This window comes from Brassica rapa, chromosome A03 (assembly GCF_000309985.2).
Source record: "Brassica rapa cultivar Chiifu-401-42 chromosome A03, CAAS_Brap_v3.01, whole genome shotgun sequence".
In the NCBI taxonomy this organism is placed as follows: Eukaryota; Viridiplantae; Streptophyta; class Magnoliopsida; order Brassicales; family Brassicaceae; genus Brassica; species Brassica rapa.
Window position 1 is genome coordinate 10,982,116 of NC_024797.2, and position 476,790 is coordinate 11,458,905.

General features: G+C 34.2%; 94 protein-coding genes, 8 long non-coding RNA genes and 1 pseudogene across 136 annotated transcripts; 59 read left to right on the plus strand and 44 right to left on the minus strand.

The window, feature by feature from the left end:
- Positions 1-3,169: 3,169 nt before the first annotated feature.
- Positions 3,170-4,505, minus strand: LOC103858078 (endochitinase CHI). Its single transcript, XM_009135367.3, has 2 exons — positions 4,022-4,505; positions 3,170-3,750 (listed from the first exon to the last, which is right to left on the minus strand). The coding sequence occupies exons 1-2, from the start codon at positions 4,458-4,460 to the stop codon at positions 3,341-3,343; spliced, it is 849 nt and encodes a 282-aa protein (XP_009133615.1). The 5' UTR covers positions 4,461-4,505; the 3' UTR covers positions 3,170-3,340.
- A 2,563-nt stretch (positions 4,506-7,068) lies between these two features.
- LOC103858079 (endochitinase At2g43580) lies at positions 7,069-12,196 on the minus strand. 2 transcript variants are annotated; one of them, XM_009135369.3, is made up of 2 exons: positions 8,232-12,196; positions 7,069-7,606 (listed from the first exon to the last, which is right to left on the minus strand). In XM_009135369.3, exons 1-2 carry the CDS (start codon positions 8,485-8,487, stop codon positions 7,203-7,205), a joined length of 660 nt encoding a protein of 219 aa, XP_009133617.1. In that variant the 5' UTR covers positions 8,488-12,196; the 3' UTR covers positions 7,069-7,202. The 2 variants fall into 2 exon arrangements, with proteins under 2 accessions (XP_009133617.1, XP_009133616.2); XM_009135368.3 differs by having other exon boundaries at positions 8,094-10,750.
- A 2,702-nt stretch (positions 12,197-14,898) lies between these two features.
- Positions 14,899-16,502, minus strand: LOC103858080 (basic endochitinase CHB4). Its single transcript, XM_009135370.3, has 2 exons — positions 16,070-16,502; positions 14,899-15,562 (listed from the first exon to the last, which is right to left on the minus strand). Exons 1-2 carry the CDS (start codon positions 16,470-16,472, stop codon positions 15,159-15,161), a joined length of 807 nt encoding a protein of 268 aa, XP_009133618.1. The 5' UTR covers positions 16,473-16,502; the 3' UTR covers positions 14,899-15,158.
- A 9,153-nt stretch (positions 16,503-25,655) lies between these two features.
- Positions 25,656-27,905, minus strand: LOC103858081 (inactive endochitinase At2g43600). Its single transcript, XM_009135371.3, has 2 exons — positions 26,753-27,905; positions 25,656-26,293 (listed from the first exon to the last, which is right to left on the minus strand). The coding sequence occupies exons 1-2, from the start codon at positions 27,237-27,239 to the stop codon at positions 25,896-25,898; spliced, it is 885 nt and encodes a 294-aa protein (XP_009133619.1). The 5' UTR covers positions 27,240-27,905; the 3' UTR covers positions 25,656-25,895.
- A 247-nt stretch (positions 27,906-28,152) lies between these two features.
- LOC103860061 (inactive endochitinase At2g43600) lies at positions 28,153-32,237 on the minus strand. The gene is made up of 2 exons (XM_009137670.3): positions 30,325-32,237; positions 28,153-28,668 (listed from the first exon to the last, which is right to left on the minus strand). Exons 1-2 carry the CDS (start codon positions 30,767-30,769, stop codon positions 28,268-28,270), a joined length of 846 nt encoding a protein of 281 aa, XP_009135918.1. The 5' UTR covers positions 30,770-32,237; the 3' UTR covers positions 28,153-28,267.
- Positions 32,238-32,489: 252 nt separating this feature from the next.
- On the minus strand, positions 32,490-35,472 carry LOC103858082 (endochitinase At2g43610-like). Its single transcript, XM_009135372.3, is given in 3 exon segments — positions 32,490-33,060; positions 33,380-33,795; positions 33,797-35,472. Coding segments are annotated over 3 exon segments (840 nt in total). The 5' UTR covers positions 33,826-35,472; the 3' UTR covers positions 32,490-32,665.
- Positions 35,074-38,137, plus strand: LOC117132804. Its single transcript, XR_004456393.1, has 2 exons — positions 35,074-35,278; positions 35,336-38,137. It is a non-coding gene; the product is annotated as an uncharacterized LOC117132804 (long non-coding RNA).
- Positions 38,138-47,702: 9,565 nt separating this feature from the next.
- LOC103858083 (endochitinase At2g43620) lies at positions 47,703-49,405 on the minus strand. Its single transcript, XM_009135374.3, has 2 exons — positions 48,913-49,405; positions 47,703-48,291 (listed from the first exon to the last, which is right to left on the minus strand). The coding sequence occupies exons 1-2, from the start codon at positions 49,352-49,354 to the stop codon at positions 47,897-47,899; spliced, it is 837 nt and encodes a 278-aa protein (XP_009133622.1). The 5' UTR covers positions 49,355-49,405; the 3' UTR covers positions 47,703-47,896.
- A 554-nt stretch (positions 49,406-49,959) lies between these two features.
- On the minus strand, positions 49,960-51,200 carry LOC103858084 (signal recognition particle 14 kDa protein). The gene is made up of 4 exons (XM_009135375.3): positions 51,059-51,200; positions 50,687-50,780; positions 50,500-50,609; positions 49,960-50,238 (listed from the first exon to the last, which is right to left on the minus strand). The coding sequence occupies exons 1-4, from the start codon at positions 51,059-51,061 to the stop codon at positions 50,071-50,073; spliced, it is 375 nt and encodes a 124-aa protein (XP_009133623.1). The 5' UTR covers positions 51,062-51,200; the 3' UTR covers positions 49,960-50,070.
- Positions 51,201-51,239: 39 nt separating this feature from the next.
- Positions 51,240-55,077, plus strand: LOC103858087 (something about silencing protein 10). The gene is made up of 16 exons (XM_009135379.3): positions 51,240-51,492; positions 51,630-51,724; positions 51,794-51,869; positions 51,959-52,110; positions 52,217-52,372; positions 52,453-52,577; positions 52,678-52,765; positions 52,896-53,075; positions 53,186-53,320; positions 53,417-53,479; positions 53,607-53,746; positions 53,847-53,952; positions 54,047-54,327; positions 54,425-54,488; positions 54,585-54,653; positions 54,752-55,077. The coding sequence occupies exons 1-16, from the start codon at positions 51,396-51,398 to the stop codon at positions 54,881-54,883; spliced, it is 1,959 nt and encodes a 652-aa protein (XP_009133627.1). The 5' UTR covers positions 51,240-51,395; the 3' UTR covers positions 54,884-55,077.
- A 246-nt stretch (positions 55,078-55,323) lies between these two features.
- LOC103858085 (protein IQ-DOMAIN 14) lies at positions 55,324-58,554 on the plus strand. 7 transcript variants are annotated; one of them, XM_033286323.1, is made up of 5 exons: positions 55,324-55,668; positions 56,258-56,427; positions 56,509-57,225; positions 57,329-57,658; positions 57,733-58,554. In XM_033286323.1, exons 2-5 carry the CDS (start codon positions 56,353-56,355, stop codon positions 58,399-58,401), a joined length of 1,791 nt encoding a protein of 596 aa, XP_033142214.1. In that variant the 5' UTR covers positions 55,324-55,668; positions 56,258-56,352; the 3' UTR covers positions 58,402-58,554. The 7 variants fall into 7 exon arrangements, with proteins under 7 accessions (XP_033142214.1, XP_033142216.1, XP_009133625.1 ...); XM_033286325.1 differs by having other exon boundaries at positions 56,512-57,225; XM_009135377.3 differs by having other exon boundaries at positions 56,329-56,427.
- Positions 58,555-58,793: 239 nt separating this feature from the next.
- On the plus strand, positions 58,794-61,002 carry LOC103858088 (L-type lectin-domain containing receptor kinase V.4). Its single transcript, XM_033286322.1, has one exon. The coding sequence runs from the start codon at positions 58,990-58,992 to the stop codon at positions 60,955-60,957; it is 1,968 nt and encodes a 655-aa protein (XP_033142213.1). The 5' UTR covers positions 58,794-58,989; the 3' UTR covers positions 60,958-61,002.
- Positions 61,003-61,671: 669 nt separating this feature from the next.
- On the plus strand, positions 61,672-65,378 carry LOC103858090 (L-type lectin-domain containing receptor kinase V.4). Its single transcript, XM_009135381.2, has one exon. The coding sequence runs from the start codon at positions 61,723-61,725 to the stop codon at positions 63,823-63,825; it is 2,103 nt and encodes a 700-aa protein (XP_009133629.2). The 5' UTR covers positions 61,672-61,722; the 3' UTR covers positions 63,826-65,378.
- A 1,006-nt stretch (positions 65,379-66,384) lies between these two features.
- LOC103858091 (stearoyl-[acyl-carrier-protein] 9-desaturase, chloroplastic) lies at positions 66,385-69,058 on the plus strand. Its single transcript, XM_009135382.3, has 3 exons — positions 66,385-66,687; positions 67,601-68,105; positions 68,175-69,058. The coding sequence occupies exons 1-3, from the start codon at positions 66,557-66,559 to the stop codon at positions 68,733-68,735; spliced, it is 1,197 nt and encodes a 398-aa protein (XP_009133630.1). The 5' UTR covers positions 66,385-66,556; the 3' UTR covers positions 68,736-69,058.
- Positions 69,059-70,434: 1,376 nt separating this feature from the next.
- On the minus strand, positions 70,435-71,085 carry LOC103860062 (jacalin-related lectin 24-like). Its single transcript, XM_009137672.1, has 2 exons — positions 70,888-71,085; positions 70,435-70,806 (listed from the first exon to the last, which is right to left on the minus strand). The coding sequence occupies exons 1-2, from the start codon at positions 71,083-71,085 to the stop codon at positions 70,435-70,437; spliced, it is 570 nt and encodes a 189-aa protein (XP_009135920.1).
- Positions 71,086-71,776: 691 nt separating this feature from the next.
- Positions 71,777-72,376, minus strand: LOC103858092 (jacalin-related lectin 24). Its single transcript, XM_009135383.3, has 2 exons — positions 72,134-72,376; positions 71,777-72,055 (listed from the first exon to the last, which is right to left on the minus strand). The coding sequence occupies exons 1-2, from the start codon at positions 72,374-72,376 to the stop codon at positions 71,777-71,779; spliced, it is 522 nt and encodes a 173-aa protein (XP_009133631.1).
- Positions 72,377-76,050: 3,674 nt separating this feature from the next.
- LOC103858094 lies at positions 76,051-76,517 on the minus strand. Its single transcript, XM_033286689.1, has one exon. It carries the CDS (start codon positions 76,497-76,499, stop codon positions 76,296-76,298), a length of 204 nt encoding a protein of 67 aa, XP_033142580.1. The 5' UTR covers positions 76,500-76,517; the 3' UTR covers positions 76,051-76,295.
- Positions 76,518-77,792: 1,275 nt separating this feature from the next.
- On the plus strand, positions 77,793-80,276 carry LOC103858096 (mitogen-activated protein kinase 6). Its single transcript, XM_009135387.3, has 6 exons — positions 77,793-78,161; positions 78,320-78,449; positions 78,857-78,994; positions 79,091-79,423; positions 79,503-79,683; positions 79,758-80,276. Exons 1-6 carry the CDS (start codon positions 77,938-77,940, stop codon positions 79,937-79,939), a joined length of 1,188 nt encoding a protein of 395 aa, XP_009133635.2. The 5' UTR covers positions 77,793-77,937; the 3' UTR covers positions 79,940-80,276.
- Positions 80,277-80,562: 286 nt separating this feature from the next.
- Positions 80,563-83,341, plus strand: LOC103858095 (exopolygalacturonase). The gene is made up of 4 exons (XM_018657934.2): positions 80,563-81,275; positions 81,356-81,667; positions 82,082-82,600; positions 82,690-83,341. Exons 1-4 carry the CDS (start codon positions 81,129-81,131, stop codon positions 82,921-82,923), a joined length of 1,212 nt encoding a protein of 403 aa, XP_018513450.2. The 5' UTR covers positions 80,563-81,128; the 3' UTR covers positions 82,924-83,341.
- A 4,443-nt stretch (positions 83,342-87,784) lies between these two features.
- On the plus strand, positions 87,785-91,506 carry LOC103860063 (formin-like protein 2). The gene is made up of 4 exons (XM_009137673.3): positions 87,785-89,886; positions 89,962-90,161; positions 90,231-90,484; positions 90,561-91,506. The coding sequence occupies exons 1-4, from the start codon at positions 88,412-88,414 to the stop codon at positions 91,374-91,376; spliced, it is 2,745 nt and encodes a 914-aa protein (XP_009135921.2). The 5' UTR covers positions 87,785-88,411; the 3' UTR covers positions 91,377-91,506.
- A 271-nt stretch (positions 91,507-91,777) lies between these two features.
- LOC103858098 (UDP-glycosyltransferase 74F2) lies at positions 91,778-94,994 on the plus strand. The gene is made up of 2 exons (XM_009135388.3): positions 91,778-93,953; positions 94,054-94,994. Exons 1-2 carry the CDS (start codon positions 93,336-93,338, stop codon positions 94,777-94,779), a joined length of 1,344 nt encoding a protein of 447 aa, XP_009133636.1. The 5' UTR covers positions 91,778-93,335; the 3' UTR covers positions 94,780-94,994.
- A 2,511-nt stretch (positions 94,995-97,505) lies between these two features.
- Positions 97,506-99,172, plus strand: LOC103858102 (UDP-glycosyltransferase 74F2-like). The gene is made up of 2 exons (XM_033286687.1): positions 97,506-98,180; positions 98,278-99,172. Exons 1-2 carry the CDS (start codon positions 97,557-97,559, stop codon positions 99,001-99,003), a joined length of 1,350 nt encoding a protein of 449 aa, XP_033142578.1. The 5' UTR covers positions 97,506-97,556; the 3' UTR covers positions 99,004-99,172.
- A 5,758-nt stretch (positions 99,173-104,930) lies between these two features.
- Positions 104,931-108,442, plus strand: LOC103858100. Of its 2 annotated transcripts, XM_009135391.3 has the most exons (7): positions 104,932-105,059; positions 105,153-105,224; positions 105,325-105,474; positions 105,684-105,848; positions 106,179-106,232; positions 106,376-106,525; positions 107,977-108,442. In XM_009135391.3, the coding sequence occupies exons 1-7, from the start codon at positions 104,988-104,990 to the stop codon at positions 108,346-108,348; spliced, it is 1,035 nt and encodes a 344-aa protein (XP_009133639.1). In that variant the 5' UTR covers positions 104,932-104,987; the 3' UTR covers positions 108,349-108,442. The 2 variants fall into 2 exon arrangements, with proteins under 2 accessions (XP_009133640.1, XP_009133639.1); XM_009135392.2 differs by lacking the exon at positions 106,376-106,525 and having other exon boundaries at positions 104,931-105,059.
- Positions 108,443-109,397: 955 nt separating this feature from the next.
- LOC103858099 (UDP-glycosyltransferase 74F2) lies at positions 109,398-112,903 on the plus strand. Its single transcript, XM_009135389.3, has 2 exons — positions 109,398-111,897; positions 111,995-112,903. The coding sequence occupies exons 1-2, from the start codon at positions 111,274-111,276 to the stop codon at positions 112,718-112,720; spliced, it is 1,350 nt and encodes a 449-aa protein (XP_009133637.2). The 5' UTR covers positions 109,398-111,273; the 3' UTR covers positions 112,721-112,903.
- A 2,053-nt stretch (positions 112,904-114,956) lies between these two features.
- On the plus strand, positions 114,957-116,900 carry LOC103858103 (UDP-glycosyltransferase 74F2). Its single transcript, XM_009135394.3, has 2 exons — positions 114,957-115,935; positions 116,033-116,900. The coding sequence occupies exons 1-2, from the start codon at positions 115,081-115,083 to the stop codon at positions 116,756-116,758; spliced, it is 1,581 nt and encodes a 526-aa protein (XP_009133642.2). The 5' UTR covers positions 114,957-115,080; the 3' UTR covers positions 116,759-116,900.
- Positions 116,901-117,247: 347 nt separating this feature from the next.
- On the minus strand, positions 117,248-120,233 carry LOC103858104 (probable polygalacturonase At2g43860). Its single transcript, XM_009135395.2, has 4 exons — positions 118,999-120,233; positions 118,623-118,912; positions 118,310-118,535; positions 117,248-118,223 (listed from the first exon to the last, which is right to left on the minus strand). Exons 1-4 carry the CDS (start codon positions 119,461-119,463, stop codon positions 117,975-117,977), a joined length of 1,230 nt encoding a protein of 409 aa, XP_009133643.1. The 5' UTR covers positions 119,464-120,233; the 3' UTR covers positions 117,248-117,974.
- A 2,373-nt stretch (positions 120,234-122,606) lies between these two features.
- Positions 122,607-129,097, minus strand: LOC103858105 (polygalacturonase). The gene is made up of 5 exons (XM_009135396.3): positions 127,583-129,097; positions 126,592-126,881; positions 126,021-126,249; positions 125,714-125,949; positions 122,607-125,680 (listed from the first exon to the last, which is right to left on the minus strand). The coding sequence occupies exons 1-4, from the start codon at positions 128,003-128,005 to the stop codon at positions 125,734-125,736; spliced, it is 1,158 nt and encodes a 385-aa protein (XP_009133644.1). The 5' UTR covers positions 128,006-129,097; the 3' UTR covers positions 122,607-125,680; positions 125,714-125,733.
- Positions 128,316-137,438, minus strand: LOC103858106 (type I inositol polyphosphate 5-phosphatase 12). The gene is made up of 11 exons (XM_009135398.3): positions 136,421-137,438; positions 136,071-136,323; positions 135,189-135,990; positions 134,991-135,118; positions 134,682-134,766; positions 134,431-134,596; positions 134,311-134,351; positions 133,973-134,240; positions 133,772-133,895; positions 133,096-133,456; positions 128,316-133,010 (listed from the first exon to the last, which is right to left on the minus strand). The coding sequence occupies exons 1-11, from the start codon at positions 137,277-137,279 to the stop codon at positions 132,180-132,182; spliced, it is 3,918 nt and encodes a 1,305-aa protein (XP_009133646.2). The 5' UTR covers positions 137,280-137,438; the 3' UTR covers positions 128,316-132,179.
- Positions 137,439-137,697: 259 nt separating this feature from the next.
- Positions 137,698-139,851, minus strand: LOC103858109. The gene is made up of 6 exons (XM_009135401.3): positions 139,545-139,851; positions 138,723-138,908; positions 138,539-138,655; positions 138,311-138,460; positions 138,151-138,209; positions 137,698-138,068 (listed from the first exon to the last, which is right to left on the minus strand). The coding sequence occupies exons 1-6, from the start codon at positions 139,740-139,742 to the stop codon at positions 137,933-137,935; spliced, it is 846 nt and encodes a 281-aa protein (XP_009133649.2). The 5' UTR covers positions 139,743-139,851; the 3' UTR covers positions 137,698-137,932.
- On the minus strand, positions 139,833-142,052 carry LOC103858108 (outer envelope pore protein 37, chloroplastic). The gene is made up of 6 exons (XM_009135400.3): positions 141,556-142,052; positions 141,104-141,190; positions 140,794-140,973; positions 140,590-140,684; positions 140,382-140,502; positions 139,833-140,178 (listed from the first exon to the last, which is right to left on the minus strand). The coding sequence occupies exons 1-6, from the start codon at positions 141,937-141,939 to the stop codon at positions 140,047-140,049; spliced, it is 999 nt and encodes a 332-aa protein (XP_009133648.1). The 5' UTR covers positions 141,940-142,052; the 3' UTR covers positions 139,833-140,046.
- A 148-nt stretch (positions 142,053-142,200) lies between these two features.
- Positions 142,201-144,139, plus strand: LOC103858107 (arogenate dehydrogenase 1, chloroplastic). The gene has a single exon (XM_009135399.3). The coding sequence runs from the start codon at positions 142,260-142,262 to the stop codon at positions 144,063-144,065; it is 1,806 nt and encodes a 601-aa protein (XP_009133647.1). The 5' UTR covers positions 142,201-142,259; the 3' UTR covers positions 144,066-144,139.
- Positions 144,140-144,441: 302 nt separating this feature from the next.
- LOC103858110 (late embryogenesis abundant protein At1g64065) lies at positions 144,442-145,962 on the plus strand. Its single transcript, XM_009135402.3, has one exon. It carries the CDS (start codon positions 145,128-145,130, stop codon positions 145,749-145,751), a length of 624 nt encoding a protein of 207 aa, XP_009133650.1. The 5' UTR covers positions 144,442-145,127; the 3' UTR covers positions 145,752-145,962.
- A 1,919-nt stretch (positions 145,963-147,881) lies between these two features.
- On the plus strand, positions 147,882-148,856 carry LOC103858111. The gene has a single exon (XM_033289125.1). The coding sequence runs from the start codon at positions 147,942-147,944 to the stop codon at positions 148,227-148,229; it is 288 nt and encodes a 95-aa protein (XP_033145016.1). The 5' UTR covers positions 147,882-147,941; the 3' UTR covers positions 148,230-148,856.
- Positions 148,634-150,757, minus strand: LOC103858112 (4-hydroxy-tetrahydrodipicolinate reductase 1, chloroplastic). Its single transcript, XM_009135404.3, has 9 exons — positions 150,601-150,757; positions 150,310-150,523; positions 149,998-150,235; positions 149,760-149,893; positions 149,602-149,676; positions 149,434-149,535; positions 149,231-149,340; positions 149,053-149,140; positions 148,634-148,943 (listed from the first exon to the last, which is right to left on the minus strand). Exons 1-9 carry the CDS (start codon positions 150,615-150,617, stop codon positions 148,875-148,877), a joined length of 1,047 nt encoding a protein of 348 aa, XP_009133652.1. The 5' UTR covers positions 150,618-150,757; the 3' UTR covers positions 148,634-148,874.
- Positions 150,758-150,792: 35 nt separating this feature from the next.
- On the plus strand, positions 150,793-152,600 carry LOC103858114 (6,7-dimethyl-8-ribityllumazine synthase, chloroplastic). Its single transcript, XM_009135405.3, has 8 exons — positions 150,793-151,023; positions 151,102-151,217; positions 151,299-151,394; positions 151,468-151,563; positions 151,661-151,739; positions 151,965-152,011; positions 152,111-152,170; positions 152,314-152,600. The coding sequence occupies exons 1-8, from the start codon at positions 150,882-150,884 to the stop codon at positions 152,350-152,352; spliced, it is 675 nt and encodes a 224-aa protein (XP_009133653.2). The 5' UTR covers positions 150,793-150,881; the 3' UTR covers positions 152,353-152,600.
- Positions 152,600-154,421, plus strand: LOC103858115. Of its 2 annotated transcripts, none has more exons than XM_009135406.3 (3): positions 152,600-152,808; positions 153,220-154,145; positions 154,237-154,416. In XM_009135406.3, the coding sequence occupies exons 2-3, from the start codon at positions 153,222-153,224 to the stop codon at positions 154,240-154,242; spliced, it is 930 nt and encodes a 309-aa protein (XP_009133654.1). In that variant the 5' UTR covers positions 152,600-152,808; positions 153,220-153,221; the 3' UTR covers positions 154,243-154,416. The 2 variants fall into 2 exon arrangements, with proteins under 2 accessions (XP_009133654.1, XP_009133655.1); XM_009135407.2 differs by having other exon boundaries at positions 152,732-152,872; positions 154,237-154,421.
- A 2,643-nt stretch (positions 154,422-157,064) lies between these two features.
- Positions 157,065-172,562, plus strand: LOC108871339 (60S ribosomal protein L2, mitochondrial). 2 transcript variants are annotated; one of them, XM_033289124.1, is made up of 4 exons: positions 157,065-157,236; positions 157,310-157,488; positions 158,081-158,509; positions 172,342-172,562. In XM_033289124.1, exons 2-4 carry the CDS (start codon positions 157,386-157,388, stop codon positions 172,545-172,547), a joined length of 738 nt encoding a protein of 245 aa, XP_033145015.1. In that variant the 5' UTR covers positions 157,065-157,236; positions 157,310-157,385; the 3' UTR covers positions 172,548-172,562. The 2 variants fall into 2 exon arrangements, with proteins under 2 accessions (XP_033145015.1, XP_018513278.1); XM_018657762.2 differs by lacking the exon at positions 172,342-172,562 and having other exon boundaries at positions 157,066-157,236; positions 158,081-158,815.
- LOC103858116 (ARGOS-like protein) lies at positions 164,556-165,333 on the plus strand. The gene has a single exon (XM_009135409.3). It carries the CDS (start codon positions 164,810-164,812, stop codon positions 165,221-165,223), a length of 414 nt encoding a protein of 137 aa, XP_009133657.1. The 5' UTR covers positions 164,556-164,809; the 3' UTR covers positions 165,224-165,333.
- On the minus strand, positions 165,436-166,842 carry LOC103858117 (60S ribosomal protein L7-3). The gene is made up of 6 exons (XM_018658096.2): positions 166,815-166,842; positions 166,508-166,686; positions 166,327-166,424; positions 166,186-166,241; positions 166,036-166,117; positions 165,436-165,955 (listed from the first exon to the last, which is right to left on the minus strand). The coding sequence occupies exons 1-6, from the start codon at positions 166,825-166,827 to the stop codon at positions 165,637-165,639; spliced, it is 747 nt and encodes a 248-aa protein (XP_018513612.1). The 5' UTR covers positions 166,828-166,842; the 3' UTR covers positions 165,436-165,636.
- Positions 172,563-179,155: 6,593 nt separating the features above from the next.
- LOC103858118 (F-box/kelch-repeat protein At2g44130) lies at positions 179,156-180,699 on the plus strand. Its single transcript, XM_009135411.3, has one exon. It carries the CDS (start codon positions 179,302-179,304, stop codon positions 180,505-180,507), a length of 1,206 nt encoding a protein of 401 aa, XP_009133659.1. The 5' UTR covers positions 179,156-179,301; the 3' UTR covers positions 180,508-180,699.
- Positions 180,700-180,940: 241 nt separating this feature from the next.
- Positions 180,941-186,060, plus strand: LOC103858119 (histone-lysine N-methyltransferase ASHH3). 2 transcript variants are annotated; one of them, XM_009135413.3, is made up of 13 exons: positions 180,941-182,290; positions 182,369-182,498; positions 182,579-182,693; positions 182,795-182,894; positions 183,242-183,320; positions 183,424-183,595; positions 183,676-183,756; positions 184,115-184,268; positions 184,402-184,429; positions 184,530-184,620; positions 184,702-184,750; positions 184,827-184,911; positions 184,981-186,060. In XM_009135413.3, exons 1-12 carry the CDS (start codon positions 182,273-182,275, stop codon positions 184,896-184,898), a joined length of 1,089 nt encoding a protein of 362 aa, XP_009133661.1. In that variant the 5' UTR covers positions 180,941-182,272; the 3' UTR covers positions 184,899-184,911; positions 184,981-186,060. The 2 variants fall into 2 exon arrangements, with proteins under 2 accessions (XP_009133661.1, XP_009133660.1); XM_009135412.3 differs by having other exon boundaries at positions 184,995-186,060.
- A 537-nt stretch (positions 186,061-186,597) lies between these two features.
- Positions 186,598-189,175, minus strand: LOC103858120 (methionine aminopeptidase 2A). Of its 2 annotated transcripts, XM_009135414.3 has the most exons (10): positions 188,971-189,175; positions 188,808-188,850; positions 188,597-188,710; positions 188,263-188,508; positions 188,076-188,167; positions 187,884-187,978; positions 187,541-187,637; positions 187,294-187,437; positions 187,007-187,224; positions 186,619-186,918 (listed from the first exon to the last, which is right to left on the minus strand). In XM_009135414.3, exons 1-10 carry the CDS (start codon positions 189,131-189,133, stop codon positions 186,808-186,810), a joined length of 1,323 nt encoding a protein of 440 aa, XP_009133662.1. In that variant the 5' UTR covers positions 189,134-189,175; the 3' UTR covers positions 186,619-186,807. The 2 variants fall into 2 exon arrangements, with proteins under 2 accessions (XP_018512676.1, XP_009133662.1); XM_018657160.2 differs by lacking the exon at positions 188,808-188,850 and having other exon boundaries at positions 186,598-186,918; positions 188,971-189,060.
- Positions 189,176-189,525: 350 nt separating this feature from the next.
- LOC103858121 (protein ENDOSPERM DEFECTIVE 1) lies at positions 189,526-191,487 on the plus strand. Its single transcript, XM_018657273.2, has 6 exons — positions 189,526-190,325; positions 190,465-190,584; positions 190,662-190,781; positions 190,853-190,942; positions 191,024-191,131; positions 191,220-191,487. Exons 1-6 carry the CDS (start codon positions 189,570-189,572, stop codon positions 191,292-191,294), a joined length of 1,269 nt encoding a protein of 422 aa, XP_018512789.2. The 5' UTR covers positions 189,526-189,569; the 3' UTR covers positions 191,295-191,487.
- A 140-nt stretch (positions 191,488-191,627) lies between these two features.
- Positions 191,628-193,632, plus strand: LOC103858123 (pre-mRNA-splicing factor CWC25 homolog). Its single transcript, XM_009135416.3, has 3 exons — positions 191,628-191,944; positions 192,228-192,537; positions 192,648-193,632. The coding sequence occupies exons 1-3, from the start codon at positions 191,757-191,759 to the stop codon at positions 193,467-193,469; spliced, it is 1,320 nt and encodes a 439-aa protein (XP_009133664.1). The 5' UTR covers positions 191,628-191,756; the 3' UTR covers positions 193,470-193,632.
- Positions 193,633-195,864: 2,232 nt separating this feature from the next.
- On the plus strand, positions 195,865-198,753 carry LOC103858124. The gene is made up of 7 exons (XM_009135417.3): positions 195,865-196,170; positions 196,238-196,324; positions 196,414-196,677; positions 196,761-196,925; positions 197,026-197,079; positions 197,166-197,312; positions 198,164-198,753. Exons 1-7 carry the CDS (start codon positions 196,018-196,020, stop codon positions 198,542-198,544), a joined length of 1,251 nt encoding a protein of 416 aa, XP_009133665.1. The 5' UTR covers positions 195,865-196,017; the 3' UTR covers positions 198,545-198,753.
- Positions 198,754-206,761: 8,008 nt separating this feature from the next.
- Positions 206,762-210,209, plus strand: LOC103858125. The gene is made up of 5 exons (XM_033287302.1): positions 206,762-206,992; positions 207,967-208,128; positions 208,222-208,275; positions 208,852-208,998; positions 209,835-210,209. Exons 1-5 carry the CDS (start codon positions 206,762-206,764, stop codon positions 210,207-210,209), a joined length of 969 nt encoding a protein of 322 aa, XP_033143193.1.
- Positions 210,210-211,537: 1,328 nt separating this feature from the next.
- On the plus strand, positions 211,538-213,638 carry LOC103860064 (annotated as a pseudogene).
- Positions 213,639-214,491: 853 nt separating this feature from the next.
- On the plus strand, positions 214,492-215,105 carry LOC103858127. Its single transcript, XM_009135420.3, has one exon. The coding sequence runs from the start codon at positions 214,553-214,555 to the stop codon at positions 214,979-214,981; it is 429 nt and encodes a 142-aa protein (XP_009133668.1). The 5' UTR covers positions 214,492-214,552; the 3' UTR covers positions 214,982-215,105.
- Positions 215,106-215,338: 233 nt separating this feature from the next.
- On the plus strand, positions 215,339-219,917 carry LOC103858128 (probable E3 ubiquitin-protein ligase RHC2A). Its single transcript, XM_033288506.1, has one exon. The coding sequence runs from the start codon at positions 219,069-219,071 to the stop codon at positions 219,600-219,602; it is 534 nt and encodes a 177-aa protein (XP_033144397.1). The 5' UTR covers positions 215,339-219,068; the 3' UTR covers positions 219,603-219,917.
- On the plus strand, positions 219,648-224,948 carry LOC103858129 (VQ motif-containing protein 18). The gene is given in 2 exon segments (XM_033288505.1): positions 219,648-223,165; positions 223,168-224,948. Coding segments are annotated over 2 exon segments (537 nt in total). The 5' UTR covers positions 219,648-222,723; the 3' UTR covers positions 223,263-224,948.
- A 423-nt stretch (positions 224,949-225,371) lies between these two features.
- Positions 225,372-229,929, plus strand: LOC103858130 (citrate synthase 4, mitochondrial). 2 transcript variants are annotated; one of them, XM_033288503.1, is made up of 20 exons: positions 225,372-225,614; positions 225,951-226,018; positions 226,115-226,177; positions 226,400-226,441; positions 226,623-226,688; positions 226,767-226,838; positions 226,949-227,062; positions 227,160-227,223; positions 227,397-227,479; positions 227,604-227,653; positions 227,734-227,811; positions 227,951-228,079; positions 228,204-228,246; positions 228,361-228,447; positions 228,616-228,717; positions 228,895-229,002; positions 229,081-229,131; positions 229,300-229,373; positions 229,458-229,509; positions 229,590-229,929. In XM_033288503.1, exons 2-20 carry the CDS (start codon positions 225,968-225,970, stop codon positions 229,692-229,694), a joined length of 1,434 nt encoding a protein of 477 aa, XP_033144394.1. In that variant the 5' UTR covers positions 225,372-225,614; positions 225,951-225,967; the 3' UTR covers positions 229,695-229,929. The 2 variants fall into 2 exon arrangements, with proteins under 2 accessions (XP_033144394.1, XP_009133670.1); XM_009135422.3 differs by having other exon boundaries at positions 226,773-226,838.
- A 115-nt stretch (positions 229,930-230,044) lies between these two features.
- On the plus strand, positions 230,045-233,389 carry LOC103858131. The gene is made up of 2 exons (XM_009135423.3): positions 230,045-231,824; positions 231,999-233,389. The coding sequence occupies exon 1, from the start codon at positions 230,169-230,171 to the stop codon at positions 231,789-231,791; it is 1,623 nt and encodes a 540-aa protein (XP_009133671.1). The 5' UTR covers positions 230,045-230,168; the 3' UTR covers positions 231,792-231,824; positions 231,999-233,389.
- A 1,890-nt stretch (positions 233,390-235,279) lies between these two features.
- Positions 235,280-237,235, minus strand: LOC103858132. The gene has a single exon (XM_009135424.3). It carries the CDS (start codon positions 236,145-236,147, stop codon positions 235,419-235,421), a length of 729 nt encoding a protein of 242 aa, XP_009133672.1. The 5' UTR covers positions 236,148-237,235; the 3' UTR covers positions 235,280-235,418.
- A 239-nt stretch (positions 237,236-237,474) lies between these two features.
- Positions 237,475-240,409, minus strand: LOC103858133 (protein EMSY-LIKE 4). The gene is made up of 11 exons (XM_033288504.1): positions 240,017-240,409; positions 239,795-239,983; positions 239,394-239,599; positions 239,207-239,316; positions 238,905-239,136; positions 238,603-238,827; positions 238,446-238,514; positions 238,136-238,351; positions 237,994-238,062; positions 237,831-237,894; positions 237,475-237,726 (listed from the first exon to the last, which is right to left on the minus strand). Exons 2-11 carry the CDS (start codon positions 239,820-239,822, stop codon positions 237,683-237,685), a joined length of 1,263 nt encoding a protein of 420 aa, XP_033144395.1. The 5' UTR covers positions 239,823-239,983; positions 240,017-240,409; the 3' UTR covers positions 237,475-237,682.
- Positions 240,410-240,708: 299 nt separating this feature from the next.
- Positions 240,709-244,474, minus strand: LOC103858134 (endoglucanase 15). The gene is made up of 4 exons (XM_009135428.3): positions 242,559-244,474; positions 241,799-242,458; positions 241,436-241,717; positions 240,709-241,192 (listed from the first exon to the last, which is right to left on the minus strand). The coding sequence occupies exons 1-4, from the start codon at positions 242,790-242,792 to the stop codon at positions 240,875-240,877; spliced, it is 1,494 nt and encodes a 497-aa protein (XP_009133676.1). The 5' UTR covers positions 242,793-244,474; the 3' UTR covers positions 240,709-240,874.
- Positions 244,475-244,730: 256 nt separating this feature from the next.
- Positions 244,731-246,724, minus strand: LOC103858135 (ras-related protein RABH1b). Its single transcript, XM_009135429.3, has 6 exons — positions 246,470-246,724; positions 246,022-246,092; positions 245,852-245,940; positions 245,634-245,745; positions 245,360-245,450; positions 244,731-245,151 (listed from the first exon to the last, which is right to left on the minus strand). Exons 1-6 carry the CDS (start codon positions 246,584-246,586, stop codon positions 245,005-245,007), a joined length of 627 nt encoding a protein of 208 aa, XP_009133677.2. The 5' UTR covers positions 246,587-246,724; the 3' UTR covers positions 244,731-245,004.
- Positions 246,725-246,854: 130 nt separating this feature from the next.
- Positions 246,855-247,798, plus strand: LOC103858136 (acyl carrier protein 1, mitochondrial). The gene is made up of 2 exons (XM_009135430.3): positions 246,855-247,120; positions 247,423-247,798. The coding sequence occupies exons 1-2, from the start codon at positions 246,935-246,937 to the stop codon at positions 247,597-247,599; spliced, it is 363 nt and encodes a 120-aa protein (XP_009133678.2). The 5' UTR covers positions 246,855-246,934; the 3' UTR covers positions 247,600-247,798.
- Positions 247,799-247,827: 29 nt separating this feature from the next.
- LOC103858137 (protein TRIGALACTOSYLDIACYLGLYCEROL 4, chloroplastic) lies at positions 247,828-250,212 on the plus strand. Its single transcript, XM_009135431.3, has 4 exons — positions 247,828-248,322; positions 248,869-249,118; positions 249,188-249,859; positions 249,933-250,212. The coding sequence occupies exons 1-4, from the start codon at positions 248,051-248,053 to the stop codon at positions 250,122-250,124; spliced, it is 1,386 nt and encodes a 461-aa protein (XP_009133679.1). The 5' UTR covers positions 247,828-248,050; the 3' UTR covers positions 250,125-250,212.
- On the minus strand, positions 248,340-249,042 carry LOC117132930. Its single transcript, XR_004456689.1, has 2 exons — positions 248,849-249,042; positions 248,340-248,572 (listed from the first exon to the last, which is right to left on the minus strand). It is a non-coding gene; the product is annotated as an uncharacterized LOC117132930 (long non-coding RNA).
- Positions 250,213-253,091: 2,879 nt separating the features above from the next.
- Positions 253,092-253,936, plus strand: LOC103858138 (FCS-Like Zinc finger 3). Its single transcript, XM_009135432.2, has 2 exons — positions 253,092-253,346; positions 253,450-253,936. The coding sequence occupies exons 1-2, from the start codon at positions 253,237-253,239 to the stop codon at positions 253,622-253,624; spliced, it is 285 nt and encodes a 94-aa protein (XP_009133680.1). The 5' UTR covers positions 253,092-253,236; the 3' UTR covers positions 253,625-253,936.
- Positions 253,937-254,887: 951 nt separating this feature from the next.
- Positions 254,888-256,709, minus strand: LOC103858139 (putative casein kinase II subunit beta-4). The gene is made up of 4 exons (XM_009135433.3): positions 256,292-256,709; positions 256,093-256,202; positions 255,523-255,688; positions 254,888-255,428 (listed from the first exon to the last, which is right to left on the minus strand). Exons 1-4 carry the CDS (start codon positions 256,707-256,709, stop codon positions 255,295-255,297), a joined length of 828 nt encoding a protein of 275 aa, XP_009133681.1. The 3' UTR covers positions 254,888-255,294.
- A 572-nt stretch (positions 256,710-257,281) lies between these two features.
- Positions 257,282-259,280, minus strand: LOC103858141 (trihelix transcription factor ASIL2). Its single transcript, XM_009135435.3, has one exon. The coding sequence runs from the start codon at positions 258,461-258,463 to the stop codon at positions 257,393-257,395; it is 1,071 nt and encodes a 356-aa protein (XP_009133683.1). The 5' UTR covers positions 258,464-259,280; the 3' UTR covers positions 257,282-257,392.
- Positions 259,281-260,422: 1,142 nt separating this feature from the next.
- On the minus strand, positions 260,423-261,852 carry LOC103858142 (cyclin-U4-1). Its single transcript, XM_009135436.3, has 2 exons — positions 261,131-261,852; positions 260,423-260,879 (listed from the first exon to the last, which is right to left on the minus strand). The coding sequence occupies exons 1-2, from the start codon at positions 261,469-261,471 to the stop codon at positions 260,621-260,623; spliced, it is 600 nt and encodes a 199-aa protein (XP_009133684.1). The 5' UTR covers positions 261,472-261,852; the 3' UTR covers positions 260,423-260,620.
- Positions 261,853-262,998: 1,146 nt separating this feature from the next.
- Positions 262,999-274,622, plus strand: LOC103858144 (ELMO domain-containing protein A). Its single transcript, XM_033286694.1, has 9 exons — positions 262,999-264,785; positions 272,722-272,831; positions 272,946-273,014; positions 273,210-273,325; positions 273,417-273,465; positions 273,655-273,781; positions 273,867-273,914; positions 274,053-274,147; positions 274,246-274,622. The coding sequence occupies exons 1-9, from the start codon at positions 264,641-264,643 to the stop codon at positions 274,345-274,347; spliced, it is 861 nt and encodes a 286-aa protein (XP_033142585.1). The 5' UTR covers positions 262,999-264,640; the 3' UTR covers positions 274,348-274,622.
- On the minus strand, positions 265,603-271,415 carry LOC103858143 (probable WRKY transcription factor 12). Of its 2 annotated transcripts, none has more exons than XM_009135438.3 (4): positions 267,307-271,415; positions 267,104-267,192; positions 266,624-266,794; positions 265,603-266,021 (listed from the first exon to the last, which is right to left on the minus strand). In XM_009135438.3, the coding sequence occupies exons 1-4, from the start codon at positions 267,532-267,534 to the stop codon at positions 265,844-265,846; spliced, it is 666 nt and encodes a 221-aa protein (XP_009133686.1). In that variant the 5' UTR covers positions 267,535-271,415; the 3' UTR covers positions 265,603-265,843. The 2 variants fall into 2 exon arrangements, with proteins under 2 accessions (XP_009133686.1, XP_009133687.1); XM_009135439.3 differs by having other exon boundaries at positions 265,603-266,003; positions 267,307-271,363.
- An 858-nt stretch (positions 274,623-275,480) lies between the features above and the next one.
- On the minus strand, positions 275,481-276,615 carry LOC103858145 (uclacyanin-2). The gene is made up of 2 exons (XM_009135441.3): positions 276,324-276,615; positions 275,481-276,106 (listed from the first exon to the last, which is right to left on the minus strand). The coding sequence occupies exons 1-2, from the start codon at positions 276,496-276,498 to the stop codon at positions 275,694-275,696; spliced, it is 588 nt and encodes a 195-aa protein (XP_009133689.1). The 5' UTR covers positions 276,499-276,615; the 3' UTR covers positions 275,481-275,693.
- Positions 276,616-281,779: 5,164 nt separating this feature from the next.
- On the minus strand, positions 281,780-285,511 carry LOC103858146 (nitrate regulatory gene2 protein). Its single transcript, XM_009135442.3, has 4 exons — positions 284,124-285,511; positions 283,855-284,039; positions 283,544-283,767; positions 281,780-282,887 (listed from the first exon to the last, which is right to left on the minus strand). Exons 1-4 carry the CDS (start codon positions 285,334-285,336, stop codon positions 282,101-282,103), a joined length of 2,409 nt encoding a protein of 802 aa, XP_009133690.1. The 5' UTR covers positions 285,337-285,511; the 3' UTR covers positions 281,780-282,100.
- Positions 282,897-283,525, plus strand: LOC117132483. The gene is made up of 2 exons (XR_004456060.1): positions 282,897-283,266; positions 283,299-283,525. It is a non-coding gene; the product is annotated as an uncharacterized LOC117132483 (long non-coding RNA).
- Positions 285,512-289,415: 3,904 nt separating the features above from the next.
- Positions 289,416-296,255, plus strand: LOC103858148 (ethylene-responsive transcription factor ERF034). Its single transcript, XM_033286695.1, has one exon. The coding sequence runs from the start codon at positions 295,163-295,165 to the stop codon at positions 295,994-295,996; it is 834 nt and encodes a 277-aa protein (XP_033142586.1). The 5' UTR covers positions 289,416-295,162; the 3' UTR covers positions 295,997-296,255.
- Positions 296,256-300,905: 4,650 nt separating this feature from the next.
- LOC103858149 lies at positions 300,906-302,958 on the minus strand. 2 transcript variants are annotated; one of them, XM_009135445.3, is made up of 9 exons: positions 302,595-302,952; positions 302,445-302,511; positions 302,293-302,370; positions 302,168-302,220; positions 302,014-302,097; positions 301,597-301,649; positions 301,441-301,505; positions 301,277-301,335; positions 300,906-301,155 (listed from the first exon to the last, which is right to left on the minus strand). In XM_009135445.3, exons 1-9 carry the CDS (start codon positions 302,871-302,873, stop codon positions 301,066-301,068), a joined length of 828 nt encoding a protein of 275 aa, XP_009133693.1. In that variant the 5' UTR covers positions 302,874-302,952; the 3' UTR covers positions 300,906-301,065. The 2 variants fall into 2 exon arrangements, with proteins under 2 accessions (XP_009133693.1, XP_033144708.1); XM_033288817.1 differs by having other exon boundaries at positions 302,168-302,370; positions 302,595-302,958.
- A 274-nt stretch (positions 302,959-303,232) lies between these two features.
- Positions 303,233-308,828, minus strand: LOC103858150 (protein transport protein Sec61 subunit beta). 2 transcript variants are annotated; one of them, XM_009135446.3, is made up of 2 exons: positions 303,982-304,153; positions 303,233-303,632 (listed from the first exon to the last, which is right to left on the minus strand). In XM_009135446.3, exon 2 carries the CDS (start codon positions 303,612-303,614, stop codon positions 303,366-303,368), a length of 249 nt encoding a protein of 82 aa, XP_009133694.1. In that variant the 5' UTR covers positions 303,615-303,632; positions 303,982-304,153; the 3' UTR covers positions 303,233-303,365. The 2 variants fall into 2 exon arrangements, 1 of the variants encoding a protein (XP_009133694.1); XR_004456807.1 differs by having other exon boundaries at positions 303,239-303,632; positions 303,982-308,828.
- A 1,859-nt stretch (positions 308,829-310,687) lies between these two features.
- Positions 310,688-311,827, plus strand: LOC103858153 (cyclin-U2-1). The gene is made up of 2 exons (XM_009135449.3): positions 310,688-311,316; positions 311,431-311,827. Exons 1-2 carry the CDS (start codon positions 310,919-310,921, stop codon positions 311,705-311,707), a joined length of 675 nt encoding a protein of 224 aa, XP_009133697.1. The 5' UTR covers positions 310,688-310,918; the 3' UTR covers positions 311,708-311,827.
- Positions 311,828-311,870: 43 nt separating this feature from the next.
- Positions 311,871-317,899, plus strand: LOC103858154 (expansin-B4). Its single transcript, XM_009135450.3, has 4 exons — positions 311,871-314,498; positions 314,605-314,717; positions 316,593-316,786; positions 317,062-317,899. The coding sequence occupies exons 1-4, from the start codon at positions 314,348-314,350 to the stop codon at positions 317,381-317,383; spliced, it is 780 nt and encodes a 259-aa protein (XP_009133698.1). The 5' UTR covers positions 311,871-314,347; the 3' UTR covers positions 317,384-317,899.
- Positions 317,900-318,172: 273 nt separating this feature from the next.
- LOC103858155 (ribosome biogenesis protein BOP1 homolog) lies at positions 318,173-321,809 on the minus strand. Of its 2 annotated transcripts, none has more exons than XM_009135451.3 (12): positions 321,404-321,809; positions 321,108-321,323; positions 320,884-321,038; positions 320,679-320,796; positions 320,231-320,598; positions 320,051-320,153; positions 319,831-319,981; positions 319,599-319,731; positions 319,421-319,527; positions 319,262-319,326; positions 318,493-319,045; positions 318,173-318,397 (listed from the first exon to the last, which is right to left on the minus strand). In XM_009135451.3, the coding sequence occupies exons 1-12, from the start codon at positions 321,563-321,565 to the stop codon at positions 318,312-318,314; spliced, it is 2,217 nt and encodes a 738-aa protein (XP_009133699.1). In that variant the 5' UTR covers positions 321,566-321,809; the 3' UTR covers positions 318,173-318,311. The 2 variants fall into 2 exon arrangements, with proteins under 2 accessions (XP_009133699.1, XP_009133701.1); XM_009135453.3 differs by having other exon boundaries at positions 318,174-318,397; positions 319,262-319,320.
- Positions 321,810-322,085: 276 nt separating this feature from the next.
- On the plus strand, positions 322,086-330,983 carry LOC103858156 (zinc finger protein ZAT4). 3 transcript variants are annotated; one of them, XM_033288816.1, is made up of 3 exons: positions 322,086-324,998; positions 328,878-329,587; positions 329,715-330,983. In XM_033288816.1, the coding sequence occupies exons 1-2, from the start codon at positions 324,782-324,784 to the stop codon at positions 329,576-329,578; spliced, it is 918 nt and encodes a 305-aa protein (XP_033144707.1). In that variant the 5' UTR covers positions 322,086-324,781; the 3' UTR covers positions 329,579-329,587; positions 329,715-330,983. The 3 variants fall into 3 exon arrangements, with proteins under 3 accessions (XP_033144707.1, XP_018512743.1, XP_009133702.2); XM_018657227.2 differs by having other exon boundaries at positions 328,878-329,776; XM_009135454.3 differs by having other exon boundaries at positions 322,086-324,992; positions 328,872-329,776.
- Positions 330,984-332,782: 1,799 nt separating this feature from the next.
- On the plus strand, positions 332,783-334,207 carry LOC103249153 (SPX domain-containing protein 3). Its single transcript, NM_001301880.1, has 3 exons — positions 332,783-332,994; positions 333,499-333,652; positions 333,749-334,207. Exons 1-3 carry the CDS (start codon positions 332,788-332,790, stop codon positions 334,126-334,128), a joined length of 741 nt encoding a protein of 246 aa, NP_001288809.1. The 5' UTR covers positions 332,783-332,787; the 3' UTR covers positions 334,129-334,207.
- An 876-nt stretch (positions 334,208-335,083) lies between these two features.
- On the plus strand, positions 335,084-337,258 carry LOC103858157 (vesicle-associated protein 1-2). The gene is made up of 8 exons (XM_009135457.3): positions 335,084-335,317; positions 335,417-335,487; positions 335,555-335,636; positions 335,714-335,829; positions 335,923-336,087; positions 336,186-336,236; positions 336,704-336,781; positions 336,889-337,258. The coding sequence occupies exons 1-8, from the start codon at positions 335,269-335,271 to the stop codon at positions 337,003-337,005; spliced, it is 729 nt and encodes a 242-aa protein (XP_009133705.1). The 5' UTR covers positions 335,084-335,268; the 3' UTR covers positions 337,006-337,258.
- A 52-nt stretch (positions 337,259-337,310) lies between these two features.
- LOC103858158 (phosphatidate cytidylyltransferase 4, chloroplastic) lies at positions 337,311-339,633 on the plus strand. 2 transcript variants are annotated; one of them, XM_009135458.3, is made up of 7 exons: positions 337,311-337,807; positions 337,963-338,261; positions 338,333-338,523; positions 338,608-338,732; positions 338,801-338,934; positions 339,021-339,136; positions 339,217-339,633. In XM_009135458.3, the coding sequence occupies exons 1-7, from the start codon at positions 337,544-337,546 to the stop codon at positions 339,306-339,308; spliced, it is 1,221 nt and encodes a 406-aa protein (XP_009133706.1). In that variant the 5' UTR covers positions 337,311-337,543; the 3' UTR covers positions 339,309-339,633. The 2 variants fall into 2 exon arrangements, with proteins under 2 accessions (XP_009133706.1, XP_009133707.1); XM_009135459.3 differs by having other exon boundaries at positions 337,993-338,261.
- Positions 339,634-341,792: 2,159 nt separating this feature from the next.
- Positions 341,793-344,201, minus strand: LOC103858159 (scarecrow-like protein 27). Its single transcript, XM_009135460.3, has one exon. The coding sequence runs from the start codon at positions 343,786-343,788 to the stop codon at positions 341,971-341,973; it is 1,818 nt and encodes a 605-aa protein (XP_009133708.2). The 5' UTR covers positions 343,789-344,201; the 3' UTR covers positions 341,793-341,970.
- A 6,507-nt stretch (positions 344,202-350,708) lies between these two features.
- Positions 350,709-351,975, plus strand: LOC103858161 (autophagy-related protein 8e). The gene is made up of 4 exons (XM_009135461.3): positions 350,709-350,967; positions 351,056-351,111; positions 351,391-351,443; positions 351,544-351,975. The coding sequence occupies exons 1-4, from the start codon at positions 350,928-350,930 to the stop codon at positions 351,761-351,763; spliced, it is 369 nt and encodes a 122-aa protein (XP_009133709.1). The 5' UTR covers positions 350,709-350,927; the 3' UTR covers positions 351,764-351,975.
- Positions 351,976-353,570: 1,595 nt separating this feature from the next.
- Positions 353,571-354,212, plus strand: LOC103858162 (14 kDa proline-rich protein DC2.15). The gene has a single exon (XM_009135462.3). It carries the CDS (start codon positions 353,615-353,617, stop codon positions 354,008-354,010), a length of 396 nt encoding a protein of 131 aa, XP_009133710.1. The 5' UTR covers positions 353,571-353,614; the 3' UTR covers positions 354,011-354,212.
- A 3,748-nt stretch (positions 354,213-357,960) lies between these two features.
- On the minus strand, positions 357,961-360,485 carry LOC103858163 (axial regulator YABBY 1). Its single transcript, XM_009135463.3, has 7 exons — positions 360,137-360,485; positions 359,887-360,042; positions 359,673-359,802; positions 359,116-359,164; positions 358,949-359,024; positions 358,396-358,473; positions 357,961-358,216 (listed from the first exon to the last, which is right to left on the minus strand). Exons 1-7 carry the CDS (start codon positions 360,248-360,250, stop codon positions 358,142-358,144), a joined length of 678 nt encoding a protein of 225 aa, XP_009133711.1. The 5' UTR covers positions 360,251-360,485; the 3' UTR covers positions 357,961-358,141.
- On the plus strand, positions 360,271-360,876 carry LOC117133006. Its single transcript, XR_004456808.1, has 2 exons — positions 360,271-360,491; positions 360,524-360,876. It is a non-coding gene; the product is annotated as an uncharacterized LOC117133006 (long non-coding RNA).
- Positions 360,877-362,077: 1,201 nt separating this feature from the next.
- On the plus strand, positions 362,078-363,335 carry LOC103858164. Its single transcript, XR_001957870.2, has 2 exons — positions 362,078-362,377; positions 362,555-363,335. It is a non-coding gene; the product is annotated as an uncharacterized LOC103858164 (long non-coding RNA).
- A 7,142-nt stretch (positions 363,336-370,477) lies between these two features.
- LOC103858165 (Golgi SNAP receptor complex member 1-2) lies at positions 370,478-372,806 on the minus strand. Of its 2 annotated transcripts, none has more exons than XM_018657146.2 (7): positions 372,525-372,806; positions 372,083-372,264; positions 371,745-371,834; positions 371,582-371,653; positions 371,332-371,461; positions 370,959-371,251; positions 370,478-370,757 (listed from the first exon to the last, which is right to left on the minus strand). In XM_018657146.2, exons 1-6 carry the CDS (start codon positions 372,706-372,708, stop codon positions 371,154-371,156), a joined length of 756 nt encoding a protein of 251 aa, XP_018512662.1. In that variant the 5' UTR covers positions 372,709-372,806; the 3' UTR covers positions 370,478-370,757; positions 370,959-371,153. The 2 variants fall into 2 exon arrangements, with proteins under 2 accessions (XP_018512662.1, XP_018512661.1); XM_018657145.2 differs by having other exon boundaries at positions 370,478-370,778.
- A 67-nt stretch (positions 372,807-372,873) lies between these two features.
- On the plus strand, positions 372,874-379,049 carry LOC103858167 (auxin-responsive protein SAUR36). 2 transcript variants are annotated; one of them, XM_033289015.1, is made up of 3 exons: positions 372,874-378,248; positions 378,351-378,477; positions 378,721-379,049. In XM_033289015.1, exon 1 carries the CDS (start codon positions 374,342-374,344, stop codon positions 374,825-374,827), a length of 486 nt encoding a protein of 161 aa, XP_033144906.1. In that variant the 5' UTR covers positions 372,874-374,341; the 3' UTR covers positions 374,828-378,248; positions 378,351-378,477; positions 378,721-379,049. The 2 variants fall into 2 exon arrangements, with proteins under 2 accessions (XP_033144906.1, XP_033144905.1); XM_033289014.1 differs by having other exon boundaries at positions 372,874-378,026.
- Positions 379,050-379,366: 317 nt separating this feature from the next.
- On the minus strand, positions 379,367-381,890 carry LOC103858168 (probable pectinesterase/pectinesterase inhibitor 17). The gene is made up of 2 exons (XM_009135470.3): positions 380,981-381,890; positions 379,367-380,277 (listed from the first exon to the last, which is right to left on the minus strand). Exons 1-2 carry the CDS (start codon positions 381,825-381,827, stop codon positions 379,592-379,594), a joined length of 1,533 nt encoding a protein of 510 aa, XP_009133718.1. The 5' UTR covers positions 381,828-381,890; the 3' UTR covers positions 379,367-379,591.
- A 27-nt stretch (positions 381,891-381,917) lies between these two features.
- LOC117133043 lies at positions 381,918-388,216 on the plus strand. The gene is made up of 2 exons (XR_004456891.1): positions 381,918-382,638; positions 387,779-388,216. It is a non-coding gene; the product is annotated as an uncharacterized LOC117133043 (long non-coding RNA).
- A 524-nt stretch (positions 388,217-388,740) lies between these two features.
- LOC103858169 (protein GRAVITROPIC IN THE LIGHT 1) lies at positions 388,741-390,986 on the minus strand. 3 transcript variants are annotated; one of them, XM_009135473.3, is made up of 2 exons: positions 390,419-390,986; positions 388,741-390,211 (listed from the first exon to the last, which is right to left on the minus strand). In XM_009135473.3, the coding sequence occupies exon 2, from the start codon at positions 390,173-390,175 to the stop codon at positions 388,931-388,933; it is 1,245 nt and encodes a 414-aa protein (XP_009133721.1). In that variant the 5' UTR covers positions 390,176-390,211; positions 390,419-390,986; the 3' UTR covers positions 388,741-388,930. The 3 variants fall into 3 exon arrangements, with proteins under 3 accessions (XP_009133721.1, XP_009133722.1, XP_009133719.1); XM_009135474.3 differs by having other exon boundaries at positions 388,741-390,214; XM_009135471.3 differs by having other exon boundaries at positions 388,741-390,331.
- Positions 390,987-391,224: 238 nt separating this feature from the next.
- Positions 391,225-393,741, plus strand: LOC103858170 (3-phosphoshikimate 1-carboxyvinyltransferase, chloroplastic). The gene is made up of 8 exons (XM_009135475.3): positions 391,225-391,663; positions 391,753-391,997; positions 392,088-392,241; positions 392,379-392,593; positions 392,675-392,792; positions 392,926-393,136; positions 393,220-393,281; positions 393,376-393,741. The coding sequence occupies exons 1-8, from the start codon at positions 391,343-391,345 to the stop codon at positions 393,592-393,594; spliced, it is 1,545 nt and encodes a 514-aa protein (XP_009133723.1). The 5' UTR covers positions 391,225-391,342; the 3' UTR covers positions 393,595-393,741.
- A 22-nt stretch (positions 393,742-393,763) lies between these two features.
- LOC103858172 (UDP-glucuronate 4-epimerase 4) lies at positions 393,764-396,301 on the plus strand. Its single transcript, XM_009135477.3, has one exon. It carries the CDS (start codon positions 394,879-394,881, stop codon positions 396,184-396,186), a length of 1,308 nt encoding a protein of 435 aa, XP_009133725.1. The 5' UTR covers positions 393,764-394,878; the 3' UTR covers positions 396,187-396,301.
- LOC103858171 lies at positions 396,281-398,485 on the minus strand. The gene is made up of 6 exons (XM_009135476.3): positions 398,025-398,485; positions 397,606-397,823; positions 397,388-397,531; positions 397,004-397,212; positions 396,575-396,833; positions 396,281-396,498 (listed from the first exon to the last, which is right to left on the minus strand). The coding sequence occupies exons 1-6, from the start codon at positions 398,251-398,253 to the stop codon at positions 396,370-396,372; spliced, it is 1,188 nt and encodes a 395-aa protein (XP_009133724.1). The 5' UTR covers positions 398,254-398,485; the 3' UTR covers positions 396,281-396,369.
- A 20-nt stretch (positions 398,486-398,505) lies between these two features.
- On the minus strand, positions 398,506-401,378 carry LOC103858173 (uncharacterized protein At4g17910). Of its 3 annotated transcripts, XR_004456890.1 has the most exons (17): positions 401,262-401,378; positions 401,109-401,172; positions 400,990-401,035; positions 400,732-400,868; positions 400,588-400,667; positions 400,456-400,528; positions 400,278-400,367; positions 400,109-400,182; positions 399,923-400,010; positions 399,697-399,823; positions 399,518-399,622; positions 399,315-399,438; positions 399,186-399,237; positions 399,067-399,111; positions 398,893-398,991; positions 398,617-398,820; positions 398,506-398,585 (listed from the first exon to the last, which is right to left on the minus strand). XR_004456890.1 is itself a non-coding variant. In XM_033289012.1 (16 exons), exons 1-16 carry the CDS (start codon positions 401,300-401,302, stop codon positions 398,668-398,670), a joined length of 1,395 nt encoding a protein of 464 aa, XP_033144903.1. In that variant the 5' UTR covers positions 401,303-401,378; the 3' UTR covers positions 398,535-398,667. The 3 variants fall into 3 exon arrangements, 2 of the variants coding, with proteins under 2 accessions (XP_033144903.1, XP_009133727.1); XM_033289012.1 differs by having other exon boundaries at positions 398,535-398,820; positions 400,456-400,530; positions 400,593-400,667; XM_009135479.3 differs by having other exon boundaries at positions 398,535-398,820.
- A 5,868-nt stretch (positions 401,379-407,246) lies between these two features.
- On the plus strand, positions 407,247-408,179 carry LOC103860065 (pentatricopeptide repeat-containing protein At1g10270). The gene has a single exon (XM_009137674.3). It carries the CDS (start codon positions 407,247-407,249, stop codon positions 408,177-408,179), a length of 933 nt encoding a protein of 310 aa, XP_009135922.1.
- A 5,909-nt stretch (positions 408,180-414,088) lies between these two features.
- On the plus strand, positions 414,089-416,362 carry LOC103858177 (cytochrome P450 704C1). The gene is made up of 5 exons (XM_009135482.3): positions 414,089-414,847; positions 414,921-415,205; positions 415,275-415,613; positions 415,690-415,890; positions 415,988-416,362. The coding sequence occupies exons 1-5, from the start codon at positions 414,323-414,325 to the stop codon at positions 416,174-416,176; spliced, it is 1,539 nt and encodes a 512-aa protein (XP_009133730.2). The 5' UTR covers positions 414,089-414,322; the 3' UTR covers positions 416,177-416,362.
- A 1,061-nt stretch (positions 416,363-417,423) lies between these two features.
- LOC103858176 (cytochrome P450 704C1) lies at positions 417,424-419,578 on the plus strand. Its single transcript, XM_009135481.3, has 5 exons — positions 417,424-417,994; positions 418,068-418,352; positions 418,425-418,763; positions 418,886-419,086; positions 419,183-419,578. The coding sequence occupies exons 1-5, from the start codon at positions 417,470-417,472 to the stop codon at positions 419,369-419,371; spliced, it is 1,539 nt and encodes a 512-aa protein (XP_009133729.1). The 5' UTR covers positions 417,424-417,469; the 3' UTR covers positions 419,372-419,578.
- An 11,213-nt stretch (positions 419,579-430,791) lies between these two features.
- Positions 430,792-435,268, plus strand: LOC103858178 (agamous-like MADS-box protein AGL6). 2 transcript variants are annotated; one of them, XM_033288246.1, is made up of 8 exons: positions 430,792-432,823; positions 433,823-433,901; positions 434,024-434,085; positions 434,206-434,305; positions 434,404-434,445; positions 434,523-434,564; positions 434,655-434,794; positions 434,892-435,268. In XM_033288246.1, exons 1-8 carry the CDS (start codon positions 432,642-432,644, stop codon positions 434,986-434,988), a joined length of 744 nt encoding a protein of 247 aa, XP_033144137.1. In that variant the 5' UTR covers positions 430,792-432,641; the 3' UTR covers positions 434,989-435,268. The 2 variants fall into 2 exon arrangements, with proteins under 2 accessions (XP_033144137.1, XP_009133733.1); XM_009135485.3 differs by having other exon boundaries at positions 430,808-432,823; positions 434,646-434,794.
- A 1,152-nt stretch (positions 435,269-436,420) lies between these two features.
- SOC1 (MADS-box protein SOC1-like) lies at positions 436,421-439,873 on the minus strand. Of its 5 annotated transcripts, XM_009135488.3 has the most exons (9): positions 439,659-439,873; positions 439,506-439,536; positions 438,844-439,048; positions 437,701-437,782; positions 437,456-437,517; positions 437,258-437,357; positions 437,138-437,179; positions 437,014-437,055; positions 436,421-436,770 (listed from the first exon to the last, which is right to left on the minus strand). In XM_009135488.3, the coding sequence occupies exons 3-9, from the start codon at positions 439,023-439,025 to the stop codon at positions 436,639-436,641; spliced, it is 642 nt and encodes a 213-aa protein (XP_009133736.1). In that variant the 5' UTR covers positions 439,026-439,048; positions 439,506-439,536; positions 439,659-439,873; the 3' UTR covers positions 436,421-436,638.
- A 9,892-nt stretch (positions 439,874-449,765) lies between these two features.
- On the minus strand, positions 449,766-453,235 carry LOC103858180 (lysophospholipid acyltransferase LPEAT2). 3 transcript variants are annotated; one of them, XM_009135491.3, is made up of 14 exons: positions 452,680-453,235; positions 452,403-452,583; positions 452,276-452,335; positions 451,931-452,094; positions 451,792-451,855; positions 451,649-451,717; positions 451,463-451,558; positions 451,258-451,302; positions 450,951-451,021; positions 450,775-450,841; positions 450,635-450,685; positions 450,386-450,496; positions 450,260-450,301; positions 449,766-450,183 (listed from the first exon to the last, which is right to left on the minus strand). In XM_009135491.3, the coding sequence occupies exons 1-14, from the start codon at positions 453,105-453,107 to the stop codon at positions 450,055-450,057; spliced, it is 1,578 nt and encodes a 525-aa protein (XP_009133739.1). In that variant the 5' UTR covers positions 453,108-453,235; the 3' UTR covers positions 449,766-450,054. The 3 variants fall into 3 exon arrangements, with proteins under 3 accessions (XP_009133739.1, XP_009133740.1, XP_009133738.1); XM_009135492.3 differs by having other exon boundaries at positions 450,254-450,301; positions 452,276-452,308; positions 452,680-453,231; XM_009135490.3 differs by having other exon boundaries at positions 450,254-450,301; positions 452,680-453,228.
- A 3,447-nt stretch (positions 453,236-456,682) lies between these two features.
- LOC103858182 (transcription factor TCP9) lies at positions 456,683-458,320 on the minus strand. The gene has a single exon (XM_009135493.3). It carries the CDS (start codon positions 458,119-458,121, stop codon positions 457,186-457,188), a length of 936 nt encoding a protein of 311 aa, XP_009133741.1. The 5' UTR covers positions 458,122-458,320; the 3' UTR covers positions 456,683-457,185.
- Positions 458,321-458,355: 35 nt separating this feature from the next.
- On the plus strand, positions 458,356-462,680 carry LOC103858183 (replication protein A 70 kDa DNA-binding subunit E-like). Of its 2 annotated transcripts, XM_033288259.1 has the most exons (11): positions 458,360-460,139; positions 460,232-460,499; positions 460,578-460,674; positions 460,772-460,896; positions 460,970-461,054; positions 461,157-461,292; positions 461,409-461,608; positions 461,693-461,819; positions 461,920-462,096; positions 462,182-462,232; positions 462,337-462,680. In XM_033288259.1, the coding sequence occupies exons 1-11, from the start codon at positions 459,879-459,881 to the stop codon at positions 462,511-462,513; spliced, it is 1,704 nt and encodes a 567-aa protein (XP_033144150.1). In that variant the 5' UTR covers positions 458,360-459,878; the 3' UTR covers positions 462,514-462,680. The 2 variants fall into 2 exon arrangements, with proteins under 2 accessions (XP_033144149.1, XP_033144150.1); XM_033288258.1 differs by having other exon boundaries at positions 458,356-460,139; positions 460,232-460,674.
- A 2,436-nt stretch (positions 462,681-465,116) lies between these two features.
- LOC117132872 lies at positions 465,117-466,568 on the plus strand. The gene is made up of 2 exons (XR_004456552.1): positions 465,117-465,596; positions 465,683-466,568. It is a non-coding gene; the product is annotated as an uncharacterized LOC117132872 (long non-coding RNA).
- A 5,426-nt stretch (positions 466,569-471,994) lies between these two features.
- LOC117132871 lies at positions 471,995-475,251 on the minus strand. The gene is made up of 2 exons (XR_004456551.1): positions 475,192-475,251; positions 471,995-474,252 (listed from the first exon to the last, which is right to left on the minus strand). It is a non-coding gene; the product is annotated as an uncharacterized LOC117132871 (long non-coding RNA).
- Between the last annotated feature and the right edge of the window lie 1,539 nt (positions 475,252-476,790).

Consider the following 476,790-nt stretch of genomic DNA (forward strand, 5'->3'; position numbering starts at 1 on the left):
TTCATTTAAAATAATATATATCATGTTTAAAATATATTATATGCCATAATTTTGGATCAGGTCGCATGTAATATTTTTTTTAAAAAAATTTATCACATCATTGAAAATTCAATGTTCAGAAAACATACAAAAAGAAAGCTTTTCACAATCAAAGTCAGAGAATAACTCTACTGTATCTATATAAAGAATCAACAAAAAAAATTAACTTTGTGAATGAAAGAGAGAAAGGGAAACTAAAAATGATAAAATACAACATTTGTTAAGCCGAACATGCATACCTTGTTCCATAGAAACAGTTCCATCTCATGTGTGAACTGTTTTAGAGGACCTTTCTTCAGTTTAACATACCAAAACAGAGTTAATCACTAATGAAGATAAACTGTCTGAAAAACATAGCTGGATAGTTTAAACGAAAAAACCACATTTATGCGTAAGCATTATTATAAAAGCAACTAATGCGGCCAGATACTGCAAACTTTGAACCAAGGTGGCGCTTGGCTACTTGGTAGATGCTGAGGCCCGAGGTTTTTTATTGATGACACCACCCGAAGTTGTTTCTGAAGCTGGTTATTTCTTCTTTTCACTATCACCAACGATCACCTTTGCTGGGAGAGAGCTGATACCAGCCACGTCATCTTTGGACCATCATTGCCACCCTCCTAAAACCAAGCGACATGTAAGCTTTTGAAAATATCTAAAGGACATAATGAAACGTAGTTATAAACTTTCATCAGCAACAAAATCAGGTAGTGGCGCACATAAATGAAGTGATACCTCTTATAAGCTTGAGATTAATGCCTGTTTTGTAGCCGTGAAGTTGTTTGTGAAACGATACAGCCTGATAGTCGAACACACTCACAGACAGAGACACCACCGTCGAGTCCAAAGAAGGAGCAAATGGTTAAAGTGTTTACTCAAAAAGGCTGTTGCATCAATTATCAAAGCTATGAGGAAATCTAGGATAAAGAAACACAGACCTAGCGAGTGTGATGGTTGCCATGACACGGTTTTTGTCTCCTCGAGGGTCACTTACAATACTCTTTATAGCAGTAAGCTCATCAATGATGTCTGGGATAAGATGAACATCTTTATAAAAAAACATCCAATAAGAGGATTACCTGGAAGATGGTGTTGGTGATTGCGGAACCTGAATCGTTCATCATAAAAGGTGATCATTTATCTACAGATTATACTGATATTCAGCTCCATACATGACAATCAATCTTTTATCTACTGGATCTCACAATTATATAGAGTTAAAGGTGATAATTTCAGGACAAACCTTATCATCAAGAAGGAGATGTCCATTCCATCAGCTCTCCCCCCGTTCGGGTTTCCCAGAATCGCATAAGACGGAGTGCGCGACGACGGTATCAGAACAACGGCCGGTGGTAGCATCAGGAAAAAAAGTTTCGTAAGCCACCATCATGCAGGCTGCGTCGTAAGAAATAGATGATTTTGTTTAAGCAGCGTGATTTTGAATTTTTGATATCTCAAACGACTTTTATAGATTTCTTTTTTGGGTTTTCATTTGGACTTTTGAGAAGGAGGCAATTGAATCGAATAAATCGGAGTGCGAGTGACTGAAAGACCGATTTAATGGTGAGAAGTGAAGACAAACTCTCATCTATGGAAAGCGTTACCGATATGGAACTCAAGCGCCTGAGGATCTGAGAGATCGTGAACAGTTTACAGAAACGCAGGAGGAGAGTTGACGATATAAGCCCATCAGATCTCTAAATAAATGAAGTGTTGCGTTTTGTTAAAGAAAGACATGTGTCAACAGCATAGAAGTCGACTTTGTGACCTGGATCTGATGTGGCATCACCAGGAGGGATACAAACCCTTTTTTATATATAAAGATGTGATATTGACATGAATTCGCTTCAGTTTGCGATAAGAACACAAAATATCAAATGATTTCATGTGTTGCTGTATTGTGTCTACAACGAAACAAATATATAAGAGGAGAACCATACTAGTTTCCTAAATTACTAGTATCTTGATGAGAACTTACAGGCCTGGAATGTAGAGTCTGTGTTTGCCACCAGCTTTCATTTCTCAAGATTCCTTCATCAAGTCCGTTGATTACCTGTTAAACAGTATCACAAAATTACTTTTGGCCCCTATGTAGTTAGAAGCAGTTTGATGATTACCTGTCCAGACGACCCAACGCGAGACAGATACGGTAGACCTTTCTCCAGAGAACTGCAATTGGGTGAATGTGACCAGTTGATTATAGTAGATCCATTCAGCTAATATTATTCCAGGATTGAGAAAGCCTAACGACAATTTTCCCTGATGGAACAAGCCACATAGTTAGCAGCAACCTGCGACATTTGAAACGTTTTAACAATATCTCAGAAACGAGGATGACAATATGTTATTTTTCTTCTAATTTTATTAATTTTAAAACCGTTACACGCTATAACCGAAATCATACAATTCAACAAGTTATAACAAAAACAACTGAATCATGAAAAGAACCAGAAACAGTTGAATCATCATTTTCGGTTGACTTTAGTGGTAGAAGAAGAATACACCTAGCTGCTTCCAACTCTGTTTCCGCATCCGTGATCTCCTTGTCCGCGACCCTTGATTCCTTGAACTATGAATTTATCTCTCTAGACTTTGCAGACGTCTTTCTTTAAGGAATCTTTTTTCAGAAGGTCTTATAAAATCCATCGAACTCATCAAAGGCCGATGGATATATTTCAACTATATATTTCCATCTTTCAGTTCCTTACCTGAAAACCAACCGGTACCGACTTTGATATCTTTATACTGAAGCCCTGACACTGTGCTCATCATTGGAACCTTCATTCAAAAAAGCAGGAGAAGGCTCCAAAGGTTGGTACAATAAGGCAGAGTCAGTCCACAATGTCATGAACTCAAAGATTGACAATCCCGACACGCCGAGTAGCAACAGTATTGTTTCTCGACGGCTAGTGAGATTATTGATTTTACAGCTTTTGTTACTTGTTTCTGAAGCTATAATGACTCTTGTAGCCATACATCTTGATGTATTTTGATTCTTGATGGTTGGACCATTTTTAGATGTTGAATCTAGATTCATAACAAGAATCAATCTCAAATTCCCAAAAGCCAACAGAAGTAAAATATGTGTTCCTTAAAATTGTTACCATATTAAAATTTTATAACTAAAACATGGAATAATATAGTACGTATTATATTTTGCGCCAAAAATCGACGCATTTAGTTAAAATCATCCATCGTTTCATTACATTACTAATACAACAATAGTATCATATGATAACGTTTCTCTTATTTTATCACTTTTATTATATTTCGAACATTTGTTTCTTTAGTGAGACAAAGCTTAACAAGAGAGGTTATCTCCAGGTTCAACTCCAAGCTTACCACAATAGTCACGGAAATATCCAATCCTTTTCTCGACCGTTGCAGGATTTCTTCCGCTACACTCCATACCATTTATAGCTCTAATGGTCGCTCCAAAGCCCTGGTTAAATTTCCCCTTAACATTAGTGGTCCAGAACCAGAAAGCGGTTTTGAAAGCAAGAGCTGGGTCTTGAGCCACTTTCTCTGGGGAAGCCAATATGTTCTCGTTTAGGTCCCTGCCACATTGACCGTAGTTGTAGTTCCAGGAGAGCTGGATCGGACCACGACCATAGTAGCCCTTTCCTGGTGCACATGGGAAGTCTGTGTTCTCTTTGTCGCAATAGTCTTCAGCCTTGGCAGGTCCATCTATTTCCTCAATGTAGCACATGACTGCAACGAGGTATAACCAAATGGGTTACAAAAACGAATTCTATTAGTGGCATACAAGCTGAACCAAATATAAATAAATTAGATCCAACCAAAGTTATATATGTATTATAAACCAATTAAATCAAGATAAACTAAAGCTAAAAGAGCTTTATTAATTTTAAATAAATATTTTATATTTTATATCCAAAAATAAATAAAACAACTGTTTTGGAAATGAAATAACCGAACCAACAAATAACTGAATGTCTAAAACCCTATGAGATTTACTTACATTCTGTTTCATGAGTGACGTGAGCAAAGAACGCAGCGATCTCTCGTTTTGATATGGAAGAACCGAAGCTCGGATAGGAGTTAGCTGCGGCAATGAAGGCGTTGTAAGAGTAAAACCCTTTACCTGCACAACCATCTCTTGCTTGGCTTATTATAGAGTTAAAGAATTCTGGTGTCACCGTTTCTTCAAGCGAAACGGCGTCTCCGCCTCCACCGCCATTGTTTCCGCCACCGCCGCCTTGGCAAGGGCCTTCACGACAGCCGTCGCCGCAGTAGTCCTCTGTCTGACCACAGTAACCCCATTTGCTGCAGCAGAAGTCAGAGGCACACCCGCAGTTTTGGGAGGTCACTGGTTTGGAAACGGTTAGGATCAAGACAGAGAGAGTTGTGAGAAGGACTAATGGGTGTTTTTTTGTTGTGGATTTGGCGTTATTCGCCATTGTTTTTGATGTTGTTTGTATGTGTTTGGGACTTAGAGATGTATATTAGGTTGGTGTTTTATAGTGGACAATGGCACATCAAGCTGGTTGGGACAATGAGGGAGAGTAAAGACCATTGTTGGATCCGTGAAGTAGACGTTGTGGGAGACAACTGTTTCTTGCTTTCCAAGTCAAGGTCAACTCATGTAGACTTTTTGGTTTATAGACCATTTCGTTACGTAAGGAAATTTCCACACAAACATCAAAACGTTCATTTAAAAGTAATAAAATTCAATAATTTGTTTATGAACTGTTGATAAGTATTCTTCCTTTGTTTTGCCTATAGATTTTTGTAAGTAAAATTTGTAAATAAAAAGCATCCGTAATAGCATGATGGGGAAAAAATTAAAGATAAAAGCATAATAAAAAATTAGGACTCAATAAATTATCTGTAAATTGTGATTCAATTCGTTATTCATTTTGATTTGAACAGATATCCATAACTCTACTAAACAAATTAAATATTAATATGCAATATTAGGCATGGGCATTCGGGATCTCAATCAGGTTTCGTTTTATCCATTGGGTTTCGATATTTTGGGTTTATCAAAATCAGCTCCATTCGGATTATATGAAATTTCAGTTTGGGACCGGTTCGGGTTCTATCATGTTTGGGTCGGGATTAGTAAATCTTCAAAGAATCGGTATAACCCATTGTACTATCGGGTTCGGGTCCCAATCGGTTCTTCGGTTTAAAAATACATGATTAGTACCTATTTTGCAAGAAAAACATAAGTAAAATCGGTTATTTGGATTTAAACTGCATAATTTGTACCTATTTTAATAGCCAAAACATAAGTAAAATTGGTTCGAAAAGAACATCAAACGTGATCATTCAAAATCAAATAAAAGATAAACATAGTTATTTATAGAAAAAAAACAAAAATAAATGAAAACATAAAACAAAAACTAAGTTCTCATGAAATAAGAAACATTATTCAATGAAAACAAAACCAAAATCTAAAAACTTTAAGCTTCAACCGCCACATTCAACCATCAACCTTCATGTAATAGATAATTATTTTAGAAGTTCAATAATATCTTAAAGTATTTTGGATAGATATTAGGAATTAAGATCATATTTGGTAGAAGTTCTTTTTGTGATTTTAAATGTTTCGGGTTCTATCGGATGTTCATTTAGGTATGGGTTTGGTTTGGATAATACTCATAACCCAAAATACCACAAAACAAGATCCATTTGGTATATATGTCGGGTTCGGTTCTATTCGGGTTCATTTTTATCGGATTGGGTTCGGTTCAAATTTTCGGGTTCGGTTTATTTGCCCAACCCTACGCAATATCCGTAGAAAACAAAGCAAATCAAAAATACAAATATTTCTAGAAACAAGGATCCGATCTGATCTTACATGCATATATATACATATATTTAAAGAATTTTATGTACAACTTATATAAATATTATATATTGCATTTTAAAAATATTTTTATTTATGAAATTTGTTATATTAATTATTAGAAATTTTTAAAAGTAAATGTTTTATTATTTTGTAATAAATAGTATTATTTCATATTATTTTAGATTTTTTTAGATTTTTTAAATTGTATGTATCGAATCAGATTTCTGATTAAAAATCTAAATTTTTTTAGATATCCATGACATCAAATTGTTCAAATCAAATAATCGATTATTCATATGAAACATATCGGGTCATGAATACTTCTAAAAATTCGAATATTTGATCTGTGCTCACTTTTATATTAATAATATATTTGTTAATTAGAGAAGCTGCTAAAATATGGTTTTCAGTTTTTATGTTTTCTAAAAATATGGCCTCACTTGAGTTTTACAGATTATTGATTTTTATTAGTATAGTCGTTTAATATAATCCATATTTAAATATGTTAATGTGTGTGTGGGTTAGATATGACAAAATATGTTTTTTTTCTTTGAGAAAGAAATTAAAACATCTTAACCAGAACAATAAAATAAATATTAAAGATGACATAAATATAATTACGGATTTATGATCCCCAAATGAAAATAGTTACAGCTAGATCAATAAAATAAATATTAAAGATGACATAAATATAATTCACTGCCAAAAGTTCGTTGTCAGATAATCGTCGTCATCTCACAATCCAAAGACATCTTATCTTATGTTTAATTACTTCTAGAAGGTTATGTGTCTTATGACTACCGCACTGTTTACTATTCTCCTTAAAAAAAATCTGACAACGCACCGTTTCGTTTACTATCAAATGCAATTTTTCTTGCGTTTAAAAATACAATCTTTTTGTACCAAGATATCAACTCTTGCGAACATACCAGGGCGTCTCAAATTAATTTTAGATCCTATTTTAAAAAATTATTAATTGTACATTTTATCAAATAATTTTAAAATTTAATAATTTTTTCTAATTTTTTAATTATAAGTTTTAAACTTAACATTATATTTAAAATTTTAAAGTTTCTTACCATAATTTATCTATATATTTTTTTTTAAAAATTAAACTTTTATTTTTATATTTCGAGTCATGTTCGACCGTTTCACTTGCGCGTGCTGTTATACGGTCCTGGAATATACCTAGGCTAAGCAGATACCGTATATGTAAGAAAACAAATCTTTATTTTACTTTATAATTCGATTCATTTTCACAAGATAATTACATGTTTAATAACTTCTTTTTTATTTCACCTAAAACACTCACTTGTCACACATCTCGTCTATGTTCGAAGACTTTTCAACAAGTGACATTGGCACCAGAATCTACACCAAGCTGCCCACAATAGTCTCTATAGTACCTAATCCTTGCATTTACTGCACCTAAGTTCCTACCGTTACACTCCAAACTGCTGATAGCTCTTATGGTGGCTCCAAATCCCTGGTTCAGCACAGGCCTCACGCTCTTCATCCAAAACCACATAGCCGCCCTGAAGGCCACAACTGGGTTACTACTGACCAGCTCAGGCTGGAGTAAAAGGTCGAGGCCGAGACTCTGGCCACACGGTCCGTAGTTATAGTTCCATGATAGTAGGAGCGGACCACGACCATGGTAGCTCTTTCCCGGTGCACATGGATATTGCCTGTTGCTCTGGTCGCAAAATGAACGTGACGCTCCGTTTATCTCCTCTATATAGCAGAAGTCTATGCAATATAGATATGCAAACGAAACATAGTGGTTAGTTTAGGAACAAACGGACCAACTGAGATCAAATCAAATGCTCAATTTTTATAATATCCAAGATTTGTGGTATGCATGAATCTCTTACATCTAGATAATGATTGTCACAAACTTTTGTATGCTATAGTAGTTTAATAATAATGTGTACATTTCAAACACCATTGTAAATGCAAACGTAAAGAATAATTGTTGCCATAGTCTTTAGTCTACTATTGTATCTTGCCACTCTTGGTCATAGGTAACATTGGCCTATTACCTCTCAAATTTATAAAATAGTTTACATAAATATAAGCTCTCAAAATTAATTTCTTTTCTAACTTTTTCGTAAATTACCTATCCCCCAAAATCAGGACGTACCGATGTTGGTCATCAAAATAGAAGTATAAATTTAACCCAAGAAAATTCTTGATATATAAAAAAAGGGACATAGAACCAGAAAAAGATTCTTACGTCCAGTCTGGTAAGTGAAATGAGCAAACATGGTTGCAATTTCACGCTTAGTAATAGAATTAGCAAAGCTAGGGAAAGTAGTGGTGGCGTTAATGAAAGAGTCACGGGTATAGAATCTTTTTCCGGCGCAACCATTACCGGCTTGGTTAATGATGCCGTCAAAGAATCCTTGTGTCACAATGTTACCAACAGCATCAGCACCAGATGAGGTTCCACTGCCTCTACAAGGACCTGATCGGCATGTAGGACTACAGTGAGCGGCTGTGGTACCGCAATAACCGAACTGACTGCAACAGACGTTTGGGGGGCAGTTACAGTTTTGAGACTTGACGATTTCAGAGTAGAAACTTAAGAGGGAGAGGAGAAGGGTTAAGGAGATTTTTTTGGAAACCATTTTTTAGGTAGTTGTTGCCGTGAGAGAGTTTCTATATAGGGAAAGATATTGGGTAGATTGGTCATTTCAGGGAGTAATACATAGTGATTTTTTTCATTTATTTTATTTTATCCTTAACAATTTGGATCGATATAGTCTAACTTTTTATATAAGTTTCTGGAAAAAATATATTAAATAAAGTATTTTTTAAAAATAACATAGTATAGAGTCAAATATAACTATAAATAATATAAATGTATAAAAATATTTTTTAAAAAAATATAGCGATATGTACTAAAATATGATATATAGAAAGTTATTTATACATACATATATATATATATATAATTGTAGAGACTAAATGAGAAAGTAAATAATGTTTTGAGGGGTAAGTAGTACTCCACAAATTCAAAGGTGTACTACTTACCTTCTCAAAATTTAATGGAATAAGAATCTACCTCTCAAAAAATAATGGGATGAAAAATTATTGGAATTTTTTTAAGTAAGCTCCAGTCAACTTCCTAACATCCAGCCCTAAGAAAAACAATCAAATATAAAATATGTATGGGAATCTCTCATCTCTCTACTTTATCTGTACTATTTCTCCAAAGCCGCCCTTATAAGATGAATTCGCACAATGCACATGCATGTCTTGATAATTTTTGGCACCATGTGAAGCGTTGGGTCCATTATCGTGCCGTACTTCGATGCATTTCTATTTTAACTCCACAAGAAGTGGCTCTTCATGGGCCAGTACCATTATTTTGACTCTCTTGATTAGTAGTTAACTTCTTCAACCCTTCTCATCGTTTAAAGGCTGCAATGAACCAATGCTACTACGGTGATGCATTCTCTCTCCGAATATGAAATTTTCTTGGCCTGTGGATTTAAGGTTGATTGGTTGCAAGTTGCAACTAAGAATTTCAAGCTTCAACTTAATTAATTAAAAAAAATTAAAATGGCAGAAATATAATGTCCTGATAGCAAAAAGGACCCCTGAAAGTTTTTAGTAAAACAATAGATTATGGAGAGAAGTTCAAAGTCTATGTGTAGGTTTAAGAAAAAAATGACTTTTCAATTTACTTGGGTCAAAGTACGTAATCTCATATCTAGAAAGAGAATGAAAGCAAGTGATGTAGAACAAAACACAAACATCATCTTGGAAGTTGGAACAAAGTTCCAAAGATCACCCCTAAGAACAAGAAAAGGTAACCCGAGATAGCAGCCTCAAAACCATCCCAATTAAAGGAAAGGTCATAACGTTTACACGCATTCCTTTTCTTTATGTTTGTTCATACAGATGGCATGATTGGCATCCATGGGACCATGGCAGAAAGGGATAAACTTAGAATGCTAAGGCATGTATGTACTGATGTACATAACAAGACGTCAAAGCATACGGCTCCTAGTACCATATTTATATAAACGGATATTTTATGCTTGAGTTTTTTCATACTTTCTATAAAAATTCGTATTTAAATCAAGAAGACTAGTCAATTGTAATTTGAAGGATGAATCAAATTTGAACCAACAAGAATGGCATCTACACATGATCCTACCTCTAGGTAGTGATGAATTTTAGTGGAAATTACTAGATTACGTATTTGTTGACTTCATGAATAATTAACATTAAAAATATCATGAATATTTGAATCATTTAAAATGCCAATGAAATCATAAATTTACAATATGGTTATTAGAAATAGGAGTGCGCACCATTTTGTTTTCATAAGTAACCAATTACCATTTCTCCAATAAAAGCAATGGCATGAAAATAGTATGGACTAAGTTAGGCAGCATCCCTTAATAGAGCATGATAATCGGTAGTCACAGTTTCTGAAAGAAAAAAAATTAGTATTATAATTATGTATTTGATGTCAAAAAAATAAAAATAATTATGTACTTATCTTTGAATTTTCTTTATATAATAGAACTAATAATCAAATGAAAATATGTATTATGAAAACTTTTCTCTTTTCTTTCTATCAGTTTCCATTTATTTTTTATTTTATTTTGAGATAGTGTGTTAAGAACTTGCCAATGGGCAAACACGCGTGTTGTCTCCGTCAGTGGCCTAACAATGCATGACTTTCCATTGACGATTCCTAGTACCAATTAATAATATTTGTATAATTTCCTTAGTTATATTTTTATAGAGTTTTTCTGCACTATTTTCAATATTAATTTTTAAAAAATTAGATCATATTAATTTTTTTAATATTGTAAATTTTATTATTTTATCAATATTTTAATATAAATTAAATTTAATTAAACATAAAATGATTTTACTTATTTTAAATTATATTTAAGAATATATGTAATTATGTATATATTCTAAATTATGATCTTAGATATATTTTTATCTATTTCTGTTGGTTAAATATATTAAATTAATTTGTATAAAATTAATAAAATTGATATTAAATTATATAATTATCGTTGACAAAAAAAAATTATATAATTATCAAAAAAATTAAAACAAAACAGTTTTTACAACATTTGTATACATATAAAAGTTACCGATGGTTTTACGATTAAAAAAATATATTTAAAAAAATTGTAAAATTTTTTAAAATTGTTAGTGGTAAAATTGTATGATTCTGAAAAATAATAAATAATATTTCAAAAATTTAATGTAATATTTGATATTTTTATTTTAATGATCATGCATGAGTTATTACATATTTTCTAAGAAATTACAAAATGTATAAATTAACTTTAAATGTAACAGAAATTCTCTTTGATAGTAATTTTTAGTTTATTTTTACAAAAATAGATTTATAAAGAGAAAAATAACCAAAATAAATTTTATTTTAAAGGATAATTATGCATTTATACTTTTAGAGTTAACTAATTTAAAACTTAGGGTTTAAAGTTAATGAGTTGGGTTTTGGGGATGAACTAAAAATTTTAAAAATAAAAAAAAATATTAAATTTTCAAAATAAAAATGACTATTTTGGTCATTTTATTTTTTGAGGGTCATTTTATGATAAAAACTTAAAAATGACAGTTTGAAAGAATTGCCCTAAATATAATGTATGAATTATTATCATATTCTAAAAAAATTACTAAAAATATAAATCAACATTAAATGTAATTGTTTATGTCATATTTAATCATAAAATGTGTCATCATTTTAGTAGTCATATCCGTTTTGTGCGAGAAAATAATAGTAAAAAAAAATGCTAATCCCTTTTCGAATAATGTCTAGGAATTAACTAATTTTCAAAGTTAATAGGCGAATGTCATCGACATTTACTGCACTTACACGTTACAACTGAAATGGTTAAATTCGCAGCAAAGACATTGGAATTTTTTTTTAATCGAAATCCACATTATGAATTATTTTTGACCACTATGGTTGACTGTTTTATGATTATGCTTTTAAATCCACAAGACTATTGTTTTTTATTTTAAAACCAACAAGACTAGTCAATCCCTTATACATAAATCAATGTTTTTAATTATTCGATGTAAAGTGGATTTAAAGTTAAAAATAAATGTCGTACAAATTCGTTTTGACTTTCATATCCCCTATATATTATTTGAGAAGCATTGCAACATTTTTTTGTAGCCACGTGTCATCACTAGAATGATTCTTAGAATCCTTAGAGAAATAGGTTGGTTCATCTAAATATATAATAAGCTTTTTATTAAACCACAATAAATACATTATTAATGTGCTTCATTATTTCCTTAAATAAAATTTCGAAATTGCCTAATGTGGCTAAAGTATATATGACAATTAATGATTTTGAATAATAAAGATTTGATAAAAATAAGTGTGTATTATAATTATATTTGTTTAATTTTAAGCTATTAAAATAAATTAAACAATCATAGTAACTATATAATAAAAATTAAAAAGATTATCTATATATTATATTTTGAATTTTTATAAAAGAGTATAAATTACTAAAACTATTCAAAGTTTCACATTCAAATTTTGTGATCTATGATTTAAAACTTTTGTAAAGATATGATACAAATAATTAAAAAATAATATAAGTTGAAAGTCTCATTTAATAAGTATCAAAAATAAAAGATATATAAATATATGTATTATTTTAAATTAAACTATATGCCATATAAAAATACATAAATATCTTAATTTTGAAATTTACTTTGAACATTTTTTTGATAAAAAATTTGAAAAAATATTGACAACTTAATTTTTAAAAATATTATAAATTACTTAAACCATTAATTCCACTGTGAAAATTTTGTTATCACTAAGTTAGACTTTTTGCTATAACAGATAAAAATGATAAAAAAATATGAGCAAAAAGCATCTTCTAACAAATATTAATATCAAAATTATACCATATATATGTTACTATCATTTAAATTTAATTATATATCATATCAAATAGAAAAAATATTTTTTCGATTTATAAAATTTATTTATATGTTCGCACCAATTTAATTATATAAGTAGTATATAATGACTTTTTAATTATTTAATATATATTTATTATTTCATAATATGTTATAAACATATAATATATAAAATAATATATATATATATATATATATATATAATGTTCATCCCGCGCAAGGCGCAGGTCTTAACCTAGTTTATTTTAAATAACAGTAAAATTTAAATCTTTAAACTATATTACAGTGTTGATGTAACTTATGTAACTTTTTCATGTTAGTAAATTTTTTTCTTTTTACATGGAAATCTGTTTAGTTGTATCATTATTTTATATAGAAAAATTGTTTGAAATAACATAAATTAGCTATCATTTTTTAAAATAAATTCAATCCAAAATACTCTAATATTTAGGTTAAGTGTTTTATAATTATATTTTTGAGGTTTAGTACTTAGGAATTTAGATTGAGTTTATAAACTTCTATATATGTTTTTTAAATTATTCTTAAACATTTATCATTTTATAGATAATTTAGTAGGGTTAATTTAGTCCCTTAATCACAAATATAAAATATTCATAAAAGTGGTTAGCCTTTAAAGATAAATTTAGAAGATAATATTTAATGTATGGTAAAATTAAAAAAAATCTTCTATATATTTGCGATTCAATTTTGTTTCATACTAAAGATCCAGAAATTTATTTGTATTATCCGATATAAATAATTATAAACTGCACTTCTTAAATTCCAATACAAACTTTTTGATATAGAAATATTAATGAATTTTTAAAAAGGACTTTAAACTCATATAACTTGTTTGATATTTGAAAGTATTTTCCCAAAACTTACAACCTTGCCACTGAAGAGTAGACAAACTAACATTGAGCCTGGTCTCATCCATCCTACACATTATTTATTGGCGTAATAAAACACACATCATTTTGACTTTAAAAAATGCACACATCATCATTACAGTGTAAACGGTAAAACACTCTTTCCAATTTAGAGGTATATAAGACTCTAGCAAGCCTCCTTATTTTAGAGAGAAACATCTTTCAAAACCAGGAGATAATCAACAATCATCCTTAAATTTACTTTAAAAAGAATTAGTAATTTTTATTTTAGTCTATAACATTATTAATAATTAAGTATAATTATGATAGATTCATAAATTAATAAACATAGTATCCAAAAGATATTAAATATAATATTTGTAAGAAATACAATAATATAAAGTAAAATATAATTATAAATATTATAAAAATCACCTTAAAATAATTTAATCAAAATAGTTTTAAAAGAATATAACGATAAATACTAAAATATAATATATAAAAAAGTTATTCATACAACTGTGAAACATGCATAATTGCCGCTTTAAAATGTTTTATGAATAAAATGTGAAACATGCATACATCTTTCAATTTGATTGTAGGAAAAAATGAATATTTCTTTTCTTTACAATAAAATCAAATTTAATTTTTCTAAACACTTTCAAATATTTTAGTGTTAGTTTTCTCATTCTAAACCTAAATTTAGTCTACATTTAAGGGGTGGATTGGTTGTAACAATAGATGATCTAGAAATCCAAAATTTTATCTAAAACCATATTATATCAACCAGTTAACTTTTTTTTTCTTAAAATAACTATAGCCAAAAATATTTTATAAAATTAAAATATGACTGTATAAAAATTTAATTTCTAGAGCAAAACACATAGTTCTTTACAACAAATAAATATATTAATTAAATTCTACATCCATAATCATAAAGTTACACCGCATTCTAATAACCCCCTAAAACACATAGTTTCTTAACATCATATAACCGAATAAAAAATTTGTATTTATAAAATAAATCAATATATATATACCTTAAAATTAATCTTTCTTCTTATTTGATATAAAGTCATAATTGAAAAATATATAAATCTAAAATATTTTTTCTATAGATTAATAAAATATCATAATTCTAATATTATTAATTTATAGACTTTTTACTGAATATCCCTAACACCACTGTTATTTTACAGATGCACCATTCTAAAATTATACCAATCATTCTTAACTAAAATCACTGTTATTTTTGGCATCTATTAATGTTGCATTCACTTCGCAGTACATTTAAAAGAAAATCACTTTCACAACATTATTACAACTACTTATTGCTTGTGACGCAGGGAACACTAAGACCCAACATAGCCACATAGGAGCATATATATGAGATTTAACTTTATTGTCTCATTTATTATTTCATAACTTCAACTTTCTCCATCACTTCCCACGTCACGTGTGTGCGTGTTTGTTCGAATAACTCTTTAGCAGCTAAGGTTAGGACCAGGATCCACACCAAGCTGTCCACAATAGTCTCTATAGTACCTAATCCTTGCATTGACCGCACCTGAGTTCCCACCGTTACACTCCATTCCATTGATGGCTCTAATGGTGGCTCCAAACCCTTGGTTTAGTACCGGTCTTACGCTATTCATCCAAAACCACAGACCCGTCCTGAAAGCGACAGTTGGGTTGCTACTCACTAGCTCGGGCTGGCCTAAGAGGTTAAGGTTGAGACTCTGGCCACAAGCTCCGTAGTTGTAGTTCCATGATAGTTGAATCGGACCACGACCGAAGTAGCCTTTGCCTGGTGCACATGGGTACTGCCTGTTGTTCTCGTCGCAGTAGTCACGTGAAGCTCCGTTTATTTCTTCTATGTAGCAGAAATCTATAGAGGATAAAGATAAACATGAAACGAATTGCTTTAGGATACTTGTCAAAATAAAATGCTTTAGGATCACTCCAACTAATTGAGATCACGTCATATCAGTTTCATTTTATTATATCGAAGGTTTATTATTCTTTTCTTTCAATAATCGAGGGTTTATTCTTATGTCTTATACTGGTTTTACGTGTTATATAATCAGCATCTTTTTTTTTTTTTTTAAACGAACGTTTAGAGATTATCCATGCCTAAGATTTTGACAATATGTAGAGTATTCTATTTGTATTTTCTTGTTTAAAAATTAGAATCGGCGATTACGGAGACTAGATGTATATACACAAATTTTGTTATTTCTATAAGATTTTTTTTTTTTTCCATTGCTCATAAACTTAAAACTAAATTTTAGTTTTGGTCGGTAAAATATATTATTCTGAGGAACGGTTATATCTGACCATGTTTTGTTTACATGGCTAATATATTAAGGAAGCGAAGAGAGAAAGTGATTCTTACGTCCAGTCTCGTGGGTGAAATGAGCAAACACGGTTGCAATTTCACGTCTAGTAACCGAATTGGCAAAGTTTGGGAAAGTATTTGCGGCGTTAATGAAAGAATCACGGGTGTAGAAATTCTTCCCGGCGCAACCACCACCGGCTTGATTGATAATACCGTTAAAGAAAGCTTGTGTCACAATGCTACCAACTGATCCACCACCAGGGGGAGAAGGGGTTCCACCAGGGCTTCTGCAAGGGCCTGATCGGCAACCAGTACCACAATAAGCGTCGGTGGAACCGCAGTAACCGAACTGACTGCAACACAGGTTTGGGGCACAACCGCAGTTTTGAGACTTGACGGTTTCTGAGTATAAACCTAAGAAGCAAAGAAAAAGAACCAAGGATAATTTTGTGAGAGCCATGTTTTGTGTAATTGTATTGTAGATGGGAAGGAAGAGGGTGTGAGCTATATATAGGGATAAATGTTGGGTAGTTTTGTCATTTACTTTTGTAAATAAAAAGTTGTTTTATCTATAATAGCATTTTTAAATATATATTTATGTATTTGTAAAACGAGTTTGACGCGCGTTTAGTCTTGCTCTTGCCCAAGATAAATACTTTGGATTTGGTCTATGAATGAGAGAACTCAATTTTCTTTTACAAACAAGATAGTTATGTATTACAGTATTACTGTTTCTCACTTTTGTTTTATAATTTACAAAATTAAATATCTTTTGTTTTGATAACTTATTTGATTTTGCATATGATGGAACAATATAAGTTGCTTTAAAAAATGATCGAACAATATAAGTTGATGTATTATTAATCTATTTAATTCATGTTTGTACGAACTCTATAGAGCAAATAGCCGACACAAATCTGAACTGGTTCTCGAGACTCTGTACTGGGCAAAGTGGCAGAACACCTACCTCTTCTTGCAATTTTGAGCACTAGGATTTGATGTCATCTTCCTTCTGAGGCAAGGGAGCCATTAATTAGGTGAAAACACAATAAACTGTAATTTTGGTCTTTTTCTTTGTAAGAACCTATCAATCTTTTTTTGAAACTCTCATATTATATGTACAATAATTTCAATTTAAAGGTTGTTTTGTATAGTTTTCAGCCGAATGAACGAACGATTTAGGTATTACAAAGAAATGCCTTTTACAAAGAAATGCCTTTTTAATTGTACTAAATTTCAATTTAAAGGTTGTTTTATATAGTTTTCAGCCGAATGAACGAACGATTTGTCATTCTTCTAACAAATAGCATGATAACAAAAAAAGGAGCTAGATTTTGTTAAAAATCCAGTTTTTTCAGAAAAAGTTGAAGAAATATTTCCACTTTTTCAGTTACAAAAAAAAAATTCCACTTTTTCGTTTAAATGGTAATATTCAGAAGAATGCCAAATTCTATCAATTTTATTCATCGACTTATGATGCAACCATTTGCTTCACGTTTTGACATTTTAACTTGGTACATTAGTAAACGTTTAAAAAGTAGTTTACGTTTCACAATTTTTTTGAACTTAACGTTACACAAAAAAATTAGCTTATCTTGTTACTTGACCAGTAGCTAACTCGTCTAGGGTTTCCTAAAGGCGGCCCTAAGAAGTGAAGTCGCATATGTCACATAAGTCTTGGCACCATGTGAGCCAAGGCGGCCCTGAAGAAGAAAAGTCGCATATTTCACTATAAATATTGGTACCATGTGAGCCATTGGTTGGGTCCACTATCTGGCTATTCAAATTCGATTAATATAAATCTAAGTTTAAGTTTACGATTCAATTCCAGCCATTTTGATATTTCTTCTCCATAGATGTATTACATTTTTCTTAATCCTATACACAAATCATAAATATATTTAGCAAATAAATAAGTACTAGTAATACATATTCATGTCTCACAGACCATGTGTAGCTAATTTCCTAAGAAGGATATAAATTGAAATAATATGCAATTCATAAAATAAAAACTAAAGGAGAAATAATATATCTTTTTATAAGAAAATAAAAAATCTTACAGTCGATGGGTTTATGGAAATAAACATACGATCAATCAATATGTGTAAAAATAATGGGTTACACGAAGATTGCGAACGAATCATCCACCATAATATAACCAAAATATATTTTTATAAGAAAATAAAAAATCTTACAGTCGATGGGTTTATGGAAATAAACATGCGATCAATCAATATGTGTAAAAATAATGGGTTACACGAAGATTGCGAACGAGTCATCCACCATAATATAACCAAAAAGATTGTTGAGATCATAAGCAGTATAGTTATGATGGTTAACTCTCTGGATTGTGAATGATTAACTCTCTGGATTGTACTTTGTCAAAAAAACTCTATGGATTGTATGACTTCATCCTGTTTTGATTTTTTTGGATCTTTCAAAACTTTATAGCTCTTTTTTGATAAAAAATGGTTTCACCTCTTTGTGAGAATCCAAAAATTATAAATAGTTTTTTCTAACATGAATTGAATCCGGCCGACAGCAGAAGGCTACTAGCAGTCTCTTTGTCACTGGCCAACTCGATTTTGGTAAAACTTTATAGCTTTGTCCAGCTTTTGTAACAGAACCTGTTCTTTTAGTATATTAATTAACATGTAATAGAAAAAGACTGTTAGCAAAAAAGAACATCAACAACACCTTCATGATAACTACTGAAATTAATATATGTAGTCTTTAGGTTAAGGCTAAAACTTTTCGATACAACAAAGTCATGATTCATATGCACTGGCGTGCCATTTACGTCGTATACGTTGAAGAGTCGACAGCAATTATTTTTGACAATTCAAAGGTATCGGTTTCGATTTTTCTGGTGGAAGTGACAACTGTGCCCGATATTGTGGATTCCAGTTCGGTCGCTAGAGTGGAAGTTCAGGATCGTATGATTCCGTCACCGACACTTTCTGTTGAAACTATTTTGCTTTAAGAAATTAAAATTCATGTCATAACTCATATGGCATGGTTTCCTCTCGCGTCTCTTTATCTAGTTACTAACTTACTAGTAGATTAGCGAAGACCCTACTGTTTACATGGATTTAACGATACGGAAAATGGAGTTTTTTTTTTGTCAACTAGGAAAAGGGGCGTTTAACATATAGTTTTCAAACATGGACTCGAATTCGACGTGGGTTTTAAAAGTGAAGATATTCTAGCGCAAAAAAAAAGATATTCTAGGGCAAATAAATTATAGAAACTAACGGCACTAAACTACTAACCGAAAAAAAAAAAATTATTTGAATAAATAGTCTGATTTATTTTGCTTAAGATAAAAATGTAAAGCTAACGAGTTAATTAATTGGACGTAGTTGCGTTGGATGAACAGAGGTTTTCAAATGAAAGCTCATGATCCATGAATAGACAAGAAACCATTATCTCACACTTGTTTAAGTGGTCTAATTAAATTCTATATATTTAGATATTAAAACATAATTATATAAAGTAATATTATTAGAAACGTGATTTTGAGCACTTCTTGCAATAAAAGTGCTCTTAGATGGGGTATATGCAGACTAAGAGCACCATTAACCCTAGCACTCCAAATGGGGTGTTTAATTTTTTTTTTTTTTTTTTTTAAGTTTTTTGTCTGATTTAAAATAAAAAATTTAAAAACGAATCAATCGCGTACCGTCACATGTTAGTGGAACCCGCGAAACAGTGAAAGTACTGAAAAACATGGCGCTTAATTTGGACTCAAAAACTGTGATGCTTGTTGTTTTGCCGGACCACAGTTGATAAGCACCCCCTAAACAACTGGGATAATGGTGCTCTAACTAATTCTTTAAAAAACTCATTCTTTAAAAAAAAATAATCGTTTATTTGTAGACGTATCGTAAATATATTATCATTTATTGTTTCATAGAGTACACATCTACATAGAACTGAGAAATTTATCCACTAATTTTAAAAATCAATATCGGTTTAAAGCAAATTTCAAATACTAAAATTTTAAGAATTAGATATACACTCCGCTTCGACTTTTATACAAATAGATGTATATCTACAATTAAATATAGAACTTTAAATATATAATTTTATGTAGTTATTCATTTAACATAGAATTTTATTTATAAAATAATTATAAAAGTATTAAACTAAGAAAGGAATATAAAAGCTTTACAAAAACTAAAAAAATTCTAAAGTGTTATGCTTTATAAAAATTAATTAATTTAAAAAATTTAGTTCCATTAATCTTTATTTTTTATTATGTAAAAATATTTTTTTGAAAACAAACTTGTATAGTTTTTTTTTCTAAATTTACTTGTATTTAACAAAGTGGATGAAATATCTGTAAATACCCATAAATATTCGCAAATATCTTTTTTTTTTTTGGATATCCCAAAAATCGGATATCTATATTTTTAGAAGCAAAATTAATTGAAAAATTAGAAATATGTAAAATACGAAGTAAAATACGAATACTAAAATTCTGGTAGTATTGGATCTCTATTCACACCTACATGCACATTAACTTCTTCTTCTTGTCTATGGTACAATAATTATTCTCATCAACAGATCCATATACATCACTGATGGTAGTTTATAATCTATTCGGTGTTAAAAAAAAAGTCTATAATCTATTCAATTATTTTTCTTCTAGAGTGGTCTCCCACCGGTATCATTGCATACATAAAAGTCAAAGTCATCGGCTATTCATCAACACTTGCAAAGTACCTGTTTTTAAGCGCAAGAAAGAAATTAGTGCGATGTATTATGTGTTTTTTTAAATTAAATTCAAATTAGTTTTTTTTTAAATCATTTTTTCTTAAATTAAAATTAATTTTTTAAAATTAAAAATTATAATTATAATTTATTATTTCTTTAATAAAATTTTAATTTAATTTCGATTCAACCAAATTAAATTGTATTAGTATTTAATTTGATTTCTTAAATACTAATTACTTTGGTTAAAATTAAATTAAATTTTATAAAATTAAGAAGAAATTTGGTTACAAAATTTATAATTATAAAAAAATTTAAAATAATTGAAGAATTTTTTATAAAATTGTGAAAATTATAATAAAATTGTTTTTTTTAAATCATATGTTATATATTATTACATTATCTTACTGTTATATTTGATTAGATTAGCTTAATTATGATATCTGAGTTTTTATGACATTTCAAATTCTTACCATAAATACAAAATTACATAAATATAAATGTTCATGTCACGAGTTTTATTATAGTTAAAATATATTAAAATAAAATTATATAAAATTTAAAAGATTTTTTTATAAAATTTATAATTATAAAAAATTAAATTGAAATGGTATTCAAGAATATTTGTATATGTTAAAAGGAAATAATTGTATTAAGATTCAAAGTGTATAATTAAGAAAATAAAATTTTCATAAAATTATGAGAATTATAGTTAAGTTGTACTTTCAAAATCTTGTAAAATTATTTATAAATTTATTTATTTATTATATTGTTTATGGGTGTTATATTTGATTATATTAATCTAATTATGATATATGAGTTACTACCATATTTTAGAAGTTTTTTTTATCATAAAACGTTTTTCTAATAAATGTTAATATTCATATCACATTAACCATAAGTCATGTCATAATTGTTACTATGCCTTATCATTTTTTTAGTATTTTTTTGTATAAAAAATATATAATCAAGATTTAAAAAATCACTTTGCGAATAATGTCTAAGAGAAAATAATTTCTTATTAAGACAAACAAAACAAAAAGTTATAGCATATTTTGTAACAGAAAAAGTTAGGCTTTGAATGGTGACAAAGGAACGAAAGGGAACACTTAATTCTTTATCATTCTAAAAAAAAATCACCATTCACAAGGAATAGTTTTTCCTTCTTGTTCCTTTCCATTCCTTTTTTTTGTAGAGAAATATAAAACAAAAGCATTCCTTGTTAAATTTAATAAGGAGCAAACATTCATTTTTATTCCTATACGTTCATTTTCTATTCGTTCCTCGTATTCCCGAAAAGGTCACTAGTCGGTGCCATAGTACATCTACATCATTTTCTGTACATTTATCGTGCCATGTATTTGAACGCAAGCATATAACTTGTAAGTAAAAAAAAAAACAATTTATGAATTATCATAGATGACTGTCAGTATTTTTTTTTATCAAAAATGACTGTCATTATATAAACTAGTTACAATGTTTTAAAATTGTACTACAATAATCTGAAATTAGTTTTGATTTATAGTTTTTTTTTTGTTATAACCCATAACGTCAAATATCGTGCGGTAATAGCTGATTTTTTTTTTTGGTAATAGCTGAGTTTTTTTTTTTTAAGTTTGTTAAATAACATATAAGACTTATAAATCAACACCTCCAGTTTATATTACTCAAATGTGCTATATATGTCAATGAGGATGAACAGAGAGAAGCTAATGGGATGTATTCAATTTTGAGTGTGAAATGATTTGATTTTTAGCGAGTTTTTAGATGATTTTATAAAAGTTGGAGTGTTCAAAATAGTTTTTGTTAAACCATTCTAGAATTTGACCTAAAACCATGATATTTAGATTTTAGTTTTTTTTAACTAATAAATTCCAACAAAACATTAGAAAATCAGTTGAATACTTTAAATATCACAACTTAATATATTTCGAATAGCAGTGGATTTTACTATACGTTATGAAAAATAAAGTTCAATAACAACAAATTTTACATAATGTTTTGACATTAATATTTGAATAACAATGAATTTCACAATACTTTATAAAATGTAAAGTTTCAATAACAATTTTTTACAGAAACAGTTTCAATAACAATGAATTTTAAATGAGCTTTTTAAAAATTTATATTTGAATATAGTGAATTATCATTTTAGTAAAAATCAACTCAAAACTCTCAGCTGAATACAATATCCTAATGTTACAGCTGCATTTTAAGATCTCAATAGTCAAATACCTTACCGATAAAACCAGACAAACAAATCATAATGGGTTGCGGTGGAGAACGATCTCTATAACGTTTTTGGGTCAACAGCCACACCAAGTCCAAAAGGCATGGCCTAGCAGGCATTCTTAATGACATTTTCTTAAAAGAATCTTGTTAGTAATACGGGAAAATTTCAAATTTTCAATTCTACCATAAGTTTAATATCATTTTTCAAATTTATCATTAATGAATGACTAATTTCACAAATTCCCTAAATTTGTAACAAAATAATACTAAGCTAATTTTTAAAAATATTTATAGAACATTTATAAACTCAACCCCAACCTCTTAATACTAAATCTTAAACAATAACCACTAGAGAATAAACCCAAATATTATTATATTTTTTTATTAGTGATATTTTTGAAAAATGATACTTAACTTGAGGTATTTCTAACAATTTTTCTAATAATATCTTATCTATTAAAATAAAAGTTACAGCATTTCATTTATAATTTTAAGCTAAACTGTCTTTTAAAATATTATTAAATATGTTTTCCTACTAACTTAATTATATCCCAACAATAAATATATTCCCAAACAAAAAATATCATATAACAACCTTCTAATTTAATTGAGACATATATTTCATATAATCAATTATGCATAGATCAAACCTGAACGACATTACAAAAAAAAAAACTATTTCTAAAAATTGATGATAAATACAAATCTTCTAGTATTTTATAAATACTAGAATTTAACCCGCACGAGTGGATATTATTTTATTTTATAAGCGTATAACTTTGATATTATAGTAACTTTTAAATATATGATATACATTCTGGTGTTATATACTCCATCAGTTTCAGAACGATAGACTTTATAGCGTTTTTACACATATTAAGAAAACACATTAAATCACTATAATAAATGTATTGTTTTCTGAAAAATTTAATATCTTTTAATCAATAGTAATTCAATAAAATCAATTAATTTTCTTGAAGTTTACAAATTTTTCATAGAAAACAAAAAATATTTATTTTTGTGAAATAATTTTTGTTTTCTAAAAAATCTATCTTTTTGAAACGGATGGAGTATTATATAACTCTCTAAACATATACAATGTCTTGTTCGACATTATTAACATATAATAGTTTATGTTTTATATGATTTACTTTGTTATTAATTGTTATTACATATTAATACATATTGGAAAACAATTTAAACAAAATTATTAAAATTTTATTTTAGAAATTCGTAACATTGTTACTAGGACTGAGATTTTTAACCAAACCCGTCAAACCAAAACAAACCAAAATTTTGGTTAGTTCGGTGAGAAATTTGGTTAAATTCGGCAGGTTTATAACAAAACTTTGGTTTTTGGTTTGGTATGGTAATTTTAGTTATTCGTTTTTTCAAAAAAAAAATTGTTCAAATTTAAATAAGCTTTATTTTGTTCAAATTTAAACAAGCTTTATTTAATATACAAAATAGTTAGATTTTTATTCATGAATAAATGACAAATTTATGGCATACCACGTTGCATATGTTACATATACAAACAATAAAAACAGTCGATAAATCATAATTTTTATTCATTACAGATGGAAAATCACCAAGTTAAAATTATATTAACTAGTCACAACCGCCTCTGAAAATTTTAAGCTCCAGTGGGGATCATTTTAATTTTCCAATTTGAAATTCATTTTTTTTCTTATCCCAACAATAAAAATATTTCCAAACGAAAAGATAACATATCTCGCAGGGTTTATTGATTCATCATACATTTATATTTAATATAACCAATTGTGTATAGATCAAACTTTAGTTGCATTCCAAAAAAATAATTTTCAAAAATAAATGATAACTAATTTATAAAATTCTAATATTTAATAAATATGGTCATGTAAATTTTTATATATAGAACTATCTTAATATTATAAAAAAAACCTACAAAGATTTGAGCAAGCTTTATTTAATATACACAAGCACACTAAAAAGTTAGATTATAAATAAATACTATAAAACATAGTCCATATAATAAAACATGAATATATGACATAACTATGTAGCATGTTGTTCAAAACAAAAACTTATGTAGCAATCACTTTGAATGGATTAACATTCAACCACAACGAGAACCAACACATATACTACCGTCGATCAATCATAAGTGTTATCAATTACAAACCGATAGAACACCAGTTAAAATTATATTAACTAGTGACAACCGCTTCTGAAAATGTTAAGATTTAGAAAATATCCACTTAGGAATTCATTTTGAGTTTTCCAGTTATAAAATACTATTATCTTATTATATTTTCTAATGAAGACCATATATAAAAAGTACTTATTTGATTTCCGTAAAATGAATCATGTTCAATACAAGGAAATGTACAAGTACCAGAATCGTTGACAGAAAATTTCGCCTCTTTGCTAGTTGCTGACGACAGATCATCTGGAAATATAATGTGCACTTAAAATATATCTCATATTTTGGGATCCAAAAACAACTCAAATTCATATAGTCATACAATCTCATGAAAATACGAAAATATCTCTCTCGAATCGTCAAATGAGGCTGACTCTCCCATTATATGCTTCAGTGAGTTCTAGCTGCTAAGGTTATAACGTAGATGGAAAACAATTACATCGGTGTACGATTAGCAAAACTATATTACATATAATTATCATTTTCAGTAACCTCTGAAACTATATATTAATAACGATTCTAATTTTTATGTATTATTGAGATAGAAAAATATTCTAAAAAAAATGTTTGAGATAGAACATTTATCTATCAATCAGGGACCTGATTGCTAATACAGAAATCCGTGTGCCAACATGCTTTACATGATTAATTTGCAAGACGTTTAAACTTTAACATCCTCAATAATAAATTATAATTCAAATTAATGTTACATTATTTGATGTTTGTTTAACATTATTTGATGTTGTTTTAACAAGACAGACCTTCATCAGGAGTAACCCCAAGGATCTTGCACAAGTCCACGTATTGCTTAACCAAGTTCTTAGTATCGTCAGGATGTAAGTTATCGCATAGTCGACCGTCCACTCTTTTCGAGGTTTCTCCAAATCCTAAATACAAAGCTGGACGCACATTTGTGGTCCAGAACCACAATGCCAATTTGAAAGCCACTTCCGGGCTATGAGCCACCATATCCGGATCTTTCAACATAGGCAACCTAAGGAATATGCCGGCTGCACCATAGTACTCGTTCCATCTGATTGACTGAAGCGGACCACGACCATAGTATTGCTTTCCCGGTTCACAAGGGTACTTCTTGCTCGGAGAACAGTACCTCCCTCTCGCTTTATCTTCTTTGTAACAAAAGCCTTGAATTTAACACAATACATATTATTAGTAGCCCCCCCGCATAAATTGCTGCTTTCAGAGTGAGTTGAATTTTGGTGCACAGTTAAAAATCACATTCGTTTGTACAATATCTTTAAGGATTAAGAAAGCTGTTTTGTAGATAAAAATGAAAAGGTTTTCATAAAAAATAAATAAACATCGTGTTTTAAAGTAATAAAAATATGGAATCTAAGAGATTGTAAAAAATTTGTTCATATAATCAATATATATAAACCATAAACGAATATTTGTCTCAAATCGTATTTCTCTTTAGAGTGTTTTGCTTTCTTCTTGTTTAATTTGTGTATGTTCACAACAAAAATGTGTTTTTTTTTTATAACAAAAAAAACGCAGCCATAGTTTGAAAATCTTACGGTGGCCATGGAAAAAGGGGGATCTCATGAAAACAGTTGTGTCCTTGGCTAGTATAGTGGACTTACCTTTAGATCCGTGAGCAAAATGAGTCAATATGGCTGCTATCTCGCGCTTAGCCACCGTTCCTTTATAGGCTTGGAACGATTTAACCGCCGAGATAAAAGCCTGGTGAGTGTAGAACCCTTTTGCCGGGCAGTTGTTTCCTACTTTGCTCATGATGCGTTTGAACAACGATGGTGTGACAATGCTCTCTATTGGACCGCGTGGACCGGCGCTGACGTTGTAGTTGAATCCATATGATTTGTTTTTGAGATTGCAGAGGCCACTGAAGCACCAAAAGCCACACTGGTCATCTTTGATTCCACAGGAACCCCACGAGCTGCAACACTCCTTGAGGCCTGGACACCCGGTGCTTTGGCAATTCTGCGAGAACACGGTTTTGGCCATGACGGCAAACGCGAGGAGGAAAAACATGAGAGCGTTTTCAACAGTCGCGTTTCGGTTCGACATATTTTTTTTTCGTTTGATGGAGTTAGTTGGAAAATCAGCCATGTGAAGAAAACTGGTTGGTCTGAGAACGTATATGAAGTGCAAACCTAGTCAGCTACGTGTAAAATTAATTAATTATTTCTTTACGATTAGTGAAGTCCTTTTTATTTAATTCAGTTCAAAATTCTTTCTTTGTAACTAATATAACAATAACTTACACCAACAACAAAATACAGTAAGCTTTTGTTCGACAGTGGAGATATCAATAATGCCACTAGCTAGATGTAGTATCTGACAATATAATTATGAAGAGCTGGATGTCGCCATCATCTATAAAGATTAATTAAATTAAACATCAGTAAAAACATAAACTACATCTCGGCATCTTGATTAAAAACTAGCAAGAAAGTTTAGTGTGATTGATTCAACTTGATTATTAAAGTAAATCCTTTAGTAACCGGATCTCTCAACCCATTTTGGGGTAAAATTTCGAACTAAAACTTAAAGTCTCTGTTTCAACCTCATTCTGTGCTTGAATGATTACTATATATTGGATGTGGGTTGGTGACTTGGTGGGTGACTGGGATATCATAAATAAAGGTTTTTGAATCACCTTCTTTTACACATTTTCTTGCTTTTCATCCTTGCATGTTCTCCCCATGTCGCAGGCTTCTTCTTTTTCTATTATTATTCAGTCATTACCATTATACCAAATTTGATGAACCCATGTGGTAACTTAGCGAGAACATAAACACCATTTACCACTAAACAATAAATCTTCGCCTTGGATACAATTTTATAGTACCTTAATATTTCGTTTGTCATTATTTTATAATATTATCATTATTGTTTTCTCTACATAACAACTTTTTACGAACTGAAAAAACCTTTACTATATATGTCTTAACTGAACTGATTTCTTGTATTCTAAATGAAAAAAGAAATATTTATTAAAGTTTGTCATTTTGATCGTTTATAAAATTCATAGATTCCTTGAGGTAGATAGGTTCGAATTATTACAAGTAGTGTATATATATATATATTTTTTTTTTATTATTTTTTTTTAAATGGTAGTGATAGCATATTAGTCACTAAAAACAATCGAGACCTTGATCAGGAGTTACCCCAAGCATCTTGCAGAACTCTATGTATTGTTTGACCTTGCTATCCGGACCGTCGCGACGCCAGTTACTGCATTCTCGGCCATCGACCCTCTTTGTGATTTCTCCAAATCCTAAGTACAAAGCTGGACGCACGTTCCTATTCCAAAACCACATGGCGAACTTGAAAGCCACTTCTGGGCTACGAGCCACCAGATCTGGATCCTTCAGTAGAGGTAGCTCTAAGTGCTTGCCAGCCGCACCATAATACTCGTTCCACGTGATTGATTGGAGCAAACCGCGACCATAGTAGTATTTCCCTGGTTCACAAGGGTATTTCTTGCTCTTTGAACAGTACTTCTCGGGAGATATTTCTTCTTTGTAACAAAAGCCTTTATATAACATAAAATTAGTTAGACGCATCCAAATTAACAATAAATTATTGCAAAGGCCGATTCTAAAATTTATGGGGCTGAAACATTTAAAATGAATGTTGATCATACGATCTATGTAGAATAGTTCTGTATAATTTGTGAAACAAGACACATATTTTATATGTCCTTAGGATCGACCCCTGAAGGGAAAGGAAAACTAAGAGAGAGAGAGAAAAGGGCTTTTCTCTCTAGAGTCTCTCCCCCAAATTCTTTTCTAACCCTAGCGCCGCCAACATCAAATCTCTGTTCCGGTGGAGGAGATCGTCGGCAAGTTTGCCGTGTGGGTCTTCTCCGCCACCGTCGGCATCTCGTTTCCGGTTATCGCCTCTCCCTGTTTTGGTTCTCAGTTCGTCTCAACCTCTTTGCTTGGTGTCTCTGGATTTCTCCTCCAGATCTAGCCGAAACCAAAGGAGTCCTAGGTTTCTCTGGAGCACTGGCGAGGTGTGACGACCTTAGGATCTCTCAGAGACCTCGAAACAGCTCTGGTTGGATCGACTGCGCTCGGATCTGGTAGATCTGAGATCCGAGACCGCCGGATCTGTGTGATGCGTCGCTGCTGTCGCCGGTCCTGCTCATTGGTCTCGCTCCAGTCGCTCTCTTCTATGGCCTGTCTCAAGGTATCCTAGAGCTTCTCCTCTCTCTTTGAGTGAAAGGTGGTGTTGAGGCTCACCACTGAGGACTTCTTTCCCTTAGTCCATCAGACAACTACCATGGCTTGTTACAGCGAAAGTTAGTGGTTACCTTCCTCGCTTGATGATACCGTCGCCTAGGGTTTTGAGGACGACCTGCCGTGGTGGTGTTCTCGCTTGGAGGTCGAGCTCTTGCTCTCCTTTTGTTCAGCCTGCTGATGGAGAGTCTCCAACTCTCTCTGTGTCTCTTTTCCCTCCTTGCATACCTCCGGTTGTAGCTTCTGTTCCTACTCTTGATGTCTCAGCCGCATCCTTTAGGTCGCGTGGCCGGTGAGGGCGTTTTGTACCGCCTACGCTTGACCAGTGTTTTTGCTCTTCATCTTCAGCGGTGTTTTGTCGGGTTTGAACTTTTGTCCATGACCGCGTTAGCTATGGGTTTGTTTGCTCGGCGTCCTCCTCTTGTGGTGCCCCGGAGCCGTTGCCAGCCGCCTCCGTTGAAGCCACTTTGAGCCACCTTCAGGTGAGTGTCCGACCAATCTACCCTCTATTGGCTATTCTCTCGATTCCTCCTGGCGATTGAGAAGTGGTTTGTTTGGGAAATAAAATGTTGTCTCTTGTTCTAGTACCATTATTATCTTCAATGCTCACCTTTGGTGGTTTGCTTGGATTTAATTTTTAGTTTCTTAGAGGTTCTTTTTAAACTTTTTTGCAGCCTTTAAGAACAGAATGGCTTAACAGTAGATTCTGGTTCAATATCATTGTAACCAAACATTCATTCTAGTAATGACATTTACATTCTTAGCAAAAAAAAAAAGGGATCGACCCTGATTATATATACTTTTAAACGCAAACGTGAGTTGTTCAAAAAAAAAAAACGCAAACGTGAATGTTGCATGTCAGCACACGAAAACTAATTTCAAAGGTTTGGAACGCAAATGTAAATTCAAGAGAAAATTTAAATAAATACATGTTTTAATAAACTTACCTTTAGATCCATACGAGAAATGAGCAAATATGGCGGCGATCTCGCGTTTAGCCACTTTTCCTTTGTAAGCTCCAAATAATTCGAAAGCGGTAATGAAAGCTTTATAAGTGTAGAATCCTTTTGCAGAGCAGTTGCTTTCAACTTTGCTCATGATGCTGTCGAACAACGCTGGTGTGATGATACTCTCTATTTTACCACGCGGTCCTGCATCCACGTTATAGTCATAGCCGTAAGATTTACCTTTGATATTGCAAGGTCCACTGAAACAAAAGAATCCGCAGTAATCTTCTCCGGTGCCACAGGAACCCCATCTGCTGCAACATTGCTTTAGGCCAGGACAACTAGTATCCATGCAATTTTGTGAGAACGCATTCTCGGCCAAAATTGCTAAAATAAAGAGGACATGAATAAGAGCGTGTTTTAGAATCGCGTTTTGGATCGCCATTTTAACGTTTTAGAGTTAACTTATAGCGACTCTTTAGAAATAGAGATTTGTCTGAAGAAACGAGGAGCGTTTGTGGACGTATTTGTAGTTCAAAAGTGGTTGACTTGTAATCCAGTTGGTTGACTATAATATGATATTCTTTACTACTAATAGAAAAGTATAACCATTTTTCTTTAAATTGTTTTCTATATTAAATATTAAGCTTTTGTTAGCCACTGGTTGATACTAGACATATCAATACTCACTAGATGAGCTGAGCACTAAACTATTCAGATGTCAACTATTGACCCTAAAATCTTGAGAAGTTGAAACTCGAATTAATGTTCACGTGACATTAACATGTTGCCTTCTTAGATATCAGTGGCCGATCAATATTTGCTTTCATGTGACTGAAGTAAAAAAGGGAACAGATTATCTAAAGATATGAAATATAAAAGAATCATTAAAAATGAAAGGCGGTAATAAGAAACTTGCAAGATTAAGATCAGCCAACAGGAAGACTTTCAATCGCTTGGTAGTTTCTGGCAGGTGATGTGGGAAAGTAATGTGCGCTTTTAGTTTCGGAAGTACCAGCATAATTCTACCACCCCAAAACTAAGTTATCTTTAATATGAATCATATTTCTCAAAAACCACATCTACATCGAGTCTTGCTTTGGTGGCTGGCAGTTTTCTCTCGTCGCCTTCGGTGACCTTGGTGGCTTCAGATAAGGATGTCTTTCATGCACAAACTATTCTTGAGGAGCCAATCTTTTCGAACTGATCGTCCGATATTGTCGAATTCTACCTATTAGATCCGGGTTGATTATGGACTTCCAACTTAAAACCAATTGATGATTAATGGATTGGCCCTAACTCTTTATATATTACTTAATGTCCTTTAGAATTCTCGATGTGGGATATATATCCCTAATACCTCTCCTTGAGATGATGACTCTTATCGGCCAGAAATCTCGAAACTTTTTAGGACATTTATAACTTGGTCGAGCGAGTTTAACACAACCTTTATACCCGGTCGGAAGGATTAATCACGACCTTTATACCCGGCCGGAAGGATTAATTTTAATTAGGAGTTTAGGGTATTTAGGATATGAGCTTTGATACCATATTAGATTCAGGTTTATTATGGGCTTCAAACTTAAAACCAATTGGTAATTAGTGGATTGACCCTAACTCTTTATATATATTACTTAATGTCCTTTAGAATTCCCGATGTGGGATATATATCCCTAATCCTACCGGATTCACTTCTTGGCTTCACTGTGGTTACATGATTGTTCACATATGAGTTCAATTGCTTTTTCTATTTGGTTTATCTAAGGGGAAAAATAAGAATGAGAGAGTATTGTTTCTCTTTGTAGATCTTATAAACTTTTTAATCAAAGAATATAAAACAAAACATGTTATTCTTTAATAAAACTTATCAAAATAACAAATATATTTTGATATTTATTAATTTTTGAAATATTCTTTAAAAAATTATTTTGGATAATATTTCTGAAAAATAATAATTATAATTTTTCTGTTGGTTTTTATATCTTCAATAGCTAAAAAATATAATTTATAATCGAACCATATTATTATCGGATGATAGGTAGTGGAACATTTCTCACTCTCCTTTAACTCAACAGTCACTTACATGGTACTCTATTTGTTTATTCCTAAACTTTGATGAGAAAAGATGTGATAATACGCGTCTATACATATAAAACTGTCCAGTATGTAAACAAGGAAATACTTTTATTAGATAATGAGATATAGTTTCGTTTGTATCACTCATATGACAGCGGGTACAACACAACACAACACAACATAGTATATGACTTCTCTTTATTATTCGACACTTTAACCCACACATACTTCAATACTTGAAACCCCACATTGACTAGTAGTGTCTTCAACATTTGAGGTTGGTTCCAGGAGTGACCCCAAGCTTCTTGCAGAAATCCAAGTAATGGTTAACCCTACTCTGCACTGCGGCTGGACGTCCACCGTCACACTCACCGCCATTGATCCTCCTCGTGGTGGCTCCAAATCCTCGGCTCAAAACCGGACGCACATTTTTGTTCCAAAACCACATGGCACATTTGAAAGCCACGGTTGGGCTACGAGCCACCATATCTGGATCCTTCAAGAGAGGAAGTCCAAGAAACTTCCCGGCTGCACCGTAGTTGTAGTTCCATGTGATTTGGATTGGACCACGACCGTAGTAATTCTTGCCCGGTTGACATGGGTACGTTGTGCTCGGTGAGCAGTACCTTCCCCTAGCTATTTCTTCTTTGTAGCAGAAACCTTAATTTACATCACCAAAGAAGTAAACTTAATAATGAAATGGATCCAGCTAATTAAAAAATATCTATAAGATAAAATCAAAATATAATCGAATATTTTTGTAATAAAACTAGAAAATCCTTAGATTTTATGAGAAAATCCTATAACTATCAAAATTAAACCCTAATACAAACAGTAACCAAAGGTATTTACATATATTTGCGTTAAACTTTCTATAGCTGACTACACTACATATTATAAGAAAATCACCATAAAAGGTAACTAAGATTAATTACTTTACTATATTTTCTGATGGAAAAATGATAAACGCTGAGCTTACTTCCAGATTCGTGAGAGAACTGAGCCAACATGGCTGCAATCTCACGCTTGGCAACGGTTCCTTTGTAGGCTGCAAACGATTGAGCGGCCGCGATGAACGCCTGGCGAGTGTAGAACCCTTTGGCTGGGCAACCACGTCCGACTTTACTCATGATGCCGTTGAAGAACGCTGGGGTAACAACGCTTGCTATGGTACCGCGAGGACCAGCGTTTAGACCGCCGCTACCGCTGGGTGTTGGAGTAGGTTTAGGTTTGGATTTGCAAGGTCCACTCTGACATCCCGTGCCGCAGTAAGCGTTTGTGCCACAATATCCCCATCTGCTGCAGCACATGTTGCCTTTACAACCGGTTTTACCGCAGTTCCGAGAAAATGCGGTTTCTGTCATGATGGTTAAAGTGAAGAGGAAAATCATGAGTGTTTTTGAGTAGAACATTGTGTGTTGCCATCTTTTGATATAATTTTGGATCGAATGTTTCTGAGAGTGATTTGTATGAAGAAATGAGAGGGTCTGGAGTCGTATTTATAGTGTAAATATGGCAATATTGAATATGCTTGGTCAAGGTTAAATATGTTTTATAAACAAGTCATGACCCATTCCTTTTCTTGTAGTTGTGATTAAGGATAAATACTATGATCATTTGAATATGGACTTGGTCTTAACGTTTAGCCGAGTTTTAATAAAATCGTTCTCAAGATAATCTTTTCTAATCAAACAAGTCCGGGATCGGGTCGGTTCACATACACCAACAACCTATTTGAACGATTAAAATCTAATAACCTTAAAAATACATTCTATATCGTGATGTCTAACCAAGAACAAAGAACATATTATATATGTGCATTCGTATATACAGCTAAACTGATTAGCTCGATAGCCTCGATCCATTATAGTTCGATATTCGTTGAAGTAAATCTAAAGTCTGGCTTTATTATTTTATCAAATAATTCAGATGAAAAGAACTAGAAATTTTACATCGTACGTCACTAAAATTTAAAAAAAAAAATATATAATTGGTTGCATAATTAACAGTGGTGCTTAAGTAACGGTGTTATTATCACATAATGTATGGGTGTAATATGTTATTGAAGGTTCTACGATCGCGTAAGACCTGTATACGGACATCTTTTTTTTCTGGTAGAGAGATTAAGAACTTCAAACTCTACAAATAAGGGAAGCAAAACCAAAACTAAGAGCAATAATGGAGGATTTTTAAAATATTAAGCCTGGATCCATGTCGTGTAATAGCTTTGAAAATTTATATTAATCAAATTTAATACATACTAGAGATTAACCCGCACGCCTGTGCGGATGTTAATTTTTACGGTTTTATAAATTTTTATTCGTTATTTTATAATTAGTGTTATATATTTAAGATGTGTTATCGTATAACTAATTGTATTCAAAAGATTTTGACTGAATCGGATAATAAGAATAATTTTGGTACAAATATACGAACGCGTTTCGGATACATTGGTTATTTAGATATTTTTTATGTTTTTACACATCAAAATCAAAATCATTCAGACCCGGGAGGAACCAACTCAAACCTCATACATAAATTTATAATATCCATGTGGCGCCTAATTTCAAAACCAAAAAAAAATAATCTCGAAAGAAACAATTTGTACCTCAATGAGTATCCGAATGTCCATAATTAACTGATTCTGCAAATAAATTAAAAATAAAACTATTTCTATATATTTGGCAAAAATTACAAGATAGAAAGAATTTTTTATTTAGTATAATAGTTATATGAAGTGAACATTAAGTGATAATAAATGTAATACTTTTTAATTATTTTGATTTAAAATATTATTTTGTTCACATAAACTATGCCTTTGAATTATGTGTTTGACTACGTAATTTTTCACCAATTGGAACTAAGACAAAAGAAAGTTGTAGTTTTTTTTTTTTGTTTTTTTGTCATCAACAAACAGACTCATATAGTCTCTGAGTTGTAGTAAAACAGATTAAACCAAACTATTAACCATATGCAAAGCTCGGTTATCTTACATTTTAGTTTTTTTATAATTGCACAAAGTTAATATTGATTAAATAATAAATAAAAAATCTGTATTATTACTTTTATGGTATATTATAATTAATGAGTTGATGTATTGTTACGGTAAATATAATTAATGATGTGATGTATTGTTAAAATAATATAATTAATGAAATTACTAAAATAACACTATACTTATATTTTTATACATTAATATTTATTTTTCATAATTCGTATTTTATATTTAGATATGCCGTAATGTAACTAATTGTATTCAAAAGACATATATCAAATCAGATAATATGGTTATTTTGGTACAAATATCCAAACCCGTTTCAAATACATTGGTTATTTAAATATTTTTAGGGTCATATACATCAGAACCGAACACATCCACACTCAAAAGGACTCAACTCAAAACCTACACATAAATTTATAATATTCTAGGAGAGAGTAATTTAAAAAAAAAACAATAATAGAAAGGAACAATTAGTACCTAAGTGGATATCTAGTGTTCATGCATAACTAATTTTATAAACTAATAAAAAATATTTTCTATGTGTTTTGCTAAATTAAGTGAAATAGAAAAAGTTTTTTATTTAGTAAGTCAATTATATTGAGTGAAAAAATAGGTGACAATAAATGTAATTCATTTTTATTATTTTGATTTAAGTTATGATTTTATTCACAATACATGTCTTTGAATTATTTTTTAGTAAAACAAACTAAACCAAACGTTGAACCTTATGCAAAACTCAGTTATGTTACTTTTTTGATTTTATAATTGGCACAAAATCAATATTGATTAACTACTAAATACAAATCTACACTATTATTATTATGGTAATATAATTAATGATGTGAAATATTGTTAAGGTAATATAATTAATAAATTTGTTAATAGAGTGAAATATGGAAATACAATTAATGTAATACTGATATCCTCGTATTCAAACAATTCTCGGTTATACTACTATTCATGTTTCCAAACATTACTAAAGTGTACTTCAGTTTTAATAATATAGATGATGTTATCCAAAAATAAAATTTTGTGTAAAAGTTTTTTTCTTCAACAAGTAGATAATACATATTAGAATGAAAAAATATTAGACATCTTGAGAAACTTAATTTTAAATAATTCACCAAATATATATAAATAGTTATAATCTACCACAAAAATTTGAAAACCATTCTCTACGGGAGAATTTTAAAATATCAACCCATTACTTGGTTGGTGGTAGTCTATTGACAATTTTTAGGTGTTTGGTGTGTACTTACATCAGATTTTGATACAATTTTTTTGGAAAACTAGAAATTATCATCACTTGACCAGTATACGTTTGGGCTTCGGTCCAAATAGTTTATATAGTGGATCGTAACAGGTGATCTGTTCACCTATTTGCATTTGTTGGAATTTATTCCAAACTCGGATTAGGCAGTGAGATAGCCAATCCATTCTGTAATACTAAGTGTGTTCCTGCCAAAGCCAACTTGATCAGCTGAAAGGGTTTATAAAAAAAAAAACATTGAACCATATATATATATATATAATCACATATATATATATATATATATATATATATAATCAAAGATATGTGATACGACTTTTTCAAACCTATGTGTTACAAATAATTTGAAACTCAGCTAGATGAATCCGTATTATATTATAAATATATCTCCATATGAGAAGCGAATTGCCATATACAATGTAAGCACGTACGTTTTTAAATTATTACGACATAGGGGGCCTCCTCTACGTTTTCGACAGCCCATCTTTGTCTGAGTAGAGTCTTTCGACTGGTTTTCCCGCTACTACCCACAAACGCAGCTTTTGCGTTTGGTAGCGATTGTCGACGGTTTGCAACAATCACTCAAATCGCTCTAAACCGCTTCAAACCGCTCAGAATCTCATAAATTCAAAAGCTGGTTCTAGCTAGCATTTGCGGTTGCGGATGGTTGCAGGAAGGTAAATTTTTTTTCTTTTTAAAAAAAAATATATATATACAAAAGTAAAAATATTTAATAGAAATTTTAAAATTGAAATTATGAAAATATTAAAATATATCTATTATATTTTAATTAATATTATAAAATTTTATAATAAAAACAATTTCAATAAATTTTCAAAAATTAAAATTATCTTTCTAAATATAAATTTTATATTTATTATAATTTTATGATTTTTGATATTTTTATAATTATATTAAATATATATATTGTTAATTTATTATTTGACTGTTACCGCATTTGGTAATTAATCAGTCATAAATCACCCGCAAACGCACCAATTTTTAACCGCAGTACCAGTCGTACAAATCTCTTAAAACCGCTAAAAATCGCAACCGTTCGCATCCACAAACTCCCGCAACCGCTGCGATTGAACCCGTCAGGTCCATGGTGTTCAACTTTCAAGGACTGCGATGGTTTGGAAATGATAATATTCATGTTTCTCACGTAGAGATAATTTTAGCTAACATTCCAAATCATTAATAAGTGTATAATTATAATTAACGAATCGCTGAATTGACTGACTATGTTATTTAAAGGGGTTTACTTAGCGAGTCACGACAATTAAGAGGTTTACTTCAGCGCTAATTGAGGATCCTTGGAATGCGCCGGCGTGGCCCTATCCTTTCAGAGTCAACTCAAGCATGTCACATGTTCACATGTTCACATGAAGGAACTCTCCTTTGTTTCCCGGGTCAAAAGGTATGAACTTATTACTATTTTAATTTTCTTGACAGTCATGTGTTTTTTTTTTGGTAAAAAGTAAGTTCCAGTCATTCGATTCGTAATTTTAAAACTGAAAGTATTATACTTGCGATGATTCAATGTTACACAAACCATATGTTTATATTCGCAATAGTACTCAAATTCTGATTTTGATCTCGATTGATTTTATTTTTCATTCTTTATGCCATAGATCACTTTTTTTTTTTTGAACACCAAAAGATTAATATTGAATAAGAGACTAGTACAAAGTAGCGGCTGTACGCAGAGTGTTTTTTGCCAAAGAATCGGCAATCAAGTTCTGAGAGCGCGGAACATAAGAAAAAAACACAGAAACAAAGGAACGGGATAGAAACTCGACAGATCACTAAATTTTTAATTAACGCCATTTGAAATGGAATAGTTTATTAAATTATTTTTTTATTATTCAATAGATTATTATTGGGCAAATCTCCAAAATAGCACTTTTCTAAGTTTATATCACAAAAATAGCACTCAAAAACTAAAATGACCAAAATAACATTTTATCTTTTGAAAAATTTAAATTTTTTTATTTTTCAAAATTTGAAATCTTATCCCCAAAACCTCACTTCTCAACTCTAAACCCTAAAACCTAAACTCTAAACCCTAAACCCTAAATTCTAAACCCTAAACCCCACCCCTTGAGTGCAATTTTTGTGACTTTTGGCCTTGAGTGCTAGTTTGGGAACAAAAACTTGATTTAGTGCTATTTTGGTCTTTTTCTCATTATTATTTATCCTATTAAAATAGAATTCATGATTTTTTTTTCATGTGTGATATTTTAAATGGACTATCCCTAAAAAGTTGTTTATATTATTATTTTTTTGCATTTTCATGATACAATCTTAACAACCTATTTAATTCTCTTTTTATTCCATCAAAATATTATAAGATATGCATAATTTCGAAAATATAATATTCCATCAATATCTATTAATACTATTAAAACAAAGATATTTTTTATCTACTTGCAAATAGTTTAGATTGGACTATTTCATTTATTTAGTTTTTATTATTTGGCATAGAACAAACTTAGTTATTATCAAATATAAACATAATCTTAACATATTATTTAAATAATTTCAAAATAAGATCAAAAGATATTATTGAGTATTTTATTCTAATATTATTTTTAACAATATCTTTGTATTTAAAATATCATTATTTTTTAATATTTATTTTAAATAATGAAAATTTGTAATTATCTTAAATTTTACATATGAATATTAATTCATTATTATTTATCGAATAAGAAATAAAAATTATATAATATATATATATATATAATGTATATTCATTATTAAATCATTACAGTAAATAATATATTTTTTTTTTGAAAAAGATTTTTCTATTTAAAAGCATGAGACTGAAAATGTTTTACAGAGTATGAGAACTCAGTAGGCCAAGTGGCCTTAAATATCTAAAAGATACAAATAGAAATCAGATAAAAGCTGGATGGGTTTCAAGTAGAGAACCATAACTGGAGGAGGGCTGAGGAGAATTTTGGCCTGTCGATTCTCAGGCTCGAGATCCTGTTCTTTACCGTGAGACTTATCTGGCTCACCAATCTGTCGGCAGGAGTGAAACGGGCGATGTGCAGTCGATTGTTTCTCTCTGACCAGAGCGTGTAGAGTGTCGCCTGCCAGCATAAGAGTAGAAGTGTCTTTTGAATCTTATTTGAAGTGTGGTTTCTTAGCTGCGGGAGAATGTCAGACCAATGGCGTGATGATGCAAAATTACATTTTGCTGCCATGATCCTCCATACATCCCAAGCAAACGTACAGTCGAAGAAGCAGTGTGCAATTGACTCATTTGCCACATTACAGAGAAGACAGTGCGGATCTGTTTGTAGCCCCCAGCTGAGTATTCTATCTCTTGTAGGGCATCTGTTCCTGACCATCAACCACACTAGAAACATATGTTTTGGTATTCCACCTGAAAACCATACCTCTTTGTGCCAAGCTACCGTAGGCGTCGGGGGACGAAGGAGGTTGTATATTGCTCCAGTCTGGAATTTCGAGCGTAGTTGGTTCCCCGGCCACCATTCGAGTTCGTCCTGAGCATTATTCAAAGTGAGGGTAGAGATATATGATAAAACCTCTAGTTGCTGGTCAGAGCGCGCATTTGGTATGATCCAGGCATCATTCTCCCATAGTTCAGCAAGCGTAGCAGTCGCGGAGACCGGAAAGTGCAGTGAAGCTCGAGTGCCTAGGTAGTTAGAGAGCTTACCAAATGGGGACCAGTTCGATGACCAAAAATAGGTGGTTTCTCCGTTTTGAACCCGCTTCCTGATCCAAGGATAAATAATTCCCCTTGAGTCAAGAAGCTTATTCACCAGCCATGAGTGCTTCTGCCTCGTGTTGATCACCCAAAACATCTCAGTATCTCCATCTAGAATTTCCTCCCTGAACCAAGTTGCCCAGATCGAGTCTGCAGAAAAGAAAATCAACCATATCATTTTCAGTGAACATGCCAGGTTCCAAGCTTCCAAGTTCCTCAGACCCAATCCTCCTTTCTCCTTTGAGTGACAGCATGATTCCCATGATACCTTTGCGGAGGTCGCAGCCGTTATATCACCTTTCCAAAGGAATTTCGCACAAAGAGAGTTAATCTCATGAATGACACTCTTTGGCAGTATGAAAGAACTAGTCCAGAAGTTAGTGATTCCGTTTATAACAGATGTCACCAGTTGCATTCTGCCGGCGTAAGTAAGCTTTTTAACAGTCCAGGAACGCAGTTTAGTTTTTATCGACTGTAGCAGGGGAGCACACTGGGCAAGGGATATCTTTTTAGTGTGAAGCGGGACACCTAGATAACGGATTGGAAGTACTCCTGAGGAGAGACCTGTGCGATCCTTTATACCCTGCACCTCAGTTTCAGTTATGCCCGCCGCAAAGAAGGATGTTTTCTGCAAACTGATAGCCAGACCCGATCTTTGCTCAAAATCCTTTAGGACAGCTAGGATGGCAAACTTAATGTAACATAACTTAATGTATTTACTGACTGTTTTATAAGTTATAAATTAAAAGATTACATATACATAATAACACATATTCATACAGTTTACAACATACTTTGATCAATTTATTAATGCAAAATATTCAAAATAAGATATTTAAAATTAATAAATAATTTAATATTTAATATAATATCAAATTAGAATATTAAAAAATAATTTAATCTAATTGAATTTGATAAATAAAATAATAAATCTAGTTGACATTAATATTATTTGATTATATGGTATATTGAATTATGTATCATGATTTACAATTGCAGATATTGCAACTATTTCATAAAAATGTAAACATATATCAAGTATTAGATGGGTTGAACGTCATATAACTAATTTATATTATAATAAATATTTAATAATATTATAAGAAGTAAATACTTATTTATATACAAGAAGATATTTAAGATACTTATTTAAAATTTAAATACTTATTTTTAGATATAATTTCAAAATAAATATATAATTGAATATTTAAGGTACATATTTATGTTTCAAATTTTTACACTTGTGATTAATTTAGATATCTTTAACGGCCTGATTTATTCAGCTAGGTGGGCCACCGGTTTCTTGAAAAACATTCAAACAAGACACAATCTCTCGCTCGTAGACGGAGGAAGAATACAAGGCAATGCCGGATACAGTTCAAGAGTTTATTTGGTTGAAAAATATACTGACTACATTTGGCGTCTGTGTTGACAAACCAATTACGTTTTATTGTGATAACATTTCAGCAATTCATATGGAAACTAATATCATTTTCCATGAAAGGACGAAACCTATTGGAATTAATTATCATTTTATAAGAGATAAGATCGTGAGAGATTTTGTTACAACAAAACATGTTTCAACAAAGTTGCAACTTGTTAATATTTTGACGTAGTCACTTGGTAAAAAGGTGTTTGCAGTACTTCTTGTATGTCGAGTTGGAGTTCGAAACTTACACCTTCCAACTTGAGGGAGGGAATATTGAGATATGTACAGATCTACAATAGTTATGATCGGATAGGATTGTATCTTTTGTGTATCTATGTTTTAGGATAGAAACCTTTTAATAAATATAAGATCTTGGACCTTAGAATTGATAAAAAAAAAACACTTTTCATATATTCTTTTTTGACAAAACATTTCCAGTTTTAGTAAATTAATGATTCTTAATAAGAAAATCTAGACTTTTCAAAATTATATGACTTATCCACATTGTAAATTCAGTATCAACATGTATAAATACATATATGTATAATTGATTAGTAGGCTAAAAGAAGAAGAGAAAACAACTTACAAAGACTGAAAAATTCGGTGAACAAATAAAAAGAGGAAAATGGATACAGGTTCCTTAATCATAGTCATTGTCTTTGTGGGGGTCAGCATCTTAGGTTGTGCAGCTTGTTATATCATCAAACGGTTAGTGGGAGATGACTATGTCAACGATGGATAACTATTATTCTCTTGCCAATTAACTATGTCCTTTTCGTTAGTTTTCAATCAAGTGTTGTTCAACATAATGATATTGTTGTAACTATATTATATTTGCATAATTAAATTATTGGTAAAGTCTAAGAACTTCCAAATCTACCACCTATTAAACAACACTACAGTTTATATTACCGAAACAGAGCTTTAGATTATTATTTTTATAACACAAACAGAGTTTTAGATATAAGAGAATACTAGATGATAATCCGTGCGCATGCGCGGGCGATGTTTTTATACTAATGTTTGTTCATTAAATTATTTTAACATTTTGCAACACTACAATCTTTGTCGATTGTAAAATGATGAATACAAATATTGGTCTCTTAAATATATCATCATGTTTGAAGAGTTAACGTACGACAGCTCATTTTAATTATTTTAAGACTTCAATGGACAAACAAAAAATTAAGTTTTACGGCTGAAATAAATCACAAAAACCAAATAGGCAACATCGATTGTAAAATGACGAAAGAAGATTAGGTTTTCTGCTCTCGATTTGTCTACTATTGACTCTTCAAAATTGATTTCACTTTTTACTTCTATAAAATTTTGCTTTCGTTCTCGTTTCTGTTTCACATTAAAAAGTGATTTCATTTTAAAAAAGTTTGGTAATCACCAAGTAGAAGGAGAAGATTTTACTGAAACATTTGCACCAGTTGCGAAAAATGACCACAATGCTTTCTTGAGGTAGTGGCTGCCAGATATTTGGAAGTACAACAGATGAATGGATGATGTGACGCATTGTGGAGAGTTTCTTTTCAACTTTATTATTATAGATATGGTATTCCGTGACCAAGTAAAAAAAAAAGGCACATCATGAAATACACATATTGAGAAATAAATTAGAAATATAGCCATGAAATACATATATTCTATTTTTGATAATAGAATAGACTAATTACGTTTTATTTAGAATAGAATAAATTTGTTATATTTTCATACATTTACATTATATATCAAGTTTCATTATATTTTGTTTTTAAAAATTCAAAACATATTATGTAAATAAAAAAATCTCTGTTTTTTCAAATAAATAAAATTTTCAAATAATAATTATTATATTAAAGTAACTAAAAGAATAGAGGGAAATGTAAATAGGGGTAAAATGGCAAATAATGTATAAATATACTTTAGATTTTTTTGTCATGGTTACTTTCTTAATTAAATTTTTTTTATGGCTATAGAGCCAAATTTCCCCTTTTCAGTGTAAATTTTGTCAGATACGTTATACTACATGCATATACTTATACTTGAAGATGCAAGCCGATCTTGTATATGTCCAGGGGCGGACGCAGGAAGGCGTTGGGTGTGGCATGTGCCCCACACAAAATATTTTTTTCCCTTAAATAGTTGACATCTAATTTATGTAGACACCCTTCATCTAAGAATTTTTTACATTGCATGCCCCATACTAAATGAGTGGCTGGATCCACCCTGTATATATCAATAGTCTTTTTCGATTAACTAGATGGCAAATTCACTGATGCTGGACTTCATTAGTCATTAATGCATAAGGTATATGGAGTGGTAGATACTATGTAGATGCAAAATGCTTGATCTGGAGAAAGATAAACTTAGGTTTATTTTTGTGTAGTCGATGAACTAGTTGTTGATCTAGGTTACAACATATAGTGCACCACTCTGGTGAAGACCAGGTGGATGCAAGATATTGATTTGGCGTGGAATAAATTTGAAAAGCAAGTTTATACCGTGGAGAAAAAGCAAGAGGATAAACTTGGGAGCAATTTTATTCTTTGAAAAAAAAAGAATAAATATAAGGTACTCTAAATATAATTCCAAGAAATATACTTATTAATATGTAAGTTGTCAATATCCATACCTTCCTTGGACAATGATTTTGGAAACATGGAGATCATATTAAACAGTCATGGATCGATGGTAATTATTGATTCTTATTATTTTAGAGGAAGGATGGGAATCTCTTGAAAGTGTTTTTACATCGTGTTGAAACAAAAGCTGAAGTAATGAAGATAGAAAGACAAATTTGGATAGATTAAAAATTTCCAGTAGCATTTGTTATATATGGTCTTAATAGATATTGTATAAAGCTGATTAAACAAATCTTGTAATAGATCATTTATGTGATTTCTAATAAAGTAAAGGTGTATGCTTGTCTCCATTGTCTCTCCATTTATTTTTTTCATTAATTTGTTGTGGTTGTATCTTAAACTTATAATACAGTTTGTAAAAACGTGTAGATTTTGTTCATGTAGAAATATTGTATATTTTTTACTAAAGAAAATAAAATGAATTAAACATCGCTAAGAAATCAACACAAAAGGTAAAAGAAAAGCTATAAGCAACACAATAAAATAAAATTCACAGATTTGAAATCCTCAATGATATAAGAGAGTGAGAGTCTGACTCCTAAAAGGGTCCTTCTACGAAGAGGACGAACAAGAAGCCATCGAAAAAGGCCCTTTTGATGTCGGTTATGATTTATGAACCCTATCATGTGTACGTTCACGCTTATTTTACGTGTTTGCATGTGGACCATCTTATCTGTAACGATTTAGTTATATTATTATTTTTTTTTATTTAACCTGGGAGTATCCTGGGCCTATGGAAGGGCCCAGACTAATCCTCAAAGGAAGGTGCAGCCCACAGATAGACCCGTTTTTCGGATATGCAAATGGGCCCTAATGCATGGGTCCATATCCGTGTGGGGTGTCCAGAGACATCATGAGATAGTTTCCTCCGGCAGAGTTCGAACTCGTAACCTAGGTGCAGGAAGGAGCCCGTCCTTACCATTAGACCATGATTTAGTTATATTAATAAAAATATTTTCCCTCTAGTTCAAATTACTGCTTGTGTATATCGTCTACTTGATAATCAGGATAGCGATGAAAAACAAGTGGAAAAACAAATAATTTTAGTTTGTTCTTTGATTCGTAAATGCATCTATTTCTTGAGGCCTACATATAGATCGGTCCCTATTAATCATTATTTGTGCAATTGTGCGCAAAGAGTGAAATTTACATGCATACTATGTAAAAGACTTTTTGTTTGAAATCTGACATCTAAAGTGAGATGGGACATATACATTTATTTATATACAAAACGAAGATTTCAACTATTCATCGCAGTTTCTAAATGAACATCTAAACATTAAAATAAAGAACAAATAAGCAAATGTAAAAGAGATGATTTGTTCAAAAAATAGAGATGATAGAGAGGTTGTAAAAAAAACTGAAAAACCTAAATACATTTGATGAAAAAATCCCAATATATAAAAGGGATTGAGGGAGTGTTTTTAGTCTATCCACTTCAGCTTGGAAAATCACCCAGAATCATCATTATGCCAGTCAGACCTGTTATTGGTCTGAAACAAAATTCACAGGGGCCTACTCATATTGGTTTGTCAATATTCTCTCATAGCCCAAGTTAAGTCATCCTAACCCTCTTTTGTAACCCAATGACTGTAGATATTGATTTCTGCAAAACACCGTTTATGTGGACCCATTCTCATTCATTCAATTCCATAACTGGCCTCATTTAACTCAACAATAACTAGACGTCGACCCTTTCAGCTTCTTCTGCATTTCTATATAAAGGTAGCTCAACACTTCCATGGAAGCCCTATATTTAACTCAAACACCAATCGGGTTGAGATGCTTTAAATCATGCACGATCGGTAGTAAGGCTGATGTGTGTCCACCACTTCCTTTTTTCCCTCTCTTACTTACTGTTTCACAAAGTTTTTGATTAGTTTTACACTTTTACTCAACTCAGGACGATCAATTCCAGATCTTCTGATATCATCATTCAACTTGGGGGAATCCTTCATGAGTTCAATATCTGAACAGAGAGTTCGTCCTTCTTATACGTACGAGAAAGTGATGTAGTCATCAGAGAAGAAGTCTGAGGCTCCAGGCTGATTACTGAGACGGAGACGGAGACGTAGCGACCAGATGTGACAGTAACTTATTGAATTATTAAGAAAGTAATGCTTTGTTCTTCAGTAATCTGGTTACAAATTGCTGACGCTGGGAGAAACTTTTTGGATTGGAAGGTTCGGTGGCTTGGAATTCTGAGATTCTGAGAGAAGCCAAAGAAACAGAAAAGAGAAGCTAAGAGAGGTCGGAAGAAGAAAACAAAGAGATGGTTGTGACTTGCAATAATGAAAACACCCGCAGAAGCAACTGAGAAGGTGTAAGCGAGAAGTTAGCTGTAGAACAATAGCATAGAAAATGGAGGAAGAACATGTAGTAAAGAGAGAGAGTTCAAGGAAGGCCGAAGGCGAAAGAGACCGAGTCTATTTAACTTCAAACAATCATTCAAAAAAGAATTTTTCTTTTGTATATTGTCAAATAAAGATCTGTAGTGTAACAATTAAAAGATACAAAAAAGGAAAATAGAAATAAATTAATTTTTTTTTTTAATTTTTATAAGTTTAGTTAACACCTTATCTTTTTGGTTAATGTACTTTTAATATCAAAAATGAATTCTATTTATAAAGTTTTGCGGCTATTTATATAAACACTATACACAGACATAATAGTTTAAATTAAGTTACATTTTTTGGTAAAAAGTCCGGGCGTAGTCTGAGACAGTCTCTAGTAAAAATAAATACATTTGTTACTCTACTAATATTCAATTCCAATAACTTTAAAAACTCTTAAATTTTTTTTTAAACTATTTTAGAGAAACTCACCAATTTTTTTATCAGTAGTAATTAATGCTCTAATTTAAAGTAATATATAAGTGAAATTGTCCAATCCACTAAGTATCAAATGATTTTGAGTTGAAAATCTATGAAATGTTTCTCATCATCCAATCCACTACGTATCGAATGATTTGGAGTTGAAAATCTGTGGAACTTTTCTCACCATATATGTATATATAACACGTCGTCGCAATGATTCTTTCTACAGATCTAAAGCATTGTTCACCATTTGTGTTCACACTTTTTATTCAAGTTGCACCTTATTCTATTACCAGACCAATAATAAAAATCTATAAGTTTCTCAAGTTTCAGCTTATTTATGTTCTCAGACTAAAAACCAAACAATCCTATATATGTAAAATTCAAGTTTATGCAATAATTTTAAGAATCTGATAATGTAATAATGTGTTTATCTTGGATTGGCTGATATACTTCATCTTATTATGATAACTAATACAAACAACACATGGATACGTTAACTAGGATACAACTCATGATCAATTATTCAACACCTTCTTATTAGCTCACAAGGGTAATTAAGACAAACACATACCATGAAACGGGCCTTTAAACCACATTTAACATCTTTAGCAACTAAGACTAGTTCCAGGAGTGATCCCAAACGTCCTACAGAACTCCAAGTAGCGATCAACTCTGCTTTGCACCGCTGCAGGACGCCGACCGTTGCATTCCCCACCGTTGATCTTCCTTGTGGTAGCTCCAAAGCCTTGGTCCAGGACCGGACGAACATTTTGGTTCCAGAACCACATGGCACACTTAAAGGCAACTTCAGGGCTACGAGCCACCATATCTGGATCAGTCAAGAGAGGGAGTCCAAGGAACTTTCCTGCTGCGCCGTAGTTGTAGTTCCATGTGATTTGGATCGGACCGCGACCGTAGTAGTCCTTCCCCGGTTGACAAGGGTATACTGTGCTAGCTTGGCAGTACCTTCCTCTCGCTATTTCTTCTTTGTAACAAAAACCTTTACAGAATATCCGGTTTTATTTTTATTAAAAATGAATCAGATGTCCCAAATAATCAGTTAAATACAGAATATTTCAAAAGACAAACTAAGAAAACAATCTTTACAAAAAAAAATATCATTTGTCCACCCATGAAAATTCATAAATAGAGTTTATGCTTGTGTGTTAGGGTTTGTAATTAATTTTACTAAAATAAGTATTTTGATAATGATAAACGTATTAAATTTTGCTAAATTAGTTAGGTAATAATTTCAATCATTGTTTGTATTTAGTATTTACTAAATTACATAAGATCCTTTTTCTAAATGAATTAGATGTCCCAAATAATCAGTTAAATTAAGTTCTACTCTAAAAAATGGAAAATTAACAATCTTTACATAAATATTTATCATTTGTTCACCTATGAAATAAAATTTTGATTTTGTGCATGTGTAGTAGGGTTTCAAATTTTAATAGAAATAAGTATTTGATGATGATAAACATATATATATATATATATATAAATGGCTAAATCATGGTAATATATAATTGCAATAATTGTTTTGAAATAGTACTAATTTAGTAAACCAAATAGTGCGTTCTATGTAGTGAGACTAGAAGGTTTTATAGTGAACACTTACTTCCAGATTCGTGTGAGAACTGAGCCAACATGGCCGCAATCTCACGCTTAGAGACGGCTCCCTGATAGGCTGGGAAAGATTGAGCTGCATCAATGAAAGCCTGACGAGTGTAGAACCCTTTTGCTGGACAGCCGTTTCCTACTTTGCTCATGATACCATCGAAAAACGATTGTGTGACAACGTTTGCAATGGTATCACGAGGCTCATCGTTTAGACCGCCTGTGCCGCCGGTAGGAGTTGGTGAGACAGGTGTGGGTCCTGAGCTGCAAGGTCCACTTCTGCACCCGGTACCGCAGTAGGCAGATGTGGTGCCACAATATCCATATCTACTGCAGCATAGGTTGCCCGCACAACCGGTTGTACTGCAGTGTTGTGAAAACACGGTTTTGGTTATGATGGTTAAGGTGAAAAGAAAGAGGATTACTCTTTGATGAGTAGCCATTTTTTTTTTTTGAGGATTGAAGAGATAGTTGTGTGGAGAAATGAAGATGGTGTGTGGATGTATTTATAGTGTAAAATTCGTATATTTTAAATGATATCGTTTGTTAAAGGTTTAGGTATGTTTCGATTATTGATTGGCCTTTTGTTAGTCTAAGTCAATGACTCTGAACCACAAAAAAGCAAGTCAATGACTCTTGTCGTTCCGTGAACTGTGATATTGCATGTCGGTGATGAGTTAGATTTAAATCTTTTCCAGTTACTTTATATATAAATATACAAACAATTTTGAAGCTGATTAAAGTCTTAAGGTTTTAACTGAATAATTCAAGTTATTGCTGATTAATTACCAAAAAGAAAGGTTTGTGCTGATTATGAATGTAAACGATATTAAGCAGGTCTGCATTAAGAATGTTCTAAGGTCTTAACTTATTCAAATCGAACCAAGTCCTGAATGTATAATTAGACTCAAATTCTGATGAGCAGTTCGATTAGAACTCGTAAGAGATTCAGTATTGTGAGCTATCTCATTCTTACCAGAGTTAAGAACTTGTAAGAGATTCATAATCACATGGAGGTTTTTCTTAGGTTCAGCATCAGGGTTTGAAATCAAAATGCAAAGCCAAAATCTATATAATGACATAGATCAAATTCTTTGGAATCCATTTCAAAATTCAATTTCTAAGCAACAAGTCAATGTGAGAACAACAAAAGGAGAAATCAAAGTTTCTTGGTGGGTTTACTAGTAGTGGTGGAAGTGCTTTCTTTCTTCTCAGCCTCTGTGGATTTCTTCCGGTCTTTCCTCTCCCTCTTCTTCAAAGCAGTCATGTGAGCCTTAAGAATAGTAGCATATGATGCTTGAAATCTCAGGTGATCCTTAGCCCCAACCTTAAAACAAGAAACCATTGCAACAAGTGTAAACTTAGAAGATCAAAGACATTCCTAATAGCCACTATCAATTTATAACAACTTAGCAAGTATGAATAAAGAGCTAAGAAAGAATGTCATCTGTTATCATCAACCGTTCTTGGCGAGAGAGAGAGAGAGACTAAAATAATCTTCTGACTAATGGATATGATGGTCTACTCAGTAGTCATGGCATAGTTAAAGGTGTAATCTTGAGATCAATGAGTAGAACAGAACACATACCGAAGTAGAGATCGTTTTCTTAGCATCAGTTGCTCGAATAAGGCATCTGTACTCTATAGATTCTCCAGCTGAGCTCAGCTTCCTCTTCTGCAGCTTAGACTTCAACGACGCTGACACAACAATCGACACAAATCACATAAAGATACCTCCCAACAATAACGAAAGTGGACTAAAGAACCAAACTTACATCTTTTCAAAGTAACCCAGACAGAACCCTTGTCTTTACTTTTCTCAAACATGCTCGTGAGTTCATTGAGGAACGGGTCCAACTGTAATAAAACCTGAAACAAAAAGAGAGTTATGATTCAGACAAAACCAAAGCATATGCAAGCGAGAAAGGTTCGGTTTTTATCATTGAATCTATAAAAAGATAAGTTTTTTTTTCCTGAATCAATCATTGAATACTATAGTCTAGTGTCAATGCTGAATCAAATCACAGCAAACACCATAACTAATCTCACAATAGTTTTAACCACCATTAGCTAAAGCCGCAATACACACACACACACTGTTTACAATCTCTTGAGCTACGATAACTCTAGGGAAGGATCTAGATTACCATCGTTATGGTGTGATCTGCTCTCGTAACCCACCGGCCGGAGGAAGTTTTATTCCGTCGCTGAAAATAAAAGACAAGGATAATATATGCCCTTGGGTATTATTAAAAGGACTTATTTAATATGGGCTTTATTTAAAAGCTAATGGGCCTTACTAAGCCCAATAAATCCTAAAACCCTAGCAAGGTTTTAATCGTTGCTTTCTCCGTCTCTCTCTCTCTTCTGACTCCGCTTCGTAGAGACGATTGATAACGGTTGTGCTCGAGCGCTAATCAGCTGCGTAGATTTCATCTTTGCGACGTAAACCCTAGTTTCTACGTCCTGAGAATCAGCACAACGATGGGGAAGAAAGGAGGGTTTAAGAAGAGAGTTAGCAAAAGCGCCAAGCCCCGCGACGATTTCGTCGACGGCGAATACGATGACGAGATTGACGCCTGTAATTTTCTTCCCACGTCAAAAAGTTTTCTCCTTTCTTTAGTTCGATTATTTGAATGACTAAGTCTCTGTTTCTTTGTTGCTCGTTACGTGAGATTAAATTGATTTGGTTTGGTTTGGCTTGGTTTGTGTGTGCAGTTCATAAACAGAGGGATATTGTTCCCTTGGACGTTAACGATGATACTGATGATTCATCCGATGAGGATGATGTGCAACCTGTTTTTGATTTAAAGGTTCGTACTTTCCCTTTATTAACTCTTCTCTCTGATTATTTTCAATGCTTACCTGCTTTGGCTTATTAGGGTGTGGATAATGATGAAGATGAGGATGAAGACACCGAAGAGGAAGAAGAAGAAGATAAAGGACTGATTGCTAAGAGTAAGGAACTAAGATGCCTTTTTGCGTTACTGTTGTTATCTGTAGTTGTCAAAACAGAATGTCTAAATATACTTGTTTCCTTTGTGCAGTGGTAGGGCAAAACAAATATCTGAAGGCCAAGTTTGGTGCTGTTGATGATGAAATGGCTGATGATGATAAGGATGAGGATGAGGAAAACAAAAGGGTCACTTGGGGATCCCGAAAGAACGCATATATGAATGCTGATAATGTAGATTTTGAGGTAAGGAGTGTTGTCATCTGCCTCTGTTCCGGTTCTTCTAAAAGTCATGTTCTCTATGAAACAACTTCACATACTTTGTTTAATTTGGTTCAATCTGATTTTGAAGAACCTATCAAGTGATGATGAAGACCTTAAGTTGGAAGAAGATGAGGTGCTGAGAATGCGGGCAGAACAAACAGGTTCCATTACAGCAGCTGATGCTGGGTTGGAAGATGATAGTGAAGAAGAAGAAGAAGAGAGCGACAGAGAATTAACCATGGAGGTGTGTTACCAAGAACCCATCTTGTCTCTTTACTCAATCATGATGCTTTAGATAATTGACACGCTTCTTTATTTTGACAGGAAATTGCTGTGAAAGGCAAAAAGGGTGCAAAATCCATCACAGATAAGAAAGAGAAGGATGTGGAAGTGATCAAGAAAGACATAAACTCTTTGTCCAAAGAAGAGCAAATGGATGTAGTATATAGGTAAAGCTCATGTCCTCTATTCTAACATTTTAATTAGCTTGATATATTTGTGTTACATATCATGTTCAATAATACTCATTTGATTTTGTCCTTCGTGTAGTTCTGCTCCGGAAATAGTTGGTCTTTTATCTGAGTTGAACGATGCAGTTGAAGAGCTTGAGAATAAGATAAATCCTGTTATGAGCAAGGTAAAGCCTCCTAACTGTTCCATGATTTTTGTTTAATTTTCTTTTATTGCCACTTTATGTTACAACTGCACTCTGTAAGAGGTCAACTGTTTCTCCTCTAAAAACTTAATGCTGTTCTGTTTCCTCGCAGTTAAAGGAAGAAGGGGTTTCGTTGACTGGTGGAGCAAGGTACTTGGAGGTTAAGCAGATTCTGCTACTGGCATATTGCCAATCCATAACATTCTATTTTCTACTCAAGTCTGAAGGGCAGCCCATCCGTGATCACCCGGTCCTTGCGCGTCTTGTAGACATCAAAGCTTTATTAGATAAGGTTCTGTGGTACCCTCCGACGATGCTATTTACATGTTGTATGACTATACAATTGATGTTTGATAATTTATCATAGCAGCTTAATTAACGTCTTCCTCTCTGTATAATTAGATCAAAGAACTTGATGGAGAGCTTCCCCCTGGATTCGAGGAGTCTCTAGCGAGAATGCAAAAGGTCGTCAAAGAAGATGCGACCTCTTCACCGGTTTCTGCTTCAGAAGTTAAAATCACACAAGATACAGTCGAGGTAGGAATTGGATCTTACTCGCTGTCATATGAATTATTCTCTTGGGAGTTGTTTGACACTTCTTCTGTATCCACGTGTTGATCTTTGTTTACACAGCCGGTGAAAATTAATACATCAAAGGCCGACACGAAGAAAAAAGGAGAGAAACGCAAGCACAAGGTGAAAAAAGATATAAGCATTATGCTAACTTTTCTATTGAACTCATCCAATCTCTTGCTCACTGAAATATTTCCTTTATTTTGTTATCACCGTTGCTGTTTTGTTAATTCTTCCTTCTTTGTATCAGAATGATCAAGTTGATATTCAGAGTGAGGAAATGTTGAAACTCCGAGCTGCTCTAGAGGGAAAGTTAAGAAGCAATGGAGTTTTTGGCTCTACTGTTTCGAAGCCTGATAAATCTCAAAAACGTCAGAAGTTAGCTAATAGGTAATAATATCATGTGCTTTTTTTTCCCTTAATCCTTTACTTTATGACTCCCTTATTGAAGGTTCTGATATTAATAATTTTCAACCCCGAATGTAACCAGGAAGCTAGAGACATTCGATGATTTTGTGGATGACGCAGACAATAGCACACGTGATGTACCAGCTGATAAGCTCACGAAGCTTGTGTCCACCAAACGGAAGCCCAAGGTAAACATATATCACATGTGAAACTTAGACTTGCTTTTGTAACTTTGTACGCCCATTAGTTTGTTAAATCTTTTTCACCTTGTGATTTTGGAAGACTGTTTCTGGAGATGATGATTTACCGCAAAGGGATGATATTGGAGAACGGCGTAGAAAGTTTGAGCTCAAAGTTTTGGCTGGAGCTGGTGTGAAGTCAGAGGAAGATGGCAAGAATGAAAGCGAGGTCTTTGGATCAGATGACGACAATGATAAGGATGAAGATGGTGATAATGACATGGTGGATAGTGACAGCGAATCAGAAGGCGAAGATGAGTTTTACAAACAAGTGAAGCAGAATAAACAAGCTAAACGAGCTGCCAAAGCAGAGATCTATTCAAGGTTATTATTAGTATACAGTACTTCAACCTTTTGCAAACCGTTACATGCGATAGTATAACATGTGTTCATCTCATTGGCATGATTTGTGTTGTTTCAGGGAACCATCATCGATCTCGTTTGAACCAGAAACCGTGGATGGAAAACGAGTGGTTTCAAAAACGGTTAGAATGTTTCCAAAACACTCAATGAATGCATCTTCTGTTTTTTCTAGCATCTCTAATTCTTCTGCTTTTTTTTTTGTCTCCACCAAAACCTAGATTTTGAGTAACAGAGGATTGACTAGACACCGCAACAAGGACAAAAAGAACCCGAGAAAGAATTACCGGGTAAACAACACTCTTGGATTGCCAGTTTCTGCATTGTTCTTTTTAGCTTGTTTCTTTGCCCCTGCTCAGATGTTTATGGACCTTGGTTTTTTTTGCAGGACAAGTACACGGACAAAGTTAAGAGACGTAAAGGACAAGTCAGAGAGATCAGGAAACCTACGGGTTCATATGGTGGAGAAGGTTCCGGTATCAACCCCAACATAAGCCGGAGCGTCCGAATCAAGAGTTAGTCATCTTTTTGTTGTGGTATCCTTATTGGATCTTCTACTTTTCGTTTCACTCTGCTTCGTCACTTGGGCAAATCATTGCTCTGTAGTTTTTGATGGTTTTTGTTAAAATCTTACATTTGCATTTAAAAGAGGAAGAAAACTTGTATTGCTTTAAATTCTACTATTAAAAGTTGATTTTTATCTGATTATTGCAATTTTTGATGTTTTAACAAAATTCTAAGATATGAGGACAATTTGTGTTGCTAAAAGCTGATAATAACAAATAAAACAACTCAAATGATTCAAGGATATCTATCTATCTACTAGTCTAACACAATCCACCAATTTTATGTTACCATTTGATATCTTTGAGTTTTGAGTTTGTGGTTACAGTTTCGCTTTACAAAGAGGTAAAAGAAAAGGTAGGCCAAGGTTGAGTGATGAAGTGACCACCCTTCTCTCTATCTTGATGGATGATGATGATAGTCGACCTGATTAAAAAAAAACCGAAAGGTAGTAAGTGAAAACAGGAAAGAAAAAGGTTCAACTTTCATCCCAAGGTTGCACACTTTCAACAATTTTACTTTACACAAGTATAAAAAGGACTGATACTTCTCTTAAATACTTCTTTTTTTAATCTGAGAGTTGAGAAGAAGCAAATGATATACAAAAAGGAAAATTATCAGACAGGTCTCTCTCTGGCTTGCTTCATTTTCCTTTGTCTCTCTCTCTCTCTCTCTGTTTCTTAATTTCTTTTTGAGAAAATCTAGAAGAAGGGAAAGCTACCAAAAGTCTTCAGAAGCGGGGTAAGCAGTTCTTGTTGCTTGTGAATTATACCATTCTGAATTTAATACGTACCGATAAAAATGTTTTTTTTTTTGGTTCTCTCTCTCTGAATATAATAACCATTCTCACTTTCATGCTTTCTGGGTTGTTTCAAAAGATCTGTCATTTTCTGCTGCTGTTGTCTTCCTCTTGTTTCTTTTTGATCTCTCTCTTCTCTTGTTGGGATGCGAAACACATGAATTCCGAGGAGAGAGTGAGAGATAAAAGAAAGGGAAAGAACTCACTTGTGAGTTGTTGTTTACTGATAGCATATTAAATTCAGAGCTTTTACACTTGTAAACAAGCAAGCAAGCAAATGTCTCTGTCTCTGTTCTTTTGCATTGAACAAGCAAAATATTTTGTGATGATTTAGTCACTTCACCTAACTTGAAGAAGAGAAAGAATACAGTTGGGCTAAGATTTGTCAAGAAAGTTAAAATTTCATTTTCATGGCAGCTCAACAACTTAAAACTACATCTTTCTCAGTGACAGTTTCTGTATCTGAGTTCTTGAATTTTCTTTGCATTCTTTTCCTCTGTCCTTAACTACTGTTTCATTTGAATCATGCAGGTAAGGATTGTTGCTGTTGCCTGTTGAAGCTGTTCTTCATTTGTAGCCATCATTTTTTTTTACTGTGACAGATAAGGAAAGTAATTTTCTGAGATATGGAGAAGAAAGGAAGCTGGTTTTCTAAAATCAAAAGGGTTTTTACTCCACATTCCAAAGAGAAGCTAGGCAGTGTAAGCTTGTTACTTCAAACAAGTTTTTACTGGATTTTTTACTAGGCTTGAAATAATGTTTGATGAGATTAATTTTGGCAGCAGGAAGCAGAGAGAAAGAGTGGAAAAGAAAAGAGGAAGAAGGGTTTTGGGAAGCTAAGGTGTGGAGAGACCAGTTCGTTTCTTCCCATCCACAGAGAGCCTAGTAGTATTGAAAAGATCTTTGGTGAGGCTGAGAGAGATCACAATCTTGTTTTCAGGCCTCCTGATCTATCAAATCCATCCTCACCCTCTCCTCCTCTGAGGCCTGCTTCTCCAAAGCCCCCTCCTCCTCTTCCTAGAGCACACCTTCCAAGATCTATATCCCCAAAGCCCCCTGATGGATCAAAGCCATTATCAACCTCTGCTAGTGCTCCTCCACCACCTGCTTCTACTCGAGTTCCTTCTCAGAGAGTTTCCCCTCCCAGTGTTCTTTCTCCAAAACCAGTTCCACAAAGAGTTGCCTCTCCACAAGCTGTTTCTATAAAGCCTCCTTCTCCAAGACCTACTTCACCAAGAGGTGACTCCCCACAAGCCCTCCCTCTAAATCCTTCTCCAAGATTGGAAACTCCAGAACCATCTTCTCCAAAGCCTCCTTCTCCAAGAGAAGAACCGCCAAAATTGAATGCTCCAAGACCCACTACATCTAGGTCTCCTTCTCCAAAAGCGGTTTCACCTAAGGCTGTGCAGCGACAAGAGAGTGTTTCTAGACCAGAGCCAGCTCTCTCGGTCCAACATGCTTCTGCAACAAAGATTCAAGCAACTTTCAGAGGTTACAAGGTATTTATTTATTCACATTCTTGGTTTCTGTTTAAAGATTTGCCCCGTTACACTAGCCTTCATATTCAATGCAAAAAAAAAAATGTTAATTTGGATGAAACAGGCGAGGAGGAGTTTCAGGGCTCTCAAAGGTCTAGCCAGACTTCAAGGGGTGGTGAAAGGATACAACGTGAAGCGGCAGACTGTAAATGCAATGAAGTACATGCAGCAACTGGTCCGTGTTCGATCCCAGATACAGTCACGCCGCATAAAAACGTCGGAAAACCAAGCTCAGGTTGAGAAAGATGAGGCAAAATGGGCTGCATTCAAAGCTGGTAATGAAAACTGGGACGACAGTGTGCTGACAAAAGAAGAAAGAGATACAAGATCTCAGAGAAAGATTGATGCAGTCATCAAGAGAGAACGGTACATGGCATATGCATATTCTCACAAGGTAACAACACCTCAAATCTTTCCTCATTGATGCACCTTTTTGGGTTTCACCAACATCTCTCTCCTTCTGAACAGTTGTGGAAGAACAGTCCAAAGTCTGCTCAGGACGTTCAACATTCAGGTGGGCTCTCTCTTTGGTGGAACTGGGGTGATAGGCAGCTTCCTCTTGCTAGTCATGTACCAAACCATAGCCAAACACTAAGAGATTACATGCAAACACCAACAAGACTGAGTCCAAGCCCTCTCTCTCAGTCAAGCAACCAACAACGTTTCAGGCAGGACAACAACTTTGACACTTCCACACCAACATCGTCAAGGTCTAGATTTCTCACTCCATCCAGATACTCGATAGGAAGACTAAGAGGTCAAGATTCACCTTTCAAAGACGATGACAGCTTCGCAAGCTGCCCTCCATACCCGAGGTACATGGCTCCAACGGTCTCTGCTAAGGCCAAAGTTAGAACGAACAGCAAACCAAAGGAGAGAGTGATGGGTACACCAACTGTCAGTAGTGAGACAAGAAGAATGTCGTATCCCCTGACTCAACAAGGTCTCGATATGTTTAGATGGAACAAAGGGTCATTGCATATGAGCAACAACGGCAGTCAAAGAGGTCCTGGTTCACCTGGAGGTGTGGTTCTTGAGAAGCACAAGACACTTAAGTCGGTAGGAAATTTGAGTATTGATACTACTGTCTCTATGCCAGCTACAGTTGGTAGGAAACCGTTTAACAGATATGCGTGATTTCTTTTGGTCAAAACCTTTTTTATTGTTACTTTTGCTTCATTGGTTAATGGTGTTGATTTTGAGTGTTGTTGTAATATGGATTGTAAATTTGCGCATGTAACATAACAAAAAGAAAAGAAAAAACAATAACATAAGATTTGGTTTCAAGTAGATGTCATTTATGTAAAACTAAGACCGATGTCTCAGTGATAAAAAAAATATATTCAAAGACTTTGATTATGTAGGGAACAGATGTTATAACTTGATAAGCATACTAATATGTATCTGCCTTCACAGTGATCTTAAAAATTATCTGCTAGTCAATCATTTGAGTTCTGAGTAGTCTACATCTCTACGAAATAGTTTGTTTGACCAGTTGTTTCATCTTTGGTTACGGTATGATTTAAGAATGATTTAAATTAATTGATTTCAGACAAGGATTCTGAAATTATGTAGCTCTCTGTCTTATATATTTGCAGGTCTTGTGACAAATATATTTCATACTATGATCAAGTACATAAACAACAACACAAATTAAAAAATCTTTTTACCAAAAAAAACACAAATTAAATCATCTTCATCTTTAGTTAACAGCTCAATCAGTTGATGAACATGTCTTGTAGAATCAACTTGTTGATGGTTCTAGTGATTATTGCTCTGATTAATACTGAAACCTCACTTGGCAGGCTGGTTATGGAGGGATCTGCTGGGTTTATGAATGGTTTCAGGACGTTGACAAACACCAAGAAGCACGTCTATGGTCAAACCTTCAGCGAAGAGCCACTCCCTTTCAAGAATTCCACCAACGGTAACTTGACTTCTTTCTCTTTGACCCTCTTATTTGCTATCGCTCCTGAGAATAGACACAGAGGCTCTCACGGTATGGCGTTTGTCATCTCACCCACAAGAGGTATCTCTGGTGCTTCTGCTGATCAGTACCTTGGAATGTTCAACGATACAAACAATGGAAAAAGCTCTAACCATGTCATCGCTGTGGAACTTGATATTCACAAAGATGATGAGTTTGGTGATATTGATGATAACCACGTTGGTATCAACATTAACGGTATGAGATCTACCATGTCTGCTCCTGCTGGCTTTTATGATCAAAATGGTCAGTTTAGAAACCTTTCTCTAATCAGTGGAAATCTACTACAAGTCACGGTGTTGTATAGCCAAGAAGATAAACAGCTTAATGTCACCTTATCATCACCAGAAGAGGCTTATTACCCCAAGAAGCCGCTTCTTTCACTGAACCAAGATCTTTCACCCTATGTTTTGGAGAATATGTATGTCGGCTGCACAGCCTCCACAGGGTCGATAGGAGCGTTACATTATGTTTGGTCCATACATGCGTATTCCTTCCTTATAGTTCCAGATCTGGACTATGACATACCAAAGTTTCCTCCATATCCTCAGCCAGATTCTCAGGTTAAGAGGACTGTTTTGGTGACCTTCTTGACGTTTGCTCTCTTTGTTGCGCTTGTCGCCTCAGCTTTCAGTATCTTCTTCTACAAGAGACACAAAATGGTGAAGGAGGTTTTAGAAGAATGGGAGATTCAGTGTGGGCCTCATAGGTTTTCTTACAAGGAACTCTTTAAAGCCACAAAGGGTTTCCATGACAGACAACTCCTAGGTAGAGGAGGGTTTGGTCAGGTCTTTAAGGGTACACTTCCAGGTTCTGACGCAGAGGTTGCGGTTAAACGGGTCTCGCATGATTCAAGACAAGGAATGCAGGAGTTCTTGGCCGAGATATCGACTATTGGTCGGCTTAGACATCCCAACCTAGTGAGGCTTCAAGGTTATTGTAGGTACAAAGAGCAGCTATACTTGGTTTATGACTTTCTTCCCAATGGAAGTCTTGATAAGTTCCTCTATCAAGAGCAACTTACTTGGGACCAACGTTTCAAGATCATTAAAGATGTTGCCTCTGCACTCTGCTATCTTCATCATGAGTGGGGACAAGTTGTAATTCATAGAGACATCAAGCCGGCTAATGTTCTTATTGACCATCAGATGAATGCAAGGCTTGGGGATTTTGGGTTGGCTAAGTTGTACGATCAGGGTTTTGATCCACAGACATCTAGAGTAGCTGGAACTTTAGGGTACATGGCACCAGAGATCATAATAAGCGGAAGAGCAACCACATGCACAGAAGTCTATGCTTTTGGGTTGTTCATGCTGGAAGTCTCCTGCGGTAGGAGGCTGATAGAGCCACGAGTAGACACCAACAAGGTCGTACTCGTGGAATGGACACTAGAATGCTGGAAAAATGGAGATATTCTTGAGGCAGTGAATGAAACACTCCGCCAAGAACACAACAGAGAACAGCTTGAGCTTGTTCTGATACTGGGAGTGCTATGTTCTCACCAGGTCCCAGGAGTTAGACCGGACATGTTGCAAGTGGTGCAGATCTTGAATGGTAATTTGCAGCTTCCAGATAATCTACTTGATATTGTCAAAGCTGAGAAGGTCAGAATGTGGTCCGAGACTTCTGAGAGAGTAGTTGATGTTCTGACATCACAGTGTTCTGTCGGTACCTTGGCGTTTACAGAACCTTTCACTGGACGCTGAAAGGTTACGTCAAGGCCCGTTGTGAAATAATATTAGATGTGTTGCTCTATAGATAATCTGTGTTGTTTTATAGATAATCTATGTTGTTCATTATATTGATTGTACCGTGTTGTTTATATTCTACTTAACTCGGCTGTAACATTGTGAATTTCTATATATTTGTTGATAAACATGATTTAATTTGATAAACAGAACTGAGAACTGCTAAACGTGTGGCAGTGGTGCTATCATCAAAAGCCTGGAAACACAAATAAACATATTGCGAGATTGTCATGTTTGTGACATAATATTTATAAGTATATCTAAGGTTTGATTAATTAATTTATCTTTTTATAACAATGCTTTTTGTATTTTGTACTAAACAGATGTCACCATCTGTATGCGCAGAGTCGACATTTAAAAATTTGATGTAGAATATTTGACTAGCTCTTTGTTTGTCCTATGAATCATGAATGTTTTGGACACCATTGACTCTGCAACCTGTAGCTTTCTGTCCTTAGGTATCTGCAGGTCTTGTCTAGTTCATGTTCTTTGTCTGAAGTCATTAGTTGACTTTTAGATGTTAAATTTTGATCTTTAATGTTATCTTCTTGTCACAACTCAGATTTTAAGAAAATGTCTTTCTCTGACCAGCTCTTTGATTATTACAGTGACCTAACCTATGAATGATTTAGACACCATGTTAATCAATTGATTTTAAACTCTTCAAGTCTGCAAATCTGTATCTCTCTGGTTTAATTTATTGCAGATCTTTTGACTAAGTTCATGTGTTCCGTGTATCTGAAGTCATTAGTTGACTTTATTCACTACTTATCAATATATACAACAATAGAGACTATAGAATATATAATCTTATTCCCTTGCAACCCTCTCAGTTTACCAGTAATCATGTCCCGTAAACTCGATTGGTGGATGGTTATGCTGATCATTGCTCTGACTAATACCAAGAACTCCCATTGCAAGCTGGTGTGGGAGGGCTTTGGGTTACTCAATGGTTTCACGTCGTTGACAAACACCAAGAAGCACGCCTATGGTCAAGCCTTCGACGACGAGATACTTACTTTCAAGAATAACTTCACAAATGGTACAGTTCCTTCTTTCTCTGTCAGCTTCTTTTTTGCTATTGTCCCTGAGCATAAGCACAAAGGCTCTCATGGTATGGCCTTTGTGATTTCTCCCACGAGAGGAACTCCTGGTGCATCTGCTGATCAGTACCTTGGAATCTTTAACAAGTCAAACAACGGTAACATCTCAAACCATATAATCGCTGTGGAGCTTGATATACATAAAGATGAAGAGTTTGGTGACGTTGATGATAACCACGTTGGTATCAACATAAATGGAATGGAATCTATTGACTCGCATCCTGCTGGTTATTATGATCAAGATGGTCAGTTCAGAAACCTTTCTTTGATCAGTGGAAAGCTACTCAGAGTCACGATTCTGTATAGCCAAGAAAAGAAGCAGCTTAATGTCACCTTATCATCACCGGAAGAGGCTTATCACCCCGACAGGCCGCTTCTTTCACTGAACCAAGATCTGTCACCCTATGTTTTGGAGAATATGTACGTTGGCTTCTCAGCCTCAACGGGGTTGGTTGGAGCAATGCATTACATGTGGAGTTGGTTTTTCACTTACGGTCTTAGTGTTCATGAACTGGACTTCCCTATACCGACGTTTCCTCCATACCCAAATCCAAAGTCTCAGGTGAAGCGGACTACTATGGTGACCTTCTCGACAATTCTTCTCTTTATTGCACTTGTTGCCTCAGCTTTAAGTATCTTCTTCTATAAGAGACACAAAATGGTGAAGGAGGTTCTAGAAGAATGGGAGATTCAGTGTGGTCCCCATAGGTTTTCTTACAAGGAACTCTTTAAAGCCACCAAGGGTTTCAGTGACAAACAACTCCTAGGTAAAGGAGGGTTTGGTCAGGTCTTCAAGGGCACACTTCCAGGTTCTGACACAGAGATTGCTGTTAAACGAATCTCTCATGATTCAAGACAAGGAATGCAGGAGTTCTTGGCAGAGATATCGACTATTGGTCGGCTTAGACATCAGAACCTAGTCAGGCTTCAGGGCTATTGTAGGTACAAGGAGCAGCTCTACTTGGTTTATGACTTTATGCCCAATGGAAGTCTAGACAAGTACCTCTACCGCAGAGGGAATCAAGAGCCACTCACTTGGAACCAACGTTTCAAGATCATCAAAGATGTTGCCTATGCACTCTGCTATCTTCATCATGAGTGGGGACAAGTTGTGATTCATAGAGACATCAAGCCGGCTAATGTCCTGATTGACCATCATATGGATGCAAGGCTTGGGGATTTCGGTTTGGCTAAGTTGTACGATCAGGGTTTTGTTCCACATACATCTAGAGTAATTGGAACTATTGGGTATATAGCACCTGAGCTCATAAGAAGCGGAAGAGCAACCACAGGGACAGATGTATATGCCTTTGGGTTGTTTATGCTGGAAGTTTCTTGCGGTAGAAGGTTAATAGAGCCACGAGCACCCTCCAATGAGGCCGTCCTTGCTGAATGGACACTAGAATGTTGGGAAAGTGGAGATATTCTCGAGGCAGCTAGTGAAAGACTTCGTGGAGAACAAGATAGAGAACAGGTGGAGCTTGTTTTGAAACTAGGAGTGTTATGTTCACACCAGGCTGCAACAATTAGGCCGGACATGTCTAAGGTGATCAAGATCTTGAACTGTGATGTGCAGCTTCCAGATAATCTACTAGATATTGTCAAAGCTGAGAAGATCAGAGTGTGGTCTGAGACATCTGAGAGAGCACTTGGTGTCTTGAATACACAAATGTCCATCGGTACCTTGACGCTTACGGAACCTTTTACCTCTCATGGACGCTGAGACGTGATGTCCAGGTCAGTCGTGAAATGATATATAACGTGTGTTTTTTTTTCTTTTCGTGTGTGTGTGTTTTTAACATGAAAACATATGAAGTGTTGCTTTATAAATATTTATTTGTATATACTGTATTGTATTGAATGTATCTTTGCTTTATAAATATTTTATGTTGTTCATTGTACTAAATTTATCGTTATCTGGTTCATTGCGAACTCTTTATTTGTATATACACATAATTTTCATGTTGGTTCGGCTCACCATAGCACCAAACAAAAATGGGAGATGCTTTAACGTGCGCTGCTGCAACAAGAACCTGCGTAAACAATTAAGCATGGTGCAAGGTTGCTAGGTTTATGACAGCTCTAGCTTGTTTTGAAGCTAGGAGTGTTTAAGTGCGCATAAAGCTGAAGAGGTTTAGACCGGATATGCCTACGGTGGTTAAGATCATGGACGGAGTTTCTCAGCTTCATGATAACTTGCTCGATATTGTTAGAACTGAAAAGTTGGGGAAATGGTAGGAGAAGTATGGAGTGTGCTTGATATGGAAATGACGATGGAGTCTGCATGTAACTTGACAGTCACGGAACAATGACTTCTGTCGTACGGTAAATGTGATTGTAGCTGACGTAAGATTTTTAACATGTGATGGTGTTACCTTTTCAAATATTTTTCAAGTTGTTGATTGTAATGAATGTATCGTTGTATTTATTACTGTTCTTACTTTAAACCGGCGGTGTGTTTATTACACATGTGACCTGAGAAGTACGTGTTTGTGTCATTGTGTGTTTACATTTATGTTGTAGTACTTGTTGTGTTTTCTTGCTTGCAAACTAGTAATTGGATAAATTTTGTGTATTTTCAGCTGACCAATGGATTTAGTTTTGCTAATCAATGTATATACTCATTTTAATAGATTATTGGTATCGTAAAACTGGAAAGCACCAATCAGAATAATTACTAACACATACTCCCAAAAAATTATTAAAACCTTAAACCAAATTAGTAGTATTATAATCTTTCGTCGCGGTTTCAATGTCAAATCGTTGTGCTCTCTATGTAAAACGTTGTGCTGAAACTGGGAGAGCATATAATAAAGACATTCAATGATGCAGAGAAATGCAGAACCAAAGACCAAAGTACGGTCAATATTACTTTCATTTGCCAAGTGGGACATCCACGTGGAGAAGCAACGCCATTTGTCCCCTCATTTTCTCGTGGATTCTCACGCCCTATATACATTGAATATTGCGAAATTAAATTTTAAAAATTGACATTTGTATTTTATTGACCTTTTACCCCTGTTAGATCTAATTCACAACTACAATTGCACAAAGACATGTTTAAGAAATGAAATAAAGCCATCTAATAATCTTATATCTTACCTAAGGAGCTCATAAGTCACATCTAATCATGTACTATATATTAAGCCAAGAAATAACCATCAAGTTGGAAGCATATAACATATTCTTTAGATCGCACAAATAAGAAAGTAAAACTAACTACATTTTCCAATTCGAAAATGTTTATCATAAAATTCAATTAATTAGCTATATGATCACATGAATAAATACTATTTAGTATATACAATTATAAATTATATAGAGTAAATGATAGAATCTTCGTTTCAAATATTAGTGTTAATTGTCATTTATTTTATAAAAAATACTAGAAAATTTACTAACATATGACAATATTAAATTAAAAAAATTCCAACTGCTCTAATGAAGTTATGTAACCATTGTTTCTTTTTGACTATACAAAATAATTTTGTCGACATTGATAACTATACAAACTGTTAAGAGTGGTAACGGATCGAATACTATCATAATTTTAGTATTTTATAAATATCTAAATTTATTTTTTGCTTCAGAAATATATGAATATCCGAACTTTCGTATTCAAAAAATATTTATGGATATCTTATCTATTTTGTTCAATATAAAAAAAAATTTTAATTTATTTTTATGATATAAAATACAAATTAAATATTAGTAAAGCTATAATGTTCTGTAAATTTAGAAATTAACTAAATTTATCATAAAATATAAAATTTAGAAAATTTGTAGTTTTTATAAAGATTTTATATTCCTTTTTTAATTAAATAATTTATAAATAAAATTAATAAAATTATATGTTAGAAATCAATCACATAAAATTATAAAAATAAAATGATATATATTTAATTGTAGATATATATTTATTTGAATAAAACTCGGAGGATAACGAATATTCGACTCTAAAAGTTTTAGTATTTGTATTTTTTTTAATGGACATTGAGTTTTAAAATTTTATTATGCTTTGAAAACTTTAAGGATATTTAAGTTTTAAGGATCAAAATGAATAACAAATTGAATCATAATTAACAGATAAAATGTTTGGCTCTATAGACAATATTGTGATGTACTCGAGGGCAATTTAGATCAATGCTTAACAAAAAAAAAAACGAATTTGATTTCTAAGAGAAATTTGTTTCAACACATAATATATGACGTCATATTTCTATCTTAATTGTTTATTTATTTATCGTGACTCTTCTCAATCTCTCTCTCTCTCTCCTCAAGAGAAAGACTTCCTCACTCGCCGCTGTTTATTCATAAAGCTATTCTCTATTCTGTGGACGAAACTCAACCTTTAAAAAGGAGTCCAACCAGAGAACGAGAGCCAGAGATAGTGTGAGAGCATTAGCCTTAGAGAGAGAGAGAGAGAGAGAGCTTGTCTCTGAAAGAATCCACAAATGGCATTGAAGCTTAACCCTTTGGCATCTCAGCCTTACAACTTCCCTTCCTCGGCTCGTCCGCCAGTCTCTACTTTCAGATCTCCCAAGTTCCTCTGCCTCGCTTCTTCTTCTCCCGCTCTCAGCTCCAAGTCTCTCTCTCTCTTGTTTCGTTTACTAATATAAGAGATTTGGTTCCTTGTTTCATTATGTTTCTGGGTTCTTGCTTGCTTGTCGGTTATGGATCTTGATCTTATTGATTCTAGCGTAGTCTTGTTTACTCACATTGGCTTTTAAATCTATCAAATGGATGTGCTTTTTTTCAATCTGGGAATAGTGATTAAAGATGGTGCCAGCCTCTGATATTCTCTGTTTCTCAGGCCATTGATTCATTTAATGCTTTCATTCTCTTATTACACAATCATCATAGCATTCTGAGATTGCTCCATTGTATAAAGTCTTTGCCTTTACCATCATAATCATTCTGTTTAGATTAACAACATTTGCTAATGATCTTTAGATTCCTTAAGAGTCATTAAAGAATGTGACTTTCAACTAGCTTCTTTACTCAAATCCTGTTCTTCCCCGTTGCCAAATTTTCAACTTTTGATGTTTTTGTTTATATTTGATTTTGAAATGCATGTCCACTTGTTGCTTACTCCTTTGATGGTTTTTTTATTTTATTTCTATGCATTGAGAAGAGATTCTTGTAACGTATAACTTTACGTCTTATTCTTTCTTCTTAAGTGAGAATACAACTTGCGTCTATGCATGCGTACTTCGTGGCCTCCTCTCTCTATAGTTTACGTCCAAAATGTTCTTTGATTTGTTTACTCTTTTTTGCCTTTTTATCTTGTCTCTATCTCATCTTGTCTCTCTACCTTTCACTTCCTCCAAGTTTTTTTTTTTTGCTTCACATTGCTAAGTGAATATTGAACTGCAAGATTGATTCATATATTCATATATGTAACATCTATGTGACATGATGAATGTTTATCCAAATGTGTTCTTGTCTCATCTCACTATATGCTGATGATGATGCCTTTCTTTTTTTTATTGGTGCAGGGAGGTTGAGAGTTTGAAGAAGCCATTCACACCACCTAAGGAAGTGCACGTTCAAGTCCTGCATTCCATGCCACCCCAGAAGATCGAGATCTTCAAATCCATGGAAGACTGGGCCGAGCAGAACCTTCTAACTCAGCTCAAAGACGTGGAGAAGTCGTGGCAGCCCCAGGACTTCTTACCCGACCCTGCATCCGATGGGTTTGAAGATCAGGTAAGAGAGTTAAGAGAAAGAGCAAGAGAACTCCCTGATGATTACTTCGTTGTTCTGGTGGGAGACATGATCACGGAAGAAGCGCTTCCGACCTATCAAACCATGCTGAACACTTTGGATGGAGTGAGGGATGAAACTGGCGCTAGCCCCACTTCATGGGCTATTTGGACAAGAGCTTGGACTGCGGAAGAGAACCGACACGGTGATCTTCTCAATAAGTATCTTTACTTGTCTGGACGTGTTGACATGAGGCAGATTGAAAAGACCATTCAGTACTTGATTGGTTCTGGAATGGTAAGAGAGACTAATCATAATCTATTTCTTAACATGACTTCCTAATCAGTTCTAACTTCTATGTCACAGGATCCTAGAACAGAGAACAATCCTTACCTCGGCTTCATCTACACTTCATTCCAAGAAAGAGCCACCTTCATCTCTCACGGAAACACAGCTCGCCAAGCCAAAGAGCACGGAGACCTCAAGCTAGCCCAAATCTGCGGCACAATAGCTGCAGACGAGAAGCGTCATGAGACAGCTTACACCAAGATAGTTGAGAAGCTCTTTGAGATTGATCCTGATGGTACTGTGATGGCGTTTGCAGACATGATGAGGAAGAAAATCTCGATGCCTGCTCACTTGATGTACGATGGGCGCGATGAAAGCCTCTTTGACAACTTCTCTTCCGTGGCTCAGAGGCTCGGTGTGTACACTGCTAAAGACTATGCGGACATTCTTGAGTTTTTGGTTGGGAGGTGGAAGATTGAGAGCTTAACCGGGCTTTCAGGTGAAGGAAACAAAGCGCAAGAGTACTTGTGTGGGTTGACTCCGAGAATCAGGAGGTTGGATGAGAGAGCTCAAGCAAGAGCCAAGAAAGGACCCAAGGTTCCTTTCAGCTGGATACATGACAGAGAAGTGCAGCTCTAAAAAAGGAACAAAGCTTTAAAACCTTTTCACTCTCCATTCCCCATTTGATCTGTCTGCTCTTGAAATTGGTGTAGATTACTATGGTTTGTGATAATGTTCGTGGGTCTAGTTACAAAGTTGAGAAGCAGTGATTTAGTAGCTTTGTTGTTTCCAGTCTTTATATGTTTTTGTGTTTGGTCCCTTTAGTAAACTTGTTGTAGTTAAATCAGTTGAACTGTCTGGTCTGTACTCAGTTTTCACTGTGGAGTTTTGTTTCAGTTTGAGGTTAGTTTCATTGCAGAGAGAACTTCTTTATCCATTAATATGAAACTTGCTTCAAGGTATGGCTAACTTGTAGCTTATCCCCCAAGAGATTTATGATGGGTTGAATTTGGAAAAAATGCAAGATAATCATTACACGCCAAACAAACTATACTGTTAAAGGTTTTAAATCATTAATCAATTTTTTCCAATCAAAGTTGAGTAAAGCTTTTTGATGTCTTATTGCTGAAGTTGCGTTGAAACAAGTTAATTTCACATACCCCTTCACTCAGTTCTCTCCCCTGCAGTTTCTAAATGTCTCAAGTTAACTTATTTGTGTATACTTCGTTTGCTTAACTCAGAGTATGTAAGACCATCTCCAACCCACCTCTATTTTTATCTCTATATTTTCCTCTAAAATAGAGAAACTCTATTATAGAGGTGGATTTGCTCCAATGTATGCCTCTATAATAGAGTTCCTCTATTTATAGGGGAAAATATAGAGATTTGCTATTTTCATCTCAGAGCATCTCCAACCCATCTTTATTTCTACCTCTATAATAGCATTTAGAGGCAAAATCACTCCAACCCATCTCTATTTTTGCCTCTAAAATAGAGATTGCTATTTTTTCCTCTATTTATAGGGGAAGAAATAGCATTCCTCTATATTTTGCTCTATATATAGAGATCTCTATTTTAGAGAAATACATTGGAGTAAAACCCATCTCTATTATAGAGTTCCTCTATTTTAGAGGTAAAAATAGAGAAATACATTGGAGATGGTCTAAATATAGAGGTAAAAAGTAGGATTCCTCTATATTTTCCTCTAAAATAGAGGAACTCTATTATAGAAGCATACATTGGAGCAAATCCACCTCTATAATAGAGATCTCTATTTTAGAGGAAAATATAGAGACATACATTGGAGATGCTCTAAGAGTGAGTCCTTTTATATCTCAACTGTTTTACTTGTTCATGCTTATTTTCCATTAGAGATGATGGAGTGCAAAAAATTGAAGTTGTGCATAAATGTGGAAGAGTAGTTAGTGATTGAAATCTGAAACTTTAGTCTTTCGGTGAGTTTTTTTGAAGATATTGTGGATGGTTCTCGTAGATAATCACTTAGTTAATGTTCTTTAATCCGATATGTAACCATTGTATATGGCTCCCCCACTAACCTGGTGACAAATTCAGAATAATACTTCAGCGTCAACTGCAGATTTTGTGTAATAAAAACGAACTATCATACATATACAGAAAAAAAATGGAGGAAATAATGAGATGTCAAGACAAGTTAGTGGCTGCTAAACAAGATGAGAAATGATTTGGAGCAGTGTTAAAACCAAACAGTTCATTATCATAGCAGAGCCTCCTGATTACTTTATTTCATAGTTTAATAGGGATACATCATAACAAGCTGAGAAATAAAACTATTGTTGAGACTGACTCTATGGAAAGATTAGACTAAGCCACATGAGTAGTCTAGTAAAACCATATAGTATAAGATCAAGAAGTCTTCACCGTCACCGCGTGCTTGTTGAAACATCTTCCCCTTGATCGCCATAACATTTGGGACCAGAAGCCTCACATAGAAACCAATAGATGTCAGCTGAGCATGGTTACAAGTTCCAAAGAAACTTCCAAACTCACGGCGTTCAAGTATCCCTGAATGAAACTCCATCTTCTCAAGACCCACTTCTCCTGAATCGAAGGTCCAGTGAACCGCATAGTGTGCACGTTCATTTGTATGAAACGCCAGAGAGGAAATGTAACCATTGTGTATCTCCCCCCATATCCCTTTCACAAACTCTGTCTCATGGTTCAGCCTCAACTGCAGATTCATGTAATCAAATGAAATATCACACACTATATATGAAGTGAAAGTTGGATGATAAAGAATGATACTACTTACAATTCGCCTGCTACAGACAGATGATGATGAGCCGTATGTCTCAGACATGACAACAGCTCCATTCTCGACATATCCGAACTGAATAGAAGTTACTCCATGTTTGTTGAATGAGACGTTAATGTGCGATAACACATTGTGGGGCGTTTCATCCCACTCGAAGCCCCCAGAGCCGGTACGGGAGTGACCAAGCGGGCCCATTGTTAACATCTTCATAATCAAAAAGCTAAGGTCTAAGAAAATAGCATAGAAAGGACAAATAAATAGGCAGGCTCGTGGAGATCCTGTACAATGACCGAGGAGCTATTGTTTAAATGGATTCTAATTTATGGTTTGTGTGTATCGGAAGCAAGCAAGGGCACACAACATTTAAGAAGCCTGGAGATATGTCCTTAAGACGACTCTGGAGATATGTGCTTAAGATAATAGTATCACAAATTTTTATGCAAATTCCAAGTAAAAAAACACATTTCAATATACTCCATTTAAACAATAAGTAAGTTTAAATTTAAGATTTTAACAAAACAAAAAAGTAAAACTAAATGATTTCATTCTCTTGCTCACTCTTTTATTGTTAATCGTTATTTCAAAGTTTCTAAATACCAAAACATCATTTAACGATTTGAGTCCATGTTGAAGCCTATGATACGATGCTTGTGTGAGCTTTGTCACTCGAAACTACAACAAAACTAACTAGAATTTTGAACTAGGGTAGAGAAATGTTATTGCATTGGCAAATATAAAGGAATCCATGCATGGAACACTTCACTGACAGAATAAAATAAAAAGAAGTTTTAACATATTATTACTTGAAAAAGACGACTCTTAGACAACACAAGCGGGCAACGCAACATATTGAACCAGACTAGTAGAAGTTGCTTGTTCACATGTATTAAACTCTCGGCAGCTCATGAGAACTTGGAATGGGATTCACGTAAATACCAATCGATGTGATACAGCCTGAACTGTAAGAACCAAAGAAACCACCAAATTCACGTCGATCGCGTATTGACGGATCAATTTCTATCTTGGGACGACGTGGATTGGTATCATCATTCGCAAACGGTCCGTGCTTCCCACGGTTTGTGTGAAATATCAAATTTGTGATTCCTCCATGATATCCTAGTGATCCACTTAATCCAGTCACATACTCATCTTGATTAAGTTTCACCTACATTTAAATTGATCAGAGACTTAACTTGACCATATCTTATAAAAGCAAAATTGAAATTACGGACAAAAAACTTACAATTCGAAAGCTGAATCCTTCGGAGGGGCCATACTTTTTAGACAGGGTTAGAGCTTCATTCTCCGTGTAGCCAAACTGAATAGATCTAATGATGCTATCAAAAGAAACGTATATGTGAGAGATCATAGTGCGTCCCTTCTCCTCCAAGTCATCGTCACCAAACACGTCAAATTCTAAGTCATCCTCGCCAAACTCAATGCGCTCACTTGTATCTTTAACACCAATTGAACCTGCCCGTATCATCTCAAAATAAGAAGCAGCGACAGAGTACAGTAGCTTTAGAAAGATAGAGTCAGCGATAGACTAAGGACGATTATATAAGATACTCTGTCTTGTCGAAAACCCTAACAGTCGTCAAAGCTTTTATTAATGGACTTCGTTGGGAGCACGCTAGACAAGGTTCATTGAAGAGACGTCTTGAAAACTGTGCTTAAGAGGACTCTTTCTTTGACCAAAACCAGAAGAACAAATATGACTTTTACTTCTGGAATTCAATTGGATCAAGTCAGACAAGTTTCCAGGCACATTAAAGAGAACCCTTGAAAGATGTGCTTAACATATGACCAAAAAAAGACAGTGAAGTAGATACCATGTTTCAGTAGAAAGACTTCATAGATCTAAGTTGCTTAAAAGAGAAACATACAACACGTTAAGCAGAAACATAATACATAACTCAAATGAGGGTGAGAAACGCACAGAACTCTCAACGCCCTTGCAAGCTAGTTGAGAAAAGCTTGTCGTTCTGAGAACGACGGAGAGATATATTCAGTTACACCCGCATTCAGGTCGGTATATTTTGTAAAATATTTGAGAACACCCTCATATTTTTAAGGTAAATCAGAATGAACCCATAGTTCTTGTTTTGTCAAAATAGCCCTCCATTTTTTTCTCTAAAATGGAGTAAAAGTAAAAATGGAGTAAAATTGCTCCAACCTTACTCCATTTTCCACTCTATAATGGAGTGATGAACAAACAAAAAATAGATTACTCCATTTATAGAGTAAGTTTCATTATGGAGTGAGATATGAAGTTGGGTTGGAGTATTTCTTATTCCATATTCACTTTTACTCTATTTTAAAGGAAAAAATAGAATAGGGATGAAGATGCCCTAACAACATACTTCTCTAGTATAATAGATATCGAGGTGTCTTCTTTGACTTACTATTTACGTTAGTGTTCAGAGAATCAAACAGAGCAAAATTCTCAATTTACACTGAAAATACTCAAGTCATGTGCAAATATTACTCAAGTCTAAGAGGCTTTAAAGAGCCGAGCCAAGGTGTGGTTAGGCAGATGCCGTAGTGAACAACCATTCGACGGAAACAAATAGGCCAGCTGAAAACTGATGTTACAAAAATATGACAAACTGTGGCTTCCTTCATTAAAGTACGTATATAGCTTCAAGTTCAAAGCACATATTAAAGAACTAAACATAAAAATAAGACTCAAGAGTACTAAACCTCTTGCATGGGTGCAAAGGAAAAATGTAATCAAAGGTTAATGAGAAACTGGATGGCTTTATTAAACTTGGAGAGTATCCTGTCTTTCAGTTTGGACTTACGACGACGTATGGGCTCGACAGGAAAACCATCGACGACGTTGGGGTATTGATAATGACCGCTCGGGGTTGTATGATCCAGTGATTCCGCACGAACGAATTGGTGAGCGTAGGTGGCTCCGAAGCTGGTTCTAGGGACTTGGTCAATGATGCTTCTATTGTGAGAGATATACATGCCAATGGATGTCAGATAGCCGCCATATTTTTTCTCGGAGAAAGACCCATATAAACCACAAAACTCACTGCGATCACATATCCCCACATCAATTTTCCTCGTCAAACTTTTATGATAGCCATAAGTTCTCTTACAAAACGGTCCGTGCTCCCCCTTGTTAGTGTGAAATGTCAAAGAGGTGATATGGTCGTCACAATGAACTCCACTCAATGCAGTCAAATATTCATCGTTTCCCAGTTTCACCTGTATATATATTTGCCATGACTTCATCATAACGTACAAAAAAACTATATGATATAAACAAAAGAACTTTTGTAGAAACAAAATCTGAAGGTTCCTGCAAACATATTTGATTTTTGTAACTACCAATGGAAAAAAATAAAACTGAACTAAACATAAAAACTTACTCTTATGGTGTGTTCACCTCCGAAGTAACCGTGCTTTTGAGACTCGACATGAACTCCCTCATGAAAATAGATGAACTGAATAGATATAATGCCATAGTGGGTGAAAGTTAGATATATATAAGAGATCCTGGCGTGTCCCTTCTCGTCCCAAATCACGTCGGAACTAAAAAGAGTTGATCCGATTGGTTCCAATTTGAACATCTCTGAGTACACTTTTTCGTTGATAATTGTAAAATAATTTGTTCTTGTGACTTGTGAGGATACATATATACTCGAAGGTCGAAAGATTTGCATAATTTCTTTTAAGAAAGCTACCTAAAACAAACTATAAATAAACTTGAAAACAGTAAGTTCATCAAATCCAATAATAGTTAACCAAATATGCAATACTAAAATATTTTCCTAATCTCTTGTTCACCTTTTGTTTTATTTACTTGCCATTTATGCATTCGTGCTTTCCATTAGACTTAGGATTTTCGTATATACGGCTTTGGAACACATAATGTAAAAAGAAAAACTCAGGCTTCTGAATCTTCAATTTCCTCTCATATTATCTCTTCTCAGAACTCAATAAATATCAGAAATAACTCGAGTTGTTTTTATTAAAGACAAGGAAAGGAAATTAAAGAGAAATAATGATTAAGTAAGATAAATTAATAGGGGATGGGCGACTGCCGAGGGAGAGAGGCTAGGGAGCAGTGCCGGTGCAGAACAACTGGACGCACAAAGCATAATTTCAAAATATGCCCTTTGGAGATTTATAAACCTTCCAACCACCATACTAAAGAAATCATTTGTAATTGATGCACCGAGGGAGAGAGACTAGGAGGATAGGCTTGAGATAGTCAGATAGAGACCGATCGAGTAGAGACGAGAAGAGCTACAAGATCCAAAGAAACCAGCAAACTCACGTCGGTCATGCATCCCTGAATGAAACTCTCTCTTTGTAAGCCTTAGCACAAAGCTTGAACTATATATATCAAGCGAAATGCTTCATATGTCCTTTCGTTTGTGTGAAACGTGAGGGATGTAATATCACCATAGCCCGAACACTCTCCGTTAATTCCATTGAAAAACTCAGACACATGGTTCAGCCTGACCTGCCAGTTTTTTTTTGTTTGTAGATCATTATAAACAGTAATTAATAAATAAGTTTATTGATGAGCTTGATGCGAGACTTTACAAATCGTGTGCTATTGCTGTTGGATGAGCCATGCTTCTTAGACATGACTAGAGCACCATTCTCGACGTACCGAAATGGATTGATGTTAAATATATGTCGTGGAAAGAGACGAATATGTGTGAGATTCTGTCACTGGTCATCCCTTCCCAGGTTACTCTAGAGCTATCTCCTAAAGGCCCAAGTTTTATCATCTCCATGATGTAGAAAGCTAATGTATACTTTTACATCAAGATGCATACATGTTATATATTGGAGACTTTTAATAACCGAGGAACTTTGTGGATTTCTTAGTTATTTTGTGTTCATGAGTTTTTTTTTTTGTTCTAATAGTTCCTTAATTCAACTAGAAAACTCTGTTGAATGACCTCTCTGGAGTTTAAGAATTGGGGGTAGAGCTGAGAATATGATTCATCGCGGCCCCCCTCCGCAGGGCTAGAGAGCCACACAACTCTCAATGTCGTTGGCACACTAAACCGAGAATGAAGGAGATAGATTGAGACACACACACTGCATTCATGTCGATATTTTGAGAACTCATATTTTTAAAAGTAGTTCTTGATTGTCAAAAATAGCCCATCACCTTCATCTTTTTAGCCAGGCTAATAAAACTCTTATGGATAACCAAACCTTCCAACAAACGTTTAGGTACAAGATTATATGACAACAATGTCAAAAACATCAAAACGAAGTCGTATTAGACATTCTCTTGTTTAACCATTGTTTCAAGGATTGGACTTAAAGACTCAAACACACAGAAACGAGCCAAACTCGTAAAAGTAAGAACTTGGGAAGACAAAAGATGAACATGTTTTATTGGACTTATCAAAAGCCTCTGAAGATCAGACTTTCGCTGTAACCTTGGGGTCGGTCTCGACCTGTTTCTGGTCTTCAAACTTGTCTATAGCCATCTGAAGCTCGTCCGTGCCACCAACAGCCTTCATCGTGTAGAAATAAACCCCAAAAACAAATGCTGTCAAGCCTCCCGCTACAACAGCGTTCTTGCCTTTTGGGCCTAGAAAACTCAAACCTGGAAATCCCGACATCGTTTCAAAGTCTCTAACCTGCGAGTTTCAAGAAAAGTGTAAACTGTCACACGTTATAGAAGAGAAACTTAAACATTGCAGATACTCCATAAGCCCTGAGGAACTGGAGGAACATAGATATGTTTGTTCATATAGTGAAAACAAGAATGTTGAGTTATGTTGCTAGTATTCACCCTAAGACCTACTAATACTATGCCAAGGTAAAGCGAGATAGCAACTGAAGGTTCCAGCAAAACAGAACAGACAGCAAATCCCACAGAGAGACAATCATTTGCTCAGATTCATCATGCGCATCAGTTTAATATAATTGTTCAAAAATTCAATAACAGTCGGCGCAAAGTCAGATGCTTCTAGCTTCCCTTTAACGAGGCAGATCAATAACCAAAACTCAGAAAGGCAATTAAAGACCCTAATACATCCAAAAGTTGGAAGCTTTGACATCCATCTTGAATCCAAAGATACTCAAAACCAGGGATCAAAGTACAAAAATGAAAGCAGAGGAGAAAACATCAATGAAAACTATATATATCATTCCTGAGTATCTAATTGTAGACGAATCAATCACAACTGAAATCGAATCGAATCGAATCGAACCTGCTGCTGTACGTTTAGAGATCACCGGAGAAGTTGCAAAGATACTCAAAGCAGCTTGTATCTTAAATGACCCAATTCGATGCTGCAGAAGCCTAAAGATTCCCACTTTCCAATCTATCGAAACCCTAAACCCTGAAAAAGATCACGAGAGAGATGGACACTGTTAACAACCCCCCTATTAGAGTTCTACCCATTATTTTGTTTCAGATCCCTATAATATACAATTGTATCAAAACATGCCCCATACTTTTTCTTTATACAAGTTACCCCATATCTCAATTTGATTATTCGATAAAAGTAAATTGATGAGCAAACACAATACAAATTGTGAATAATTTTGATTTTTTTCCCGACAATTTTGTTTTTTAATTTATTAAACATGTACTAACAGGTAAAAACCAAAAGAGATGTGATTAGTGGCTATTTATTTCCTTCCTTAAGATCCCTAAAATCTACAATAATATCAGAATAAATCCCATAATTTTTTATTACCATAGTTGACCCCCATATTTTAATTTGATTGTTACGCGTAACAAATTTGAGTGGATAACTTTTGACACGGTGTTTAGATTTATTAAATCTGTAAAATTAAAAGCTTAAAATACCACAAAAAAGATATGATTGATACAGCTTTTAATAATAAAACAGTGGGTTACACACGGCACGGGTTAAGCAAGTGAAAGAAAGACCGATAAAAAGCATTAACCAAAAAACAAAAAAAGATGTTAATGTGATTATGTCTTCCGCACGCACATGACTTTCTGTCTTCTTCTCTCTTCAGATCTGTCTTGACCCCCAAAACCAATCAATATCATCTCCTCCTTCTTCTTCTTCACCGGCGTTCATGGACGGTGGAACGGGTCAACCGGCGGCTGATACCGAGATGTCGGAAGCTACAGGCGGTGCGGCTCCATCTCAACCGATGCCGGGTATAGAGAATATTCCGGCGACACTTAGCCATGGAGGGATGTTTATACAGTATAACATATTCGGGAACATCTTCGAGGTCACCGCTAAGTATAGCCCTCCGATCATGCCTATTGGCAAGGGTGCTTATGGCATCGTTTGGTAATTATTTCATTTTCTCAATTATTTTTGTTGTTGTTGTTGATTTGGGTTTGGTAAAGCTGCCAACTTTGATTCGAATTATCTACCAAAAAATGATTTTTTTAATTATAAAGTTTGATCCTTTGTGTTCTTGTTTATTTGATTTTTTTTTTTTGCAGTTCTGCTATGAACTCTGAGACAAATGAAAGCGTGGCAATTAAGAAAATCGCAAACGCTTTTGATAATAAGATTGATGCCAAGAGGACTCTCCGTGAGATCAAGCTCCTTCGCCACATGGATCATGAGAATGTTAGTTTTTTGTTCTTCTAATTCATAACTAAGAATCATCTGTTCTTATTATTGCATATGTTTAATTAGCTTTGTGAATGAATGTGCTGCAGCTGCCTGAATATTTACTCGGTTTCATTAGGATGGCTTAATGCTTAGTTAGTAGTATGGTACTTAAAAACGCTTTCAATGATGTTTATAGTCCTAATGCAGAGCTCATAATAGGCTGATAGGTTTTAGTTAATGCCAAAATGTTTAGATGAACAAATCGATTTGTGAATGAATGTGTTGCAGATGGTTGATTCAAAAACATTTCACATTTAGAAGGAATATACATGACTGTTGACTGTGTAGCATTTGATATTGTTTTGAATGATGTGTAGAATCATCTCCAACTAATATAACGATTACTACCTTTGTGCTATCAGATTGTTGCAATCAGAGACATAATACCACCACCGCTAAGAACCGCTTTCAATGATGTTTACATCGCTTATGAGCTAATGGACACTGATCTCCATCAGATCATACGCTCTAACCAAGGCTTATCCGAAGAGCATTGCCAGGTCTTCTTTTGAGTTCTTGAGATTGTTTTTTTTTCCCACCAGTAAGCCAGACTTAACAAACTGTAATAGCTCACTTATCTTTCTTCTTGTGTGCAGTACTTTCTTTACCAGATCCTCCGTGGATTGAAGTACATCCACTCCGCAAATGTGCTTCACCGTGATCTGAAACCGAGCAACCTCCTCCTGAACGCAAACTGCGACTTAAAAATCTGCGATTTCGGGTTAGCTAGAGTCAACTCCGAGAGCGACTTCATGACTGAGTACGTTGTCACGAGGTGGTACCGTGCACCAGAGCTGCTTTTAAACTCTTCTGACTATACTGCTGCGATAGATGTTTGGTCTGTTGGTTGTATTTTCATGGAGTTAATGGACCGTAAGCCACTCTTCCCTGGCAGAGATCATGTTCATCAGCTTCGCTTGCTCATGGAGGTAAGTGTAGTAACCTTTGAAGCTCTATTTGATGCTGTAAAGAAACATGTTTTGAGACACTTTTCTTTTTTTATTTCAGCTCATAGGAACACCATCAGAACAAGAGGTTGAGTTCTTGAACGAAAATGCAAAGCGATACATAAGACAACTTCCACCGTATCCTCGCCAATCCATCACTGATAAGTTCCCAAATGTGCATCCTCTAGCGATAGATCTTATCGAGAAGATGCTAACGTTTGATCCTAGACGGAGAATCACAGGTCAGTAGACCCCACTCTATCAGGAGTTATAATGACTCTTGAATGACTTAGTACTCACAGGTTCTTGATTGCAGTGTTAGACGCGCTGGCACATCCATACCTGAACTCTCTACACGACATTAGCGATGAGCCAGAGTGCACGATACCTTTCAACTTCGACTTTGAGCAGCACGCACTCTCAGAGGAGCAGATGAAGGAGCTCATATACCGTGAAGCGCTTGCATTCAATCCAGAGTATCAGCCAGCAATAGCTTGAATGGGATCAGGTTTGGTTTGGTTTTGATCTTGACAAGATTCTTGAAAGGAGGAAACATCATTGTTTCTCTTCTGTGTATACTCGTGAGAGATGCTTGAAGGGGGTATGTGGGATCAATGTGGCTCAAACGTTAAGTCTCGGTAATGTTTTTTTTTCTCTACTTTTGTCTTCTACGTATTGTAATTTACCCTCATTTCTTGTTACAAGTATTAAGACATAAGTTAAGATCGTCTCAGAAATAGTTTTCATGTATTACAAGATGTTCGTTTCCAGCAATGTCAATTTTTTTTTTTTGCTTTGTAAAACATAAGGAATATGAGATTATTGTAATTTTGAATTCCAAAAAGATCAAATAATAACTATTAATATTGCAGAGAAGATGAGAATATGATTGAATGAAACAACTCTTGACCTCATCTTTACTTTGGCTTGAGTTTCTGCCTCTGTATTACGATAGTTCAGAACTATATAACCAAATTATACCTCACGAAATCGAAAAAGGCACATAACTAAACCCAAGAATATGCGACCTTAATCGCTCCAAGTAGCTTACTATTCTCAAGTGATTTTCACATATCTATTCAGTAAGAGGCATTTGGAACCTTAGATGATATCAGCTTCAAGTGAGATCTCATCAAAAATAGAGTTTTAAGAAATAACTACCCAGATTCTTACGAAACTAGCCATTATCTTTGGTATGATTGAAATTATCATTATAGTTTTAGTAGTTACTAGTTAGTAATAATGAAAAAACAATGTGTGTATATAGGTATAATTTAGTTTCTTGATGATGATTTAGCGTTGTTTACAAATCATATGTAATGGAATTATTTCAAAACAAAGCATTAACGGAAACAAATTACCGGTAAATACGTAATTGACAATTTTACCAAAATTAAGATTCTGTTTTAAATGAGAGAGCAAAGAGAAATCAGATAACCATGTACATTCCATAACAATAAATAATCAACCAAAGCAATACAATAGAAACAACCCAATTTTAGCCGATGATTACTAATTAGTAACAAGATTCGAGTTCTTATTTTTAGAAATAGATGTATTCTAATAGTTCATGGAAACATATTAACTCTATATAAGCATATACAGTAGAGCAACACTTCTCATCGTGTCTTATTCATTAGTAACACAAAATCCTTACTTTTATATACACCCTAAACAAAATAAGAAGATGACTTGCATTACTTCTACGTTTAAGGCTTTGTGTTTGTCTTTCTTGTTCGTCACAGCCGTAGCAAGTCGTCCGACCAACAGGCCGAAGGTCTTTAACGTCCAACGTTATGGTGCCAAAGCTGACGGAAAAACTGATAACGCCAAGGTACATACATAACCAATATAGAATCACTCAAAAATAAATATTTTACCGACTTTTTTTTTGTTTAACTTGTTCAAAATTAGGCGTTCACAAGCATATGGAACAGCGCATGCACAAGGAAAGGTGGTAATAGTAAAATCTACGTGCCCAAAGGAACATTTTATCTCAGTGGTTTAGAGTTCGTAGGGCCATGCGTGAATCAGATTGAATTCGTTAACGATGGAACTTTGTTGGCTCCTGCAAACCCTAGGGACATTAAGCAGGACATATGGATCAAGTTCAGGTACATTAACAATCTTATTATCTCCGGTGCCGGTACACTCGACGGCCAAGGGAAAGAGTCTTGGCCACTAAATGACTGCCACAAAAATCCCAATTGTCCTAAGCTAGCTATGGTACTACTTCTTAATCCTTTTACATATTGTTTTATTATATGATCTTACAATGAAAAATTTTCAGTTATTTTCTATTGCACGTTGAATTTGTAGATTTTAATTATTTAGATACAAACGTTATGAAAACGAACATAGCTACATTTTAGAGCTTGCCCATTTGTAAAGTATTTCAATATGGTGTCTCCACTAAAAATCATATTTTAAGTTATTAATTATGTTACAATATTTATATAGAGTTGCAGTTCTAAAACGCAGTAGAGTATCTACTAAAATATCGTAGAAGCTAAGTTCTTATTTGAAAAACTATTGTTTCACTTTTCTATTTTTATTTCTTTTGTTTTAATTTTTAGATACCCAAAGAGTGCTTTTGATTCAGGTCACCTAATGTCTTACTAAACTTAACTATTTTCACAGACCATGGGATTTGCATTCGTGAACAACTCAAGAATCAATGGGATAACATCACTCAACAGCAAAATGGGACACTTCAACTTCTTTTATGTCCATCACTTCAACATCACCAACGTCACTATAACAGCTCCTGGCGATAGCCCCAACACTGACGGGTTAAAGTTCGGGTTCTGTAGCAACATTAACATCTCCAACACACACATTGGTACGGGAGACGACTGCATCGCCATCCTTTCTGGAACCACCAACATGGATATCTCTAACGTCACCTGTGGTCCCGGACATGGGATCAGTGTCGGAAGCTTAGGGAAGAACAAAGAAGAGAAGGACGTTAATGGCTTAACCGTAAGAGACATAGTCTTTAACGGAACTAGCGATGGTATTCGGATCAAAACTTGGGAATCTTCAGCTTCGAAGATATTGGTTTCTAACTTCGTGTACGAGAATATTCAAATGATTAACGTTGGAAACCCTATCAACATCGACCAGAAGTATTGTCCTCACCCACCCTGTGAAAAGAAGGTGAACTCTCTACGCTAAATACAAACTTACATAATTCCTTTCTCTTCTTATCACAACAAAAAAAAGTTGTGTTTCATTATTTTTTTCAGGGAGAGTCACATGTTCAAATCCAAGACCTTAAGTTAAAGAACATATATGGAACATCGACGAACAAAGTGGCGGTGAATCTACAATGTAGCAAGAGCTTTCCGTGCAAGAAGATTGAGCTAATTGACATTAACCTAGAGCATAAGGGAGTCGAGGGTGGTCCTTCCACTGCGGTATGTGAGAATGTTGACGGTTCTGCACATGGCAAGATGGTTCCTCAGCATTGTCTGAACTGATTTGACAACCCATAGGATCAATGACCGTGCGTTGTACTACTTTATATTTTCTGTGTTTTTGTATCATTTATAATCTCTGTGTCTTTGCTTCTTCTTCGTTCTTTTTCTGGTAGTTTATGAAAGTTTTTGATTGGTGCAATAATAAAGAAGTGAATACACTTTTGTGTTTTTTTCGTCTTTGGTCTATTTTTTTCGTTTCATAGACAAAAAAAAGAGAGTTCAAATCTTAAGTCTTGAAAGGTTTTCTTTCTCTCTTTCTTGTTGCAAGTATTAAGACATAAGTTAAGATCGTCTCAGAAATAGTTTTCGTGCATTACCAGACGTTCTTTTCCGGCATATAGTATCAAAAGATCTTATTGTTTAAGATGTGAGTCTCAGAATAATGTGTATATCATCTCCAACTAATATAACGATTACTATCTTTGTGCTATCAGATTGTTGCAATAAGAGACATAATACCACCACCGCTAAGGACCGTTTTCAATGATGTTTACATCGCTTATGAGCTAATGGACACTGATCTCCATCAGATCATGCGCTCTAACCAAGGCTTATCCGAAGAACATTGCCAGGTTATCTTTAAGTTCTTGAAACCTGTAATAATTAGTTTATCTTTCGTCTTGTGTGCAGTACTTTCTTTACCAGATCCTCCGTGGATTGAAGTACATTCACTCCGCAAATGTGCTTCACCCTGATTTGAAACCGAGTTACCTTTGAAGCTCTATTTGATGCTGTAAAGAAACATGTTGAGAGACACTTTTTTTTTTCAGCTCATAGGAACACCATAAGAACAAGAGGATGAATTCTTGAATGAAAATGCAAAGCGCTACATAAGACAACTTCCACCGTATCCTCGCCAATCCATCACTGATAAGTTCCCAAATGTGTATCCTTTAGCAATAGATCTTATCGAGAAGATGCTAACGTTTGATCCTAGACGGAGAATCACAGGTCACTCCCCACTCTATAAGGAGTTATATTGACTCTTGAATGAGTTAGTTTCTTACAGCTTCTTGATTCTTGATTCAGTGTTAGACGCGCTGGCACATCCATACCTGAACTCTCTACACGAGATTAGCGATGAGCCAGAGTGCACGATACCTTTCAACTTCGACTTTGAGCAGCACGCACTCTCAGAGGAGCAGATGAAGGAGCTTATATACCGTGAAGCGCTTGCATTCAATCCAGAGTATCAGCCAGCAATAGCTTGAATGGGATCAGATTTGGTTTGGTTTTGATCTTGACAAGATTCTTGAAAGGAGGAAACATCATTGTTTCTCTTCTGTGTATACTTGTGAGAGATGCTTGAAGGGGATGTGGCTCAAACGTGAAGTCTCGGTAATGTTTTTTTCTTTCTTTCTCTTTTTGTCTTCTACGTATTGTAATTTACTCTCATTTCTTGTTGCAATTATTAAGACTTAGATTTAAAGATGTCTTTCACGATTACAAGTGTTCGTTCCCAGCATTATCAATTTTTTTTTTGCTTTTTAAAACATAAGGAATATGAGATTTTTGTAATTTTTTGAGTTCCAAAAAGATCAAGTAAGAACTATTAATATTGCAGAGAAGATGAGAATATGATTGAATGAAGCAACTCTTGACCTCATCTTTACTTTGGCTTGAGTGTCTGCCTTTTGTGTTTCTTCTCCCTTTTTGATCTTTTAGAACTTGACCTTGATCTCCTTGATTCCACTTCTTCGCCACTTGATGATTCAGAAGATGACCTTGAGTCAGATGATGGCCTTCTGGAGTGCTGCAAATCAGAGAGACGCGCAATGTTAATAGAAGTTAAGCTACAAGCCAGAAAAAAACATTACAGAAGATAATCAAACTAAAACTAGATGTAGTTGTGTACTTGTGTGCAAAAGAACTTGTTGAAGTAAGAACCCTATACCTTTTATATATATATATATATATATATCAGAAGATAATTTTCAATCAGCTTTACCAGCCGTGAGGTCAACTTCCAATTAGTGATGGTTGAAGGCGTTAATGTCCTTACCGCTTTAGCAGTTGAGCATCAATGATTGCTTACTCTTACATGTAGAAAAACACGAAAAACCATCTTTACTTATTCTTCTCAAGTAGTTGTGCATGTGTCTTGAGAGACTAGCCAAGCAAGCAGCATGCCACTTTGATGTATGATATGAACCATCCACCTGCGAGACTCCACTCATCATAAAAGTTTTGGTGACTAGGAATAAACATAAACAAAAACGATCTAGCCAGATCAAAAGTAACTTGACTGAGAGAACCCAAGCTAGATACTTGACAGAATCTTGCTATGTTTTGAACTTTCACTTAATGCTCCAGCTGTAACCCAATCATAAATTCTTGATTTTTTTTTTTGAAAAGTATAAATTCTTGGTTTGAAGAGTTGCAAACTTACAATATGTGATTCTACACTAACATATATGCATAGCACAGTTCACCACTTCCAAAACATTAACTTTTATCCAAAGACATGGCCTCATACAGCTCATGTCTGTAAGCAGGAGATCTAGGTTGTATGCTTCAAAGAGGTCATCCACACAGAAATCACAGTTCTGTAAATAATCAATTGAACTCATTCAAGGTATGAGCATGGTAGCATGAAAGGATACAAACCATGTCGTTGGAGCCAACTCTGGATCTCTGCACAGCCGTGTAGTGTAACCTTAGTTCTTCCCATTCTAATTTACCTTTGACATATGTTTGCAGAGGTAATGTAACTTATAGTTACTATAATCTCACTCGCTTTCAGTTTTTTTTTTTTTGGGTCAACACTCACTTTCAGTTATTGTAAAATAATAAGGGAACCTCTTTTTATTTTCCTTATAGTTACAAGATTCAAAGATGTTAATACTTTATATTATTTCGTTGTCCACCTACAATTTTAAGTTATAAATCATAGTTTTTTTCTCTCCAAAGTTTTATTTAAGAATACTGAAAACACACTTTTGAAATGATGCCGAAGTAAAATCACATTTGGAATCAACAATAAATAATGATAGAGATCATTCATATTCCATTAGTACAGTTTGGTTGTATGATTTGGTGCATCATAGCTGAAAGAGTAACATCTTTGATTAAATAGCATTGTGTAGTGTGGGGTTTTTATCCTTGATATACCGAAACAGGCGATAGCCGGTAAAGAAGAGAATAATCAAATCGAGAAGAAGACTGACACGTGTCGATTAGAAACAAAAGTAGCTGACTCAGCCGACCTCCTGGATTTTGCGTGAATCACGTGTTTACAGTCAAACCTTCGGCGTCTTCCTCTGTAAGCTCTTTATGTACTCAGTTTGTTCTATGTCGTCGCTTTTGGTTCTCTTGGACAAGTAGTGTAATGGTGGTTGTATAAAATGTTTTAAAAAAGATGTATAAATACTAAATAGTTATAGAGTATAAAATAAAGAGATTTAGGTTAATATTGTAAAACTTTATTAACCTGGCTACAATGGTCCAGCCGCAAATAAACAAACATAGGTGATTTTCAGAACAACTAGTAAACAAAGACATGTTGTTGTTCTTTTACGATCACATTCTTTTCATGTTTATTTTATACGGACCAGGTTGTTATTCTGTTATATGGTATATTCGACCACAGCTTTTTGTGGACGTACTGTTTTAGATCATTTGTAAAATGAGAAGTTTGGATAATTATTCTATAAGTTTAGTACAGCCGACCACACAAACCCATTGTCCGTTTTTACATTATCTCAAATGTGTAACGGCGGTTGTGTGACATTGAATTGTGTTGAATAAAGATTAATTAGAGCAATAGTTAATTTACTTCGAAGTGGGATGCAATGTAATGTAGTGTTGCTTAATTACAGTTCGTTACATAACTAGACTTCACTTGCTAATGTCAATTTAAGAACCTCTTTATTAGAGTACTATAATATGTCATACATCTTTGGCAAAAGAATGTCTCTATTTTTCTTTAAAGAATTGAAATAATGTAAAGGTAACATTTAGATTGGTTCCAGGTTTTTTTATCAGTTGGTAAGGTCAAGGATTTGATTTTCGTATTATTATGATTTTAAATACTGCTTACTGATCACTAATGTTTTGATGTCAGAATTAGTTTGAGTTTTGTTTCATGATTTATCGGCTAGTTTTGCAAACTTACATGGATTAATATGTTACAAGTAGATTAAAGAGATAGGTTCAATGGCTTATTGTAAATAATATTGAAATATTTTCAAAAAGATTCTAGGAATGATTGGTTTGAAATCTATCTTCAGTTATTTAAACTTAAAGATGAAAATAAATATTTAATTTGCTCATAATTTTTGAATGTTGAAAGAGAAGGAAAAAAATTGGTGAACTAATTATCTTTTTGTGAGATAGGGTAAATGATGAAAACAATCTCTAAAAAGAGGAAGTTGAAGAAATATACATAACACAAAAAAAAAACAGCTTTGCAAATTACAAGGAATGCAAATGGTAAATATAAAAAAAAATGGTGTTCAAGAAAAATATTTTTCCTTTCAAGATTGTTTACTAATATAGTTTCAGATTGTAGAAAATATATAGAATAAAATTTACGCTATCATTTGGTAAGAAAAATAATATTTTTTAACATATAATACTAATATATACACATATATATATTTGAAAAGATAGCATTTTTTGGATAAATAATATTTTTTCCATTTCGAAATAATATATATTGTAGAATTTTCACACTTATTAAAAATACGTAAAATTTTAACAAAAAATGTATTGTTTTCCGTGTTTTGTTATTTCTTATGATTTTTAACCAATTAAAATTCAATAAATACAATTAATATTTTTGAAATTTACAATTTATCATTATTTCATATATTCAAAAATTTAAATATATATGGATCTTTTAAAAATAATTTTTTTTTTAAATATAAATTATTCTGAAAGGAGTAGATAGCATTTTACCATGCAGACTTTTTACTACTATTGAAACCATCGATTTATTTGTCTTTGATTCAATAAATTCGGTTTATTTATTACGGACTCAATGTGGTTGTATAAGACGAAAATGTTGACTTTGCTATTTGGTACAGTCGAAAATTTTCATGAGCCATTATTATTATTTCCATTATTTCGCTATAACAAAGTAAATTCAAAGTAGATAACAAGAAGAAGAAACTATAGTTGTTTAACTAACTGTGGTAGTGAACAAGTCACAAACTAAATCTTTAAATCTTACTACTAGTAGCTAGTAGGTGATAATTAACAGCAAAAAGGTTCCTAATTAATCGCTAAAAACCTGATTAAAAATAATAATTTCTAGTTGAAGAAATATCGTTGGGAAAGATGCATTATTACAGCAATCATTATTATCTGAAACTCGATCTACATCATCTCATTTAATTTGTGTTCTGAACAAAATTTATTATTCGATTTTACATACATAAAGGAACGTGGAAATAAATAAGGGGAAATAAAACACACGAGCTACCATTTCGCAATCAAATCTAATACGAACACCTAAACTTATTTAAGGAATTGTGACACCTACTTAATGTTCCCTCCAACTTCTCTCTCTTCATCGACCAGACCAGACCAGACCAAAACGCTTCTTCAGTGTCAGTTTTTGAATGCCACAACAAACATCAAGCCCAAGAAAGAACCAGAGTTTAACAAAATGTCTAAAATACCCTTCTTACTCCGTTTCGCTGTGATCGTTTTCTTCATCTTCTCCTCATACTCCTCCGGCGATCAACGTCTCAACTCTCGCCACTTACTCCATCAACCCTTTTACCCCATCGTCACCGCCGCTCCACCACCGTTATCTTCCAAACCTCCGTCACCTTCTCCAGACAAACACCACCACCACAAGAAACATCCAGCGGCGGCGCCTCCACCGCAGGATAAACACCTCTTCTCCTCCGTCACACCCCCTCCACCTCCTCCTGCGCCGCACTCGAACCCCTTTTTCCCCTCCAACGCCGTCCATCCCTCACCACCTCCTCCTCCACCAGCCTCAATCCCTACTTTTCCCGCCAACATCTCTTCTCTCTTCTTCCCACCTCACAACTCATCCAAACCTCACACCAACAACCACCACGTCGCTAAACTCGTCTCGATAACCGTCTCCGTAGTATCCTCCTCTGTTCTCCTCTCTCTACTCGTCGTGCTCATCCTCTACCTCCGCCGCACCCGCCGCCGCCGCCGCCTCCCCGCGTACAACACCAAGTCCACGAGATCAGACTCTCTCCAGCTCTTCAACGCCTCTCCTTCCGACGGCGCTCGAAAACACAAACAACCACACAAGCACACTTCCTCCAACACTTCCTCTGATTTTCTCTACTTAGGCACTTTAGTTAACTCCCGTAGCGAAGGCTTTGCTCCACAGAAGTCTCCGGTCTCCCGCAACGTCGCCGGCGTCTTGGAGTTACCACCAGTTCCAGCTTCTTCCTCTTCCTCTTCTTCTTACTCACGTAACCAAAGGCCAGGCTCCCCGGAGCTCCGTCCTCTTCCTCCGTTACCAAAGCTTCCAGCTTTCTCTCCCACTTACCTAAGCCCTGAACATTTATTCCCTAAGAGACAAGACTTTGACGGAGACGACGACGAGTTTTTTTCTCCGAGAGGATCCTCGGGCCGTAAACAGAGCCCACCACGTGTCGTGGAGGATTCTGGTGTTGTTCAGAGTGTCAACGACTCCAACTCGTGTTCTCCGACGTCGTTTAATGATTCTCCGGCGACGAGTTTGAAACCTACGTCGCTTAGTCCTCTCTCGCTGCACAGTGAAACCAGCTCAAACGGCAGCGTTTTGAAGAAAACCGGTCCAGCTAGACCACCACCACCACCTCCACCACCTCCTCCTCCGCCGCAATTCTCTGAGGTTCCGGCCGCCACGTCTCCCTCGCCTCCTTCTGACCCAGATAAGAAAGAAGAGACTTTGAAACCGAAGTTGAAAGCTTTACACTGGGACAAAGTCAGAGCAAGCTCGAGCCGTGTTATGGTGTGGGACCAAATCAAATCAAACTCTTTTCAGTAAGATCAATAACGAACTCGATGTTCTAGTAAACAATTCATTTCCCTTCTAAATGATTGTTTGGTCTGTCGCAGAGTGAATGAAGAGATGATTGAGACATTGTTTAGAGCGAATGATCCAAGTTCAAGAGCAAGAGATGTCGGAAACGCAGGTGTTGTTCAATCTGCTAATCAAGAGAATCAGTTTCTTGATCCAAGAAAGTCACACAACATTGAAATCTTGCTTAGAGCTCTTAATGTAACTGCTGATGAAGTATGCGAAGCGCTTGTAGAAGGTGAATTATTATTACACAATCTGTTATTACATATGCACAAGTTGGTCTGAAGAGTTTACATTTTTCCAGGAAACGCTGATATGCTTGGACCAGAGCTACTTGAATGCCTGCTTAAGATGGCACCTACTAAAGAAGAAGAGGACAAGCTCAAGGAGCTTAAAGACGATGATGAATCTACTACATCCAAGATTGGACCTGCAGAGAAGTTCCTCAGAGCATTGCTCAACATTCCTTTGGCCTTCAAGAGGATTGATGCAATGCTTTACATAGTCAACTTCGATTCAGAAACCGAGTACCTTAAAAGATCCTTCCACACACTAGAGGTAAAGCCTCTACTCTTCTCATTGTGCTAATAAAAAAATCAGAACATTCATATGCATTTGATCACATACTTTTCAGATTGCTTGCGGTGAGTTAAAGAACACTAGGATGTTCTTGAAGCTTCTAGAAGCGGTTCTCAAGACCGGGAACCGGATGAATATAGGGACTAATAGAGGTGATGCACATGCTTTCAAGCTTGACACACTCTTGAAACTGGTAGATATCAAAGGCGCTGATGGCAAAACCACCTTATTACACTTTGTGGTTCAAGAGATCATTAAATCAGAAGGAGCTAGAGTGTCTTCTACTCCCATTCAAAGCCCTATAGGAGATGATGATATAGCAGAGCAATCAGCATTCCAAGACGAGATAGAGTTAAAGAAACTTGGGTTGCAAGTAGTCTCAGGTCTCAGTTCTCAGTTGATAAACGTTAAGAAAGCAGCTGCGATGGATTCAACTTCCCTCAGCAAGGAGATAGCTGAAATCTCCAGCGGAATAACAAAAGTCAAGGAAGTGATCATGGAGCTAAAGCAAGAAACTGGTGTAGAGAGATTCTTGGAGTCAATGAACTCGTTTTTGGACAAAGGTGAGAAAGTGATCACAGAGATACAATCTCATGGAATCAATGTCATGAAGATGGTTAAAGAAGTGACAGAGTATTTCCATGGGAACTTAGAATCTCATCCTTTCCGCATTTTCACCGTGGTCAGAGACTTCTTGACGATTCTTGATCAAGTTTGTAAAGAAGTTGGTCGTGTAAACGAGAGGACAGTGTATGGATCACGACCTTCACCGTCGAACCAGACCGTTACACCGCTGTTTCCGGTGGTTAACATTAACCACGCAGAGCTGAGTCATGATGATGACTCGTTCCAAGTGATAACGATTGGTTAAGTATTATTTAAGTGTTTTGGTTTGATTTAATCCTTACTCGAGAACACATGTTAGTTACATGTATTTATTATTTATGAACATATCTATATTGATAGGTGAGAATTTATATGAAATTTATTAGATTTTGGAAGTAGTTCTGTGCAAGTTGTTATCGAGCTCTGGACGTGCCACTCCTATATTGAATTATATCACGTGGATATGTATTTATTGATTGAATCATTTCTTGCCAAGTGATTCGGTGGAGAAGGTTAAGGAACGTGTTTATCAATGGTTAGACATTAGGTAGTTCTTGGTCAAAAAAGAACAATGTGCATGGGAGGAGGTTCTTGAGTTTTGGATGTGGTGTAGTGTTTAACAAACCAAGATTGGCTCTTAGATTCTTTTGGTGAGTGGAAGGTGTATTGTGATGGTTCAAAAGCAATTAGAGGTGCGTCTTTGATTGCTAAGGTTGATGAGCGATTGAATCGTATGTTGCGGTTAGTCATCCTTGGATTTTTGGTAAGTAAAAGTTACAATAGATTAAAGAGAGTAATCAGTCACCTTTTTATTGGCTAACAAATGGACCTTGTGAAATAGGCATTTTTCAAAAGCTTCCCACATGGATCAAACACCTTTGCAAACTTTCTTTCCCATCAAATTGAGAGTCACCGTTCACAATTGAAATGATTGAGAAAAACAGTTAGCCTAAAGAAAATAGTCACCTTTTAAAAGTCGTTTTGTTGGCTGAAACAAGAACCATGTGAACAATTTGCAATTGCGTTGGAAATTCTGTACATATACAAGGCTTTTTGAAGTTATTTTTTTGGCTGACACAAGGATCTTGTGATCAAGGTGGTGTAAACTATATAATAAAAACTTTATCCAAAGAGATTGTCTTTTTTTTTTTTGAAACACGTCCAAAGAGATTGTCTCTGCTTCACTTGAATTTATATCCCTTTTAGGTTACATCAGTCAAACAAAACTTAACAAATGGGCCAATATAAATTTTAATACACAGGCTTGACTTAAAAGTCCAGTTTCAGAAACTTAATTGGCTAAAAGATGGCGGAAAAATATAGTTTTGCGAATGGGCCATGAGTCTGTTGCTTGTCTTGACGGGTACATGAACAATGCCATGGAGGAAAACCGAAGAGTACGTAAATGGCCAGCTAAAGAACAAATATGGCTTTTATCTGTGGAAACAATGGTAATAATCTCTAATGTAATCGTACCTCAATCATCTTTATCTAAATTACTAACTTTCTTGCGGTGTACGTATCTGGAAATTTTGATGTCTGCATGGTACAGTTCTTCTTTACATCAGCACAACAAACAAAACCTCGGCAGATGTAACCTAGCTTTCTTGCTCATGAGTTAGTTTGTGTTTTTTATGAGAAAAAATAACTCGTAGTCTTGTTTAAACTCTATCATTAAACTCAATCATTAAACTCATTTATTAAATAAACCTCATATTCATAAAAAAATCGAGCTGAGCTGAAATACTTCATGAATTATAACTCATTTTGACACTCTAATTGTGTCGTGTATTTGTAATTAATTAACCAAAAACTTTGTTTAACATAGTAAAATATGATGATCTTATTTTCTTTATAAAAATACAGCAAATGCAGAATAAAATCTTCTCTAAAATCATTTTATTCACACATTTCCTTCTATTGAGAAAGAACACATTGTTTAACATAGTAAATATTATGGTCTTATTTCCTTTATAAAAAATACACTGAACATATAAGCAAACGCAGAATAAAATCTTCTCTAAAATCTTTTTATTCACACATTTCCTCTTATTGTAAAAGAACACAGATTGATTTTCTTCTTATTCCCATTTTTGTTTTTAAAAAGCTATCTCTTGTTCTGATCACAATGCTCTTATCTAATCAAGAACTTCAAAAATCTATAAACATCCACAATATCTCCTAAGGCATATTCATTCGGTTGAAGCAAAACATTTTGAGAGAGATGGAGAAAAGAGGACATGTATTGGCAGTGCCATATCCAGCGCAAGGACATATCACACCAATCCACCAATTCTGTAAACGACTCAACTCTAAAGGTCTCCAAACCACTCTTGCTCTTACCACTTTCATCTTCAACTCCATCAAACCTGACCCATCTGGTCCAGTCTCCATAGCCACCATCTCCGATGGCTACGACCAGGGTTTCGACTCGTCTGGATCCATCCAAGACTATGTCCAAAGCTTCAAAACCTTTGGCTCTAAAACCATTACAGACATCATCCGCAAACACGAAACAAGTGATAACCCCATCACTTGTATCGTCTATGATTCTTTCTTGCCATGGGCATTCAACGTTGCCCGAGAGTTTGGTATAGCTGCGGCTCCTTTCTTTACGCAGTCTTGTGCTGTTAACTATGTTTACTATCTTTCTTACATAAGCAATGAAAGCCTGAACCTTCCCATTGAGGAGTTTCATTTTCTTGAGCATCAAGATTTGCCTTCTTTTTTATCTGCTCCTGAATCTTACCCTGCTTACTTGGAGATGGTGCTCCAACAGTTTACAAACTTTCAAAAGGCTGATTTCGTACTCGTTAATACCTTCCAAGAGTTGGAGCTTCATGTTAGACCTCTTTTCTTAAAACTTTCTCAGCCATGTTGTTTTGTTGTTCATGTCCTAATAACTATGTTTAATGTCATAACTAGTCTATTTTTCTTTACAGGAGCAGGAGTTGTTGTCAAACGTTTGTCATGTGTTGACAATTGGTCCAACTGTTCCATCGATGTACTTAGACCAAAGGATCATTTCAGACACAAATTATGATCTGAATATCTTTGATTTGAAAGACGCTGCCTTCTGCACTAGCTGGCTGAACACAAGGCCACAAGGGTCAGTGGTGTATGTAGCATTTGGGAGCATTGCTAAGCTTAACAATGTGCAGATGGAGGAACTTGCTTCAGCAGTAAGCAAATTCAGCTTCCTGTGGGTTGTCAGAGATTCAGAAGAGGAAAAACTGCCATCAGGATTTCTTGAGACACTGGATAAAGACAAGAGCTTGGTCTTGAAATGGAGTCCTCAGCTTGAAGTTCTGTCAAACAAAGCCATCGGTTGTTTTTTGACTCATTGTGGCTGGAATTCAACTCTGGAGGCATTAGCCATTGGGGTTCCCATGGTAGCTATGCCTCAATGGATCGATCAACCTATGGATGCAAAGTACATACAAGATGTGTGGAAGGCTGGAGTTCGTGTGAAGATAGACAATGAGAGCAGGATTGCCAAGAGAGAGGAGATTGAGTTTAGCATTAAGGAAGTGATGGAGGGAGAGAAGAGCAAGGAGATGAAGGAGAATGCGAAGAAATGGAGAGACTTGGCTGTCAAGTCACTCAGTGAAGGAGGCTCTACAGATATTAACATTGACACATTTGTATCAAAGGTTCAGAGCAAATAAGTTATCACATGAAGTAGCAAAGATTTCCTGCAGTGTTAATTGACTCAAACTGCTCCACCTTTGAATTTGGTGCGACGTGTTAGGAAGCAAACATCTTTCATTGTTCATATAGATGTAGAATTACCAGTTTGGTTTGTAGAGTCTATTGTTTTTGGTTGATGACAAAAAAAGAAATAAATAAACTTTAAATTTTTTATTAATTAAGCATAAAAAATCTGGAAACGAGAAACCTTTCTATTATGACTAAACATAAGCTTTAATCATCCTAGTAGGCTCATCATCATACTGAACAAAATTGCAACATATGACATGACGCGTTAGTGAACACTCATGTCTTCCCTTTGACACGTCCACAGCTCTCAAGCTTCAAGTGGAATATACGTCAACGAAATCAGATCATCTCTACATAAGTAAACAAAATATTTTTGAAAGAACAGAACCATGTCAGGTGTATGAGTATCTCTAGCGATGGGTCCAAGAACCGACATGGATAAAACATCTCTGACTAGTGAGAAAAGACGGTGGTCGGGGATGACGGAAACCTGTGGTGGTGGCGGCAGTGTGATGGGATAACAAAGGGTAATATAGCTACAGCTAGTCGCATTCATACTTTATGGCAAAAGATAAAAACGAAGAGGACGAAATCTTTTATTTTATTTTTGTGAAATAACATCTCATTAGGTGGTATTTCCTCTAATGAATTTTGAAAACAAATAGTTTTTTTTTAGAAAATCCCGAATAATTTTTTATAATGAAATCCCAATTTTTAACAAAAAAAATTTTAGTCCTAGACACATTAATCACAAAACTAAAGAATCAAACCAAACCGAGAAAACAATGTTCGGCTCGGGCTTGGATCTTTTCAATTATACTAGTTGATCCTTTATTTCTAGAACAAAAAAAACAGAAACGAATTGGAACCGAATCGAAAACGAATCGAATGGATACCCAAATTTCCATAATACAATTAATATATTTAGAAATATTAACTTTATTTAGATTTAAAATAATCATATAATTTTAAATATTATTTATAAGTCGAAATACTCAAAAAAATTGAATTACTATTAAATTATCTGAATTATATTAATTTTTAGCTGAAAATCCAAAAAATATGATATTTAATCCAAAATTCCTGATTTTTTTTTACTTTTTAACCTAACCGAACAACCGGAATTGAACCAAATGGAATTTGAAATTACCTCGGATATAAGCCGGTTCTCAATTTTACTACAACCAAACCGAGCTTCTTAGATACTCTAACAGATCCTAAATCTCTAGAATCAAACTGGAACCGAACCGAGAACCGAATACCCATGGTTTGGGGATTTAATGAGATTTATACCGATAATAAGTTCAATAACTATAGATTTGTTAAAAGTTTTATAAATACTAAACCCATAAGGTAAGATTTGCTAAAATCCAGAATTCTTTTAAAAACCTAATCCAATAAGCCCCACCACTTATTGGACAACTATGCAATGTCGTTATAACGGTTACTTTGGTCTTCAATATAATAATGAATATCAGATATTAGTGAAGAACAACATAAGAAGACATTAAATAAACAAGTACTTTTCTTGTTGTCGATGTCTTGTAACTATAGAACCGTATAGAATCTTTTCACTTCTTAATTATATACTCCATTTCGGCTTTGTCTCTTAATTTTTCCATCTCGTTAAGGATCTTACTTCTCCAAAAATAACAATACAACGACAACGAAATCGACTTTATGCGATATTAAATTTAAATAAATAATTTTCACATTTAGTTAAAAATAATAATATATTTTTCACATATAGACGTTGAAGACAACTAGGTACGGACATAAAATCTATAACCCCGAAATCCAACTCATAAAAACTCATTAGAACCCATCTGAAATGTAAAAAATACCTTAATGTGTTTTGTAAGATGTAACAAAACATAGCGAACCTGAAGTGCCATTAATCAAACCCGAACCAATAATCAGAAAAAACTCAAAATAATATCAAAAGAAACCGATCTCAATGTACAAACTAATATGCAATACAAATATTTGAAACATAAATATGTATTTCAAATATTCAATTTCATATTTATTTTGGTATGATATCTAAAAATAAGTATTTAAAATTTAAATAAATATCTTAACTACCCAATTCTATATAAATAAGTATATATTTCTTATATTTTACCTTTAAATTTTAGATTTTACAATGGTCAGAACCGATCTAATATAACTTAAATCTAATGATATAGGGTTAATTTATGAGTTTTAGAACAAATTAGAACTGAAACCAATGTGATATATCAAAATTCAACCTATACTTACAAATTTATTAGAATGTGATCTAAGATGTAATATAAGTTAGAACCAAAATTCAAAATACCCTATCCAAACCTGAACGACTACCCGAACATCCATGCCTAAACATTCTCATTCCATTTGCATTCCTCATGTCATGTGTCTTTGTAATTATCAAAAAAAACATTGCTTAGCATAGTAAATGATATGATTTTATATATTTCTTTTTTAAAACACTGAACATATATGCAAATGCAGAATAAAATCATTTTTATTTGCACATTTCCTTTTCTTGTGGAAGAAAAGCAAATTGATTTTCTCTTCTTATTCTCATTATTAATTAAAAAGTAAAGAAAAAAACGAAACTATCTCTTGTTCTGATTACAACGTTCTTATCAAAAGGAAGAACCTGACAAACCTGCCTATAAATATTCGCGTTATCTCCTAAGGCATATTCACTTTGGTTTAAGCAAAACATTTTGAGAAAGAGATGGAGAAGAAGAGGGGACATGTATTGGCAGTGCCATATCCAACCCAAGGACACATCACACCAATCCGCCAATTCTGTAAACGACTCATCTCTAAAGGCCTCAAAACCACTCTCACTCTCACCACTTTCATCTTCAACTCCATCAAACCTGACCCATCTGGTCCAGTCTCCATAGCCACCATCTCCGACGGCGATGACGATCACGGCTTCGACCCATCTGGCTCCATCCATGACTACCTCCAAAACTTCAAAACCTTCGGCTCCAGAACCATAGCAGACATCATCCGCAAACACCAGACAAGTGATAACCCCATCACTTGTATTGTCTATGATGCTTTCATGCCATGGGCACTCGACGTTGCCCGAGAGTTTGGTTTAGCTGCTACCCCTTTCTTTACGCAGTCATGTGCTGTTAACTTCGTTTACTATCTTTCTTACATAAACGATGGAATCTTGAAGCTTCCCGTTGTAGACTTGCCTTTTCTTGAGCTCCAAGATTTGCCTTCTTTTTTGTCTGTTTCTGGATCTTATCCTGCTTACTTTGAGATGGTGCTCCAACAGTTTACAAACTTTGAAAAAGCTGATTTCATACTCGTTAATACCTTCCAAGAGCTGGAGCCTCATGTTAGATCTCTCTTCTTACAACTTTCTCAACCATGTCGTTTTCTTGTTTATGTCCTAATTACTATGTATTTGTCCTAATTAGTCTTTTCCGTTACAGGAGAAAGAGTTGTTGTCAAACGTTTGTCATGTATTGACAATTGGTCCGACTATTCCATCGATGTACTTAGACCAAACGATCAAATCAGACACGGCCTACGATTTGAATATCTTTGATTCAAAAGATGCTGCCTTCTGCACTAGCTGGCTGGACACAAGGCCACAAGGGTCGGTGGTGTATGTAGCATTTGGTAGCTTGGCTGAGCTGAACAATGCGCAGATGGAGGAGCTTGCTTCAGCAGTAAGCAACTTCAACTTCTTGTGGGTTGTCAGAGGTTCAGAGGAGGCAAAACTGCCATCAGGGTTTCTTGAGACAGTGGGTAAAGACAAGGGTTTGGTCTTGAAATGGAGTCCTCAGCTTGAAGTTCTATCAAACAAAGCCATCTGTTGTTTCTTGACTCACTGTGGCTGGAACTCAACTATGGAGGCATTAACTTTTGGAGTACCCATGGTGGCTATGCCTCAGTGGACCGATCAACCTATGAACGCAAAGTACATACAAGATGTGTGGAAGGCTGGAGTCTGTGTGAAGATAGACAATGAGAGTGGGATTGCGAAGAGAGGGGAGATTGAGTTTAGCATTAAGGAAGTGATGGAAGGAGAGAAGAGCGGAGAGATGAAGGAGAATGCGAAGAAATGGAGAGACTTGGCTGTCAAGTCACTCAGTGAAGGAGGCTCTACAGATGTTAACATTGACACATTTGTATCAAAGGTCCAGAGCAAATAAGTTATCAGATGAAGCAGCAAATATCTCTTCTATAATGTCTTATTGTGTCAGTCTTTCGTTCAGTGCAATTTTATGTTGATTCTTCATTTGGTTACTTCCCAATATTACAATGTTTTCTACCATATTGTCTTTGTTTTAATAGATTTGCTGCTTTCATGTGTTTATCATCCCTCTTCAGTACTATCCATTTTTCGATTTAACTATTTTGGCATTTCAGTAACAACGAACAGGAACTAGGCTCAATAGGCAGATATTGATCCTAGTTCTCTTGCATCACCATGAATGGCCATCTTCTTCTGGCATTTGACATGTAGGATTTCTAGCAACCAGAGATTTATATATTCTTGCCTTCCACCTGATTTGTTAATTCTGTTACAACCCTGCCATTAAGTTTGCGTCTGAATCATCATCTACAGATTATTTGAAAGAGCCAAGATTATTATTCTGAAACAATCCCAGCTTGAAGTTCTATCAAACAAAGCCATTGGTTGTTTCTTGACTTATTGTGGCTGGAACTCAACTATGGAGGCATTGACCTTTGGAGTTCCCATGGTGGCTATGCGTCAATGGACCGATCGCAAGAACGATGACTGAGATACCAAAAGCATGCAGATCAGAAGATGAGGGGAAAGTGACTTGATAGATCTAAGTGGGTTGATAGATTGAAAATAAAATTCCAGTGTTGGCAAAGACTAGCTTGAGTATTGGTGAGGACGAGAGGATATGAACTCATCCAGAGAGAAGGAGCTATCAAACGATGCAACAGTTAGAAAGATCCGGTACAGAAGGTGGTGTATCGATGTTTTATAGGCTGATAGCACTAACGTGTCTTCATTGATGTTTATTTTCGTTTAGTTTCTAATTATACATTATATATAGGGACTCTTATATAATATATATATATATATATATATATATATATATATATATCATGTTTCAATGATGAAATATGTTCCTAGTTTTCAAAGTGTGAAAACAACATTCCCGCTTAACCCTATTTCCATAACCATAATAGCTACGTACAAATGAACCGAGAAGGAGCAACAAATCTTGTCCAGTGATCATATTTAATCCTGATTTATCACAAGCATGATTCTTAGCATAAATGATAGATAACAAAGTTGTGACATGATCATGACTAAAACTGATGAAAACACATATTTTGACGGGTTACAATATATGATTTTAGGCATGTTATTTAACATGTATAATTTTTACAATATTTCACACTTACAGTTACAGATTCCAGAGTTACAATGGGTTTAAGTGGTAAAATAGAAAACGCACACACACACACATCATCTAATATTTATGGATTTCCTTGAAGAACTATCGAAGTTTTTGAAATCTATTCAAGGCCCAAAACAAAACCGAAATTTTTTCTTGACCCAAATAGGGGATAACTTTTCGAATTGTTTAATCTCTGGAGCTATATATAATAATTATTTTGACCCAAAACCAATATTTATTCATACTAATCGCTGTCTTCAAGCTACCTCAAACTTAATCCATTGATGTATATGTCTATATGGATTGTTTTGCTAAATCAATACCCATTGTAGATAATGAACTCTTATCCTACGTTGCTCAATGTTCTAGTCGGAAGCAAATATTACTGATTCACGCATGAGCTACGTACCCATCAAAATATATGACAAAAACGTCCAGAACAAATACTAATTATCAGTGATATTAAAGAATAACTAGTTTATGTGAACAAATTATCCGTCTCTAGGCTTTTTCCTTCTTATGGATTCTTTAAGGCAGCTTCTAAAAAAGAAAAAATAATAAGAAAAACTAGAAATATAATGTGGAAAATGATCTACTTCTGTTTTTTATACAAATACAGCTATCTTCTGTTTTTTATACAAACTCACCAACTCATTTCAAATATAGATCGGAGGATGGCTCAGTTGTTATTAAGATTAATTTAAAGTTTTTCAGCCACTAACAATCTTGAAATTTTGGTTAAAGATAATACAAAACCAAACCGTACTCTTCCCTTCGCTCTTCGTCATCTTCCCTTCGCTCTTCGTCGTTCGTAAACCTTTTCTTTTTTTGAACAAAGAAGTACTCATTTCTTTCTTCCTTCGCCGTTCACTCTCCTTCAGTTCTTCGTTCAAGGTAATTTTTTGTTTTTGTTTTTTTCTTAAAATTCTTTAACCTATATATCGATTATATTTAACTTGATATTGTATTTTCTTACGTATTTTTATAGATGTCTTCTCCTGATAATAACGGTTCGGATTCAGTGGAAAACCAACTCTTCGTGCTGCTAGCGTTTGTATTGATAAACATAGGCTTAGGTGCGGTATTGTACTGCTTAGTTAGATTAATAAGAATGTTTTATGCTACTCAATCTCCCGTACCAAATATGAGTACTGGAGATATAGAGTTAGTTCCTATACTAAGAGAAAATTTCCTATTTGTGCATGGGGAAAGTGAATGTATAATTTGCTTAGAAGAGTTTGCACCTAACGTCTTATTGGCAGATACGATATGTGGGCATGCATTCCATTTATATTGTTTACGTAGGTGGAATACAAACAGTTGTCCAATGTGTCGTAGAAATTTAGTTTAGTTTTCTGTAAATAGAATATTGTATGTATTTGTTGATTAAAAAAATATTGTATGTATTTATGAATAAAGGATTATGTTCGTCCATCAACTTTGTTACAGCGCATTAATTCATACAATGTTGTTCTAAAAAAAAAGAATATTACGTAATATTTAACAAAGACTATCCACATAAATATCCCAATATATAAAAGAGTGGGTTATGTTCAAAAAAATATATATATAAAAGAGTGGGTTTGAGGGTTAAAAGTCAACCAATGAAAAAGAGTTATTTGGCCACGTCACTCATTAGAAAAACCACATCAGAATAAAAAAAATTAAATCTGTATATTGACTTATTGAGTCACTGACGATTCTCTTCTCCAGTTCTCTCCCTCTCGATCCGTTCAGTTCTGCTTCTCCCTAATTAATAGCATCCATTTACAACTATCTCTATCTCTACCTGTTAAATTTCCAAACCACTACATGTCTCTCCATAACTCTCTTTCTCCTACTCGGAAGTCACCTTAAAATCGAAAGAATCAGTGGATGACTCATTTACTGAGAAAAAGGCTACAAATCACCATATACGCTCATTCAAAGAAGTCCCAACGACGCTCTCCTACCGCAAAGCAGAGACACTCACGCTTCTCTTCGTACGACTAGCCAAATTTACGGCGTTATGTCCGGTTGTCCTGTTCTCATCCAGACTTTCTGCAAGAGATCCTCGCCGTTGCAGGATCTCATCGGAGCTACAATTCTCATGGTATTGCCAAAAAGAAGCTTAAATGATGTACGTAATCTCTTAATAAAAAAAAGTTATCTAATTTCAAATTGGGGATTGATTCATTGTTCAAGATGGTTACATGAGTCACGTCGATGATTCTTTTCCAGATTTTATATGCTGTACATTTGGTTTTACTTACAATTCCTCATCCTGAAATTATGACCATCTCTTTTTTGTTAGTTATTCTCGATTTATTAATTGCAGTTATATATATATATATATATATATATATATTGGACTACTTTGTTCATCAAGAATACATGATCTCAAAAAAAAAAAAAAAAAAAAAAAAAATATATATATATATATATATATATATATACATGATCTCTACGTAAGTTCATGGCTCTTGAGTAAACATAATTGTCTTACCAAAATATTCCCTTTTCTGGTATCTCATTTACTTTATTGTCGCTTTTGATTTTGTTTTTTCCACTATTAGGACATAATTACAGAGAGGCTGGACTTGCTGGTGTTTGGAGTTCTCAGTGGATTCCTTTCATTTTTAGCATCCATTTATCTTATTGACAGTCATCTCTCTTGGCATGTAAACATTTATTCTTGGGAAAACATCTCTCTTTTTGAATGTTTGATCAGTCTTTGGATGGATTGTCTTCTGCTACTGTAGCCCGTTGCTTTCTGTTCTTGATAGGTAAGTTATGTATCATTAAGAAAAAACTTAAACATCTATATGGGATAAGCCTCTAGTGGTGGTTGGTAGAAAGTTGATTGTTCTACGCTATTGGCTATTGGTATGATCTTTTCTCATGGTTTTGAAGATTTGGCATCCCAAGCTTCGCTTATAAGTTTAGGTAGAGAAGTATTGGCATTTGACCAAAATCATTGGTCTAGTGGTTGCCATATTTTCTTCAATGTTCTAGTGGATGTCAATTCTATGCATTGCTTGGAGGAAAGCAACCAAGATTTGCCACTTCCTTAGAGGTTGGATATTGTAACCAACTCGAGTTGTAGATTTCGAATTGTTGCCTCTTCGATGCCATCAGAAATTAGTTAAGATCAGTGTACTTGTGGAGGATACTGACGATAAACTTACATTGAGTTGTAACCCATTAAAGGAAATAAGATCAAGCTGTAGATATATTTAGCACCCCTGTCAAAGAGCGGCTATTTATTCTGGACTTATTTAACATACATAATTATTCGGATCCAGATATTTTACATGTCTTACTTTCTTCAACTAATATAATAAAACAAAATAAAATAAATGTAAAACAAATATTCTAGGCTTATTTAACATACATAATTATTGGATCATACTTTAATAATACAAATAAAAATGGTTGGGTGTCGTATCAATATTGTTGGAGATGTTGCAAAATTGACGTATTCTATAATCAATAACGTGTATTTTTGTTATAAAAAATATTGGTAATATAATAAAAATAATGATACAATCTAGTGAAAAGATTTAGAGTTGTGTGGACATAATATGATATCTTCACTCGACACTTGAATCATGATTTTTCAATCTATTTCATAAATTTTCTTTTCTTTTAAAGTTTTTATTATTTCCGATTTTTTTTCTAACAATGTGATTATGTTCTAATTCTTGGTTTGATATGAAAATTCTGTAAAGAAAAACTATATTTGGTAAACTAAAGATTTGACTTTGTATGTGATATTTTTTTTACCTCAGTCATAACAAATCACTATTATTTATTGTCTTCATGTATAAAGGCCTCAACCATGACTAAGTTTAGAAAGATACGTAATTTACAATTTTTAAAAACATTCTCATTCCAACATTTTCGTTGATGTAAATCTTAATGATTTTGTAATTTTGTCTTTCAAAATGATATTATTCAGTAGTTGTATCGAAGATAATTTCAGTTTACTAATACACAAGTCAAAAATACATGAACTAAAACTGAGTTGATTAAAAAAATTAGTGTGAACATATCAAATTCCTCGGTGAAGTTAACAAAATAATATGTTAACACATTAATTGTTAAATGATTGTAAAACCGACACGTCAGCATAATCAAATTGAAATCGACGTGAAACTGACACGTGACAAATATAGTGTAAACGCATTAATTACAAAAGTTTATATGTTGCTAAAAAAAAAAGTTTATCTTTTAATATAAGGGATGGTTGACCAAAAAAAAAAAATATATATATATATATATATATATATATTATTTTTGTGTTCCAGTGAGTTAATACTCATTTACCATTATCGAGAGAAATATTATTTTATTTTTTTGAACACACATCGAGAGGAAGATAAAACCATAAATAACAGAGAAAAAGTTTATACTTTTCAGAGTAAATTAGAGCGAAAGGTTTTCATCTCTTTTCAACCTGATCGGCTAAATTTAAGTGAAAATAAGAATAAACATGTTTACTCTAATATTTGCTGCGTTACTTTATACCTTATAATCACACTCTAACTAGTTTTTTTCTTAAATACTAACTCAAATTGATTAGTTGTTGACTCAATTTGGTATGTCTGACTTGCATAAAATTAATAAGTTAATAGTATGACTGAAACTGTTGACTCAACATGAACGTAACGTTCGTAATATAATATGACAAGCAATAAACAAATTAGTTGTTGACTCAAATTGCCTTTATATACGACCATCAATATCGATGGAGAAATCAAACTAAAATAACAATGGCTTTACATCTACTCCTCGTTCTATCTTCTTATATGTTTTTAACGCAAGTGGTTGAAGGAAACCTCGATGTGAGATTCTACAACTCCTACTGTGTGTTCAATTTCTTAAGATTTGATATTTTTCAATTTTCATTTGAATTCATTTTCTAATCAATTTTACAGGATTTTGATTGTGTTGATGTATACAAACAACCAGCTTTCCAACATCCATTGCTGAAACACCATAAGATTCAGGTATGGTGGTCCTCTTGGTTCAATTAAATATGAAATAATCTTTTAAGAGCATGATCTTCTAAAATAAATTCTAATCCTTTTATTGTGTGTAAAACTACAGGAAATTTTCAACCTGGATGAAATTCTTGATAGAAAAAATGAATATGAAACGAATTATCAAAGTTGTCCAAAAGGAACAGTGCCACTCTTAAAACAAATAAATGGAACTAAGAGCGTTCATCTTGACACAGTCGAGTATCCGGGCCAACACGTAAAACTTCTTCTTTTCATTATGCACAATAAGATTATACTACAATTCTGATCACTAACTCAATTAGACAGTTTTCTGGAACAGATAAAATTTGACTTTCCCTTTTGTAGATAGTCACGTTGTTGCCTTCTTAATTACTACTAGCCTTGTTGATTATATACAATTGAGTCAATTTTTTGGAAATTAACTGTCAATTTTGGTGAGTACAGTTTGCAACAATCGAGACCGTTTTGGATGGGAGCATATATCGAGGAGCACAAGCTAACATAAGTCTTCATAGCTTAAATCTGCAGGAAAACCAGTACAGTAAAAGTCAAATTTGGTTAGAGAATGGACCCCGTAATGAACTCAATAGCATTCAAGTTGGTTGGGCAGTAAGTTACTATCGAACTTTTGTTTTTTACAACTGAAATATGTGTTACTATCATTAAAAAAATAATATAAATGTGTTATTATCATTAGATTCACGTATGAATATTTAATGAACTTTTCACCTAGACTGTAGAATATTGATTTTAAACTGTAAAAGAATTTACTATAATTTTTTCTTCTCATTTAATTCTTACAGATATATTAATACAAATGTATAAAATATGTTATAAATTAAATTTACAATAAAATTTTATGGTTCCAACCAGTTATCCACATTAACATGTATTTTTGGATATAGTATGTTTCATCATGTTTTTTATAATTTTCTTTAGGTACATCCAAGATTGTATGGTGACACTCGCACGAGATTTACAATGTACTGGACCGTAAGTAAATCAACTATTTTAGCTATTATGTTTCTTTATACATTGCAAACCATTAAACAGTTCGTGATTAGTTAAAACCAAGTCTAGCCTTAGTCTTTCTCCTTCCATAGTATCTTGCCTTCTAATTCTTTTTAGTATATCAGGCGGATGGTTATAAAAACTCTGGATGCTATAACATACAATGTCCTGGCTTTGTTATTGTAACTCAAATCCCTTGGATTGGAAAAGCGTTTTCTAGAACCTCTATTTATGGTAGTAATGAATCAGTTTCTTTCACACCGCAAGTATTCCAGGTAAATTTCTATACAATAAAGCGCTTATACAATAATGATTTTTTTTTGAAAAAGATGTTAAAAATTCAATTTTGTTTTATTTCATAATATTCTAAAAAAAAGTTCTTCTTTTAAATTAAAATTTTAGTGTTTTATATACATTTTTACTATTCACAATAAGTTTTAAATTTATAAAATAATAATTGTATATTGATTTAGAATTATTTGAAATATTTAACTATCGACAATGATATAATTATAATTATGATTGTATTTTATGAGCTTTTTAATAAGTGTGAAGACACAAAACGGATATCTCTCGGGAAAAAAAAATATCTTAATAAAAGTCATCTTTTTAAAAAAGTATTATGCTTTAAAATAAAAAAAATACTCTTTAAATATTAAAAGTTTAATGTTAAAATACATTTTCACCATTCATATTAATAAATTGAAAATTTCAAATAAAATCTGTATACTTATTTAAAATTATTTTAAATAGTTAACTATAGAAAATGATATATTTACAATTAGATTAAACCATTCAGGCATCTGAAATATGTTGAGATGTGGCCTCATATTATATATGTTTAGTTTTTAATCCAGTTTCTCTTAGTGCATCTAACCTTACTCCAAACATCATTTTGGAGTAAAATATGATCCAACCTCACTTCATTTTCAACTCCAAAATAGAGTAATGGCTAGGATTACTCCTACATATTACTCCTCCATTTTGGAGTTAATTTTTTATTTATTTATAGAATTGTCTTTTAAATTTTGAAAGTTTTTATTTTGTACTTCAAAAAAATATTTTAAAATAATACAAAACAATTATAATATTTCATAAGATATTATTTAATAATTTTACATAAAAGTTGCATAAACTAATAAAAATACCAAACTAAACATAAAAATATAAAATAAATATAAAATAAAATAAGTGATTTAATAATCTGGTAAATCATTTCTGGAATTGCCATGATCGCTGAAGTATTGTCCAAATGATGAAAATGTTAATTTTTTAAAATTTTCTTGCCCAATTTAAGAAAATCATGGATAAAGAAACTCATTATTCATTAGTTGAACATTTGTGAGAAAAAATATTCTAATACTCATTATTGAACCAAAATATTTTATCGTATATATATTTTTATGATTTATTGTACTTTTAATAAGAAATATTTCATTTAAATAAATTATATTTTGTGGATTTTCTTATAAACATAAGATACTTGGGGTTAATCGGTAAGTTTTTGTAAGTAGAAGGTATTAGTAACAATTATTTATTAAATAAAGATATAATCTTTTTAGAATATTCATTTGGAGTGAAAATTGAGTAATACATTGGAGTAAAATCTTACTCTACTTTGATGTTGCACCATTTTAGAGTAAAATATAGAGTAATACATTGGAGATGCTCTTAGTTTTTCTTATCTAAATTCTAGATATTTACTTTTTGTTTCAATATTTATTAGGATGGCATAAGTGGAAACTGGGGATTAAAAATACTCAACGAAGTAATTGGTTACTGGCCCAAAGAATTATTTACACATTTAAACGAAGGAGCATCTTTAATACGTTTTGGAGGAAACACATTTATGTCTCCGGATGGAATTAGTCCTCCAATGGGAAATGGGTATTTTCCGGTTATCGACTTTCAGAAAAGTTCATATTTTCTACATGTCAAAGTTAAGAACTCGAACTATCAATTAGTTGATATTGAAGACGGGAAAACAAGACTTTATTCAGATTCGTACCAGTGTTATAGATTAACGTATTGGGGTTATTTCAAGTCGAATGGAGTATCCTTCTCCTTTGGAGGTCCAGGTGGAGACTGTGGTACTTGATGTTTATGAATTTTCCATATGTATTACCAACCAAAATTATCAAATTTAAAAAGTAAATAAAATGTGACTAAACTATGTTCATTTTTCACTTTCACTCAAACTTCCTTGTGTGGTTGTTTTAAGACCTTAAATACATCATCATGCATTCTTCAAAATAAAAGAAACAACCACTCTACATAATCTAGTGCTCTCACCAGTCAAGAAGGCAATCAATGGATCTCAAATTTATAATTTAAGAATCTGCAGGTCATATAATATAGAGAATGTCTCTAACAAAAAAAACTCTTTATTTGTACTGTATATTAGGACCAAGTATTTGTAAAGCTTTATCTATATAAGTATTTAGAACCAAATTGACTCTAACCCACTTCTACTTTTTTTTCTCTGTAAAAGTATCTCCGACCGATCAGGGCTATAAAGATAGATGAGATTTAAATTTCCTAGCCTTGACAGACGGCATAGCATCACGATCAGGGCTATAAGGTAAGCCTCTCCAGAAGGCATTATCATGTGCTCTAAGATTTATGCTTTACATTTTTAGCTATGGCTTTGAAATTATTGAATCAAATACTTAACAAATCTCTTATTCAATCTCTCTAAATGCTTTAGAAAATTACTCAAAACTAAAGCTCACAAAACTCATATGTTATGTCACACTTTGACATCTCCACATATATAAAAATAAAAGTCCTAAACACACTAGATATAAGATTTTTAGATAACTCCTTAACATCAAGGACTTTACTGTTTCTTAATCCATAACTCGGTAGAAAATAGATAACTTACTCTTCAAGTTATTTCAATCTTAATCCAACAACTTAGACCCTCGAAAAAGTGATTTTCAAGTGGTACGACATTCCTGAGGTGAGTCAAAAGTGGGATTCCTTCAGAGGTGGGGGGGAGGGGGAGGAGGAGGAGCGTAGAGCTGTAAGACCACAAGGAAAGAACTTAGAACATTGAATCTCCAATGTACCAGAATTTTTTTCCAATATCTTTTGTCCAAATAAATCATTTAGGACCCTATCTTACATAGGGTTTGATTGTTCGAAGCTGTGATTTTATGTTTTTTGCTCTAAGATTTATGCTTTACATTTTTAGTTGTGGCTTTGAATTTTTTTATGTAGATTTTTCTAAAGCATTGAATAAAAACTCTAGAGAAATTGAATTCCAAAGTTTCTACAGCTTCTTTCAATCACCCCCATAGATTAGTAAGCATATTTAGATAAAGTTCTATATGCTTTCATTTACCCCACATGTGATTAATAACACTCTTAATTTGTTTGAATGGGGCAAGAAAAAACAGGAGATTAATTCTGTATGCATTTCCACACCTCTTAAGTACACCTCTTCAGGAATGATCACTGAAGGATTGACAGTAACAGCAGGTAGAAGAAGACCCTGCGTTTTGAGACTTCTATCAACTTTGTTTCTTATTTTTTCAACCTGAGGTGGACTATGGTTTGAGATATTATTTATTGCAGAAGATACAGATGTTTGTATCTCTCTGCTTGAATTACCAGCCAATTCCACAACAGCTGAATAATAAACCTTCTTTGACAGACCTAGGATCTTAGCTGGTAAAGCCTTTGTTGAAGTGGAAGAACGCAGAATATATAGAATAAGAGCGATTTTGTTTGGTCAGAACTTTGTTCCGTTTGATCAGTGAAACCTTGATTTGAAAGAGAAGATTTGAGGACCAGTGTAACGACCCGCTTCCAAAGTTTTTTTTAATTTTGAAGAAAATAGAACACAAGAGGTTTTATTCTATAAAGAGTGTATTTTCCTAAGTGTAGAAACACTTGTAATCATGAAAATTGGGGTAAAAGATGTATTTTGACTAAGTGTCGGATCTTAAATGAGCTGATGGAATAAAGTCAGAACTGGCGGAGTGATGGTAAACTGATCATGAAACGATCATAGCATACATAAAGAAAGATCAAGACCAATTAAGGAATGTTCGGCTGTTGGACAATGAATGTTTCAAGTAAAGAAAATTTGACTAGCCACCATTGCAGGATAATACAAACGTAAGGTTGGATCTACGTGAGTCAGGCAAAGAAAGAATCGAAGATATCAAGTCAAGCCATTGACGGTGATATTTGACCAAGCCAAATAAGGAAAATGACATTAAGTGACCGGCTTGGTGAGGAAGTGACCTTAATGGTTCTACACTATGAGGTCAGGAATTCGATCCCAAGAAAAAGCAGAATTATACTAATTAATGGAGAGAAAGCTTACAAAAGATCTGCAACATGACGCAAGAAGTAACGTCAAGCGTGGATCTCATAGGACGTCTCATGTGATACAGTCATGCATGAGTCCTCATAAGACAAGTAGAATTATCGGTTATTGCCGGAACTCCTTATGTTTTTTGGGGGAAAAAGTCCCAAAATCGCTTTATTTTCACTCTCCCTCTCGTTTTTTCCAGGTAAAATAAGAAATGAAAAAATACGGTTCCATGTAATCCCGCATGATCCGTTTTGGGCCATCCCGCAAAAGATCCAGTCCCGTAAAGACCCGTCCTTCGAAGCCTGCAAATTTACGGGCGTAGAAAACTTCGTCCCAATATCATTCCGCGACAGTCTTTTACGGGTAAGGCCCGCGGTCCAAGTCCATGATTACAATTTCTGATAGTAAATGATATGGTTTTATATATTTCTTTTTTAAAACACTGAACATATATGCAAATGCAGAATAAAATCATTTTTATTTGCACATTTCCTTTTCTTGTGGAAGAAAAGCAAATTGATTTTCTCTTCTTATTCTCATTATTAATTAAAAAGAAAAGAAAAAAACGAAACTATCTCTTGTTCTGATTACAACGTTCTTATCAAAAGGAAGAACCTGACAAACCTGCCTATAAATATTCGCGTTATCTCCTAAGGCATATTCACTTTGGTTTAAGCAAAACATTTTGAGAAAGAGATGGAGAAGGAGAGGGGACATGTATTGGCAGTGCCATATCCAACCCAAGGACACATTACACCAATCCGCCAATTTTGTAAACGACTCATCTCTAAAGGTCTCAAAACCACTCTCACTCTCACCACTTTCATCTTCAAATCCATCAAACCTGACCCATCTGGTCCAGTCCCCATAGCCACCATCTCCGACGGCTATGACGATCACGGCTTCGACCCATCTGGCTCCATCCATGACTACCTCCAAAACTTCAAAACCTTCGGATCCAAAACCATTGCAGACATCATCCGCAAACACCAGACAAGTGATAACCCCATCACTTGTATCGTCTATGATGCTTTCATGCCATGGGCACTCGACGTGGCCCGAGAGTTTGGTTTAGCTGCAACCCCTTTCTTTACGCAGTCATGTGCTGTTAACTTCGTTTACTATCTTTCTTACATAAACGAAGGAATCTTGAAGCTTCCCGTTGTAGACTTGCCTTTTCTTGAGCTCCAAGATTTGCCTTCTTTTTTGTCTGTTTCTGGATCTTATCCTGCTTACTTTGAGATGGTGCTCCAACAGTTTACAAACTTTGAAAAAGCTGATTTCATACTCGTTAATACCTTCCAAGAGCTGGAGCCTCATGTTAGATCTCTCTTCTTACAACTTTCTCAACCATGTCGTTTTCTTGTTTATGTCCTAATTACTATGTATTTGTCCTAATTACTCTTTTCCGTTACAGGAGAAAGAGTTGTTGTCAAACGTTTGTCATGTATTGACAATTGGTCCGACTATTCCATCGATGTACTTAGACCAAAGGATCAAATCAGACACGGCCTACGATTTGAATATCTTTGATTCAAAAGATGCTGCCTTCTGCACTAGCTGGCTGGACACAAGGCCACAAGGGTCGGTGGTGTATGTAGCATTTGGTAGCTTGGCTGAGCTGAACAATGCGCAGATGGAGGAGCTTGCTTCAGCAGTAAGCAACTTCAACTTCTTGTGGGTTGTCAGAGGTTCAGAGGAGGCAAAACTGCCATCAGGGTTTCTTGAGACAGTGGATAAAGACAAGGGTTTGGTCTTGAAATGGAGTCCTCAGCTTGAAGTTCTATCAAACAAAGCCATCGGTTGTTTCTTGACTCACTGTGGCTGGAACTCAACTATGGAGGCATTAACTTTTGGAGTTCCCATGGTGGCTATGCCTCAGTGGACCGATCAACCTATGAACGCAAAGTACATACAAGATGTGTGGAAGGCTGGAGTCTGTGTGAAGATAGACAATGAGAGTGGGATTGCGAAGAGAGGGGAGATTGAGTTTAGCATTAAGGAAGTGATGGAAGGAGAGAAGAGCGAAGAGATGAAGGAGAATGCGAAGAAATGGAGAGACTTGGCTGTCAAGTCACTCAGTGAAGGAGGCTCTACAGATGTTAACATTGACACATTTGTATCAAAGGTCCAGAGCAAATAAGTTATCAGATGAAGCAGCAAATATCTCTTCTATAGTGTCTTATTGTGTCAGTCTTTCGTTCAGTGCAATTTTATGTTGATTCTTCATTTGGTTACTTCCCAATATTACAATGTTTTCTACCATATTGTCTTTGTTTTAATAGATTTTCTGCCTTCATGTTTTTATCATCACTCTTCAGTACTATCCATTTTTTGATTTAACTATTTTGGCATTTCAGTAACAACGAACAAGAACTAGGCTCAATAGGCAGATATTGCTCCTAGTTCTCTTGCATCACCATGAATGGCCATCTTCTTCTGGCATTTGACATGTAGGATTTCTAGCAACCAAGAGATTTATATATTCTTGCCTTCCACCTGATTTGTTAATTCTGTTACAACCCTGCCATTAAGTTTGCGTCTGAATCATCATCTACATATTATTTGAAAGAGCCAAGATTATTATTTTGAAACAATCCCTTAACGTCATCACTTTCGTCACTAATCGATGTCATCTTAACAAATATTAAGCTGGGTTTGTTTTTGGTGTAAATAATCAAATCACATATTACAAATAAATCATTTATTTTATAAACGTGTTATGAATTTTTCTGGGATATGTTAGTATTCTATATAAGCAACTAATCTATCAAATAAATTTTTATTTCTCTTGATACATCAAAGTTGGTCAAACACATATATTTTTCATTAACATTTTATTTATTTTATAAACATACAATTTGTGTAATAGATTTATATTTGTGAGATATAAGTATGTGATCTATTTGTGCGCATATAGCTAATGTCATAATTTGTTTTGGTCAGAAAAATTATATGAACTAAATTAACGATTATATTTGTATCATATATGTACATGTATATACAACTGATTTAATAAAAAAGCATAGTTGACGATTTGATTCGTTTAGCAGGTTGATTGTTTATAAGAAGGGAAATTTGATTCTATAATAAAAATAAAAAAAATATATATATATAGATATATATCACCAACTAACCATATATTTCTCTCTTTTTTTTTTTTACTTCCTATCTTTCTCTACCCTCTTATGACAAATCTAATATTTTCTCCAATATAGCCATTCATCAAATTAATCCTTATAAGATTTGTCCTTTTTTTTAATCAACATAAGAATTGTCTTTAGCTTCGCTTTTGCTTCAAATGGTGTCTACTAGACATTAAGCAATGTCGTTACAGCTTACAACGGTTGGTCTTAAATACTGATCCACCAGATATAAAAAAATTTGCATAGACTAGCGTTGAAATCATCAATCAATAAATATAAAACAGAAAAATTCAAAATTGATTTGGTGAAAGATACAAAACAGTCACATTCTAGATAGCGAACTGTGAACTAGTGAAGAACACAAGAAGACGTGTTATGAACAAATCATTTTTTATTGTCGATGTATTCTTGTAGTAATATAAATGTAAAGAATCTTTTCACTTCTTACTTACTCCATATTCGGTTCTATCTCTTATTTTTCCATCTCTTTAAGACTTAAAGATCTTACTTCTCCAAAAATAATAATACAGCGAAAAAACTTTCGATTTTGTGTGTTTATATTTAAGAAACTAGGTGTTTTGCCCGCGATGCGGGCTTAAACATTTTCATAATTTTTAAAAAGTTCTTTGTACACTATATTTATAATTTTAGTAAAAAATTTATTTTATTAATAGTTAATTATATAATTTATGTTTTTAACTTTTTACTAAAATACTTTTTCAGATAACGATATAATATATATATAGAAATTATCTTTTTTTTAATTATATTTTTAGATTTTGGTTAATTCAATATTTTATTTTTAATTATATAATTAAGAATTTTATTTGATTAATATTTAGTTATATAATTCATGTTTTTAACTTTTTACTAAAAGATTTTTTCAGATAACAATACAATATATACATAATTATCTTTTTTTAAATTATATTTTCAGATTTTGGATAAGTTTTTTTATTATTAATAATAAATTATCTAACCAAATAGTTTTAAATTCGTTTTTATGTTTTAGTTAATTTATAGATTTTATTCATTAAAGGTATAAACGATATTAACCACTCTAACTTTTAACGTGAGAGCTCGATTTTAAAAATTTACTTCGCAAATAATAGTATAGATTACATGTCAAGAAATCTCACCTTTTTGAAAACATGTAGAAACCAACTTCTGAACACAAACATGATTTCTCTTTTTAAGCAAAAAAAAACATGATTTCTCTTTCCATATACAGTCATCGTGTCGTGTGTATTTTTAATTCAAAGTTGTTTAAAATATTAAATATTATGAAAATATATTTTTAAAAAATAAGTATTATGGTTTTCATTCTGTAAAAATAATATACTGGACATATAAGCACATGCAGAATAAAATATTTTATTATTTACACTTCCTTTTCTTGTGGACAGAAAGCAAATTGAAATTTTCTTCTTATTATGTTTTTATTAAAAGGAAAAGACAAAAACAAAACTACATCTTGTTTTTATTACAACGCTCTTATCTTAAGGAAGAACCTGACAAACCTGTCTATAAACTCAGCAGTATCTCCCAAGGCATATTCATTTTGGTCACAGCAAAACATTTAGCGAGAGAGATGGAGAAGAAGAGAGGACATGTATTGGCAGTGCCATACCCAACCCAAGGACACATCACACCAATCCGCCAATTCTGTAAACGACTCATCTCGAAAGGCCTCAAAACCACTCTCACTTTCACCACTTTTGTCTTCAACTCCATCAAACCAGATCCATCTGGTCCAGTCTCCATAGCCACCATCTCCGACGGCTATGACCAGGGCTGCGAGTCACCTTACACCATCCACGAATACCTCCAAAACTTCAAAACCTTCGGCTCCAGAACCATAGCAGACATCATCCGCAAACACCAGACAAGTGATAGTCCCATCACTTGTATGGTCTACGATGCTTTCATTCCATGGGCACTCGACGTTGCCCGAGAGTTTGGTTTAGCTGCGGCTCCTTTCTTTACGCAGTCTTGTGCCGTTAACTACGTTTACTATCTTTCTTACATAAACCATGGAAGCTTGAAGCTTCCCGTTGAAGACTTGCCTTTTCTTGAGCTCCAAGATTTGCCTTCTTTTTTATCTGTTTCTGGATCTTACCCTGCTTTCCTTGAGATGGTGCTCCAACAGTTTACAAACTTTGAAAAAGCTGATTTTGTACTCATTAACACCTTCCAAGAGTTGGAGCTTCATGTTAGACCTCTCTTCTTACAACTTTCTCAACCATGTCGTTCTCTTGTTCATGTCCTAACTACTATTTTATGTCCTAATTAGCCTCTTTTCGTTACAGGAAAAGGAGTTGTTGGCGAAAGTTTGTCATGTGTTGACAGTTGGTCCGACTGTTCCATCAATGTATATAGACCAAAGGATCAAATCAGACAAAGACTATGATCTGAATCTCTTTGAATCGAAAGACTCTGCCTTCTGCATTAGCTGGCTGAACACAAGGCCACAAGGGTCTGTGGTGTATGTAGCATTTGGGAGCATTGCTAAACTGAACAATGTGCAGATGGAGGAGCTTGCTTCAGCAGTTAGAAACTTCAGCTTCATGTGGGTTGTCAGAGATTCAGAAGAGGAAAAACTGCCATCAGGGTTTCTTGAGACAGTGGATAAGGACAAGAGCTTGGTCTTGAAATGGAGTCCTCAGCTTGAAGTTCTATCAAACAAGGCCATTGGTTGTTTCTTAACTCATTGTGGCTGGAACTCAACTATGGAGGCATTAGCCTTTGGGGTTCCCATGGTGGCTATGCCTCAGTGGACTGATCAACCTATGAATGCAAAATACATACAAGATGCGTGGAAGGTTGGAGTTAGTGTGAAGACAGACAAGGAGAGTGGGATTGCCAAGAGGGAGGAGATTGAGTTTAGCATTAAGGAAGTGATGGAAGGAGAGAAGAGCGAAGAGATGAAGGAGAATGCGAAGAAATGGAGAGACTTGGCTATCAAGTCACTCAGTGAAGGAGGCTCTACAGATATTAACATTGACGCATTTGTATCAAAGGTTCTGAACAAATAAATTATCACATGAAAAAATGCAAAGATCTATTCTATAGTGTCTTGTTCGGTCAATTTTTCGTCCAGTGTAATTTTAAGTTGATTTTTCATCTGTTCATTATATTAAAGATCTTTTTTAAATAAACCAAGAAAGTGTGAATCTTCCCATCCATAACATGACATTTGCCTACTCTCATTATCCATAGTGGATCCACCCCTGCTTATTTTGAGATGGTGCTTCAACAATTCACCAACTTCAAAAGGCTGATTTCATAGAGCTCGACTGTCACATTAGTTCATGTCTTAACAATTTTGTATATGCCCCCTCAATTTCGTGTTCAAACTACTCTGTTTTGTCCCCTCGATGGTGTGCAAATAACTATTCTTTTTCCTACTTCTTATCATAATTACACTGTTTCCGTACTAGCTACCATGTTTGATTATCTAGCTAATAATTCATGTCCCTATGTCCTAATAACTCTTTTTTGTCATCTTAGCTACTCTGTTTTTGGTTTAATTTCTCTTTTTTTTTACCCTAGTTATGCTATTATTTTTAGTTATTGCCAATTGGTCCGTCTATGCCAAATGTAGTTAGACCACAAATCAAATCAGACACTGACTATGATCTGAACCTCTTAGAGGGAACAAGCTGCCTTTTGCACTGTCTGGCTCAACACTAGGCCGCAAGGGTCAGTTGTATACATAGCATTTGGTAGCATGGCTCAGTTTAGCAATGTTCATAGAAAGAGCTTGCTTTTGCGATAAGAAACTGTACTTGTTGGTGGTCAGGGATTCAGAGGAGTCAAAGCTCCCGTCATGGTTTCTTGAATCAGTGGCTAAAGACGAGGGTTTGGTTTTGAAGTGGAGTCCCCAGTTTCAAGTTGTATCAAAAATGGCTGGAACTCAACCACGTAACTGTAGGCTTTGACGTTTGGGTTTTTACATGGTGGTTATACCTCAATAGGCCGATCAACCATGAGATGATTGTCAAAGTTTATCCTTTACGTTACTGAAATAAAAGTATATATATGGGCGAAAAATTATAATTATTACTTTAAAGGTTGAAACCATAGCTTCGATACAACGAATCCTCAAATACCGAAACAAGTAGCAACGTAAAAAAAAAAAAAAAAAGCAAGTAGCAAGTAAGACGACGTCGTTCAGGGATTCATCAGCATAAACTCATCTTTAGACAAGGAGCGACCGGGACAACATCACTTCAGGTATCCATCTATATATCATGTCATAAGTATGTCTCTCTTCAGACAAGGAGTAAACGGGATGACGACATCATTAGCTAATCCGTTTGCATTACTACAAGAAGCCTGAGCCGGTTGGTTCACCAGTTGCAAGGCGAGATTCACATTGTCCATTACAATACCGGTACAGGGTTTCTCCTTACTGCAATCCAACTTAACCGCCACATCCGTACTCGATGTCCCGTGTATATCTTCATATCTCACATTTGATACTTCAACTCCAGACTCCTGTAATAAAATATACAAAATTAAAATGACTCAGTATATATATTGAAATTAAGGGTATAAGATATGGTTAATTCATTTCCTTTTACCTGTTTAGGGCAAGGTTTGTAAAAACAATAGTGTTGGTCTATGATGATCGGGTTCTTAACCATCTGCATATTAATATGCTGAAAAACGATGTTTCTAGCGAAACTCTTGCTGTTTTTCGCCCATGTCTTGATCCTAACTCCATTACTAGTTGCCGTGAAATCCACGTTACTCACTGTCACATTCTCCACTCCTTGTTCTTCCTCTGCTATCCCAAGACTTCCGATACTGTATTAGAGGATCCACTAATTAGAGAACGTTTGTAAAAAGATATTATATGTAACTTGTATGGCAGGAAATGCATTTTTGTGTTACCTGATTCCGTGGCCTGGACCGCATTGGATGCCTTGTATGGAAACATGAGTAGATCCTGGACCTATGGAGATGCAATCGTCTCCGGTTCCAATTCTTGAGTTAGTGATACTAACTAAGTGAGATGATTGGATGTGAATCCCATCAGTGTTAGGGCTATTAGCATCAGCAGAAACTTTAACGCCGTCTATGTTCACGTTATTGCAACTGTTGATTACTATATGGAATTTCTGGCTGTTTATCGACGTTAAACCGTTAATATTGATGTTATTCGACCCACTAAACAACAAAGTCTGCAAAAACATTTGACAAAATTTTATTAATAAAAAAACCGCTTGTATATCAAGAAAGTTTGCTATTTCTTATAGCTGAAGCAAACCTTGGCACCGGTAGGGCAATTGCTACCACCATTGTTCTTGCAATTCCACAAACTAGAACCTTGAGCGTCAAGTATACCACCATATATTGAAACATCAGTGACACTCTCGAACCAGATCCACTGTTCTGAGCTTGCGACAATTCTATAATCTTCGGGAGCAATCAGTGATCCGGCTATACGAATAGATATTGGAGTGTCCGTACATTTCTTGCCTTGGAACACAAGGTTTCCGACCAAGAATCGTCCTTTTGGTACGATAATAGTTGTAGGATTAACAGAGGCACAAGCGACTTGCCACGCGGCTAAGAAGGCTTTGGTTGAGTCTGTTGAGCCATCTGGTTTAGCTCCGTAGGTTAAGACGTTGATGAATGTGGTTGGAATAGGTTTGGCTAATGATGAGGTTATGATGAAATCAAGAAATACGAGAGCCAAAGGAAGAAGAAGACATGATGTTTTATAAACCATTTTTGTGTGTTTTATTTTCAGAGAAAGTTGGTTTCTTGAGGGTGAAGGATATTGCTGAAGAAGGGACGTGAGAGGGGAATTTATAGGAATTTTATGTTGGTAACGTAATGATTAATTCTGTGGCAAAGAAAAACGTAATGAAATATAATTGAGTTTTATGAAAGTTTTTAAATTTCATATTTTATTATTAAAACTAGGTACTGATCCGCACGCAAAAATCAAAAAATTGTACAGAAATTTATGTTTTTTTTTTACAACGAACGGTTATTATATTATTAAATTTGATGTGGTCTAAGACTGGATAGAATTACCAATGTAACAAAACTTTCAGATAAAAATATTTTGCCTCTTAGCTAAAGAGTAAAAAACTTATGTTATATAATAGTAAATATGTGTCTTTATTGTTACACTAAGTTCAATTTTCGTGGTGTCTGGTATATGTATTTGGGCTACTGCTACATACATAAACAGTAAACTTATTTAATCAAACTATCTAAAAGATTTACAATAAATGAACATGTCTTACGTTGGGCCCTTGCAAAAAAAAACCACGAATATTTTATTTCCAATCACTAATAATTCAGTATAAACTAGATTTCCACCCGCACAACCGTGCGGGTATATATTTTCACATTTATATATATAGATATTTGTTTTACATAATTATTATATATTTTAATGTTACTCACATATTTAAATGTTTGTATAATTATGCTAAATATAATAATTTTATAGTTTTCATGCTGTAAATTAAAATCATCACATATATATGTTGTTTATTATATATTTGTCTTATTGAATTTGCGTTTGATTACTAAACTAAATTTTTTAATGCATGAAACAACATATATGAAAACAATTTTGTATTTAATTTATTATAATCATGATCCGTAATTCAAATCGCTAGATTTTTTTAGTAATTTTTTTAATGTTTATTAATTTTATATAATAAATTACTGTATATTAAAAAGTTTAAGATAAGTTAAATTTTTATACATGTATTATATAGTTTACTAATATTAACCCGTTCTACCAACATGTTATATTTTTAGCATAAATATTTTATATTTATGAAAATAAAATATGTTAACTTATCAATTTAAAATAATTTTATCATAATTTGTTCAATATAACATTTTTATTTTAAAACGATAGATATTATTATAAAATTGATAAAATAGGTTTTTTTTTTTGGGAACAAAGATAAAATAGGATATAATTTTATTCTTTTAGTAAAATTTCATTACTAATTACAAAATTAGTTGAAAATATTTATATTAAATTTATAACAATTAAGATCTTATTATAATCTTTTTCAAGAGATTTTTTAGAATTCTAGTTTTTAAAAAAAAAAAAAGATAAAAGATATTATGATTAAAGTAGTTAAAAATATTATGTATATTATCATTAGTGATATACATTTAATATAAAATTTAAATGATGGTCCAAATAAAGATATCACTCATCAAAAAATCATGATTTTTATTTTATTAGAAAAAAAATTTGAAAAAAATAAAATTAAAATAAATATTTATTTCTAAAAAAATATTTAAAAATTATTAGTAAATGTATTTGTGAAATTAATTAATTTCATTTTATTTAAATTTTCGTTTATAAACCAAAACTATATTTAATTTTAATTTCTAATATATTTTATGATAATTTAAATTAAAACTAACTAATTTTTGAAAGTAAATTTAAAAAGATTTTAAGAAGATTTTAAAAAGATTTTGTTAGAACATTTTAAATATATTCATTTGTATTTCAAATAAAAAGATAAAGATATTAAAAGATATAATAATAAACTTATGTAAAATATGATATTTTCTAGGAATGGTCCAAACTAAAAAAATCACACATGAAAAGAAGTCATGACTTCTATTTTAATATATAAGATATTAACTATAAATGTCATTCAACAATTTAGGTTACGAATATTACGTTTTCCAATTATTTATTCAAACATTGTTTTTTTATCTTAAAGGTAGATACAACTAATATATGGTATATAAATCCTTTAAATTAGTGAATGACATCAATTCCAAAAAACAAATTAATGAATGACATAGATAAGTCTCCAAAAAAAAAAGTTGTACCCATTTTATTCCCTATATATTATTGCTGCATTAAAAGTTTGTAAAAATGATCATAAACTTTTGAAACACAGATGTTAACAAAAAAAAAAAAACTAAAACACATAATTGTTACGTGAATATTATGAATAGAGTAACAAATTCAGAAAAAAAGGAAAATCCGGAAGACCACCACTATTACAATGAACGACACTGCACCATATAAAATGATGACCAAAATAATTTTGACGAACTTATATGTTTATCCATGTCTATTTTAGTATTAGGTTAAAAGCTTAAAAAGCTTTATGTACGGACTTGGCAGAAATAACGCAAAGTTATTTGCGTATGTAAATATTTAATATTATCAACTATATGACCTATATTTATTTGATACGTACGTGAACAATAAAGATTTGAAATTCGATGTCAAAAAAAAAGATTTGAAACTTGGTTTGCCAAACGGAAGATATATATGTCAATGGTGTTGTAATAATTACAGTAAATGTAATAGTTATATGTGGGTTGGACCAAAATATATTTGAGTGGCAAGGGGTTGTAATACCATGAGAAGGTATGTAATTGATAAATCGTTAGTCTCTTTATATACAAGCCACAAGATCCTAATTCTATCAACACTAGAAAAGCTAAAAGAATCGTAAGAAAGATATATAAACTAATAGATAAGTATTATCTAGATATATATCTACTAACAATAACAATCCAAATTAATTCCAAAAGTTGAGTCATTTCATAAAAAACTGAAATCTTAAGAGTTGTATCTTTTCATTATAAAAGTTGTGTCTTTTCATAAAAAATGAAATCTATTAATTTTAAGAGTTGTATCTTTTCACTATAAAAATTGTGTATTCCCAATTAATTCCAAAGGTTGTGTTATTTCATAAAAAAACTGAATCTTAAGAGTTGTATCTTTTGATTATAAAAGTCGTGTCTTTTCATAAAAAAATAGTTAAAATATCTCAATTTGTTTCTTTTTATAATTATTAGAATTTCTATATATAATAGCAAACCAAAATTTTATACTCGATGACATCTTCTTCTTTTATAGGAATTTTTTTTTTCAATTTAACGGTCAGATTTTTCTGTTTTTATGATATAAGGGATAAAAGATATTTTTGCTATGAATATTTATGTCATCAAGAAAATAATATTTGGCAACTCTTCTCTGAATAGTTTCTTTTTCGAACAGCACATTCCATTTAAAGTAACAAACGTACATTTTCATAGTTTTTAAAAAAGCGAGGAGCTACAATTCGATGGTCATAATTGTCTGTTTTTTTTTCCGAGGGTTTTAATTTTTTTTTCTTAAATTTCTTATGAGTTATGTCTTCTCGCAATTCCTCTCTAAAGAGTTTTCATCTCAAACAATACATACTTTCTTCTAGAGCAGTAAACGATGTACCTTTTCAGGTTTCTATATATTGAACTTTTTAAAGCAGATTTTTTAAAAAATATATATATATATATATGTATATAGTTTTTTTTTCTCTTGTCATACTGTTGTTCTTCTGGGTTTGCATTTATATTCATTTTTCATCTTATTTTCTATTCTTTTAGTCTTCCTTCCGTATTTTAAAATCGTGAAGGTATGTTTTTTGGTAGATTATTTAACTTTACTTAATATAGGAACGGTTAACTTAGTGTAGATTGGTTGCACAAATTTACATATTTAAAAAAAAGGTTAAATAGCAGAATTAGCAAATAATTTTTTAATTAAAAAATGAAATAAATAAATTATGAGATGCCACGTTATAACGTCTTTCTTCTTCTCCCTTCTGTCGAATCTCCCTTCTTTCTAAGTAACAGCCCCATAATTGACTTGTTGATAATTGGAATCAATACAGTGAGTTTTATCACTGGTTTTTTTATGGCTTTTGAGAAGTAGAGAAAGGAATAAAAATAGAGTTACAAAGCATCTCCCCCTTCATCGATGTGGTCATCGGCCGGCAAACGTTTTTTTCTCCTTGTTAGTTTGCAATTGAGTTTTTTTGTCGTATATTACTAAGTAATAATGTTGTATTAAAAGGTGTGTGTACGAGTCGTGACTTTAGATTGGATAGTTGTGTCTCTTAGGTTAAGAGTCATCTCTCTTCTTCACAACCTTTGATCTCTATATATAGATCAAAACATGATATGTAGAAATTACCGTGTGTGTATGTGAACAACAATAGATTAATAAATTTAATTTTCTTTCATACTGTTTCTCAGTCATGAAACAGAGCATGTCGTTACAAACGTAATTTGTTTTCTTCTATTTCACAAGTAAAACTTTTGTTCAGTTAAAAAAAAAAAAGGTAAAACTTTTGTATTGTCTTTTTCAAGAAGAAACAATCTATATTCTAACAACAATTCCTTCCGGCGAAGTCACCCCAACATTATAGACTTGGCATAAAGTGTTAATGAGTTTTTTTTGCTAAGTTAAAGTGTTAATGAGTTATCTTTTAGTTTATTTTCATATCTATTTTATATGCATTTAAAAATATTTAAATTGGCTAAAAATATTTTGATAATTTAATTTTGGATAATTTAGTTATTTTATAATATTATATTTGTATGAACCATTGCAACTAATACTGATGGTAATATTTAGAGATGAATTATTACAACTATGATAATCTTGGAACTATTATTCATAGTGGTTTACTTTGGAATAATAAAGTATGGTTTATTTGTTTTTATAAAATGAGTTCCCGTGCGATATCGCACGGGGTTCCTTACCTAGTCCTAATAATAGGAAGCTTATATAATATTTTTGTTTTTAAGTAAGCATTGATTAAATATAATTAAAATCACTTTATAAATTTCAAGGTCAGTGGATAAATGGTTGAATTCTAGACCGTTTTTTTTTGTTTGAAAAATTGATTTCTAGAATTTAGCCAAAACACTAAGGGAAATTTGGAAAATAATGGTTGATTTTAGTCGAATGTGGATTTACCAATCGAGATACGATGGATTGATATTTTTAGCAATATGAATAAGAAAACCTAGAATCATTCCGTTAACCCAACCATGTGGGGATGCACATTCAAAACAATACATGAAGTATTAAATAAATGTAATAATTGTAAAATACAGGAAACATGCATTAAACAAAGGATGTATCATTTTCTTGTGGTGCCACGAGATTCGTATATCATATGCGTTAAATTTACACTTCATTACGTAAGATTCAGTTTCTTGATTTTTTTTATCCATGTAGTATCTTTGTTTGTGTATGTTCAAAAAGATATTATTTGCTTTTGGCCAGTCAGAAACATCAATTTTGTGAAAAATCAATTTTGTGAAAAATCAATTTTGTGGACTATGTTCAATGAATTAAAAAATCTATTTAACCGGGGGCGGATCCAGAAAATGTGACAACATGTGGCACACCATTTAGATAACAAAGTTTTCAACCTAGTGTGCATGGGGCATTTTCTCAGTTTTCAAAAAAGCTAATGAATCTTTTTTTTTTGTATGTGGCATTTGCCCCACCCAAAACTCACCTAGGTTCATATAGTAAAATGATATGCATCAATAAAAAGTGATCGAATTTAATATCTATGAATATTCCACTTTGAAGTTTAAAAGTTAAATTACAGTGACTTAAAATAATTACACATTTTAGAAGGCCCTTTCTCAAGGAAAAAACAAGTACACATTTTCTTTACATAGAAGAGTAAAATACGGAGCCACTAGAACAATGCAAGCCTCATTTGCCAACCGAAACAAACTAGCCACCATGGTAATACAAACACAAGGGAAATGGCGCGAAATTGAGGAGGCTTGTCTTTTAATATTTTGTATTATTAACAAAAATGCAACTGTAAAATCTATAAATAATATAAAAATTAAACCTATAATTCATAAAGAAAGTCTCCAAAACAGAAAAAGGAGATTAATATTAAATTTAATCAATAACAACACAACTTCCACAACACATATCAAAACGATCAATGGTTGCAATGGACTATAATCTACAAAGCAACTAAGCAAGGCCAGGCTCTAGGCTCAAGTGTGCCTTCAAACGCCACAGGCTCATGCATTTTAACTTCCATCCGTGTGATCCCGAGCCATATGTATTGGAACATAAACAAGGAAACTATAATTTACAATATCACTGCTAATAAACTTTAAGTAATCTTATTATATATATATATATATATATATATATATATATATATATATATTGTTGTTGTCAAAGGCAGTTTGGCTGAAGAAATCCGGCTTCGATTCCTCCTGCGTGAACACAAGCCGATGCAGCCGGTTTATTCCGGTACGTTAATTTCACATCCTCAAGTCTAATTCCGGTACACGGTTTCTTTGGACTACAATCAAGTTTCACTCCAACTTCAGTCGCCGATGTTCCATGTATATCTACGAACAACACATCGCTGATTTTGATACCCGAAACCTGAAAAAAATAATTAATGAAAACAACTCTAATATCAAATCTATTTATATTAATTAAATTAAGCTAAGTACCTGGCGAGGGCAATTTTCGTTACGAGGACAATAGTTTTGGTCGATAAGGATTGGGTTCCCTACGTTGTTCATAACACAATGTTGAAAACGGATGTCCCTAGCGAATCCACTACTGGGCCTGGCCCATGATTTGATCCTGACTCCGTTATCTGTTCCCGTAAACGTCACCGTTTTAACTGTCACGTTCTGTACACCTTCCTCCACGCTATCTTTCCCCAAGCTCCCAATGCTGCAAAACATTTTGTTAAACTTTTACCAAAAGGAACTAATATATGAAATAGCTTGCTCAAATTAAAGTAAAAATATTATGTTAAATGTATACGTGTCAGTGTACGAAATTTTTTTTTTTTACTGCCATAATAGAAGTATACTATAAATGTAATGCATTATCCCATCCAAAATATTTTGTTATTTTCTTAATTAACTAACTGCATATGAAGGAACACAAAATTTTATAGTATTATTTTGTTTGTAATTTAATTTAAAAATATTACTTCTAGTTTATACTTGTCAGGATATGAAATTTATTTTGGTATATTGTCATAATAAAAATTATGCAAAGTATATGTACCTGATGCCGTGACCCGGACCACATGCGACATTTTCGATCCATAGACCGTTAGTTCCTGGACCGATGGAGACACAATCGTCGCCGGTGGAAATTTTTGTATTGAAGATAGAGACGGTTGAGGAAGACTGAACGTGGATACCGTCTGTGTTGGGGCTGTCTCCTGCGGCTAATACTTTAACTCCTTGAAGCTTTACGTTGTTGCAACCGTTGATGACGACGTGGAACATCTGGCTGTTGAGTGACGTCAGCCCGGAAACCACGACGTTGCTTGAGCTTTGAAACCCTATAGTCTGTTGTTTCACATGATAAGAACCGCCTTATTTGTGTTATAAAAAGAACCGTCTTATTTATCAATTTTATTATATATGATATTGATTGCATCAATGCATCATGCATGCATGGTTGGTCACTTGGTACACTGATGGTGTGATTGTTTTAAGCAATCGTTAAAACTTCATAATTCAGAAAAGTGTTTTTTTTTCCTTCAGAAAAGTGTATTAAGAGTTATATAATTCTTACTATGGAAATGTCAGTAGCATTCACTTGAGGCCTGAGATTTTGGAAGCTTTAGACGACTTAATAAAAAATTCAACAGTTTAGAGACTTAAAATTTTATTTTTACAAAATTGGGACCTTATGTAATTTTTTTTTAAAAAAAATTGGAGAATTCAGGTGCATGTTTCATCGTGCCCAGGACCTGCCCTCAATTTCACATACTGTATATACTATTCTTTCGGTTTACGTTTATGTTTTATTTCAATGCATGCGTATTGAAAAGTTTTCTTTCTCTAAAAAAAATATTATTATGAATATAATTTTAAATTTATTTATTTAATTATAAATAAAACAGTAAAACTACAATTGATATATATTTTTGATAAATTTAAATTAACTAGATATATAAAAACATCTTATATTTTATTATGAAACTACGAAATTTTCTAAGTATTGAAACTGATAGAGTATAAATAATTTCTAGGACGTTACGTACCGTGGCTCCGCTGGGGCAATTCTTGCCGGATTTTTTACAATCCCATAGAGAAGTTCCTTGAGCGTCAAAAACTCCGCCGTAGACGGTGACGCCGTCGAGATGCTGGAAAAAAATCCAGTAGTCTTCATTTCCGATTACTCGATAATCAGCCGGAGCCACCAACGAACCGTCGATACGGAATGTAACAGGCTTAGGCTTGCACTTGGAACCGTCGAAGTTAAGGCTCCTTAACAAGAACCGGCCTTTAGGAACTACAATGGTTACTGGACGAGACGAGGCACAAGCGGTTTCCCAAACCGCCATAAACGCTTTAGTTGCGTCTGTTTTTCCGTCCGGTTTAGCTCCAAAAGACAAGACATTGTAGGATTGAGCAGAACAAGAGGAGATGAAGAAGAAGACGAAGAGAACAAGAAGGGAAGCCATTGTATGTCGTTAACGTACACTTGTTTAGACTTTAGAGATACTTAAAGAGAGAAGAATGGAGTAGTGCGGTAGTGGTGCTGGTGTGGGGAGTTGTAGCGGTTATGGAATGCATTTATAGTGTTTGTGATGTATAAGAAGAGATTTTTTTGTTTGTTTTGTTAGATTTTTTTACTTACTAATTTTTGGAATATAAAAATGATTATTGGAGCAACATTTTAAATGAATAAGAAATTAGGTGTCAATTTTTTTTTTTTGGCGTGATTGTTATTATTCATTCAAAAGGTACATATAACTATATATCCAAGATCTGTTGTTATGTTAAAATGGAATATTAGGTTCATATACAATATATATGAAAAATAGAATTAGAAAGCAATGCTCAGCTAAAAAACGAAATAAATACATGATAAACTACATTTTCTCTATGCAGTTTTAGCTCCGGATGTTTAAGATTTCAAACATTCATTCGAGTTTAGTCCTGAATTCAAAAGTTAACATAATCTAATCTTATATTTTACATATTTTTAGTAAATTTGTTTGAAAGTTAAAGAACTAACATAATCTTTTGTTTTCCAAATTAAAAACGCATACCTTTTTGTTCTTTACAACGCAAGCAAAAACTAAATCTTTGAAAATAAGTTTATATAAATAATTCTACCAAAAAGTATATAAATAATATCTTGTGTGAAAGAGAAATCAGGAGAAGTAGAATAAAAGATAGAAAAGTGAAATTCCAGTGGTTAATATATTTTTATTGGAGAAATACACGAAACAACGTTACGTGGAAATATTTCCACGAAGAGTTCGTTAATTCATGAGAAGAACACGCAAAGCTGCAAAACTAATTTGCTTTTATTTCTTTTATTACATCTACTTTATTAAAATAGCGTATTAGCGAAAATCACGAGTATGGATAACAAACTCGTTTTAGACTTGATGAAATGATTTTTTTTCTCGTGATGTTGCTTATGATTAATGTTTTATCTAATCGTGCTCAGGTACCTAAAAAGTTTCCGTTCCGTACTAAACGTCTTGCAAGTATTTTTTTGTATCCGATCAGAATCTATGGAAAGAAGATAGAGTTGAATTCCATATAATGATAGAATTGTATTGCTTTCACCATCAGTAGACATAGTTTTCTTATTTATTTACGTGAAAAGGAGAAAAACCAGAGTAATTACATAATGGTTCTGAATTGTGACTGCAGTTTGAGCGGTGCGGGACAAACAGTTCAACTGCGGTGCAATTCTAACAGTTATTAAAATGTATAGATATATAGTATATATAGAAATTTTTGTTATTTTTAACTGCAGGGCGGAGCGGGACGAAGGTCACACCAATATTGAAACATTAATAAAAACATAATCATTGGCAGGGGGTGAAGGCAGGGTACTAGTAGTGGGGTCAGCTGATATTTTTTTTTAAATATTTGTTTTTCCTCAAGAAAAAGTTATACTCCCTCTGTTTTTTAATATAAGTCGTTTTACAGTTATGTACGTAGATTAAGAAAACCATTAATTTCTTATATTTTCTAAACAAAAACATCATTAATTATTTACTTAACCACAATTTAACCAATATAAAAATAGAAGATATATTACCATTGGTCATACAACATTAATTATTAATAAATTTTACATAGAAAACCGAAAACGACATATAATTTGGAACAAAAGTTTTTGTCTAAAACGACCTATATTAAAAAACGGAGGGAGTAGATCCCACTAAAAATAAAAAATTTAACTCCACCAAAAATATTTGATTTTAATATAAAAAGTTTTTGGCTCCGCTACCGATTAAGGGATTGTGATACTCTTTCCTTTTATAGCAAACATGGTAATAAAACCAAATAAAAAATCATAGGTCTGAGAACTGCTGACTTGGTCCAAACAGTTAGTTAAATTTATGTTTTGTTAATATGTAGAATAGTGGAACAGTAGGTAACTCTTTGAAATGAGAAACCAGGGATTTTGACCCCAAAAGCAAAGAGAAACCAGGGACTGAGATCATTTTTCAGTTTTGTTTCCTTTACTATTAAACAAAAGGATTCAATGAATAATTGCAGAAATAACCCATCAAATTTATCTTATATATACGGTTCTGTCTTTTAGGCTTGAGTTGAGTGTACCTTATTTCGTATATCTTAAGGTAGCAACCAAGTGATTTAAAGATCCTTCGTCATTGGCAATTTTGTTGATTCAAATCGGTAACTTAAATAAGAACAGATCAATGCTTGAAAAAGAACGAGGAACCTAATATTCAATGGTCACGACTCACATTGGCAATGCTTGCTACCTATGTAATACGCATGATGATTTGTGGAGAGTGGGGACACAATATCAATGCTGAAAATTCATGTGGCCAATTATTTTAGCAAACGATTGGCTTTTAGTGACCAAACATTGTTGCCAAAAAAAAAACAGAGATTGTTTTTTTTTTGGGAGGAAAACATAGATTAGGTACTAGTGAAAATTCATTTAATAAAAATAGGAAAATCTCGTGTAAATATAAATAGCAAAAGAAAAGAAAAGAGGTTATGCTAAGGTAATTATAATCAAATTATTTCTGAAATATGTGATATTGTGTTCCCACTCACCATAAATCATCCTCGTATGTTAGATGATACCAACAATGTTTCATAATCAATCTCCGAGTAGTTGTGTAAGAATTAAAATTAATCTCTTCTGAAATATATGTGATGTAAAGGTTAACGATGGTGGCGTGGAACAACATGGTTACGTTATTAAAAAAAAACATGGTTACGTTATGGAACATGACAAGTGGAAATACTACGGAGGAAATATTGGGCCAATTTCTTTAGAGAAAAAAGAAGAAATTGGGTTGCGCCAATGATCACACCGAAAGGTTCCTCGAATCTCCCCTATATTAAATGTTATCCTTATACTTAAAAATGATTTCTTAAGTCAAACATTTGATTTAATCATATTTTTTCAAGTTCATGCACTTCAATTGGCGTAATATTAACAAGAAATATAAGATGAAATGATCAATTAAGTTATTAACTGGTCAATTATACTTTTCCAGTAATTTCTTAATTAATTTATCAAGGTCAATGAAAGGATCATGATGCGCCGTAATAATACTAGCTGCATGTTCAAGGATCGAAGTTGAGTGTGTCTCGATCTTTCCTTATACCTAGATGAAAACTTGCGTACGTAGAATAGGATAAGCTTGTAGCCTAAGTTATTTACGTTGTTAATCCACTCTTGATTATATGTTATGGTCATATATCTGATTCCCACCACCATCTTGATTATATTTGAAGGTAGACCAATCATTAGCACCGAGTTAAGTTTGAAAACTCGATGACGATAAAAACAAAATAAATTTGAAAACTCTAGTCACACAGTGTGATAGTCAAGACCAAAGTCCAACACAGATTGCCTCCACGTCCAAGCTTCTGCTGGTGTGACCATAACCGATAACACGTTTCAAACGGAGACCACCGTAAGTGTAATTAAACTCAACTGCGGTCCAGGCCATGGAATCAGGTATGACAACTAACAATAACTTGGAGAGCAAGATTTCAATATTTTGAAGATACTAACTGATAATATTATAATACTGTGTGGTAGTATTGGGAGTCTAGGGAAAGACACTAATGAAGTTGGAGAACATAACATAACGTTGGTGAGCTCTGTTTTTTTTTTTCCGGGTTCGGATCAAGACATGGGCTAGACAAAGCACAGGTTTTGTCAGAAACGTTTTGTTTCAAAACCTGGTCATGAAATAAACGTTTAGTATCCGATCTTTGTTGATCAGAAATATTGTCCGACTCATCAAGGTTGTCCTAAACAGGTAAAACAAAACCAATCAAATTAAAAATGTATTGAAGATGAGATTGAAACTCATTTAGAGTTATATCCAGCATTCAAATCAAGGATTCATATCCCTAATCCCCGGAAATTCGAACATATAAAACTCAAAACTAAACAAAAAGACTGAACCAGAAACATTGAAATGGTCATCCTAAGCTTACGTACTTTATATATAATTAATAAAAACTTAAAACATTATGAATGTTAAAAATGAAAAGAGTACAAATCAAAGTTGGTATCTGAATGTAAAATACAAACAAGTGAGCGTTGGTATATTCTACAGTTTTAAGTAGGTTCGTACTTAATGTATATTTACTGGTCTCTTGAAACCCAAGTCAACGTTTGTTGTGGCCACTCCGGCTCTCCTCTCCCGCTGACGAGTTACTACTGTTCTTCTTCCAACTCTGGCACTTGTACGAGGTCGTGTCTCCTTCACTCTTGTTTTCACTTTGTGACGTGTAGGAACTTGTATCTCCTTCGTTCTTCTTCCCACTCTGAAACTTGCAAGAGCTCGAATCTCCTTCACTCTTCTTCTGAGGTTTGGAGCTTGAATCTCCATCACTTTCCTTTTGAGACTTGGAGCTCAAGTCTCCATCATCTTTCTTCTGAGACTTGGAGTTTGAATCTCCATCACTCTTCTTCTGACACTTGGAGTTGGAATCTCCATCACTCTTCTTCTGAGTCTTGGAGTTGGAATCTCCATCGCTCTTCTTCTGAGTCTTGGAGTTGGAATCTCCATCGCTCTTCTTCTGAGACTTGGAGTTGGATTCTCCTTTGTTCTTCTTCTGAGACTTTGAGCTGGAGTCTCCATCGCTCTTCTTCTGAGACTTGGAGCTAGAATCTCCTTTATTCTTCTTTTGAGACTTGGAGCCAGAGTCTCCTTCATTCTTCTTCAAACCCGTGGATTTGGAGTTAGATGGGATGGAGTCAACCCTAAGATTCTTAGCCGAGAAGCAGTGACGAACATGAACCTTATGGCACACAGTCTCAGTGGAACAGCTTCCTTGCACATTCACCACAAGTATTGCTTCTTTATCCCATGTGTCCTCACACCACCAATTCTCAGGAATACCATCTACAAACTCCTCCAATGTATGGAACTCCTCATGGTGAACCGTGACCTCCACGGAACTATCCGGTTTTATAGTTCCTGCAGCTGGCATCACCTGAAAAGAAAAAAACAAGACCAAAAAACACTTAACAAGACAAGTCTTGAGAGAGAATCTTGATCAAGACTTTGATCGTTAGTACCTCAAGCCACCGTGGGAAACCGAACGAGACAAAAGGATGTAACTCTAACTTATCTTCATCTTCTCCTAACGTACTATGACTTTCACATAAGATCCTGAACACGGCCTTCTCCTTGACACATTTGTTGGTGATGCGAAGTACAAAGGTGTCTTGGTTCTGGAGAACAATGTTGTTGCTGCTGAGAACTGTCTCCGGAACATAACGTAGGTCGTTAAGCAACGCTATGACTTTCTCATTGGTCCTGATGATCCTCCCAAACTCTTGTCTCCTTACTGATCTATCAACATGCTCTATCTTCACATGGAACTTGCAACGGACAGGTTTGTGATCGCTCTCTGTCACGTCCATACAAGCATCATACCTGTCCATATGCGCCATAACAAAAGTGTTATGTTGATTCTAGAAGTGACTTAAATCTCAATGCATCAACAAAAGTGCATTTAGTAGATAAGATGTTTTCATAAAAGAAAAATTAATATCGGATCTTGCGGTTGTATGGGTCTAACCAGTTGTAAATTAATCATTCACATAATCAGTTTACAATTCTAAAGTGGGTATTTGCCTCATCTATTTCTTTCTCTAAGTGTTTTTGCTTTCTTCATAGTTACTTAACATATTAGAAAAATCTTGAGAAGACAAGAGTTTGAATATTTGTAACATGAAAATAAAAGCTTACATCATGATTGAAGCAACGACAGGACAGTCTAGACTGCATTCAGATTCTGGACTGGTGCGTGTGTCTCTGTATATTACTCTATCACACCATGCAGGAATACGCTTTTTCTCACCTGAATCATAACCTGAGGAAGAGAGGGTTAATGATAAACTTTATAACACTCAATATGCTATACACACACTTGGAAAACTTTATGTGTACCTCCTAATCCAGGTCGGTGTCTTTCAAATTTATAAGTTGGAGGGAATGTGATTATCGCTTCACGCATTCCTTGGAAGACTTTTCCAGCTTTCATCTCTGCCCTAAGCTGATCTTTTTCTCTAAGCCAATCAAAGCTTCTTTGTGAGACAAAGTCTCTAGCTTCATCATATGATATATCAAAGAGCCTGTAGTTGAAATCACCAAAAAATACAACCATATCTGCCTCAGCTAGGTCTTGTTTTGTCTCTTCTGTGTTGACGATTACATTCTGCAGAAAGTTCGATGAGTGTAAGGCAAGCAAGAAACTAGACATGATGAAGAACAAGAAGAGGGCTTACATTTGCGCTTTTTGTGGTATGAGAACATGTAGTCACACCAGCTGCAAGAGGTTAAAAGACATGAGGTATACACATGCAGAGCAAAGAGAAGAGAGGTGAAAAGTGGGTATAGAGATATACCAGCTGGTGCATTATTAGCATTTGATGACCGTGAAAATGACATTGTTTTGTAGATGTGATCAAAATCAGCATTTCTGCGGTTTACAGCTTCTAAATGTGCAGCCAAGTGGCAGTTGATGAAGCACATGATCCTATCAAAGACCCTAATTCTCAAGCCTACACCTCCCTGGTTTGACATACAAAGTAAATCAAGTAGCATGCCTTGTACACAACGCTAGAAGAAAAGGTAATGAGACATAAGAAATACATACCTTGTTACCAATTGCACGTCCAAAACCACATGGAACTGCTGCTACATCAATGTCACCTACATGTGTTCTCAGATTCTTCCTCACCCTGAAGTGAAATCAAAACATTTCAGGACACCACCATCATGATTACACGTTCACTACAAAAATTCCTTCTGTAGCAAAACATTTATTAAGAAAAATAGAGAAAATAAAGAAGCTTTATACAAAGACGGAAAAAAAGAAATCATAATAACTTGGTCCGAGGCATTGACTATTGTACGCACAATGAATGGCCATACTATCGCTATAATGGATTGTTTTCAAACTCACCAAAGTGATATGAGCAAACCAGCTAGCTGCCTTGATCCCATGCGTTCAAAGACTGCTTTCTCATCTAAAGTCTTCCCTATTGTGTCTATCCAGTACTGCCCTATAGAACTTCCTTCATTTCCTCCTACCTAATATAGAAACAAAAAGAGGTTAAAAATAACATAACTAAGCTATTGTCTCTTTCAATTACTGTCTCACCGATTCTTTAGCTGCTGACATTGCCAAGAACCCAGCACCCATCTCTACTTCTTGTAAGCCTACAACAAGAATACCAACATCTGACGCTACAGAGCCTAACCAAGACATAAGTGCATCATGTGAAGCTTTGCCTTGTCCAACATTCCATGAACCGATCAAAATCCTAACACTATCTGTCTGTGCATAAGTCCGTTCTTTTTCAGACAGTTCTGATCTTATTATCCCATCAAGAGGCCCAGGAGAAATCACATGCCATCCACGTATACCACCATGAGTGGCTAAGCTGAAAATATAACCATTAGCTGCTGCCATCTTTATCACTGCGTTATTATGTGCAACCCATCCGGCGATTAGATTGCCTTCAAGATCAATTATCTGAATGTGACCACTAACATAACCAATGTATATTCTTTCCCCAAAAGTGCAGAAACACAACACAGCACACTGGTGGTGATGGAAATCTTGCAACCTGTTTCCATTTCCGTCCCATTGTACAAGCAAACCGTTTGTGCATCCGGTCCAAACCATGCCATCTCCGGCTAATACAATTGCTTCTGTTCTTTTAGCATCTTCGTTTGCTCCTCCTCTTGTTGCAACTCTTCTAACAGCATCCGCAGCTCCCATGATAGCATTCCTTGAGCGCTGCAAGAATCCATGTGGCTTGTCCTTTTTAGAATTGGAAGCAATCTTAACCTTTGTCTCATCTTCTGGTGGCTGATCCTGCCCTGATGGCATTTCGACGCGGTTTTCAGTTTGGCCTTCTGTGTTGAAAACTTTCAGTAGCTCCTTTGTGCGACCATCCCTGCAAAGATATTGACACCTCCTTTAGAAAATCACTGCTAAGAAGATAGAAGCATCAACTTTTATGTATCATATACTCACCACAAGGAGAAGGTGTGAAGCTGAGCAGCCCATACTTTAGATCTTACATTATCAGCTAACAAAGATTTGACTTCAGAGGAAGATATGCTGCAGTTACCATTAACAGTAACTTGAGCCTTGAGATCAATCCCTGACTTCTCCACTAACAAAGCAGCCATATGTTTCTCCTCTAATCTAATAGAAAGTGATTTCTCCATAGTTTCCCATGTCCATATCTTGATTATACCACCTTCTGAACATGACCATAAATCACCTACATTTTCCAGTCACAAACTTATGAATTTAAGATTAAATTTAGCATTTATAAACTAAAATAAAATTGTTATTTGGTTTCGAGAGAGATTAATTACCATAAGAACTCATGATTATGGAATTGACAGGACCCTTATGAGCTTGCCAAGAGAGGCCTTCACTGAAAGGAGTATCATCCTCACCATCATCACTTTTATTATCAGGTCCATGATCCATCTTCCAAGACATAATCTTACCATCCTTGTGACCACTCCAAACAAGCCTATTCCCATTGTCAACCATCAAACAAGTGGTGGGAGAAGTACTCGCCGACTCATGAAACGGTGCAGCATCCTCATCTCCTCTCCTTACACGGCCGCTTAGACCACACCCTGGCTCGAACGCGTCATCAAAGTTCCAGAACCTAACACCGCTCTCTTGTCCAGCCCACAGTTGTGTTTCTGTACAAGCTATGTTCCTCAAGAATCTCCCAACCTGAGTCTCCTTAAGTGGATGCGGCCTTAGCTCTAAGCAAGGAGGCCGCGCGGAGTGCAACGGAGACCGCGTGGGGACTTTGAACATCCCCACGCCGCCTCCGGAGCCAACAAACTCTGGAAGGGGTTGAAAATCTTCTCCGATCTCAGGCTGATGTGTTATCAAGTAATCATCGGAATCGTTGATGTCTCCGGTGAAAGGAAATGACGAGGAGTTGATGGTGGAGGCGTAAGGGTAGAACTCATCATCGGAAGAATCACCGGAGATACTGCAACCGGAGATGATCTCGGTGAGTTTGGGAATATCATCGAGGCTATGCTGTTGGCGATGGCGGTGGTGACGGACTTTTTGACCGGAGGCACGGAGCTGGTGGCTGTAGGAATGGATTTTACGAGGAGGAGGAACAGAGCTCATGGAGGCGAGGATGTCATCGTCGGTATCAGAGTGGTGGTGGTGGTTGTTGTTGTTGTTGTTAATTTCCATGGAGGAAAGATTGATGAAAGAGAGGAATGAAAGTAAAGAGACGAAGGAGATGAAGAAAATGTAAGAAGAGAGACAAAAGAGAGAGATGAAGCGTAGTGTTCGGGAGAAACATGGTCGAGAGAGTTTGTTTCTCTTCCTCTATCTTTCATTGACAATACGCGCCATTTTCTCCTTTTCGATTTTAATAATTATATATTTTAAAAATGGACCGTGCATAACACTCAAAAGGCTGTTAAACATACTAATTAAACATTAATGTTGACCGATAATCATAATCATAAATAAGATTTATAAATATTATATCTAATAACAATAGATTTAAAATAGAATTTAAAATTATTATTTGAATAACAATTGATTATGTCTAAACTCTAAAGTTAAACACTATTAAAATAAATGACTGAATAACATTCTCTAATAAATTGATCCAACTTTTTTTTTTTTTTGTAACACAAATTGATCCAACTATAACAACATTTTACGTATTGTACGGTAGACTTTTTACAATTACTCGGACTAGATGAATAAAACAATATTATCTAGACAAAAAAAAGATGATAAAAACAAGAATATGTTTTGATGTGTTTGATGGAGATTCACCATTTACATCGAGACTTGTATCTTCTCTGGGTTACCAGAAGAAGATAGTGGAATCAATCGAGGTAGAAGAGAGTGACGATCTTGCGAAGATTTTTAGCTTCTTGACATGTCTCCATGAGAAGCTTACTGTCATGAAACGCAAAGCAGATTATTTGTTGTACTTGTGATATGATGTCCATATTACACAGCCTGCACAAAACAAACGAGAGTACAACGCAGTTTCATTATGTGTATATGTTCTTTAATGTGATGATGAACTCAAGTCACGAACCTGCTGGCTTCTAGTAATGGCAAATGATCATTATGTGGCTTTTCTACAACATTTTGTACCTGCGAATGACATAGCAAAAGAGAAGAGTTTCGGATTGTATATTGGAGATGCAAAGAATCCACAACAAGAATCTGACTTTTGGAAGTAGTTTTTTGCTTACTTTAGACAAGAGTTCTTGGCTCTCAGGAGGTTGTTTTTTCAAACTTTGAGGTAAAATGACTGTAAGAAGCTCTGGCCTCTCTGCTCGCAATGCACCTCTGATAACAGCTGCATTAGTTCCAGATGCACCTGAAGTATATATGTGATTTTTCTGCAAGAACCAGCTTTAGGTATACTTTAAAGAAAAGACTTGGAGCAAAACACACAGGATGAAGCTGGAATGTCTTACTGTAATAACCATGGCGTAGCTAAGTATCTCAATCAGTTCTTGATGCATGAAACCCATGTTCCTTGTCCCAAAGAAGCCAATTGATCTAGGTCCTTGTTGCTGTATCGCCAATAGCTCCTGTTAATTTAACATGCACGGTTACAGCATAAGACTCATACCCAGCCAATCTTACATATAGTCTTACTTGTATGTAATCTACATCAGCGGCAGGTTTTAGCTCAGAGACTGCAACAGAGTCAGATCCTTCAACGATAGCCTGAGCCTGAGTTGGAATCCGGAGGCCGGAATCTTCATCTGACTCAAGCCCACATGTAGCATGATCATCTTCATTTCTCCAAATATCTGGGTTGTCATGGCCTTTAGGAAAGCACTGTACACATCATATAAAAATCAGTAGCGAAAAGCTGAAAGAAAAAAACAAGTGCTTTAGACTATTTGGAAGAGAGACAAGCACAAACTCTCAAGGTCAAATATTTAAACTCTTTCTATATAAACCTATCAAACGTAACGGAAGGCCATGACAATTCCACAAACCGATGTTGTTCCAAGAAGCAGAGTAAAATGCTTTCAAGTCCAAGCAAATCTGAACGCAATTTAAGTGAATCAAAGTACCAACTCTCGGAAGCAACACGCGTAGCTTCATCAGCAAAACTCTTCATCATGAGAAGGCATGGTAAAAATAGAATGAAGTCTCTCTAATGAACACTAAAGGCACAGAGACAAAGACACAATCACTGAAGTTTTTGATATTCACTTTGAAATACAAGGTAATTGTATGAACAAGAAGTCAGCAATAGTTAGCCATCAAAACTGGAGCTGACACCTAATAACTATCTACCATTGAACAGGAAAGCAATGAGAATAATTAATGCAGAAGACTAAAACTAGAAGTACATAACTATCTATAAAACATATATTATTCTAACACAATCTGTCCAATGCTACCATTGTCCGAGGAACTTAGCGCATAAACTCAAAGAGAATTAAGCAAACAAACAGACATTACCATGGGAATAGATGGAGAGTAGGATCTGAATCGCTGTCTTCTCCCAGGGAAAAGCTGCCACCGGCAAGAACAAGAGTATCGGCGATTAAAGTTAGGATTTTTCGATCTGAGCAGCGACGGAGCTTGAGAATCCGGAGAAGGAGAAAGCAGGGGTGGGGTTAGAGGCAGAAGGAGCCTCAGAGGTAGAAACGAACTCATCTATCTATCGGTCTATATCTATCATTCAGTGAGTTTCGTTGAAGAAGACGAAGAAGATAGACACAGACGACGACGAAGTGTGCAAACACATAAAAACAAACAAACTTTTAATCGGAGAATATTCTCATTGTAGCTGTTAAGTCCAATGCTATATAGTTTCACACCTATTATACCCTTACACGTGTCAACGTGTCTTCGTGCAACTTTGCAAAAGATCATCAATATATAAAGAGGAGAGAGAAGTCAACTTATGGGTTTTACAGAGAGAAGTAAATTGAGATTATGTGATTCAAAGATTATTCAATCAAAGGTCCCATCTTTTCTTGACTCGGAACATCAAGACTGAGGTTTTGATGTCATCTTGTGGAACTTGGAGCATGAACTGCACTTTCATCTTCATTGGCGTCGTTTTCACTTTTCCATCTTCATCCCCAACCTGTTGCAATAAACCCAATTCTTAGTTGTGCTATCAATCATCTCATAACATCCACTCAAACCAGACACACAAGACTTCAGAATACAATCTTTTAAGTATTCTATTGCTGCAACACAGACTAGTCAGGTGCTATGTAGAATTGATTGTGTGGTGAATGTTTTATATGCTATACATTATGATCATACTAAAGTTTGGTGCTTTACCCATAGAGATGCCCAGCCAAGGCGTACATCAGAATCATAGCCAGCTTTGAACTTGTAGTCTTTACCATATGTGCGTTTGTACACTGCACTCCACATGTTTGAATCAAAGTTGTACCAGTAGCTGCATACCAAGTCATCATCATATTAAATATAGCAGATGAGATGGTTCTACAAAAAGATTAGGAGGAGACGCACTCAGACAACTAACCTCAACTTATCTGAGGGGCTAAACTGGCGCTTGAATGCAAATGAAACAGCATTGGAAGGAAGGGAGATGGTTGGGATGAAAGACAATGCTTCATCCTGTATGAAAAGAATGGTGAGGAAGGATATTCTATTACATACGTACCTTCTACAAGTTATTGTATCATACAACAAAAAGCGGAGATGAAAATTTTGTACAAGTCCAAACCTTATAAGCATATCTTAGCCTCAACTCTTCATCTGTGTATAGAGCGGAACAAACACCATTCATAGCTTGACGTTTGAGGACTCCGTTAACAGATACTATCCTCTTGCTCTTCTCCTCCTCCTCCACTTCTTTCTCTTGTACTGAAACTTCGCCAAGGGGGAACTTAAGAGTCGCTCTTGGCTGAATGAAAAGAAAACCGCCAAGTATTAAAATAAGCACTTAAACGTAACAAGCGGCAAAGGACTAGCAACCAAACTCTCGCAAATGCAAAAAAACATGGACAAAACCAAACAGAAGAGATGGTACTCACGTAGCCAATAGGAACAGGTGATGAAAGCTCGAGAGAATAGCCAGGTTCAGCTAGATTTGCCTCCATAGCAACCTCTCCTTGTTGCGCCTGCAACAACATACACTAGTATTAATGACAAAGCTATATCCACAAATACATAGTAGCAACCAACATAAGAATCTAAGCCTTCAAACGTAATCTGCAAGTTTCAATAGCTACTAACAGTTATTTGATTAAACAGCTGATAGAGAGTTCGTCCTAATCAGAAACAATCACAATCTATCAAGGCCATATGCACAATAGGAAAGGAAACCAAAGTCAGCACCTTCCAGTGAAAAACAAATCCACAATCAAACACACAAACTGCTGTTCTGTTCCAAAAAAAGACAACTTGCCACCACATCTACTCTCATGTCGTCAATTTAGCCTCATAAAGAAGTGTTTTTTTTTTCTTCTCATCAGTAGAGACGTACCTTAACATTATGAAGAGCTCGGAGCTGAAGACGCGGGGAAACATCAACGGTACTCTTAACAAAAGCATTCTTCTCCTCGACATCATAGAGAACAGAAACGTACTTGGAAGTGAAAGACACCTGAGGCTGAGAAACCTCTCGCTGAGCGTTGTTGTGAAACGATAGCTTAAGCTTGGCGAGGTTATCAAAGATCTTACAAGACACTTTGTTAAAGAAGAGGAGACTATCACTGTCGAATTCAGATGTGACCCGGAGTTTCGGCCTGTTCAGGCCCTTGAGAGAAGAAAAGACCGAGCAAGGAGGTGGTGGTGGTGGTGCTGGTTCAGAGGTTGGTGATTGAAGGGCAGGAGAAGGAGTGGCGCTTTGAGGAGATGAATCCGCCATTGAAGTGGAGATTTGGAGGAATCTATCTGCGGAGAAGTCAAGTGTGTAGATGGAAGCGTATGAAACGGACGGTGGTTGTTTCTCTCTCTTTTTTTTTTTTTTTAAATCTTTAAGACAATAATAATAAAATAAAGAGCTGTGTCTTTTTCTTTTCCAACGTGCAGTCAAAATGAGAATCCTCCGATCTTCTTCTTCTTCTCGGTCTCTCCAATGATAATCTCTCATTCGCAGCATCTCCTCTCTCTCTTCCCAACAACACTCCGCCTCACAAAACCTTCTCTCGCCTCTCCTTTCCTTCTCTCTCCTCCTCCTCCATCTCCATGTCCTCTTCCTCCTCTCTCCCCACCGCCATTTCTCCCCTCTCCCTCTCCGATCCAGCTCCTCTCCGAATCGCCATAATCGGATTCGGCAACTACGGCCAGTTCCTCGCCGAAACCCTAGCCTCCGAAGGCCACACTCTCCTCGCCCACTCCCGATCCGATCACTCCGCCGCAGCCACCCGCCTCGGCGTCTCCTTCTTCACCACAGACCTCCACGACCTCTGCGAACGCCACCCCGACGTCGTCCTACTCTGCACCTCCATCCTCTCCACCGAAACCGTCCTCAAAACGCTTCCGTTTCAGCGACTCCGCCGCAACACGCTCTTCGTCGACGTCCTCTCCGTGAAAGACTTCGCCAAGACTCTCCTCCTCCAATACGTTCCCGACGACTTCGACATCCTCTGCACCCACCCGATGTTCGGCCCACAGAGCGCGAGTTCGAATCGCGGATCGTGGCGAGGTCTGCGCTTCGTCTACGATAAGGTCAGGATCAGGGGAGATCGATCGAGGTGCGAGAAGTTTCTCGCCGTGTTCGAGAGACGAGGATGCGAGATGGTGGAGATGAGCTGCGCCGATCACGATCGTTACGCGGCGGGGTCGCAGTTCATAACGCATACGGTGGGTAGGGTTTTGGAGACGCTGAAGCTGCAGTCGACGCCGATCAACACGAAAGGCTACGAGGCGTTGCTTGGCTTGGCTGAGAATACACGTGGCGATAGTTTCGATTTGTATTACGGCTTGTTTGTTTATAATAGCAACTCCCTTGAGATGTTGGAGAGGATGGATTTGGCTTTTGAGTCCTTGCGTAAAGAGCTTTTTGGTCGTCTTCACGGTGTTGTGAGGAAGCAGTTGTTCGAAGGTGAGACACATCAATCTCACATTGCTTTGGATGTGACCATGTCAAAAGACGTTTCTGATTTCAAGTATGAATATAATGCTGATGACAGTTCGAGGCTTCTTAAGATTGGTATTATCGGGTTTGGTAACTTCGGACAGTTTCTAGCGAAGACAATGGTCAAGCAGGGCCACACGGTGTTAGCGTACTCGAGAACAGACTACACTGATGCAGCTGCGGAGCTTGGTGTCTCGTATTATTCAGATCTTGATGATCTGTTTGAAGAGCATCCCGAAGTTATTCTTCTATGCACGTCGATACTTTCGACTGAGAAAGTTCTCAAGTCGCTCCCGTTTCAGAGACTGAAGAGGAGCACGCTCTTTGTGGACGTGCTTTCCGTAAAAGAGTTCCCCAGGAATGCCTTCCTTCAAACTCTCCCGCAAGATTTCGATATTTTGTGCACGCATCCCATGTTTGGTCCGGAGAGTGGTAAAAACGGATGGAACGGTCTTTCCTTTGTGTTTGATAAGGTTAGGATCGGGATGGATGATAGAAGAAGATCTAGGTGCGATAGTTTTCTCGATATTTTTGCACGTGAGGGATGTTCCATGGTCGAGATGTCGTGTGCTGAACATGATTGGCACGCGGCTGGATCGCAGTTTATCACGCACACGGTGGGAAGGGTTCTGGAGAAGCTGGGCTTGGAATCTACTCCTGTGGATACCAAGGGTTATGAGACGTTGTTGAAACTGGTGGAGAATACTGCTGGTGACAGCTTTGATCTTTACTATGGACTGTTTTTATACAATCCTAATGCAATGGAGCAGCTTGAGAGGTTCGGTTTTGCTTTCGAATCGTTGAAGAAACAGCTCTTTGGACGACTGCACGGTCTTCTGCATAAGCAGCTGTTTGGAAATGATAAGGAGACTCAAATCATGTTGGAGACAACTGGTTTGTCCACATTCAGATGAAGCTAATTTTCCTAAACGATCTTCGTTAAACTATAAAATTGCTCAAGTTAATGTTCCAACCAGTTTCAAGTTTCTATAGAGATATTAAATGCAAACAAAAGTTTGGGTTTGAAGAAAAAAAGAGTTTGGCTACTTCACCTGTGTGGTTACTTTTCGTAAGTGGTAAAGAAGAGGTTTAAAATATATAAAAATTATACTAATACACTGAACGCAAACAAAACGTAGATTCAAACTTGAAGAAATCAAAGATATGAAATTGTTTGTTTGTTAGAAATATTTAAAGAATTGTTTTCAACAAACCTAGCGACATCGATTTTTAGAGAACTTCCTCTGGTCATCTTACAGGGTTTTCATAACCTGGTTCTGATACTATTTGTTACAAACAAACGCAAATCAAACTTGAAGAGAGCAAAGAGCAAAATGAATTGAGGAAAATAACTGTGTAGGATTTGTATATTATAATGTAAATGAATAGTTTTACAATTTTTAGACTCATATTTATAACAGTCTCAAAACTCGATTTCATTTTTTATATAAAAATACATATTTATCTAGAAAATGTAAATTTTTTTTTACGTCGGACCCAATTAATGATGAGTTTTTACTGGTGCACAGAGATTTAAGACAATATAGATTTCTCTATCGTTTTATTTTCACATTTATCTGCATTGATATAGTCTTTGTCTTTTGGTTTCTTCTAGAAGAGGACATTGTTGTTACAATGTCTTTCAATAAAAGTTTTGATACTTAAAACTTTTCATGATGCCTTACCTTTGCATCAGGTCGTGGAGATAAAAAAGAAGCTATGTCTTTAAGGTGAAACAAAGCTCAAAAAGGTTCTTTTAAGCATCTCTTACGTATTTCGGAAACCACACATCATCTTTCAATGTCATGCTGATCAAGAACCTATTCACTCTTTACATTTCCAACTCATTAAAAACATTTCTTTTTGGAATTGGTTTTGTTGATTGATGTGTGATAGTAGTATATATATATACACACTTCTCATTCTTTTTATCATCTAGTTTACCTCTTAACATTACTAGAGTTTTATCAGTTATAATGTCAGGCTATGCCAAGACAACATATGGAGGAAAGAGCAAAGTTTTTGATGAAGCTTGTGCAGTTCACCCACCGAAACAGAGTGATATCACCGGTAAAGTCATCATCTTTACCCTTGTAGGGCTTTGCATTCTGCTCTGCCTCTTCATCAGCATCGGTTTCTATGTCCTAGCCAAGCCACTTAAAACAAGCGTGACGTCCGTGGCTTTAAGAAACCTCAGGTACAACGATACATCATCATCATGGCCTTATTTCAACGCGACACTAACTATGAAGATCAGAATAAAGAATCCAAATTTCGGCTTCTTTGAGTTTCCAACTAGTAAAGGAGATATCATGTACAATGGTCGACTTGTTGGTGAAATGAAGATTAATGGACAACGAGTGGGTTCATACAGTGCCATCAGGACAGCGGTTAGGACAGAAGTGAGTTACAGAGAGAATAAGGCATCATCTGTTTGGTTGAGGAATGATATAAAGAGAGGGTTGATTATCCTCAAGATTGAAGCTAAACTGAGAGGTGAAGTACACTTGGTGGCTTTGAACAAGAGAAGTGTGAATTTGAAGTGTTTGATGTATCTTAATCTGAAAGATGAAGTGATTCAACGTTTGTGGTGTAAATGAAATCTCTCTTAGTTTAGGTTTAGGGTTTATGTTGCTCAGTTGATATTGAAATACTTTGGTTGTATTAAAATATATCAATGGATTGATTTACAATTATTATGTACATTTTGTCACTATAAAATTCACATTTTTGCATTTCTACATATTATCACGGTTAAAATTTGTATTTAAAATTATTAAAGTGAAGTTTGGAATGCTATTACGAGCAAAATCTTTGTTCTTAAAATTTTTAAAGTTACATGAAAAAGATAAATGTTGAAAGGTGAGTTTTTTTTCGATTTTCATCAAATAAGTTGCCTTTGATTAATTTTAATATTGTTTATGTTTGTTAACATAAGAAGCATCATCAGCTTTGTCGTCACTCTTATCTAAACTTCTTGATATCTTTTGCTAATTTATGTCTATGCATCTATCATTCTCCCAAGACGCAATCGTTTTTAGTTTTATTTTATTTTTAATCTTTGTGTGTGGTTTCAGTGAAAGAGCATCTTTGATGTTGTGACTTGAAACAAATTCTAACAACAATGATCAAGTAAAGTATCAATACTCTATTTCGCTATACGTAACTTTCAAATTCACACCATTCATTATTAGATGAGTTTAGTTGATCTTTTGTACCTTTATTATATAAAGACTTGAATGATCCATAAAGGAGAATAACATTTATAATAAGAGGTCAACATGAACATTACAATCAAAGTTCCTTATATACCAAAAGAGAACCACAAAACACCAGTTTCGTGAATTGCAAGCAACCCTCGTAGTTTCAAAAACCTGCCCTAAAAGGCAGAGGAAGTGAGAACCCACATATGGAATACAATAAAACTGTATTAATCTTAGTAATAACTTTTTTAGCAATTTGGAGACTATATGATCTATGTATAATAATTCATAAAATTTTGGTGAGCAAATCGAATGTTTCATATGGTTGTGACCAGAACCGGCCATGTTTTTGGTAAAGCTATCATAGCTCTTCTAGAACCACCATTTGCCCATTTGGTCCATGCACCAACAAAACCTGGAAGCTCTCAAAGCATATTGTAGATTTCTTGGCGAAACTTAACTTCATTTCTTGTCGGATAGGATTTAGCTCGTGCTCGTGGACTTCTTGATGTTGTGAGATGTCATGATCAATACAGTTTCTGAATTTACTACTTTACATGAAACCGACCCGGTCGGAAATTAAAACTTGGATCCTTAAGTAAAATGCCAGTTGATGCAGTCAGCGTCATGATGTCTTTAAACAACTTTCTTGTTCCAAGAAGTTAAATCAACACTCTCAAGATTCGTCTCGTGTAACAATATCATATCTATCTAATTAAACTATTTGAATGTGTTTCCTTGTTATAAAAGCAACCTTACTCACAGAAATATCGTTTTACACGAGCGAGGTCATCTTCAATCCGTCTTCTTCAACAAAATATATAAACCTAAACAAAACAAGTCGACAAAAAAAAGTAGAGCAAACAAAACAAACAGAAAAGTCTCACAACAACCTTAATTGATAATATTTTCTGGACACAAACACCGAGTCAAATATCAGATCAAGGATAACGTGTCCAACAACTGGATCATTTTAAAAAAGAAGTTACGGGTTGGACTTTTCTTAGGTCTTAATCATAGTATGCATAGGCCGTAAACGTTCATGATTTACGTTTTAAATTTGTTCTTATTCATTTAGTTGACAAAATGTTAATGTGTTATATCAATCAAACAATGTTAAACTCAATATATATACAAACTTGTGATAGATGGTACGTAACATCCAAAATGTTTACACGAATAATCTACAAAAAAGGTCATATACTCTAGACTTTGTAGCATAACTCAGGTACCAAAACACCCTTGAACAAACACACTTTTCCTTACATATAAAACTGTTGGGTGTATAACAATAATGATGTTTTAAGATAAAATACCATATATATATATATATATAACTAACCGAAATAAAGATAATTTTTTTTTTTTAAATGTGTAGCTGTGGAATTCCAACTAAGATTTGACATAGAAATCAAATGGGAGAAACAATACTAAAGAGAAGTTTAGATTTCTTGTATAATAAATATATAAAAGAAGAAAATGGAAGGGTACAAACAAACCTAAAATCAAATATGAATAAACAAGAAAACCATATTCTTCATCTTTACAAGATATCCACATAACAAAGAAGCAAAGAATAGAGGATCAATGGAAGGTTTAATACCAGCGGTGTATAAGGCCGTGAAGAAGAACCTTACTCGCCGTCGCTACGAGCGTATCTCCTCCACCACAACTCGTGAGTCTTATCACAACGAAATGAACGTGGACGGTCACCATCGACGTCGCTGGTCTGTTGGAGATAACCCATCATTATCAAGCTGGGAAACAAAAAGAGACGGCGGAGGTACGGAGAAGAAGAGTTGTTCCCCGTCGCGTGAAGGTCAGCTCGTGAGGTTTAAGAGCCATCGTTTGTTTTCTTGCTTCACAGGTCAATAGTATACTTAACAAATTCAAGAAAATAGGATATATGAATGTTTTTCGTGTTTGGTTAACTTATGATATGGATCATGTACGTACTAGTTATCATGGTGATGATCTTCTCATGAAGTTTACAGTATGGGGGGTTTGTTGTGAAAATGTATATTTGATGGGTCCTAAACGAGAAAAAGAAAACTTGTATGGGTCAAAGTGTCAAAATATCTATAATCCAAAGAAGACAATGCGCCTTCAGCTCTCTAGAAAGTGAGAGTGCGTCTGTAGATAACATCATTGTCACCCTCATCTACTTATTCATCATCAGACACAATCACACAACCACCATTACTAGGCATATCTAACTTGCCATCCATATCAAACACTGGACCTTTATTGTCTGCACCGATAGAGTTTCATTCCAACCGTTTCTTAGAAAGAAGAGTAACATTTATTGTAAAGAGGTTAACATGAACAATGCAATGGAAAGTTCTTGGATAGACCCAAAAAAAAGAGCTACAAAACACCAGTTGGTGTAACAGCAAACAACACTGCTAGTTTCGAAATACAGAAGAAGTGAGAACCAAACATCTAACTTTCACAGCTCATGATTTGGAAAAATCTATCTTAGCTCTTCTAGAACCACCATTTGGACAAAACTCAGGAAGCTCAACGCATGTTTCCCTCTCTCAAAACATCGATCATGTTGTAGATTCGCTGCTCTGCTTTCAATCGAATCTGCATCTCATCAAAAGCGTTTGAAAACAACAATTACCATCGTTATAAAGATAAGGTATAGGACTCAGAGAAAAGCTGAGATTCAATGCGCAGAAATAAGCTTTAGAACCTTTTTGGCAAGGAAAAGCACGGCATCCACAGTTCCCTCAGCGTATATTGATCTTCCACAGACATTGTGCTGGAACTCAAAGGAGACACTGCAACAAAACACAAAGGAAAGGAAGCTAGTTATGGAACATACACAGTTTCATAATGAAGATTAAATAATGTTTTAGATATGGAATTACGTTTTGTCAGGTGATGTCAAGTGATAGAGATGGAAAGCGTGGCCAGAGACATGCTCTTCAGGAACCCCCACCATCTCAATTTGCTGTTTAGGATCCCGTATCAATTGTATCTACCACACAAAAAAGTTGTATACATTCATATTCCAAGATCAAATAAGCTAAGTCGTTGCCGAGATGTAAAGAATAAAGTACAAGCAATGCACCTGATCCATGTCGTAAGACACTCCCAGGTCCTGAAAGCAAGAGATAACAGCTTTTGCTGTTCCGGAGGCATCCAACTTGCTAGCTTGATGAGACTCCATCACCTACAATTGGTGTTGATTAGTAGCAATATACAACTTATATATGTATAACAAAAGTAAGAAAGTAACCTCCAAGGAGTAACCAGAAAAGGCTCCAGGAAACTGCTCAGCCATAATCTCCATGGCCGCAAGAAACGCAACAACCTAGTGAACCAACAAGGTAAAGATATATGAGCTAAAAAGATCTTAAAATCCTTCTACCAGAAACATCCGAGTTACACACATACCTGTTTACCCATCTGTGGAGAAATCACAGCGTAAATCCTTGCTTCTTCAACAGTCTCATACAACTTGTTCCTGTCTCCACCAGTTGTTCCCATTACGAAAGGAACACCTACTTTGCTGTACAGCTCCGCATTATCTACATTATTATTTTTTTTAAATACAAAACTTTATAAACCCAACAACAGAGAAGAACTAACTCAATTAATCATCAAGTGGGAGATTTTGGAGTTACCAACATACCATTGACTGCAGATGGGATAGTGTAGTCGACAACAATGAGCTCCGGGTGCTTCTCAAACACAGAAGAAAGAACCTTCTCTCTCTCTGCAGGACCGTGCACAGTAATCTCTTTTCCACACACCTCCACCGTCTGACCAGCCTCAGCAGCAGATCCAAACGACGTAGGAACGATGTTCACTCCCGCAGAGTCTGCTGCTTTGATTACAGCCTTCCCCATTTTGCCACTGCATCCATTCACCTAATAACAGATAATAACATACCCCATTGCTATTGCTTGTACAAATTTAACTAAAAATTCCATAAGACACATACCATGATGGATATGCCATGTCCAGGCAAAACAGACTTCACAGCCTTTTCACCGGACTCCTCCGTCGCCGTCATAGATATAACCACCGGAAGACGACGTTTCACACTGCCCTGAAAACTAACACGGCTTCTACCTAAAGTCTGATTCTTTCTAGAAGCAAATGCGAGACGAGGGTTCACTGGACGAGTAAGGAACACACTTGAAGACGCCGTGAGCCTGTGATCATTTCAATACACGTTTATCTCACTAGATTCATCTTAAAGAGTTAAAGATCAATAGAATCGAAATGGTACCAGTTCGTTGTAGCCATATCCTATGGTTCAAGATTTTTTTTCTTCTCCTACAACTACAAGACGAAAGTTTACTTCTTTCAGTTTTGTCTGAAAATACCGGCCGGCGACAAAAATTGAGAGTTTTAGGGCTTCATCAAACCGGAAAATCTCTAAACCAAACCAATGGATTAAGTAGTTAACCGGAATCTATTAAATTAACTAAACCGACGGTAGAGAGGGTTATCTTTCTTTAGACTCTCACTCACTCACTCACTTACTAGTTACTACTAACCGCATCTCAAATGAAGTCGTTAGCTTCGCCGCCGTGTCTCCGCCTGACTCCGACAACACGCCGTCATCTCCACCCGCGTCAACCGTCTTCCGCCTGTTTCACTCACGGTGGAATCAAATCCAGTAGCTTATCATTCTCCTCATCCGCATCTGGTATTCTTTTTAACCTTCTCGCACTTGTCTCTCTTCAAAGCTCAATACTTTTTGAGATGTTAAAGAGTTCCTTGTTAGGTTTCGCGTCAACACTCTCTGTAGTAGAGAAGGAGCTACGCTCGTCGTTCGTGACGGACGCTGTTCGCCACGTCACCGGGTCGCTTATGAGAGGAGAAGGTCTTAGATTTGCCATCGTGAGTTCTCTCTTTCCTTTCACCTTTTTTCAGGATTTGTTTTGAGTTTTTGATAAGATTCGTTTTTTTTTATCTTTCAAGGTTGTTGCTCGTTTCAATGAGGTTGTGACGAAGTTGCTTTTGGAAGGAGCCATTGAGACTTTCAAGAAGTATTCAGTCAGAGAAGAAGACATCCAAGTATCATCATTTTTTTCGTCTTAAACTTAGTTTTTCTGATGGAACTGAAGCTGATGAGATTCTGTTTAATCAGGTTATATGGGTTCCTGGTAGCTTTGAGATAGGGGTTGTTGCGCAAAGGCTTGGGAAATCTGGAAACTTTCATGCCGTTTTATGTATTGGTGCTGTGGTATGACTCTTGCATGTGCTCATTCATATGAATGACTTCTTAGTTTGCCTTATGTTATTGAGACATGTTTAGAGTTGGGTTTTTTATGTGTGGTTAGATAAGAGGAGATACTACCCATTATGATGCTGTGGCAAACTCTGCTGCATCTGGAGTACTTTCTGCTGGCATCAATTCAGGTTTGGAGTACTCTCTGCTGCATCTGGAATACATTATTGTATTTTTTTACATTTCCAAACTCAAAGAGCTGCTTCATTTTTTTCTCTTGGTCGGGAGTTTAGACAGTTAGATTCCCACAGCATCAATTTAGTTCTGGATTTTGAGTCAGTGTTTGATGTCATCTTCTCTTGCCATTTAGTTTAGATTTGCAGTAGCGGTAACGCGTTTGATTCCTAATTTTGCAGGTGTTCCATGCATATTTGGTGTACTGACATGCGAGGACATGGATCAGGTTAGATTGTGAATATTTGATGAAATGTATATAGCTGATTCATCATAATGGATAAATTACTAAATTATTTAATATATTGTGGTTAAACTGAAACTACAGGCTCTGAATCGATCTGGTGGCAAAGCCGGAAACAAGGGAGCTGAAACTGCCTTGACAGCGGTAAGTATACATCATTATCATCAATCCTTTTTACTCTTAGAACAAAGATGTACAAGTTCCTGATGATTCCATTAAGAAAATGTTCATGTTATCATCATGTAGAGTCCTTGAATTTTTCTCTCTCCTTTTTTGTCTTTATGCAGCTCGAGATGGCGTCGTTGTTTGAGCACCACCTGAAATAGCTGCTCGTTCCATGGATGTGCAATGATCACGTATGAGAACTTGTTTCCTCTGTCGCATTTGGTTACGATCCTATCTCCGAAACTGTACCTCAAAAGATTGTCAAAATGTTCTTCTTTTACCATTGTGTCAAATACTTTTTGTAAACTTTCTGTCTTTTTTTTTTTTGAATCCTCTGTAATAATAATAGTTCCTCTGAATTTTGGGGGCTATTGAGACCAATAAAAATAAATATGGTTTTCATCTGTCATAATATTTTGAAACTTAGGTGTCAAAATGCAACTGAAGAGGCTTTCTAGCCAGCCAATAGTTACTTGACACGATGGATTTGTCGGTGAGGCGAAGATTACGCGTCAACATCTATTAGTTGATAGTTAAGTCTAAGTTCAACGAATCAGACAACTCCACAGAAAGCACTCTTTTGTCTCTCGGTGACTCACATTCATCCAACTCTTCAGGTAAGACTCAAACCCACTTCTGATTTTGCGTTGATCCTCTCCTCTGTATTTGATCTAGAAGAAGGTGATGATTAGATCGAGTTTTTGCTGATTCTGACCTTACTTTTTACCCATCTGTTTGACATTTTACTTGATCTAGCACTTATCCTCTTTAGATCGAGTATTAGGATCAGCCTCTTTTTCTTTTTTTTTGCTTTCTTGATTCATGTGATCAGAAGACATGCAATGTATGTTCTATCGTCTAGTTGTTGAGATCTATTCTTTTTCATGGGTTTTGGTCTCCTTTCGTTTCTAGATATCTTGACAATGTCCTCGTACCTTGTTTTGGTGGTTATATGACTTGTGTAAATGAAACCTGACCTTTCACAACACGTTTTGGATCCTTTTTTCTTGTGCTTTGATGCTGCTTAGGTATGTCTACATCTGAGAACAAAGTTGAAATCGTGGACAGAGCCCACAAGGAGGAAGAGAAAGAAGGAGAAGGCGGTTTCCTAGACAAGGTGAAAGATTTCATTCACGACATTGGGGAGAAGATAGAGGGAGCCATTGGCTTCGGCAAGCCAACAGCTGACGTCTCCGCCATCCACATCCCCAAGATCAACCTCGAGAGAGCTGACATTGTCGTTGACGTCCTCGTCAAGAACCCCAACCCAGTCCCCATCCCTCTCATCGACATCGACTACCTCATCGAGAGCGACGGGAGGAAGCTCGTCTCTGGACTGATCCCTGACGCTGGAACCATCAAGGCACATGGGGAAGAAACAGTCAAGATACCGTTGACTTTGATCTACGATGACATCAAGAGCACTTACAACGACATCAACCCCGGGATGATCATACCTTACAGGATCAAAGTTGATCTCATCGTCGACGTCCCTGTCTTGGGGAGGCTCACCTTGCCTTTGGAGAAACGTGGAGAGATCCCGATCCCTAAGAAGCCTGATGTTGACATCGAGAAGATCAAGTTCCAGAAGTTCTCTTTGGAAGAAACCGTGGCGATTCTCCACGTGAGGCTTGAGAACTTGAATGACTTTGATTTGGGGGTTAATGACTTGGACTGTGAGGTTTGGTTGTCTGATGTGAGTATTGGGAAAGCTGAGATATCTGATTCCATCAAGCTTGATAAAAACGGAAGTGGGTTGATTAATGTGCCGATCACGTTTAGACCAAAGGACTTTGGTTCTGCGCTTTGGGATATGATTCGTGGTAAGGGAACTGGGTACACTATTAAAGGTAATGTGGATGTTGATACACCGTTTGGAGGTATGAAGCTTCCTATTATCAAGGAAGGTGGTGAGACTCGTTTGAAGAAGGAAGATGATGACGATGACGATGAGGTTATTATATCTTCTTCTCTTTTGCTTGTAACTTGAACATTGTTATATGATTGTTTTGCTCATAGAACTTATCTTTGGTTTCTTTTTTCAGGAGTAAGGAGAAGAGATCAAGAAGATGAGTGTGTTAAGTACTGTACTGTATCTCTGATGTTTAAAAATAATGTTGTTTTTATCAAATTTAAAAATCCTCCCAAATCACTTAAATGACTTTTGTTTAGGTGTTAATCATAAATAGAGTTTAATAAAAATTATTATAATTTGATTGGTTAAAGGATATTTTATTTTTAATTATTTTAATTAGATCTAAAATAAAAAGTAAGTATAAAACTAATTAATATCTCTTACCAAATAGTCTAAATTCTTACCAAATAGTCTAAATGGTATTACAAATAATAACTTATGGTAACTAGTGTAATAATGTTTGATTAATTTTTTTTATATATTTATATACTACCTAAAATAACTAGTAGAACACAATATATAGAAATCGACATAATGATTTCATTTTCTTGTGTAAAATATTATATTAGTATATAAAAAATTATTATTATTATTATTATTTTTATAATGTTCATATATGTTTTATAAGAAATTTATAAAATTATCTATCATGGTTTACAAAATTATTATCTTAATTTTAAACTATTTCTATGAGTTTACAAAACATATACAAAAAAATAAAAAATTTCATATATACTAAACGAGAAGTCACTTAAGTGATTTTGACTTATATGTTGATCATTTGTGAAGTTTTTAAAAAATATTATTATGATTTGCTTGCTCGATAAATTTTAATTTTATTTATTTAGTTTAGATTTTAAATAAAATAAAAAATCTAGAACCAATTAATATCACTTGCCAAATAATTTAAATTATATTATAAATAATGATTTATGGAACTAATTTTTGAAGTTATATAAAGAATAATAACATTTGATCATTCTTTTATATTTATAAACTAAATAATATAATGAAGAAACTTTTTATAATTTTTAATTATTTTAATTCGATCTAAAATACAAGATAAGTCTATAACTAATTACTATCAATTGCCAAATAATCTAAATTATATTAAAACTAATAGTTAATGGTAGTTAATTTTCAAAGTTATAGAAAGTGTAATAATGTTTGATCAATTCTTTTTATATTTATATATTATATAAAATAATGAATAGACAACAATTTATAGAAATTGATATAATGATTTCATGTTCACATAAAATATAGGTGTATCTATAATAATTATTAATGTCTCATAATGTTCATATATGTTTTATAAATAATTAGGTTTTGAAGATTGGACATATTATATTTAACGAAACATGTGAGAACTTTGATTTAAAAAAAGGTTTTGCATTTAAGTCAAATAATATAGTAAATAAGGTAATGTTATGATTGAAAATAATTCTAAGATGAATTTTTGGTTTATTGATTGTATGTTTTGTATTTTTATTTAAAGAGAGAAATAAATATTTGGCAAAAAAATATGTAAAAATTAGGAAAATATTAGCAAAAATTAATAAAAAAACGAAATGATAATGAGAAAAAAAAAGATCGAAGAAGATGCATAATATGTGTTGGTGAAGTTATTGTGATAATTACATATATAATTCCACAAGAATTTGTTATTACTAAATATTCATCAGTTATTTTTACATAAAATTTATAGAAATTTTACGACTGATTTTCAAACTATATCAAATTAAAAATTATATTTTTAATGTGTCAAACTATATATGACATTGTATACATGATATTTATTTACATACAATATCTATATCTGTGAATTCGCAGGTACCTACTAATGTCTTAAGTTAGATGAAAGACTTTGTTGTGTTTAGGATGGATCAGACTTTTGAATAGAGCTGTCTGGCCTTCTTATATCAGTTTGGTTCAGTTTTATTGGACCGGGTTTCATATATATGCCTTACAAGAGTTGACATAAACACACTGGCCATAACCTAAATGATGCACATAAACTTCAAATCTCAAGTGATTTACGGTAATCTATAATACACGGATCAACCGTAATTTACCGTTAGTACTGTGTTAAAGATCTTACTAGAGTGTCATTTTAATGGTTTGTAAACAATTATCCAAAACGTTTGTTCTCTTATCAATTATCTGATGATGAATTATATTGTAATCATTAAATCCTAATTCATGAGATTAATCATTTTTATCGCTAAGCTTCCTTTATATATTAAAAATTAGTGAATTGGTGCAGTTCTCTTATCTTATGTAATATTTTTGTCTATGTGAAAATTTATTTGGTACATACAATAAAAAGACTCTATAAATTAATAATATTAGGACTATAATATTTTATTTATTTATAGAATTATTAATTTACAAAAACAAATCTTCTTTATATTTTTTTGTAAATATTTTTATTTATAAAATACCAAAAAGTTGATTTTACTATATATATTAATTAAATTTTAGAAAATAGACTTTCATATTGTTTTACTATATTATATGGTGTATATTTTTATGTTTCATAGAATTCAAATGTGGTTTTCGATATAATTTTACTACATATTATCAAAATATATTGAAATTTTAAGAAAATAGAGATAATTCATTGTTAATATAAAACTAACAATGTAACATTTAGTTTGTACTTACATAAAATTTATATATAGATATATTATTAATTTATGATTTTAATTGGACCATACATTTAAATAAAATTTTCTAAAATATCTTATTATTTTATCGATTTGTGCCATATTTTGAACCGGCATAACTCATGACTGAAATTTTTTATTAATATATAGTGTTTATTGATTTATCGAGTATTAAATTTATAGAGTTTGTACTGTAGTTTCTTTATAGATTAAGGTTAATGACCCATTAATCGCTGCCTAATTTCAACAATAGAACTTCTGTATCATACCCCTTGGATTTAAGTTTAACTAGCAACTAGCAGCAAGTGACAAATAAACTGGTTTGTATAACCGGTGGTCTGAACCGGAATCATTAGGCATCCGTCATGGTTTAGTAACCCTGAACCCTTTAGTTCCTCGTCTGTCTTCGATTAGAGCCGGCGTCTTCTCATCAAGCTTCTTCGATTTCGCATCTCTCTCAGGTTTGTCTCAATCTCAATTTTAGAGATAAACACATACAGCTGCAGACTGTTAATATCGGTGTTCGTTTGATAGATTGGAGCTAGAGAGCGTGAGATCTATCGCGCGAAGATCCTACCTTTTTTACACTGTTTAGAGCAGCTCACTCCCAATGTCAGCCCTTGTGGCGCTATGCAGAGCTCGAACTGCTGCTTCTTCTTCTTCTTCTTTGTTCAACAGTGTTGTTCGTCCAGCATTTCGCAGTCTCTCCACAGGTAAAAACTCATACTCTTGACTTTCCTGAAGTTCAGAACTATGTCAAGAAATGATTATGCCGTGAAGCTTCTTGGCTGCCCTTTATATGATAAAAGTTTTAAGCTTTCAGGGTTTTCAATTAGTTTTGGAAAGATGTGATCTAATAGGTTGAACTGTGAGGTGTTTATGCATAAGAACTGATTTATCGAGGATTCCATAGCTTTTGTGGGTTTTGTCATGGCATAAAGCCTTTGCTTCTCTTTTATGAGATGATGAACTGATTAGCTTGCATTGGTTCACCTTTTTTTTTGTAACTATGTTTCCACAATGTAGTAACCTGAGTACTCTATTATTTCATGTTGAGATACTTTTGTGTTGGAAGAAATAGAATTCACTATCATTATATCTTCAAGGGCTCAACTTGGTTATATCCAACTCTGGTGCTATTTTTTATGTCCTGTATCTGGAGCTAGATTCTTCTCTTAATCTTGGTGTTTAACTGCCTCAGTATTTTGTTTTTCTTTATGGCTGTTTCCAAAATGATGAAGCAAGTGTAGAAAACGATGACGATTTTAGGCCTCTAGTTTTATTTAATTTTTGGTATTTTTACAGGTTTTGGTGATGTGCAGAACAAAACACTTGTGGCAGAAATGGAAGAAAAGATGCTCCACATGGACATCAACTCAATGATAGGAAGTTCCATGCCACTAGGTATGATGCGCATAGGAACAATCATCCACAACATCGAGATGAACCCAGGGCAAGGTGCTAAGCTAGTCCGAGCTGCAGGAACAAACGCCAAGATCCTAAAGGAGCCTGCTTCAGGGAAGTGCTTGATCAAGCTTCCATCAGGGGACACCAGGTGGATCAACGCCAGATGCCGTGCTACTATTGGTACAGTGTCGAACCCGTCTCATGGAGTGAAGAAGCTGTATAAAGCAGGACAGAGCAGGTGGCTGGGGATAAGACCTAAAGTGAGAGGTGTGGCGATGAATCCTTGTGATCATCCACACGGTGGTGGTGAAGGGAAGAGCAAAAGTAGTGGAAGCAGAGGAAGGACATCGGTTAGCCCTTGGGGGAAACCGTGCAAAGGAGGTTACAAGTCAGCTAGTGTCAAGAAGAAGAAGAAGAGATTGGCAGCTAGAGAAGCCAAGATGTGATTCATATCATGAAAGGAAGTTAACTCTCAGGATTGTTTTAATGACATTGTTGAATCTGTGAGAGTTTTAATTTTAAGCTTAATAAAATCAGAACAATCGTTGATCCGTTATGAAGATGGTATGAAATTATGAATGTTGTTATGTGTTTTCTTTTTCTTTAAATTGAAATCAAACGGTTTTCTTTCAATCATGGCCACGTTTTTCTTTTACTGGAAGATTAGATTTGATATTTACATAATCTTAAACCAAAGTCAGTGATTTACAGATTCCCGGAAATAAAAGCCAGTGGAAGAAAGATCATTCTCTAGAGCCATCATGTTACATGCCAGTTGGAGTATTTACAATTTAGATGGCTTTTGTTGTCAAAAACAATCAAGATGGCTTTTCTGAGAGAAATAAGGAAATCAATTTGACATCTTCCTACGTCTAAACAACCTACAATTTCAAAAGTTTTAAGGGAGTTTTGAAAAAAATGAAAGAGATCAAATCAAGAATGGTATTAGACTTTGAAAGAGGGAATAGTAAATGGAGCACACAGAGTTTGAAGCTTGAAAATGAGACTGTAACAAACAACAGAGCAGAGCAGCCAACATGGTGGCCATTTTAGGTCCCACTCCTCCATATTTATTCATCATTTCTGTTATTCCTTTCATTTATATATATTGAAAATTATCTGAAGTTCAAAAAAACTATAAGATAGCACTAAAACATATATATATTCCAAAAATAGAACACAAAATTTTTTTCTTAAAATAACATTAATTAAAAAAATTAAAAATTATATTTGAGTTTGGTTAGAGGTTAGAGTTTGGAATTTAGTATTAGTATTTAGTATTTCAGGAGTTGAGTGTAGGGTAAAAAATATAAAATTTGGAATAATATGGTCATTTTACTATTCAATTAATGTTATTTTGAGGATTCTTCTTGTGTGTTATTTTGTCTATATTATTCCAAATTTTATACCAAATGTTTTTCCTCTTTTCACCCCCAAAAATCATGATCAAGTTGTTTTTCCTCTTTTATCTTATTGCAAGAGAGGTGAAGAATCATTAAGATACATGCAATGAATCCAAATAACCTCACTAGCAGATGCATGAATTTTGTTTTTTTTTTATGTTTTTGTTATTATACTTTTAATTGCCTTTTTAGTCTGGTCATATATTTTCCCAGATTTCATTTCAAAGCTGGATAAAAAATCGACAGTATGTCCACTTTTGTGACTGGTTGGTCGGAAAAATACCAGGGAATAATATTCTTGAACAATATGTCAATATGCTTTGTATTTTTGAACTAATTTTTAAAAATTTACGATATAAACTAATTTGACCTCAAAAACTACCAACATGAAATAGAAATCTTATTCCACTAATCGGGGTTTATACCAAAAATATTAACTTTTATATAAATTCTTCGATTAATCAAGAGAAGTTTGGAGTTTAACTTTAAATTTTCCATAAATTGATAACATGGTGTAAAACATTATTTTCACTGGAATTGAACTAAAAGTACAACATGATCAATCCATGTGCTAACCCATGCGTTTAACCATTAAATCTACATACACCAGTGCATAACTGCTATATAATTATGAGATTAGTTTATGTGTTAGTACCAAAAAAAGATTAGTTTATGTTTTGGTACATATAGTTGTAATAAAATTTAATATGAATTTGCTCTAACAATGCTGTATACTACATTAAACAATAATTTGGGGAAAGTCGGCAAGAAAAAAGTGTATAAAATGAAAACCGAAAATGTATAACGTAGAAGAAAGAGATTGGAGAGTTGTACGAGGAAATATTGATAAGACAAGTTGGTCGAGATATGCATTGAATCGATGGGAACGCGCCACTGAACATTGACATGTGCAGTTCCATCCACATTATTATATACCTTTTGAAATTCATTAGATAATTATTTTCACGCCGACATTTTTTTTGTTCAGTAATTCTCTACGTATACCATCAAGATAATTAAAGGATAGTCTTAAATCTTCGTAGAGAAATAGAATTAATCATTTAAAAAACCCCGAGTATGTGATGAAACTGTGGGTATACCATATAAACTCGTTATTGGAATAATTATGCCGCTATGCCTTGTGTAATTTATATAGTGATTCTATTGTATTATAGTGAATATTGTTGCAGGTCCACAACCACTAGACTTGTAATCCAAAGGAAGGGTTTGAGATGTTCAAGGCAATCATGCATGGGCTGCCATCTCTATATAGCTTTCCCATTCCACCATTTATTTTATTTATAATTTCTTATAACTGAATATAATAGTACTAACAGAATCCACAAAACTTTTTGTAAGAAAGCTCTCCTGTTTTTTTCACCCTAAAAATATGTACATATCTTTCTCGGTTTTGTCTACGAATAAAAATCTTTTTGATCTGGTTAAGAGATTGTGCTCTCTGTACATACAACTACGTAAAAACGATTTTTATATAAATCCGAACTGCACTATACTATATTCAAATGCATGATTGTATCATATATACATCCTCAACTGACAAACTGACAATGCGACTGATGTTCTTTAATAAGACTCCTACAGTCCTACCGAATGTTTGCTATTATATTGTAAGTTTTCAGCAGATTAGCAATCCTGAAACTCTTTTGACGAAAGTCGTTATGAAATTGATCATTGGTTTGCTAAAACAAATTATCATGCATAATTTTCACACAAGCTTAATATATTACAAAATTTTCTTATAATAACCGCAAACAGGTGTGATCGATTTAAATCGTTAGATATCAAAATTTTCTATTTACATATGTTATATATATAGGGATTTGTTATATCAAAATTAACCATACAAGCATGGTCGAGTCGTACATCAAGCTCGGAAATATACTAAATATTTATGGTTCGAAACCTAACATCTCATATTTATATGTTTGTGTAGCCTGTCAATATGAATATTTAATTTTTATTACGAGTAATTGGATATGTTTGGCGGTAATAGATAAACCTTTAGACCATCTTCAATGACTTACTTTATTTTTTACTCTAAAATAAAGTAATTCTATAATAAAATTTGAGTTTACTCTAATGGTATTCTATTTTAGAGTAAAAAATAGAATGATGAATAAAAAAGAAACAAATTACTCTATATTTGGAGTAAACCTATTTTCATTCTATTATAGAGTAAAAAATAGAATATCATTGAAATATTTTTTACTCTAAACTCTATTTTAAAGTTAAAAATAGAGTAGAGTTGGAAATTGTCTTAGGAATTAGTCGGTTAGAATTCGGCTTGTCATATATCCTCTGATTATTTAAAAATTGTAACAATGGCATCGATCCTAACAATCGGATCAAGTACATATCCGCAATAAAAGTTGAATATCCTTCAGTGTCGGAAAGATATCCCTATGATATTCTTCTCTTAATATATAGTTCATAAGATTTTAAATCTGCATGCATCATCTCCGTATTGTGGTAAAGTTTTTATTTTAATTTATTAACTCATAGAGTTAACTAGAACAATGATCGATGTCATTTAGTTAGGTCTTGTTGCTATATATGTTATTCGTTGAATTTTGGATAAGTATATGTATATTGTTAACCTGTGAATTGGTTAATATACCCGAATATCATGTCCCTCATTAATAACGGAACCAAATATGTCATGTACAATGCAGAAATGCTCAAAAATGTTACTATTAACTTTAAGTTCGCATTGCTTTATTTACTACAAAATTCTGCAAAAACAAAAATATTTGTAAGAAGGATATGGGCAGAAAAACTAGAAAATAGTAACGATTTAAGAGCTTAAAACCCAAAAGAAAAATAAACACTGGACCAACTGTCCCATTAAGAACACGATGATTTGATATATCCACTACATGAAATGCTGATGAGAAGGATAACATTATGGGTCCTAATTGGTCGATAAACATAGACAACATTACTATTAGGTAAATATAACTATAAATTATAATCTATATATACAGATTATTTGAGTGCATATATATTTGTCAAATTAAATTTGTAATTTCATTACATTCAATATAATAATCATTGGTATCCCTTAAATTCACCTCTAATTTCGAATCTTAAGTTTGTACGTTTTTTCCGTCCATAGTTTCACTAGATTACCACCCTGAGTGATAATAGGATTAATGTAAAGTATTTATCGTCGAACACAGATTAGTAGTTATTGATATTTAATTATTTGTTTCCAGCATTTTTAGTGGCTAATTGCTGCTGTTATCAGATCGTCAATCAAGCCATAAATAACGCACGAACATTTCAATAAGTCTGTGGTTAACATTCCATATACCAGCCACTAATTTGATTAAATCTTATAGATAACAGCAAACTAATAAACCTACAACTCATAAAGCGAAAACCACGACTGTGTTTTTTGGTCAACTAAAAAACAACTAGATTTTGACCCGCACGCCCGTGCGGGTGTATTTTTAAAAAAAATATAATGCTATTTGCTTTTTATATCACTATTTAGAGTTGAAAAAAAAAACTCAAATTCGAAGAATCGAACTAATCTCAATCCGAAGAAGTAGTACTAAATCCGAACCGAATTGATTAAATATCTGAATTATTCAAAATTTTGGTATTTGAAGAACTGAAACCTAATCCGATCTGAACCGAAGTATTTTGGGTATCCAAAATAGATTTATATACTTATATATATTAATTATTTTTAGATTTAATATATATATAAAAACATCCAGAATATATATATACTTTTAAGTTCGCATAAATGCTTGAAAATATATACAAATAATTAAATGTAAATATCTTAAATAGTTAAAAGATACTCATAACTCCAAAAAAATACTTAAATAATTATTAATTCTCTATCCAAATATTTAAACCAAACCTATTTAAATTGGTTATCCAAATCCGAACCAAATCCACAAATATCTGAATTGAACATGAAATCCTAAAAAAACCCGAAAACGAACCCGAACGCCCACCCCTAATCACTATTATATATATATATATATATATATATCCTATATGTGTCATCATAGGTTATAAAATATGTGTTATCATATAATTAATCGTATTTTATACCTACCATCAAATATATTTTCTTATAATTAATAATATTTTATACGTACAATCACATAAATAATCACATATATTATATTTTAAAATTTAATGTAAAATATAAAAACCATAATTTAAGTTGGTGTTTGAAATTGAGCTTTATATTGTATTTTTATTATATATATTGAAAACATTTTTATAATAGTTATTGGAAAATATGTTAGTAAAAATCAAAATTTGAATATATGTATAATTTTTAAATGAATTTTTGATATAAATCAATTTTAAATTATTATTTTGATTTGAATATATATATCAAGTAACATAAACCCATTACTTTTTAATATAATGTAATGGACTTTCAATTTTTTTAGTAGCATAAGCCCATTATTTTTTTTTTTAGCTTACTGCTATCCATGTTTCCAAACAGTACTATTTTTTTAAGTACTATTTTTTTAACTACTATTCATATTACCAAACAATCCTAATGTGTACTTCAACTTTAATAATATAGATGTTAAAAGTTTTCGATTTGTGTAACTAAAACACAATTGAATATTCCCAAAAAAAAAATATAAAGAGACTGAAACCTCCATGTCAGACAGATGCTTTCCACAAATAAATTCCAGCTTACGTCATCTTCTACTTTAAGGAAGAGAGATAAAGTGTCTAGGGGAGAAGAACCAACTGTGACTGTAGAGAGAGAGAGAGAGAGAGAGAGAAGCAAAGTATTCTAAAATTACAGGCGTTCCAGAATCAGCAACTTGCTTATCACACTGTCACCCCAAAAAGAGAAAACAAAATTAAATTTTAAAAGCTGAGTCCTATTTAAACATTATTATTGCTTAAAGAAATATCTGTAAATTCACTGAACCTTCCTCTCTTTCCTGTTTCTTCTCTGATTCTACAGTCCAACACCAACTATTTATTTATTTTTATTTGCTACTTGTGATCTTCATTTTTATATCCTTTACCAGTTTCTCATATCAAACCACACCCACTTTACAAATAAAGGTTTCTCCAACCTTTAAGATTAAGCCCAGTTTTAAGTTTCTAGCGTTAAACCTTCATCATCTTCTTCTTCTCGCTCGAGTAGTCTGGCTAGTTCCACCATCGGAGTTCTTCAAGAAAGCTACATTGTAAACATTTTAGATGCATGATTCGTGAAATCTCCAGTCTACAAAACGACAACGTAAGCATTCAAGACCATAACTCGAGCAACATCAAGAACAGAAACAACATGGACATGAGAAGAGATAGCCGACAAGACATGACCTTTCGGGGACCAACTCAAGCTCAGATGATGAGTAAGCAAGAATATTTACAGACATTGTCGTCTCAGAACAGTACGAGGAGGCTAATAACTAAATCGAGTTACTTCAGTTTGGAGTCGATGGTTGTCCTTGTTGGTCTCACAGCATCACTCTTGTTCCTTCCGTTGATTCTTCCACCGTTGCCTCCTCCTCCCTTCATGCTGCTTCTGGTTCCCATTGGGATTATGTTTTTGCTTATGGTTCTTGCTTTAATGCCTTCCTCTAATGCCAAACATGTAACAGGCACTTACATGTAACACGCTCAAAAAGTTTTGTTGTTTTGTGTATTGTTAAGAGATTTTGCGTACTTATTTCATTTGTTAAAACTTGTTATCTGATGCAGTAGTAGTACTATATGGTTTCATGATAATTCTTTCTAAAAACATTCAACGACCTCATAGGAGACTAAAAGTCAGAGACAGAATCGTTATTCTTTCTATATACATTCATTGATCACAGGGAGTATTTTGATATCAAAGAACTATGCTCTTGAGGTTGCTGAGATACCTACTGCTTGTTTCAGACTTGATCATATTGGTCTCTAAGCAAAGCCTAATCTCCGAAAAAGATCATATTGGTCTCTAATATGAGGAAGAAAAAAAAAGAAAACTGAGATTCAACCAAAACTTTATGAAATTGGGAAAGATAAAGAAGGAAGCTATCATCATAATCAATTCATTCTCCTGACAAGCTCGTTGATGAAATTCTCCCTGTTTCCAGCATCACCACCTTCAACATAGTGGTTCCTCTTCTTCTTAAGTCCACCGAGTGGTGCCTTCAACTGGAACGGCCAAAGGAAGTTGTTGGCTTCTTTGAAGTGAGGTCCAACGGTCATGATCTCGTGGATCAGATCCTCCACGCAGATGATCTCGTGCTTTCCTAGACCTTCAGCTACTATAGAGTTGTCTGTAAGTGCTATCCTCTGGTGGTTCAGCTTCCCATAACCCCTCTTGTATATCAGCTCCCTAACACTCTTCAGGTTAGGGTATCTACACACATGATAACATTCCCTTAAGACCATGTTCTTGCTGTTACCAAAGAGAAAGAGAGAATTATAAGAAGAAGGTACCCATAAGTCACGTAAGGCTCAACACGACGCAACATGTTAATTGTTGCCTTGTTCACCTTAAGGAACACACCATTGAATATCTACACAAAATAAATACCACAAGTTAACTTTCTGCTCTCTTTTAAAAGATGATCATAGAGGTAAACTTCAGACTCAAACGCAGGAGCTGCAGAATTTTCTTGGTTTTGGGGTCAATGGCGTTGATACTGCAAAAAGACAAACGGCCTTGTAAAGACACAACAGCAAACTATCTGGCAAACAACTTCTGTAACACAGAAAGAAACAACATACCCACGGATACGGATGATAAAGAGCAGCTTTGCCTCAGGATCAACGTAGAACCCTCCTTTCAACTTAGCCTCTCGCTTCAAACGGATCAACTCATTATCCTAAACAAAAAGGACAAACCTTTCAGCACAACAGGAACAGAGAAGAGTCATCTAAGGAGACACAAAGTGTGTTTCTTTTAAACCTTCTGGGCGTATTCTTTGGCATACTGCTCAGCTCTCTTGAAGATAAGCTTGCGGGTCTCAACGCTCTTCTTCTTAGCAGCTTCAGCTTCCTGTTTCTTGGCCAATGCCCATTCCTCTTCCCTCTTGATCTTCTTTAGCACAGACTCTGGAACCACCACCTTTGAATCAGCCATCTCTCCTACATTAATGTAATTCCACAAAGTACAAAAAAAAATAAGCTCACCAATCAAAGCAATATACAAAAAAGGCACCGCCTTTAAGCAATGCAGTGATCTGAGCAGGAGCATCTCCTGAAATGACTATTACCAAACAGTATCATACGAATGGTGTTGGCTGCAATGGAGATGCGAAGTTAGGGTGTACGAGGAAGGTCGAAGATGCTTACTTACTTTGAGAGGAAGATGAAAGCTCTGATATCGAGAGAGAGAGAGTGAGATTGCGCGGCTCAGAAGGAAGAAGAAACACACTAGACGGGTTTAGGGTGTAATTCGCAACCCTCTTTTTCTCTTAGCTGGGCCTGACAATAGGAGGCCTATTTTATCCCATTACATTTTGGGATTTTTGGTGTTGAAAATATTCATTTGTAATCACTCTAGTTAGAGGTTTGACTCTTTTTTTTTGTCTACAGTTAGAGGTTTGACAATCGTATAAAATTAGAAAGTTATAATGTTTTACTAGAAACTATTTTATAATCTATTTATTAAGAATCCATCACACATAAGCAAATAAGATCAATGATCAATGCTATTTTGGGTTCTAAGTATTAATGATATGTATACATGTTATATAAGATATATAAATTATTGTGTATATATACATGTGATATTAATAAACAATATTTCATACAATAAAAATTCTATAAATTAATAATCGATAAAGTAATAAATACGGTAAATTAATAATTTTTTCTGGTTTCAAGTGGAACGGTGTAAAACATGACACAATTACATAAAATAATAACATTTAAAAAACTTCTAGCAAAATCTATGGTCCCATTGAAATATAAATTAATAATTACGATATATACATCAATAAATAATTTTATTGTTTGTTAATTTTCAGAATGAAATGTATCTCCAATTTTTATTTTTCATTTCAATATTTTTGTGTTACTTTATCGAATTACATATAAAAATTCATTTGTATACTTTCATATGTATTCAATATACATAAAATATATCAAATAACTTCATAAATATGATGAAATTCAAATCTATAAAATTTAAACTAATATATAATATTATGAAACAGAATATTCATTCATTCTTCTAAATATAAAATATTTTTAAAAATATAAATCTAAAAATGGAAATTTTCTTTAAATTAATATATCTATAAATTAATATATTATCATAATCCCAATATTATTAACTTATAGAGTTTTTACTGTATATATTAATAATTACACGTAAATGAGAGTAATTGTATTCTCTTCATATTGGACTGGCCCACTAATATATGTATTCGGTTTCTAGATTAAGTTCGCATCATCATATTATAATGATGTGATGATGTGAGTAATCCATATAGGAAAACGTAGCCGAACGCTAAAATAATAGAGATAAAAGAGTTTGTCAATTTTGTGAGATATGATCTCTTCGGCACCAGCATCCCATCTCAATATAGTTTGTGTGTGTGAACGCCGGTAGAGACACAATATTTGGAATACTAAACCTCGGTTCGTTTTGTTTTTTGTTCCACCGCAAACCAGATATATTCAAAATTTTAATATTTAGATTTATTTCGATATTAACGTGAAATTCTAGGCATATAAAAATTTATAAATTGTTATAAACTAATATAAATTTCTATATTAGGCTAATGGGCTCGAGCTTGATTGGGACACCGGTTTGAATGGTCGATCAAAAATGTTTACAATCTTTGAATTTCAGGATCAACTTTAGTTTACCATTCAAAACGATAATTTAAATATCTAATATCCGTAGACGTCTTAAGTTACAAACTCACAGTTAACACATATATATAGTCATCTTCTAGAAGAAAAGATAAGAAACTTTAGTAACCGTAAAGCAATAGAGACATTTAGAAGATAAGTGCTTGCCAGTTTCGAATCACTTCTTTTCTTCCCCATAATGAACGACAACTCCTCCCTAAAGGAAAAATAAATATCAGTGCTCTTCTAGAACCCTTATCCTATTCTTGTCTTTTAAGTATTACTTTATTTTACTTTCATTTTCAAATGCCATTATATGTGTCATGAAATAATTATAAACCAATCCACTTCATCGTAGTCTTATATCAATCAACCTTCATCGAAGAAATAAACCCTCTTCGGTTTCGTGGTTATCTCAAAGTTTTTCAATATACATCCATTTAAAGAAATATAAAATATGAAAATAGGTTAAATATGAAAACATAAAGCACGTTTGTAGTTGTCTCCCTTGTTTCGTGACGAAATTAATCAAGCTTGAAGTGATCTAAGAAACAAAACATAGAACAACAAATGTAATACATATTCTTCTAAAAAAAATTTTATTATCTTAGCTAATGAATCAGATGATATATATTCAGATCGAAGAATAAAAAATAATTGAAAAGTCTGGAAATCCGCTTTCATTAATTCAGTTGATTGTTGATATATATATATTTGAATATGCAGTAGAAAGACTATATTTTTATTCCACAATAATTATAAGGATGCTTCAAAATATAGAAGACTATATACTAATTAATAAATATACTAATTAAAATAATATAGAGGAATAGTTGACAAAAGAAAAGAAAAAGAACGCGACAAAAAGAAGAAGAAGAACACGACAATAATGTAAAGGGGAAATGAAATAAAGGGAACTTGTCAAGCATTTATCAGTGTCCGACCTCATTATTATTTCCCTTTCTCATACTCATCCACTAATTTCAATTTTTTGGCAATGTTCAATAAGGTTTAATCTGTGATAAAAATTAAAAACTATACTAAACACTTTTTTTAACACTAGTTGGAACACATACTAAATACATTTCTCTTAAGAAAATCACATATTAATAGATCTATTCAGGAACATCTTCTTTTCTTGACAGAAATTCAGGACCATCTTTTATGAGTCCATTTTAAACTTAAACGAAAAAACATACATAAAAATATGTAGCTATAATGATTCGCATGCATCATGCATTTATACAAGTCATTATTCTTCGCCAGTTGGCAAGATAATCTTGATTCAGATACAAGGTTTTTGTATTATGTAAATGAATTTAATTAGTTACCTATTTCTGCTGTATACAACAAGTTTGCTATAGTGACTAGTCGAGAGAAGAGATGACTTGTGTGAGGCTGTAAGTCCGCGAGACATACCTTTACGTCGGTGCATCGCATAGTCTACGTGTTATTGTATTAAGACGTGTCTGGTAAGAGTGGAGATCATAAAGTTCAATATATTCATGACGCCTTCTAGAAGACTATAAAATACAACCCCTCTCGGTATTAGGTTATATATATGTTTCCTTCTTCCAAATGCAACTTCCCTCGCAACATTCTATCTACAGATTTTTTTTTTTTTTGAATGAATGTAAAATTTTATTCAATCAAAACTTTAATTACATCAAGTGCTACTGTTATGATCTCCATATACATATCAATAGACTCTCAAAACTCTACTTTTCTGTACGTCAAAAAGAAAAAACTCATGTAACTCTTGAGCCAAACCACACACTCAAGCCTTCCTCAAGGTATTGTTGCCCCGTTCCTTTCACAGCAAGAAGCTTCAGTCTTATCACTTTATCAACCCATTTAATCAGTAACAATTCATCTCTTGGTTGCTCTCCATGCCGACGAGCATTGCGCTCCCTCCAAATACTATGTAGCAACACTTGAAAAGTATATCTGATAATGAATACTTCAGAGAGTGTGAAACTAGAACTTAATTGGGAAATCAATTCCAGAATCACACTCCATTCCATAGAGAAAGCTCCCTTCATAATCCCACCTATCAATGACTTCCAAACTTTCCCCGAGTATCTACACTTGAAGAATAAATGTGAACAAGTCTCCTCTTCCTCTTGACATAACACACAAACTCCATTTATAGATGTATTCCACTTCTTCATTCTGTCACAGGTTTGCAACCTGTTCTTCACAACCACCCATAACATGAAAGAATATTTGGGAGTAGATTGTGAAAACCATACTCCTTTATTCCAAATACATACTGGTTGCTCCCGTCTCATGTAGAGCCATGTCTTCTTCGTAGAGAAAACTTTTGTAAATCTGGTCTCAGCCTGCCTCCATAAGGGAATATCATCCTCCTCACTACGTCTGCTCTTTAACTCTTCAATTTCTTCCTCCACAGTGTTAAGAATAGCCAGTCTATGTCTTCTTTTCCGATGATAGAGCATCACTTCCTCAACCGAAGCATGTTCTGTAATACCAATACCAATTGTACCTCTCCCTCCAAGAAGATCTCTGAGACATCCTAAAGAAGACCAAGAATCATACCAGAAAGATGTGTTTCTGCCATTGTGGACCTCCATTCGAATATAAGATTTAGCTATCTCTCTTAACTTCAGAATCTTTCTCCACATCCAAGATCCACTACTAGCATTATATTTCGTCGACCAGAAGGAGCTTTTCCTTATTAGGTAGCAGTGGATCCACTTCACCCATAAGGAAGAGTGAGTAGAGAACAATCTCCATACCAACTTCAAACCAAGCACAATGCTGATTTCTTTTAAAGGTCTAATCCCCAGCCCACCTTCTTTCTTGGGTAGACAAACATCTTGCCAACATACCTTCGCCTTGCTTGTCTTAAGGTCTGGCCCTGACCACAAAAAAGCAGAGCACAATCGCTCTATCTCTTTCAAACAACTGCTTGGCAGCCGAAAAGCCGATAACCAGAAGTTTGCCATACTAGTGATAACCGAATTAATGAGCTGTAACCTTCCTCCATAAGACAACAATCTCCCAGTCCAAGAGCTCATCCTTTTCCGGATTTTTTCTACTAAAGGCATGTAGTCATTGATCGTCATCTTCCTAGAGAGTAAAGGAAGGCCGAGATACCTGACTGGTAATTTTCCAGAAGCAAATGGGAAGCAGGTTAGGATATCTCTCGCTTGAATATCAGATAATCCAGCTGTGAACAATGTAGACTTTTCCAAACTGATCTTTAAACCAGAGATTACAGCAAAGTCTTCAAATATCTTCAGAACATTTTCAATAGATCTTTTGGTTCCATCCGTGAACACCAAAAGATCATCAGCAAAACACAAATGCGTGAGCAAAATATTCTGATATTTAGGATGGTAACCAATAATCCCCCTGACAGCCGCTTTATCCAGAATGCTAGACAACACATTCATACAGATAACAAATAGATATGGAGATAGAGCACATCCCTGCCTTAAGCCCCTACAACTCTGAAAGAATCCCGCCAGCTCTCCATTGACTTGAACCGAAAAAGATGGAGAGCAAACACACAGCTCTATCCAATGAACAAATTCCTCTGGCATGTTAAGAGCTCTTAGAGTATTCAACATAAATGGCCAGTGAACAGTATCGAAAGCTTTTGCTATATCTATCTTCATAAAGCATCTAGGAGAGACATCCTCTTTGTGGTAATCCTTCACTATTTCTGTGGCTAATAGAAGATTCTCAACAAGCAATCTATCTTTAACAAACGCAGATTGATTGTAAGTGATACAGCCCGGGAGAGTACCTTTCAGTCGATTAGCAATAATCTTTGAAATCACTTTGTACAACACATTGCAGCAGGAGATAGGTCTATAGTCTCTCATCTCAGTAGCATTTTCCTTCTTTGCCACAAGCGCTAAGATAGTTGCATTCAGCCCCTTTGGTAAAAACCCTTTGCTGAAGAATGAGTGAACTGCAGTAGTGAAGTCTTTACCAATTATCGACCAGGAGGCTTTGAAAAACTCTGCTGTGAATCCATCTGGCCCTGGGGACTTATTATTTGGCATCCGGAACAACACCTCTCGAATCTCATCATCAGTTATCGGCTTAATCAATCGCTCTCTCTCAATACTAGAACACCGAAAAGGAAGGAATTGTTGCAGCTCTTCGACTGATATGGCTTGAATTTCCGGGGGCTCAAAGGATAGGAATTCACTAAAAAATCTCTCAGCTTCAGCTTTGATATCGTCCTGAGAAGTGGCCATTACACCTGATTGGCATCTTATTTCTCGAATAGCATTTATAGCCCCTCTAATCTTCACAGCATTATGAAAAGCTTTATTATTACCATCTCCCAATTGCAACCAGTGCATCTTTGACCTTTGCTTTAACACTTTCTCCTCTATCGTTGAGATTCTTTGCCACCTCTCTTCAATTATCAGTTCTTCATGAATGTTTTCCAGATTGGGGTCTTCCATTAATCTCTCTTGCTTCTTGCAGAGATTATTATAAGCCTCTTTTACCTTCATAGACAACTTTCCCAGCTTCTCCTTACTCAATCTTCTGATCAGAGGCTTCAGGGCTTTAAGAGATTTGGAAAATCGAAAAAGAGCTGAAGTAGACTGAAAGAGAGGTTGATTTTCCTTCCAGTGGTCTTCAATCATCTTAATAAAATCCGACATCTCAGCGACTGCATTAGTAAATTTAAATGGTCTTTGCTTCTCTACAGCCTCAGTTTGCAAATGAAATCTGCCTCTAAGGTGATCAGAACAGCCTCCAGCCTCAAAAACTCCATACGATTTGTCTTGTCGTTGCAGCCAAGTATCATTAACAAGAAATCGATCCAGCTTCTTACATATAAGACCCTCTTCTCTCTTATTGCACCAGGTGAATTTCGGTCCTTGACTACCAAGATCCACAAGCCTGCAGTACTGAACTATGCTCTCAAAATCACGCATCCCAGAATTAGTTAACCCCGAGTCTTGATAACTAGAATGCTCCTCCCCATCAAGAATCTCATTAAAATCTCCCATAATTATCCACTGCTTCCCTCTAAACATTGCTGCATCTTGATGATCCTTAATATCACTCCATAACTCCTTTCTATCCTCCATGACATTTTCTCCATGAACAAATGAGCAAAAGAACTCCTCTGTCTCCCCTTCTAGTAATACTGAAACGGTAATTATCTGACTTGATTTGAATACTAGAGTTAGCCGCGTCTGAGGACTCCAAACAACCCAAATTCTCCCCTTCCTGCTAAACTCATAATTATTTATCCAAGACCAACCATAGAACACTGAAGAAACAATATGCTTCGCCTTACTCTCCTTTACTCTGGTCTCCAACAGACAACCAAACTTCAAATCTTTATTAAGAATCCAATCTTTAACTACACCATGCTTCGAACTTTTATTAAACCCTCTTACATTCCAGAAGAATCCTGTCATTGAGAGATTTTTTGATAGGCGTTTCTGCCTTGATTACCAGGCCCAGGTTTCTCAGGAAAGACCTTATGATTAGCTTTCGAAGATCTCGGCAAAGACGGTCGAATGTTGTTGACCAGATCAGCTTTTGTAGATTTTTGAACTGTTTTACTAATAACATCATTCGAAGGAGATTTCACAATATCACAGTAGGTTGGTGATCTCACTACGTTCACTTCCCCCTCTGCACTTTCCACTCCCTTATCTCTGTCTTCCTTATCTTTATTTACCTTCTGTTGTTTCCCCTCTTCCCTATCAATTGCCTCTTCTCTAGTTTCATTCTCTTCTACAAGATCATCCTTTTTTATTTCTTCTATCCCTGTATTCTGCTCTTCAATATCCTCCTTGTGCTGAACTACCTCCATTTGTGTTACTTCCTCGGTACTCTTCGTTCTATCCAATTCGCCATAATCATTTAGTTCATTAAGTATCAGGAATCTTGATGGCGTCACCAGTTTGTCTTGACCATACGTAAGCACTCTCTTCGTTGGACTTCTACTTTTCCCTGCATTTACATTCTTCCACCCTTCATCTATCTGCCCCTCCTCAAGTTCACCCACAACTGCCTCTATCAGAATTCCCTCTATACCTTCAGAATTAGAAGGCCCAATTTCAAGGATGCTCACTTCTTCAATGCTTTTCCCAGTCTCCTTGGCTTTCTGCATCATATTCCTCTGTATCTGTTCAGTCATACCAACCCCATCCTTTTTATTCATCACACAAGATTTCTCCACATGCCCCCACTTGCTGCAGGTTTGGCATCGAAGTGGAAGCCATGGATAACTGAATTCCACTAAGAATGACTTTCCATTTTTTTGTGAAATTTATCTTAGAAGGCAGCTCTTTTGACAAATCCACATTCACAAAAACTTTAGCCAACTTGAAGTTTGAGCAAGAGGCAGTTTCAGGATGCAATCTCACTGGAAATCCTGCTGCGCTTGAGATGAAACTCAATCCCTGCCATGAGAACATGTGCATGGGCACATTTTTAAGGTGAACCCATAATGGAATAGACTTGACTTCTGGCTTCTCCTTTAGCTCGTCTGGCGTCCATTTTGTAACAACCAACGGAATATTTCCTATATTCCACATTCCACGGCGTAGAATCCTTGCTCTCATCATCGGATTAGTGACTTTGAATTTCATTGTTGTGGAGTCTACTTCATAAACTTCAACTCTTTGAATATTCTCCCCTTGAGTCCAAATCTTGTTTACAATTGCATGAACCCTTGCAATGTGTGGCGCCGTATCAAGAAACTTCCCAACCAGAAAATCTTCCCACAAATGGTTTGCATTCTCAAGCACTGCATCTGGAATCTCTACCACTTTTTGACCTTCACGTTCATTGATATCGATTTCATACTTCTTCAATATCTTCTTCTCTTTTGCAACCTCAGCCCACGATGAACCTTTAGTAGAAACCTCCGATCTTACTCTCCCATTTACAGCTCCATCAACGGCTCCGCCGACGGCTTCACCCACAGCTTCGCCGACGGCTCCGCCAACAGCTTCGCCCACAGCACTCCCATGATTCACAGATCCCCGACCTTTACCCTGTTTCTCCGATCCCAGTTGTTTCCCCAAATCCTTTACCCCGATTGATTCACCATGGTTCGTCTTCGTATTCCGCGTATCCCGATCGTCTTGAACCCCCATCGGAGAGTCAGACAAACCCGGCGGATCCGCCGTATCCATCTCGAAACCCTTGATCGCCAAATCGCCTTTCTTTTCGCTTTACCAAAACGGAGCGTTTAATCGTTTAACATCGGATTTCTATATTTTTTCTATCTACAGATTAATAGGTATACAAACACAAGATGATATCTTAAGACTTTAATTAACAATTAAGCAAAACTCATATAACAGTTTTGCCTGAAAGAATAATATATGTGGACTATTCAAGTAAGATGCGTGTAGAATGCAAAACGAAAATGTCCATCTATATATTAAAATTATTTATAATAAATTAAAAACTCACTATATGTTTTTGTAACTGAAAAACTCACTATATGTTTCTACTTATCGATTGACAATTGCGTCAGTGAGTACGACTCATTCCATATTTGTCTTTGTAAAGCTTCTAGAAGTTCAGTGGTTTTCTTTAGTTTAAAAGATTTTTATCAAAGAAACATGATTTGGTAACAACCTCACTGGTCTTCGTGAACTTTATCAAGAGGGTTATAGATTCCATTTTTAAAGACTTTTCTTTCTTTCTTTTTTTGTAAAAAAGGAAAGACTATGCTTTCAAAGGAAATTGCTTCTACAGAACCATATTGTTGGGTGACATTGAAAGGGAACTTAGACTACTTCATTATATAGTATTCTAGTTGATAAACTAATTTAAAAGCTCTTTGCTCAAGCTGCTTTTATACTTCTTTTTCTTGACATCAGCTGCTTTTATACTTTTTTTTTTGAATTGAATATTGAATTTAACTAAAAAAAAAGACCTTACATCCAAGTGTTTTTGAAAGCTTAGAACAACAACAATTTTTAAATCTCTATTCTTAAGCTTTTCTTCAAAACTTCATACTATGTCTCAATCTTCACTTCATAGAACTATCTAGTTTCAAACCAAAAAGCCATTCCCTCTCCATACTCCTTATCTCCCCTTCTTCTAATCACTGTGAACTGGTTTCTCATATTTTTATCAAGTCTCTTGATCATAACCTCTGCAGCTGCTTTTATACTTAAATGTGGTAAAAGCGTAAAACATATAGTGCGGTCAGTATCTATTGATGAATATTATACAATGAAGACTGAAGTTACCAAACTTCACTTAACCCTAAAAAGTTACCTAGGTTACAACAGAAACTATATATCTATGCAAATCTAACATGTATTTGAAAATAAGTCTACGAGTCCCTGAAACTATTCAACTTTCTTAAAAGTGGAGTAGTTGATCTAAATTAAAGTGTTAATAGTCTCAATAAAGCTTCCAGAAGCTTGCTGGTTTTCTCGTTATTAATTAGATATTTTCTGCTTTTAAAAGTAAATCTGAAAAACATATATTCATGAACTATATCAGATCAGCAACATTTCAAAATCTATTCCTGATAAAGGAAATTGCGTCAAGATAACAGAACCGGATGAGTGAAATTGAAAGGGATCGGCTTATATATACAAGTAACATGTGATGAGACGCTGATTTAAAAACTTAAACTATAGTTTATATACGTTTTCAATATTGTACGTGTGTAAACAAGATAGAGTTAAATGTGGCGTAATCGTAACTCATCGAGGTCATGATATTATTCAGTGACAAGTTAAAACACTATGGTAGAAAGAAATAATTATACAATGCTGCATATTAAAAACGCAGTCTATATTATTATTTGTAAAATAATTTTTTCGCATTCAAACTCTCATGTTGGAAGTTAGACGGATTAATATCATTTATATTTTTAAAGAATAAAATATATAAATTAACCAAAAAAATAAAATTTAATTTAATTTTTTTAGTAGATAAATGATCAAAATTAAGAAATATCCAAAAGTTAAAAATATATTTTAAAATAAAAAGATAATTCATATATATATTGTGTTATTATCTAGAATTAAAATTAAACAAAAAAACAGAAAATACATAACTAAATCTTGAGTATTTTTAAATTTTATTTATATATCATGAATATAGTATACAAAGAAATTTTCAAAGTTTATAATACATAAAAAAATTCAAATGAAAACATAAATAATAATTTATCATTATATTCTTTTAATTAGTAATATTGTACTAATATATAAGTAATTATAATAAAATTAGAATGATTTTAAATGTTAAATTTTCTTAAATGAATTATTATATTTATTATAATATAGTTAGAGCGGTTAATGTCGTTGATACCTTAATAAATTATTATATTTTTTATATAGTTGATTATAAATTAACTATAATAAAAATTATCAAAGAAAGAAAGAATCGTGTACGATAATAATGTTATATTTGATATTACCTAATCATGTTTGATATTATCTGATGATGATCATCACTTAGTTCCTTTATAAAGAAATAAATCAAAATAATAAGATAAATCTATGTGCATATTTATCGACTAACGGGAAAATAGCATCATTATCTCAGTTCCCTTTTAAGAGTTCTTCTACGTTATCATCAACCTTTATTTTATTTTGTTTACTTACTTCGTTTTTATTTTATTTTATTTTTTGAAGTTTTTTTGTAGTTCCATACATATTGGTAGTTTAAAAAATAATCTAAAGAAGTAACGAGGGTTTTAAAAAGAAGGTTTACATATTTGCTTTATTTTATTGCATGTTTGATAGGTGATCATTCTCATTGTTTTACAGATTTCAGTTTGCATTTAAAAAGATAAAAATAAAACGGAAAAAATAAGAAGAAAACATTGTAGAAATGAAAATAACTAACAACATAAAAATAGTTGATTAGGATGATGATATTTATAAATATAAATATCCGTAAAATTATTATGCATGCATTTGGGGACAAAACACCTAATATGTGCAGATAGTTAATTATTGATTTTGCGTATTCGAACTCTAACATTGAAAGTTATAGCATTTAAAATCAGTGACGGCCTTAGCGAATTTTTATATATAATTAAAAACAAATTTATATTAATAATAGATTTTTTTTCAAAAAAATAAGATAATTCTTATATATTATGCTGTTATCTTGAAATAATATTTTCTATTATAAAAGATTAAAATTAAGATATAAAGCAATTGATAATTAATTATTATTATTTTCATATTATAAATTTAAAAAATTTATGATATAAAAAAATTTATAATTAAATATTAGTCAAGTAAAATAAATTCTATAAAAAATATATTTCTAAAAATATTTATTATATGTAAGTTTTTAAATTTTAACACATTATTAAACATATATATTTTAATGAAATTTTTTGTCATATATAAATAATTTAATGTTTTAAAAAATTAAATAATAACTTATCAACTTGTTGTGAATTAATAAAACACAAACTAATAAATATTTGTAAGAAAATTATGTTCGCATGTGCGGTAAACATCTAGGTTTATAACTAAACTATAAACGATTCCGCAATTTTAATAGCAAAACGAAATGTGGTTTCCACGGTTTAATTAGGTTTTCATAACATATAAATTAATATCTTTGTTTTCGTTAGTTTTACAATAACGTCAGCTGCGTTTGAACTTATGTACATACCAAAGAAATGAGCTGCGTTTGCGTTTCAGAAACATGCACCACAAAATCCTTTTTTTTTTTTTTTTTTTTACATTTCACCACAAAATCTTGACTTCTTCCTCCACCCCTTTCCCTATATAAAGGATCTGCCACCTTTGCTTAACTTCAAAGCAAATCACATTTCCTTAAATTCCTTTTTTTATATTTTTTACACTTAAACTCTCTTTAGTTTAATCAAACTCAATACTCTCTTTCAAAAGCTTATTTGTTTCATCTTTGATCACAACCACGATTATGGACAAGTCGAGTAACAGAGCTGAGGAAGTTTCAAAAGATTTGATTCCCGGTTTACCCCCGGAGTTAGCCATGGAGTGTTTGGTCAGAGTCCCGTACCAATTTCAATCCGCCATGAGATCCGTTTGCCGTTCTTGGCGAAGCTTACTCTCCGACTCTTCATTCATCAGAGAGCGGCGGAGATGCGGCAAAGCAGAGCTTCTCCTCTGCCTGGTCCAACCGTTTTCACCGCCAAATACAGCGTCTAAAGCGGTTGGAGACACAGAGACACCGCTGGGGGTGGAGGAGAAGGGTGAGAAGCGCGCATCCAGCACGCCGCGGTTTGGTTTGAGCGTTTACAACGCTACGATGGCCACGTGGAACCGCGTCGCGTTTCCCCAGCAGCAGATCCCTCTTTTCTGCGAGTGCGTCGCGGTTCAAGACGCAGGGAAGATTCTACTCATCGGCGGGTGGGATCCGGAGACGTTACAGCCGGTGAAAGACGTTTACGTCCTCGAAGGAAGCGGGAGGAGGTGGAGACGAGGCGCGCCGATGAAGGAGTCACGTTCCTTCTTCGCCTGCGCTTCCGTGGGTCCCACGAAGGTGTACGTCGCCGGAGGACACGACGAGCAAAAGAACGCCTTACGATCAGCAGAGGTGTACGACGTGGAGAAAGACGAGTGGTCAACGATCCCATCGATGGCCGAAGGAAGAGACGAATGTCAAGGGTTCTCCATGGGGACGGGGCTAGGAGGATTCTGCGTTTTAAGCGGTTACGCAACGGAGTCTCAAGGGAGGTTCCGACAGGACGGAGAAGTTTATGATCCGATGACAAAGTCATGGTCAAGAATCGAAAACGTATGGCCTTTTCCGGATACTAGCCCTAGAGGCCGCACCATCACTGCCGGAGACACTAGAGGCTCATCTAGGTTACGTTGTTTCAGTACAGACCGTGAGTTACAGAGCAATAGTCAATGGGAAAGTAGAGACGGTTGGAGAAAATGGAAACTGGATGTTGAAGTTATTCAGCTTCCCGCGAGTGGAAGTTCAGTCTACGTCGGAAGCTCTGGAGGTGAATCGGTGATAATGATCGGCGGAAGAAGAGAGAGTGAAGGAGCGATGATGAAGACGACAGAGGAGAAGAATGCCGGAAACTGGAGTCATGTCAATGACATATCTTTTGGTTTCTCCACACTTCCATTCTCACATGCTTCAATCTATGTCTGAATAATCTGATATTAGCAGCGTAACCTTTGACGCCTCGTATGAATAACTTGGAAGATCATTTCAAAAGTATTTTGAAATAAAACATATACTAGAGGTTATTATCTTTTTTGGATCCTATGGATAAATATAGAAATCTGGTTGCAGTGTCATTTTCAAGAGACAAATATGTATACCAAAACAAGTTGTTCAGGATACAAGAGCTAACGTGTTGAATGGATAGATACGATTCACACCTTAGGAGATTATCATACTTGTTCCCAGATAGAAAGTAATCAGCAAAACATAAATGCTAAGTTCCTTAGATGGACAAAGCCACCAGACGATAACTACAGATGTAACTTTGATGCAGGTTTCGACTATAAAACAAATGTTGTGAACAAACGCTAATCAATCTCTACGAAAAAGAAAAACACTTCGAGAGAAATTCAAATGAGGCAAATGCTAATTTCCCTAGATGGACAAAGCCAGCAGATGATAACTACAAATGCAACTTTGATGCAAGTTTCAACTATAAAACAAACAATTTCGACGAAAATAAGAAAAACTTAGAGAGAAATTCAAATGAGGCAAATGCTAATTTCCCTTGATGGACAAAGCCACCAGATGATAACTACAAATGCAAGTTTCGACTGTAAAACAAATAATGTGAACAAACAATTTCGACGTAAATAAGAAAAACTTAGAGAGAAAATTCAAATGAGGTAAATGCTTATTTTAGTGTGTATACTATTATGTGAACGAATAATTTACAATTCACTAGACTTGTATTTGTCCAGCTTCATAAATCCAATATTCATTTTCCATTCAGAAAAACTTCATTCTCTACTAAAAACGGTGTTTCTAATTTCAACAATATACCAGACCAAATGTGTTCCTTTTAGAAAAAAAAATCATCATGGCCAACGAATGTATCAAGATTGAAATCAATCCAGAATCAGAAACAGAAAAGCCAAAGCAGATTGGATATTGAGAAACGATAGAGGCTTCCCTCTACTCTGGAGTTCAGAGGACACTGTATAGTTTTATCACCACACTGAAGCAAGATCACTGCTAGATGTTATGGAACACATAAGAAATCATGGATTATAACTATATGTTTTGAGGGTGACTCAAAAGTTCTGATCGATGTCATCAAGAACATATGCAACTATATCTATGTTGGTTCTTTGTCTTTTAACCAATGTTCATTTTGTATAGCGGACAAACAATACACCAGCTCATCTCTTAGCTAAGCATAATCTATCATTCTAGTGCATCGTCATTATACTTACCATGGTGGTTGTCTAGTCTAATGCGTTGAATTATAATTTTGTAAACTCTTTCTAATATACAAGAAATAATTTTCCGTAAAAATAGATTAGCAGCATAAAAATGTGACTACAGCGACAAAATTATGTACTTATGCGACATACACGACATAACGCAACAATATTACTATTTGGTTTGGGCTTATTCAAAAGCCCATCATAGCCCCAGACGAGCTGACCAACAATCAACGCGGTTTTGATTCACTGAAATTTACATTTTTACCCTTAACGTCGAAGAGGTGCAATTATCATATATAGTAAGTAAACAACAAAACTACAGTTTTAACCTTTATCCTTTGCGTTCTCTACTTCTTCGTTCAAGTCTTCAACAACGACACCACCAACCACATTTTACGTTATCAGGGTTTCGAAAGTTCGGGTTTTTTTTTTCATCGAAAACAGGAAGACGCAGACATCGAACTTTCGGTGTACTTGTGTCTTTCTTCGATTCTCTAGCTATGCCTGCCTCGAAGAAGGTTCGTTCGTGAAAAAATTATCCTCTTACTCTAACTATATACTTGTCTGAAACTTTTGAGATGTTTTTTTTCTCACAGGTTTCCGAGAGGAACCCCATAGAACAAGTGTTCAACAAGTTGTTGGAGGATATTGGAGAAGAAGAGGAGTTTTCGTTGCCGGATTGGTTGAACGAAGGGAAACCAACTCCTTACACCTACATCAAGCGCAGTATCCTTTTAACTCAATCTTATAAAATATGAAATTTTGGTTGGAGATTTCACGTGTTATCGCCTTAGATAGTTATGCAGATGTACACTTGACGGAGAAAACAAAAAAAAAGGCTGAGGATGATGGAATTTTCTGTACTTGTGCCTTGTCCCATGGCTCTTCTTCAGTTGTGTGTGGGAGTGATTGTGATTGTGGGTATGCATCATTTTATACAATTTAATTTATTGAACTATCTAAAGAGCATTTACAACCATGATTAAGTACATTCAACTTGGAAAAAATCAATCTTTGCGTAGGTTGTTAAACGCAAGCTGTTCATCCGATTGCAAATGTGGGAGTGAGTGTAACAATAAGCCTTTCCAACAACGGCGTGTGAAGAAGTTAAAGCTAATTCAAGTAAATGAATTAATTGTTTTTGATATGAACCTTTTTTCACTTAAGAAATTACAAAGATCTAGGATAAGCTTTTTCTTAACCCTAAGTTCTCTTTGAAGATAACTGTTAGAAGTTCGTTTCCTATTAATCAATTTAGAAACCATCCTGTACAACTCAATCAAAACCCTAATGCAAAAAAAAAGAAGGGTGAGCAATCTAACATAGAATATAATTTATGAAAACATAATTAATAAAATGAAACACTAATATCATTGAATAAAATACCCTAACTTGTTATGTATCAGTTTCCTAGGATTAGTTAGGCTTAATTTTGGGTTGTTGGTTTTTATATTATTTGTTTCCTGTAGACAGACAAATGTGGATCAGGGATTGTAGCAGATGAATACATCCAAGAAGGAGAGTTTATCACTGAATATGTAGGAGAAGGTGATGATGTGATACTGTTTGATGTTTTGCCTCTCTGCTGAATATATTACAACCTGTTTGCTAAAATTGTGTTTTTTTCCCTCAAATCTTTACCTCAATGTAGTCATAGATGATGTGACTTGTGCACAAAGGCTATGGGAGATGAAAGGCCGTGGAGAAAAAAATTTCTATCTGTGTGAGATAAACAAAAATATGGTGATTGATGCCACTAATAAGGGAAATAAATCGAGATATATCAATCATAGTTGCAACCCTAATACGCAGATGCAGACATGGTTTGTTTCTTGTCACCTTTTATTGCTTATGCTTTTGTTCGACCAAAGTTATCATTTGGTCATGTTTTGCTTGCTATCAGGATAATTGAGGGCGAGACAAGAATCGGCATTTTTGCCATCTCTGACATAAATAAGGGAGAGCATATCACTTATGACTATCAGTAAGATGATTTTCTCTCATCCTAGTTTGCATTAAAAACACATATCTGAGTTTATGTTCATCCCCATGTTTTCATAGTTTATGCTTTCTCTAGTATCATTTCTAGTAAAGTAAGAATTTCATAGTTTTCCAAGTCTATATAATCTGTTGAGTTGTGACATAATTAATGAAATAGAACCAGGTTTGTGCAGTAAAGGACAACATTTGACTTATAACTGTCAGTAAGATAATTACTCTCATCCATTACTAACACATATCTGAGTGTATGATCATCCCCATGTTTCATAGCTTGCTTTCTCTAGTATCATTTCGAGTAAGTCAAAAATCTGTTGAGTTGTGACACTAATGAAATAGAGCAGGTTTGTTGCGTTTGGTGAAGATCAAGACTGCCATTGTGGAGCAATAGGTTGCAGAAAGAAGCTTGGGGTGAAACCAAACAAACCTAAATTAGTCTCGGATGAAGAAACTCGTAAAATCGTGGTATCTGAATTGGCTCAGCAGACACTGCCCCAGGTATTTTGAATATTTATCTGAAAAGAAGATTCAAATATAGATCTTCTCTTTGCCATGGCATAGTTTCACATTCACTAAGATTTTGTGTGTTATGAGTTGTAGAGACTTATTTGTTTTTTCCACTTTTGGTTAGGTTCATCATAATGGAGATATACATGAAGGTAAGTATGGATTCTTTTTTCTACTCTATTTGCGAGAGAAGCTTAGCTTAGTGTGTTTTGGTTTGTAAGAAAATCAATTTGGATTCCATCGTCTCTCCAGGAACATTAATTAACAATCTTAGTGAAGAGCAAACATGTCCTCGTACTTGTATTGGTGTAGTGATCAGGTTATCTCGCCCCACGAGCGATAAGTATGTATAAACTTTTGGCTTCTTGGATTAGTTTTCTGGCTCATGTCATACTCTTCTCTAACGTATATTAGAGATTTTCAGGTGTTTTGGCATCATTAGACGTTTTGATGAGGTTACAAGAAAGCACTCGGTATTACTTGTTCTCACCTTCTAACTTGGGAATATCACTCTTGCTATAAGACCTGTGTTAACATGTTCTAACTTAGGTGATGTTTGAGGATGGTGTTACTGAGTTTATCGACCTGTCGAAAGAAGACTGGGAGATTTTATCTGACTGATATTTCTTTTCAGGTGATTTAAAACTCTTTGGTTGATTTCACTTTATTATTGAAGCATGGAGTTATTAAGTAATCATTGCAGCTATGTTTCTGCAGATTTCTTTGGAAAGAAAAGTTGAGAAAGCTGAACAAATCTGTCTTTGTAAACTGACGCAACATCTGTCATTCAGTTTGGTTTGAGGATTGGTGCAGTGAGTTTGTTGTTGTACCATGATATAATGTTTGTAAGGTATCTACCTGGAACCATATTTGTAATTCTTCTCATTTCTTTTTTCGTGAGCATCTCAAGATGACGATGAACTTGTGGCTTGTACTGTTCTTGAAATTTTTCTCAAGGAACTCATAGGAGGGCTTGTGCTTTTTGATATAATGACCTTGAATGGTTTCTTTTATTATATGTACTAATATCTGGACATACTCGTTCTCAAAGTTAGATGATAGCACACAAAAGTGTGGGGGACTCTTGTTATTAATTTACCATTTTTGTGGATTGAAACCCAAGCGCCGGTTACTGTTAATGGATTGTCGACTCGCGTGGTAGTGGTGAAGTGAGTATACGGTTCCGATTCATCAACTAAAAGCAGGAGGGGTTGGGGAAAGATGGGGACACAACTACTTTGTACTCTCTCCTAAGTTAATATTTAAATTGATTAAATACTATTGATTAATAGATATTGAAAACTGTATAGTAAAAATAAATAATCAATTTAATTATAATATTTATTATATTTTTAATAAACGTAAAAATTTTAGTAAAAATATTTTTGAGAACAAAATGATTAGTTGGTTAATAAGAATAAACCTAAACTAGAGTATTCACTAATTTTGTAAACACCCATGATCATTAAGGGATTTAACTAAAAATTTATTAATGTTAATAAACAAATATGTATATGAGTTCTAAAACACATTCATTAACAACTAGAAAAAAACTTACAATAAATCTTAATATGCTATAATCAAAACCGTTACATAAATATTTTCAAAAAAACAGTTCGACATATATGTATAAGGCTTTTAGTGATAAAAATCCTCAACTGTTTTTGAATCGTATTAAGTTGATTTATCTTTAATTATCAAATATTTTTTTGTTAACTAAGAACACTTTAACTTAGACAAAATAACTGTACACTGACAATGGGACAGTAGTAGCATAAGTACATAAATAATGGGATTGTAAATCCAACTAAGAAAGATAATATGGATTCCAAGTAAAGAAGTTCGATTCACAAATGTTGTGAAATTATACGAAAAGAAGATCGGGTTTCCGGGAACTAGTAAATTTTTTTTTTAGAGAATGAGTTAGATTATTGAACATGTGAAGGGATCCTTACACATGATTTCTCAAGATTCCTCACCAAGCATGACACTTAATGACAATTTTTATATTTGGCTTAGCTAGTCAAATATTACCATCAAATGGCCTAACTCATTCTCTAAAATACTGTTCTTAACTGGTTCCTGCAGACCCGATCTTCTTTTCTTATATTCCCATAGCGATTGTTAATCGAACATTTTTTACTTGGAACCCGCATAATCCCCGATAAAATAAATTTCTTTAGTTGGCTTTGTAATTACGTTATTTCTTTATTTAGGTTACCATCGTCCCACTAACCGTTTACAATCATTTTTTCTAAATTTGCCAATAAAGTTATTTACAAGTAAACATCAGTTTCATTACCTTAAGGATCCAAATCCAAGGTTAAGAAGATGACCAATATCGATTCAAATGATAGATAGTTGAGCAGATTTAAGAAACTTGAGGAAGTTGAGCTTCTTTCAATGGTTCAAGTTCTGTGTTTCTAGCCAAAGAAACCTGGCAAACTTGTTATAAAAGGGAAGAAACCATAATATTACACAAACTAGTGAAGAACAATACAAGTAAACAACAAAACATTTGCCTCCACTTTCAGTAATCGTCTCCTTTGGAAATAACCTCTTTGCAAGTTGGGCGCAGCAAGATAGTATGCTCAAACTGAGAAATATAGCTTCCTTTCACATCGCACAATGGAGGGTATGGCTATAAAACAACCCAAAGAAACCAAAATTCCATGAAAATCTTGATCAACATAGTAACTCAGAGGATATAGTCAGTTACCAAGTGTTACCTCAATGATGCCAGAATCACACAGATTCTTTAAAGCCATTAAGTATTTAGTTTCACCAAGACGGTCCAAATAGCGTCTGCAGAAGGCTAGAGTGGAGAAGTTCTTGTTAATGGTTGCAAGGAGTTGTTTAGCTCTTGGTAACCTCAGAGGGACATGACCCACATCGAAGTTTTTCATGTAATGGCTACATTCTAAGTCATCTCTCACATATCCTTTCCCTGCAGAAACGAGAAACAGTCTTAGCTAAATTTGATTCTGCAACCACTTAGTCCAATGCCATTTCTTACCGGTTGATCCAAAAGTTTCAATGGCATATAGTTCACCCTCTTCCATCTTTGTCTGCTCACCTCCTTTGACGTTAGGAACAAATTTTTCAGCATGTATCTGATAGCGCCCAATGCTGTGCCCATTCAGGTTTCTGAGACTTTTCACTGACATGGCAAAAGAGACAACACTGAATTACACCTTTTTCTAATAATCTAAACATAGACTACCAAAAGAGTTACCACTGAAGTATTTTACACAAAAGTTTACCTTGGTAGACTTTTCCATTGATCTCTACCTCATAAGACTCCATGACCTCCTGAATTGCAGCACCAACATCACAAAGTCGGACATCAACCCCAGCTTCCTGACACAACAAAAAAAAAAAAACAGTTATCTTATTTAATTCCCACAAACCAAAAGCATGTTGAATAACTTTATTTGATTGTTTGCTTAGTGAGCTTAAATGACCTTAGAAAGCTCAAAATTCATTTGGACTTTACATACAAAGATCAAATGGAAGAACTTAACATGGTTGTTGAAACAAACATCAAAAAAGAACCACAAGATTGCAGAGACACTAATTATTAGCAACAGAGAAAGATATGAGCACCTTGATACCGGTGTATGTTGCTTCACGGGAGGCTGCTAAAAGAGGATCATACATAGGATTGAATGCAACTGTAAAAGCAGAATCAACAATGTACCCTGCCAAAACAAACATGGGTTAATGTTTTTAATGCGACATTTACATTAAGAGATACAAAAAAAAAAAACAGATGAGCTTTGTTGTTTTTTAGCATACCATCAATATGTGTTCCAAAATCTAGCTTCATCACATCATCATACTGAAGAACAGTCTTATCTCCAGAATTTGGTGTCCAATGAGCAGCAACGCTGAAGGTTCAAGTAAATTTGAGACACATTGATAGAAGAACAAAAAGATCAAAGAAATGAAGAGAGGATTAAAAAAAAAAGGAAGTAGGACTGACTTATTAAGAGAACATCCTGTAGGGAAGGCGATACCAGCTTGAAGACCATTCTCTGATATTAACTTACGAACAGTGTTCTCTAAGGTCTCACAGATATCAATCATCAACATTCCAGGCTTCATTATGCTTCTCATATACTTCCTAACTTGACGATGAACCTCTGCTGCTTGGCGCAGAGAGTTGTATATAGGCTTTTGTAGCCTCTCCATCTCTCTCTTCTCTTCAGATGTCATTCTCCACAAATTACTACGCATTACAAAACATAGAATCTAGTCTAGACAAACATTTTTACTGTCGATTTTTGGACAAAGAGCAAAAGGTATGTGAAACTCACTCATCCTTGTACTCTTGGATTTCACCTTCAGGGAATTCTCCAGAAGGGAAGAGATCAATAACAGGAATTGAAGGTGGATCAGTCTGTTGAAGAGAACTCTTCTTCTTCTTCTTCCTATAACAGTCATCAGCTTTTGGAGTTACTTAAGATCGTTAAAGCAAGCATTGAAAGAGAATAGACAAACAAAAACAATGACTTCTCAGTTTCTCACTTGTTTTTACTTTTCTTCTTCTTTTTCTTCGTTGAAGACTCAGCTAAAAAGTAAAAAAAAACAATACCAAACTAATCAAACCATAAAACAAAGACACTAGAGAAACTCAAGAAACAAACTCCCTTAAAACTACAAGATCATTCATAATCAAGAAATGATTTACCTTTGCTTCTCTCTTCTTCTTGGTTTTTCTCCTTTTCATCTTCATCAAGATCAAGATTATCAGAAAGGTCTGAAGCTAATAATAGAGCCTCTTTTCCACTAGAGGACTCTACTCCACCACTCTCCTCCATAGAAGCTTCCACATCAAGCTTTTCAATCTCCATATCAGCTAGCTCTAACAAGGACCTATAAGAGAACTCGTACAACTTTAAATGAGAATCGTAGAGATGAATGTAATAAGTCTTCTCTTTGGTTTTGAATAAAAGTCAAAACTATTCGTATTCAAGTTGTGTTTCTCTTCCGTAATATGATTATTAGTCAAGAAAATTCTAAATTGCCCAACATAACTTTGGTATCTAAATTTAATAACTCGACGCTTTTTATTAGGCCCATTAGTTAGAGGCCCATTAACAGTAATCAGGCGTAATCTGATTAATTGAAGTTCCCATTAACTAATTGATGAACCTGTCGTTCAGACAAGAAGTGCTTTGTCATCATTACACAACGGCTACTTCCCAAATTGTCTCTTTTCTTCTTCCTCCTCTGTTCTAGGTTTCGAAGATAGTCAAATACGGTTTGGTTAATCTCTAGTCGATCGCAATGGAAGCGAGAACCGGCCGGTCTGTTCAAGAGCATCCATCGACACCGGCGCCGGCTCCTCCGCCTTCAACGCGGCGGCCAAGAGTGAGAGAAGTCAGCTCGAGATTCATGTCTCCGGTTTCTTCTTCTTCCTCCTCCGGCGGAGATCTCCATTCAAATTCTCCGAGGCATCTTAACCACAATCACCAACAGCACCAGAAGTCTAGACGGCAGTTAAAATTATCAGACGGAGGTGAGAACCGATCTTCCGAGACTGCGCGTAGCCTACACTCGCCTTTTCCTCTTCAACAAAAACGATCAAAGCCGTTGAAAGAGAACCGTCTCGACACTCCGACGACGATGCTACCTCCTCCGTCCAGATCTCGATTGAACCAACAGCGTTTGCTTACCTCCTCAGCGGCGGCTAGGCTTCTCCGGTTATCTGTCTCCACGGACGGTGAAGAAGACTACGACAGAGAGAAATCCAACGGCTCAGATCACGCAAAGCTCTTCAACACTCCCGCCTCCTCACCTCTTCGCCGATCCTTGAGTTCATCTTGCCATGACGTTAGAGCTTCACTGTCGCTTAAAGGTTCGTCATTGCCTCCCGTGGCACCTAACTCGAAGAGTCAAGCCGGTACAAAGAGACAGAAGAAAGCTTTAGGACAACAAGTGGATGCACACTGTCTGAAACTGCTTCATAACCGCTACTTACAGTGGAGATTCGCAAATGCAAGTGCTCAGGTCAAAACACAATCTCAGAAAGCTCAAGCCGAGGTCAGTTGTGTTTGGTAGATAGTTCAGCATGAATTTGACGTGGTTTATGTTAAATTCTATATAATGGTGGTGATCTTAAGGATTATGTCAGAACTAGCAAAAGTATTTATCTTTAATGGTTGAATTAACTTTCTTGTAGATGATGTTTTACTCGCTCGGTTTGAAAATGTCAGAGCTCTCCGACTCTGTACAGAAGAAACGCTTAGAATTGCAAAGATTATTAAGAGCGAAAGTTGTGAAGGAGATTGTGGAGTCTCAAGTAAGTCAGATTGAAGACAGTACTTGTTACATCAACAAATGTTTGGTTGGTGACTAAACTGTTTTAACTCTATGCAGATTCCTTATTTAGAACAATGGGAAACTCTTCTTGAAGAAGAATACTTAACTTCAGTATCGGAAACATCTGAAGCTTTATTGAATGCTTCGTTGCGGCTCCCTCTTGATGCTGATATCAAAGTATGTATTGTGGTTTTAGATTAAATAAGAAGAACTTGTTCCCCCACTAAATGCTTGATTCTCAAAACCAGGTTGAGACTAAAGAGTTAGCTGAAACACTCGATGTTGCCTCCAAGTCTATGGAAGGCATTGTGCAAAACATTGGAAACTTTCTGCTGAAGGTACTTATCAATGTGTTTAACACGAGAAATGAACATGAACAAATGTTGAAACTGAAACAACTTCCTTGATGCACTTTGCAGACACAAGAGATGGAGCCGTTGATGTCCGAACTAGCTAGAGTAAGCAGCAATGCAAAAGCATCAGCAGAAGACTGTGGAGTTGGATTGCTTAAGTCACATTCATCACATGTAGGAGAAACTGTAACATAGATTTTGACATAAACCTTTGTTTCTTTTCAATTTCTGAAGGCTGAAGTGTTTTCTTCTTCTTCTGCAGATCGAAGAATGCTATCTTAGAAGTCAGCTTATTCAGCAGAAGTATGAACTCCAAGGGAGTAAACATTTTGTTTGATGATCTCTACACAGAAGGTTACCTTTACCATACGGTCAAGCACACACACAAGCATTGAAGCTCAAGTATTCTTGCGGGAAATAATAAAATTTCGAACAATAAGGCTTTGTATAATGTGTATAAAAATATATGTTACTGTTAGTAAATATATTTTCTTCTTTCAGATTGTTAGTATATAGTCTTGGAGGAGAAATGATCCAAGAAATGAGTTAAACCAAGCTAAACCGGATCCAAATTACATTAATTTTGTAGTAAACCAGTATCGCAAGGAGCCCAACACCCGGCCCATTAACCAAAAATAAGGATTTTAAAACGAACGGATCTGATTTAATCACATATCCATCAGGATTTAGTCGGCGGAGGCGGAGCTATAAAATTAAACCCTCCGGCGAGATTTCGAATAACGAAAGAGAAAAAGCAAACCCGAATTTTTGAAGCGATCGAAAGAGAAAAGGGGCAATCATGGGGATGAAGTTTTTGAACAAGAAGGGATGGCATACGGGGAGTCTCCGTAACATCGAGAACGTGTGGAAGGCCGAGCAGAAACAAGAGGCCGAGCAGAAAAAGCTCGAGGAGCTTCGTCTCCAAATCGTCCAGGAGAAGGAACGTTCTGAGTTTCGCGCTCTCCAGGAACAAGCCGGTCTCATCCCGTAAGTTTTCCTTTATCTTCTCTCGATCCCAATTGATTTTAACTGTGTCTAATTTCAAAATTAGGGTTAGGGTTTAGAGATTGTGTCTTATGATTTGGTTTTCGATTCGTCTAGTGAATGTGATAGAATTGGTAATCTGAAGTTGTGGGTCATTCGAAAAATCGGATCTTTTGGTATATAAACTTTAGAATTAGGGTTTAGGGTTTGGAGTTCGTTTCTTATGATTTGGGGTGATTTGGAGTTGTTGGTCATTCTAAAAATAGTATTTTTAATCATCTTGCAGGAGGCAAGAGAGATTGGAGTTTCTGTATGATTCAGGATTAGCTGTAGGGAAAGGGAGTGCGAGTGGTTCAGGTGTGTCGTTTCAGAAAGAAGAGCAGCCTTTAGCTAATGCTGCTGATGCTGGTAAAGGTGCTAGTGAGAAGCCAGATCCTTCGGCTCCTGGTGCGTTGTTTGAGGATAAGACGCCCTCTGCTAATGACTCTTGGAGGAAGCTTCACTCTGACCCTTTGCTTCTCATCAGGCAGCGCGAGCAAGAAGCTCTCGCTAGAATCAAGAATAACCCTGTGAAGATGGCTCTTATTCGTAAATCTGTAAGTTTGTTTTCCCCCTCTATTGTTCATGTACATAAAAGGGTACTCCTATTGAATATTGTTTGTCTGTTTGACTTTACTGACCTGTTGGAGAATTTTCTTATTTATAGGTGGAAGAAAAGGGAGAGGGTAAAGATGGAGACACAAAAGAGCACAAGAAAAGGCATAAACATAAAAGTGGAAAGCAGCATCGTAACGAAACTTCATCTAGACATCACTCTGATTCTGAGGAAGATTCTGGTGAAGAGAACGGAAGAAAGTCCCATCATCACAGATCAACAGTGGATCATAATGAACATTATGAGAGACGAAGGTCAGATTTAGACAAAGAGTCAAAAAGTTATTGTAAGCACTATGAGAGACAAAGACCAGAGGATGATTCCAAAAGAAGGGACAGGCGTGATAAGCACTATGAGAGACGAAGGTCAGACTTAGAGGATGAGTCCAAAAGAAGAGAAGGTCACGATAAGCACTATGAGAGACGGAGGTCAGATGTGGATGATGAATCAAAGAGGAGCGAAAATAGATCAAGTGAGAAGTATCGGTCTCAAGAGGATAGAAAAAGGAAAACAGAGGATTTAGACAATGGGAAGCACCCCTCGAGGGAGAATGGATACCAGAATAGGAGGCGGGATGGTGGTGGCTCTAAACTATCGGAGGAAGAGAGAGCTGCTAGGTTTAAGCAAATGCAAATGGATGCAGAGGTGCATGAGGAGCAGAGATGGAGAAGATTGAAGAAAGCTGATGAAACAGATGCAGTGGAAGCTAGCAAGAACAAAATCTCTACTGGGAAAAGCTTTTTGGACGAGGCTAATAAAAGTGTGTATGGAGTTGAGAAAGGTGGGAGCTCGACTATTGAAGAAAGTGTGCGTCGCAGAAGCTATTATTCACAGCGTGGAAATGAAGCTGAAGGCAATGCTTTTCGCCGCTAATGATGTGTTCCAACACAACAAGGTTTTGCGTCTTTGAAATGTAACAAAATTGTAGTAAAAAAAAAGAAAAGAAAGTTGTCTTGATTACTGGAACGAAAAGCTTTTTATCTTTGGACTTTGGATATGTGAGGCACAATAGTCTTAAGACCCATTACGTAGCCAATTTTGGGGTGGTCCAGTTCACTGCTAGTGGGACGTTGAAATGTGGTACGAGTCAAATAGACAATACATACCCGTGACAGGTAGTTAAGCATAATATTCCAATATTCCACTTTGGCTCCTTTATAGAAACCACGAGATGAAGCCACTCTCTGTCTTTTTTGAATACTTTTTTTTTCTCAACCTTCCAAGTATGAAAAGGTTATTGTCCAGAAATTAATGTTTGGCGTATGCTTGTCGCATAATAGTTTTCATAAACATCGTTGGTATGTTATAACAATTGAAAATTGCAATGCAAACATAAAAAAACGGTTTGGGTTGTTTTTTTTTGAAACACTTTTTTGAAACACAAACGATTTGGGTTGTTATGGAAACGTTTTGTCGTGTGAGGTTTTAACTTTCACTTTGTTTTCAAAGATTAGGACATTTGACTGCAGAAGCTTTGCAAGGAGGTTTCAACTTTCACGTGTAGCCTAATATGTACAAATACAATGATGTCATTATCTCTTTTTCTGTTTATACCGTTTCCTTGATAAGGAATGTGTAATTTTGTGAAATGACTCAAAGGTAGGATGTTTAAACCAAGTTGTTAGACTTTATGAACTATATATAGTAGGCAACAATGCGCAGAAGTGTTTATTTTGCTTGTGTTTGTAATTATAGTATTATTATTTTTATCACGAATGCGTGTTATAAGAAATGTGTTTAAGATGCCACCATTCATGAATATATTGACCCTGCATGACAGTTTGAGTTTTGAACCTGGAATGAAAGGAAACACTCATAAATTAAAAAAGCATTTATTGAGCATGAATATTCATCACTCTTTATTCCCTACAAATTTACAAAACCAAGATAGAAAATTTAACTCTTGAACATCACCTTACATTTCGTTTCTTTTTGCGTGTAAACTGTCTCTGATGTTAAAAAAAAAATTGTGATATTTCTTCTTATTAATAACAACATATAGTTTTAATACGGGAGTGCAATTTGCAAATTCATATATTATATATATATATACTGTGGCGGTGCACATCAAATTTATATTTTAAGAAAAAACTTAAAATACCATATTACATTTTGATGAAAATTTATAAATAGAATTAGACAAACAAGTGTTTTGGCCAGTAATAATTTAATGGCCTTGGACATGAGTCGGCTTTATAAAAAGAGAAATAGAAAGTAGGGAATGGAGATGGTAACAGAATGGAAAAAGAAAGGTGTGGGGGGAGTTGAGATTGTGATTTGAGACGATGTATTGTCATTTTGTCTCCCTAATAACATTATTAACCGACAATTAGTGGCTTCGTTCTTGACTTTACTCTGTTTTTCACATTGTTGTGGGTGCTCTCACTTCACCTACCCAATCAGCGCTCTTTCTTTCTAATCTGTACACTATGAAAAAAATACTAAAATGTTTTTAAAATAGTGACCATATTTTTTTTTGAAACTAAAATAGTGACCATATTGCAGTGGGAAATTGTTTGAATAGCTGATTCAGTAATTTAAATATTCTCATGATTTTTTGTTTTTGTTTTTTGCTAAATTTGTTTTGTTTTCGTTACCAATATCAATACCGTATGTTAAAGGTTTGAATTACTACTACAAGTATATTATGATAGATATGAAGCTGTGGATTATAAAATATGGTTTGTTTACGTAACTAGCGGATGATTAAAAAAAACAAGTTAGAAGAGAACTATCATTAATAATTTCCTTTCTGTTAATCTTAATAGGCCTCATTAGATAATGAAAACAAAAAGAATAATGTAGATATGTTCATTTGATCTTTCCAATGATATAACACATTATGTCAAAAATTATTCACTATGATGAGAAATTACCATTTAAAGTTGCTAATAATTTCCTTTCTGTTAATCTTTAATAGGCCTCATTAGATAATGAAAACAAAAAGAATAATGTAGATATTTTTCATTTGATCCTTCCAATGATATAACACATTATGTCAAAAATTATTTACTATGATTACAATCAATTTAACTTTTATGATGTCAGTATATAAAAAAGATTTGAACTCGGGAACGCAAAGTTTAAAATCCCAATAATGAGTCAGAAGAATAGAATGTTCCACTCAGTAAAAATAAATCTCCTTTATCTATAAAAGCTGAAAGTAAAAAGAAAAGATACTATTTAAAATAAAATAAAATGAATTATTACAGAGAAAAGATTCTGACAAAATAAAATTTAAATTTTCACCTTGTCTCTATTTATGTCCTTTGTGAAGGTTAGTGCCCAGAACCAAACGCAATCCCACTCCAATCCAAAAATCTCTTAAATAAATTAAAAAAAAAATTTCTCTTCTTCTCTCTTCTCCCAAGAATCTCTCTCTGTAAGAAAAGCTTACACCTTTTCAGTGTGTTCGTTGACCATGGCGAAGGTTGTTAGCTTCTCGCTTGCTCTGTTAATGACGGTGGTGGTGATTCTCACCCCTTCAGCCGTCTCCGGCGAAAATGGGTTTTCCGATCTTAAAATCCATACCCACTTGAAACGACTCAACAAGCCAGCTCTCAAATCCATAAAGGTAAATACTTTCACTAAAAGTTTCTGTTTTTGTCTGAGTTTCCGCAATAATCTCTGGTTTGGAACAGAGCCCAGATGGAGATATTATCGATTGTGTCCCAGTCACCGACCAACCAGCTTTATCTCATCCTCTCCTCATTAACCACACGGTCCAGGTCTATAACCTCTTCTCTTCTTCCTCTCTCAGTTCGACAGACTCTGTTTTTTCTTTTGTTCCGACAATGTTTAATGGGTTTGTTTATAGATGACTCCAAGTTTCAACCCAGAGAGTGTCTTTGGTGAGAGTAAAGTTTCATCCAACACCAAGAACCAGCAGTCTAGTGCTATATCTCAGCTTTGGCATGTGAATGGGAAATGCCCAGAGAACACAGTTCCCATCAGAAGAACGACAAAGCAAGATCTTTACAGAGCGAGTTCCGTCGAGAAGTTCGGTATGAAGAATCAGAAGAGTATCCTTAAGCGTAAATCTTATGAGCCAGCTAGTGTCCTTACACAAAATGGTCATCAGGTAATATTCATTTCTTATGCAATTGCGTTAGTTGTTGTGTGTGAATCATTAACAACGTTTCTATCTCTTTGTATCTGATGTAGCACGCGATAATGTATGTGGAAGATGGAGTTTTCTACGGTGCTAAAGCGAAGATTAATGTGTGGAAACCGAATGTTGAGATGCCTAATGAGTTTAGCTTAGCTCAGATTTGGGTTTTGGGTGGAAACTTCAACTCTGATCTTAATAGTATTGAAGCTGGCTGGCAGGTGATTCCTCTCTTCTTGAACAGCCTTTTGGTTTCTTGTAATATATAAAAAAAAAGAGAGTTTTGTGTTCCTAATTCAAAGACTTGTGTGTGTGTTTCAGGTCAGTCCACAATTGTATGGTGATAGTCGCACTAGGCTCTTCACTTATTGGACTGTAAGTTTGTGAGTATTTTCTATCTCTATGAGTGTTTTAGTATATTGAAGAATCATTTCTTTTGTCTCCCCTGTGAAAAAAAACAGAGTGATGCATACCAAGGAACAGGCTGCTACAATCTTCTGTGCTCAGGATTTGTTCAAATCAATAGGGAGATTGCAATGGGTGGATCAATCTCACCTCTGTCAAACTTTGGAGACTCTCAGTATGACATTACAATACTTATCTGGAAGGTAAACCAACAACCAGAATCCTATATTTTGTATAACTTAGTTAATTAATACTATATAATATAATACTAGAGTTTATCCCGCACATCGTGCGGGCATATTTTCATTTTATAAATATTTAATTTTGATATTATTATATAAATTTAAATATATAATTTATATCTTAGTGTTATGTATTTTATAACTTTTTAATTTTATTATTTAGATTTCTTATTACTTTATTAATATAGGAGTTTGTTTTATACATTTTACCTTTTTTATTACGTTTTCGAGTTTTCATAATTTCAAATAATCAAATAAAATTTTTTTTTCAACATATGATTTTTGAAAATATATAGCTGTAGAAATAAATTTTTAACATATGTTAATAACTTCATTTGTATAAAAAAAATCTGACACGATTAACAAATTTGAACTCATTTTAGTGGTAGATGATAATTTATTTAAATGAAAGTATTATATTACTTAATTACGAAATTAATTAATGCAATATTTAATAAAAATTATTTAAAAATTTAGTAGGGTTTTGTTAGATTTTTTTCAACAGATTTTGTTATAACTGAAAATAAAATTCAAATATATAGTTAAAATTAATTTATTATTAATATTCTTATTAATTATTATGTCATATTATGTGATTAATGAAATGAGCCTAGTAGACTTCTAAATAGTAGATAAAAATGATACTTCTCTTTTAATAGAGAATATGTGTTGTATAACTACACCTACCTTTAATATGTAACATAATGAAAAAAATGTTTTAGTTATGTTCTGTTTGTTTGGCATAAAACTAATTCGACCATTCCGTTTCGGTTTAGTTTTGGTTTGAGGAATTTTGGTTTTTTTTCTCCCAGGATCCAAAAGAAGGACACTGGTGGTTACAATTTGGAGAGAAGTACATAATAGGATACTGGCCAGCTTCTCTCTTCTCTTACTTATCAGAAAGTGCGTCGATGATCGAATGGGGAGGTGAAGTGGTTAACTCACAGTCTGAGGAAGGACAACACACTACCACTCAGATGGGAAGTGGGAGGTTCGCAGAGGAAGGTTGGGGCAAAGCTAGTTACTTCAAGAACATTCAAGTAGTTGACGGATCAAATGAGCTGAGAAGCCCTGAAAATCTTCAAGTGTTCACTGATCAAGAGAACTGCTACAATGTGAAGAGTGGCAGTGGAGGTTCTTGGGGAAGTCACTTCTATTATGGTGGTCCAGGCCGAAACCCTAATTGCCCTTAAGATATGTCTACTTAGATCATTCCAAATTAATCATCAACTGTATAAAACATTATTATATATACACATTCATAAGTATATTGGTTTCAGATTGCAAGAGTGGTTTATCGTTTGTTTCTATGGTGTGTAGAGAAGATAAATTTCTATAAAGAACATTGTCACATGTATACTGAAATCTATATGATCAGTTAATGAATGATATTTATTTTGTATATGAGCGGTAAAAAATACACAAGGAGATCTATCTTGCGAATTGTGATAGCCTTTTCTAAAAAGTCAACAGATAACGTGGACCCAGAAACCAGAAGAGAGTTGACTTGAATCCGTTGACGAGTTCTTAATCGAGAAGTATAATCAGTTTAACATTAGTACGTGAATTAAATTAATTTAAGAAAGTACGTGAATTAAATTAATTTAAGAAAGTATTCAATGGTGTGAAATGAAAAATCAACAAAAGAATGTACCAATCGTATCATATACATTCATGTCTAGATTTAATAATGACCTGGTGCAATTACAAGCTCGTGACCTCAAGCGGAATGGCAGACTAACAAATGATAATCTTTTTACCAAAAACAAAAGAAAACAAAACAAATGACAATATTTTATTTGATAAGAAAAAACAATGATAGAATTGATACAGATAACGTTGAAGCCTAGGTTACATTTATACAACTGGTTTAGTTTGGTTAATTACTTATCGTTTGGTCAAATGTGATTTCATAGTTTTGTTAACGATGATCCGGGTTAACCAAAAGCTACGAATGTAAATACGACTATACGGTAACTGAGCTGAAATCTCATCATCATCATGTTGTGACAACCTACTGGGCGTTACTATCGTAAGCTATTTGTAATGGACCTCGTTGTTGAATAGTACATTTTATATAAACGTAAACATCAGCATAAACTTAGGAATATATATGTTTCTATAGTGAGTTTTGAAGATAAGATGTTGGTGAGTTTAACGCCATATCCGGTTCTTCCACCAATTGTTTCCTCACATCATCGGTGAAGTTGCTACTTGTCACCTCTTGATCTTTTCCAACGATTATATATTTCCTCCTCAAAATGAAAATGGAACAAGTTTATGTTATAATAACATAACAAATGAGTAAAAATGTGTAACATCCCGGTTTATGATATATATTAAAAAGGTTTAAAAGAATCGATTTAACTAATCATAGTGAACTTTACTTTTTCAATCATATATCAGTTTAAAATTTCAGGGTTCAACGTGTTTTAGTTGGAGTAATAGAAGGATGAGTGACCTACTATAAAGTTATATGTTTATTGCAAGGTCAGTAAACAAGTTTTAGAGCTTCTGAAAAATTAACAACCTCCCGTCGTATAGAATAACGACGGATCCACAGGCCGAGTGAACGGGTGTAGGAGGCTCATTATTCGTGAGTGGTTGGAGTGTTATAATTGGTATCAAAACTAAACCCAAATGAGTATGGACCTCTTGTGTGGGCTCACACTAACAAGGATCACGATGAGGCACATTGAGGATTTGCATTCTTTGAGAAGGGACTAATTGTAGTATCCTGATTTGTGGTTTATGTAAAAAGACTTAAAAAAATGATTTGACGGTCTATGTCATCAAAGTGCACTTACTTTTTCAGTCATACATCCGTTTATAACTTCATGGTTAAGCATGGTTTATCTATATTGATGGAAAGATAGATGACTTAGCGGGATGTAATTTTTGGTATCGTGTGAGTGAGATCAAAGCGTTGGGAATGTCTCGTGGTGATTGCAGGGTTAATAAACAAATTTTCAAACTTCCAAAAAATTAATGCATCGTCCGTCGCACGGACGATGCTTCCATGTCAAGTGAGTAGACGTGGAAAATCCATTACATATGGACGATACTGTTTGTTAGAGGTTTAGGTTTAAGTTGACATCAGAATTGAAAAATAAAGTCTATGGTTTTAATTATTTTTCCCAATGTTCAGAAAATGCTAGATGACAGTTAGGCGCTTTATATGAGATAATTAATTAAGTGTGCGTTTATACCAAATTTTTTAATCGTTTCATTTAAGTACGATTTGCTGATTAGGCGGACACTTAGATGCCGCCAACACTGATTTTTATCATTTTCCTTTGTTATCTATTGTTAGAATACTATGATTTTGAATCACTTGTGATGTAAAATTTATGCGCATAAATGAAATTGAGTTTCAACCCAGAAAGTAATTTTAAGTACACCGAGAAAGAGGCAAAGGCTATAATCAGGTTTGGTACAAGACTGGAGAGTGTCCCAACAACATTGTTCTCATCAGAAGAAAGAAGAAAGATATCTTAAGACCAAATCCATGGAGAGGTTTGGGTGAAAATTTCATCAGACCATCCCAAGAACTACAACCTTTGATCCAACAATAGGTCATAAGGTACGTCTCTATGCACACACATCTATGAGCTAGTATTGTTGTCTTGTGCAGACCCGGCCTTAAGAAAGTCCAAAATAATTTAGGATGGAAGCACAACAAAGAATTTAAGGGCTTGTAAAAATAAATGGTTCAAAATGTTGTTTAGAGGATTTGAAACTGGTACCTTTAGCATTATATAATCACAAATTTTAACTAACTAAGATACTAGAAACGTTGAAAAATTGGCCGAAACTTTATATATTTTATACAGGGCCGGAAGCTTATGCTTCCATAACTTCTCTCCAGGGTTGCTGCTGGTCTTGTGGATATCATTGTCCCTTAATTTCTTCTTCACTACAACTTTGTTCTTATGCAAAAGGCGTAACTAACTCTTTTCTTTGCTTGTCTTAATTTATAGGTTTAGGGTTGTTGCGGAGGAGTATATGAAAGAAGTAGAGGAGCCAGTGAAGTTGAATAATATGAGACACTGCGATTATTACCTAAGATTGTTTCTCTTAAGGCAAAAACTTACCATATTTCAATATCAAAGCAAAACTTTGTTAAATATATAGTGTATTTTCGGATTGTTCGATGAGTGTGTTTTATTTACTCTTTTTTTTTTAACGCTGATTTATTACGATCTTACAATTATGATATAGGAAAGATTACATAGACGATTCGACAACCGACAATACTACCTGCCTTACGAAGACCTACGCCTAACTGCATCACCTGAGCCGTCCTATGAAGATCCACGTCTGGCCAGATTTACTTGCACCATGTTGAGATTCCATGCAAGCCTTTTCCTCTGTAGTCTGCATAATTGTTGAATAAACCGCTTCCTCCGGGACTTGAAACCTGGATTTCCTGTAATCTGCAATAAATTGCATAGTCTGGGATTCGAACCCCAGACCTGGGTGTAGAAGTCTTTAAACCTTAACCAATAGGCTACGGTGCTTCCACAAAATAATAATTAGTAAATTATTATTACTCTTACCTTACCAAATTAGTCATTTGTATTTAATAATTTCACACCTATATCATTTTCAGAATAGATTTTTGTTAGAAACAGAATATATTCTGTTTAGCTTCAGAAAAAAAATCTACCTTAGTTCTTTGTTACGATGTTATATGTAAATTTTATTTTGATTTCTTACTTGAGTTGCCTCATTGTTAAACTATTTTCTTATAATACTTTTGAATTTTATATTTAATTTGACTCTTTATGCGCGTTACAATCAAACGATTTTTGTTAAATAAAAATAGAATGCATGCTGATTATTATGAGAGACCTTATTATTAACTAGACTCGATATTATAAAATTTAAAATATCTTCACTGAAGAACATTCTACCGTATACAGGTAATTGTTTTCTTGACTTGTGCAGTTTTACCACTGACAAATATATCACAAGAATATAAGGTTTCTTAGCACTAAACTCAGAGAAAATCTGTCATAAGATAGTGATAAGGTCTTTATAAGCACTAAGTTTAAAAACCTATCACAAGATTTCTAAGTGATTACGAGAATAACACAGTGGTTTATTGACCATGACTTAAACAAGTGAGTGCAGAATGGATATCCTAAAATATTGCATTTTTTTTTTGTAAACCATATAATTTCCAGTTTTTCAGTCAGTAACTTTCGAAAAAACTTATTTATTTGATTATGTTTCAAAAGAAAGACTTATTTATTCGATTTAAAAATTAAGAAAATCAATTATTTTACCTCTAAGACCTTACTTTGGCATTTAATTAAATCGTAAAATGAAATATTCTTAGATATTGATTTATTTTTTCTTAGTTTTATAAATTTTGATTCTGCTGTTATGCTTTAAGTCATGGGTCAATGTTTTATTTCCATATTGTATTATGATTATCACCACTGAGAAATTAATAACATGATCATTTATGCGCTAATTTCTTAATTAATAGTAGAATATATGTGCATTCTTCCCCTCTATTTAAACTCCAAGGAGTAGTTGATAAAAATACAAACTTCCAAAGGTAGTTGATTCAGAAATTAAAAGTAAGGAACTATAAGCATTCTTGTGATGGGAATGGTTGGTTACACCGTAGCTCTGGTGGTGATAACAGTGATAGCCTCTCCTTGTGTTTATGGAAAACAGTTATCCGATCAACAAGAAATCAAAGTACAAAGACTTTTGAAGCGGCTCAATAAGCCTGCTCATAAATCCATTAAGGTATTTAAACAAGAAAGTATTATTTTCTGCGGTTACAAAAAAGAGTATTAATTTCTGTTGTGCGGAAAATCTATACTATACTAAAAGGGGCATATAAGCCATGGAGAGGATGTCCACATAGGATAGAAAAATCAACCAATCAGAGAATCCGAAATTGCCATGTCATCCTATTTATTTTTCGTAAAAAATAAAAAAACAAAGCGAATGTGAGAATCGAACCCGGGTTAGTATGATAAATATATAGGACAGTTACCACTAAGCCATTGAAACTTTCTTGGACACATATACAAGAACCACTAAGTATATAATCACAAACTCTTATGTACATTTACAATAATATGAATTCAACTTTCAAGACTCCGATACTTTGTTTTTAAAAAAAATATAAGTAAGTGACTAAGCTAATATATTCTTAGAAAGTGTGAGAACGTTGACAAATATGAAAAAGCATAGATTTTTGTTTTCGTGACAAAGTTAAGAATTTTGTAAAAGTAAGTTTAACATATAAATTTTTGTGACAAATATGAAAAAACATAGATTTTTGTAAAATTTTGACAAAACAACTCATAACATACTTCTCTAATGTCTTAATAAAATATTATTTAAGGGTGCAATAATTAAATATATTAATTCAATAAATTTTGTAATTTATAGACAAAACAATAACACAACAAATTTTGAAACATTTGTTTAACCTATCGATTTTTTTTCATGAGAATCCAACTAAACAAGATAAAAAAATAATTAGATTTACAAATATTTAATTACCATTTTATTCAATTTTGATTAATTTCAAATTATCATAATGTATATTTTTGAAGTTACAAATATGAAAAAGCATAGATTTTTGTACAATTTGACAAAACAACTCAAAACATATTTTCCTAATGTCTTAATAAAATATTATTTAAGGATGCAATAATTAAATATATTAATTCAATAAATTTTATAATTTATAGACAAAACAATACCACAACAAATTTTGAAACATTTGTTTAACCAATCGATTTTTTTTCATGAGAATCCAACTAAACAATTAGATTTACAAATATTTAATTACCATTTTATTCAATTTTGATTCATTTTAAATTGTAATAATGTATCTTTTTGAATTTACAAAAAATAATGTTCTTTATTTATTACACTATCATTATATATAGATTCTATATACACAAAATAAATATAATATAACAATATAAGCTTGCTTTCCCCGATTCATATGAAAACTTTTTAAGTTATCCACCAAAGCAAATTAATTAAATCAATGAAATTGTTAAAATACAGCAAATTAGTATATAATTTTATTTTAAATTAAATTATTTAAAAAGTGTATTTTCGTTAAAACAAAATAATAAATAAGTAAAACTGATTTGATGGTAATTTTTATGATATATATATATATATATATATATATATATCAATTCTGTGAAAGAAATAGAAGCTTAATATGGAAAAAAATCTTAAATACAAAAACCTCTAAAAATTAACAAAAAAACTAATAAATTAAACTATGATATCACTTAAAAGCTTCTTAGACCATATTAATAAAATATTTAGGCGATAATTAGACAAATTTGATTTTTTTCCAGCAAAAAGTTTATTATTAATTAGCATCAGTTATTTCAAGATGTTTAAGAAATGGTGGACAAAATAATAGGATGGACATTAGTGATATATGAACTATGAATAGTACTTTGTGAAGCAGACTTAGATAACATATCTGCACATCCATTTTCAGTCCTTTTTTATGCTTAAATTCAATTTATTCAGAGTAGTTATTCCACAAATAGATCGTATGAGATATTGTTTTGATATGTAGATTTGTTTTTTCAATGTTAAGAAGATTGATAACTGTAAAAATGTCTCCTTCGTATATGATATGTCTATAACCGAGTCTCCAACATGAGACAAGTCTGTTTAAAAAGTAAATAATTTTATTTTTCTTATATTATATAATCAATATATATTATTTACTGATAATAAAAATATAGTTATTCATCTATCACAAATATCTATGTAAATATGTGAATCAAGTACAACAATCAAACAACATAATGATTTCCACAAAGAAAATTTAAAAAATATATTTATGTTATGTAGTCATATTTTATATATTTTTAAATAATGTAATACAATATTATACATTATTTTTTAGAATTGAGAAATACATATATCAGTTAGACAAATTAAGCGATAATTAGACAAATTTGATTTTTATTTTGTGAGCAAAAAGTTTATTATTAATTAGCATTACTTATTTCAAGATGTTTAAGAAATGATGGACAAAAAAATAGGATGGACATAAATGATATATGAACTATAAATAGTTTTTTGTAAAGCTGACTTAGATAACACATATGCACATCTATTTCCAGTCCTTTTTGATGCATAAATTCAATTTCTTCAGAGCAGTTATTCCACAAAGAGATCGTATGAGATATTGTTTTGATATTCAGATTTGTTTCTTATTGTTAAGAAGATTGATAAGTGTAAAACAAAGGCACTCGAAGGAGTACTGGGACCAACCATCACTACCATAGGGTTATAGTGGTAAATCCTGCCACCTCAGACTCCTATTTTCCCTCACGTGTCAACAAGCAAGTTGGGTGCTCTCCCTTAAAATGTTTCATTCGAATATGATATGTCTATAACCGAGTCCCCAACATGAGACAAGTTTGTTAAAAAGTAAATAATTTCATTTTTCTTATATTATATAATAAATATATATTATTTACTGATAATAAAAATATAGTTATTCATCTATCACAAATATCTATGCAAATATGTGAATTAAGTACAACAATCAAACAACATAATGATTTCTACAAAGAAAATATAAAAAAAAAATATTTATGTTATGTAGTCTTATTTTCTATTTTTTAAATAATATAATATAATATTATACATTATTTTTTAGAATTGAGAAATATATATAATATCTTATCCGCGCGTAGCGCGGTTAAAAAATGTAGTAGTATATTAAAAGAATGAAGAAATATGAGATTGGAGTTATATGTTATTTTTTTGTATTAGTTAGAGCATCTCCAACCTTACTCCATAATTTATACTATCTTGTGTCCAAAATAATCATATAGCTAATTATTATTACATTGTCTCAAATAAGATTTCGTTGCTGTTTTGCCATACAAAAGTAATTTAATATGTGACATCATAATGTAAAATAGTATAGATAATTCTTTAAATATGTACTCATGCGAATTTCATCACTAATTTACATGTTTTATTTTTCATTTCTCATCGACAAAAGTACTTGAAATTTTTTATATTTAGCAGTGTTTAAATTTACTGTTAGTAAACAGAGATGAAACTGATAAATAAGTAACATAAAATGTACTCCTAAGTTTTTACTTTTGTTTCTAACTTAATATAATAGGGATTCCCAATGCTTCATAACTTCATGCTTTGGATATTCACGAAAAAAAAAGAGATTCATTTTTCGCTTTAATTAATATTTCTTAGAGTGAAGATGGAGATATAATAGACTGTGTTCCAATAACTAAGCAACCAGCTTTTGACCACCCTCTACTTAAAAACCATACGATTCAGGTTTGTATTCGTTTATGATCTCTTTTTTTTTTAGTTACATGCATGATTATGTTGTAACAGAATGTTTTCGTACGTAGATGAGACCGAGTTTTGTTCCGGAAGGTGGTTCTACGTTCACCAAGAAAGAGGCAAAGGCTATAACACAGGTGTGGCACAAGAATGGAGTGTGTCCAGATAACACTGTTCCTATAAGAAGAACAAAGAAGGAAGATATCTTACGATCAAAATCCATTGAGAGTTTCGGGAAAAAGAGACATAAGAGTTTCGGGAAAGGGACTCATCAGAGCAACCCTGGAGAAGGCCATGAGGTACACCTTTTATGCATTGTCCTTGTGTTACTTATTTACTGGTGGCCATGTGCAGCTAGATAAATATTTTTCAATGAGAACAAAAGAATATTAGATATCTAAATTTATGTTAGTACTTTTTGTGCAACATGTGATTCTTATCATCAGAAAACACAAATAACTTATAAACCTTAAACACAAACAACATCTAGTTGTACATACTTTGACGAAATGCGTGTTTCTTTACTATCTTTTTATTACATCATCTTATCTCATTAGTCATATCTCTTAATCAGAAATCTCCAAATTATGTGTCAAATAATACTGTTATATTAGTTTTTATATAATATATATGCCATATAAAATTATACTAAGTTACTATAAATCATGTAACATGGTCTATAACTAAGTTTATATTGTGAAATTGTCACAAATACTACATTCTTAGTACCACTTTTCATGTGTACACTAACTATTTTTACCTTTACTATTAAAGTGTAAAACATATTTAGATTTAGAGTTGAGGGATGAGGTAGGGTATTTGGAATATGAAATTTATGATTTTAATAAATATATAAATATATACTTAAAAAAAATTAAAAATAGTTTCAAACATAATTTTTGATTTTTAAAAAGAAATTTTGAAAAAAAAATTATAAAAAAGTTTGAATTTGAAAAAGTATAATTCGAAAACATAAAAAATTATTTATTATTTATTTATTTATTGAAATAATGATATATTATATATATAGAGAACAAATGTATAAGAGTCTTTTGTCACTTAGAGAAAGTATTTCATGAATAATGATAAAGTGGTAAACCTAAAATTCTTCCGTGTATATTCTACATTAGACGTTTTTGTTAATTTATGAAATACTATACGTGCTTCTCAACTCAATTATAATGAAGTTGTAATTTCAGGTTTTGTTTTTAACGTTGATGATTAGATCTGTAGTTTTTCATTAACACTTTCCCAATTTTTGGAGCCGGTTTAGTACGCGATCATGAACTCGAGGAAGGGAAATTATTACGGGACAAAGTTTGTAATAAATATGTGGAGACCAGAAGTTGAAGTTCCCAACGAGTTCAGCTTGGCTCAGACTTGGCTTGCGTCTGGAGATGGCTATGATACTAACACAATTGAAGCTGGTTTGCAGGTCTTGCACTTCTTTCGTTCCAATCTTTAATTACATCTAATTCTTAAAATGCAAAAAACTTTCAACTAAGACCTTTGTTTGCTTAATTTATAGGTTTGTCCAGTATTGTATGGTGACAACAATCTTAGATTGTTTGTTTACTGGACGGTAAGTTCCCTCTTCCATAAAATACATATTATATGTGTGTGTATGTGTAACCCTAATCGATAGAAAAATAGACTGCCACTAGTTTTTGAGTTCTTATCATGATTGAAGTTTGTTGTTTGTTCCGGAAACATATATATCACCATTATTCTAGCATTCATGAGAGTCCAATATATTATCATAGAAAAGCCATTAGCCTATTTTAAAATTTTATCGTAAGAAAGATTTCATATATATATATATATAGATAATTAAATTTAATGGTAATCTGTAGACTTAACTTTGGCTTTGCTTATGATTTATGAACAGCCTCTCTTTCTTATTTTTATGACAATCTTTTTTTTTTCTTGCACAGTAAAGCTTTTGAGGGCTGCTATGTGTTTTCTGCTTTTGATTTTACTTCACTAAGCTTTTTAGCAGATCTTATTTTAAAACTTTCTTCAACCATTATAAAAGGATCAATAGACGAATATTTACACAAATTCTGTTATTTTCTTCTTCTAAAACAATCTATACGTTAGTTTTAATGGAAACCCATGAATACTAAGCTAATCATAATTATATTGTCTTGAGAAACAGAGCGATTATTACCAAAGTACAGGCTGCTACAACACTGGCTGTTCAGGTTTTGTTCAGACGAGCAAAGTGATAACTCCAGGTGGATCCTTCGCTCAGGTCTCACAATATGACGGAGCTCAGTACGGCCTCCCCATGCTTATATGGAAGGTACTAACATACTTCCTCTGATTCAAAATGATATATGTTTTAGAAAAAAAGTTATTTCTAAAATATATATTTTTTATATTTTCAATGCATGTAATAATAATAAATTGTAAACTAAGAAAATATTAATTATGTTTACTGATATTTAATTGGCTAAATTTTGTGAGAAATAGCTAATAACAAAAAGAAATGCATTTATAATTAAAATTTTACATGATTTCTTAATATGTGTGAAAAATCTAAAGCATACATCATTTTGGAACGGAGAAAATATTATTTTCTGTCTTCTCTTTTTATTTTATTTTTTATTAACAACGGACGCGGATCGATAAAATATTTCAGTTAGGGGCATAGACCAAAAAGATATGTGTTTTATGAATATATAATATCGCAAAATGCTCTACTTAATGTCATATTATTAACTAGATATTAAAAACCCTTCATCACTCCTAGTTTAAAATAGCAAAAACATACATCTTTGATTAAAGAGGAAAACTAACTAAAATATCTCGAAAGGTAAAGAACTTTTCTTTTCTAATCCACTATATAATATATTCTAGAAAGAGTTACATTTTGTATTCATGGAACATGTAAACCAAATATAATTTTGTTTGAAAATTTAATTTTCTGTATTTAATGAGAATATCTTCAGAAATTTCTTACAAATGTCTAAGTTTTAAAAAAACCAGCGAAAAGGAAAAACAAATATGGGTGCACATTTGACAAGGGCATATAATAGAATTGTATAATTTGATGCCCATATAGTAGACGTAACTTGAGTTCCACCCGAAGTTATATCTGCATCTAAAGCCAAAATGGATTAATGTCAATTATTTTAGTCCAGCGGAAACTGGTGGCTAATGATCGGTGAAGAGTATGTCGGGTACTGGCCTGGCAATATATTCACTTCTCTGGGAGATCGAGCTACGACAGTTCAATGGGGAGGTGAAATTGTAAACCAAAGGACCGATGGGAGACACACAAACACCGACATGGGAAGTGGCCATTTCGCAGACGAATGGTATAAGAAAGCGAGTTATTTCAGGAAACTAGAGACAGTTGATGGAGCAAATACTCTGAGAGAACCACAAGGACTTTATCCCTATGCAAGTAACGGTAACTGTTATAACATTAAAGCAGGAGGTACTGGTAGTTCTTATTGGGGGCATCATTTCTTCTATGGGGGTCCTGGTCGAAACGCTAATTGTCGTTGATTTGGATCGGTGTGCGCCAAAGCTTTTAAGTATTTCACATGTGTGGTTTAAATAAGAACATCTGATAGTCGTGGTTTAAGAAAAAAAAAAAGTCCACGTCATCATGGTTATGTTTCCTTGATATTATGTGTGTAAAAGCTTTTCAGTTTTCACATGTCTATAATTTGAAAAAATAATAATAACAAGAATATGTGTGTTTGATAAATCTTCAGTTTATAGTTAATTGCTCTCTATCTGGCCAAGGGAGACACCCTTACGCAAATGCTATAGTTAATCCAACTCTAGCCATAGGTGGGAACTTACTTTTTCTATGGTGGAGCTGGTCGCAACCTTCAATGTCCAGAGCTTAGTTTAACTAGATAGGCAAATGTTTTCTTTTCCAAGTACTCGTACGAGAGATATTCGGTCAATGCGTAATGAAATTTTCCTCAAAAATATTTTTATGGCTTATCAGCTGATCCGATTAGGTCCGGTATTGAATGGATTTCTCTCTCAAAGGTCACTACATTATCTGATTTGAATTTGAAATGTTTTCCTACTAGTATTATGGGATAGTCAGATCGACTATTACCAGACTATCAGAGAAATTGTATGGGTCAAAACCAAAACCGAAACTTCAATTTTTTACATAGGTGTAGTTTTGTTTCAAGTGAGCTTGAGTCCCGAACAGATCACTTTCCCACATTATTTGACCACGATCATGCATGCGGGCCCTCCAAAAATGTTGAGTTGCGACAACCTTTTCCATTATTTGACTTCTATGATTGTTGAACTTAATAGCGTACACGTTCTAAAGATGTGTTAGCTATTGATGACCCATTTTTAGTTACCAGATAAACATACTAACAAATTGTTTTGTATTTGAAGTTTTTTAAAAAGCATTAACTAGTATATAATTAAGCAGCACATTTTTTGTTGTTGGATAAACTATAATCAAAGCTGTCGCTTGTCATCAACATGTCAAGTTCTACCTTGCACGTTATGTGAATTGCAGAAGAAAGAACAGGAAGGATATAATAAACTTAGGTACGTTTAGAATAAACCCTGCACGACACCTTCCATTTGGTCGATCAGCTTTGACTTCTACGTTTACGTTTGCGTTTTTTTTTCTCGTTTACAATGTTTTACGCATTTCGTATTTTGCATTTATAACTTCTTTTTTTTTTTTTGAATATTAACTTCTCTTGTTTACGTTTTATATTCTTGATTAGTCTAAGTAATTGACACCAAGATAATGCATATATATAACCCCTTTCTTCCGTTAAACTATCTTCAAATCAATCTTTCCAATTGTGTTCCGTTATCCAAAAATGGGAAACTGTTTTTGAATCACGGATGCATCAGAGAAGATTCTCAAAGCACTTCCCGTCGAAACTACCTTCAAGTTTCCATCACCATTGCCTACTTTTACTCAAGGTTTCTATTATCATCGGTTCTTCTTGTTTCTCTTTCTATCCAGAGCCGGTCCTCGACAAAACCTTATGACAAAACCTTATGAAACATTCGTCTTGCTCAGTCAAAAAAAAAACATTCGTCTTGCTCTTCAAATTTTAAATAGCTAATATATATAATTTTTATGACCCCCAAATTATAGATAAAATTTTATTAATAAGATTTGTCTTAGGGCGTCCTGACTCTATTTTCTGACTATTGGTTTGGTGATTTTGATTTGACTTGCATCCTCAGGTGGCGGGTTTGCGAAAGGAACCATTGACTTGGGAGGTCTTGAGGTTAGCCAAGTTCCGACATTCAACAAGGTTTGGTCTACTTATGAAGGAGGACCAGACAATCTCGGAGTTACCTTCTTCGAACCATCCTCGGTCCCTACCGGTTTTTCCATTCTAGGTTACTACGCACAACCAAACAACCGTCAACTATTCGGTTGGGTACTCGTAGCTAAAGATCTCTCAAGCAACAACACTTTGAAACCGCCTGTAGATTACACCCTTGTCGGAAACACCGAGTCACTCGTGACCAAACAAGACGGACCTGGCTATTTCTGGGAGCCAGTGGCCCCTGATGGATACACAAACTCCTCGCAAAAGCCTCCTCTAGACAAAGTCCGTTGTGTTCGGTCCGACTTAACCGAACAATGTGAAGCTGATACATCGATATGGGATCAAACGGAGTCAAAGTATCAACCCTTAGACCAACCATTAGAGGAACACAAGCTACAGGGGTCTGCGTAGGTACATTCACATGGCAACCTCAAAAGTTTTGCTTCATCTTTATCTTGCTTGAAGAACAAGAAACTAGATTTCTCTACAATGCCTAATGGCTCCCAAACCGGAGTCTTGTCCAACACGTATTCTCCATTGATCTATCTCCACCCGGACGAAGAATATCTACCTTCCTCAGTTAACTGGTACTTCAGCAACGGTGCCTTGCTTTACAAGCGAGGCGAAGAATCAAACCCTAACCCCATCGAACCTAACGGTGCGAATCTTCCACAAGGCGGAGCTAACGACGGATCGTACTGGCTAGACCTTCCTATAGACAAAAAGGGTAAAGAGAGAGTGAAGAAAGGTGACTTGCAGAGCACGCAAGCGTATCTCCACATCAAACCAATGCTCGGAGCAACGTTCACAGACATAGCCATATGGGTATTCTACCCTTTCAACGGCCCAGCACGAGCCAAGGTCAAACTCATAACCTTGCCGCTGGGGAGAATCGGTGAGCACATCGGAGACTGGGAACACGTGACGTTAAGGATAAGCAACTTCAACGGAGAGCTATGGAGAGTGTTCTTATCGCAGCACAGCGGAGGAGAATGGATCGACGCTTGTGATTTAGAGTTTCAAGAAGGTGGAGGAAGCAACAAGGCTGTTGCGTACGCGTCGCTTCATGGACACGCAATGTATCCGAAGCCTGGACTTGTGTTGCAAGGTAACGATGGGGTTGGGATAAGGAACGATACGGCGAAGAGTAAGAAGGTGTTTGATACGGGGTTAGGGTACGAGGTGATTGCCGCTGAGTATAGTGGAGAAGGCGGAGGAGTGGTGGAGCCGCCGTGGGTGAATTATTTTAGGAAGTGGGGACCTAAAATTGATTATAGCGTTGAAGATGATGTTAAGAGGATTGAAAGGTTTTTGTTTGGGGCTTTGAAAAGGGCTTTTGTTAACTTGGTGAAGAAGATTCCTGATGAAGTGTATGGTGAAGATGGACCTACTGGACCTAAACTTAAAGGAAACTGGGCTGGTGATGAAAAATGATGTCTATTTATTTACTTTTTCTTTAAAGTGTTTGGTTGATTCTTTGTTATTTATCACCTTCTTTGTATTTTTTTAATGTAAAATAAGTTATGTACCACTTTGTTTGGCTGATTTTTTTTTCTTTTTTATGCAACTCTCTGGTTGATTTACTTAAACCAAGAATATTGGGAATTTAAAACAGATGTGTGTATCACATGACACTCTCTTTTTGTCACTATTTTCGTCTCCTAGTGCTCTTCAAATCCATGTAAACTGAAAACTAATTCTTGACATATAAATGTTAACCACTATTCTCTCAGTTTTACAAAGAATATCATTTTGACATTTTTCACACGAAAATAATTGAAATACATTTACATTTTATTAATTACATATGTTCAACTAATAGTATTTGAGATAAATGAAACTATTCATAAAATCAATATATTTGTAATTAATATTAAGCTGAAAATTGTATTTAAATTCTAAAATGACATTTTTTGTAACAAGAAAAAAATGTTAAATGACACTTAATATGAAACAAGTAGTAGTATACAAATTTAAAATATTTTAAAAATTATTATACATAAATAAAATTCTTAATTATTAGAAAGTCTTATTAAAATTCTTACCAAATTATTTAAAACTCCCAAAACTTTAGGACCATTTATAAACAAACAATAATTCATTTCTACATAACATCTGCACCATTTCTACATGTTACTTATAGAATCCGTCATAGACATATGCAAGTGAACCATTAGCAGAAAACTAAATACATACTTTCAAATTACTTGAAACAAAGTTTTATTAAAAAAAAATCGTAATTTTTTTACACTCAGAAGTCAGAATCTCAAAACCGACTGCTTGTTCATTTGTAATCAACACATGCAAAGATGACACTAATTATGCATACAATTTGCTTTGATGTTATAAGAGTTTCTTTGTTACCTGGCTAGAGATACACACCCACATGGCTCACATCCACGTCCACATAAACAAGGCCCAAAAGAGGAAACTAGAGTCTACAGCCCATTAAGGTTAGAGATTCTTATCTTCACCGACTCCTCCGCTACGTGCCAATGTTATTTAATTCCTCTTCCTATTAATTATCCACGCGATTTTAAACGGAATATCTAAAAACCAGAGAAAATGGGAGTGGTAGTGATCGATGGATCAACCGTACGATCGTTCGTGGAGGACGAGGAGCAGTTCAAGAAGACCATAGACGAGAGGTTCGCAGCTCTGGATCTAAACAACGACGGCGTTTTATCGCGATCCGAGCTACGGAAGACACTCGAATCGATGAGGCTTTTGGAATCGCACTTCGGCGTCGATGTGGTGACTCCTCAGGAGGAGCTGACGAGTCTGTACGACTCGATCTTCGAGAAGTTCGATACGGATCAGAGCGGTTCCGTGGATCGGGAGGAGTTTAGATCGGAGATGAAGAAGATCGTGCTAGCGATCGCCGACGGACTTGGATCGTGTCCGATTACGATGGCGTTAGATGACGATGAGGATAATTTGCTGAAGAAAGCGGCGGATCTGGAAGCTTCGAAGCTCGAGAAGAAGGCTTCGTGATGAACGATGATTAAGTGGATGATCTAGGGATCTTTAAAGTGTTCTTCGTCTTCGTTGTTGCTTATGTTGTTTTGTGATGTAAGCCAATATGAATTAATAAAAGCCTTTTGTGAAATTTGAATTATTCAACTTGTATATGATTAATTAGAAAAGGGAAGATGAATTTAACGAACTGGGAAACAAAAAAATTCATCGCATTAGATTTGAACTCTCGCGAGCAAATACCATACACAACATACACGCCTTTGCCTCTCGGAAAAGGCGACTTATTGTTTAAAGGTAGCATATTTAATTGGAAACTTTATAATATTTTGGGAAGTCAACTTAATCAGCACGCAAATTAGGTGAAATGACAAATTTATTTTTATTACTATCATTTTATAAAATACACAGCATGCCTTTTATTACGTTGTGACAAAACACAGTTATAAGAAGGGAATACCATCACTTCTCAATGCCACCTCGAAAAAAAATTGGCTCCATATAGAAAATCGCTTACTTGAACTCGGCCGTAAAACGCTACAACAGTGTTGACAACTGAGTTATAGTTACATTGAGACTGATTTAAACAATGCGATTGACTTATGAAATATAGACTGATTTCCGTGCATAAATCAGCCGCAAGTTATGGTTGATTTACAGAAATATGGCTGATTTACGAGATAACGACTGACGTACGAACACAAGTTATGGCTGATTTATACATCGGCAGACTGATTTGTCAATATTTTAGCTAAATTGATAAGACAAAGCTGAGTTATGTTTCTCTGTCTGATTTACTGATCATCAGCTGAGTACTGATCATCGGCTGGCTGAGTTATTAAATTTACGGCTCACTTTTGAGAGGTAGTTACGGTTCGTTTACTTATAATCAGCTGTAGTGAACTGAATTTACAGTTAACTCATCTTAATTACAGCTGACCTATTAGCGAAAGATTAATTACTAGAATATCATTCATTTAACGGTTAAGTTATTTAACGATAGGGTTGACTTAATATTTTTCAGCTTCGTTGCAGCTGATTTATTAAGGTTAATTACTGAAATAGTATTCACGTTGCGACTAACTTACATTTGTAGTTACGACTAATTTATTTAGGTTGAGTTATGTATTCGTTTGGTGGCTACCTTACCGATTCCATGTCATCAACTCTTATTTTTCATATCATCAACATGTCAAATTATGGTTTATGTTATAGACGCCGTGTCTTATTCTCCATATTTTTCTTTTTTCTTCTTGTTCTTCTTTTTCTTTTTCATCTACCTTCTTCTTTTGATACCCAGATCTGACATTTTAAGATACTTTCTTCATCTATTCTTCTTTCCTCATTATGATTCTTTTCATTCATCTTTCTATGAAATCTTATTAATCCGGTAATTACTGTTTCTGCGACGACAAATACATAGATTGAGTTAGTTAAAAAGAAAGAGAAGAAGACGAAGTAGGCAGAGAAGTAGGCAGCAAAGACGAAATAGACAAAGAGGATGATGAATTTTAAAGCCAATTTGATATGTTTGGCGACTCGGATGGTGAGTCATCTGAAGATGATAACTTCAGTTTATACGGTGGGTCTCAAACAGAAGATGAAGATTCACCGATGCTATCTCCTAAGAAGAGACCTCAAAAAATTTATGAGCGATTCAAAAAGAATCTGAAGGTTCTAAGATTTGAGTTATGCCAACAAATTGAATGAGATATCAGTTACTAATTCATATTTTGGCTGAGTTATGTATAAGAAATTCCTGAGTTATGTAAACGAATTGACTGAGTTATCATTGACTAAATTCATGTTTCGGCTGGGTTATGTATAATTATTGCTGAGTTATGCCAACAAATTGGCTTAGTTATCATTGACTAATTTGTGTTTTGGCTGACTTACAAGACAAGCCTAAGGATTTTTGTCAGTTTAGCATCTCAAGATTATCAAACATTATATCTGATTATATACATATTTACAAGCCTAGTAAAGAGTGTCATAATAAATTCGCTTACCTATGATTTAAATTTTCAATTAATACACCAATATAAATTATATTTAGAATTTTATAATTTGGAATTTTGTTGAGAATGGTCATTAATAGTCATAAGATAACTTCGTGGTTTGGCTGAGTTATGTAAGAAATGTCTGAGTTATGCCAAAAATGGCTGAGTTATCAATGATTAAAATTTGTGTTTTGGCTGAGTTATGCATAATAAATGTCTAAGTTATGTCAATGAATTGGTTGAGTTATCAGTGAATAAAATTTGTGTTTCGATTTAGTTATGTATAATTATTATTTTAGTTTTGATAGATATGTCTTTCGTCAGGACGTTTGAAAATGATCAGGAATGAAGCGCTAACTCATCCCGACCCCTTAACCCATCCTTCTCAAAGAATATCCAGAATTGCTTGCGAGAGGGTGTGTAAAAATTTAAAACCATGTAACAGTTGTTCTGTCAACAAAAGCACTCGCACCAGGGTTTAGAACCGTGGTGGTACTAAACCCTGGTGGTTGTGGGAGGGCGAGCGTAATAGATACCTTCTCACCTTAAAGGAGAGGAATGGTAGTGACGAGTGAGACGAGGAGGAGACAAGGTGGGAGAGAGATGTGAGCGATGAGAGAAAATTAGTAAGCATGGAGAGAGATGAGAGACGAAGAAGAAGAAGAAGAAGAAGAAGAAGAAGAAGAAGAAGAAGAAATGAAAAAAGATCTGTTGATAGAGAAAAAGAGAGAGAGGAGAACAAATAAAAGGAATAAATGTCAACCTTTAGATCGAAGTTAATCCAACAGCCCGAAATGTGATCCATGTATCTGAATCTGATTAGTTAGAAAATTTTGTCTTTTTTCTCTATTTTTATTTTTGCTTTGGCCTTCCATATTTGATAATTTGTTTTGTACGTAATTTTTCTTAGTTATATCTTATTTCAGAATTTATATTTTGTAGTTTATAATTTAAGTTTAAAGTTTTATTTTTTGAACTTAATACATTGATATTTATTTTAAAAATTGGTGTTTAAGTTTAAAAATATTAGATTAACATTGCAGAGAAGACAATTGCGGAAAATATTTCGAAGAAGACAATGTCGACTCAAACGACGGTGAAGATTTAATCGACGAATGAAGTTTTAAGTTTTTTTTTTAACAACATAATTTTTAAGTTAAACTTCCTTTAATTGAGATCACAATTATTAGTGACGTGGATTACAGTTATTACTGACATGAATTTGTTTATTATTTTAATTAACTTTTAATTATAAATAATCAAAATTAAAAAAAAAAACTAACCAAGAGTGATTATTGTAATACTAGGGGTGTACCACTATTTGAGTAATTTTTAGAAAATGTATGTTATTTTGTCATATCACAACTTTTATATACTAATTGAGTAATTATCCCTAATATTTTGGACCACATATTTTTTTTCCAAATATCTTTTAAGAATATCTATTAGGTGAAAGACAGATATTACATACAAGTGTTTTGAATTTAACACGGCATATTAAAAATCCACTCAAGTTGACTTGACAAAGTGTCTACGGTTCATCGGGCATTCCTAATTAATCCGACAATTCAACGCTCATCATAGCTATCTCCGGCAATAGTCAGTCCAAAGAAATCATCAGCATCGTCTCTGACATCCGTCTAAGTGTTAATCTAAAGCTCGATATATATAGCAAGCTATAGAACAAGCGAATGACGACCAAGACCGAGTCACCTCGAATTCAAACAGTTACTCAATAACATGAGATTTGAAAGCATATAATGGAATGAGATAAACAATAGTAAGTTTTATTTCTTAACTTTTTTATGGTCCAACCCTAAAACTTAGATAAAAACAAGTTAGATATCATTTGTTGAGGTCAAAACAAGAATCTATGTGATAAGGAATGTAGACCATTGTTTCATGAGGTGGCATATGATGGATAATCACTACATTTATTATTTTAAAATCTCCAAAAAAGGAAATACGAAAACTTAGAGATACGCCAACCATATCAGATACTACGAAGGTTCTGACATCAGTATTTAATAGCCATAGATTATGGGAATCTGAAGAAAAATAACATCAAGAATAACTAAAAATTTCTCTCGATCACCATTTCTTCAATGTCCAATACTAGCGACAGAGGCGGCAATCAATTGGAATATCGGGATTACACTTGTAATGAATGTGACATCATCATGACCATCCTCTCTTCTTCTACTTCTCCTTCTCCATACTGCCCCTTATGCAATCTGGTTTCTACTTTTTCTTCTTCAACCCCTTTTGAAGTTGGTCCTGATGATCATGAAAACGAAGACGACGAGGAACTGATTCCAACCGTTGAAATCTCATCTTCAATGTTGTGTTGTTCTTCCTCAGACGACTCTACTTTAGCATGCGCCATATGCAGAGAAGATTTCGTGATTGGAGAATCTGCTCGGAGATTGCCTTGCGACCATTTATACCATCATGATTGCATTACTCCTTGGCTCACTAGTCATAATACGTGCCCTCTCTGTCGGTTCGAGCTACCGGGTGCATCTAGTGAAGACGACAGTGGTTTGACCATGTGGTTTGATGCGTTGGCGTTAGAGGATGACTTGGAAGAAGATATGGGAACCGTCACGCTCGATTTGTACCAAAGTTTGGACGGCTAGAATTGTATGGATTAATGGAATGTACGTTTTAGAACATTTTCAAATCTATATAGTAATAAAGAATTACTTTGTTCTAATATGTACTTCCAAATCTATATGGATTTACCTTGTCTTAAGCGAATATTAATATATTTATAAAATAAAAAAATATTTTTTTTGGCATCTATAGATTATATTAAATTGATGAACTGTAGCTCTTACAAACCTGAGCCGGCAAAAAAAAAAATATTTTTTCTAGAACCATAACCTCGTGAGGCAAAAATTTCTCCACGGAAACAAGAGCGAAACCAAAACATACTATATAAATTTTAAAAGCAAAAGTGAGCCGGAGTATTAAGAACATGTAGGGCTAAAACATAATCATTACTCAAGCGAAGCTAGCTGCAGAAAATCCTGATAAACGTCGGTTAAATACCAAGGAATAGCATAACAACTCAGCACCAAAGCTTGGCAATGAACAATTAAATAATCAAACTCCAAGGTTAAATGAGACCACCTTATCGAGGACAAGCCCCAATATAAACACACACTCCACAGCCACGAGCCCTCACCAAGGACTCTTCTAACACTTTGATAGAACCCTAGCCACGGTTCTGTTCCTGAAATCACTTGAGGAAGGAATGGATAATCCTTGTCTACGAGAAGGTCGTGGAAAAATCACCCTGGGTATATGAAACCCAACACACAGTCTGCACTTAGGACGATCTTCAAGGAGATAGGCGATGGAGCTTTGGATTGGAGCGTGTGGCTTGAACCTTGAGTATATTAAACCCAACACCGAGAGCCTAACTTAAGACGCCTCTCTGATCTTCAGCTGGTCGAAATGGTACCGCAAGATAGGATGGAATTATCTTGATAAACCGATTTGATCTCGGAATCCACCAAAGATCGAAATGTTCACAAGGAACAAACGAGAATCACTTCTCAAAAAAAAATACATGGTTTTTGACACAAAACAGTCTGATTTATTCATGGCAAACTTAGGCCTTTTATATAGTTTTACAGACTTAGGAAATCGAAAATAAAGTACTAAAAACAAGACATATCAACCATCTCTCAAGTTGGCTCGTTCCAGGCTTGATCTAGCTCGATTGATCTCTTCCTCATGACTCCTTGGACGAGTGAAGTGTCCATAGTTGGTCCAAGTGAGCACACAAATCTTAGGAATCATTCTAAGCAAAGTTTGCACACTCCCATATCGCCTTGCTTGCTGGTTGGACCAGACGGCTTGATGGTTGAAACGTCTGAATAGATAGCTGCATCGTCTGTCTCGTCCTGATCGATGGTTGAGCTGATCAGGATCACATCACACTTCCTCGATCGAGACAATTCCTCCACCAGAAGTTCAATGAAATTTGAGCTCAATCCAAGATAAAACACCAAGCAACCTTCAACAACAACCGCCAATGAGTAAGGAAAAGAAGACCGAGAATCCAAATCACCATTGACCCGCCCGAGAAACACCTCTCCAGCTCGATGGAATAAGTAATAACCCTAATCAGAGTAACAAACGCCTCTCTCCACCATTTTTTCTTCTTTTCTTTATAATGAATTTCTATTTTGCATGGAAAAGAAAACGTTACATGAGTCTATTAATGCTAAAGTAGCCCAAATATACTTTATCCGTTTAATTTTCTTTTACAGTTTTAATGTACATTAAAAATTAAAAATATAAAAACATTCACAATTACATTGTTATTGTTTTTCTGTATATATTTTCCAGTAATATCAACCAATAATATTATTTCTACAAATCGATGTGTGTGATTTTTGTAACTCTTATGTAATTTTAGATTTCCAGATATATATTGTTAAATTCTTATGTAGTTTTGTAGAAATAATACACTTATACACATATTAATATTGAAATGTCTCGAAAAATAAAATACACTTGCGTGTGTCAGTTGTCTAAAACATCTCGACAAATATAATTCTATTCCAATCCAACTCTCCAAAAGATCTAAATAAGTTTTAGAAATAAAATTAAATCACACAGCTTACGTAAAGTCAACGGAGGTTAAATCCAGGCTGCGCCTCTTGTTGCTCCTTCGGCAAAAAAAAAAAAACGTCAACTATTATTTTGTGTGCTTGCAACGTTTTTTTTGTTGGTTTGTATGTCACTTTTGTAAATTAGTAACCAGTTAATCAAAAGAAAACAAACGAGAAAGCAGTTTTTTTTTTTTCGTTTTACAAGCACCATGACAATACATATGCGTCGACACTCGACGCCTCAGACATGTATGAGGCCATGTATATATATCAGTACATGTAAGTGTGTTAGGTTAGTTTCACTGGCTAAATGTTCGAATTCAAACTAGATACGATTATATGAAACCTAATAAGATGAATCTAGTACTGCAGTTTTCACTTCTATAACATTTGCACCATCAAATTGAAGCAAATTAACTAAAAAGGAGGATTAGAACTAGGTCGGTATTCAAGTGACAGTTTCCTGTGTCACATTTTGACCACATGCTATAGAAATTGATATCAAAGTTTCATAGTATGATCTGACTTTCCATAAATTAATCTTGTTATATGTTATGGCAAAGTTAAAATTCTTCAAACGATGTCACTAGCCAAAATAATATAACCAGTCCTATTTTAAAATAGAAACATCATCATAAATTGATAATTAATTAGTTTTCTTATACAGGAACTACAGATAACCCTAAATCCCAGAAATCAGAAAAGATCAAACATGCCGACTCCTCCCTGCCCCAGAAAACAACTCCAAGTGGTGACCAAACTAAGATATATATATGGCACACGCAACCGATGCTTAGGTAACTATATTAAAAAGACTATAGTCTTGATTTCTCGTCGTTTGGTTGGTTGATCACAAATCACTCATAAAACAAAACTAAAACGTACGTTCGCATGTAAACAATATGATATTTATACACTAAAAACTTTATTTAAATCAAGTCGTTGTTGTGTGCTTGTGTGTCATGGAGGGCAGGTCCGTCGGTGTTTCGTACAAAACCTTTTTATCATTTTGATATTCAAGTTTGTTGTTAATTTAATGGTTTTTTGACTTACCAACAATCCTATATTCTTAAATTTATATAACTCTATATATATAATCACCCTACGGCCGCAGTATCGTTCCATTTTTTAAATGGTGAGAGAATCCATGGAGGTTAATCAATATCATCAAAGTTTTAATGAAGCTTCGAGTTCTAGAGTTTCCTTAAACAAGAATTCACAAGTAATATCCAAGATCAAGCCCAAGATTCGCATCATCCATATATGCGCACCGAAGGTAATCGAGACCGACGTCAAGAACTTCCGTCCACTCGTCCAAAGTCTAACCGGAAAACCCGCAGCCCGAGAGGCAAAAACCGGTAAAAAGAGTGGCAGACCGAGAATTCCGAAGTCGCAAGAACCGGTTTGCGGAGATCATCAGGCGGTTAATAGGCTTACGGGTTTTACCGGTTTATTAGCAAACGAAGGAGACCATCAGGTAAAAGAAGAATGGGGATCCGGTGATCAGACTACTTCAAACACAAACACATACTTTGACCTAGAAGGTTTGATTAAAGATGTAGGAGAAGATTACTTCTTCCCATGAGATCTTCTTCTTCCACAAACGAAGAAGGTCATGTTTTTGGGAACATAGGCATAGAATTTGTATGTAGATATTTATATAAATTTTGAATTCAATTGGTATGATGAGAAACTAAAACTTTGGTAAACTGAACTTGCCAATGCTGAGAGTTGTAATGAGATTTAATTTAGGTGCGGCCCTTCACGGAGAAGTGACTGTATCTAATTAAGTTGGGGTCGACGTTGTCACGTTGGTCAATAAACCCTAGTTGTTTTGATATGTAACTTCATTGATGAGCTACTCTTGAATGTGTAATAATTCTTTAGTGTGCGTATGTGATTGATTATGATGTATGCTATATGGAGAAAAAGTTTGTATGGTGCTTAAAACAAAGATTGGCTAGCTAGCTAGTGTTTCATTTTATAGATAATCGAGTATATTACATATCGTTGGTTAAATTACACTCATACAAAATGATGCAGAGTGAGGAATTTAACTCTAGTTCTAAATTAATTACAGATGTTCACATGGGTGCAATTGGATTACAAATATTTGGAATAAAATTGTATGAAAAAATGTATTCCATGCATAAAACTGATAGGATTCTATTCCTTATTCCATTTATTTGCATTCTATTTTTTTTAGTTCAATTCATTCTTAATATTGATAAAATTGATAACTAGTTACCGCCTTTATATATTTTTTTCATCTCAATATTTCTTCCTTTTGGTTATAATTAGTTTTTTACCTATTTTATCGATTGTTTAATTAGTATTTGTTATTAGGTTGTATAATTTTAGTATTTTATGTAGGAGAACATGATCAATGCAAATTAAGTACAACTGAATGCAGACTAACTGATATAGGTTTCGCTGATAGATTAGATATTAGATTGTACACAGGTTTCTTAATTATTATGTTACTCTAACCTTTCAAGCATTAGGATTCACTTGTTCATTTAGTTAATTTAGGCAAAAAAAAATGATAACTATGTCTTATTATGCTAATTTTTATTTTATACCACTTTTGCATCTATTGCTATTTAGTATTTTCAAAAATAAATCAAATAAATAGTTTTACAAACCAAAAAAATTTAAAAATAGTAACTATTGTTGGAATATTTATATTAACTTAGTGGTTTTTTCCAGCTCTAAAAAAATATTTAAATCATAATTTCAAATTTTGTTCTACGAAAAGTGGAATTGGTGTTCTACGAAGCGGAAAATGAAATCCGCCTTTTCATTTAATCTTCTATGTTTATAATTTGTGATCTACATAAATAATAGTAACCTAAAAGTATTTGAAATACACATTCCATGTTTAACATATCGCTCTAAAATCAATAAAAATCAGAATCTACACATTACTATAAATCTAAAATCTACACATTATTATAAATCTAAAACATGTAGAAATCGAGTTTAAATATATTTATTGAATTCTACATATAGTGAATACAAATTTTACGGATAAAAATAATCAGTTCTACAAATATGAAAAAAAAAATATTTGGACCGCACAAGAAAAACAAAACAAATACCGACACTTGCTTGGAACTTAGTCTAATAGGACATAATTATCATTTTTTTTGTTTAAAAAAACAATTTTCCCGAGTATATAAGACAATTTCAAACCTGGCTTTTGCAGCGGTGCTGCTTCAACGCTCATACTGTATATATTTTATCAAAAACGAAAAAGCTCGTACTGTATATTTTGATCAAACAAATTCAAGAGTACAACGCCAAAGAAATTGATGTGTATAGAATATTATTAGAAACAAAATCGCACATCGGAAATTAAAAATAATGTTAAATATTATATAGTATAATCAGATTTATCAATTATCAACTAGTTTTGAACTGAAAAATCATATAACTTAACATGGTAAAAAAAAACAATCTGTTTCATGATCCAATTCATAATTTGTCATATAAATCCATTTAATATTACAAAAGATCGCTAGAAGTCACCATTAAGATGACCATTAAGATGGCGTATTTACAAAATCCCATATAAGAAGTTGAAATCAATTATATAAGGAATATAAATCAATTGACTCATTACCACCAGTTGATTTTGAATTAAAGTTAATCTAACTTAAATTATTTTATGAGATTTAAGTATCCGTTGACGATCTCATCCAAGTCCAAATCAATCCGGTTTAGTTTCCCAAGACCGACCCTCGACGCGTTTTATTCCGGTTTACTACAAGATTGCTCATCCCGGGTTGTGTTTGGCTTGCCTTGTCAAAGCTCTCGAAGGTCAAAATAGGAACTTTCAATAAAATCCAGCTACTGACATTTTGCAAAAGCACAGATTCTTTTACGGGGTAAAATGTCATTTTCAGTCTCTTCGCCGTTTATATAAAAGATCAATTTGTACATCATACGCAGCAAATAATAATTCGTCAACAATCGCCTTCTTCTCTCTTCTCGATCGCCGTCAAGCTTCTCGAATCTCTGGTATGTTCTTCGTCTTCCATAATTTTCGGAGACTAGTCCATGATTTTCTTCTGGAATCTGATAAAAGTAAAACTAGCTTCGTTGAATTATAGCCTAGGCGATAGATCTCTTCGGTTGTTTGTAGATTTATGATTCGGCGAGTGCTGTTGATTGCTTAAGTTTCCATGGATCGGCGTTGTTTTTTGAGAATTAACATTTGGTTTTGGTGGATACTGTAACTGGTTTTGAGCTTCGCTTATTTGTTCGTTTGAGCTTTGTGATTGCTCGAGTTTTCACGGATCGGCTTTGTTTTTTGAAATTAATATTTGGTTTTGGTGGATGCTGTACTGTTTACAGGTTTTGAGTTTTGGAGAATGGTGTTTTTCCGCAGCGTAGCGGCCTTTACTAGGCTGAGGTCTCGCGTTGTGAGTGGTTTTCTTATGTATCCAACTGAAATTTTGGCTTGCAATTTTCGGTTTAGTTGATGCTATTCTAATGGTGATATGGATTTGTGTAACCAGGGGCAACAATCTTCGCTCGGCAGTTCGGTCAGATGGATTCAGATGCAGAGCTCCACCGATGTGGTAACTATCTCCCTTGTTTCATGTTTGCATGTCGTGTAGTATGTAGATGATTAGTTTCTAATTTTGTCACATACTAGATCCAAATGCTTAGTAACCTGAAGTGGAAACTTGGTTTATTTTGCTTGGGAGAATAATTATGTTTTATTTTGTTGTGGTGAGATTGATTTTGGACGTGATGCTTGTGGGGTCTTTACTCATTTTGTTTACATGATGTCAATGCAGGACCTGAAGTCGCAGCTGCAAGAGTTGATTCCAGAACAACAAGTAAGCTTTGATTCCCTTTACATGGAATGAATATTTGTGATGTTGACAAAAAAAAATTCACTGAGTTTGTTTATTATTGTTATCTTAGTTGAGAACTTGAGATTGTTTCTAAGAAGTTACGGCAGACTGATCTCTTTTGATTTTCTATTTCCCTCTTTCCTCATAAAATTTCCAATTTCAGGACCGTCTGAAGAAACTGAAGTCAGAACATGGGAAGGTTCAACTGGGAAACATCACTGTTGATATGGTAGAAACATGATGATTCACGTGTTTGCTTTGTTTATATAAGTCTCCCCTTGAATGACTCATTTTAGTCCCCTTTGAATTAAAGGTAATTGGTGGAATGAGAGGGATGACTGGATTGCTCTGGGAAACCTCACTGCTTGACCCGGAAGAGGTGCTGATAACTCCTTGTATATCGTTATAATTGTTTGGCTATAGAATATATCAAATTCTCTCCATTCCAATTGAAAGGCTAATGTTTCAGTTATTCTATCATTACTCCAGGGAATACGCTTTAGGGGTTTGTCAATTCCTGAGTGCCAGAAAGTTTTACCTGTTGCCCAGTCTGGAGGGGAACCATTGCCTGAGGGTCTACTGTGGCTTCTTTTAACTGGAAAGGTGCGCGTTTCTGTACACTTCATAAGTTCATCACGAGCATGTCCAGACAACTAGTTTATCTCAGTGTAATATCCTTGTTTGCCCCTTTTTCGTGTAGGTACCTAGCAAAGAACAAGTTGAAGCACTGTCAAAAGACTTGGCGAACCGTGCTGCTGTGCCAGGTTTGGCTGTTCAACTTCTGGCTCTGGCTGTTTACAATAAGCAGCCGTTTTATTTTTATCCACAATTTTACATTAATATTTTCAGAGAATTTCTTTTGCAGAAATGAATTTTTTTTTGTGGTTTTCATGTTACACTTCTACTCATGCATGACTTCTATTCAACTTTTATGCAGATTATGTGTACAATGCCATCGATGCCCTGCCGTCCACAGCTCATCCAATGACTCAATTTGCTAGCGGTGTTATGGCTCTCCAGGTGTGGATCTCTAAACTCCCATTGTTGTTTGCTTGTTCTTGCTGTGATATCTGTTAAGGTTTACTTTTTTTGCTGTACGTGATTACTTTCAACGGAATAATAACTTTCTTTACATGCTATCCAGGTGCAAAGTGAGTTCCAAAAGGCATATGAGAATGGAATTCACAAGTCAAAGTATGCTTTTAGAGTTTCTGATTTAGTTATTGATAGCAGTTTAAATTAGTATGCATCATCACAAAGATATTTCCGTCCAGGTTCTGGGAGCCAACGTACGAAGATTGCCTCAACCTAATTGCTCGTGTTCCTGTTGTTGCTGCATATGTTTATCGGAGGTTAGGGAAAACCATTTTTGTACTCCTTTTCAAGTTTCTTTGCAGCTCGGGCGTTTGACACTGATTATGTTCCCTTCATAGTAAGATCTACCATCACTGTTTTTGGCTTCGTATTTACCTTTCCACGAAATCGTTGCAGGATGTATAAGAATGGTGATTCCATTCCCTCGGATAAATCTTTGGATTATGGTGCAAATTTCTCCCACATGTTGGGATTTGATGATGCTAAGATGAAAGAGCTCATGAGGCTTTACATCACTATCCACAGGTCTGTACTAAATTTCCGTCCATATATATCTTTTAACTTAATTCTCTTATCATTTTTGTTGTATATTCAAGACTTACAACTGTCAGCATGATAATTTCCATTTTCTTCTTGTTTCTGATTTTAGTGATCATGAAGGTGGAAACGTTAGTGCTCACACTGGTCACCTGGTATGTATCATCATTGTCTCTCAATGTCGACTGTCCCACATGCAGTTTTAAGATTCGTTTACCTCTTCTTAGGATTGACATTGTGGATATTTCTGATTGTTCTTCCGTATTTAGGTCGGTAGTGCACTATCAGATCCGTATCTGTCATTTGCAGCTGCATTAAACGGTTTAGCTGGGCCACTCCATGGTTTGGCTAATCAGGTATTCTCTCTGGTCTATATCCTCAATAAATCTTGGGTCAATCTATGGCAGAGCTTCATCAGTTGTCTCTGTTGTATATTATCTTGGAACTTTGTGATGGTTTTATGGCACAAATAAGGTAGAGGAACAGAATCTTAATTTTTTTTTCTTTTGTTCTTGTTGCAACAGGAAGTTTTGCTTTGGATCAAATCAGTTGTGGAGGAATGTGGAGAGAACATATCGAAAGACCAGTTGAAAGAATATGTCTGGAAAACATTAAACAGTGGCAAGGTAAAACACAACATTCATTGACAAGCCAACATAGTACTGATTTACATTGTTCGAAAAGGGGTCGGATCATGTTTTAACTAACTTGGGTTCTTCTTAACCTATTTTATTCGTGTATATGTTTATATTGCAAGGATGGTTCGCCAAATAATTAATTGATAAGGCTTGTTTGGTCTACAGGTTGTTCCTGGATATGGACATGGTGTTCTTCGCAAAACTGATCCAAGATATGTATGCCAAAGAGAGTTTGCGTTGAAGCATTTACCTGATGACCCTCTTTTCCAGCTGGTACTTTTGTTTTTTTCTTTCTTTTGCTCTCTTATAAAAACTCTTGGGCAGTGGCTAACAGAACCTTCATCTCTATAGGTATCAAAGCTTTATGAAGTTGTGCCTCCTGTTCTCACCGAACTCGGAAAGGTAATATTTGTAACCTTTTCTCATTTACCAGGGTGATCAATTCATGTAATAGTTACATAAATAGTATGACACATAATACGCCAATAACTCAATGGATGTCTAACACTTCTCATGAAAACCTCAGTTTACATGTTTTCTGAATCCTGTGATGGGTTTTGCTTGTTACAGGTGAAGAACCCATGGCCAAATGTTGATGCTCACAGTGGAGTGTTGCTCAACCACTATGGTCTAACCGAAGCAAGGTAAGAATCAGACCTCTCGTTTAGTAACATATCGTTGAGCCTATTACGCTAGTAGTCGAATATAACATTGTGCGTTTTTAATAGGTACTACACGGTGCTCTTTGGTGTCTCAAGGAGTCTTGGTATCTGCTCTCAGGTACTATATATGCGTTTTTGGTAATACAAACCATTTAAAACAGATTTCAGATGCTAAGCTTATCATGGGTTTGGTTGCAGCTAATATGGGACAGAGCTCTTGGACTTGCACTTGAGAGGCCAAAGAGTGTTACAATGGACTGGCTTGAAACCTACTGTGAGAAAGCAAAAGCTTCATCTCCTTAAACCATTACCGGGGTCTGAGGCTTCTCTCACTCTCTATGTGTTCCATTCTCTTCCACACAGAAGAAAAGTTTATATTGACAGAAGAAAAACGTTGTTCGTGTAGAAATTGTTACTTTTGAGATTTTACTTTTCTGCACCTGAGAAACACTTGCGGTTTGCAAATTTGCATTCGGGAAAACTCGTGATAATAAATAAACAGTTTTATTCTATCTATATAATAAACCTCTGTCATGAATTAAGAACTTTTCTGATTGACCCCCATTGGATTGGGGAAAAACAAGACTGTAATGGTTTCCATAAAAATATACTGATTCTATCTACGAAAATTGGGATTAGCAAGGGGGATTAAGAGCTGTGTGCAGGTAAGAAGTTGCGGATCAGAAGCAATAGCTGATGACTCTGTTCGTTTGGTTGGGACTTGGTTAAGTCTGCTTCTTCAAAAAGTCGGTGACTCTGTTGGGAAGGTTTGAAAGGATGAACCGGAAGCTCACCCCAGCTGAGAAAGGTAGCGAAGCTCCAAGGAGAGCTCGTGTCCGTGTCCAAGAGCCGGATCTGTTACAAAAACATTCACTCACCTTGATTGGGAAAGTGACAAACCCTTCCGTTCAAAAGGTCCCCTCCCTAATCCCATTTTTCACTAACCATTGGAAGACAAATGAGATCAGGACAGTGGGCTCGGATTTGGGACAGGGCTTGTTCCAGTTCCAGTTCGATTCAGAGTCAGATCTGCTCGCTGTACTTGAAAACCGCCCCTACCACTTCGCGAAATGGATGGTCATTTTACAACGTTGGGAACCCACCGTCTCCCCGTCTTTCCCGTCGCTGATACCTTTCTGGATTAAGGTCGAGGGCATTCCAGCTCATCTCTGGACTGAGGAGACCATAAGAAGCATTGGAGAAGATATTGGCCGCTTCGAATGCTCAGATATAATCTCGACGCTCTCGGTGCGTATGCGAGTTCATGTGAATGGCAGGCTTCCTCTGATAAAGAGCTCGGTTATTGAGTATCCTAACGGAGATGAAGTCAGGGTCTCGCTAGTCTATGAGAAGCTTGAAAAGCATTGTTCTCACTGCTACCGTCTTGACCATGAGCTAAAGGATTGCCTTGCAGCTAAACACCAAAAGAAGAAGGCTAACGCTCTAGCCCTTGCTGTTCAACACAAGGAGGAACAATCATCCTATGGTAACAGCCAATCCGTAAGGGGGACTCCCCTTCGGATTCCTCATGATTCTTTGCCTCCCCAGGCTTTGGAAGAGGCTTTAGGCGAGGGGCGTGAGGTAATGGTGCAGTGTACTAGCTGCGAAGAACCGTGGGAAAGTGCAGGCGAGAGACTAAGGCAAGCTGCAGAACAAGGTCAACTAGAACAGAGGGCGGCCCAAATGGTGCGTGCAACGCTTTCAAAGCACCAGCTGAATGCAACTATGACTGTACCCTCAAACTCTCATAACGGCAGCAAACAGCAGCAGAGGAATATTAAAAGCAGAACCAATAGATCAAAAGCTGATAGCAATGCAGTGCCTCCTCAAGCTGGTGTTAGCTTAACTCGGGAGCTTTTAGCTACTTTGGCATCTTTTCTCCCTGCAACTTCTCAACCTGAGAGTCGCCAAACAGTACCTCAATACAATGGAGGAGAAGCACTGCCTCAATCTTGGCATAGAGATTCACAGACTGTGCATGATGCCTCAAATCAGCTATATGCAGCCGGGCAACTACCCCCTCCTCCTCCTCCGCGTTACTACCTTAGTGGTGGAAACATGCAGTACCAAGGCCAAGGACAATCTTTTAGCATGCCTCAGAATAACAAAGCCGGGGGATCGTCAAATCATGCCGTTTTTCAGCGCATGACACAGCAATACCAGTCAGAAGCTTCAGTACAAAACCAAAGTTATGGTCCGGCTTCAAGTTATGAGCAAGCAAACTATCATGGTGTAGCAACAAGTCAGGTGCATAACCCTTCCCAGTTTCAAGCTGCCATGCAACCACCACCTATGCTCTCTGGGGCTGGTCAGGGTACAAGAGATGTGGAGAAGGAGGAGAGATATCAGAAAACACTACAGTTTGCAGCTAGCCTTCTTCACCAGATAAATCAGCCTTGAATCTAGCTAGCTCCACTCGTCATAGTCTTTAAGGTAATCATCTCCATCTTCTATGCGCTGCTTGATTATTGAATTGAATGGCATAGGATACATGTTCTGTGTCGTACCTCATCTTCATTTTTTGTTGTTCGTTGGAAGAAAATACTGTACAAAAATGAATGTGATTTTGGATCTTTTTTTTGTACTGGCTCCATCCACCACCTTCAGGCACTGTTAACTCTCATGTTTGGATCTTCTTCATCTTCGACATGGAATCACCAGAAATCTTTACATGAACATTCACCGGCTTGAAAATGATTTTGAAAGCAGAGTGGCAATCTAGTAACTCTCTAGTTCTTCATTTATTCTGATGGACAGTGCCGAGTTCCTCTGGGCCATTATGAACATGAGTATTCTTTATTCACTAGGGGTTGGCCCGCCCGTATGTTTACACTAAAACTATTTTATCTTAAAAGATGTTTAAATTTTATAAAACATTTGAAAATATTGTTTATTTTCTTAGAATTAATAATTTGGAAATTGTTTATATTCAAAAGTATTTTGTTTTAAATTTCTGTCAAATTTTTTTTCTTACACTGACAATTTTAATAATTGTAATCTTTTGGCGTATGTTTATTTGATTAATGGAAACTTAACCTCATAATTGTAATATTTTCGCGTATGTTTATTTGTTTATATTGTAATATTTTCTTTCAGTATCCATGTTCTTTATATAAAGACGAAAATATAAAGTTGTTAATGCAAATAAGTTGATTCGTTTTACCTGAGATTTCTTGGACTGGAAGGCATTCCATAACCATAAGTTTCATTTCCTGCTCGGTTACAATCATCTGTCCATCCGGTATAGATCTCAGTATTTGTGGCTGTCAGAGCTGCACTCTGAACCCCCAGTTGAAGTACATAGTTACTTGAAGTTATTTTTCACATTTATAAATTCTCGGATTCTTTCTTGTGATGAACATTCATTTTTCCGTTTTTGATGCTCAATAATTATCTTATAAAGAGTTGTTAATTCATCACATGTAAATAGTCACACAGTTGTAGACGTGTGTTAAATTTCATTTACTAAAGCTTCCTTTCCCCTGCTTAAATCTGTTAAGAGAATTTTGATATGTTTATAAAATCATGATTTTATTTAAACCATTTAAACATTTTTTCTATGCAACATTCAAGCCACAGTATTTTTGGTTTTTTTACCACACTAATAATTTTTTGATATGTATAGTATATTACACCAAAATTGCATGAAAGTAAATTTTGTAAATCCTAAGTTAGCTGATAAGTTTAATTTATTGGGTGAAATAACCCAAATAAAAAGTTTATTTATAGGTTTGTTTACATGGCAGTTTATACTTTTATTTGAAAACAGAAAATCAAATAAAGGGTCAATAAAGCTAAATCAAAATTATTACTATTATTTATAAATTTAATAGTTGATTTAAGAAATAACCTAAATAAGCAAGCTTAAATAATATTTAGATGTTAACCTATAAGTTTAGTTAACTTTCATCTTGCTCACCTATCTTATATATAATTTTGAATAATTAAAAAGTAATTTTAAATTTGTCAAACAAATAGAATCAGTTCTAATATTAAAAGAATAGAAAAAAATGTACTAAACAAAACAAAGTCAATGATTCGTCAATTGACTGGAATTCCAAAAGCAAGAGCCTTTCTTATCCCCGTCCTAGCATGACCGATCATGTCCTCTCCTTGGATATATGGCTCCAGCAGAGCATTTTATTAAAACCGTAACATACATAAATCATCTCCGTACGAAACAATAACCACGTAAAGTTCAAGAAGATGAACATGAAAACTGTATAATCTAAACTGGTCGCTCAACACACCCAAATCTTCTCAATATTTTTAGCACAAAGCTTTAAGTTTCTCCCAAGACATGATGCCAAATAGGAACATTGGTTTTACGTGTTGAGTGGTTAACAAACTGTTGGATTTTGTTTATTACATATTGGTCCTTGGAAGGATGCATACTGATTTCATGTATCTCCTTGGTAATGAACTGAGACTGATGCTCATTTGAAAAACGCTCCAGATGCCTCTATACTGTACATAAGGGAAACAAAAACGTAAAGATGCATTGTTATTGTGTAAGAATGAGAGAAACCAAGATACGGAGAAGGAAAACAATTGTTTTTAATTGATTTCTTATTACCGGTATAACATGGTTGCCATAAGGATGGATAGAGAGCGTGGAAACTTGACCAAGGGATGCAGGTAAACATGAATCTATTTCTGGATCACATGGTTTCCGTTTTGGTTTCAAACACATCTCATGGCCTGCCCGTCAAGTTCATTTCCTAAACTAACTCTCTGATCAGGTCTTATGATATGAAGAGCCTACACTAAAACAAATTTTCACCCCTGAGTCCACTATTTGTACAATTTTTCATAGCTTTATACCTTTTGTATCACTTCACATCCGTACAACGGCAGACAAAGTGGTACTCTATCTGTTCGATGAGTTGATCCGCGAGGTCGTTTCTCCGTGATGGGTTGCCGCATTCAAAAACTGAAACATGGTCAAATAAATAAGGGATAGTCTCACAAGCAATGCAATATAAGGCATAGGTAGGAACAGACCTTTTGAGTGACATAATTTTCAAACACATCAGTCATTAGCATGCGGAAGAACTTGCCCAAAATCAGCTGCTTTTTCTTCTGGATTACAATTCTGAAGTTTTTGCTGATTGAATCGGCTCCTCTGTTGATCTGCAATAATGGGAAACAAAGTTGTAGTAACTTCTTATCATCATATCATAGAATTGAGAAGAAACCAAAGACAAAACTCGTGAAAGAAAAGTTAAACCTTGCCTGAAAGGAAAAAAAGTTTGCATAGTTGCTTCTCCAGACTCTTTGTCGTTTCACTAATCTTTGTCTCCACCTGGACAGCAACAATAGAAAAACATAAGATTAGGAACGACACAAAGAGTAGGGATGCTTAAAACCTATTTCAAGACATATTAAAAAAATTAGAGAGAAACACGTAGTGTGAATGTACGAGATGTGAATATATAGCTTAAGAGAAGCAAAAAAGAGAGAAATATATAGGGAGAAGGCAGGGGATGTGAAAAGCTACTGTGACTTTGAATTGTGATGGTGATGAATACGATTTGATCATTCGTAGTTGTGGACGGCAGCCGTTACACCGGCGACTTGAAACGTGCGGTGAGGTTAGGGATCGCAGTAGAAGACGAAAAGGCAGCACATCATGGATGGAGATTGTTTGAGTGTGGTTTTTGGGCCGATAATAGGCTTATGTTACACGGACCGTCACATCTTATTTTTTGCTTTGTTCAATTGGCCCATACATTTTGTGAACGTAAAACGATGAGATGAAGATTAAAGAAGTACCAGCTGTCAACAAAAGTCCTTCCTTCCTTGATGAGCTGGATAGCCTAAGGAGAGAGACAACTCTCCTTTATGTATATAGATACGCTACTTTTGTTGTTGCTCTCATCTCTCAGTAAATCGTAACAATTTAATTTTGTTATTCTGCTATATTGTTCACATTTTTAAATTAAAAACAAAGATTACATGAAAAGAAAGCTTACAATAACTTGCACGAAAAAACGATATTTCCAAAAGAGGAAAAACGAAGATTATTCATTTTCTGACCCAATGATATCTAGGTTCATCCCCAAAATGGATTACAGAATTATTTATTTTATTCGAAATACGCATATTCGCCAACTCCATACGAGCATTCCTCAACGACTCCATCCTCAAAGCTTCCAAGACCGCTTCTTCTTCTCCTCCTCCTCCTCTTTTCGCCTCGTGATTTTCATAAACCGCACAAGAATGCACATGCGTTCCATAATCACACACTTTGCAGTGATAAACCCAAAGATTCTCCGACACAGTTTCTTTACAAACATCACACATGAAAACCATGCCCTCACGACCTTTGCACGGCGAGTTGAAAACTAGAGTAAGCTTGTGTTCGTGATCTTCACGCTCTAAGATCTCAGGGAGAAAGGCACATCCCACATGAACATCGTACTGGCACTTAGAGCAATGGTAAATGAAACTAGATCCATACTGACCGCATGCGTCACACCCGTAAGCGTTACTTTCATAAGGTGGGGAATGAAGCAAGGTTAAAGGATGGTTAGGATGAGACTTGTGGTTGAGTTCACGGGGTAGGTCGAAACACGACTTGTGCAAGAAGTAATCGCAGTCTGACTTGGTACACTTGAAAGCTTCTCCGGTTAGCTCGAGCTCACATCCAGAGCAGATGATCTCATCTTCCTCTTGGGCTTTAAAGATGTGTAGCGGATGTTTGTGACTCGGGTGCTTCACTGATGGACGATTAACAGGTTTTCTTGAAGCCATAATATGGTTGCTTAAGTGGACGAAAGAGTTTAAGAAACTTATATAGTTCTGAGTTTGGTTTTTGGTTATTCACCAAGTTGTGCTTAATTTATAGGAGAGTATCGGTATAAAGAGCTGTGACATTTGGACACGCAACTAAGAGTAGGGACAAAACACTAGACTCAATAGTTGAAATTCCCATGCAAGTGGGCGACGACTTGGTGACACAGTTTGAACGTTGACTTTTGAAGTTGCCGACTGAAAATGTAGGATACACATCACATGGTAGCAAACGACTACCACAAACATAAAGTCTTCAAACAAATTAATCAGAGTCTTCACACAATTAAACAAGTGAACCATTAGTCTATGACTTTCAAATTTTTAGAAATAATTTACATAAATATAGTTCAACAAAATTATTTTAATTATTTTAAGTAAAAGGCTTACTAAATTACCTATCTACCTATAGTATAACGTAATATTGTTTACTTTCTCGGCCTAATCATATCATTATCCGGAAATATGGTTTAAAACAACGGTTAAGTTTAACTACATTTAAGTTAATCACACATCTGACATAATTTGTTCCACGTAACTAGCTAACGTAATGAACCCGTGAATAACAACCAAAAGTTGCTCTAGCAAAGGAGGCTAGAACCATGTGTTTTATTAAACGAAACCACAACTGGTGTAGAAAAGAGTCTATAACGTTTGGGCCGAGGCATCTTCGCACCAGACCCTTAAATAATCAAGGTGGTGTAGCTTCTCTAGACGTTCTATTTATCGTAGTGAGTCATAGCAGTACTGAACGCATATCAATACTAATAAACCATGACTAACAACAAAAAATTGCTCTAGCAAAGGAGCCTATAACCATATGCGTTTATCTTTTTTTTTCTTATAAAACAGACATATTGACCAAAACTTAATTTGAAAATATGGTTTACTGGACAAAAAAAAAACAAAAAGTCTTTAGAGGAACCTAATATTCTCAACATAACCTGGATAACAAAGCCTTGATCCTTGTAGCTCATCAGTCTCCACTCCTCGGATCTCCACTTTTCTTGATCTTTCTTTGTTAAAATCATAATAATAAACGCAAAATGGCTTAGCTTCCTCTAACGATCGTTGAAACACCATAAGCTCGCCAGTATGAATCAGTCCGTTAGACCGTAGGTGCCACCCAAATCCTTCCCACTGACGAGGATATTTAAACGTCTTTCTAGACCATTCCTGATTCTCAACATCCATGTACAGCTTCTCTAGACAAAACGCACCGTCTTCAAGAAGAAGAGAATGTGTTTGGTGGCTTGTGACAAGAGCCTAAGGTTTTGTATCCATAGAGTATGCTTTAGTTATTATATTCTGATGATTTTCACCATTGGAGTTCTTACACAAGATACTAAAACCGTTCCATAGAACATATTATCCAACATTTGGGTAAACTTAATCTCTAACGTCAGCAAAAATTACAAGTCAGATACAAAGAAAAGGCAAAACATCAAAGAAGTCGAGACTCTGTCTTTCCATCTCAACCAATGTTTTCTTCTTCTTCAACAGCTCCTCATGGTCTGCATTGCACTGTGCCTTGGCAAAACTGCTTGATTCAATCAAACACACAAGTTTAGCGATGAAAGCCACCTTCTGTACAAAAGACCTGAAGATGCTAAATGCTCTGATAAAATCAAACTAAACACTTGCCGTTCTCTCCATTGGATATATCTCCAAGCTTTGTTATTGCACCAACAAGCGCATGTTCTTGCTCCTGATGAATCAAAAGATAATAATCAATCATTTGAGGCTTTTGTATGTATATAAACACAAAACAAACAAAGGATCTTTGTTGTTGTAGCCATCATCAAACCTCCAAAACTCTCTTAGCCATTTCAACCTCTTGAGGATCTGGATTGTGCGAACTAAGAACTCTCTCCACCTATTAGAAAAACATCATCGTTTGAGAAACAACACACACACACATCACTGTCTTGACAAAAATTAGTACCAACCTCTCTGATTAGGACATTGGTCGGACGGATTCGTATATCGACATGTTTCCTTTTCCCAGCTCCATTCTGTGATGTTCTGAGATCGTTTTTGATAGTGGTCTTAGCCAAACCGCTTCCCCGTTGTGGAACATTGTTGGGTCCTGTAGTTCTGTTCAAGCCATATCGATTAGAAACCCCAGGATCCTCTCCTATCCACTCAATATCCCTAGGAGATATCTGCACATGTATTAGAGATATTGGCTACCAATTAACTAAAGAATGGTTGATCCTTGTGTTTTCCTCAAAAGTTAAATGTTCAAAAGGCAATTACCTCTGCGAGTTTAACCCATTCCCATGTCTCATTACGTGTTCCAATGTCATAAACTAAAGCATGTCGACCCTAAAATTAAATGATTATAAGAATACTTAAAACATGTACTATAAGGAAACTTCTTAGAAACTGTAAGCCAATTTAAGAAGCCACACACCTCAACTGGATCATACTTGGTGATGGCAGCCTCGTAAAATGCATTGTCTTCTGGCCACCTTGTTCTAACTCTTCTTCCTACAAAAGACTCAGGTCCACTTCCTTTTGCTGGTTCACTTGAACTGGTAGGAACAGATGGTAATCTGTTGTTCATGACTTGTCCTCGTGGAGGTTGATCCAGAGGATGGCAAGGAATGGGTTTTAAGGAAGACGAACCAGGTAAAACCTAAGAGAATGGGGGGAAAAAATCATTAAAAGAATCCAAACACAAGATGCCACCAACTTGATGACTTTATAACTCACTGGTTTATGCTTTTTGTCCTTGACATTGGGAACCAATCCTCGTTTAGCTGTCCATGAAGCAAACTGGTGAGTGGGATCAGCTTGAGGAGGTGAAGAACTGGCGAATGGTTGAGAAGGAATTGGCTGGTTTGGTTTGTGCCTCTTAATAGAAGCTGGAACACAAGGGCTTGGCAACGTATCGTGAACCACTTGAGCAGCATGGCGTTGCACTCCTCCAGATTGTCTCCATTCCCTAGTAATGGAAAAAAGAAACGTTTTACTCCTGAACCGAATAAATGCTCAAGAATTAAGAGCTCTCTCGCCTTATCCTCCGTATTGTATCATCTGCGTTTACACGAGCAAGAAGCTCTCTATGCTCCTCATGCGATACTCTCAACTCTTTACGCATTTCAGTTATTAGACCATCTTTTTCCTGAACCAAGACAATAAGAGATTATCATTTCAACTAATAAGATAAGAAGAAAGAGAGAGAGATTCAACGAACAATACCCAAGTGATTGCATCTGCTTGTGCTCTAAAGGCTCTGAGAAGAGAGAAGTATGCTTCCTTCTCAACATGGTGAATCTGAGCTTCCATATCAGCAGCAACTTGGTCATACATGTGAGATGGAGCAAGAGTCGAAGGTCTTCCGTTGCTAGACACAATCCCTCCTCGTGGAACCACCCTATGCGATGGAGGCAGATCATCATCTGTTCCTGCAGTCAACACACATTCAACCAAAAAGGTTTCAACTTTTAAGATCAAAGTAGAGAGTTAACACAAACCCATCAAAACCCACAATGTATAACGCTACTTTAACGAAGAAAGGTCGAAACTTTCGTAAACCCTAATTTGAGAGAGCAGAGAGAAGAAGAAGGAGGTGTGTGTGTGTGTGTGTTTAGGGAACTAACCGCTGCTATCAAATGATTCGTAGTCCATCACGAAGCTTTGATCCTCAATTCTTGAAAGACTAGTTTCGGAGATGAAGAAGGCGAATCAAGAGACAACACACACACAGACACAAGAAGCAAAGGGTTGATTTCAATTTGACTAGAGCAAGACTCGATTTTGCTTCAGCTTTTTTTTTATCTTTCTGCGAAAGGAGTTTCTGAACAGTTTCCTTCCGTCGTGAATCGGAGCCCCCACTGGGACTGGGAGGGATGATTCGATTCAGCTTTAGAGATTACAGATTTGAACAAAACTTGTTCATTTCCTGCTGAATATATGAAGAGCCAAAGAAGAAGTAATAATATAGATTCTCTCTCATTTTACTAACGAGGGAAATAAAACACCGCCGTTTCGATATGCTGCCCAATTACATGGGCTATTATTCTTAACGGGCCTTTTAGTATAGCCTAGACCCGATTGAAAACGACGCCGTTAGAGCAGAGAGTCTTCTCGGTTTGTTCACTGAACTCAACTCATAGAGCAGGACAGATTATTACTATATAATGTGTTTGAGTAGATGCCATCAGGAAGAAGACTGTCAACGCATCAACCTTTAGCATTTTCACCGTTTATGCGGTCTCTTGCTTCAGCTTCAAAGTCCAGGCGTAAACTGCACCATCATCACCTAGTAGTTGATAAAAGACAAGATGGGCACAATGTTGCAGACATTCAAACCCATTAGCAAATACATTTTAACCCAAGGTTCACTGTATACAAAATGCTATATATGAACACATCACTTGAAAAATAGATAGAGTGCATATGTATACACATCTGATCATTTAGAGCATATATAAAAGATATCTAATAATGATCACTTGATCAGTGTCCTAAAATTCAGATAACATATGATGGATATAAATTTTGACAGATATAATGATCAGTGTCCCACTAAATCAAGTTATTAATTATAAAATCAAGTTTGACCTTGTTTCTACACTTACACAAGAAAAAGAAAATAATTACTCGGAGCGTCTAGGAGAAATAAGGTCCTCAGACAGTAAATGATGAAAACGAACACATATAGGTGTAATTATTTGAGATCATGCGAGGGCAGCAAAAACACCAACAAAAGGAGCAACTGTGACAGTGTCGGGCTCGTTGTGCTGATAATCAGATCGTTCATCTTGGTAAACATCGTTCACATCCGGTCCACCTACAATAGCTCCAACCAAAACATTAGGGTTCGGTTCATGAGTGTTGTACCAAGGGTACCACCCTTCATTGCATGCCTTCAGTTTAGAATCTTTCTTGATTGACACTATAGAGGATCCTCTATGGTGTGGTCTATTAGGATAATTGGTCCCGAATCCAACCATGTAGCTCATGCTCTTGGGGTTTGACCCAAGTATGTAGTCTACCTAGTAACATAAACATGTACATATCATAAGAAAATTACTATCTTAATGAATGAATTGCCACGCAGAAAAATTATTTTTTAAACATTTTTAACTTCAACATTTTGACCCAAAAATATAATTAAATAATTAATAAACTAATATTAAAAAAAGGCCAGGGTCAGTTCAGTTATTGTTAGAAGCTCAAAATGAGCATGAATTTAATATATTCATTGAGCCGATTCAAAAACTGAATGCTTGACTAACCTGAGCCCGAGCGAGGCTGAGAAGATCAAAAGCTTGAAGAACACCATTGGGGCACTGGACGGAAGCTTGTGCAGCCTCAAGGTATTTACTATAACTTGATAAGACGAAAGAAGCAGTAGCTGTGTATTGGAGGTTTTCCCATGGCAAGAACCAAAGCAAACCTCCTGGAGTTTTCTTAACGTTGCTATAACCCTTTTGAGCACAGTTGCAGATAAAGTGCTCCGCCATACTTTTGTACTCTGCCATCTTCCCTTCGTTCTTCACCTTCCCTTCAAACACAAGCTAATATTTGCGGGAAAAAAATCATGTGTTAAATGTTTGTTTCTTGACGAACAAGTTAAGGTAAGATCACATTAAACCTACCTTGGCTGCCAATACTTGTGCCCCAACGAACTTATCGTCCCAAGAGAAAGCAGACCTCACACCTCCGCTATTAGAAGCTTGTGTTAAATAATCGAGATACATCTGGTCTCCGGTGGCCCGGTGAAGCCAAGCTGCAGCCCATAACAACTCATCTTCATGGCCACTACTCGAGTAAAAGCCAGCCGCGTTAGTAATGGAGTCATGATAGACCCCGGGATGATTTTTACCGAATTCAAATAGATCTTTGGCGTGACTAATGAGTGTGTTGGCGTAGGCTGCATCAGACGGAGCAAATGCTAGAGAAGCTGCAGCCATAGCCGCAGCTGTCTCGGCTGCCAGGTCAGCACCTGGATGTTGAGCATCAATGCGGTATGATGGACGTGGATGTGAAGTGTTCATGTCTTCTGGTCTCATCCAGCAGGCATGGTCTAACTTACCATCTCCCACCTGTCCGTAAAGTACATTGGGCTCTGGATGAGCTTTAATGAGATAGTCAGTGGCCCATTTAAGAGCCATAAGGACGTTTTGATGCTCGTTGTGGGCTTGGAACTGAGATGCCATCTCTACGCTGCCCCAAGCTAGCATCGTTGTGGTGAACGCCAATGGGAATCCAAACTTCATGTTGTCTCCAGCATCATAATACCCTCCACTGAGATCAATCTATATTGTACAATTGGCAAAATATTTTACTTAATAAATAATGGTTACAACAATTTACGGTGGAAAAGATAATGTAAAACAAGATTAGGGTTTAGATTACATGAACATCAGAACCGTCTCCAGGTGCAGAATCTCCTCTCCATTGAACTCTTTGGTCTGATGGCAATTTTCCAGAGCGTTGAGCTTCAAAATACAAAAGACTCTTTGTGAGAGCTTCTCCGTAATTTAAACCTGCAGAAACTTTTCCACTAGTCGATAATAGTAACAACACAATGCACATGCTTTGGATTGTGAGGAAGCATTGTGATGACCTAGTTCTTAACACGCAATACATGGCTTAGATCGTTTTTACTAACCAAAAAAAAATAGTATTTTGATCATATCGTATATATATTGTTTAATGGTTTCTATATAATCAGAGTATCATATATATACTTCCTTATTTATAGGTACCATTTTCTAACTGGCACCAGAAAATTTAAGTGAATCATGAGCGGAGCCAATAGAAATATATTATTTTCCGATTAGAGTCTATTCTTCTAATATATAGGATTATTCTGATGATCAATGCATTCAATCTTCACGGATTAGGTAACATATTCCTAAACTATGTGCTATTTTAACTAATTTTGAGGCAAATAATTTAAATTATTAACGCGTGATAGATTCTATTGCATATAATATGATAATGAGTGTGGAAACGTCCATACCCTAATAGTTTTCAGAATTTATAAATACAATTAACATACTTAAACGTACAAAATCTCAAATACTTATGAAGATAAATAGTTATTCCAAAATATTTCAACACTGAGAAAGATAGACTTATAAAAAGCATGGAAGTGTTAGTTGATTCACGTTCCAAGAGTGAAACTTCTCATCAAATGGTGAATGAGTCCATGATTGTCTTACCCAACTATCTGCCGCCCCAAGTTAATAAAAAATATTGAAACATTGGAAAAATTAATAATAGCCTTTACAGCTTTAAAATAATTGCTTTGAAAACTAAATAAAAATAAATATATAGTAATGTAATAATGTTAATGTACATTGTCTGTAGATGAAGAAGAGTCGTGTACTTTGTGTCTTTGTTTAGGAAAAAAAAAAGAGTCGTCTCCTGATTTTCTTTTCCAGCAGCTTCAAATGTACTAATTTGTAAATATGAATTTCACAGTTTATGGCACGTGAACACAAGTTGAATCCGTGAATAATAAGTTAATGACATAATTGTCATAGAAATAGTTATACAGCACCGGCACTTGCATTTATGAAGTTCATGGGGTTTATCCTATTCTTATTTAAATTTAGAGATGATGAGTATGTAAGAAATTCAAGAATTACGTTTGATCTCTAAAATAAAACAAATTGAACCTAAATAAAGAAATTGTACATAAATATAGAAAGACAACAAAACACAATCGAGATCGAATGAAATAAATTTTACTTTGTAACTTATTTTTTTATCCCAATGGACTGTGCATAGACATTCTAATATAAAAAGTTGTTTTATCAACAAATGTTAAATTAGTAAAAACAATTTGATAATCAAAATCAAAATCAAAATATAAAGTTTACATATGTAAAATCATTTAGAAGTACACATCTTCATAATAGCATGTTTAGCACAAGAAAAAGAAAACTCAAACTTATTTTGTCATAGAAAGACAAAAATCCTTGTAATAGTGACACCGTTTGCGTCCTGCTATTCGTATGGTATAAGGCGATGACTACAAATGAATGATTGAAAGAGAGGTTCACGTTCACAATAAGCTAAACTCATAAGTCAAAACTACTAAAGTTAATTAGTAACTGACTGAAATTTGCCTAAAGCTAATTCATAAACAATGTGCCAAAATAACATAAACCTAAGACTATTAAATTGTATATAATCAGTCTTCAACTATATAAACTCACTAATATATACGAATAATAGAAAGTCACTAACTTTTCATGGATATCATCTATGAATCTCATACATCAAACTTGTTGTTAAGCAATAAAATAAAATAAAATTCTAGAAATTAAACTTAAGTGTTATTAAACAAGGATCTATACGAGTTAAACACGGATCATAATAAATAATTGCTGATATTAAATTTTTCTTATCATCTGGTACACTATATATTGTTATTATCCAACAATACATATAAATCACCTAGTATGCAGCAATACATTTAAATCATCTTGTAAAAACTTTTATGTAACTTTGTTTGTGTTTTGGAGTTATTATGTGCATTCTTTCGCTACTCACTTGTCTTAACATGAAAGGAAGAAACAAGAAGAGTGTTTCTAGTTTATATAACTTACAATTATATAATCCAATACATAGACAAATCACAGTTTTGGGAAAAGTTGTTAAAAACTAACAAAAAGTACTGAAGCAGAGAGCATTTGAAAATCCAAAGACCATAACAGTTCAGAGCTAGGGACAAACCATAAACTAAAACAATCTGATAGAAAAAAAAAAAAAAAAAAGGCTCGAGGACTTTTATATCTGTGTATTTTTTTTCTTGTTCTCTATCAATTTGCGGTGATTGTTGGAAATTTTAACAAGAACATCCTCCTGATTGCTGCTGAGCCAAAGATGCATTGGCGTTGGAAGACTTGAGATTGACATCAACCATATCCTCTTGCTTTGTCGAAGACAGTGTTTCCATTCCTGGCAAAGCTGCTGCGATCTTGCGGAAAAGCGCCTAAAAGAAGAGACAGAGACATTACGTTCTGACTATGCGGTGAATGTTTAGAGGGTATCAACGGGAGACGATATGAATGTAGATTGGTGTATAAGAAGTCTAGGTTAATTAACTATTGAATGGGACTTAAGTGAATCTAGCAGGAACTTTGGTGTTGTTGTCTAAGAAATTCTCACAAATATGTGCAGAGAGGATCTCTGTTTGTTACCTTTATGTTGAAGCCTGCTTTGGCACTGGTTTCGATAAACATTACATTAAGCTCACGAGCCTTGGCTTCTGCTTCCTCTATTGACACTTGCCTGAGTAAACAAACAGCTTATTAGGAATGTAAGACGTGGTTTTGTACAAAAAGACAATGGTTACAGTTTCAAAGCGTGTTCAATCAAGGAACAGTAAACATACTTGCTATTGAACAGTAATTTGCACACGACGATTTGAAAAAGAAAGATGTAAAGGGAGAGATGGTAAAGATAATTATTTACCTTTTGTCCACAAGGTCGGTTTTATTTCCCACAAGAACGACAATGACATCACTACCACGCTCTGTCCTAACCTCATCGATCCACTTAGTAGTGTTTAGGAAAGATTGCCTGCCTATAAGGGAACAAATTAAAAACGCATATACTCATATTAAGATTACAGAATATCAAAGTCGCAACATCTCAAATATAAGACAGAGAAAGAGGTAAGGTTCACATACTGGCAACATCATAGACAATAACAGCAACAGAAGAATCCCTAATATAGCTCGGAATAAGACTCCTGAATCTCTCTTGCCCTGCTGTATCCCTGTCTCTCAAAGTTAAATTACCAAATCATGATCTGCTAAACTTCATACGGAACTTGAAAAGAGAGGATCAAAGTTCTTACCACAACTGCAGTCTAACAGTCCGATCTTCGAGGTACATTGTCTTTGACAAAAAATCAATACCAATTGTAGCCTGATGATTATAAATACAACATAAACTACTGAGAAATAAAGGAAGAACATTGTGTATAGCGATGATAAGCAAGCTTAAACGTAACGATCATAGCTCAGATACTCTCTCTCATTCATCAATAGAGAACTCTACTTCGACTTAGATAAACAATGACAAACAAGATCAGAGCTAACTAGTCTAGATTCCTTTACTGTTTCTACCATCATTTGAATCTTCGAGTATGATCAATCAATCTGCAGATTGTTAAGTCAATAGGATCTACATATCAGATCACACGTAATCTACACAGAATCGATCTCGAGTCCTTGAAATGGATCTACAAATCAGCTAACGTCGAGATACTACACTAGATCGGAAAACGAAACGAAACGAAGTACCTGGTAAGTGTTGTCGAATTTGTCGTACATGAATCGAGTGATGATACTCGTCTTCCCCACGGATTGATCTCCCAGAAACACCAGCTTATACTTGGCGAGTGCCGATACCGGCGCCATGATTCCTCGAGAGATCAAACTAGCTGGACGGATCTTAGATACGTCGCGGGGAAAGAGTTTCCAATCTTCGCCGGAGAGATTAGTGTATTCGTAAGCTGGAGAAAACGAAGACCAATGGGTTATTTATGTGAAAATTAGAAACTATTAGGGATAAATTACAATATACAGGAAGTTAAATGCAGATTAATAAATTATATAGAAAGGCCCATGAATCAATTTGGGCTGGGCTTATAAAACCACGCACGTGATAAGTACGTGCCTTCTAGTATGTATGACCTTTTCGCCTCTTTCGTTTCGTGTATCATCACTCTCATTCCAAATCCCTAAATCTCGAGCTCGACGGAGGAGATGGCACTCAGAACCGCAGTCCTTCGTCACCTTAGGGTTCCGGTGACGGGATCGAACCAGTCTCAAATTGGTTTCCTTGGTTCGATCCGTGCTTTCTCGTCGCACGATGATCATCTCAGCAAGCAGGAAGTCGTCGACAGAGTCCTCGACGTTGTCAAATGCTTCCCTAAAGTCGATCCAGCTAAGGTCTGTTTCGATCTTCGCCTGATTCGTCTCAATAAGGGATCAGTGGATGATCTATTGTTGCTTTTGGTTGATTCATATTTGCTGTAGTGGGAATATGCACTCAAATGGTAAATATGAAACGATGTCGCATTGGTAGTTTGGGTTATTGATGTCAATGGCCTTATCTAGTAAGCTGCTACTGCCTTAGATTTGATGAGTTTGTTTGCTTTAATCAATTCTTCATTCAAGTTTGGTCCTTTTATGTTTTGAAGTACAAATCGTTGAATCACGTTTTCGTTGTTGTTGGCAACTGAATCCCACAGGTGACTCCTGATGTTCATTTCCAGAAGGATTTGGGGTTAGATAGTTTGGACACTGTGGAGATAGTGATGGCTATTGAAGAGGAGTTCAAGCTTGAGATCCCAGACAAAGAAGCTGACAAGATCGACTCTTGCCCTCTTGCTATTGAATACGTTTTCAACCATCCAATGTCTAGCTAAAAACCCTGTGCTGTGCTGCTCTCTCCTTTTATTTGTTTGTATGAGGTTCTCTCTCAAGTTATCTTTTGAAAATTGGGATTTTGCAAATAAATGCGAGCATCCTTGTGACTCTTTCATTTTCCATAAAAGAAACCATTTTGGCTTTTGATTGTTTTGTAATTCGACACTTTTTGAAGCTAAGGTTATTTTGCGTTCTCTATGGAACAAAGGTTTATACCACAGGAGATTCAAACAAAAACTGCATCAAAATCATAGAACCTAAGCGAACAAGTCTTTGTTTTGCTAAGCTTTTTTGGTTTATGAACTGTTCGAATCAAGCCCATTAAAATAATGAAAAAGCCCATATTGGTAAAACTAAGAGGCCCATTGTAAAGCTTAAATTAAACCCCTTTTGCCTCCTCAGCCAGGAGAGATAAGGGAGAAGAAGAAGTAAGAGAGGAAGAAGACGAAAATGGCGAACCTCAGCTCAGCAATTGACTCAGTCTTTTGGGACCAGAACCTTTCTTCACCGCAGACCCTCGAAGGCACAGCTCGTTCTGTTCCCGGCGAGCCATTTCCCGTGGACGGTGCACGAGCAAGCCGCTCTCACCGGATTCAACAACTCTCTCTTCTCCGGGAAGGCTTTCCTCTCGGAACCATCCCTGCTTTTGCTCCTTCTTCCGACAAGAGACTCGGCTCTTTCTCTCTCAACTCTCTCTTGCTCAGTCCTTCATCTTCCAACTGGTTAGATAACTTTTCACTTTGGTGTTTGAGTGTGTTACGTTAAAGGTTTTAGCTTTGAGTTCAAGAACACGACTTTACGACATTTGGATGTTTTGTCGTTTTCTCAGTGTTGTTGATTTTGTTGGATTTGGTTTAGAGAGATGGTGTTTGAGTGATGTTTAAGGTTTTAGCTGAGGCTTTGAGTTCAAGAACACGACTTTACAACATTTGGATGTTTTGTCTTTTTCAGTGTTGTTGGATTTGATCGAGACTTGTGGTGTTTTGAGTGAGTGTCGTTGAAGTTTTAGCTGAGGCTTTAAGTTCAAGAACGCTACATTGCCACATTTGGGGGTGTTTTTGTCTTTTTCAATGTTGATCTTGTCGGATTTAATTGAGACTTGTGGATTTATGGTGTTTGAGTTAGTGATGTTTTAGCTGAGGCTTTGAGTTTAAGAACACCACATTACCACATTAGGATGTTTTGTCTTTTTTTAAGTGTTGTTGGATTTGATTGAGACATGTGATTAGGTTCTTTATTCACTCAAACTGGTCTATTGATCGTTGTAGGTGGCTAGGATTGGTTGGACAGTTCAAACCAAAGAAGCTCTTTACTGATATCAAAGCAAGTATTAGCAAAGCAGAGGAATGGGATCTTCAGCTTTTCAAAGATACAACAAAACACATTGTAGACAAATCCCTCTACTCACTTGGTTTATGGACTCAGATTGCGTTAGGCTCTTCTTCCTCTCTCTTGCTGAGCGCTGAACGCCTTGGTGATAAAGAGGGACTCAGAAAGAAGTTGATGTTTGTTCATCCGGTACGCATCTATTTGTTCATCCTTGTGTATGTTTAAAGCACTTCTGATTTTAGGTTTCGTTTTGAGCAGCTTGAGAAACATGATCTCACTGTGGAAGCAGCTTGGCCGGATCTGTTTTTGGACCATAAAGGACTCTTCTGGGATGTTCCTGAATCATTAAACTTTGATCTCTCATCGCTCGCTCCAGAGACCGGGCTTCAATACCGTTTTGGTGTACACAAAAGCAAGGGTGATCCTCACCCTGTGAACGCTGCTGGTGAGAGTGGCGTTGGTGGCGAGGCTCCTGCTTCTTTGTTGCCTGGTTTATGCGCCAAGGCTGCAGTTTCATACAAGGCTAAAAGAGACTTGTGGAGACCAAAAGAGGAAGAAGACAACAACACAGAAGAAGATGATGATGATGATACACCTGTTTTCCTACCTTACGACATACGCCTAAAGGAGCCACATGCAGCAGTTTCGGGGATTGTAGGTAGCAGCTTGGCAGCTTGGATTACAGGCAGAGGCGAGAAGCGGAGTCTGATAAGCGCAGATGTGTTTGGTTCTGCTTGTTATACGTTCCAGAAAGGGCGGTTTAGTAAGCTGTATGGTGATCTAACTCGAGTAGATGCTCGTGTGGACGTTTCCTCAGCTTCTGCTCTTGCTAAAAGAATCTTTAGCGCAGTTAGAAGATTCAAGGGTAGTAACAAAACAGACGATGACACATTGGGTTCTCCTAGACTCAGCCTGATATTCCAGCAACAGGTATGATTAATCAGCTTCTTGTCCAATTTTGATGTAAAGAATGTAACTTATAAGCAGTGCTACAAATTTGCAGGTTGCAGGTCCAATAGTGTTCAAAGTAGACTCGCAGTTTCAGGTAGGTGAAGGGAAGTTTGGTGCACAAATGGAGGATCTGATTTACAGTTTGAACTACTCGTTGAGGCTTCTTGAGTCTGGAAAAGTTGTGGCTTGGTATTCTCCAAAGAGAAAAGAAGGCATGGTCGAGCTTCGAGTTTTTGAGTTTTAAATTGTTATATTTGTATTAGAGGAAGATGCTAAACATGGCACTCTTTTTTGGTTTAACTAGTTGAGTATCTTTTGCTTATGACAGACGATTGAAAGATTGTCACAAAAACAAGATAAGCTCTGCCTGAACGTTACAAGAAACAACTAAAATCTTCAAATAGATGTATCCATGCTCTTGGACAAGATCTATCTCCACGAGGGCCAACAAGTCGCTCTCTTTACATAAGCAATGCCTACTGCCTAGCACTGGTTCCTAAATCGACATTAACAGTAGTAAACGCAGAGATGTTAACACTTCCTAATCCTTAAAAAAACTATGATCAATTCATTGATGAGAAGCTAATTTCACTGTCAAGATGTCTTTCAATCTTGACTGTGTAACAAGCTACCTGTCAAAATTGATTGTAGTATTAAAAGTTTAAAACCAAACGCTAAAATCTATGTCATGTTACTGTTAGGATCCTCCTCAGCTCCCAAATCCAAGAGTAAATCATACCAACCTACACTTTCTTCTTTTTTTTGACCAAATCCAACCTGCACTTTCTTAAAGCGACTTATTATAGTACAACTAATTTATCACAGAAATAAAACATGACTGGTAATCATTCTGGAAACTAGAGAAACAAATAGAAAATGAACGTAGAAGAATAAAATTACAAGAATAAAATGTAATGATTATTCCATCTCTTATTTAACAAAGAATAATGATAAAGAATGAGAAAGAAAAATTATTTTTTGTAAATGGTAATTTTTTTTTTAAGAATATTAATGAATGCATTATTTTTGGTCGTTCCTTGGTCACTATTCATACCGAAAATGAAAATTTTCATAAGATATCTTAAAAATATCAAGCGTAAGGTTGTGCTCTACGTGTCTCTAATTTGTAATAAAAATAAATTAGTGTTAACAAGATTGGTGAAGCTTTTTGGGTCAATTGAACATTTGATTTGTATCGGTTTATACCGGTTTCAGCAGTTTTAAATTAAGTTTGGTTTTTGGGTGTATGAATAATATTCCCTACCAACCTTTTCAACTGCCCCAAAAGGAAGTAGCTATTGGCTAAAGCCTAAAGCCTAGGAACTAGACCATCTGAAACTAATCTACGGTTGAGATCATTTACTATAATAAATCAACGGCTGTCGAAAAAAACAGAATTTAATTCCCCTGCAACCTTAAGACCTTGTTAAACGCCACGTATCACAAACTCTCAGCGAGATTCTCTATACGTGTCTACGAAAAGGTGAGAAAAACAGGATACAAGAGCAGCTGTCATGGGCCCGAGAGACAAAAACGTCGATTACTGGGCCCGGAAAGGTCATTGTGGGTCCCACGTGTAATTATAAAAGGGTTTTTGTCCAGTCAGCTCCTCGTTTGATATTCTCAAACTCTAGTGGGATGTATTCCCCCACTCGAAGGCCTTGTTGTATCGACGACAGATGACAAGTTGTGTGGTCATGAGCCACTTTCTTTTTTGGACCTTTATTAATAATTGATCACAGAACAACATCATTTTTCATATGTATTAATACACTTTCTTGTTGTATATAATGGTTTGCCGTTCGTAATGTGAGTCATTGCTTACTCAGAAACGATGAACAATTGACGTGATCTTCATTTAAATAATTAATAAAAAACAAGACTAGTACGTATGATAGTCATATTAGTGTTAAATTCCAACTAGGAAAGATTATATTATGCTTTTGAAACTAAGTCGGTTCTGATTTTTATATAGAAACTCCACCTATGCGACACGTCACACACGTATGTGTACGCAATTAAAAATGATACACTATCAAATTTATTACACTGAATAAAATAGGCCGGTCACGCTCTTGCTCGTTCATTGAAGCGTTCTGCAGCGTATATTTTATGTCTTTGATATCCGAATTAGAAGTATACGTACATGCATGTTCTTAGAGCATTTAGGCTATGTAGATCGTATTGAAACGTATTTTAATTTTGAATGTGGCTTGTGCCAAGACTATTCTACCATATTGTCAGCCAAAGGGATTCGAAATATATATTTTGTGTGTTTTTATGTATAAAAAAAATAAATTAGCACTTAGATGAAAAAAAATATTTAATTTCCTCCAACAGTTTCTTTGGATTTGGTTACATTGATCTTAACACGTGTACCAAGATCTTTTGTTTCATCACAAAACAAAATAAAAACTATTCACTGATCAATATTAGTATACTATAGTAGTAAAAAGAACGTACTTAATGAAATATTTGATTAAGTACAAGCTGTACAATAAGTAAACAAATGAGAGGTGATTATAAATTTACACACGCATGGAATGAAACATTGTCCAGGGGAGATGAATCCTAAAATTCAGAGCGCAGAAAGTACAAACAAGAACAGTTTAAAATTACAAATCATTAAAGTACAAAATGTCAGTAATATAAAATGTATTAACTTAGAAACTTTCATTAAATGTTAAATTTATATTTAGGAAAGTCCATCAATCATGCGTTATGCATGTTATCGTGGCCAGCGAATCTCACAAACGCAAGACTTGTTTGATTCCCCTCGTCGAACCAGATCCACCCAAATTATTTTAATGCAAAATAAAAACTAATTTATATGCTCTTCTTTTTAAAAAAAATTATATGTTCTTCTTCAATGCTCAAAGATACAAAGAAAACTACTTACTCAATTTGTTAAAAAAAACATATTTTTACATTAAAATTTATAAATGTATAATTTTTATTAGCTGTTTCATTATTTAAACGAATAGTAATTCGATAAATTAGTAGTTTAATAATACTACTATTTACCAGACACAAAAAGACACTGATAGTAAAACAAAAATAAAATAAAATAATGAATTATTGAACTTTAACGAGTAGATGGAGCAAAGGAAAGAAAGAACGGTGAAGATGTCTTGTAGACTACAGTAACTATAGTGGTACGTGAAACAGGTGATTCGCTCAAGCTAACCATAAAGTCCCAAAGCTGTCTTTATATACGGACACCAAATCAACCAGCTTCCTCCTCCTCCTTCCTTCTTCCTCTTTCTCCTATCTGAGCTGAATCTTAAATTTGATTCTGCAGTCCACTCTCTTCCTTTTATTCTAAAGCTTTCGTTCTTTCAAAATTAGTATAAGCAATGGCTTCGTATTACTCTGCGTTTTTCGGCAGTGAAGAGCCACACTTTCTGGAATCATGCTCTCTTTGCAGTAAACACCTTGGTCCTAACTCCGACATCTTCATGTACAGGTACTTAATCCGATCATACCTAATCAACTTCCTGGATCTGGGTTTTGAAAAGTCATTTCCTTTATTGATATTCAGATCTTTTCTTGTTTTTTTTTTTAAACAGAGGAGACACGGCGTTTTGTAGCAATGAGTGTAGAGAAGAACAGATTGAATCTGATGAAGCCAAGGAGAGACGCTGGAAACTGTCTGCTAGATCTCTCCGTAAAAAATCTTCTGAAGCTGCAAAAGATTCGGCCGCCGGAAAAAACGTACGGACAGGAACACTCGTGGTCGCGTAGTGGAATTTGTATTACAATAAGAAAACCAAAGCATGTAGCTTTTGTGTATACCCTTTTTGTCTAAAAGCTATATATATATATATTAAATATTACTCTCTTTTAAGAAAAACCTGCAATTTTTTTTGCTCTGTTTCTATCTATCTTGCTCTTGATCGCCGGGGTCTGAGAAGTTGTAAGATCCTGTTATGTGGAGTTTAGGGGAAGGAGATAGAGAGATGGCTCTGTGTTGATCTCTGGGGGGTTTAAATTTTGATCGAATGTTACAATTAAAAACACAGAGCATACTCTATTTATGTTCTAAATTCAATTTCTTATCTTCCTCATCTTTCCAATTTTATTCAAACTTCTGCTGTTAAGATCAAATTTCACCAGAAGTCGAGAGTTTTTAATTGTATCTGCAGTCAGTTACAACTTATTTACGATCATGGTAACGAGACAAAATTTATGATTGTTCATTGCGTTGTGCATTTTCCGGGATCTCTAAGAACTCCGGCGGAGAAACAGCTACATTTGGGCCCATAATAGGCTTTAAAGGAGCCCATTTATGCCAACCCATTGACGCTTCCTTTTTGTGGAAGGAAGGAATGTCATAATCAGAACTAGCTTGGCATTTGATTCGTTTATTTTAGTTTTCTGTTGGGTTTAAGTAATAAACCAACTAATATCCGAAAGTAATTTTGGATTCTATTCTTCTTTTTTTTATGGATTCTATTCTGTTCTGATTTTTCAGTTAATTTTTGGAATTTCAAACAACAATTTGGATAATTCAAATAATTATAAATATTTGGATAAAACATATTCGGGTAGTTCTTGTTTTTTCGGTTCTTTAGTTCCGGATAAGTGATCAATGTGTCAATGCCTAATCAGAAGTCAGAAATAATGGATCATCAGGTATCTCATATTTGTAAGATAGGCCGAGTTATAGTACCTGGTCATTTAGATCCCCAAGAATCTCATCACATAGGCTTCCATTGTTGAGTTATTGCCTCTCTCTAGGTGGTTCCTAGCTTCGCCTTTGATCTTTAACTTCAAAAATGTATGGAGATATTCTTTTGTTGAGTGTTCCATCAAATCTATTGCAATGCTAAGAAAATCGTAGCTAATAATATCTAAGCCTGGGCAAAGAAAATTTGTAGACTGTTGGGTTTTTTATTTCCCTGCTTAAACAACTTGGCAGTATACTACAAGACTCATGATGTACACTTAGGAGACTATGTGAACAATCCTTTGTAACAAAGTGATCCATGTCAGTGACGCATCATCTACTAGAACTAAAGAGTTGAATATAAAAGTTATGGCTGAGTTGCTTAGAACACAAGAAACTCTAAACAACAATGAGAAATCTTTGAAAATTTCTCATCAAGTATTTTTTTATTATACACAACAGTTAAGCAAACTTAAAACCACATCTGTAAATGATTTAATTGAATCCCCACCACAGGAAAATAATTTCCAAGACCCTATGTTTTCCTCTCTCCCAACCATTCTATATATAAGCTTCAGTTTCTTCCAAAATTACATACATTTGACCTTTTGTCATAAGCTCTTCTCATTCTCCCCAACCACAATCTAGTATTGATGCCTTTTAAAATCCGGCGACCATCAAGAGGAAGTGTTGAGCCACCGAGATTGCGTTAACTCATTCGACTGGTGAGAGGAGAGAGAGCATATCATTGCTTGTTGTGCACCTTAAATCCAAAGATTTTAGGAACGTAGCTTTGAGTCGGTTTCTGAGGCTTCAAGTTCCCATAAGCCATGAGAAACAAATGTGGGAAAGTAGTCCCAAAGTAAGCTCCATCAATGTCTGCAATAACCATCAAGGAAACAAAAAAAGCTAATCCAATGTCTAAACGGAAAGACTGCATCATGCTATGCTAATAAAAGGAAAAAAAGGATACTGCCTTGGTATTTAGATCGCGGGTAGTAAACATCCTCGCATTTAGGGCAGTATATCTTCACCGTGCTCGACCTTGGTATATCAGACTGCCCAACCGGAAGACAAGGCTGCCCGCAGCAGAACACTCTCGGACATCTCCCAAAATCATAGTTCTTGTACTTCTCCAACTACAAAGAGAGATTCAACGTCATTCACAAAGACCATATAACAAAACATAAAAGGACTCTTCTTTCATTACCATAGCAGCCATTTCTTTAGTTGTGAGAATGTAACAAACGTGAATAAGACCATATAACAGAACATAAAGGACACTTCCTTCATCTCATAGCACCCATTGCTTTAGTTGTGAGAATGTAACAAACATGAATAATACCACATAACACAGTGTTCTAAAACTCAGTCTAGGCGGCCCTTAGGTGTCCGCCTAGTTGGGAAATTGGACCTAAAACAAAACGATTTTTATAACGATTTTTTTAAAAAATTGGTCAATAATTCCATATAAAGCGCCTAACAACAGCTTGAACATTGATAATAATAATAATATAACATAAAAGGACTCTTGTTTCATTACCATAGCAGCCATTCCTTTAGTTGTAAGAATGTAACGAACATGAATAAGACCATACAACATTTCAGCAGCAGATTCCACCAGCTCATTCTGCTCTTCAGTAAACATATCACCTAATTCAAACAAAATAAAAAAAACATCAGACAAAAAAAGTTATTAAAAGAAGTAGCTTTACATCAGTGAACCTTTGTTCAGCACTTACTGTTTGATGACTCAACATCTAAGATGAGATCAAGTGCATAATCATAGTAAGGAACTTGACCACTCAACCCACAGAGATTGAAATCATCCTGCACATAATCCTCATCCACTTCACAGAAAAACTCGTTCCCTCTCAAGCTGCAGAACCACGAGATCCACGACGTGTCGTCATCACCTTCCGAGCCACTCACGTCGGATCCTTCTTCCTCGCTATCGGTTTCAGATTGATCCGGAAGGTGAGATTTAGCGGTGGAGGTTGAAGGGTTTGAGTCTTTGCCTTTAGAAGTGGAAGGCGAAGTTTTCTTGAGATGTTTGTCTAAAGCTTCGTTGATCCGTTTCCGATCTATAGCTCCGGTGAGGAGGTCCGATCTCGATGACCCACCACTGCCCATTATGCCTCCGCCTCGATCTTTGTACATAACTTGATACTAAGAGGTTAGATTCGATTCAAAGTGTTGGACTTTCTTATCAACAGAGAGAGGAGAGAGGCGGAGAAATCTAGAGTAAGAGGAAAGAGAAGAAGAAGGAGAGGTAAAGAGAGTGCTCTGCTTTTTCCCTGTTGTTTCTTCTCTTCGTCTACTGTTTGTTTGCTTCTCTTTGATTTATTATTATTTTAGTTTATGGTATTTATACATGGGCTTCCTTATTGGGCCTTTATCTTCTAACACTAGTTTAATCTTGTGAAAGATGAAAACAATTCCACAAAGATTCAGAGACAATTTTTGACGATTCATAATAAGATAGATTTTATAGACTCTCTAACTAGTAGATCGCAGCGACATGTAAACAAACACAGCCAATTTTTACTTTATTTTGAATGAGCAAGAATGTTATTCAGACTATTAGTTTTTCTCTTTACGTGATAAGCTTTGTGATAACTAAGAGAAGAGAATGCAGATGTTATTACTCCATTGATGTCACTTTTAAAGCTTTGATCAACTAACACTTTCTTCATTCTATGTTATTCATTCATGTGGTGGAAGCCAAACTATGGATAAATTATAGCAATTAGATAAGCTTTAAAACTCTCTACTTTATAACATAAAGTTCAACATACATTAACATTAATGAGATGTTAAAAACAAAACATAAGATTCAAGAGTCATGGGGGTAAGGAAGAAACTCTTCTAGCTTTCTTCTTCTTCTCCTCCAAATTTTCAGACATGCTTTTAGCAAACGCCTCAACGATTCGTTGTTGAGATTCCAATATCATCTTGGTCCTCTTCATCTCCATTTCCATCCTCATCGCTTCTATCTCTCTCGTCATCTCCATCTTCTTCTCCTCTGTTCTCAACAACGTATCCCCAAGTAGCTTGATCGCACTCGCTATCTCCACCATTGGATCATCAGACTCCTCTTCCTCCTCCCCCTCCTCCGTCGTCATCATCATCATCATCTCCCTCCCTCGTTTCCCAGCTCTCTCTTCTCCTCCCCCTCCTCCTTCTTGAATTCTCACACCCCTAGCTCCATAACTGGTTCCTCCTCCGACACCACGACCAAGTCTTGAACTTGCACTCGCCGTGTATTTCGGATCGATCTTACCGGGAAACCTCGGCCCCGGCTGAGCTATACTCACTCCAGTCGGAATCCGAATTCTGATCCCACCGCTGCTGCTACTCCCTCCGGCGGTACCATTCCTGTTGAAGAACCTCGGCGTTGACCTCCCGACAGAACCTCCTCCGCCGTAAAGCTCGTCTCTTTCCTCGTCTCCGCCGCCGGGCTTGCTCTCCGGGCGATCCTCCATGGCTTCCATTCGCTTATAATGGACCCAAGACGATACAAACCTCGCCACCGGCACAGATCTCGCTCGCTGGATCTCCGTGCGGTACCTTTTCCTCAGCTTCTCCATCTTGTGCCGGCACTGAACGGCGGTTTTCTTCGGCGTCACGCCGGGGCAGTTACCGGCGACGGCTTCCGCGACTTCCTCCCAGTGATTCGCCTTGAGGTTCCCGCGGTTGAGCGCGTGCCATTTGTCACGGTAGCCGTCGATGAGCGCGATCGTCTCCTCCAGAGACCAGCACGGCGGAGGCAAGCGCCTAGAGTTCTTGGTCGCCACCGCCGCGGGGGTGGAGGCGATCGTCAGATCGGTAACGGAATCGTCCGGTTGCGGCGGAGGCGATTTGTTACGCACCGGTAACGGAACTTGTTCTAACGGAGAATCTGGATCAGACATGGATCGGTTCAGACAAGACCGGAGAAGATCAGAGCTTGAGGATTTTAAAATAATGTCAGATCTCGTGCAGAGAAACGGTTGTGATTCGATGGATTTACGCGGCGGCGACTTCAACGTAATAATGAGGAGATAAGGGGGAGAGAGAAAGTGGAGGAGAGGCGCATGATAATGGTGGAGGGCGGAGGATAAGGTGTTAGATAGAAGCGTGCATTAGCAGAGTTTGGTAAATAATAAAGGAAAAGGCTTTATGCGGTGGTGGCGGAGGGTGGTGGGGGCACCGTCGTGGAGGATGATAACGACACGTGGAATTATAATACTGGAAGATGAAAGAGAAGAAAGTGGTTGGTTTCGAGGACCAAGCCAACACGCCACCGTATTCATGGTTGGAACAAGGCTAACGTGAGCCGTGTATGACGGGACCGGTAGGTGGCTTATACTTGGCGTCTTCCTCTTTATTAACCTCCCTACCTCTCTCACATTTTTTTCTTTGTAGCAAATCATTTACTATAGTCTTATGATTGTTGATTTAAGACGATTAAACTCCATTTATGAAATAAGAAGTGGGATAAAAATATAGGCCCAGGCCCATTAATATACACCATCAGCCTCTTCTATAGGAAAGTATTTTTAAGCATAAGTGCATTTCCAACAAATTGCTATTTTATCTCTATAGTATTCTCTTTGTTTCTAAAAATGTATTTTTGTGCTTCATGAATTTTAAAATGCATTAAATTTGATAATAAATGTATGATTTTTATGATTATTTATTTCCAATAGTTTTAAACTAGTAGTATTTTAATAAAGACAACCTTTTTGATAATTTATTTACAATTTACAATTATTAGCTAATGAAAATTATATAAAATGTCAAATTTTTATTTTAAAACATACGCTGAAACATACGAAATAATGTTTAGATGCAATGTGGCACTAACTTACTTATATTTCTTACTCTAAAATGATAAATAACATTTTCTACTTTATATTTAATATACTATTATTGTAGGAAAATATATTAGAATAATTTTTTTTTTATCTCTATTTTAAAAAAATCTATTTTAGAAGAAAAAATATTTAATAGATCATTAGGATTCACCATTAAGCCGCACTAAGTTCACCTGGAGGTGTCTGGCAAAAAGATTACTTGTATCAATGGGTACTATCAAGAAACTGGCATCAAAGGAAACAATACCAAACCGGTTTATTGCGCAGGAACAACTTTTTAATGGGGTCAAAGCGTTGGATTTCTTATGCATTTTCATCTTCTTAAACTTGGTCCCGTTCTCACTTCTATTGAACTTATTTAATTACTCACAAAGGGTCTCCCTTTCTACCTTGAGATGCAAAGTTTCACTGAATGATGTTGTCTTGTCCTATGGATTTGCAATGGCTGCACTTTCTCCTAATTTGGGATTATGCATGTCATTCTTAGTGATTTCTAAGTCCAATCCCGAAACATGCTAAGAAAATAAGAATCTCTCTAAGAAGTACTACTACATCAACCACCTCTTAAAATACAAAGTTTCAGACTCAAATCCCCATTCATCTGTTTTTTTATATCTTTGTTTTGTGCTCTTAAGTTGTATATTGAAGAGATTAGAGAGCCAAAAACGTAAAAACCTTCCCTTTTGTAGTTTTTTTGTCAGTATCCGTTACTTGTATTAGCCTCTTTCAAATTGTCTATTGACCGTGCTTTCTTTTTCACCACACTCTGTCTCTGCTCTGCACATGTTCTTTTGTTCCCTTCATAGAACCAGAAACAACAAATCTTATTCACAGATCCCAATCATTGTACCTCCTAGTTATTATTATTACTAAAAACATAACCCATGTTTCTCTTCTGACATGGGTAATATTTGAATACCAGACAAAAACAAAACATAAATCATCATAACACCCTTTTTTTCTTAAGTTTTAGTGTTACTAGTGACATTTAAAATCTTTATCCCAGCCAGTCTGTAAAGATGAATGATCCCATCTGTCCACATCTAAATATAAATATACAGAGAAAGTTATCTGATATTGAGTTTTGAATTTCTTAATCAAAGATTGATTAAGACAAGATAACAGTCCCTGCCGACTAATCTCTACATCATTTACAACTACACAATTCAATTAAAATGGACGAAAAACATTTAAAACGTTATGAAAATAGAATCAAACAGCAAGTTGTTGTTGTTTCTGATGAGAAGCTTCATCGTCGTTGAAGGTAATGACAGATCTTGGTGGGACAACAACGAGGGAGAGAGGTTGAAGAAGAGTCATTTCCTTTCGAAGATAAGAGAAGTAAGCGTGGAATGTGTTTGGCGTCACGTTTAAATCAAAACCTAACCCGAATAAGAAATCTAGCTCCAGAAGATTCATCTCTTTCGTGCTTATCCCTCCCACTTTCGCGTAATACGCATTGTTGTAGTACCTGTTTAGTCACCAGGTTCAGAGTTCAGTGAATCCGAAATCAAATTAATACATAAATATCGAATCTTTCCTTGCAGATTCAGACAAAAACATAAGAAACAGAGCATTTCAGAAACAGGGGAAGGAACAGAGCATTTCAGAAACAGGGGATTGGCTGATCATTAACTGAATTTTTAAGCTGTGATGGTGAATTCTGAGCTTGACCCTTAACTCAAGAGATTTGATTTAGATTAAAGAAACAAAGAAACTTACAAATCATCGAGGAATTTAGCAGCGATCATGACACTGGTAATGAGGAGACGATGAACATTGAAGGAATTGATCGGAAGCGAAGGTTGTCTGTGAGTGAAACGGTCGAGATAAACATAAGCCACAACGAAGCAAGAAGAACTACAATCCGCGTATTTGTAAATCCTCTCGAGATAGCTCTGAATCGTTATGGAAGGTCGACTCAGCCCATGGAACACGGAATCGCTCTGTGACTGAGTCGTGACTCGCCTTGTCAGATCGTTTGACTCCGCAACTCGTTCTAGCAACGCCGATAAGAAGGCTATTAGCTTCGGCATTACTCCCGGATTCTCAAGCTCAGCCATTTTTTTGTGTGTTTGAGATATAGAAAAGGAGAAAGTTACTCTTTTTGTGTGTGTGTTAATGGCGTGTGTTTAAGATGGTCGTTATATTGGGTAGTTTTTAAATTCTATTTTTTTTGTTTATAATTTATTTATTTTATTTAATAAGTAAGTATTTTCTGTTGACAAAAAAAAATAAGCAAGTATTTTCTATATTTTTAAAAAAATTTGATCAATATGTAGGTGCATTTTAAAAAAGTTATCTAACTAGTTTTTTTAGTAATTAACTCTTGTTCTATCACTGTCGGCGGTGGAACAAAGAACAAAAATATCACAAAATATATAATTAACAATTGAATATGGAACTGAGAAAGGAAAATATATTTAATGTTTCATAAGTTGGGTTAATGATCTTATATATTAAAACAGAAGTCACAACCTTGATTCATGTGTGATTTTTTAAAAAATGGACCTAATAAACCTATTCATAGAAATTCATATTACATTTTAGTTCATACTAATAATAAATCAAAATTTTAAAATATTTTAATCATAATATCTTTTGATATCTTTTCATTTTAAATATAAATATATTTATTTTAAAATTCTAACAAATCTGTTTAAAAAGATTTTTACAAGATCTTTATTTTCGAAATTATATTTAAATATTTTTGCTAATTTTGAAATTAGTTTAAAATATTATTATACATTAATATATTCAGTTATATAAAATTAAAAATAAAAAAATCTAGAATATTTTATTTATTTTATAATCATAATCAATCATATTAAAATAAAATTATTATATTGAGCTAAATATAAAATTGTATTAAATTTATATATTTATTTATTTTATTTTCGTAATTATAAAATATTTATGTTCAAAAATAAAATCTAATATGTTGGTAAGATGGGTTAACATTATCAAACTATATAATACATGTATAAAATTTAACATGTATTTCTTTAAAGTTAATAATATAAAATCTTTGTAACTACTTTAATCATAATATATTTTCATTTTAAATATAATATATATTGATATATTATATTTAAAAATTCTAATAAATCTGTGTAAAAAAATTTAAACAATAACTTAATGTATTTTAAGTTATCGTTTAAAAATGAAAATAAATAAATTATATCCTATTTTATCTACTTTATAGTCATGATCATGTTAAAATATAATTATTATACTAAAATAAATATGATAAAATTATATTCAATTTCTAAATTTTATTTTCATAAATATAAATTATTTATTTAAAATATAATATGATGATAGAACAGCTTAAAATTAACAAACTATATAATACATATTTAAAAATTAACATATCTTAGACTTTTATATATACAATAATAAATTATCTAATATTGGTAAAAAGAAATCCAGTTTTGAAAGACGGGTCAAAATTTAGCATAAATTAAATACAAAATAATTTTTAAATATATTTTCTCATTAATATATTAATTTGCTTAATAACTAAATGCAAATACAGTAAGATAAATATATAATAAGAAGTGGTAAATACATACAGTTTAAACAATTAATTAATTATAACATGTAAATTATAAAATTATTGTATTTGAAATAGTTATATAAATATTTAAGTATATGATTAACATTAAAAATATATACCACTTATGTTCTAAAATAATAATTTATGTATAGAAAAATAAAAACAAACACCCGTGCGGTTGCACGGGTCAAAATCTAGTTGTTATTGAATTCGAAATCTTAAGTCGTAACAAGAGGGATACATAATTAATGTAGACCACCATATATCAAATCCCGGCAGATAAACGTAGTATCTTATCTCTTGATATATACGCAATTATGAAAATAGTGATGTGATTTGGGAAAACTATATGTAATTTTTGGTTTGTAGTGTGGTGATGGGATCCCATACTAATCATGTTACATGGACATGTGGGGAGATTTATTTAAACCTAGAACGTCATGACGATAGTGATCTTGCGAAGTGCATGTGTTGCTAATAATGCGAATATGCGAATCAATTCCCATCTGGTAACATTTCTTTATAGCCGAAAATAATCAGGATTGTTAGAGAAATATAGTTATTGAATAGATCATAGATTGATCTAAATCTAACATGCCAGGATTGACAGCTAATTTGAACGCACCTAGCTATGCAAGTGCTGAGACAAGCAAACCCAAAAGTTAAAGAGCAAGATAAGAAGAGATTTCACGTTAACAAAAAAAATTCTATTTATTCGTTAAAACAAAGGATTTTAACTTTACAAGAGGATATGTTGAGTGAACATCGCTTTTTTTTTTTGGAACGTTTCGAATGATACATTTGCATTACTAGCTACATTCAAACTGATGTAATTTATCTTCCAAATAACATTATATAGTTCCTAGCTACATTCATGAACGACAAACTGTAAGTAAACAACATTTGATTAACTAACTTATGTTATAGTATTTGTTTTTCCTATGATGCGAGCACTGAACATATACTTGATTAGTACCTGAAGTTACAAGAAATAAAAAAACAATTAACTAAACATGACAGTCAGGTTAGATTCCAAACTGACTGGGATTGGAGTGAAGAAAAAGTAAACCATGCCTCATGAGAGAACTAAGAAAAAGTAAACTGACTAGACATATCTCTTACTTTCCCACAAGTCCAGTTATAGAGAAAACTACTGTACAGTTGGTCCGAGAGGATTTTTGTTTTTTTTCACAATAATAATGTTGAAATGAAGTTAAATTCAAAACAAATCTAGAGAACAGATCATAAATCTTTCTTTTTGTCCCTCAAGGTTCTATGCATGATGCTATGATGTTTGCTATTGGTAGAGCCGTAGAGGGAATCAACAATTCAAAAAAAAATTTCTTTTATTTTTTTTTCAAAAATCCAAAAGAAAAAAAAAACTTTATGTTTGTCGATCTATACTTCAGAAAAAGTTAATATTCCGTTAAGAAAACTATGTCATAATGAAACGAAGTGTTAACAAATCGTGTAATAAGAGGTGGACCAATAAATGTATAAAAAATGACGGATGAGTCAGGGCATAAAATAGGTGGGCTACTCAGTATTCCACACTCCACTTGTGTCAAGCACACATTATAAGCAGCGAGTCACATGCCCTGACCCAGTTTTAATGAGTTCTTCGTTCGCCATTACCTTTTTCACATCTATAAATATAGCAAGTGACCATCTCAATGTGTTATATCAAACCTAGTTTTATTTTCTTTAAAGCTTCTTTTCAACTGAGTAGAGTGAGTAAGAGAATGTCTGCAATAGAATTTGACTTGGTTCTCCATTGCAATGGTCACACTCAATTTGCAAGATCTTTCAAGAATGAAGGTGATGATGACGATGATGTAGTCTATGATTACGCTCCGGCTGCATGAGTCGATTATCTATAGTTATAACATCTTCACCATTAGGAAGAGATAAGCTTTTCTTGCTAGCTAGATATAACCCTGATTAACAATATACGTAATATTTTGTCCAAAAAACAATATACGTAATACGTGATATGTATATATATATATATATATATATATATATATATATATATATATATATACCGTATGTCTTTGTAGACCATGAGCTATTTTGTATCTAGGTTTGCTTGAGTGTTGTTACTACTAATACCTTTTATAATAAACTATTGACTCTTTTATATACTTTATGGCTCATATTTAAAATCCGTCCTACCAGTTCCATGAAGTTGAAACGTGGATAATACTCTCACAGACGGATGTGAAAATCTTACATGTCACATGTCTTACACTAACCAAACATTGATTCTAGAAGTGATTTAAAATTCTATGCATCAGCATAAAGTTAAAATTCGTGATCAAAATCGACATCTGGAGGGTGTGAAGACTGAAGACCTCCACGGTATACAATATGCCTTTTTAAAATTAGAAAACACACATTTACTTAAATAATGATGTTTTTAAAAGAAAAATGAATATGAGATTCTGAATCTAAATATAAATACAAATCTAAGAGATTATAAATTATTAATTCACATAACCAATATACAAACTTTAAACGGATATATACTTCAATTGTCTTTTGCTCTCTTTAAGTTCTTTGTTTCTTCAAAATTAATTTACGTTTGTTCACACCATCAACTAATTCAGCCCTCCACTTTTCTTATCAAGAAAAAGATCTTAAACCTATATATCTTTAATATCTTATACCACGTCACCTGATCAGCCTCAAAACTAATCCACATTGAGAGTATATAAGTCTATTACAAAAAAATAAAATAAAAAAAAGAGTCTATTACAAACGAAAATGAAGTCAAGAATATATATAAAACATCTGATGAAAAGCACATGCAATATCAAATATGCGAAATATCACACATCTATGTATGCGCATATATATATAAGCAAAGAAAGAGATTAGAAGGAAGAGAGACAATGATCACGTTCAGGAGAATCATCAGAGGGAATGTGGTTGTGACGACCTTCGTAAGTAGTTATCACCATTCTACAATCTTCCGACAGCCTCTCCACTCTTTTTTTCACCCTACAGTTGTTGTGTGTGCATCTGTAATAACTCCTGTATGTATATCCACATCTTTATACATTTATTAATTAATTAAATATCATTGAACACAATTTGATTTGATTCAGTTGGCCATACGAAAATAATAGTAATAAAACAAATAATAGAAACGTGTGAATGTCACGAGCCTTATAGTGTACTAACAAAAATAGTTAGAAATATGTGTAGATGTTGCACAATAGAAAAGAGATAAAAACATAAAATGTTGTTGATGACTACCTGCAGTAAATACTAAATTTGCAACATACATTAATGTATATATTTAATGAATGTAAAATTATATTCAAAACAACAACCTCTTTACAATACATGTAATATTGCAAAAAATATATTTTAAACGTATATATTACATAAGGATGTATTAGCAGTCAGTCATGTCTTTAGTACTTGAGCTAAGGTTCGGCAACAGTCTAAAGAGATAATATAATAGATACACCTAAATTTAGTTCCTACCCCAGCTTTTACGAAACTATCAATCACCAGTCAATGTGATTATACGAAAATCATTAAGCACATTTTATCGGAAGTATAGGTAACGTTAATTAGACTAATTAATAGGGTTGATTAAATAGTTACATAGATGTACGTGGTTGTGTCGTTAAAGAATTAATTACCTGGGGTGAAGGCTGTTCTTGACGACTTTCTGACCATATTTACGCCATTTGTAGCCATCGTCCAGAACGTCCACATCGCTTTTTGTCTGGAAACAGAACCTTGGCTCTCTTAGTTTCCTCCTTATCTTCACTTTGTTCTTCATCTCTCCACTCTCACTACTTGATCTCCACCTGCAATACAACCACTCTATAACGTAAACATCATTTATGCCTTAGGTTTAATCTAATTATGTCATAACTCATAAGGATTTATACATAGTCAAGCTATGGTTCTACTGGATCTCAAAACATTTCTAGGAAAACCCATAAATTAATAATATGGTGGTGTTGGGGACACCCAAAACATTGGAGAGAAAGATGATTAATCTACTGATGAAGTTAAAGGCAATATTAGTAACTTTCTTAACTTGGCTATTAGTCGATGGTACACAGAAGAAGAAAGGAATGGATTCATCTTAGAATTTAAATGAACTAAATTACCAAGAATTATAATGCACATCATTGTTAATTCCACCTCTAATGTTATCTTGATCATCATTAACCACCTTTGATCCCAAGGGTCCTCCACCCTACAAAACACATATATCAAACCCTCCAAATTAAGATCAATCAATATTTAAACCAAGAAAACAAGACAATCACGTATATGCATATATGTGTAGAAAGAGAGATCATAGCTAGACCTGAAGATTATTCGAAAACCCTAGAGGTGCGTAACTAGTATTAGTGGTAGAAGAAGAGTTATAGATGGGGAAAGAAGGAGAGGAGAGAGAAGAAGAAGAAGAAGAGAAGAAGGTTAAGACATTAGTTTCTTCAAATGGGGAGTTCATTTTCTCTTGTTGTTGATCGTAATAAGTATTGACTACTACTCTTCTTTCTTTTCCTCCTCCTTCCATTTGATTTAATCTCATTCTCCCTTTTTATTGTGCGTATTATTTTGTAAATAGTATATCACACTTATTTTGTCTATATTTTATTTTAATAAAATTTATAAATGTTACTTTTACGGTTTTTCTTCTCTTGCTTTCATATAGAGAGATAGGGTTTTGTATGTACGTCCCCACACGTTTCAAAAACCCTCTAAATGTATCATTTGAAGTTTTGAACCATTCGTGTCTTTGGCAGTCAGCTTCATGTGAAGTTTATATGTCTAAAATCATATGCCAAACAAAACAAAATTATTTGGATATATACCATATTTATTTCTCAATTTATCTTTCGTGGAATATAATGTTCAATGAAATTTCTCAATTTATCTTTTAGTAAAAAAAACGATACTCTTTTGTTTGCGCCGGTAGTAAAATAAGTTGATAATGATGTGTTGAATTTATCTTCCTGTTAATTAAATTAGTCAATTACGACTTTACTTTCATTTATCTAAGCAAGTAACCTGCATCATTTATTGAACCTAACCATCCCATAATGAGGCCAAACAAGGGTTTGGAGTTTGGACTAATTGTTGTTGATCAGCTTTACTGAAGCAATCCAAGGAATCAAAATTATAAGAAATTAATTGAAGTAAAGATTTATCTTAATGTATAAGATATTTGAAGATTTTCCTTACACATGACAATATAGAGATTAGAGAGACAGAGAAATAATTGTCAAGAAGGTAATTGAGTGTGGTGGAGGTACATCAAAGCTTCCATCCATATCTCAAGATGTGTCCTAAAGCTGATGATGGAAACGACACCCAAAAAAGTTACCTCTTCCCAAATCATGTCTGAATCCACTTTCATAAATGTGTTCGAAAATGATTCCTATTATTTGTGAAGTGATTTTTTCTCTCTCAGTTAAAAGTTAGAATATTTAAATTATTTATTATCCTAAATAAATAATTAAATTATATTTTTAATATGAAATTACCCATAAGTTAAAAACAAATTCATTAATTTGATAATCATCATTATTTAAAAAGATTATATATTATGTTATCCAAAATATTTTACATCAAACTATTTCAAAAATAAATATAAATGTCTATATATGTTTTTATGTAAATTGAATGTTTTCATATTTATTTTATGTAATACGATATATTTTCTTAAAATAAAAAACCTTTTTCGTATATAAAAAATTAATAATTTATTAAATGTTTTAAAAACATTAAAATCACATGTCTACTGATTTTTGAATTGATAATATATCTATATTTATATTTTTTGTAAAATTATTAAGTCCGCGAGTGCGAACAAAACACCTAGTTTAATCATATTCATAGAAACGTTATATGTTATACGACTGCTTTTAAAATATATCGCGCATAGTAAAACACAAATGTTGTACTTTTATATTATCGTGAATTTGATAACTACACACAACAACACCTAAGGAAAAGAGCAGGCCAACTTCCTCCACAATAGCAACACAACGCAACAGCAACTAATAAAAAAACATATAATTAAACATTTTTAATCTTTTCTATGACATTATCATAAAACATGATTGAGGTGGATTAAACTAAGTTTCATATTTACTCAGAGCCGTGCTTACTATATATTCAAAAAGGTATTTGCCATAGGCCCCCAAATTATCTACAATTTTAGGGGCCCCCGATTTCTGAGAATGAGTATATCAAAGTGGTTATGCATTAATATGTTCTCCAACACTCACCGTTAATGACCCGTGTTCGAATCTTTGTGTGTGTATGTCTTTTTGGAATATAAGCTTATAGAAGGAAATAAAGATTCTAAATCAAATAGTCTTTCAAAGGGATTTGAATCTAAATTTAATAAGGAATCAGGTTCGTTTTCCGGGTAAGTTTTCCAAAAAACATCAGAAATTAAACTCTTAATTAGATTTTGATCTGTTTTTCATCATTTAGTCTTTCAAATAATTTTGTATACAGCACGTTGCCTCGTTTTCTTCCTGTAGTATTTCTTCCTATTCACTTTTATTGGTCTACAATATAAAGTTTTTTTTTTGTCAATGGTCTACTATATAAGTTATGGTTTTGTTTTCATTAATTTATATTTTTTTGTATTTGCTAGTTATATAAAAGGGTCCCAATTTTAAAAATCGCCTTAGGTCTCTAGAGATCCTCGCACGGCACTGTATTTACTTTACCGGTCCAATCAACTCCGTAATTAACTATCAACTTAAACACCTGCTTAATTAGCCCTTAAAGGAATTATAGTACTAGTACCATTAGTTAGTTTATTTATTTATTCTTACCGACACTAAGACAAATAGAGAAAAAAAAACAAACAGACAACAATTAAAATGACGAAGTTAAGTTTTATATCCTTTTTATTTACAAGGATAGTATGTTAATTAAATATTTTGTGTAAAAAAAGTTCATACATAATTTAACATTATAAAATAAAATAAAGCACTTATAGTATATAATAACATTTTTAACTCCATTTATGGAAAATGCAACGTTTAAATTTTGCAAATGGTTAGTCAAAACTCAAAACAAAATATTATGTATTCTTTTAAGTTCAATTAAACATTTTTATGATGCACATGTAAATACATTTTAAGAAACAAATTATGATGCAAATGAAAGAAGGACATGTCATAGGTTGAGCAAAGAGACAAAGCGAGGAATTTTAAAATTAAAGGTTATATGATAGGGGATGAATTCCATGCAACAATGATTACACGTTCCAATCAAATCCGTAAGGAATTTCCCAATTCAATGATGGTGAAATTTCTAAGGCATCTCTCTTAAGTCTTTTCTTCTCCCTCTCTTGTAGAAGTGCCCACTTTGTCTCTTCCCTCCATTTTCAGCCTTTCTTTTTCTCTTTTTCGTTTCCTCTTTTCTACTTCTTTCAAATTCAAATGAGGATGGTCTATATCATAACCCAACAATAATTAACTAAGTGGTTGTACATATTCAATTCTCATGGTATATATATATATATAAATATATATAATTCCAATATTAATCTTAATTTTTGTGCTGATAAACTGATTAGAATAAAGAACACACAAAAGTGTTTATGAATTTTGTTTTTTTTTAGATTTTCATAAAAATATACAATATGCATCTAGTGATGAATGAATAAACATAATTAAATATTCATATATTAGAGAATGTTATATTTCACAATTTCAGATATTCTTCTTGATCGATCTTTTTAGATCCTTTTGATTATTCTCGATTTTTCGATATTGTTGATTTTCTCTCTCGGTCTCTTAATAAATTCAAAAAACATATTATCGAAAAACACACAAAATGACCTTTCATTACAACTCTTAGAAACTCATCACATTAATCTCTAGCAGTTAAAGATACAATAATATTTTTTTATTGTTTAAGGGATTTGATTTAGGGGTTAGAAATGAGTGTGGGGCTTCAAACAGTTTTGATAATTCCTCTGCTGTGGATACAACAGTGGATAACCTTATTCTTCATATAGTATATATAATATGTGGATTCACACAATACACGACAAGAGAAGAGAATAAACATGTCCTCATAATGCATAAAACCAAGATTTTCGTTCTGAATTGTTCCAAAATATAAACCAATGGGCTTAATAAACTCTAGACCCATATCAAGCAATATCCTAAATGTATGGAAGTGTACGATGATTTGCATAGAATCGAAAACACAGATACGCGTAAACAAACGAAGAAACATAAGTCTAACTATTTTAATAGAGTAGATATTTAGACTTGGAGACGTTTTTGAAACGTGTATATCCCCTATATATTATTTGAGAAGCATTGCAACATTTTTTTGTAGCCACGTGTCATCACTAGAATCCTTAGAGAAATATGTTGGTCCATCTAAATATATAATAAACTTTTTATTAAACCACAATAAATACATTATTAATGTGCTTCATTATTTCCTTAAATAAAATAACGAAATTGCCTAATAATTTTGAATAATAAAGATTTGATAACATAAGTGTGTATTATAATTATATTTGTTTAATTTTAAGCTATTAAAATAAATTAAACAATCATAGTAACCATATAATAAAAATTTAAAAAACTTATTTATATATTATATTTTTAATTTTTAAAAACGAGTATAAATTACTAAAACTGTTAAAAGTTTCACATTCAAATTTTGTGATCTATGATTTAAAACTTTTATTATGACATGATACAAATAATTAAAAAATAATATAAGTTGAAAGTCTCATTAAATAAGTATCAAAAATAAAAGATATATAAATATATGTATCATTTTAAATTAAACTATATGCCATATAAAAATACATAAATATCTTAATTTTGAAATTTACTTTGAACATTTTTTGATAAAAAAATTGAAAATATTGACAACTTAATTTTTTAAAATACTATAAATTACTTACACCATTAATTCTACAGTGAAAATTTTGTTATCACTAATTTAGACTTTTTGCTATAACATATACAAATGATAAAAAAATATGAGCAAAAAGCATCATCTAATAAATATTAATATTAAAATATACCCCATATATGTTACTATCATTTAAATTTAATTATATATCATTTCAAATAGAAAAAATATTTTTTTGATTTATAAAATTTATTTATATGTTCGTACCAATTTAATTATATAAGTAGTAGATAATGACTTCTTAATTATTCAATATATATTTATTATTTCATAATATGTTATAAACATATAATATATAAAATAATTTATATATATAATGTTTATCCCGCGCAAGGCGCGGATCTTAACCTAGTATATATATATAATAACATATACACAGTTGATCTACCGATGAGTTGATTTGGTTATCTTTCTTTGGTTTATCTAAGAGAGAAAACCAAATAAGAGTGGTGTTTTTTTTTGTAAACTCTACAATTTTTTTTATCAAAAAGTAGAAAATAAAACATTTTATTCTTCGATAAATAATATAGTGAATTTTATTTCCTGTCAAATCACGATATCAAAATGGCAACAAATACTGAAAGATGATATTAAAATACAAATCAAGAAATAATTATTTCATGGTAATTGTAGAGATTAGTATTCTCAGTTTGGTGTCAAGGAGGATGGTGTTATTTAATTAAATCTTAGTAATATGACATTGTTTTGTAGAGTTTGATGATGTTTTTAATGGGAGTTTTGGATATATAGAGTAGCTTGCTTTCACTCATCTCATGTAAGCTCCAACAAGATTGTGTTTTGTTAATAGTTGAGGGTGTGCCTGGATCAGCAGCTTGGTTAGGCCGGGGTCTTTCTTGCGTCTGCGCTCAGCGAAGAGATAGTGATGCACATTCTACCTTTGATCTTACACCTGCTCAGGTTACTCTTTTTCTTTTCTCCAATTTTTTTTTTTTTTGGGGGTTTTGAATTTGGATTTTTCTTGTTCATTGCTTGGGTTGCTAATAACTTCTACACTGTTGTTGGAACTTGCAGGAGGAATGCTTGCAGAGGTTGCAGAATCGTATTGATGTAGCTTATGACACCACCATACCTCTGCATCAGGTACACATTTCACGTGAGGGTTGTTATTTTTTCATATAAAGACAGTGGACTTGAGAGCCATTAATTGGAGATAGTCGAATACTCTAGTTTTCGCCATCACTTGGTTTTAAAAAGCGATTGCTTTTGGAGCCAAATGCATGTTTGCATCATAAGTCCATATGTAACAGCTTTTATAATTACTTCTTTTGCTCTTAGGAAGCTCTGAGGAATCTCTGGAAACTTTCCTTCCCTGAAGAAGAGCTTCATGGGTTGATATCTGAGCAGTGGAAAGAGATGGGCTGGCAGGGCAAAGATCCGTCAACAGATTTTAGGTACAAGGCTAACTTTCCTCGCCACTTTTTTTATTGATATTTATATTTTGTTGCTTCCATCCTCTTTGACTTACGGTGCAGTGTCTTTCAGGGGTGGTGGTTTCATTTCTCTTGAAAACCTGATGTACTTCGCTAGAACCCACATGCTACCTTTGCAGACGTTTCAGAGAAGAATCGAATTATTTTCCCTAATAATTTTCACTTTCCATGCACAGTATTATATATTTATATGTATTCATGTGCCATCAAATATAGCATTTGCTCGCTCCATGTAATGAGCTTGTTTCACAGTTTCCTCACCTCGTTTTGTAACGCCGCATGTCCATATGCTGCAGAAATCCTTCCAGGACCTTTTGAGGAAGCAGGTTGGGGAAAGGTCCGTATGGGAATATCCTTTTGCTGTTGCTGGTATCAATATAACGTTCATGCTTATTCAGATGCTTGACCTTGAAGCAGGTATATGGCCACAGCCCACAAGAATCTACTTACCTACCGTGATTGTAATAGATACTAACAGTATATCCTTTTGAAAAATTTACAGTAAAACCTCGAACAATTGTTGGGGCAACTTTTCTGAAGTTCCTTTCTGGTAAAGCTCTGACATAATGCTATTCCCTTTCCACTCAAAAGTGCTGTTTGCTTTTCCCCATAACAATAGATAGGTTGCACACATGGTGCTTTGATTGGATTTTGACACTGATTCAGATAAGTGTGTGGGTGTAAGCAGAGAACGAATCAGCCTTTGACATTCTTTATTGCATTGCATTCAAGCTAATGGATCAGCAGTGGCTTTCAATGCATGCCTCATACATGGAATTCAACGTAAGTACTCTAAAACATATCCATACGTTGTGTTTGCAACAGAGATAGATAGTGTTTTTTGGTAACTGAATTGGTAACATTGTATATGGATGACACAGACGGTGATGAAATCAACAAGGAGACAGCTGGAGAGAGAGCTGATGCTGGAAGATATAACGCATCTTGAAGACTTGCCCTCCTACGCTCTTCTCTCTCAATAGTGTGTGGGGTTATGATGAATCTCAAATTGGTTGTGGTTAAAATGAGCGTGTAGTTAGGAAAAGAATGGGGTTCGTTTTCTAACAACGTTGAGTTTTTTCAGTAATTGTGTGTAGTGTGTTAATTGATGGAAGACGATCGGGTGATGTTAATGTGTTAATTGATGGAAGACGATTGAGTGATGTTGTCAGTGTGTGGTGGTAATAAAACATTATGGTGGCGGCTAACACTTGATCTGTTTGTGTAAAGCTTTTACCCATTGGATTACTTATAGAGATAACACATGCGATGCACTCATAATCGGAAGAAAAGGCAAAACAATAAAATATTACAAATTAACAGATTGTCTTATTGATGATCATGATGATGGTTCCATTTGCATAAATAAATGTTAGGGTAAATGCTAAATTAATCATAGTCGGCTCTGGACATAATAAAGTGGAACATCAGTCTTGTGTCTCCAAATTTTTATGAGTTTATTATGTACGTAGATGTGGTTTATTATGGTCACAATGTGATATAGGTATTCCAATAATTAAAAAAAAAATTTAGAAAAAAAATTGTTAATTTTCTTATGAAATTGTTTGTCTCCAAAGTTTCAGAGCCAACCATTAACAGAAACTCAGTAGCAAACCAACACCAGCACCAGCAAGATCTCGACCACCAAATAGCTCATAGTCCTCTAGCATCACTTGATGGCAGTCTGGTTGACCCTGAATCGGCTTCGTGTGTTACTTGACAACTTTCTCAAAAACATGTGATCTCAAAGTAGATATATTACTTTTCCTTGTATTTTAATTTGAAAACTCTTTATAAGGAAAAAAAAAAGAAAAAGCTAATCGAGAATACTAACTACGCACAAGTTGCATTGCTTAATGTGATCTTATATACCATTAACCACTAGAATAAATATTGTTAAACAATCATTTCTTTTAGGATATATACTAATAGTTAGTCATAGTTGTTGATTCAGCTATTACGCGTTTCATATTGACAACGTAACATTTATAAACTAAAATTGAACACGAGGGCGGGGGATGGTGGAGAAGAGCTGTCCATGTGAGTCCAAAACTCATAACTTGATATATATATGGAGAGGATATATGATAACGAATGATGAAATGGTTCTGCACGGTGGAAAAAGAAAATGGAAACTAATAATAATTTTATTACAACAATAAAAAAGAAGTGAATGTGATAATGATAAAACTGATAACGCCAAATAATAAAACCCTAATTATAAGAGATGATGACGAGGGGAACACACTCAAATTCTCTTACAGAGTTACAACCAAAACAAAGTAGATCAAAAGCAAAGCACTGACTCCACCCTGGCTCTCTAAACCATTCACATCCACAAACCATAACCGAAAACCATCGAAACTCCGACCAAAACGTAACTCATCACTCCCTTAGATGCACCACTTGCCTTCGGTGGAGGAGGAGAAGTTGACCCTGAAGCCGGGGTACCTGGAGTTCCGGCAGCCGGCGGTGATCCCGGTGTGGAAGGAGTTCCGGGAGTTGTAGACGGCGGCGTGGGGGCGGCTGGAGTTCCGGAAGAGGCGGCTACGACCGTAACGGCTAGCTTCATGCCACCTGCACAGTGACCAGGTGTAGGGCAGATGAAGTACTGTGTTCCTACTTTTTCGAGATCAATCGTGGTGTCTCCACCAGAATGAGTATCGATCGGTGTGCCTCCACAGTTATCGTAACCTGCTTTGTCCACTTCGTTCACTGAGTGTGTAGAACCATACTTGAACTCTGTTTTTAAAACCAACATCCAAGTAAAACGTTAAGGAACATTAAAAAAACAAAGTAGATAGTTTCCTTGCGTAATAAGTTATCTCTATTTGGAAGTGTAAGCTGGAACCAACCAACCTATTGGCTAAAGATTGTAACTAGAACTTAATACTTATAGTTACAAAACTTTGAGTTTGTGCTTAAATATAAATTTCAACAGGACTGAATAATAACGCACCTAGAGTGTCACCAACTCTGAAAGTCTTTCCTTTAACCCAACTCGTGTAGTCCACACCACTATCCCATAGAGAAGCGTCTCCCACCGTGTACGTCACAGCGAGCGCGGCTGGGACAATGGCCAGGACTAGGAGAAGAGCGGTTGCAGCCATCTTTGACAAACCATTCATTGCCATATTTGTTAAGAAGAGAGGTATAATTGAAAAGATTGTGATGAGAGGAATTGGTTATGGTGGCTATTATATAACAAAGAGATATGTGAGGACTATGGGAATTAAGTAAATGGAACTGTATGAAAAGTCGCCGCCCTCGCCAAATCATTCAACAACTTCATCCTCTCTTTTTCATTTCCGTTTTATTTTTATTCATTTCTTTGTTTGGTAAGGCATTGTCTTTATGCATACCAACTATTTGTTCATATATATTCAAAACTAAAAGATAAAGGAATGGATAATTAATTGAATTGTTCCGTGGCTTTTTTTTTTTTGAACTGAGGCTTCATCCGTGGCTTTCTTTGATGTAAATTATATGTACACATCAACCTAACGAGTGGCTTCTTCTTATTTGGTTTCTTATGTTTTCTACCTAAAAGTGTGTTGAGAACATGGGTTCGTTAATATGCTTCTATGTAAAACGCAAATACTAATGTTTATCACATGAAAATTGTAGTATTTATTGGTTGACAAAATAAAACTATTGAATTTCTTAGTTGGTTAATGTTGTAGTATCTGCAGATGCCATGATTTTCCTTAAAACTTAAGCAAAATGTCAGCTTACGAGAGTTTTACATAATGCCTTACAAACAGGATATTTGAAGTTTAAGCTATATTTTCTCTGGAGAAATTTCCTAAAAAACTTACTAATTTTATCACAACAAGTTCTTATCTATTTTATACAAACTGTTTTAAAGGGTATGAATTCATATAAAATATGATTTTTAGTTCATATATTTTTGGTCTAGTTGCCAATTGCCAATGGTATATCTTCTACTTGTATTTGATGGGGTTTTGTTAGTGTGTGAGTGGAGTTTGTACGTTAAACAAAGACTTTCCTTACAGGGTCTTCTACGTTGAACGAAGACTATCAATGCAACTCCTAAAAGATTATTCGGTTAATCATATAAAAGACATGAAAGCATTTGTTTACTGAATCTGATCATTGTATTTTTGGAAGGTTTATTTGAAGCCATTGTGTTAGATTTTTTTTCCAACTTCTTGGTCCGACTGGGTCAGAAGTTATACAGAAGAAAAGAGAACAAATATTCGAAATGACTTCCTAACTCTTCTAGAAAAATATTAATGGAATTAGGTATTAGGGGGAAGATGCCTAGCTAGCACGCTCCAAGGCTATTTTAGTATATTTGTCAATGATAAAAGATAGGTGTTGTGTTAGGTGAAACATTTCTTTATAATATTCGAATGTTTCTTTTTCTGAAAAGATGAAAACATACGAAACCAAACAATCTGAAAGTAAGCCTAGAAGCGAAATGGTCAGCGATAGAACAAAAACTAAATAGTACAACCACTATGCATCCCTATTAATTCTCTGACCAAAACAAAAGTTAACTAGGAGACCGAGAAAAGAGAAACATATTTAGCAGATTCATTGTAGTGTTCAAAAAGGGGAGGTTGATTATAGAGATGAAAAAATAGTTGTTGAGTTAGAGAGGGAGCTTCTAGAGGAGGTTCAGAGCGTGTCATGTTGGAATTTGATGGTGGTTATTATAATATTATCATCTTATCCATTGGCTTCAAATTTAAAATGAAAGGAGACACCACAAAAAATAACGAAGTATATCGTAACTATTTTTTAGCTGATTTATACTATTTTAGATTACGAAAAAATATTAAAAGACTACTCTACAACTTACAAATCTGCACCATATTAAACCGCTTTATGAAATTCCATTTTAACAGTTTTACTTGTACCATACATAATATCTCTTGTAAACGATTTCTATTAGTCTGTATAATTGATGATAAATCTTATTTATTGGAACTCTTAGTAAAACTACTAGATTAAACAAAAGATTTCCACTATCCTAATTATTTAAACTAGGTAAAGCTCGTGCGATATCGCACCAGAACTCATTTTTATAAAAATAGATATATCATATATTTTATAAAATATCTGTTGTACCAAATGCTTTCCAAAAGTACACATGTTATAAATATACAAAGAAAAGCACAAATATAACTAAAAGTCATAAATATAAAAATTAAATTTATAAAAAAAAATGTAAAACAAAAAATATACTCATTGTTTTAAAGGTGGGTCAGAATCTAGTTTCCGATTAATACGGTGTATCACTAAAGTGATGCTTTTTTCATTGCATCTTGCCATTTTTCATGTGCTTCTAATATCTTTGAAACACATGCATTTTCTAAAGATACAAACAAAATTTCATTTGTAAGTAGTAAAACTCGTGTGTAATCTTGTAACTGTTTTTCTCTCTCACGTCGATCCAAAGAAGAACAGGGAGCACCTCTCATTTGCTCTGACTTTGGGGCTGCTGCCGGCGTTTGCCGTGGCTCCCTTGCCCCTTAATTTTCACTAATTTTAATTTACTTCAATAACTGTGATTGGTGTTTGATCAATTCCATCACACAATTCACTTCTTTTCTCCGCGTATCATTATTGCATCGAACACGTTTTTCAAAATTAATGCTTTCTCTCTTTAATCAGTTGTTGAATTCACAATTTCACGCAGACTCGGTTGCAAATATGAATTTAAGAGTTATCATATCACATCCTTTCGATACAATTGGATATGCAATCTCTGTTGGAGATTCCTTTTTTTATTGAAAGGAAACAGTTACTTTTTCTTATCCCCACAAACACCGAGTCTATTTCTTTCTTTTTTGGGGTTTTGTTTCATTATTGTGACATTGTATGTCTCTCCCTATGGGATTGTTATCTTCTGGCCTTGAAATAGTGTTTATTTAAAAAAAATCGATCTCTTTCTTTTTTTCAATATTTTGTTGCATCTTTTTCATTGTTCACAACTATTATATATATAGAGACCAAAAATTGCAATGGTTAACCACCAAAGATTGCAATGGTTAACAATCAAAAATTGTATTGGTTCATTTAAACAGTTACAAATATTCATCCAAACTATTATAATAATAATTTATTTAAATGATTGCAAATGATTCATTTAAATGGTTCTAATGATTTTTAAACAATTTTTTAAAAACATTTAGGTTGAAAATAAATAAGTGGAAAATATAAAAAATTTCCAAGTCAAAAGTAGTATTAAACGGAAAAATAATTTATAGTTATGAAACACACAATCCATAGCAGACGTTAAACACACAATACATATAATACTACTTTTGAAAAACAAGTAGATTAGTGAAAATTTAATTTGAAAAATGCATGGGAGAGACTATTTATAGATTTTTTAAAACCTATAATAGTCACAACCCTTTAATCTGAATAGTCGCATTCTTCTAATACTCACAACTTCTCACTTTTTAAAAAATACTTATGAATAGTCACAACTTTTAGACAATTTTTAGAAGGACACAACCTTACAACATAGAACTTTTAGAAAAGACACAACTCTCTACACATATTTTTCAAAAGACACAACCTTTCAACATAACTAAAGTTCACAACCTTAGGAATTAATTGGAAAAAACACAACCTTACAAAATAAAATTTTTAGAAAATACACCCTTAAATATAATTGAAAAGACATAAATTAGAAAGATACAATTTTAAAAAGTGAAAACAGTTATAAACGAAAAAGTACCTACCATTAATGGTTATTAATAAACAGTCATAAGTAAATTATAATGAAAAGACATATATGTTGGAATTATTTAAGATTACTAGTAAAGTTGTATACATTTAAATAAAAAAAATGAAAACATTCCAATAAATGTGAAAAAAAAATTGAGATTAGAAACTACCGAAGAGATACAACCTTTAATCAAAAGACAAATCAAAAGACAGCTTAATGAACAAACACAACCTTTAACAAAAATTGAGATTCCAAATTTCCTATAAAAGCACACAATCTTTGGAATTAATTGGGATTGCTATTATTAATAGATAATAAAAAATTTGCTGTCATAAAGTAATTTTTTGGTTTTCAAATTATAAAATTATAATCTGGTGAATCCAATGTATATTTCAACAGAATTATCAGAATTATCAGAATTTTTTAGAAACGCGGTCTTCTTTTCCAAATAGTTACCATGACAGATTCACAGAATATTTGTTGGGCTATGCACATCAGTGAATGAGAAGAAAGAAAATAACAAATTAAAAAAAAAAAACAGAATATACAGAAAAAGTTTAGTTGACTGACCCTGGTAATAGACTAATAGTCGAGGCAAATTCAAACTATTCATAATCAAGTTTGGATTACTATATGTGCCCATTACTCTACGGCCAATGACAGCTCAAAACTGGGCTTATGATTGGCCCAGCTCATAGATCATGTTCAGATGCGTTTTGGAACTTTTTTTTAGAAAATATGTTTTTAGGAAACCCTAATTCCTTTTGTACTCCATCCCTGCATGATTTTTTTTTTGTTGATAAATCCTATCGGCTATCTAGTCAGTTTTAGAAGAAATAGATTTGCGTTCCAGAGTAGACTAGTCTGAGAGCTTACCACACTGTGTGACCCAAATTTAAATACTTTCCGAATATATTCTTTGAATGAGTGAATTGGGCATTGATAAGGTGAGTATTCCTCCTGAAGTATGGACCAATTGATCCGGTTGGGTGCGGCAGTAATAGCAAGAGAATGATGGGACCACCACCACCAGTATCAGCAAATACAAAATCTGGTGGTAAATTTCTTAACTTTTAAGTTTTTCTAAAGCTTTATTTTTCCTCCCAAGAGTTTGTATTTGATCCCTGAATTAGCATTTTCAGTCTTGTTGTGTCCCTATATATATTGCAAGTTGTAACAACGTCTCTCGAGGCTTTATTAGACCAGGAGTGGAAGGGGTTTAGTTCTCCCAGTTACTTAGGAGATCCTTTTTGTTTGTATCTGACGAAAAGCTCCTTTGGTCGCTAGGTCACTGCCATGCATGTTTGTATCCTCCCAAAAGCAAAAGATATCATGATCTAAAACGAAATCATTCGTCCCATATATATGTTTATATTTAAATCCCAAAACTATACTTTATTTGGCAGTTTGCCTGCAAAATGTATATTGTATCATGTGTATAAATTGCTTTTTAAACCCTAATATTAGATAACAAATTGAGCCATGATTGTTTTTCTTAACCCTAATCTACCAAGAAGAAACCACCATGTGCTTCAGACAAAGAAGGAAGAAATGATCAGAACTGTCAGATCGTATCTATTTCTCAGGGAATCCTATGATAAAATAGACCCACTTTGATACATTTACAACACCGACCAGTTTCGTGCACATACACAAAAGAGACTGTTCGAGGCAAGCCCTACTTACAGTATATATCACACGACTAATGAACAAGCAAAAGAAGGTTCTTTATTCATGTCCTGGAGTTTCTTTAGAACATGTAGCTGAGAATTACATGAACAAACAAAAACAACCACATTTCATACATAGAAATCAAAACGCCAAAGTCCTACAGTTTTTAAAACATACTCCATAATATATACATTTTCTCTTCAGAAATAAAACATTTATCCAAACAACCAGCCCGAAATAAATAAGAGACATAACCATAGGAAATTTCTAGCTCTGAAGCCCTTTTACCTCATCAAAAACTTTAACTATATAGTATTTGTATCCTTTTCAAACTATATAGTAATAATATAGTGGTGCTATTTGATGGAGTATGAGCGAGTGCATACCGTTTGTAAGGACTCCGTGAACAGAGCAGAGAAACTGGTTAAAGCTTGGAACACACCTGGCAAGCCCGTCTGTAAATTATTCAAAGTCATGGCTCTTGTCACTTCTATTGCCTTTGAATGTTTCAGCATCTCTTCCTCCACCCTTCTCTGGCATGCTCCTAGCTCTAACTTTTTCTCCGTGAGAGGGTCACGAGCGTCTAGCCCGTGTCCGTTGTCTGGTCCTGAATCCGGAAGACCAAACCCGACCGTGGAGTATGACTGGTAGTATTTCCTTTCGATGTTCCTAAGCGATGAAGCTTTCTTCTCAAGCTCCTTTGATGCTGATTCGGTTCGTTTCTTTATCTTTAGCTCCTCTGATTGTTTCGCGGATATCACGTGGACAACGTTGATGAAGCTCTTGATTGCTTCTGAAGCCACTGTGTCTGGGACTCGGTCAAGAGTAAGCTTCCACTCATCGCAAAACGCGTAGGCATCTACCGGCTCTTTGTGACCGGGGTTCTCGTCGTGGCAAACTGGGAGGAGAGTTAGCTTGAACCAGGCTTGAACCGAACGTATGAACTCCCGTTGGAATTTAATCAGCCGACAGAAACTGGAGTGCCATAGAGACACGGCTGTTTCCAAGTCGCGTGTTGCTTGTCGGTGTAGTTCAGATGTTGATTCCCCTTTGCCTGACCTGTTAATGAGCCCCTGAACTTGCTGCACGATGTTGTTCTGAATCTCGTGGAACTGATGCATTGCTTTCCACATGTACATGAAGCTGCACAAGCATAAGTTCAGAGGTTAGTGTCTGATGTTCAAAGTAAGTGCCTATCTGCTGGAACCAAAGCAATTATAACAGCATAGTCTTAGGCTCTTCACATGAATTTGTCAAAAAAAAAAGTGTTTGGATCTTTCTTTTTCTTTGGCATCACTACAACTACAACACTTGAACTTGGGTGGGGACCTTTAAATGCAGGTTCCAAACCACCATACTTCACATAGAATCTCTAAAAAAACCACGATGAATACCAAAAGGTAGATGATCTTTCATTTCTACGGAACTAGATGTTAGCCAATAAGCATGATCTTAAAACTAAGCCTTACTTATTAGTTGTCAAGATAAGCTATAAGATCCCACAATGCAATATATGAACTAAGTAGTCAAGAAAAAAAATAAAAAAGAATTAAGTAGTCTTTATCCCACTCTAACAAGCAGCCAATCATAACCGGGAATCTACAAATCTAAAGAATGGCTTCAAAAAGGCATGAGGACTTTTTCATTAAATGTTCACCTACTTGACAAGTCCACACGATGATGATGATACGTACGTCTACGAGTAAATTATGATGATACAGACAAGTCAATGCAACTAACAGCGCATTCAATATCGGATAATCATTGATGCACAATAATAAAAGAAAAAAAGTTTTTACCCGTGACAGAGTTCAACGAGCTGCGGGACAAGATCAGTATCTCGAAGGCGAACAATGGCAGTAGATGTTGTGCTGACGGCCTGAGAAGTAACAATTATAAGAGACTGCAACCTAGTTATAGACCCCTTTGTCTTGTCCAGCTTAGTCTCATTATCCCCCTTGTACTCTTGACTTTGAAGTTTCGACAACTTCTTTTCGTGTTCAATCTTAAACCCTTCTCTAGCCTGCAATATCATCCGTATCTCCAGTAATTAGTAAAAACATGAAACTGCGAGAAATGGCATAAACTGATTTGGATAAAAAGCAGAAACCTTGACTTCCTCATAGAGTTTCTTTTCCCATGCCAAGAGTCGGTCTAAACTGGAACATAGGCTCTTGGGACCTCCCGGTTGTTCAAGTGCGGTTGTGTCAAGCCTGTATTTGACTTCCAATGGCGGCTTAGAGGTCCAGGTTGAGCTCAGGTTGCTCAATACACTACTCGAATGAATCACCGTTTCTGAAAAACCAAAACATACGATTAAAATGATTCAAAGTATTGATTTTTAGATATATAGCTGATTCAAAATAACCAAAAGCTCACTCTTCAAGTGGCTGAAACTGCGGTCGAGCTGAGCCTTGCCAATATTGAGCATCTGAGAGACTTGCTCTCCGGCCTCAGCCGCCTTGTCGAAATTCTCCTTGATGGCATCCACAATCTCCTTCAAATCTCTGTGTCTCACCACCATCTTCATGTCAGAGACATCTCCTCTCCCACTGTAACTCGTCGCCGCGTCGTCTCCTTTCCCGTACTTCTCTTGTCCAACGCCTCCACCGCTATACTCCTGCGCCATTGGTGCGTGCTGCCGTCTCATCGAACCAGTCTTCACAGAAGATCCGAAGTCAGAACGCGTTCCAACTTCGGAGATTGACTCTATATCCTCCTCCTCCTCCTCGTCCTCCTCATGGGCGGCTTCCGATGAGCTAGTGGTGCTGTAATGATCGTGATCCTCCCATTCGCTACACTGCACTTCCTCTCTCTCCGCTTCCTCCTCAACGGCACTATCCAAGGTCTTAAACTGCTTATGCTTCCTCGAGTGGGATGATCTCTCTGTCTCCGTATCAAACTCCTTCTCCTTCCTCGAATCGAAGAAATCATGCTCAGATCTCTCGGTTTCGGTATCGCTAAACCGGTTATGTAAGTCGTGTTGATCGCCAAACCGGTTATGGTGCTGCCTCTCTTGAGATTTCCGGTTAAAGAACTCGGAATCGGGAGGGGAGGGAGGGTAGAAGTTCTCCCAGTTCCATACAGAGGAGGCTTGAGAGGGAGTAGCGGAGTAAGTCGAGTTCTGGTAAGCCGTTGGGTAGAAACTCGTCGGCATGAAGTTAGATCTCTCGCTTGACGATGGGCTCGAGAGTATATGAGGCAGCTTCGGCTGCTGCTGCTGCTGCTTCCGTCTCCGATTAGAGTGTGGAGCCGTAACGATCGGAGGCAGCTTGGTGTTGGAGCTAGCTACGGAAGGAGGAGCCGGCGGCGGAGGAGTGTAGACAGAAGGCGACGGAGGTATAAAATTGGAGGAGGAGCGTTCGCTCGGAGTGTGGAGAAACACGGCGGGAGTCTGATCCGATACGGCGAGAGGCTCGCCGGCGGCGAAGGAGGAGAGAGCAGATCCAGTGAGGCGTAGCGATCTGCAGTAATCGGCGTGAGCTGCGGCGAGCTGGTGACGTGCGCGAACTGATTCCGTCATCAGACGGCGGCGATCTTTGCAGCGGCGAACGGTGTCTTCGTTGTCGAGCTTGGACGCGGCGCAGCCCATGATTGTTTGTTTGGATTTTGGATTGTTAAAACGGGGCGGCGCGTGAAGTCACGGCCAATGGTGTGCCATTTTGGATAGAGAGAGAATCACGGAAAATAAATGTTGGGGTGGGGAGAAAAAGTTCTTATTAGCTGTTTCTTTTTCCACTTGATCGGATTTTGGACTGTACCTTTCCTCTATTTCTTGTCTACTTTGTTTATTAATAAATATGAATAAAGAAAAACTTTATGTAAATTTCCTTTTTTCTCCACTGAGTACTGATAACGAATCAGTGACTGTCATTAACCTCCTGGACTAAGTCTGTCTTTGTTATTTTCCACTCAATTATTAATCGTTGCTTAGTTATCAATAATTAAAACTATTTTTTCACATATTTACTCTTTTTGTTTCTGTCTTTGCTTTTGTTAATTTTTTTTGAATATTTATCTGCGAAAAGGATTCATTTTTCTTATGCTTCAGATTATTTCGATTTTCAAATTATTTTGCTTATAAAATTTGATAATTGTAGTTTCTGTTAGTTCTTTAAATTAAATTAGTATGTCGGTTGATGATTTAATTAATGGCATACGATGTTTTGTGTCGCTTTAGCGTGGTTTTTGGGTAGATAGTAGATTATATTTGGAAAGAAAAAAGTTGGACTATTAGTCAGAGAATAGTATATTATTTAGGAAATGTTTGAGATTTTAGGGAATCCATTAATCGTTGGCTAAAACGGCAGGGTGTTTACTCTAGGAGGTTACAAACGGTGTATAGTGTTGTGTGAAAGAGTCTTTTCTGTTCAAACCAAAAGAAAGAAAAAGGATGAAAGAGAACAAAAAGCCACATGCATTTCCCTTTTCTTTCCACCTTTGTTCGAAGAGGCTCCATCAGCAGTAAGGTGGAAAGTTAACAACGTGAGTCTCAACTTTTTAGTATTCGTAGAAACTGTTCTCTCTTCTTCTTTTTTCTAAAGCTAAAAAGCCCCCAGGGATGGGCATCTAATTCTTCTTCTCTGTTTGTTAGATGCTTGATTGCTTTCATAAATGTTATCTTTATATTGTTACACTAGTTCATTTTTGTATACAGTTATTAGATCAACAACAATAAAGAATTTACCATGAATCAGGATAAAGATACTTGTAAAAGAAGATGTATAAGAGTTGATTGATCAATCAAGAAAATTAAAGTGTTGATAACTTGATGGGTATGCTTTTGGGTGGAGACGTCAACACTCTGTGAAAGTGACCAAACAGTTTTATTTTTTCCTTTGAAAGAACACATAACTTTTTCTGATTCCGAATATTCCTATTAGATTTGAGAGCTTCATATATAGTGTACTTATACATTATGCTTTGGGATGCTTGATGCATCCGAGTTTTATGCCGGTTTGTTTTCTAGTTAGAATATGGTAAATGTTCCACAATATGCCTTCTTGAGTTGTATATTAATGACTTTTTTTATTGGTGATTTATAGATTAATGGATTCTATTCTACTTTTTAATCAAGTTTTCTGTTGAAAGGAATCAATTCTAAACATAGTTGTAAAAAATAAATCATAAATTTTAATAGATTATATTCAGTCTTTATGGTGTGTGTCCCTTTCCTGTCCCGAGCAGCCATGTGGTGTGAGACTGTTGTCTTTCCTCTTGTATACTACAAATTGGTCTATTATACATCCAAAACTATTGCGTTGAACGATTCATCTCCTATCAACTGGGCCTAAGGATGGCTTTCTTTAATCAATGGTTCGTTTAGATTCTTCCTTGGGCTACTAGGAGATGTGCAAAGCAACAATGTGGTGCCAAAAACCCTAAACCTTGAGAATCACGTTTTTGTTGGCTCGTATACGAATTGTAAACTCTTTAGGATTTGGATATCACAGTGGATCAGTTTTACTCCTATGGTGGATTATTAATAGATCAATCGGTTTATTCGTATTCTGATAACCGGGGACGGTTTAATTCAATAAGTAAATTTAATTCGATGAATTTTGTAGAGAGGCTAACTCCATGTTCAGACCATTGACTCCTAGGCACACACATCATCAGATTGTATGCTGGAATATCAGCCGAAACAAGAGCAAGTTCTCTACAAAAATCGGTATGAGATCAAGATTGTTTCTAGTTTCGTTTCTCAGAAGCTTGTTGGTATCAGGTTCATCACTGAGGCCGAAGCAGACCAGTATACTGTATACTACTGAATAAAGGAGTCAGGCGAAGTGTTTCTTTAGTTTTGAGACACGTTTGTTTGTGCTTCGGCCTGATAAGAATGGAATTATAAGTCAACGTATACTGTATACACGTTTGTTTCTTATAAGTGTTTCTTATCAGTATACTCCATTACCAAAAACAAAAACAAAATTTATAAGTCAACGTAAAAAATAATCATTGTTGCTTCATTACCAAAAGAAATATATGATCTAATTTTAATAATCATGTTATTGACAAGCTTTTTATAATTTGTTACTTCGTATCGTTAATTAGGTTGACTTTTTCTTATATATTTTTGGTTTAACATTAAGGGATTTGACTTGATAAATCCTTTTTTGGTTTTGTTGTGTATCTATTTTGGTAACAAAATCATCAAAGCTTTAAAAGATACTGTTTTTAGGGTACTGAAATTAGAAAGGAATGATGTATCATGTATGTTGGGCCTATGTTTATCCAGTTAAAATGGCCCTTTATCCAGTAACGAATTGCTAGAGCCTAATAAAAACATTCACCCATTGGTCTATAAGTCCAACCCTATATTTCATTTGGATCAGAGCTAGAATAGAGTGAGTGAGTGGCAGGGACTACAATTTACGTCACCTTTTCTCTTCTTTCTCCAATCATGTACTAATGATTACTGTGTCAGGTAACTAATTGAAGTGATATTTACAATGATACGCTTACTCTCGCAATGTTTTAGAAAAAATTTGATGTTTCAAGATATTTTTAGATTTTTAAGTTAATTTTAATTTTATTGAAAACCGTTTAGGCAATTATATTAATTTTTTAATATATAATTTAATGTTGCTTTCTATAAAAAGAATAAGTTTTTTTTCTTTTTTTATGTTTTAGGAGTAATATCCTACACTATAAAACAGAAAGAACATTATTTTAAACCTATCGAATATCATGAACTGTATTCATTTAGGGGTTATTGGATTAGTTTGCTTAAAGAAACTTATCAAGACTTAGACTACAAATCTCTCATAAAGGTGCGGTCTAAATCTGACAAAATATTATCTGAACTAATTTATCCTTTATACCAATCGTATAAATGAAGGACAACTCATTATTTATTAATAATATTTAAATTTCATTTGACTATAAACATTATTTTTCGAAATATTTACTTTTAGAGACACTTTTTGACTTTCTAAATACACTCTAAGCCACTTCATGCTTGTGAGACATATTCCTCTTGGTCTTTCCCTTTTATACCCCTGACTTAAGTTAACTAGAAGTAAGGGAGATGTTATGAAGGTAAAACGCAGAGATTTTATTTATTTTTATTTTCCAAAAATTTATTCTCTCTCCCAATTCAAATTAGCTTTTCCAATTCATGGAACTGTAAAACATAAAATCTAACGTCTCTCCTTTCTATTCTCATTGACGACGAAGAACATGAACAAACTTCAAAAAAACAAACGAATCCAGTTAATTGAATCTAAACCCCAACAAGAGGAGACTCGATCCTTTCCACCACGATGAAGAAATCAAAACGTAAAACACATTCAATCTCTTCCCCCTCTCTTATAAACCTCTTTCTCCTCTTTCTCTCTCTGTTGCCATGAAATTTGCAGAAACCAACTCATTAGAAACCTCCCATCTTGACGACTTTGATTTCTTCCTGACTTTTGTTTGAAGGCTCTGTAATCCGCTGCGAGTAATAAGCCTATGCTACTCGATGTGAGTGGGATGATGTGTGGGGGCTGCGTCGCCCTGGCTGAATCGGTTCTGATGTTGAGGTGATGGCGAATGCGTCGGAGATCTGAGCTAAGAAAGTGACAAAATTTTGAGGCTAAGAGGAGAGCTCCGGGGACGAGAGTGGCGGAGAATGTGAAGAACTGGAAGCGGTGATGGCGGATTGCGGCGAAGGATATGAAGAAATGGAAGCAGTGATAGCGGTTGCAGCGGAGATCTTAGAACTGAGGTTGAGGTGACGGCGGATGCGGCAAAGAGCTTAACTAAGAGAGTGACAGAGAGTGGGTTTGAAACTAAGAGGAGAGCTTCTGGGATGGGAGGGGTGGAGCAGAGAGTGGTTTTGGTTGGTTGCTTTGTTTAGTTATCTTGGCTTTCAGGTTACTTCACCTCTCTGCAGATTCTCCCGTAAGAATCTGACACAAATGTTTCATCTTTTATTTGGTAGCATTGTTGAAAAGACTGTTTACATGAAGAAGCTGGGTACAGCTATCTCCCGCAGTGATGTTGTTGTCTTTGTGTTTTGCAAACCACAACTTGTCCATCCCAACTCCTCAGTCCACATCTCCCTTGTCCACACACCTAGACTAGGAACAACTTCATCAGAATATGTTTTGTTGTATCAAGAACAACTTCATCGGTTGTTAAGTTGTTTTGAACGATGTTGTACTATAAAATTATTTGTTGTTGTTATCCTTTAAAAGAACTAAATCAGGGTGTTTTTCATTTCAATGTTATTGTTGTAAATGGTTAGCTGTTTTAGTAGATCATGGTCATGTGCTCATCACCTATAGGAACCAACGTACACGTCCACACACACGCCATCCATAACTCATTTTTCAAATTGCACGGGTTCACAACACAATTTTTCAAATTGCACCGTCCACAAAACGTTGTCCATGATACTATGTCCACTTAATTCAGGTTTAAATTTTATAAAATTTAAAAGATGAATGTGGTCAAATTGCATTGTCCACAACATTATCCATGATATTGTGTCCATTTAACTCATTTTTAAATTTTATAAAAATTAAAATATACATATGAATCTCAAAACATAGAAATCTTGATATAATTTATTATATATATTATATTTCAAATTTATATATAATAATAGAAAATAATAACAAATAAAATTATGTCGAGAGAAACCAAAAACATTGTTGATCAAAAAAAAAAAAAAACCAAAAACATTAATCTGTCCACAAACTCATGTCCACATCCACATATTTATCCGTCAGCTCATGTATCACCTTGTACTCCTACTTTGAATAAATTTTATCAGATGGCAAAATAGTCCAAAAGCTTCCTCAATCTCCGTGAATGTGTGCAACAAGTGGGAAGTGTCCCTGGATGCAAATGAAACTCAAAAAGTGTCCCATTATGTAATCAACTCTTATTTTTCAGGTAGACAGAACAACAAAAGTATACGATAGCGAGCATATAATCCAAACTAAAGATGAACATATAATAACAAAAAGTAAATTAAAGAAGCAGAAACTTCAAGAATTATTCGGGGGTGGTAAAATAGGAGAGGAGAAAAGTGGATCATTATCAAACTTTCTCTCTTTAATGATGCAATTTAATATGACAAATAAGATCATGGAGACAAAGACAATAAGTAGGGCTTCCATTAAGATATATACATATATACACTAACGATATGATGTAGATCTGTTTCTCTCTTAATTTTTTATTTTTAATTATATATGTTATTCCTTTCCCTTGCATAATTGGATTTGCTTATATAAATTTAATCCGTAATCTCTTTTCACGTTGAGAAAAAGGCATTTATGAATGTCTCACTCCCATCTTTCTTATACTGCTTCAATGTAAATATAATCAACAAAACGAGAGAACATTTTAGCAGTAATCATGTGTATAAATCTTTTGAGAGACTTGTTGTGTCATTCATTATCATCATTTTAGTAGAAATAGTGTTCGCTGGAGTTTGTAAATATATTTTATATAGAAAAACCTTAAGTTTTATCTATTTATTCCAAAACTGTAATCTTGTTTGACATGTAAGCGCAGACTCAACTGCTATTGAAACAATAATGAGTCCTCTTGATTTTAGGTAGAACACAGAGATATTTTACAATACATGTTTTTCATGAAGGCTTTGCAATCACAATGCTTCATTATAATATATCAACTGCAGCCCGTGTTATTATATTAATAGTTATAATTGTATTCGGTTGGACCAAAAGCAAGATTTTGAGGATCTGATCTGGTGTGACCCAAGAGATGTTACCACTCAACGAACCTCTACAGTTACCAAAAACAAACTATGTTACATATCTACTTTTATAGATATACATGACACATGCATGATTTTAATGGTCTACAAAACCATACACACACATTTTTTGAAAGGGTTTATTAAAGGATAATGGCTTTAACCAAAAAAAAAGCTGACAATTCCTTTCTTATCATAAAATTTTACACATAACTGGAACGGTTTATTAAAGGATAATACCATTAACAAAAATATTATCAAAATCATTTAATAGCTTATATTTTTAGATATAAAAATTGGTTGTACTTTGGAATTTTGATAAAGAAATTTATCTATGGTTTATCTTTTAAATGATAGTTTTTTTTGAAACAGAAAGAGTGTTGATAGCAACATTAAATGATAGTTATAAATTTTAATATTGACAAAGAGTGTTATTATTTAATGTTACCAATTCTAAGAGAGATCCTTACTCGAGGGGAAAGTTACCTTGGCTAGGTTGCATCATCAGACAACAAAAGTACTAGCAAGCTCAAATTGTTTACTACTCCATGATTAATAGAATCTAAATTTTAATACTGCAAATACTACCAGTTGTTATACTACAAAATAAAAACAAGCTGGAGTACACATGATGACTTCTAAAATTTTCTCTCATGACTCTTGCTCATCGCCATCGGCCTAATGAAAAATAAATCGGTTTTCGATTTTTATTTATTTTGATAATGGTTACCTCTTTTATGGGGAAACAGAGAATTGAATGAACAAAACGGTTTGGGGGAACATCGTAATCAAGTTTCTGAACCAGTCCCGTTGCCTTTAATATAAAAGCTGCAAATATTATATATATGCATAGATTTTTTTTATACTATAATTTTCCACGATATTTGCAGCAAAGTGTTTAAGCATTTAAATTGTCTATTGTATATATATTTTTTATATCCGACGTAGCATAAACACATTATAACAATTTACACAGTTTTGATAAATATATTTTGTTGACAAAACAAGTATATTTCCTATGGTCAATGATATTTCATTTTATACAACTCAAAAATGACTGGCATGTGAGCCATGTGTGCCCATTGACGTATATAAAATTTCCAAATCTCGCATCAATCATCGTATACCGCTCGCAGATTTTCCAACAATCTCTACTCTCTTAGACTTTTATTTTGTATCTATCTGCACGATTTTAACATAAAATTATGTATATAAACAATTATGCAACGATATTTTCTTATAACTGATCAAGCTCAATCACAGCTAGGTTGTGATTTAGTCCATCTCCTCTTGCGTCATTATCTTGTCTTCTTCCTCCTCTTAACAATCGGTTTGTATATATAGTAATTAGTTCTTCATGCGCTAATAGTGGACAGTGGTTCAATTTTATTAACTATTGAGTATATACATACGTGTGATTATGTGAATAATGGCGTTCATTATTCAATGAATAGTCGCAGCTGAGAAAAATACTTAAACTGAAGCAGTATTTATTAATTCTTGTGGTGTCCAATAGCCATATATATAAATATTATAATATAAAGTTGTCTCTTGATTAATTACGGTGGCGCCGAATGGAATATGACCATGTAAGAGCATTTATAATGCATCGATCTCTATATTTTTTTTCTAAAATACAGATTTCTATCATAGTGTTTTTCTATTTTTTTTTAAATATAGAAGAATATTACCTTTTGCCTTTATATTAATAGATGAAAATAGTATTTCTCTACATTTCCCCCTCTATAAATAGAATTTTTTATTATAAATGTATACATTATAACACATTCAACTCAATAATAGAGATACATTATTTAAAAAAAAATAGATATAAAAATAAACGTTGGAGATGATCAAACAAATATATGTATATATATGTTTCTAAGAGCAACATTATTGGGGATATCTAATAAAAAGTTCTTAAAATTTTATATAATATAAATATTATGCTAGGTTCTTCAAACCATGGAAAACCTAACCCAAAAATTCTAATTTAGTTCTAAAATTCTAATTTTTTGGTTGGGTTTTCCATGATTTTAAGATTTCCATACTTAAATATTAATATTTATCTATACATACACTTTAATTTGAGTTAAGAACCCTATGCTAAGATATCCTCGTTGGAAGTGCTCTAACATAGTCTTTCATATAAAATTGATTAGGTACTTGTACGCTCTATGTTTTAATCAAAATTTAATACCTTGACCCACTCGTATTAAAGTAAATTATATCACATGGCAATATCGCGTTACAGCCATCTTAGTCATGCCTTCATGCCCTTTTCCATCTCGAGAAGGAAACAAAGAGCTTAATCTGTCATTTAAATTAATTGAAAGAGATGGCTTAATACGAGTGTGAACCTTTGTCCAGGAAGTGGGAATCTCGTGTTTGTTTTTATTACTCCCATTGTACTCAAATTATTTAAGGCACGTGTAATAAAATACCTCGACGCAATAGGTATAGTTTTTATATTAATTGTCTTCTTGAAATTAATTATTTAGCTATCATAAACATTTTAAAACCATACTCTCTCTTACCAGTTGCTACAACAATAATTAGAAAATTTTCTAACCAGACTTGTAAAACTATATGTACCAATCGGACCTTCATAATTTTCTAATCATAAAGCGACGTTGTTTTTCATTAAAAAGAGAGAAGAAAGAAGAGTCTTCTCTTGATCAAAAAAAGAAAGAAAGAAGAGTCTTCTCAGAAGACTAACAAGTCTTTTAGTTAATAATATACCACAAACCTACTACCATATAATACATGGATCTTTTTGCGCTTGGTAATATATAGCTTATACTTTTCAATTAGGAGTTATTTTTTCCAAGTGCCCTTCAAATTTTAAATTAATTTGTACAGAAAGAGTTATGATTTACAGTTTATCTCGATTAGAAAATAATATATCATGAAATTACAACCAATAGCACATGAAATAAAAATATCTTTTACACGGAAACATATTTAAACAATTCTGTCTATGCATATGTCAAAACAACATTGTGTATGGAGTGAATCCGAGTGTCGATATCGTACTCTGTTTCTTAATTTCACCAATCAAATACACCAAAGAAGAAAAAACGAAACACTTAAATTATAGAAAGAATATATGCTAAATTATATATTATGACGTCACCAACCCCTCTTTTATTTGGAGGAAATAAAAAAAAGGTGGAAGATGGGTAATTCATAAGCTAAGAGGCGATGCACATGCACGAGGGTCGGGCCATATTAGACGTGAAAGTAAAAAAAAAATTCAATGAGTGCCATTCAACTAAAAAAAAAACTATATTATATTATTTTATTTCAAAATATGTATTTTTCTTTCTTTTTCAGTTTTCGTATATGAAAAGAATACACATATGAAACCATGTTTCTATTTATTTTCACATGAAGCAAAACTGGCTCATTAAACGGTGAAATCTCAATAATATCTACTTTGTTCCATGGACCCAATTCCATCCTCCCTCATTCATTTATTATAACCAAAAACCATTATATTTGAGTTAAAAAAAACCATTATATTTATTTTTATATTAATTTCCCTTATGAATAAGCCAAAGAAAAAAGATACATATTTTCTATTTATTTTTCTTACAATATGAAAAGCAAAAAAAAAAAAAATTGTGGAGGAATATTAATACATGCCCACTTCACATCTATTTTTGTGCAACTCTCTTTCTAAAGCTTCTCTCTGACAATGGGAACCATAGAGAAGAGTGTTTCTCAAGTAAACTTAACCTCCTCCGCCATCTTCACCGTGTCTTCCTCCTACCCCGCCGCCTCGTTTTCCTCATCTACAACATCTTCTTCTTCTTCTTCATCAACAACTTATAACTCTAAAAGAAAAGCATCTCCAAGATCATCAGAAATTCTAGAAGATGATGATAACGTCGTGAAACGGCGGAAGATCAGCGGTGGAGATAAGCATCCGAACTATAGAGGAGTACGGATGAGGAGTTGGGGGAAATGGGTGTCCGAGATCAGAGAGCCGCGGAAGAAATCAAGAATCTGGCTCGGAACTTATCCAACGGCTGAGATGGCAGCTCGAGCTCATGATGTAGCATCTTTAGCTATTAAAGGTACAACGGCTCATCTCAATTTTCCTGAATTATCCGGCGAGCTTCCTCGTCCGGTCACAAGTTCTCCTAAAGATATTCAAGCGGCTGCAACCGCCGCCGCCGTGAATTGGCAAGATTCCGGCGCAAATAGCCTCCGGATGAATAATTCTGATGTAGCTGAATTAGCTGAAACCGAGCCGAGTCGAGTAGTGATGGCTCAGGCGTTGTCAGGTAGTGTGGTGTATTCTTCGGACGTTAACACTCGAGATTTGTCGGAAATTTCATGTTCTTCGACGACGTCGTTTGCGGATAAAGACAAGGAGGAAGATAAGCTGTTTGATTTGCCGGATTTGTTTAGCGATGAAATGATCATACGAAACGATGCGTTTTGCTATTACTCGTCCGCGTGGCAGCTATGTGGAGCTGATCATGGGTTCCGGCTTGAAGAGCCGTTTTTCTGTCTCAATGACTAAATCACACTCCAGCTCACTAACACCTAATTAATTTGCCTACTCTTTCTTCTTCCTTTTTCAGTTTCTATATTTACGTTTCTTTTTTTTTTTGTTTTTTTCAATTTGAGCGTTAGTTATTTTTCTGCAAAGAAACGGTATCATTTTGATTTTTTTTTCTTTTTGGCAGAAAAGCGTGTTTGATGAATGGTTGTGTATTATAAATTAAATATTGATCCGTACAGATATTGGTTCTTACTTTTTTATACATTGATAATTATTTTCATAATTAATGTTATATATTTTAATTGAATCGTAATATAACTAATTGTATTCAAAAGACATAGGCAGGGTAATATGGTTATTTTGGTACAAATATCCGAATCTATTTCAGATACATTTGTTATTTATATATTTTTAGATATATATACATTAGAACCGAACTCATCCAAAGTTAGAAGGACACAATTCAAAACTCACACATAAATTTATAATATTCAAGCAGAGCTTAATTTTAAAATATGATACCAAAACAAAATAATCCGTACCTAAATGGATAGGCAATGTTCATGCCTAACTGATTCTATGAACTAATAAAAAACTATTTCTATGTGTTTGGCTAAAGTAAGTGATATAGAAAGAATTTTCTATTTAGTAAAATAATTATATGGAACGAAAAATTAAGTGACAATAAATGTAATTTTTATTATTATTTTGATATAACTTATTATTTTATTCACAAAAATATGTCTTTGAATTATGTTTTTGGCTACATAATTTTCCACCGATTGAAACTAATTTTTTTTTTAAAAACTAGTATAACAAACTAAACCGAACGTTTAACCATATGCAAAATCCATTTATTTTATATTTTTGATTTTATAATTGGCACAGAGTTAACGTTAATTAACCAATAAATAAAAATTTAAACTATTATTATTATTGTAATATAATTAATGATATGATGTATTGTTAAGATAATATAATTAATAAAATTGTTAAACTGAATAAAATATGAAAAAGATAATTAATGTAATTATATTAATAAATTACTAAAAGTGCAATATTCATGTTTCCAAACAATTCTCATTTATACTGATATCTATGTTTCTAAACAATTCTCATTTATATTTGTATCTATGTTTCCAAATAATAACAGAATGTACTTTAATTTTAATAATATTAATATGAAATTTTTAACAAAGAACAAAGCTAAGAACCAAGCAAAATCCTTGATCAACAAAAGTAAGAATGAAATCTAATTGTTTGTTGACAATTGTTATGATATTCGCAAACGATGTCAATTTATTTTCTTTTAAAGACTAATAAACTTGAATTTAAGTAACTACTATTCGATAGGGACGTATATATTAACCGCATTTTAGTATAAATAATCATTTATTTAATCCATCAGAAATTAATAAAATGTTCGTATAAATAAAAGAGTAATATTCTGTAAAAGTGTATGAACTTAGCATAGTAATGGTAATATGTAACTTCGAAAAAGATATCTCTGGTTGATTAGTCGAGTCCTTTTCATGAAACTCCTTTTCACTAATTATACTGCTATTATTTGAAAAAGATGTATGTTATTTTAGATTTAGTTTTCCATTATATATGTTCACTTGTTGATGGAGAAAATTATACTGTTCACTTATTACCAGAATATAATTAACCTGCATGTTAACTTTTAAAAATTCTAATAGGAAATGATTACCACAGTCACACGTAATCCACGTTCTTGGGGTAATTTTTTTTTTGTTCTTGGGGCAATTTGTTAACTAACTTCCTTTCAGATTAATAATATTTATGTCACATACTCCATAGTGTACGAGTTTTGATGACATAATGATTATGAAACTGATGGTGAAGGATGGGGAAAATTACACGAGTCACATGGTGGTGATGTCTTTGGATCTTTCATTTCACATTTTTTTGTTAGTTTTTTTTCCTTCTTACTTTCTTTGTTTGTTTGTCCACTTCTTTATCCTATGTCAAAAGTGAAAAGATATAAACTGTAATAAGGTGATTGCTTTTGGCGAACACCTTACTTTGTTCACCACTATGAAGCAAATGGAGACTGTTATTGATATATCCCAAACATATTGGACCCTTAGATTTGAGAGTGACAAATAACTTTGTTACAGATAAAAATTTATTTTATATACATTTGTGTCATTACATATAGCAGTTATTGGCAGAATAGGTGAAACCACATTACAAGAAACGATTTACTCACACAGATGATAAAGTCCATGTCAAACTCGCTAAGACAATTTCACATCTTTTTAAAAATAGATTTCGTCCACGATAAAAATCTTATCAACTGTGCATAATTAGACAAAATGATTAAATATTGTATGAATGATTTAGTACCAGAAGCTTCCTCCTCCCAAATTCTGTTTGTATTCTGTTTTAAAGCTTGCTTGCTTCTTTGTACCCGTTTACAGTATAGTGCTCAGAGTTTTTGGGATCTAAGGCAAAATTAATGATATAAATTTTTATTTAAATTCAATATTAAATAAAATAATATTTTATAATATTTTAAAAATATTATTGTATTAAATAAATATAATGAAAATGATGATATGTTATATTACATATTGAAAATAAATTAATATCAAATATAAAATAATAAAATTAAATATCTAAATTAATTGAAAATATGATAAACAAAAATATATAATTATACATTTATATATTATATGAAAAATATGAATATATAAATGAGTTAAATTCTTTTTGATAAATATATGTGAACAAAATCAATAGAAAAAACAATTAATAATAACAATTTAGGATAATGGCTAAATCTATAATTAAAAGAAAAATAGAAAATAAAATACTAATTACACTGAACAATAATAGAAAAAGAAGCTCCAGAAATAGCATTTTAGAAGGGCCTGAGGCAGTTGTCTCTTTTTCTATGCCTATGGTACGGCTCTGCCCGTTTATTTATCAATATACGAAAGCTCTTTTTCAAAAAAAAAAGAGAGTTGATTTAGTAGCCCAGTTATTCATCATATATCAGTGAGAAAGGGAAATACTCTGTCTCTATTATTTTCATTGGCATTTTGTTCGCATATTGTAGAGCATATATACACATGTATGTTATGTTATTCATTTATTTGGTGAGACTTTCGGATAGTTGAAGACAGGTCATTAAGTAGAAACATAGTGGGTGTACTAGTGAGCTCACTATCGTTATCTCCATACGTAGTAATAATTATAAAATGTTGGGTTAGTTTTCTATTTTCTCATGATTTTAAGGTTTGAATGTATGTAGACAATCACAACACATATTTAAGTCAATTTGATAGCAGCCCATCGATTAATATTAAAAAGAGATATGTTACCGATTATAAGATATCAGTATTACCGAATAATAAGAGTACCTAGTTTATATATACGATTGTCAAATGGCGACAGCAAATATCATATAAATGAATATATCTATAATATTTCCTTATAAAAATATACACGTAACATGTAATCGTTTGGACGATATTATGACTGACAAATTAGAAGAAGTTGAATTTGATGTTTGGCATCTTGTGGCATGCAAACCGAACTACGTACAGACAAGTAATTAGTCCAATTTACATTTTAAAACCTACTATTTTGAATATGTACATTGGTTCCCACTATATTATGGTTGCATATTACTGGAAGGTTCTACATACTCCTGTATATATTGTGCTAATCATATAAAATACATCTATTGTGCTAATAGGTTCTACATACTCCTGTATATATTGTGCTAATCATATAAAACGTCTGTTGAGGCTAGTTCTACATTTATCCTTGTTTTCGCTAGCAATGTAATTTGCTTTAAAGTTATTTTTTGTTCGGCTTTAAAATTTAATATAGGACTAGCCTTCCTCATAAAATGTCATCTCGAATCTAATGCAAAATTCTTATGTAGTACGACTTATGTACTTTCAGACTTTGTTCATGCCTGTATAATGGTATACTAAGGTAAACAAGGAGAGCATATTTGTGGATATATATTTTATATATTTTGTATGTATAAATATATATACATTTCTCTATTCGTAATTAGTTTATATTACATAGTTGAGGATTCCAGTCAAATACCATATAAACGTGTTTTGTTGTTGTTTGATCAGCCGGTTTAATTTTTCCGTTGATGAATACATATCAACGCGCGTATTTATAAGAATTTCATATATAATTGTGTATGTAACACAAACATACTTTTAATTTTCATCATTTATGTTTTTCGTATACCTAATTAGTAACTTTATACGTCTATAATATATAAACTTCGAGACAGAACCAGAATGGAGCTAAAACATGTGCTCTTTATCTTTACGAATAAAGTGGCTAAAAAGAAAAAGCAAGCAATTAGAAAGACCAAACTGAAAGCAGTAGCAGAATAATAATAACAAGAAGATAATGATTTAGAGCATGTTATTCAAATAATTTAACTTTTTTACATCTCTGCCATTTTTAAACGAAGAAAATGAGAAATGAGCATGTGCAGTAATACCAATGATCGTGTCTTGAGCAAGAGATATAAAGAAAAAAAGGAAAAAAACAATATAAATGAAATACTTCTTCCATTCCAAATTAAACTGTTAACCAATATATAAATTAGTTATTTCTTTGCATTAAAACTAAAACTGTCTTTAAACGAAAAAATACTAGTGACAATGCAATGAGTATATGTCAGTCGGAAACATGGTACTGAGATCAATCAATATGCTATGATAGAATCATATATAGAACACTACAAAGCTGTTTAATGTATAGCTCAAAATCGATAAAGAATGAAATGATTCGTGTCCTTTTCTTTTACAAGCTGAATTAGAAATTTTGAAAATACTCCTTACACTTCACTTCGTAAATGTTGTTAACAAACGCAAAGTTTATTCTAAAAAAAAAATGAAAAAAGCAAAGAAAAAAACTATTGAGACAAATACCCACTTAACTTTTGTATATTATTTTGTGAATGAATAATTTTAGAATCATTTAATTCATATTTATAATAGTTTTAACACCAAACAAAATAAGTCTTAATCATGCTAAAGATATTATCATCTAAGAACCCAAGAGAGTAATCAAACTCCTCATACGGAGATACCATAGTTGCTGATCTTGTTCACTTCCTTTGTCAAAGCCTTTCTCTCTTGCTTTATTTCAGAAGCACGGTTCGATATCTGAGGTTGAACGAGCGAGATAACTCCATTAAAGACTATATATATATATATAAATGGTTATTCTAAACTAGTTCAGCTCCTATATTCTAAACTAGAAGAGCAAAGAGACAAGTATACTTACTTGAGAACGGAATCGAGAAGCTTCTCTCGTGGGCAATTCTTTAAGTAAATCTTTCAAACCTGTATATACAACGAACCAGAGGTAGTATACGTCAATAAACTTCTTCTGTTCTATGCATATCTTTGGATTAATAAACTTTGGAAGGTTAAGATAACAAAACATACCTGCTGCTTGGTTTTCTATCTTATAAGCTGATTGGACCACCCCTCGTATCTGTTTGCCTGCTTGTCTGAGTAAAGAGGACATGGAGAGTTAACACAATAATCATGTTCATACGTACATATCCAATATTACTTTTATATCGTCTGGATCATATAAACCTGAGTTTCATCCTTCCTCTAATCAACTCATCTTCTGCCACAGTTGAAATTCTCTGAAACAATCAAAGTGGGGTTAAGAATTCAAAACCATAATCCAATAAGGGCTTTCAACAGACTGCTCTTGCTGAAGACCATTAACTAGTAAGTGCAGGCTACATGTATATATATATATATATATAAGTCACATTCAAGACAAATCAACCTAAGTGCATTAGAAGTATAATTCCTGTGAAAGCAAAACCATTCATCCATATGAATCTAGAGCATCACCATCCGCATCCATATCCATTCAATAATGGATACATATAGAGTTCTCTCTTCGAAACCTGAACCCTTTTCGTTTTCATTCTACTTCCAAAAATAAAGGGATGTCAAAGCAAACCAACAAAAGAGGAACAAACCTAACTAAAAGCATACCTCAAGCTTTTCACTTTCGGCAGTAAGACGATCCATTGATTGTCTCAGCTCTTTTACTCTAAGATCTGCTCTAGAAAGCAAAGCCTGAATCCAAAATAAAGCGTCAAGAGTCAAAGACAAAGTTCAACCACAACCACATTCAACGAACACTGACCTCTTCGCTTGAGAACATTCGTAAAGTATTGTAGTATACAAATCTTCTCGTCTCTGCAAACAAACATATCAGTAGCATAAATATCCTTAGGAGAATGAACTCTATATGAAGTATAAGAATAATACTTTTGAGAGCAAAGATCCCAACACCAAAGGCTAAAGATCCTGAGATTAGCGGATGAGATGCAGCAACGTTTACACCCTCTGCATACACGACCACAATGAGAGATAAATGAACAAGGCTAAAACGACGTAGCATCCAGGGACGTAGACCAGACCTTTAATCTTCGTAAACACCATATGCTCGTAAACGCTATACTCAGAGGCAATCTCTCTAAGAGAATCCTATCATCACAAACACTCGAATTGATCAGAGGATGAACAGATGCAATGGAATGACGGTAGTGTGGATTTTCAGATTCGCTTACGATTGTTTGGCTCGTGTGAGCTATGGAAGTATCTCGAATTTGAGACAATCGAGTTCTCGAGGCGTCGATGGTGGAATTCAACGTCTCCACGATCGTGTTCTGGTACACCAGCGCTTGACGCATTGCGTCGTCGATCCAGGAAGCTGCGTTTTCGACCGTCGTCGCTGCGATGTTAGCGCTTGGAATCGTAGACAGAAGAGGCTGCGATGGCGAAGATTGTGGAATCGTAGGTGAGTGCGCGTCTTCCATCTCTGAGGATGATTCTGCTGAAGCTGCCATTTGAGAAGATCTCCGACTTCCTCTTCGTCTTCGTCGCTCGGAGTTCTATGGAAAACCCAGTGGTTGAATAGTTTGACCCGGATATAAAAGTCGGGGCCCGTTTCAAAATTCAAATTTGCAACTTAGTCCCCTAAATTTCTGTTTATTTCTAATGTTTCCCGTTTATTCCTTAATTGTTCAATAAACACCAGAGTTATATATTTTACAGGTTAATATAGTCTAGGTTTAGGCCTTCATTAATCTCCTCTAGCAGGGTTCAAGTAATAACATTCTACGAATTTAGCTCAGGCGAATTTGAATCCTTCCAAAATTTTAACGATGGTGCTCTAAGTGTGTGAGATGTGTACACGAGTACCCCTTATGAAGAATACTGAAACTTTGAATGTCAAGAAACTTAATACTCCACAAAATTAAAACATGAGTCAAACAAAACAAGTGTCTAATACTGATCACTAGCAGTAGCTTTAGGGTGTTTCAAGCCTCTCTCTGTGATCACTTGACAAAGTAAAGCTTGCCCATGACATGAAGGACAGCGACAAAAGCAATGAAGCCGATGCTCATGACGAGGACGACATTAGGGGAGATCTTGAGACCGGGTGCGTCATCCGTGTAGAACTGAAGCATGGATCCTGCTGCACCACCAGAGGCTCCTCCTCCACTTGAGCTGCCGCTTGGCTTCCTCCTACGCATGCTAGCAGCTGCAGCTGCACTTCCTCTCTGTGGAGCTCCACTTCCCACCATCCTTCCCTCTCTTCTTTACTACATGTGCATAGAAAATTAGCATTAAATCACTTTCTAAACATGAATTGTGAAACTAGACGGATTCAAGAGATGAGCATTTCAAAATTCTCAACAACTCGACTTCGGATTCAACATTGAAACCTATATATCTAGGAACACGCAAAATTCTACATAATTTTACACATACAAACGAAGAATCGTAGATCAACGTGACTCAGGTTTCAACATCTAGATCTCATGATCAGATCTACACTCTCATCAACCATAACAACAGATCTAGGGATTCCTGAATAACGACATATCATTGAATCACACAAATTCACCGGAGATTGGATCGTACATCAACGAAAATCAAAGTAAAACTCACCAGATTTGGCTTTAGAGATTCTCTGATCACGACGATAACGATAACGAGACGAAGAGATGTTCGGACCTTTAGTTTTGGAGTTGACGGGACTCTGTTCGGTTTTTTTATAAGACGGGTTCTTCTCGCCACGCAGTATCAGCCTATAAACGAGCGACACCTCAGCGTAATTATCAGGCTGTTTTTCAACTTAAATGAAACGGCAGTTTTGGATATCACCAGCTTAAGGCCCATCAAAGCCCAAACTAAAGGCTATCAGCATTTTTTTTTTGATCAAACCAAATTGTATTAAATTCAGAAGAGTTTAAGCTCCATTAAAGGAGAGTACAACAAAGCTACAAAGAGCCCAATGGAATACGAAACAGATAAAACTAAGATAGAATGAAAATACAAATCACAACAAGTAAACATTAGAAATCGCATCACAACGGTTTCATGAGTTTCTTGAACGATTGCATCTCGGGTAACTCTGAGAGTCACAACCACTGCACTAAAGGCAGGGAAGAGCGTTAGCCGGGAGGAGAATCCTTGCAATACCAACCACACATGTTCATCCAATTCACTCCATACATGAGGAAATATTGGGAAAAGAGACTGCTCCAAACAGGAGCCAAGCGGATAATCAATACCCGCCATAACCATATTCACCAAGCAACAAATCACAATGATTGTCTCTTTCAACTGCCACCAAGAAGAGAAACACACAGACACTGCACCACAAACCAGGTTGAATACAATAATAGGACTGCATACTGCAGTAGAGAGTTGCATCAACGCAACATAAAAACCACTAAGAGGCACATAGATATAACCAAAGGACACTGAGTCCATCAGTACACTACCAAATAAAGCCAAAAACCACAACTCCAGAGTCACCCACATATCTAGCATTGCATCCTTTTCAAAAGAATAGGAGTAAACAGAGAGTAAGGAGCTAAGGTAGACCTGGACGTCTATAAGCGGATGGATAAAATGAAAGCTGGAATAAGAGCCGGGAGAAGACCCATTCCCGAGCTGACAAAGATACAACCTGTATACCACAGGAGAAGAACGCCAGTTGACAAAGATAGTGTCACCAGTGAACACAAGAACAACACCATCATCACTGAGCTTACTTGAAACCCTTGAATAATTAAACATCAGATCTAGGACTTGAGTAGCTTGTGGAGAAGAGCTGGAGGAAGTGAAAAGAACGAGGCTGACGGAGACGTCTGGTGGGTCTGGAGGTTCTGGTGGCTTGACGGGAGGAGTTTCAATCGGAAGATGCTTGTTCCGCGCCGGATCTGAAGGAGGCCTGGGCTGTGAAAGAGGAGGAAGGGCTGTCACCATCATCTTCAAGGAGGAGGAGCAGTGCTGCATCAAGCCAAGGAACGATGGCGGAGGTGGATCTGGAGGGGGGCGGAGACTCGACGGAGGAATAGTCACCATCATGGCCATGGAGAGGAGCAGGGCTGTTTCAGAGAGAGGAGGAAAGAGCGGCGTGGTTGGAGCAATGAAGATCCATCGAAACGGCGCCTTGGGATGCGGGCTCGAGAGAGTTTGTCTCTAGGGCGAACTCCCTTCTTTTTTCCTCCGTTTCTTAAGGCTATCAGCATTATTTGAACAAAAGCATTGACCACAATTTTGCGGTCGACAGAAAAGAAAAATCGGATAATAGTCCAAGTTCATGTGAAATCCATTTAGTAATGATTTTATTAAAGTAAATAATTAAATTTAAAACTTACAAAAGCTTAACAAATTATGTAGTGACTTGTATGATAAAATTTTTTTAACTATTTTTTTTTTAGAGTTTTTTTTTCAAAAAGAATGACTATCGTCGGTTTATCATCTTTCTTTTTCATTCTCTTTAAAATAAAATAAAAAATTTAGTACGAAAAACTTCTTGCAAGACTACCTTTGCTAATCACTTAATGATTGATAATGTGTAGCGTGTTTTTAAATCCTGACTGGAAACTGAACCGGATAATTTTTGAGTCGCGATTCAATATGGTTCGACCCGGTGAAACCTAGTTCAATAATCCAGTTTAATATATTTTTAGTGTATAAATTTAAAATTAATGTTAGTAAATATGAAACATAATTACAATAGAAATATATTTTAAACACAAACATGGCTTTTATGTTTATATGGATGATTTATAGATTTTAGATAGTTTTAATGATTTTCATCAGTTTAATAACTCCGAGATCTAATCTGACTATTTGACCGGTCATGGTCGAACCAATTATTAGATCCAACGTGATTACATGACTGGTTCATGGTCAAATCTGGTTCAACCATCGGATTGGTCTGGTTTTAAAAACACTGCCGTGTAGTCATTAACTTTGGTAGGTCATATGAGAAGAAATCTGAAGTGAAATGTCTGATTTTACAGACAATTAATTAATGTTTATGACTTTTTGATTTCTGAAATTAAAGAACAAAATCAAAGCCAACGTATAAACGAAATAATATCTACGACCTAAATGCTGATCAGGCCCACTCCAACTCAATTATCACTTGAAGATGTTTTTTTTTTATCAATAGAAGATGTTTCTGTACATTTTTTCCAATAGCTTTTTTGTATTACATATTTACATAAGTAAAATCTCATGTGTTTATCAAAATCTGATCTAATTGTTACGTTAGAGGGGTGAAGTTCTTATCGGAATATAAGACACCGTCTTTTAACTTGTAACTAAAAAGGCTAAGAGCCGGTTTTTAAATATCTTATTTATGAGCCGGTTTTTAGTTTTTTTAGTTAAAAATTAAGAGACGATTTATTATATTCCGCTGAGAACACATCCTAATCCTAAGAATCTTCTATTAATCATGTTCTTGGTAATCGAATAGAGGAAACCGACGAAGAAATAATATGAATGATGAAAGAAGTTTCGTACGAGGGTACGTACGTAGACATTAAAAGAAATTCATCTTACGAATCTCGAAATGGAGATAGATTATGTAACTCAGAGATGCATATCTATGGGGCATAAAGTTATGGGAGCCTGACGATTTGTGTACGGTCAGAGTCGACAGATACTGTGGTACTTTTTTACCTTCGTACATATCGGTCGAGTCCAAAACTCTAAATTTCATAAATGTGTTCCAGTCAATCAGTGTTGTATATGGGTGTACATACATATATATATATTAGAGAATATTACATCATAAACCAATGCATGACTATTGATTTATTTTCTATAAAATAAGTATTCACTTTTTCATTGTATTATATTTATATATAAACTGAAAAATCATGTTCCAATTCGTGATTCTTAAATAACTAAATTCACAATTGGTAAAAGTTGAAAAAATAATCATGAAATAATGCATAAATTTGTATATAGATTACTATTGTTAAGTCATAATATACCATAGCATTTAAGTTTGATTGGTAAATAATTTATAATAAAAGTGGCAAATGAATATATGGACCACTTTAATTAGTTATATATTTCCACCTTTTATATAAAAGTTTTCAACTAAAAAAATACAAAGAACTTGATAATAATATACCCTCTTTATGATAATTTCAAAAAATGTTAATTCAGTTTACTTAACTTGTCTACTAATCATAATGCTAGTCGAGTGTGTGGTTTCAGTTGTCGTCATTGTAACTACATAGATTCAAATTTGGTATTATGTCTATTGTTGACAACAATAAATTAGACCTAGATTCAGTAAAAGAAAAACAAATTAGACCATAGATGGATAGGTTATAAAAACCTCTCTCTCCTCTTATCATCTCTTTTCTCTCATCTCCAATCAAAAGCATATTTGAGCTAGGTTCCGGCGTCGAGTGCAAGAAGCATCTTTCTTCCATTTCATGTCTCCTTTCTTGATGTTCCTCGGTCCTTTCGGTTCTTCTCTGGCATATCGCAAAATATGTTGTAGGGTTTCTATTCGGCTTGGGCTCTGCTTACGAAGGGTATGTCTCTGCTGCTCTGGCTTCCCAGTAAAATAAATTAATTGGACCATAATATCCTTTTCCAACTAAAAAAAATCGATTTGATCTTCATGTAACTAGGCCTAGAAAACACATCTGTAATACTCGTTATGTAAGTCAATGAGTGTATACCATATACGTGAATATCAATCAAAGGGAAAAACATGATATTAGATCTAATAAATAAGGTGGGGGAGACACAACTAAAATGAAATATACTTGAATCAAGGGCAATGATGAAGTGGTAAATAATTTTGACGAGACGATAGGGGAAATCAATTCGGGTCCCTTCATTTTGCACTGATTATCAAACTTATTCGTTCGTTGGCGGTAGGTTCATTCCGTTCAGCTCAATTTATTATCTGTACTTTGTTTTGCCCCACCACTTTCATCTATTTTAATATATGCTTTTTTCTTTACCACATGGGAATAAATAGACCATAAGATATATTTTTGTACCTAAGATCAAGAAAATATGTACTTTCTTTCAGTTTGAGTTGCAGCTGTCGAGCAAATATTTGATAAGAATGAAAGATTTGAATGGTTACATTACATATTTATTACATTTGGTATTAGCAAGAAGATAGTGAAAACACACTGACATAAGCATTCACATTCATGGAGCTTTTTGAACAAAAGAAATAACGTGTGTTTCGTTCCCAAAAATGTTGAATTTACGTTTACCATGGGGTTCCAATATAAGATCAATATCCAATAAATGGATTGGTTATATTTTTAGGAAATCTGATCTAAGAGCATCTCTAATAGACATTCATATAACTTCAAATATAAAGTTTTTTGTTATATAAAAAAAATTCATTAAAGGTATAAGAAGTGAAATTCTATATTTGAAGTTTCACTACTCAAAGTTTCATATTTTTGTTTTATTTTGGTCACTACAATTACACATCACATTTATGATAAATATTTTCTCGTTTATCCTTTTAATCCTTAAAAATCTCATAAATATTTCAATTTTTTTTTTATAAATTTATGTTTTACACATAAAAATAAAAAAGACATTAAAGTAATATTTAAATATCTTAAAACTAGAGTTAGACAACAACAATATACAAAAAAAACTTTTAGAAAATTACATGATGACATAACTATTACACAAATTTAAATATTACAACAATACTAATAGTTTGGTAAATTTGACCCGGAACCTCCAAAATTTTCAAAATATTGTCCAAAACATTTTGTGCAACTAAAGATGGTTGTTATTATTGTTTTTGATGTCTTTTCCATTCGATTCTTTCTTTTTCAGATCGAATATATTCACGAGTATTAAGATCATCGATAGAAGTTAAGTCTTTTTAGCAATATTTTATTTTATTCTTTTATTTTCTTGTTCAGATCTAATGTATTTACAAATATTAATATCATCCGCATTTAATAATTTTTATCTCGTAATTTACAAATTAAAAAAGAAGAGTTATTTTTTACTTCAAAATGCACTAGTTAATCATATGCATTATGAAAAATAATTTATGGAATAATATGGTATTTTATTGAAGTTTAATATTAGTGATTTCTATTTAAAATTTCTATTTTAATATAAAATGTTATTAATTAATAGTGTGTAATATTTATATATATATATGCTAGTTATTTACAAATTTTTATGAATTCAAATTAATTATAAAAAATATAAGAACCTTAATATAAAATACAAATAATTTTAAATTTAAGTTATGCTTTTGAAGATAATATTTTTAAATATCAAATATAAACTTTTTGGAAACTTCAAAATCGAGTGTATCTCTGGAGATACTTTATTAACAAAAATGAAAATAAATTCACTAACTATCCAAAAGGCCAAAACCGTCCCTTCTATCATACTTTCTTTTCTTTTCTCTTTTTTGCTAAATGTCTCTTGCTTTCTCTTTCTATCTTTCTCTACAAATTTAATTCTCTTTTTTCATTATTTGGCAAAAAATCCTTATATTTTTTATATATCCGTTAATTACTTATGCGACTATCCATTTGAAATTGTACATTTTTAATAAAACGTCCTCACGTGTGAGTCACCTTGTGATCTGTGGAAGCCGACGAATGTCACAGTGTCTAAACAGTAGACGACGCGTTAAAATCAGTTGTTAAAAAGTTTAGCATGAGTGAATGAGCCCTCACCCAAAACCCGCAGGCTCCACAAGAGATTTCAACGATGTTGAGTTGATATCTCTCTCCACCGTCTACTACAAACTGTCGGCGGAGTACTCTCCTTTGTTTAATTATAGTTTTATATTTTTGTATACTATTTGTTTGATGTACTTTGGAGTTGGTTAATTACTATTATGTGAATAGAATATGGATAAAAAAGAACCAAAAGCTTAGCTGTTGCACTTACACATTTGTTTTTCGTTTCAACTTGTAAAATATTTAATTACTTATTTTAGTAACTTCTCTCCAGCTTCCATATGACTCCAACAACCCATGTCGTTTATCTTTTCGATACAATTAATCCCACATTATAAAATCCTGAAGAATTAGTGTACCTTCTCACACACACTATATATTACACGGAACAATAACTTTATATGAAGAAACTATCGAAATCACTTGACTACATTGTTTCAATGGGTTAAAGAATTGTATAATCTACGTCCGTTTGAATTGAAGAATGTTTTAAAAACGACTGATATATATATCATATGCCATAATTCACTAACCTAAAATATATGAGACCAACCGTTATTTTCTCATAGTAGATGGGAATTAAATTGCTTTATCTGGACGAAAGTGATACAATTCTGAACTTTCGTAGTTGCACGAGCTACGTTTTAATCCTATTAAATATTCAGTACACACTATTAACTACAAATTTTTAAAAGTTAAAATTTTAGAAAAAGAAGAGAAGAGGAAGTTGCCCTACGATACTAAAGCTACTCTTCTCCACACACTCCCTAGCTTACTGTATATAAAAAGCCTCTTCAAACCTTTCTCATTATTCATTTCACAAATATAAACCTCTAACCAGACGACAAAAAAAACACATTTCTTGATTAATGGCGCCTTCGAGTTCTCTAGCGATTTCTCCGAGGAAGCTCCGGTCAGACCTTTACTCATACTCTTACCGAGACGGTTCCAACACACCACTCGTCATCTCTGTTCTCTCGTCTGTTATAGAACGGACGGTAGCTCGGAACGAGAGGATCAGCCCGAGCTACGGTGGTTTTGGTAAGACATGTGTCTTCGATTGCATGGAAGTTCCTGACATGACGATCCAATCGTATTTAGAAAGGATTTTCCGGTATACCAAAGCCGGTCCATCAGTTTACGTTGTTGCTTATGTGTACATTGACCGGTTCTGTCAAAATAATCAAGGTTTTAGAATCAGTCTCACTAATGTACATCGTCTACTTATTACAACCATCATGATCGCTTCCAAGTACGTCGAAGACATGTAAGTTAAAAAAAAACTATTTAAAATGTTGTTAAATTCATTTTATTTGTAAATTCTTGAAAACAAAGTCGTGGTGTTGGGTTGACTCATTTTTCTTCTCTTTGACAATTACAGGAACTACAGAAACTCGTACTTTGCCAAAGTAGGAGGGTTAGAGACAGAAGATTTGAACAACATGGAGTTGGAGTTCTTGTTCTTGATGGGGTTTAAGTTGCATGTGAATGTGAGTGTGTTCGAGAGTTACTGTTGTCATCTTGAGAGAGAAGTAAGTATCGGGGGAGGTTATCAGATCGAGAAGGCATTACGTTGCGCTGAGGAAATCAAATCGAAACAAATTGTTCAAGATCCTAAACATCATCATCACCATCAATTTTCACGAGTCTTGTTGTAGTCAAGAAGAACTCTGTTTTTGTTTGTTTTTGTCGGTTTTGGGGTCTTTGACTTTCTGATCGGTTGGGCTTTTCTTGAATGTAAATGTAAATGCATAATATATAGAGACTTTTTTATGTGTCTACGAATCAGCAATGCAGATTATTGTATGTGTACCTATCGAGGTTTAAGGAAATGGTTTTTATACACTAATATACAAATTTTTTGTTAATCTGTTTTTTTGTCATCTAAATAGTTTCTTAGACATGTGAACTATCAACACTAGCTTAGAGCATCTCCAACCCTTCTCTATATTTGCCTCTAAATGCTATAATAGAGTAAAATCAGCTCCAACCCACCCCTATTTCTTCCCCAAAAATAGAAATTGCTATTTTTTCCTCTATATTTAGGGGAAAAAATAGCATTCCTCTATAATAGAGGTAAACTTTTTTATTTACAAAGTAGTCCTCAAACTTTTTATGATTGTAACTAAAATATTTGTGTATGAAGAAATACAATTCTTACAATATAAAATCACAGTTTTTTGTTTACATACTAATTATTAATTTTTATAACTATAGTTATAATTAAAATAAAATTATTATTATTTATTTAAAAGTCAATTATAATTAAAATAAAATAAAAAGGTTATTATTTTATTTAAAAGTCAAAGACTTTTTATTTAAATATTAATCAATACAACATATTAAAACAACTTAATACTCCAAAGAAAAAATATTTTGCAGCACAACAAGAAGCATGTAGAAAAGATGTAGAACATGCATTCGGAGTTTTACAATCACGTTTTGCGATTGTGAAAGGCATGTACGTTTTTGGAAAAACAAAGTACTACATGATATAATGACTAAATGTATAATTTTACATAATATGATTATTGAGGACGAGCGTGATCTCGATGCACCGATTGGAATTGGAAGAGAAGCTCCACCTCCGGAAGTCCAAATACCAGATAATGAAGATAACCGATTCCAAGAGTTTCTAAGTCGATTCAGAAAAATCAAAGATAAAGAAGCTTATTTCTCACTTTGGAATGCATTAATTGATCATTTATGAGAAACATTTAGTAATAATGATTGTTAGATAATGGTACTTTGTTTTTTTTTGTCTAATGTCTTTTGTAATAAAATGTTTAATTTAAATAATATTGTAATTTTATGAAAAAAATTCAAAAAATATAATGAATGGGTTAATTTTCAACATTTACAAGTTAGAGGTGTAAAATATAAAATAAAAAAAGAATCTTCCAAGAATATTCCTTTTTAGGGGAAAAAATAAAGGAATACATTGGAGAGAAACTCACTTCTATTATAGAGTTCCTCTATTATAGAGAAAAAAATAGAGAAATACATTGGAGATGGTCTTAGACACTAGAATCAATTGATTAAGAAATGGGTTGCCACCCGTGATTGTGAAATCTCATAAATTATGTATTAAATGCTTAGAGCATCCGCAACAGCAAACTTTAAGGGGAGTCCTTAGAGAAAAAATAATTAAATAATCAGTGGATCCCATCAAAAATTAAAGATTCAATCTTTAAAATTCATAAATAAAAACTCGTTTTAATGAATCATTGCACTATTTGTGGTACTCTACGACATGTGGTAGCCCGTGATTGATTAGTATTTTTTTATCTGAAAAAAAAATAATAACTAAAAAAATCAAAAAACATTTTTTTTAAGGACACCATTGGAGATGCTCTTATATTGTTGGTAATCTTAGGGCCTTGTTCATCTCATAACCAAACAAATGCTGTTTTTTTTTTCTTTTTCGAAAGAAACAAAATGTTGTATTTATTTGTTGGTTATAGACTTATTGTCTGAGGAATTTACATTTTAACTAGCAAGCGCAGGTGTATTTACACTTTCTAACTTGGGACGATTGTCTTTATTTTGGAGAAACAAAAAACACAGTTCCTGGGTTTCTTTATTGAGGTAAATAATAATAATAATCTAAAAAGTTTTTCTTAATATATATAAGAAATTAAAAGTAGTTCAAAGGATTAGACACCAAGTATCTGGCTTGCGCCTTTGCGCCCATGCCTAACTTACATGTAACTTACTTTCGTAATGGATTATTAATTAACTTGAAGGAACCATTTAGCAAGTAAAAGTCCAATGAACACGCTCCTGGAAGATGTACAAAACCTACGTAATGTTTTGAAATTTGTATTGGTTACTTGTTCATTGTTCGGAAAAAAACAATAATTCCATTAGCTTACAAATCTGTAAGGATTACTTTCAAGATTAAATCCTATAAAATATTGACATCCGTTAAAAAAGTTTATATTGCAAAGTCTTAAATCCTTGAACTTGTTTCCAAAATTTTAAACTCAACAATCAATCTTAAAAAACTACTTTCCAATTTCTGTGTGTTAGAAAATCTGGAGAAGTCAACTGAAAATATGTCAAAAATATACGTTACTAGATATATATAAGCAATAGAAGTTAATAAAATATACATAAGAAGTTATATTGACAATATAGCATATTTTGGTCAACTATCAATAATTTATGAAGGAGTTATCTTATAACTAGTGTTACTTCAAACGAATTCTTCATGTAAAAAACATTATAAATATCAACATCATATAATGCATCAAATACACTATAGACTTGTTTAACCAAAACAAAGTATATAATCAATGGCATCATCATCACATATATACATTGCTCTCTTGGCTCTTTTTGCAGTCTCTTTAAAATGTTGTTATTGCCAAAATGAAACGTTAGCTGCCGGCTGGGGCAACGCTGGTGTTACTTGGTACGGTGAGCCTGAGGGCGCCGGTAGCACAGGTACGTATCACCATTTGCAACAACATATATATAATTTTATTCTTCTAATAATTGGATTTAAATGAAGTGTATATATATATATATATATATGTTAATATCTATATAGGAGGAGCTTGTGGATATGGCATGGTAGTAGCTAACCCACCGCTATACGCGATGGTTTCAGCCGGAGGCCCTTCACTATTCAACAATGGACAAGGATGTGGAACATGTTATCAGGTTCGTATCAATATATAGAATAAATTGTCTGGAACGACCCGAAATGAGACACTAATATATACATACTTAACCAAAGAGTAACGACCTGTATATATACATAAATATATTCAATAATGACCTATTTCTTCGTGGTCAGGCTAGATTTAGTTTGAATACGTAGCATGCACTACAACAAAAAGAGTGAATTGTATCACTTAAATTACATCACAAAAATAAGTGATACTATTTTACATTACTTATTCTTAAATGAGACAAATAATTATAATTTTAAATCAGTTATAGTAATTGATGTTGTTATTAATTATTTTAACATCACTTCAGAAAAAATGATATGATTTCTTTTAATTTGTATCATTTTAAACAAACTGATATAATTATATCAACTTAAATCAATTACATAATTGATGCATTTATAATTTTTTGTTAATGTCACTTATTTACGTGATACAAAATTTACATCAATTAAAATTGATGCTAATTTATGTTACTGCATTTTTAATAGAAATTTAGAAATTTATATAAGTTTTTTAAACACTTTTTGAAACACCAGTTTATATAAGTTAAAACATTTTGTCGATATAAATTTATCTTTCTCAATTCATTTATTTAAATGTCCACAAGTAAGATGTTAAAATCTCTGAAAATGAACAAAATACAATTACAAATCGCTTAAATGAATATCCTAAAAATCAAAAACCAGAGATTACGAGAAGTGGTTACGATTTTTATGGCTTTAAGTTTTCTTTATGCCTTTGATATAATTGTCTTCCTAACCGTTCACCACAAACACATCATCTTCTTTACTTTCGTGATTATCATTTATGGATTCCGTTTCTCTCAAATCAAGCAAATTTTAAAAATCACGATGATGAATTCTGTTTCTTCTTTTTCTTTTCTAAACAATTCTGTTTCTTCTTATGCATCAGATAAATCTGACGAGATGTTTCTGAAAAAGTATTTTTTTTTCCTTCTTCTTGTTTCCATTTTTTCTGAATATCTTTAAATTTTAAGACTTTATGTTCATGGTAAAATGATATTTTCTATAGGATCGAGAACGTATGGAGATATAAGAAGAGACGATGGTGACTCGTAATCTAAAGGAAAAGTAGAAGTGTCAAGAAATCAAGGTTGAAGGAGAATGTTTTGATGAAGATTGATGATGAAAAGAGAGAGATAGAGAACGAGAAGAAAAAGAATACGAATCTTGAAGAAATTCTCATGGCTAATTCTTTTTAACTTTTCTTTTTAATAATTCTTTTGATCTCTCAGTTCATCTTCTTCCCTCTTCTTCTTCTTACTTTGTTTTAAGTCTCTTTAAATTTTGTAATTTCTTTCATCGTCACATGTAATAAAATGTAAAAATATTTTATTTAGTTTATCTATTTAACATCAATTTATGTACAAATGTTAATACTAATTTGAATCAATAATTACAAACGATAAAATTATTTTAATTTTAATATTAATTTAGCTTTAATTACTATAAATTATATAAATATTTAAAATCATTTATCTTAATCGATGAATATATACATCACTTTAAAAGACTGATGTAAATGTTAGTATCATTTTTTACAATTGATATATATTGGGAATCATTTAGAATAATTGATGTAAATATTAAATTGTTTTGTATCATTTATTAATAAAATGATGTTAATTATTTGCATCACCACTTTCAGAGTCATTTATTTAAATGATGTAAAACTTATTTACATCATTTATAACTAATACAAATATATAAAATAAATGATGCTAAACAACCATTTTTTTGTAGTGATGCATGCAAGTCTAGATGATGCCACGGTTGCAGACATATATTTTTTCTCAACCATATTGTAAATATATCAATGGCAATGCATGTGTATATATTAGATTGTGTGCACCGGGACTGCAGCGTGTTCAGGGAGACCAATAACGGTGACGATAACCGACGAGTGTCCCGGTGGTCCTTGCGCCTCCGAACCATTCCATTTTGACCTTAGCGGCAAAGCTATCGGTGCCTTAGCCAAACCTGGCCAAGCTGGTAGTCTTCGAGCCGCTGGTGTTCTACGTGTTAGTTATAGACGGTACGAATATATCTTATTGTTCTCCTAAAACTCAGTCTCGGTTATGACATTTTAAATTTTTCATAGTACTCAAATAAAAGTTTATCGTCTTATTCTTTACTTCATAATACCTTAAATATACAACTAAGAATATCCCATAAAATCGTGATGCACTAAAGAACCGATTTATGCTCCATACCGGCTTGCAAAACTCTATATGTTTTATGTCATTCAATTCTGTTATTTTACTATTTATCTAACAAAAAGGAAATTTATTATTATGTTTTGTTTTGCAGAGCTCCTTGTTTATATAGAGGGACTAATATAGCTTTCCATGTTGATGCCGGAGCAACCCCTTTCTACATGGCATTTGTTGTGGAATATGAAAACGGTGACGGAGATTTGGCCTCTGTTGAAATTCAACCGGCTGGCGGAGGATTTATAGCCATGCAAGAGATGAGGTCCGCCCTGTGGAAAGTAAACTCCGGCAGTGCTCTGAGAGGTCCGTTCAACATTAGACTTACATCTCGCGAGTCTCGTAAAGTAGTGGTCGCTCAGGGGGTTATTCCCGCAAATTGGAGAGCCGATCAGACTTACCGGTCAATCATTAACTTTTAGAGTTTCACTGTTGGTCAAATTGTATTTCACTCATTTCGTCGCTCGCTCCTACACAAAATACTGTGGAGAAGAAGCTTTTTTAAAATTGTTTTTTTAGTAATAATCAATTCTATTATAACAAAAACGAGTTTATCATATGCGCCCATATATTTACTATTTTACTAAATTATCTAAATCAAGGGAATTCTCACTGTACAAGAAATATGAAAAATATATGTCTATATGTTTTTATCTTTTTTTTTTGAAAACGTGTTTTTATCTTCTATACAAATGCTAGGGACCTTTATATAATTATAATTAAGATATATAATATAACCATATGTCCCATATATGGAAACATGAAGTGAAATTATATATGATTGATTAAAAGGAAAATGTACGTAGAAATATAAATAAATTAGTACTTCTACGCGTAAGTATTTTCTGGAAAATTATATTGAAAAAAACTTAAAAGAGATTTTCAGCATCATACAAAAATATGAATTCGTATGATCACCGACACTAACCACTAATACATTTTCTAGTTTTCTTGTATACTTGTATTACTTTTTATAATATTTTATCGATGATATACATTCAAAGAAATTATTGAAAAGAAAAACAAAATGTTCAGTAATTCCTACATTTTATTTCTTGCAAAATTCACCTTATATTTTTCTTACCATTTTCATCGTGTAAAGAAACAATTAACATATCAGACCATATGTAGCTTAGCCACTACGCCACATCTGGTTACTCAAAGACGCACTAAAACCTAAGTGTTTGCTCATCTCGTTTATATACCTTGTAAACCATACCAAAACCATCCCATCCAAGCTTACTGAAATAGGACAAGTCTTACAAATAACTTTCCAATACAAAAAGTTAAGCCAATGTGAGAGGCGAATACAACTTGCAAATGTCAAAAAAAATAGGGCTTGGAATAAACTTAATGGCAATAAAGTTTGATAACTGAGTCACCACCTGCCGTGAATAGCCATGGCTGCCTTGGATGAAACTTGCAGTCCAAGACTCCTGCCATCAAAAAATTCAAAACCCTTAATATGAATTAACCTCTTAATCTCTTAAAGAATCGAAACACATATGATTGACGGAGAATAAAAACTGACCTCCTTTTGAAGAATGGCCTCTTAGAATCTCCAACGGCACAATCAAAGGATTCTCATTAAGATCACTATAAACCTTTCCATGGAACACATAAGCTGTTGAATCCTCCGAGCACGAAGCAAACAACGGATACGAACGGTGAAACCCCACATTGGTAATGTCTTTAGGATGATTCTTGAGAATCTTGTACGGTTTCGAAGACAGGTCCATGTCAAACCAACACATCTTCCCTTCTTTGCTTCCAACTACCAGATTATCACCACCAGGATGAATCGCCATTGATGAGATTTCTCTCAGCCCTGTCTCAAGCTTCTTTATAGGCTCCCCGTTCTTGTGAAGATTGTAAACACGCACGTACTTTTTAGTGGCGATGATGAATAAGCCACGGTGATTGGGATGAAAAAGTGTGCACACTGGAAGTCCACGCATCTTTATTGGGAGCCTTTTTGTTGAATGTGCTGAGAGCTGGTGTATTACAACACCTCGCGTTTCTCCGCCTGGCATGACTGCTGAGAGGTAGTCTCCTCTTGGATGCCAGTCAATATATGATAGGTTCTGAAATACATAATATGAAATAACCAAACCAGTTAAAGTCAATGTTTTTAAAATATAATTATTTGGTCATTTCAATATGGTTCAACCGGGTCAAACCTAGTTCAATATACATTTTAAAAAAAAAAATATATGATACATAATTAAAATAAATATAAATATTAAATATTACAAATATGACTAGTTGCAAACAAGGACTTTTCTAAAGTAAATGTGTACCTTGAAGTGTCTTATCTTGATCCCTCGATATTTCTCATCTGGAAGCCACTTTGCAATTGCTGCAGCTATGATAACATGGTGCATCAAGAAATACACAAATAAGGAGAGGAGTTAATAATTTTCTTACAAACATGTTGGTGTGTATACTGAGACGCTTACCAGCTTCATCAAGTTCTGGAAGGTTATCTAAGCGAAGCAGCTCTTCAATCCTTTGTTGTTCCTCATCAGTGCCAAGTTCAGTGTTCAGGAAAAACAAATCTACTCCCCTGCAAATGTGAAATATGATGGTTTCAGAATACAGAAGCTGATAAATAAACTCTCAAAGATCCCAACTCACATGGCGACGGCTAGAATTGGAAAGTCAGGAAGAGGATTCCAGGCAACACACTTAACAGCTTCATCAAACTGCCAGACCTTAAGGCATCTACCAGTCTCCACTTCCCATATACGAACAGATCCATCAGTTGAACCTTTGAAGAACAGAAAAAGAAAAATGAATACAAAGATTGGCATCGTGCAAAACAAAAGAAAGCTCAAGAAGATTGGATGCAAAACAGTAAATGATATACCTGAGGCTATCCACTGGCCAGAACATTCAGTGGATATGGAAGTAACAGGTCCTGTATGGCCTTTATACTCAAGGTAACATGAGTTTGGATAAGGTCTAAGATCCTTCCTACTAGGTAGCTTAGGCTTCAAAGATTCAGGATCAATGTTTATCTGAAGAAACAAAACACACTGTGAGATTAAAAAAACACAGAAAAAGAGATGATCAAATTAAGTACTCACTCTCTTCTTTCGGACTCTGGGACATAGGTAAAGATCCAAACAACGATCAAAAGATTCCTTTAGTGCATTCTCATATGCTGGGATGCTTCTCAGAGATGTAAACCTATGCACATATAAATTTTACCATGAGGCTTCAGCTAGCAAATACCAAAGACAACTAGTGAACAAAGCTTTACATACCTTTTAGGAATGAACTTTGGACGATCTTCCTCATACATCAACTCATAAGAGGCTTTCTCTTCCTCTGATGGAATGTACTCCAAAGAAGGATTGTAAGATTCCTCGTGTCCTGGAAGTTTTAGTTTGGGTGGAGGAATATAAGTCAAGTGCTTGCTCTTTTGATCTGAAGCTGAATCATCACCCCATAAGAGGTACACATTAGGTTCCTCTTCAGGCTTATCAAACTTGATCAGCCCCTTCCTTATCGCTCTAACCAACTTAACAACTTTTTTGGCTTCCCATTTAGAAGGGATGAACCTTCTCTTGGGTTCCGGTGCACTTGAGAGCGGATGTATCGCATCGTCCCATTTGAACCAGTCAACATAAGGCTGATACCACCACCAAGAGAATCAATCAAAAGGTCCAAATCTTTGAGATAAGAGCTATACACATAAAACTACAAACATACCGCATATGGATCAAAGTCAGCATGTGGAGCTTCTCCTTTGAGCATTCTACGAATGAGTTTGCTCTCTTCTTTAGTCAGCTCCACTTCCTCGTCATTATACTCATCGTAAACTTTGCGCCTAAAGTGTTACTAACTTACATCAGCATAGTGTTTACTATCTAACTTATATACACCCAAAAATGACCAGAGAAATATTGAAACAGACCAGTTCTTGGAGTCATCCATAGTTGCAAGAAAAGAGTCAAGCTTGTCTCGTTTCTCCTTCTTGGTGATCTTTTTACCAGTGATGTCATAACCGATATGTTTCTCGTCTTTGTACCATTCCAATGGAACATCTCCAACTGTGTTCCTTGGAGCAACCTAACAGATTTAACAAGATAAAAACTTTTGTATATAATTTATAAAGTGTTATAGAGGAGAAGCATCCACCTCATCTTCTGATGAATCGCTCTCTTCGGCTACTTCACGTTGCTCAGAGCCTTCATCATCACTCCCATCTTCCTCCTCGCCATTCTCACTATCTATCACTTCATCTGAGCCGTCGTGACCTGAATCATCTTGTGTCTCTCTATGAGAATCGAAGTCATCCTCGGAGTCGAAGATGTCGGAGTCGAAGTCATCGGAGTTTAAAGAGCCTGACAAGCTCTGAACATCACAAACACACAGAGTTAACCAAAGAAGGAGGTCGAAGGTATGAAGGAGAAAGGGAAGAAGATGAAGAATACATCTCCGTCGTAATCGGAATCAGTGCCGGAGTCTAAGAGAAGGTCTTCTTCCTCTTTGGAGCTTTTCACTTCCTTTGCTTCTTTCTGAGATTTTAAAGGGACGATTTTTCTCATGGGTTCTTTCACTTGGTCTTCGTTAGCTCCTTGGCTCTTCTTCGTCATCGGTGCTGAAAGAGAGGTAGAGGGGTTTGGTCTGAGGAAAAACCTCTGTTGCAGTTGCAGTTGCAGTTGAGGGGAGGAAGAAGATTTAGGGTTTTAGGTTCGTTATTTTCTTCTTTAACTGTTACGGGCCGTTGTACAAAACAAATTGTTATGGGCCTCACTATTTTAATGGGCTTTCTTCGGCAAGTTCTCTTATTTACTTTTAGTTAGACCATATACAAGGCTCATTTCATTTTATTTTTATCTTTTTGTCGTCTAAGCTCATTTCATTTTCAAATACTTTTTTTAACATTTCATATTATCTCCTCTTTCGTCTAGCTAATTTATTCAACACTCATTTTATTTTTAACATGTACAATATTTTGTTTAAAAAAATTGAACACCCTACTTCACCATTTTCAATTTATACTTTTATCTTTTATAATATAATAACTATAATAATATTTTATTATAGTTAACTTAAAAATTAAAATAACATAACTTTTAATAAGAAGAATTTTGAATGTTAAAAAAATATTATTGGAATCTATCTAATAAAAAGATTTAAAACACAAAAGTAGTTGATTATATTGAAAATGATGTTTTTTCCTTTTGTATCCAAGTGAAATTAGATTAGTCTCTATTTATAGATCATAAAACTGTTATATTTTTTAAAAAATATTATTATATTCTACACATTCAATTTGCACCACCTGGCTAAGCCGAACTACATAAAATTTTATCAACATGTTAAACTTTACAACACCGTTGAAATCACCTCGATGAGCTACAAAATATCACCAATCCCATTGTAGGGTATTCAACCCCCACCCCCATTGTGAGTACTCTTATGTTAATAAGAATTGCATATGTTACGGTGAGAGAATGCAGCAAGAAGAAGAGCAACATACATGAATTTACAAGCATAAAATGGAAGAATGCTAAAATGTATTATACAATAAACCCAAAATTCTTTTTGATTATTTATTGAAAAATAAATTTTAACCGGCTTTACTGACTATGAAGTATGAACTAGTAGAATTTTATATTGCAGTCTTTTTTTTCTACTAACTACGAACTAGTAGAACTTTCGGTTTTCACGCGAAATAAAGATCCGATAGCAGTATCAGTATATAACCTCTATAGTTTTTTGATTGTGATGGACTCTTGTTCAGTTTTAATATAGGCACTTGAAACATTAACTTACAATCCTCCAAATTTTAAGAATTAATAATACATACAAAAATAAAGTTTATAAATTGTTAAAAGCAAAATTTATTGAAATTGTCTATAAATCATAAAAATCTCAAGATCAAGCTCTCTTAATGAACTCCTTATTTCATTCAGTCAACTATGGAAAGATAACTAATATTGAATAAAAACCAATTTTTATTTTTATTTTCTGTATATTTTACGCATTTTATCAGTTGACTTCATGAAGAGTGTTGCTACGTCTATTCGCTCATCAAACAATTTGATTAATGTGTAAAAGTGATTAATATCTAGGAACCCAATGTTACATGCTGGAAATAAGTAACACATATATGTATGCTTACTATACTTTATTAATAATGAAATATTAAAAAATAATAATAATAATAATGAAATATTAATATGAAGTTCTAACGTGACAAGTCAACTGAAAATTAAAAGAAATGGTGAGTTTTTTTTCCTTTAAGAGAGTAGCGTAAGTGGTTTGGCACCACCATTAAGTCATGCCATTGAAGAAGAATCGCAACTTTAACACTTTGCGTATGTGAATTGCTTCCACACTTTTGATTCAAAAGATCTCTAACTTTCAGTTAAAAATAAAAGTCCTTGTGTGTTAAATTACCTTCCTAAGTAAGTTCCTTGAGTATATTTATTGTTTTTGTAACCTACAATTATGGAACGTTTAGCTTTAACTTGATTCGAGATTTGTGATCTACCATGCACTTTACAAGTAAAACTACAACTTTTTTTTACCCTTGTGGATGATTTAGTCTTCGAATTATCAGTTCAATGAATCCAAAAAGATCACATGATCGCTGTGTGGGTTGTTTGATCACGTTTAGTACAGTGCTACCAGAAAATAAAGTGAGATGGTTAGGTTTGTTTTAAACCAAAGGCATAAAATTTAGTGGGTCCAAAGTTAAATGTGTTTGTAGCTTAAGAGAATACACTTTGAAAAAAACAACTAGCTCACATCTTCTATTGTCTACTCCTTTTTGTTTTGTCAATCTTTGGTTTAAGTTTAATGGACTTGAGTTGGTATATTTGATTTGTTGAACAAGAACGTGTGGCAGTGTTATTGATGAAGCGAAAATTATGGACACTTGACTTTTTCTCATTGTTTTGTAGCTTTGAAGATCCAAAATTAAAGGAGAAAACCAATCTTTTCACAATTTTTGGCATTCCTAAGCGTCTTAATTCGAGTGATTAGTGGAATTAAACTAAGATTATACTAAGATTAAGTGGGTATTAGAATCATGCTTGCTTATAACTTGCTAAGAGACATGGTCACTTGACAGTTGGCTAAAACTGAAAAGTTTATCTATTTATTTAAATTTTTTGTTACATTACAGAGATAAAGTTACCGGTGGGTGAGGATATGTTTTATAAGCGTCGTTAAAATTAGTACGTGGCGGTCACAAACTGAAGAACTGACAGCCATAAAGTGTTAAACATTCTTCCCCTCGTTTTTGGACAACGCTTTGTTCTGGTCCTGTCCTGACTCGTTACAACAACAAGAAGGGAAAAAAAAAAGACATCACCTTGTATAATACCAAAAGTGCCCTTAATAGATTGGTAAGTTAATTAATTATTTTGCGCCAAAAATAGACAACTTATAGTGTCTGAAGGTGTTAAAATAGAACATTTCCTATTTTTAAGAAGGGTAGTACAGGAAATGTGAAGATTAGTTTTTTTTTTTTGTTGTTGTTTCAGAAACGGGCAAAGCTCGCATGTTACATTGTCCGTTCTTCACCCTTTCATGGCAAACGCTTTTATTAGATTATTCAAAATAACAAATTTTACTCTTTCTTTTTTTTTTCCGTTTTTTGATTGAATTAATTAATGAATTTTACTGTTTTTAAAAGTTTTGATTTCTCTTTTTAATTCTTCTCTTCGTCTTCTTATTAGTTCGTTGGCTGTAGAAGCAGAACGCTTTTGTTACCTACTCTCCTTTTGTAGCTTCTCTACTTCTTCTTCTCTCTTTCTTTGTGAGAGATAACTCCAAAAAAGCTTTTTGTATTGAAGATGGAGAGATACAAGTGCAGGTTTTGCTTCAAGAGCTTCCTCAATGGAAGAGCTTTAGGTGGTCACATGAGATCTCACATGCTTGCTCTCCCTTCAAAACGTGAGCTTTATGAATTAACTGAACGGCCGAGTCAACTCAGTGAGGAGACAGAGTCCGATGCTTCTTCTTCGTCTGATGAGCAAGAAGAAGAAGATCATCATGTGAATTGCGGAGAGTGTTGGAACTATTTTTTGAACATTATGAATAATGTATTCATATGTCAAAAAAAGAAGTTTTATTTGAATGAGAAATGGAGTTCTAATGTGTGTGATTTGAAAAACTTGTATAAAGAAGCAAATACACACATTGGATATTTGAACTTGGATTTGGGTTTTTTGATTTGTTAGTTGGACTTCATGTTCATTGACTTAATCTTATAAACCAAATATATGTTGATCTTTTATATTGATAAAATATAAAAAAGAAATCCATTTTAAAGTATATTATTTTGTTTGAATTGGTCAAAACAATAATAATTTTATTCTTTAATTTCTTGGTCAAAATGTGGAATAAATTCACATAATAATGACAAGAATTAAAAACTCCATTAGTGCACTATGGAGGTTTCATTTTTGTGTTGAAAAATGAAACTTGTGCTTCTCATTATATTTCTATATAAAGGCTTGTGAGCCATTTAGAAAACACACACATTCATACAATCAAGAACATTTCTCCCACTCAGAATAGTTATGCTAGTATTTTTTATTCTTTTGAGTCTGAGAGTACATCACAGAAATAGGTTCGATAGATTCTGTTTTTCGGTGATGGTAAACAGAAACAATGCTGCAGTTGTATCTTGGGAATCTGAGCGCCATAAAACCGTCACACTACGGGGCGTTTAAAGATTTAAGGAAAGAGATTAACTATCTCGACTCTGCAATTCTTCTTTATTTTTATATTTTGGTATTGAAATTTTAGTTTATGTTCTTATTATTCTTTACAAATATCAGTTGTCTTATGGTAGTAAAATAAGGTTCTTACACTCTTAAATCTTTAAATATTGTTTATGCTTTTGCACTAACAATACTGATATTTGTTAAAAGTTTTTTTTAAGAACAGGTTAAAGATGCTGGAATCGGATCTTGTTTATCATAAAAACAGGAATTCGAGAATTCATGGTGATGAAAAAGCAATTGTTATGATCTTTTCAGATCGATCATGCGCAGGGATTTCTTATAATAATCTTAGCTATTGTTTTTCTGTGAATCTTCTTTATCATCAAGCGTTGATCATTAGTTACAGATTTTCTGAAAGAAAAAAAAAACAATTTGATTTGATTTGTCTTTTGACGTGTTGAAACCGTCGTGTTGCACTTTCGCTTGATTTTTAAAATTATTTTGAAACAAAAGTGTGACTTGTATGATCTTGCATATATTAGCAAGTGTGGAGCGTTTGTTCTTGTGGCTTTTTTTTTTTTTAAAGCTTTTAATGCATTTACTTTGTGTATTTGTTTTGCATTTAGTTGTGATCAAATTCGTCAGTTTACATGATCAAATAATTTATTTGTTCAAAATCTGTTAATGCTTTGACTTGGCTAAAGATAATTATGTGTTTTAGTTATCAAGAATGCTAACGTTTTTTATTTCTGTTTCAGATTTTTTGGAACAACTTAATTTTGATTATTAAGTGTTTGATCAAGAGAAAAAAAAAATGATTCAAGTTTCAAAAATATGGTGAAACCGTTGTCAGAAAGAACATTTTGATTCTTAAGGAATCATGTTGTATAAATGGAAATGGATTCGTGAGTCGACGCCCCAAATTAAGTTTGGGAGAGGTCTGCCACATAAGAATCATTTTTCATTTAGAAAAGATAATGTTGTTGATAATGATCAAAACATTCATATTTTGTCAATGCTTAAACGCTAGTTGTAAAAAGATTGACCATACAAAAACAATGAGAATTTTCAGACCAATATGACTGAAACTAACATGTGTATTGTAGTTTATAAAGTCAATATGGTTGAAAATAATCATATAATGGTTTTGATGGTAAAATAATATCTTGTAATGATATGTTTATTTGCTAAAAAGCAAAATATGTGTTTGGAAAGATCCAAAACATACAAGTTGGATTTATAAATCAACTTAAGAAAACTATGAAAATAGTTGGATGTAAAATGTGAATTTCTAAGAATGAAACACATTTTTCAAGAAAATTGTAATAATTTTTGAAATTGCTTTTAATTCATTTAAATCTAAAGGAGTTGTAGATTAATTTTCTAAACTCTTAAGAGATGTTAAATGTAATTATGCATGTTTTGAGCTATCTCAAGAAATGTGGGGGGAAGCTTTGCTTACCATATAAAGTCGTTGGCAAGAGGCCAAATGAACTTAGTGATAGTTATCACAATATATTTTTTTTTTATTAAAAAAAAACAAACTAGTGTCATACACTGAGTTTTGTGTATAATAGTTAATTGTATCTTGAATAAAAGATGACAAAAATCATTAGACAATTGATCTCGACTAATCTCAAGAGATTATGTTCACTATGGTGACAACCTAGGATCCTTTAATTAAAGGTGTGTCATGAGATCAAATTGTTATATCATCAAAAGGAATGGGTCGCCTGTGAATTAAGATGAGGTTTCGCGGTAACTCTACCTAACTGACTGGAGATCCCAAGAAATACGTTCAAGGAGACAACTAAGTGAAACTAAGTCTGCCCAAAGCACTGTAAGACTTCGGTCTATACCCAATTTCTATGATGATTAAACAGTGCTACATGTAAGGAATACAGGATAAGCATTAGCTTTTAATGATTTGTGTCCATAGCTTTGAGATATGAATGGAGTAGTACATGATACTCCTCTAAACAAAGTTAATGGCAAATCACCTTGTGAGTGTGAAATGGGGCCGTTTCTAGGAGAATGAAGGAAAGGCTATATTCTCCAAGTTCACTCATGATTAACCAAGACTGTTCACGGCCAAAATGAACACAATAGAGAACCTAATTCTGTGAGAGAATGAAGCTGTGTTATGGCTATTGTCTAGGTTTACACCAAAGCCCGGGAGGTTCAAGACATCATGGCCACCTCCTGGCCGAGTAAATCCGATAGCTATTAACAATGACTGGTTCAAGGCTGAAAAATTGCTACCAACTCATCATGCAGTGGATTTTTCGTTTGTACTCTCAAAAGTCCTTAGTTAGGTCTTGTCGAGTCTTGTCTAGGAAGTTGAGTCTTGTCTAGAAAGTCTGTCGAGTCGTCTAGTGTCTAGAGTCATTTCTATTCATGTGGGGGATTGTTGGAACTATTTTTTGAACATTATGAATAATGTATTCATATGTCAAAAAAAGAAGTTTTATTTGAATGAGAAATGGAGTTCTAATGTGTGTGATTTGAAAAACTTGTATAAAGAAGCAAATACACACATTGGATATTTGAACTTGGATTTGGGTTTTTTGATTTGTTAGTTGGACTTCATGTTCATTGACTTAATCTTATAAACCAAATATATGTTGATCTTTTATATTGATAAAATATAAAAAAGAAATCCATTTTAAAGTATATTATTTTGTTTGAATTGGTCAAAACAATAATAATTTTATTCTTTAATTTCTTGGTCAAAATGTGGAATAAATTCACATAATAATGACAAGAATTAAAAACTCCATTAGTGCACTATGGAGGTTTCATTTTTGTGTTGAAAAATGAAACTTGTGCTTCTCATTATATTTCTATATAAAGGCTTGTGAGCCATTTAGAAAACACACACATTCATACAATCAAGAACATTTCTCCCACTCAGAATAGTTATGCTAGTATTTTTTATTCTTTTGAGTCTGAGAGTACATCACAGAAATAGGTTCGATAGATTCTGTTTTTCGGTGATGGTAAACAGAAACAATGCTGCAGTTGTATCTTGGGAATCTGAGCGCCATAAAACCGTCACACTACGGGGCGTTTAAAGATTTAAGGAAAGAGATTAACTATCTCGACTCTGCAATTCTTCTTTATTTTTATATTTTGGTATTGAAATTTTAGTTTATGTTCTTATTATTCTTTACAAATATCAGTTGTCTTATGGTAGTAAAATAAGGTTCTTACAGAGAGTTCGAAAGCGAAACCGAGTCCTCAAGGATGAACCCAACTCGGAAACGTTCCAAGCGTACTAGGAAGCTCGGATCGTTCGATTTCGACGACTTCAAGAAGGTGAGAACGAGTCAACCCGGTGGTGAGGTGGTGACAGAGCCAGAACATCACAGCTCAGCTTCTGACACGACGACGGAGGAAGATCTCGCCTTTTGTCTCATTATGCTCTCGAGAGACAAGTGGAAGCAACAGAAGAAGAAGACGATTGTAGTAGAAGAAGAAGATGATGAACGTGAAGATTACAAACCGAGCAAGAACAGAGGAGGAAGAGGAAGATTCAAGTGCGAGACTTGTGGTAAAGTGTTCAATTCGTATCAAGCATTAGGAGGGCACAGAGCAAGCCACAAAAAGAACAAGACTTTCACAACAATGACGTCGACGAAAACAGAGCATGAGAAAACACTAACAGAGAGCGAGAAAGTTCATCAATGTCCGATCTGTTTTAGGGTTTTCACTTCAGGACAAGCGCTTGGTGGTCATAAGAGGTCTCACGGAAGCAACAACATCGGATCAAGAAGAGAATTGTCTGTAAATCAAAGTGTTCGAAGCATTAAAGAAGAAGAAGAAGAAGAAGAAGTATCAGTGAAACAGAGGATGATAGATCTTAATCTTCCTGCACCAAACGAAGATGATGAAACCTCTATCGTGTTCAATGAATGGTGAAAACGAAAGGTAACAGCTTTGCGTGATACGAGTTGTCAATTTTTTTCTTTAAAAAAAATATATATTATTCGGTTATTATTATTCTTTTTGGTTTGATCAAACTCTGAAAACAATTTTATTTGTTTTTGTTATTAAGACTATGTTTAACTGCAAAAGAGGCTACTTTTACATGTTCGAACGCCAAGTCTTTCACTACTAGCCTCACTTCGTGTTGGCCTAATTCAAAGAGCATTTAATTGTCACTAGTGATTAGAAGAAGAATCATGAAGTGTTTCTATAAAGTTATTCACAGCTTGTTTTAGGTATAACTGAATCATATCAGTTCTTGATTTAGGTATTACTGTACAATTTTAAGAGCTAGAGATTGCCCACTTCATCTATCTCTTTGGCCTACTATTAGAAGAAAAAAAGAAAGTCAAATCTAAAAAGGAAGAGATCAACTTTAGTTTTTTTTTTTTTGAAACTTAATACATTTTCATATATCATTTTCACTATAGAATCAAATTTGGCCTTATGGGTTTTGAACTACCACCACATTAGAATTATTCTTCACGTATACTTTATTCTTTAGTTATGATTTGGAATCAAAACTAATGTTCATAGTCGCCACCCAATAGATATCAACAAAGTTGTGATTTAAAGTGGTTGTGATGGTTCAACTAGTCTTATTACGCAGTTTGGTGGCTACTCACTAGTGTTTACAAAGAAAAAATCATTAATCCATGATTTGTTTGGTGGCTATTGGCTAATCACTTGGGTTTAGTGTTTACAAAGTATCACTAATCTATTTTTCATTTTTAAAAGAAATAGAATATTCAATGGGACTTTCTCTTTTTTGGTAAATTTTCAAGAATATTTCAATATACAGTATATATCGAATGATTACGGTTATATGAAAGGAACGGACTAAGCGTACCAAAAACGTTAGTAAGTTTTCAAGAGTTTTATTTGTTTCTTATTAAATCCTTTTAGGTCTCAAATATGTAAGTCGATTTTATTCATTTGCTTTGCCAGTAGAGTAAGTAGATCTTGTCCACACTGACACGAACTTCCTCTCTATACTTGTCTACGAAAAGAGCGAACACGCACAACAACAACAAAAACGCTATAATAAGTTATAAAAACGGTGGGGAAAATTACTTCATTTAGCTTAAGTTTTGTTTTTATAAGATTACGTTTTCATAGAGTTTTAAACTGGTATAAATGGATAAATATTCATTTTCCCATTATAATTTATAATTTGATTTTATACGCACATAACTGGTTTTGGACATATTTAATTGAAGAAAAATCCAGTAGATATGATACGTTCATACTAAAGAACTAAAGAAGTCCGTGAAGGTCACTCTCTGTAAAGCTATGATATGTAAGAGAAACTCATATAGAGAAAGGTGTCAAATGTATAGAGCTAGCAAAAAATGAAGATCGCATGCAATGCAAAGAGGTAACCACAAGTAAAGTGAGATAACAACTTCGCATATTTGACATCTGGTAACAAAAGGAAGTAGATGTTCATATGTTATTACAAGTGTTTTTCTTTTCGGAATGTATATACCCAGCCCAAGTTGACTAGCTGAGCCACGACAACATGCATTTCTATATACAATCTGGAATTGTGGATCGATGGATTCCCCTTGATTAATTAACGCGTTAGTCATATAGGAGTTTTCTTTTTTTTCCGGCAAATCATATAAAGTTTAGAAGTTTTTATCTAGACAAAGTTCCACGATAATGTCCGTATCTATACCTTATGATACATCATACATTGTTATGGATTAGACTATGACCCCCAATAACGGGGATTGGATATACGGGTAAGATTTGATTATGAATACAAATTTATTTCAAATAGGGATTCTAATTTCTAACCATTGGTAACGGAAGTTCATCGAAGACGTTGCATGTCTTTTTTTTTTGAAACTAGACGTTGCATGTCTATTTTGCAGTTTCCATACATTTTAGACGTTTTCTTGAGCCGAGCACGAAATGCAAGAAAACGTATATATATATATGGTCAAGACTCAGGAGTTCACATTTTCGAGAGATAACTGAAACATAAACTACAATATTAACGAACATTATGTTGTTTCCTTGTTACTAGGATCTACTATATGCATTTTAGGTCATGCCCTTGCAAAACTTGGTAATTTTCTTTGTATGCTATGATGTTTTTTCTACGCCATGCTTTTCTACAAGTGAATCACGTTTTCTTGTACACTTAGAGTATGCTTTTTACTTTTTAGTAACCGGAGAAATATGTACTAAATACTAATCAAAGGTTCATATAGTGATGAACGATAAACTGTAGTCATGTCTGTGGAGTTGATTAATTATTAATATGCAACCATGGAAATACTAAAGATGAATTAGAACTAAATTTGGTTTTAACTTTTAAGTAATAAAATTTCATCAACGTGTGGACCTAGAATGAGCTAGTATCGGGCCTTGAATAGGCAAGTTTATTGACTTATTGTAATGGGTATGCTAAACCTTTAGTTTTTGCTACGAAACACACATGCTTGATTCTCTTGGAATCTTTGAAATCTCTTTATCGAAGGGCTTCCCGAAGATCTACGTGACTACCATTTTGCGGGCAAATTTTAGTCACTTTCATCTCTAATCTCACAAACGTCCCGGCAATTTCTTTCTTTCCTTCTGCACGACAGTCTCTCAACGACGTGATTCACGGTCACATCAACAGCATGCATTCACAAATAAACAAACAAAATTAAATCAATATGGTAGAAATATCGTAAGATCATCAACCTCACATTCTAGAGTTTATACCTTGAAAAAGAAAACATAAAATCAACAAGAAAAAAATGTAATGCTAATATACCAAACATACTCTAGGTCCGGTCAAAAGATAAGAAACTCAAAATTATTTTACATAGAAATGCAAACATAAGACTCAAACAGAACTTAGAGACCGAATATGCTGAGGATTTTGCCATCTTTTACATCAACAGCAACAATAATCTAAACTTTTATTTCGTATCTTTAATTAGTACATGCCACATTTCACAACACTTGGTCACGCCAAAGCTAAGCATATCCTCTTTCATATTCTGTTACTGTATTACATAACCACTATTTATAAATCTCTATATTAACTTCTTCTTCCCCCAGATCTCATTATAATACATTTCTTTCCTTTTTTCCAGTTAAAAGAAAGAATATAAACCTAAGATATATAATATTGTATTTTGATGAAGTTTGGGAAGAGGATTAAAGAACAAATACAAGAGTCGTTGCCGGAGTGGCGAGATAAGTTTCTACGTTACAAAGAACTCAAGAATCTGATCTCTTCTCCAGATCCGGCTGAATTTATCTTCATCGGTTTGTTGAACTCCGAGATCGAAAAGTTTAATGCTTTCTTTGTGGAACAAGAAGAAGATTTCATCATCCACCACAAGGTATGATAACATATATCATTCTTGTTCACTTTACCATCAGAATTGACTCGCTACAATGTGTTTTAAGTTTTTAGCCAATCACTGAGCTAACTTTCCCACTATTAAAAATTGTATGATAAATAAATCATTTAATTGGTCGTTATATACTATAACTATATTTTACCAAAAAAATATATCATTGGTTGCTAAATAAAATACTATATTTTATCAAACTATGAATGTGAAGTACATAGGAAATATTCAATACAGTGAGAATTAATTAATTTTATTATATGAACAACTTTGGAGGATTTAATTTATATTAGTGTGATTTATATAGTAATCCAACAACTTTTAGCAATTCATTGCGCTATAATTTTCAGGACAAGACAAATATTTAATCCATTTTCTTATGCAAATTAGGTGTTGGCCATATGTTTTTTTAACAAATGGTTAATTATACTAATGTACATATGTTTTAGTTTGAACTACAAGTTTAATTAATTACATATTGTATGTTTAAAGGAATTGCAATATCGGATTCAGAGATTGGTAGAGAAGTACGGAGACAATGATGATGAAACGTTCAGAGAGGAGATTGGTGAGATCAGAAAGGATATTGTTAACTTCCATGGAGAGATGGTACTTCTCGTTAGTTACAGCAACATTAACTACACTGGTAATTTAACTTAATAACTCTGAACCAATACTGAGAATCTTTACTTCAAGCGTGTCTGGTGGGAGAAATAAAGAAAAAAAAACATTCTATCTACAGGATTAGCCAAGATTTTAAAGAAGTACGACAAGAGAAGAGGAGGAGCATTGCGATCACCGTTTGTACAGAAAGTTCTTCATCAACCATTTTTCAAGACGGATTTGGTGTCGAGGCTGGTGAGGGAGTGGGAGACGACGATTGACGCGGTGTTTCCGGCGTCGAATGCGGAAGCGGAGAGGGGATATGAGCGGTCTGCGGCGGTGAGTTCAGCGGCTGCGGGAGAAGGGATATTTAGGAATACGGTTGCGGCGTTGGTGACGATGAGAGAAATGAGAAGAGGGAGCTCTACGTACAGTGCTTTCTCACTTCCACCGGTTAATCTCTACGATCTCGATCTCGTTCTACAACCGATACACATCCCTTCCCCGATATTATCGTAATATTTGTAACTCACGTTTCATATGAGCAGCGTTTTTAGTTTTGACTATGTCATTAGACCAGACGGACTATGTCACTGTCTTAATATTTCGTATTTTAATCAGTCAAGTTTAGCGATATCACGTCTCAAAAAAGCAAGCAATGTTCATGGCCCATGTTGGAAATAGCTAGGTTTATATATTTTAAATAAAACAATAAAGATTCTACTTCCAAAAACTGCAAATATTTGATGTACATTTGTCTTTTTTTATATGCTATTAGTTAGATTTATTTTATATATTTATGGGAATTTGGTAAAAAAAAAGTATAAAATATTGAATATATAGTTTATTATATTTAATTTAAACGCTAAGATTTATCTTTTTTAACGGCTACCAACATTTCAATCTAAAATTTGTGTCCTTGTTATTTTCTTACGAATTCATATTTTTATCATGATTTTCATTTTTTAGTTTATAAAAGTTTTGTGAAGAAAATTTAGAAAATGTTTATTTAATAATTCAAAACTTTTTAATTCAAAAAATTTATATAATTTGAATTTAAATAAAACTATTATTAAAAAATATTGTGTAAAATTATTTTGTAACTCGTCGTAGGCTTCCAAAAACCTTCGCACCACACTGGTCTTTTCTTGAATATCTAGTCATGGTCGTGTATAGTTTAAGTATTTTTTTTTTCTTTTTTGGGTTTAAAGATTGGTTTATGTCGTGGTTATGTTTGTATATAAACCCACTATTTTGCCGATTAATGAAAACAAAATTGTTTACTCATAAACATTTTTCTCGCTTGAGTTTCAATTCTGCTCGTTCTGATCTGATGTAATTACTTTTGGTACTTAGATAATATATTTTGAGAATTAAAAAAAAAGGATCAGAGAAAGCTAAAAGGGGGGTCGTGGTTTAGCACCTCGTGTTGGCCGGTCAAAACTTTTTAAAAAAACGCATTGCATTAAATGACAATTATACCCCCGCGATTAGTGACGCGCCTTGAATCAGAAGAAGGGCATATATCGTCTCCAGCCTTCAAAATAGACGCCAAAACTCTCTCTCTCTCTCTCCGTCCACGATCGACGACGACGACAACGACCACCACTCTTAACTCTAAACGATTGAACCGGTGAATTCGCCGGCGATCTTATCAGAATGAGTAACGCGCTTCTCGACATCGACCCTATCGACCTTCAATTCCCTTGTAAGCTCAATATATATATATCCGAATTTTCAATGATCTTCGCATGTCTTCCTCCTCCTTATAGATCTGCCTTTGGTTGGTTTGGTGATTTGTGTGTAGTTGAATTGAAGAAACAGATCTCCTGCTCTCTGTATTTGGCTAACAAGACGGACAATTATGTAGCCTTCAAGGTGAATGAATCCTTCTTCAATTTTGAAGATTATCTTCTGTGTAACTTAAGGTTTTTTCGATTGTTAGGTTAAAACGACGAATCCAAAGAAGTATTGTGTGAGGCCTAACACTGGCGTTGTTCTTCCGAGATCCTCTTCTGAAGTTCTTGGTTAGATTGTTTGAGAAATTAAGTTACTAGTTCTGAGATTAAGAGTTTGAATTGATTGTTTGTGTTTTGGAAACTAGTGACGATGCAAGCGCAAAAGGAAGCTCCTGCTGATATGCAGTGCAAGGACAAGTTCTTGCTTCAATGTGTTGTCGCTACTCCCGGTGTCACTCCCAAGGACGTTACTCCTGACATGGTATTGCTTCTAAATGGGCTCCTCTCATGTTTTCTGAGACTTAACACTGTGTTTTTCTTTTTCTTTTTTTTTTTTCTGATGAACTCGCTGCAGTTTAGCAAAGAGGCAGGGCATCGAGTTGAGGAGACTAAATTGAGAGTTGTCTATGTTGATCCACCACGACCACCTTCACCGGTTCGTGAAGGATCAGAAGAAGGCTCTTCACCAAGAGCTTCTGTCTCTGACAATGGGAACAACGCCGCTTCTGACTTTACTGCTGTAAGTATAAACCTCAGCTTCAATAGAATAGAACGCTTCTGGCTATGCTAGGCGTTTCCTTTTCTAATAATCGTGCTCTATTTCTTGTTTGAATTTAGGCTCCAAGATTTAGCGTGGACAGGCTTGAACCTCAGGATAACCCTTCTGAGGTATTTTTTATAATCTTTCTGATCTTTTGTAGAAGCTGAGCTACCTTTGCATCTGAAAGAGCGTGCATGAGTATTAATTCTATCATTGCGGAATTATCTTTTTTTTCTGTCAGGTCTTTTAGAGCTGTTTTTTTTTCTTATCCAGATCATTCTGCTTATTAGGAATTTAATGGCTCGCTTATTGTACACTTCGATTTTTAATCTTTGTGTTTATCACCGTAAAGACTTTTACCTTGTTTCTCGCTTTGACCAATCTTTTATGTAGTGTTTGGTACCGCAATACCGTGGTCTAACTCTAGAGGAATAAGGTTTCTTCTTCTGTTGGATTTTAGCTTTCCACTAATCAGTTTATTCTTTTGCAATAAAGCTAGTAGCTACTAATTGGAAAAACTTACCGTTGTACTTAGGTGATATGGTCATTCCTATTACATTTAAAATTTGATGACTATCGACTTGTGTGATTTCAGGCGAGAGCGCTCATCACAAGGCTCACCGAGGAAAAGAACTCTGCGGTTCAACTGAACAACAGACTTCAACAAGAATTGGTAAGGAACTTTCACCTGGTCCCGTGTATCTTTGAACTACCACTACCTGCAAATTTGACAAGTCTTAATGAAAAAACCATTTTCTTTTGTTTGTTTTGTGATTGCAGGAGCAGTTGAAGCGTGGAAGCAATAGAAGTCAGAGTGGTGGTGGAATCCCGTTCCTGTACGTTCTCCTAGTGGGACTTATCGGTCTAATCTTGGGATACATTATGAAGAGGACATGATGATCACCTTGGAAAAACTATATACCACAAAACCCACATCAAAAAGTGGCTTCGCCAAAAACACACCAAAAGACATGAAAATGAAAAATCAAACTGTGGACATTCAGTCCTCTCTTATCGTCGTCATTTCACCTTTAGTTTTGAATCTTAAACCTAGTTGCGTTAGAGGATTGATTGTGTTACAGTTTTCATATGACTTAGAATTTTCTTCATCTTTTTCAACTTTTGTAATCCTAAAGACATTCTGTTTCTATGTGTTCTCTCCTCCCCTAACTTGTCGTCTCTGTCTTCCTTGTAGACATAAATCCTCGCTGATCAGCAGTGTGAGGATTATAAGACTCTAACTGAGCTAGAAGGTTTTAACCAACCGCTAATTTCACCTTTTTCCTAGTTACTACAATACAAAACTCGCCGAGTAATTCAGCTTATCACAGACCCACAGATATTCCGACATGATGTGATTCAGAGATTGCGAGTTTCAAACAGAACACCTCCTTTTGTTCGGTCTTAATTTCCGTGTGTCACAGCTGAGAAAACAATGGCGTCTTTTGCTAAAGTCTGTACGTACAATAAGCCTGTACCGGTATTAACGACTTCTCTCTGTATATGCTCATGCCGTGTATCCACTAAGAAAACCCTAAATCTCCCACCTTTCTCCGATTACTCGAGCTTACGTCTGGTCCGTGATGCCAAAACCGAACCTTTGTTTCTTTCCCGCCTTGGTCGGATTCCTGTTAAACGGCGTTTCCTCACGGCCGTTACTCGAGCTGAATCGAACCAGCTTGGTGATGACAACTCAGAGGTAAATAGTAACTTTATATGCTCGCTCCCAAGAATCTATTTTAGATATAAAGATTCAATTTTTAAGTTTAGTTTATGAAATTGAGGGTAGTCACTTTGTCTGATTCAATGAGCCTTCGCTGATTCCTCTCAAAGTTTCCATCTTTTTTTTGCTAGGGAGTTGATAAAAGAATCCACGATTTGCAGAATGTTGAAGAAGAAGAGAAGCAGAAGAAAGCAAGCCAGCTTAAGAAAAGAGTCATCTTTGGTGTTGCCATTGGGTTACCTGTTGGAGGTGTTGTCTTAGCTGGAGGATGGGTTTTCACATTAGCCTTGGCAGCTTCTGTTTTCATCGGTTCTCGTGAATATTTCGAGCTCGTTAGAAGTAGAGGCATAGCTAAAGGAATGACTCCTCCTCCTAGATACGTATCACGTTTTTGCTCCGTTATATGTGCTCTTATGCCCATACTTACACTGTAAGTTCAATATCTCTTGTTGTTGTTGTTAACCATTTTGACTGCTTCTTGAGACTGAGTTTCTTGTTTAGGTACTATGGTAACATTGATATATGGGTGACATGCGCAGCGTTTGTTGTTGCAATGGCTTTGTTAGTACAGAGAGGAAACCCACGTTTTTCTCAGCTGAGTAGTACAATGTTTGGCTTGTTTTACTGTGGCTATCTCCCTTGTTTCTGGGTTAAGCTTCGTTGTGGTTTAGCTGCTCCTGCGCTCAACACTGGCAAGCTCTCTCTCACCTCTTTTTCTCCCTCCTTTTATATCTCAAAAACATAAAAGCTCTTGAGACTTTGTCCTCCTTTCTTAGGAATTGCAAGGACTTGGCCAATTTTTCTTGGTGGTCCACCTCAGTGGACGGTGGGACTCGTGGCAACGTTGATTTCATTCAGTGGTGTGATTGCCACAGACACATTTGCTTTCCTCGGTGGCAAGGTAAACAATAAGCTTTTTTAACTAGTAAAACTGGTTTGAATTTGATTTTAACTATAGAAAAGTTGCAGGCTTTTGGTAGGACACCTCTTACTAGTATTAGTCCCAAGAAGACATGGGAAGGGACTTTTGCTGGACTTGTTGGTTGTATAGTCATTACCATTCTACTCTCTAAGTCTCTGTCTTGGCCTCAGTCTCTGTTCAGGTTACTTAGTTTTTTATCTAAACTCAGTTTCTTTCTTATCATCTCTCTGTTTGTAAATACTTTCTTTACTTGATTTGTATCCTCAGCTCCATTGCTTTTGGGTTTATTAACTTCTTTGGGTCAGTCTTTGGTGATCTTACTGAATCAATGATCAAACGTGATGCTGGCGTCAAAGACTCTGGTTCACTTATCCCTGGACATGGTAAGAATCTCCCCACGTAACATACTAATACATAGATCATTCACACCTCCTCTTAATAAATCTCTTTGTCCATGGAGCAGGTGGAATATTGGACAGGGTTGATAGTTACATTTTCACCGGTGCATTAGCATACTCGTTCATCAAAACATCCCTTAGACTTTACGGAGTTTGATGATCCACTGTAGCTTCAAGAAAACTTACAAGTGGTTCCACGGTACAAAGTAGCTGTGAAAAAGAAAAATATGGTTCAGTGTTGTTGCCATTTGAGAGATGCAGAAGACTTGTAAGAGCCTATGTGACAGTGACTATCTGGTTCAGTGCAACTACCGGTTTGGGTTTGGTTAATGTTTGACAGTTGAGTTGCCAAAGAAAGTCGGGCTTTAATTAGTAATTTAATTTTGTATTCATAGGAATTTGGTACTCCATATATAAATGTGATCAATTCTTAAGAACTCTTTTTATATTTAATGAAAAACTATATGATAGTTTGACCTTAACTATATATTACACTAAAATTATTACATGATTAACGGCCGAATTGCAATTATTTTGATGGTGATGGGTCTACCACTACTCCACCATTGACGCTGTTCTACAAAGACAAGGGATTTGATTTTTCATTTTGTTGCTTCTATAAAATGAACCTTTTGTTATAAAATATATAAAAACTAAAATGAGGTATTGAGAAAGGAAAGTTAGAAAGAGTGACTACAAATATGTAGGGTTGAGAGAATGCGTTGTTCCCAAGCAGACTTTTAAAATCGTGTGACACAAAAAAGTAGATTAATCTATTTTTAAAGAATCAAAAGATAGTGATAAAAATGAGAAAATGAAGAAATGATTGGGAAGAAGAAGATATTGGTGGAGCCATGGAGCGAGAGCATCAGCTTAAGATTTTGTATCTATCAAAGTTTATTCCTTTCTTATGAAATGTCACACATTAATTTGTATGCTTTTAACCACATTCTTTAACATTTTGTAAAAGTGTAAGACTATGGAAACAAAATAATAAAATACTGTTTGTAAAACCACATGCTGTACATCTAAAATGAAGTCTTCACTTCAATAATTATAAATCTATCGATTATTGAATATCTTATAAGTTATAAAATTTCAAAGTCTTAACATTTTAATTAATTTTATATTTTAATTTATTTGATAGTTGGAAGCATTAATGCATAGTTTACAAAAATCTTTTTTTTCATAGTTTACTGAAATCATTTAATACATAATCTGTGGGGAGTATGGGGAAAATATTTTCACACGAATTATATTACTTATATATTTTAATTCGTGATGAATTATTTGTATGATGTAATGTTTGTAAGCACGTATGTGTGCATGAACCGGTGGTTCTTAATTAATTCGCAAAGTAAAATTATGAAGCTTTCTTTGGCAGTCATGGAGACAAAAGTGTCTGTTGTCGGTTTGGCTCCATGTTAATTCACGTTATTATATTTCTAGTTTAAATTCTCATATCTTATTGATGACTGTTTAGTTTTAAAGCTGTAATAACTAAAGCTGATGATGCTTTTTTATATTGTCAAAAAGCTGATAATTTCGAAATTAGGAAACCAAAACAAACAAAAATTTCATACAAAGTAACATGCAAACCTCGATCCGCTACTAGAGCCTAGAACAAGATTACAGACCATTATCGAGTGTTTTAATAGTTCGGTAAGATGCTAGTGGATTAGATATCGATCTTATCTTAGTAAACAAAGACGACAATAATTGATATATATAGATATGCAGGGTTAATAATTATACTATTTGTTTCTTTAATCCAGCCAATGCACAAAACTACACGTTTTTAAGAAATTTTAATTCTCTTACACCGACGTCATAAAACTAGATCGATCTTAATTTAATGAAGCGGTTGGTCCCAAATCAAGACCGTCCAATTTAGTTAACATATAAAAGTTCAATAACCAAAAACTATATAATATTAAGCACCAATGACTATAGCCCCATGTGATTTCACGTATAAAAGTCGAATTACAATAATGAACATGTATACTATATGATATATACCTTAAAGCTAAAAGCTTAGGAATACAGTTAAGGGCTATACTTTTTAATCCTTCAATTAATATTAAACAAATTGTACGTAAATTAAAGTCTTAACCTTTTCTATGACAGAAAACAAATAATTTATGTTAGGGACCCAAGACGATTAAACAAACATTCAACCTTGGAAGCTCAAAAAACCAAATGAGAAACGAATTGGCTCAACTTTGTGGTTGTAAAAATTTATTACTTTATAGAAATGTGTTATAACAGTATCTCTTGCATGTACCGTGAGTATTTCTCTATCTCTTGTCACCTTCCAAAGGTAAGATAAAGTTGTCGTTGATTGTTATTTTATGTGTATTGTATATCGGTTTTCACCATATATGTAATCATGTATGAACTTAAACACTAGAATAAGCTCTTAGACATAGTTTTCCACAAGTCTTATTCAAGTAAATAATTAGAAGGCAATCAATATTAAAAGAAACAATAGTCCAAATTAGACTGTTTATACAGCTAAACTATACACTCAAGTCCCCTCAAAGCAAAATATAATGTATCTGATTTGAAATAACTATCCCTTTAGCAATTTCTGTTTTTGGATAAGAGATCTATTGATTGCATAAACTCAAAAGGACCAAAATAGAATCTAACAAAAGGAGATTTTTGATTATATATCCTTACTTCCTTCAAATGTCAACACCACAGTTGAAACTAAGAACAACATTGAAGAACAACATAACATCATTTAAAATAAAAAAAAAGTGAGATTGAAATCATAAAAGAAACATAAAAATTAGCTGAGATGCATATGGTTTCTTCTAACATTTCCAAGCAGAGACAGTAACAAGTTCTTTCCTCTGCCAACACATGACAAGTGAAGACTGTCTTTTCTCAACATGAAACCCTCTCACCGGATTCCTCTGCATCAAACACTCCGCCTGAGTCTCCGCCGTCTGACTCAAACTCGCCGGAGTAAACCCACATTGTGTAAACAAGCTTCTCCACGGCGGCGATCTTTCAATCCAACGGTGTCGTTTCACCAAAAGCTTCTCGATAGAAGGTCGCACCCAAAACCTCTCAACACTCGAATCCTCTTGGCTTTGATTGGCGTCGAGAGACTCGAGCAGAGTGGTGTGGTACTGAAGCGCGTGGATCACGGCGTTAGGAAACGGCGCGTCGTTACGGTCACACCCTCTATCTGAACAAACGACGACGTTTGGGGATATCTGTTTAAGAAAACGGAGGATTAACGGAAGGTAACCGGAGTCGACGGAGCTTAAAGGAAGATTCACCGCGACAGCTTCTTTCTCCGATGAACGGAGAGAGAGCGGCCAGTAAGCCGGGTTCAGAAGAAGCTCGAGACTCAACAACTCCATTTCAAACGGAATCTTCAGCTCTCCGGCAAAGCTTCGGAGATTCTCCTCGGTGAATCTGAGCTCGAACTCGTCGGAGACTGAAGAAGGAGGAGGAGCAAAGACAGTTACTTTAAGACACGACCCTCTTTTCCTTGCAAGCTCCTGCATTAAAGACGACCATTGTCCTCCGTATCCAACATCGAAGTCGATGACGTGGATCCGCTCGAAGCCCAACTCGAGAATCGATTGGTTCGCGGTGAAGTTGACGAACTGGAGAAACGGCGACGTTTCGGAGAAGGTTCTGTAAGCTGCGATTCTGAGGATGAGAATCTCCGGCGTGAGTAACGGTGGTGCTGCGTCGTGGACGAGAGAGAGGAGAGCTTCGGAGATGTGGGAAGCTGCTCTATGAAACGGAGCTTTGTTGTTGTAGCTGCTGCTGAGATGGTGATTGAGCCGCGCCAATATCCCTTGCGCGAGAATGGTGTGGTCGCCGGTGGTTGCTATTAGCTCCGCCGCGTTGAAGAGCTGTTCGATGATGACTGACTGGTCATCATTAGCTATCCCCGGCGGCAGAACCGGAACCGGAACCAAAGCCGCCGCGGGTGAAGAAGAAGAAGAAGGCGAGATTTGTTGGGGGTGAAACTGAACCGGAAACTGGTATTGCTGAACCGGAACCGGATCGGAAAATGGGAAAACCGGTTGATGAGATCCGGAATTGAACCGTTTCGTAGGCGGAGACGAAGGAGGGTTAGAGAACAAAGATTCTTGATTCGGAATCTGATGAGTTTGCTCGTTAAACGGGAAGCCGCATGATAACAAAGGATTCGAACCATCGCTTACCGGAGCTGAACCGGATCCGAAACCGAAACCCGGGTCGAGAACACCGAATCCTGAACCCGGGTCCATGATAAGCCTCAAGATGCTCTGTTCTTGATCAGGAGAGATAACTCCGTCGAGATCGTCCAAGCTTATTTGACTACATTTATCATCACCGGCGGTTGTTGTGGTGGCGGTGACGGTGACGGCACCACCGCCGTGAGAGGAAGACAGCGTCGTGTTGGTGGTGGTCGAGGAGTGAGAAGCGAGAGGACTAGGGCTTCTTAAAGCGTCGAGAACAGACGTTGGTTCTTGTAAACCACCACGGAAAACATAACCGAGATCTTCTCGTTCTTCTTCGATTCCGGTTTTGTCTTGATTAAACCGTGTTTTGTGAGAATCTGAGTAGAAAGAAGAAACACTGAACACCCCCTCCCCTTGAAATCTTTCAAAGGATAAGGGCATGGCCTCATACACAGTAACGAAGAAAAACTTATTAGAGAGAGATCTCAGAACAGAACAGGAAGACAACAAAAGAAGAGAGAGAGGGTGCGGTTTGTGTAATGAAGAATTTTTATTTATATTTTGTTTTTATTTATTATTTTGTTTTGCTTCTCCTTCCTCCTCTATGTGTGGCTTGTGTCTGTAGATGTACTTATCTACATATGTACCGTGTTCTTGTGCCATCGTTGTCGTCTCTCTTCGCAATATGCTGCGCGTGACTCTACTCTCTCTAAAGTCATTTTCCCCTCTTTATTTTAGTCACCATATTTGTCTTATAAGCTGTCAAATTTTTAGTTTTTTGTTGCTTTGTTTTGGAATGTTGCCTTGTATAGTATTTATATATAAATCACCCTTGCTACTTTCAAGTGGGTTAAATTAATTAAATGGCTCCTATGTGGGCTCAATGAAAAAAAAAACAATTGTAAATCTTATTGCCCTGCCTCTATAAGGTCCAATTCTACCTACTTGTGAATTTTATAACAACAAATTACTAGTTGGTAAGCATTTTGTAGGGTTTTAAACTTCGTAAACTAAATCATTGATGATGATATAATATGATGTAAACAACCGGTTCAACCCAATTGGGTTGATAAAAATTCGGCTGATAAATCAAATTTTGAAGTTTGAAGATTCACTTGAAGTATTTGGTTATATGACCTTTAACAAAAAGCTATGGTTACATGATTTTCTTGATCAAGGTTTAGTAATTCAGTAATATACAAAACATATGATTAACATAATAAACAGGTCAATAAAAAGCAAAACATGTAGTCGATTGTGGAAATAAGAGTTGTCTATTTGTCATAACGATAATTGAAATTCATTATATATTACTAAACAAACATGTTTTGCGATTTTTATTTAGACAAAATGCTACATGTTATTTTCCAGCATTGAAATGAAAACATATATACAAAAATCAGAAGAAAAGAAATTCAAGCACACAATTCAAAAAGTAAATTACAACAAAGTGTTTTTTCTTTTGAAAATTTCAAATGTTTTACAAATTTCAACGTGCTTTACATAGGCAAATAGTACTTTTTTCAAAAATAATGAAAAAGAGGCGCGTAAAAAAATCATTGATCTGAAAGACTGAAACAGTGTTATTAAAAAGAAAATCTTACAAATGCCGAGGAAACAGAGCAAAAAGACGAAACTGACGCAGATGTTTCATTACTCCTTATTTACGTGAATTCCCAATTCTATCCTCTTATACCATTGAGAGACACTACAAAGGAGAGAGGCATATTATGGTAATTTCAGGGGAAACAACTCTGGCAGGTTGGCTTTGGGCCTTGTTTTCGAAACTAAATCTGACGGACCGGTGCTCTATTTGAGTGTCTCTCTGTGTAGCTTTTTGAAGATTTTTTGAAAACATCGAGACCAACTCTTTCAACGGCTGTGATTCTTTGTCTATCCATAGATCCAGTGGCTCTAAATTATGTTAGAAGTATTCATCTTTTTGTATTGCTTTTCTAAATAAAATCTAAGATGGGTGGTTGTGTCTATTACTTTAACTCGTGGTTAAAAAGTTGTTAATGATGGCATGTGTTTGTTAAATAATTAACATTATTTTATTGGGACTTTTATCAATGCATGTTTTGGAAATAATTCCCAATTTGTATGGTTTCGTTTCGTTTTATGTTTTGAGGTTTTTGTTGTCCAAAAAAAATAATGTTTTGAGGTTTTAAGGAAATACTTCCATTTTGTGTGGAAACAAAGGTGTAGCGTTTTACTTTGTTGTTTAAAGATCAATTTGAATGATTTAACAATGATCATTTAATATATTAGTCCTGGTCAATGGAGATGACAAATGCTATGCTCAAAAACTTCAACGCACTATAAAAATAAAAATTCATTTAAATAATGAAGCGTTAATTATTATGTTAATGTTGTCTACCGTTAATAATACAGCTAAAAAATTATATAATCGATGAAAGTACAAAACAAAAACGTAATAATAAAATATTTACATTAGGTATAAGATATTGACGACACTAAACAACTGTGTTGGAAATGAAACTTTTTTTTTAGCTATAAAACAATTTATTTTCTTGCCAACATAAATCAATTTAATCGCACGGTCCCAATATGTTGTTCACAATTTCTAAGAAAATTCGTGGTAGTGAAACACCTCGATGATATTAACATGGATCACGCTAACATATTGTTTATTCCACTAAAAAACACTATACAACCATAAAATATAGTAACATTACTAATAATCAAGTGGTCCATATATGAAAGTGGAGTAAATGAAAATCAAGTAAGGATAAGTGCAGCTGGATTTCCAAGACAAGATTGAAAATTTTGGTTGCTTGTGTATGAATGTAAAGTAGACATGGTTATTAAGTTATTATTATGTGACAGAATTGCATTAAACGAACCATTATACATATAGTACTCCTATCTTGAACCAGTAATGATCAGAAAATTTAAAACAATTATATTGAGCATTGTCATTATGAGAGACATGGTTTATTTCCCAAGACAAACCACAAACCTCCATGTGAGTTTCCACCACTATTGTAACTCTGTCTTAAAACAAAATGTGTGTCGCATTAATTTATTTTTTCGTGGCTTTTTGTTATTTTCAGAATACAAATTACCAACTTGCTTATTCAATCTTTAGGAGTGGTGACTAGCTAAAGAAGGGACACCACTAACGTGCCACTTGTGTAGATATTGACGTATGTATATACTGTGTATATGTAAAATTATATTTCCTATTGTTTTACATTTTAAAATTTTAGATTTCAAATTCTTAGTAGTATATCTTTAAACCCAGCTTCAAACTTGGGGGCATTTGCGTTGAGGACATTGAGGTTGTTATACATTACTTTATATTCCCTATTGATAATAATATCTACTTATATAATTTTATTAGTAGTTTCATTTTCTCATTGGATATATGAATATCATTAATAAATCAAGATGAACATATACGTATTTATATTGATGCTATGTTCCTAGTTAAATGTTTGATACAATAATGGTCTCTTTTGTTAACGACCAACACAACAACAGAAGAGATGGTTAACGATTAATACGTAAACTAAAACTTAAGTATTATTGCTAAAATCTAGGGTTAGTTGAAATATAAAAGTATAAAATTATATGATGCACTATTACACACATAACACATTCTCCATAATCATTTGGTAATGACGAAGAGAAGCTATTATATACTCCATATATCAAACCCTTTTTTCATCTGTCAAAAATGTTAATAACGTCCCTTAATATTTATGTTGCTAAAGATTTCAAGTTTTACATACCTAATACTAAGAGTATCTCCGAACATTTTTTTGGTCCGTCGAAATAATATATTTTGATGATCGAATGACTCTATAAGATCTAGTTTTGAAGATAGCTAAACGCTACTGTAGTTTCGTTAGAATCATCCAGATGAGCGAATAGGCACGGGTAGACAGTAAAGAAGACGCAAAAGGATTTGCACGACCCGTATCATTTCATCGACATGCGTTGCAACTTGCAACTAGTCGCAAACCCTAGTTATAACTATTCAAAGGAGTGGTGACTGGCAAAGGCGGATCTAGCACTAAACTCAGATGGGAGCACATGACATGTTTACATTACATCTAACTCTCTAAATGGGGGCAGTTTTTATACTTTATACATATTACTATTGGAAAAATAAAATTTAGATGGGCGCACGTGACCCCGTTACATCGCCTCTGCGTCCGCCCCTGGTGACTGGTGCATGAACGAGAGAGTCGTATCATGTTTGTTTTGTAGCAATACATGGACACGTATGTAGTATATAGGGCATGAGCCTTTTAGAATCTATCTTATCAAACCAACTACATGCCCATTAAAGCTAAGTAATCCGTATTATCCGCTCTTACACAAATCATTAAGCCATTGCACTAACGGAGAAGTGCGTTAAATTACATTTGGTATTTTAGTCATCTTGTATTATAAAAAGCCAAAATTGCCGGAAACCAATATTTACTACAAGGCCCAACCATCGGCAAAAGATGAGGCCCAACCAGGCCCAAAACGAGAGATCCAAAAAGGACCCAGCAAAAAGAAAGCCCAAAAAGAAGAAGGTATGTCATCTCGAGCACCACCACGCGTTGCTCATAATGGTTTGCGGGTCAACCTGCCCCGCTACGGGTTGAATCATTATTTTAATTCAAAAATCGATCCAACCCGCTAACATAAAAGTTTCTACCCGCACCTGCGCCGCAAAAACCCGCGGGTTAGCGAGTACCCGCGACCCAAATTCGGCTGATCCGCACCGTCCCGCTTAAAATAATCTCGACCCACACCCGCGATTGAAAATTTTCAAATTAGTTCGATCCACATCTACTCCCCCGTTTGAGCCTTGATTAAAATTCCCAGTTCTAGCTCATATAGTGATGGAGAGACACATGCTCGAAGGAAAAGTTGCCACCGATCTTCAAGACTAGAAAGTTGTAGCCTGAACAACTCACCGACAGTCCACCGGAACACATTGGAAACATGGCATCGCATGAGAAGAAGCCGTTAGACAGCTTTAGCAACTGAAGAAGCTAAGACACCATAGGTTTTATTGCCGGAGCTCCCATATCAGAAAACAACACATCTACTCTGAGCCGAGAAATTAACCTTTGAACAGAGCCACCAAACGAGCTAAATCCAAGCAAAAGGATCTTGCTTCCTAATTTGAAGTTTTTATCGAGGAACAACAATTTCGAACCAATCGAGCTTTGGATCGGTAGAAACAAAGAAAGTTTGAAGAAGCTGAGATCAAGCAAAACTGAAATAGTCCCGGAGAAGACTACTGTCACCACCGCATAAAGATGTGAGGCGTGGAGCCAAGTGCCAACGGCAACATCGAAGAAGCTGATGTACCACTGGAGCCAAAAGCTGGCTGACCACCGAGATAATAGTGCAACACCGAAAGGGAACACATTGGAAACATGGCATCGCATGAGAAGAAGCCGTTAGACAGCTTTAGCAACTGAAGAAGCTAAGACACCATAGGTTTTATTGCCGGAGCTCCTACATCAGAAAACAACACATCTACTCTGAGCCGAGAAATTAACCTTTGAACAGAGCCACCAAACGAGCTAAATCCAAGCAAAAGGATCTTGCTTCCTAATTTGAAGTTTTTATCGAGGAACAACAATTTCGAACCAATCGAGCTTTGGATCGGTAGAAACAAAGAAAGTTTGAAGAAGCTGAGATCAAGCAAAACTGAAATAGTCCCGGAGAAGACTACTGTCACCACCGCATAAAGATGTGAGGCGTGGAGCCAAGTGCCAACGGCAACATCGAAGAAGCTGATGTACCACTGGAGCCAAAAGCTGGCTGACCACCGAGATAATAGTGCAACACCGAAAGGGAGGACCAACCGCAAAGTGTCGCTGGAAAACCACCTTCCGAAAGCTTTTTCTCATCGTCCTTTCCTCTGTGAAAAGTCTTAGAGAGAAAACAGAGGGAAAGCAAAGAGAAACCAAATACACCACCAAATTACATTTGGTATTAATTTACTAAATAAATGTCGTATTATCGTAAATAATATTTCGTCGCCAAAATACAAAAATACTTGGACTCTCTCTCTCTTCCCTCATCAAAAATTTGCAGAGAGAGAGAGAATTTGTTTCCGTTTTCTATTATCGGTTTCGTTCCGATAACCGTATACTCACAACTCAAATATATTTTCCAGCATCGGTAGCCTCCTCGGTGCTGCATGGCTAGCTTCAGCATCGGTATGCTCACAACTTGAATAATTGGTTTAAAAAGTAAATATAAATAATAATGGTAATTTATCATTATAGTTTTTCAGTTACTAAAAAATGTATTAATAATTAACTATAAAATCTTTATATCCGCATGAGGTGGTGAGTCACCTAGTTTTAATAACTTGTTTAATCAAATAAATTTTTTAAATTCGTTTTATTTTGCGGTTAATTTATACTCTTTCTATTTCAAAATACATATAGTTTTAGGATGCGACACAACTATTAAGAAACTTTTTTTTTACCTTAAAAATATTAAAACATAAATTAAAAATTATTGAACTAATCACAAAACCGATTGCAAAATATGATTGGTTACACAGTTTTTAATAAAGTTAAAAGGTACATTGAAATATGAGAACATCATCTATTTTGAAATATCAAAAACTCCCTAAAACATCATCTAGTTTGAAACATAAAGAGTATATTTTATTTATTAAGGATACAAACGATATCTACAAATTTAACTTCTAACGTGAGGGTTTGAATGTAAGAAATTACTTCTTAAATGATGTGATTAAATTTTAAATTTATTTTTTTTTTCTTACTAATTTATATATTTTATTTGTTAAGGGTATAAACGATATTAACTAATATAACTTCTAACGTGAGCGTTCGAATGTGAAAAATTACTTTTTAGAAAATAATATAAGATAGATATACAGACGATGATGATTACCTGTAGGGGTAGGCACGAATTGGATATCTGGATTTTTGGTGGTATTTTTGATCCGATTAGTTTCTTTTGAATAATCAATTATCCGATGTGTTTCGATCAGTAGCCGGATTGAAAATTTGGTGGAAAATTTTAGATTGTTTACCGGATTTCCTATTTTATCCATAAAAGTAAAAATAAAAATACATAAATTATCCAAAAGAATTTAAAATAATAATATTTTATTACAAAAATGAAAAAAAATATATTTAATTTTAAAAATTATAATAACTAATTTAAAAACTTTAGCAAAAAGATTGCTGTAAAACTTATATAAAATAGAATATTTATATAACTTATACGTAGTATTTTTGGCTTGTGAAAGACGAAGATTATAGAATTGACCTAAGCAAAAAAAAAAAGTGAATGATTATGTTTGGAGAACAAGGTAAGGTTATCTAGACACGTAAGGGAATATACTATACAAATAGGTATAAGTTAATCGTTATCCAATCATACAAGAAAAAGAAATAGCCTTTGTTGACATCTTCTTCTCTCTGTTTTAAAGAGTTTCATCCTTATCCATTCCATCAATTTCTCTCTCTCTGTTACCTTTCAGTTGATTAGATCTTCTTAAATTCTTACCTTCGATTTTAGATTTGGGATCCTTGTTGTGTAGATTCTCAGGAGTAAAGATGAACAAAGGCAGCAGCTTCAAGCTTGACAACGATTACGGTTAGTTTTTCTTTCTTGTGATCTTAGGTTTATAAGAGCACATACATGTGTTTATATCTGAGTCTTCGAGATGGGTTTTTGTGTACAGAAAAGAGGAAAGCTGAAGCTGGAAGGATCAGGGAGAAGTACCCTGATAGAATCCCGGTATGCTCTGTTTCTTGTTAAAGGTTTTATCTTTATGCTCTGTTTCTTGATTCCACGAACAAGAAGATGATCTCATTAGATCCTTTAGGGGAATGTTTGGATTCTTGTGTTTGATCAGATGGTCTTCTTAGATCAAGAATCTTTGTTTGTTTGAGAGATACATGCAATACTGTTTTGAAACCTCTGTCCTTCTTCTTCTTATGTTTCAAGATTTTGATCACTTTCTTGCATTGTATTGATCATTCAAGAAATGTTTTTTTTTTGTGTGGGTTGTTGCAGGTGATTGTGGAAAAGGCTGAGAAAAGTGATATCCCAAACATTGACAAGAAAAAGTAATGACCTTTGTTCCCATCTTTAAATTCTCTTACGTTCAAGATTTTGTAAAATTTATATGTGATTTTTCTAAATGTTTTGGATTCTGTATCAATGCAGATACCTTGTGCCATCAGACCTAACAGTAGGACAATTCGTGTATGTGATTCGGAAGAGGATCAAACTGAGTGCAGAAAAAGCTATCTTTATATTCGTAGACAATGTTCTTCCTCCTACAGGAGAGATCATGTCAAGCGTCTATGAGGAGAAGAAAGACCAAGATGGCTTCCTTTACATCACTTACAGTGGCGAGAACACGTTTGGTGCTTCTTCAATCTGAATCCCCTAACCTGAGAAACGCATTTATTCTGTTGTTTCCCACAATCTTTCAACTTTGTGTATATAATAAGTATCATTCTCTCAGCATAATCTTCTCAAGATTTATGTTTTTTTTTCTTCTTCTCACTTCAGTTTTTAATAATGTAAACTAAGACTAATATTAAATATTCTCTACATTGGCATTATTATTATCTTTATGATAATATTATTTTAGTTATAATAGGTTTATCATCGAAAATATGGCTTTGGTTGTCTTTTACAATGTTAAAGAAATCTTTATGCGATAAGAATGAAACTATTAACCAACGTTACAAACATGGTCAATATTAGCAAATCCCATCTCCCCATTGTTGTTCCAACTCAAGTTAATACACAAATATGGATTATTTATTTTTTATTTTGGGAAAAAAATGATATTAAAAATTTTGAGCTGGATACAAACTCGTAGCCTTGAATAATACGTTATATCTAGAAAGCAAAAAATATAAGTTATTAAAAGGATACACAAGGATCCATTGAAAACTATCTTACGCTGAATCAAAATGTCATGCTTTGTTTGAAGCTACTAGTAAATAAGAAAAAATACCAGTGGAACCATAATCACCTGAACATGTCACAACAACAGAGAGATATATGATTGATGGATCATGGACACACGACGCATTCTTCAGTGATCGTGGATGGACATATAAATATTTTGGAAGAGTAATTCAACTTTTGAGAGCAAAAAACCAACACAGAAGAATCTCACCCCTCATTTGGAACTTGAGGCTCTCTCATAAGTAATAGAGTGCATGCTACAACTATCGGCGTATCAGAGTTTTGGCACTGATTGTAAAGATTGAATCTTAATGATTCAAGATCTAGGAGTATAGCCGAACTTTTTCTTTGAATTGAAGAAGTTGTCAAGACTGAAGCATAGATTTTCCAATTTCTCAATTGTTTTTATTTCTTGTTCAGAAAATGCATCTTCTTATTCATTAGCTAAGATAACAAAGTCCTTTCACATGGATATGTATTACATTGGTTTGTTCTTTCTTGTTTGGTTTCCGAGACTATCTTAAGTTTGAGTAATCGAATAGAAAAAAAAAACTTATGAGATAATAGCTCTTTTATGAAGTTTTTAAAAGTTGTTTTAAAAAAAACTGTTCAATTATTTTTGATTTGATCAATAAATAAAATTTTCAAATCTTAAGAATTGAAACTGGGGAGAAAAATATTTTTATACATGAAAAATAAAAAAAAATCTAAATACGATCCATGTATTAATTCAACAAAAAAATACTCTACTATCTAATTTGAGAAACAATTAATATATCAAAAAAAAAAATCTAAAATGTGGTGACAAATTGAAATCTATGTTTTAGAATTACATTTGTGAAGAACAAACTTTACTGATAGGGAATTATCACTAATAATAGAATCTAAAGGAATAGGGACCAATGCAATGTAAGATTTATATCTTATCAACAACGTGCAATGTATACCACCTCGATGCTTAAACTGATACATACCAAGCAGAGAGACACTCTGGCACAACCATGTCGAAACAAAGATTGTGGAACCCTGTTCATAATTATATTAACAAACAAACAAGACAAGAATCATGTCTCCTCCATTATCACCATTGAAAAAAATATCTCAAAATTAGTCTAATCAGTACCATGGTCTCAAGTTGCAAAAGCCAACTAGCTGTATATTTTTGTTTCTTACTCGAATTTTCTTTGCATTCACACATCACATGTTCGTTTTAACTTTGTAAATTTCTGTTACGAAGGCACTAACTTCTTCTATATAAACTATGTCCTATATCTCCTTCACATTCATCCCAAAAACATTCCTAGAATTTTCTATGGCTCCTAAGGCTCTTGCAGTTACAGCTCTTCTTCTCACACTTAATCTTCTTTTCTTCAGTTTTGTAACTTCCACAAAATGTCCACCGACTACTCCTAAAACCCCAAAATCTCCAAAGAAGGACCCTCCGGTTAAACCCACTTGTCCTACCGACACACTTAAGCTCGGTGTTTGCGCAGACCTATTGGGCTTGGTTAACGTTCTTGTTGGTTCTCCACCAAAGACTCCATGTTGTGCACTTCTTAATGGTCTTGCTAATGTTGAAGCTGCGGTTTGTCTTTGCACCGCTCTTAAAGCCAATGTCTTGGGGATTAATCTCAATGTTCCTGTTGATCTGAGCTTGTTATTGAACTATTGTGGGAAGAAACTTCCTTATGGCTTCCAATGTGCTTGAAGAGATTTTTTAAAAAAATCTCTTGGTTATGCTTTGTTCTGTTGGTTTCTATTGTTATCTATTGTTTTTTTTTGTTTGTGAGAAAAATGCAAATCTACAACCTTTGTTATTTCATATTGAACTTGTTAATGAAATCGTTTATTGTAATGTCTTATTATCTCTCCTAATGTAAATGTGTGGTTGATAAAAGATATCATTTCAATGATTCCTTATAAGAAACCTATCCCAAAAAACAAGAAGTAGACAAATATTAATAAATACTGGATCTAACCGACATAAAAAAATTAGCTAAAGAATGGAGAATCAATACATCACTTATATATCCCACAAGAATTTTTATCTAAATAATGTAGTATATTTAATATGCATTCTTGAGATGTAAGTAGGAAATAGTCTATTGAAAACAGTAGAAGCCGAACATCAAAGAAATTCACAACAGATAGATCATTTATACAGGATACGTAAGTACTTTGAGACCGTCCAAAAAATTACGTTCAGTCAAAACAAAGTTCAACAGACTCTTCAGTGTTCCGTGTCGTTCGTGCTCTTGCTTCAGTGCCTGCCTCCCTTGGGTTTACATGGTTTTTTACTTTGTCATGAAACTCACCATAGGCCCATATGGCTCTATAAGTCCAGATAAGTATGGACCACACGCGTCGAAAGCGGGAGGGTACAATTGTCATTCGACGTAGAAATTGGATGGTCCGATATAGAATAACGCACCAGTTGCTACGGAAAGCCGCATTAATTTAGATAGGCTGATTTCTAGAATGCCTCAGTTATTTTAATGGGCTGATCTCGTAGGCCTGATATTATATAGTCACTTTACCGATTTGTGCCAGTGTATTTGATCTCATAGTGATTTAATTTGGTGTGTAATGTCATTTTCTTTTGTCAAATTTGCCACAGAATGTTCATCACTGTACTTTTAGATTAACTTATTGCTATCACAGAATTTTTATTTTACGAGACAAATATTTCTTAGTAACTTATATTCTTTCAGCTCCATTTCACAACCAAAATCACCTTTTATAATATTAAAATATAATTATACATTAAGATATAATTATGTAGATAATTTTCTGAATTTTAAATTTTACTAGTTTTGGGTAAGAGTTAAATGAGAAAATTAATAGTTATGTTTTTCAGAAAAAACTAATAGTTATGAAAATTACATTAAAATGTGAAATTATAAACACAAAACAGTTTAATCTCATATATATTAAAATAGAAGCATTACAACATTTTAGATATGACACATGTTATCACTAGAATGCTTCTTGAAATCTCTAGAGAAATATGTTGGTTCACTAAACATATATTATATATTTTTCATTAAACTAATCATGAAATTAATTAACAATCTACCATTGTTATTTTTTCTACTTTCTTTAGATAAAAGCTGGAGTATAAAATTACCAAAAGTGAATAAAATATATGTTTGACAATTAATGATTTTAATAATAAAAATTTGATAACAATTTACATATCTTTCATTATTTTAATGCTATAATAATAAAATAAATTAAACAATCATATTAACCATATAATAGAACTTTATATTTTTGTATATGCTATATTTTGAATTTAAAAAAAAAACTATAAATTACGAAAACTGTTAAAAGTCTCACACTGAAAATTTTATAGTGTATAGTTTAAAATTTTTGTTTTAATAAAATACAAATGATCAAAACACCATACAAGTAAAACAATTATTTAATAGATATTCAGATTAATATTTATATATATATATATATATATATACATAAGACTTATGACATGATATAATTATGGTTGAACACGCAAAGTTTCTATTCAATAATCAATACCATTAAAAGAGGATCATTCACTTAATGAAAATTACACTTTCTCAAAAATACCCTTATTTTTACAAAGGATGAAAAAAATTCATTAATGGCATTTAAGTCTTTTGGTTTTGGGCCTACATATACACCTAAATAGATCTATAAATAATGGACATATATATATTTAAAAGATATACTAATTTTAAATATAATATATGTATAAATATATTACGAACTATAAATAAATTAGCAAACATGAAAATATCATTTTCTTAAATATACATATCAATATTCAAAACAGATCATTTGAATATTATACATTTTTTCAATACAAATCAAAATCCTATATCCTATACCATATATCATATACATATTTGAATATCATTTTTCCATTTATAATGTCATTTTATACATAATATTGATATGACAATTACGAGTGTTCAAGAAAATTTTAAAAACTATATTAAAATTAATTTTTAAATCTAAAATAAAAACACAAATTTATAATAGGTTATTAATGACGAAAATAAACTAATATTGTCATATCAATAAGTTTTTTGTATTATCATTTTTTATTTGGATAACATAATAAAATTTTATCAAATTCTAAGGAATCACTAATTATGTAATATTAATAAATATATGAGTAATTTAATCAATTTTAAAAAAAAATTACTATTAAATATTTTGTAATCGGATCAATGGTATCAGATTGCAGGTTAATAGTGAGTTTTTGGATTTTTACCTGGTTACATCAAATTTTTAATTAACGAATTTTTCATTAAATCCGAACCGGATTATATACAATGTATCGGGTCTATAGGTCCAACCATAAATCTAAGTCAGATATGAAAACAAATCTTAAAACTCAAACATTATCATAGAACAACTACATATTTCAAAAAATACCATATTTTGAAGAGAAAAAAAATGATAAAACCCTAAAAACTCAATTGTTATGGTTCGAAACAAAAATAATGATAATTTGCAAATCAGTTTTCGATTAATAAATGAAAAACAAACAAACCCGCGCTTTCTAAGCGCGGATCAAAATCTAGTTATTATAATATATATTTCATTATGTGCATGTTAGTAGATAATCACCTAGTTAGAAAAGTAATTCTAGACAAGGGCGGATGAACGTAAAAATTTATGGGGCACGTGGCCCTATCTCTCTTTTTTCCTTCACTAAATTACATTAACTTCGTTAAATGTTTTCAATTCAAAAATTAAACATGATGAAAAAGTACTTTGTGCCCCACTGCCCCCATCTCAGTATTGTTTTATATCCGCCTCTGATTCTAGAGTGACACTTATGAAATAGAGAATGGAATAATACTTTCGACATTATTGTGCTAATGCGATATTATTTATATTTTGTTAGTATTCAATCTTACTGATTGATAGATCCTGAGATATGGCACGGTTAAGTTCAAGAGTTTATTATTCAGACGTATGTTTCCTTTTTGTTGGTTAGAGCTTAGAACAAATAAAATCCAGATTTCCATGTTGGTTTTGTTCGAGTTGGTTTCTAGGTTTTGTTATAGTTCGGTTACAAAAATATAATTTATAAAATATAAAACAAATCAATATTTGACACTAAATTATTAACTTTTTATTTAAACATAAAACCAAACATCAGAATAATAATCTAAAATATGTAATCCAATAATTTTATATTATTACATTTGAACCTAAATAAATATTATAGGTTTGTTTTCGGTGTTGATGGTAGTGTTTGAGATTTATATTATTTTATTTATTTTATTGTTATTTGTGTTTATTTTACTCTCTTAAAGGTAAAATGTATAAATTAAGTTTAGTTGTTTAAATAAGATTTAAAATATCTTAAATCTAAATATTTTTAGTGTATTTAGTTAAATTAATTAAATAAACACTTCGGTTTTCTGGTTCAATTCAGTTTAAAACCAAACCAAACGATTTGAGTTGATAAAACTTTTAACCAAATCATTAAGACATATATTTTGGTTTAGTTTGGATCAGTTTAGGTTGTGTCGGTTCGGTTTGGTTCGGTTTATTGTTTACCCAACTAATAACTAGTGCTGCTATTTAATTTTAAAATTCTGTTTGGAGGTAAATAGAAAACATTGTGCTAAGTTAACTAATCATACGAGTATACACATCAAAACTAACATAATAAACCTCATTAATTAGCAAGATTTTGATTACAACAACAGAAGAAAACTCAAGCATACATAATATATAATTGAAGTGGAAGAAAGAAAAGAAACCCAACAATTGAACATCATCAATCTTACAGAAATTGGATTTCAAATTCTCAAATACTTATCGATCATATTTATCTTTAGTAAGGAGCCACACCAACGTGAGCCGCAGGAGCGTATAATCCTTCTTTCATCCCCATGTTGTTCTCTCCATCCTATACACCATTTTTAAAGATATGATCAAAATCAATATATAGAAATTCCTTATGTAAATTATTGCGAGGAAAAGAAAAGAAAAGTTATCCATAAAAACAAAAATACGAATTTCTTGAAGATATATGTAACATTATTTAAAGATGTAAGGTATGTCGACAGTCGACAGATTAGGGTTTACCTGTTGGGGCATGTTGGTTTTCTTCACGGGTTGATTGTCTGGTGCGAGTCCGAAGTGTATGTGAGGAAAGTGGGCCCACTACATTGCACATAAACAACATAAGTACAAGACACATATCAACTTGTGTTATAACCGGACAAAACTCTTTACTCCTAATCTCAGCTATATATGTTTTTTTGTACAACCTGACACACCTACACACACATATATATTTATATATACACGCATTCGAGTATATAGACATTGAGAAAATTAAACCCTAGTTTCCGCCTCCAGTTCAAACCAAAGAAGACAACCCTGGAAATGGATAACACCAATGCCTTAATTAACTGAAATTTTTCTAGACGTTTGATTTACTAGATATCAAGCTAGCGTTTTGTTGTACGTTGAATTTTGGACTTTCGTGTACGTATATGGATTTACCAAGAAATTTTGGACTTTTTTTTCCGGACAACAAGAGATATTTTGAACTCTTTTGGATTTTATTTGAATTTAACCAATGGATATAACGATTTAATATGTATTTTTGGAATAATAAAATTAAGGTTCTTACATTCTTGGCAGCAGCACTAAAGGCTTCTCTGTGGCTTATATCAGGATTACCAGCTTTGATACGTTGGATCTCCTCCCTACAAGAAAGGCGTGATAAAGGAATTACATTAATCAATGTTATATACGACTACGATTAAGAGAACAAAATAAAAATGATATAAAACTCACTTGATAAATCGGTTATATGCGGATGGGACTCTCTGTCTTTTCTCTGGAGCTGGCAATGGCAAAATTCAACGGCAAAAACAAAAACTCAGACAGAAAGAGACAAACACTCATTAAAACTACTTTCATTGTCTTTTATATCTCTCACAAAAACACTTTCTCTCTCTAACCCATCATCACTTCATCAGTTTCTAAAGACAAGCCCATCTTCTAATACAGAGATTCTTTCTCTCTAGATTTCCGGGGGATCCATGAATATATCTCCCCTTCTCATTATCTTTAACCTTTTAAATGTTTACAGACGCTAAAAGCCATCTTTGATATATAGAGAATCAATACATACAAAAGGTCATTGATCGAATAATATGCTAAATATACAAACCTGTCTATTTCTATGCGTAATTCAATGTTTCTATGGGTTTGAAACAAGATCCAGCGACGTTAAAATAATAAAAGCTATGCATGTCTCACTGGCGATTCATAACCACTACCAAATTATAAATATGCAAAGAAGTTTGAAAGAAAACCCAATAGAAATGAGAAGGAAATTTGTATCTTACGGCGGTTAACGGGTGGTGCTTTAGTAATTTCATGTTGATGAATATTCATGAAAGACGGTATGTCATTCATATTAGGATGTTGATTCATCATCATCATGTTCATGTTTGAAGGTGCATCTCTCAGCTCCTCCTTCAATAACATTTAGTATCCTTAAGGCTTTAGTATACAAAAGACCCAATATATAAGATTTATGTATTAAACATTGAAAATTACCAGAATATTTTGTGTATTGAAGTAAGAGTGAGGACCAAGCTGGAGCTGGTTAGAAGCTGGAAGGGCGGCCGATCTCATGTTCACAGAAAGAAGATTAGTACAGCAACCGCATCGGACGGTTACGGTCTTGAACATGCTTGTGTAAGGAACACTAACCTATGTAACACAAGAGAAATATGCAAATCAAGAAAAGTAGGAGATCTATCAAGAAGAGAAAATGAGAAAGTAAAAAGAAGTGGTTATTGCTTACCGCAAGAATCGTTTCACAAAAGTTGCATTGGACATAGCAAAGATGGTCTGAAGGAGAGAGGGGCTCTGGTGAAAAAACAGCTGAGGAAGGAGAAGACATAGACGACATAGACATTTTTTTTGTAAGAAGAAGAAAAGGATTTGAAGCTGGAAGCTGATCTTCTTATTTTGGGAGTGTTTGGGGATTTGATTGATTGATGGGTATTTGACTGATCAGAGGATTCTTGATAAGGAGAAAATAAAAAACCCCACCATGATCTGATCTTCTTGATTGTTTGCTGTGTATTATATACCACAAAGGGAGAGATAGAGAGATAAAGGGTGAGAGGAGAAAAGGAAATATTAATGGTAAGAAGGTGATTTGTGACAAAAAAAAAATGGTAAGAAGGTGAAAAACAACAAAGCCTCTTATGTTCTAAACTCTAGCCACTAGGTCGTCTTCTAATAACGTTTTTCTTATGTTAGGTACATTCAATTTTAAATTAAAACAGCATCTATGTAACCTTTAGGCCATATTGATGTATATAAAACCTTAAAATAAAGCTAGACAATGTAAATGGATATATATTGGGTATTGATTAGTGCTTAGCTAACCTATACAGAGTACCCAATCAACAAACTCTCCGATGGTTTATATAAATGTATCAATGAGCAGAATTTGAACTAATTAAGTGGTCCGAAACAAACGATGGTTATATAGTGTAGAATAGGAAAAGGAAACACAACAAAAGTTAAATGGTATAGTAGGTTTACGAAAAAATTTGTTTTATTTGATAAAATTAGCAGTACACTTAGGGATACAAAAAAGTCCAAAGCTTTTTCCAAACAAATATAACTAGACGTACACACCAAACACTATGAATTATAGTGTGATCGTTTTAAATCATACTAATTTCTTGTACCGTAGTGCATGTCTATGGTGTGATCTCGTGGTCACAAGAGACAAGAATGTTGACAAAGCCGTTTAAGGATGTGATTGCCTAAAGACAACGGACTTTGCTCCACCAACTGAATCAGTTTCAAACTTAAATTTCAATGAGGTTGTGGGGTTTACAGTTAAAAGAACATTTGTTGACCCCAAAAACAATTACTAAAACACATTTCAACTGAATCAGTTTCAAACTTAAATTTCAATGAGGTTGTGGGGTTTACAGTTAAAAGAACATTTGTTAGTATTCTCAAAATCTGCATTTATGCATCCGTATAATGCGAAATCCACAAATTTGTTTGCTAGTAACAAAAAACTCATGACAAAAGTTTATGCTACTATTTTTTTATTCTAATTACAACTACAATGCGCAATATTCAAAACTTAATTATTAACATTATTTTACATATAATTATTTAACACCAAAACAAAACTATAATAAAAATAAATTAAACTTTTAAATCTGTTACGGATCTAAAATACTGAACAAAATCTATGCTAAGGAGATTACATAATTCGTTTCTGTACAAAAGGACGAACCTCTGAAAATATGTAAGCACTTTTTCTACAACGGCTTTGACTTTGATCAATATGACAATGATCGCTACACTTCACAACCTTTTCATTATTCTTCGCATTTTAGAAATCTGAGTAAGGACTATAGTATGAACAAGGGACGATTCATGCATATACTTGAAGAATCACGAGCTTAGAGCTTTGGTTTGCACGTGAACATATATGTACAACACATATAATGTTAATGTATTGTGGTATGTTTGTAAGTAAGCGAAGAAACGACGATGAATACTTAAAGAGAAAAGTGTTAATAATAATACTTTGCAATAGAATTCGCACTTCCCAACGAAGGAAGAGAGAGGTGGGGGGAAGAAAGGGACGTGTGCATGGGAGTGTGATTAAGCGTCGCCTCATTCACCCGTTGTTGTCATTCTTTAATTACCTCTGCCATTACTTTTTTCTCGTTTCTCTATACAATTCCTTTTCCTATTTCTAACTCCATTTTAGTACTATTAGAGCATCATTATCGGGCTTCTTAGCCCGATTCTTATTTTTACTTTGGGCCAAATTTAAATAAAAAAAGGAGTTAATTAATGGAATCGATTTTTACCTAAGAAGTTTTTGGTAGTGTTGCTTGTGTCACGTGGCGAGTTGTGATAGGAGATAGGAGACAGCGAAGACGATGGCGATGTTAGAGACCATGAGCAAATGCTTCTCCTCCTCATCATCATCCTTTTCGTCTGCAAGCCATGGCGCTTCCTTCTCTGTTCCTGATCCTCTCCTTTCTCTACCTTCAAGGTAACCTCCCTTAATCTCCCGATCTTTGCTAAATGATCAACCTTTAACGCTTGATCATAACCAATGACTTGGTGGCGTTACATTGATGTATCATGGCTCCTTTGGCTTTTTTTTGATTGATTAGCCTTGGATCAACTCTTTATAGCTATGATACTTATTATTTTTTTTACTTGTCAGGTGGGGGATTTGCAGAGACCGCTTGTATCTCATGATGAGAATCTGATCCAAGGCCAAAGCAGTGAGGTCTCAAGGGAATTTGATTTAGAAGAAGCTTGTTTCCAAAACGAAGGCCTGTTGCGTTCTTCTCTCACTGAGGGACGAGGGGTTTACAAACCAAGGCTTCCTTCTTCTTCTTCTTCTCCCCATCTCGCCCAAGGTAAAGTCTTTCAGCATCCCTCTTCCCTATCCAGTCGGCATTCTTGAGCTTATCCATCGGGTCCTTAAAATTTATGAAGGTGAAAGCTTTGATCTACAAATAATCTCTGAACCTTCTGACAATGCTTTGGTGGGGGAGACGCTTAAGCATCCAGCTGATAAAGTTAGCTCCCAAGAGGTGCAAACCTATGGCTCGCAGCAACCTGATTTGGAAAAGGATATACTTTCCCAGCTTTCTCCAAGAGTTGTTGTTAAAGATCAAAGTAATTTCCTTTTATTTTGTTTTCCTAAGTTTATAAATAATACAACTTCAATCTATATCTTTAATTAGTCGTGCAAGATATATAACATATCTTGTGTTAGATATACACCTAAGCATTGTATATCTAAATGGTCTCTGTAAGTTTTATCTGAATGGTCTCTGTAAGTTTTATCTGAATGGTTGAACTTGAAGGTGTTGCTGATAAATTCTTAAGTATGTGGATGAACTAAGATTCCATTGATAATGTTGTATTTTACTTAAGTATCTTAGAAAACTTCTTAGACTAAAAATAGTAATTAAAAATTCTAAGATGTTTGCTAAGAGTTGCCATTGATAATGTTGCTCTTAAAATACTAATTTCGTTTTCTGTCCTATCCCTAAACAGTATTACAGTTTGTTTTGTATGTATGTAGAGACTAGAGAGAAACACAATGTTCCATTTTTATTGATTGGTTATCATTAGCTTTTTAGTCAATTATATGATTGTTTTTCCTCATTTAAATATTTCACTCATTTAAATATAATATATGTATTTCAAGCAAACTGGCCGATTATCAATAAGCATAATTTATACTTGACACAAGATATATAATCATTTTTTTGTTTTATATTATCGTTTAGGATGTAAAGATGAAGTAAAAATAAAGTAAAAATGTAGTATGAAATAAGAAATGCTTCAACCAAACTCTATATCTCATTACATAATGAAGTTTACTTCATAAATAGAGTAATATATTTTTGTTTGTTTATTAATCCATTATGAAATAAAATATGAAGTTAGGCTAGAGTAATTTTACTTAATTTTTTTTTTTACTCTCCAAAATGGAGTTTATACATTGAAAATACTTTTACACTCCGGTTGATAAAAAAAAAAAACTCTTACACTCCCATACACACACATACATGACCCAAATTCGAATAGGAATTATGACATATCAACGATGAGTTAATGCTAGCTAATACACATATTCCAGACAAATTAAGAATATCAAAGAAGGAAGAACAAATATGATTTATTGTTTCTCAATGATAGTTTTGAAAGCGGCATATATATATGTACGTATTAGAAACACCATATTGGTGAAAGCCACGAGCAAAACTCCACACGTAACTAATTTCAAACTCTAATAAATTTTTTCATATATTTCACTCATTTAAGTATATATATGTAAGAAAAACTGACCTTAAAGTATGTACGAAAAAATATATATATATATATATATATATATATATATATATGCATCTACCTGCACAAATGATGGTATATATATTTGTTGTCCGACTAAATTGAAGTAATTCCTAATGTCACGATAGTGATGTTAATTTACTATTGTTCTGAAGAATTAAGAAATTAGGTTGGGTATTGTAATCAATCATGTTAAATTGCGCAACTAACTGGTAAATTATTTAAAACCTAAACTACCTCTTTCACTACTAATATATATATACGAGCATCAACGATCATCTCACCTCGAAAATCAGATTATAAGATAGGTAATTCAACTACTCAAACCATCCGAATGAGAATGCCATGCTAATCAAACCTACATTAATGGACTCAATTCATACTTTCCTTAACAACTTTTTCAAACCATCTATATGCTCTCGAAGTCATATCCACATATATTAGTTTCCTTGCATTTCAAATTTTTTTTTTTGTAAAATTATCCAAACTCTTGAAATTAATTTGGGTTTCAACTCAGGATATTTGGTTACCCCAAAAGCACGTGATTTTGTAAGCTGAACATAACTTAGGGCATCTCCATTCCAACTCCATTTTTTCCTCTAAAATGGAGTAAAAGTGGATATGGAGTTAGGAATGCTCTAACTCAACTTCATATTTTACTCTATAATGAAATTTACTTCATAAATGGAGTAGTTTATTTTTGTTTGTTCATCACTCTATAATGAAATGGGAAATGGAGTAGTGTTGAAGTAATTTTACTCTATTTTCACTTTTACTCCATTTTAGAGGAAAAAATGGAGTTTTACATTGGAGATGCTCTTAAACAATGTATACCAAAGCCCAATATATTGCTCATAATATTTGGTTGCCTAAATATAACATGTAAGTAGTTTTATATACTCCCTCCGTTCCACAAAGATAGACTTTTTAGTATTTTCACACATATTAAGAAAACATATAAAACTATCATAATAAATGTATCGTTTTCTGTAATTTTCAATAACTTTTAAATAATAGTAATTCAATAAAGTCAATTAATTTTTTTGAAGTTTATAATTTTTTCATAGAAAACACAAAAAATACATCTTTTTGAAACAATTTTTTTTTCTAAAAAGTCTATCATTAAGGAACGGAGAGAGTATAATAAAGGTAAGGTCGGGCGAAGACAAACATTTAAAGGTTAATATTTTTAGTAATTAAGGCATTTACAGTTTTTGGTTGTAAAGAAGTAAAAGTTGAAATGTTGATATGATCATATTTTACCAAAAACACATATGCAGAGACTACTACACGCATGCATGTTTATACATGTCAATGTCAATGTCACCTATGATCTCAGTACACTCATGTATGCATGCATGTTATACAAATATTGCATAAATCCCCAATATATTAATTTGTACATCTAATGAGAAAGTACTTACAATCTAATTGAAGTAATAATGGCCAGTCTCCACTTGTCATATTGTAGATATACAAATGGATTATTATGAAATAATTGACTGATATTTTATTTTCTGAAAAGTAGTCTTGCCCTTGAGGCTAATGACAATTAAAATGAATTCAATTGCTCGATTGGTGTGTACATAATAGGTGTTGGTGTTTCTCAGAAATTTTCACCTTTCTAAAACAATAAATGTATTTTTTGTTACCTATTATATAATTAATATTTTTTCACAACATTCAAACTGTAAAGATATAAAGTGAACCCCACATGTCTGAAAGTAAACATTCGTGTTAACTGCTTTCATGTAAAATCAACCTCATTTTTATTTAAATATATACGGACAAACAATGATATTAAATTTTTAGATGGAATATTAAATTTCTCATCTTCTGTTGGTATAAATTCCATGTGAACACATTTCATTGCTAGCTTATGTTTTTGTGATGATTGATGAATGTCTACTTTGACTATTTCAGTTTCCTAGTACGCTGAATTATATTAGAGACTTTGAAAAAAGACTACTTGAATCAGTTAAATTAATACTATCGTGAACCATTCTAGTTGTGTACCCTGTACGCATATTAGGCAAAAAATGTGCCTATGCTTGCTGCTTGCCAGGGAAGAGTTAGAAATGGGCTGTTGAGCAGAAGGGAGAACAATGGCTTTTCAAAGTTTAGTATTAAATTGGTTATAATTAAATATTTCTATATACATACATCACTGTGTGTGAATAAGCATTTACTTATTCTGTGCTTAAAAAAGGTATCAGATATGAAGACTAGGGTTTCTCCAGTTCTATTTTTATCTTCTTTTTATACAAAACTAGATTCCGAAAATCTTGTTTGATTATTATTTCTTAAAATGGGGGTTGTAAGATTCTATTTAATTCTATATATTATTCTTATATAATTAAGCTGAGTAAATTAAAGGAAATAGTAACAAATTCTCGGATATCAAGGAGAGCGACAGTGTGGGTAAAACAAAAAACAACGAGTGGATTCGAACTATAAAAGTAAGTACTAAAGGAGAAACGATGTTTACATGTGAATGTCTTGTTATGCAAGATCATGTAACTAAGATTTAGTATATAGTGTGGTTGAAGACTTGAAGTGACTAATAGGAGTGGTTGGTATTGATCCGTAGAGTTCTGCCGTCAAAATAGTTGTGTTTCTTAAACTTGATTCAAAGTAGACAATTGTATAAAATAATAAAAGCTAACAATAAATATATATTTTATTAGTTTTTCGTTCATTCTACTAAACTGAATGTAAGATGTCCAACTACTAAATAGTTTAGTCTAAGTTATCTTAAGGACATCAATGGAAACGATTAGAATACAAACTCCATTCCATATAAATAAAAAAATGAAGAAATAACTATTTTTGTTATGAACTTCATAGTAGACTAGTAGTAGATGTAAGATTTTCATTTAATATTTCAAAAGTTGAAAAAGAGAGAGTTTAATAGTTTATGTATAAAATGGCTTTTTAACTGAACACAGTAATTTTGCTGCACCCAGAAGAAAAGTTAATTAAAAGAAGAGTACGGAGGGGAGAGCTATATATTGAATAGGTAGGGCAGTCATGTAGGCTAATAGGCATAGCATGTTTATGGACCGCCCAGGCTCCTCGGCTCCAGCCCTATGGTCCGTCTCGTTGTCTTTATGTCGCAGGCTTCTCTCTTCCACGTGCATTATTTTCTGTCCTCACATTTCTATCTTTAGGGCACACACAACATGCCAAACTGGACAAATTTAAAGCTCTCTCTGCATATATTTTCTTGTTTTTAGTGGGGTATATGACTAATGGAGAAATCTAAGGGTGAAAATGGGAAGCAGATAATCATTGAAGTATAATTTTTCCTGGAGGACCAAAACGAGTTTCTGATTCTCAAATTGTACAGTTTTAGATACGTTTAATCTGTCACATTAATTATATATTTCGATTAGTGATTGTGAATATCGGGCTAATTTTCGACAAAATTTCAGACCGTTATTAAAAATACTAAATATATATTTGGACCAAGTGCATGTTTAACCAGCAAGAAAAAAGAAAACGGATATGGGTCATGACTTGAAGTTAGTTTGAAAACCTAGTATATATATATATATACTCATTCTATATTTTATTTCAAAATAGAATGAAAAATGAAGTAGTGAACAAAAAATAAAAATATTACTCTATAAATGAAATAATTTTTTATTTTTTATTCATTGCTCAATTTTCCACTTTAAATTGACGTCTGAGTCTTTTATTTATTAGGTCTGAGTCTTGTAAACTTTAAATTTTTCATTTGATCTAGTGAATTTGATGGAAAAGAGTTCGACTCTCCAGAAACAAGGCTTAAAGACCTGAACTGGATTATCAATCTGTTGTGCGTTCTTTATTTACATATTAATATTAATTGTCTTTATTTTACACATTAGTTTTGAGTTGTAAGGGGGTTTAAACCTCACAAATTCATTGGTATACACAACAACGGTAGTCTATATTATTGAAAGAAAACTACAAAATAAAAATGCCCTTTAATTTTATCACTTAATTATTACACTAAAACACCACTAAAATATTTATTGAACTTATAATTAAGTATGCTTATTTTTTCTAATTTAAATATTAGATTGAGTCATTTAATGTCTTTCATAATTTAAATAATATATTTTTTAATCGAATCTTTACCAAAATAGATTTTCCAATAAATTTCCTAATAGATTTCATAATAACATATTAAATAGTTTTCATATTTATTAGTAATAAATAATAAAGTAAAAAATCACACATCATAATCAATTTATATAATATATAAATAAATAATCTATTGATAAAGTATTGGTATAATGTTTTCGTATATATAAATCCAATTAGTTATAAATATTGGATTTGCTTATATGATACACTATGATATAATAGGTGATTAATATCACAAAATATAATTATTCAGAGTATTAAGTAAAATTCTTATGTTTTGAAATGTTATATTAACAATTATGTAGTACATTTAAATTTACAAATATATATTATACCATTTAGTACAAAACCGTTTCTTAAGTGAAAACAAATATTCAGACGGTCACATGCCATGCTCTAGGAATAAACAATAACATTATGGAATCATTGTTTCTTTAACAAATTTATTTCAATAAAAGTTATAATTCCAAATATATTTATATATATATATATATTTTTTTGAATTTATAAAATTTATTTTATTTGCTTTTAAGGGATGCTAAAATTTTGGAACTGGAAAGAATTATGATCCACCCCTATACTATTTTAACTAGGATAATTAAAATTTATATCAGTATATTTTATTAAATTTTTATTTTAAATTTTTGTTATAACTGCATAGTTTATTTTTGATCTAAATTTATTAATAGAAGGTGCAACTTTATTTTGTGATGTATGTTTGCGTTTGTAAAAAATAATTTAAAATATATACTACAAAGCTTGAAGTAAGAGCAAATAAATATATAACTTTAAAAATCATGAAATTATCTACAAAAATAGTAAAAGAATACCATACATGTTGACTATAACATTATTTTGTTCAAAAAATCATAAACATTTGAAAATATAATTAATATTAAAAATATTTACCATTAACGATGTAGAAATCAGATTTTTACATATATAAAATGAATAAAACATTTGCGCGGTTTTGCGGATCAAAGTTTAGTCACTACTAAAACTGTATATTTCCCATCGCACGGCGAAAGATTACCTAACATACTATTCTATATGTAAGTCGAGTATCTTTCTTAAGATCAGGCGGTGGACACTGACATAAATTAACAAGACTACTTATTAGCATATAAAAACACAAATATGGCAATCTCATTTTTATATGGACAAATGATAATTGATGACTGAGGAGGGCATCTGGCCAACCATTAATTAAATTTTACCTTCTTAACTTGCCATTCAATACGTTGACCATACTATTTCAACCACATTAGTGTGTATATTGCGACACTAATTAACATGATCATTAACTTGTTTTTTTTTTTCTCTTGGATAACGTTTTGCAATCAAAATAAAGAGAAATAAAAGAATCTAATGTTTTAAGGTCAGTAAAAATGCCCGATCCGTGAGTTGTCGAATATAGGTGATGGTTCAATGTTTTTATAAGTGGCATCCAGAGCCGGTCCGGAGTTTTTGAACAGGAAGCAAGAGAAAAAAATCGGTCACTTTAAAAAAATATAAAGGAAATTTTTTTTTTGAACAAAGATAAAGGAAAAAAATAAAAACCTATTATGACTTAAATTCTCGATTACTGGTTATTCAAGATAAATTTGAAACACTACCACCACTAGACTAGTGAGAACATGTGGGCGAATTTATTAAAAAATAAAAAAAGTTGGAAGCATGTGCTTTCCTTTGCTTTGCCTAAAGACCTGCATTGGTGCCTTGGTGGCATCGACGCCGTATTATCATGTCTTCACAAAAATTAGAATGATCAACCAAAATTGAAACTGAATATCTTCGGATCCTGTTGAGTGTTTCATTGTCTTGAAATTCATTAGAAACGGTCTCCCACTGGGCAGCGTATAATCTAACAAGCTTTTTATTTCGAAAAAAGCCTCTGATTCCTAGTCCTATGTTCAGCCAATGTATAACAAAATGCCAAAAGCTAAAGTTACAAACCTCCCCGCAAAAACAATATTCAAACTATAATTAGTATTAGCAATTAGCAAATGAATCATGTTGGGGAGCAGTACTCTAGTTTCTTTCCTCGTTTAACCTATATCTTACACGAGACTACATGCCATAACCACATCTTAATCAATAATCATTGATCTATATTTAAATACAGATGTTACACGAGACTATATGCTTCTGAAAGACATACACATTGACAATTTCTTTAGGGTTACAATTTTTTTTTTCTAGCATAATTTAATTTACATAGAAAAATTGACTTGGCCCTGGCCCTGACAAGGCTGGACCAAGTCCATATAAAGGCTCTGGACCACCACAATATCTCTAAACCAGTATGAACAGACTAATTAACATTTCTTGACACTATATGTAGGGCATGAGTAGTGAGACAAACATAAGGACTGGATCATCATCATCAGTGAAGTGTGTCCCCACCCTTTAGATTTTATAACCTGAGCGGACGTAAATGTAAGCTGAAAGATCAATTTATGAGCTGGGTTACTTTTTCGTACCAGTGTTGTGGTGGAGAGGATCAAAACAAAAGGATAGGGGCTAAGAAATATCTAACACAAAACAGAGCTACAGTGTGCATTGGACCACACTGTCTGTACGACATTAAAGAACTTTGAGTGTGGTAAAAAATAAACAAGTACCTGACTGCTGTCACATGGATTGATCTTGTTAAAAATGTGTGTTTCTCGAACTTTTAAAGCTGTTTTATGATTAAGAGTGTAACATTATACCCTACAAACACATACACCGAGCAAAATACAAAAGCAAAAAGAAGAAAAATGACTTGGAAAAAATAATAAGCTCTTCTTATACTTTAGGTGTATGAAAAATACTGTTTATTTCGAGAGCCAGTAGATGATTAGAAACAACGTACAAGCAGCAATCACAGCAGAGAGGATAAGTGTGTCCCGAGAACGTCTTCTTCTAATTGAACCTATAAATAGAGAATACAAAATTGCTAAAGTTAGTGAGAGATAAGTTGAGAATATCATATAGAGGTTGAATAAGAAATACCAAGTAAGCCACGAATCACTGGGAATTTGTCTCCGAGATTTTTAACTTTCCCTTGAACATCTGAAAACAGAGACCGTTGAGAGCCAAGAACTGCTCTTGTTGCTTGAGCTTGACCAATAACTTCATCAATCTGCAGCCAAATCATACTAAAAATGTTACTAAAACCTCTTTAACATCATCATTAGATAGTTAGCATTATAACAAGGGCTATGAACAGAATATAAAACTAAGATTAGAGAAAGTATCTTACATGAGAAATACTTCCATGGATTGAAGCTCTCTCCCTTAAGACTTGCACACCTGGTGACATACTACCAGAAGCCTGCAGAAGCGAAAACAGAACCCAACTTCCTATCAAAAGGTGACCACAGAAGAATGTGTATTTCCTATCTTAAGAAGACTCAATTCTTTACCTTATATTCACTAATGTCATCCCTGACAGAACTCAAAAGCTCAGCATGTTCTCTCATGGAGTTTATATTTCCTTTTATCCTTCGAAACTCCTATGAATTCACATTGGAAAAACATTACAGGCGACAAGATAGGTCCCTATATAATTCATATTACTAAAAACGCATAAGCATCGCTAAGCAAAAGCCAAACTAGTTGCAAAAAAAAAAGAAGGATTCTCCTTTTACCAAAAGATGGGACTGTCTAGTACTTAACCACTGATGCATGGTGCGAAAACATAAGGGTTACAGTATCATCATGTATCCCATGTGCCACACAAGTGATAGTGCAGGAGGAGAACCTGGGTGTATTCATGAAGAATATCTCTGTGCCTTGCAAGCTTTTGAGTAACAGAGGTTGTAGGTGCAGCAGACGCAGCACATCTACTCATGGAATCGTTAATGTCCAACAGCTTCTCAAGCGAAGATTGAATCTCAATCTCCATGGACTTCCATGATCTTGGAGACCCGGCGTCAACATACCCTGAGAGACCAACACACACACATTTCAAGATTCGTTAATGTGATTCGATACACTACAAACAAGGCCGTTCAGCTAACGCCAAACAGAGTCAAATACATTAGAATTGATTCAGCACTGTGGAAGCAGAGCCAAGACTGAGAGCAATCCATTATATCGAGAACTAATATGATCGAATCGATCCGAATATCACATTCAAAGAAGTGGAGATCACAATCAGCGTAACAAGAGAATGAGTGAATGATCAGAAGCGGGAAACGAACCGCCTTGAGTGAATCTGGCGCCGAGTTTAGCGTAAGAGGAGAGCTTAACGTCGAGATCGCCTTCGATTTTGCGAGCTTCTCTCCGAAGCTCCTCCCAACCTGATTCCTGTAGATCCAAGCTCGATTCTGTCATCGTCTCCACCAATGTTGTGATCTCTTGTGAGCCAATGCCAAGAGCTAACATCTAGTTAGCTCGAAGCCTCTGACGCAAAACGAAGGATCCGAAAATGAAGTTGGAGTACCCAGACCCGGACTCGTAAATCTGAAATTCAAACCAATTTTTTTTGAGATTTCAAATTAAAATTAATTTACGATAAATGGATTGTCTCTAAAACTTTTATATATTAGTGTTGGTTCTAGTAAACTTTTAATATAGGGTCTCAACATATCTCCTCAAGATAATGACTCTTATCATTCTTACCAAAAAAAAAATAATGACTCTTATCAATCTATTTCGAACTGAATCTCTCTTTAGGACAGATAATAAACATTTCTTGAACAACTCTACTTGGATAAACAATCTACTTGGATAAATGAATTGCTATTTAATTTTTTTTAATGTATTAGGTTGATCCCTTTATATTTTCGACGTGGGATACAACATTAACCCAAGTTGCGAAGATACTTGGATCTTCCCCTGTTAAAGGCTATAACTCAAGCTTTGGAGCAGACCGGTCGTAAAAGTGCGTTTGACCTATATCTTCCACGAGACTGTATGATATAACCATATATCGATTAAACATCTTTCCTATGTTCGGATTAGAGTTTCATGATAATGAACTAAATTGCTTCATTGATCCACATTTGACCATACTATTAGTGTTGTAATCCAACATGTACGTTTAACCGTCTTTAACTAAGAGGTGCTTAATACAAAAACATGATTACTAAATATTATATAATAAAAAGTTACTATATAAACAAAGCTTCTCTGGTTAGAAACACAAACTTATTGTTTGAGAAATAACTCAAAACTAGATCTATCTATGTTGGTGTAACTTCTTTAGATGGCTTGTCCTGGTATGAAAATATTATATATACGACCATTATTAGCGTACGCAAGTAACGCAGCTAGAGGACACATACCGTACACATCTCGTACCGGATTATAATTATTTATTGAATCTGTATCTTTAACAAAATCACATACAGATAGACGATCACTAACCTGATTAATTAAACACAGTAGATGATGATCACTAACAGAAAAAATAACATTTTAATATTAAATGGTGGGGTTTTGATCTCGTGTTAGTGTTCCCGAATAGGTTCAAAAAACTTGTCCCAAGTGGCCAGCACGCATGTGGTGGCATAGTTGTCTGCATCTTCAAACATAATAAACATGTAACGCCGACAAAACATTTTCAGACAATAAAAGAAAACTGTACTATGATTCTCATCTCAGATTCAGAATCAACCACTAATAGTATCTCGCGTAAATCACAATAAAACACTGTAGTCTGTAGTTACTATATGGTTTGGCAAAGGTAAAACAGCATTCTCAAACTAGTATAATTATGGTTCCATATTGTATAAGATTAGACGGTAAGTATGTTGGCTAACGCCTAACGGTCAAGGGGACGTGTCATTATTTAATGTAGATTCTTCGTCTTTTGACCAAGATTATTTGGCAGTTTTTATCTAATCCAACGGCCAAAAAGCTTCATGCTTTATCTAACCGTTCATTTGTTTAGACTTGAGTAACTCATACTGGTCCTCTATTTAAAACTCTCTGCCTTTCACTCCCTTCTTCTATTGATCACTTCTTCTTTACAGTTTGATTACACAGTCAAAGATTATAGCATCAAGAAGAAAAGATGAGGAAGCTCGTAGGGTTTATAATGGGGAGACGGGTTCGACGAGTCTCTAGATGGATTCTTGGGAAAACCCGGATCCGTCAGTCCGGATACAACCGGTTACACCCGACCAGACCAACTCGCATGATAACACTGCCGATCACCAAACTCAAAAACTGGAGCCAACGTCTCACACAAAGGTTCAGCATATTGGGGTCTACGAGAAGATCCGAATGTAAACCTGACCCGGTTCCACGGGGACACTTGGCGGTTTACGTGGGTCAAGAAGAAGGTGACTTTCGCAGAGTTTTGGTGCCCATTGTTTACTTTAACCATCCTCTGTTCGGTGAGCTGCTCAGAGAATCCGAAAAAGAGTATGGATTCCGACACGAAGGAGGCATCACAATACCTTGTCTGTATTCAGACTTCCAACGTGTCAAAACCCGAATCGCTTCCGGGTTGGATTCTGATCGGATATTTCCATGGAGTCATCTTTGCAGCAGTTAAAGACGAACATAAGAACATAAAGTTCTAAACGTTTTTCAATGCTTTATTTTTTTTACTGTTTTTCTACCTTTCTACCTTTTTCTCTTTACTCTTTTTCGTAGTAGTGAGTTATAATATAAGGTGGTAATGTAAATACTTGTTATTATCGTAATATGATTATATTGGATAATGATGTGATTAGCATGGGGACACACTTTAATGGTATGATAAAAAGCTTTTTCTTTTGTGATGAAACCTCAAAGGAGAAGGTAAGTTTAACACGATTCTGTTCCCTAATGGAGATTTTAGTGATAAAAAAAAAGTGATCAATCGCTAGGATTTGTTCGTCGCTTGCTTATTCCCACCCACTAGCTAGCTTAACTATAATTCGAATATTATATAAGAATGAGAAGGATAAATGTCAAGAAAGTTTTTGTTTTTGCTGGTGTCATGTCTGACTTGGATACTTTTGATCTGAAAGATGTTCATATCTAAAATGGGCGTTAGTTAGAACGTGATGCGATTGATATCCAGACGATAACTTTTTCATTTATATATTGAATGTTGCTTACTAATTGTTGTATGTTTACACACGAAGATTGTGATTTGTGATCATATATACTAATACAAACTATAAACTACAAGATTTTTTTATCGATTTGAGAATTTCTCAGCTATGTTCTCGTATGTATATTCTACATATATGCTATGTCTCTTTTCTCGCTTCTGAACTTTGAAAATCCATTTATATAAAATCGTTCAATAGTGGAAGCACTGTAGCCTATTGGTTAAGGTTTAAAGGCTTCTACACCCATGTCTGGGGTTCGAATCCCAGATTATGCAATTTATTGCAGATTACAGAAAATTCAAGTTTCAAGTCCCGGAGAAAGCGGTTTATTAAACAATTATGCAGACTAGAGGGGAAAAACTTGCAAGGGATCTTCAACATGGTGCAAGTAAATCTGGCCAGACGTGGATCTTCATAGGACGGCTCAGATGATGCAGTTAGGCGTAGGTCTTCATAAGGCAGGTAGTATTGTCGGTTGTCGAATCGTCTATGTAATCTTTCCTATATCATAATTGTAAGATCATAATAAATCAGCGTTAAAAAAAATCGTTCAATCAAAATTAAATTATCTTAGCAAAGAACAAATAAAAAGAAAAAAAAAACATAAATCTTAATCTCAAAGAGGAGTGGACAATGTTATTATGTTAAGTAAAGAATAAAATTATAACGCCCCCGACCCGTCCACGGCTAATGGGCCATCCACGCCCGCTCTCTCGGTCCATGGACCTCATCCCGTTCCAGTGATCGGTCCGCTAATATTTTCTAATGCCTGAAGCGATTTTCTTAAGCCTTTCTATATATCATAACTCGGGATGTTACAAAAATACTCGTACATTCCACCTGGTCGCATGCATATTTTACCTCTATTATGGTAAAACGATACTTTCACGTTAGAAAATTACGACTAAGACCGTGATTGTAGTCTAGTGATAAATGTTGCTAAGCAACCTGGGTTCCAAGATTCCTTACTATACTCCATCAAGTGGCTACGCATGTATGGATTTATTGTTAAGGACTTTTTTAAATACATGTATAGAAAATCTATCTGTGGACTGTACTTTTTCTATAGATCAGTTTGGGTCTTTCCAGATTAATCAAAAAATTATGATTAAGCACAAAAAATACAATCAGCGCATACATGTATGAATTACGGAATATAAGAGCATCTCCAATGGTATTTTTATTTATTCCTCTAGACACCAAATATAGAGTAAATGTCATTTAACAGTGCGCTATACCATGCACCAAAAAAAAACAGTGATACGCCAAATATTGAGTAACATTGTTTTTTTACTCTATTTTTATTTACAAAATGACCTCTTCTTTTATATCTTTTCAGTTTTCACCAAAAGAAAATTATCTATCATAACTTTACACTTTTAAATACTATGTTTAGTAAATCGTTTATTTATAATTATGTGTTGTAATAAATTTTTAATTTTAAAATAATCATTTAACTGTATAAATAGTTTATCGTGGTAGTATATTGTTATAAAATAAAATGAATGGGTAAATTTTTAATATTTTAAAAATTAAAAATTATATAATAAATTAATAAATAAATAGAAAAGAGTATATTTGGAATGTTTTCTTTTAGAGTAGTAAATATAAGTTACTATTGGAACAAAATCCTCTTCTATGTTCAGATTATTATATTTTTAGAGTAAAAAATAGAGAAAATCATTAGAGATGATTTCGGAAACAATATATGGTTCCGGTAATGTTGTATAGGTATATAAATAAACTTTCTACCAAAAAAGGTATATAAATAAACTATTCAAACTAAATCATGGAAATGATACATGCCACGGTTCCTGCCTTGTTGGAATATAAGTCTGCTTTGCATTTATTTCCCCACTTGATATGTGCATATTGGCGAGATCTTTCATTTTCAGGTGAATTAGTCATTGATCCGTAACTGCCCAAAAAGAATCGTAGGTTGGTTTATAATTTTTCTTTAGTTGTAGATTAGATTGGTCCAATTTCAAGAAATATCTTCTGAGTTGACATTAATTTGCGTGTTTTGCCGTAACCATCAGCGGTTTTGGTCCATACAAAGGAAAATACCAGCTACTTGTTTGCTGGATAGTTAAGAATATGTTACATTTGACATTTGATCAAATGAATGCATAATTGTATATACACGTATAATTAGATATTTCAAAACGTTTGTAAAGCTATATATTATGTTTATCATAAATAATACTGATCTAATATGATAATTAACGTAGACTAATTGAATATTTATAATTGCGAACCAAATTAATCTGATCTGATGAGTGATGAACAATCCCGATTTTCGGTTTTTGTCATAAACATTTGTGTAACAATAACATTAAGACCATCTTTATCCGAGTCTCTTAAGGAGTCTCTTGGTTTAATTACAAATTAAAAAAAAAAATATATATATATCAATTATCATAGAGACGTCTCTTAATTAGGATACACAAGAGACGGTCTCCTCTCCTTCCTTTCCCCTGTAGTTTCTTCTTCTCCATCTCACTTCTGTCATGCTTTCTTCGAAATGGAGTCACTCCTCCACGCAACTTCGTCTCTAAGAAGAAGAAAAGCAAGAAATACGACAGCCACAGTTTCTCCTCGAGACCTGACGAAGCCACCGGCCCGTTTCCTGAATCCATTCTTCTCAAATAGGTTTTGATTTCTCTCTCTCAATTAGCTCATGAGAACAAAGAAGATAGTAATTGGTTACTCTGTTATCCTCTGTTTCTTGTCCAACCATTTGATGCTGAAAGTTTTGTGCTTTTTTGTTTATATGAATTGGGTCACCCTTGTGAAGTTTGATAGAGAATGATTGATGTAGTCTTCTCACTCTCAATGATCTCACATACCGCTTCGGAGTAAAAATCCTCAAAAGTATATATATATCTGTGTTGATTGGTGTAGAGAAATCGAAAATCATCCAATTGATTATTGAATCGATTAGTAAAAGAATCAATTTTGTAATGTTTTTGACAGGAAGGATGAATGGTTCTCGTAAGCAATCAATCGTCTATGCTGTTCGAGATTACCAACCGCTAAAAGAAAGCAGCGTCGCTTGCTCTGCCACGACGACTGACGGAGCAAGAAGCTTAACGATGCTATGGTTAGTCCTAAGAATACCAGTGCATGATCTTCTGTTTCATGTTTCCTATGAAACTCAGTAGAGAGATGCTATGAAATAGTATTTGAATTTTATCATTAGGGAAATATGGATTTGAAGTCTCATTAGTTGATTTTAACTTCATTGATGTGTTTTCTATCCATTTGATTGCTCTTATGGGTTTCTCTCCTTTTTTTTATTTATGTAACCACCATAATTCAAATGATGTTGTTCTTCGAATTTTAGTTTTTCAAGTAGGATGGGTGTGAAACAGGCTCTAAGGAGCATCGATGCGTTCCCAAGAGCAGAGTGAAAGTCTGAAGTCTCACAAGTACCATACTGGGAGTGATTGTGAAGTGCTTGCCCATCTTGTAAGTACCATTTCTTACTTCAATAGATAGATAGATGTTGTTTGTGTTTGTCTCGTGTTGTGACATATACATAACCTTCAAAAGCTAAACATATGTAATGATGTCTACAAACAAAGTTATAATATGTATATATATATAAGCAAATGATTATTCCAGTCTACTTTTATGTATACATTTACCTGTGTTCCTAGATTATTTTGTGTATATGGGTGAGTAACAACAACTATGATCTCTAAAAACAAAAACTTGTGTTGAGAATGTTTTATACTTTTTTTTAAGAACCATAATTAAGAGACTTGTAATAAACCACCTAAATGTTCAAATCTCTTTCTAAGTCTCTTTCTCTTAATTCACTTTTACACTTTAAAAACTATAAAAAAATAAATAAGAGACCCTTTAAGGGTTTTAGGGATAATGATGCTCTAAGGCTTATTATTTTCGACCAACTGCTAACCCATTCAATCACGACTCAACAAGAATGTCTAGTTGGGCTTTGTAATAATACACGAAAGGAAGTAAAGAACAAAATGAAAATTCCTTAACCTTTACTCATATGATAATTTATTTCAGAAATACAGAACACAATATATTTGAAGAAAAAAAACAGAGTTCACATGAAACTACTACAAACATACAAGAATTTCCAGTATTACATTATTCTTCGTATTAGACCAATTATCAATTGGGTCATATATACAACTTTGCATCATATATCATATGATATTTGAATTAACTAGATATATCCTTCAAAGACCAGACGTAAATGGTACGTCCGATGGGATCCAAGAGCTACCAGCAAGGAAACTACCAACAGTAAACCTTGAAGCCTCTGAGGTAGAACTAAGGACCCGAAATCCAGGCCATGTGACCCGACCTGAAGTCGAAGCACCCGGACCCGTATTCTGAAACTCAGCATAAAACAATGTACTTAAAGCAAAGTTACCGTCCCACTCAAGCCATCCACGTGGATCAATCAAACTATCCAAAGAAGTCTTCATAAACACTGTCCTTGAATATTGTCTCCATGGTCGACCCAAATAAGTCTTGGTAGATCCAAGAACAGGTCGGAGATCTGAGGCGGCGGTGACCCGAGAGTTGTGGATAATAATACCCGTGTTTTGATTTGGGTCTGATCTTCCTTGAGCAGTGATTGTGTTAGTTCGACTACGTGGACGACGTGCGAAGATGTTGCAGTTTTGGAGAACAGCTGCTGCATTTCCGAAGATGAAGTCCACGGTTCCATAAACATCGCAATCACGGTAGAATTGACGGTTCGAATGAACGTAAAGTGTGTCTTGGTAACCTTCGAAGCTGCATTGGTAGAAAACAGATAGATCCGACCCCGATCTTAGAGCAACTGCTTGTGCATTGTTTGCACCCGCCGTGTTTCTAAATGTTATTCCACGTGCTATAAATCCATCTCCAACCGCGGCTGTAATGATTTTAGAAAAGGAAAATAATTGATTACTTACCTTTTAATTATACCATGTTGAATTATTACATAATCTAATAGATAATCATAATATGGATGGAATGCTTCTAAAATTTATATACAAATACGAAGAAAAAAAGACAAGTAACTGATTTATAATTTTATAAATTAATCATCGAATTTGTGAAATAGCAAGTGTTTTTTATAATAATTGAAATCAAGCATAAAATGCAATTATATAGTTTAAACTTATAATTCGTATAGGTTATGTCATTTTGTGGGTTAGCAATCAAATCATATATATTTTTGTTTATACTTCACGCTAATCATAATGTTGAAAATTATTATGAAATAATAATATATTAGAGGTTTGCGTGTACTTGTAAATGCACCACCACACGAAGCATAAAAAAATGATTTGACTTAGACTTTGTTAAAATTGTATGAATTTACTTTCCAAGGAAATGACACCACTAAAGATCTTAAGACCACATCTAAAATCTTGATTCTGTACAAACCTATAGGATATGCAGAGTGTTTTTTTATATATCACTTTCAGTTTCACTCTAGTTTGGTGTGTTCATGCACGTAACCATTGGCAAACTAAACAATCTAAGTCACTATATATCTCATGAAAATAAATTAAATTAATCGTTTTTTTTGGTTAATCAGTCTTTTGTTTTTATTTTGTAACCATACGTACCGACAGTAGCTGAATTAAACGTGGTCGATCCTCCTCCAACACTTCTGCTTCCTGTAATAATCGTTCTCCCTTTACCATCACCTCTCAACATAACATTCTTTTTTCGAATCTCAAGATTCTCACTGTAAACGCCTTGCTTCACATATATCACGAACCTACCACTCCCTGAAGCAGCGTTGATCGCGTCTTTAATCGTCCTAAAATTACCAGACCCGTCTTTAGCCACCACCGCGTTATCTCTTGGTGTCGAGCTTTGCAGAAGTTTCCGGTCTCCGGGTTTGACCCACGAAGGAAACCCGTCTTTCCCGGGTGGGGTATAGTTGAATGGAACTTTGTTGATGGCGAGTGTATTGCATATAAGATTTGAGACGTTGTTTGACATTAATGGAAGGACGATATCGGTAACACCAAGCTCTAAGAACCCGGCACGACAAGTGTCAAGATTAGTTAGAGCCGTGCTGAGCCATGTTTGTGCGTCGGTTTTCGAGCACTTCACGTTTGGGTTCATGGTCTCGTTGATTTTAGAGACGGTGAAGTCGTAGAGCTTGATGCAATCTTCCCAAGCAGCTTTTTCACGTGTGTCGCGGCACTTTGGTCCTAGTGTGGACGCGTGGGATTTGGCGAGGATGGCTCGGTCTAGAGCTAGTTTCATTGAGATTTTGAGGAACTCTGACTCGGATTTTATGGGCTTTTGGTTTGAGTTGTGGGTTAAGAAGTACTCGCATGGTTTAGGGTTTGGAGTTTGGCTGCACCACGCTTTCACGTCTTTGGAATTGTACCCGGAAACGGTGGATGCGGCTAAAATGCATAAGAACACAAATGTTAGAATATCAACTCGAAAAGCCATTATAAGACCAAATGTTTTGAGAAACGTGAAGCTTGTGTTTGAAGGTATTGGATGATGAGATTGATGTCTTGAATCGATGTGTTTATATAGATGTGTGGGGTGACTTTATGCTGTTATTAAATAAATAATAATATATATTAAAATGTAATTTCGTTGTAGCTGAAGCAAAAACGCATATATTTCTGTACCAACCAATGGATTGGTAACCAGCATGCCGTCATATATTCTCTTTGTTGAAATGTATTCTCTTGTTTTGGCTATCTTTTTTTTTACAAGAATAATAATTTGAGTAGGTGACATTTGGAATTAGTTTCAATCAGAAAAAAAAAGAAACCAATCAGTCTTTTTTTAACACCAGTCAGCCCACAACCGAAATTTTATACGAATCTTAAAAACGACTTAAATGTGATAGCTAATACTAATAGGTTGATTTTTAAAAAAAATACTAATAGGTTTATTAATTAGGAAGTCGTACCTAGTTTAAAAGGCTTTCGTATTAAAATGAAAATATTACAATACATGAAATATAAAAGAAGTTTACATATATAGTCTATCAAATTTATATACAATTCAAGAACATTATTGGCATATATACGCGTCTACGGTAGTTTATTTCGATCGGATGTCCAATGGTCTCTTAAACAAAAAAGAAAACAATAGAACTTCAAAGTCACGCCCCTATATGTTTAGTTTGGTTTATGTAAATAGTTGTAACAATAATGATAAAATTTATTATATGCAGGTGAGGCAGAGACAGAGTCATATCTATCCTCAACGACGACTATACAACCGTCGACGTCTCGTCAACTTCGTAAGTTTTCAGTTTTCACTGCTTTATTTCTAAAATATATATACGACTCACTGGCCATAGTTTACGACTACCAGCCATTTGCATAATTTTTCTAAATATCAAAGCAAGTTATTTTATTTGGTTAAAGTATTCTAGACTATAACGGCGAAAAGAAAACGTCTAAAGAGACACTTTTTCTAAAGAATAGGTTAAGGCTGCAATTGGAATGTATTTTTTTGAAATAAAAAACTTCCTAAATGCTTAATTTTTGAAATAAAAAAATTGTTCATCATTTACAAAAAAATATTCCATTCAATTCCACAACATTCAATATTATTCTAGATAAAATTTTAATTATCATTTGAAAAATCACTTCAAATCAAAAATGTTCATGAACAAATGGAATATTCCATTCCACAAAATTTCATAAATAATGATTCCTATCATTCCATATATTCATTTTATTTGTCACTAGTTTCACCTTAAATTTTATTATGTGTCCACATTGTTCTCCGTAATTGATAAAATCTTCTAAACTGGCAAAAAAATTACTTCTTATAGTTTTGTTTACATAATCAGATACACCACAAACAAGATCTATTAAAGTCTCCCTAGTTGAAATAAAAGTATATTCTTATGATCATGCACAAAACAAAAGAAAAAACACAAAACTGATCACCCCCAAAAAAAAGCATAAATAATTTGGAACCAGTTTTTGGCAATATACATGTTAGATGATTTTTTATAAAGACGTACAGGAATATGGATGTAAAAAAACCCATATATGATCACCCATATCAGCCAAGTATCCGGTCTGGATTACCATTTACATTATTCCAGCAAAAACACTTGATTTAACCTGACTAGTTCAAGAAAGAAAGTCAAACCAATAGGGGAGCTTCTCGATCGGTTGATAAGGTTTATAACTATATCCTGACACCAGAGGATTCGTTCAACTTACTTTGTACCGATCAAGCAATGCAACCAGTCGACAATATATACATTCACAGCTTACCAACGCTCATAAATCATGAAATTATTTTATTTTATGTAGAATTAAACCATAAAATTTCTGGAGAGGTGAAGAATCTTGTAGACATATGTCAACTAAGTTAAGACTAATTATATATTTAAGATATTAAGGAAAAGTATATCGACTTAGTTAACTCTATAACTAGTACATGTTTTGTTTGTTTGTAATTAAGCAACTGAGAGTACCTACGTAATAGTATAGCGACTAGGTAATAACCCGCGCCTTGCGCGGGATGTGATTATTAGTTTCGTTATTTTTAATAAATAGACACTAAATCTGTTTAATCTGGATATTAGTTCGGTTTTAAGTTTTTTTTTTGATTTTTAATCTTCTAAAATATAATTATTATTTTAAATTTATACTCTCTCCTTTTCATACTAAGTGTCGTTTTGGGTCTATGCACACAGATTAAGGAAACAATTAATTTTGTATATTTCCTATATAAAAACACAATTACCACTATATCTAACCATATTTCAACCAATAGAAAAATAAATTACTCAATAAAACTAATAAATTTTGAACTGAAAATCGAAAATGACACTTATTTTGTAACGAAAAAATTTCTCTCCAACGACACTTATTCAGAAACGGAGGGAGTATTCATTTTAGTTTATTCGGTTAAAATGTTTGATTTTTTGGTTTTTTTTCGGTAAAAACCAAAAATTAATATTATTTGTTTATTTTCATGTTATGAATTTTAGATAGTTGTCATGTCGAACCAATAGTTAATATTATAGTTTCAAACATATAATATTTAAAGAAAAAGAAAAGAAAATTATTATAGACAAATCATTTTACTACAATTTGGTCGGTAGTGAAAGAAGCAATAAGAAAAAATATTTCAACTTTAAAAAAAAAAAGATATTTCAGTTGTTGTATGAGTATGTAAAAAGTATATAAAAATAGTTGACAAATATATATAAAGATATTGTTAATTAATATGAAATGACATTTTTGTTCAAAATAATACATGAAAGATAATATTTAAATTAATTTGAAATAAAAAAGGCATTGACATTAGTCATTTTTCATATAAAGAAAATAAAGTTGTATCCGTAAATAGGGGTGGGGCCAGATCGAATATATGAGTACTTGGAAGCATTCGTGTCGATTCGATCTTTAGCCACCTTGATATTTGGTGACTCGGATATCCGAAATGTTTTAGAATTTTAAAGAATATCCGATTTGATCCGTAAATAAAATAAAATTTTAAAATAATTGAAAATTTTAATAATAACATTTTATTACAAAAATAAAATATTATTTAACTTTCTAAATTTTAGTACCTAATATATTAAATTTAATTCATAACATATATATATATATATAATTCTTTACATATATGTATATATATTCATATAGCAGATCAAATTAGATATATGTTCCTAAAATTATTGGTATTTATGATTTGCTTTTTGTTTGGACATTGTATTTTAGTATTTGATTTGTTTCGTAGAGTTGCGGATATCCAAATTATTTGGTTCAAATCAAAATGGATAATGAATAGAATCAAAATTTATGAATATTTTGCTCAACTTTATCCGTATATAATAAAAGTAATATATATATAGTTTGGCTTTTGATTCGTTATCTATTTTTATTCGAAACGAAAAATCCAGAGTTTTATTGGAACCATGTATGTGAGTTTTATATTAAAAACGCAAAATACATTGTGTGAACACATTTATGAATATAGTGTGAACGCGTTAGCATATTTATTATCAAATCGTTGTGAGGCTGTCACGTGTCTGTTATAGTGTGAATGCATTTATTACAATGCTTCTCTTTTAATATATAAGGGATGGTAGGTTGGTCACCTACTATATATAAAAGCAAAAGATATTAATGATCTTCTTTGTCAAAAAAAAAAAATATTAATGATCTTATCCATCCAAAAACTGAATTTTAAGTGGTTGAAGAACTGGTTCACATAATCACATGCATGCCCGACTATATATGTTTATACTACTAAAAATCTCCGTCAACATACAAATGAATGAGAATTGAAAACTACCTAAGGTAATACAGCTTGCGTTTTCTTTAATTATGTTTAGTGTGTTTAAATTATGTGAAGACTAAAACTTAAAAAACTAATAGTGAGAAAGGCATAACCGTCGTCTGAGTCACTCATACGTCAAGCTTGAAATTATGATCACAAGACTGAAACAATGCAAGTCAAATCCTAAGGTTTCTATATTACATTATAGATTGTTGTCCGCTATAGTCTGCTTAAGAATGAAACCCCAACGTCTAATTAAACCGAAAATATACATTTATTACATATCTTAATTCCTTTTCACAGTCTTCTTGCCCACTTAATTAGACATATTTAATGATTTGATATTAGATTCCAGAAACTGAATTGTTTTGTGGAAAAAATAATTAGACTCTTGTTGAAAGGTTTACGTAGTATCATTCAACTCTGGATTCTCGAAACGTCGCCGTTCAAAACTAGTCTGCGTTACGCGTAACGTCGACGAAACGAGGTTACAAAAATTCGCAGAAACCGTAGACATGTCTAAATCTATGGGTAGATTACCAATCTTATCATCGGGTCTAAGTTGACTTTGCAAGCACGGGAATTAATAAAAAGCCTTACTAATTTTATTAGTAACGACCTCAATCATCATGTCTTTTTCATCTGACCATGATAAAACAAAGTGATTTGACCTCTGGACGTTAATTAGTCTTCTCATTGATTATCCAGAGAGGTTTATTATTTAGAATAAATATAAAATAAAATTATACGAAGAGGTAATCACCAAATTGAGTACTATCACAAAATACTATTTTGACCAAATTACATCATGGTATACTTGCAAATACTAAAAACAACTATCTTTTTGAGTCTTTGACGACATTTCTCACCTCAACAAGGACACTTTTTTTTCTATTACATCCATAGGGGCACATTAATTTTACGTACGTAGTCTCAAGTCTCACATTCGTAATGACAAGTTTTGTCTAAATATAAAGGATATATGGTGGACAAAACGATCCAATCATGTTTTTTGGTGTAACTGCAAGTACACCAGTCATGTTCAACTCATATTTTCATATGCATATCTATGCTGCAAGTGCACATATGATCTACGTATTAGTTATATACAAATATGTATATGAACGCATTAGTTTTTTCATATTCTCACGCAAAAGAAAAGGAATACAAGCAGCTGTAGCGATAATAGACTGAAGATCGTTAAAACCTCGTTATCAAAATTTTACCAAAAAACCTCGTTATCAAAAAGAATAGGGATATATATTAAATTGAAATTTATAATTTTAACTATTAAAATGGAAGATTCGATTTTCCACAATAAGTTTAGTATAAGGTATTGATTTCTTATAATTGAAGTTTCCGTTTGAGGCCCGCAAAGACTTTGTTTGGCTGTCTTTGGTTTGTTCTCGATCGTTATCATTTCATATGTGTCGTCGTTATTCTTCTTAATTACAATTTGTTTTAATTAAAAAATAGACTTTTCGTTAAATATAGGTCAGTGGTGGCTGAATTTAATGAATCTGCTGAATGAATTGATGATTAGTTATAAATGTTGGATATTTATGATCAGTGTTTTAAAACGTATGAAAGCTTTTGATGTAAGAAAATATGAAAATGTTGCTACGTAAGTTAAAAAAATTTGTTGCTACTTAATTTGATCTAGCAACAAAACGAATATTTTTAATTATTAGTTTTGTCTGGTAGCAAATTAGTTTTAAACTAAGTTTTAGTTTTTGTTGCTTTTGTTGTTACTTGTCAGTGGTAATAAGGTCCAATCCATGTTCGGAACTATAACGCATAGTCGGACAGTAATTTCGGTTCTAGCGAATTACCAAAAAATTGGGAAGTATTCGAGGACTACACGGACCTAGTTTTAAATACAATTTAATATATTTATAATATAATTAGCTAATTTTAAACATGATGACGCATGTTCTTAGACACGAACATTTAGATTATGGTGTGTTTGGTACGAAAAATCTCTAAGTAAAATAATTATGTGGTTGTTTTGGGTTCGATAGCTAATTGTAATGATTAAGTAATGAATAATTACACAAAATCTGTCAATAATGAGTAAAAAATAATCAACCGAGTTTTAACTTTACCCGGACGGAAAAAAAAATTAGGTGGTCTAGACAGGAATTAAGCGGAAATTAGGCAGTCAATGCGAAAATTAGCGGTCTTACGCGGATCAACACCTAACTACACCGATTTGGGCATATTCGCCGCGGTCAACCTCCGAACAATACCTAGACGGCCGCGTTTTTGAACAGGAGATCCAACAATACCTAGACGGCCGCGTTTTTGAACAGGAGATCCGACTAATACTCACATCTACAAATTATATGGTTTAGTTCGTTATTGGCAGTGGTACTCTGAACATAAACACAAGCATGGGTTTCTATGAGTTTATGGTCTAATCTCTAATGTTTTACGGTTGTAATATATTTTAAAGTAGATTCTAGATAAATTATTCTCGTGTCTTTAATTGACCTATGTATTTTTTGCTGAAAATTCAATAAGAAATTAGTCGCTATATTGCAAAACAGTATAGTGATTCTCAAGTCCAATTTCAAACATAACAAAGGAATTAGGCTTTAGCTCGACGTGAAGATACTAATTTTCTTAAAAAAATATATAGAAACCTTGAAAGAAGAACATGGATCGACTGTTTACAGTTTGATAGCTTGTCGTAAATTTCAAATAATCATTGTACTTTTCAGCTGATCCCACTTTAATTCTTATTTACGAAAATGAACACTGTTTTGATTTTCAGAAAACATCTAATAATCAAATAATATCAAGATAATTTGTTTATTCGATTACTTTTGAAAGGATATAACTTTTTTTCTTTCTGAAAACATAATTATTATTAAGAATAAATTTTTACTTGTGTTAATAAATCGTTGACCTAAAAAAAATTGGTCCAGTAGTAAAAAAATTAAAAACATGATAAGCAAATTCAACCGGTATTCTTTCAAAATCTCAACTTGGTAACATATGGTAGCAGCAGGACATAATTTAAGACATGCACGTTTAAGACCGCGGTTGTATAACATTTATGATACTTTATAACCTGAGATATTCATTTATCCTAACAACATTAGGCCAACATTTATACATGATAATAAATTTCTTTTTGGTTGGGAGAATAATATATCTCTTTTGCTTATGAGTTCTGAACAAATTACATGCAAGCTTACAGAAAATTTAATTTATAACAAGTACAAACATAAAAGTTGCACACCAAAGCTTTAGGACAAGACCAGAATCTCCTTTCATTCACCGACCTTCACACCAGAGACATAAACTCTGCTCTGAATCACACTTCCACCGATCCAAAACCCAGGCATCACCATAAGACCAACACTTGGGCTCTCTCCCTTTTCATCCACAGCTATGTTCTTCAAAACACTTTCCATGTATGAATCAGAGAACTCACTACCCTTTTTCACCTGGAAGATCTTCGCAGCTGGATCAAACGAGTAAGCAAGCCTGTGCAATAACCATATAGACTTTGCTAGCTTCAAAAAGGCCTGATAAAACGCGGTCCTCGGGTGGCCACCTCCTGTCACGTACTCACGCTGGTCTAGGTTTCCAAAGAAAGAAGCTTCCATCTTTGGGTGGATCAAGATGAGATACTTGCTCTTACATAACTTACCAAAGTTGGAATGAGGGTTTGTAGCCAGAGCATCTAGTGGATCCATGTCCTTTAAAGCAAGAAACTGAGTGAAGAAGGTCTCAGTGTCATCATCTGAGTCTAGTGAGAAAGTGTCCTGCTGAAACCCACTGAACATCCTCTGGCATATGTATGACTCAAACGCATACTTCTTGTGAGGCCTCTTGGCGTAAGCAACACCAGGCTCAATGGACTCAGCTGCAGAATCAAGATCCCATCCCGCAGCTTTCATCATGTTGATCAGCGGCTTTGAGAAATCGTGAACAGCTTTAGAAGCAGCTTCATAGGTTGATTCAAAAAGCTCAACGGTCAAGTCAGGAAACTGCAAATCACCGGAAGATTCGTTAGTGGACGACATTCCTCTTAACTTAAGATTCTTCTCGAGCTTAAGACGTTTCTGATTAGCTTCCTCGATCTTCTGCAACATCTGAGTGATCTCGGAGTCTTTGTTCTGAATCTCAGACTGAAACTTCTTCACCATGACCTCGTAAGTCTTCAACAGACTCTGCTGCTCTTGGATCTCTGCGGCTAAACGAGAGTCTTTGGGAGAGACGCACACAGGCTTGGGGTTGTTCTCTCTGTAAACATGTTTCAGCTCGGAGAGATTCTTGAGTTCAGAGATCACAGCCTTGTCGGCTTCCTGAATCTTGTCGGGGTCGTAAGGAGTGTGAGCAGATTGAAGCTGGATGTAAGCAGATTTTAGAGAAGAGATGTTTCCAAAGAGGTTGGAGATAAGTGCTTCCATAGCTTCAGGGTTCTGGTTGATACATTGTTCCATTGGTTGTGGATGGACCTTCTGGTTGTTGTTGTTGAGTTGAGTTTCTTTCAACCCACTTGGTAGCATACTTGAAAACTGAATATCTCTGTTTCAGACAAGACCCTTCTACAAAGAATGGTCCTTTTTTTAATCTCAGACAAAACCCAACTAATATTCTAGATCTTGAAATAAATCATCATCAAACCCGAAAAGATCTTTCTAGTGTCTACAGTGTTAGTTCCCCTATAAAGTTCACAGATTTTTCGAATGAGGGTCGAGTATAGTGGTGATCTGAATCTAGAGTTTCAGATGGAAGACAAAAGAGATCACCTGGAATGATTTAGCTTTGTGTCTGTGTATACAACACTATTCAGACAGAAAGAAGCTTCGCGTCGAATAATGTTATTGATCAGCTTTCACGCCACGTAAGTAGAAGAAAACGAAACATCAAGCAGCTCTAAGCCGGATCCTTTTTTAGCCCGGAGGTGAAGGAGATACAGAGAGAAAGGAATATGCTTTTGTAGGAAGTGAACGAAAAAGAAATGGTGAAGGAGCAAGCTCAATACTTGCTCGGATTCTAAACCAAATTGAGAGTTCCGGATTGCCGTGGTTTATCCTAAACCGAACCTCAGATCGGTTCGATTGTTTGGGTTTGTGACATATAAACTGGAAAAAAAAAGACATCCCCCGGTTTGATTATGTTCCAAACTCTAAACCGGTACCCAAAACATAAATGAAAGCATACCCAATCGGATATTTCACCATATCTAAATCCGACCTAGAACCCGATTTTTTGGATCGGATCTTCGGATCCAGACATGGATGTTACCATCGTCTTCGATAAAGGTAATCTGGCCGGTTACTCTTCGATTTATGTTTTCTCTTCAATATTCGATTATTTATGAGTTAGTGGTTCATGGGTTTTTGTGTTAGAAAGGCCCAGTAACTTCTTGGAGGCCCAGTTAAAAACCACCAAATCTTAACCCTTTCAAGTTTCAAGTCTTCACCTAACCAAAACCAAAACCTTCCTCCCCACTTGCTGTCTGTAACAGCTGACTTGGACAAATACATAACACGTGCGATGTTCTGATTGGCTAATAGAAAATGCTCATACACCATCGCTTGAGGTGGGTTGGTGAAGGATTTTGATGGCTACCTTCTTCGTCACCAAACCCCCTCTAAAGTTTATAAAATTTGAGGAAGGCAGAGAGTGGGTTTAGGTGAGCGAGTTCAAAGATCGAAACTTTTTCTCCAATGGCGCAAGCTAGCAGAATCTGCCAGAACCCATGTGTTATCTCCAATCTCTCCAAATCAAACCAACGCAAATCGCCCTTCTCTGTCTCTCTGAAGACGCACCAGCAGCAGCGTGGAGCTTATCAGATATCTTCGTGGGGATTGAAGAAGAGTAACAACGGCTCCGTGATTCGTCCGGTTAAGGTTATGGCCTCTGTTTCCACGGCGGAGAAAGCTTCGGAGATTGTGCTTCAACCCATTAGAGAAATCTCGGGTCTGATCAAGCTACCCGGATCCAAATCTCTATCCAACCGGATTCTTCTTCTTGCCGCTCTATCTGAGGTCGGTTTGCTTCTTTCTTTGTTTTCTTAGTGTTGCGTTTTTACGGCTTGAGATTGAAGAAAGGTTCTGACTTTGTTGTGGTTTTATAGGGAACTACTGTAGTTGACAACTTGTTGAACAGTGATGACATTAACTACATGCTTGATGCGTTGAACAAGTTGGGGCTTAATGTGGAACGTGACAGTGAGAACAACCGTGCGGTTGTTGAAGGATGTGGCGGGATATTCCCAGCTTCTTTAGATTCTAAGGGTGATATCGAGTTGTACCTTGGGAATGCAGGAACAGCCATGCGTCCACTTACGGCTGCAGTTACTGCTGCTGGTGGCAACGCAAGGTAAGGTTAAGGACTTATTCTGTTAGTTAGTTTTGATTATTTTAAGAATCGGTCTTGTACTGATGCTTTTTAGTTGGGTTTGTTTACCAGTTATGTGCTTGATGGGGTGCCTAGAATGAGGGAAAGACCTATAGGAGATTTGGTTGTTGGTCTTAAGCAGCTTGGTGCTGATGTTGAATGTACTCTTGGTACTAACTGTCCTCCTGTTCGTGTCAATGCTAATGGTGGCCTGCCCGGTGGAAAGGTGAGTTTGTAATCTCAGCATTTGCTATGTGAAAAGTTGCAGCAATCTTTGTTCATCACACTGCGTTAGCTTGACATGATTTTAGCTTTTGTATGGTTTCTTGATTGACACATTAGACATGTTTTTGCATTTTTCAGGTGAAGCTTTCTGGATCAATCAGTAGTCAATACTTGACTGCTCTGCTCATGGCAGCTCCTTTAGCTCTTGGAGACGTTGAGATTGAGATCATTGATAAACTGATTTCTGTGCCGTATGTTGAAATGACATTGAAGTTGATGGAACGTTTTGGTGTTAGTGCCGAGCATAGTGACAGTTGGGATCGTTTCTTTGTCAAGGGCGGTCAGAAATACAAGTAAGAGTTGTTTCTAAAATCACTGAACTTATAATTAGATTGACAGAAGAGTGACTAACCAAATGGTAAAATTTGATTCAGGTCGCCTGGTAATGCTTACGTAGAAGGTGATGCTTCTAGTGCTAGTTATTTCTTGGCTGGTGCTGCCATTACTGGTGAAACCGTTACTGTTGAAGGTTGTGGAACAACCAGCCTGCAGGTAACACTAAGTTTATAATAAAATTTGCTTAGTTCAATTTTTTTTTGTCTTTCTAAGGCTTGGCTAGTTGTGTCACTTGTGTGTAACATATGAAGAATCTAAGTTTAGTTTTTTTTGGTGATGAATCTCAAAGGGAGATGTGAAGTTCGCTGAGGTTCTTGAGAAAATGGGATGTAAAGTGTCATGGACAGAGAACAGTGTGACTGTGACTGGACCATCTAGAGATGCTTTTGGAATGAGACACTTGCGTGCTGTTGATGTCAACATGAACAAAATGCCTGATGTAGCCATGACTCTTGCCGTTGTAGCTCTCTTTGCAGATGGCCCAACCACCATTAGAGATGGTAAGCACACCCTCTAATTGTTTTTTTTAAAGATTCATAGTCACTTAGTTCTCCTCTCATCCATTCTTTTTTATCATATATAGTGGCTAGCTGGAGAGTAAAGGAGACAGAAAGGATGATTGCCATTTGCACAGAGCTTAGGAAGGTAAAACATTTTTCTTTCTGTCTCGCTCTCACTCTCACTCTCTTGGTTTTATGTGCTCAGTCTAAGTTAAGTTCTGCATAACTTTTGCGTACAGCTTGGAGCTACAGTGGAAGAGGGTTCAGATTATTGTGTGATAACTCCACCAGCAAAGCTGAAACCGGCGGAGATTGACACATATGATGACCATAGAATGGCAATGGCATTCTCCCTTGCAGCTTGTGCTGATGTTCCAGTGACCATCAAAGATCCTGGTTGTACCAGGAAAACTTTCCCTGACTACTTCCAAGTCCTTGAAAGTATCACAAAGCACTAAAAAAACCCTTTTTTTTACCACTGCACTAAAAAGACCTTAAAGCCCATTTGTCTTTTCTTTTTGATCCAATTGAGATCAGTTTCCTCTGTTGTCACTGTAAGATTACGAAAAACAAAGAGTATTAAGATTGCTTGCTTGTACCTTAAACTGTTTGATGCAATCTTTGAATGGTTTTGGTCATAATAGACTGGTGATTAGGGCTGCTCTGAATCACTGAACTGGGTTTTTTAAAGGTGGGTAAAGTAGACCACAACCTCAAAACTATGTGAAAATTAATCCGGCCAAGCCCTTTCTGAGCCCAACTATGAACTGATTTGACTATGTAGTAGGTTGTAAGTAGATCCTAATTCCCAACCTGGATAGGTTTTTAACTCGGGAACAAAAAGGCTTTACTGTCTTACTCTTGTTTCTTGTATTTGTGTATTTGTCTTGGAGTTTTAACTGCATATGAGTATAGAGACAAAATAATAGATCTAAGAGTAGATACATCTGAAGGAGGGACAAAGGCATGGGGACATGTTCTGCCAATTCATAAAGGGAAAGGAGTGGACATGTTGTTGTCTTATGTAATCAAGTTCTTCACATGGGGTCTTTGAGTGTCATTATAGCATTCATTTCCTTGCACCTTTTCTTTTCTTTTGGCCTATTGCATTTTTCATTACAAAAAATAAAATAAACATCGTATGATTGATTACATAACCTTTTTTGGGTTTACACATTTAAAAAGTTGGTTTCGGTAAAAGACTAAACCATAATGATCTACATCAACCCTGATTTGCTATACATAGGAAGTTTATGTTAGGCTCATTTATTGGTAATATATAGTAATTATTTAGAGCAAAGCTAACAAAATCGATGCCCCCAAAATCTCTCTCTCACGAAAATAGATGTGATGTGAGGCTTCCCTAAAATCTTGGAATATTATTTCACACCAATCAACTCCATTCAATAGCATGACAACAAATCTTTTCAAGAGTCAAAAACTTTTGCAGTTAAATTTGATTGTCAATCAATTATTTTTCAAAAGAAGTCTCTCTCTCTTTCTCTCTCTTTCTTCTTCTCCTCCTTGATTTGGATCTCTAAATCTTCAATCCCCCATGTTCAGATTTACAATTCACACTCTTTAATCCTGCACACCCACCAATCTTATTATTAAATAAAAGATTATATTCGTGTTTAAGCTTCTTTAATTAAACCCTTCCAAGAAACCTGAAGACTCCAAGGAGCTTGTCATAAAAACTAAAGAGACAAGAAGAAGAAGAAGAAGAAGAAAGGTGTTCAAAGATGTCTCGTCTTGACGACATACCATCAAGCCCAGGCAAGTTCAAGATTGACAAATCTTCCTACTTCAACCGTCTCAGGTTTCAATCATCTCCCATCAAGTTCGCATTCATCTCCTTCTTCCTCCTCTGTCTCATCTCCCTACTCTTCCTCCGATCTCCACCGTCCGTTAACTCCTCCCAATCCGACCCATCTCGCCGCTCCCTCCGAACCTTCACCTACGGAGGACCCGCTTGGGAGAAACGCATCCGAGCCTCTGCTCGAACCCGAACCTCAAGCAACGGAATGACCGTCTTAGTCACCGGAGCAGCCGGTTTCGTCGGTACACACGTCTCCTCGGCCTTAAAACGCCGCGGAGACGGCGTCATCGGCCTTGACAACTTCAACGACTACTACGACCCTTCTCTGAAACGTGCGAGGCAAGCTTTACTAGAGAGAAGCGGCGTCTTCATCGTGGAAGGAGACATAAACGACGTCGAACTGCTCCGTAAGCTCTTCAAGATCGTCTCCTTCACCCACGTTATGCATCTAGCCGCTCAAGCCGGAGTTAGATACGCAATGGAGAACCCTGGCTCCTACGTTCACAGCAACATCGCTGGACTAGTCAACCTCCTTGAGGTCTGCAAAGCGGCTAACCCGCAGCCAGCTATCGTCTGGGCTTCCTCTAGCTCCGTCTATGGACTCAACACGAAAGTACCCTTCTCCGAGAAAGACAGAACAGACCAACCGGCGAGTCTCTACGCCGCCACGAAGAAAGCTGGTGAAGAGATAGCTCATACTTACAACCACATCTACGGGCTGTCTCTTACAGGACTAAGGTTCTTCACCGTGTACGGACCATGGGGAAGACCAGACATGGCGTACTTCTTCTTCACTAAAGACATTCTCAAAGGTAAGTCCATATCCATCTTCGAGTCGGCGAACCACGGAACGGTGGCTAGAGACTTCACTTACATAGACGACATCGTGAAAGGATGCTTAGGGGCTCTTGATACGGCGGAGAAGAGTACAGGAACCGGAGGGAAGAAGAGAGGTCCGGCGCAGCTGAGAGTGTTTAACCTCGGGAACACGTCGCCGGTGCCGGTTTCTGATCTGGTGAGTATACTGGAGAGGCAGCTGAAAGTGAAGGCCAAGAAGAATGTGATCAAGATGCCACGAAACGGTGACGTTCCGTTCACTCATGCTAATATCAGCTTAGCTCAACGTGAGCTTGGGTATAAACCGACCACGGATTTGCAGACGGGGTTGAAGAAGTTCGTGAGGTGGTACCTGAGTTATTACTCCGGTGGTAAGAAAGCCGCCGCGAGATGATTTTTCGTGTTTTGTTTTGAGTAATTATATTTAATTTATTTATGTTACTTGCCTGGTACGTAACTGTTGTATTAAAATTTGATTCATCTTCAAATAAAACAATGTTACTACTTCAGCACGTAACTGTGACTGATCTCCTACATATATTAAACAAAGAAGAACAAGTAGTCATGGTCAACAAGTTTAGAAATCGTATTTAGTTCTTCCACTACCTAGAACAAGACACAACATATCTGGAATGTTCGAAGTAGATTTGTGGAAGTTCCATGCCTCTAGCATTAAGCGTTTCCTTGATCCTTTGAAGTGAACAATCTGCGTTTATTTTTGTTCAGAGTAATGAGAATGTGATGAATAGATTTGTGATGTTTTTTGGGGTTTGTGAGAGTACCTTGACATCTAATGGCATGCCATGAAACTGACCAGCACCTTCAGGAGGTGTCCAGTTGTATAAAGCACATGGTAAAAACAGCACTGAAGCTCCAGCTATTTCTTGTGTGAACGCTTGTGGCTTTGTGAATCTCTTTGCGTCAAATGAAGGATGTGATTTGACAACCCATACCAGAGCCAATTGATCACCAAGCATACGAGATGCCTTCATATACTTAGTTTTGTAAGCGTTTAAGACTTGTTGAAGAAAAACTTTAGCCCTGCATTTTTTTGGAACCCCATGTAAGACAAAGCATCAATGCTGAGCGTATACATATGAATTTCCTGACTAGCATTCCAGGTTCAGACATTGATTCCAAAGAGACAAGTGTTGCTTTTAACTATAAGAGATTTTGCTTAATGAGGATAGATAAGGGATAGATGCACAAACCTTAGGATCCCTTCACGGGTTCCTCTCACTGCTATAAAGCCTGAGTTCAGCGGTTGATCTTTATTGTTCCTGAATGTGAGAGCTATATGGAAGTTTGGATGCTTGACAAATATAGTCTCAATGTTATCAACCACAGCTATATCGGAATCAGTGAAGATATAGTGGTTCGTTCCACCATCATTCTTCTGGAGCTTCATCTCAAGAAAGGTCTGCACAGCCACATTGTAACCAAAGAAAAATCACGACCCAGTAAGCATCTTTACTCTCTACAACAACTCAGATACAAATAAAAAAAAGGAAATGGATGCCAAAGAAATAGATAGATAAGCAAAAACAACAACTGTGTGTATTCTACCTAAGGTATGAGTGTGATATTGCTCTTACAATGTAAGACATGATTCTTTGAAGCATCAGGTTACCCCGCGAATAATCACCAGGAATAGGCTCTACCATCACATTGCTTGCTTGGATAGACAGTTGAGAAGCTGGATCAGTCAATATGACAACGTTGCTCTTGGGCATACTCACCTACATAAACATATCTTTCAGCAGATATCAGATGGTAGCTAAGAAACATCACCAAGAAGATGACAAAAAGTTACCTGAATAAAGTAGGCGAATGCGTTTAGAACAGCCATTGACCTCGCTGGCTTGCTATAGGTAACATTCCCAACAACAGAAACCACATTGGAGGATTTCAAATCACCGAGTGATGTAGTATTATTATAAACAGTAAACACTGTGACAAAAGAAACTCCATTTCCAGCAGCACCAGACACATGAGAAGTTGTAGTGTGTGTCTTGTTCAGAGCCTTCGTGCCTAAACAAAACATAGACAATGACAACACAAGCTAAGCTAAGGATTCAAATGGTTATGAAGACAAAGTCCTGAGAGACGAGGATTAATGTTCTTGACACAACATTGCTCAGATCTGTGTCTCCACAAATACAAATCAAAGATTGCGAGTTCATATCCGAGAGCTATAAGTGCGTATGTGACCAACTAATAGCAAAATCTAACCTTGGCAATGCAATCTATCGGGAAAGCCTACTCCAGCAGCAGGTCCGAGCACAAGGTGATCTAGTTTCTTGCTACGAGTGCTTGGCGCTTCGTTCTTAGCTCTAGTAGAAGAAGAATAATCAACAAGTGACGAGAGGTGAGGAAGAACAACGAGCACGGGAACAAGTAATAGAAACCGACGCCATCCGGTACAAGATCTCAAGCTCCGGTAATCTCTCCGGGAAACCATTGATCGTATTAAACAAAAACTCCGATCAACGAAATCAGTTTCTGATCGACGGAGATGATAAGCTAAGTTCAGTGCATGGGCTCAAGTTGGGCTTTTTATGAACATCATTAGATTATCAGATCTAAACTACATGACGTTTACTTGCACTGTTAACGAACTGTATGCCGGCAAAATACAACATTGTGAGAGAGCTCCCTTCGTAATATCAGGTCTAAACTACGTGACGTTTACTTGCGGTGTTAACAAACGGTGTACCGTTGAAAGGAACCAATCAGATACTGTAAAATATTCAGACTTCACAAGACCGTACTGGACCAAAAAAAAAAGCGCATCTCTTCATATGCAACACAAGCAGGTCTGAATCAATTACATTGTCATTAAAAGAGTTTACAAAGATGTTGTTGTACTATCCTCCTACCAGAACTTCAAACGAAAACCGGAGAAATGAATGGTTCCGATAATAACAGATAAACCAAAGGCATAAGCTGTTAATATCACAAGGGAAGAAAGTGGAGAAGCAAATATGGTATCTACGGCCATATTCACCATTCCTGTAAACACGTTTGCCTGTAAGCCAAAACGAGTTCACAAAGAGTCAAGATTCTGTAAAGACTTTGGACAAATCAAGAAGGGACTTACCAGAAGAAAAGTAGCTAGAAGATTCTGGTCAATTGCTTCTTCAAGTGGTGAGAGTTTGTTCATAGGTATATAACTCGAAAGCATAAATATACCCAGCGCCTGAAACAAAACAAAGTCTCATACACCTAATCTCAAAGACAAAAGTTTGTAATTAGTACTGAAATTTAAAAGGACCTGAAGATCTTGAGCGAGCACCCAAGTAACATAAGGCATGTTGCACTGCACAAGAAAAATAAAAATGACTAACAACCAATATTGAAATGCTTTTGAGCTTTTTAAGTGAGTATCATTACCGTTCTACGGGATATCCTCTCCACATAGTTGTCAACAAGTAAAGTCACAATCCTGAGACATAACATACAAGGATGCTCATGAGTGAGTGATACTTGTCATAATGAGATAGTAGCCGTTTGTTTTTTTACCATAATATAAGAGAAACGAGAAAGACTCTAGCGATTGAGATCGTGGTGCTTCGAGTATTGGAATGCTTTGCGTAGAAGAGACGATAGCCTAAGTCAACGCCGAGAAGGTACATGCCCCAATAACCTTGAATCATAAAAGAGTTAGATGCCACAATATCAAAAGGAATTAGTAAGCAACCTCTCACCAAATCAAAAAACCTTACCAAGCGTGCTAAATACTCCTTCCTTGTTCTTGCTGATAATGTTGTTTCCTCTTTCGTGGGAAAGTAGATATGTGTTCAGTCCACTAACCAACCAAGTTTGGTACCCTGAGAACAGAGATAGTTAGATTTCATTGTTTTTTTTAGTTAAAGAGAGAAAATGAAGTAAAAGTGGAATGTACCTGCAAGAACAGTGAAACCTAGGATTCCACAGTACTTAGCTGGTATGTTAACAAACGATGTGAGAATTGATATGGCTGCAAGTGTGAAAAAGAAGTTCCAGTGCTGTCCATATTCCGTAACGTGGACCTTCATACATTACACAGTCGAGAACAATAATGGTTAGACTTGTAAAGGGAGAATTATTAAAGCATAGTAAAGAGGAAGAGTGGAGATATCATCGTTTACCTGATAATCCACACCTGAAGTGGTAACTAAACGAATAAACCCGAGTAAGAGCAGAGGAGCAGTTGCCTTAAGTCCACTAATCCAGTTTCTGAAACAATGCAAGTAAAAAGAGTTGGACCCAAGTTTACATAATGGTGAAATACTAACAAAGTGGATAGTTACTGAGTGCTAAGGAGAATCTCTCACCCTGATGAGACGTCTCTAGCTTGCCGAGATACTATAGCATTAGCCAACACAAAAGAGCCAACCCCAAGATCCATCTGCTTTCATTTCAAGATGTAATACACAGTTACTAATCACAAGTTTAGAGCCTAAAGGAAGACAAATATGTGATTCTGACATTCCAAGAACATACCAAGCTAGTACCGTAAGTCTCTGTCTTAGCGTACCTCCTCGGAAAGATAGTGAAGTCAACAGCCAAGATGCACAAGCATGTAATCAGCATCTGCAACAACGAGAAAATCCTTCAGCGTAAATGAAAGATAAAAAGCAAAATGGATTTTAAATTAAAACAAAAAGGTAGTGTAGTATACCAGAGCAACTCTATAGGAAGAGACATTAGCTCTAAACGAGAGAGACTGTCCTCTCTGCAACCCTGAAGAAGACCTGGAATCATATTTTATTAGCTCTAAACATGATAAGTGAAAAGACAAGAAAGTCTCTACCTTTTTTTTGCAGTCACAGAAAGAACAAGCAACAGAAGAGATAACAAAACTACCCCATGATAAACCCATTCTGACAGAACCTACAACAATAGTAAACATTAATCAGTTTCCATAACAATACAAAAGAAGTTTTAAGGGACATACGGTGAAGAACAAGAGCATGGGGAAGACAATGAAGATGAAGTCCAAGGATATGGCATAACTGTAAGCCTTCCATTGTCTGGAAACAACAATCTCATCGTCGTTTTTCTTCGATGAAACGGATTTGTCATTGTTATTATCTATAACAAACAAACATGAAACAGCTTTAGACTAATCAAACAAAAGGAGGTGACTTTAATGGTGATTGCTCTCGCAAAGCAGGGAGCTTTTTAGCATTTGCTTTTGATCAGAGAAACGAACCGGTTCTAGAGCGAAAGCCAATGGAGTAGCGAATAAGAACCAAAAGCTGAAAACAAAAAAACGTAATCATTTAGAAATTGAAGCAAATCAAAGAAATGTACATAAAGAAAGAAACTTACAGGGACAATGGTTAATAGTGCTGCGATTTCCAGAATAGATGATCCATCTAGATTGCTTACGAATCTGCAATAAGTAAGAACTGCAAATCATACAAGTATGAAAAGATAAAGATCACTGAGAAGACGAGAGAAAAAGAAAGAGGGAAGCTTTACTCTTCTTTGAGATGCTTGTTTGGATTCAGAGACGAATCCATCAAAACTCGATACAAAGAGAAAAAAAGAAAAGAAAAGAAAAGATGTAGTTCATTGACTTTGAATCCATCAAAACCGGATTATTCAAATAATTTCATATTTTTTTGGATAAAATATTTAAATATTTTGTTTTTCTTGTATTTTTTTATTTATAAACCATTTTCAAAAAAAAAAAAATTGGTAATTTCAAAACTAAAGATTTTAATATATAAACTGTATTTTAATATGTAAACTGTATTTCTTGACTTTCCAAGTAGTAAGCAATTGATGAAAATACTTTTTGATGTTTTGAATTAAAAACTAAATATAATTAAGATTTTAATATTTAAACTGTATTTTAATATATAAATTGTTATTCTTTGTTTATAGCATGATCTCAGAAATTATAAAATAAATAGTGTATCAAGAAATTTAATGTAAAAGAAATAAAAGGTACGATTATAAAATAAATGCATGAACATATAAGAGTGATAATGATCCACTGAAATATGTGCCAGAGTGGTACGCACGAGCTCATATTGTACTGAGCTTTCCACAACCATTTTTGGTTTTAGAGTGGATCTAATATTTTTTTGTTGTTGTTGTTGTCACACACACACACACATGAATGTGCGCAGAACATCATTCGTTAGGTTTTTCTTATGGGGAAAAGGTTTCTCAAATTGAGTGATTCCGTTCATGCGATGATATATGTATACGATCGTCCAAATCAACAAATCAATATATGTATATGATCGTCCAAATCTCCTCCCTAGCCAGGGCCGTCTCAATTTCTTTTTGGACCCTGTTCGAAAAGTATTAATAATATATTTAAAATATAATAAATAGTTTTAGAAATTAATAGTTCTATTTATATATGTTTAACAATTTTTTATAAATTATAAACTCTAAACTAGTCAATACTATATCACATTTTGAAGTTTTAAACTATAATTTATGTATATATTGTTGAAAATTTTTAATTTTTTTTATTTTTATATTTGGACCCTGTTCGACCGCACCACTTGCGCGTGCTATTAGACGGCCCTGCTAGCTATATATATTAACCACTACCTACCCTTCTCAATCAATAATTTACTAAACTCTCAATCAACATCAGTAGCAGCATTTCACTATTTTGCGAGATTAAAAGAAATGGAAATGTCGTGTGGCCACTTGAGTATCATATTTGGAATTATAGGTAATGTCAGTAGGAAAGAAGATAACCAGCATAGCTAGATTGTTTCGTTGCACATAGCTTACAAAACCAGTTTATGATAGTTAAAACACAACTGTTGATCAAAAAAAAAAAAAAACACAACTATCTTTCTCAGGTTAGTATAAGACACAACTTCATCTGCAAATCTAAAGGACAAAAAACAACAAATTGTGTATTCACATAATACATGACCTATTCAATGAAAATACAAATCGTTAGATAGATATATCCTAAACGACTCTTACTACAAAATATTAAAAAAAACTTAGAGAAAATATTTCCTTTATACCATCTTATATTGTACACAAAGAAAAACAAAATTTACATCACAACAAATGATATATGTTTACATTGATTATCTGTTTTATATTATTATTTTTGGATTTTTGGTTCATTGATTATATGTTTTATATTATTATTTAGGGAAAGAAATAAATATTTGGGAAAAACATGTAAAACATTAGCAAAAAATTAACAAAAAAAACGAAATGATGACGAGAATAACAAAAAAAAGGCAGAAGAAAATGCATAATAGGTATTGAAAACGTTAATGTGATAACTACATATATAATTCTATAAACATTTGTTATTACTAAATATTCATCATTTATTTTTACATGTATTTATTTTTACATAACTACATATATAATTCTATAAACATTTGTAATATGGTTTTTGGATTAATCTCGATTGATTTCCAAGAGACTTAGTAGAATCGGCATCTCCGATGGTCCACTAAAAAATTTTCTTTGAATCAAATTCGAGTTTTCTCAGAACTTATCAATCAGAGATGAAGAAATTCCAGCTATAAAAGACGGTTTGGGTGGAGGATTGGAGCTAGAAGTGATCGGGAATTCGCGCATAAGACAAAGATGCGAGCAATTGCGAAGCCCAAGGCGTCAACAATCTCACAGTCACCGGAGTAGACTCCCTCGGGCATGTGGAACACGTGTTGATCAACATGTTTTAACACATTCCAAAATGTGACACATGGCGAAGAAGGTAATTATATTGCCGACTTACAGAAAGGCCTTGTGCTTTATCTTCTTAATTGTATATTTGTTTGGGCTTTGTTGATATAATCATGATCATGTATGCTCTTTGGGATTTTATTTCAATGAAATAAAAAGTTGACAAAAGAAAATATAATTGGTGGTAAACCGGCTTGGATTTTGATCATTGAAATTATTAAAACCATCGTTGTAATTTAACCAACATAAAACGCTAATGCAAACAGAGTAATTAAGTCCACTGATATGCAAATAGAAACAATAGTCTTTGTTGAAGACTTTCAAGTCACTCGCCACAAGAGTGCACAGAATGCGGGCAGTTGTAAACTCGCAATGAGACGGTTGAATTCTAATAAAATCTAACATGGATTAATCCATGTTGAAAAGTTTCTACTGGTTGAATACAAGTGAGTGAGTGAGTGCGTCCAGCAGAGAGACATATGTTGAAATGTGAAGGGAGAAGTTGGTGAGAGAGTTAGTTCACACGCTAAATACAAAGTGAGTGGACCCCCAAAACACAATTTGATTGGTAGATAGTCTTATTGAGAACTTGGCCAAAGTTTGTTTCTATAAGAGCCAAGAAACCAATGAATTATATATATATATATATATAACTTTGTCAAAGTTTGTTTCTATAGGAGCCAAGAGACCAATATATTGTATATATATATATAGAACTTGGTCAAAGTTTGTATATATATAAATATATATATATATATATATATATATATATATATATATATATATATATATATATTACAGTATAAAATCTCAAGTATAAACAGGTTTAAGAATCATTGATTTATTCAAAAAAATGAATCTCCCGTTTAGTATATCATTTCTTATATTTGCTTTATGTTTTGCGTCTAGTGAAATTACTAAGTGCCATAAAAACACTTTGGTTTTCCAAAATAGCTTAACTCCCACTCAAAATCCTCTCAAAGTCCATTGCAAATCCAAAGACGATGATCTAGGCGATCACTTTGTGAAATTTAAAGATCCTCCATATAATTTTAGTTTTCATGATAATGTTCTTTTAACTACAGAATTCGATTGTTGCTTGTCCTGGATGAGAGCAAATATGGCATATCATCAAAAGTTTGCAGCATATATAGGTGCTGACTTTTTCAGATGTGGTGCGCTATACGCATGGAACGCACGAGAAGATGCTATCTACTTATCAAAAAATCGTAAGCCTGAAAAATTCATGTATAATTGGATTGTAGAATAATGTTGATGACGCTATAAGTTCTTATTTCATCTTATGAATAAAAGAATAAGCTATGTTGTCTATTTTTCTTTGGTGTTAGGGATATGCATATTTTTACACATTATAGTAGAATAAAACGTCACTTTGCTACAATATTAGAGTGTAGCTCATATTTTGTTCTAAGCTGTTTGGTTATAATATTTATTTGTTGTCAGTTGTGTAATTCGTGGGTCTTTTGTTTTAGCTTCCCACGTTCATAGATAACAAAGTTGAACCATTAAGCCCAGAACATAACCTAGACACTTTGTCGGCCAACCTTTGACGTCTTATCTTTTTACACAAAAAAAACAGTCTTCAATGTCGCTTCCCTTCCTCAAAGTTTCTACTGAGAAATGGTGGCCGTTATGGCTTTCAATCAATACCATGAACTTCAATGCTTCTTTACTCCCCTCTCAAAGACGAATGTAGATTATACTCTCTCTGTTTCATTATAATTGTCGTTTTAGGTTTATGCACACGGATTAAGTAAACAATTAATTTTGTACATTTTCTATGTAGAAACACTATTACTTATACACCTAACCATATTTCAACAAATAGAAAAATAAATTTTACATAAAATTAATAAATTTTGCATTGAAAATCGAAAACAACACTTATTTTGTAACGAAAAAAATTATCTAAAGCGACACTTAAACGGAGGGAGTATTTTATATACGTGTACGGTCTGAGACCCCTCGCATGAATTCGCTTCATTATTCGTTCACATTGAAAACCTTAATCAGTTTCAGCAATCTCCGACGATATAGAACTACGAGCTCCACTTCTCTGAGCTCAAGGCTGGCCACTGCGGGCAGAGTGTTGTGAGAAGGCTAACCCAGTGGTTGGGGAAGACCAACCTCCAGATCTAGATGGTTATGTTCGGTCTAATTCAGTTGTTGACCATGAGCTTCATAACAAAACACCGTCTGTGCAAACTCCTCCAAAGAATGTGTCAGCAGAGAAAACAAAGCATGTTGCTTCAGGTATGACTCTGATATTATCAGGTTTTGCTTCAGTTTTATAACTCAGTGATCTAGCCAAAGACTTCATTATCTATCTTTTTTATTGTTTATGTTAATTTTTTTCTTTATGTTGACTTTCTTATCATATATGTCATATTTTTTGGTCAAATCGTATCTGTCACTAGAGTAGACCGGCTGTACCAATTTATGTACAAGAAGAGAATGTACAAAAGGTTTTTACGAACCGGAGCGACAATTAGAAGAGTGTCGGATTGATGATGAATAATTGGAGAGATAACATTACCAATTTAAGCTTTTTCACCTTTTTGCAATTTTAGATAGACTGAAAATTATTTTAGTCATGTAAGCTCGAATTGTGGTTATTTCCTAATACTCTCGCCACCTTGATGAGAATCCCAACGTAATGAGAGAATTTATACGTATTTCAATCTAGGGGACAAAACTTGGCAATACACTTGAGATTCGCATCAACGGTAAGGTTCGCCATCCGTTCAGCATCATCGAATCTCGATCCATTAGCATAGGCATCGAGCAATATCCTATAAGTGGGGATGATGAACTGCTTGGAACACATGTCTTCAAAGAAAGCACCTGCTTCAGACAACATCATCCCCTGTTCGCAGAATCGACTAATGATGTTCCTGTAACAAAGCTGTGAGCCATTGATGTTCGTTCCGACTTGCTGAAAAGTATCGACTGCCTCTCTGCATTAAACTGATTGTCCAGCATCCAATCAAACAATGCCCACGCTTCTCTTTTCTTGTCGTAATTAAGAAGAATCCGCAGAAGAATGTTCCCAGTAACTGGGTTCATTACGAATCTCTTGCCTAACAAAGACGTGTGTACCACTTGATAGCTTCTTCATTGTTACCTTGTTTGAACCAATACTCAATAGCAGTCACCATCGCGATTCCATTGTAATCCTCGTCGATGATAAAATGAACCAAGTCGGCAATTTCATCGTCCGCAGACGAGACAACCCTTTGTTTAAGTTGTCTGAAAACGTCCATGGCGGTTTCGAGTTTGTCCTGATCCAAAAGCCCGCGGATCAGATGATTGAACACAACCGGACCCAACCGAGATTCGAATCTGTTCATTGGATTTGTATTATTATTATTGTTTCTTTTATTTTTTTTCCTCAGATAATTACAATGCCTCAAGCTATTTATCAACCAAGAAAAAGAAAAAATATTATTATAAGCCTTCGATCTCGAGTTCGGTTTTTAGAATCTACAGAACTAACTAACTAGTTTTGTCTTGTTGTCTCCGCCGCCACCATGTTTTTCAATCGCCTCTTTGCTGTTCCAATCCACCACCATCGCCGTTTTGTTAACACAGCATCCCTCTCCTACGTTAAACGCCTTTCTTCGATTCACAATAGAGTCATGATGCTTATCAAATTATCCAACCTCGACGTGGCCGCAGAGCAAGCACGTTGTGGCCGTCTTTTCCAGAGGTGATCCTTTCTTGACTGCAGAGACCGGCGTGGCTATCATCGACGCTATGCGCAGTGACCGACGCTACAGTGACGCGTACGATTTGTTCCATTACTACGCTGCTAACTCTAAATGGGATCTGATAACCAACCGCTGCTCCGGTCCAATCATCATTGCCTTGTGTGATGAAGGGAAACTCGACGAGGATCTTGAATTGTACAAACATTTTTTGCTGCGTGCTCGGCCGAGTTATCGAGCCCAACTAGCCCTGGCTCAAGGGTTGGTCGACGCGGGTAGGATTGATGAAGCTGTAGACAAGTTCTACTGCGTGAATAGGTCCGTGTATGGCATTTTCATACGTGGGTTCTTGGATTTGGGGAATCTTGAAAGGGCTAACCAGCTTTTTCAAGAGCTAAAGTTGAGTGATGACTCGGACTCTGTGGTGCAGGCGAGTGCGATGTTTATGGAGCATTGGTTTAAACAAGAGATGGATGAGAAAGCTATGGAGTGTTACTTGTCGTCCAAGGAAGAGTTCAGCAAGATCTATGCGACTGCCGCAAATGCCCTTTTGAAAGTGTTGCTAAGGTACGGTAAGAAAACAGAAGCTTGCTTATTGTTCGGTCAGATGATGGAGAAAGACTGGAGCCTGAGAATGTCTGATTCTGAGTCGTGTAATATTATGGTGAATGAGTGTTTCAAGCTCGGGAAGATTAGCGAGGCAGTTGAGATATTTCACAAGTCTGTTGGCACAGTTAGTTATCCACAGTTGTGTTACAGGAACCTGATCACCAAGTTTTGCGAACAAGATCTCTTGTCCGAAGCGGAGCAATTTTTCGCTGAAATGTGCTCTAAGAAGTTTTTTCTCCCTGATGTTCTAACGTATCGAACGATGATGGATGCATATGTGAAGAAGGGTAGAGTCAGCGATGCTGTCAAAACTGTGAACCAAACTTTGGATGCCTCTCTAACCTATATTGCTAAGAAGGTCTTACTAATGTAACTTTTGTTGTCTTAGCAGTTGTTCCGTTTCTTAATGAATAATTAAAGAACAGTTTTTTTATAATTATGAATCAACCGCAAAACAATGGAAATAGATATTAATATCATAATTGATTGACAATTTACAGTCACTGTGATTTGAGACTTGAAGTTATAGTCTCCAATCTTTGTACTTTTGCAATACAATACTCAAGATTAGAAAGGAACGCAGCAAGTGCTCGCAAGGGTAGAAGATATCTGATAGCCTAGATATGTAGGACTCAGAGCGATGTTCACACCTCAAAAGGATTCCAAGACTAAAGGTTAAGAATGAGCATAGTTAACTGATAAAACAAACGGAAGTAGAGGATTGCTTCTCGAACCCTACTAGATGATGATCCAAAGACGAATCACCCCTAAGGATCAACCAATAGAATTGTGTTAATTCATATTCAATATCTTTTATAAAAAGAAACAAAATCTTGTCAAGTTATATTATGTTTTTTTTTATAAAAATAAATAAATAAATAAATGAACAGTAGTAATTAAAAAATATATTTTTTTAACCAGCAAAAACTAAACCCTAAATCGTAATCCTTAAACCCTAAATCGTAATCCTTAAACCCTAAATCATAAACTATAAACTCTTGGGTAAACCCTAAACCCTTGGATAAATCCTAAACTCTAAATCAAAAAGACTACACACTAAAACACTCAAGGGTTTAGGGTTTAGGATTTAGGATTTTAGTGTTAACATTTTTGATTTAGAATTTATGATTTATCCAAAGTTTAGGGTTTACATAAGAGTTTAGGAATTATGATTTAGGGTTTTAGAGTTATGATTTAGGGTTTAGTGTTCTGTTGACGACGATGTTAAAAGTAGAATATAATTATGTGGAATATCTCAATAAAGATATTAATAAACTATTGGTTTAGCTATCACTATATATATATATATATATCTACTTTATGTGAGAGGAAAGTTAAAATGATTTTGTCATTGTGTTCAATACCATTGACAAGATTCGACATTCACCCTTTCTTTTTTTATCTTTGCAATTTATCTTCTTGATATGTTTTTTTTTGTATTTGATATGTTTTTTATGGATATTTATCGTGCTTTCTTTTGATATATCGAAGAGAAAATACCAACCCATAACATATCAATGGGATAGTTATGGTTTTAACTTTCTCAATCAAAAAACAAATAATTTTAAGATTTTTTCTTTCTTTCTAAAGCTTCCCCTACTATATACTATCATGTTCCTCGTCACTCATCCTCATACACGTGTTTCTAGAATGTAGAATCTTCTGTTTTCAACAACGCGCGTGTTTGGTTCTACTATATGAAACGGCTCGCATGGTTGATTTCCTTGATCGAAACGCGGGTGAAAATCATTAACTATGTTGGATACAGGATACTCCAATTTAATATTTACCGGTGATTGTTTTAAGTCGTTGATGGGGTACCCACGTCACGTGAGATGTTCGTGCCAGCTATGTAAATTTCTAGGCGATTTAGATTAATATTTTGGTTTTTAATAAGACAGATTAACCATTAAAAAAAAGAACACACATACATTGATTATTACACGATAAATGAAAAAAATAAAAATTAGATGTATACCCAGTACTAAACCCTTGATTGTAAATTATAAGACCACTTAGATAATTAGATCCATTTAGATATTTATTATTAAATCACTAAAGAAGTAGAAGACTATGATCTTGGTGATGGTAAGGTTGTTAAGGAACATGGGAACTTGTTTTGGTCTGAAGCAGAGAGAAGAGAGCTTTGTTTTCTTGGTGAAGAAGAAGAGCTTTCTTCTTAAGTTTCTCGTTCTCCTGTATGATGTGTTGATTCTCCATGTAAAGCTTTATATTGTTCATCTCCATCTCCTTTTCTTCCCAACACATCCTTCTCCTCCTGAAAATGTTAAGAAACAGAGATTAAAATGTTATAGTGACTCAGAACGTAGTTAAAGCGTCGATTATAGATAGTTTCAGAAAGGTGTGTGAGGTTAAAACCTTGAGAGGCGAGGGATACGAACGTGGGTATGTGTTTTGAGGTACAAAACTAATCTCGTGGGTGTGTGTGAGAATGGTTCTGAAGAACTTAAACACATCTTTAGAGATTATAGAGAGAGATAAAAGAAGTGAGACGTGTTTGATTAGTGTGTAAGAGATAAATAGAGGTGTTATATAGATGAAAATTTGTGTAAGTTTGTCTTGCATTTTCTTGAGAGAGCGAGAGAGGAAAGAGAGAGGCTCCTTTAGAAGGTAATGATGGCAAAGAAGAATCATGATTACAAAGGGACAGGGAAAGAGGTTATGAGGGAGAAGAAGAAGTTGAATGAAAAAGAACAAGTACAACATAAACAGTCTTATCTTTACTGTATTTTTTTTTTTGTTTTTTTGGCGACTGATTGAGTTAGTTAAAAGTACTATTTAGAATAATTTAGGAAGTTTCCCTAAAAAGCTCAGACTCACCGTTAAAGAGGTACACAGGATGAAACAAACTATTCAATATTATTATAACTTATGATCATTTTGTTTGTTTGTCAACTAAATCACATGGTTTTTGATGTTCAAAGTGACAGTTAGTCAAATCTTCGTAACAGCTATTCATACATCAAAAACTATTCTTTTCAAATATATTTACAAGTTACAATACGTTCCGACCTAATAAAGCAGTAGTGCAAGCTTTTTAGATGTATAAACGGAATCAATGGATCTTTAACCAAATGATTGCAATTAACTACTCTTTTACTTTTACGTTGCAACTCAGATTCGGAAACTAGGCTCGTCTCTTGCTCCAACAAAATGAGTTCATACATTAGGTTGAACCTTATACACATTTTATTTTTACTTCAGTACCGTAATACTATTACATTACAATGGTTAAACTTTCCTTGAAAGAAAAGAATTTATGAAGGGAATTTTACATTACATTGGCTGTTTTATATACTATATGCATTTAACCTCTGCTTGTTTTTGTGAGATTAATAATCGTATTGCGTTTTATGAAACGATTTGGCAGATTCTTTTGACTGGCAAAAGGTCAAATCATGATTACTTGTGAACCAAAGCAAGTCAAAAGGTAAGAGTACGTGAAAACCTCGATCTTCATCACAAGTACAAGTGTTTCCTCTTATTAACTTTTAAAACATCAAACCCTTTTTTTTCTTTGTGTTTTCTATTTAATATGACTTTTATGAAACCTAATCCCGATTATGCCTTTTGTCACGAAAGGAAAAGATTACGTACCCGAGCCTCCAAGATAGAAGAGTGTAAATCGAGAATTTTCAACTCATTGAAAGTCATATCTCATGATGGTTAATCAATTCCGTTACATACACACAACAAGACTTACGTTCTAAAGTTTACTTATACCATTTGTTCTCGTCGTTCCCCGTCCAATAGTTTATACAGGTTGTATGTAGAATATTAAGATTCTTGACTAATAAGTACTTTGTATTAATTACTTTTAAAACGATAAACCATAAAGTTTTCTTACGACATGTGTTGTAAAGCAATATGTGTACTTATCTGTTCTTATTTACATACTGATACCGTTCGTTGTCTTACATTTGGAATATGAATCAACACTCTAGTGTGTTTCATTGTCCAGCCCGTTAATCAAATGAGTAATTTTGTAATCAAAATCCTAATCAACTGACTTTGTGTGTTAAGGGGGGTCATGGCTCACGATGGGTCACGTGAGGTAGCGAACTTGGGTTTAAGGGATGGCTCTTAAACTTGGAAGGAAGAGGAAAAAGTGTGAAATCGATGCGACCAAACCTGGTGCAGTGACTTTAAATTTAGCACATATACAATAATAATATACACTTACATTTATGTGTTGTAGTGGAAAAAGTCATGGAGTACTCGAGTAGGAGTAGAAGCAAAAGCCAAAGCACATTTACTTTGGAAAAAAATGAAACCACCGATTTGGCTTCTTCCTCCCATAATCATCATATCCATTTGCCATAATAACCCCATTCACTAGTCCCCACTGTGAACGACAAAGATAGATTCATCAACCATCATCACCATTCATCATTATCTTGCATACTGAATTTTGTGGGCTATTTTCTCTTCAATGTTCAAACCCAATTTCCACTTACTCATAATTCCCCTTCTTCCCATGGCCCAATCGATACTCATTATTGACAAATTATAATATATTATTTTTTGCTACATCAAGTACAGAACAAACAAATTTCATGTGAAAACATCTTACTACATAAAGATTAATTTCATTACTATTCAATGAAACATCAAGATACTCATGGACTAAAAATATACCCATTACATTTATTGATGATATTCATGAATAAAAGGAAAGAAGAATTTTATAATAAATTGATGAGGCGAAGGACTAGGGCCACTATAAAATATCTACTCATTTCTTGTATTGATATTTCAATTGAAACCCAAAAATGCAAAGACAAACTATGTAGCAAGAGGCATCAATGGAATTGGAGGAGATAGTCAACACCGAAATGAAACCCCATCCATCCACGCTTCTCTACAAAAGTGTTCAAAACTTGTTATCATTATACTCTATTATTATATCTCTACTATACAATTACAAAATTGCATCAGACCTAATTAACTAAAAGACATTTACCACTAAAAACAAAGATATAAGAGTTCATAAATGCCAAGAAATTTACCAGAGTTAGGAGTGGGTAAGAATCCTGGAATTGTTACTGCTTTCATAGTGATGAGATTGTTGTCAAAGGAGATTCTACTCCTCTTCTCACCATCAGAAAACCTCTCATATTAATTTCAAATTATCCATTGATGATTCCTATGACTTACTCTTTCCGCTGTCTATTTTTAAGCCCTATCTCTAGCCAGTTAGCCCTCTCTTTACCCTTCATTATATCGTTTCTATCATTGCATCACATTATGGATATGTTTTTTTCCTGAAATAGACATCACAAAAATTTCAAATATAGGTTTTTTTTAATAAACTCATTAAGCTTCGCATTTCCACGTAAAATTACAACTTCCCATGTTACAACCGTACCATTTGTCCTGCCTTATCTATATATCTTACTTCTAACGTGTTTTTGTAATGAAAAAAATGACTTGGAATATGTTATCGATCCAGAAAAAGATCTTGCTAAGTAGCTTTAACCGTTGTGACCACATGTTTCTGATTCACATCAGCTTCATGGTTTCCTTCACTATCGGGATCCAAAGAATGTGATCTGTTGTCACCATTCATATCAGAACCCTCTCTGTCGGAGTCTGAGAGAGGACTGATTGTCACCATCTGTATCAATCAGAACAACTCTACCATACCATGATCTATTTTCCTTTGTCAATGATCCCCATTGCCTCGTTAACAGCTCCATGCTAGCATCATCTTTCCTTGTAGTGACGAAGACCTCATGAACTGCCGGTTTAGTTTGGCTTTCGCGTAATTGAGCGGCAGAGTCATGTACTATAACCACTTCCTTGATTCTTTAAATCTGACTAACTTCATTCTCTCTACTTCTTTTGGTTTTGGTTTCTCCATATACAGAGGGAGCTGTGCTACATCTCATAGGTTCTTAATACAAAGTCTGATGAAGAGTGGTTTCATATTCTGACGATGTAAGTCTGAATAACTAGGAATGATAGAATTCAAGAATATAGTGAACTTTTAGTCAAAACGCATATGTTAAACTGTTTTTTAAACGATTTTTACACAAATTGATTTTTAAACCGGGTGACAGGAGATGACACTATTACTATTCTCATGGTTGTAAAGAGAACCGTACCCTTATTATATGCAAAAGTGATTTTTAAACCATTGTCCTACAAACACAAGACAAAAGAAAGGAAAACACTACAAGAAGAAGCCGACTGTCTCATGTATTGATTTTTTTTTGGAAAACTGAAAAAATACAACAAAACCAAAAACTAAAAGCAAAAATTGAAAATCAAAAACAAAAACCTGAAAATCAAAAACCAAAACTTAAAAAATTCTAAATGAGGGTTCGAATTCGTTTCAGAAGGCCGACACTTTATTATGGGCTTAATTATGGGCCCAACTAGATCATCTTCTTCGTCGCGCGGTGAAATCTGTTTACCTCTCCAAGTCGACTTCACAACGGAAAAGTTTGAAATAAGAAGCCAAAAGAGAAAAGTCTGGCACGTAAGAAAAGAATGGAGGAGATTTTAGCGACCATAGCCATCGCACTAGCAGCCACGATCTTCATCGTTCTGTCATTCTCAATCTACCTAACGATCAGAATCTTCACCGGAAAGTCTATACGCAACAAGGCGTACTCTCCAGTGCACGCCACGGTCTTTGACCTCTTATTCCACAGCGACGAGTTATACGATTACCAGACGGAGCTCGCTAGGAAGAAGCCAACCTTCAGGTTCTTGAGTCCCGGACAGAGCGAGATATTCACTGCAGATGCTCGCAACGTGGAGCATATTCTCAAGACAAGATTCGAAAACTACAGCAAAGGACACAGCAGTCGTGAGAATCTTGCGGACCTTTTGGGACATGGTATATTCGCTGTTGATGGAGATAAATGGAGACAGCAGAGAAAGCTCGCGAGCTTTGAGTTCTCTACTAGAGTTTTGAGAGACTTTAGCTGCTCAGTTTTTAGGACAAATGCATGTAAACTTGTTGGTTTTGTCTCTGAGTTTGCTCTCTCTGGAAAATCATTTGATGCTCAAGTAAGTCTAAATATGGAAACTTGCAACGTTTTATTTAAGGAAACTCATAAGGGTACTTTTGGTTTGACGTTAGGATATGTTGATGAGATATACACTGGAGTCTATCTTCAAAGTAGGGTTTGGTGTGGAGTTAAAATGTTTGGATGAGTTTAGCAAAGAAGGGGAAGAGTTCATGGAAGGTTTTGATGAAGGTAACGTTGCAACTAGTTTAAGATTTATTGATCCTCTCTGGAAGCTGAAACGGTTTCTCAACATCGGCTCACAAGCTAGACTCAAGAAGAGTATTGATACTATAGACAAGTTTGTCTATAGACTCATTACCACTAAGAGAAAAGAACTTGCCAAGGAACAGAACACTGTGAGTTCTCTTTTAGAGGTTTACACACTCTTTTTGATTTGATTCTTACCACTTTTGGCTTGTCCTTAGGCTGTTAGAGACGACATATTATCAAGATTTCTTGTGGAGAGTGAGAAAGATCCGGAGAACATGAATGATAAGTACTTGAGGGATATAATCTTGAACTTTATGATTGCTGGAAAGGATACAACGGCTGCGTCTCTCTCTTGGTTCTTGTACATGCTCTGCAAGAACCCACTTGTTCAGGAGAAAATCTTACAAGAGATCAGAGGTGTGACATCAAGTCATGAGAGGACAACCGATGTAAATAGTTTTGTTGAAAATATAAACGAAGAGGCTCTTGATCGGATGCAATATCTCCATGCAGCCTTGTCTGAGACCTTGAGGCTTTACCCTCCTGTGCCTGTGGTAAAATGACCACTCCTTTAAAGACTTTTATGTGATTAACAACAGATGCAATATCTATTTTTGGTCCCTTCTCTAGGACATGAGGTGTGCAGAGAATGATGACATACTCGCAGATGGACATAGAGTGAAGAGAGGGGATAATGTCTACTACATGGCCTATGCAATGGGAAGGATGACTTATGTATGGGGACAAGATGCTGAGGAGTTCAAGCCAGAGAGATGGCTTAAGGATGGCGTGTTCCAACCAGAATCACCATTCAAATTCATAAGCTTTCATGTTTGTACATCTCTCTCTCGGACAAGTTATGTATGAGGTTAAGAAACTAAAGACATTATCTATTAACATGTTTTCTTTCTTTGACTGTGTATGTAAGGCTGGTCCAAGAATCTGTCTTGGCAAGGATTTCGCGTACCGGCAAATGAAGATAGTATCGATGGTACTTCTTCACTTCTTTCGCTTCAAAATGGCAGATGAGAAGAGTAACGTGCGTTACAAGAGAATGCTTACGCTTCATATTGAAGGAGGACTCCATCTCCATGCAATCCCAAGGACAAGCAGTTGATTTCCTTGATGAAACAACTCTTTTGAGATATTTTCACCGAAACCTCATGATGTATACTTTGATTTTGCATGTATCCAAAGAAGAAGGAATTTCGTTGATGAAAATTACGAGAGTTGTTTTCCTACGAAGAAAGAACCTATTTTTTATGGAAAAAAAATTCTATGAACAATAGATGATAGTATGCTAGTTTAGATTTGTGTCAATAATTTGATAGGTTAGCTAGGTATAGGAGCATAAGTTGTTTATTTATATAGATTCTGGGGGCATTTAAATAGTATTAAAGCTATGAATTTACAATGTAAAATAGAAAATTTCTAAATTGTGAGAAGAATTTTGTAGAAATAGAAAGTTTTCAAATTATAAAAAGTATAATCTCGTAGTTTTTATGAAATAATGAGATATTTTATTTTAAATATTTTAAGCAAATTAATTTAATTAATTATTTATATAAAAGGAAAATTCGTTTTATTAAATCACATGTTTAATATATATATAAATATTGTATTTTTTTATATTTGAGATATTTCCTTTTATAAAAAAATTCGTTTTGATAACTATGTGTCTACAAAAAAATTACTAATAAAATAGAAAATATTAATATATATTTCCTTTTATATAAAATTCCTTTTTAATAACAATGTAGTTACAAAAAGAATTTGTTAATAAAAAGTTAAATATTAATAATAGAAATTATATTAGTAAACTCAATTCATTAAGGGTATCAATGTAATCTTGAGAGTTAACGTGAACGCAACACGTAGAAAAATGATTTCTTAAATAATATTATAGAGATATCTAAAGAATCACAAATCAAATAAATTATTCAAATTTAAGTAATATTAAAATGTATATGAGAACTTTAGTCAAAAGAAATTTATAAATAGATTTTTCTGGGGGTTTTAGTGTAGATTGACATGTTAATGACGGATTCTGAGTTTTACCATGCATGTTTTATCAGTATTTTAGTTACAACTTTTCCAATAAATCTAAACCATAGTATAAATGTGTCACCGGTTCGACCCCCAATTATTAGATCATCTTCTTCACAGCGGTGAAATCGGTCTACCTCTTAAAGTCGACTTCACAACGGAAAAGTTTGAAACAAGAAGCCAAGATAGAAAAGTCTGGCAAGTAGGAAAATAATGCTCTTGATGTCGACATTTTTTTTTTTTTTGCTAAAATTTGGAAATAATTAACTCTTGACGTTGACTTGACTTCCCAACGTACAAAAAGACTGAAATAAGAAGCCAAGAACGAAAAGTCCGAGTGAAGAAGCAGAAAGCAAAAAAAGCTATGGAGGAGATATTGGCAACCATATCCATTGCACTAGCAGTCACGATCTTCATCGTTCTGTCATTCTCAATCTATCTAACGATCAAAATCTTCACCGGAAAATCCAGAAACGACAAGGAGTACTCTCCGGTACACGCGACGATCTTTGACCTTTTCTTCCACAACGACAAGTTATACGAATACCAGACAGAGATCGCAAGGAAGAAGCCCACTTATAGGTTCTTGAGTCCAGGACAGAGCGAGATATTCACTGCTGATCCTCGCAACGTGGAGCATATTCTCAAGACGAGGTTTGATAACTACAGCAAAGGAGACAACGGTCGTGAGAATCTTGGTGATCTTTTGGGACATGGTATCTTCACTGTTGATGGTGAGAAGTGGAGACAGCAGAGGAAGCTTGCGAGCTTTGAGTTCTCTACTAGAGTTTTAAGAGATTTTAGCTGCTCCGTTTTTAGGACAAATGCTTGTAAGCTTGTTGGTGTTGTCTCGGAGTTTGCTCTATCTGGAAAATCTTTTGATGCTCAGGTAAGTCTAAATATGGAAACTTGCAATGTTTTATTTAAGGAAACTTAAAAGGGTACTTTTTTATATATATTAGGAAATGTTTATGAGATATGCACTGGAGTCTATTTTCAAAGTTGGGTTTGGCGTGGAGTTAAAATGTTTGGATGAGTATAGCAAAGAAGGAGAGGAGTTCATGGAAGCTTTTGATGAAGGTAACGTTGCAACTAGTTTTAGATACATAGATCCTCTCTGGAAGCTGAAACGGTTTCTCAACATCGGATCACAATCAAGACTCAAAAAGTGTATTGATACTATAGACAAGTTTGTCTACAAACTCATTACCACTAAAAGAGAAGAGCTTGCCGAGGAACAAAACACTGTGAGTTCTCTCTTAAAGTTTTACACTCTCTTTTTATTGGATGGATTCTTACCACTTCTGGCTCGTCCTTAGGCTGTCAGAGAGGATATACTATCGAGATTTCTAGTGGTGAATGAGAAAGATCCGGAGAAGATGAATGATAAGTACCTGAGGGATATAATCTTGAACTTTATGGTTGCTGGGAAGGACACAGCCGCTGCATCTCTCTCCTGGTTCATGTACATGCTCTGCAAAAACCCACTTGTTCAGGAGAGAATCGTACAAGAAATCAGAGAGGTGACATCAAGTGACGAGAGGACAACCGATGTAAATGGTTTTGCTAAAAGTATAAGTGAAGAGGCTCTTAATAAGATGCATTATCTCCATGCAGCCTTGTCTGAGACCTTGAGGCTTTACCCTATTGTGCCTTTGGTAAAAATTAAATGACCATTCCTATTATAGATTCTTCCGTGAATGAACATTTTATAAGAGCTTAAGGAACCAAACCAATGAGGGTTTAACATTTTCTTAACATTTTTTGGTGCCTTTCAAAGAACATGAGGTGTGCAGAAAATGATGACATACTTGCAGACGGACATAGAGTGAAGAGAGGGGATAATGTCTACTACATGGCCTATGCAATGGGAAGGATGACTTATATTTGGGGACAAGATGCTGAGGAATTCAAGCCAGAGAGATGGCTCAAGGATGGCGTGTTCCAACCAGAATCACCTTTCAAGTTCATAAGCTTTCATGTTTGTACACAATCTCTCGCCAACAAGCTATCTATGTAGTTAAAGAGTAAATACATTATCTTCTAACATGTTTTCTTTATTTGTTGCTGTACGTAGGGTGGTCCAAGAATCTGTCTTGGCAAGGATTTCGCATACCGGCAAATGAAGATAGTATCGATGGTACTTCTTCACTTCTTTCGCTTGAAAATGGCTGATGAGAAGAGTAATGTGCGTTACAAGAGAATGCTTACGCTTCATATTGAAGGAGGACTCCATCTCCATGCAATCCCAAGGACAAGCATTTGATTTCCTTGATGAAACAACTCTTTTGAGATTAAAAGAGGAGGATGAAGTTGGTTTCTATCTTATTTTTCTATGGTTTGCAGTTTCTTTATGAAGTAAACTTTATGTACTTTCAGATTCTCTATGGTTTGTTGTATTTCACTTTCTGAGTTTCAGATTTTATGTAATTTCAGATTTTAAATGTGTTAGATACACAAATCAGGTTCATTACATGTTATTAAACAGGTGAAATAATCAAAACTGTATTTTAACACCCCTAGTTACAAGAGAATGCTTACGTTTCATAGTAAGAAGGACTCCATCTCCATGCAATCCCAAGGACAAGCACTTGATTTTCACTTTTATAGTCTCTGTTTCATGTAATCCAACATTTGGTTACCCATTCAGACAAAACATCATTTAAATTGGTCAAATCTCGTTTAAACTGAGTAAAATCATTACACCACATATTAGACATAAAATGTTGTCTGAATGAAGTTTTGAAATGGGAACAACCAAAAATGTGTTTTTTCCCCTTGTCCTCTGATAAGAACAGAGATGATTATCGAAGAGTATCCTCCCAACCGCCCACTCTTAATCTCCACACCCGGAGAGTTAAGCCATTTACAACAATCTCTCGATCCTTCTTTCTGTTGACTCTAGAGACCTTTTATAGTTCAAGGTCTCCTTTACAAATATCTGTAACAAACTCTTTTTGAATATAACTACTTGTTGACTAAGTCAACAGACTTCACACTTCAGTCTTCTCTTCTTTACTGTATAGCTTCTTTGTTCACTGCTCTCTTCCTTCTCGTAGTATACACTCGTAGTGGCATATCAATACCCCCCTCGCGAAGACCGAGCTTGCCCTCAAGCTCATAAGATGGAAACTGCACTTTAAACTCCTTCACACGCATCCAAGAAGTCTCGTGAGAAGGTAAGTTCTTCCAACGAATCAACACCTCAAGATGTCCTTCCTCACAATATCTAACCTCAAGCAACTCCTCTGGTTCCACCACTAACTCATCAGACTCCGACACTGTAGGAGGTAACGAAGAAACCGACTGTCCCTGGCCCACGACCGGTTTCAGTTGAGAGACGTGAAACACTGGATGTATCTTCGAATCCTCCGGAAGACGTAGGCGATAAGCAACCTGACCTATCTTTTCTAACACTTCATACGGCCCGTAATAACGAGCAGCCAACTTCTGACAGATCCTTCTCTGTACCGACTGCTGTCTATAAGGCCGTAGCTTGAGATATACTCTATCCCCAATAGCAAAAATCAACTCTCGTCGGTGCTTATCAGCATTGGTTTTCATCCTTTCCTGTGCCCGTAACAAATGTTGTTTCACATCACACAACAAGGCATCACGTTCTTTCAACATAGTCTCTAACTCAAAGTTCTGCGTCGAACCATCCTCGAACCGCAATAGAGATGGTGGATCACGCCCGTAAACCATCTTGAAAGGAGAACATTGTGTGGCGGAATGAAATGACGTATTATACCAGAGCTCCGCCCACATCAGATACTTCGACCAGGTCTTAGGGTGAGCAGAAGCAAAACACCGTAGGTATGTTTCAAGGCAACGGTTAAGAACCTCAGTCTGGCCATCAGACTGCGGATGAAAAGCTGTGCTGAACCTTAACCGTGTTCCCGAGGCTTTGAAACAGTCACGCCAGAAGTTGCTCAAAAACACTCTATCACGATCCGATATAATAGACTTAGGATAACCATGAAGACGGACCACTTCAGCGAGAAACTTCTTTGCTACGTCAGTGGCGGTGAACGGATGTTTCAAGGGTAAGAAATGGCTGTATTTACTCAATCTATCAACAACAACCAATATCACGTTCACACCTGCTGAAGATGGAAGACCTTCAATGAAATCCATTGAAATATCATCCCAAATCTGAATCGGTATCTCAATCGGTTGCAGCAACCCAGCTGGAGAAAGTGTGGAATATTTATGAGTCTGACACACCTCACAAGCTGCAACATACTCACTAACCCGCTTGCGCATCTTTGCCCAGTAAAAGTTTGCCTTGACTCTCTTTAACGTCTTAAGAACCCCGGAATGACCTCCCAATAAGCCATCATGGCACTCTTGCAGTATCAAACCAATGTACTTTGAGTTTGAAGGTAATACGAGACTCCCTTTATATAACAAACGCCCACGACAGAGAGTATACCCTTCTTTGACTTTCTCATTAGTGCTCAGCCTCCCAATCAACTCTTGAATCCCCTGGTCTGCATCAATTTCCGCATAAATGTCTTGAAGTTGTAACGGAGAGTGCACTGTTAATGCCCTCAACCGAGATGGCACATCCAACGCAGCATACTGCACAATCCGAGAAAGACCGTCTGCGACTTTATTCTCTGCCCCCACCTTATACTCTATGTCAAAGTCATAACCCATGATCCTTGTTAACCACCTCTGATAATCCAAGGTAACCTCACGCTGCTCCAACAAGTACTTCAAACTTTGCTGATCAGTGCGAACTACAAAACGCCTTCCCAAAAGATAATGCCGCCACTTTTGAATTGACAACACAATCGCCATCAACTCCCTTTCGTAGATAGGTTTCAATTGTTCCTTACTAGTCAGAGCATGACTAAAGTAAGCAATTGGATGCTTATCTTGCATCAACACCGCACCTAACCCAAAACCTGATGCATCTGACTCAATCACAAATACTTTGGTGAAGTCAGGTAAAGCCAAGACTGGTGTAGAAACCATCGCCTTTTTCAATGAATCAAAAGCTGCTTGAGCTGCACACGACCACAGAAACTGCTCTTTCTTTAGTAACTCTGTTAACGGCTTCGCTAGCATTCCATAAGCTTGAACAAAACGACGGTAGTAACCTGTAAGACCCAAGAACCCGCGAAGGTCCTTCACCGTTCGAGGATGAGGCCAGTTCACCACTGCACTGATCTTTTGAGGATCAGTAGATACTCCAAACTCTGAGATAATGTGCCCTAGATACTCCACTTGCTTCTGACCAAAGGCACATTTCTTTTTATTGGCAAACAGTTTCTGCTCTTCAAATACCTGTAAAACTGCTTCCAAATGCTTCACATGTTCCTCCATAGATGAACTGAATATCAAGATATCATCAAAAAATACCAATACAAACTTCCTCAAGAACTTCTGAAACACTTCATTCATTAAAGCTTGGAATGTAGCTGGAGCATTGGTCAGCCCAAAGGGCATGACAAGGAATTCATAATGTCCTTCATGTGTGCGAAAAGCGGTTTTCTCGACATCCTTTTCCTTCATCCGTATTTGATGATATCCCGATCGAAGATCCAGTTTCGAAAAGTACTTGGCTCCATGCAACTCATCTAAAAGCTGATCGATGACTGGGATGGGATACTTATCTGGAATAGTAGCTCTGTTCAAAGCTCGATAATCTACACAAAACCTCCAAGAATTGTCCTTCTTTCTGACCAAGAGTACCGGGCTTGAATAAGGACTATGGCTTGGTCGAATTGATCCCATCGCTAACATCTCTTGTACACTTTTCTCCATTACATCCTTGTGAACTTGAGGGTAACGATAGGGTCTGACACTTACTGGACCCATGCCTGGTTGTAAGGTGATCCCATGTTCTCTACCACGCACTGGAGGCAACTCAGTTGGCTCCTGAAACACATGATCAAACTTTCTCAAAACCTCCTGGAGACTTGCATGAACCTCAATGTTCTCCTGTAAAGCTTTAAGGGACTTCTGTGGTTGGTGTACCAATTGATCACCCGTCAGCTTAACTCGTTTCCCTTGATACCAGAACTCATACTCATGCTTCTCCCAATCAATTTGGCATTTGCCTAATGTTCGTAACCACTGCATCCCCAGAATCGCATCAATAGCACCCAATTCTAATACAATGAAGTCTGTTACAAACGTGACTCCTTGTAACGTGATTGGAACATTTCGACAAACTCCTCCTCCTTGAACAGATACTCCTGTTCCCAACAACACTTCCCATTCACTTCCAGTCTCCACTTTTAACTTCGTTTGCTTTGCTAACGTTGGTGAGATGAAATTATGTGTTGCTCCACTATCCAACATCACCACCATGTCCGTTTTCTTCACTACCCCGCGTATCTTCGTTGTTGTTGGTGAAAAACGTCCCATGAAAGATCGTAAGGAGATGGATTTCAACTGTGGTTCCCACACTATATCATCTTCCTCCAAATCCCAGACTTCTTGATCCACCAAAGCAACATCCAAGCCGTTAACTACAGTCAGAACTCGCAATTGCGCATTGGGGCATACATGTTGTCTCGACCACTTCTCGTCACATGTATAACAGAGTCCCAATCTTCTTTTCTCCGCAATCTGAGCTTCTGAAAGTCGTAACTGAGGGCGTTGTGGTCTTGTCTGCCTTGGTGTGGCCACTGGTTGAGGCTTCGCTATCCACCCTGCATTTGTATTGAAGTTGGAGTATGATTTACTCTTATTCTCAGGATGTCTCGATGTAGATGTATTACGGCTTTGCATTTCCTTCTGAATCACCGTAAACATCGAACTCGACTCCATCTGATACGCTGTGGAAATCATGTCCGGTAAATCAATAGGCTTGCACATTGTGACTACTTCCCTCATCTCCGCCGTCAATCCATTCATAAAGATGCCTTCTTTCTGCCGATCAGTCAACCCCTGCACCTGTGTGGACAGATCCTCAAACTTGTGAATATATTCTGCAATGGATCCAGTTTGTTGAACCGCAAAGAATGGCTGACTTGGATCGCGAAGTCGCACCCTACTGAAACGAGCAATCAGCCGATCTTTGAAGTCAATCCAGCTAACAAACGGTTGCCGCAGAATCTCACTGTTGAACCAACTCAATACGTCGCCACTCAAACTGACAGACACCAGTTCAATTTTCATCAGTTCACCATAACCTCCAATCCGAAAGAAACGTTCCGCCAACGCAATCCACCCGTACACATCATCTCCCGAAAAAATTGGAAGCTCAACCTTCTTGATGAAGCTATCGCGATCATCCAAAATCGGAAATCTAACCGTATCGTTCGCTTCCCTAAAGCTACGGCCAGGTTCCGTGTTCACGAATCGTACCTGAGGATCTTGTGTAAGATCGATCGCGCTCGTGTGAGGAATCACCTCCTCCATCGGTCTCTTATCGAGCTTCCGCAGGATCGCCTCGAACTTCAGGTCAAGTCGTTGTTCCAACTCCGTCATCGACGATCGAATCTCATCGATACTTCCTCTCAGCTGCGCGCTCGTCTCACGTTGCTCCGCGACTTGCGCCGAGATCGTTTCCAAGTTCCCGGACGGTAACGTCGGTCTCGTCATCGTGATCAGTCGCGATTACTCGATCCAGAACGCTCTCACGCACCAATTTGATAAGAACAGAGATGATTATCGAAGAGTATCCTCCCAACCGCCCACTCTTAATCTCCACACCCGGAGAGTTAAGCCATTTACAACAATCTCTCGATCCTTCTTTCTGTTGACTCTAGAGACCTTTTATAGTTCAAGGTCTCCTTTACAAATATCTGTAACAAACTCTTTTTGAATATAACTACTTGTTGACTAAGTCAACAGACTTCACACTTCAGTCTTCTCTTCTTTACTGTATAGCTTCTTTGTTCACTGCTCTCTTCCTTCTCGTAGTATACACTCGTAGTGGCATATCATCCTCACTTGACGAGAAACAGAAACCTCCTCCTAGTAGATTGCTACATCCAGATAATCTCCAATCTGCAAAAGGATGATTAATTACAGTTATAGCTATTCTACTTTTGGCAAACTATTTTGACTATAAAGATTACCATTATCTTCTGTGTGTGTGTTTAACTCTTTACCTCAAAATGAAGGTCAGCGAGTGTTTTACTGTCGTCTGGGTGTTTTCGGTTAGGATAAGACATCGTCTGACCAACCTTTACCTTTTTATCAATCAACAATCACAAGATCAGTATCTTCCCGTGAGTTCTAGCAAACATCACAAAGAACAAGTAAAATGATAAACAAGTGAATCTGAAATCACCCCTGCCAAACAAACTAATGCATTCTTATATATAATGTGATCTGTTCTCTCAACTTTCAAATCATAAGCATCGGAAGATGACTAGCCGATGCTACTATATGATCTGAGCATGCTTCATAAGTATAACAAAATACATGTTCGATATAGAGACTCTAAATCAACTATGACTTACAGAAAGTGGCAAAAAACACAGAGAAATTCTAGAACGCATCAACAATCATGTGGTGGTTTAAGAGAAAAAAGGTAACTTTACATGTCTGACAATAAAGCGGCCATTCTTGTCTGGATAAGCAAACGCAAAAGATAATATCGCGTCTCTTCTCCTAGCCGCTACAGAAACTTCTTTGACCTGAAACAACAACATGGTTCCACTTTGTGTGCTAAGGAACGAGGAGAAAACACAGGCACATCCATTGTGTAAGTAAAATATATACCAAATCTGTTAACTCACGAAGATTGGCATCTTTCCAAGTGTAGATTTGAACTTCATCCTTTGGTTCTTTGCCTCTCACAGCATAATCTTCCTTAGTATGATGATGACCACCACTCTGCACAAGTAGACTCGACACAATGCATAGAACTAACTGCCTTTCATGAGCATAAGTTGCTAACCATTATCACAGACTACAAAGGAACAGTTTGTTAAATTATTCACATATGAGTTATACTATATTTGTCTTTTATGTTCATGTATAAAGAAATGTAAAAAATATTTTTTCTTCAATTTCTGTAAGGAATAAACTAACAAAATTTTCAACTTTAATTTATTTAATTATTTAAATGAAGTTTTTACCTTTTTTCATTTTCCATTCATCAAATCAAATGATCACATTTATTTATATTTTCATTTTTTTTTGATCAACTTATTTATTTATTTATTTATATTTTTATTTATTTATTTATATTTTCATAAAGGGTGTAATTCATATATATATATATATATACTTTATTTTATTTTTTGCCAAAATGTGAATTATCATTTAATAGGAAAGAGTTTGTAACTTGTTACAAAAGATTTAGATCCAAATAGGGTTGACCTTGGCAAAAAAGTAAAACAAGGTAAAGCCTATAATGTTATGCTAGTGATTTGGTTACAGCTCAGTCATATATATACTTTATACTTCTTTATTTATTTATTTTCTTAATTATGCTATAGCATTGCCGATCAAATTTTGTTTTTGAAACATGTCTAATAGTTAGTTAACAATACGAAGAAAACATAGATACCACAATACATATTCAAGGTATAGTCGTATAGATGAATAGTGACTTCACGGGCTCTCCTAGGATCCCAAGTATATGCTGTTTTTACCAATTTTTGATGCTTCGTTCTTTTATTTTTTGTTCACACTTTTGCTTCATTCTTATTATAGTAAGATGTGTGAAAATTATATGTTCTGATTTGTCGAGAGCGTCGTATTCAAAACGACAAGGCGCAATGACCCTACACTCACATGAAACTGCAGTGCTAGTTCGTAGTTCCACGAGAACGTGAGGAGGATATTATATTATTTTCTTACAAATAAACTGGTGCGGACAATGTGAAAGTAAAGATATTACTATAAACTGAAAAGTATGAAATTATGAAGACTACCCGTCTTCTTTGCTTCACTTTCCGAATTTGGCATGCCCCAAGGCCCTAACCACCACCACCTTCTTTCCCTCACATAATTTATTTCTATGATGTTTCATTTACATGGCTTGCTTTTCTAAAACGAAGTACTATATTCTATATAGTCGAGTACTATAAGTTTGTCTACCATGTTATATGAAACTCGTCCCAACATATATGGTTTTATGTGCATCGACTTGCGACTTTTTCCTTTTTCTTTATTTTCTTGGATTGGATACAACGAGGATGGTTTGGTCAGTGTTCGGTCTAGTTCTTTATTTTTATTTTCTTTTGCATGTCTGGTAGTGAAAACGTTGGAAACATAGACGCGAGCTTTCATTTTCTTTAACAATTTCCGATTTCTTAAAAAGATATGTTAGTGCCGTTATGGGTCCTTTATTTTGATGAGGTGGATAAGCCACAAGTGTAATTGAACCCTGGATTAGTGGGAAGTAGTTGAGCAACACAAGAAATAGCTATGTCAATGGCTCAATGCATGATTAATTATTGATTATTTTATGATTGAATAGATAATATTACATTGTTAAACTCATGATAGGTTAAAGTGTCTCACATTAATATCTCTATTTGTGTAACAACTTCCACAAAAATGTTCTAAAAACATCCAAAAAATTTTCTTATTATGTAATCATCTCTTAAATGTAATACACACATAAGAGCACCCCCATTAGTGAATTTATGGGGGGGGGGGGGGGGGAGGGTTCACACAGATTCCAAAAAAAAAATTAAAATAATGAATAGTGATGAACTTGTCTCTCTCCACTTCTTTCTAGTGAACCTGGTTCATCACTGTAACGCAGACCCCACGGCACGTGGCGACCCGCAATTGGTCCAAAAAAATAATTTTTTTTTTTAAACAAAAATTAAACCAAAAAAAAATAATAAAAAAGTGCTTTGTGAACCCCTTTCATGGGGTTCACTAATGGGGATGCTCTAATATGTACGATTTAATCGTTGTATTTTATGACATCATATAGATGTAAGTTGTCAATAAAAGTTACCTTTGTTTGTTGTACCATACAGTACCAATGTGTGACGATTATCTGTTTACTTGCTAACTTATATGTTTTTCTTCTAACAGATAGAAGATAATTTAAACATTCGTTAATTAAAATTAGTAATAGAATTCAGTCAAAGGATAAACATTGGTAATAAAAGCGAAGAACGGATCCCTTGATTTAAATATTTTAATTGTGAACCTCGGACGAAGTATAAGGATATTTATTTCCGTTATATCTTTTCCTATAAAAGACTGACACGCTGACTGGCATATCAAAACGATAACATGTGACGAACCCTTATTCTTTTCATTGAGCTTTGATTTTACTTTAGCTTATATCCACTTCTTTAGCTCTTTAGCCAAAAAATAATGCGATATTCTTTACTTGAGGCAGCGGGTATAATTGTTGAGCTGATGTATCTTAAATTTGTATTCCAAATGATAATCTCTTTCTAAGGGATAAGAAGAATATGAATTATATTGTTGAGCTGTTGTGGTAGAAAATAAGAGATGTCACAATTACGTATTAACTTATAAATTAAAGTGAGGGTTCTTCAACAAAAGAAAATTTAATACAAAAACATCATTCAGCCACAAAATAAAGAATGAATTAATATATATATATATATATATAAATATTTCAAATAATTTATGGTGGAAAGAGCGTCAGTCTCGTTTATTGGATTCTTTTAAGTTTTACCTAACATATTACTATATTTAACCAAGTATGTGAGGACCTCGAACAACAATGATGAATTTTCTGCTTTCCTTTTGACCAATTATTTTTAAATATTTGTAAAACTGAATCAGCATTAGTTTCATACGTAATCAACTTCGTTCAACTTAGGTTAAGTAGACATTTTAACTAAATACTAGATCTTGACCCGCCCGACCGGGCGTGTATTTATTTTATGTTTTTAGTTTTTTTTTGTTTATATTAAAGATTTATTTGTAGCATTTAAACATAAATTTATATTGAAAATTAATATTTTCAGTTATAATAAAAATTAAAATTAAAAGTTTAATAAAACATTCTGATATAAATTTTATCCTAATTAAAATAATATAGAGGTGGGTCATAATTTTTTTCAATTTCAAAATCTTAGCATCCCTTAAAAACAAAGAAAATAAATTTATAAATACATAAAATATATAAACATATTTGGAACTATCAATACTTTTAAAAGGGAATGAGTCTTAAAAAATCTACCTATAAAGTTATGTGGACCATTTCATTTAATTCATTATTTTTTTGTCTTATTTTAAAATTAGACTAACAATATGTTACCATGTATTTCTCTAACAATAATTTATTTAATTCCTTTATTTATTCAAATATCACTCCTACATCTTAATCGTTATTATTACTATATTTACCATTTTGACTTTTAATCACTAAAACATTGAAACTAATGTTTTATATTATCACTTTTATTATATAATATATGATTTAAAGCAAGAGAAGTTACACGACATATATGTGTACATTCAAATTTCCTTTTTCCTTTATAATAACATAATCATATCATATATAAACTTTCCTACTAAAATCTCATATTATATACTAAACTTTCAACCGTCTATAGTTTGATAGATATTTTCATATTTAAAAATGAGTTTTCTAAAAATATTTCATCAACCATGTTTTTGTACAATAACATTAAAAATCTATATCAAAAAGTTGTTGGACCCGATATAGACGTAATGAGTCCACATCTGTTCGGGTATTTAGGATCCTAAGAAAATTCGAAATATCTACAAAATCTGAAAAATGTATGAAACACGAAAAGTACTGGAAACTCCAAACAAATAGCCAAAAAAATTCAAATACCTAAAAATTCAAAATCTGTCACTGAAATGAAAATACCCAAAATTTTATCCAAATACCCAAATTTTTTTATCTTTGAAAATTTACCTGAAATCAAAAACTATAATCGTAAACCAAAAATATAAAAAAAATATCCATAATGCTGGAAACATAATCGAAATATCCAAATATACCTAATAAACACAACATATTTATGATCGGGTCTAGGGTAGGACCCAGACTCAAACAAAGACACGAGGGTCAAAAAAACCCCAAATAGGTTATCTTCTCTCGACATGAACTAAACCTATATTTCCGGGTCGGTTCGGTTTGTTTTTTTGATCCGGATATAATTCTCATGCGTAAAAACATTTTTACGTAAAAGTGTACATATAAAATATCAAATAAACTAATTCATAGATTATATAACTGTTAAAAATTATATTTTCGATATAATAAGACTTTGTATTATAATATAATCCAAAAAACCCGCGCTTTCCAAGCGCGGATCAAAATCTAGTAATTTCTATTAAAAGAAATTTGTTAAAGAAAAATAATTTTGCGCTATTGTTGTTTATTTCTAGAGCTTTATCCGTGACCGTATAAATATTTGCTTTCACTTAAAAACATTTCTTTGTACTAATGGTATAATATATATATGTATATATATATATTTAAATTAAAATGTATTACATAATTGTTAATATAAAATTTTAAAACATAACAATTTTATTACTTTAAAAAATTTTATTTTGTGATTTTAATTGTCTATATCACAATGTATCATATAAAAAATTCAATATTTATGAATAAACTATTTTATATTTTATTTATATGTTATATAAATTGATTATGACGTGTGATTTTTTATTTTATTATTTATTACCAACAAATATTAAAAATATTTAATATGTTTATATGAAATATATTAGGAAATATTTTGGTTAAGATTTGATTAAGGAAATCTATTATTTAAATTAGGAAAGACAAGCATACTTAAATATATGTTCAATAAATATCTCAATGGCATTCAAATGTAAATAAATAGTAAAATTAAGGGGTATTTATATTTTGTACTTCTCTTTTAATGATATAGATACTGAGACACGGCTGTTAATATTTAATTAGTTTGTTTTAACGACGATTATAACATATTAAAATGTAAGAGATCCATGCTTCACCCGAATTAACAACAACTAAATTTTGAACTGCACTTGAAAAACGCAGATTTGTTTTCGAAATTAAATAAATTTATTTTAAATAATTTTTATATAATACACATGTATCCGAAACCGCGAATCGAATTATACCAAACTAAAAAATGAAACTAAAATTGAACGGATTTTCATAAACAACCGAGCATATCATATATATCTGAAACCAAAAATTATTTAAAATAAATTTATTTAATGGTGCAAAGACAGCATTCTAATTTTACTAATTAACTTAACTCCTTTTAATGGGTAAATATGTGGTTTATAGACGAATTAAAATATAATATTCGACCCGGATCTGTGGTCGTAGCGGTAGCCCCAATGACCATATATAATTAAGATTGATATATGTTCTTCATATAGTATTCTATCATAGGTTCTACCAACTGATGTGCTTCTACAAAATTCAGATTTAGTGAAAACCAATTAATTCAAAATCCGGTAAAATCCAAAAACTCGTCATTAACCTTTGAACCAACACCGGTTGACCCAAAAAAAAAACTTAGAAAAATATGAAGTATTGTACATGCATCAGTATATAAACCGTTTATTAGTTTAAAATATGAAGTATTATACATGCATCAGTAAAGATATTTTCTTTTTATCAAAACATCAGTAAAAATTAATAATATAGTTATTGAATATAAAATGTGTACCGAAAAATTCCTTCTTAGGACATCAATTAATAATAATGACATTTACACTGGTTAATGGTTAACCGTGGATGGGATTGTGTTTGGTACTATCCATACATAGACCCAGTTAATAATTACGCCAATCAATATATAAACCAAAAGCCACTTATTTGGTAAATCAATCAAAATACATGGTTATTAAAATAATATAGATATTGACTGAATTATTGTTAGATAAACATATAGTAACATATTGTTAGTCTAAATTTAAGGTAAGACCAAAGTATTACTAGTTTAAGGAAATGGTTCAAACAATTTTTATATGTAGATTTTTTAAGACTTCTTCCCTTTACTAGTTTAAGGATAGAGTCCAAACAATTTTTATAGGTAAATTTTTTAGGATTTTTTCGCTTTTAATAGTATTGACTTTTTTTGTCAACTAGACACAACTACTAATATAACAATTAGTAATCTTTTAGTAAAAAAAAACAATTAGTAATCATTTAGGCAAAAAAAAACATTTAATGACCATTCATGTGAACCATAACATTTGAAAAAAGAATGAAGTCTTTTGGATTTGTGTATCTTTGAAAAGCAAGGAAAAAAGAAGAAATTGCGTGATTAAAAGAGGAAATTAGTGGAATTTTTACTGGTCCTACTGTTACAAGCAGAGTTTCATTCTTAGGTATTTTACCTGATACTACGAGAACAGAGTTATCATTTTGTTCCATCAGAAATTGACTCATCGTTATTTATTTAAAATTTCTGTTTTTTTACAATTAAAATAAAATAAATCTCATTATTTGGTATCACATACTACAGTTGGAAACACGGATATTAGATTATTCACCATATTAATCTAACAACAAATATATAAATTAACAAGAGTTTACATTTGATGTCAAAAAACAAGGGCTTACATAAATATAAAACGTATATTTTCGTGAGGAGAGAGGAGCTCAGTATCAAGGAAAAAAAAGAGAGAGAAATATGGGAAGAGGGAGAGTGGAGATGAAGCTAATAGAGAACAAAATCAATAGACAAGTGACCTTCTCAAAAAGAAGAAACGGTTTGATGAAGAAAGCTTATGAGCTTTCTGTTCTATGCGATGCTGAAGTTGCTCTCATCGTCTTCTCTAGCCGCGGAAAGCTCTACGAGTTCGGCAGTGTCGGGTATCTTTGTGCTCCCTTCGTAGCTCTTTATATTCAATAAAGTTAGTTTTTTTTTTTATAAAATTGATTACGAAATGGGCTCTCTTATTACTAGCTATACTGTACGATTCAAGAATATGATCAAGCTTTTGTTTTGTGGGTATTAATTCTTAAAGATTGTGTCTTTTATCCTACGGTAACTAGGGTTCATCGTTATACTATCTCTGTCTCTGTCTCTCTCTTGGATCCTTTATTATTAAGCCAATGGGTCCGTTCGTACGTTCTACTTTATTGTTTGATATTTTATTTGGATCTGGATTCTTTAAAGAGAAAAAGACTAGAATAGCAATAAACCAAGTTTTTGTTTCCAAAGTAGCACTCAAGGCTCAAAATCACAAAAATAGGTTTCATTAAAGAGGTAAATATACATTTATATCCCTTGGGTTAATTAATCCAAACCTTAGGGTTTAGAGTTAAGGGGTGGGGTTTTGGAATTAGGGTTTAAAATTTTATAAAAAATAAATACTAAAATAAAAAATAAAAATTTAAAAAACAGTTTCAAAAAGTATTTTTAAATTATAAAAAGAAAATTTGAAAAAAAAATAAAAAAAAAAAATTTTAAAAAAAAATTTATAAAAATTTCGAATCTGAAAACATGTAATCTGAAACTATAAAAAAAAAATTTTTTTTTATTTTTTTATTTTTATTTTTTTATTTTTATTTTATTTATTTTTATTTATTTTTGTTTGTTTATTTAATTTTAAACCAAGGGTATTAGGGATATTTTACACTTTAATGAATGTCATTTTTGTGACTTTCTCCTTCTAGTGTTATTTTTGAGACATAAACTTCAAAAGGTGCTATTATTGACAATTGCCCTTCTTTAAACTTGAAGATGCCAAAATTCAGACGGGGCTTAAAATACGAAGTTAGGGTTTTCTTTTGTAAGAAAAATCTCAATACATAATTAAGCTAATTATCTCTCGTGTGTAATAATCTTTTTTTCTGCTGAATTTGCAGAGTTGAAAGAACAATTGAACGGTATCATCGTTGCTACAACCGTTCTCTGAGCAATAGTAGGCCTGAGGAGTCTACACAGGCATGTGTATATACCTACTTTCGATTTATACAATAAATGAACCTTTTTATATTTATAACAACTCTTACTTCAAATTTTCTTGCTACTATATGCATTTCATTATATAGTCCTACATGGTGCAGAATTGGTGTCAGGAGGTGACAAAGCTCAAATCCCATTACGAATCTCTTGTTCGCACTAATAGGTTTTTTCTTTATTTTCTAAGCCCTTGAAATTATACAGGGATCATCATCATCTTCTGTAGTACACATTATATATATAGCTGAATAGTTGATGTGTGTTGTTATTCATGCTAATTTTCAAGGCATTTGCTTGGAGAAGATCTTGGAAAAATGAGCTTGAAGGAACTGCTAGGGTTGGAGAGGCAGCTGGAAGCCGCTCTTACTACGACTAGAAAACGCAAGGTTGTATACATCTACTAACTGGATCGGTCTTGTTTCATATTCAGTCATACGTCCATATATAATAAATTCCATATATATATATATATATATATATGCAGACACAAGTTATGATAGAAGAAATGGAAGATCTTCGGAAAAAGGCAAGTTATATAATTGTTATATACCAAACTGATACATGTATATACATATATTAACCAATCTATTATTGAAATGGTAGGAAAGGCAACTCGGAGACATAAACAAACAACTCAAGATTAAGGTTTTCACTCTGATCTCAAATTATGATTTTTAGAAATAAAACTAAATCGTTTATATTTTTAATAATATTGTTTGTCAATAGTTTGATCAGGCCGAAGGCCTTGCTTTCAAATCGTTTCAATATTTATGGCCAAACACGGCAGCATCAGTGGCCGGTGATCCCAGCAATTCTGAATTTCCGGTTCAGTCTAGTTCAGTGGATTGCAACACCGAACCCTTTTTACAAATAGGGTACGTAATAAAGTACCCTTTTCTTCGTTTTGTGAAAAGGGATAGAAGTTATATATATTGATTATAAGACTAGTTTGGTACTTGGATATGTAAATAGGTTCCAACAACATTACTACGTGCAAGGTGAAGGTTCTTCTGTATCAAAGAGTAACATAGCATGTAAGACCAATTTCGTCCAAGATTGGGTTCTTTGACAGGTTGTTGACTACATCACAAGGCCACTAGTGACACGGCAATTTCAGTTCTAAAGCTCGATTTTTCAGTTAGACTTGTACTTAGCTCCAACTCGTGTGAATGTATTCGCATGTTTGGGTTCTTTAAATATTTTCTTTTCGTTAGTGTGTTTCTCCCTGATCTAAAACATTTGTTTGGGTTTACTAACACTCATTTTCATACGAACTGAACCTGACATTCCATAACAATAAGGTAAGCTGTAACCAAATATGAACGAATCATAATATGTCAGTGCGTCAAGTAGTATTCTTGGAGAGGGACCTACTTTCTTGTTATATATATGATTTGAGTTTGGCAAACATCTCTGATCTATCTTTTCCAAGTCCTATCACTGGGCTATTATTGCAATGTAAGCCCTTTCTATAAGTAGGCCCTTATGGGCCCAGAACTCTATCGATAAGAACGTGCTGAATGCAATATCTCGTTATCTATGTATATCATTACATTCTACAAAAGGTATTAGTGAAAAATTAACATTTTCAAATATTATTATAAGAGATCTCTTATTATAATTGTGTCGAACGGGCATATTCCTTTAGTTACAAACAAAGATATATACATATATAACCAGTCTAAAACACCGATATATAATAAAGTAAATAATAAAGAAAAATATGCATAATATAATTATTGTTTAGATAGTATTTGTAGCTTTACTTGTATTTTTTTTTGTCACAATAGCTTTACTTGTATACATGCTAAAGAACCGTCTAAAAAAGTTCGCAATGAATTTTGATGTTGCGAAGCGGACTGAACAAAGTTAATTTGGTTCCCATCATTTATGAAAGATTATAAATTAAAACCCGAAATTTATTACAGAAATTATAACAAATTCTCGGAGAAAGTTTAGTTAAATATGCATGACACGAGAGACGAGACTACTAATTCTTTTTTTTTTGAATGAATTTTTTTTTTTGTCCGGAGACAAACGTGCTTAGCGGGACAGAAGAGACTACTAATTCTGCGTATACCTGTTACTTAATTTGAAAAAGTTAAGCTTGAATCTACTTGCTCATCATTTTTCTGTTGGCAGCAATTGCTTCACGAAAAATAAAAGCTTCAGATCTTTGGGGGTGGTTATATTCTCGTCTTGGGAGGGCTATAATAAGAGTTCTTTCATCCAGTAAAAACATACTGCTTAATATACTTTTATATTGTGTTTGTTAACTTTAACCAGTAAGCTATATATAGGTATTCGTGATTTGGAGGAAAAAAACCTGAATTGATTTACAAAGAAACATAACTTTAAAGTGAACAATAAATATAATTAGACCATGTTTATCGGTCCGCAATTGGTTCGTTTTTAATTTTTTTTTTTTAATCAGACAAAAAATAAATAAATAAATAAATTTAAGAAACCCAAAACCCAAATTTTAGAATCATGCTCTTAGATTCTAGAAAAGGCAAGTGTATGAGAAATTGAGAACATAGATACATACCACAGGCAATTCAGTTTTGAAGAAGAGAGTGAGAGAGAGAGAAAGAAGACAACAAGAGAAGCAGCTTAAGAGTTTTGTTACTTGTCCTTATACACTCACTGCTAACCCGTTTTTGCATATAGTTTTTTTTTGCTTTGTTTTGTTTTTGTTGTTCTTAGAATAGTAGTTGCTTCACTTTCTTGAAGAACAAGGTAACCCAATGAACAATTGTGTCTCTACTTCAGAACTTGGGCTACTGTCCTCGTCACCTCGTCCACTTTCTTGGTTCTTATTCGACCAAACTTCGATTTCATGAGATCCCCACTGCATACAAAATTAATAGATGCAAAGAAGATAGAACAAACACATAAACGATCTTGGGATTATAATGCTAATGTAGTGACTGAAAACTAACCAAGAAGAATTAATATCAGGAGTCTCCTAACCGAGTAACCCAAAAAAAAGAACCAGATTTTTACTATCATAAACGAACAACATAAAACGATATGTAAGTGCAACCCTAACTTGAGAACCATATGAGATATTCGTGTGTAGAATATATTGTACCTTTTCAGCGAGTTTCTCGTTTTCTGCAGCTAGAGCTTTCTCCTGCAAAGTTTTTTATTCCAATTGTAAAAAGAAAGTACAAGAAGATTATTAAGTTGGAAAACTACACCACTACGCTCTTTACCTTCTGCTTGAGCTGCACAATTTGTTCCTTAAACACTTGAGTCTGAAAGAGATGTGTAATTAAGTTAAGAGTTATGATTGCTTATATAAGAACGATAATGTGGGGATGATATATAAATACCTTTCTTGCTCTAACACATTTGACACTTTTCTCGAGTTGTTGCTCAATTTGCTGCAGCTCCTCAATCGAGCATGATCCAATGCCTTCTCCCAAGAGTTTACTAATTAAAGTAAGAAGAAACACTTACTGAATACGATTAACCTCTTACTACATGATATATACAACAGTAATAAAAGTGCACTGTAGTGGATCACAAACCGTTTGGACGCTTCAAGTTGTTCAATTTTCTTCATCATGTTTGCTGCTTCATGTTTGAAATGCTGATGGTTATATCACAAAAAGTTATTGCATGTCATTATTTTCAATATATGGCTTGAGAAAAATGACATTGAGATACTAATATGTTGCATTAATATTAAATAAAGACAGTGATTGTTTTCTCAGCCATTTTATTTTTGTATTGAAGTTGTTATAAGAAATGGGTATGCAAGATCATAATTAACCTGCATATTTTCTTCCGAAACCGGTTTGCTGCTGACTCGATCCTTGGTGTGCCTCAGATAACGATCTACGGTATCTTGCATACTGTTAAAACGCATTGAAAATAACTCATCTGAGATTAAGTTAACAAATTGTAAGAAACCAACTCAATATTTCTCGAACTAAAAAAAAACAATATAAAAACATAAAAGTCTTTTCTTAGTTAATGTAATCACAAGTCTTAAGGACATACTTTGGTAAGTCATGTATTAATTGATTTTTTCCCTACATTTTCGAAAATGAGAAATATATGAGTCTCATTTAGTTTTAATTAGGTTGGTCGAGTGAAAGATACATTCCCAAATGGACAAATCTTCTGAAACATCTGTTCAAAAGCTGTCATTTTCTATTTACAGATGTAATGATTCATCAGAAGTAAGTTTGGTTTTGCCTTCTACCTAACACTACAAAATAACTTCTTTCTCATTCTTAAAACAACCTACATTTAGATTCTGGCTTTATAGTTTCAATGCAAAAAGAAAAAAATTCAGGTAGAAAAACAGTAGGAACAAAAATATAATTTAACTGCACTATATAAGGAATGCGCATGAAATGAAACATGCCAGATTTATCAATCAAGATTGATAAAACAAGTTCCTAACTATCACTTAGAGCAATCTATGACTTCTTCTAAAAAGCAATAACAATATTAACCTGGTCATTACAAACCAAAAGAATGCTAATTGCAACATAATTATGATTTTTGTATGAAACCCACCAAAGAGTTTAATACAAAACTCAAGGAGTCGTATTGTGCATTATCATGATCTCTAATAAGATCTAAGATGATCAAACATTTATATAACAAGTGCAAGTACTTGTCAGAGAGTTCTTTGGCATTTTAACTTTTATCACTATTCAGAAATTAATTATGAGAGAGACATATCTGCGAGGATTAAACAAGATGATGTACTTGGTTTACGTTAGTAATAGCCCTAAAATTGTAGAAACCAAGCAACTCTTTTAACCCTCCCTCTAAGCAAACGTCAAAGGGAGATGTGATTCCATAAACAGCCAAGAGATTCAAATATAAACCAAGGGATATAAATAAAACTTTCTCTCTTTCTCTCTCAATCTTATATAAATAAATAAAAAAGAGAACGTACTTGGAGCTGGCGAACTCATAAAGTTTTCCCTTAGGAGAGAAGATGATCAGAGAAACTTCAGCATCACAAAGCACTGAGAGCTCAAAAGCTTTCTTCAACAAACCATTCCTTCGTTTAGAGAAAGTGACTTGTCTGCTTGTTGCATTCTCTATTCGCTTCATCTGAGTTTTTCCCCTCACCATCTCTTTCTCCTTGATTAGTTTCCCTTTAACAGAAAAAAAACATATTTATACAATCTTCCTTTGGGTTTATTGCAGAAAACATGAGATCAATGGTGCAACTGCAACCACTTCGATAACAAGACTAGTCTTACACATAATTTAACCCGTGATAGAAATAAGAATTATTTTCCTGGGGTTTGATTTTTGATATATATTTTTGGGGGGAGGAGACTGATGAAGTCAACGAGAGATGAACATGATTAAGTACCCAAAAAGGAAATCAATGTAAAGTACAAACTTGTATGATCTACAAGTTTGTGCTTAAAAATGAATGAAAGATACAACCTTTTATAAAAAATATTGATTTTTAGGGGGGTTTTAATTGAAATGAGATTTAGCCGAAACAAAACATCAAATCCAACAAAATGAAAGCAGATTCATCAGACTAGTCCAAGACTACAAAGCAAAAAGTAAAGAAAGGTCAAGACGAAGAGATCTAACCGGTGGTCAATAGGGTTGATAAATAAAAAACCTAATCACGAAGATTAATAGAAGTAGAAACTGATTAGCACAGTTGTGTATAGATAGAGAGATATAGGAGACTTTATAAGCATTAATGAAGGAGCTGCGAGAAAAAGAAGAAGATGATCAAACTTGACTCTCTGCGAAAGGAAGGATCTGTTTATGGTTGTAACCAAAGAAGTAATAGCTTTCCTCGTTTCATCTATCTGGTGTAATAAAAGAAACAAGAGACAACAACACACACACACACTACTCTCTTCTCTCTCTCTGCTTTCTCCTTAAAAAGATCCTCTTCTCGTTGTAGTTATGGACCTTATGGTAATGGTGTGGAACAATTATTTTCGTTTTTATTTTTTCCTTATTTGAAAAGTAGTATATAATATTAAAATAATAGCAAAAAGGAAGAGCAAATAGTAATATGTGTCGAAAATAGGGGTGGGCGTTCGGGTACCCGTTCGGGTTCGGGTCGGGTATTTCGGATTTTCGGGTATTTCGGTATAGAGGTGTAGAACCCGTTCGGGTATTTTTGTACTTCGGGTCGGGTTCGGGTATTTTTAGTTCGGATTCGGTTATCTCGGATCGGGTTCGGATATTTAGATTTTGAAAAAAAATTAAAATTTTCATTTCTCAAGTTTCTTGTATTTAAAAATATAACTTTCAGTTAACTAATTTTTTTTTAAATAGATTGAATGGTTAATAGATTTGGACATAACATTTTAAAACTAAAAAGATATTAATTTAGTTATTTTTTTTAAATTTTGGATGTATCTTTTTGTTAATTTTTGAAATAAAAAATTTGACATGCATTTTAAGTGAATAACAAATCATTTTTTCTGTAATTGTATGTATATCATTTGAACTTAAAGTATGTGTAGTATCAATATAAATATTTTATATAAAATGAGAGATATAAACTAAAAATATAAGGTTAATTATACATATGTTCGGTTATCTTCGGATATCCATTCGGGTTCGGGTATTACCCGTTCGGGTTCGGGTATCCAATCTCTCCTTATTCAATACCCGTTCGGGTATTTTGCTACTTCGGTTCGGATTTCGGTTCGGGTTTTTCGGATCGGGTTCGGGTGCCACTTCGGATATCGGTTAAAGTGCCCACCCCTAGTCGAAAATATGATGGTCGCTTGAAACCTCATCCTTTACTTATTTGGAAAAAAAGCCTTACGAAATACCAAAAATAGCATAGTTTGATATATATGGAAATATTTAAATACCCATCTTTTTCCCTTCATAAATATAAAAAAGTTTGATAAGGTTATAATGAAAATTCTTTTTTGATTTAAGTGTGGACACAAAAACTCTCTCGTACTTACATGCCCTACATGTAATTAATCTGAAAATAAGCATATCCAACACCTAATCCTACTATATAAAAGGGACTAAATTCAAGGCTTTTGAGACTATCCACCTCAGCCAAAATATTCTCATCTAAAAAGAATTAAAAATAAATATCATTTAGAAAATAATTAACTAACATACAACTTTTGATATTTATATAAATTTCAAATTTGTAACTGCTAATTTATTAATAGAATCATATATCTATATTGAATTATGTTATATTTTAATAGTTAGACTTTAAGGGTAAATAAATTATTAATTTATAATATATATAATTTATAACATTATATTGTAGTTATAAATAAAGAGAAAATAACCGGGAAGGATGAAGAAGCTCATGTAAAATTATGTAATTAAAATGGTAAAATGGTGAGTATGATGAGGTGAATCTAAGAAAATTTGTTGTACAAATTATGGTGTTTTATTCGTCCACTATAATGATTTAAAATAAAATATATATTCACATAAATAAGTCAATATTTGTTGTTTTTTTTTGGTAAGATGTTAAGATTATTATTTTCTAAAAGGTTACACTGTTGTTTTTAAACAACTTATTACAGCAAGGAAACAAAACAACCAACAACAACTCAAGGTAAAAAAAGCCTTAAGGAAGTCTTATACAAGAAATATAAAAAGAAGTAGAGAAGATGAGAAAGAAGAACTTACCGGGTAAGAGAGGAGACGGTCACGCATCATACGGTCGAAAGAGGCAAGGATGACTGATGAAGGTGAGGAGACATGACTGAAAGTAGAGCTTGATGACTGGAGTAGCATGTGCATCTACGTTGACGCGAGGTTGATTGATCTAGGCTGCAACAGAGTGTAGATCAGCCGGAGGAGAAATCCAAACTTCAGCAGCAAAAGGCTCCCATATCAAGCGAGAGAAAGAGCACTCAAAGAAGAGATGATGGTGAGTCTCTATTTCCAGATTACAAAGGGCGCACGTTCCTGAGACATTTAATCCCCAACGCCTCAAGCGATCCTTGGTTGGCAGTCTTCTCCGCAAAGCCAGCCATGATATAAACGCATTACGTGGAATATGTTCCTTGAACCAAATATTCTTGTGCCAATATGTATTGTTGATAGTGTTTATATTCTTTTCTGACATTAGTATCAATATTTTTTTATAAACTGATCCAAAGAGATTAGTTTGTGGAGCTAACCAAACGAGGATTATAGTGTTTACTTTGGAAAAAGTAATAGGTTGAATGATAGATGGCGTGCGTGCCTTTTCACATGGAAATCTGCACATATATTAAAATTATAAGTTTTGAATCATAGAGAAAATATAGTGTATATGACTGAAGTTGGTACATTCCGAAACTAAAGATGGCTGAAATTCTTCTTTGTCAAAATGCATAGATGTGAATCTTATATGAATAGAGTTCTACATTGCTTATAGCAGTGTAATAAACTTCGTGTGTAAAGGAGAAAAAATGTTATATAAGTGAAAACAAAAATTATGATTTTTTTCTTGTGCCTATAGGCTCTTCGCAATTTGAAGAAGAAAGAACATATTGTGTGAAAATCTTTGGCTCGGTCAAATTTTATCCAGTTGTTTACAAAACTGTTGTTATCTGATTCATGTAATTTTTCAGTGTTGATTTAAAAGCCCAAAAAACCTATCTATACTGACTTTTTATATTTTTTCTGTGATTTGAATTTAAAAAGAGATAAAACTTTCGATAAGTTATGTAAACTCAGAACAAGTATTTAGCTTTAGAAAGCATTTACATGTTTCAAACTTATAATATATACATATATAATGTTTAAAATTATGCATATAAAACCTGTGTAAAATGTGTCTGAATATGTTTCTCTTCTTTAATGTGTTAATCGTACTATATATAATATTATTTTAAAATTTCAAAAAGTTTATGTCACTATCACTTACAAAAAACCATCAATAAAAAATATAATTCTCCATCTACAACAAAAAAATGAAAAATTATTAACATATAAATTTAAATTAAGAAAAACTAACATTGGAAAAACAAGAAGTGAATATAAAAGAAAAAAATTAACAAATAATATTATAAATAAAATAAATTTATAAGACATAATCCGCGCGAAGCGCGGAAAAAATCTCTAGTTCTAATAATGACAGGTAAAATTTATTGAACTTCTCTCACCATATTTTAATATTAACCATCGAGAATTTGATAAATATCGAAATGTTTTAAAAAACTTCAAATAGTCTCTCAAACAACTTTTTTTTTACTTTTTTTTGTTTATTTATTTAATTGATGATAAACTCATCAAAAGTCTCATGATGCTCTTATGCATTCATAGACCATGTGTAGTGTATTAATTAAACCCAACATTTGCTTTATTTTATAATGTTTTGTGATAGAAAGCTATAGTGTACTAGTATTCTAACGTCAAAGATGACTATTTTGTTTTCCAGTGTTTTGTGGAATTATGTATGTTTTAGGTTTATAGCACATAACTTTATAGCTCTACTTGAGTGATTGATAATTTGCTATTGCAGTTCTATAGTTTGACATGTTTGTTATTAATGCACAATATCGCATTACAAAATACAATTCCACCGTTGCCTAACATACCACCAATCAAATACTACAAATACAATGTGGCAATGGCGTGTATGTGCAAAGTTTTGTACCTCTGACTATAATTTTTCTGCAGTCATAAAAGAAAACGTAACTTGCAAAACCAATAATGGTTGAACAAAAAAAAAAGCAAAACCAATAATGATTCAGCTCATTGAACGTCTTGTCTAGCTAGTGGCACCAAAATATATCCATTTCGACGAAATCTAGTGATTTATGTATATATTATGATTTATATATGTACATATGTATAGGAATAGGACCTCGGTCCTCGCAGACTATTTTCTTTTGAGAAATCGAGCATCTATTTTGCTGGTAGCTTAATATGTTAACCAACTTATATTTATTAAATACTACCAACATGTCTGAAAATACTTTTTGGATATATTTTTGAGTTAATTGTATGTCTTTATATTAGGGCTGTTCAATAAGGTAAAACCGAACCGTACCGAACCGAACCGAACCGAAAGAGACAATATGGTTTGGTTTTGGTATATACCATATAAACCGAATGGATATAATTTTATAAAAACCGTAGGATTTGGATATGGTTTGGTATATAACCGATTAAACCGACTAAACCGAACAAAACCGATTAAAAGTAGAAACATGTAAATATGTATCTATTTTATAACAATACATGAAAATCTATTTGTTACATAAGTTAAATTTGTGTTAATAACTATTACCATAATTTTATAGTAATAAAAAACCTTAATTTGTATAATATTTGAACTATAACTAAATAACAGTACATCGCAATTCAGACATCTTATTTTTTAAGTATTTTTTGATCTTTTTGCTTTATTTTAGTCTTCACTAAATTAATATGAAGATTATAAATTTGATGGACAATAATTAATGGAAAATTTTCAATTGAAAAAGCATGACTTTAATGAACACTAAATATGGAAGAGTGGAAAAACTTTTCTTTCATGTTTCTGTTTTGTTTCATATTTTTATTTTCAAAATTTCAAGCTTTGATTTTAGTTACAGATTTGATTATTTTATTTGATGGTAGAAGCATTTTTACTTTTTTTGTTTATTTCTTTGAACATGTAATATATTTTTAATAAATGACGGTGTTGATAATATGACTCTAAAATTCATATAATATGATCTCAAACAAAATAATTATGTTTTTTGGTATAAAACTGAATAAACCGAAAACCGACGGTATATAAACCGAACCGAATCGAAGTAAATATGGATTTAGAATGGTAGTTATATTTTACTAACCGAAATACCGAAAACCGAAAAAACCCGAACCGAAACCGAATCGATATCCGGATTGAACACCCCTACTTTATATCTATGAACTTTTTTTGTTAGCATTAGTTTACGCACGTGTTTGGAGTTTATGGTTACACAATTTTTTTTTTCAAACCAATTCAGATTACAGAAACATTAATAAGATGGAAAATAGGGCGTAGAATAGTAGAAATACATCAATGTCGTCCGTACAGTCTCGTACAAAGGTTAGCCAATGATAATGCGAAAACACATCTCCTACTTTTCCTCATGCTCCAATCGAAAACTCTACAAAATATATTCGTTATTTATTAATGTCAAAGATAATCGTGCTCCACACTTTGGTCTGAACGAGGACCCACCAAAAAATTACAATACAGCAACTACTATATGCTCATACTCATACTTTTCTTCACCCCTTTTAACTTCTTTCTTCCTCTTTTAGGTTAAATCTATTTCTCGTTCCATTACGAATAATTGGCTAGATGCATCCAGAAACCCATGTAATTTGTCATATAACTTTGTTTCTTTTTAATATTTTTAATGATTATAATACTCATATCTCTATCTCTCTCTCTTCTCCATTTTATGTGTTCTAATCTCTTTATCTCTCGTACAAATTCTTCAAATCATCTTCTAATTCAACACAAATCTTTATTTTTTTATTCTGATTCTTTTGACACCCATAATGCTAATCTTTTTATCTCACCCCAATTCCAATGTTTTCAATTTCGAATCACAATCAACTTTTAGATAATATATACGTTAGTAAATATTTTATTACTTATCTGCTATCATTTAGATTTTAATGGATTCTTAATCGATACATGAAGTGTTAGCTGTTACAAATAGATTTGGAACTATTTAATAGATAACTAAGTAATTGTTAATAGTTTCATTAACTGATATATGATTTGTTAGTCGATATATTTGTTTGATACATAGATTGTTAGATGATACTGAAATTATTAGCGGATATGTTAGTTGGTATGTAGATTGTTACCTGCTATGTAAATATTTAGCTGATAGATCTAGAGTTACTTGTTTTCGACAAAGCATAAGGGCATTTTCGTCCGCACAGTGTCAAAAAGTTACTCATTTTTGGGTTATCCATAATTATGGACATTCAGCAAATTTGAACCTTAATTGAGAATATTCCACACATTGTCTCTTCCTTTATATTCACTTTCTTATTATGTATCTATTTACCTAGTTAGGTGTTGAAATTAAGATAATCTTAGGCTCTCCTAGAAAAAGGACAGATTCCCTATCTTGTTCATAAACCTACTCCATTCGTTTGCTACTGTTTCTAAGGGCATCCTCAAAGGGGGAGCAGTTAGGTGTGTGCTTAGAGTGAAAATAGTAGTATAATATTGTATTTAGGCTAGGAACATGGGACATCCTCAAAGGGAGATCACTTAATTAAGGGTGTGCTTAACCAAATAAAATTAATTAAATAATGTAACAAAAAAACTTATTTTAAAATTGATTCCAAAAAAAAAAAGAAACACAAAATACAATTGGAAATTTGTATGAAACAAACATATTATTTAATTAAACAAACAAACATTTTATTTAATTAATACAAAGTTTAATATCCAAATTTATTCCATATATTCTCAATCAAATCCTCTTTCAATTAGTGATGTACTTGTCTATCACGAATTCTTGTGTAACTATCTTGTGATTTCAGTCTGGTTTCATTTTTATTAGGTTCCGTGAAAGGTCCCATATGAGGTAAACAAATATTTATTCCATACTAGAATAATTATTTTTGTTTATTATTCCTCTTTTCGTTCTATTTTTAGAATAGTATTAGAGTAATTCAATTTTGTTATAAAATTATTTTATTTTGGAGTAAAAATTAGAATTTTATATTTGAAGATGATTTTACGAGTAATATTCACTACGAGTAGTTACGAATTAAAAAAAAATCATTATTAGTTTTTTATTGACCAAACAAAACACAAAATGCAATATAAAGAAATCATATTAGTTGTTTAACGTTCTGTAAACGCATGGTTTGGATAAATTATCTGTCGATTGGCTCAATGCAGTTGCACATGTATTGATTATCATTTCATTTAAACCCGATGGTCTCTCTCTATCCATTTGAAACCACACTCATCAAGCAATTTCTAAAATCAAAAATAAGTTATTAATTAGCCAAGAAGAACCTTTCGTGACTTTATCCCCTACATATTAAAAGAAAAACATTACACCATTTGAGGTAGCTTTGTATCATCACCACAATGAGTCTTAAAATCATTAGATAATTAGGTTAGTTCATCTAAATATATAACTAGAGTTTGATCCGCGCATCCGCGCGGATATTCATTTTTGGTTTGCAAAAAAAAAAAATATTTATCTTATATAAATGGTAATATATGTTTTTAAAATTTATATATATATATTAAATAATTATTTAATATATTTCTAAACACAATCATTTTAGAATTTATAATGAATAAATTTATTTTATTTTTTGATCCGTCAACTGTTACAACCCTATTTTTAAAATATAACTCATGTGTTCGCGCAAATGTATTTTTTATGGATCAAAATTTTAATGTAAAATAAAATGGTTATCTATTTTTATATTTGATTTATACGATTAAATAATTTAATATATTATTTAAAATTTTGTGGTTTATTTTATGTATTTTTATAACACTTTTATGTTTTTTAGACGTAGTTAATATACCAAAATAAAAAATAACCACCCGGTAATAATAAAATCTTGTTACATTTTTGATATTGATTAAGTATAATTTATTGTTTACCCAGATTATAGGAAGCATTTTTTAAATAAATAAACATAATTTGTTATACTTTATTTTAGGAAAATGCATTAATTAAACTATAAAAGATAAGAATGCTAAAAGGTAGGTAAATTTATTACTTCAGTGGCATTCAAATGTAAATAACTTTGAAAATTAAGGGGCAATTTATATTGGTACTTCTCTTTTAATAATAGAGATAAGTTTTTTAGTAAATTATCTATAAAGTCATTATTAATGTTTTTTTTTCAGTCTTTCCTTAAATATATATATATATATGAAAATTGCCTAATGTGGCTAAAGTATATATGAAAATTAATGATTTTGAATAATAAAGATTTTATAAAAATTAGTGTATTCTCTATCATATTTGTTTGATTTTAAATTAATAAAATAAATTAAACAACTACATTAACCATATAATAAAAATTTAGATTTTTATGTATATGTTATATTTAGATTTTTTTTAAAAGCTATAAATTACCAAAACTGTTAAAAGTCTCACATTCAAATTTTTGTGATCTTTGGTTTAAATTTTTTTTATTATGATAAAATACAAATGATTACAAAATCATATAAGTAAGAAGTCAAGATATATATATATATATATATATATATATATATATATATATATATATATATTTTAAAACAAATTATATAAATATTTCAATTTCAAAATTTGCTCTAAACAAATATTTTTGGTAAAAGCTATTGAACAAATATTGACAACTTAATATTTAAAATTTTAACTTAGCCTTGAATTTTTTAAAAATTTATAAATTACTAAGAATATTAAAACACAATGAAAATTTTGTTATTCGTGATTTAAAGTTTTTGTTATAAAATATACAAATGATAAAAAAATCCATATGAGTAGAAAACATTATTTAATATATATCAATACTAAAAATACACCTTTTTTTTGTCGACAATATTACCGACTCATATAGACTCTGTAAACCACACCGGGAGATATTGGTCCATGTGAACGACGAAAAACGGCTGTTTTCTGGCACTGCGTGCTAGACTATCCGCCTTTTTATTTTGCGTCCTTGGTACATGTATTATCTTTGAATATGTAAAGCTCTCTTTCAGATTTTTGATGTCGTCCTTGGTACATGTACTAAAAATACACTATATATATGTTAACGTCATTTAAATTTAATTATACATCATATAAAATAAAATAAAGTGATTGTTTGGATTAATGAAATTAATTTATGTGTTCACATCAATTTAATTATATATGTAATAATTACTGATTTTTTAATAATTCTATATGTATTATTTTATAAATATGTAAAAGAACATATAATACACCGTGCAATAATCTTAACCTAGTAGTATTTGATTATTTAATGTAAGTGGATTAGTGTGATTTAATATTTAAAGAGAAAAAGATCAAAATAGCACTAAATCAAGTTTTTGTTCCCAAACTAGCACTCAAGGTCAAAAGTCACAAAAATAGCACTCAAGGGATGGGGTTTAGGGTTTAGAATTTAGAGTTTAGGGTTTAGAGTTTAGGTTTTAGGGTTTAGAGTTGAGAAGTGAGGTTTTGGGGATAAGATTTCAAATTTTAAAAAATAAAAAAATTTAAATTTTTCAAAAGATAAAATGCTATTTTGGTCATTTTAGTTTTTGAGTGCTATTTTTGTGATATAAACTTAAAAAGGTGCTATTTTGGAGATTTGCCCATATTTAAATGTCGGATAAAGAGGGCTAATCAAAATAAGCTAATTGGCTATTGGGGAGAGAGTTCGCACTTCCCAGCTGAGACCGACACATGTCGGGCACGTGGGGTAAGGGACTCATGTCATCTGTGGACGGGACCACAGAGCCTGCTGTGCACTGCCCTATCTGTTTCATCCAACGGTTGTCATTCCAACTTCTAATTCTCATTGTCTTTTTTTTTCTATTCGTTTATTCCTCTGTAAAGTAGTAAGCCATGCTTGCGTCAGCTTTTCCCAGCTTGGCTTTTTATTCTTAACACTACTCAATGAGTATAAATTATACATTTTGGATCTTCAAACCCATGGTTCAGTTTTGATTACACATAACTTAACCACTAGGCTACCACAACACATTTGTAATGACAACTCGAATATATTGTAAATATAAAATTTACTAAAACATTAATTTTTTTTAATTTATAAAAATATTATTTTACAAGTATTTTCTGATTTGTTCCCAATTTTTTTAACTCGTTAGATCCGGGGTGAGAAAGTTTCGCCTAGGACGATTTTGAACATGGGTTATAACAATTGATACTGATACAATCAAAATTCAAATAATATATGTATAACCAATTTTTTTTTAACAAAAAGGTAGCAAATACAGAGTCTACTCAGAGGTATAAGAGTAAACACCATAGCGTTTTTTGTGGGTAGAGAACGTCACGCAGTTATAGTCCAGACTCATTGAATTGATAATGGATCCATGGAGGAGGGGATAGGCCTAAAACTTAGCAGCCCCTTTCTGTTGACATTCTTTTTTTACAATATAGTGATATTACAAAGACGAGATAAACTCATAAAATGTTAGCCACAGCTATTTGTTCTGTCTGTGTTATGTTGTAGCCAAGATAGGCGAAAACATAGCTATGAGCAGAGGGTTTCTTCTTAAGCAGGACAAGAAGTCATTCTTGCTGATTCTTTGATCTTTGTCGTCGTCAAGAAACATGAACATCCCTTGTATCTGAAACATGAGATGAGCTCAACCGTTTAGCTATGCATCTTTATGGATGAGTGAATCTATTTACACTTACCTCGACCTTGTTCAAGTTTGGGATTGTGGGTTTCAGCGCGTCTCCAAGCTGAGAGCCAAAGATTAGAAAAAGAGTAGTAAGTCATAAGAACCCAAAAGTAAATATTACAAAGAGGTGAAGAATCGAATATACTTCTTGAATGGAGATATAGCCATCTCCATCTGCGTCACAATGGGAAAAAGATAGCTCGCATGTTTGCTGAAAAAGTGGCTGTGTTGATACATGAGCCGAGGCAAACAAGAACTGCAGAACAATCAGGAGAAGAAGAAGGATGAGATCAAAGGGATTATATACAAAGAACTTCTACAAAAGGGTGTTTATCTCCATGAGGATGATAGAGTCATATAACAATGTTATGTTGCAGGGGATCCCTGAAATTACCTGTCTGAAAGTGATTGATCCAACCTTCTCCACATCAATGAACTCGAATATCTACAGCAGTATGCTTGTGTAAGTGAGGGTAAAAGATGATAAGAGCATAGTCATACTGAAACACAAAGAAGGCAAAGATCATAGCTGACCTCTTCAGAAAGAGTGCAAGGCTTCAGTTTGAGAACCCGAAGAAAGTCATGTAGCGTGACACGTCCACTGCAAAAAGGATAAAACTTCTTGAGGTTGTAGGGAAATCTGATCTTTCTAGAACTAAAGAGATATCTTTATTTTAATAGTTACTTAGAGGACAAAGGTTATTTATTACCTTGAATCCGGATTCATGGAAGAAAATGTCTCTAAATACCGGACTGCTTCTGAGTTGCTAACATGGAATAGCTGGAAGGAACAAAGACAAGTCAACACTATCACCAGAGAGACAAAAAAACATGCATATATAATGAACACTTTTTTCTTGATGGAGCATGTGTACAGGACATTATCAAAATAATGAGGTTCTACATACTTATCAATGGATTTGTTTACTCCTTGATGTAAATAACACAGTCAAAGATATGTAACTCCTTGATGTAAATGTGAAGCATCAAACTTGTAGCACTAGATGATAAACTTACCGACTCAACCTTTGCCATTTCAACCATGTAATTTGAAGGATTTTCCTGCAACAGAACATTAAAGAAGAAATAAATGACTAAAAGATGAATTGCTTTCTGACATGGGAAGTTATTTTGAAGCTTTACATGACCTGTGGCTCAACCATGGGCATAGATAAGTAAAAACATACGAAGCTATTCAAAATAAAAGAAAAAACACACATACCAGCTTTAACTCAGATGCTTTATTGAGTAGCATCAAGTCCCCATAAGAATGAGATGTTTGGACGACATTCAAAGATGTTGCGATTGCATGACTGGTCTGCATTCATAAGTATACCATGAGGACTACCTTCACAACAAACAAACAAAAATGCAGGAAAATAACGTATTATCTCCACCAAACACACACCTTCTGCGAGAGACGCACAGCATTCTGTTTATGATTGTCATTAGGATAAATTACTGGAAGGTACTCCACCTGTACAAATTCAAAAAACATAAAGAGTACAATCAATTAAACTAAGCTTTTACACGATATAAAACACTGCCTACCTCCATGAAATTGTGAAACTGAGTGAACATTCTGAACATGAGCATCACCAAAGAAATATTTCCCCTGAAAGACTCATAAACATCAGTACTTTTTAAAGAAAATGTGTAAAACAAAACACATACACGAAAGGAGTCTCACCAAGATTGATCAAAATGTACATGTGGATACCGAACCACGAGAGGTTGAATGGGGTAACCTGGGATGAAAGCGCCGAGTTGGAAGGAAATAACAGCTTTCCCATTAGTAGTGGTTCCTTCCGGGAATAGCAGCAGACGGGGAAACCTATCGCAGGAAGCTTTTCTCTGTATTTACATCCTTCAAACCACATTACATATCAAATACAAAAAAAAAAAAAAAATTCGACTCCTTTCAACCACAAATGGTTCAAAAGACCATGAAACTGGTTGTATGAAACAGTCTCTTTTTTTTTTTAATTCAAAATCATACTATAGACATCAATAACATGCCACAGAAAGTATATACCTTTATTTCACCCACAGCGTCCTTCCTTGATGCCTGTGAGAATCTATTAACATATATCACCTAGGAAAAAGAAATGAAATCTTTAGTATAAACCAATATAAGAATACTAATATAGCTAGCTACCTACCTGCATAGCCCTGATAATAGTTCCAACCAAAGGAAGTGAATCATGTGACTCCGATGCAACAATGGTGGGTGATAGCTCATAGAAGTAGAAGATTGGTTCAATATACGAGACATGGTTTGATACAATGATGGGAGCAATCTCCCTCCGAGCAGGTTTCCCTTTCCGTCTTATCCACTGATAACTGCAGAAGCAAGGAAGATCATTCAACACACACCTTTGAAACACAAACACGAAGTGAAGTAAAGTTCTGTTTTTTTTTTAACTTGTAGGGACTGACCCAAAAGAGAAGAGGATGCATCTGGTACAGAAGCGAGTAACCCACATGACTCTGCATCTCCATTGAGGCATAGGGTTGTGTCTATCTCTCCACCCAGCAAGTGCTAGCTTCGTTGCCAAGTAACCAACAGCTAAGCTAACACCAAACAGGACAAGCCGAACCAACGCAATCGGGAGGCAAATCACGATCTTGACCGCTTCGTAGAGTCCGCAAACTCCAGGAGTATCGTTCCGGAACGGATCCACCGTCGTTGGACTCTGAACCGGAGGCTCGGCGTCGGTGAGAAACCCGAAAGGGTTGATCGGATTAAGATGGTCGAATTCGAAACCACGAGGGTGGTTGTCATCTCCGTCGTCGTCATCGATAGAGATGAAGACCTCTGGTTGATCGGATGTGATCAGAGGAGAAGACAAATCAGGATTCGCCATAGTCGGAGAGGAGAGGAGAGCGGGAGAGATTGGTACACGCTTGTGGTCGAATGTTATTTGTTTCTTTCTAATCTCCTCTTTTTTTAATATTTTTGGTTATATGTTTGATTTGCTCACTAGTGTTTAGTTAAGCTTAAATTAGCGAACTAATGTTTATACCGCAGTGTCTCCAGCTGAAGTTTTAAATAACTTGAGGATTATGATTTGCATTTGGACTCGGCGTGGACTGTCATAAAAAGAACGAGAATTCGGCCAAAAAAAACTTCAACTTTTCACGAATTGCCAAAAGAAATATGAACTTTTGAACTGATAAAAAAAACACCAAACTTTCATTGACTTTAAAATTAATTAACAATGTTTTCGCTGACTTGTCAATTTAGCACGCCGTCAACATATTTAACAGAAATATTTGACGTCGTTTATTGTTGGCGTTAAGTGAAACGACGTCGTTTTCAAATGAGATGAAACGACGTCGTTTTATATGATTTGAAATTAAAAATATGCAAACCTCTAGATTCGAACCCAGGTTGGTTGGTTAAATGGTAAGGTATTTTACCATTGGACTACTGACACTTTCAATGTACTTACTAACATGTTTACTTTTATTTGGTACATATTAAATATAAAAAATTCTCTAAAAACTTAATAAGATCTTTAAAATTTCAAAAAAATTAAAAAAATAAAGAAGATTTTTATAAAATTAATTTATAAATTAAAATTAAAAATAAAATTTTATTTTTCTTTTAAAAAATAAAAACTCTTCCATAATATTCTAAAAACTTAAAAAGATCTTTAAAATTCCAAAAAATTGAAAAAATAAAGAAATTTTTATAAAATAAATTTTGAAATTAAAATAGAAAATAAAACTTTATTTTTTCTTTTCAAAAAATAAAAAATCTTCCAAAATTTTCAATTTTTTAATACATTTGCTAAAAGTTGAAATTAATTATACACACATAAAAAGTTGATAATTGTAACTTTAACTTTTTGCAGTTTATTATAATTTTTAAAGAATTTGGATTTTTTTTTAAAAATGAAAATTTTGGAAATTTTTTGATTTTTTAAAGAAAAAAATATTTTAATTTTAATTCAAAATTAATTTTATGAAAATTTTGGAAGATTTTTTATTTGTTTTAAGAATATTTTAATTTTAATTCAAAATTAATTTTATTAATTTTATGAAAATATTTGGAATTTTTTTGAATTTAAAGATCGTTTTAAGTTTTAAGAAAATTTTGGAAGAGTTTTTATTTTTTTAAAAGAAAAATAAAATTTTATTTTTAATTTTAATTTATAAATTAATTTTATAAAAATCTTTTTTATTTTTTAAATTTTTTTGAAATTTTAAAGATTTTATTAAGTTTTTAGAAAAATTTTTATATTTAATATGTACCAAATAAAAGTAAACATGTTAGTAAGTACATTGAAAGTGCTAGTAGCCTAGTGGTAAAATACCTTGCCATTTGACCAACAACTTGGGTTCAAATCCAGGGGTCTACATATTTTTAATTTCAAATCATATAAAACGACGTCGTTTTCAAATGAGATGAAACGACGTCTAACTGTGAGTTCACGGCGTGCTAAATTGACAAGTCAATCTTAAATTAATTAATGAACTAAAAAAGTCAACTAAAGTAAATGATTTTTTTGGCCAGGCTCAAGTACAGGTTTTCTTTGGCAATTCGTGAAAAGTTTGTGTTTTTTTGGCCGAATTCTCTAAAAAGAACTCATTCCTCTAATCGGAAGTATATATATTATTATTATTTAACGCTTAACAATTGTCAGGAAATGCTATTTTATTCGAATATTTTTCCTTTTATGAATTTTCATGGCTGAACATATACAGTATTATCCAAAATATTTTAGAAATTCTGTGAAAATTTTAAAGCCTAAAATAGCTAATATCCGGAATATTCAAATTAATATATTCGACCGACACAAACGTTAGTTGAAAATTTTATAACTAATTCTTATGATTTGACTTGAAATGTGTGTCGAAAGATAATACGCTAAGCTTCGTGGTGCTATTAAATGTAGCTTGGGCCTTAAATATTTGAACTCTCAATGTTAGTTTTCTTGGTTGTTTTTGTTATTTTGGTTTCGTATCCAACTCTTTTGGGCCTCCAATAATTCATTTACTCTTTGTTTCTTCAAAAATAACCCACTTTCTTTATAACTAAAACACATTTCAGACAGAAATATTCAACGGTGAGGAATTGTGAGAATTCATTGTTTAAGTAAACAACCAGGCTTCTTATCGGACATTAAAAATTATCTTATCGTGTCTGGCGGTGCGTGAACAGAATAAAATATCAACCAATTAAGTAAAGGTAATAGAATCAGAGGTTAGGTCAAGATGAGAGGATGTGTAATGAACGGTAAATATCTGATGGACAGAAATTGAACTCACGCCAGGCTGTTCTTTTATTTCCTTAACGTATTAACTCTGGTGGTGGTGACCAACCTGCGTCCCTGAGTGCGAAGGTTTATGGCCCACGAGATGAGGCCGTATTGCTGGTAGTACAAGCAAAGCTACTTGGCCCCGCCAATATCATACACGGACGAGACTTTATGGATAAATCAAAAGGGATGATAAAGTTGAAGCTTTTTAACACTTCTAAGAAATTGAATTATCGAGAAAAAGTAATGCTTTGACAATTCTAGAAAATATCAAATATTTATTTTCTTACCGAATAAATAAAAAGAGAACTGAAAGCGCCAAGGAAGATGTGCCATCTTATTTGATAATTGATAACGGGACAGGTGGCAGTGACGAGGAACCTAGTCAGGTAGAATATGAGGTGTGATAATTATTGCCCGAAGTGTGGAGAAACAGATGAATCCGTAACTCATGCAATATTTGAATGCCCACCAGCTCTCCAAGTATGGTCCTTATCAGCAACCCCTACAAGTCCAGGGATATTTCCACTGCCGAGCGTCTACACAAACATGGATTATTTATTCTGGAGGAAGAATGCCATCATAGAGCCGGACCAAGATAGAGATCCTTATCCTTGGATAATATGGTATATTTGGAAGGCTCGCAATGATAAACTTTTCAGAAGTATAGATAGAGATCCTTTGGAGCTTGTTCGACATGCAGAGAGTGAATGCCAAGCATGGTTTAATGCAAATGAGATGATTGCACCAGCAGGACAGGCCAACGATAATGAGGTGAACCAAGCCATAAGTTTGGGTAATATTTGCATGCTAGATGGATCGTGGACAGCTTCTGACAGATTTAGTGGATGTGGATGGGTCTGGACTGACAGCGCGGAAAACATGCAACTTATGGAAACACGAAATTTCACTCTTTGTGAATCAGCACTACACTCGGAGGTAGAAGTACTGCGATGGGCGATGGAGAATATGCTTCAACACTCACCGTGCCAGAGATTTGGAACAGACTGCAAAGAACTAATCGCCATGATAAAGGAACCTCAGGAGTGGCCAAGCTTCGCGACAGAACTGGAGAAAATAGAGACGCTGCAGATTTGTTTCCCGGAATTCGAGATCATCTATGTGCCACGAGTGCGCAATCAATCCTCAGATTTTTTAGCTAAGACTGCAAGAACTTTTCGTAGGAAGTTATTTTTTATTGGTTGTTCTATTCCGGTCTAGTTACCCAGACCACCTCAAGTTTGAGTAATAAAATGGCCGTTTGACGTCAAAAAATAAAAATAAAAAAAAAATAAAAAGAGAACATCAATGTCACGATTGTTGTTGGGTGGACCATGAATTGAGATTATTACAGGGATTTGTAAGCGAAAAACAAAGTCCAAACCGTCAAGACAAAGTGGTGGTGAGGCTCACTAAAACGGACCACGTAACCCAACCGAAGTGGGCGCCACACCAATCCTGGCCCACTCCCTCCTTCTCCCACTTGCGGGGCCCTTCCCTCACTCTCTGCTTTTCAGTTTTGGTGCGTGTTGACCCACCAACGACGTGGACCCTACCTGTGCCGAAAATCTAGGCCCACTTAACACGTGAGCGTCTTTACTCACTCCCTCACGTGCCCACGTGCCCTTTCTTTCCTCCGGTGATCAGATCACCAATACGCCGTCGTTGCTTTCTGCCTTCAGTGGTTCGATGACCGTGGTGCTGCTGTTGTCGTCATGAACTGGTGAAGCTCTTTTTTATTGTAACTCTCTAGTGAGAAGTCTCTGAGCATATTCTTCGTTGCTATGCTGGAGCTTGAGCTTGGAGCCATAACTGACCCGGTAAAGTTTGGAACAACTTGAGGTGTAGGAGGTGGTCTGGCCATAGAAGAAGCCTGCTGAACGGCGGCGACGTACGTCGCCGGTAAAGCAGCAGCGGCGGCCGGATAAGCTAATATCTGAGGCTGGTTCGACGGGTTTTGAACCAAGAAGAAAGCTCCAACCGTCGGAACCACTGCGTTTGATGGAAACGCCCACATCGGAATCATCCCTTGCGGCAGCGTTTGTTGAGCCGCGGTGGATGCCGGAGCTAAACCGGAGGAAACCGAAACCGAGACCGGTTCGTTTATGTCTATATACTCACTGTTAGAAGGTCGCTTACGTCTCTTCTTCGCCGGATTTTCCGCCACGTCAGCATCAGCGTTCGTCGTGGTCGGGATTTTTAGCGTTCCGTTGACGGACATAGCGATGGCGGGAACCGTTCCCGTACCCGTGGCGGCGATTATCGCCGGCTCGGCGTTCTCCAACAACCACCGAATCGTCTCGCCGTCGGATTTGTGACCAAGCTCTCGAGTCAACTGGAATATCCTAGCCGCACACGTGGCAGGCATTCGTATCCTCCTTCCTCTTCCTTCGACCTTGGTGTGACGGTCTTTAGTAGAAGCTCTCTTCAGTGGCGGTCCTATTGACGACGACGGTGGAGCTAAAGACATTGAAATCGATGGGACCTCTAACGATGGCTCCGCCTTGAGCTCGAGGCTCACAGTGTTGGCTACTTCAAAAGGTTTAGATGTTTCGATGATGTTTAGATCAACGGCTCTTAGACGTTCAGCTTCGTGCTTCTTAATTGTCGCCATTTAAATTATACTACTTGAATGAAAACAGACGGCGAAAGGAATCACTTTTAACGGCGTTTCACGTCGAGAGAGATTAGTATGTGAGTTGTCTATATCCCCTATATATTAATTGTGAATCATTTGAAAAGTTATAACCTCAAGTTTGTAATAATTAAAAATAGCCCCTTCCTACGTGTCCTTTTGTTGTGCTCTTAATTGTCTTACGTGGCAGTATAATAGAGCTCATTATGTTGAGCTTAGTATAAAATTAAGCATCCTAGCAAAATGTTATGTAATTGTTACACCGTCAAATACAATTGTCACATTCCCCTATCGTCATTACTCATATACTCCTTACACAATGATTCGCTATATCTACATAAGTAAACTTTTGATTATGTATTTAATTCTAAATTTTATTATTAACATAATGGTTGGGCGTATTGAATTCGGAATGGGCTGACCGAATATGTAAAGGTACTATTTATTACGTATATGCTTTTCGTGCAAGGCATGAGTAGAGTAGAATGTCGTGTTTTGGAAGACTTCGTTGTAACTTTTCCTATATATACTTTTATAGTTTGGTACGAAGAATAAAAGTTGACAAATATTTTCTTTAAATCTATTCTAGGATGTCATCTAAAATCGCATGGCCAAACCATGAGAAGGTCATAAAATATAGAAAATATAATTATAGGGGATTTGCATTCAACTTACCGTTTATATAATTTTAGAAATTCATTTGTAAGATGCTTACTTAAAAACCTTTTTAATTTACAGATTGCTAAAGGGATATGGCGCCAGCTTATGTTTTCAAAGGAAGAAAACATAAGAGAAGACGAGTATGTGAATGTACTTGAACACCAACAGAAACAAAAGTTCTTGGAATGGATGAAGAATCAATCAGAACTTGCTGGAAATGTAGCGTGCTCTTCTATATGTTGTTTTGTTTGGCATACTATGTCTAAAACGTGGAAACCAAAATATGATAACAAAGACGAGTGTTCTCTGTTGATCCAATTTATTTAAAGAAAATTTGTTCAATTTTTATTTTGTTTATTAATTTTACTATCCAGTTTTCGAAAGAAACCAAAATACGCTTCTTTCGACGACAGAGTCAATGATGAAATGTGATTGTGTATGTCTATATCATACTAATTTGTTTTAAACTGTTGATGGATTGCCAAGTATTTGATGATAAGGTCATACATAAAGACAATAGAAACACCGTTAATTCTTATGATAACTCAATTTAACCGGTATGCCAAAGTTTAAATATCTTAGAAACACTGTGGAAAGAAAACACTGAACCATGGAATTTATTTTCTATAGGGGATTTGTATTGCGAAATTAAAACAAAATACTATAATATTGTCACATGTATCGTGGTTATTCGATAACATATGGTTTGTTATACTTACTTTGTAAGTATATGTCGTGGCATACATTAAACTTAGTATGCAATATTTAAATATAATATAACTTTGACTTTGGCAACAAGTTTTAAATCAGTAATGGTATTGCCAAAAATAAAGAAGTATCTTTTAATGATCGATTGGCCATCACGTTTATCCTATATTTTTGAGACTTAGTTTAGGAACGAAATTTGCAATCATTAATGCTATAAAACCATATAAAGGAAATAATAATATTTAACTTTACGTACCCATTAAATATTTGTGTGGCCATCACGTTTGCTTCGACACCAAGGTTTCATCGATGTTAATGTGATATATGAGATAAGGAAAACAAAATATGTAGTTTCCTGTGACCCTTTGATGGTAATTATTATGGCTCCCAAACCTAGACACGACATATATATAAACATTGCTCCCACTCATCGAATCCCACATCAACTTGCAAACAAGCAAAAGAGCCAAAAAAAAATCCGTTGCTTAGAAACCATGTCGATCAATCCAGTCGCTGATGTTAAGCCTTTCAAAACTATGTGGAAGATCAAGGTCAAAGTCATCCGGTTGTGGAAACAATACTCAGCTGCTGGAGGTGAAACTATTGAAATGGTTCTTTGCGATGTTAAGGTACGAGATTCTTTGGACGCCTGTAAAGTACATTACTTTATGCCTTTATTTTCGTTTCTGAAAGTCTTTTGTCTATTCTGCTATTTACCTAGGGTGCTAAGATTCATGCATCGGTGAAAAGGGACTTGGTTGCTAAATTCGATCAATTCCTAAGACAAGGACATTCGATGATGTTAATCAATTTTGTTGTGACGCATTCCTGTGGTTCCTACAGGACCACTAATCATGCTTACCGGATTAGCTTCCTGTCCACAACACGTGTACGACCATGTGAGCAACTGCCTGAGTCTTTATCAGGTTTTGAGCCAGTGAAGTTCAAAGATGTACTAGATGGTACTCTTTCAGCCGATTTCTTGGTTGGTAAGTTATCTTTAAATCTATTCTGCAATAAGAAACTATTTATCAAATTTAATTTTGACAACTGTGTTTGTTTTTCAGATATAATCGGGCAGATTATTGAAATCAGTCATCTTGAACATGTTAATGTCAATGGGAAAGAAACCGAGAAGATTTCTTTACAGTTGCGCAATTCGGAGTAAGTTTTTGATTATTAAAAAGTTATTTTTTATTTATTTATAGGACGCCTTATTTGCTATTTAATTTAAACGTGATTACTTTGTTTTCTATTGCAGCGATGATAAACTTCCGGTTGTTCTTTGGGGTAAATTTGCTTGTGATGTTAATGAGGCGATGCAGGTTCGAGATGAGCATTGTACCATTTTGGTTTTACGATTTGGGAAAATCAAAGAGTGGAAGGGTAAGTATGCCATTATAAATTATATACTAAATTACACATAGTAGATTCATTGACATGCTGATTTTTTCAACAGAAGAAAGAAGTGTCAGCAATGCCTACAATGTGAGTGAATTAGGTTTGAATCTTCCAATGATTGAAGTTGAAAAGTTCACTGATAGGTATGTTATAATATTTTGTTCACCATTTAACAACTTCTATGCATTGACTCGATATGTAGTGTGGACTTTGATAAATTGTATATTTGTTTTAATATTTTGTAGTTTGCCTAAAGATGACCTTCCTTTAACCATCGTGGAGTCTAAATACGCGGCTATTGCGAATGGTGTTTCGGATAAAGATGATTTCTTTACCCATACACCAAGAAAAACCATTGCTCAAATGAAGGAAACAAAACATGTTAGTTGTCAAAATCATTCTATCACTTTTAGAAGTTTATTGTGTAAACTCAATTTCCAACTTATATATATAAGTTTTTTTTTTCTAATTATAGTTCCTATATTCTGTCTGAATAGGTTGAAAAGTGTATTCTGATGTGCACAATTGCTGGCATTGATTCTGATATGGGGTGGTTTTATCTGAGCTGCAAAGTGTGCTCTAAAAAAGTCTTGACCGTTCCAGCTGTCAACGACGATGACGGTAATGACGATGATGATCTGAAGCACACATATTATTGTGTAAAGTGTGAGGCTTACAATCCTGTCACAGTTCCAAGGTACTTTTAATAATTTCAGTTTTGTTTTTATGTGTATTTTGAATATAAACATCCTGTAAATAATTGGAATAATAAATCTTATAGGTATAAATTGCATTTAGTGGTGCTTGATAACACAAGCAACACAAAGCTAATGGTGTTCGATAATCTTGCTGTGCAACTGGTCAACAAGCCATGCTTGCAGATTGCTGGTCCTTCAGATAAAGTCGAGGTAGTTATTCAGATACTGTAGATCTTATTTAAACGGGTATATTAATGCCTTACATCTCTGTTAACTACCATATAATACTTCCTTCTTTATCTGAATGTAGATTGAGGAAACCAATGTGCTTCCTCCGGTTCTTAACACCATCATTGGCAAAACGTGCTTATTTAAAATTCAAATCGAAAGGGAGAACTTTGTCTACAAACATGATACCTACAAGGTTTTGAAGGTGATCACTAACAAAGATTTGATCACAGATTTTGAAGAAAGCAACTCTCGAGATGTAAGTGGAGTTTTATTTTTGATACTTATATAAATCTAATTGCTTATTCTGAATATTTCTCACCTATTCTAAGCGAAATTATCAGGGAAGCGAAGGTGTATTTCATGATATGGATACTCAATCTGATGCACCAGAGGTTTGACAATATCCTTATTGATGGCGATCCGTAATAGACTTGCAATAAGTTTGACTGGTTGTTAATTGTTTTTTTTTTAAATTTACATTTGGAAATATGTGCAGGCCTCTCTTGCTAATCTAGGTTCAGCTTCTGAGCAGTCTGAGTCTTGCGATCTTACTCCTGCTAAACGTGTTAGGGCAGTCGATATTGAATTGGAAGAAATCAATGACCAGAATTCTGTTACGAGGAGTACCGGTTCCATGATGATTAAGAAGGAGAAGTTTGCTAAAAGTGGCTGAAGTGGGTACAATGATTTCTTATAAGATAGAGGCTTCCGCTTTTCGTTAACTCTGTTTTCGCAAATTTTAAGTTTTATGTTGGTTTTTTTAAATATTTATGTTGTGTTTTTCATATTCGATACTTATGTTGGTGTTTAATAATTAATGGAAAGCCTCTTTTGTTTCAATATGGTTGCATAAAATAGATTTTATTCAACTGTGTTAAGTTCTGATTATCTATAAGTATCCGTAAACAAGAAATATTTATGCAATTGTTCCATAATCACTAAACAACGCATCATAAGCTCTCCGGTTTTTAATCCTATCTACCATTGTCAATTCCATACCTGAATCTATTTTTCCGGAAAAGTCAGTTTATTATAGTGATTTAGTATGTATATTCTCGGTCCATGACATTACAACTTTGGTCAATCCGTAATGAAATGTTTTAAAAAATGCAAATTGTGTTTATATATTTATCTTGATAACTATTATGTAGATTTACATGTTACAATATATAGGGGATTTCTATTGCCACCATAAAAAAATTTTAATATTGTCACATGTAATGTGGTTATTCGATTACATATAATAAGGTTGTAAGTATATGTCGTGGTATACATTTAACTTTGGAACTATGTGATTTCTTTAAATGTTCGATTGGCCATCACTTTTATCCTATATTTTTGAGACTTAGTTTAGGAACGAAATTTGCAATCATTAATGTAATAAAAAGAAGATAAAGAAAAAATAATATTTAACTTTAAGTACCATTTAACGATGGAGTGGCCATCACGTTTGCTTCGACACCAAGGTTTCATGGATGTTAATGTGATATATGAGATAAGGAAAATAAAATATGTAGTTTCCTTTGACCCTTTTCTGGTAATTATTATGGCTCCTAAACCTAGACACGACATATATATAAACAATGCTCCGACTCATCGAATCACACATCAACTTGCAAACAAGCAAAAAAAAAATCCACAGCTTAGAAACCATGTCTATCAATCCAGTCGCTGATGTTAAGCCTTTCAAAACTATGTGGAAGATCAATGTCAAAGTCATCCGGTTGTGGAAACAATACTCAGCTGCTGGAGGTGAAACTATTGAAATGGTTCTTTGCGATGTTAAGGTACGGGATTCTTTGGACGCCTTTAAAGTACTTTACGTTAGTCCTTTATTTCGTTTATGAAAGTCTTTTGTCTATTTTGCTATTTACATAGGGTGCTAAGATTCATGCATCGGTTAAAAGGGAGTTGGTTGCACAATTCGATCACTTCCTAAGACAAGGACAGTCTTTGAAGTTGATCAATTTTGTTGTCACGCATGCCTGTGGTTCCTACAGAACCACTAATCATGCTTACCGGATTAGCTTCCTGTCCACAACACGTGTACGACCATGTGAGCAACTGCCTGAGGATTTATCTGGTTTTGAGCCAGTGAAGTTCAAAGAAGTACTAGATGGTACTCTTTCAGCCGATTTCTTGGTTGGTAAGTTATCGTGAATTATCACTTATGCGTAATGGTTCTATTTAGCAATTTTAACCTAGACATTTGTGTCTGTTTTTCAGATTTAATCGGGCAGATTATTGAAATCAGTCATCTTGAACATCTAAATGTCAATGGGAAAGAAACAGAGAAGATTTCTTTACAGTTGCGCAATTCGGAGTAAGTTTTGTTATTTAAAATTGATCGTTTATTATTTTATTTATACTAATCCTGATTTGCTTTTTTATTTAAACGTTGTTACTTTGTTTTGTATTGCAGCGATGATAAACTTCCGGTTGTTCTTTGGGGTAAATTCGCCTGTGATGTTAATGAGGCGATGCAGGTTCGAGATGAGCATTGTACCATTTTGGTTTTACGATTTGGGAAAATCAAAGAGTGGAAGGGTAAGTATGCCTCTATAAATTGAAAACTAAATTACCCATAGTAGATTCATTGACATGCTGCTTTTTCCAACAGAAGAAAGAAGTGTCAGCAATGCCTACAATGTGAGTGAATTAGGTTTGAATCTTCCAATGATTGAAGTTGGAAAGTTCACTGATAGGTATGTTACAATATTTTGCAATATATAAACAACTTTTATGTATTGACTCGATATTCAGTGTTTGCTTTGATATATTGTTTATTGGTTTTAATTTTTTGTAGTTGCCTAAAGATGTGCTCCCTTTAGCCATCGTGGAGTCTAAGTACGCGGCTATTGCGAAAGGTGTTTCGGATAAAGATGATTTGTTTACCCATACACCAAGAAAAACCATTGCTGAAATGAAGGAAACAAAACAGGTTAGTTTTCAAAATAATGGTTTCAATTTTAGATGTTTATTGTGTAAAATGAGTTTTACAACTTATATATATATCTATTTATAATTTTTTTATCTCATTATAGTTCCTATATTGTGTCTGAATAGGTTGAAAAGTGTATTCTGATGTGCACCATCGCTGGTATTGATTCTGATATGGGGTGGTTTTATCTGAGCTGCAAAGTCTGTTCTAAAAAAGTCTCGACCGTTTATGCGGTCAAGGACGATGATGGTAATGACGATGATGATCTGAAGCACACATATTATTGTGTAAAGTGTAACGCTTACAATCCTGTCACAGTTCCAAGGTACTTTTAAAATTTCAGTTTTGTTTTTATGTGTTATATGAATATTAACATCCTGTAACTAATTGTAATAACAAATCTTATAGGTATAAATTGCATTTAGTTGTGCTTGATAACACAAGCAACACAAAACTAATGGTGTTCGATAGTCTTGCTGTGCAACTGGTAAACAAGCCATGCTTGCAGATTGCTGGTCCGTCAGAAAAAGTCGAGGTAGTGATTCAGATCCTATAGATCATATTTAAACGTTTAAGACCCGCGCCTTACATCTCTGTTAACTTAAATATAAAGTACTTTCTTCTTTATCTCAATGTAGATTGAGGAAACCAATGTGCTGCCTCCGGTTCTTAACACCATCATTGGCAAAACGTGCTTATTCAAAATTCAAATCGAGAGGGAGAACTTTGTCTACAAACATGATACCTACAAGGTTTTGAAGGTGATCACTAACAAAGATTTGATCAAAGATTTTGAAGAAAGCAACTGTCGAGATGTACGTGGAGTTCTATTTTTGATACTTACATGGTCCTAATTGCATATTTCTAATTATTTCTCACCTATTCTAAACGACATTATCAGGGAAGCGAAGGTGTATTTCATGATATGGATACTCAATCCGATGCACCAGAGGTTTGTGGCCATCCTTACTTAGTTGGCGATCCGTAATAGATCCGTAATAGATTTGCTATAACACATATGTCATGGGTTTTTTTTTAATTTACATTTGGTTAATATCGGCAGGCCTCTCTTGCTAATCAAGGTTCAGCTTCTGAGCAGTTTGAGTCTGACGATCTGACTCCTGCTAAACGTGTTAGGGCAGTCGATATTGAATTGGAAGAAATCAATGACCAGAATTCTGTTACGAGGAGTACCGGTTCCATGATGATTAAGAAGGAGAAGTTTGCTAAAAGTGGCTGAAGTGGGTACAATGCTTTCTTATAAGATAGAGGCTTCTGCTTTTGTTTAACTATGTTTTCGCAACTTCTAAGTTTTATGTTAGTTTTTTTAAATATTTATGTTGTGTTTTTCATATTCGATACTTATGTTGGTGTTTTATAATTAATGGCAAGCCTCTTTTGTTTCAATATGGTTGCATAAAATTGTTTTTTTTTTGACGGTGCAAAGTTCTGCTTATATATTAGTATCTATAAACAAGAAATTTTTCTTTATTGTTCCATAATCACTAAACAACGCTTCATATGCTCTCCGGTTTTTAGTCCTATCTACCATTGTCAGTTCCGCACCTGAATCTATTTTCCCGTAATTTTATAAAACTTACAAGTTGTGCTTCCAATGAACGGATTTAGGAGATTCAGTCAATTGTAGATAAGAGTCCAACTCAACATCAATACGGTTGCCCTTCACTAAGAGGATTAGTCCTGCATAAAAATAAGTTATAAGAAACGAAGGCAATATGATACAAATTTTTTGTTAACTCAACCTTACGTTATAAATGTTTTCTACACAAAAGATTTATAAGTTTAAAATGAGTTGGAAAAAATTAAATATTTTTTATTTTGTAAAGATTTGTACATACTATATTGTACCTTTGGTATAAATATATAATCTCAGTAAATGGACATAATAAGTTAAGGTAAGTCAATAACACATAGGCTAACTTAATGGTACACATCAATGGAGAAGTAAAACACTAGAGCCGAACATTAACCAAACCTAACCACGTTTTCTATAGCGATGGAGAGGAAAAAACGCAGGGGCAGAACTCCAGAAGGTTTATGTAATGGTCGAGTGTCAGAGCTAATCAGTCAAAGTATGTCATCCATATCTATGTTGTTTGAGTCGGATTTTTCTAAAGATATATGGAATATTTATAATTTCAACTTGCAGCACAAATTTCTTCTGCAATAGATGATGAGATTCAGAGTTCTAAATTATCAAGCAAAAGAGGAGTTCGAATTGGCAGAGAATATGTTTTCTATAATCCACATATTCAAAAACTGGCAAGAGCACAGAGACGACTTAGACTATCCGAAAAAAGAGGACAATTACGTATGTATTCTAACATATCGTCTGCCATTGACCTTTTTCGCTTGGTTGTTCAACTATCTATAAAAATGTCCATCACTATGTATGCAGTTTCTTAATGAGGAATCTTTTATGATTAATGGTTGATTGTCTCAGATAAGAACACGGAACCACTACCACATCGTCCAGAAACTTTGGACCGAGCTGCTAGAGCACACAGGCGTGAAATCATTTCAACCAAAAGGCAAAATCCCGTTTCAGCGAACCATCCAATTGTTGGAACAGACGAAAATAGTTTAACTATCGCCTCTGACGGGATTGATACAACAAACAGTAATTTCTATTAAGTTTTTGAGTTAATATGTATAATATTTGTAGGATTCTTTCTCTTTAGTGTCAAAGATTTTTGTTTATATATACCGTTTTTTAATAAATCACCCTTTCTATTGATATCGATGTAGATGTGGACAATTACTCTAAAAGGACAACCTCTGCACCTAATACTGATGAACGATGTACAGAAAACGATAGTTTGTACTACGGACAGAAGAATACTGGTCAGAGTTCGGTCGAGTTATTGGGACGGTCATGTTCTGCAAACAAACGTTCAAAGAGGAAAAAACCAGGAAAGTGTTTTAACCTCAAACCAGAAGCATTTATTTAAATAAACTACATTTAACGAATATTCAATTTCTGCACATTTGCAGATGCTACTCAACGGGAAAATTTACCTTTACCCGTTACTAAGAAGCGTAAGACGAACCCGCAAAATGTGTTTGCTGACATAACTAATGTTAATTTGGGGTGCGTGCGCGGAGAAACTCGACGAGGGAGACTTTGGAAGTTATGGGACAGAAAAGAATACACATGGAAGACAGTCAAACAGTTTTCAGATGGAGGAGGGGGTGGCAAAGTAATGTCTCATCAGGTAAATAAAATTATGCAAAAGCAATAATGTTTGTTTCTAATGTTTGATTGTATCACTATGAACAGGTTCAGTTGTAACATCTTTGAGAGATTTAAATGGTCCTGTGCACAGTTCTCAAACATGCCAAAATCTACCCAATGTTCAAGCGCCAATAATACCAAGTAGAAGCCAAACAAAGGAGACCATGACAGAGAATCAGTGTTTATTACTGGGGCCCGAAGAAGAAGGTATGTAAATTTTAGTATTGCTTCAAAATGTCCATTAAGACGTTATATATACGTGTTGGCTATTTTATGATCTGGTAAAATATGAACAGCAAAAGGCGTAAGACTATCTTCTCGGAAAGCAAAACAAAAAGGGATTTTTCTTGGTGTATCCAGCTATGCATCGTCTAAACCCTTACAATTTACACCGGATCCTGGATCAGTTATAACTCAGGTTCAACCCTCACAATCTACAGAACAAGACCTGCATGAAGCAGAGGGGCGATCTTATATTATATCCGATGAATCTGATTCAGATGGTATGTGTTTGAAAATTGGTTAATAAGTTGACTTGATATATTATGATTTGTTACTACAGTCTAACCTTTAAAACCTCTATTACTGCGACTGATAGATATTACTCTGACTATATTGAAATTTTAACAGATTCATTGGATGAATTATGGGACTGTTCAAGTAATGAAGAACATGACGAAGAAACTGACTCGGACACATGTGAAGACGCTACTATTTTGCAGAAGATCCAGCGTCAAGCAAACATTAATAAGGTTGTAGAATCCATTACAAAGCATTTTGGTGGGAACAATTTTAAAAACAACAGAACGGCAAATTCCAGTGCTTTGGAGAAATCACTTCCTTTGCCACATAAAGAAGAAGGTAATGTTATAATTTTACTTATATTTTTTGACAACAAATACAACACCTTAGTGCGTGTCAAACTATGTTATTTATGTATTCGTTTGTATTTTAGCTTACAAAGATGATGGAGATCTGACACACGAATGTCCTATCTGTGGAGCTCTGTTTTGGTACAATGAGCGAATTAGTAAGGGGAGAAAAACAAAACTCCTATTTTCACAATGTGCTGTATGAAAGGAAAGGTTAAGCTCCCTGTATTAAAGGAACCACCGGCCTTGCTTAAGAAGCTTCTTACAAGTGATGATGCTATCAGCAAGCACTATCGGGATAATATAAGACCAATCAATATGATGTTTTCTTTTACATCACTCGGGGGGAAGATTGATAACTCTATTAACTCAGGGAGAGGTCCTAAGATTTTCAAGCTTCATGGGGAGAATTATCACTTAATTGGTAGTATGAAGCCAAATCGAAACGAGAAAGCCAAGTTTTCGCAGTTGTATATTCATGATACACAAAATGAGGTTGAGAACCGTTTATCTGCTCTAAGGTAGTCATGAATTAGACTTATTTTATTGGTTCTTTGACCAAACCATGTTCACATATATTTCTCAAAATTGTCTATGGTTATTATTTGCAGTGGGAACTCTGGGAAAGCAAAAATCCGTCCAGATTTGGTTGAATCTATAATGGAAATGTTAAGGGAATGTAATGTGCACGTCAAGTCTTTTCGCAATAGTATGGATAGATTTAATGATGAAGAAGAAACTCGAGACGTTTCTTTGGTCTTAATCCACACCCGTGTTCAAGATGGAAGAGTTTACAACCTGCCCACTTCTTCTGAAGTTGCCGCATTAGTTGTTGGCGATTTTCAAGAAAATATGGACAAGCGTGATATCATCTTACAAAAAACTTCGGGGAAGCTTAAAAGGATTAGTGAGTTGCATCCATGCTATTTGCCCCTACAGTATCCACTTATTTTCCCGTATGGTGAAGATGGTTTTCGTTTAGGTATTAAACATGGTTTCACAGGACCCTTCAAAAACAAGAAGCCTAATATCAGTATGAGGGAGTACTTTGCCTATCTTATTCAGGTTCGAAAAGTTGGGTCTCAGGTTCTTCATCTTTCAAGACGTCTTCTTCAGCAATTTCTGGTTGATGCATATACAATGATCGAATCCCATCGTCTTCGGTTTATAAGGAAAATCAGTCAAACCTTAGAACTTTGAAGTTTAGTAAGTTTGTTGAGGCTGCAAATCAAGGAAATTCGAGTGTGTCTATTGAAGGAAATCGAATAATTATACCATCGTCTTTCACAGGAGGGCCTCGCTATATGCATCAAATGTATCTAGATGCAATGACTATCTGCAAATACCATGGATTTCCGGATCTATTCATTACTTTTACATGTAATCCTAAATGGGCAGAGTTGAAAAGGTATTTTGATCAATACAATCTTCGATCTGAGGATAGACCTGAGCTGTGTTGTAGACTATTCAAAGTTAAGCTGGATAGTTTAATGGATGATCTAACTAAGAAGCATTGGCTTGGGAAAACAGTGTCAGGTAGTTTTTTAAAATTTCAAAATCTTTACTTATATAATTGTGGGTTGTTAAGATATTATGTGAAGGGATAAAGCATATGGTTTACACATCTGTTTTTTTGTCTGCAGCAATTTATACTGTTGAATTTCAGAAACGAGGTCTTCCCCATGCTCATATATTGGTATTTATGGATTCACAGCACAAGCTACCACAAGCAGATGATATTGATAGGATGATATCAGCCGAGATTCCTGATAAAGCAACTGAACCAAGGTTATACGAAGTTGTGAAAGATTTAATGATTCATGGGCCATGCGGTTCTGTGAACAGTGGTTCGCCATGTATGCAAGATGGGAAATGCAGCAAATTCTTTCCTAGAAAAAATGTGGAAAAACCACTGTTGATGCCAAGGTTATCCAGTATATCGTAGAAGGGATAACGGTGCTTTTATAGAGAAGAAAGGCGTGGAGTGTGATAACAGATTTGTGGTCCCCTACAATAAAAAGCTCTTACTTGCCTACAATGCACACATCAATGTCGAGTGGTGCAATCAGTCTAGATCTATTAAGTACTTATTCAAGTACATTAATAAAGGACAAGACCGTATTACAGGAACTGTTACACAGAGAAATAGTTCCCAAGCACAGACCGAGTGTAACGGACCACAAACTGAGTTACGTGATACCGTCGTTGGAGATGTTACCGAGGAGCCAGCAGTTGATGAAATCAAGAACTATTTCGATGCGAGGTATTTCGTTGTGATTGTAATGTTTATTGTGTCGTTTAACTTATATAGATAATTGTCAGTTTCTAACTTGATAATTGGTTTCATTGTAGATACATATCAACTTGCGAGTCTGCGTGGAGAATCTTAGCCTTTCCAACGCATTATCGATCTACACCTGTTGAGAAACTTACATTCCATCTAGAAGGTGAGCAACCACTTATTTACAAAGAAGGGGATTCGGTTAAAAGTGTAATCGATCGGGCGCTGGCTACAAAAACAATGTTTTTGGCTTGGTTTGACTGTTGTATTAGATACCCTGAAGCAAGAGAACTGACATATGCTGAACTACCAACGAAATTTGTCTATGACGCGAAAATAAAAGCATGGAATCCACGGAAAAAAGGATTTGCTATAGGGAGGTTGGCGCCTGTATCTCCTTCTTCCGGGGAACTATACTTTTTGAGGGTTTTACTCAATAAGGTAAGAGGGCCAAAGTGTTATGCTGATATTAAGACTGTTGATGGCATTGTTCAACCCAGTTATGAAGATGCATGTTATGCCCGTGGATTGTTGGACGATGACAAAGAGTATATTGAAGGTCTTAAAGAGATTAGTTTCTGGGCATCATCTGGTTATGTTCGAAATTTTTTCGTCAAAATGTTATTATCTGGTAGTTTATCGTCGCCCAGATTGGTATGGGAAGCAACGAAAGATTTGTTATCTGAAGATGTTCTTTACAATGAAAGAAAGCGAAGAAACTATCCTGGTATTGATCAATCCGTTTTAACACGTATAAGACTACTGTAATTGCAGCGTTCTTTATAACATTTGAGTGTTTATGTATGTTGTAGGGCTCATTTTGAGTGAGGAAGAGATCTTAAACTGTACGTTAGTTTTGATCGAAAACATACTACGTACCAAAAACAGTTCGCTGAATAATTGGGATACAATGCCAAAACCAGCCGAGAGCTCACAATCATTCACGGAAAATCTTCTGATACAAGAAGAGCTTAACTATCCGAAAGCTGAATTGCGTTCACAGCATGATGAATGGATTGTGAAATTGACAGATGAGCAAAGGTCAATCTATGATCAGATAATTGGTGCTGTGCTTAACAGACAAGGCGGTGTTTTTTTTGTCTACGGCTTTGGAGGGACAGGAAAAACTTTTTGTGGAATATCTTATCAGCTGCTATTCGATCACGAGGTGAAATTGTTCTGAATGTCGCATCAAGTGGTATAGCATCACTTTTACTGCCTGGTGGAAGAACTGCGCATTCAAGATTTGGCATACCGATCAATCCAGATGAGTTCTCGACTTGCAAGATACAACCAGGTAGTAATCAGGCAGAACTGATAGCTAGAGCATCTCTGATTATATGGGATGAAGCACCTATGATGAGTAAGCATTGCTTCGAAGCTCTTGATAAAACAATGGCTGATATTATGAAGAGTCAGAAGGGAACACCATTCGGTGGTAAAGTTGTGGTTTTCGGAGGCGATTTTCGACAGATTTTACCCGTAATTCCGAGAGGATCTAGACCTGACATTGTTTTGGCAACTCTTAATTCTTCCTATTTATGGAAGCATTGTAAGGTATTGGAACTAACGAAAAACATGAGGTTAATGGCTGAAACTGATCCGCAGCAGGCTGAAGAGATAAAGACCTTCTCGAAATGGATACTGGATTTAGGAAATGGGAAGATCAATGAACCAAATACTGGGGAAACAATGATAGAAATTCCAAAAGATTTGTTGATAAAGGAATGCAAAGAACCAATTGCAGCTATTGTTTCTGAAGTTTATGGGAACACGTTCGAAGACTCGAAAGATCCAGTTTTCTTCCAAGAGCGAGCTATCTTATGTCCCACCAACGCAGATGTAGAAGTAATTAACGACTATATGCTTGATCGTCTAAAAGGTATTTCCCATGTTAGTTTAATGTTATTTAATTTGTCATGTTATTCATATTTTTTCGTTTTTTCTTAGGTGAGGAAAGAATTTACTTAAGCTCAGACAGCATTGATCCCTCTGATTTGAATTCGAAAGATGATTCCGTCTTCTCCCCTGAATTTTTGAATAGCATTAAAGTTTCCGGACTGCCTAATCATGCTCTAAGACTAAGAATTGGTACACCGGTTATGATTTTAAGGAACATAGATCCTACGGAAGGTTTATGTAACGGCACTAGGCTCCAGATAACACAACTTGGAATCCATATAATCGCAGCTAAATTCATCACGGGCACTAGAGTTGGAGAGAAGGTCTTCTTACATCGTCTTCTGATTGAACCTTCAGATGCAAGCCTTCCATTTAAAATGAGGCGGAGGCAGTTTCCTCTTAAAGTCGCATTTGCAATGACAATTAACAAGAGCCAAGGGCAAACATTAGGCAATGTTGGGTTGTATCTTCCTAAACCAGTCTTCTCTCATGGACAATTGTATGTTGCTGTTTCTCGGGTCAAGTCGAGGAGGGGGTTAAAGATTCTTATTACCGACAAAGATGGAAATCATCAATTGTCGACGATGAATGTTGTGTACAAGGAGGTTTTTCAAAACCTTTTCGACAAGGAAATGTGAAGTTACAATACCTTCAAGAATCCAGGTACCTATTCGTTATTTGCCTAATACTCTTTCGGATTGAATAAATTCAAAACTTATCAATGTGGTTATCTATAATATGCAGAAAATATGGTATTGTTCTTTGGTGTTTTCTGAAGATTGGAACTACTACGAGAAGCATATGTAAGTTTTTGTATAATTTGTGTATAAATATAACTGTTCTTATCGTGGCAATAATATAGGATTGGTTTAATGTATTTTCAATAGGGAAGAACCAATATTACGGCAGTGACTAAGGAAGTGTGCGAGATTATCATTCTAAAGTTATCCAGCAACCTGGCGAAGCTATACGAAAAAGAAACGACGAAATTACTTTTCATTATCTATACTTGAACAGCAATCTACATGGATTAATTCTATTGACATTATGAGAAACTCACCTAATAATTTTCATGTACGTTGGATGCATGGTGAACTCAAGGTGTGAAGTTGCTCCTTCGCTTGACTTTATATCAAAACTTCCTGCTTCTTTATTTAAGCCTGTCATAATAGAATAAGTTTTTTAATGTTTAGCAGGGGTTGGAAAAAAAGAAATTATATTCGATTAAATTCTTAATATATCTTAGTTGGTTTTGTAAACCGAAACAATTTTTTAACAAATTATCATTTCGTGTGCTAAACAAACCATAAATATTTGGATGTACAAAAGTTAGAGTTGAACCTAAATAAATCACTGACTTATGCAACATTGTCTACTTTTGCGATTTCCAGTTTAGTTTATTTTGCACTTCTAATTTTTGGGCGCAGAACGCCAGCTATTCACATAACAATACAGTTTCGGTAACTCATCTATATATTCGATATTTAACTAACTGTTGGTTTAATGTCTGGTTGTAGAGAATGGTGTAACCTAAATTATATTGTAGCTTCTCTAACCGGTAACCGAATTGTGAAGTAAGTTAGTGGGTTCTTAATATGGGCTCTATAAGGTGGACTATACTAATATTCCCTATTTGGTTTACTAAAACGAAAAGAATGACTACATAAACTTATATTTATATACCTTCCTCCAACATAGTATAGAATCAAAAATTCTTTTATTGCAATATCCGTTTTTGGCATTCTGTATCAAAAATACCATACGTATAGATTTATATTACTGTTATAGCCACCCATGTATCTAAATTAGTTTACTTAATCTAACGTGTCTAAATAAGTAAACTTAATCTAATGTGTTACAATATATTCAAGATTTATTGTTTAATTTGGACAGAAATTTTATTGTAACATATATACCAGACGATCTCAACTTGCTTCGCAAGCGAAAAGTATATACTCTTCCCTCCGCGTACTGAATGCAATAAATTTCGGAAAATACAATATGTTAAGTCTAATATTACGATGCCCTATAGTTGGTATCCTATATATATGTTAATAACTCGGAGTAAAAAGCAAAAAGATCAAACTCTTTCAACTTACAATTTCCTCATGAGCTCTATCATGTTTTTCTCTGAATTTGAGCTCCCCCTCAAAAATCCTGTAGTCAGAGTGAAGGTAATCAGTAAATGGAAGGATGGTTCTGCAATAATCCGTGGGGAAACTCAAATGCTAATGGGTGATGAAAAAGTATGATTGATATTATTACCGTTTTACTACTGTATTTTTTTTTTGGTCGTTTTTCTAACTGTTAATTTTATGTTTGCATACAGGGTAACACGGTTCTAGGAACTATTGTCGATGAAATAATGATCAGAAATGAATGCATCATGTTTGAAGGAGAATGGTATGAGATCCATGGTTTCAAACTAATGTATAATTTCCGCCGGTTTAGGGTTACTACAAACCGCTTCCATGTATTTACTGGTGAGAATACTATTATTAATAACGTCCCAGCAAGAACTGATTGCAACTATTATGGTTTTAAAGAATTTAAAACCATATTGAGAGGCCTTGCACATCCTATGTACTCTGTAGGTATGTTGTTTTTAAAAGTTTAAACGTCAAATTTCCTTATGTTAATAATATTTCTTTGACACTTTCATATGTATTTTATGTTTTACATTGTGTTATCCCATATCACTTATGTTTACTCTATTCAATAGACGTCTACGGAGCTATGGTGAGTGTTGGTGATCTAGAACATGTTGGAGCCCCTGGAGGGCCAATGATACCAAAAATGCGTTTTAGCTTGGTCAATCCTGGGTGAGTTCAAGTGTTACTTTAATCCATTGTTTATGACACAATACATTTACTATTTTCCTAAGATGATATGACTCTTAACATTACAGGTATAAACATCTAAACTGTGTTGCATATGGAAGGAACGCTGTTGAGATTGATGCTTACTGGAATTATACAAGAGCAAATGTTGTTTTGTGTGTCTTGAGTTTTTGGCAAATCGAAAGGCTCCAAGGTATAAATTTTGTTTTAAACCTGTTAAATTTATACTTAATTTATACGCTGTAAAATTGGTTCTTAAATTATACGTGTTTACCAAAATATTTTTTTTATGTTTCATTAGGTCGATTCACATTCATCACGAACATTGAAGGATGTTCGAGGATTGAATTCGAACCCAATATTCCGGAGATTATAGCTTTTCGTCAGCTGTAAGAGCATTAATATCTTACAAAACACGATTTTGTTCATATCATTAAATATCTCTACTGTTTGTTAAAAAAAATTGTCCTTTTTTTAACAGGATTCCACCAAATGCTTATTGATGTCTTGCAACAAGCATTCGAAGGGATAATGAGGAGGACGTTTGGTGTTACATTTTATCGTTTTCAGTTTTTTCTTTCAGTTTTTGATTTTGCTTTATAATGTTCCTGGGTTTTATAACATAAGATAAATTTATTTTGATCTCTATTTTTACAATGCTAAATGATAGTTAATTTTTCACAAGTGCGTCCTTTACTGGGTCGTATAATTAATTATCTCACTATTGTGTCAATACAGTTGATGCTAACCTTATTAGTAGACGTCCTATTGTCTGAAAAAACACCCTTAGTTCCCACCTCTTCAATCTTTCTCTGCAATGTGAAATCTTATTCAATATAAACTAAAATATATCGTCAA

Bases quoted from the DNA above. Each gene is read 5' to 3' on its own strand.
- LOC103858078 (XM_009135367.3), bottom strand. From the start codon at position 4,460: ATGGCGAATAACGCCAAATCCACAACAAAAAAACACCCATTAGTCCTT. The intron at 3,751-4,021 runs GTAAGTAAATCT...ACCTCGTTGCAG, and splicing joins CGTCACTCATGAAACAGAAT to TCATGTGCTACATTGAGGAA.
- LOC103858079 (XM_009135368.3), bottom strand. From the start codon at position 8,487: ATGGTTTCCAAAAAAATCTCCTTAACCCTTCTCCTCTCCCTCTTAAGT. The intron at 7,607-8,093 runs GTAAGAATCTTT...TATATTGCATAG, and splicing joins TTTCACTTACCAGACTGGAC to ACTTCTGCTATATAGAGGAG.
- LOC103858080 (XM_009135370.3), bottom strand. From the start codon at position 16,472: ATGGCTCTCACAAAATTATCCTTGGTTCTTTTTCTTTGCTTCTTAGGT. The intron at 15,563-16,069 runs GTAAGAATCACT...TATCCTCTATAG, and splicing joins TTTCACCCACGAGACTGGAC to ATTTCTGCTACATAGAAGAA.
- LOC103858081 (XM_009135371.3), bottom strand. From the start codon at position 27,239: ATGGCTGATTTTCCAACTAACTCCATCAAACGAAAAAAAAATATGTCG. The intron at 26,294-26,752 runs GTAAGTCCACTA...GTTAAATTCAAG, and splicing joins TTTTGCTCACGGATCTAAAG to GCTTTTGTTACAAAGAAGAT.
- LOC103860061 (XM_009137670.3), bottom strand. From the start codon at position 30,769: ATGGCGATCCAAAACGCGATTCTAAAACACGCTCTTATTCATGTCCTC. The intron at 28,669-30,324 runs GTAAGTTTATTA...TGTTATATAAAG, and splicing joins TTTCTCGTATGGATCTAAAG to GCTTTTGTTACAAAGAAGAA.
- LOC103858083 (XM_009135374.3), bottom strand. From the start codon at position 49,354: ATGGCTACTCATCAAAGAGTAATCCTCTTTCTTTTCACCTTAACCATC. The intron at 48,292-48,912 runs GTAAGTGTTCAC...TATTCTGTAAAG, and splicing joins GTTCTCACACGAATCTGGAA to GTTTTTGTTACAAAGAAGAA.
- LOC103858084 (XM_009135375.3), bottom strand. The intron at 50,610-50,686 runs GTAAGTTTGGTT...TTGTTGTGTCAG, and splicing joins CTGGGTTACTTTGAAAAGAT to CGTCGTTGAAGTCTAAGCTG. The intron at 50,239-50,499 runs GTATGTGTTCTG...TCTTGTTTTAAG, and splicing joins AGAAAACGATCTCTACTTCG to GTTGGGGCTAAGGATCACCT.
- LOC103858087 (XM_009135379.3), top strand. From the start codon at position 51,396: ATGGGGAAGAAAGGAGGGTTTAAGAAGAGAGTTAGCAAAAGCGCCAAG. The intron at 51,725-51,793 runs GTTCGTACTTTC...TTGGCTTATTAG, and splicing joins AACCTGTTTTTGATTTAAAG to GGTGTGGATAATGATGAAGA. The intron at 52,111-52,216 runs GTAAGGAGTGTT...CTGATTTTGAAG, and splicing joins CTGATAATGTAGATTTTGAG to AACCTATCAAGTGATGATGA.
- LOC103858085 (XM_033286323.1), top strand. From the start codon at position 56,353: ATGGAGAAGAAAGGAAGCTGGTTTTCTAAAATCAAAAGGGTTTTTACT. The intron at 56,428-56,508 runs GTAAGCTTGTTA...TAATTTTGGCAG, and splicing joins CCAAAGAGAAGCTAGGCAGT to CAGGAAGCAGAGAGAAAGAG. The intron at 57,226-57,328 runs GTATTTATTTAT...TGGATGAAACAG, and splicing joins CAACTTTCAGAGGTTACAAG to GCGAGGAGGAGTTTCAGGGC.
- LOC103858088 (XM_033286322.1), top strand. From the start codon at position 58,990: ATGAACATGTCTTGTAGAATCAACTTGTTGATGGTTCTAGTGATTATT.
- LOC103858090 (XM_009135381.2), top strand. From the start codon at position 61,723: ATGTGTTCCGTGTATCTGAAGTCATTAGTTGACTTTATTCACTACTTA.
- LOC103858091 (XM_009135382.3), top strand. From the start codon at position 66,557: ATGGCATTGAAGCTTAACCCTTTGGCATCTCAGCCTTACAACTTCCCT. The intron at 66,688-67,600 runs GTCTCTCTCTCT...TTATTGGTGCAG, and splicing joins TCTCCCGCTCTCAGCTCCAA to GGAGGTTGAGAGTTTGAAGA. The intron at 68,106-68,174 runs GTAAGAGAGACT...TCTATGTCACAG, and splicing joins ACTTGATTGGTTCTGGAATG to GATCCTAGAACAGAGAACAA.
- LOC103860062 (XM_009137672.1), bottom strand. From the start codon at position 71,085: ATGGGCCCGCTTGGTCACTCCCGTACCGGCTCTGGGGGCTTCGAGTGG. The intron at 70,807-70,887 runs GTAAGTAGTATC...ATGAATCTGCAG, and splicing joins CTGTCTGTAGCAGGCGAATT to TTGAGGCTGAACCATGAGAC.
- LOC103858092 (XM_009135383.3), bottom strand. From the start codon at position 72,376: ATGATACGGGCAGGTTCAATTGGTGTTAAAGATACAAGTGAGCGCATT. The intron at 72,056-72,133 runs GTAAGTTTTTTG...ATTTAAATGTAG, and splicing joins AAGGATTCAGCTTTCGAATT to GTGAAACTTAATCAAGATGA.
- LOC103858094 (XM_033286689.1), bottom strand. From the start codon at position 76,499: ATGTCGGGATTTCCAGGTTTGAGTTTTCTAGGCCCAAAAGGCAAGAAC.
- LOC103858096 (XM_009135387.3), top strand. From the start codon at position 77,938: ATGGACGGTGGAACGGGTCAACCGGCGGCTGATACCGAGATGTCGGAA. The intron at 78,450-78,856 runs GTTAGTTTTTTG...TTGTGCTATCAG, and splicing joins GCCACATGGATCATGAGAAT to ATTGTTGCAATCAGAGACAT. The intron at 78,995-79,090 runs GTCTTCTTTTGA...TCTTGTGTGCAG, and splicing joins TATCCGAAGAGCATTGCCAG to TACTTTCTTTACCAGATCCT.
- LOC103858095 (XM_018657934.2), top strand. From the start codon at position 81,129: ATGACTTGCATTACTTCTACGTTTAAGGCTTTGTGTTTGTCTTTCTTG. The intron at 81,276-81,355 runs GTACATACATAA...GTTCAAAATTAG, and splicing joins GAAAAACTGATAACGCCAAG to GCGTTCACAAGCATATGGAA. The intron at 81,668-82,081 runs GTACTACTTCTT...CTATTTTCACAG, and splicing joins ATTGTCCTAAGCTAGCTATG to ACCATGGGATTTGCATTCGT.
- LOC103860063 (XM_009137673.3), top strand. From the start codon at position 88,412: ATGTTCCCTCCAACTTCTCTCTCTTCATCGACCAGACCAGACCAGACC. The intron at 89,887-89,961 runs GTAAGATCAATA...GGTCTGTCGCAG, and splicing joins ATCAAATCAAACTCTTTTCA to AGTGAATGAAGAGATGATTG. The intron at 90,485-90,560 runs GTAAAGCCTCTA...CATACTTTTCAG, and splicing joins GATCCTTCCACACACTAGAG to ATTGCTTGCGGTGAGTTAAA.
- LOC103858098 (XM_009135388.3), top strand. From the start codon at position 93,336: ATGGAGAAAAGAGGACATGTATTGGCAGTGCCATATCCAGCGCAAGGA. The intron at 93,954-94,053 runs GTTAGACCTCTT...TTTTCTTTACAG, and splicing joins TCCAAGAGTTGGAGCTTCAT to GAGCAGGAGTTGTTGTCAAA.
- LOC103858102 (XM_033286687.1), top strand. From the start codon at position 97,557: ATGGAGAAGAAGAGGGGACATGTATTGGCAGTGCCATATCCAACCCAA. The intron at 98,181-98,277 runs GTTAGATCTCTC...TTTCCGTTACAG, and splicing joins TCCAAGAGCTGGAGCCTCAT to GAGAAAGAGTTGTTGTCAAA.
- LOC103858100 (XM_009135391.3), top strand. From the start codon at position 104,988: ATGGCTTTACATCTACTCCTCGTTCTATCTTCTTATATGTTTTTAACG. The intron at 105,060-105,152 runs GTGAGATTCTAC...TCAATTTTACAG, and splicing joins TGGTTGAAGGAAACCTCGAT to GATTTTGATTGTGTTGATGT. The intron at 106,233-106,375 runs GTAAGTAAATCA...TTAGTATATCAG, and splicing joins GATTTACAATGTACTGGACC to GCGGATGGTTATAAAAACTC.
- LOC103858099 (XM_009135389.3), top strand. From the start codon at position 111,274: ATGGAGAAGGAGAGGGGACATGTATTGGCAGTGCCATATCCAACCCAA. The intron at 111,898-111,994 runs GTTAGATCTCTC...TTTCCGTTACAG, and splicing joins TCCAAGAGCTGGAGCCTCAT to GAGAAAGAGTTGTTGTCAAA.
- LOC103858103 (XM_009135394.3), top strand. From the start codon at position 115,081: ATGCAGAATAAAATATTTTATTATTTACACTTCCTTTTCTTGTGGACA. The intron at 115,936-116,032 runs GTTAGACCTCTC...TTTTCGTTACAG, and splicing joins TCCAAGAGTTGGAGCTTCAT to GAAAAGGAGTTGTTGGCGAA.
- LOC103858104 (XM_009135395.2), bottom strand. From the start codon at position 119,463: ATGGTTTATAAAACATCATGTCTTCTTCTTCCTTTGGCTCTCGTATTT. The intron at 118,913-118,998 runs GTTTGCTTCAGC...ATGTTTTTGCAG, and splicing joins ATTGCCCTACCGGTGCCAAG to ACTTTGTTGTTTAGTGGGTC. The intron at 118,536-118,622 runs GTAACACAAAAA...CCTCTAATACAG, and splicing joins GGTCCAGGCCACGGAATCAG to TATCGGAAGTCTTGGGATAG.
- LOC103858105 (XM_009135396.3), bottom strand. From the start codon at position 128,005: ATGGCTTCCCTTCTTGTTCTCTTCGTCTTCTTCTTCATCTCCTCTTGT. The intron at 126,250-126,591 runs GTACATATACTT...AATGTTTTGCAG, and splicing joins GGTCCGGGTCACGGCATCAG to CATTGGGAGCTTGGGGAAAG. The intron at 125,950-126,020 runs GTACTTAGCTTA...TATTTTTTTCAG, and splicing joins ACGAAAATTGCCCTCGCCAG to GTTTCGGGTATCAAAATCAG.
- LOC103858106 (XM_009135398.3), bottom strand. From the start codon at position 137,279: ATGGAAATTAACAACAACAACAACAACCACCACCACCACTCTGATACC. The intron at 135,119-135,188 runs GTGAGACAGTAA...TTTCTATATTAG, and splicing joins TGTCAGCAGCTAAAGAATCG to GTAGGAGGAAATGAAGGAAG. The intron at 133,011-133,095 runs GTACTAACGATC...TTTTCTTTTCAG, and splicing joins GTTTCCCACGGTGGCTTGAG to GTGATGCCAGCTGCAGGAAC.
- LOC103858109 (XM_009135401.3), bottom strand. From the start codon at position 139,742: ATGAGTTCGTTTCTACCTCTGAGGCTCCTTCTGCCTCTAACCCCACCC. The intron at 138,210-138,310 runs GTAAGCAAAAAA...TGTCATTCGCAG, and splicing joins GCCAAGAACTCTTGTCTAAA to GTACAAAATGTTGTAGAAAA. The intron at 138,069-138,150 runs GTTCGTGACTTG...TGTTTTGTGCAG, and splicing joins CCATTACTAGAAGCCAGCAG to GCTGTGTAATATGGACATCA.
- LOC103858108 (XM_009135400.3), bottom strand. From the start codon at position 141,939: ATGGCGGATTCATCTCCTCAAAGCGCCACTCCTTCTCCTGCCCTTCAA. The intron at 140,685-140,793 runs GTTTGGACTTGT...CTTTTCATACAG, and splicing joins GGCTAAGATATGCTTATAAG to GATGAAGCATTGTCTTTCAT. The intron at 140,179-140,381 runs GTAAAGCACCAA...TTATTGCAACAG, and splicing joins TTGGCTGGGCATCTCTATGG to GTTGGGGATGAAGATGGAAA.
- LOC103858107 (XM_009135399.3), top strand. From the start codon at position 142,260: ATGTCCTCTTCCTCCTCTCTCCCCACCGCCATTTCTCCCCTCTCCCTC.
- LOC103858110 (XM_009135402.3), top strand. From the start codon at position 145,128: ATGTCAGGCTATGCCAAGACAACATATGGAGGAAAGAGCAAAGTTTTT.
- LOC103858111 (XM_033289125.1), top strand. From the start codon at position 147,942: ATGGAAGGTTTAATACCAGCGGTGTATAAGGCCGTGAAGAAGAACCTT.
- LOC103858112 (XM_009135404.3), bottom strand. The intron at 149,894-149,997 runs GTATGTTGGTAA...ATAATAATGTAG, and splicing joins TATCCCATCTGCAGTCAATG to ATAATGCGGAGCTGTACAGC. The intron at 149,141-149,230 runs GTAATTCCATAT...GTTTTGTTGCAG, and splicing joins TTGACATCACCTGACAAAAC to TGTCTCCTTTGAGTTCCAGC.
- LOC103858114 (XM_009135405.3), top strand. From the start codon at position 150,882: ATGAAGTCGTTAGCTTCGCCGCCGTGTCTCCGCCTGACTCCGACAACA. The intron at 151,395-151,467 runs GTATCATCATTT...CTGTTTAATCAG, and splicing joins TCAGAGAAGAAGACATCCAA to GTTATATGGGTTCCTGGTAG. The intron at 152,171-152,313 runs GTAAGTATACAT...GTCTTTATGCAG, and splicing joins CTGAAACTGCCTTGACAGCG to CTCGAGATGGCGTCGTTGTT.
- LOC103858115 (XM_009135406.3), top strand. From the start codon at position 153,222: ATGTCTACATCTGAGAACAAAGTTGAAATCGTGGACAGAGCCCACAAG.
- LOC108871339 (XM_033289124.1), top strand. From the start codon at position 157,386: ATGTCAGCCCTTGTGGCGCTATGCAGAGCTCGAACTGCTGCTTCTTCT. The intron at 157,489-158,080 runs GTAAAAACTCAT...GTATTTTTACAG, and splicing joins ATTTCGCAGTCTCTCCACAG to GTTTTGGTGATGTGCAGAAC. The intron at 158,510-172,341 runs GTGGAAGCAGAG...CTGAAGAATGAG, and splicing joins TGAAGGGAAGAGCAAAAGTA to TGAACTGCAGTAGTGAAGTC.
- LOC103858116 (XM_009135409.3), top strand. From the start codon at position 164,810: ATGATTCGTGAAATCTCCAGTCTACAAAACGACAACGTAAGCATTCAA.
- LOC103858117 (XM_018658096.2), bottom strand. The intron at 166,242-166,326 runs GTATGTTGTTTC...GTCTTTTTGCAG, and splicing joins TTTATCATCCGTATCCGTGG to TATCAACGCCATTGACCCCA. The intron at 166,118-166,185 runs TGAAGTTTACCT...TTTATTTTGTGT, and splicing joins GCAGCTCCTGCGTTTGAGTC to AGATATTCAATGGTGTGTTC.
- LOC103858118 (XM_009135411.3), top strand. From the start codon at position 179,302: ATGGACAAGTCGAGTAACAGAGCTGAGGAAGTTTCAAAAGATTTGATT.
- LOC103858119 (XM_009135413.3), top strand. The intron at 183,757-184,114 runs GTAAGATGATTT...GAAATAGAGCAG, and splicing joins CATATCACTTATGACTATCA to GTTTGTTGCGTTTGGTGAAG. The intron at 184,269-184,401 runs GTATTTTGAATA...ACTTTTGGTTAG, and splicing joins CTCAGCAGACACTGCCCCAG to GTTCATCATAATGGAGATAT.
- LOC103858120 (XM_009135414.3), bottom strand. From the start codon at position 189,133: ATGGAGATTGAAAAGCTTGATGTGGAAGCTTCTATGGAGGAGAGTGGT. The intron at 188,711-188,807 runs GTGAGAAACTGA...TGACTGTTATAG, and splicing joins AAGAAGAAAAGTAAAAACAA to GAAGAAGAAGAAGAAGAGTT. The intron at 187,438-187,540 runs GTAAACTTTTGT...TTGCCATGTCAG, and splicing joins CAATGGAAAAGTCTACCAAG to TGAAAAGTCTCAGAAACCTG.
- LOC103858121 (XM_018657273.2), top strand. From the start codon at position 189,570: ATGGAAGCGAGAACCGGCCGGTCTGTTCAAGAGCATCCATCGACACCG. The intron at 190,326-190,464 runs GTCAGTTGTGTT...ACTTTCTTGTAG, and splicing joins CTCAGAAAGCTCAAGCCGAG to ATGATGTTTTACTCGCTCGG. The intron at 190,943-191,023 runs GTACTTATCAAT...TGCACTTTGCAG, and splicing joins TTGGAAACTTTCTGCTGAAG to ACACAAGAGATGGAGCCGTT.
- LOC103858123 (XM_009135416.3), top strand. From the start codon at position 191,757: ATGGGGATGAAGTTTTTGAACAAGAAGGGATGGCATACGGGGAGTCTC. The intron at 191,945-192,227 runs GTAAGTTTTCCT...ATCATCTTGCAG, and splicing joins GAACAAGCCGGTCTCATCCC to GAGGCAAGAGAGATTGGAGT. The intron at 192,538-192,647 runs GTAAGTTTGTTT...TCTTATTTATAG, and splicing joins TGGCTCTTATTCGTAAATCT to GTGGAAGAAAAGGGAGAGGG.
- LOC103858124 (XM_009135417.3), top strand. From the start codon at position 196,018: ATGGCGAAGGTTGTTAGCTTCTCGCTTGCTCTGTTAATGACGGTGGTG. The intron at 196,171-196,237 runs GTAAATACTTTC...GGTTTGGAACAG, and splicing joins CAGCTCTCAAATCCATAAAG to AGCCCAGATGGAGATATTAT. The intron at 197,313-198,163 runs GTAAACCAACAA...TTTTTCTCCCAG, and splicing joins TTACAATACTTATCTGGAAG to GATCCAAAAGAAGGACACTG.
- LOC103858125 (XM_033287302.1), top strand. From the start codon at position 206,762: ATGAGACCGAGTTTTGTTCCGGAAGGTGGTTCTACGTTCACCAAGAAA. The intron at 206,993-207,966 runs GTACACCTTTTA...GAGCCGGTTTAG, and splicing joins ACCCTGGAGAAGGCCATGAG to TACGCGATCATGAACTCGAG. The intron at 208,276-208,851 runs GTAAGTTCCCTC...CTTGAGAAACAG, and splicing joins GATTGTTTGTTTACTGGACG to AGCGATTATTACCAAAGTAC.
- LOC103858127 (XM_009135420.3), top strand. From the start codon at position 214,553: ATGGGAGTGGTAGTGATCGATGGATCAACCGTACGATCGTTCGTGGAG.
- LOC103858128 (XM_033288506.1), top strand. From the start codon at position 219,069: ATGTCCAATACTAGCGACAGAGGCGGCAATCAATTGGAATATCGGGAT.
- LOC103858130 (XM_033288503.1), top strand. From the start codon at position 225,968: ATGGTGTTTTTCCGCAGCGTAGCGGCCTTTACTAGGCTGAGGTCTCGC. The intron at 226,019-226,114 runs GTGAGTGGTTTT...TTGTGTAACCAG, and splicing joins CTAGGCTGAGGTCTCGCGTT to GGGCAACAATCTTCGCTCGG. The intron at 229,003-229,080 runs GTACTTTTGTTT...TCATCTCTATAG, and splicing joins ATGACCCTCTTTTCCAGCTG to GTATCAAAGCTTTATGAAGT.
- LOC103858131 (XM_009135423.3), top strand. From the start codon at position 230,169: ATGAACCGGAAGCTCACCCCAGCTGAGAAAGGTAGCGAAGCTCCAAGG.
- LOC103858132 (XM_009135424.3), bottom strand. From the start codon at position 236,147: ATGGCTTCAAGAAAACCTGTTAATCGTCCATCAGTGAAGCACCCGAGT.
- LOC103858133 (XM_033288504.1), bottom strand. From the start codon at position 239,822: ATGGACTACGAATCATTTGATAGCAGCG. The intron at 239,137-239,206 runs GCGAGAGAGCTC...TTCCATTACTAG, and splicing joins GATACAATACGGAGGATAAG to GGAATGGAGACAATCTGGAG. The intron at 237,895-237,993 runs GTTTGATGATGG...TTGATTCATCAG, and splicing joins TGGCTAAGAGAGTTTTGGAG to GAGCAAGAACATGCGCTTGT.
- LOC103858134 (XM_009135428.3), bottom strand. From the start codon at position 242,792: ATGTATTGCGTGTTAAGAACTAGGTCATCACAATGCTTCCTCACAATC. The intron at 242,459-242,558 runs GTAATCTAAACC...TGTACAATATAG, and splicing joins GAGACGGTTCTGATGTTCAT to ATTGATCTCAGTGGAGGGTA. The intron at 241,718-241,798 runs GTAGGTTTAATG...CGCAAATATTAG, and splicing joins CACAAGTATTGGCAGCCAAG to CTTGTGTTTGAAGGGAAGGT.
- LOC103858135 (XM_009135429.3), bottom strand. From the start codon at position 246,586: ATGGCGCCGGTATCGGCACTCGCCAAGTATAAGCTGGTGTTTCTGGGA. The intron at 245,746-245,851 runs GTATGTGAACCT...GTTCCCTTATAG, and splicing joins TATTGTCTATGATGTTGCCA to GCAGGCAATCTTTCCTAAAC. The intron at 245,152-245,359 runs GTAACAAACAGA...CTCTTCTTTTAG, and splicing joins AAGCAGGCTTCAACATAAAG to GCGCTTTTCCGCAAGATCGC.
- LOC103858136 (XM_009135430.3), top strand. From the start codon at position 246,935: ATGGCACTCAGAACCGCAGTCCTTCGTCACCTTAGGGTTCCGGTGACG. The intron at 247,121-247,422 runs GTCTGTTTCGAT...TGAATCCCACAG, and splicing joins CTAAAGTCGATCCAGCTAAG to GTGACTCCTGATGTTCATTT.
- LOC103858137 (XM_009135431.3), top strand. From the start codon at position 248,051: ATGGCGAACCTCAGCTCAGCAATTGACTCAGTCTTTTGGGACCAGAAC. The intron at 248,323-248,868 runs GTTAGATAACTT...TGATCGTTGTAG, and splicing joins AGTCCTTCATCTTCCAACTG to GTGGCTAGGATTGGTTGGAC. The intron at 249,119-249,187 runs GTACGCATCTAT...CGTTTTGAGCAG, and splicing joins AGTTGATGTTTGTTCATCCG to CTTGAGAAACATGATCTCAC.
- LOC103858138 (XM_009135432.2), top strand. From the start codon at position 253,237: ATGGCTTCGTATTACTCTGCGTTTTTCGGCAGTGAAGAGCCACACTTT. The intron at 253,347-253,449 runs GTACTTAATCCG...TTTTTTAAACAG, and splicing joins TCCGACATCTTCATGTACAG to AGGAGACACGGCGTTTTGTA.
- LOC103858139 (XM_009135433.3), bottom strand. From the start codon at position 256,709: ATGTACAAAGATCGAGGCGGAGGCATAATGGGCAGTGGTGGGTCATCG. The intron at 255,689-256,092 runs GTAATGAAACAA...CTCTCTTTGTAG, and splicing joins CTAAAGGAATGGCTGCTATG to TTGGAGAAGTACAAGAACTA. The intron at 255,429-255,522 runs GTATCCTTTTTT...TGGTTATTGCAG, and splicing joins GCGATCTAAATACCAAGGCA to ACATTGATGGAGCTTACTTT.
- LOC103858141 (XM_009135435.3), bottom strand. From the start codon at position 258,463: ATGTCTGATCCAGATTCTCCGTTAGAACAAGTTCCGTTACCGGTGCGT.
- LOC103858142 (XM_009135436.3), bottom strand. From the start codon at position 261,471: ATGGCTGAGCTTGAGAATCCGGGAGTAATGCCGAAGCTAATAGCCTTC. The intron at 260,880-261,130 runs GTAAGTTTCTTT...GTGACTAAACAG, and splicing joins GCTAAATTCCTCGATGATTT to GTACTACAACAATGCGTATT.
- LOC103858144 (XM_033286694.1), top strand. From the start codon at position 264,641: ATGTGTTATATCAAACCTAGTTTTATTTTCTTTAAAGCTTCTTTTCAA. The intron at 272,832-272,945 runs GTTACTCTTTTT...TGGAACTTGCAG, and splicing joins TTGATCTTACACCTGCTCAG to GAGGAATGCTTGCAGAGGTT. The intron at 273,915-274,052 runs GTAAAGCTCTGA...GGGTGTAAGCAG, and splicing joins TTTTCTGAAGTTCCTTTCTG to AGAACGAATCAGCCTTTGAC.
- LOC103858143 (XM_009135438.3), bottom strand. From the start codon at position 267,534: ATGAGATTAAATCAAATGGAAGGAGGAGGAAAAGAAAGAAGAGTAGTA. The intron at 266,795-267,103 runs GTAATTTAGTTC...GTTGTATTGCAG, and splicing joins GATGTGCATTATAATTCTTG to GTGGAGATCAAGTAGTGAGA. The intron at 266,022-266,623 runs GTAATTAATTCT...AAATGTATAAAG, and splicing joins AAGAACAGCCTTCACCCCAG to ATGTGGATATACATACAGGA.
- LOC103858145 (XM_009135441.3), bottom strand. From the start codon at position 276,498: ATGGCAATGAATGGTTTGTCAAAGATGGCTGCAACCGCTCTTCTCCTA. The intron at 276,107-276,323 runs GTGCGTTATTAT...TTTTAAAAACAG, and splicing joins CAGAGTTGGTGACACTCTAG to AGTTCAAGTATGGTTCTACA.
- LOC103858146 (XM_009135442.3), bottom strand. From the start codon at position 285,336: ATGGGCTGCGCCGCGTCCAAGCTCGACAACGAAGACACCGTTCGCCGC. The intron at 284,040-284,123 runs GTGAGCTTTTGG...TTGGTTTTTCAG, and splicing joins CAGTTTCAGCCACTTGAAGA to AAACGGTGATTCATTCGAGT. The intron at 283,768-283,854 runs GTTTCTGCTTTT...ATGATATTGCAG, and splicing joins AACTCTATGAGGAAGTCAAG to GCTAGAGAAGGGTTTAAGAT.
- LOC103858148 (XM_033286695.1), top strand. From the start codon at position 295,163: ATGGGAACCATAGAGAAGAGTGTTTCTCAAGTAAACTTAACCTCCTCC.
- LOC103858149 (XM_033288817.1), bottom strand. From the start codon at position 302,873: ATGGCAGCTTCAGCAGAATCATCCTCAGAGATGGAAGACGCGCACTCA. The intron at 302,098-302,167 runs GTCAGTGTTCGT...TTTTGGATTCAG, and splicing joins GAATGTTCTCAAGCGAAGAG to GCTTTGCTTTCTAGAGCAGA. The intron at 301,336-301,440 runs GTATGTTTTGTT...TTGTATATACAG, and splicing joins GATAGAAAACCAAGCAGCAG to GTTTGAAAGATTTACTTAAA.
- LOC103858150 (XM_009135446.3), bottom strand. From the start codon at position 303,614: ATGGTGGGAAGTGGAGCTCCACAGAGAGGAAGTGCAGCTGCAGCTGCT.
- LOC103858153 (XM_009135449.3), top strand. From the start codon at position 310,919: ATGGCGCCTTCGAGTTCTCTAGCGATTTCTCCGAGGAAGCTCCGGTCA. The intron at 311,317-311,430 runs GTAAGTTAAAAA...TGACAATTACAG, and splicing joins TCCAAGTACGTCGAAGACAT to GAACTACAGAAACTCGTACT.
- LOC103858154 (XM_009135450.3), top strand. From the start codon at position 314,348: ATGGCATCATCATCACATATATACATTGCTCTCTTGGCTCTTTTTGCA. The intron at 314,499-314,604 runs GTACGTATCACC...ATATCTATATAG, and splicing joins TGAGGGCGCCGGTAGCACAG to GAGGAGCTTGTGGATATGGC. The intron at 316,787-317,061 runs GTACGAATATAT...TTTGTTTTGCAG, and splicing joins CTACGTGTTAGTTATAGACG to AGCTCCTTGTTTATATAGAG.
- LOC103858155 (XM_009135451.3), bottom strand. From the start codon at position 321,565: ATGACGAAGAAGAGCCAAGGAGCTAACGAAGACCAAGTGAAAGAACCC. The intron at 321,324-321,403 runs GTATTCTTCATC...TGTGATGTTCAG, and splicing joins ATTCCGATTACGACGGAGAT to AGCTTGTCAGGCTCTTTAAA. The intron at 320,599-320,678 runs GTATGTTTGTAG...TGGTGGTATCAG, and splicing joins CTGACTTTGATCCATATGCG to CCTTATGTTGACTGGTTCAA.
- LOC103858156 (XM_033288816.1), top strand. From the start codon at position 324,782: ATGGAGAGATACAAGTGCAGGTTTTGCTTCAAGAGCTTCCTCAATGGA. The intron at 324,999-328,877 runs GTTGGAACTATT...CTTACAGAGAGT, and splicing joins TCATGTGAATTGCGGAGAGT to TCGAAAGCGAAACCGAGTCC.
- LOC103249153 (NM_001301880.1), top strand. From the start codon at position 332,788: ATGAAGTTTGGGAAGAGGATTAAAGAACAAATACAAGAGTCGTTGCCG. The intron at 332,995-333,498 runs GTATGATAACAT...GTATGTTTAAAG, and splicing joins ATTTCATCATCCACCACAAG to GAATTGCAATATCGGATTCA. The intron at 333,653-333,748 runs GTAATTTAACTT...TTCTATCTACAG, and splicing joins CAGCAACATTAACTACACTG to GATTAGCCAAGATTTTAAAG.
- LOC103858157 (XM_009135457.3), top strand. From the start codon at position 335,269: ATGAGTAACGCGCTTCTCGACATCGACCCTATCGACCTTCAATTCCCT. The intron at 335,830-335,922 runs GTATTGCTTCTA...AACTCGCTGCAG, and splicing joins AGGACGTTACTCCTGACATG to TTTAGCAAAGAGGCAGGGCA. The intron at 336,237-336,703 runs GTATTTTTTATA...GTGTGATTTCAG, and splicing joins CTCAGGATAACCCTTCTGAG to GCGAGAGCGCTCATCACAAG.
- LOC103858158 (XM_009135458.3), top strand. From the start codon at position 337,544: ATGGCGTCTTTTGCTAAAGTCTGTACGTACAATAAGCCTGTACCGGTA. The intron at 338,935-339,020 runs GTTACTTAGTTT...TTGTATCCTCAG, and splicing joins TGGCCTCAGTCTCTGTTCAG to CTCCATTGCTTTTGGGTTTA. The intron at 339,137-339,216 runs GTAAGAATCTCC...TCCATGGAGCAG, and splicing joins TTCACTTATCCCTGGACATG to GTGGAATATTGGACAGGGTT.
- LOC103858159 (XM_009135460.3), bottom strand. From the start codon at position 343,788: ATGCCCTTATCCTTTGAAAGATTTCAAGGGGAGGGGGTGTTCAGTGTT.
- LOC103858161 (XM_009135461.3), top strand. From the start codon at position 350,928: ATGAACAAAGGCAGCAGCTTCAAGCTTGACAACGATTACG. The intron at 350,968-351,055 runs GTTAGTTTTTCT...TTTTGTGTACAG, and splicing joins CAAGCTTGACAACGATTACG to AAAAGAGGAAAGCTGAAGCT. The intron at 351,112-351,390 runs GTATGCTCTGTT...GGGTTGTTGCAG, and splicing joins AGTACCCTGATAGAATCCCG to GTGATTGTGGAAAAGGCTGA.
- LOC103858162 (XM_009135462.3), top strand. From the start codon at position 353,615: ATGGCTCCTAAGGCTCTTGCAGTTACAGCTCTTCTTCTCACACTTAAT.
- LOC103858163 (XM_009135463.3), bottom strand. From the start codon at position 360,250: ATGTCTATGTCGTCTATGTCTTCTCCTTCCTCAGCTGTTTTTTCACCA. The intron at 359,165-359,672 runs GTAAGATACAAA...TGCCATTGCCAG, and splicing joins AGCACCACCCGTTAACCGCC to CTCCAGAGAAAAGACAGAGA. The intron at 358,217-358,395 runs GTAAACCCTAAT...AATGGTGTATAG, and splicing joins AAACCAACATGCCCCAACAG to GATGGAGAGAACAACATGGG.
- LOC103858165 (XM_018657146.2), bottom strand. From the start codon at position 372,708: ATGTTAGCTCTTGGCATTGGCTCACAAGAGATCACAACATTGGTGGAG. The intron at 372,265-372,524 runs GTTCGTTTCCCG...TTGGTCTCTCAG, and splicing joins CGCCAGATTCACTCAAGGCG to GGTATGTTGACGCCGGGTCT. The intron at 371,462-371,581 runs GTAAGATACTTT...ATTTGGCTGCAG, and splicing joins TCCATGGAAGTATTTCTCAT to ATTGATGAAGTTATTGGTCA.
- LOC103858167 (XM_033289015.1), top strand. From the start codon at position 374,342: ATGAGGAAGCTCGTAGGGTTTATAATGGGGAGACGGGTTCGACGAGTC.
- LOC103858168 (XM_009135470.3), bottom strand. From the start codon at position 381,827: ATGGCTTTTCGAGTTGATATTCTAACATTTGTGTTCTTATGCATTTTA. The intron at 380,278-380,980 runs GTACGTATGGTT...AAATCATTACAG, and splicing joins GTTTAATTCAGCTACTGTCG to CCGCGGTTGGAGATGGATTT.
- LOC103858169 (XM_009135473.3), bottom strand. From the start codon at position 390,175: ATGCTACCAAGTGGGTTGAAAGAAACTCAACTCAACAACAACAACCAG.
- LOC103858170 (XM_009135475.3), top strand. From the start codon at position 391,343: ATGGCGCAAGCTAGCAGAATCTGCCAGAACCCATGTGTTATCTCCAAT. The intron at 391,998-392,087 runs GTAAGGTTAAGG...TTTGTTTACCAG, and splicing joins GCTGCTGGTGGCAACGCAAG to TTATGTGCTTGATGGGGTGC. The intron at 392,242-392,378 runs GTGAGTTTGTAA...TGCATTTTTCAG, and splicing joins GTGGCCTGCCCGGTGGAAAG to GTGAAGCTTTCTGGATCAAT.
- LOC103858172 (XM_009135477.3), top strand. From the start codon at position 394,879: ATGTCTCGTCTTGACGACATACCATCAAGCCCAGGCAAGTTCAAGATT.
- LOC103858171 (XM_009135476.3), bottom strand. From the start codon at position 398,253: ATGGTTTCCCGGAGAGATTACCGGAGCTTGAGATCTTGTACCGGATGG. The intron at 397,824-398,024 runs GTTAGATTTTGC...TGTTTTGTTTAG, and splicing joins CGATAGATTGCATTGCCAAG to GCACGAAGGCTCTGAACAAG. The intron at 396,499-396,574 runs GTACTCTCACAA...AAATAAACGCAG, and splicing joins GCATGCCATTAGATGTCAAG to ATTGTTCACTTCAAAGGATC.
- LOC103858173 (XM_009135479.3), bottom strand. From the start codon at position 401,302: ATGGATTCGTCTCTGAATCCAAACAAGCATCTCAAAGAAGA. The intron at 399,824-399,922 runs GTAAACGATGAT...TAATGTATGAAG, and splicing joins CTTCAGGTGTGGATTATCAG to GTCCACGTTACGGAATATGG. The intron at 399,238-399,314 runs GTAAAAAAACAA...GTTATGTCTCAG, and splicing joins CTCGTTTCTCTTATATTATG to GATTGTGACTTTACTTGTTG.
- LOC103860065 (XM_009137674.3), top strand. From the start codon at position 407,247: ATGCGCAGTGACCGACGCTACAGTGACGCGTACGATTTGTTCCATTAC.
- LOC103858177 (XM_009135482.3), top strand. From the start codon at position 414,323: ATGGAGGAGATTTTAGCGACCATAGCCATCGCACTAGCAGCCACGATC. The intron at 414,848-414,920 runs GTAAGTCTAAAT...GTTTGACGTTAG, and splicing joins GAAAATCATTTGATGCTCAA to GATATGTTGATGAGATATAC. The intron at 415,206-415,274 runs GTGAGTTCTCTT...GCTTGTCCTTAG, and splicing joins TTGCCAAGGAACAGAACACT to GCTGTTAGAGACGACATATT.
- LOC103858176 (XM_009135481.3), top strand. From the start codon at position 417,470: ATGGAGGAGATATTGGCAACCATATCCATTGCACTAGCAGTCACGATC. The intron at 417,995-418,067 runs GTAAGTCTAAAT...TATATATATTAG, and splicing joins GAAAATCTTTTGATGCTCAG to GAAATGTTTATGAGATATGC. The intron at 418,764-418,885 runs GTAAAAATTAAA...TGCCTTTCAAAG, and splicing joins TTTACCCTATTGTGCCTTTG to AACATGAGGTGTGCAGAAAA.
- LOC103858178 (XM_009135485.3), top strand. From the start codon at position 432,642: ATGGGAAGAGGGAGAGTGGAGATGAAGCTAATAGAGAACAAAATCAAT. The intron at 434,086-434,205 runs GTTTTTTCTTTA...CTAATTTTCAAG, and splicing joins TCTCTTGTTCGCACTAATAG to GCATTTGCTTGGAGAAGATC. The intron at 434,306-434,403 runs GTTGTATACATC...ATATATATGCAG, and splicing joins CTACGACTAGAAAACGCAAG to ACACAAGTTATGATAGAAGA.
- SOC1 (XM_009135486.2), bottom strand. The intron at 437,518-437,700 runs GTTAATTATGAT...TATAACCATCAG, and splicing joins TTTCGGAAGAAAATATGCAG to CATTTCAAACATGAAGCAGC. The intron at 437,056-437,137 runs GTAAAGAGCGTA...AAAACTTTGCAG, and splicing joins TTGTGCAGCTCAAGCAGAAG to GAGAAAGCTCTAGCTGCAGA.
- LOC103858180 (XM_009135490.3), bottom strand. From the start codon at position 453,107: ATGGCGAATCCTGATTTGTCTTCTCCTCTGATCACATCCGATCAACCA. The intron at 452,095-452,275 runs GTATATACTTTC...ATGTAAATACAG, and splicing joins ACGCTGTGGGTGAAATAAAG to AGAAAAGCTTCCTGCGATAG. The intron at 451,856-451,930 runs GTGAGACTCCTT...TGAGTCTTTCAG, and splicing joins GTACATTTTGATCAATCTTG to GGGAAATATTTCTTTGGTGA.
- LOC103858182 (XM_009135493.3), bottom strand. From the start codon at position 458,121: ATGGCGACAATTAAGAAGCACGAAGCTGAACGTCTAAGAGCCGTTGAT.
- LOC103858183 (XM_033288258.1), top strand. From the start codon at position 459,879: ATGGTAATTATTATGGCTCCCAAACCTAGACACGACATATATATAAAC. The intron at 461,820-461,919 runs GTAGTTATTCAG...ATCTGAATGTAG, and splicing joins GTCCTTCAGATAAAGTCGAG to ATTGAGGAAACCAATGTGCT. The intron at 462,233-462,336 runs GTTTGACAATAT...AAATATGTGCAG, and splicing joins CTCAATCTGATGCACCAGAG to GCCTCTCTTGCTAATCTAGG.